The 431,681-nt window shown below is 33.2% G+C and overlaps 1 protein-coding gene and 1 non-coding gene across 3 annotated transcripts; both read right to left on the bottom strand.

The window, feature by feature from the left end:
* Positions 1-12,253: 12,253 nt before the first annotated feature.
* LOC124362466 lies at positions 12,254-346,701 on the bottom strand. 2 transcript variants are annotated; one of them, XM_046816991.1, is made up of 14 exons: positions 346,496-346,701; positions 329,921-329,966; positions 35,006-35,107; positions 32,347-32,475; positions 31,767-31,917; positions 30,425-30,600; positions 26,774-27,006; positions 24,034-24,172; positions 22,310-22,430; positions 21,358-21,631; positions 20,261-20,454; positions 17,619-17,718; positions 15,079-16,520; positions 12,254-12,389 (listed from the first exon to the last, which is right to left on the bottom strand). In XM_046816991.1, the coding sequence occupies exons 1-13, from the start codon at positions 346,547-346,549 to the stop codon at positions 15,189-15,191; spliced, it is 3,051 nt and encodes a 1,016-aa protein (XP_046672947.1). In that variant the 5' UTR covers positions 346,550-346,701; the 3' UTR covers positions 12,254-12,389; positions 15,079-15,188. The 2 variants fall into 2 exon arrangements, with proteins under 2 accessions (XP_046672947.1, XP_046672948.1); XM_046816992.1 differs by having other exon boundaries at positions 24,034-24,169.
* A 70,128-nt stretch (positions 346,702-416,829) lies between these two features.
* Trnap-ggg lies at positions 416,830-416,900 on the bottom strand. The gene has a single exon. It is a non-coding gene; the product is annotated as a tRNA-Pro (tRNA).
* Positions 416,901-431,681: the final 14,781 nt, after the last annotated feature.

Here is a 431,681-nt window from a genome sequence, read left to right as displayed (position 1 = left end):
GAGTAAAGAGGGGTGTTCCTTAAGGGTCGGTACTGGGTCCAGTGCTGTTTGTGCTCTATACTGAAGACCTTACTAGATACTTAGAGGCCTTCTGCCTCCCTATCATGTATGGTGATAACACCGTCCTGATCACTAACAACAGATCAGTTGAAGCATTGGAGATATCAACCTACATTGCGATGAATATGGCACATGAATATTGTATTAATAATGACCTTGTACTTAATGAAGACAAAACAAAACAACTGTCAATAGGGCGACATAAGAATGATGTATCTGACCTACCCAACTTACAATCTGTAACATCCATTAAACATCTGGGTTTAATCTTGGATGATCGGCTCTCATGGCGTAGCCAAATCGACTCCTTATACCAGAAGCTGAGTTCCTCTCTATTTGCTCTGAAAAGAGTCAAAGCAACCTGCACCAGTCCAGCGATTAAAACTGCCTATTTTGCTTTATTCGAGACCCACATCAGGTATGGGATCATTCTTTGGGGTGCCTCCTCTGCCAGTAACCTCCAGCAGGTGCTGGTACTCCAGATGAAGGCAGTTAGGTGCATGGCCAGTCTTCAATATCGTGAGAGCTGCAGGATTGCTTTTAAGCAATTGGGAATTTTAACTGTTACATCTTTATACATAATGGAAGTCATCCTGTATGCCAGTAGCCTTGGGTTGCCCAGGAACGCCAATGCTCACAACCACAACACCAGATTTGCGGATGATTTTGCCCTTCCAGCACACAGAATGAGCCTTTTCGCCATGAAACCGTCCTACGCTGGTGCAAAGTTATACAACTTACTACCACCTGAAATCAAGAAGGGGAATCACATTTCCTTAAAGCAGAGACTACGTAGCTAGCTCATGTCCGAAACCATCTACAGCCTGGATGAATTTATTGAGAGAGCAAGGAGTGCACATCTCAGATGAACTTTTCCAAAATTGCTCTACTTATCTCTTCTAAAGTTTATTTCTGAGTTATGACTGTTTTAAATATTTGACGCTATACTGTTCTTTACGATCATGTAAATAAAGAGATTTGTCTATTGTCTATGAATTAATATTAACCATGCTGAAATTCAATTTAGAATCCGATGTGCTTTGAATACTGTTATTAAATGATGCTGTAAGTTAATCAATTTTACATTGGATTCATTAATAAATAAATTAGTAGTTCGAAAATTTATTCTAAAGAATACGTAGCCCACCAAAAGAAGTAGCTACTTCAATAAGGTGTGATAATAACCTCTCAAAATTTAAAATCGTCAACCGAATGAATAAAATTTGTTCACCAGAACGCCCAAATGACAACCAACAAGGTTAATGAGCTGGTGATCATTTGTGAAGGGCTTAAACCTGATGTATTTATATTTTCAGAGCACATTTTAAAATCTAAAACAATTCACTTGTTTAAAATTCCAAATTGGCAAAATATTTTTTTTGATACAGTTTTAAAGGAGATGGTGTGGCAATTTTTGTAAAAATATTCTTCAACATTAAAATTAACAACAAACTAGTCATGCATTTTGAGTACGAAATTATTAAAATCACATCAAACTCTCTTCCAAAAATAATCGTTATAAGGCTGTACAGATCTCCCAATGGTTGTGGTGACTACTTTCTCTGGAAGCTGCAAGACCTTCTGTCTTTTCCTAAATTCAATGAACTTTACCGGGAATTTCAATATCCATGCTTTGGATCCCACTGACTCCATAACGCAGCAGTGTCACGACGTTTGAAATTCTTTCATCTAAATTGGTCCGTGAATTCACCAACATGAGTGACCGCTTTGAAGTATTGCCATTGACAATGTGATCACCAAAATACCTGACTCAACTGTCTCCGTTTTGAATTAGGAAATCTCTGATCACTTAGGAAGTCGTAGTTCATGATCAAACAAACTGAAAAATCAAAAAATAAAATTTAAAAAAGACAGGGCACTTACCTTTGAAAACATTTGACAATTGAATAAAGTTTTAAAAAACGAGTCCTGGATATTTGTGAATAATTTTAAAAGTATTAATGATATGTATAAAGAATTTAATAATAGTTTAAATTATAATATGGATATTTCTTGTCCGTTACTAAACTAAAAAAAAAACCTAAACACAATAACAAACCACAAAAATGCTCATGGATTACAAAAGGAATTCTTGTAACATGAAATCGCTTAAATTCCTCCATACAATTTTGGTTGAAAGTTAAAATGCAGATTTCAACATTTTTTTAAGAATGTACCAGAAAATCTATAGGAATGTCATAAAAGCCGCTAAAGCCTATGACATCAATAAAGCTGTAGGTAATTGTGAAAATGTAGCAAAAACCACATGGAGAATAATTAATGACCACTCTTGAGATGCAGGATCTAATAAATATTCCAAAACATTTGTAATCAATATAGAAAATAAAACTATTGAAGATCAATTTAAAGTGACAAATGAATTTAATACATACTTTTCTTCCATGGCTACAATGAGTTCATCAGTTACAAAACCTAGATATAAAAGATGGAGGATTGAGGAAATGGTTGCATCCATGGCTTTGATTCCTCAAATCGTGTGAGGAGGAGGAGGTAGCATGTGTCATAAAGAGACTAAACTAAAAATAAATTGTGTGATATCAATGGTATGTCAGTTTGGCTACTCAAACGTTCTTCAAGCATATATTGAGACCACTTACAAAATTGATTAATTTTTCATATGAAACCTACAATTTTCCATTTTTTCAGAAAAATACAGAAATAATCCCTTATTTTCTAAAAGGACGATCATTGTCTCACAAGCAACTATCGTCCATTCTCAATTCTTCCATGTTTAGCAAAGTGTTTGAAAAGAATTGCTATGATAGACCAAAACTTTCTAAAAATGAATAAGATTCTGAATCAAGAACTGTCCCTGTCTCCCGCATACATGGCTCACTTCTTATCTACATCATCAGTGCAAGATCATCATCAGTGCATGGAGATTTTAAGCGTTCTTTTAAACAAAACTAAAATGTCCCACGGTGTCCCTTAGGGTTTGATTTTTCAGTCTCTTCTGTTTCTGATCTATGTTGGTAGATTTAATTCTGTAATCCAGCATGGAAAACTAGTTCAGTAAGCTGACAACACAACTCTCTGTTTTAAAGGCAAGTCAATACAAGAATTATAAATCACTTGCTAGATTTTAGGATTAAGCAACATTTCCTTAGGGTTGTGGTGATGAAGATATTCTCAATACCCTGTATCAACCCTCTATATTGTATCGTAAGCTTACTAATAAACATTTCGTAGAAAAAGATTAGGTTTAAAAGGGGACATGAGAACTGTTAGAACTCAGAGTGTCAAACTAAGCTTATTAGCCACCTCAGGTACTGTTAGTATAAGGCCTGCCTGAGTTTCAGCCCAATATTGACATCAAATCCATCACCTGGCTGGGAGGTACCTTAAATAGGATCCTTCTCCTAACCTCAAGCCACTTACAATAAAAAATTATGTGTTTAGCAGTCTCCTCAGACTGAGTGATATTGCCTAAACTCAGAATTTTCAGTGATGAGTTCTATAATGTGAAAGTGTTTTCTGAAATGCCCTTGTCCAGTAATAAAAGAAATTACCTGTTTCAAAAGGTCTTTTCTAAGCCTTATCAAAATAGTTTATGAATTAGATGCTGTCTCCAAGTGATTTTCCAGAGAATCTGCCAACAGTGACGGCATTTATCTCTGAACCATTTCCTAATGGCTTGGTAAGCAGTTGACTTGCACACACCACAAGCTGGTTCAAGAAAATCCATGTTCAAGCCATTTCTTAACAGTTCATCATTGTCATTAAAACCGGCATGTCCAGGAATCCAACTGAGATGCACTGAGTACAACTAGCTAGGATGGATAGTATTAAAGCATTTCTATACCTGCCGTAGAGTATATTTCTTTCTATGTGTTTCCACCAATCGCCACTATGAAAAATACCTCTAGAATTGATTTGGATAAGTTAGCATGTTCCGCAGAGAGCCATAAACAAACTTTTTTGAAGAAGGCAGTCATTTCACCTCACGTTGTATTTGTGAGCTTTATACACCACCTCCCTCTTCTCTATTACTTTCTCTAATCAAAATATTTATATTAGGCAATATTATCCCCCTTCATTACTGAAGAGTCTAGTGCGGGAATCTTTTCCTTCTGTGCCACAGTCTCCACAATTATATTTGAGCGTTTTGTCTCTAGAAATCTCTTTCTAACCTCTTCTCTCCTCGTTTCTACTGACTGGTGAGCGATACAAATTATGTATTGATAACTGTTACATCTAGTAAACATGGCCCTTTATCTTAAAACAATAAAAAAACCTCCATGTTGCTTTGACTCTCGAAGCATCTGGTCCTCTGTTACAATTAAATTAAAATAATTGTGTCCGAAATATAAGTAAAAGCAGATTTAATAGTTATCTATGAAGCTCAGAAGTCAGGGCCGTGCGCAGAATTTTATTTAGGGGGGGTTCTATACTTATTTTATGAAATAAAAAAGAAGAAACTTAAATAAGTAATAGATTAAAAATTAATACGTATGGAAAATGAGTTTATTATAAAATTGTAAAACTACATACTTTTAATACATTTGTAACTCATTCTTTAAACAAAGTAAAAACTTTTTCAAATAAAAACATATGTGATCTACTCTTTCAATAAGTTGATGCGTCGAGGTACAGAAAAAAATTCATCTAATACTGAGTTCACATCTACTTCAATGTCTCTATGAATGTTCAGTGATGCCAATCCGTTCAATCGATTTTCACTCATGGTAGAACGCTCCGTCGCTCTATCGCTCTGGTCCGCGCATGCGCGCTCCGTTTTTGGTCCCGCGTGACCAATTGTGTAGCGCGTCGGAGCTCCAATTTTTAAACAGTATATAACACAAATCAGGCGGAAAGCGCGCGCAATCAAATGATTGGAAATATTTGCGCGCGCATGCGCGTAAACTGACGGCGCAATAGAGCACAATTAAACTGATATATGGAAACAATATGATATATCCCAATCTTCAAGGGGGGGGGGTTTGAACCCCCAAAACCCCCCCCTCCATGCGCACGGGCCTGTCAGAAGTTAAAAATATAAACTGCTTAAAGTAAAAAATGAAATGAAAAATTCTTTATTTATACAGGCAAAGTACTGAGAAGGCGGTAGGAGCTTCTTATATAAACTTTATTAATATTCACAACTTCAGTTCAGAATCACTTCATAATATCTACGATGATGATTAACATAAAATTTTTCACTGCGATATATGAGTTCAGTAAGAAAGCATACATGTGAGCACTGAAATAGCTAAAAATAGTCAAAGATAGTTTCAAGCCAATATATACATAGAGTGGAAACGAAAGTCATGCACTCACTACACATAGATAAAGTTGTGAGTTTACCCAATTAAGACATACACATATCATAAACACAACCATACTAAGCAGACACATATAACTTCTAAGTTTTTATCATATATACTGAAAATTACAATCAAATTCTTAACATGGGCAAACAGTTAAATGCATAAGTATTTCTTTCATAATTTTAAACCTTGTTTAAATCTTTCTTAGCGAATAAAGTAAATATATTGCATTAAACAGAAGTAACAAAAATCACTTTTGTTACAGATACTATTTAAACTCATATATAGTTCATATTTGTAATAAAATTCCTTATTTCCTAACTTGAATGAGTTCTTCTATATTTTAGTATTTGATTTAACCCAATTTTGCAGTCATTGCTTACAATCTTGCACTTGTTAAAAAATAAATGATAACAAAGTGAAAAAAACTTAAGCGTTTAAGAGTGATATAGTAGGCAAGAAGTGTCTCTTATAAAAAATTAATAAAAATCATTTTACAATTTTAGTGAAGGTTACTTTATGTAATATTTACATTGACAAATAAGAATCTCATTTATTAGATGAACAAGTATCTCATACTTTTAAAGTTTAATTAACTTTTAACTTTGTTATTTTTAGTTAGTACATGAAGATAAGGAACCTTCCATTGCACTTACTTAAGGAGGAAAACAATCAAGGTAAATAAAATACAATTTGTTTATATATTGTAATTCTATATTTTAAGTAATAATATATAAATTAAAATAATAAATGGACTGAAAACCAACTCTGAGCTCTAAGACTAGCACAACCAACAAATACACTTTCACATCCTTAAGAAATTCTTTGGTAACTAAAAACAATATAATTTATTAATCAATAGATATTGGATATAGGTAAAAAAGTAAGATAACATTAATTTTATTATCCCTTAAATTTGTGTAATTTAGAAAAAGTACTCATGTTTGAATAAGAATTGTAGTTTAAAAACCCAATTTTTATAAAAACATATAAGTAAAAATAAAATACTTTCTGTGCTCATTAAATTAATACATTTTTAGTTAATTAAATCTGTATGATTTAAAACTAACTAGAATGCAAAACCGGTCAAAGGCAATTCAGTTGAAAGCACTGCATCAAGTACTACATTTTTATTAAAGAAATATATTAAATTTCTCTTGTTCATAAAATTCCTTGAATTCAATATAACATAAGACACATTTTAAATACCTAGTTAAGAGCTGAATTGTAATACTTCAACATAGAAGTAAATATATAGAAAACAGTTTTGTGTAAAAATTTGATTTTCCAGGTTACTTCTAACACACATAAACTATAGTTTACTTTAAATATATCCTTGGCTATTTAATACGTAATCTCATATTATTATTTATGTTGCAAGTAAACCAGTTACAATGTAACAAAATATTTTCTTGTACTAATACAAAAGTGTTACACACAAAATTCTGATACAAACCTAGGAATAATCTGTACTGTTAAAATAAACCTGTATGATAAAAATATTGCTCTGTTATTTTCTACATTCCATCCATTCATATCCAGTCCCTCTTTACACTCTATTACCATTATATACAAACTGTATTGGAGTTTTAAAGTGGAAAATGTTAAATCTATTATATAATTATTTTACTAACACAGTCAAATAACTCGAAATGGTAGCATTGAATAAGCACTCTACAACTAGTAAAAGTATTTACAAATCTACATGTTTCAATAAAGCATATTAAATTTTGAATACCTTACTTTTGTACAATATAGAAATATTACAGTAAATTTATACATACTATCTCTTCAACTTATTTCATTATAAAATAGTTATCATAATATGTACACTTTACAAGTGCTTACGATAACGATCTTGTACTCAGGTAACATGCAAATAAGAATTTAAACTTTTGATTGTAGTTGCTGAAAAATATATTACCAATCAATGATATAATAAACAAGGGTGCATATAAACTAAGTTTAAAATAAGTCTCTTCCTTCAACTTGATGTTGTGAACTGACAATACAATATTTGTAGTTGAACCATCGAGATTGTCCAAATTAAAGGGAAATAAAAATATACCTCACTCAAAATATTATCATTATACACACATTTTTAGACTTTATATTCATTTTTGCATAGATTATTTAAATTACATAGTTCTTTGATTATGTTTGTAAATAAGGAAACGTACAATCTTAATTTCTTTTCTTTCATAAGAAGAGAATAAAATTGAAAGTAATTATATAGCGCAAACAAAATTGGATTAAGCAAAAAATAAAAAAATGAAACATAATAAAAAACAAATAAATTAGTTTAATTAAAAACTAACATTGTTATAAATTTAAATCATATATTTTTTATGGATTATACATGGATATAATATTATAAAAGACTGCATTCTCTAATCAAAGTTTACAAATAATATTTCATTAAACAAGATCATACAATAAATACAGCATAAAAACAAGATAAATTCAACAGTATTATTTAAAATACTAAGATGCCTTAGGAAACTAATTCCTTGGAAGCCACATTCTAAAACTTGCAAGAACCCTTTAAACAGTGCATTACTCACAGATAAAAATGTGATTACTTGATTTTAATCAATTACTGTATTTCACTTGGTTGGTTACATTCCACTTATAATTCTTTGCTAAAATTACCGCTGAAGATTGACCAACAATAATAAATTAATTTTATCACTTAGTGCCTTTAAATGTTACCTCTGTTATACTTAGTCAATAGCTAATAAAGTATAAATTCTCATACAAGTATTCTTCAAAAAGATAAATTGATACCCTATGTAGGACTAGCCGCATTACTTCTTATTCCTGAAACACAATAAGACAAAAGAATAAAGATGAAGAACAATAATGCAATCTAATTTAACTTTGGTAAAGCATTTTTGTATTCTTTATACGAGGTTGACAGCCAACAGGGACACTTCTAGAAGGGTCTGGTATGTCAAGGTTGACAAGGATTTATCACAGGGACATAAGAATTAAATTAAATTAAGTTATTTTAATTGATTTCACCACTGAGCTAATAAAATCAAAATAACATTTCCATGGTTTAGAACCCACATTAAACTATAGGGTTTTCAGTGGCACAGAGAGATCCAGAGGTGCAGTAAGTCTAAAATTACCTCAGCCCTTGACGTGGTGGATTTTTGCAAACATTTAAGTTAGCACACATTTTATAGAAATAAAGTATTATAAGACTGAGTTAGAAGATTTCACCCCACTCAATTAGACATGGCAACCAGTTAATCATATAAGCATATGCTAAAACAGGTGTGAATAACTTCTGCAATAGAATTAAACTAAAGCCACTAAAAGAGACAATCTCAGTTGACAATGCTGAAGTAGGCGCTGGTGTAATTGTGAGTCAGCTAAATAGATATTTCTTTTACAAGTTGATTTTTACTCTTTTCTTTGATAATTTAAGTTTTCATATTTGTGTAAGACATTCACTTATAGAAGTGCAGCTGCACTAGTACCAAATATATTTTGAGGGCAGTACTATAGTGGAAATGATGGTACTTGTTTGTAAAACAATTGTTTGAATATGTTTTATTATTGTGGTTATAAAAATATAATCTGGTTTTGGGAGAGGATTTTCTACTTTTTTGAAATTAAACTTCAAGATGTCTCTCTTAGAGTTGTTTAAGATTTTTTCTCATTTAACTTCTTATGCTGTGTATTATACATTCATAGTCCTATTGCTAATCCTTTTGCCAACATTTTTGAATAGTATTTAGGATTGAGGGTATATTTGGACGTGCAATTAGCAGTAGAAAAAAAAACAAAGAATAAAAACCTTTTAGTAAGTTTGGTTTAAAATACAATATAAATCTAATTGGTATTACAACCGTAGTAGTCAGTTTTAAGATTCTGTCAGTATATCTTTAGTTAAATTTTAAGCCTCTCCAGGATAAGTGCTAGAGAGGGCTTTTTAGCCCTAACTTTGTCTAGTAAAATAAGACATTCTTTTAAATTTGAATACATCATTATTCAAATACATCATTACCTTTGTTTCTTGATCCAAAAGGTATCTGTCAATTTTGTGGTATTCCTTGCCTGAACGAGGCTTCATCGTGGGAGCAGAGGACCGTCCTAGTCTGAAAATAAATAACAATGTCATCAATTTCATAATAATCCTTGCCTGAATAAAGCATTAAGGGCAAGGATCCCATGATGACTGCTCTTGTCTGAAAAGAGAAAATTAATGATACAACATGTGTTATACTATATTTCTTAACAGAGCAAGGCATAATTATAGGAGAGGACTGCTTTTGTCTGAAAAATAAACAAAACAACATAACAAAAATAAGAATAACAACAGTGTCTGAGTGAAGCTTACTCATGAAAGAGGACACAATAAGAAGAAAAATAACAAAACCCAAAACACACACACACACACACACACACACACACACACACACACACACACACACATATATGCATTTTTATTGGCTATCCTTGTATGAAAAGTAAAAAAAACAAGGACAACTATTTTTTTGGTGTTAGTTATGTAAGCAGAGAAGACTAAAAAGTTAAAAAGACAATTTTGTAGTATTACCTTGTTGTGGTCTGAAAAAGGTATTATTATATGAGAAGATGATTGCTAACATAAATGAAAAGTAAAACCACTATTAGATCAGTTTTGAAATAAGAAAACATTGTTGATGTCTGGGATTGACACTGAAAAATAAGCTCAACCACTGGAAACATATTAACAAGTCATATGAAAGAGCTACCACAGAGACTAGTACACTAGTGGCCAAAGTCGGAGTTCACAAAGAGAGGAGGTTGCAGATGATTCTCCTATATGAGACAGCCTCTGGGCAGACGCGCAAGTACCAGACTTGTATGCTTACAGTCGTGTCAGAGAGTGTTTCACATTAAAAATTCCTGGTGGTGGTGATGAAAGAGATGTATTTTTAGACAAAGCGTTTTATTGGCCTTTGGCAATTCAACTTTTGTCTAAGAAACTTAGGACTGACTTTGAGACTTAGGAAACTTCTCAGGAATATTTAAACTATGGGTCAACTGCAAGATGAACGTTTGCCTTACTCAGCTATTGAGACACTTCCACCACGTAGGGAAGCTTGCTTCATCCAGATACAATTACTGTCATGCTGAAGTAAAAAATTTCTTTTCCTGTGCTTTGGAAATCACAGATTGTACTTGACAGAGAAATCTACAGTCCTGCTAATGTCAGAACGAATATGAAAGTGAAAAGAAGTGGAATACAGATTATGCATTCCACTTCTTTATACATACGTCAGTGATTCATACTCTTTATTGACATAACTTCAGGAAATGCAAAAGTGCATTTACATACATGTTAGTAATTACATGTAAGTAGTTATATAAATAAAATAATGTATACAAGATGTAATATTATTGATCGCTTAGAGTATTTTGTGGCTAGAAGAAACGCATTTAAGGCGATAGATGTTCAGTAAACATAGGTATCATTCTGATAGAAAAGTAAAAAAAATTAGAGCATTGTGGAAAATGTAGTTTTTCTGCCCTTTTGCAAATTCTGGATACTTGTCGGAGCACCTAAGCCACTGAAGGTGCCAAAGACCGAGACTGGCTGCACATTGGGGCTTGGATTCGTGGTTAATTGCATATTGGGAAGAGGGCCTTGAGTAAAGTGATGGCTAGGAAGAGGCTCCATAACTGCAAACAGACTTGCTGTCCTCTAATTATTGGTACCACCTGTAAATATAAAATTCTAGTGGATTTCTTCAGCAAAAAATGGGAATACTAGTACCTGTGGCAGCAAACAGAAACCTCCCATTATGTGTATGAATCTTAATTTAAATTGTTAAAAGCATTCACAGTATTATACAAAGCAACAAAATTAGGAAGATAAAAAAGTATGCAATAAAATTTAAAATAACTTTTAGGAGGCCAATTGGACAGAAGGAGGAAAAGGTGAACAAACATTAACACTGTTCATTACTTATAGTTCAGAGAAAGTCTAGAAAGTAGAATCAATTAGTGAAGTGTTTAAACAGTTTTAAAAAGTAATTTCCTTGTTTAATAAGCTTATAAGTTTGAAAGGATAATAGGAGTTTGGCATTTTCCATTGTTATATGTTTAAAAATTGCTCAACATTGCTGGTCTGAAAATCATCACATGAAATGAGATGAAGTTAACATTATTATGTTGCGGGGAGAATTTCTTTAATGCAAACTTAATGAAGATTAATATATAAAATTAGCAGACCAACCACTAAGGTTAGGCCACTTTGGGTTTGGCCGCCTATATTAAAAAAAGAACTAACTAGAAAACCTATAAACATTTTAACAATCAAACCAAAGTAAACCATCAAAATTTATACACACATCATGACATTAAGGACTAGGACCAAAATATAGGGCCAGAGGCTGCCTTTACCATCTCTTCTAACCATCGCCTTTCTGCCTCATTATTTCAGATGACATTCCGTGATACCACTGGAAATGCTGAAATTGATTTTCTTGTTAGTGTCCCACTTCCACCTATGCTGGTGTGATGTGTGTTTGTACTCTTCTCATGCTCGTGACTTGCATTCTATGCATTGATAACGTCTGGGTTCATTTTCTCTTGCCTGGACTCCAAGCAGTTTTTGGGTATGTTTAATTTCTTTCTTACTCTTATGTGGCATAATGTACATTGCCAAACATTTTAGCTTTTAAGTACATGTATATGTACTAATTGTCTCCTCATCTGATGAAGAGGATAGACTTAAATTCTCTAAACGTTTTTATGTTATACACTTTAAAACATATAACAATGGCAAATGTCCGAATTCCTACTAACCTTTCAAATCTTTTATCATCAATAACATATTTTAAACTTACGAGTTTGTATAAAATTCATATATTTATGCACTTGGAGGTTCAGAGAACTGAACTTACCTGCAGCCGTCAGGAGTCTCCAGAGAGCTGAAGGATGAGAAAGATAGAGTTTCGATGTAGTCTGACATGTCTGACGTTCCACTACTAGTACTCCGTGAGTCTGGTAGATACTGTGTTTTGTGTGGACTCAGGTAGTCTGCAAGAAACAGTTCAATGTTTTGAAAATTAAAAATAGGCATTCAAGGAGGGATACTGAAGAGAAGTGAGCTCAATAATAAAGAGAAGAAGGAATGTCTATGTGAAAATGAAGAAATGTAATTATTATTTGGTTATTGGTATTGTACTCCTTGTGTGATGCACAGCATTATTATAAATCTAGCTTATTAGGTATTAGTACAATTCAGTATTTAATAAGTAGGAGTTATAGGTTAGTACAAGATGTAACAGGTCATTCATCAACATTCTTCTGTAAAAGGTTTTAAAACTATTTTCATTTAGTACCTATTGCAGAATTTAATTGCAAACATCATACAAATCTTTGTTACCAGTAATATAAATGGAAACAAACCAGGAATACGATAGAATTCATAGGGTAAGGAATGAGACCACCACATCACTATTTATAATGGCTCCTGTTAACTCTTAGCAAGCCAAGGAGTTGAATAGAAATTATACATAAAATTAAAAACCATGCTCACAAATATATTTATTTTATTTTTAACACCTTGTACATGTTATAAATGTTTACTGAATCATAAGTTAGGATGTAATAATTAGATGAAAGAGGTAAGATCCATGGTAAATTTCACATCCATTGCGAGGGAGGAATAATGACGGCCAGCCAAAGCTACAGTCTACTAACTTAACCCTGGAAGCGTCTATCTGAAATTCTAAAATGTGCACTAATGTTTAAGGTTTTACAGGGTTTCTTTGTACATTTCATATAAAGACTTGCATGTAGTATGTGTCATGTTATATAATTTTTATTGTTAAGAATCAGGGAATAAAACTACATAATTCTGAAGTAAAAATAAAAAAATAAAATTTTACATCACATATTGTATTTATTATTATGCAAGAAAAATTATGTGAAAAATATACCATATAAACATATATACATTATGATAAAATATAAGAGGTTTTGAAAGTCTGAAATAGCCAAATTATAACAAATTTTGGTGTGAACACAAAAATATGTAGTGTTTTGGGGTTTAGAAATAAAAATGGAAATAATTTTTATGTTTACAGGAAAAAGAGCAAAATGGAAAATTTTAATCCATTTCCAGTGCTAATCAATACAATGAAACAACCATAATAAAACTGGTTCTCATATAAATTAAAGGGTTTTTCTACCCTTTTGTGATGTTTGCTGATTTAGAACAGTGTATATGTCAAAAAGTAAAAAAGAAAACAAGATGCAACATTTCTACTTCAGATTCATCAAAGTCAGTCGTGTCAGATTCCATAGAATGTCACAATTATCACTTGATCTACAAGGATCACTCATTATCAATTATAATAAACAACGGTGTATAATCAAACTTTGCTCAATGCAAATAAAAACTTCTGTACAAAGAATAAACAATAAAGTCTGCTGTTAAGAGACTGATAACAAAATCACATCTGAGAAAACATACAGATTGTCAATTAGAAACAGGATAAAGAAAATTAAAATACATCTAAACATTAAAAACAACTCATAGGCTTTCAATTGATGTATAATTTAAACATCTTTGACCATTAATAATGCTTTTATTGGTAATATACGAATCAACACTTTTGGTGTAGATCACAATTTGGAAGTTACGTGATCGACGCGAAATGGGTTGTCAAACATCAAATTGTCTTTTGTTTGAACATTTATTTTAAATTTATAACATATTTTTCTGCACTTTCTTATTTTTATTGGACGGTATTATACCGTTCATTTTTTAGTCCTAGTTAAAAGTTTTTTAGTCCTTTTTAGTAAAAGCTCCACTTTTAAAATTTTGAATTGTAGGTGCATACAAGATATTGTTAAAAATATGGTTTTTTTTTTTATTAATTTCTTATGATATTTAAAACTTTAAAAATTGGTTCACAAAATATGGCTCTGTAGGAAATGCGTATCTCATGTAATGTGGATTACCGGATGCTGTGAAGCTTCTGAAGCTCTGTTAATAGTCTTCCCACATATTCATATGGTTGCTTTGGAAAACTCTAGTTGTGATTCCTTCCTTATTAACAAAGATTTACTCACTAGTAACTGTGTACTCTGGGTTAACTAGGTCTGTTGTCAAATGATTGACGCAAATAAGGAATTATTAGCTCAGTCTTTAAAAAGCATTTTGCCTTTTTACATTACATAACCTGCCATCTAACTTTTCATGTCGCAGTTTGCTGTTGTGTTGGGTAAATGTAAAAGGCCTAAAAAGTTTGATTGTGTGTCTGTAAGAATTGGGTAACTGCTTTTTGTTGTGTGTTGTTTTGCTAGATTTCAACTACAAAAACGAAGCATTCGGTGAATTTAATTTTTGGCTGTAGTTTGATGAGACAGTGTAATCTCTGAAAAATATAAATAGTGGCAACACTTCATCAGCTGTTTTTAGATTTTACAGAGGTAAGGAAACATAATTGGTCATTTCATTCAAAAGTGGCATATAAACAATAGGTTTTAATCACTTATGAACACAACGCCAAACAGGCTCCTCCTCCATCAGTTTGATGACAAATAGAGCAAAGAATAAAATGGAAGAACAAATCTACATTAACATTGAGTAACACAGCTTAGATTATTATCTAAATAGTCTTTACATAACACTCTGGTAGCCAAAGCCAATCCTGCTGAACAATTAAACTCAAAGTATCAAACACACATCAGCTCACACATTAACAACAATTCTTACCTTTGCTTTTGTTTTCAAGTAAAAAGACAGGCACTTCCGCTTCAGCTGATGTCGATTTCCCATTTTGTTGCTCACCAAATTCAAATGTAAAAGTTATATCTCTTAAAGGATCAACGGATTTGGATCGTTTTCGGTATCATTTTGTATGATGCCTCACTGTTACTGTTTATCATAGCAATGTGGTGTCTTTTTGAAGACATACTCGTTGTAAGTGGCATTTCAAATTCCAAGAAATCAGTAGCATATGGCCTAAAAGACAAGGATCCTGTTGAAACTCCTGAATCATTAGAACTTGATGAATCTCTGTTACTGAAAAACTTGTTTGGAACACTTGACGATCTAGCACCAATCAGGTCAGAGTATTTTGAAGAATATTTCTGCCTTGAAAATGAAGTTTCTTGCAAGTCTGTATTTTCCGAAATAACCAAAGGAGCTATCTTTAATTCACTTTTATTTACATTGTTGTGTTTCTTATCATCCCTTCTCTTCACACTCTCTAATTTTTCTGTTGCGCACAAGGAATCTGTAGAAGAAGGGTTACTTAACACATATGATCTTCCATGTGAGTCTGTTGACTTTGCGTCTTTCACTGACACATCTTCTGCACGGAACCTGGAAGAATCTACTGAGTTTGATCTTTTTCTAAGGCACAACCGTTGAAACCTTGAGCTGATAGCTTGTTCCACTGAACATTGCCTTGTTAGCCTTCTGAAAGCTGGACTGTTAATGGCTGACGCCGAATATTTTGGGGACGCTTTCGCACTTGAGTTGTTTTTGTTATCACCACTCTTTTCAGGTGTACAGAGGGGGTCATGCTTCATCTCTTCCAAGCAAGAAGTACTGTTGCATTTATTATCTAAAAACGTGTTAGTTAATACACTTTTATCAGAGCTATTCTCATCATTTAATACGCATCTATTTATGTCAACAGGAACATTTCCGTTTTTTGCTTCCATCTGATAATTACTGTTTTCACATGTATTTACACATGCTAAGTTCAAACTCTCTCCTTTACTGCAGTGATGGCCACAATTTGAGCAGCAAATGTTTTCATTGGATTTTCTACAATTTTGATTGTCTTCAATGTTTTCCTGCTGTTGGTTATTATCAGTAAGGTTGGCATTATCAGTGTTATGATTGTCAGAGAAAAAACATTGGAAGTTTTCATAATTCTGTAAGGCTTGCATTACTTCTATGTTAGAATAATTCTGTTCATTATTCATGTCGCTGTTGTTGGTATGCACAGATTCTGTATCAATTGCCTCATTGTTATTTTCACTCACATCTAAATTTGCATAATTTATATTAGAAGCATTATAGTTGGCAAGGCTCTCATTCTCCAATAGATGCTCCAGTTTCTCTTCGTATGACAAGTCTGGCTTTTCGATTATTTTCCCACAAGGACTCATAACTGGCATTCTTCCCTCACCAGTAAGTTTAACCTGAAACATAGAACAAAGTAAAATATTTAAAAAAATACTCAATGATACTCATTTATTACTGGTAAAGATTACATGGCAATTTGTCATACATTCTCCCATTGAAAACACATCATTGTACACTTCAATGTTAAGAGAAATGCAATCCTCCAGTTTTTCAAGATCTTTAGAAGAAGCAATACATTAAATAAAAAATAAATAAATAAAAGCAAATCAATTAACTAATAAAAAATGAATTAGAACACGGAAAAGAGAATTTCTTAAGATCAATAATAATTGTTTAATTCATGATTAATCCCAAATAACTCATCAACTTCATAAAATGGGTGTTCCAAAAGGAAAAAGCCAATTTATCTTTTGAAAATACCAAATGGCAGGGATCTTAATCTATTTGGCAGTGCATTTCATAATTTTGGTCCAAGAGATAATGTTGCTAATGAATATTGTTTGGAAGTCAGTTTTTTGGTTAAAATATTGTTTGCTCCCCTTGTGTTATATTGGTGGATGTTTTGATAAGTTAAGTTGTTTGACGTAGCCATATAAAGCAACAGTTTATAAACAACTAAACAAGGGACTGTCATAATATGAAGTTCTTGAAATTTTTGTTTACATGAATCCTTATAGCCAATGCCAGAAATATAACGTACTGATTTTTTTTTTTATTAATAACATTTTATTAATGTTCTTTTTAAATGTGTTTCTCCATATTTCAATACCATAAACCAAGTGAGAGGAAAAAAATGCATAATATACCATTTTAATAGAATAAATAACTTCACATTGTAAATTTTTTACAGTATAAGACACAATCTGATAACATTTGATTTTGACTGGTTGGTTTTCAATTTAATGTGAGTAAAATACTGAATGCACTTTGGTACCACTAAATAGTTAGACATACCGTTGGTTTCACAATTTATTCAATTTCAACCTCTGTACAACATAAGCTAACTCTCACTCCCTTACACATACATACATGAATGTAAGACAATTATAAAACAAGGTTATCTCTCTCTCTCTCTCATATGGTCTGGTTTAACTTTACATACACAATTACTTTTAACCAATTACAGGAATTTATGACAGTCAAATAATTCTTACCTTGGTTATATGGATAGATGAGCTTTCTTCATCTTGGCTTAAGTACATAGATTCTGCATCATTAGAAGTGTTGCCACTCTCTGCACCATCTGGTGTTTCCCTGAAGTACATAAATTATTGTGAGTGCATGTGTAATAATATACAGTTTTAAGGCTGTATTTTTATTTTAAGGATTTTTCAGTTCTGAATCTGTGTCATCTAGCAATAATTAGAATCAATAAAACAACAATAGACACACAAAAATTTTAAGTAGACTTAATTTTTTAAGTTTAAAGTATGCTTCATAGATCTATTCGTCAAAAAACATTCTCTTAAAAATGGCTTTTACTCCAGTGGAACCTTTTATTTTCATGTTGGTGTAGTTCCATAACTGTTCCAGTTATAGAGTGTTGTGACAAGGCAATCCCAGTTGTAATGACCCACCACTAACGAAAGCTGATGATGCCAACCTAAACTAATCCTCATATAGAAAGTATAAGCATTTTTGTTTATCCAAATAGTTAAAATTTTCAAAGGCTTAATTAGGATTTATAAATGATTTAGCGAGGCTCAATTCAACTTTTAATTTTCTAAAATGAATATTTGAAAACAATTGTGTTTTTATTTCCAATCAAGTGTTACAAAAGGAAGTGATTTTAAAACTGTGTCTTTTCTTCCTTCATAAGTACATCCCCCAACGTCTTCAATGCTTCCATCATCCAAAACACCCTCTCATTGTTTTCTGTTGCTAATTACAATTGTTCAACTATTAGAGGAGAAATGGACTTTTTGAATTACCCAATTAAAAATAAAAACAATACAGAATGCAGACTAGATCTTTGAAAGAAACAGATAAATAAAGATGTTATTTTGTTTTAATGTTTGATACATATTCAAGTAAACTATTAAAGTATTGGTATTGTCTAGTACAGGCCCATACTGGGTACTTGAAAGGGTGGGGGACACAAGAGTGGTGAGGGCAAGTTTAGGTTTAGACAGTTCAAGGATGGCAATTTTGATCCGGAGGATAAACAATGTCAAGAAAGGACAGAAACTTTCACAGAAAAGGTGAAGAATTGGAGAACATATTGGTAGAATATTCTTCCAAAACACAATAAGAACTTGCAACAACATTGGGAGTAACTCAACAAACCATTTCGGTATGTCTAAAAGCTAGAAGGAGTATGTCTAAAAGGTTATGATCCAGAAGCGAAGAAATTGGGTACAACACATGTTGAATCCAAGAGATGTCGAAAGGCTAGTTTTCACCTGTGAACAGCTGCTCCAAAGTTTTTTTGCATCACATAGTGACTGGATATGAAAAGTGGATTCATTATGCTAAAGTGAAAAATTCATGGGAAGACTGGTTCATGCATCAAAATTAAATGCAAAGGAAACCATTCATGTGTCGAAGGTGATGCTCAACATTTGGTGGGATCAGTTAGGAGTAGTGTATTGGGAGCTCATGCTTGTTTGTTAAATTCTAATGTTCATTTGATCCATTTAACATATTTACAATGTCTTAGAACAAAATAAAAGACAGAGTAATAGTTTAAACATAATCAGTACAATTTTGGTAAACTAACACATATAGCAATTTAAATGAGACAATTTTCAGTACATACATTTCAAAAACCCACATTTATGCATTTACAAATGTATTAGAGTGAATTACAAATTGAATCTGAAGAAATCTTTTTAACTCGGAGCTGGAGTGGTAAAGATAATCAATAACAGTGTCTGGATCTACGGAGTTCAAAATATCAGCTCCTAAGGACATTAACAGTACAGATTCTAAATTTTTGTTTGTCAAAGATGATCTCAATCTGGTTTCAACAGAAAATGTTTGATCGTAAGAAGTCAATACGATGATTACAAGAAATTTATATAATTTGCAAGTTTTTAGTATTTTATACAGTACAACAGTACAGGTTATATTCTAATATAATTTTATATGCACAACTTATGCATGATGTTGACACTTTGCACTGGATCTCATAGTCTAAACCATCATTTTCTTGATCATTGTGTCATCCCTATGGCCATTATTTTCTTCATTTCTGGGACATCTTCATACCACAGCAAGCATGCAAAATCTAGGACCTTCTTTCAGCTTTTCTTCATCATGTTCAAAAGTAATTCTCAAATTTTCTTCAATGCTTTAGGAGGAAGAGATTCTTTGGTTTTGAATCTTTTTGGATAAAAAATGGCCAGATCCAAATAGAGTGATTTGTACTGCACGAAACGGCTTTCCATAGTTTGGGCAGCTCTATCCACAATTTTTAATCTTTATTTATCGTAATTCGAAGATTTTTATTTTGAATTCTTCTTCGGGAGAAGAGAAGAGGTACTCGCAAGGACAAGCGGCAAAATCAACGAGAAGCCTCTGTCTTAGAATTATCCAGATTGAGTTGTATTAATTTAAATTATTGTTTTGTTTACTCAAGACAGTATTAGTTATAGTGTTAAATAAGACAATATTGAAATCGTTAACTGCTCAATATTGGAATTCTGACTGTAAAATTTGTTAGATTCAAAACAGGAGGGTGTAAAAAATTCCAGGCTGGAGGGCATACCGAGAATCGTCCCGATGTCCTGCCAACTTAGCATGGGCCTGGTCTAGTTACATATTCAGTAAAATAGTTTGTATTCACTAAATTTACCTTGTTATTGATTTGTCGAGATCAAGTCCCTTGCATTCAGAAAAGGGGATAACTGGTTGTGCAGGAGGAGGCACATCGTAGTTCCCATACTCCCATATCAAACTGTCCTTAAGTTTTCTGGGTGTGTCATAATACTCTTCTGAACTGGATTGTGACTGAGGCCTGAGCTGTGTGCACGGACTCTTGAGATCCAACTAGAAATCAAAATTACTCTCAAAATACAAACAATACATAAGGAAATAAATTTAGGAAATCTTAGCAAAACTATACAAATGAGTTATTACTCTATACTCATACAAAAAAATGTATATACTCCTTTATACGTATATGGACTGTATTAATATACAAGTACATAATATAACTAAAGCGTAAGAATATGGTAAGAAACTCAAATCTTTATTTTTATGGAAATAATTTATGTATAATTTGTTTCAGCGTTACCCTTAGTAAAAAAGTAGATTTAGTGAAAATGATCATTCATATAGATATGGCTTTTTCAAGGAATGGTATTTTCTCATGTTATGCATTTTCCTACACTATACATGTGCACAATGAACAGAGTAAGGAAGCGATCTGTAGGATCCAATATGGAAAATGTTAAATATTATATCTACCTGCATTTTAAATTCAACACTCTGCACCTTATGGGTACCTTCCCTTGCCACTGAGGTGGAATTTTATCAATCAAATCTTAAGAGCTGGTTTGAATGATGTGACCTTAAGTTTTTCCCCATAACAACAATGTTAAACCTCAAACAGATTTACACTCGAATTTTTAGCCATAGAATGATGGTTAATGTCTCTTTTTAGATATAATTAAAATACATCCATATCTTATTGTTTTTTCTTATAAGTTGTATACTATTTGAGTATTCAAACAAGAAACTAAACACATTTTAAGATTTTTTAAACCAATAAAAGTACTAAAAATTCAAAATGAAATCTAAGTTTTTAAATGAGACATCTTTAATTCTACAAAAATAATTAAGGCCTTAGAAGTGTTTGAGATTTAATATTGTTCTTATGGGGGTAAAATCATGATAGCCGACAGTACAGCTGGCTTTTAAAAATAAAATACTCTAGAAAATTAAACTCACTTTCAGCTTCTGTTGTGTCAAACTTAATGGCTTTGGAACATCATAGTTGCCATAGGGGTTAGTGAAGGGAGGTAATCTGTGTTGGCAGCAGCACGAAGGCGAAGGAGACGGTGTGAGGAATGCTGAGGGGCTGGAGGTTGAGTCCACCACAGGCGCTGACTGGAGTCGCATAAAACTGAGGTGGGCAGGTTTAGGCGGGCGGGAGGGAGGCATGTGGCTGCAATCTGTAGGCGTGGAGGCGCATGCACTCTTGCTTGATGAGCACACAGAGTTGCTGTAACAGTGTATGGTTTATGATAAAAGGAGAAAATATTTTCCCTGGTGGAGATATGAGGAAGTGGAAAAGTCAGAAAACAATAAATCATGAGTAGTCATTAGGATTTGACACTTAAAAGCATTATATTAAAACTAAAAACATAGCAACTGTTAGATTTCAAAAAACTAAAATAGTATTTATAAATGATATATAAACTTATTTTGCTTTAAAATAAAATTCTTTTGTGGATAGAGTGAAAACATATTGTAGACAACAACATAAAACTAAATACAACACAATTTTATGCTAACTTACTTTTTAATAAAATACACATAACTCATTGTTAGTTTTACTACTCTGTATATTCCAATTTATGTTTATAGTACAGTAAAATCCCAATTATCTTGTCGACTTGATCGGGTCCAAAATGCTGTGGATAACTGAACTTCAGGAATGATATGAAAATTACTAATAAGAGACGCAAAGCACTTTTAAAAGCCACAGAACTTCTTTAATGTGTTTTTAATTTTTATAAAATCTTGACTGCAATTCCATGAATAATTTGCAAAGCGGATAATCTGCCCACAGATAAACGAGAGTTTACTGTTTTAGACTGATATCTTAACAGATGATGGTCCAGACAAACATCATAAAGCATAGTTTTCTATAGAGTAAAGAGAGAGTCAAACCACTAACCAGTGTTCGATGGCGGAAAGTCTGTGGTGAAGATCGCAGCAACTGCCCTGTGAGCTATGAGACGAGAGGGACACACTGCTACATGTCACACTGGGACTCATCTTCTGGGATCCACAGCTTTCTGATAATGAACATACAAAAGTCACTTTTTATTTTTCGGTCCATAAGTGGATACAATAAAATTGTAATGTAACATTTAAACAACATTATATTTTCTCAAACAAAAAATTATTAATGTCTTTATATAAGGTAAGCAAGCCCTTACTCATTTACTCAAATTTATTCTCAAACCTTCATGACCTAAATAGTAAAGCCAAAGCATTTTCATGAGATCAACCAATCATAGGGGTTTAAGTTAAGTTAAAACTCCTAGAAATGCTGTATTTTGTTTTTCAACTTCCTGCTGTCTTAGAAAGAAAAATTGTGTAACACAAGTGCATTTTGCCCTAAACAGACTACCGGCACAGATATAGTTTAGACCGGAGGTAGATTACAATGGCCGGTTTCATTTTTTTTTTTATGAAAGTACACTTTTCATAATCATGTATGTACATATTTTCTTGATCAAGGCAACATTGCAAATACTACTAGGGCACCAGCAATAATTTAGACCGGAAGAAGACTACAAGGATCGAAAGTAGGTAATTTTTTTACTGAAGTAGGCTTTCCGGACTGAGTATATATATATATATATATATATATATATATATATATATATATATATATTTTTTTTTTAAATGATGGCAACAAAACTAACTCTGCATGACATGTAAAAACTTATTCAACCAAAACTACTTCTTCACATGTTAAATCTCAAATAAGAGCCATTGGCAGTTTTGTTTAGTTTTTGAAACTCTTAACAATAAAAACTGAAATAATAAATACAATAAACAACGTCTACTCCTAAATAAAAATGATTATAGGTTTCCATAATATTAAACCATTTGTTCTTTCAATAAGATTACTATGACAGACTTTAGTATTACTTTACGCTGTCCTAAAATATTGCAAGTGTTATTGACCTTGTTGGTGCTATTCATTTATATATTAAGAAATGTTGCAGAAAAATTTGTGTATTTTATTGGTACTCATAAAAAAAAACTATTTCACTCTCAGACATCAGGACCCCAAAACATTGCTCTTTAATCTTAAAATCTGATTATTCTAAAGTGGATCAGGAGACTGGAATATCTTTCAGAGACTATAATTAGTTTTAGAAGTGTTTATTATGTCATTTAAAAAAGTCATGCTTACGGACCATCTGTTATTCAAAAGGAAATCACTTGCAAAGCCACGGGTACCTGCAAGTATTTAATATACTGCAAAAATATGTCTTCCAACATAAATCATTAAAATATTTCTACTGAACACTGTTACTTAATTACAAGCACTGTAATATTGTCCATAACATAAGAGATAGTAGTAAATCAATTGAATTATTACTCAGGGTAAAAACTAGCATTTGCTTACTTCATGACTTCGGTGTACATGCTAAAAAGTTTAGAAAAAACATTGACCAAGATCCATCTAACAAAAGGACTTGTTTCTTTGAAGGGCTAGTTGTAATATGACCAGTTGTATGCAATATGGCTGTGAAGTTAATTTAAAAGTTCATTCGGTTAATATTGTTACATGAAGTTTCTAATAAATACTGTTAACAAAATAAGAAATATGTTTACTACATGTATTACAGGTGCTACATCTGGTAAGATAGAAAGACTTACTTGGACGGTCCATAGTCCAGCTGACTGGGAATCTGTTGCCTGTTGTGTTGGTAAGTGTGGAGGAGCGAGACATGCTGCCTAACTTGCTCATGCAGCTAGTACATCGGCCCATCACCACGTCAGAGCTCCACAACGACTTCTGACCAAAATCAAACAGTCATATTCCAGAAGGCTACATTATTTATACATAGGCCTACATATTGTAAAATAACTAAGTTATAATACAATAATCACACATACTAATAAATTTGTATGATTTTTTATCAAAAAAGTATTTCAATTGAATGTAGACAAAACCAAAGTTGTGTGCACCTCAAAACAAAGAAAAATAAAAGTAAATTTGATGTAAAGATTCAAATAAACAATATAGAGATTGGACAAGCGAACAGTGTTCAGTTCTTAGGATTAATCCTAAATTCAAACTTGGACTGGAATAATAACTGAAAATTCACTTTTTCAAAATATAAAGTCTGGTCTTAATGCTATACAGAGAATGTCAACTTTGTGCAATAAGGATATCTTGTAACATTTACTTTTCATAAATTCATTCTCATATATCTTATAGCATTGGTATCTATATGGAGCTACAAGCAAGGATAATATTGATGTAATTTAGAAAGTACAGAAAAAAGAAATCAGAATAATTATGAACTTAAACTTATCCTATCTTAACATGCAAAGTCATACTTAGATACATTAAATATGATAAAATATAACAACTGTGTATGTCCTTTACATATATGGAATTATTATTTTTTTTGTAAATAATAAATTGTCTACTAATAACCAAGGGGATATACATAAATACCCTACAAGGAAAAAATTGATTCAGTAGTTTGGAAAAAAGTAAATGGACTACATAAAAGAGATTACATAGAAACAGGTTGACTTGTATAAACTCCTCCTTTTTGAAATCAGATATAAAGAGATATATTATTACAGATCACCACAGCCTAATTTATTTAAAGAAGACAATGTATGCAAATAAACAACTTTCAGCATACATTAATATAAAGATAGAAACAATATATATATATATATATATATATATATATATATATAACACACATTTTTAAGTTATATGTAACTAAGTTGATATTATACTCTACAAAAGAGTTCCAAGAAATATATTGTAACTGACTTTACAATACAGTAAATTTAATTACTTTAAGTTACAATTGACACTATTCTTGTTCATATGTATCCATTTTTATGAAAAATGATGTTTGAATTGAATTCTAAGTATTTATTTCATAGAATTTGCCACTCTACCTGATATTCTGAATCTCCCACAATATAACATAATATTTTACTTCTTTTTAAATTATATTTAATACCAATTCATTTACACACAAGGACCTATATACAATATGTACTCTACTACCAATGGCATTTATGAAATAGATATTTATGAATGAGAATGCAAATAAAATTTTTTAGGTAAAGATAGGTCTGCATAGTTAATTATTTATTACACTTAACCTGAAGTGTAAGATGAATGAATGAATGAAAATGAAACTTAAGATAGATGTTGCATTGGAAAAAGTTTCATAACAATGTTAAAAAAAGGACTTAGTTTCTTGTTGTCATTGACTAGTCCTGGTGTTTTGTTCCATGGTAAGTTTGGTTTACCTTAATAAAGTGTTTGAATTAGTACTGTGTTTTTAACCTGACATTTTTCAAATTTTAATGGCACAAATATATTTTTCTGCAGGCTATTAAAACTTTTATTAACAATAACTTGGTAATTAATAAAAATAACACCAGTAGTGATTAATTGGTTGGAACAGCAATACGAGGTTGATGCACACCAGTGCTGAATATTATCAGAATAATGTAATAGATTTACAATGGTTCAATTTATAAAACTGAAACTAAGCATATTAATTTAGGAGTTGAAAATGGTTTCGCACTATTGTTGGATTTTTATCGTTTGAGGAGGACAGCCTATATGTCTGCAGAAAATATAAAATGAAAACATATTTAACTAGCATATACAGGTTCAAGTTTTTGATGAGACAAGAAATTTATATAACAACAATTTCTATCTTAGCACATACCAGCAAAAATAGTAACTTACATTCCAAATATGAGGTACTAAATAGGCTGCATCATTCAATACATGATGTTTATCAAGAAACAAGTTCAACAAAACCAAGATTAGAATAAGAATAAAAATATTTAATCTTTTTATAAAAAATGTGGATTTATTAAAGCTTATAAGATTTTCTTCAGTTTCCCTCCCTCAAAAAATGATTTATAGTATTTATGAGAACCATCATATGTGTTATATTATATTAACTTTTTCCTATTCTAAACTCATAAATATTAAATATCAAAATATGAAGTGGATTAAAAAAAGAACTGTATATATGCCAGTCATTGTTTAAGCATTGGTTGAATTAAATTACTTTATGTACTAACTTTCGTTTATAATTAAAGCTGTTAAAATGATGTGCAATTTGACTTGTAATTACAATAATTCAAGATGTTCATGTGACCCCTCAGTGCACACCTCAATCATGGTGAAGAAATGCCTATAAGAAAGTTTTGTTGTAGTGCTTAGTTTAATATACAGAATTACATTTTTAAATATGTGAAAGGTTTGAGAATCCAATATATATTTTATTTTCCTGAATATTACGTTACAGAAAAGAAAACCACCAGAGTTAATGGCACTGGCATTTAATCTTTTTCAAACACATCCTTTATAAAACATGACTGTGAGTGTAACTGTTACCAGGTCAAATTTGTTGGTTTCATTGGAGGAGACAGAGTCTGGGAAGTCTGTGACAGGGGTTTGAGGCCAGGACAGCAGGTCTTCCCGGCTGTGGGAACAGGAGCAGCTGGGTGTCTTCACTCCTGGAAGACTGTAGCCCTGGGGAGAATCCCCAGTCATAGAGTCGGCACTGCTCACATCTGACAGTCGGGACTCAGGTCTGAACGTGTGGTGCTTCCTCGCCTTCTCCATCACTAAAATGTGGATGTTGTTATCAGTAACAATAAGAGTGGAAGAATTGTAAATATTCTTTTTGCTGCATAAAATCTATCTATTTTAAAGTTGTCATTCTTATCTACAACTTTGTAAATTATATTCATAAGTTTATTTTTAGTTTTGGAATCACTAAAACTTTGAAGCCTTTGAAGCAAGGCCTTTTCATGAGAAGGGAATCCAAAGACTAAGATTCCCTTATGTGCATTTCTGAGCATAAGTGAGACAGTACATTTCTAAGGATGCAGTATCTTTGTAAGGATGGACAGTTTGAACTGGTGTGTAGTGGCACTGGGCGTGGCCGGTCATGTGACTTTGCACCGCTCTACTTTTAGGGTGAGTGCTGAACACCACCAGTTGTTAATTACCTAGTGTCACATTTATTAACTGTAAAGAATTAATCTACCTTGAAATTCATCATCAGTCACGTCAAGTGCAGAGTAAAAGTGTAATGTTGGTTGAAATGGTTTGTTGTTACCGAACAATATTTTTAGAAGGAAGATTAACTAACTGTTCAACGGTGGCGATCAAAGTGGCAAACCAACAATTTCCCACCAATACTGTCTGCTGTACAAACGATTTCTTTTTTTTGTTCACTATTACTAGAAGCTGAAGACATCTCTATTTCACTTAAACCTATAAAGTATTCTGTGCAGCTTCTGTAATGATAAAATATTTAGGATGGTTAAGGGTGGTAAATTGCAACCACCTTCTGCCCAGATGTCGTGGTACAGCCACCATCAGAGGAGATAATGAGCACCATTTAAATTGTACCTTTGTACCTCCTTGGAAATAATGGAGACTTTCTCTGTTCCAGTCTCCAAGTCAGTACAGACAGAGGAGAGCTTGCTAATTAAACACTAATTGAGCCCCACATATTCTAACAAACATCCTTCTCTGTTAACTAATTCAACTTTAAGTTAATCCTTTACTCCAAAACTTGACATTTATTGTTAGTCATGTGCCACTTCTGGACATCCATTGAGTTGTCCTGAAGCAAAAACATCAGTTTTTACTGTAAACATTGTAGGTACAAACCAGCCAGATGTAAACCCCCTTTGTGTTTTATAAGCACTTGCTGATGATAAAAGGTGAGTGTTCCTTGATGTAATCATGAATATACTGCTATCCAATTTTGAAATGAACTGGTAATCTTTACACAATGTTTGTATAAGATAGGTGACTCGCTTTCTAAATGACATCCATAAACATAAGTGGATGACAACCATGTTCATCGAAAACATTAAGAAATATTAAGTGGGATCAAAGTCAAAGTCAAAATCTCTTTATTTACATAGTCTTCAAGACTAGTAGTGGCGTCACCATGATATAATACATAGACATACAGTGAAACAGGCTATTACACTGTACTAAAGTAAAAAAATTACATTAAATTTTTTGTCTTTATAAACATAGTTGTCTCCAATTGTAAAATTCGTTCAAGGAAGGAAGGATGATTTTGAATAACTAATAAACTTTTCATAAACTATTTTTTCACTTAGGACATGGAGCTGAGGTGATATTCTATTTCAACAGGAAGAGGGGTGACGAGCACTACCTCAGTTACGTCACCTAGGAAAGAGGGTAGGCTAGCTGTGTTCCAGCCTTTTCTAATGAAAGAGGGCAGGGAAATATGCTCCCCCATGTTTATGTTGGCTAAATCATTTAACACTAAGGGAACCCCACCGACTCCAACAATCATCCTCTTCAGTAAATTAACAACAAAACACCAAGTTGAAAAGGCTCTTAAAGCTAATTTTGTGACTGCCTTTTCGCTCAGTGGATATAATAATACAGTTTGACATCCAGTGAGAACAATCCCGACTTTGTTGTCTGGGCAGAAACGTGTCTAGATGAGCAAACAGATAACAGCAAGAACGATCTTTATTTTATCATTAAAATTACCGGCTCTGACTGCACATTTTTCAAAATCAGTTTCTTTATCCACGTTATGGCCACTCCATAAACTTATAAAACTGGTTTCTTTAGTGATTAATATCCGACAAATATCATATTTTGCAATTAAAAGCATATTCACTAAAACGTGTTTTTATAAATTTAGGACTTCGAGTGCAATTGGAATTGACAATCCTACAGAGTTTGAAAACAAGTCTATAGATTACACACATTTTCACCTGACACTCTGAGGATTAGGAGTTGCCAAATCATTCATTTTTTAAACACCGTTACACACAACTTACAATTCTATTGGTAACCTTGATAGGCTATGCATTAATTCAGTGCAAAAAACAAACTGAAATCAAACACAATATTCTGGAGAAGTTGTAGAATATCCAACAATATAATAATCATAAATAGAACAATATAATATAATCCAACATTCGCTTTTTTAGAATTTCACTACATGTTCAAATCAAGTGGCGTTAAAACACATATAATACATATAATATAACATACAATTAATACAAAAATAAAACATATACACGATAAGTGTTTTACAAAACACTTAGATAGTAGGCCTACCGCACACGCATAATTACGGACACAAACCGTAGACAACAGCATAGACACTAAGGGCTGAAGGTTACATCACTCCTCTTCCCCTACTTCCTGGTCTGTTCTTTTCTACTGGAGTTTTTTCAGTAGTTAATAAAGTATTTTTGTGGCCAAGGATCGTGTAAAAAATATAATGGTACTGAATTTGAAGCCTTTTGTTGAATATTGCACAATTTGGGTCTTCGTTTTGAAAATATTTGTAGATTTCATATTATTACAGGGTGTCAAGATTCCGACCCTTATTGCATACGTGCAAAACCTCCACACTATTATCGATGCCAATCATGTTGTGGTTATTTTCAAAAAGGTGTTGGGTGAACGATGATCTTTGTTCATTTGCCCGTGGGGTCCGGCGATGTTCCTTGAATGTATGCGCTGCTGACCGGCCGTATCGTGTCCGTGTTGTGCGTGTGCGATATATGCGGTATTAAAATATTTATCTTGTATGTGTTTTGTTTATTAAATTACATGTTACATTGCGTTTTTATCATCATTTGACTTCCACGTTTTTATACACAACACGATAGGACTTTCGACCCGAAACATGTAGTGAAATTTCTACAAAAGCGAATTTTGAAACTGTTGACAGGGTAAAGTACCATATATTTGTCTAAAATTAATGTTTCGTGGCTATTAAAAACATGGATTTATTAACACTTTTGCTATAGTTTTACCACTTACTTTATGCTTTTAACTGTACAAGGAAAATTGAAGATAATGTTTTAACTTTTATGAGTCCTTTGTAAACGAACACATTATTGTTCACGACAATAGATGATTGAGCTGGTTTAGGCCTACCAAGGACAAATCAGAATTGAATAATAGGAATAGTATTGTGATCTCTCTGACTCTGAAATAGATAGGCAGTGTTTAGGACCTAACCTGACATGTTTCTGGAAACTGGACGTTTTCTTGTGAACAGTTTTCCTTCAGCTGCCAAGTTGAAAGCTCTGGTGAGGTCTTCAGGCTTCTCAGATACGAGCACATACAACCCCTCCCCTCGACCACAACGGGAACCTCCTTCAAAGCAGAACTTGCCTTCCACCACCCCGAATCTCCTGAGGGCCAACAGTTTTGTCAGATATTATTGGAAATACATTTTTATTACACACACACTTAAAACTAAAGTTTTTGAAAAGCTAGTTTTGGTCAGCAAACTAGCATTTCCTGTCAATGATTATAGGCTGAGCGTTAGCAAACCCTGTCACTTCAGGGGCTGGAAAATGTCTGTCTATCCATACAATATTACAAAAACGAACTGGCCTATATAGTATTTTTTTACTGAGTTTAAAGATGGCTCTTGTCACTCCTTGAGATTTGGCTAAGCATTAGTGAAGATTTTTACATTGGGATTATCAGTAACCATGATGGAAATGAGAAAATAGCAGTATTTGTAAACAAACAAAACAATCATATTAAACTTTATTATGTGACATTTTTATTCATCAAGTGAAAGAAAATGTAATAGAGTAAAATGTCAATGTTAAAAGTAGGTGACAAGATTTAATGACAGCGCACTCTTGTGTTGCAGTACCCTCTCTAGCTCACAACTTTGTTTATTTGAACTACGCTATGAATCTTGTTATTTAACAGATAAAACATGCATGTATCATGTGGTAACATATCTTGAGAAAGATTTCATCTGTAGACTTTAAATTTTGAATAAAAATTCATTTATACACAGCCAAGAATGAGTTCTATTACTATGCAAGTCCAAGTATGGAATTTGGTTGAGCGTTATTGAAGCTTATCAATCAAAAGGCTGACACAATTCCTCTATATGCCGTTGGAGTGTAAAAATTTCTTTTCTGTATGATTGTCAGTATGTATATTTGTTCGCAGGTCATCTCGAGAATGAAATGAGTTATATATTAATTAAAATTTAGCAAGTAATCTCAGTGGAGCCGTTACACACATGGTGTCGAGTACTTCTATCGTGTACTATATCTATATTAGACAATGAGAATTAAGATTTCAAATTGCAAAACTTGGTTATCAAACATAGTTTTATTCAAAATTTGTGCCGGTAAATTACATAAGTGAATAATAATATAAATAAATAAAATTGTACAGTAATTTTGATCCCTCCACGTGATTCAAACCAATGACACAACTATTAGAAGAAATTACCTTGGATATACTTCAAAGTGGTTTGAAAAGTACAGAGAACTTGAAAGTTTCTTCTGTACAGAACGAAGGAAAATAATAACAACATATGCAGTACCTGAGCTGCTGTATCCGCCAGAAGGCTATGAGCCGTGGGGGCACCCCGACCGTGAGGCAGAACTGGAACTCCTGTATGAGTAGCCGAGCGGGGCCAGGGGCTAGCTTAGCTCTGGCGGGGGCAGACGATATCTGTACCAGGAACTGGTCACCTAAGCACACAAGATGGTCATTGCTTGGATGATCTTGTTTGGCATTATCAAAAATTTCATTATAATCTACAATCTTATTATAACTGCATAATTTAGACATGAAATACAAAATTAAAATCCAGATAATGCAGTATAGGAAACATTTTGGAAGCATTAAATTTACTGCTTCTAAAAGTTAAACAATGCCTGGGTTGTAAAATATTTTATGAATATAGTCAGAATATTTCCATGACAAGTTAAAGTTTAGAAATTTGAAACTGATACTTTATAATATAAAGGTAGGCTAAACATTTACAGATACAGTTCATTGAATTCCTTTTGTCTTTGCTGCATTTGAGCAATATAGTAAAAGTTACTGGAATACCACTGGAGTTCATATTTTAAATCATTATATACATTTTGGTTCTATTGAGGAAATTAATACACTACCTTCTCCAAGGTTTGCAGAGATTTTCACTTGCCACTGCATGAGATGCTCTCTAGTGTCAAACGCCAGGACTACAATGACTTCTTGGCATATAATGGCCAATGTGTTGGACTCCTTGTCTAGGGTGAAACCTGCAAATATTTGAATGATTCGAATGAAGAATTTTGGAGCTTTGCAAAAAGTTATAACATCACTTGTAAATGAATTCACATTTTCCAATATTAATTTTATCCTTGCTTGGATATTTATTTTATTAATATCGGAAAATGTGAATTCATTTACAACTGATGTTAAATCCGCAAATATTTGTTTATACATATTTTAAACAACGTATCTTTAGAAAGGTAAGTCAATGGTTACCGTATCAATATCAGACCCAATGGAATGTTTCAAATTGGAACACTGTACTATTTTAACTTGTAAAGGGTACTTTGAAAAAACAATTTTACGTTCAAGAGTATAACAACATAATAAAGATATAATTTGGCTACAACTGTATTATTTGCCAACATAGGTAGATATTTTCCTATGCCTACCTAAAAGTATTCAAAATTTGCAATGTTTTAAAACATTATATTATTATTATAACACTGTTTATTGCGGTGCTGATAAAGTTACTAATATTAATTTTATTGCAGGGTTTTTGACCCAATTACTAAATTACTGTACAAAACATTTTGATACATCATCCCATCACTGGGCGTTGGGGATAAAGAATTACACGTGCGATTAATATTTTTATGCATTATTAAAGTAATGAAATCACGTCTTCATTGTTCAAAGAATAGCGAGAGTTATATAATAGTTGAATACAGTAAGTTCTGGTTGTGAACGTGTTAATGTCAACACTTTTATAGTTATAAAGTAACACTGACTACCAGCAGTATAATTGTTGCTAATGCTTAGTGTTACAATTGGCTGAAAGAAGTAAATACTAACACGAAGAGATAAAGTTCAATGTTTAGAGTTTGTAAACATTACGAAGCCCATATTTTATGTTCGAGCTTCGCTAAATTTGTCACGCCTTCCACTTTGAATACAAAACTTTGTTGCAAAGTTTCTTAATCAGCCCAATTAGTCCTAAAGTCTCTGGATAAGAAATCATTTTAGCAAACTCTATGGAGAGAGCCTTGTTATCCTTGTTATCTAAATAATAGAAACGTGACATAGTGATTTAATCGAAGTGAAAGGAGGGGGGAGTGCTGCATTAACATGCACCCATTGAATTAAGAGATTGGTCCGGGCCTCTTAAGAGAATATTTAAAATATTGGTACACATATTCTACGGCTTATGAATTAATCCAAGATTGGTATGAAGCCAAGGATATGTATCCTCAGTGTACAACTAATATTTAATAGCACTGTTCTAGGAGCTTTGTTAATGAAAGGCATTTAAAAAAAAATTCGACATTGTAATTTTATGGATTTATCCTAAAACCAAAAATAATTCGAAACCTAAAGCAACTTCCTCATCATCCCTCATTTATACTGTATGTAACCGGATAGAGTTGTTAGCAGTCCATGAGACAATGCCGGAAGTGGAAGTGATGTACGAAGACTGTCACTGCCTATTTTCAGATAGGGCTTACAGGTCAGGACTATCCTGGTATAAAGAGTTTGGGACGTAGAGTTTGGTGGGTAAACCATTACGACTGAATTTATAAAAGTGGTAGGCTGTTTTGTTCGATATATTTAATGAAATTTAGATTAATCAATAGTTCGAATGGCGTGTTCAAAACAAAATTGGAAAATCTTACTGTAGAAATGTTTTTTCATATTGTTATATAATAAGCCATTTACACTTTTTAATAAACCCATAGTGCTAATATTTAATAATAGACGGAAAGATTTATGTCGCTAAAATAGTTATATAAACCACATAAGAACCAAAAACAAACATTAGAAATGACCAGGAAATTCGAACACCTTTTTTAGTTCTACGATGCATAATAACTGAACTAATTAACAATTCATTCCAGTTTGAACGGCTTCCAATCTTTATCTTTTAATATAAAAAAATGTTTAAAATTATCTAATAGTCTTAAAAAACTTATTGTTTTGGAACTGTATTGAAACACAGTCGAGTTATAACTTTAGCTGAAAAGCGAATATTCACCATCCTGAAACATTATATTGCTTAAGACTGGTTAATGAACTCACCAAAATTATATATAAATATTGCATGTATAAAATTTAGTGTTAATGTAGTAAAATTAACAGCAGTAATGGTGTTTACAATATTTCCGCAATTTTCTTGTATACAACTCGAAACTCTAGAAGGCCGATATCACGCTTTATTTTCTCTATAAAGAAAATTTCACGTAATTTCATCTGGAGATATGAAATAATACGTAAGAACAAACATGATTTTTGAGTTTATCTCCAGTTTATTTCCCTTTTAGTGCACCATCTGAAATATGGAGTCATGTTCTTCTGAAGAGATACAAAAATCGGTGACGAAGAAGTTCAAAACGAACTCTTTACATCGTTTCGACATCAGAAAAACATGCATTACGTAATATAAAAATATAGTTTTGAAATGTTTTGATGCAGTATGTTTGATTCGGAAAACTTAAATTTTAGTGCACTTAAGGTACTGTCGTTTATGTATTAGCATCCTCATCAGGCCAGATTAAATAAAGCACATTTTTTGACTCTGACCTGATTGGATGCCCAGGAAGTTCTCCAGGGAGAGAGAGGCCTTGGTCTGGCCTTGCTTGTAGCGTTCCTTGCTGTCTCGGTACAGTTGCAAGTGGATACAATCTGGAACATAGAGTTTACAAATTATGTTCCATATATACAATATAAATAGAACAGTTTACATTTACGACAGAACTAACACAACGAGAGAGAGGCCTTGGTCTGGCCTTGCTTGTAGCGTTCCTTGCTGTCTCGGTACAGTTGCAAGTGGATACAATCTGGAACATAGAGTTTACAAATTATGTTCCATATATACAATATAAATAGAACAGTTTACATTTACGACAGAACTAACACAACGAGAGAGAGGCCTTGGTCTGGCCTTGCTTGTAGCGTTCCTTGCTGTCTCGGTACAGTTGCAAGTGGATACAATCTGGAACATAGAGTTTACAAATTATGTTCCATATATACAATATAAATAGAACAGTTTACATTTACGACAGAACTAACACAACGAGAGAGAGGCCTTGGTCTGGCCTTGCTTGTAGCGTTCCTTGCTGTCTCGGTACAGTTGCAAGTGGATACAATCTGGAACATAGAGTTTACAAATTATGTTCCATATATACAATATAAATAGAACAGTTTACATTTACGACAGAACTAACACAACGAGAGAGAGGCCTTGGTCTGGCCTTGCTTGTAGCGTTCCTTGCTGTCTCGGTACAGTTGCAAGTGGATACAATCTGGAACATAGAGTTTACAAATTATGTTCCATATATACAATATAAATAGAACAGTTTACATTTACGACAGAACTAACACAACGAGAGAGAGGCCTTGGTCTGGCCTTGCTTGTAGCGTTCCTTGCTGTCTCGGTACAGTTGCAAGTGGATACAATCTGGAACATAGAGTTTACAAATTATGTTCCATATATACAATATAAATAGAACAGTTTACATTTACGACAGAACTAACACAACGAGAGAGAGGCCTTGGTCTGGCCTTGCTTGTAGCGTTCCTTGCTGTCTCGGTACAGTTGCAAGTGGATACAATCTGGAACATAGAGTTTACAAATTATGTTCCATATATACAATATAAATAGAACAGTTTACATTTACGACAGAACTAACACAACGAGAGAGAGAGGCCTTGGTCTGGCCTTGCTTGTAGCGTTCCTTGCTGTCTCGGTACAGTTGCAAGTGGATACAATCTGGAACATAGAGTTTACAAATTATGTTCCATATATACAATATAAATAGAACAGTTTACATTTACGACAGAACTAACACAACAAGAGAGAGGCCTTGGTCTGGCCTTGCTTGTAGCGTTCCTTGCTGTCTCGGTACAGTTGCAAGTGGATACAATCTGGAACATAGAGTTTACAAATTATGTTCCATATATACAATATAAATAGAACAGTTTACATTTACGACAGAACTAACACAACAAGAGAGAGGCCTTGGTCTGGCCTTGCTTGTAGCGTTCCTTGCTGTCTCGGTACAGTTGCAAGTGGATACAATCTGGAACATAGAGTTTACAAATTATGTTCCATATATACAATATAAATAGAACAGTTTACATTTACGACAGAACTAACACAACAAGAGAGAGGCCTTGGTCTGGCCTTGCTTGTAGCGTTCCTTGCTGTCTCGGTACAGTTGCAAGTGGATACAATCTGGAACATAGAGTTTACAAATTATGTTCCATATATACAATATAAATAGAACAGTTTACATTTACGACAGAACTAACACAACAAGAGAGAGGCCTTGGTCTGGCCTTGCTTGTAGCGTTCCTTGCTGTCTCGGTACAGTTGCAAGTGGATACAATCTGGAACATAGAGTTTACAAATTATGTTCCATATATACAATATAAATAGAACAGTTTACATTTACGACAGAACTAACACAACGAGAGAAAGAGATAATAACTTGTACACGACTTCTCTTGACTCCGCGTGAGTATTTAAAGTAGATTAGTATAATATAAAGCTGTTCTACAATTACTATAATATACGTTTATGTTTAAGTATGGTCTAAATGAATCACTATTTGGCTGACAAAACGTACTGAGCTAGAAAAAAAGGAAATTTGGAACGAAAGTGGAAAAACATTGATAAAAAGACGTGACTTTCAACGTTTAGATTTAAAAAGAATATTTTGGAGCTGGAAAGATCAGTGTGTTTCTTATGACAACAAGAACGTAATATTTTTATTCCACCTCAAAACATAAAGAAATAAATGTTAGTAAATTGGGCACGCATTTAGACTTTATAAACGGTCCCTACATACTCGATTTTCAGATTCGTTCTCTAAACACTCAAAATAAAACCTTGGTTATCGCAAGATAACCGGATCAAGCAACGCCGAGCGTGGCTGCTGCTTGGATGGGTGACCGTTGAGCGATCCTGTCTTTCCAAGCAGCTAGTCTGCCTGGCCATTGGTGGTGATTCGGAAGTCACCTGTAAGCTGTTGGTCCCCAGGTTAAGTGTTAGAGAAGGCTTCTTAGCCCTAACTTCGCCTGGTAAAATAAGACTACTTTACTTACTTTTTAATTAAAATTGAATATTTTGAAAATAGGCTATAAGTAACAGAAAAATAAATTTAATAATTTTAATCATACAATTTTGTATTTTACTTAATACAGTTGATGCAGTTAACAAATTATAAATATTTCTCTCCTGAATCTAAAAAAATGTAATTTCGTTACTTTTCGATATAGCAAAAATTTGGTCCTCACTCCACAAAATGTAAGACATAGGGAAACACCCACACATAAGGGGAACATATTTAGAAATGCATTGAAATGAGATACAAATTACAAATTTAGTTTTCTACTGTAAAACTCTGTTATTTTTCTATTTACTTTTCATTCTTTAAATGCTAATATTTACTGGTTTAAAAACTGTGATTTTCAAAACTTCAAAATGAAAAAAAAAAAATGTTTTGTAGCCCAAAAGCTAACCGTTCGTTTACGTAAAACTTTGGCCTTAAATGTAAAAGTAAAATTTATCACTTTATTAAATACGACCTAGTAATCCTATGCATATGGGTGCATAAGAGTTATGAATTAATGAGAACACAAAACACATCAATCAACTTACAAGCCAACACAGTATAACTTACATCTTAATGGATCGGTGACGATTCAATTAAACGGTTAGGTGTAATTTGCCGGCATAATCAAGGAACATACTGCGTTTATAGTATAAAACTAAGTTTTCACAATTTATAAAAACAATTTAAAACTCAAACAAAGCTTGCAGTTAATCTTTATAATAAAACTTATATTTCTTTTCAAGTAACATTAATCAACATGTTGACATAATTTAATTGCAAAACGTGGACTCATACAAGAAAATAAAACTATAGAATTCCTTAAGATAGTATTATTTCTTGCAAGTGAGTACTATGATTCTCTTACTTATACGAAAGTATGTGAGTAAACAGTTGACAAGAAGAAGATAAAGAGAGTTCTTGATGTCTCTGAATCAACAGACCTTTGACAGAAAGTCAACACAACAGAAATAGACGCAGTTTTGTTGCTTTACCTCCGACTGTGGATCTGAATACCGTATCGGTACTCACTGAGCTGTTACTGGGTTCAGTCAACAATATTATTCAAGAATCGACCTCATTTACATATTAATAAATACAACGTTTTTCATCTTTATCCGCTGGAAATATATACCGTCTTTTGGCTATTTTAAATTATTTATGATGTATAAGACAAACTAAAATGAACGAAACAAAATTGAAACAATTATTTCTTCCTGCAATAAATAATTAAGCTTCACTGTTTAATCTGATACAGGCTAAATCTTTAATACTTTAATAATTGAACCATAGCTCGGCCTACAACGAAAGTAATTGTAGTATACTCCTTATATGTTGAATAATTAAATCCTTTAGAAATTAAATCTATAACTATTCTTTTGGCCAAATGTATTTAGCTAGTACGCCTATTTGGTATTTAACTAATAATAAATAATAATAATTAGTTCAGATTTTATATTTTATTCTATAATATAACGGTTGCATTGGAAAATGAGTGATTATTATTAGCTTCATTTCGGTTGTCTTCCCCAAGATTCCCTTTAATATATTTGGGCAATAGCATACAAGTATATTTGCCTTGTAAGGTTCGGTTATAAGGGCCGACTTTTTTGTGTTCTGGCGTTACGTATGCACGATATGTTCACTAACTTGTCAAGTATTCTTTTCCGAATAACCGATCTACGATTACATAGCATTTTTTATAGTTCAGGCGTATACAATATAATTGTATTATATAATGGTCTCAAACAAGTATACTGATTTTGTTCAGCTTCAATAAAGCTTTGATACTATGGCTTTATGCTTTGATATTACTATTTTAGCAGTAATTTCTTTGATATTTGGCAAATTTTATAACAGACAATATTAAAGAGAGTGAGTTTACTATATTTATTTCCCTACTTTAGTCATGAGCTCTTTAAGAAGTTAAAATTTCTGAGTGTGATAGGTATGGCAATAGTGGGTTGAAAGCTATTTAGATATATGAAAACAACGCCAGGAGTTCAAGGTTACTAGGGAATATAACTGTTGCAAATTCACAGATTTATACCACAAGGTTATGTTTTCAAGGCGTTTATTTATACTTGTTTACTTACACTCGGATTATAACATCTGTGGCATTATAATGCCATCCTTACTGTAATTCTGTGATGAAAATGTTTTTTGTGGTAAACCAATTAAAAATTAACCACACATGACTTTATTAGAGAAGCAACTAAAACTCCAGTCATCTCAGTTGTACACATCGAAAGGCAGGCTAAAATTCTGGACAATAACTTTTGATCAATACAAAATATGATGGCATTGTTACATAGTTAGCAAAAATCTCATCCCGATCCTTATCAAAAACAAAGATGCACACCAGAATAATCATAACGCAAGACTTGCTAGCCACTATATCATTTCAGCTCACCGCATGAGGATGTATTAAGTGTTGAGCTGAAGCCTCGTTTCCACTTCCACTTCCATCACAGGTCAGAACCTTGATCGCCAGGTTTTCTTACAAATTTTCAATTATTTAGTTCTTATAATATTTGAAAAAAATCCTAAACATCTCTTTACCTCTTCCTCCCCCAATGCCTTTAGTGCTGAGGATCATCGGTAATTCACTCTTTCGATCCTTCTCCTACTTTCCTTTTCTTATTCTTTTATTTCGGCGTCTGTACATTGGTTTCCTACACTCCATAGCCTGTTGTTTTATTTTACTTCTTAACAGCCCTACTATCACTGGGATATTCATCTACCCCGCATCATGGCGATAATCTAACCGATCTTATTGCCAACGATTTATACAGAATATTCTTTCTTTATTGTTCTTTAAATTGTACTTCTTTTTCATCGCGTTCTCCACAGTAAGAACAACTGGGTTTCATACAGTTGCAATGATTGGTTGCAATGAATTTCTGACAGATGTAGCTTCTAGCTAGGTCGAAGAAATTTTTAAGCCTACAGCACTGCCGTCTAGGTAGTCATTCTTTACTCCATATTGTATTCCTTATTCTTAATAAACATTCATCAACGAGATGCACCTTTCCTCATAAGTGTCTTTCCTCAACTTTTTACATTCTATATGATTGTGTTTAATTTCAAATATCTGCTTAAATGCTGCACTCAATTCCTAATATATTTTTTGTTGTAGACAGACTTGATCTCACCATCTATTATTTTAAGATAACGTGAAACACCGTAATTATCGTTTTAATTCTTATAGGTGTTGTCGCTTTGAATCCAGTTTCCTAACACCACTTTGTCTTCCGCCTTTAGTAATGTCACGTTCTTGGTGGTATTCATTATTTCAATCTTCAATCCTGTATTTAATGGTTTTACTAACTTCATTAGGCATTTCTCCACCTCTTTGTTCTTCTCCTTTTGTCTTATCATTGCGAGCTTCGTAATTGTAGCACCGGACCCGCCAATTTTGACACTCTTGTTGCTTCCCTCATGCTCATTGTGCTTCCGCATATGATATTTCCCTCGGCGTAATACTTATTTTCATTACTTTTTCCAAAATTGTCAATAAAAGTCAGCCTAACTACATTCGCCAAAGCCTTTCTTGCTTATATTATGGTTTCCTTCCGCACTTGGTTCTCTTCATAATAGTTCCCAAAAATCTGTCAAGGGATTCCATATGAGGCTTCAATATCTTCTGTCTTAAACTTGACTGCTTGAAAGAGAAGTCAATACAACGTAGATATTTCACAGCAGGTCCTCCCCCTTGTGTCTGAAGTATCACTAATCCTCTATATTCATTATATCTTCGGTTCTCGGCTTCTTCTTCTCTTCTTTCCTTTTCTGGTCTTGTCCTTTTCTCTTTCATATTTTCCGCTTTCTACTCCTGAGGATATATAAAAAGGAACCAACAAACGAATTGAAGGTGAATTAAACAATATCCTTCCTTGAAATTAATGAATAAACTGGAAAGTTAGTAAAGATAAATAGAGAAATTAGCTCTCTATTTCCTGAAGAATCTCTGCGGAGATGTGACCTATAAATATTACATTTAAAATTTGCAAATTGTCACTAATTTAATCATGAAGAATTATTTATCAACACAGTTTTAAAACTTAAAGCCTATGCGTATAAAAAATTTAGAGGAATACATTTGAAAATCAAATAGATATGTAGTGAAAGTGACATGTGAAATTGCATATTGTCACTGATTTGCTCAGGAAGAATTATTTATTAACACAGTTTTAAATCTTAAAGCCTATGCGTATAACAAATTTAGAGGAATACATTTGCAAATCAAATAGATTTGTAGTGAAAGTGACATGTGAAATTGCAAATCCAACGTTCTTGATTCCTTAGCAAGTCAATGATGTTTGTAGACGCTGAAGGAAATTTGCATGTTAATGTAGTGTGTAAATCGCAGAGTTTGAGTCCGGATATGGGATAACTTATTCATCTTGCATTAACGGCAACTGATTTCATCAAAGCAATGTCTATCTGTAGTTTTGTGAATTTTAGATTACAGAGCATGTTGTACAAACTTAATCCAGTTTATTGATCACTGGAAACATGCGTAATTAACTTTGATTTGATACCACTTTCCATAATGTGACAGAATTACCTTACAAGTTTTACTCTGTGTGACCTAACATATGAAAAGCATTTTTAAGGTTTTCTCTAAATAAGAAGATCTATAGCGGTTGATTCAGTGACGTATTCAGAATTTGAGTTTCCGGTGCTTAAACCCATTAACTCATATTTACAGAGGGGCAGGGTGTATATAATCCACTTCTTTTTGAACCACTTTAAGAAATTAACTAGTATATTAATTTTATATGAGTGCCTGTGTTAATACCTCTAAAACAGTTTGAGATGTAATAAACCTTTTAAACACGCATGCAATATACCGTGTAATCCACATTTTATGCACACTGAAGGGATCTAGGAAACTATAAGAGATACAGCAATGATTAAATGGTCAAAGTTGAGTGTAATAACAAGACCAACAAATTAATGTGGTTAAGTTGATTATTAGTTGTGTCGTTCACTCGCTGCGCCCAAAAACAGTTTTTGGTGAAACTTTTCAAACCGTCACAGTTCTTTTGTTAGTAGCTTTATTAAAACTTTTCTTGCATAAAATATGCATGAAATTTCTTCTAGTTTTCAAATATTATAATGAAATGTTTCCAAGACAAGCAAGGAGAAGCTATAGGGTTTGAGTACATTTTTTATAAGAAAACGACCAATTATTTTACCTAATGAAAAGAAAGAAGAGCTTTTACGGATAAAAAATACAATATATTTTATACCTTTCCTCGTGAGTTTTCTTCAAATAATTCATAAAACCCTGTTTTTGTATGGTTGTGTAATGGGAAATTCTTATTCTACTATTCCGATAGTTGGTAAACCTGACTGACACATTGTTGGAATCAGTTATTTAGTAAAACAAATTATCAGACAAGGTCAGTCTAAAATTGACTGTTACTGACATTTTTGTAATGTTTTATTAGCCAAATAGCATGTTAGTTTTCAATTGTATCATACTTTATAATTTTATAAAAAATAATAATTAATAAAACAATTAATTCGTTGAATTATCCCGAAAGTTAATAAAAATAGTTTTAAATCAATCGTAATCTAGCAATTGCTTGAAAACCAACATAAATATTAACAAAGTACGCGCAGTGAAAACCTGCAGTCAAGCTCAAGTGGCCTCTGCTCAGCGAGTTTAATATCGCGTTGAGATATTGTGCCATTATGTAGATATAGTCTGGGGTGGAGGTTTGTTCAGCGGTTCAGCCCTCTGATGGTGAAACGAGTTGAAAGTAAGAGTAAGGTAATATGTGAAATAGTTTTCAATAGATAAATGATTTATTTATATAGAAATCTATACCTTTAGTTAGAGTGTTTAATTAAAAAATACCAGAGCTATAAATTTGGGCAATTTTAACAAAAATTCTCCTATTCCAGTATTCTCTTTATAAATAATATTCAGTTAGTTATTAAATTACACCTCAAGAAATAAAGCATTCATCTGTAGACTTGTAAACAGGAGTTACAAACCGAGGATCTAATTTATTAACTTGTACTTAATACGCAAGGGGGCCTCAACTTTCAGGTCAGTGGGGCGGGGCTCTCATGTCAAATGACAAGTGTTACTAATGACGTAACATGAATGATGCAAATTTCTCATGGTTCAGTAATTACTCAAATTATTTGGTTTATTTGGTCTGTGAGTGAGCGTCTGTTAATGATTACTCTTTTAAAAATTTACTTAAAACTAAAAATAAATTGAGTACTACAGTACATTAACTGGTTACGCATTAACAAGGACGTAGCCAACGAGGGAGTTTAAGGGGTCTGGATCCCCTCCAATTTTCAATGGTTTCAATTACTTTTATAGTAAACCATTATTATTATTTAAATTATTCAGTACTACTGACATGCACTGCTGAAAGATCGTTCTCAACATATATACTGGTCAAGAACTTTTTAAAGAACAGAATGCGGCCTTACTTTCTGTCTACTTTGGAAAAATATCAATCGTCCCTCTCCCCCCCCCCCAAATTTTCTGGCTATGTTTCTGCGCATTAATATATTCTGACAGAATAATCACCATCGATATTATTTGTTAAGTGTTCATAGGAAGTTCGATATTCACTAACTTAAAACACACGTGGGTAAGGTATAAAACAACTAGGGAAATTAACTAAGGTGTAGGGCCTTAGTGGCAAAAGCCATTATATCACCAAGTTTCAGGCCAAGAGCTATCTATGTGAGGAGGGTTACTAACTACGTGGCAAGCCCTTGTTGAAGTATTTATGGCATGTGACCAGCCTGAACATACAGGAATTTCCTTTAGAACGCACTTTTTAGCTTGCTTAACAGTCATTGGTTTAGATGAATATTTGTTTGACATTAAAAGAGTATTACAGTTATTCATCGTATATTAAAAATATCTAGGCATGTAACTGCTGTGTATTCAATACTTAATGTATAATGTATTCGTTAAGAAATGTTAGGTTGTCATAAAAACTGAGGTAAAATGTACAGAACTGACTTCTACATCTTACTTGAAACATACGTAAAAAGAACGTTTTGACTTAAATGTAATATATTACTTTAAATGTTTGCAAAACATGGGATTATCAGTAAGTTAAACTCAAGCAAGACTAAAACAAATTATTATAGCTTTTATTAGAACTCAATTATGACTACCCTGTTTGGTAAAAAACACCAAATTTAAAAACTGAAAACATTTTAAAGAAAGTTAATATGATAGTAAAAGGTTTTAGATAACATAAGGAATAACAGGGAACTAAAGATTGTGTAACTAACTGACCAATATTGGGTGAAGAACATCTAAAGAATAAGTTTTAATTACAAAAACAGAAATATGCATTTATTGACTATGTTTCAGCTTGTTCTGACTAAGATATACAAAAATTCGTTCCCTTCAGAGGTTTTTTGTATTCTTCAGTCTTACCTTTTTTTGCAACTTTTAAGGGTTTGAGTAGCACACAATGTTTAAGTAAAAGAAAATACCTTTACTATTTTTCAATCTAAAATATGTTATATAAAAATTTCAATACAAATCAAAACTTTGTATGATGAAAGAAGGGAGGGAGTCAGATACGATCAGTTAGAGTACACCAAGTACAAGTGAAGAGATCAGAATATTGTTTTTGGATGATAAAGTATGTTGAAGTGGTGAGTTCAGAAAAAAATTAAAAAGAAATAATAAAAAGGTTAAATTGGAGAGACAGAGACAATGTGGTAGGACGGAAGGATAAGATAGAGTATTCAAGCTAAAGTCGAGTCTGAGTCAACTAGGACACCCACTTGGCTAGTTCCCAACGCCATTTTAATGAAAACCCCTTTGGAAGATAAACGTATGTCTTCGGTAAATTAATGGTAGATGGATTAATGTTTGCTTTAAATATATATGGTCCCATACTTCCTATACACAATCTTTAACATCCAGATCGAATGGTATGCTAAGAATTTTTATTAAAAACCGTACAATTTTAAACATGATTTTATTTCACATTAGTCATTTTGCAAATATAAAAATTTAAAGCATGATTCTGGATAGTTCCAAACGAGTTTTACAACACGCCTCTACATAATATAGTTCTAACAGCACGATGTTAAATTTCAGATAAATGGAAATCGTCCTAATACTAACGAATCATTTTTCATTTCCTTATCATCTGAGTTCAAGGAAACCTTACAAACTGAACTGAACTGAACGACCAGTGCATTCATCACGTACACGAACATAACATAAATTGAAAATATGTTAAAACAAACCATTCAGACACATCACATACAAGGCGTAAATTACACTCTTTGAACTTACACACCCACACTCACGCTCACATCACTATTCACAAACACAATCATTTTCCATTTGGACTGGTTGTTGTTTCTGTTACTACTTTCAACTAGGCTTACATCTTGAGAGTTCCTTGATTCTTGGTTTTATGGTAGGATCCTATAAGTAGACCTATTAAACTTCTAACTTTTAATAGCTTGAAGTTTTAATTTATCACAATTTAAACGCAAACGAATCAGGTAGATGGGCCGTAATTTTGTTCAGGTTAGTTTATAAATCCATCTCTTTAAGGTCATGAATTTTAAAAAGATTAAAATCGTGCAATGTAATGAAAAATACTCCTGGGCCTTGTGAAACAAACATTAGTAATAGGTCAAATTCTTTTTAATTTTAAAAATAAAAAAAGTGTATAACAATTTATAATTAACGCATTTCGTAAAGGAAAGTCAAGAAATTATATAACTCATATTTTTCTAATGGAATGAGTGGTCTTTAAGTAATTCACTTTGCCAATGCTCGGGCGGGATTTGAAAGCGAAGCCGAGGAGGAATCATATTAAAGATTCAGTGAAAAATCCCCAAGTCAATTGGCGAAGCGGGGAGTTAAGTAGCAAAACCCGTGCTCAAGAATGCATGAGAGTTGCCGGGCCGAAATCCCTACAATCTTGCTAAAATGAAAACAAAGTAATGTACTTAAAATATAATATTTTTACAAAAATATAGTAATCATCAGTACGGAAGCAAGATGAAACAAAGGGAAGACAAGTCGAATGCCAACGGCGAGTAATTAATTGACCTAACGCCAACCAGGTCAGATCTCTTGACAATCTTCCAACCTTAAGAGTTAAGATTGGTAATTAATTTACTTATAAATAATATCCCTTGAAAGTTAAACCGTGACTCGTCTTGGCAGCAAAAATAATAGGCCTAATAAAATTGTAGCACAATTTCATACCGCAATCTACTTTGTTTGAAAACTTTATTTGTAGTGATCACTAAAGGCACTTTTCCAATTTGATTAATTTTATTTCAGCACTGATCCTCTGGGGTTATCGGTTTATGCAGTAAAATATTCATCGTAAAGTGTTCAAAAACCTTGCTCAGAAACTACTAATACAGTTACTCTCATCACATTATCTCTGATCATTTTTGTATTGTTCATCTTTTCCGATCATCACCCCCGGATTCTAAAATAATCCCGTCCAAACATTAATATTTAATTATATGAGAAGAACATACAGATGCCTTGGATAAGTTCTTTTGCTAGCTTTATTCACTGAACATTTTCAAGATGGCGGGCATTCGTTGTTGTGCAAAATGTTATCGCATTAGATAACAAGCAAAACATTTTCTAAGTTTTAATACGTTAACAACTTTCAATATTAAACATTACTTCTCATGTCTTAAGATTGCAAGGTAGTCTCGTTAAGAATGTTGACAGAGAATCATTCTCAGCTATCATAGATCAAAACTATCAAGCCTATAGACCAATGAAATATTGAAATATTTCTCTGAGAATATCTTCACTAACGCTGATCCTAATCCCATAAACGGGCTATCATTAATCAGCAAAATCAAGCCATAATTCAATCCGGTCTCGAGATATTTCACTGAGCGATAAACTTCGGTAACGCTCAGGCAAATCCCATGAAAGGATATGCACCATAATATAGTTGGTATTGCATATTTAGAAAAAAGATTCATACAATATTTCACATCTATAACGCATTTCGTTTTCAAGACATCCTGATGGAGATAGATAGACAGACATATAGATGACTATGTTAGCCCCCTGAGTAGTAGCAAAATATGCAAAATTCTAAGTTTGTAACTCAACTCGTTTTTGATATCCTGCGGAAAGTTAGGTTTTCCTTACGCTCAGCCAAGCCCCATACAGGAACGACATTCACCATCATATACAGCTTTCCAGTAACCACATGCGGATTTCCTACTGGAGAACTACAGTAAAGTTGTAATTTGCAGTCTTAATATTTCTAGTAAACTTGTACAGACAATGCAAAAGTTATCCCTGATGCTGCCAAGTCACAATAGACTCACAGCAGCTCAACAATCACAATAATTGTAAAGATGGTAGAAGAGGCTAGGCGAGGCGAGTTGAGCGCCACAGAGGGAAATGTAAGCGCTGCAGATCGCTTTACAAAGGCGAGGACAAAGCTTTGTGTTCAGTTGAGTGATTTTATTCCGATAATATCTTTAAACAAATTCTCCTCTTATAATGCATTTCATTCATATGGGAACGTTCCATGAGTCACATGGAATTTCAGCTATGCAGCTCTTTGACGCGCTCTCTCTTTGTTAATTAGATTGACAATCACCTGGCTCTGGACCATACAGCCCTCTCTTTATTAGATCTCTGAACACGATTAACAAAGCATAGTACAACTAAAATAATTTCAGGTTTTTAAGTTAAACGGAAAAATATTTATACATAAAAATCGAGAGCTTTGTACTCTTTATATTCTAAAGAGTGAGAATACTGGTCCACTAAAGACGGTTTTATGGCGTATTAACATAATTTGAAATAGTGCAATTTAGCAACATTCTTGAATTATCATATGATCAATATTGATGACTATTTTGCAAGTCGATGGTGATTGTGAAATGTAAAATATATTTACATACTAATCTAATAGCATTCACTTTACAGGCATGAATACAATTCTATTTATCGACTACTAAGAGTAATCGATTGGTCACTGTATTTTTCAATTATTGTAGTATGATTAGAATTGAATTGTGACAATTCTGAGATTGAAGTGCAATCTTATCTGCGTTATATGTGAAGAATTTGATCATAGAAGGACTATGATTAGAATTGAATTGTGACAATTCTGAGATTGAAGTGCAATCTTATCTGCGTTATATGTGAAGAATTTGATCATAGAAGGACTATGATTAGAATTGAATTGTGACAATTCTGAGATTGAAGTGCAATCTTATCTGCGTTATATGTAAAGAATTTAATCATAGAAGGACTATGATTAGAATTGAATTGTGACAATTCTGAGATTGAAGTGCAATCTTATCTGCGTTATATGTAAAGAATTTGATCATAGAAGGACTATGATTAGAATTGAATTGTGACAATTCTGAGATTGAAGTGCAAATCTTATCTGCGTTATATGTAAAGAATTTGATCCTTTTGCTATCACTTTGTAGGGCATATATATTCTCAGAACCTTAGGCTTTGATTCAAATATGTTATAGTATCTCAGCTTGACTGTTTACTCAAATGCTATATAAATAGTGTTAAATTAATATAAGACCCACATCAGTTTGAATAGCTCAACAAATACAGATAGAGCATACGTTAGTACTAGTTTAAAAACAGAGTTACTAATTCATTCTTAGTAAATGGCGTGATACATAAGAAAACCATCTTTTCCCGGCATGTTATTTATAATTTTAATACAGTTCATTGTAACGATAGACATAGTTAAATAGAATGTTGTATTGTATCTCGTTGTATCGGAAGAATACGCGGAAGTTTCTATGGCCTGAACAGGCGAGTATGGGATATAATATCCGAGAAGGATTACTGATACACGAGGAATTCACGGTATTTCGCTTCTAAGTATGGCACTACAGGATTGTGTGAGCACATTCAGTTTAACGTGACTGGCTGAGTTTTGTCAATTTAAACAAACATTTCGAGTTATTAATTCAGACCACATCGTCTTATTACACGTTTGAAATAAAGAAATGAATAAAAATCACAGTAAGTGGTTAGGAATATCAGTCCTTGGACTTTTACAGTTAGAGAGGCTTCGGAGTAACAGGACTTTTGAGATCTAAGGGTTAAGTTTGTAGTGCGGCACGATCCACAAGTAACCACAACTTGATAAATTGTTTATACCTAAATTTCTCTACAGCCGGCTAATGTGATAGCTAGTTTAAAATAAATTATTGTTTTAGCTAATTTAATCACTATTTATGGTACCTAGTTTAATCAATTAACGTGGTAGCTAGTTTAATCACTTAATGTACTAGCTAAACCAGTTATTGTCCTAGATAGTTTAACCAGTTATTTTCCTAGCTTCTCTAACCAGTTTGAATAGCTGTAGCTAGTTTAATATCTTATTGTACTAGCTAGTTTAATCAGTTATTGTTCTAGCTAGTTTAACCAGTGATTGTCCTTGCTAGTTTAATCACTTAATGTACTACCTAGTTTAACCCGTTATTGTCATAATTAGTTTAACCAGTTATTGACCTAGCTAATTTAATCACTTAATGTGTTAGTTAGTTTAACCAGTTATTGTCGTAGCTATTTTAATGACTTAATATGCTAGCTAATTTAATGTGTTAGCTTGTTTAACCTGTTATTATGCTAGCTAGTTTATGTATGTATCAAAATGGATTTTAAATTTTCTTCTTTACAGCATGATTTTTTAATATTCAATCAAACATTCCCAAAAAGTTCCAAGTATTTTTAAACAGCCAATAAAAAATATCCAGAACAAAAACTATATTTGTTAATTGAGTTGCAGATGAGGTTTAACCTTATGCTTGTGATGCTAAAACCAAGATGGCCGTCAGCCGCATCTTAGCAATAAACTGACACGTGTTAAATATTATACTAGATTACGCAGCAAGTCAGTAGCTGTTTGTTAATCACATCGCCACTCAGCTTGCAATGTAATTAGCTAATATCACTAGTCCGCTGGTTTATAATGCGTTCTAAATTAATTACACCCATTAAATCATTTCTACTAATCGCTGTTAGTTTCCGTTCATTATTATTTAAAATATAATGTTATAAACAGTGAATGTGCTTGAGCAATCTTGAACAAGTTATACTTTAATTATGCAAACATAAATAAAAAAAGGATCCATCAAAATAAGTAAATTATTTTATAGCAACTTATATACTATGATTATGTATGCCTATACAGTAGGACATACATGATATTTGAAAAATGGGTAGCCTATGGTATAAAATCCGTTATGGAGTGAAATTCAAGTAGTATTGAATTTAAAAAGTTGTTTATTATTAAAACGTCATTAGATATCGTAAGTTTTCCATTAGCTGTATTTAGTCTTAAGATTACAATAGTATTGGAAAAAGTGATGTAAGCTAAAAAATATTTTGAACATGATTAAGGAATGTAGTAAGTATATGTAGGAGGTTACAAAATGCAACTTTATGGCTTAAAAGAATCCTTGTATACAAAAATTATTGTATTCAAAAACAATTTTACTGTGAGGTGAAATGTCCATAAAATTAGTTTTTGATCTGCTTTTGATAATATCTGTAGTTATATTTAAATCACGATGGTTTATAAGTAATTATTTTTCAAAATAAATCTAAGATTTTTTAATAATTAGACATAATTGGATCGAGCTTCGGTACTGAATAGTTTTAAAGAATCATAACTGTCAGAACACATAACCCGATAGATTCGTTACTGTACAGTTATGATGTAGATGCCGCTTAAAGCCAAGCCCAGACTTACGTCGGGTCTTATTGTATTCCACGGATATTACATTCCAAAATTACTTTTTAAACGCCAGAGAGTATTGACTCTAGAGAGGTAAACATGTTCTGTAGAACCCAATGAAGTCATTTCCCACCAAACATCGAGATGTAAGTTTCCTCAGGAAAGAGAAAATAAATACTCTGATAGACGCCATTTACAACGAATCGCGTCGACGTGTTTTCTTTTACAAAGGTTTCCTTTCAGTGGCATAGGATCAAGTTCTCAGTTGAAAACAGATGGTTATTTAAATCCAAATATATTTGACTATGCAAAAGGACCTTTTAAGGTTAGATTTTGGGAGATTTATAACTTACTATAAAACAGTACGCAATGTACTCATGCAGTTGACTGATCTGGTTCTACAAGTGAGAACTGGGCAGCTTTTATTTAAAGTATTTGAAATGAAATTTGTTTGACACAGAATATGTATGTGATGTGCATAAAAGTTTAGAAGTATAGTTTCAAAATAATAATATTTATATAATAAATGATTGATTTTAAGTTAATAGGCTGTAATTGTAGAACTATATTTATTTGTAATAATTAAATACAATCAACATATTAAAAAACTAAATCCAGCTCATAGATTTGCAAAAAAGTTAAAACATTGCAACAAAAAATATAATCTATTCAAGGTTTCTTCACAACTAACAAACACATCAATTTGTGATAAATGCCATAACAAACATTGAATAAACAATGTATTAAATTATACAGCGTGTTACAGAAATCTTGTCCGACATTTATGGAGTTAGAACCGCAGCAGAATAGTACCTAAGAATATTCCATTATAACTGCAAATAGCGTTACAGCAAGTTCATAAAGTCAACCACGTCAACCGTGACATGTCTGTAAACTGCAATTGCTTTGATTAAAACCACAACAATGGTACAATAACACAAACATATGTACAATTACCAGCTGATTGATTACGCATAAGTACCAATAAGCTGATTGTTAATCATAAACCAAACAACGAGTACGGTATTTAATAATAATCGATAACGAATTCAAGGCATTTTATATGACAGTAAAAACTCTCAAGTGGGGTTTAAATACCCATCTATTTCTTTTACAATATGAATACTGTCACTAGCCTACATTGGATAGCTAATACATGTCTTGCCAACAAAATAATTTTAATTGTTTAATTGGGAACTTTTAATAATATTTCGGTTATTTTTCGTACGATTTGCTTAAACGATATGTCATTAGATGCCTAATACGATTTTGTTTTGAGTTATTTTAACTAAAAGTTTTAATTAGCCATTATTTTAAAATATTTATACTTTAAATGTCCATTGTAAAATTTAAAAAAATATTAATGTTAAATCCACTTAAATATTGGTGAATTTATGTGTAATGGATTAAAGGCATATAAGTCTGAATAAAAACACATACTTACACACATATAGATTACCAAAAAATTAAAATTCCTACGGTTAAAAATGATTTTAATGTAGCAATAGGGACATTGCTTTAAATATCCAACAAGAATTTGAAACACCCTGTATAGAAAATTAGTATAAAAGAGAAAATTGAGATACCAATAACAATTTTTGAATATGGAAAATGTACAATAATTATGCTTCTTTAGTGTGATTAATCTGGGTAGAGAACGTGTATAACTTTTTAATTCACATAGCGTTTGTTTAGATTAATAATTAATACAATTATTTTTCAGAAATATTCCAATTATATTACACGGTTAATTCTCTCAAAAATACAGCTAATGAATGTTCATTAACATAAGATCGTGAAGGATAATAATAATTTTAAAGAAGTAATAAGAATGGTTAATGTTCGAATAAACAACATAAGTGCAAGTTCTAGTATAAGATTCTGGCAGACGTGTAGCCAATAATCCCAGTTTACAGTTTCCACCGCCAGAATCACCAGTTAACAACCGTAATTAAACCTAGACACTTCCTCAACTGGCTTTATAGCCCAGAGCTGGAAGAATCTCTTCTGTTACAAGCGCACTAAAATCCTTATGAACCGTAAGTGAAACATTAGACAGCATAAGTTTTAATAGTGGTTACAATGAGTAACTGGTAATTTTAATTGGGTTATGTATTAAATCTCTGGTTTATCCGTTCAAACATTTTAATGATGTCTCAAAATTTAGTGTACGATCTACAAGAAAAGAGAGTCTCATTACTATCAATTCATTCTTCAACAATGTTTAATGGGTCGTTCATTGTTCCTTTCGCCTTTGGAACTCTCTTCCAGATTATTGACTGAGCTTTAGTGAAGCTTATTATTCGAGGTGCTGGAGAAATTACATTTCCGTCTCTCTAGCCTTTGAGATATCGTGCGGACAGACAGGCAGACAGAAATTAAATTTTGTCCAGCCTTACGAGTGATAGGCTTCGCTAAAGCTTTAGCCAATTAAAACTATTGAGGATTGGGCTCGCTCCTAGATTGCTGTTGGGGGCTCTGTTGAGGGTAGCGGGTAGTAGTGCCTGTAGCGTAAATGTGGTTGAGCAGCCTAATAGTGATTAACAGATTTTTGTTATTCTCTTGTTCTTTTATACACGTAAAGTTCAATAGTTTTCACAGAGTGTTTATTTTATAATTTAACTTTTTATATAGGTTTGATAATTAACAAATGGCTTTTCGCTGTATATGACGTGGTGTCAATAATTTACCTTTCTACATTTAATTTTTACTCATTTTCTTCATTATAACTGAGGTGCAGTCGTAAAGATGGCTTGATAGCCCTACCTCCGCCAACTTAATAATGAATTTATTACTGAAATTCATTTTTCATGATCAGGTGTAAATATGTACTATAGTAATAAAATTTAACGCCTACCGAATTTTCCAACTTGCTTCCAAGATTCATCAAACGTTTCCATCAATTTACCTGGAATTAATATCGCATTTGGCTAATATATACATTTGCTTTCGAATAAAATAGGCAACCCCGATTTATACTATCGGATTCTAGGAAGGAGATAAGTGAAAATAAAACATACGTCGACTGGAAAGTACAAAGGTGACTATAACGACACAGCAGGTGTGTTATAACGACATGGAACTGCTGACTGGATGTCGTTATACTGAACGGTGCCGGCCTAATGATCGTAACAAGACACAGACGATCTTCCGTTAAACTTAAATTTCTATAATTAATGAAATTACAATAGTTTCAGAAAGTGCGAATTACATTTTATATCCGAGTAAGCAATCTAACGCCCAGATGTACTGTGCAGTAAAGACCAGAAGCGATCCACAACTTCGCCATCGCCCAATCGTACTATGAGAAACACACACACGCAAGCCAAATGAATATCCTGACATATATGTAAATTACAGGATATTCGGAAACCATATTTAAGATGATAAATATAATTATATAAATTATTAATAGACCTTAGTAAGAGGCGTATCAATTTATGTTATAATAAAAAGACCTTGTAACTTTTTGTTTTAAGCCATGTACCAATTTACAACTTCACACAGACACCAGAGTAATTAGATAATGATCCCTGTCCGCATATTTACGAAACATCACTTCTTAATTAAACGAATTAAAATATTCACTCGTTCTCGATGGTAAACAGAGATGAATTAATCTTCAGTTGCGAATATTTTCACAAGAGATTATTGACGACACTGAACACACACAGTCGACAAACAATTGTTGATTGATTATTGCTTCACCCCTTTCCCGACAATGAGCGCACTTGACAATGCTGGATGTCTATTATATTGTGAAAATTGCAATGATACGCTCGTCGACAGCGTCGATAAATGTGTAAATGTCACGTTCTGATGATAACATGGAGTAATTTATCTTATTATTTAAAAAAACAAAACAGTATCACTGTAATTTTTATCACTTACTTGGTTAGAGCAGTGGAAACTATCTTTGAAGACGGTAACCTAACACGCTGTTGTGAAATTGTATTTTTATCATTCGCGAATCGTTCAAAACCAGGGAAGTGCGCGGCAAGACGGCTCACAAAGGCGAAACTTTGCATTGTAGATAATTTTACTGATCAAAGGATTGAGGTCTAGGCTTTGTGCGGCTCAATTACATTTTTACGACAAATTTCTTAGATTAAAGGTTTTAGTACACAAATTATTACAGATTCTTTTTTCTAAAGTCATTTATTAATATTAAAATATGGCTATAACTAAATTTAATAACACAAAATGAAAGCTAATAAAATAAATAAATATTTTATTTTTTATAATACTGTTCTGACAAATTGCCGTAATAGTTCGTGTTAACATTCAATCTCCACACATATGGTGTAAAAATTTTAGGTTGTATTAATTTTGTTTATAATTCTGTGATAAAAGTCTACCTCGAATACACAGTTCGTAAAATAAAATCCTCAATGAGAAACGGACTGCTAGATTTCGTTGTAACAAAATTTTAAAGTGAAATATATTAATTTTAGTGTAAAGAATTTTAACCAATTCTTTGAGATTACAGGTTTTTATTACTTAATTGGAATCCAAATATAGGATCTCCCTTTTTAAAAGCAACAAGATATATAGCGGGCTAATATATTTTTTTTTAAATTGAAACTTGCAAATTTCCAAAAGCTTTACAATAATATTTCAAAATGTACAGGTTGCCATTAAAAAGTGTTGAGTTCGGACTGTTTGGGGAGATTGCTTGGATTCCATGATCCCCACTCGAGGAAATAATTAAAGTTTAATTGTGTGGGTACGTTCAGAGTAAACAAATGTGGAATAAGGAATAATAGAGTGTACTGTTATGGAACGGTTCAACAGAACCTCTTACATACAATACACACGCACCCTCTAAGAAGAAACATCCTATTTCATGGATATTAAACTCAAAATTACTTTTCAAAGGCTGAAGAGTATTTACACTGGAGGGGTAAACAAGCTTGGAAGAGCTGAAGGAAGTCATTCTTCTCTAAACATCAAGATATAATTTTACCCAGCCAAGATGTAAACAAATATCCCGTTAGGAACTCATTTAAAAAGAAAAATGAAGCATCCTTCATGCCATGAAATCCTTTGTACAGATGCACTGTAACATTTTATTATCACTCCATGGTTTTTAGTTTAATTGTTTTAGAACTGGCGTTGTTCCTCTGAGTGATTTAAACATGGTATAGGAAATGTCTTTATATTCTGGTCTCCACTTTTAACTTTTATACTTCAATGCATCTATATAATTTTAATTCATTTAACGTTTACAAGTCCTACCCAAATGGTATTTTTGTAAGTGTGGATACTTTGCTTCACTTTAAAAAAATAATGAGGTTGAGTTTCACCATTTTAAAACTTAACCCCCTTTCTTTCATGCCACGTTTACATGTGATCTTATTAAATGTAAAATATCCATATCTCTATTTTCTCTTGTAAAATATGGTGTCCTCTCTTTAAGTGACTTTCTTACACATAACGTAGCTCTATGGCGGGAAGAATTTATTCAATGCGAAATTTGAGTTTAGCTCCATATTACCTTCCGCTTGGTGTAGCATCTGAAATTTGACACTAACATGAATCCTGGACTGCACTTTACCTGGCTGTTCCAAAAGGAAGTGAATAAAAATGGGTATGAGCAAACCGAGAATTCTCCAACAGTTTGAGAACATAGGGTAAAGACTATTTTCATCTTTTACAATTTGCCTCATGCTATGATTACAGTCAGGCAATTATGCACTTTATGCTGACAAACCTTTCATTTCCGTTACTAGTTGTTTGGAAATTAATAATTGAATACTCTAGAGAGAGTAGAGTAGAGTAACATGACCTGCTGAGGTTGTAACTCCTTTCTTTAATTTTATACCTCGGGGATTCGAAAATCTCATTTATATCGCCATTACGAAGATTAACTGAAAGTAACCATGGATATGACTTTACTCCTGATAATTTAAAATACGGCTCCGGTCTCTTTAATAACACCAATGTGGAGTATATTCTGCTTATCTTGTAATAAATACTGTAATTTCAAAAAACTTAAACTAAAAATATTTCTAAAACCTTAAAAAACAAAGGTAGTGATTTAGTGGTAAGTTGTAAATTACGATGAGTTAATATTGGAATATTACTGTTGAATACCAATCACTTTGCACTCCATCAGGGCAGAAATCCATTGCGCGTTTCATTTGTTTACTCTAATTGTATTGTTCGACTTCAAAATAAACAATTATAAAAATGCTGAAAAATGATTCATATTTAGGTAAACAAAAATTATACATTTTAATAGACCTCAGGAAAAGTAATACGAGAGCGTGGCATGAATAATTACATGTTCTTCATAATCCTACCTCTACCGTTTATTAACTTACTGTCGAGTCACAAACAAATTTTTTCGTAATTCAGATACGAATAAATTTGCATACCTTAGCCTTGCTTGGGTTTACATCCTGTTAAGTGTGCAGGATATAAACCCAAACAAGGATATAAAACAAGTATGTTACCTTACACTTCTTCATTGACTTCAAGTCTATGCTCTACTGATCATAAAAGGTTTAAAGCTACTGAAGGTTTGGAAACTGCTCAATCACATTTGATTGAACTTTCCATGGAAATTCATGTTACTTCATAGATGTTCGACAAGAAACTGCTTTCATCTACAACTCAATCAGTTTCACCCCATGGCCGTTCAACGTAGACTTAACTTGAAGAAATATGTAAAAATAAAATAAACAATTGCAGTATCAGTGATTGTTTTCATATTTGTGGTTTGATGAAAATGATTGTATTATTATAATACAAATTAACACTATGATTAGATTATTTATGGGATATCATTAAGAACTCAGTCAATTCGTGACTGATTTAGACTAATTTGGAAACGCAGATTTTATGTTTACATTACACCATTTTTATTAAACTGTTTTTTTTTATTAAATTGTGTAAAATCAGTTTCTATGAAATAGGATATTAAAATTCAAAACTGTAAATTTTATCTAGATAACCAATTGAATTCTTACTAAATAATTGCTATTAATAATGAAAATTAGCCGGATGGCGTTCCATCGTTAGGCCTTGAGTAATTAATGCTTTGTTATGTTAGATCACAAGATATCCTGTGTTCCTCTTGCCTACGTTGTTGCCGCCTGAGTTCACTTTGATGTAACGAAGTTTAATATTACAAGCCAATTTTTCCAATTACGATAAAAATATACGTTAGAAAATCTCATTTTATCTATTTAAAAAGACTACTTGTAATTTGTGGACAGTCATCATTTCACAGATCATCATAAATCGTAGTGATAGCGTTTTTATCGAAATCTAAGGAATCCATCTAAGGAAACAACGGTGGATTTTTCTCTGCTTTTGACCAAGAAAATAGGCAAGAGTAAGTAGAACCCAATTAATCTAAAGTAATTGGATTTTAGATAGAAAACAACAGCGGTCTAGAATCTATATATTTTTCTTCTTATTATTATTATCTCGATAAAGAAAGATCAATCTCGTTTTCAGATTTAATTTAACAGTAAAAATAGTTGATAAAATAAAATAAAAACACATGTCAGCGAGCTTCTATACACATTTTAAGAGTCACATAGCGTAGTTATGGTAAGAAGGGTTGATTCATTGTGAGTGTTGAGTTTAGCTACAGTTCACCTTGCCCTTGCTGAAAGTCTGTAATCAGCCACTGAGACAGATTTCAGACGTAGCAGTAAGAGAAAGGCGAACTGGGCCTAAACTCAACATTCACACCTAAAAGTACTAACGCCTTGAATTTGCCAAGATCACAAACCTACTCTAAGAAATTAAAAAAAATATATAAATATTTTTGTGGGCTGGGAGAGAATACCCTGATTAATTTCCGAGAGAAGAAACTCCTTTTCTTCAACATGAATCCGTTTCTTTCAATCAGAGGCCCTTTGATTTATTAAATCTGCCTCAATAATTTCTCCATCATTAATCCTTAATAAATTTAACCTGAACATCTTGAAAATAACTATTTACGATTTGGAATTGGAAATGTACACATGTGCTTGTATTTCGATGTACTCGAGTTTCTCAGATATTCACGTTTGTAAACTTATTTTAACACGATTGTTAAGTAAATCTGACAATACGAATACAACATTAAGGGTCCAAAAGTTATAATACGATTTAAGAGTTTTGTGCAGGTTTAGAAATTTTGATAAATTTTTTGTAGTTTGAAGTGTGATTTTTTGGCTAGTGGCGATTCATTTTGGATGAAATTCAAGAAATAAATGTAATATGAGGATAAACTTAAAAATTCATAAATCCAAAATTAACGACTGACTAATTAATTAATTAAATCGTAGTTTTAAATTGAGTTTGTAGACTTATTTTACTATATTTTTTGAGTTATTTAGCACTATATTTATTAGAAACACAATACCTCAGAACTGGAAATAAAATGTCAAATCCATGAATAAAGTGAAGATTTGTGAAATAAAGAAGAAGAGAGATAGCCCTGACTCGAGGCACGGTGACTACAGTAGTTGTTATAGTTGGCTCGCAAGTTCTGACCCCGCCCGCCCCGCACCGCCACGGACCTCACCGCGCCGCGCCGCACACAGTACCGTGCAGGCTATAACTCACTTCGATTGTTTATTTGGCTTTCCCTTGAGAAAATTATTGCAGTAGTTCATTCCAGAAATGAGATTAATGGTATAACTGAGGTTGTTTGAATATTGCGGTGCAATTTCCATTATTAAGGTTGTGAATATTTTTAAACATTTCATTGGAATATAGTAATCAAGTCCATTTGGATTGTTAATATAGAGAAAATACGAAAATAACATATCTTTTGGAAGGGTTGATCAACTTATAACAATTTATTTTATTCAGAAATACGTTGCTGTAATCTTTGCTTTTTTGCAGGAAGAGTTTAATAATTATAGAAAAAGGAGTCTTAATTTTTTATTTCCTACACTGCCATAATCTCATAGTAAACGATAAAGTTTCATGTTAAATATACCGGGTGTCTTAATAGTTCCACCCCACCACGAGTAACTGGAATGAATGTGTCTCATATACTAACTGGTTACCAATGAGAAAAAGTCATTGGTATTCCCAGGAGTTCCTACTGGACTTCGGTCAGACAAATCAAAACCTAATAAATGTTATGTTATTCATTGTTTTTTATGTTTGTTGATTCTTGTGATGACTAGTTTTACGATTTGGTGTCGTAAATTCTCAAAATAGTGAGTCAACTATTGATCTGCCTTACAATAACTTCAAATGTATTTTAAATTGTGGGGGTTTTATAAAACAGTTCAAACTTTCATTACCCACCAAATTTGACAGAGTAATTGATTAGAGACCTCTAGTTTGTGGCATTATTCTTCCTTGTATAATGTCTTTAAATTGAGGTGTTTCTTGCTAGGTGTTACTCCTATTTAAAAATTTAGACTTACAGAGGTTCCCCAAACTACCCCATTTCAGGAGGTGGAGGGGAAGTGAAAAATGTCCATACACAAGACATTCCTCAGTTGATCATATAAACATGTCCCAAAATAAATCACGTCATCTGTATTCATAAGAAAGTTAATAGGGGGAGGGGGACTAGAACTTTTAAAATACCCGCTATGTAAAATTGCATAACAGTGTTACCGTACTACAACCGATGCCATAATATAATGAAACCAATGCTCTGTAATCAAACAGAACACATTGTCTAAACGAATTTAAGTTGCCATTGATTTTTAAACACATACCTGGAAGTAGTTTCACAATTAATGGTGTTCATAAGATTAACCACAATAGTAATCGACTGACTACTGTATTCATAACGGGAAAAATATTGAATTGCAAATTTGTATGGTAATTTACCTCATTTTATCAATAAACACATACATCTTCCAGCCTGAGTTCTCTTTGTTTTTGCATTACTATTTGGAGGGATCGATAACACTGGGATCAAATTATGCCTATTGTACTGCTAAGTCAATTCGCATAATGCTACAAAAGGGCCCGAATGTTTTGACGTTGAGAAACCTCTCATTACATTTAGTCCTAAAGGACCTGTGCGCTTGCTTTCGGAGTGACAGGATATTCAGGATGGGTAAGGTTGGGGCTAGTGGATGCCTTGTGTCGAGGTCGCATGAGAAAGGATAGCGATCATGCCACCTTGGAAGAAGGAAAGGCCAGCTCTGTTCCAGCCGCTCCAGTCAAAGTGTGCCCTCATGACTATCTTATGTCCAGGCTACCCTTAAACACTAAGGGCATTCAACAGTCATCCTCCAAAGTAGATTAGACCTATAGATCCAACCTTCCACCCCAATATCTCGACATTTGCAGATAGTGATGACCCGCTCTTGGACATGCACAGGGTTGCGCAGCATGTGACACCAATTTTTGCAGTTCCCAGTGTAGGTTCAACTGGAAGGTATAAATTATCCATAAGTGAACCCTCATGGAGGAAAAGGTTCGACTTACTTTCCAACTCAGCAAGTTATATAAACTATAAAAGTAATCAATAACGAGCGGTTTCATGCAGCAGTCGTTACATTAAAATTAACCAATTTAAGTTGAATTATATCCTACGATAGAATATTTTTAGTCAATTCTATATTCGTGGAAAATATTTTTTCAGACATTGGTATAAACGTCTATTTACTAAATACTTATCATTCACAAGAAAGTATGCGCCAAATGGAGAAATCAAATAGTGACGAATACATATAAGGTGTGAATTATTGGTCTGGTCACGAGTTTTTGAATATCTTAAACGTTTGCTGTTACTTTAGATATCAGGTAATTTAAAATAAAAGAGGTAAGACAACTATGGTCTTGACACGATATTTACTGAAGACGTTAAGGGACATAAATCGTTGATTCAATAATTAAATCATAAGATTTCTGATTCTTACTCGAAACAGGTGCAGTTTTTGTTATAATTTACGTCCATTCATGATATTCAGCAGAGAAGAGAGTTGCAACAAATTCTGTTAGTTTCAGACGTCAACCACAAACTACATTGGATACTTGGAAAATACATTGTGTAATCCCAAAATTATGGTGCTATTCCATTTACACTAGTATTATCTATCTAGGAATCATATGACTCGTTATATATTTATATGGGAAACTTATGATAGTCTAGTACACCTCGGTGGGCTTCGACAGTTTACATACTTAATCCTTGCGGTAAATACAGCCTCTTTGAACATCAGACTGCTTAGGCTAGGGCACAATCATCCGTTCCTTTTTCCTTATAAGTAAAAAAATATAAGTTTATAAAGTTAAATGACATCACACTCATAACATACTCACCCAATGTCTGATTTCGAGGAAAACTGTTATATTTACCTGCAACAAAAAGACATTTAATTTTAGTATGAGGACTTAATAACATTTTCATCACTCAATACACATACACATAACTACTTTAAACAACTTGCTGTTAAATTAATTTTGTCAGAATTTAAATGAATATTGTATGGAATCAATTTTAATTGAAGATAGTTCTTGAGCGGGGGAGCCCATTGACAAATATAATTTTTCAATGCAACAATATGGAAAGATTCAGTCAACCTTGTAATTTGAACGAAAAATGCTTGGTAATTGTATAAAATAATGTTGTTCTAGGATGGTAAAGTTGGGCTGCGTCATTAAAACAAGAGAACGAAAACGATCTCTTCATATTTGAAAACTCTTACGAACAAACGATTTTTAACAAAGTTCGACATGGTTATTCTTGCAAATAAATATTATTCCACAATGATTTTCTATGCTTTTCAGATACAAATGGCTAAGGACTAACAACCACAGACATTTTTGGATAACTTTGTAAGGATTGCCTTCAACGTCATACGGACCGTGTTTTAAAAGGTACTTTTAAAGTGTGTGTATAGCTTAGTAAGAATATCCTCCCAAAGTAAACTCTATTTATACACTAAAATGGAAGTCTTATGAACAATTTGTATTTAGTTTTATAAAAAGTGTTCAGTGAATATTGGGGTTTTATGAGAAATATTACACCCAATATCGGATATTGAGCTCATTTTGGATTAAGGGTCTCTATATATGTAATCCTATAGCCTGTAAGACAAAAAGTCATATTTAAAAAGCTTCACCCATTAAGTTAACACATTTTGATTAATAAAAAATGGACATTATCTAATAAACAATGAACAATTGATCTTACATTTCTGAAATAAGATATTTACTGAAATACTGTGCACCTCTATTCTTTTAGGAAGGAAGTGTGTGTGTATAATTGCTATCGAGAAGAGAAATTCGGTAAGACGCCATTTACTAAACACCCTTCTTTGACGTCACGGGCGTCCTTAATTAAACATGAGCTCACAGGAACAAGCGTTTGACTATTAATATTTCACTTTCTTTGAAGCAACAATTCCTTTGAGACGACATCTTTGAATAAAAGCGGAACACCATTAAAACGTTTGGTTTTGTGCAATGCGACTCTTTTATCTAGTTTGGATCTTCGGTCTTTTCCGTTTTTGTTTGAAATTAATTTTTTTAAGACGGAGAATTTGAAGAGACGACAGAACTGTCAAAGACGTTTGCCATCGTTACTTGTTGTAAAAACTGTCTGTTTCTACGTTTTTAACTCTACACTCCCGTCTTTAATCAATTCCTACTATATAAAACATTTTACACTATTGTTAAATAAGCGGCAAAAGTATGCAATAATCTTGTTATCTGCCCACATTTATCTTTATAAGGATTTTCTGATTAAGATATGACTTATCCGCCTGGTTCTGTGTTGAAGGAGGGGTATAAGGGTCCGTAAAGCCAATTCCAACATTTTTACATTGGTCTTAAGGGTATCCGTAATAAGAACAAGAAAATCACTGGATAAATACATAAAAAAAAAAAAACTGAATACAATCATGTGACATTTTGACATGTGACATAGAATGATTATAACATATGAATTGTTCATATGAAACGAGACACCAATGGTTGTTCCATAGTAATTCTTATAGACCCACTGCAAAACACACATCGTCATTCGGTGACTTGGTGAATAGAGTTTTATTATTTAAACACTGCATTGAAACCCTATGATAAATAAAAATATGGACAAGATATCTGTAGAGATATCCTTACAATAAAGCTTGTCATTGAAGCTTATTCGCACAGCAGTACTCTGTATGCTGTAACATTTTATCTTTGTTTGCAGACAGAAGGGGATGTATGGTAATCTATTTTCTGTGTGATTGTATGTAGTATGCGGGACATCTCAAGAATTAAATGAGCTATAGAATTGACATTTTATATGCAACTTTAGCGAAGTCAGTTAAGTGACACTTAGTAGGGCATACTCGTATCCCTATAGGGATTTGATGACAAAGATGCGAGGGAAACATGTAGTTCTTTGTCGAAAGAAGGGCATAAGCGTATGAATTGTAAACACCTTCAAAATTAATATAATTTGACCCATGGTCTGGAACGTGTGGGTGTGAGGTAAGTAGTCACTTGAAAGTGCTATGGTCAAGGCTTTCCTTTGGATTCATGCATACCGAAATTAATTATTGTGGATGAAATCGTTATATATCTAGTGCTTTAGAGTCTAATAGACAGACGGTATATAAGAAACCTTATTTGTTTTAAATAGTTGAATACTCTTAAACCGGTATATTAGCTATGAATAGTTACATAAAATAAAACAGTAAACAATTTATAGTGTAATAGTCAAAAGTAGCTTATAGTTGAAAAAAATGTGTTTACGTTTGGGCAAAAAGAAAAATGTTTTAGTTGAGAAAGCTCTCTGGCTTGAGATAAGCATATTCTATCCGACATTTGTAAATGTACTGCGACAAAAACATATTGACTCAATTCAGGATAGGTGATGCATCTTCAATGAGTAGAGAAACCCCTTTGCAGTTAATTTTTTACCAGCTGTGCTAACAAAAACTTCTCCAGTTGCACAAAAACTACCCAAACAACCCGTTAAAAGCGCTCTTTGAATGGAATGGAACCTATTGAAAATAATTCCTGAAAACTTGGTAAAGATGAAACACAAAGAGGACTGTTGACGGCGCAGAACCTCGCAGGGGCGCAGGTCAAAGCTTTGTACTCCCGTGTTAGACGGTTTAATCGTTTTACTGCAATAATATAAAATTTCCCTTTCATTATATCTGTATTTGTATTATTTTTGTTATTAATTACGAAAACGAACAGTTTTACAAACTAAAATTATATATACAATATTTATGCAAATTATGACACGATGAAGTCAGCGCGTGTAATGACAGAAACGTAATAATTTTCTGAAATTAATTACAAGTTGAAATAAATAACATGACTTCTGAGGCTTTTATAGCTTGAAAAAATATGAAAATTAATAAAAACCCCATTTGAAAGGTTTACAACTAAAATAGGCTGCAATTTATACTTTTAAAATTCCTATCTGATAGATGAGGAAATTGTTAAAATGAGGAATAACAATCAATAATCGATGACACAATTGAATTGTAATTGGTTTGCTCATAAATTTGTAGATGTAAGCCACGATATATTGTTGCTATTCTAACTCCGAGAAAATATTTTTCTCTAATACTTTTCTGAATTGATTTAATTTTACCATAATGTCTTAGAGCAAGTACTTCAAGGGCAACTTCTAAACACATCAAACAGAAAGTTTTATGAAATATGTTTTATCACCCAAAAGTTTAAAAATAACTATACTGTACTTTTTCATGACTATAATTAATTATTAAGCGACGATGGTTACTGTTGGTAACAAGATTATTTAAGGAACTGTTATGGTTTGATAGTACAACTAACTCCACAGAAAGATTGTTATGTGTATTTAGTGTAGTTTTACAACTCTGTATAAATTAAGTGTAGGGATTTTTAAGCCTAAAAAAGAGTCCTTGGTAGCGTTTCTGAACCAAGACAACTATTTCACATTTTTTTACAAATAAGGACAGTTCTTTGCAGTTTGTGCTATAAAATGCATCAGGAAACTTTAATATTTCTATCACTATGAACAGCAAGAAGGAAAACGCCCTTTTATGAGGCAGAGGAGTTGCCAAGTAAATAATAAAACTCCTCATAAAATTATTTGTGACATGTTGGTATTTAATAGGTCTCACTTGTATGAACTATTCCTCCCATTGAACAAGGAGTTACTCATCCATGTAAAGGTTAATACATCGATTAATAAAATTATTGCATCTGGTGACAATAAATCGTCGCTCTTAAAAACTTAATTATGATATTTTTTTATGTTTTTAATTTGTTAATTTTAATTTAACAATAAACTTGTGCTATATATTTATTTTGGTTAGTTATAAGAAAAAAAATACAAATTCTCCTGACATTAAATATAATTATAAAACAGTATTGATACGTATTATAGTAGCCACGTATGCTCGGCTTTACACTGACTACTACTCACGAGATTACGAGTTCACCCGACAAAGAGAACAGAAAAGATTGAGCATAAGCTGGAAAGTTGGAGTGAAACGTTAATAACTTTCCTGGAGACTAAGGGAAAATGTGGGTGTTCCAATAAGGGCAGCCAAACAGGGCAACAAGCGCGAGGGAAATGAAATATGGGGTTGGGCACGGGGGTAGCCTGTTCCCTACAAATCTTCACTCTAGTTCCGTGTCGCCGACTGGCTTTTAACCCGCCAACTTTTGCATTACCAGGCTCCGGTCTTAAATGAATCACCCCACTACAGTTTCACTCAGGTTTGTTTTGACAAAAACCACCCGAAAAATTGTTGCTTTTCTTGTTAATATTGTTTTGAGTGTCATGGTTTTTCGACGACTATCGAAAACAGAATTTTAATGGAATTTGTTACAAGACTGTAAATTGCGATTGCAAGTAAATTTTTAATTTTTATATGAATTTTTTGTAATGCTACTTAAATTGAAATGTTCTGATGTATAAAACTGAAATAACAATCCTAATGGATATGTCAAATCTACATTTTTATTGTTATGTAGTAAATTTATTAATCTTATTGTATAGTGTAAAAGATATTAATTTTAATAATGAATAATTATCATAAAAAAATAAACATTGGGTATAGAACACGGGAGCCTGTTCAATCAATTGAATATAATATTTCTTAAAATATGGATGTAAAATTAAAAGTATAATTACCAAAACGAAGAGTCAAAGGCATAATATTAAAATATTATTTAATTACAATATTAATAAACCAATAAACGGAGTATCATAGGACATACCAGAATGTAACGAAATTCGCACAGACAGTGCACTAGACGTACTAACCTTTTGATCAAAAAATAAGTTTCGTTCTTTTTTCGACTAAGTAGTTATGTAGCGTGTTTAATATCTTTAGGACCTTTTTGTCAGTCACCGCACGGATGCGCAGACGGATAAAAGTACGGGAAGAGGGACTGTCCTTTCTCCTTTTGATCCTAAAATAAATACAGTTTTCCTAGGACCAAGAGTATATCATATATATATATATATATATATATATATATATATATATATCCACCTATATATACAATCTATATACCTTATTTCAAGTTTTAGGATGAAACTTTCTTTGAAGGGTTTTGCACAGACGGATGCACAACTACACGATTTTTTTAAGGGTCGGTCTATCGGATCATTAACAATGACTTACAGTATTGAATGTATTAAGTCTAATGAAAGTAATGAATGAGTGTAATAGGTTTAATTATTATTAGCTGAAATATATATATTTTTATTAAGGTATCATTAATGCTTATTAGCAAATGGCATTATAAGATTACAGAGTTTTTTACGTAAAACTTAACTTGAAGTCTACGGTTATATTGGTAAGACTCCATTGAATGCCATTAGAGTAGTAGGTCAGCCCCTTTCAAGAATGCTAAGGCGTGGATGAATTGTTAACAGCCTACACAGAATTAAGCACAGCGTTAAGGTAAATAAGCAGTGCTGGGGCAAGGTGGAATATTAAAAATGGAAGTGTTAAAGTTCAGTATCCTTTCATAACGTGAGGGTGAAAGGAGTTTGCCTCACTTTATATTGAAAGTGTAACTGCGTGTGTGTCTCGGTGGCGTAGTTCATCTGATATAAACATGCATTTGTTATTAAATACGATTTTAGATTATTTTTAAGGGCTATTGTAAAGCTAAACTTATAATAAAAAAATAGATGTTTTACAGAGCATAAAAACTTCATGTTTAGATGGATGAACTAGTTTAATTTTATACATCTTTAAACTTTAAAATAATGTACATTCTATATAGTATATATATATATATATATATATATATATTTTTTTTTTCTTAATTCTGGATAAAAACCTTCGACTCGAAAAACGTAAACAACGGAATATATAAATAACGTATATAAAATATGGAACAATAAAAAAGTCTTAGAGTAAACTTACTTGAACAATATTTATAAGTACAGGAAAATGTAGGCTTTTGGTTGAATAAAAAACGTGTGATGCTTTGTTTACGATAAAAGTCTTTTCAGTATGATAACTAAACTAATTTATATAAACAGATTTCTATTTCTTCTTTGGACTTCCTCTACCTACGTAACTTTTCTTTTAGTAAAAAAAATTTACATCTTTGTAATATTGGATTCTAGCAATATTCTTTGTCTTTTACATAATCTACATGTTTATTGTTAAAATTGAACTATGAGGTAAATATTTGATACGTATATGATGTTTTTGAAATGAAAAATTTCATAAAACATTGACATAAAATAAAGGAGTAAGATGGTATAAGGTTTATGAGATGATATAATGGCACTAAAACAAAGGTGGTAGACAATAAAGCAGATATTAATATATTTTGATAAATACATTGCCATGAATAACGTAAACAATGGCCACACCGGAAAGTAGACATTGAAAAAGCAAAAATAGCGAAATATAAAATACAAGTGAGCAAATCAAGATTCTGTGTTTGTTATGACAAATGCGGCCATTGCGACGCTGCGTCTGACTCTCGGAGTGTTTTCTCGACGCACAGCACTTAACTTGCTTTTTCATTAATCGCAGCTGTTAAAAACGCCTACTGTAAACAAGGATTCTAGTGTTTGTTATGACAAAATGGGCATTGCGGGGACGCTGCGTCTGACTCTCGGAGTGTAGGATTTTCTCGACGCCACAGCACTTAACTTGCTTTTTCAATTAATCCGCAGCTGTTAAAACGCCTACTGTAAACAAGGAATTCTGTGTGTTGTTATGACAAATGGGCATTGCGGACGCTGCGTCTGACTCTCGGAGTATTTTCTCGACGCCACAGCACTTAACTTGCTTTTTCATTAATCGCAGCTGTTAAAACGCCTACTGTAAACAAGTTCCAATATTAGGTTAAGTAAAGTTAAGTTAAATAAGCGTTTTAACACATTTCAAACACCATCTTTATAAATTCCTCGTAACAAAAAAACGCAAAACCCCGTTGTCAATTTGAAATCTAAGCAATATACTTAACTAGGAAGTGAGATATGTTATCATATCAATCGGTTACATTTTTTAAAAGTCGAACTTTAGGATGCTCTCGTTATCGACCTTGGTACAATTTTATCTTCAACTGGAGAATAAATTTACCGTCAATATGAGGGAATGGCAATGGGATCTCCTCCATGCCCCCATTTCGCCATGTCTTTATGGAAAATTTGAGAAGCCTTTGCTTAATCTCGGTTTACACCGAGAATCAAGTGGTAATAAGTCGATGACCTTTCATTGTAATCTTTCATAGACACACTAAAGTTAATGAAATTTGTCCATCATAAGCAGCATTTCTACCTCAATTCGCCTTACCATAGAGGTATAGGTCCAAAAACTCCCCTTTCTCTAGATGTATGTGTAATAAGAGAAAGTGACGACCTTAATACAAAATTTATCGTAGAAAACACATACACAGATTAATATCTAATTTTCCAATGGAACCACAAAAAAATACCTCAAATGAGTCACAAACTCAGATTAAAAAAGAAAGGATAGCGCCAGTCTATCATAAATAAGTGCAAAAGAAACAACAGAAAAATATGTCATAATGATATAAAAACAAAATTACGTACATGTGAATCTATTATATGCTGGGATTATCGGAGAAAACAATATATATGAGAAGAGTAAGCAGAAAATATGATATTATAACTGCTTTTAAAGCGCAAAACATGTCTCGTAAAACGCAAATAAAAAATGAAACACGGGAACCAAATAACTTTTTTTACAGTATTACATGCTCTCATAATGTGTAATAGATAGTCAAAACTAAAAGATTACTAAATCTTTAGAAATAAAAAATAGAAAATACAAAAAAGGGCTAGTTGAAAAGTCTAAAATTGCTCAACGTTGCTGGTCTCAATACCATCACATGAAATGGGATGGAACCTACATAATGAACCGTGAGGAGAATTTCTTTATTAACTTATTGAGGCTTCATACATAAAATAGCATACCAACTGCTAAGTCAACCTTCGGTTGAGGTTAGGCCACTTTCGATACCAATATTAAAATAGAACTAACTAGGAAACATAAAAAGATTAAAAAAAAAGATTTAAAAAAAGGATTTTAACAAGATGAAAAAAACCTTAATCAATAAAATTTGTACACTTGACATTAAGGTATAGGACCAAAACATACGGCCGGAAGCGGCTACCTTTACCCTTTTCCCTCCTGAATATCGCCTTCCTGTCTCATTGATTAAGATGACACGCCGCGATGCCACAGGAAGTGTCAACATTGATGTTCTTGTTAGTGTCCTACTTTCGCCAACACTGGTGTGACGTGTGTTTGTGCTCTTGAGTTCTTGACTTTTACTCGTGTGACGCATCCTGTGCAGTGACAACGCCGAGGTTCATTTTCTCCTGTCTGGACTTCAAGCATTTTTCAGGTAAGTTTATTTTTTTGTTTTTGCGTTCTTTTCTTTATTTTTAGTGATAATCCATTATCTGTGTACTAATTAATTTTCCCACCTGACGAAGAGCATAGATGTAAACCTTGAACGTTGAACTGTACATTTTGCAACATATAACGATGACAAATGTCCGAAATTCTTGGGTTGGGAGCGAGAAAATATTAAAATACTGCTTGTTCATAGTTCCTTATAAAAACCCTGATGCGTTTTAGCTAATAGTTCCTTATAAAAACAATACTTAGCTAATAAGAACTATTTGAAACTTCACGTATATAGTTAAAATATTACTATCGTATATTAAGCTATATAGGTTTTTTCGAAAGCTTGATTTTATAAGACGAACTTGAGTACTACTGCTACAAAATAACGGAGATACGTAAAATATCTAAAATATCTCAGCTGAAAAGTAGCAAAAAGTGTGTTTTACGAATGTATACTTTGTTGAAACTGTTATAATAACATGTGGTCTACAACTTGTTAATTTTTAATCCACTCCATTTAAGTTTATTACAATACTGTTATGTAATCTAAATAAAGTAGCGGTCGATAGTAACACCATCTGTTCTGTCAATCAGCTGTGAGTGGCTACTGACGTCACAAGCGCGGGATCAGCTGATTAATGTCTGACAGTTTGACCTCCTTCTGTTTTACTTTATATAATATATACTATAACATATACTTTATATATTATAACAAATATATATATATATATATATATATATATATATATATATATATATTTATTTATTTATTTATATAGGCCTAACTATTTCGATAACAAATTCATTTAAAGATACGATTATGGAATGATTTACTTGATACTTAATAAGAATTGGTCAGTTACCATCTACAAGTTTTAGAATACATTATGTGCTGTTCAAAATACGTATGTATATTGTTAATATTGTGATAGAATTAACTAAAAATTTACTTAACATTAAATATAGAAATATACAAAGAACCACAACATAATAATATAATGATTTATTTTTGTCAAACATCCATGAATGATGGAACTATAACATCCATATCCATCATGAATGCAGCAAAACAATGTTTTAGAACATTACTACCAGTAATATATTTAAAGTTAAGAAATCAAGAGTATAAATGAAGTTTGTTAACAATCAGACACAATTTAACACAGACAATTTACAGGAGTTGAGAATAGCTTGGTATAAAAAGCATATGCAACCAGGTCAGAGACAACATAAATACAAACACTTTCACTGTTTACTTATGACTTTCCAGGTCCTGAGCTGTTGCTCCTTAAATTTGTGCAGAAAAAACTCTAAATTCAACACATACTCGTGTAGGACTTGAACTTTAATGTTAGATATTATCGTTTGTATGGAAAGAGTATGCATAAATTGATAGTTAATTGACTCCATATATATGAATAAAACCAATAAGAACAAGATTAGAATCGAGATCAACTCTTTTTGAGAAATACATTTAACTATTTATATAAAGTTTTATTTTATCACTTCACGTTGTTACATTGTAATGAGTAAAGTAAAATAATTAAAAACTTTCAAAATTCTCTAGAAAGTACTTTGGAACTTTTAGATTAACATTTTACAACTCTTTTATATTTTAATCCTATAAAGAAAGCAATAAAAAATATGTGTTTCACTGCTACTAACCTAACATACTCTGAAGTATAGTATTGCGCAATCGCATCTTTAAGCCAAGTTGATAACGAAATAGTTGGCCTTTGAATAGTCATACCAACAAAATAATCTGAGTATATTCTTAAAAACAATCATTCAGCTCTGAACGACCAGATTTACACTTACACCTTCTAGAACCCTCTTCAGATACATATTCTTGTGGTAATGCCTTTTCAAAGCTGGTTTCCAGGTATATCTCGTTACCACTGAGTGACATTTATGACTTACATTACAAGTATCATAAAATTCCTTTGTATGTTTGTTTTGCTTTCACGCGTGAAATATTCAACCGATTGTACTTAAACTTTAAATGTACATTCTTACGGCCCCTGGGATGAATATAGGCCTATTCGTATTTTGAAAATCCCTCTGGGATAAGGTCCACTAGTCTTTAAACTAGCGAAAAATTCCATATTGGTCTCTAAAGTTGTGAACTATTAATTAAAAGAGCATGTCTGATGTAACAAACGGTTCTGTGTAAATACTTATTTTCAATTTGTGTACATTTATAGTAACAATATTCTATAAGAAATAACAAATATTTTTAACGCCGTTTTAGATTCCAGCGATTATAAGAGTCTAACTTACATCTAACTTACAAGATGACCTAAAACATAAGACGGTCAGAATTTGATACCGAAGTTTCCCTTTGAAGAAGTCGGCAGGAACTATGCCAGATGAAAGTTCGTTGGACTGTGCTTTTTGAACTACTGTACCAATTCCAGATCCAAATATTCTTAAATATTAACAATTATTTCGGTTTATAAAGAATCAAACGCGTAGTGTCATTGTTAATGTACTTTAAACCAACTGTACTATATAACTATGAATTTTTATCAAATATTAAGTATTACATCTGAAAGAAAATGTTACTATCTTACTTTTACTATAGATTTAAAAACAGTTATGAAACCTAAATTATAATCTTTAAACAAAAGTAGGCTTTTCAGAGCTCTGTGTCCATACGTATTTTCTTGGATCAGGAAAGAAGCAAAATCAGCTACGGAATAAAAAAAACAAACATTGAAGTAAATTATATTGACAAAAAATATTCACTTTTTAACACATTTTCTTAATTGTGGGAAGAAGGAAAACTCAAAATTGACGTTGGAAATACAATTCCCTCGAACCAGAAGTGCTCATACAGAGCAGTACCTACGAAATTGCAAGCGAAACCGCGGGTAAGTTCTAGTAGACACATATTAATAAGTATGCAACAATAACACATATGAAAGCAATATAAATATGGTAAATATAATAGTTGGAATATATCAGATGTAAGAGTGTAAAGTAAATATTGATAATTTTAAACGCATGGTTAACTCATAAAAACTGATAATAGAATGGCACGTCCAGTAAATTCAATCACATTTTGAATTTAACTGTTATTAAAAACATAATGTCTTAACTAACACACTGTGTAATAAAATACAAAGAAACCTTAAGAACAATAATAAATTCTTAAACCCATTCTTAAAGACCCGTTCCACAATATTTATGCTTATCCAAAATTTGGAACATGCAGTGTATTTAGTTGATGTTAAATATTAAGAAATGATTCTTTGATAATATTCACAAATAAAAATGGGAAATTATGTTCTACTTTGAAAATTAGATTCATCATCACCATAAAGCTAAAAATGGTCGCGATGATGCCAAAACCACCATGCTGCTCAGATTCGTTTACACAGTAATGTAACTTAGGAAACCCAGTTTACTGCACAATCCAGTGGCCAGACTTAGAAACTACAATTTAATGAATACGAATGGTTTCTGTATGCTGATCCTAGTAATAACCTCAGAGAAGCGTCTAGGTTTCCATTGTCTTTGATAATTACAATGTTGTTATATGTAAACTGTGCTAGTATTAGAATTTGATCAAATATAAGTAGAGCGCGTCTTTGAGAAATAGATGATAAAATAAATATCCATAACTATTTACTACTTAAGTACGATTGGAAACGACGCACTCTATATATTCAATAACATAAGCTGGCGTGCTAATGCTCAATAGCCTATAATATAGGGAGCAGAATTGGACTGTGAAAGCTCGGTTTCCATGGAGGCGGCTATACATTGACACTAAAAAGAAAATAAAGCGGGAATTATCCGCGGCATTATGCCGTATAAAGGGGAGAGTTTAACGCTGTCCTTAAAGATGTAATTTGGTCTTGATGGGCGAACTTGCCTCCGCCACCTCCCAGAGGTCTAATACTCTTTAGTGCTTGAGTTGCGTCTTAATCTTCAAGACTTTCCTGTTTCATACTTCATATTAACTACTACATTATAATGCTGAAAATGTAGAAAGCGTTTAGTGGAATCTTACATAACATAGTGAGGATTACAATTTCATTTGCAAAGCAGTTTTTTACAAAGGGATACAGAGGATTACAGAGTAGAAACTGACAGATGATTGATAAGCATTTCAGTTAAGAACTAAGAAAATATTATTGTCACTATAAAATACTTGTATCTAATTTAAATATAAATTTGTGCATTAATTTTCCGTCCTATAGTTTAATCAAAATAAATTGAATGAAAGAAGAATGTCTTTATTATAGAGGCGAAAAATTCTCTTTGCCATTTGACCTCTAGAAAGTGTATGTGTAATTGTTTTTAAGTTTCCCGCTTAAATTATCTACACGAAAGCATGAACGCTCGAACGCACGCACATACGTACGCACGCACGCACACACATATGTAGTAAGGGGAAACAAGGCAAAAATCATCTATGGCACAAAATTTACGAGGACCGAAGTAAATTACAATCCACATTAAGTATAAACGTTTCGAAATATTCGTGGGAACAAGGAAAACTAAACATTGGCGTCGGAAATATAATTTATTCGTACCTGAAGTGTTTACAATGTAATTGTAAAAGTATACGCCCTTAGTATCTGCTTTCAACACACAATTACGTAGTGAATCCATAGGTAATTGCTAGTTATTTTATATTGTTTGTTTATTGCCATTATAAAAATAATATTAAAAATAATGAAAGTGTTTTCTTAAGAAATTGTATTACTAGAAATAACCAAAGTGAGAGTTCAATATTTTTTCAACATTATATATATATATATATATTATATATATATATATATATATATATAGTATTAAAGTTAGATATAATAATTAGAAGCATTTAACTTTATGTGTTTGACGCACATTTATGATATTTGCCTACACATTGGTAGTGGTAAGATTCATTTTACGATAAACACATAATGTACATTCATGAATACTGAATGGAAAGAGAAAATCTTTTACTCCTCGTTTCAATAACATTGTTAGACATTTTGAATGGGAATAAGTCTAAAATAAACAGTATGATATAACATGATATGCAGGGAAGAATGGTGCGATTATCCTGTGTAGTCTGGTGATATCAATAGACAGGCTTATTATTATTAATCAATGTTTATTGTGGGCTCTGTATCTGTATTGACTGAGTACTGATGACGTCAACTGTCAAATATTAGACTTGATGAGATCCAAACTACATATATTAACAAAATAAGTTTTTATTTAGTTTTGGGTTCTCTTCAATTTGGAAAAACGTTAACGAATTAAGAGAGAGAGAGAATTGTTCGTGAATCCATTATGAGCTTTGGCCAGATTTATCCGCAGTTGCCTTAATTATTCTAATAAACAAAGCAAAATGAATTAGAGAATTGTCCGAACAAGTTTTTTGTAGCTTTTAACGGTCGAAAACTAATGGGTTTAGAAAAGAGCGAGAGGGAATGGTAGCGATGGGGATCGTAGTTGCGGTCGATGTCACCATTTATGTAAATAAAACTCAATGTAGTTTAGGGAGTGAACAAGAGAGAATGGATAAGTAGAGGTTAAGGTATATCGGGATATCACCCAGGAGATCTACGGAAACAGGAAATCGATTTATTTGCAAGAATATTTCGTGGTCTACCAGAATCCTTCGCTATAATTGGACCATTTAAAGTCGAATTGAAACTTTGCTCACCACTATTTACTTTGTGAGTGAAAATAAAAAAAAGGTATGTTCCTTTGTATGTTCCGCTGTACAAAGCGCGCCAGTACGCTACAGCCTCTTCAGTCAACGTGCATCAAACTAAAACTGGCTGATCCAATAATGCATATCTGCTTGTAAATTAGCGGATGGAGGCTGATCGTGATTGGCTGCAACTTATTTCATTATTACCAACAAATTACACCAGTTATACAATATAAAACAAAATAATTTTCCAAAGAGTAATAGCACAAAACAAATACAACTCAATAGATCAGTGAATTGTGAAACGTTAATAAACTAAATAATATATAACAATAAAAAACTGGAGATTATACCTAATTGATGAGCAATAACAAATATTAATACAGTGATATAACATCAAAAGGATTATACACAAAAACGTAGTTCGATAAACCTTAAGGGGTTTATTTATAACAATCAATAACAATCTTATTAACACCTTAAATGTTTATTAAATTTAAACCTTAAATATTATTGAGTCAAGAATATATTTAATAAGAGATTTAATTTGATTTTTCAATGACATTTCACTTTCATTGAAGAAGTCAATATGAACAGCAACTTCACACCCAGTTCAATGAAGACAAAAAAACCACTATGGTAAAAGTAGCTGGTTTGACGGTAGCGTCTGCTAAAGATAGCGATGGATCAAGTTCCTCTCAGTATGCTGATGTCAATATTACTAAGAATATTATAATTTATTTGATTTTTGAGTCATCGTTGATTGATTAACCTCTGATTCCAGAGTGAGGTTGAGTATAATAGCAATGTTTCAAATCGGTGTTAAACAGAAACCTTAGATGATAGCCGTGCTTAGTATACTGTTAACAATATGGTAACAACGGAAGAAATCGACGAGATAATGGTATTCTCCTACAATTTCTCATGTTATATTTGTTGGGTGCAGTGGGAACCAACTTTACTTAAACTACTATGTGGTTAGATAACTTGGTATTTGCCAATATTTTGCCTATGGTGGTACAACATTATAAAGGTAAACCCCAAAACTCTCTGAGCTTTCAATGTTTGAGAATTTATAAGTATCTGAGATAACGTCTTGTTATATGCAAGTCGATCATACCAACAGATTCAATTAAGATTAATAGGTTGTATCGCTTACTTGACAAGATACAAGTATAAGTCAAGATTAAGTATCAATTAATTAGTTGTACGACCACTTAGGTAAAACATTAAACGATTTTCAATCATCTGTCAATTATATAATTCGACGTACAAAAAATATGTTTGACAAAAATAAACACAAGGTTTTTAAATTAAACAATCTGAGAATACTATTGGGTAAATATATTTCGTAAATTGAAATCATTCTTCACACCTTGTCTTAATAAGTCGACTAACACTGTATTAAAACTGAATGTAATAAATTAATTAACTCTGAAATACTGGTAAATTGACAATAAAAATGACAAAAACCAACAGCTTTGTAACACTATCATAACTGTGCATATTTAAAACACCAATTTGCATTAAATGAAATGAAAACAACTTTACTGAGCTAACTTCATTCTGCCAATTAGACGAGACCTAACAAGAACAATAATTACATTAAATAAATAAATAAATGTACTTAGATTTCTTTAAAATTATGATATTATGAATTATGAATTTAAAAAAAAGTCTTAGCTTAGGATAGCTACTAATTAATAATTAATATAATAATAATAATAAAGTAGGAGTACGCCACGCTACGTGTCACGAAACAGGCTTCGCTGAAGTTGTATATAAAATTTCAAATATATACCTCAATTCATTCTCAAGATGTCCTGTGGGCACATAGACTGACAGACAATCGTAAAAAAAAGAAATTTAAAAAAATATTATGCTTAGCCAAGTTTTACATTCTTCTCCGTGTAGAAATGAACTTTCATGCAAAATTTAAATCCTACGGATTAAATATTTCTCGGGCTGTATTTCCCCCACGAAACATTCACGTTTTTGTTCATAAGTTAGGTTTCATAGCGGTGTTCAAATAATAAAATATCCTGTGAGCTAGGGATTGCCATAGAGTTTGAACATTGACCTCAATCATTTATTTTTTTCGTTTTACTCTATGAATGAAAATGTCAGATTTTAAAATCTCATATGATTGTTCTCACTTTGTTTAAAAATGTGTTCTGAGATTTCCTCAATGGCGTCAAGGTTACCCATAGGATGAATGTAATAATATTCGCTAAAGCTCAGCCAAATCCCATGAAGTTACATGCATCATAATCTAACTCAGTGTTCCTCATACAGAAATGAAGCTTCATGCAAAGTTTCAAGTCCATAAATAATTTAGTTTTCGACATATTGTGTGGACAGACAGACAGATAGACGAGCAGGCAGGAAGGCAGACATACAGACTTACAATTTTTTCAGCCCAAGATTGGTAAGCTTCGCTAACGCTCAGCCAATATTAATTATAACTAATATAAATACACAGATAAGAAGTGACATAGTTAGAGTAATTTAATTGAAATAAGAACTTGATTTAAAAGTGAGCGAACACAATAGGAACAATTTGTTGCAGCACTTGGCAGCTAGCGGGAGGGACGGGGACTCTACACTCTACAGCAGTTGCTTGACGGTAATTAAACAAGTCACTCCTGAATAAAACGAGCTCTCCAGTTTGTAATTATTGAATCAGCTGGAAATAAAGCTGAGGAAACGTCATAGAACCGCAGATGGGTGGCATTATGGCTCTTTTATTCGTTTAGGAGAAGCTTGTTTATTCATATTTATTTAATTACTCGTTATCACAATTTTACAATATGTTGTATTAATAACAAGTTGGCTTAGTGCTGGGAAAAATAGAAAAATAAAGCCATAATTTAGTGAATAATATATTGTACATCAGAGATACAAGTGTGAGATAGGCGAGATACATATACGTACAGTAACAACGAACAATAAATAATAAACAATAAAAATTATAATAAAATAAACAATGCCCATAAAACCACTAAAAATAACCTCAAACTACACTTGCGAAAAAATATAAAAATAAAGGAATCATGTAATGAATAATATATTATAAATCGGAGATACAAGTGTGAGATAGGCTAGATACAAATACGTCAGTAACAACGAACGATAAATAGTAAACAATAAATATTATGACAAAAATAATAACAATACACAATAAAAACAATCAACAATAACCACAAACTAAATGCTAACAAGAAAAGCTGATAACAAAGTATTGCAATAAAACAATGAAAATATAGTACTAACGTAAACTATAACTAGCATGAAAATAAACGGACTTGGTAATTTTTAAATTTAGCAAAACACAATGCAAATAATGGAGCAGCAACAAAAAATGGAACCATAACGTAGAAAAAAAGCAATCAGTAACAGCAATAAAATATAATATACAAATCAATAACAAAGAATTTATTAATAAAACAAAATTGTTGTCGTAAAAGATCCACGTTGGTAGATCAACACAATTTATTTGTTATGTAGGTAAGTACACTTATTCCATTTTAAGCAAAGAGTGACCACACTCATGCATAACTTTTCACTGAAGTTAGTAACCAAGATCAGTCATCAGAATTCAGAAGTGTGTCGCCAGTTCCAGTAAATAGTAGTATTTGGTATGACCGTGTTATCGTGGTTTGAAAAGTTTTCTGCGAGACTTCTGTAGTTAATTTTAGGAGAAAACCCTACTGAGATATCAGTGAAAACTAAAAAAAACGAGACATGTGATCCATTTTTCAATATTGCACCACTCCTAGGGTTGAGGACGTTTAATAAGTTATACTAATAGGTACCAAAAACAACATATTCTAGTTAGTCTTTCCTATTATTAACTTACCTTCTAGAATCATGCTGACTGAGGTAAAATAACACACTTTTCATAATTTTACGGCGACAACTAAGAACGTGTAAGTATTTAAAATGTATTATAATTGTTATGGAGCGGCAACAAATATGGTCACTGGTACTATCGGGTCTTAAATAGATTTGTAGTCCTCATATAAAGTTAGGATTAGTGAAAAGTTAATACATTTCAAATAAATTACCGTGATATGTTTCAGATAAGCAGCGTGTTTATTACATGTAATGCAGTTATAATCAAAACAAAGGCACACTTTTGACCCGTACATCAATTCGACATCCCTACAATATCATCCAATCACAAACGGTTCATTTGACACGTGAACAGTGTTAATTAATACACAAATTGTAACTGAGTGTTGACGCATTTCGCATCATCACAACAAACTAAACAAACGGGTATTTGCGATTTACAATGGGCATCATGCTTTTATAATCAACGTATGCAAACAATCCGAGTTGGCTCGTTGGTTCTTTTCAATAAAGTTATTAATTAGTTTATATAACTTTTATCGTATAGTAGTAAGTGGTGCGAAGAATGTATAAAACGAACCAGCTAAGTTGAAGTACTGTATTTCGTACTTGATAGAGAAAAATGTACATGATAACGAACATTACCATAGTACAAGAATAGAAATGTAACGTTTCAAGTATTGGTATTTGCTCTCTTCTTCAGGTGTTCATTTTTTAAATAATATGGTTAGGACAATAAGGACATTAAAATTCAATGATTAACAAAAAACTGCAAGAAAAGGAAAATGTCTTATTTTACCATACGAAATTAAAGTTTAAAAGCTTTTACATTGGCTTAAATCCGAACGCCTACAAATGGCCGGGCAGGCGGGCTGCTTGCAAGAACTGGAACGCTCAGTGGTCACCCCAACGAGCAACCACACTCGATGTGTCTAGACTGTTATCATACGATAACCGTCGTGTCCGCTAGACTAGGCAATTACGTAAAATATAATAACATTACGGGATTTTACATCTAAAACACAGAAATACATAAAATATAACACCATATCAAGAGAAACGCAAATGAAAAAGGAGAGCATTTTAAACTGATGTGCCACTGAATAATGTGAGTTTGGGCGTAACTTAAAGAACAAAATAAAAGAAGTGGCTTACATTTACTGTCTCGCAATAGAATTATCATGTCCCAAAGAAGCTTTAGGGAAGCTTAAGTCTTCATTTGGATAAAGGCTTATGTTGCCAGAATCAACAATATTGCAGATTCTATTGTTACCTGTTTATCCGCTTTCGGCATCAATCTCAATAAAGGGTATTAATAAAATGCAGCGTATACAAAATATTAGATTGTAGTTTTATTCTAAGAAAAGAAGTTTATATGTCCACTTCTCGATATATTGCAATTACCAATTTGTAATTAAAGCTGTGTGCTTAGATCTACTGCATGGTTGACTCAGTGCTGAATCTTCGGAAACGAAAAATCTTAATAAAAAAAAACAGTAGGTCTACGTGACACCTTAATTGGTTAGCTGTTCTGGAGGTCACATTTTCCTAAAATAAAGCTGGAGATGGGTAGGGGTTTCTTACATTACTTTAAAGTTGTACAACGATTGTCTTCTGAATTTAATACTATACAAGAATACAACTAAAGCAGTTGGTTATTTATATATTTTGCTTTAAGTATATTCTGACAACCTTTTGACTGGATATAAGAAGTGGGTACTATTGTAAAACGGATGTAAATTGATAATCAGTCAAAGTTTAAAGGCATTATTATTATTGATGACCTCAACTAAACTTTAAATCGTCCTCAAACTGAGAATGCTGCCCAAGCAAAGTTTCTGACGACATGGACTTGTCACCTAAACTTTCCACCAGAACGATACCCAATCACAAACCGCTTTAGGCTGCCAAGGAAAGCAAAAATAACTAGCGTAACGTGCAATGTTGCTGAATTGTCCAATAAATAATTAAATTTCGAAGCAATAACGGGGTATTGTTTAACGGTACACTCCTATAACTGCTCTCTGTGTGTGATATGTTCCGATATTCATACACTCGCTATTCTCTCGTGGCTCCACCGAACATTGAGTTTGATTACATTTGGAAAGAGAGCGGTAAATTGGACCAAATTAAATACACCACCCAATTTATTGCGGTTGGTTTCGCTTGGAAATGAAATCCTTCATAATTTTAGAAGATTTTTTTCTAATTTATACATACTGACTGAGGAAAAGTTTCTTATATTACAGTTAAGGAATAACTCTTTTAACCACCAAGGATGCTATATTTGTTCAGCAGTACGAGTTTAGGAGAGTGAAGAAACTAAATACCATTGTACGAGTGAAGGCAGTCAAGGGAGGTTCCCACTGACATTCTGCAATATAGCAAAGTAAAGGAATTAGTTAACGTAATCGTCAAGGGCAAGAAGTGGAGATGATAAATTAAAAAAATAACTCTTGCGCTGACGATGGTCTGTGTAGCTGTGCAGGGAAAATAATAATAATACTTATTAATACTAATAGTAATTAATAATAGTTAAATGTCTAAAGTGTGTATTTAGACATATATCGTATTACATATATACGAGTATTTAATATGTATTATTATAGACATGAATTTTTAAAATAAAATATGGCGTGTGATGCATATTGTTGAGTAGATTTCTTATATGTAACAAAGAAAAAATGCATTTTGTATTTTTTTTTGCATTTTGTAGTTCAAATTGAACATAATGTCTATATGCAGTTCCCTGGGCTTCTAATGAAAATGTAGACATTTCTTTCAAATACCAATTATAATTGTGTAACTAAATAATCCAACATATATCGAGACAAAATGAAAACGTAGTTAATATATAAACATCTAACATAACTTATACATTTTGAACTTATTAAGATAAATACTAAGCCTAGGTAGAATATACTTTGCCATATAAAACTAGCGATTGTGCAAAAGCACAGAAAGAACACGGTTTTTTAAATAATAATTAATATTAACATTTAAACTCAAGCGAGTATTAGATTCGCTTGTTTTAGTAAAAGCACGATACAATGTTATTGAATTGTACAATCTCGGGTAAGGGTTGTTGCATAACATAACTTGCTCCAACAAATATAACATTTATTTTCAGAAAAAAATAACACATAGAAAGTTAACCAAACTAATGCATTTTGAAGTTATTGCAATAGATACAAAGCCTAGGTAGAATTGTTTTTGCCATACAGAACTAGCGATTGAGCAAAAACCACAAAACGCAACACGATTAAAATCATAATTCAATATAATTAAAATCATAATTCATTATGATTGACATTAAAATTCAATATGAAAATAGGATTTGCATTGTCCTTGTTATATAAAACACGATATAATGTTATTAATTAATTACAGTTTATTAGTTAACTAAGATCTTGCATAATTGTCTCATATATTGAGCGAATTGTAAGATACATCAATGATGCTGTTCGAAGCGTCTAACGTATGCACTAACGCTTGCCGAGAATATTTATTGCTGTTCGGAGAAAAAACATCAAAGAAATATGTATTTTCAACATATCTGATCGCCCATAAATTAGGGATATAAATCTATCCACATCTCTTACTTCCTGTCGAAGAAAACTAACTTATCTCTCCATGTACGATTTAAGATGTATTTATTCCGAAAATTCATAAAAGCAGGCAGTATAATTAATATTTCTATTTATTAAAAAAAACGCTACTTTCATACATTGTGTATCTATTTATCTTTCCTTAAGCTAATTATACTGATATGTTTGCACCCACATTACTTACATTAAAGTTTATCAAGTACTTTTATATGACAGTATTAACGCAATAATAAATTAACATAGATTAATAAATTGGGATTAACGATACTTTTATGCAAAATATGATGATTATAATTATTAGTAGAGTGTTTACGAATACTATCCCGCCAGGAAAATAGAAAGTGAAATAATTTATTTCTGTCTGAGTTGATTTAGAGGGTTGACATTTAGGATAGAATTACCTCCGAATTGGTATTGAAAATACCGCATATAGGTTCATAGGGAGTCTCAATTTCTGTCGGTAAAACAGTAACTCTGATGACATTGGTCTTATGGGTAAACACATTTGCAACGAGAAAACACAGAATAAACCAATAGTAAACAATGTAAATTGTACAGGTTAATCATAATAAGACATTTTCCATTTACTTACGAACAAGGGATGAAATAACTTTCTTGCATGGTTTTGCTTTCATACAAACGCAACCTGTCATCTATATAGTAGCTAGTTAATGGTAAAACGCTTTTTACTGTGTTATGTTAAATTGGAATTAATGGTGGAAAAATGGGATGGCCGGACATGGTTCTCATGTATTTTTCATGTTTTGTATTAACTCACCATCATCTTGTATGTTTATTAAGCACAAAAATTTTCATCGAAATTTTATACATTTTTGTTTAACAACTTAACCATAATCAAGCTCATCATACCATATTCTCAAGTTATCATATTTTGACTAACTTTTCGAAGATAAAAAAATATTGGTATCCGAAAAAATAGCTCAGAATTGGACAATGCTATTATTTATGCGAGTGTTTCTAAATGTTTAGGAAGTGCCATTAAAACAGACGGAGTATCTACCGCCACCTGAAAATCAATAAATATTTGTCTCTGTATTATTTATTAATATGGTTTGGTACACCCAAGTGAACTCGGTTCATGTCTAGTCGTGTATAGAAAATGTACAAGGAAATGTTGCAATATATTTGTTGATTGTAAAATCAAGGGACGTGCCCTTGAAACGTATTTACATATAAAAATGCCAATATGAAGGTGGTTGAGTTGCCTGAGCCTTAAGCGGAATCTCTCCCATCAGTTTATGACGAAAACTGATCTGTTTTTTAGTGTGTGTCCGTCTGTATAAACTATTACTTTAAACTGAAATAACTTAGAGAATTGAAATTTCGTGTGAAACCCCACCTGTACCATTTCTATACTGAAAATACTACTAAATACCAAAAGAAGGGTCCATTAGGAAGTTCGAACAACAAGCCTCCCACGCTGACCCGAATTCGGGCATGCGTTACGTCTTACCCTATTTTACTGAAAGATTAAATGCTAGAGAATAAGTATTTATTGAATTATTATTTTATGATTAAAACATATAATTTATATATTGAAGTTGTATTGTAAAAAGACATTCTAATCAATTACGATTATATTACCGTAATTATTGAAGAAACTAGAAATATTACGTTACAGTCTGTTACAAATCAAACAAATTCTTATTTAGATTTATGTAAAACTTGACATTAGACTTGATAGTTCTTAAAAGTCGATTATTGTTAAGTTGTTAAATTAAACTATTTCTAAACATAGAAAATTGAATATATTAGAGAAGTGATGTAGATAAACTTATGATTGTTTGTAAATATTAAATTTAAGTGCTGTCCTTACAATTTTTAATAACTAGTGAGTACTATTGAGTAATTATAACCATTTAGAGTTTCAAATGTAGTAAAAAAAGAATATGTGAACCAGTACAATAGTGAGTGAACCTCTTATCTAGTTAATTGACGTTTAAGGCCTTTGCAATAATTATGTCTAGAGGATGTAATAATGATTTAAAACGATGAGAACGCCGCGCCGCGCCGCGCTGTGCTCGAGAGCCCCTGAATAATTAACGGAAACGTGGAAGTGAAATAAAATTAGAACAGACAGACAGTGTTTCCACGTGACTCTCCATTTTAAACATTTTCAATTTGTTTAGTTCTGCACCACTGTATATAAATTTACAACTATATAAAGTTACAAGTTTTTCAGTTCTATTAACGTATAACTGTACGAAATAGTTAGTTTATAAAAGTAAAAATATGTGTTAGTACAATTTTGCCTTATCTTAGATTTATGTAGTACTATTTATTCTAAATATATAAATTATTTAAAGTGCACGATTTTTGAATGGTTAGATTACGCGAAATGAATTAAAATGACTTTTCATTTGTTCTCTAATATATGACATTACTATACTAATTAAGTTTTGTAGGAAGGTCAAAATTAAAAATAACGCTTTTAAATTTAAGAGATGTAAAATTTACCTCATTATCACTGTGTTAAAGGTAAAGTAAATGAGAGTAACATCCATCTCTTCACAATACTCTATATATTTTTATCCACAACTTGTTTGATGTTACTCCCAGAAAAAGGCATCATCTGTAAGTGATTTGAACAGTGAAATGTCTCCTATCATCGCCGAAGTCTGTCATATCTTTTTTAAAATTTTAATTTATCCTATTATGTCTGTACTCAAGGCTTATCTCGCAGGTCCGTGGCGGGTTCCATATGGTCTTCAACAAGGACGTCGTTCGAAATTCTAACACGAACCTAATATCCGTGAAGTAAGCAATTGTCGTTGAAAAACACATAATTTCGGCAACCTATTCAGTTTTATTACTCTAAAGTTTTCTAAAGGCAAGTATAAAGGCTTCGGAGTAGACTGTCAGCTGGAAACCTTAACATAAAAAGGGTAATTTTCCATAACATGTGTGAGGCAATTTATGATTATTCTAAGGTAATTAGGCTACTATTCAGTGAGCTATATCCTACGTTGTAGCACCTATAACTTGCTATAATCTGCTATAGTTAATTGGCACGTTGTAAAGGAATGTGAAAGTTACTTAAGTTACTCTCTGACAATGCATTACAAATGATGGTTAACTCTTTATAGTTCAAATAAAGAGTTCTTTGGCTTGCATAGTATTATAATGAAAGTGACATGTAGAAAATGTTTACAGCTGATTGCGAATGTAACATTGCTTTCAGTGATGTAAGGTTTTAAGTACAGAGAAAAACATTATAGAGAGTCTTTACTCAACTTTATACCAAAAGCATACAGCCTGCTCTCTGGTATTAGCCAACAAATAATATAATAATAAGTATTTATCATGTGTACACTCTATTATATTTTAAAATGCAGTTTCAAAATTTACACACGTCGTGTATGTTCTTTAATGTTGTCTAATTTACAGGTATCGTGGTGATTAGACAAGGACTGCTTAGAAAATCATATATACATTTGCATTATATAAGTAGTATAAACACTCCACCACAGAAATAAATTTTAAATTGAAGTATATCGCCTAGCTAGCATTGCAGTTTTTAATCTTTTTATAAACACGATAAATGTTTAGACTTTCCCAAGACTTTAACCTATGACCTCTCGATAAAGGCAGCCTGACCCCATTCCGGGACAGTAGGAGAATTAGTGAAGTAAAAGTAGACAAGATGCCAAATCTATTATAGATTCTTACTTGGATGTGATTATTTAATATTTAGTTTCATTACTTATCACAAGATATACCGGCTTCTAACTGATAATAGGATAGATTAGAAGAAACCAAATTTGAACACTAGTGTGTTATATCAATTCTGATTCTTGCAAATATATTTTACCTCTGTTCGTTTTATTCCACCCATATTTTTGAGTTAGTAAGAAGACAATAACATGGATTACGGTGTATTATCATCCAATCACTTAATGCTTTAAGACAAGTGAAACACCGGCAGGTAGGCGTGGTCGGGTCCGGATATTGATGGATATTATCATGACATTATCACGAGTCACTTTACACTTGATGTATTGCTGTTTACGCAATCACTTTCGGCCGTAGATGACTGGGGAAACTGAAGCCATTCAGTAGATGGTGCTGGAGGCCATGCGTGTCTGGGCGAGGGCTATCACTTAGCGATTCTCAAATATTGAATGAGAGACACTCCCCACTAGTTGACGAACGGATTAATATGGAAATTAATTATTATTAAGTGATCAAAGTGTCAATTTATCACGTAGCGGTATTTAAAGATAAGTTTAGTTCGTTACTTTGCAGTCCACTGACATTAAAAATTTAAATAAAAAACGACATGTAACTAATAGTAAAACAGATAAACGAAAAAGAAAAAGAATTTCTTTGTAACTAATCGTAATACCATCACATCTTACGAAATCTTTTATATATGGCTTTCAAGCTTTTGGAGATATGGAGAAATTTCATTATAGTAGTAGTTTTTGAACTATATAGAGGCCTTTTATGTATTTAGAGATGACATGGTAGAGTTTAATTTTTAAAGCAAGTACGAAAGTTTTTTCAGTCCCTTTGAATGGGTGCAAACTAATTGTATGATAACAGTTGGGAGTACTATTTTACTGCCATATTTTGTTTCTGGAAGTTCGCAGGCTATTAACTTTACTTGATACAACCTTGTAGAACATCGATTATATTTAGATAAAACAGTTTTGTAGTTGATGTTCATTTTACGCTTACTTTATATTAATTAATGAAACATAGTACCGTATTCTAGACGATGAGTAATGTTTTGTTTTTGCCATTTAGCAAAGATCTGAGTTCTATTGCAGAAACACATAACAGAAATCAAAGTATGAACATTTTCTGCTAATTAAAAATTGGTTAGTTCTAAATAAGTAAGTACAAATTTAGAGTGCAGAAAACACCAAGGCCAATTGTAAACAAGTCAAAGTATTTAATCTAAGAAGAATTTGTGAGTAAGTTTTGAAAAAATATACAGGCTATTCTGCAGTTTATAACAGGATTTATTGTATAATAGTTATACAAGAAAATTCACGTTTTCTAATAAATGTCAGTGTTTCCATTAGGTATACTAGCTTCGTAGTTCAATAACAGATTGCAAAGTAACGAATTTATGTAGACAATTTTGAAACCATCTCCAATGTAATCTTCATGGGCATTTTATCTCTTTCAAACTTCGTAGAAAAAGATACCTTTTAATCACCATCCCATTCAAATAATCGATAATACTTTTCAAATAATATTTGTTCATAAATCATTCTTAAAAATGAAAGATAGCACTATTACAGTACTACAAATAAATATGTAAAGTGTATTTTTTCTAAATATAGTACATGTATTATAAACACTTCGTTGCGGGACTTATACCCTAATATTAGGTGACGAATGAGATATTAGCATAAAATCAGATTCGATTGTGTTAATGTACATGAAAATTCTGTAAACCATTCTTGAAGAGTAATTAATTTTTAGCAATTTTCATAAATAACATGAATTTGAATAGTTAATTACTTTTAAAAGGAAAGAGAGTTTTAAACATCTTTTTTTACCTTACCCAATTTATCCGAGAAGGGTTGATACAACACAGAGAAAGGAAGGAACGATGTTTATTGGACGTTTTACGGTATTGAGGTGGTTCCTGGGGCGTATTTCAGGAAACCACACCGAAGATAGCTTCAGCAGAGCTCGGGTATCTATTGTACGGGAATCTTTTACAGGCGCTGAGTAGATTTAAATTCAAACATTGCACCTTATAGAGTATTACTTTGAACTGTAAGAAATTTTTAAGTTAACATCCTCTTGGATCACCTCTTGTATTAGTTATAAAACATTTCAGCCTCGTCATCTTACATTCCTGGATAAACTTATTCTTTAACATTCAGTATCCATGTGTCTTACAGTCAGTGATCTTCAATATTCTTCAACATTAATTTAGGTCTAATGAAACATAGGACAAGTAATTCACTGATTTGAAGGGGCCAAGCACTAATAAACAAATAAAAATTTAATTGAGAAATTAAATTTGAGAAACAGAAACAAATCTGACAAAATGAAGACTGCTTTTATAAATATATGAATGAACTGCACCCCGTCTATGGGAAGTAAAAACATAATTAATATAATAATATCTAATGGGAAGAATATGTGTTCTTTTCTGAATAGTGCAAAGTTGAAGATATTAAAATCTACGGTAGGCATTAAAGTTTTTCACGCTTTGAGTTAGAAGTGCTGGTCTTTAAAAAGGCCATCTGAGAAACGCTATATTGGTGTATACGAGTATAAAATTGGAATTATCCCGGAGTTTTATGCCACATAAAAGAGGGGAAAGAGAGTAGGCTGTCCTAAAAGATGTCGTTTGTTTGTGATGGACAAACTTCACAGCATTACCATTAACTTCTTGGTTCCACTAAAATATCATTGATCGTTATTTCAGGGCACGTTTTATTACAAATTTCATAAAATAAGGCTCTGTATTATATTACACTATTTGTTTTTTTATGTTGTCAGCCATGAGTAATATTTATTTTTAAATAAATTCTAATACTAAACATTCTTAAATCTATTTATAAATCGTATATGTCTATAACATATACAGTTTAGGGAAAATTTTAAAATCTGCTGAGATAAAAAGGAGAACAAATGTGTTATAAAAATAAACGATCATAAAAATTATTGTAATTTTTTACTTGTCTTTACTATGAATAAGCTGTTACTACTGGCATAATATTTCACAGTATTTACTGAGTTGAGGTTTCCTATTATGAACCGTTTCAAGTTGAAGCCGTTCTAAACATTACTGAAATACATATTTTTGTTTAATAGAATGATGATTTTAGTGTTTATGATTCCAAAATTATAAAAATATTTAAATAAAAGTATCTAAGGGGAAAATTTTAAAAGTTTTTACTCCTTTATAGAGAAAATTAAAAAAAAATGACTTGAGTCATACAATTACGTTAATACTAATCACATGAAATGCAACAATAATAACACTACTGCTATTTTTATATTTTAAGGCACTCGGGAAATAGGTCAAAATATCGAGCTCTTAATCATTTCGAAAAACTAAAACTCATAAACGTAAAAAAACCTGCATTCTCTTAGTCGTATTTACTCAGAGGAAAAAACTAACCAAGATAACGATGAAAAATATATTTAACACAAATTTATAAAAATATTGTGTAAATGTGGCCCGCAGACTGTCTGGCTCTCCCACATACAATTTAAAAAAAACAACCCATGGACGTATTTTAAGTGCTGTTTTTAGTAACATTTCAACTTCCCAGGATAGGATGCGCTGTGACAAATATTGGAAAGCTATTAAAAATAATTTTTTATTTATGTACTTCTGGAATTTAATTTTGCTGTTCATATTCTAAAATTTTATTAACATTGAATAAAGTACGTTTGTTCTTACACTGCCGGGTCTCGAAAATTGGTTAACTATTTTTGTTGTGTTTTATTTGTAGTGTATGATTGGTAAGACTTTCTTTAACTCTGGCGTGGAAAGAAATACCAATATAGACTACAACACAAATCAGAATCGTTCCATCAGTTTATATCTCATACTTTTATATGGAAAATGCGGCAGTGTTTAAGATACAATTACCAATTAAAATGAGAAACGCCTTTTCTATACAAGTATCAATATCAATACTTACAAATTAATTGTCAATATTGAACCATATTACTTGAATAATTACTTGAACCAATTACTTAATTAAAAATTTATTACTTGAACCATATCAAATATAGCCCTCTAAAGGGGGAGGGAATCCTTGTTTGAGTTGCCTAGTTTAACATCTGTAAACATCGGGCCACCCAAACCAGTTGTAAGAACATCTGAAAGAATTTGGGAATAAGCAACAGTTAACTTTCTGGCAAACTAAAGATATATTAAATTCTCTAACAACGAGACAAGAAGCTGCAATAACAATCGTATAGTTCAAGTGACAACTTCCCCTTATTTAGGAGCGTGTTCTGTAGGACGGGTTAAATCAAAACATATTCAGAATCGCCGAGTGTGAAATATAACTGATGGAACCGATTCTGATTTGTGTTGTACGTAATATTTGTTCAGTAGGACGGGTTAAATCAAAACATATTCAGAATCGCCGAGTGTGAGATATAACTGATGGAACCGATTCTGATTTGTGTTGTACGTAATATTTGTTCAGTAGGACGGGTTAAGTCAAAACATATTCAGAATCGCCGAGTGTGAGATATAACTGATGGAACCGATTCTGATTTGTGTTGTACGTAATATTTGTTCAGTAGGACGGGTTGAGTCAAAACACATTCAGACTCGCCAAGTGTGAGATATAAATGAAGGAACCGATTCTGATTTGTGTTGTACGTAATATTTGTTCAGTAGGACGGGTTGAGTCAAAAACACATTCAGACTCGCCAAGTGTGAGATATAAATGAAGGAACCGATTCTGATTTGTGTTGTACGTAATATTTGTTCAGTAGGACGGGTTGAGTCAAAACACATTCAGACTCGCCAAGTGTGAGATATAAATGAAGGAACCGATTCTGATTTGTGTTGTACGTAATATTTGTTCAGTAGGACGGGTTGAGTCAAAACACATTCAGACTCGCCAAGTGTGAGATATAAATGAAGGAACCGATTCTGATTTGTGTTGTACGTAATATTTGTTCAGTAGGACGGGTTAAGTCAAAACACATTCAGACTCGCCAAGTGTGAGATATAAATGAAGGAACCGATTCTGATTTGTGTTGTACGTAATATTTGTTCAGTAGGACGGGTTGAGTCAAAAACACATTCAGACTCGCCAAGTGTGAGATATAAATGAAGGAACCGATTCTGATTTGTGTTGTACGTAATATTTGTTCAGTAGGACGGGTTGAGTCAAAACACATTCAAAATCGCCAAGTGTGAGATATAAATGAAGGAACCGATTCTGATTTGTGTTGTACGTAATATTTGTTCAGTAGGACGGGTTGAGTCAAAACACATTCAGACTCGCCAAGTGTGAGATATAAATGAAGGAACCGATTCTGATTTGTGTTGTACGTAATATTTGTTCAGTAGGACGGGTTGAGTCAAAACACATTCAAAATCGCCAAGTGTGAGATATAAATGAAGGAACCGATTCTGATTTGTGTTGTACGTAATATTTGTTCAGTAGGACGGGTTGAGTCAAAACACATTCAGACTGGCCAAGTGTGAGATATAAATGAAGGAACCGATTCTGATTTGTGTTGTACGTAATATTTGTTCAGTAGGACGGGTTGAGTCAAAACACATTCAGACTCGCCAAGTGTGAGATATAACTGATGGAACCGATTCTGTTTGTGTTAACGTAATATTTGAATAATTAATTTGGATTTTTACTTTACTGCAATACACCTTTATTAACAAATTCCGTTTCCAATCATGAAATCCACTTCAGTTTGCACCGACACATTAAAGTTACAGTTAATGTGTAACATATTTCATTAAGAGCACAAAGTGTATCTTTAATCAAGGATTTAAAATAATCAGAATACTATTATTTGTGATATATCTGACAGCATTCTCATGTTTATTACATATTATTATATAAAGTACAAGATCCCAACCGTAAAGAACGAAAAATAAAACAGTTTTGTGTTTTATATTCTATTTGATATTTACATGAAACAAAACCTCTATAAACCATTTCATTGCAAAGTTAATTGTTAATAAACGTTTGTTATAACAATAGCTCCAGGAATTTCACTGTGTTTCAAGCATGTATTTTAATGAAGATTAATATTTACAGAACAATGCCACATTTTTAAATATTGCAATCCTTTGGTAAATGTTGACTCAAGGCGGTTGAAAAAGTGGTTAGAAAACAATGTAGCAGTTTACTTACAAAGAACTTTATTTGCTCTGGAGTAATTACATCTTGTTGAGTTCAAAGTTGACTTACATTGGAGAAAATAATTTCCTTATTTCATATTTTCTTAAGATTTAGTATTTTATCACTTACATAGATTCGTAAGACATATATATAATACAGTGTAAAAATTTCACGAATCGAATTATTACATAAAAATGTTAGCTTATTAATATTTATAGATTTCTTTTATTTAAATTACGAAGGGCGTGTGTAAATAAAATGTGTAAATAAAAAAAATAAATAATGTGTAAATAAAATTTACACATTAAATTTTATTTAATGTGTAAATAATTTCACACATTAAATTTCTTTTAATTAATGTGTGAAATTATTTAAATTTCACACATTTTCCTTGTTTTAAGTTAGAAAACAATTATTTATACGTGAGCCGTAAAATTTGATTATAGTTTAGTTTTCGGAAAACAGACTGAGAAGAGCAATGGATAATTTAAAGATATTGGTCAGAAGACTGATAGTAAGTAAATCAATTTTAACTTCCATTATGTTAAAACGTCCTATCAGTCACGTAATGAACATATTACCACACTTGTGTTGTAATGAGCATACTTAAGATTATAATAATGCTTGTATCAGCTGATTAAAATATTATTATTTTCATTGGCCAGACTAAGCAGCATTAGTCTGTTCTGACGATGTTCATGTCTGGAATTTGAAGAGTTGCTGTATAAAATTACATATGAGCAGGTAAACGACAAACACTGCTAGCCACATACTTATAACTGAACTACGATATATACAGTTGATTGTTGTTTTGGCTCGTATCCACTTCCATTTATAATTTGATAAATGATATTCTGGCAGATCAAGTACCGTTTTCCCGTATTAACACATCTTTTGATACTGAGCAATGGAGAAATAAAATCAAAGTAATACGTTTTAAAAAATATCTGATAATGAAGATAGGTACAATATTGTACCTACAATATTACGTCGCAATATTACCTACAAATACTCATGTGATTACCGTAACTTGATTTTGGGTACGTAAACAGTTTTTCCTTTGATTTTGTAAAATATAGATCATTTATAATTAGTTAGATATAAATTGATTAGGTAATGTTTCAGTTTTGTCTTTTAGCGTGAACGAATTCAAAATTTGCTGTCGAATCTGATAATAATTTTATTTATTGATAATTAGGATGCAATTTCCTTTTAATGCTGTAAGCAAAACAAAAATGTCCTACAATCAGACTTCTCAGAAAAATGTTAATTTCCTATTTGCGTCATATGCGTTAAGTGTCAGCATGGTAAAATATGTCTCGAAAAAGAAAAATGAACTTTTCAAACACTATGTTGTGTCATGTATGGTTAATATTTTTGGTGGTAGAAGTATGACAGATGAAGCTTTAAAGTTTTACGAAGATACACTGCACGACATAATTGTTTGTTATAAGTCGAGCCGATACATGAGATGTAGGAGCTGTGGTGAAGTCGTAATAAAATACTGACTTACATCATACACACACCGCAGGGTAACAGTAAGCGTGTGCTAAGACTGCAGTGCATAGATTACCGAGAAACGTGTCATCTCGGAGGTGCTTGTTCGGAGAGACCAGAGAGGTTTCGCCGACTTACGCGGTAATATATTTATAAGAACGAGCAAAGGTTACATCTTATGTTTAAGTAAGATGTTAAATTATAAGTACATTTGCTTTAGAAATGTATAATGTTCATAATGAGTAAAAATCATTTAATCTTTACTAGTATTGGCGCTTCAAGTGCAGGCATTACGCTTACGACTAGGCTGTTAGGTGACGTCCATTGTGGAAGGTCTGCGTCAGTAAAGAAAATTCAATTTTGCCTTGAAGCCCTGTCAGGACGGATATTGTATACTATTACAAATACAGCAGGAGACTTATTTTGTATAACATTGTAAAGTATACAATGGGTTGCACTCTCTCTAGGAAATGTGTTTAATGTAATAAATGTTATGTTTGGGGCAAATTAAATCTCGGTGTCATTGATTTAGCAGTTCAATGTGCACTATAACAAGTATTTGGTAAAATCCCCTCGAACTCTTGCTCCCGTGTCGTATTCCAAATAATTATTATTGTTATTTATTCTGAGCTTAAATTCGAAACCAAAGTATAAGGACGATGAAAAATTTAAAACAATAATAGGATTTTGGACGTGTTATACAATTTGTAACAGATGACGATGACAAATATCCGAAGTCCTATTATCCTTTCATCATAAAAGTAATGTGGTTATGTACGTTTCCATAAAGGTAAAATTGTTTAATTAAAAGATTTATGCCATAGTTTCAATTTAACAAAAGAAAGAATTGAATAATCTATTCATACATTGTAAATCACCCATTTAGACATTAATAAAAATACTGTGTGAGCCGATCTTGATATTGTAAGTAATTATTTGACTGTCTAAAATGATTGAGAAACAAATATTAAATTTATTCTTTTGATCTAAATATGATTTAGCTAGGTATTATAAAATTTATTTTAATATCTTCTAATCTAAACTAACAAACTAAAGAAGGCGTCACTATTTATTAAATGAAGTATGTTTAAAAATATATCCCCAATAAAATATAGCAAAAACTAGTCAAATAAACCACAAAATATAATTAAAGGAAAATTCAACCCGCTAAAGTGACACTCACAATTTGGATTTTAATAATTACCTGTCTAAAATATATTATTGTTAGAGAAAAAATGGCTTTGAGAAAAGCTTTGACCTGTCACAATTATTGTGTTAACCATGCGAACAAATTATCTGACGTTTAACAGTAGATAATAAGAGATTTCACGCCGAAAATACCGAAAAAATTATAAAACTTGATGTGATATTTGACTGGCATGGAAAAATTCAAAAAAAAAAAAAAAAAAAAAAAAACTGGAAAAGTTCGTTTCAGCGGCCAAATAATAAGTGCGGATTCAGGGGAGAGGTATTCAACCCATAGTGGCCAGAATATCCTGCCGGAAATTAAAAGTAACCAGACCAGGACAGAATTGTATTGCAATACATGCGGGGAATTGGCTTGCTGGAATACAACATATTACAAATACAGCTTACCTTACATTTCGGTTGGGGTGGATACGTTTGTATTAAATTGTGAAAAATGAACTGTGCTTGTAATATACGTTCGAATGTCTGCATTTAGAAAAGAACAGATGAACAGAACTGATGAAAAGAAGTGACTTCATAGGTTGAAAGGGTTTCGTAGGACAGAGTATGAAAGTTTTGTTGAAATTCATACTCAGTATCATATTAAACAAATACTTAATTGAACGTATTTTTTCAGAAAAGATGGTAAGTGAGTTAGTATAACAGATAATAAAAAAGCAGCCTTTATTTGAATAATAAAAAATGAGTTATTTTACAATACATATACGTACATGGTATTATTATTACATTAGAAATATTAAAATGCAGGAACTTATTCTCACAAAACATTTCTGCCACGATTTTTAACTCTCTCTGACAATTAAACGGATGGTTAAATTCATTTTTATATAGAACTATATTCTCTAATTCTTCGCTTATCTATCGATATACATAACATGTTGTATATATATATATATATATATATATATATATATAAATTAAATTTGTATGAATGACAATAGCCGAATTTAATTTCAATAAACATTGAATCACAAAAAGTACTTGCTCCGCCCGGACTCGAACCCGGATCTTTCACTTGTACTACCATTACACTACAGAGCCCTTACTTTTTACGATTCAATTATTTTGTATTAGGCCGTATCTGTCACATACGCATTTAAATAACCAAACTAACATATGATCGGAAGACCAAATACCTGTCAAACGACTTTTATTTACATTCATTAAATTTCTGTAAATGGCAATAGCTGAATTAATTTAATTTCAATAAACATTGAATCACAAAAGTACGTGCACCGCCGGGACTCGAACCCGGATCTCTCACTTGCCGGTTGAATGTGCTACTGTCTACTAATTCAAACATTTTTAAAGCAAATCATGATTTAAATATAAATAAATATTGTTTGCTTATCATTTATTACAAGATGGAAATAGAACACTACACTTCAAGGATTTGAAACAGTCCTATTTTTTAGGTGTTAAAGAAGGAATACACAAAAACTATTCAATATGTGGCGATGAGTCGCGTAAAGCCATGGTTAACAACAGAGCAATTCGTGTGCAAAAATAAACTGAAACATTTAACTATGGTCCGGAGTGATGAGAGTAAGTACCATCCACATCACTTCATAGAATTGAACAATACATCCGCGCCCACGAGAGACGTTGCGTACCTAATGAATCGTCTCTTAACTGTCTATTTTTTCAAATTTTGATCGGTATCAGAATCTTATGGTACCGATATAGTTAAAAGTAGGAAATGATACACCTTTTTACAGGTAAAAGTTTGTTTAAAAGATGTAGAGACTGAAGATGGCCTTGTAACGAATTGTGATTTAGTACTTATAACACATCTTATCCTTGTTCTGATCTAAGATCTACAGTTTCTGTACTAAAGTGGTAATTACCTAACGAATAATTAAGATATCCGAAATGTCATACGGTATAAAGTGAAAGTGAAACTACGATAAATATGTCATTTACTACGAAAAAAGGATGGTTAACAAGGAACTCGTGTATTTTTCAGCTGTTATATAAATACATAACCATCGAAGAAAATATGTATTAATACAGGAAAAACGTAATTCTTGAATGGAATACAATGATTTGCCCAGTTTCACTTGTAACTTGTCTAGAATCTACAGATGACTGCTTGGATGATGAGCTTGGTCTGAATTAATGAATAAACTTGTAACTGTCTGACCACTGATGTGTGATCTGAGCTGACAGACAGACATTATTTTCTCACGGTGTAATGAAACACTCTGCTCCATTTATCAGGACATTAAATTAATTAAATATGCAAAATACGCATGAAATGAAGTTGAAATTAAATTAAATTACGAATAAAAACAATACAACATATGACGTTTCCTACGGTATTTATACCGAAAAAATGCTGTATTGTGTGCTATTGCTTATTTCAGTTTTTAACAATTTGCAACAGCAAAACACTCGGGTTTGGGCACGTCGTGTACCAATACTTGTCTTGGTTTAAGGGTGTATTAAAATTTAATATTTGTATTAGATATTATACAATCACCAACCGTATTGTTAGTGATTGTAAGTGATTTTCGAATAATAGTAAAGAAAGACATTTAGTGGAAACCTACAGGTTTTAGTACATATTTTGATATGGATTTATAACTTATTCTTTGTGTATAATCAGATCAGAAAAGTTTAGAATACTTTTTATGAATAACACACTTTACTTTTCATCCAATATTTTCAAATTACATGCAAATATTTCTTCATTTATTACCTTGGCTTAATCTGATAATGGATTCAACCTGAAAAGGAGAAGGATGCTTCCTCACCTCTTATAGCATAGAAATATTAGCTACACATTTTTCAAACAGTTAGTCATATTTCTAGCTAAAACAGTCTACTTATCGAGGTCACGTTAATTGTATTCAAACGGTTAATTAAGAACTTTGGGGTGATTGTTGTGGAAATAGGAGAATCATTAAAAAGTTGTAATGAAAGCAAATATATTTTGAATTAGATTATGAACAGCTGTTGCTGTCTCACGATTAAAGTAAAAGTAAGAATATAATATACGGTTTTGGAATATGATTTAAGGATTACACCTTTGAGCTGAATGTAATGCTAAGTTGTCCTTTACACACAGTGTTAAAAATATTTCGTTAATTCATGTAATCGAAAAACCTAAAAAATGTTAAATCCCAATAAAAGTAACATTTAATTTAATGAGAATTTTATGAACTTTAAGTCTGAGAAGAATAAGAACAGTTAAATATAAACAGAGAAAGTACAAAGGCTAAAAGCTTCAGGTGTTGTTTGATTGAATGCAATTAGAGGGCTGTATCATGAAACAACCATTTAGTGGTAACCCAACACATCCATTGTAATACCAATGGCTATAGAGCTAACAAACGTTCCATTCTCTTTCGTTGATTTCCATCTGTCACCTATTGATTACTAACACAAGTTAATTTAATGTGAGAGCAATATTCTTTCAATCTTGTATTAAATTTTCTTTTTGTTTTCCAGTGCATTTTTTATTCCAGTCATCACCTTGTATTTGATATATACCTAATTTATTTGCTTCAACATCTTTTTGATTGTTCTATTTATTCTTGAAGTTACTTTTTGCTATATACTCGTATGTTAGTGTTTATTGTTAACGATTTTTGTGCATCTTTCGATAAATATGTCTATAGTGTTAAACGAATGTGTGTCTGAATTTGTAATTAGTAAACGTGTCGTTTTTCACAGTTTTCCATTTTAAATTTAACAGTGAAGATAAATCTGCAGTTGCAAACTACTGTATTTATACTGGACACACCATATCAAAAGAAAACCTAAAGGTACTCAAACATGTTAGTACACCAAGATATTTAAACTCATATGAATAATATTACATAATTCAAGATCTATTAAATCAAAAAGATGGACCTATATAATTTTCTATATTAATTTCACGAAGATTACAAAAATAACTTTCAACATTTAAATAGTATAAAGTTAAATAGTTTTAAGTATTTAATAGTTTTAAGTATAATAATTATAAGTTTAAATAATGATTTATCTTAATTTGCACACTACGCCACACAAATTAGGTTATTATTATTATAAATAAACAAAAATATACTTTCTATTTACTTTGTTGATGTATCTGATGAAAAGGGCCTCACATAATAAAAATCGAGCAATATTAGTTGTGAGTTTTTAATTTAGTGATTAGAGCAATGGTTAATTAAGATATATTTAAGATATAGGTCTATAATATAGGTTATAGAAAAACGAAGAGTAAATGAAAGTTACCTTATATTGGGTTGAAAGATATTTAGAATATATTATTGAGCCACAGTACTCATTAAAGGTCAAGAAAGGAACCTATGATCCCTCATCGTATTAGAGAAAAACATACAGTTTGCAGGCGTGAATAAATCGCAGTAGAAGAAATAAACTACACGCTTCACGTGATGTTTCATATAGGATGTTTAAAATTCATTAAGGACAAAGGTACATTTATTATAAACATTACAAGTAAAAAATAAATGAATATTCAGTTGAAATACATTTTTACCGTGTTTAAATACACTACTAAGTGATCAGTATACTCGTAACTGTTTCGTGCCCACTGTATACTTTTGGAAACAATCGGCCCAGCTAGTTAGTACTCTGTGCTGTCAAGATGTAGCATTTACACTGAGCGTATATGGGGTAGTCAGGATGTATCAAACAGAGTCACAAGTTCGAATATCGATATTGTAATAATAAAATTGAATTAGATACATCATTTCCAAGCTTATCGGAAAGCTGACACAGTTTAAAGTAAATAGTAAAAAAATACCCAGCCACCACATAGTGGAGGACACACATTTACAAAAATATGGACCCACAAGTAAAATGGGAGTGAGCTCTTAAAGAATATTAAAAATTCAATATTATAGAAATCAAATTAAAAGTTTTTAATAATATATAATAAACCCTACCATATTAAGGAATTTAAGATTTCGTCCAATAAGAAGAGCACGTCACAAGTAAGTAATAATTTTAAAAATCATAAAAAAACCAAAGTTTTAAATTTAAACCAACATAACATTAACAATATTCTGTAAAAACTAGCAATAAACGAAAGCAAGTGATAGATAAAACGTATGACTACAAGATTTTAAGTACAAAATCTAAAATCACAAAATTAAAGATCGTAAATCATAGTTTTATTCTGAAAACAATTGATTTTAAATGCCTTTAAAATGGCGTGTTATACAGTTTTCTTATTTTTAATTGATTTGTCAGGTATATTTAGACTTTCAACACTTATTTGGATACACAAATGGTATAAAGTTGGAGCCAATACAGTTTTAAATTATTATTGTTGGATGTCATATAATATTTCAAAAAAGAGTTGTTCACATTTTTATGGAGGATTCAACCTAAGTGTGGAGATATTTTTCCCGTTTGAGTCCGACGGTGGAGCGTTATAAGCGTATTTAATCTTTTCCATCAATCACTTGTTCACAGTCTATTTATATGTACCCTGTATAAAGTTATTATAAAACTGTTATTTAACGCATTAACAAATGTGCTACTTACTTGTACATCGTGAAGAAAAAGTATTCTCGTATTGACGCAAAGAAAGGCAAATACCTACTGTTCATCAATCTTGAATGTGATTGAAGCTGGTATGACGTCACTAATCCTGTGATATTGACACGAAGCTCCGATATTGACGGATGACGACAACTCTTCAATGTGCTACATCTGTTTGCCGTTCCATACATACATCATGTTTGCCGTGAGATAAAGGAACTGAGAGCGTAATGTTGTAAAAGCAAGAGAATGTGTCATCTCGTTGAAATAAAAATGTAATTAAATTAAAAGTACTTCACACACTTTTTTTCTTATTTTAGTACAAATTCTTATTGTTATCACTTTATAACCATTTTGTATTAATTGATGTGGATTTGATGATGCTTTTCTTGAAAGAGAAAGGCCAAAAACTAAATCCACATTATTGGATTGTTTAGTTTTTAAATTAATGAAGGATTAAATTCAATAAGTCAGGTGAATCTATAATGTACACTATATTTGTCTCATATTACCTTAAACGGAACAAATGTATGTCTAGAAATTAAAAAGCGCGTACTTATAAAAACTGTATAAATTTTGACCATTTTTCGGAATTCGGTGATTGCGGGATAAGAATTAAATTTTTAGAACATGTTGTGTTTTTTCATGTTTATTTGATGAAATGTAGGTTTAAAACATGATAAAAAAAGAGAAGCATTTGTGTTGGGCTATTCACGCAATGAGGGCAACTGAGAGCTTAGCTGACTGTATGGAAACTTTATCCCTAGTGTCGAGCTATGGTCATAATAGATCTTTCCTTTTATTGTAAAGTCACTAACTTAATCCATATATGGTCTCAGCAGCTTCAACTCGAATGTTTTTAAATCCATAGAGTATAGCCTTATCACAGGTAAACTTAAACCGATTCCCAGCCGGCTCACCCTATAAATAACGGTGCACAGAATTTGAAGATGGATTAAACCAGAAGGGAGGACTAAACGTCACCGTAAGCTAAGTCGTATAAAGCACACCCTGCACCTCTGCAAAAGCTATGAAGATTTGTTTTGATAAGTCAAAAATATTTTTTCTTAATTTGAATATAGAGACTAGTCAGTTTATTTTCGTACTAGGTATTTTGTGTTAGAACTCATAACTAATAACAGGTTTAAGTTATAGCACTGCAGTTATGCATATGTTTTTATTACATATCATTGGAGCTTAATATAGTATCTGTAAAAATTAAAATACTAATGTAAAAATAACATGCTTCAAAATGGCAGCAATTTCGAAAATGGCACGCTCTTTTTGTAGTGCATGGAGCTTATAGATGTATAATGTCTTTTTTGAATAAATTTAGTTGAATTGAATTGAAAAGTATCAAACTGAAACAAGGTGTCATTGGATTCATTCATTCAATTTGTATTGTATTTGTATTTGTAATTCTGTATTGTGATGAAAACGAAATTGAATTATATTGCTGAAACTCCATGCAATGAGTTTAAGTTTTCATGTTGGCAATACTTCGACACTGCTGAATATTTTCTTTTTCTACACTAGGACCCTAATAACACACTGAGAAATAAAAAAATGCTAAAAGGGTAAAATTTTAATGATTTATACATTCCGTTGTTATAAAATGTACATTTTGTGAAGATAAGCAATGTGCAACGACGTACATAATTTGAATGTGTTTTGTTTTGTGAATACAAGGCCACACTTTTCAAAACACACTAAAAGAATTACTGGGCACTGCATTTACTTTAATTTATTCGTACAAAAATAATAATGGTACGAAGATATAAAGATTACACAATTATGATGTTAAAAAAAATTTAAATGTAAGGGTCGACCAAGTATTAGTTAATTTAAAACCTTGCTGAGGCATTCATAACTATATAGTGAATGAATGATACTACACAAAATATATATTCTTGTGTGAACTCTACAAGTTCATTGCTTTCGATTGGAGTTGCGCGTATTTAATAACATATCATGTTATTAAAATATTTTGCGTACTCTTTGATATAAATATTCCGATCACAGCTGTAATGAAATTAGCGTATTCATAATCAGTTCCATATAAAAGGAAAATTATGGATGATAATTGTTGATTGATTGCACATCGTGCATTGATTGCGATCAATCTGCGGTTCGCAGTAATACAAGCGACACACACACACAATGCAGATCGTGATGATATAATCAAACATCTGACCACAGAGTGTTTGATGTATCCTGATATTCATTACTTGACCAGTGTCACGTGACTGCGCCAAGCTGCATTTGATTGGCGGGAACCGTTTCGATTGAAAACGAATGTATAATGGGAAACAACTTTAAACTCCTGCATCACATATCAGTATGCAGTGTTCTTTTCAGGAAGATTTATATAATCCATTTCGAAAAGAATTTTATCAGAAGTATTGATTTACGTATTTTTATTTATTTATTGAGTTATAGTTATTGATTTAATTTTACACAATGCCCTGCATTCCAAAAAAGTAATGTTTATAAAAAAAAATCTCTCAGAAATATCTAAATTTGTATTTTTTTAACGTGCTGTTATTTCTACTGATTCCAAAATAATATACTGTACCTACATCGATATGTAATTAAACACTTACAAGCATCAAGAGATTTTTATGTTTTTACAGTGTATTACAACCATAAAATAATTGAGTTCTTGAAGATTACTATTAGTGTTTGATATGAAACCAGCATCTCCCTTACATAGACAGTGTAAGAATCACATGCGCTGAAGCTGGGAACACAAAACATTTTCCACCCATCTTAAGAGATTAAAAGTCTGTAATCCAAATACAGAATAGTTTCATACTCTTAAGCAACACGAGTCTACTCTGTTACTCCGTTTATTAGTACGTTTAGTTATTCTGTTTCACCAGTATTTGATGAATGAAATAGCATAAAGTAATTAATATTCATAATAGTTAATTTAATATATTGTTTGCTTTTCAATTACACTACAGTTAAATTTCTGGTGTTAACGGAGTTCAAAGACCTTCCTAGTATTTACAGCACACTTTTTTCCCGGGAAATCCACTTTATCTCCCAACAGATTGGTTGTTTCACCACAAAGTTGACAACAAATGTATGTGATTTCATCACGCTTGTCAATATTGGTGCAAGCTCCAATCTGGATTTATTATCTACTCAGTGAGTAGATTGATTTGTATTGATACGGATATTATACAAAACTAGTAACAGAATACCCCACCTAAACCGTATTTAATATTGTTTAATGTTGTAATCATAGATATAGCAATCTGGTACGAATGAAAAATATCACAAACTGGTATCAATTGAAAGTTATAGAAGATTGTGTAATTATGGGTATAGAAGCTAGTAAAAACAGGAACATATTCGTATTAACGGTACTACTCTAAATTTACCAACATTGTAGTAGCAATCAAAATAGGAAATTAATACAAAAACCAAACAGTTCTTGGTGTTAATTAAATTTTAAACCAACCGTTAATGTTGTATTTAATTATGGATGTGGATATTGCTATACACATTTGCTATATACTTATCTATAATGTTATAGTCAGGAATGTAGAAACTGGACTAAACATACGAGTATATTATATATTGTTGGTACTGAGTAACCTTACAGGTAATGTTATAATTATAGATACATTAGCAGGTATAACAACCTAAAAAAACACTATTATAGATTTACATGTAAATTGTACGTTAATTAACGTCTTGCACTGATTGCGATCAATCTGTCGTCCAGAGTAATGTAAGTGAAATTCACACAATTGCAGATCGTGATGATATGATCAAACATTTGATCGCAGAGTGTTTGATGTATCCTGATATTCATTACTTGACCAATACCGCGTGAATGCGCCAATCGTTTGATTGGCGGAACCCGTTTCTGTGATTGAAAACGAGCAGATGATGAGAAAAATTAAAACTACCTTAGGACTTTTCCATTTAGTGATGTTCTTATGAAGGGTAATTATATTATCTATTTATACACGAAGTGCATCAGAAGTGTTGCCTTGGGTATTATTATTGACAGTTAATTTAAACATGAATGATATGATCACAATCCTGACCTAAGATATGAACACAATATTGGCCGAAAATAGGAACATAATCTTGACCAAGCATATGAACACAGTCCTGACAAGGGCATGAACACAAACCTCATCTAAGACATGAACACTATCTTAACTGGGCATATGAACATAATCCTGAATTTTAATATAAAAATTAATCTTAATCTCGTACATGAAAACAATCCTGACCTGTGACATGAATACAATTCTAACCCTAGATAACACTATCCTGACATGGGATATGAACACAATCCCTGCCCAGTATATGTACACAATTGTGACGCGGGATATGAATATAGTACAGAATTGGGATATGAACACAATCCTGATCCAGGATATGAACACAATCCTAGCGTGATATGAACACTTTTCTGACCGGGATATGAACACAAACCTGACCAGGGATATGAACACTGGGGATCTTGACTGGGGATATGAACGCACTGTTGATCTAGGATACGTACACAATCGTGTCTCAAGATTACAAGGGAAGGAGAGTCCACTAAGTTGTTGAGACAATGCCATTTGGACTCATTCGTTGAATGGTATTGCCGTTGTAAAATACGCACTATACTTCGTACTGTGAAGTGATCTACATTTGTTCCAAAGTCAGAGAGAGCAATGTGAGCTCAAACAACACACCTCACTACCCATTTGGAATTTAAATCAGTGTTTATACCAAAATGACTGACAAAGTTAAAACAGAAAACTAAATATATATATATATATTATATATATATATATATATATATATAGTCATGTTGTCTATACTAATATTATGGATGAAAAATATTCAGGAAACAACAATTTGTTGCACTTCTATTAATTTTCAGTGTAAAAGTTTCTATCAGTTTTATTTAACTCACTCGTGTCTGTGAATAGACAAAGCAATCCCACTCAAGAGCTGTAAAAGCACCTGCCCTATTACTTCCTTGAAGTGCAAACTTGTCTTTATTACCCAGAAAGGTTGGGGTCACATCACTAAGGGTCTCTTGTAGGCTGACTCGGTCACCCAAACAGTCGTGACTCACTCGTTAGCCATTCATCTTACCTGCAACATAAATACATTTATAAATGTTTTTACACTTAATTTATAACAAAATAAAATTATGGCATTTTGGTAGACAAACCAAATTGTGGCATTTCACGTTTGAAAGGATAACAGGATTTCGGACATTTGCCATCGTTATAGGTTATAAAAGGTATAACACGACGTTTCGAGGATTGGAATCTATCCTCTTCGTAAGGTTATTAATACATAACCTGGTTATCCAGGTGGGGGAGGTATTAAAAATAAAGAACAGAAAGAAGTAAAGAAGGGAAAGAAAAGGGTTTTGGGATAACCAGGTTACTAAGAACTCTATGTTTTAAATCGATCTTAAACAATAAATACCTTCCATAGATTCTAAACGTACTTAATGCATGCAGCTAATATGTACAGTCCTTCAAGTATTAAGCCTAAGATGGCTAAAAAACCTAGAATTTATGTTTAATTTGGTTTAATATGAGCAGGATTTGAATTGTAACAGAAATAGTAATCCATAATTTGGTAATGTTTTGCTTCAAAAATATTTTATGCTGTTAGTTTGTATCAATAGGACCATTAATTTTATTATACAAACCAAAGTATGAAGTAACTATTTTATTACATTAAATGTTACATAATACTCAATCTGGATAGTATACTTCAATAAATATAATTATATATTCATGCTTAAGATATCTACGTCCAAAGGCCTCCCTAACTTTCAATAAAACACGACTTTTGTCCATCAAATATCAAAAACAGTTGTCAAAAATAACAGATCAAATTATAAAACAAATCCGTAAAATCAATACTCATATTGCATTAACAAAAAGGTCCAGTAAAATAAAACGAGTATGTCAGAAATCTTATTAGCGGTTGCAAGAGAAAGAAAGTTCACCTTTTAAGGTCACATTTCCCCTGTGGGAAATCATACCACAGCGCAACCAGTGTCGTAGAAATGAAAAGGAAACAACGCGACATTTCTGCAACATTTCGAGTAATTTTCATGCTAATTTAGCTGGAACCCACCTTCGCCTTACGAAGAACAACAAGAGTGAGATTACTATACTCGTATCTGGCTGAACATAACTTGTGCATTTGTATCAGCAGTTAGAACATTAAAAATATTCGCTATAAACGCTATTTTTGGAAGAAAGGGTTATATTTTGTAACACAGTTTAATGAAGCAACTCACAAAATATCTATCACAAATGAAGCAAATATATATATATATATCCTTGTGTATATATTTGCTCTATATTTAAATAGGATACTACAATTAATTTTACCACGTGAAGTTAGGAGTAAGAAGTACTCTCTGATACTCAACCAGCATTAATATTATAACAAACAATAAGAAAATAATTAAAATAAAATATTAGAAAATAAATGAGAATATAAAAGAATGAGAGAAATAGGAGAAATAATTGCAATTGAAAAGAATACTTTAGAAGATTAAAATTATTTATTAAAACATAAGAAATTGTAAAATGTATTCTTCCAGGGCACTTAGTACAAATTGTCTTCTATAGTTGTAAAAACACTCATTAAACAATACTCTGTTGACAAAACCAAAAAACTAACTTTTAGATTAGTATTTATTGATTTTAAACACCTTTAATTTGTGTATTGCCTTATTCACAAAATACACTAAGACTCGGTTGTAACAGTACAAACGAAAACGACAACTTTTCAATTTCATGTAGAAATTTTAGCATAAAAAAATAAACATTTGGGTTTGTATCTATTGCGAAGCTTAAATGGTAATACTATTTTTCAAGACAATATTTTTTATATTTGGTAGAATTATTCATTAATATTAAATGGAAGGTAATATTACAAGGAGGTGAAGTTTGTTTGCTACGTTATAGATTCTGTCAATCCTGCAGCAGACTCATGCATAAGAGGGTAGTGAGTTGCTTTATACATTAACTAATTATGAGAGATGCTTGTTCATATCACCTGTTCAGTTCTCCCACTCTTGTAAGGCACTAACCACCGCTCCACCACTGTCACTTCAACTTAGTTAAGAATAATTTATATTTTCCTGTTGTAATATAGGATATGGAGATTCATTTAATTTAATAATTCATCTCTTAAATATGCTTAATCCATAATAAAGAAGGAAAATGCTATCCAAAATTTCATCCAATACATAGTTTTATAACGGTTTAAAAATATTAATACAAATTAAAACAGAACAATTAGAATTATAATTATTAAGAAAATATCATATTATCATATTAAAGTTTTCTCCCATCAGTTACATATAAGGAATAATAACGAAATTTCTTTTAATGTACTAAACTGTAAGGAACTCCATTAAAAAATATAAAGTAGAAAAAATAAATTGATTTTATTCCCATTAGTAATTTACAGTGAATATAAACTTGATGCTTTTTATCTGTACATATTAAACTTTAAATAGTGGCTAGGAGTGTCCGATCATATCATACCCCGTTTAGACTCCTCCCACAACTGCAATAATAAAAAAGAAATTAATCTTTATTACAGACAACAATTATGTCTATAATAATTAATTATTTAGTTGTATAAGAGCAATATTTTATATGAAAATGATAGAAAAATTCGTATAAATCTCATGACGTTAACACCGTAAATTAAACAACTTTTGAAACCTTTTTGTATTTTATGATGCTTGGTTAAAAATAATTTTAATGTAAGTTTGAGTTATACAAAAATTATGAAAAATGTTGTCTCAAGTGTTCTTGAAAAGGAGACAAGTGTTATTGATCCTTCAAGGTAAAGAAATGTGAATACTTTTGTAAGTAGGTGTGAAAATGGTAAAGTAACAGAATAAAGTCAGAATAAGGTTTCAATACAATCAGGGCCAGATATAAACAGAGCGACAAGGGAAGACATTTCCGTTATGGGTACTTGGGCCCTTCGATAACAGTAACCATGAGTATCACACAAGGCACAGCTTCAGCAAGTGTCTGGTTATATACATTTCTGTCCATGGGAAAAGTATTTATTACACGTGGTTTGAATATCTTGAAACCATCAACTAACCTCTAAATAATTAACCTATATAAGCTATGAAATAATTCGTACTCGCCTCATTTTTGAAATTTTATATTCGATCGTTCTATATATTGATATTAAAAAAATATCTATTAAAACTGACTTATATCTATTAAAAATATAATCATACAAAATGTTTTGATTAATTTATTACGATTTTTCTGAGTATTGCACTTTAAATCTTTAGAAGAGGGTAGATTTTTACAACACAAGGGAGAGTTTAATATTTATGATTTACATTTACTGATAATTACATTTTTGAATACAGTGTTAAATATTTCGCGTGCTTGGATTTAAAAGAGTTTAAAATGTACGCTTTGAGAATACATAAATATATTTCAATACATAGTTAAATAATAAATAGTAACACAATATCGAACACATTTTTTTATATCTTACTATATAAACATTTTTTTTCTTTCTCTACTGTAACTAAACGTTAAAAAAACCTAAATTGCACAGGCTGTTGTTGACACAAAATTTTGAAAACAAGGATTAGCAGTGATTTAAAATCGTAAAATTAATAATAGAAATGAAATAAAATATTACTTACCATTTAAAAAAGTCCATAAAAAATAACTTAGAAAACTTTGTGAATAAGTGGGGTTGAAAAATGTTTAAATGTGTTGTAATTGAATATTTTACTTTTTATGAACTTAATATTGAACTTTTTAACGAGTATATTTATGGAGATGACATTTGTGTTTTTTCCGTTAAGTAAAATGCATACTATGTAATGTAAAATTAACACTCCTATAATTGTTACGAAAGAAATTATTTCTACTCACAACGTGGATTTTATGGATAAAATAAAAATTGCGCGGATGTATTAAAATGGACAATTTGAGATCCATCGGGCCCAAGGTTAGTGTAGTTTCGTACATTCATGCTAAAATATTTGTCAATATAATGATTTGTTACTGTAGTCCTTAAAAAGGTTTCTTGCAGTTTTCATGCAGTTGCCAACAACCCTTTGGTCTAATATGTTTCCAGTATATGTTATAGAGGGAGGAGGTCAAAAGAGTGTAAATGTAATCAATATCAACACCTAAAGTTATCAAAATATACATAATATATCCATATACCATGACCTTGATAGACTAATAGGCCAAAGACTAAATAAAAAATATTTTATCAAAAGTTTCTCAGTATATTGAACTGGGCAGAACTACCTCACATCAAGTTAGCTTAACATATGTCAAAGAATAGCTACAACGAATGTGTTCCAAAAGGGCTTTGACAACTTCATATTTATAGGTGTAAATAAAGCTGGGACTTTTTAAGCAGTTTAAAGCAGCTGCCGATGGTAGACTGCGTGCAGCCCCAAGCACTGAGCTATCTGTATTCCCGGAGGCGTTAATTAAATATAACTGATGTATGCAGAAGATTAAGTAATGTAATTAGGTACCTCAGCAACGTTATTAAATTCATACGCGACTCGGCTCTGCGTGCGAGGCGGCCAAAAATATAACACAATCTATGTGAGATATGAAACACCTACAGCACATGTCACCATTACATCCACATGCATAGGTAGTACAAGAACCCCTCTCCCTCCACCACGAGTACTTCCGTAGATAAGCTACGAATGACTGAATTCAATAATGAAGTTTGTTTTCAATTACAGAACAGCTGTAACCATTGAAAGGGGAGAACATCTGTTTGCTGTAGTAGGCTATCCCGGAGCGCTGGTCAAGCGGCAGGCCAAAAGATTAGTTAATATTACATCGCCTACAGTAAAATTCCTAGAATAAATTGTTCCCACATTTACTTCAATGGTTTTGGAATCCTCCACACCAAAATTGCTAAGGATTTTGAACTACAACGGTTGTTAAGGTGTTTGCAAGTATAGTAGAAAGATTTAATAAGATTAAAATTGTTATTTTATGTTTCCTTAGCACTGCTACCCAAATCAGCTAAATTGACGAAATGAATAGGAACAAATTCGACTGACAATGTTACCGGATCCCTCCTTAAGGCAACAATGGATTAATCAAGATGGCTTTTGATCAAGGATCTGCAAATTCCTGATACTTTGAGTGGGAGAAGTTTGATGCCGAAACTTTTCGTTACTCAACATTAGGCGATTGACATAATAAGAACAATGTGCCTATGAACTTTTGAAGTTACTGTTTATATGTTCAAAGAAGATTAGTTTTCTAACTGTGGGAATATAAAAAATAAACTCTAATCAACATGATTCACATAAAATACAGATAGTGTTAATCTTAAGTACTATCTGCTACAATGAGATAACCTCAATAAAGTAGTCCGATAAAAAAATCAATAAAGTAGTAGGAATAAAAGTTAAATACAGATATACTCAATTCGCCTTATTTGAATTAATTAAGAAATTAGAATTGTTGCTTATTAATGTTAAGATGCATAATATTATCAGTGAAATAAGGTAGATCTAAACATGTATTCAACAGTCATATATGGATGTGTGAAGTGCCCGTTTTATATCAGTTTCTCTAACAATGAGTTGCCTTTTTATTGGCGTGGAATGAAATAGACACAGAAGATCCTATCTCGGAAAGTAGGTCAACAAGCTTGGTGTTGCATGAAAGATAATAATTATTCCATTATTCTTTCTAAATATTGCCATTTATATTACTGATTTTTGCATTGTTACATAATTTTTCTTATACTTACAAAATTTTTCCTATATAAAATGAAAGTTAGTATCTGGATCTTCGATGTATAAAATCTACCAGATAGCTATTTAGGATAAGAAATGCCATGAAAACAATACATTTTACCAACATTATGGTTTACATCCATCTATTATGCGGATTGAATGCCACTTCAGTTGCATTAAACCACTAATAATTATTGATCATTCATATCAGTTAAAAGCTACACCACAACGAGAATAAAAATAATGTTATGATATATTTTAACGATCCGAGAAAATATGCAAATTTTAAAAGTAGTTGCAATGCTATACTTAATTACCGAATATCTACATCCAAAATAAGGAATGGATTTGTCTTACGAAAAATACACCCTGAAATTCTCAGATCCATATTTTAGATCCTGACAGAAACGTGAACAAACAGAGCACTATAGAAATAAGTGTCTAATACAGTAGTATGATTTGAAAGAGGATTAATACGAAAATCCCTTCCACATCTACTCCCTTTAGAACTCCACGAAAGGAATTTCATTTGCACAGTTGAATTGATGTATTTGTGTAGTGTTGGTTTCCAGTCGACATCGGTGTTAGAAATAATATGGATTTTATCTAGAAATATCTAAAGCGACGGAATAAAATCAAATAATCTGTGTCGCGAAGCCCATGTTCCACCTAGATTTCGAAACAACGCTGTTTATAATGTTCAGAGAAGAATACCTTTGAACCTATGAAAACACGAAGATCCTGCACTATATACCTTCTCTTTACTCTATTTCATTAATGCCTAGTGAAATGAAGATAAAGGTTTACAAGAAAAATAATTGTCAGAAACATAATCTTAAAGTATAATTCACCAATTGTACGTCTAATAGTCTACCACTCCAGAAATCTATTAAGAGATCTTAAGATAATCGTCAGTGTGCTGGACATAATATTTCACTGACATACAAAAACAATATAAACAATAAAAAATAGAGGGCCTAAATTGAAACATTGAGGCACTATTGACAGGGTAACGAAGTTTTCGGAGTGCACTCCTCCAAAACGCACTATAGCAAAATGCCTTTTCTAAAATTAAATTAATCCAGTGGATTAGACCAAAAGAAATTACGAACCATATAGGCGTAGAGTTCCTGCTAGACATGAAAGTGTACTCACACTGTAGTAACATTATAAAGAGGACAACGTGTAAACGATGGCTGCCCACCGAGTAGGTGATTTATCTAACTGCTCTTGTGGTCAAAACCACCTGTTGTGAATAACGTCTCAGCGGAGGGTGGATATTACTCCAGTGCATAACTGAGATACAGCCAACCCTCTTTTAATATGCTGTTGGCAGTTTAACGTATTATTTTCATTGATATTCTAAAACTCGAATCAATGGAATACGTCTATTTCACGCTCGCAGATTCCAGATGAGGTTTCTAATGTAAATAACAAATGCCATCACTTAGATCTGGATTCTCTTCATCATTTAAAACACATCGAAGAATGTGGCTTATCAAAAACAGTATTGAGCTTATAGGAAATTAGGCAAGTTTCATCTCCCTTGTAGTTTCTTTATTGTACCACACCCAAAGATTCATAATCAGAAGTGGCTTTGATTCCTTTAAAAACTCTACATTAAATCAAAGTATTTTATGTAATTTCCATGACTTTTTAACCACTGTAAACACCCAAATGTGTGGATATGAAGTTCAGATCCAACTGTATTTATAGTTAAATAGTAATGGATACCCGGTGTTGTCTGCCAACTATTAATGGAGGTATAAGCCCGGAAGAAATAGCAAGGTAAACATAAACATCGGTGTTTGAAGCGAAAGGTGACAACTCCAACTTGACATTCTGTGTGATGTCACCACATGTAACACTCTCGCAGACTTGCCAGGGCACCTTGTCGCTGTCACCAGTCCAGACACTTGTGACTGCTAGGCAACGTGACTGATGTCACAATTGGCCTCGAATTTGTGACACTGAACACTTGGTCAACAAAAATTAACAATTTTCATAGATGGCTGATCACATTACTCTGTACAAATCCATTGGTCTTGAAGCATTTACACAATTTTCCCAAAGTGTAGACTTAGTAAAGCAAGTCATTAACGTAACGATTAACTAGCTGTAAAAATAAGTATAAGATTTAGGTATACAATAAACAACTTATTCAATTAAGTATGATAAAGTTTCAGAAAATCAAATAATACATTAGTTATGCTTTTAATATTTAAACTAATTACAAAAGTTAATTATGATATTTATTTATTAATCCTCCCTACAAAATTTATCGTAGATCAATATTCTGCATTAACTTTGCTTATTTAATCTACAGATAAGTTAAATTACCTGTTTATTTGTAAATATAACATACGATATTTTCTGATAATGTTATTAACTTTTATGGAAATAAAATGCATGACGTTTGTACTGAAATCGAAACAAACACAATTAATGACATTAAACCTGAAAAGAAATTGGTTTACAACCAGTTGATGATAATGTCATGCCTTCCTTTGTACAAAATCTATAGTAATCAATGATTCAAATAAATAACAACCAATATAACTAACTGTTCAAAGTGTTAGTTATATAAGAACACTACTACTGTAATATTTGCTCAAAAACCTATACATAATTGTATACATACATACATACATACATACATACACAGCCGACCCTGGCATACTGTACTTCCTTATTTTCTCGCAGCCTTCAAGGTAGAAAAGTATGTTATATAAATAACGATTGAATGGTACATATGATCTTTGTGTGCTTTCGTGTAAATCTCCTGACCTTTGGCCTCTGATACGTCATTTATGCCTACAAAAATGTAACATAAACTTATCAGTTGACACCTCCGGGTTTATCACAATATTCTCACTTATGTGAGTGAGTAATCAACAATTGAGGGTGAAACAATAGATCCAGTATTGCTGGATAGAATGTTAATCGTAATTTCTTAAATTCTACATTGACTAACCCATTTTTTCAAGTTACCATACTAGTGTAAAAATATAATAACTAAAATCCAATAAAAACTAATTAACATAACAGATTAAACTAGTATTATCGTGGAGAATTTTGGAGCATTATACAAAAGTATAATTTACTATCACTAGTAAACAAATACAAATTCACCAATATTTATTTTTTTACTAGGCCCGTTGGAATCAATGATTCCATTATCAGGCACTTCACAAGATCTGTTTGTATGGTAATAGTTCAAAAGTAGCCTAAAATACAAAGTGCCAATATATGACAAAAAATAAAATTTTGTCATAAGTTAATTTAAGGTCATAGACTAGTATAGTAAAAAAATTTGATTATTATTCTTAGTCATTTTTATCTGTAGTTAATGATTTTGAATGGTGATAAAAGACCTGAAGAGACGTCAGAGGTGTTAAGTATGCGGAAGAAAAGCCAGACCACCGTATCGCGTCACTCTGTAAACATTTAAGGCCGTAAACGCCGCCGCTCCGCCGCGCGCCATGGCCCGGTGCCACGGCGACTCCTTATAGAGGCGTGGGAGACCTTGACATTAGCGGGCGGTGCTTTATCATTGCCATCAGGAACGACCATTAGGTGCGAGGCCGCACAGTGCTTAGCTTTCCAACTGTAATTGCATGCATTCAAATTTAAGAAATAATAATATTCAGGAAGTAATGAGATCGGAAACTCCGTTAGCCAGCAGTGTTCGGTCAGGAAGTGTAAAGCATAAAGAAAATGACATAATTGGTGAAGAAATAAAACCATATTATCAATGTTCTATCAGTTAATTTTACTTGACATAACTCACAATCATAGCTTTTTGCTGGGTGTGTTCTCTTGTACACAAAAAGTACACACTCATATATATATATATATTTGTCTGTACTGAAAGTGCGTTACTTACTGATATATTGATTAATAATACGACCATCATACACAAAATGGCGGCCGTTTCTGATCTTATTTCAACAGCCATAATTTATACTTAAGATTTAATGTTATGTTGTATAAATAAATACTATTAAAATGTATGCAATTTTTCTAGACTTATATTTAAAATTTCAATGACACTCACCATGGGCTATTCCTCAATGTAAGCATGTGATGGTTATTCTATTTAAAATTAATTACGATAACCTTTCTGCAAAGTTTATAAGTTTTATCTGCTATGGTTTAAAATATATTAAGGTGTTTCCTGACATTTTCACACCTTTTCAATAGAGACTTGATGCTTCAAACACAGTTCACGTTTATAGGTTGATTTGTTCTCGAGATAGCTATCGTCTGGATGGAAGGAGGGAAATGAAAGTTTTCGAGTCCCTTAAGTGATAGGTTTAGCTAACGCTCAGACAATAAACAAATAAACATTTTTCATTTGGATGGAAGACATAAAAGATTAAAATGTTTTATGATTAAAGTTGATATTAGTTCCCTATCACCACTAAAATATTGAACACTATATTGTAGTTTACGTAGCACTTGTGGTTTACGTCACATTATTTTAGCCATAACGCTTGATGTTGGAAGTGAATTATAGCACTCCCTTTGGCGAGAGTAAATTTCCAACGAGTCACGTAAATGCTGTGTAACGTGATAAATTTGGGTACGGTTTTATATACAACAGTACTATACAGGGTATTCGAAAATCTATGTTCAAGAGCCCTCTGGTTTCATTAAAGGTTGGCAATATTTAAAGCAGTCAAACAAGTTTGTAAAGATCACCTGTGTTTAGGCCTTGTCTTAAGTTTTAATTTACTCAAAGGTGATCAAGAATTATTAGGCAGTTAAGAGTAGACTGTATTTATGCGACACTCTTCACTCTATAAGAACAATGTTATACTTCAAACACGTTGACAACCATTTCTTTAGTCGTTGAGGCATCGAAGACACCTTAATTTCTAAACAAGCATCCGTGTTTAGATTTTTATAATTTTACTGGTTTTTGAGAAAGATGAATAATTTTTTTTATTTATCATTTGAATATTCATGCTGTATATACTTTGTAAGAGAACTCAAAAACGTTTGGATGCGTATTGATTATATCTCCCGTAATTCTACGACCAAAATTAAAGATAACTGTTAGAAGTTTAAAATTGTTTGTTATGGTGTAAATCTCCTAGTCGTTCAATACTACTGGTTTTAAGGCCTTATAAGGCAGTATAAGCGATATCAAGATAAACAGTGTCACGATTTTCATATTTGAAAACAATATACGCTTGATGCGCGCCTATCTCTCAAGGAAACATCGCAGGCAGCAAGGCAAGGAAAATGGAGAATGAATTGTGTTATAAGGATTTCCTTTAAGATGGCGTGCTCCATAAATGTAAGTGCGAGAATAAAGAGATGCTTTGAGGGTGTAGTGGAGGGGTTGGGGGTGGGAGACATCATGATATCAGCTGTTGCACGCTCGCACGTCGCCGCCCAGTCGATATAGTCAATCTCATCACTTTTGCATGCGTTGTTTTCGACTTCGAGTGATCACATTTCCTCAATAAATAAAAGTGGCTCAGTAGGTTGTGAGAGTGTTTACTTTCCCTGTTCTACTCATCGGACATTAACTATTTAACGTGTAAAAATACATGTTCTAGATGTTATCATGGTTGTCTTAATTCATAGTTAACAGTTTATGGATGCCACGCACCAATCCTATAGTAAGATCGTGAACTCAGTTATCGGTAGTAGAGTTATTTTTTTAAATATTAAAGTCACAGCACTAATGTGCTGTGATAAAAAAGCTCTTGATGTTGCGACAGAAAAAATGTTTTTGGTCACTCCACGAGGAATTGTAGGCATTCAACTTAGCCTGTTTGAGCAACTTTTCATTAACTAAATACAAGGGCAAACGCCTGTGAACATAGTGATATAAGCTATTAGCAGATGGTATATTAGTTATGACTCGCATTAATGACATGGTTTTAAATGAGTAACAGTGCAAGGAAAACATATTATGAATGAAATAACATGTGATAAAAACACGTATTTACTTTGAAAAATGTGTTATAATATGTCCATTAATACTACGTCCCAGAGTTTCTCAATCACACCTAGCCACTGATTATAGTAGGAAACTTGTCCGTTAATACTACGCCCAGTGTCTCAATCACACCTAGCCACTGATTATAGTAGGAAAACTTGTCCGTTAATACTACGCCCAGTGTCTCAATCACACCTAGCCACTGATTATAGTAGGAAAACTTGTCCGTTAATACTACGCCCCAGTGTCTCAATCACACCTAGCCACTGATTATAGTAGGAAAACTTGTCCGTTAATACTACGCCCCAGTGTCTCAATCACACCTAGCCACTGATTATAGTAGGAAAACTTGTCCGTTAATACTACGCCCCAAAGTGTCTAAAGCACACCTAGCCACTCATTATAGTAGGAAAACATGTCCGTTAATACTAACTTCCTAGGGTGTCTAAATCGTACACAAACTACTAGTCTGCACCTAATCTACTAAAAAATGCGAAGACCACTATGGTATCACGAAAATGACTTTAACGCGTTTATTCTACACTCATGCTATATATTCCATGTAACACAAAGCTGCTAAGGAACAATTGGTGATCGTATTATACTCTGTATGCGACGGGTTCTGATGGGATGACAAACAGTAGGGATGCTGTAAATGTGATGTGAAGTTCAGTATTGTTTCACATACTATCAGTTAGTACATGGACATATTTTATCCAAACGGCGGTTTACATCCAACACGAAAATAACAGGTGTTGGGATAAACAGTCATTCACACGATGTATCACAAAAAGTTCATTTTTGCACGATCACTTAACGCGTAAATGGTCCTTTCAGAACGTTAAGTTCTTAATAAGTTGTAGGGGGAAAATTCCAAATGAGAGAATCCTCACGTGGATTCTCCGTTTCACCATATGAGGTATCATAGATATGCATCAGAGTTGCAGACGATGCACTAATTCTACGCGTGAGAATTAATTTGTTTAAAAGGTATGAGTATTATAAGTATCAGCGTATATCTCATCACGCTTGTCCTTTTCTTTTTTCTCGTTTTTTTATGTATGTCATTACCAATATAAAAAATGTGATCCAGTTTACAACAAAAGTTTGTAGTACGTTATTACCGCATAAATTTCCTAAAATATGGCTGTTCTGAAACTAGCAGGAGATGATTTATCATACAGAACACGGGACCGAGCTGAAGGCTAGAATTGAATCAGGAGAGAGAAGGGTCACGTTTATGGGCGAGGGACGGTGGCGCGGCGAGGGGCAGTGGAGAGTCCTCGTTATCGGTCCTGGACTGCTCGATAACACAGCCAACCTTAAACCTCCCTTATAGTGAGCCCTTACATAAACTTGGTCGTTACTCATACTACAAACCTTTATACCCACTTTACACTTATTTCTACTCTGCTGGCTTTCGTGGAGTACAATTTGTTGACTGCGCAGAAGTTACCGATGGGTTTATATTTTTAGATATTATTTGAAAATATAAAGAAATGTATGTTTTTATGAATAAGTTACAAAAAATTGATTTGTTTCATATTGCACTAAATATAATGTTACTTGGATTAATAAAAAAAATATTCCAATGATATTTGGAATTTTACTATAGTCACATACGCTAATGTCTCATTTAAATTTAAATATACCTGCAATACAAATTATTAAAGTTAATCATACATGTATTTGCTTCAGTAACAACCAATGATGTTTGTTTATTGGTGCCGATGTTAAGACCAAACAGCATGCTTTTTCGTACATTTAAAACTAGCAACAGCGCCGGGCGCGAGGTGTACAGGTGGTATTCAGATGCATCAACCACCAGCGAACTATGATAGTGTAGGCTGCTCCAGATTATTTAAAATCTCGAAATAAAAAACCCCTAAATAAATATTTACTTTAGCTGAAAAATACAATTTTGAAAATAAAATACTTTCTTCTGTAAAGCACCAATAAAATGGAACAGATACTCAATTAATACTCAATTAAACATGGTAAAAACGACACGTCTTAAAAATAAAATAAAAATTAACATATTAGAGTACTATATTAACAGGCAGTCTCGAGTTAAATAAATAAACTGTTTATAAATTATTACAAACTATTATATTATTATAAACTGTACATAAATTTTCAGACCTAGGCAGTATAGGTCAACATTTAGTAATTAAATTAACTTTACAATAATTATATATTTTAATAACAATAATTTTATATTTGTATACAAAACTTTACAAGTTAACAACCTATCCATCACCATCAGGTAATCACATTTAATAAAATCGGAAGTTCCTAAAAACGGCTCTCAAACTTCAACCCTGGAAGTTTTAAACTATATGTGGTAATTAAAACTCTGTGATAATCGAAATATTTTCTGTGTTATAAGAATTTAGTGGTATTAAAAACTATCCTTGGTAATTATAATTCAGTGACATTAAGATTTTGATTTAAAATGTTTTAAAATTCTATATTTCTCAAAATATTGACACACGCAGCACATCTTTTAAATCTTTATTGGAATTGCTAAAAATCTTTAACCCAGCAAAATACTCGGGGTTTTGGGTTTGTAGGAGAATATAAATAGATAAACACCATAACGCATGATTGTTATTTATATTTGTTACAAATATAGATATAAAATTAAATAACGCAAAGATGACGAAATAAAAATAATCAACGAGGTGTATGCAGTTTGAATCAATAAACAAGTTTAAAATTAGTCAAGTTTCACAAGTGGCATACAATTTTTGAAAAAAAAAAAACAACTACTCATTTTAGAGTGAACTTAATTATACCTTTATCACAATAGAGGTAAGATTAACGTTTAGTTATTAACTCAATTAATACATTTTTTTTAAACGAATAATATAAAGATGCGTTTAAGCATTGTATTACGGTTAACATTAGGCAAACATTACACTCTAAACATTAATCATGAGTATTGGAATGTTATAAAAATAAATTGAGGAAGGAGTCGATCAACTTCTGTCAGCCGCTTGGTTTGGTTTCTGCACGGATGAGGATTTGCATAATGGCCGTCTTCGAATCAGTTACTTGCTTCCTTGGTAAATTGTTCACGATGGCGTCCTATATCAGCTGCCTTGTTATCTAGTATTTAAAATAACTATGTTGTTTCACCATCATGCATTTAACGACCTCGTCGTTACACTTACTAGTCAATCAGGGGAGAAAGCCGATAATTGGCCACTTATATAATTATTGTACCGTAGCAAAAAAATGCAAAGTATGACTTCTCAATTAAAAAGTGAACCATTATTAAAACGCTCATTTGATGTTACTCATAAGTAAAGTCTCATTTACATTTAACATATTTGTACTTTTACTACTCGAAATGAAGGAAATGCAGGTCGAGTCATTGTAAATGAGTTTGGAATTGAATTCTTAAATATTCGGGTTTGCATGACGTGACGTGTAAATTTATATTATATATTTATAAAAAATAAGGTATATGAGAGGTGTTCAAAAAATTTCATTTTCTCACCTTAACTTTTAAGCAGTTGAGAATTTTCAAATCTCTTTTGGAAATATGTTACAATAATATCATCTGATGAGATTTTAGATGAATTTAAAAACTATTCACCTCCCTCAAATACAGAAGGTAGGAGGCATCTCGAAAAGTCAAAATAGGACGACCAGTCGTGTGGTACTTCAGATTAAAGGGCTGGACGAGACAAAACCAGCGATACCAAGAAATTCAATTCAACCGTTTTAAAAGAGGTAATTTATACCTTAGTTTGAACTCTATAATGGAATGAATGTATTTCTTTTACTAATATACTTAAAATAAGGAGTCAAAATATTGGAATATTGTAAACAAATAAACACATATACTTAACCCTACAAATATTAATTTTTGGAGCGGGGGAAAAGATTTTTACCAGAAATTACATCGGGTGAAACTCAACACTTCAGTAAAAGGATATGTTTATTGAAGATTATAAATATAATCTAAAGATTAGATCCCAAAGTATATTAGAAAGCGTTCAACATTAACGTGGTGGTGTGAGATTTCAGTGACACCCGCTGTACAGGTGAGGCAATCTACCCGTGCGGAGTGTACGGAAGGTCTCCCGTTTCTAATTACTTGAGTTGCCCCCAAACCTATTTTGGAGTAATATGAAACATTTTAAAATCCATTAAAACATCCAATAACATTACCCATGTCTAGAATTTGCAACAGTCCAAAGTTATTTAGGGTGACAGGTGGAACTTTTGGAATACTCAGTATTTAACAGCATTTGAAAGTTTACTACATAATAACATAATCGAAACGAACAGGGATGTGTTGGGTAAGTAAAAGTTAAAGCTATTATTGTTAATTTCCGTTTTCAAAGCCTTAAGGGAAATCATAATTTAGTATTGTAGCATTCACGGTAATAAATAACAATATAGATGGCAATTCACCTCTAAAGACTTTAAAAACAAAGTTGCTATAACAATGCTCGTGCATGGTTGATTGGTTCAAGTAAACGCTTTTACGAATACATAATTGCGAAGTAACTATATTTACTTGAAGGGATGAGTTAAGCGGTTTGTATTAAAGTCATTAATTACCAGCTTGGACCTAACAACTAGTTAGGCCATTGGTAAACTCCACTCCCTAAGCCCTAATTCCGACTAAAGCTTGTTAGTTATGGATAACGTAACTTACAAGTCAAGTGCAAGTAATTCATGGAACAAAACATGTACTGAATCCTCTTGTTGACTAACTTGTAATATGATCTCTTTTCCAATACAATAACCATTTCTGAAAATCGGATGATTTTAGTTCAATAACAAAGCTCACATTATTTGTCATGGTATAGTTCTTGAATATTTACACTGTTAGTGTTCTCAAAATTCTTATATCATGCTTTCTCACTTTACATGAGCATGCTATTAATCTCTCAGCTTTATATCTCGCACGTATTACTTTATAAGTCATGAAAAAATAAACGAGAAATTTAATCATCAACCGAATGAAATTTAAACTTGTTTATTTAAACATGCAATAGTTAGGGACCCTTTACCTGTATAAGAAATAATAAAAAAACGTTTTAACTGTATATAACTATACACCAAATACATTGATAAATATGTTTATACTCAAATGAAATATAGAACATCAGACATAGCAAATATATAAGTTAAACATTTTAGTCTAATTAACAGTATGCATGTGTAGATTTTCCGTATATGTGCCCATATGATCTACGATTGACTGTTTCTTGTTGAAAGTTTATCTTGAGATAGAATTAATTAGTATTATTAGTAAGCAATTATAGAGGTAATAACGACGCAAACTAAAGGATATACGGTTTAACTTATTAATAATTTCTGTTTAATAATCAACTACATTGTTTAGAGCTATTATTAACGATGTATTTGTTCAGCACTTGACACCGCTTCTTCAGGTGATAACTAAAGTACAGGTGTCTCGGGAAGGAGCAAGAACTACTCAGGTTGAGTCAACACTGCCATGCCTAAGTGTAGCCGTCACTGGTGCCTAAGTGGTTAGCGTCTTAGCTTGCCACCTAGGGAACATGGTTCAAATCCCAGCACGGGTGTGGTATTTTTGTGTACTAACAAATACTCACACGAGCCTAGCGTAAGTTTATGCAATAAACATTTTAGTGATAGAGCTTCTTTTCATTCAAACACTAAAAATCACAATTATAATTAATTAATATAGTGTCATTATATTGAATACCACCAATTTTTCTATCACTCCTTTTACTATATTTTATATTTCCGTTATTCTTTCTCATATATATTTTTTAAAGAAGGACCGATCCTCATTTTAGCCTTATTATGTCCGTCCTCATAGGTCACTGACCTGTGCGAGAATCAAGGTCGATGGTACTGATAAAGAGTGCAACAATCACAGACAGGATTTGAACCTGCACTACATCTAATTTATATTCGTCGTAGAAAGCTCTGCCATCGGAACTTCCATGTCTCCATTTATGTTGTTAGCAACACAAACACGAACCCTAACTCAAATGAGCAGTATTATTAGAGCAATCACTATCAAGTAGAGTACAGTTTCAGAGCTAGAGTACAGTCCAGCTCTCAGCTCGCAGTTGGAGTCATGTTCAAGACGGTCGTTATGCAAATTAAATGTTTGTCCTGAAACTAATGGTCTAGCGTAACTGTCACTATTGCTGCTGGGCACAATTAGTGACGTAGTTGTAACTAATCAGTAGTGCTGAGATGTTTTTCATGAAACAATTGTAAGTGTTACATGTTTTAGCTATAAGACGCTTAATGGTTTTTTTAGAGTACGTCTTGAAGAGGGAAATTTATGAAACGAGGTAAAACCGAATTGATTTAATCATCTCTGTGTATATAGCTTTACATAGGTGTTAAAATGCGATTTGAATAACTGCAATACTTAACAAAATTTTTTGATAGGTTCAACATTTTATTAAAAAAAACAAAATGACAAATATTGGTATTTTTTTGTGAATGAATTAAAATTATGAATTAAAATTCCCGGTCAACGTTTAACACACTAATTAACTAATTTTAATGACTAGTTTAAATTTATATCAAACCCAACAAAGTATTAAAAAAATAGAAAATCTAAATGGCCGCAGCTGTAAGAAATTGGATTATGTTAACAAAAAAGTGGAAAATTGTGTTTTGAGAAAATCTAGTAAAGCCAAAGACTTCAGGTAATCGGTACTGTATAACCTCTTTTTCCAAGAAATAAACTACTAAAAAGCTGATCGGAGCTTCATGTACAGTAATTCCAATATACGGACACATTAGAACACTAGTACTGTATTAAGGTATCGAATAGGCGAAAACAAGGATATCCAGTGAGTAAGATTATTTGAGTAATATCTTAAATATAATCTTGCAACAGATATTGACCAAATTTTGAAAATATAAATTGGATTCACAGCTATCAATTTATTATGAGTTTTTGATTATTATTATATAAAGATATTTAAAAAAGTTTTCAAAGTAATACAGATTAATGAATATCCCCTTATAAGTAATTAAATAATTTTTTATTGTGAAATACAATACAATCTGAGCATCTTACAACTATAATCATAATAAAAAGTACATGGGAATAAATGTATTACATTTAATTACACCTAGTGTTTTAAAACCCTCGATTAAGGAAGACGTGCTAAAATGTCGTAACAGGTTTAGTTTTTAAATTGAGATAGTCTGACTTAATATCTTATATACGGGAATGCAAAAAATGTATGTTTATGTATTTATGTATGTGCCATGTTATGTTTTATTGAGGATTACTTTTATAGAATGGAATGACTGCAGAAGTTAAACAAGTCCGCAAGTATGCCTGAAATCATGGACATGTAATACATGAATGAAATTCTGCTGGTTGCTTTTTACAGCTTTTCAAATGAAGTCTATTCAGGTAGAACGACTATTTATATGGACGGAGATTGTAGCCAGTTGAAGGGCCTCTATGTTAGAGGTTTGCATCATAACTATCAAGTCATTCTTGTCAGTTGAACGTTATATATAGGCAACATCGAATCGATGAATGTGATCGTCACTCCATGGGGCTGAACGTTCGTGAGCATTATGGTAACGAGAATATCGCAGGACAAATCAATTTGTAAACAAACTGAGTACAATCATATGGGCTCTTAAAATGTAATCAGTAAAACACAGCAGTCTAATGAAGTGACGTATAGACTTGAAATGTTGCATACATCCTCATCTAAGAATGTTAGGTGACGTGTGGTGTAGCACTCCTGACTGGTTATACGAAAGATCATTATGTTTGTATCAAATAGTTGTAAAACATTAGAAGTTGAGTTGATTGACTACTGAAAATATTCATTTTTAATGTTTCATCTAAATGCATGTTTGTACGATACTTACAAAGTGAATAATTGATGTTTTCAATTAAATCTTCGTTAATTGGATGTTTTACTGTCAAGTAAACAAACGATGACAACCTAATGACTATATTCAACTAGCTTTCATAATATTCAGCCTGTCTGATGTTTAAATACACGATTGACACGCACAGACGGCTAGAGTTAAAGTGTGGAGTGAGCTATGTCCGCTTTGACGTGTACAAAGCGTGTTCCAGCTGTTTGTATTATGATCATCACCTGCCCCTCTCTTGGCAGTTGCTCTGGGGAGAATATTTGAAAACAGGGTTTGCATCAAAGTGAAATAATTGATTACAACATTCGATGATACACTATTAGCGAATTTCTAAAGAAAAACTTACTGTAATATTACTCATTGTAATCCTGCAGTGTAGTATCGTAAAATGTGGAAACGGTTCTAGTTTCTAGAATACGTTATGAGCGTTTAAAAGAATTACAAAGTATTTGGCATTTGGTATGTGTTTCTGTGTCGAATACGTACAAGCCTTACTCAGATTCTTTGGCAAACTATTATAAATAACACAATTATATACAGAGAGGGCAGACAACCCTTCCGCGATGTATTGCGGCTGAACAGAGAAACCTACCTAGTTTTACTACAATATTTTGACCCCAAAGAATTCTTTAAAATGAGTTTTAACATCCTAAAATGCAACATTCACATTAAATTCGTGTCTTGTGCAGAGGGTGGTCCAAAATGTCAAAGTTATACAGTTGTTAGAAAAATTGTTATCCAAGGTTAACAAAGAAGTACTCTTTCTAAAAATGTTACAGTTGTCACTTTTCTCATGAGTTTTGGGTTTGTAGCATATTATTCAAATTTTAGACGTCTTAAATACTAGTTTGATAATTATTTTGAAGCTACCTGATTCTTTTCCATTCAGAATGATATATGTGTTAAGATTTAGAAAGTCTGTCTTGTAGATAAGGATTTGAAATATTTGGTAAAATTAAACCGTTGAACTGCTCATCTGGGTGTTATAACTTGATCATATATACATATATAATTCACAATAATTATTTTACTGAGACTAATAAAGTAATAGTACTCTAGTTATTATTTGGAATTACTGTAATAAGAATGTATATAAGTATTAGCACATTGTGACCACAAATGGGTGTGAGCGGCAAGATCAGGGCTAATGTATTTTTTTAAATATTAAGTTCAGTTACTTGTATATTAAATGAAATACCGTGAACTTTTATATTGAATGTATGTTGCCTCAGGGTGATCTCATTTATTGTCCCATTTCAGAATCCACTTTTGGTATTACAGGTTAGAAACTACTGAGAAATTAAAAATTACTAATAATAACATACTCTTATGATACTGTTAGATGCGCACATTCTTCTTTAACTACGCAGGTACTGTCAGTCTGGTCATTTAATTAGTAAAATCAAACATCCAATAAGACAAATAAAGGAGTTAGAAGCAAAGGGAATGTAGCCGAGGTGGGCGGTCTCGCGCATGTACGGCTGTCTGCTGTAGAGTCGTTAATTACGGTAACTGATACACCTGGAGATTACACAGGGAGAGTTATAGCCTGACTCATATCGCTCTGGCATCACTCATCTGTGGTTAGCCTGTCAATATTAAGACTCTATTACCAATACTAATGGAGATTTAGTAATTTTTGAATGAAAAATAAAACGATACACCGAAAGATCCGATGAATGAAACTAATATCACACAGACGGACTATGTTGCGGTTAAAAAAAAGTTATGTCATATCCCTAATAATGAAAACTAAAGAGGTGATGAGGGAAAAGGGACTAGTCTGTGGTTCAATATGCCATTTCGGATAAGTGATCAGTAAGATCAATAACCCTGAGACTGTGAGCTGTGAAGGACTGAAAAGGGTTTTAAATTGGTACAAAAGTTGAGATCATCAAAATGGCATTAAAGTTTTAATACCCGTGGCGGAAATGACGAAAGTGGTCTTTGAGTTCAAACGTTCACTAATCCTGAATTGTACGCATCACAGGCAAATGCATGACATAAACCATACAATTTTGTTTTAGTGATTTCTTTAATTGGCGATATTTGATTTATGGACATACTTGGATAGAGGGGTGGGTGGGTTTGGTTTTATCTATCCAAATTCTAGTTTTAAAACATTTTCCGTTAGAGCAAAGGTTGTACCATTTTCAAATCGGACTAAGGCTGGAAAATGTACAAATATTCAAATACTATTTGACCTAAATAATAAGGCTAGGAACTTTCTCAGTAATGTAAGAGTTAAGGAACCTTGGAATCTATGGATTATCATGCCTGATCCTCAAGAAAAATGTGAGACGCGAAGACTCAATACAGAAGCTAGGTCTTGGAAACCATAAAAAGGGGGTGAGAGGTTTATACGAGTACATATTCATCTCTGAGAAATGTGCTATCAATGCGGAAAACATTAAAGTTTTGTGAGCTAGGCAATAAAGCTTCATGAACATCCGAAATTTATGAGACGGTGGACTATTTTCGAAGGGCATGGTTACAGAAAGACATATTTTATATAAAACATTATTTGGAGATTGAGAAACTGGAATAGGTTCAGAACAAGTTAACTAACTTTAACTGACTCTAATTAACCATCTTCTATTATGTACAATTAGTATTATCAATACAACTATATAACGTGTTTCTTAAGTGAGTCTTTCTTAATTGTATTAAGTATACTTGGACTTGTGTGTATATATATATATGGTATATTATATATATATATATATATATATATATATACACACAAGTCCAAGTATACTTGTATACTGTATGTTTAATTATGAAGAAATAAATTTATTATTCATTATTCAAATTAAAAGAAACTGTTATCAATTACAGACGTAAAACAACTACGTCAATCACTGACACGTTAAATCTCACTGCTAATTAATAAAACGATTTCATAATTATAAAAGTTATTATTAGCATAATAATCAATATAATGAAAATTTAATAAGAGCACAGAATATCTAGTACATAGAAAAGAATATTAAAATGTGGACATAACTTTTATATTTGGCGAAAATATATTATAATGTAATTAATATAATATTTTTATAACAGATTTATATTTAAATTTGTATTCTTGTAACAAGTTTTAAGCAACTATTGAAGTAAATACTGCATAAAAAGAAATTTTACCTTTTTTGAAACAGAAAATTAATCTTGTGAACGGAGGTTCCAATAAAAAGAGATATAGGGCAAAAAGAAAAGAAGGAACTGGCTAAATGCCATCGCAGTGAATGGATAAATTTAATTTCACCTGATATAATTAAAATCCTAATCATATAATATCACTCATTCAAGAGGAGCATTATAGTTATGTAAAGAGGTATATCTTTTTAAATATATAATCAGAGACGTATAGTAGATATGCAATCATATGTGTATCTTAAGTGTAACAGGACGTGTATCGGAATGTATATTAAGCATGTAACTATAAGCGAATCTTAACTTTCTAATCAGACTTTTAATTTACACAGTATAATCATTAACACCATAAATACTCGTATAATTTCAAAAACTAAATATGATCACTAAATGCCTCAAATAAATACTCAAAATCTAGGACGAAGTAGTCCAAAGTAACGTATTGTAGTATATAGCGTGTAATAACCACCTGCAACCAGGCTTCAGAAAGTCATTATACTAACAAGCAGTCATGTAACTATGCCTCTGGACTCAACGCTCTCCTACCGTAACTACAAGGTTGTGAAATAACTACAGTGCAACTACTGTATTACAGCTCGTACAAAGCCGAGTAGATAAAAGCTTTAAAATTAATGTATAGAGTATAATTCCACATTAATAACATGAGCGAAGTAAAATAATATATTTATTAAAATCGTGTTAAGTATGGGCGGAATGGGCAATCTGGATATACTTACCAGTAAGAACCAAGACCAATAAGAACAAAAACATAAATTTACAAACTATGGAGAATAAGGTTGAATTAGACACCTGAGATTTCGAACGTACCGTTCTGAATATTTTCCATAATCGACCAGAAATAAACAATTTAATCACACGATTGCGAATTATATTTTTACATATTTTTATAATTGTGCCATCTCTCATCCAATAAAGTAGAATTAATAAATATGTAATTTACTTAAATGGTCCAAATAACCGATATCCAGAGTAATCAATATTTTTCAATATAATACAGTTTTAGCATCAATTGATATTCAATAAATGTTATGAATATTCCAAATTTGGCAGCAATATAAATGTACAAAGTGTTTAATGATGCAAATTTTGTTTTAGCCATATTCTGAAAATATATTTTTTGAAACTATATATGGTTTTAAAGACCAATACCTAAAGTATAATATAAAGTAAATGTAATTTAAAATATCGATATTTCTATAATTATTCCATCCCTTTAAATCCACCTAAGTAGAATTAATAATTGTGTAATTTTAAACTCTATTTCGGGCTAATTATTTAAAAGTAAGAATAATAGTCAAAGCTGAAAAGTGGATAGTTACTAAAATTAGTGGTAGCTGGAAACTATCAATAAGGAATAAAAATAAAACTTATTAATGTTATCGTCTTGTTGTACGGTCTAATATGTGTACTATACTAACTAGGATTAAACTCTTCAATTCAATTTTTGAGGTGATTGACTAGATGCGTGCAAGGATCAGTTTGAGTTCGGTAGGCAATTATGTTCAGTTGTCGAAGTTGTCCCCTGTAACTAACTACCCTAACTAACTGAGCACACCAGAGTTAGCCAAGTTGTCAGGTTAGTTAGTTAAATCCTTCACTCCGTTAATTGTGTACCTCACGTCGAATACTTGCAATGTCAAACGTTTGGAACAAGGGATGAATAGCTGCATTGATTGGTTCACTTTTTCATTGAGACAAGCACACTTGTGCGCGCCTGTTTGGCATATCTATATCGAACCAAGACTTAGAACATTTGTCAACATTATATGTTACAAAAATAGACAAAACGTTTCAAGGATTGAGATCTATCTTCTTCTTCGACTATAAAAAAGTTAAGACATAAGGTTAAGCATGAATCTAAGAGAGAGTGTCATGTAAACCTGAATTTATAAATTTTAACACCTCCACCTTGAAGTGCACCTCAAATTGTGCATTTGATGAGACAATAAGATAGCCCTTCGCCTAGACTAGACCATAATTTATATATTATAGTCTGGGTATCTGTGATGTTGAAATGGTCTTCGCCTAGGTTAGACCATAATTTATATATTATAGTCTGGGTATCTCTGATGATGAAATGGTCTTCGCCTAGATTAGGCCGTAATTTATATATTATAGTCTGGGTATCTCTGATGTTGAAATGGTCTTCGTCTAGATTAGACCATAATTTATATATTATAGTCTGGGTATCTCTGATGTTGAAACGGTGCAAAGAATTCGTTTTGAGTTTCATAATCGCGGACTATTTTATAGATCTCTTCAGACGAACATGACTCCAGATTGCTGAAGTCTGAGTCAAGTCTGTGACAGCGTCAGATTCCATACGCTGCACTAAGATAACGCTGAACTGGATCTAACTCAACATTCACACTCCCATCCTTATACATATTTGAGACAGTGATGTTTTATAAATTTAATAGTGTATGTGTAACGAATGATTGGAAGGACTGTACACGAACACAACACATGCGTTAGTTTGGACTTGTAGCAGACGGTCCATGTGTCTACTTTTGTCGGCTTGCCGTACAAAGTCGCGTAGTTGCCTGGTGTTTCTGGAAGCTTACCTCAACATAAGATTTAGAAGAGAAGGCTGCCTTTGCGCGAACACCTAAGTAGACGGTTGTTTTTACTCGATCGGAGAATTTTTAGCACCCTAATTTTTATGCTGTGCGTCTAAAGAAAAATGTGTTGTTCGTTTTAAAAATTTTGTATAAACAATAGCTAAATTTAATTTCAATAAGGATTGAATAAAAAAAGTACTTGCTCCACCGAAACTCGCGTATATGTATAAATATATACTTTATTTGAATATTTGAAGTACACTAATTACATTTTATCAATTAAAAAGTTTAAAGTATCGATGTTTTTTATTTCTGATTAGATTATAGATATATCCATATACGTATTGAAGGCTGTTACACAACTGATAATATGTTGTCAACAATAATGGAAATAAAATTAAAAATGAAATTAAAAGTAAAGAGGGAAATAGGGAAATAATCAATATTGGCACATACTACTTCCTTCTCACCAATCGTGCCTTGCGCAGCAAGGGTCGTGCATTGATACAGTTGTGCTTCTTTTTACTGCTCTGAACTTCCATTGTATACTTGATACATGGTTGTATAGGGGTTTCGTGGTAACAAACTTCACCTTTGATGTGGGCCCTCTACATTCTCCTTCTTTCTTTTTAAATACTGCAAAAGCAAAATTCCTTCATCCAATAGTTCAAGTACAAAACCAAACATTTTATTTTGTCGATCCTTTGTCGTGCCAATGCTTCAAAAAAAGTTCAATGTAATGATTTTAAAATATAAGCGATTAAGGGGGATTTCATCGTTGTGTTAAGTACAGAAAACGTTGAACTTGTCTGTGAAAGTCTCTCCCCCGTACAGAAAATTTGTTGTGGTACTCTGAATGAGTCACAAAAAGACTACAGTTACCGAATCTCCCGGTAACATGCCGGTGGTTAGTGCCGAGGAAATGAAAGTGGTTGTAATTTCACTCGTCGGCAGCGAATGGGTGACGGAAGTCTATTTACGGTGGAAGTGGGGCGGCTCCCATTGTTAGCCTTTTGTGCCCCCAACCATTCCCACCCAGTCTCTCTACCCCTTTCATCCATCGTGCCACCTCCCTACCATCCGCTATTTATTCTTTGGGAACAAGTTAATCTTTTAATTGAGAAGTATGCAAGTGATTATTTGGGTACAAACAAGAGGTTAAAATTGTTAACAGGTAAATAGAGCAATAAAGGTTTCTTTACGACCATTCAATATTGTTTTATTGCCTTGTTTAGATCTTGTTGCTTTGCTTGTTTAATTTCTTGAAGTATTAGCAAAATATAAAGAATAGACACAATATTAAGATTGTAAAAGGTTTTAAGGAAATTATAATGTGTAGGCTAATATAACAAACAAAATAACAAATTGGTAATAACACAAATGAATATAATTAATTGCACTACTACCAGCATTATTATATGTCTTAATTTAACGTGAACCAAAACAAGAATAAGTATTTCTTTGAGCAGTATAAGGGAAACGTAGATTTAACGTGCGATATAATTTCAAAGCAAAATATCAGCCTGTAATACAGCAGTTATGAACGTAAAGATTATACAATATACTAGAGTATATATAGGAAATAGTAATCCAATGTGTATAAGGACTTTAACGGCTGCAATTAATCGACAATTTTAAAGTCCATCACCTTAAAATCATTAATGTAATCATTATTTTTGTTTTATGTTTTATATTTAGATTATGTTATAATCTACACCTACCGTTCTAAATTATAAATAAAGAATATTTTAAAATGATCCAGAATTACTTTTTGACAAATTCATGTATGTGGTTATTCAACTAAAGATTTAATATGGATTGCTTAGGAAAAAAGGGATATATTAAATACAATCTTGATGAAAATAATCACATAATAAATCAACATAAAAACTACTGTAATACTGAACATTTTCTTTGAATTAATATAAAAGTTCAAACGATATAGTAAAGATAATCGTGCTGGATTTTATTGCAATCACATAGTGGTCTTGTTCATTCATATCTGCCATGTTATCTTACACATTGTATATAATCGTTGTTTTCGTATACCTTTAGGTATGATTCAGGAAAGACGTGTATTTTTGATCGTTTGTTTACCTACAAATGTGTGTTATACAGGAATACTACAGAAAATACTAAATAGAGTAACCATTTGATATTCATACTTCCAACCATAGGAAATCGATACAGCCGATATAACCGCGGAGACATTACGCATTCAGACCGGGGATAACCGATAGACCACCAGGAGTGTCGGCCTTGTTAATACAATCACACCCCTGAGTGACGTTTGGAGCTCTCTATCGCCCTTTTATATCTTCTTCTGGTGCTTCCTGCAAATTGAAAACACATCTGTTTCCTCCTTCAACGAGCCAAACACCAGCGCTCTCAACATTACAACAACTGCACCATGTAAGGACGACAGCCTTCCAGTATTCATAATTATAACGATGAGAGACAAATAATTTATAATTATAAAATACTGAGCCTCGAGTACGTGGTTAGGAATTTTGAAGGTCAAATTATTTTTCCGCTGAAAAAATTATTTTTCTTTGGCCTCTGCGGCTTTTCAGAAAGTCTATGGGTTGTGAACAGTTTTAGAATTTCTTTCTGCCAACAATTTAAATTCAGCAGACTGACTTTCAACTCGTTTCTATTTGTCTAATGTGATCCTGCCTATAGAAAAATGCCTCTGGGGTTGATGGCTGGGTAGAATTGAAAATGAAAATTGAAATCCTGCTCTACTGTTTTTATTACTTTCCTTTTTGAGGCAGCACGCTTCCTATGGCAGGCCGTATAATGACCCAAGAAGCTGTTCAATCAGAGAGCCCAGTATATAGACAAATGGTTTTGTATCTCGGAGAGGGTACATAACGCAGCTCCCCGTTAAGACAATTGGCGCTGGAATTCTGGAGATGTGCTTCTTAGGATTTGATTTTAACATATTAGTACCCTTTTTGTAGAAATAAAAATACATTGGTGCTCAAAAGGATTCGGACAAAATCTGTTGCTTACAAGGAATATATCTAGATTTTAGTCAACAATCGATGATATTACTTCTTTTCGTGTTTATGTTGTAAGTTAGGCATGCTAGTTTTACAAACCCCTGATTTCGAAAAGAATAATTAAAATATTTTACTTGGTACACAAATAAATATAGGCTACTTTCTGGCTTTATTATCATAATATTCTAATATTAATACATATGATTAATAATAATTGTATATAGATAAGCTTGTATGATTTATTAATGTAACGAATAATTAGATAAATTCGGTTAGTAATACTTTATTGTTATGTAAAGGGGTTTATTTTCTTCAACAAATTAAATCTATTTATTTTCGTTACTATGTTTTTTTTGTTATTCCATTTACTTTCAATATTTCAAACAATGAAATTATTTATAACAATATTACGTTATAAATGGTTTTATTAACGTGAATTTAACAATTCCATGCTCTAATCAGTTCTAAAAAGTCAATATTTTCTGTTAAGAAGTACAAGAATTACCTCCTTCGTATTAAAGTCCATCGAAGTGGTATTGATTCAACCTTTTTCCACTTATACGTGTGAATACTCTGGCACTCATACTCTTCAATTGTTGTCATAGTTTTAGTTATTTTTATCATAAATAATAATTTTTTATGAGGTATAATCAGTATTCTTGTTCATCTCCCATAACATACTTCTGATATTTTAATCTAAATATTCTAATAACTTCTCTGTATTCCTAATTACTTTTAGTCGTTTAAGCTGTAAACCATTAAAAATCAAGAGTTTCTAAAGTGTAACGTGATTTAATATATGTTCAAACCGAAATTTTCTGGAAGAGAAAGAAAAATCAGCAACAGAAGGATAAATCACTAACCCAATGTTTCAAAGTTAGTGATTAATAATAAACTTGGTGAGGGGTTAAAACTAAATCAGCTGACAGCTGAATTTAAAAACTATGATTATTTTATCATCCTCATATCGCTTTCAATGCGGGGGTTTCTTAACATATATAAATAGTTTAATATATTACTAATGTTGACTGCAAAGAACAAGTGGGCCCTAAAATAATTATATAATTAAAGAAAGATAACCTCGTCACATATGGCAAAAGTTTGTTTGGATAAAATTAAAAAAAAATATTTACTCAAGTCCGATAAACTATTATTACAGTCACATCTTCAAATGTAAGTATCTATTAAACCCCCTAGCAGAGCGTGCAGATTAAGTTATATCTCTTGTTACTTACTCGAAACGTGAAACAAATTTTCGTCGAAATATTGATGGTTTACCTGTAACAAAAAAGACAAAACTGTTGTTAGAAAACAAAATATTCATTAAGAAAAAAAAAACGTTATGAATCTATATCTCTTTAAAAGTATGTAATATATACAGTAACTTAAAATAGAATACATTTTGTGTACATCATATTGTCAGGAGTGACCTGAAGTACAGGATAGCGTGAAACTAATGTTTTAAACAATAAAATTATCCATGAGAATTTAAGTTTTTATGACTTATCTTTATAGAAAATACAGACCAAAAATAATACATGTGTTTAAAATAATACTCTATTAAAATAGCCCAATTTTAACCGTCCCTAATCAATCAAATACATATATCTATATTTGTATAATCTTCAATATATCATGATTTATAATGACTGTTTTTGTACGCTATTACACTGTAATAATGCACAATATTACATGAAATACTCACCGATGATGGAGATCACTGTGGATTATTGTAATAATGTTAAATTAATCATTCTTACCAGCGCTGTAGGCTCTAATTAATCCTGATTACAATACCGATATTAATTTTGAATATGACTGACATTGTTTTGCAATTATATTTATTTTTATATATCTAGTAGCATAGCGTAATATGTGTATTATGGTACACATTTACAAACTGATTTATTTATATTTGAAATGTCCAAAGTAATTAATTAAAATAAGTCAAATACGAGCATTCTTTTCATCGGAAGAAAGTATAAACCCTACAGTACATAAAACGATGGTAAGTGAAAAACTAGGCAAAACATTACCTAAAAATATATATTTTTCTTGCAAATATACTACACATTTTAAAGGAATTGAAATTAAGCATTTCAAATAACTTAATCATAAGTCATAAACTATTTTTATTGTATAATAATATTAATAACTAGCAGTTACCCTTAGCTTTCCAAGCAATTTTTTAGTGGGATTTCCACCTTTATAAACACTTCTGATTTGAGTGAGTTATATTTCCTACACCAATGTTGAGTTTGTTGAGTTTGCCTTCTTCCTGCGATCAAGAAAACATGCTAAAATGTGTATATTTATGGCCATTAAATTACGTCGATCTTAGTATTTTTTGATCCACAGCTGGTTTTGCCTCTTTTACGATCAAGACAATATATATATACACTAACATATCTGAGAAGCTTGTTTCACGAAAGTCTTTAAAGGTAAAGTAAAAGTTTGACTACATTTTCTCTTATATCTGCACTGCCAGCAGTTACCCGCTTCTTTGCACGCAAGTTAGTAAGTACGTGTATAACCAATCACTGCTGATTCAAGTGAATTATGTTTTCGACGCCAGTGTCGAATTTGCATTGTTACCACGATTAAGAAAATGCGTCGAAAAAGTTTACATTTATTGCCATTGTAATTTACATGTTTTAGTATGTTTTGTTTCATACTCATTTTGCCATGTTTCTCTTGCTAATTACGCTTGTGGTAATCATCTTCTTGTTAGCAGTTCTAAATCTTTTTTTGTTATTCAAGCGTTTTATTATTGTTTTTATACGTTTACAAAAATGTCGTGATATTTCAAGAGAATGGTGAAAATTAAGCACTTAGGTCAAACACAATAACTGATATCTTTTATCGATTGCAGCCAAATATACTATCGTTTTAACATTAATAAACTTTAAATACTTTCTGTTTAAATAAACTTTCAAACTAGTCATTTGATGAACCGTTTTCTTATGTAAGCTCTCTAATTTTGGTGCTAAATTAAATTTCGTTTGTAACTTAGATGGAGAAAAATATAAACACTGTTTTGGCAAACCAACGTTTTTTCTGATACGATATTTGTTTGCATAACGTAAGGACTTTGGAATGTACATTTTTAAATTTATTGAAAAAAGGTAAGATTTGATCAAAATAAAAGGTCAAATACTAAACAAGTTTTTAAAACTACTATTAATATTATATTTAGTTCTTATACATAGTTTTAATAACGATTTATATGACATTTAAATGGCCGTGGCTATGTTAAAAAACAGACAAACAATAAAGTGTCAGTTATTGAAGTAAAACTTTCTTCCTATAACATTCAAATTTACAAATTATTCAAATTAAATTTGTATCTTGCAGCTGTTAAACGACGCGATGCGGAATCAAGCCTAAAAACGTAACAAAGGTTAACAAAAGCGCACGAGCGCTAATGAACTCAATTAGTCTATCAACTCAGAGAACTCGACACATTGTAATTAATTCATGGAGAACAGAGTGAGTCTGTATTATGTAATGCCGCAATGTGGACACCTGACAATTTAGCTTTAATTACACTGTTGTATCTTCACTGCTTGTTGATTTTAGTCAATAAAGTACTATTGTATTTTTATTTCAGTGTCAACCCATGTAGACAAATTTGTATTTAACTCATACAACCCACGGGGTCATTCCAATCCAACAGTTGAAACCGGTTAGCTCAAATAGTGCCTTGTGATGTACATATGGAGGGCAGACATGGGTTATACATGGTAGTATGCAGTCAGTTTCATATGCTAATATATTGATAGTTCTATTCAGACAAGCCCACTCGATCGGTGTCTACCCAATAGTTGTTTAGTTAATAAGCGTGTAGTTTTCATTCACTAGTTTATGCACAGATATGAATGAATAATTTTGTTGAACAAATCTAATAAATACGACGTTTATTGGTCTATCTGTCTGTATGTGAAAGTATAAAATTCAGCCCTGTGGACCAATATCTCCGGAACATAAACTTATTTAATTTTCTTACTATGACATTGGTCTCCTGGACTTTAATGTTGTTGTTAAATGGTTCGAAACAGTTATATTTGTCTGGAATACAAATAAAAAATACATTAAATTCAAAAATAATATTTAAACTGTACGTTAAACTAGCTTAAATTTTAAACTTTTTACCTTAAGAAGTTCCTATGCAACTTAAGACATACTTAATATTTTGTTGTTGATTAAATTAATATAATACAAATATTTTGGTTATTATATTGGATTAGAAGAAATGTTGCGTAAATTTTTTAAGACGTTGCCCTAATTAAAGTCCGAATGGAATACGAATGATTTGCTTTATATTTTGACACTATTTTAATAGCAACTTACTATGCTTTACAGTTAATGAAGAACTGGAGCCTTCAAATATGGAAACATTTGTTATTCTCTGGTCCAATCGTGAGTTTAAAACGCCATGAAGGTTAATAATTTGTTGAGCCCTACATAAATTATTTTGCCATTGGAGAATTATTATAAGGGCAGGCGTTCGAACTTTGTATATTGATATCTACGAAAATGACAGAGGGTGTTTTAAAATCAATCACAATTTTAGATTTATCTCACCCTAAATCGCGTGGAAAGCTAATTAAAAGATCAAATACGTCCTCCTACAGAGTCTAGGAATAGATAGATGGTTTACAGTTTAAGCTGTAGATTTAAATATAACACTATAAACTACGTCAAGGAAGAATGCTGGGTTCTCCGTCTTGAGCCATCTGGTTTATCCTTGCCCAGGAATCGGTATACTATTTCTAATTGATAGTGCCATTTGTTTCGTACTCAGAAACTTGAAATTTCCTTATACATATACAAATATTCAAAAGGACGTTTTTATAGAAAAATGTACCTGAAGAAAAGTAATTTAGGTTTTGTTGGAGTTAGTTAAGATTTACACTGAAGCATTCATTATATTTTCTCAATACACGTAGAAGTATGGTTGTTATATTATCACTTAGTCTGTTTTGTCTGGTGCTCTAACAGGGGATCTGATGCGACAGTGCCTTTTTTAATCCGTATATGTGCATGTCCGTAGGATAAAGGAAGGTCCTACAGACACGAAACTTGGTATATACGTTCCTTTAGGTTCTGGAAAGAACTCAAAATAAGGATCAAAGTTTAAAAGAGAAAGAATAATAGTAAAAATACAATTCTAAAATTTTACACTTGTTTTATAGGAAAATTGCAGAATGGACAATCAAGATAATACAGTGATAATTAAATAATATGACATTCATCCTGAAAAATATTAGCTCATATAATGAAGTTTCTTAAATTTTTTGAGTTGGTTGGTAGTGTCGGGTCCTTCGATACTGTGTTATATCAATGTATTTTAAGGAACCCCAAAGAAGATTAGGAACTAGTAATACTTTACTTGTTCTAAAATCTAGTATCCAGCGTTCTTTATTTTCCAAGATTTTTAGACGTGAAGATGTTCCTTTGTTGCATTGGTGATAGGACTTTCGTTACGTTCAGTGGCAGCGACAAAAACCGAATGGCAATACATTTGTTAACAATAATATATTAAACATACAAAATACGAAAACCAATGACATTCCAAATAACTTCGTAAACAAAAATGAAAAAATCTCGTTTTTTGCTTAAATATTGATGAAGAATGAAGATACGTAAAAGAATGAGATACAAAAAACACAATAAAACGGCCTTGGTTAAGTATACGTATATATTAATAAAACTACCACTAATCTTTTATCCCATTGACGAAGATCTTACAATTCATGACCATAGTTGTGGGAATTCCCAAACCCCCAATTAGATTAATTATCAATTAACAGAAGGCACTTAATTACAGAGACTAATAGATGCTACAGGTTGCTAACCGTGCTGTACCTATTGTAACTGCGTTATGTAACAATTATAACTAAGCGAGGTAGAGACTATAATTACCCATTTTACAAAAACATTAATTGTTGTAATATAGTTTAAAAGTAAGCTTGAATACAACAGTTATTATAACTGTAAAGGATTTATATTAAATATATGTTTTCCATTGGTTAGTATAATAACGTATTATTTATCTCTCAGAAGAGTTTCATCAAAGGAATAGTGAATTATATCGTATACAACATTTGAAAAGTCAATAGCCATGCTCTATAGTAGATAAAGTACTAAGTACAAATATCAGTGTTCATTATATACTTAGAAAATAATAAAACTATAGTTTCATAAGAATCATACATTTTATGATGAAGTTTACCATGGACTCTAATTTTCAGTTCAATACTTCTTATTTAGTATATTATAAATAAGCTAAATATGAGATGTAGTGCTGGAATCACACGTTTATGAAAAATTAAAGTATTTTACTCCCTTAATGAACTTTACGGCAAGAAACCTTGTAATCATTTAGCTTTCAGCAGTACATCACATAATTGATTTTACTGGGACCCCAGTGAACGTTTAAAACCTCGGCTTCTTTCTCCATGAAACTATTAGCTTAAGGTATGCTATTGATTTTACTTGAACGTTTAAAACCTCGGCTTTCTCCATGCTATTGCTTAAGGTATGCTATTGATTTTACTGGGACCCCAGTGAACGTTTAAAACCTCGGCTTCTTTCTCCATGAAACTATTAGCTTAAGGTATGCTATTGATTTTACTGGGACCCCAGTGAACGTTTAAAACCTCGGCTTCTTTCTCCATGAAACTATTAGCTTAAGGTATGCTATTGATTTTACTGGGACCCCAGTGAACGTTTAAAACCTCGGCTTCTTTCTCCATGAAACTATTAGCTTAAGGTATGCTATTGATTTTACTGGGACCCCAGTGAACGTTTAAAACCTCGGCTTCTTTCTCCATGAAACTATTAGCTTAAGGTATGCTATTGATTTTACTGGGACCCCAGTGAACGTTTAAAACCTCGGCTTCTTTCTCCATGAAACTATTAGCTTAAGGTATGCTATTGATTTTACTGGGACCCCAGTGAACGTTTAAAAACCTCGGCTTCTTTCTCCATGAAACTATTAGCTTAAGGTATGCTGGTTACAACGTTATATTTTGAAAGTAATTATAATGTTCAAACAGAATTAATAAACTTTTAATTTATCATAATAATTTATTAATTTTATCTTCCAGCGTTGTACATAACTAAGTCGGCTTTAAAAGTATAAAGAACAGCCTCGCAGCTGTTAAAAGTAGCGAGTGAAAGTTGCGAACTAAGTTACTCACCCCGGCTGCGGTGGTTGCCCTGCGGCGACCTCAACCTGGACTTTCTTATATCTACCTTCTATCATAACTTTATATTGGAGCCTAATAAACCAGAAGCGACAATTCTAGAGTATTTAGCCTCAATTTTACTAATGTGATTTGGTTGAGGATTTCTTTAATTAGAAGAGATCGTGAAATTTTCGTTAGTTTATTTACCTCTGTTGATAAAAGGGCTGCCGAGAAGAAAACTCTAACATTATACTCAAGTGGCTGGTTCCATTGAATTCACCGGTTGAAGAGGTTCTTATCTTTACAGAAGGATTTGAAAAGTAACTTTGAAACGTTGTGTTTAAATGCATACTTCATGGCATTTTAAAGGATCGGAGAAGACTTCGTAATAATTGGAATTTACTGTATTCACATTGAATGTCGCGTGGAGATGCCTTATGCTGTGAAAAATTATTAAAATACTATGATTACTATTATTTATCACGTTTCTTCCAACTAATTGACATAATTAGCTATTAACCAGTGAGGTATTTTGCATAAAACTGGTTTTTATCTATTTCGACCAACACCCAGATTTCGAATGAAATAATTTGATCAGTGTGATTAATAACGCTATATAATTTTATGCTGTATACATAGTATAACATAAAATTTATAAACATAAACAATTAAGATGTAACAAACCGATTTAGATTATTAATAAGCTTACTTTAATAACTAATTTAATTTAAATTATAAATTATTTAGATGTTTTATAGCAAAGATTTGATCAGTAACGTAGTTCTTTACAAGGAAAAGGTATTCATCCAAAGTTCCTGAACTTCACAAACGTTCTTCAGTTAAAATTCCCTTGTGTGCGAGTATTAAAATTTCTCACTTCCAATGCCAATCTACGCTTCTTACATAGATCACCCTAAAACGCCATGATAAAAAGTCATTGAAAAGTTTAATCCGATTGAGGTCAATGAGCTTGATGTAAAAATTTTAAATTTATAATTTGAAAATATACTATTAAGATATTTAGCCATTTCAGTTCATAATTTATTGAAAGCATCTACCGTAATAAATTTTGTGTTTTTTAGGTTTGTAAAATTATATTTTATATCAAGATCCTCGAAAGTGAATTAATAGATTTTATAGTAATAATGAAAACAAATTTATTTTAATATTGTAATCACAGCACAAGAAATGAACCAAATTAAAACTCAAGGTTGATAAGCTTGCCAAGATACAAGGTATTATAAGGAAAACATAATATTCCAAGAGAAACTGAAATCCTCATATATATTCCATATGATACGAATGGTGTCTCTAAATTTCAGACCACGTCCTACAGAGGATCCGGCGGCGCTGCGCCAACTATAAACACTTCCGCTCTAGAATGCCGGGTAGTTTCCCTCTCAGTTATTATATGATCGGCAGTTTCACTGCCGTGTACAAACATATAACACGTGTAAATCTCATATCAGCTTCAAATTAGAGACACGCGATTGTGTACATTGCTCGCTGTGAATAACTGAATGACAACACGCATGTACTATATTTGTTACACTGTACTATGAAGTAAAGTGTATAATAGTATTTATGGCAAGTATTACTACTCTTTGATCCATACGGGATAAAATAATATTTCAGAAATCGCGTCAAGTTATAAAAAAACCAATTGAACCTATGTTCGAAAATGCTTTAATTTATGTTTTTCTGACGTATGTATGTGTTTTGTAGAAACATTTTTTAACAGTTTAAACTACACAACTTAAACTTGGTAAACATTTTCTAAGTACAGGATGTTCAAATTTAAGCACCAAATGCATTTGGGAAATGCATATAAGTTTACTAATGCACAGTGAAACATGAAAAGTAAACAATGTCATAAAATGATGCAGAATGTGTCAAAAGCTGTCAAAGATTAAGTAAATTTGCAATTTGTTCCTAAATAATCTTATTACTGTATTGGAATATCAGTTGGTTTATATGTCTTTAAAATGTTGGCAACATTGTAGTCCAATTGCAGTCTCCTACAATATCGTCAGTAATAGGGATATACTAGACTCAAATGTAAGTTTTGTTCAACAATGTATAAATATTATTTTATAAAGTAAAATCAATATATTTTGTAGTTAAGTCAAGCGTACCTTAATGACTACACAAGCAATAAACAAGTACGTAGAAACATGATTTATGTAAAAAATTTGAGTAGTAAACTATCTATAAACATTATTTTTATATTATAATACATATTTTTACAACTTAAATATTTTTCTATAAAGCGATTACAGACCACCAGAAATCAATTTTAAAGTATTGGTAACCCGTTATGGCTCATTCAGTATTTCTCAAAGAGGTGTTCTAATAGAATCGTGAAACACTAGAAGTGTATGCCAATGATATTAGCTCCCACTGAACCATATAGTCTTGGCGAATACTAATAACAGTGTTATTATTATAGTAATAGTGTCAGTATATGTAATGTATTTAGGCATATCATGTGACAAACATCGTGTATGAGTAATAAGTTCATTTCTACATCATTGATATACCACGATTATCAACCAATAAGGAGCGAGCCCCACGGGCTTAAGCCAAATTTAGGCCTAGCCTGAAGTAATGTGATAAACAATCCCAGGTTAGAATCCTAAAGAGTAGAGGAGGTTTTTTAGTGGGTAAACCCGTTTTTTAGGGGAGTCCCAAACTACAGGCTGGCCACCTGCGTGCGTAATAGCATTTTTCCTGCCTCTCCCTAAAAAAAAAAAAAAAAAAAAAAAAAAAAAAAAAAAAAAAAAAAAAAAAAAAAAAAACATATGGAAATCCCAAATATACGATACGAAATCTCAGAACGAACGAAATGTAAGGATTACATCGCTAATCCAACACGTACTTTGTAATGAAGAGCGTTGTCCCCTTAATGTACAATAGAGAGTAACATTTTAATCCATTAAATCAAACATTTTTATTTAAAAAACAGTTTGATCAAATGGCAAAGTTTAAACTAATATCGGTATCCACTAATACACTATACTATACATGTCCAATTTTACATACTAAAATAAGCTCACCCATATTGTGTGAAATAATATGAAAATAATATTTTAATTTCAGACATCAAATATATGAAATGACTTTCTCCAAATTTTTATTTTATGTTTTTGTTTTATTAAATAATAATTAGTCAGTTGATCCCATTCGGCACTGAGAATAATTTGTGTTACAACACCACTAACGATTCTGTGTGTATCAATCAACTACCCTGTCATTGCCGCGCCGCCTGTGAGGATGTAGGCGCGTGCCAGCTGAGCGGTTCACCCCAGGGTAATCACAGACTGGCACCCCCTCGGTATGGACATTTGTTACCCTCGGAACCGGAAATGGTGGAAATGGAGGGAACCTCAATCATTAATTCAACATGCACCACTTTTTAAAAGTGTTACTCAACGAGTAGGCTCTTTCGTTTGATAAAGGATTCATTACAACTTTATTTTTAGGTTTGTTTTAGAACTTTTTTTGTATTACATGATTTTTCTTTAACGGAGGCTGTCTAAATTAGTTGAAAATTATATACAATTTTCACCATTAACTCGTTACATGAAAGAACATTTAAAGGGAATCCAATGCCGTTTACAATTATGAAGTATCCTTGAAACAAATTAAACAGTGATTAAGATCTTATTTTTAAACAATTTGGTTTAGATACTAGAGCATTTTCGATAGCAAGTCATTTATTGAAAATAAAAAAAACTCCCACTGTGATTATCTACCGACTTGACAAACTACAATTCAATCATTATTATTTAAAAAAGTACTTTTATAATGTTACCAAATTTTGAAATGCAAAGTTTAAAAAGCTCCAATTTTGAACAAGGCAAGGTAAAGTGAAGGTGGAGGAGAATTTGATTATACTTGTATTATTGTATTTACTGTCGCAAGTATCGATAAAGATACACAGCGTCTCCTTGCGGTTTCTGGAAATACGATTGGTCTATATTAACTTTGAACATAACAAAGTTGAAATAATGCTAGTCGTGTGACGTAACAGTGACATCACATCAGCCCAAGACAACATGTAGAGGATTATCTGAACTGTGATGGTAACTAATGTTGCATAATTGTTGTGTTTGCTCACATAAATGGCGTCTTTTGATAATTACTAGCAATGCGATTGGTCTATATTTTAACTTTGAACATATCAAAGTTGAAATAATCCTAGTCGTATGAAGTAACAGTGACATCACATCAGCCCATGACAACATTAAGGTATTACCTACACTGTGAACTCTGAATATAACAAAGATGATATTTGACACAAAATTCTGAGAAAATATTTCTCTTCATTTATAAATATTTGTTTTTGTATATAAAATTTTTCCGGATATATGCCATAGTTTAGTTAAACAATACAATCAGTAACAATACATTTTGAGATCTGCAATCTGATCTCTTCTTCGGATAAACGACGAAAGTAGTCATGAAAAAGTCATGACTACTTTAACCTAGATTTAGTCATGCATTAGTTTAGTCACTTACTTGAAGAATAGATCATTGATACCTGAATTGTATCACGGAATGATGACAAATGTCCGGAAAAAATCCAGAGTCCTTCACAATCCTTCCATATTCAAAAACAAACTCCAACAAAGAATAACATTATTTCAAACAAAATATTTCGTTACAAGCATACTTTCTTTATGTTTGCTTTTATAAAAATGAAATCGGGAAAGAAAAATGAGATGAAAATTTTGGCACTATACCTACAAATAATAAAATGTGGTTTTGTCGCTAAACATAATTGTTATGTTTATATGAATTGAACACACCTAAAATTAATTTTATTTGTTTCCTTAATATATTTATGGACTTGGACCAAACATGGTTGATTGGAGAGTATTGTTTGAGTTGGTTTACTAGAACTGTGCACTGTAATGACTAGAGCTACTAAAAAGAGTAAAAAGTGTTTGGAAATTTGCCATAGTTAATGTTAAACCTGCTATTTTCAAACCATCCACAATACTACTTTGTATAAAATTCAAACATTATTTTATGTGTATTTCAGGTGTTTATTTTCTTTATAAACATTTTAAACTTAGAGAGTTCACTTTAACGTGAATTATTAAATGGAAGGCACTCAAATATAGTCGACACGAGGGCTGACCGATCTCTTTGGTGCCAAAAGTTGGAGATTAGAGTTAAATGTTTTTATTATAAAAATGTCTTTCTTAAACCTTTCAAATGTAATGTTTACATAAAATTGTATTTAAGTGGTATGTAACTCGAGTACCTCCAGCATGAAAACAATTTCAAACGCTAAGATGAGTGTTTTTTATGCCATTCTTTACATACGGTTTACAGTTTTATATTGACGCAAACCATAACTTAAGCTTGCATTTAAATCTTCGGTCTGTGTGCAGAGCGTTGAAAATTTTCATATCCTCCTGTAGCAAAGATTGCGTACTGAAGGTTACATCACAATTGAAATGGTTCACTAGAAACTGTATTTGTACAGAAACGAACAGATAGGCAAGCCAGGACCTCAGTTAGTGTTGGAGAGTTAGCGTCACCACACAAGCAAACACAACAGGTCGGTAGAACTTCAGGATTATGTGCCATTATCTGCCGCAACAGTTCCGATAATCCCCTATTGTTGGGATCATCTGAAGTTATCCCATAACTGGGTCACGTGACCAGCGAGTATTTCAGCTTGTTACAAATATCAAACCATTTCACTATAATTGAGATAACAGTCAGATACATCTGCTTTGTTGCATTTTAATCGATTGATTACTGTTTGAATCTGTGTACAACTTTAAAACAGCGGAGATAATATTAGTATGCGCCCGCCGCAGTCAATGTGTTAATCTTCCCGAATAAGTTTACTTACAGTTTAATATAGATTGATAGTATAGGTTTTAAAGAAGTTTGGTAACTCCATAACCATCCACACTATAGTAAATTTAAATGAAAATTTCTCAGAAAGTACATCATATAGGGGTATAATATTTTTACCAATTGTTATAATTGTTGTAAGAATGAAAGTGATTTTTTATCGCAATGATTCGATAAAAACATTTGTCCCTAACATTAACTACCGTACTAATTTATACCATGAACTAGAGATTTATAGCAATAATATACTGTGATTTAGATTCGGAGTGTACTATAGCAATTAAACCCGTCTGAAAGTAGCTCTATCTGCTTATAATTAGATTAAAAATACCTAAGAAACTACTAATAGCTTAAAGATTACAAAAAGTTGAAACTCAATATTTATAAAATCTTAGAAATACCGTAAATCAATGAATTATTAACATTTAGGCCTATGTTAGCATAACAACCAATGTATCGAGATGTATCCTGAAATGAGATTAATCCTGGAATAAAATTAAAAACTGTACACCACAGAATATTCTCCCATAATGCCCTATATAAACCTCTGATTTCATAAAGTTAACGTTAAATACAAAAATATATTGATTGATCAAACTTTTTCAGTCATCGGGTGTTAAATAAAAACAGTCAGAGCCAGCATTTCACATCTTCCTAAGTGGAGGAGCGAAGCTGTATAACGATTGGCAGAAATTGGCAGAAATCTGCCTAATCATTGTAATGTGAGTAAAATGTTTACTAAATATTTGTGAATTCAATATTTGAACTTAGATATGTATATTGAATAAATAAAAATGAACAAGATAGACCTTTCTGAGATACAGTTGACTTTTTACCACTAACAATATTTACGACGGTGATCGTTGAGTGATAGAAAAGGCCAACAAACAATGAAGCCAATTATTACGTGAACATCAATTATAGAATAAAATGTTACAACAAGTGAGAAAAACGGTGTTGTAATCGCCAATTATACGAAGTCGACATTGTGCCAACTATCATGGCACGCAAATAGAATGTGAAGCAACTGGGGATGTGGGATCTCAGTCAAGGTTATTTCTGTCTTCTACCTGGTTTTCCGTATATCGAGTTAATATAATTGACAAAAACAATAACACAAGATAATAAGTAATAAAATAAATTAAATGCAATAAAATAATAACCACGATTTTTTAAGTAAATAATCGAATCCTATCAAAATACACCATTTTCCCCGTAAAATAAAAACCTAGGCATTCTACTTTTAGGTTATCTGTACCAAACCTGAAGAGCCAGCTGCAGTAGCGGTCATATTGATTTTATTCCCATAAAAGAAATGTTCAACCTCTTTTAAACCAATTTTCTTAGGGGGAAAACTCAAGGTCGTTTCAATTTGAATCTAGAGAGAAAATAATAGTCTTAAAATTGTATGTCTGTTTGCACCACACAAAGTGCCAAATGTTGATTCATTATGACCAACAACAAGCTTTCCATTAAGATATAAACAAGTTTTGAAGATTGTATATTTGTTGAGATGTTAGGACAAACAAAAGTCATGGTACAGAACAATTTTGATATAATAAAAATAAAAACGGTTAATTCTATTACTTTATTCTTTTTAAGTGGTATTATAGGTAAAACATTAGTTACGACAAACTTTTATGGAAATTAAAATGATTAAAGTTCGGCAATAATTTGGAAATATGAATAAGAAGTAATGAAAGTACAATAGTTTAATTTGCGTGTTCAATACGTAGTTTGACTCATTTCCAGTTTTCATATTTTGGAATGGAGTTATAGTGTAAAACCAAAATAAATATGTACATAAAGTTGTAAAAGTTATGATTAAATATAAATGTGAGCCGATAACCAAAACATTTATGAATCCTCAATTTTATCAAGGCGATATAATAATTGAGCTAAACGCGCTGTTGTGGCGCAAAAGTTACCCGAAAACCGGACTTGGCCCACACCTATGTCGATATCATCAAATGGTTCCACTCCTTCACTGTTATCAGACAGGATGCGGGCGGGCGGACACGGCCAACTTGCGAAAATACTCGGTCTACATTGCATAATAAACCACTTCGTTCCAAATTGTTTGTTTAAACAATCTTAAACAGCTTGATTTGGTTAATTGAAATTAATTACAAAGATACCGTTGGGTACATGGTTTTTGTATTTGAGTGTATAATGTTTATAAACCATTGAGTGATAATATAATGTCACATATAAATTCATCCAATGTACAATGGAGTTTGAGATACAATGGTTTCTTCGTTTGTATAATATATATATATATATATATATATATATATATATATATATATATATATATATACACACACTATAATGCTGTCAATATGCAACGAATCCTAGCTGTTACACAAGTCGTAAAAAGCAAAAAACTATACCGATAAAACAAAACCTCAAAAATACATAGCATATCATGTACTAAATTGGAGTCAATTTAGTTGTGTAATTAATAGATCCTGTAAGCCTGCAGGAAATGAGATTAAAATAATTGTCTGGCAATTGAAATAGGCCTTCTTATTTCTTCTTTACCACATGAACTTTAGAAATTGAATCAAAATGACTGCAGAATTAAATCACGTGATCAGAGGCCAAGTAGTTTACACTGTTTGGGCATCATTCCATTACTTGAGACGAGTAAATTAAAGTGTATCACTGTTTTTGGTACCCACGCTCTTTCTGTAATTACTTTCCTTTCCTGTTTCCATAATTATTTTTGTGTTGTTTCATACTAAACCCTAGTATGAATATAGCCTTACAATAATATTTGGGTAATATTAACACGATTAAAGGACACATTTGCTTAGAACACGGATATCAGCCTGAACTATACAGCCAAAACTAATATGAACTCGATTTAAATAAATTTGAGTAAACATATAATTAAAAGATTGCCATAAATAATTTTTCCAAATTAATATAACTAAACTTAAATAGTCAAAATTGGAAAAAAATAAGCAACATTGGCAAAACTTTTACAGGTCATTCATAAAATGTCACCATCATATACAAATTCATATGTAAATACACAATAATAAGTTAATATTCCATCTTTCTTTAACATCAACAATCACATACAAAGAGTATCTAAAAGTACTATGAAATGTAATGATAACTAGAAGTAACAATAATCCAGTCTGAACTAGTTGTAATTTAGCTAACACGTACTGTTAGAGTTGTGACATGGTCTGCTACTGCAGTTATAAAAAATAATAATCAACTTACTGGGAGATGCAAAGTAAACTTTAAACATGGTAAAAATTAGGCTCACAGGAAATAGTTGAAAAAAGCTCTTACTCAGTATATATACAGTTGACATCTCATTACCTCAATAAAACATCTCAACATAACAACCATTTGATGATTTTGCAAAAGTAATTTGGTTTTTGGGGCCGGAATAATAGGTTTTCGGACATGTGTCGATGTTATATGTTATGAGAAGACTACGTTTCAGGATGAAAGTTTTATTTTCTTAAGACGTTAAAACCGCATTAGGAAAAACATTAAGGATATAACAAAATTATTCGAAATTTTGTTACTTAAGTATAGATATCATTAAAAATACAGAAGGTATGTGATTAGCACGAAGCGATGGTATAGAGTTACCCAGCTCACAAGGCAGGATCACTGTGTGTAAATGTCAGATATAAGTTACTTTTTAAACACCATTATCTGCGAGTATAGCCAGCCTCATCATTAATAATACAGACGGTAAATGATTAGCACGAAGCGATGGTATAGAGTTACCAAGCTCACAAGGCAGGATCACTGTGTGTAAATGTCAGATATAAGTTACTTTTTAAACACCATTATCTGCGAGTATAGCCAGCCTCATCATTAATAATACAGACGGTAAATGATTAGCACGAAGCGATGTTATAGAGTTACCCAGCTCACAAGGTAAACTGTGTGTAAAGGTCAGACTTAAATTACTTTTTAAACACCAGTATCTGAGAGTAAAACCAGTCTCATCATTAATAATACAGACGGTAAATGATTAGTACGAAGCGATGTTATAGAGTTACCCAGCTCACAAGGTAAACTGTGTGTAAAGGTCACTTTGAGTGTGTCAAACAAGCAGACTCAATTTTACAAATAGAAAAAGACTGAAAGTGATTTTTATTGCCGGCTTTTAGGAATTGAAAAGTATAGTGTGTACTATGTGTAAATTAGCACGAAGCGATTATAGAGTTACCCAGCTCACAAGGTAAACTGTGTGTAAAGGTCAGACTTAAATTACTTTTTAAACACCAATATCTGAGAGTATAGTCAGCCTCATCATTAATAATACAGACGGTAAATGATTAGCACGAAGCGATGTTATAGAGTTACCCAGCACACAAGGTAAACTGTGTGTAAAGGTCAGACTTAAATTACTTTTTAAACACCAGTATCTGAGAGTATAGCCAGCCTCATCATTAATAATACAGACGGTAAATGATTAGCACGAAGCGATGATATAGAGTTACCCAGCTCACAAGGTAAACTGTGTGTAAAGGTCAGACTTAAATTACTTTTTAAACACCAGTATCTGAGAGTAAAAGCCAGTCTCATCATTAATAATACAGACGGTAAATGATTAGCACGAAGCGATGATATAGAGTTACCCAGCCCACAAGGTAAACTGTGTGTAAAGGTCAGACTTAAATTACTTTTTTAACACCAATATCTGAGAGTATAGTCAGCCTCATCATTAATAATACAGACGATACATGATTAGCACGAAGCGATGATATAGAGTTAGCCAGCACACAAGGTAAACTGTGTGTAAAGGTCAGACTTAAATTATTTTTTTAAACACCAGTATCTGAGAGTATAGCGAGCCTCATCATTAATAATACAGACGGTAAATGATTAGCACGAAGCGATGTTATAGAGTTACCCAGCACACAAGGTAAACCGTGTGTAAAGGTCAGATTTAAATTACTTTTTAAACACCTGTATCTGAGAGTATAGCCAGCCTCATCATTAATAATACAGACGATACATGATTAGCACGAAGCGATGTTATAGTTACCCAGCTCACAAGGCAGGATGACTGTGTGTAAATTACAGATTTAAGTTACTTTTTAAATACCAGTATCTGAGGGTATAGCCAGCCTCATCATTAATAATACAGAAGGTACATGATTAGCACGAAGCGATGGTATAGAGTTACCCAGCTCACAAGGTACACAAGGTTGCTCTACCCAATTACGGTCGGCAGGCGGCTAACCTGAGCCGCTAACTTAGCAAACACGCCTACCCACCCTTTGTTGCCAGTTTGGTGGTAAGCTAAACGCAGATAACTAGTCAAGTAGGTTTTTTGTTTATACGTTTTACATCGCCAGGATCATAGACGAAAATGATGGAGGAGATTTTTAAAACGATTCTTGTTTTCATGATGGAAAACTGGGCACCGATAGTCACGGAACTGAATCCTTTTAATTCACTCTACGCTAAACGTAGAATGTATGGATGGTCCTATTAAAATTTAATTCTGGTAACAATTATTACGGGTTCGTCATATCTAAATTATTATTATAGACGGATTAATTATTTTCATCAACTTTAAGGCACGAGAAGAAAAACTTAATTAAATATTGTGGTCTCTACGACGCCCAGACCCCGTATGTTTATGAAGGGTTGGTGCTCGACGAAGAGAACGATGTTATCGCTGAACCTCAATGTTTGCTTAGCCATCTTTGCGGCGTGCATAAACCTACTACGCAGGATCACCCACTCACTTAATTGGCAATAAGAAAGATAGGATACGACAGACCATATCGGATTCACAGTAATTATTTGGAATTGGACACACGCGGTTACGTTTATGGCAGAGGTGTCCATCGGATACCTGCCATGCGGAAAAGGTCAATAGGTGTCGAGTAAAAAAGGATTCCTTGTTGAAGCACAATTTTAGTACTTGGCAATCAGTAATAAAATGTATATTCCCCGGGATAGTTCTGTCAGCTGGGCTATACTTTTTAGCAGAATATATGCTGGGTACCAATTCTTCACTTAGATCTGGGTTATCCAGAGGATGTCCAAGAGTCACCACTACAAGGATGTCTTATAGCTAACCACAAATATCTAGATAATGGGGCAAAAAGATCAGGCAGGTAGGTTCAGGTCACTGCGGAGGATGTCTGTTGGTGTGGTTGGAGCTCCTTATTTGTTAAGGGGTTTTTATTAAAGTCTAAACATGAGGAAGTGTAGTTTTCCCCGTCTTCCCTTCTCGCTTTGACTGGAGAGTCTACAACAGAGCTAGGCCCCTTCTTAAAAAAAAAGTAAAATGATTAAGATAGTACCGGTTATCCTTTATCGTGGGATTTTATCAAGGGAAGGTAGCCCCTAAAGCCAATCTATCCATGCTACATATCCTCCCTGTCATTCCGGAAGCAGCGCATAGGTCCTTTTATGACTAAATGCAATGCAATGAGGTATTCTCCATCTTATTGTCCTAAGGGAACAAAAATGTAAAGTATTGTCAATTTATTTATGTGTTTCACATGATTGAATCAGATCAGCTGATACTCTTATTACATGTTCAACTAAATCAAAATAATAGTTTGTGTAAGTAGGTACCGTAAATTACTACACAATACAACCATGTTCATATCGATCAGACATGGTTGATCAGTGGTTTAAAAGCTTTGGAATGTATCTCTAACTTTAACCAGTTTTTACAAGGAGAGGTAGACCGCTAAAGCAAATAATTTAAATCAAACTAAGAACCCTATTAGACATTACAACAAATGTTACATGAAGTAAGAATACTAAACTATAAATAGTTATATTAACCGTGATCACTATACTACTTAATTCAACTGACAGTACGACAAATAAATACTAATTTCACACAGAGGAAATATAAAATCAATAGATTTTTTCTAATCACTAGAGAGTATTTACGTTCAATACACTATTTACTACTACCAAACATATGGTTTCGTATGACCCCTAAACTATATATTACCGATATAATATGATAACATCACGCATTTAATACTCAAACTGAATCAAATTCTTTATAAGTTAATAGTAAGCCTCTGCGATAAGGCATATAATTATCTTAGTTTTAATAAGCAATGTAAGCAGTATAACAACATATTGTTTTAGTTAGAGACCTTTATAGTTCATGTTAAGAGTAGTGAGCAATTAAGAGACTAAAAATACGTTATTAAACTGATTTTACGGACCTAAGTAATATGTTCAAAGATAAATTTATTATAAGTTTTCTTGCTTAAACATTATATTTGCAAACTAACGTATCACGTAATTTAATATTAATTCATTTTCAGGCGCTCAAACATAAGGTGGCATGTTAATTTTGTTAGGTGTGGTATAATTTATAAGAATTTCACACCTGCCGTCCACAATCAATTTGTGCTGCACGGTGCGACGCGGCGTCCCCCAGGGGGCAGCACTCGGGCTGGCCAGGACAAATTGATTCACAGGTACGGCACAGTTGGCGTTACTGTAATTATGTAAATCTCGATCAGAGCAACCATTAAACCATCTGCGGCATATTCCCCACCATAATACCCCACAGGACATATTTGGCTTATATACTTTTAGCTAGTATTTGCTGTTAAAGAAAGAAATTGGGGAAACAAAATCTAAGAAGGTAAAGTTTGCAATGTATTCAACATTATTATTTTCCAAAAAATTCTTTGGAGATTTAATGAAAATAAAATGCATCCATAACTGTAAGACAAGATAAATATTTTAGTGCCTATACAACCTTTACATCGCCACTATTACTATCAACGTCTTATAAGGCTTTACCGATATATTATTTCAACGTCCTTAAACATTCATAGAAATAATAATTTAACAGATAAAATCCTTATAAGAAATGAGTCTTATAAATATGTGAAATATTTTTGTTTTAAAAACACTTTCACAATAATATAAGGATTTTAAGGCAAATGATAACATACGTAATGGAAGACGTTATACATTTAAGTTTACTATCGTGAATGATTGGCTTAATGATGTTTTTATTTCATGATGTTTATTTTTCAGTAATTACTTTGGAATGGTTTTAGTTGGTGATTCCAAATGAAATGAATAACTACAGCTATATAAACATTTTGCCATTAAAATGTATTTAAATGTTTTTTGGCTTTAATGGGCTTTCTTATGGAAAAAATACAAGCTTGTTAGCATTCCTACTATAACTTGTACCGTACTTACTCTCGTTAGCTGGAACATTCTCCTAATTATTATTAAAAAGTTCATAATAGTTCATGTGAACAACCGCAATGAAAAACATTTTGCTCAAACTAAAAAAGATAATGTAACACCTTTTATTTTACTCTTACAATATCATAGCTTTCCGTGCATGAAATAAAAACAGTTATATTCATAAAATACTAAATGTATATTATACAATTTAAATAATATATCAATATTTGTAAGTTTCCAAGACCTTTCTATCAAGAGTTATCGAACAGACGGACTTACATAAAAACATATAGATCCATATACAGACGGTCGGCCTGACCTTTGAACTTTCTAGCCTCAAAATCAAAATCAAATTCTTATAACAAAATGAACTTACGGTACAACCAAGTTTCGAGTCTCTAGAACTTTCGTATGTTGCTACGGAAACAACAGTAATTATTAAAATTATTGATTGTTGCAAAAAACCTTTGTACATGCTCATTGATTAATTCCAAAAACAATCATATTGGAAAAGTTAACTTCTAATATATCTTAAACGATCAAGATTTCTTAATTATTAATAATAGCTGTTAGTATGTACGAACTGTAATGGGAAACTACACTTTATGCACTTAATTATTATATTCGCTTTCCAATATAGGCCTCTCTTTCTACCGGATAATGTGGAAATATTATTTTCATTTCCTAACATAAATATACACTGTTTATGAAGTAACTGATCTCAATGTAATAGGCAAGGATGAAAATTAATGTTGTACCTGAAAACGGTAAGTTCCTGGATACGGTTATAGTGTAAGATGTCAACCCTAGAGCAAGATACAGTTATTTAAGGTCGAAACTATACCCAACGTTGATTGTGCCTGTTCAATTTTGAGAATTTCCTACAAATTGTATCTTTCGTATAATCTCTTGTCCTCTGGTCCTTGGCTGGAGTTTTGAAAATCCAATTCAGGACAACAATATTCCGGTGGGAAAGGTGCATTTCACTCCTATTCTGAGAATATGTACGAATGTACCTTTTCTCCAGCCTAACTTATTTATTTTTACTTACAAAGGTGTGTACTCTAGCGTTATTACTATTTTACATTATTCGTTGATCATTATCATTACAAACACTTACAAATAATAATTTACTGTTATAGTTTTGGCATGAGATAACCATTCACATATTAATTATCAACAAATATGGAAATATGTAGTAAGATTAAAGAGGTATATCGAACAACCATTTAACGCAACCAAATTACCGTTACATTTACTTGAATGGTGAAAACAGTGATATGTAATGAAAATCAACAATTATATGAATATTTTACACAAGCCAATCAATGTGGATAATAATTGTTAATTTATTTAATTGATGTATGTATTATTTCAGCTATCTGTATTAAGTACTAACTTTATATTGTAATACTAGGTTTATGGGTTGATAAACTAAAAAGAGACACACCAACCCAACTCATTGGAAAACATGACCTGTACAATCTAAACTCGTTATTGCTGTCTTGCTATATAACGATCTATTTAGTTTGTTATGTATAAATGCCTTGGTATAAAAAGCACTATTCATAAACATTTCCTTCAAGTACTGTTGACTATGAATGGTTCATTATACAGTAAAATATGTCAAGATGTCAAAATTGGGCATTTAACAAGTACAAAAGAACTAGCACTATTGCAAAATTCATTTATGTAACCACAATTCATCCCTTAAAAACAGTACGAATTAAAACAGTAATAAGAGGCACTATAAATTAGATCAATAAAGATAACTTAAATAGGGTAGGAAGAGGACAACCAAGTTAGAGTCAAGGGGAAGAAGACCCATTCTTAATATTAGGTTGGAACATAAAATTTTATCTTGTGTCCTTTGAACAATGACAAGCACATAAAGAGAGTTTTCTGGTTTGCAATTTTGAATTATCTACTGTTGCTTAATTGCAGGGACATATGTTGAACTTTTAGTAACTATTTTACTTGATGCACTACTTTTACACACAGTATTACATGTTCAAAATATATACAGTATATGTTTCCAGCTCTTTAGTAAGCCTACAGGGAGAATGTCACAAAAAGAATAGTATTTTAACATTTAGTTTATATGGCTGTCTGATAGAGTTAGATTATCAGTTCAAATCCATAGTCCTACCTAACCTACCTAGGAGTACGCTCATTCTTCTCCTGTAACCGGCTTCGCTATGTTAAACGCCTCCGTGACTCACTTATTTCAGGGCTTTTTGCGTGTAGGAGCGCTTATATTTGGAGTAATAATCCAGTGTGTAAACATAACAACATTGTTGACGAAATATAAATTTATTAACGTTTGAAAGAACGAAAGGTGTAGTAGTGTAGTCGCGTTGTTCTGCCGAGATAATACAGGCAGCACACACGAATGCCAAGTGTCACGACTCACGAATAGAACGCGAGAAGTGCCATTAGAGCCTTGCCAAAGTTTATTTTCGAGCAATCAGCTGTACAGACTCATCACAAATCAATGTATTGATACATGGCATACTATATTGAACACATTGCGAAAATAAACCGATAGAATCAATGATATTACAAAATAAAACCTATATACGTAATACAACGCAATTTTGAAGTAATAATGTATAAGGCTTGTAAATAAGTACTACGGCAAAAGTTTTAGTGAATACGAATATACTTTGAGGAAAATTTTGTTTATACATTTCCTATGTACACAAAATATAAACAAAGGGAAATATGAAAATCTGTTCTGAAGGGAGCGTTAACGTGTTCTGTTTTCGCTTGTTTAGTTACATTTTTGTTATTACAAGAATCATATAAATATTGTTTATACGTATTGAACTAAGAAAACGTCCATAGCAAATGAAACCCAGTCTCAAACGTTCCAGTAAAAGAGCGTTCTATAAGTAAATTTTCAATGATAATTAACCTATGGTACGCCACGCCTTTCCCCAAATTATATTCGTATAAAGTAATAAATTTTGATGTTAGTATCTAGGTTCTAGAACAATTTAGTAATCATGTTTATGTAATTAAGTTGGTAATTATACGATTAAATTTTGTAAGGCGAGTAGTTATAAATAAAATAAAATAGACATTGATGTATCGATCCTCGTTATTTTGTTTAGGTTTCCTTATATATTATCAAATCTTTACGGCAAACAAATAAACAGCGAAATTATTTAGATAACTATCAAAATACTAGTATCTAATGTTTCGTTTCACCGGATTAGAGTCACTGTGAAACTACTTTTTGTTGTACGAACATAAATTTTGCTCGAATTCAATTAATACTCTGGTTGCGCATCAGCAATAAAAGTTGATTATACTATAATTATTTCTTAATAAATTAATACTAACCAACAAATACTATAGACCAACAATTCTATTAAACAATGCATTTTTCTATAAATTGTTGCCGAATCGCATTTAATAAGGGTATTAAGTAAGCTTACGAAACCTGTTGTATGAATATTTGAACTGTTAATTCATAACATTATAAACGCACTTACTATTATTCTTTAATAACACATCTTTTTTTAATTTACGATATTTTTAACTTAACTCTTCTCCTATCAGTATATAGCAAGTGGGTCACACGAATGAGATGACACACATAAGGGGCGATGTATCTAAATGGATACGTGATATTTAAAGAGTTAAACGGTTGACGAGAGCATTTTCTTCCAAACACCATTTACATTATTTCTATGTCTTTTTATCTCAGAAACACTCCAGTGATGCAGAAGGCCGGGGACCTGGTTCACGAGTATGTGTTGTTGATCCACTGTTTATCACTGACTGAGTCATGGCACTGGTATGGCAAGTCATGCCGGTTTAGACGGCCTTGGCAGAGGCTGTTCCGGCGGTGTCTCTGTGGTTGATGGTGGCAGATAGCCAGCCAGCCAAGAAAGACGCTCTTCGCCTGATGGGGAGAATCTACGCAGTTTGCCGGAGTCACCTGCCAGCATCCGCCTTATCTCAAGACCGTAAATGCCACGAATTATTCAATCATAGACTTAAATGACGCTCAGCCAAATCTCATGGATAGACATGACCTTCACAAAACGCAATCTTGTCAATTTTGATATCTTGCCAAATTCTACAGATGGAATTGTTCTCGAGATATCCTGCGAGTTATACCACGTAAAGGTTAAGTCAAATTCCATTGAGGAACATGCCCATCATAAAACATAACGTTGTCTAAGTAGGAATGAAGTTACATGAAATATTTTAAATCCATAGCTCAATTTCTTTCTTAAGATAACGCAACGGAGAACAATTGTTCCAGCGGAGAACAAACAGACAAAAGAGACATTTCACCAGGATTCTGAAAATAGTTTGTCAAAATGTGGAAACCCACAAGTTTATCGCTCAATTTAATCTCAAGATATCAATCTGAGTTATAAGCTGTGCTAACGCTCTGTTTAATTCCGTGGAGAAACATGCACCACCATCGAGCTATTTCTTGTCTATATACAAATAAACTCATACAAAGGAGTATCGAAGGATAGATGTGAAATCTTGTAAAAATATCCATCAAATATCACGTGTTAAAATTGTCATATAATTGTATTCAGATATTTCTATATATATTTCTTTATTCCAAGATTTTTTCGTTTCAATCATGGTTACCCATAAGGCTATATAAATATGTTCGCTAACGCCCATCCAAATTAAGGAGTGGTATAAACTATCATAGAAATAGGTGTCCCTTATATAGAAATGATTTTGCAAAATTTCAAGTCTTTAGGTCTGTTAGTTTCCGAGATATTGTGCGGAAATAGAGACAGACAGACAAAGATGAGATTTTTTCAGCTCGAATGATGGGGCTTCGCTAAAGCTCAGTCAATAATGTGAATTTAGAATTCATTCAAAATGATAAAGAAGTTTCATTTCAAATCTCCAATAGTGAATGTATCTATGGCTCTACTAATTCAATAGTCTGAGTATTCTATACTAAGTGCCAGCTGCAGCTGGGATTGATAACAGAGACAATGCGCCATCAAATCGCTGGTCAGTTTCAATTAAACACGATGAATTTATGTTGATACTATTGCGTCAAGAAGTAAACAACGCTGCGTCAATCCTTCACTGTTAAAGAATTGTTTCCATGATATTCATGGTCATTCTTTATGAAATTCACGATAAGCATTTAGTTTTAAAGTTTACTTAAGGGAAGAAGGTATATTTTTGGATAAAAGAAACAGTTCAATTTTTCATCTACAAAATTCTCTGTTTTTATGTTGGTTTACGTTCTAGGTGGGAAATGATATCCCATTTATAGAGATCTGACAAAGGAAGATTAAAAAAAAAAAAATACTGTCTTTGTGACAAGACACAAATGTGCAATAGGAGCTTCACGCATTGCTAAACGCATTGACGTTGGGGTCAGGTGACGTAGTCATCTGTTTCAATGATGGAACAATAGGAAATGTGTTAGTGTAGTTCACTTAGAGTGTGTCAAACAAGCAGACAAGGAAGAAGGAGAGGAAAACAAGAAGAAAAGAGTCAATGGAGGGTCATTACAGATAGAAAAAGACAGTGAAAGTGATTTTTATTGCCTTGGTGGCTTTTAGGAATTGAAAAGTATAGTGTGTACTATGTGTAAATTTTGAAGATGTTTTCTCGAAAGTAGTATTTTTTTAAACTTTAGGTACCTGCATCGTTCTCGAAAACTATGGCAACTACAGATTTTATAACATTTTTACACAGCTTCAAACCGTCAGTGCTTAGCAATTTAGAAGGTGTTGTTATTTAAGACGTATTGTACAATTAAAGACATTTATTTATATATTTAATTCAAAATGTTTATGTATTATGTATCTAAAAAAATTGTAATAACCTACACCTATTACTTTCTAAGATAAAAATGGTACCAAAAGCAAAGTATGTTTCAATCTGATCAACATGTAGACGTAAAAAGGTACTTAATAAGAAATATCTTATACCCATACTTTCATTTTCAATGAATTGATTGTTATCTATGATAGTGTAACAAGTGTAACAATTGATCTAAGCGGTCAGTAATCACGACACGAGCTAGACAGCTCATGGTTACAATGTTTGACACTAAAAGGGACCACACCCTGAATACATACGGCCGCTCTACCAAACATGATAACAGCTGACTGACACAGCCCCCTAGCATGCAAACAAATCCACCCCTCTACCCTTCTAGGTAACTGTTGCCAATCATACACAGTACGTCAACTCCTTAACAACTCCTTCGTTATGGATGTTACTATAAGCGTTCTATTTAAAATGTAGTTAACATTTAGTTCAAGAGCACAATTTTTTATTTAATTCCATAACAGTTTTCATCATAGATAGCTCTGTCATGTAAATATGACGTACATTTTATATTTATAGTTAGCAAAAACGTCTCAAAATTATAGGCATGTTCTCATTATTGATAATTTATTTTATGTCAACTTTGTCGTTTATACTTAAGACGTGGAACTTTAAATTGTATATTCCGTGAGGGGTAGTTAAGACTCAGGTAATAATTTCTTTTTTTTTAATAAAAAGGCTCAATCCTCCTTAGTCTATAAGTTACGTTACGGTTTCTTAAACTCTAGGCCACGGATTTAATTCCTCTAGAATTGACAAAAATTATATTTATGATTTTGGATAGTTTGCTATAAAAGATGTTAAATATAAAAATTATTACAATTGTTATTATATACATGTCTTATTAAATAGTAACAATAATTAATCGATTTCAATTATGATATTAGTTTCTTAAATAATATTTTGGTAAAACATGTTATTTTGTTAAAATATAATAAACTTAATTTCCTCAGCCATAAATATTAAGAAACAGTATACTCCGTGGAGCTCTAATTTATATGCATAATGTAATACATTAACATTTTAAAATTCAACCATTTTTGTAGGGTTTTCTTACAAAATGTCCCTTTTTTAAATAAAAAAAATTTACCTGGGGTAAAAATGTATTTTTTTATTTTGGCGACTTTTTGGAAGTTGCATTAAATAACTTACGCGTGGCCATGATGATTCTAGCAGGGAAAATGACAAAGTAATAATGTTTGAACTAAAAGTAAAAAAAAAACTATTCGATTTCTCTTCAAAAGATTCTTTTATATTATTATTAACTATACACTATCTTTAATTAGACTACATTATAATTATCTATTATCGAAATGGTCTTTTGTATTTATTAAGAACAAAGAAAATGTTTTGTATACATAGTACCCGGCAAGTGCGCGATCCGGGTTCGAGTCCCGGCGGAACAAGTACTTTTTGTGATTCAATGTTTTTTTGAAATTGTATTAGTCTTAGCCGTTTAAAAAAATATAATGAATGTAAATAAAAATCGTTTGACCGGTATTTGGTTTTCCGATCATATGTTAGTTTGGTTAACACATGTGACAGAAACGGCCAAATACAAAATAATTGAGCCGTATAAAGTAAGGACTCTGTAGTGTAGTAGTAGTGCAATCACCCAGCAAGTGAGAAATCCGGGCTCGGGTCCCGGTGGAGCGGGAGTGTGGTTGAATATATATATTTTCTCAGTGGAGCAAGTAGTAAGTAGTACTATATATATATATATATATATTTGTTGACCGATTGATCCAGTACTGGTTTAAAGATTAAGCGTTTAAATTTTTATTGATAAATATGTCAGTTTGAAAGCATCGTGATAATGAATTTGAATATCAAACAAAACAAACAGTAAACCGATACGAAACTTGTATTGTGAATTGTTCAACTGGTTACCGCCCTAGAGTTTCTCGACGCTGTCTAGGGAGTACTGTTGCAGTATGTACTCCAGTTTTTCATTCCACGCTGAAGCAATTATTCAGTAAGCTACAAGTATATTCAGAAATTTCTTCTTTTCATTTTATTAACAATGATTTAAGTTTAATTCTTTAATTTTTTCGATCCTGTAAGTGACAGAAAGGAAAATGTTATTATTTTGTTATGTAATGACGTATTACTTAATATTTCACAACAGTATAAATAATGAAATACTATCCATATACTGCTATGGCACATAGTACTGTTAGCCCAAGTCAAGGATTTGACTACGTAATTTAATTGCGAAATCAATTTGTGAGTACAACATAGCACTAGGACGGGGGACTGGTAATTGATAGGAGGTGGGCACATGACACTCTGACGGTTTTCAGTACCATATGGTTTTAATAGCTTTCAATCAAACTGTTAAACAGCTTTTAGAAGACCAAGGTTATGGCACATAGTACTGTTAGCCCAAGTCAAGGATTTGACTACGTAATTTAATTGCGAAATCAATTTGTGAGTACAAACATAGCACTAGGACGGGGACTGGTAATTAATAGGAGGTGGGCACATGACACTCTGACGGTTTTCAGTACCATATGGCTATAATAGCTTTCAATCAAACTGTTAGACAGCTTTTAGAAGACCAAGGTTATGGGTCACACCGATATGCTTGATTTCAATGTCAAAGATATGTATCCTTAATTCTTAGGGTGCCATGAACATCTTTATATTTTTCCACTTCACACAGAGTTAAATTATTGATTATACGATTGCAATCTTGAGATATTTCACTCTTGCTATGGAGAGCAAGCCTATTGAAGCTAGTTAAGAGATTATGAACTAAATGTGAGTGTTTCTTATAACGTTATTTGTATTTCGAAACATTCAAACTCTGTCCATTCAACCTAACTTTCGGCTCGTCAGCATTACGCCAGAGGTCCCCAAGCTTGGAAGAGGAAGGTGGAAATGTATGAGTGTTTCTTATAACGTTATTTGTATTTCGAAAAATTCAAACTCTGTCCATTCAACCTAACTTTCGGCTCGTCAGCATTACGCCAGAGGTCCCCAAGCTTGGAAGAGGAAGGTGGAAATGTATGAGTGTTTCTTATAACGTTATTTGTATTTCGAAACATTCAAACTCTGCCCATTCAACCTAACTTTCGGCTCGTCAGCATTACGCCAGAGGTCCCCAAGCTTGGAAGAGGAAGGTGGAAATGTATGAGTGTTTCTTATAACGTTATTTGTATTTCGAAACATTCAAACTCTGTCCATTCAACCTAACTTTCGGCTCGTCAGCATTACGCCAGAGGTCCCCAAGCTTGGAAGAGGAAGGTGGAAATGTATGAGTGTTTCTTATAACGTTATTTGTATTTCGAAACATTCAAACTCTGTCCATTCAACCTAACTTTCGGCTCGTCAGCATTACGCCAGAGGTCCCCAAGCTTGGAAGAGGAAGGTGGAAATGTATGAGTGTTTCTTATAACGTTATTTGTATTTCGAAACATTCAAACTCTGCCCATTCAACCTAACTTTCGGCTCGTCAGCATTACGCCAGAGGTCCCCAAGCTTGGAAGAGGAAGGTGGAAATGTACGAGTGTTTCTTATAACGTTATTTGTATTTCGAAACATTCAAACTCTGTCCATTCAACCTAACTTTCGGCTCGTCAGCATTACGCCAGAGGTCCCCAAGCTTGGAAGAGGAAGGTGGAAATGTATGAGTGTTTCTTATAACGTTATTTGTATTTCGAAACATTCAAACTCTGCCCATTCAACCTAACTTTCGGCTCGTCAGCATTACGCCAGAGGTCCCCAAGCTTGGAAGAGGAAGGTGGAAATGTACGAGTGTTTCTTATAACGTTATTTGTATTTCGAAACATTCAAACTCTGTCCATTCAACCTAACTTTCGGCTCGTCAGCATTACGCCAGAGGTCCCCAAGCTTGGAAGAGGAAGGTGGAAATGTATGAGTGTTTCTTATAACGTTATTTGTATTTCGAAACATTCAAACTCTGCTCATTCAACCTAACTTTCGGCTCGTCAGCATTACGCCAGAGGTCCCCAAGCTTGGAAGAGGAAGGTGGAAATGTATGAGTGTTTCTTATAACGTTATTTGTATTTATAAAAATTCAGACTCTGCCCATTCAACCTATTCTGCCAATTTCACATTACGCGTTGAGGTTCTGTGTTCAATCATCGATGTTTGAAGGTCGTACAATAGGATTTATCACAGTCATGAAATAAGGCAGTTGGATTCATTGTCAACAATTTCATTTTGTTGCGTATGACGTCTTGAGGACCATGCCCCAAGACGTTCTCTTTAATATTGAGATCCAGCAGGTCAATTATTTAGATTGTGATTGTCTTGTTTACTAAGTCAAAGATGAGTCATGAAGACAGCCCGAGTTCGGATTGAACAGCAGCGCCAACGCATGGTCATATCTTTAATCTGTCCACGTGTAGTATTTTGTAATGTTCTCAAGTCTTATTTAGTTGGGAAAACGTAATATTATTAAGTCTTATTCAATTTGAAAAACGCCATTTTCCTGAGTCAAGTCTATATCTTAGCCATTCTTTGTGGGACTGCTCCAAAAATTGCCCAATATGAATATATACAAATGAAAGAGAAAACAATGTGTAACAGTGAAAAATAATTGCCAATTGCAAGTACCTACGTTTACGAGTAATTTTATCATGTACAAAAAATTGTACATTCGAGTACAATAAAAATGTTGCAGTATAAAAATAAAACAATTAAATCGAAAACCGAAGTAAAAAATGTTGCGAGCCCCCAGTGACAAGAACTTTGAATGGAGTTGTGCGGTGATGCCTCGGGGAACAATATTCGGGCTGGCCGGGACAAATTGATTCACCGACATGCCTCAGTCGGCGTTACTGTAATTATGTAAATGACAATCAGAGCTGCCATTGCCCTTTCTGCAAGAACTTGGGAGGATGGTCGGAATCATGCTATTGTTATCAGCACTGCTGGTTCTGTAGTTTGGTGGTTTGTTGCAACAAATAAAAATGTCTTTAAAAATAACTTTTGTCGAACCGAAAACAAAAACGTAAAGTTATACTGAAAATGTTCCATACTTATAGAAACGGAATTGCAGAAAATTAATTATGTAAATAACTTATGTTTTTAATACTGAAGGGATACAGTGATTTACTACTATTGTTGAGATGTATTTAAATCGTTTTTCCTCCACTAAAGGTGACCGTTTTATAACTAAAGTTCATGTTTTGGTGGTTCATGAAAGTCAACATAGTTCCAGAATAAGTTTCTCATAGCGTGTAAATCAATTACCACGTCAATATCCATAAACCCCATTAGCATCAAGTTGGTTATATACGATAAGTGGATACATGATTTCACTATTTACATTAAACATTCAATGTAAGACAGTGTTCCAATTTTTTTATCTGATTGTCATCCTCTTTCAGAATGCTGTATGACAGAACATTACTAGTAGAAAAGTGACAGAATGAGTGAATTGACAAGGCACAGCTTAGCAGTCTGGGGTAGAACGGTTATAAAGAAATACAGCTCTCTCAACCTCCCTCGAGTTCCCAGCCAGACGTTGGATACGTGATCTGTGAACGAGAGATCTATGTCTAGCAACAATCCAAAGGTTTGCTCTGTAACGCTGATTATCTGGCACTCACCATCAAGTACCACTAGTTCCGAGTTCTAATTGATACTTCGCAGCGCGTGACGCTCTATTCATACGTAAACCACAGACCTTTAAATCACATTGAGCTTAAGGTTATTATTTATTGGCGATAATCTTACGCTATTAAGATCGTAATTTCTCTCCGACATAGCAACACCTACAAATTCAGTCTTATAAGGAAAATTATACTGCAAATCATCTTCAGACGTAGGAGCGATGCAGTAAGGAACACATTCAGAGAGGTACGCCGTGTACAGTAAGAACAGGACAGGCTCTAAGCAACTACCCTGAGGTATACCTCTACATCTCCTAGCAACGGCCTAAACAAATTAATGTGCTCCCTTGAAACTTGCAGCCTGTCCACCATATACGCCATAACCAAGTATATTGCGATATAAGAAATTCCATAACAGTACTTTGCTACTAACACATTTTAGTATGAGTCAGATGCCCAGTAGTAATCGAGGATACTAATAACAAGTGAGATAAATCTTATTTGTCTCTTGCTTGAAACAGTTCGGTGAACATATTCATCAAAATTGTGCAAGCGCTATTATAGTTCCTTATTGAAAATTTGGCACCTAAGGATTTTTCTTCTTATACGCTGTAAATTAGTACAACACATGGTTTCCGACTTAACAGACTTTAAATGACAAGTAAAGTATGGATAGTTTCTTATAGTTTTATGCTGGTTTCGTACTATGTAGCCTATACTAATTTTACTAATTATACCATTATGTACTTCCCTTTAATAGTACTTTAGCTTTGGATATAGAGACAGAATTTGGACGTTTTGTTTTGTTTGGATGCTTGTAGTAGGTCGATGCTTTATATACTTATATTGTGGCAGTTACGTCCTTGTCTTTAAAGCTTGTGCTCTATGTTTGAATAGACTATGTACAGTAAAATAGTTTTCATTAATTTGGGTGGTGAAAATTACGTGATTGAGCTTCTTAACGGGTTAACTAGATTTATTTCTAAGAACATTAGCAGAAACAGATGCCATTAATGTTTTATATAAACAAGTCAGAATAACAGAACAGTGGGCGGAGATCCAAGCTCTTGACCTATTGTGTTCTTGAGTGTACATCAGAGTCAAAACTATACCACTTTTACAACAATGTTTCGTCTTACTTTTATATTTCGTTACCCTGAACTCCACAAACCCTTTATTTATAGTATTATTACAGTTAAAAGAAATTTGTGTTACTAAATTTCCATACATTTCAATTATTACATTCGTAGAACTTAAATAACAATTGATACATGAGGCATTATCAGTATTCTTTGATATATAATTGATATTATTTACAATTGTTTTTAAGATTGATACACAATTAAATTATTACTAGCTTTCTCAAGTTCATAAAATCTTATTACATAATAATATCTGGTTTTTCAAAATATATAAAAACCATTATTACAGAATCAAATCATATTTAAACATTTTCCACACGTTATTCAGCTGTATAATCGTTATCAAAACAGTAATCAGCATTCTTTTTTAATAGATTGTGACACATCGTAACGTAAAGCACATAATCAGTTTCTTATCTTTTTGAAATGAATAGTTTAGTTATATAACAAAAACAGTTTTAGATAAATATTGCTTAGGTAGATCTAATACTTCATGTAAATTAATATTGATTTAGAATTTATCTACTTTTCTTAACAGAGGTCCAAGAACATTGGCATAAAATGTTTAAGTAAAGAAATCCAAGAAAACTTTTGGGGTGAGTGGGACTTAAAATCTTCATCTAATAACAGCTTTAGAGGCCGAAAGAAGAAAGCTTCTAGTGAGCAGGAGTTGCCATATCCTGGAGTTGGTGAGATATCCTGGAGACTGAGAGCTACCCCAAAAGCTTCTAAAGGGCTTTTTATTTTGGGTGGGTAGATGTTGAGATGAAATGAAACAAGCTATGTATGATACATTATCGAAATTTATTTTTCACATGAAAGGCCCATGCATGCCATTATGTATGGAGTATATCATCGTTCAAATGTCCACTGCGGTTTCTCACAATGGTATGGATTCGAGTGGTCCAAATTTCAATTACTCTGTTGCATAAATTGTCGGTTGAATTTTAGTGCTGGCCTGGGTTATGTTGATTTTAAGTTCATCGGTTGATTGAGGCCTATTGGTATAGACTTGCGACTTCAGGAACCCCTATAAAAAGTCTAGGGGCGTCAAATCGCATGATCTTGGTGGCCAATTCACGTCACCTCTGCGAGAGATAACCATACCCTCAAATCGTTCTTGGTGTCGTACGCTGTGTGGCACGTCCTGCTGAAACCACATGTCGTTTACGTCCATATTTTTCAATTTGGGCCAAAAGAAATCCGTTGTCATCATTCTGTAGCGTTCGCCGTTGACAGTGATAGCCTCACCAACGTTATTTAAAAACAAAACGAAAAAATCACACCGCCAGCCCAAAATCCGCACCAAACAGTAACTTTTTGGGGATGCATCGCTACCCGGTGAACCTCATGTGGGTTCGCGTTGTCTCATATACGCAGTTATGGTTGTTACATAGCCATTCATCCAGAAAAGTGCTTCGTCGCTGAAGATAATTTTTCGGCCGAAATTGGCTCCTCTTCCAAACGCTCTACAACAAAATTCCCGAACAAACGGCGTTGTCTTTGGTCATAAACTTTGAGCTCCTGGGTCAGTTGGATTTTGGACGGATGCTAGCCTAAATCCAGACGCAAAAATCGCCAAGTTTAAGTTTGCGAAAGGCCGAGTTCTTGTGCACGGCGAGGAATTGACTTCCTTGGGTTCCTCTGCATACATTCACGGACAGTGGCGACTTTATCGATATATCTACTTTCGCGTGACGTCTAGGTATAGGGTGGTTGTTTACCGAACCGGTCTTCACGAATTTAGCTACTAAACGTTGAAGAGTTGACATTGAGGGCCCTCCGCGTCTGCCGTAAAATGGTCGCAACGCACGTAACGTTTTAGCTAGTGAACACTCATTTTGATAATAAAGTTTAATCATCTGAATGTGCTGCTCAATCGTAACTTGTCTTGATGAAATAACTTGTCATAAAATGGCAGCACTCACTGAACAACAATACACTAATGAAACAGCTGACACTAAAACAACATGGCCAACACAGACAGCCAACACCTACCCGCCCAAAATGAAAAACCTTATAGAAGATCGAAGTTTCCATGAACATCCAAAACGTGTGATATCGAAGCTGAGATTACAAAAAGAGGTAACTTTAGCCTAAAACTTTTAAAACCCAGGACATCCATATGCTATTAGAAGCCAAGAACCTGTAGAGGCCAGTAATCGTCATAGACCCTAATAAACCGAGAGAAAAATAAATAAAGCTGGGGTCAAATCAAATCAAATTCTTTTATTGCAAGGACAACATGTATGAGTTGCATAGCAAACGTCAATATTGTACGAGTAATTCTAAAATTTTAAACATTCATACCACATTACCTCATTCAAACATACAGTTTTACAATCACGCATCTTTCATTCCTGGCCAATGAAACCCACTTCAAACATTGGAGTCAGTCATTCCAATTGTGTGGTCTCCCAGTCGAATTCAAAAAACTCATCTGCATTATAAAATGCATGCGACACCAAAAGGCGTTTGAGACGAGCTTTGAACGCCTTGGGCGTTGGGGTAGTTTTTATAGAGTTGGGCAGTCTGTTGAGGGAATTAACACCTGCTTGCGAAGGCAAGTGTTCACAAACTACCGTTCTGTGTCTTCCCCGTACGGTAGTTTTCTCTGCCTCGTGTCTCATACATGTGTATGTCCCGGCCTCTGGTTAAGGCACATTTGTACATACAAAACATGGTTGTTTCTAAAATGTAGAGACACGGCAACGTCAACAGCTGCAATTTCTTGAAAACCTTATAGGGGTGGTTATTTTTACCTCTATAAGGTGGAAATATACACAATTTTCTCAGAAGCAGATCAGTAGCTCTCAGGGAACGTGTTAATTCAAATTAAAACTGTGTTAACTAGATAACTGGTTTAGTCTCTGAACCACCGGCTCCTGAACTGGGAGAATAGCTAGATGATTTTTCTAAAGGCCACAAGTTTTCGTGACTCAAGTGATTTAGATCCCGAAAGAAACGTCATACGTAAGTCAAATTGATATTAGTAACTAGAACCCAGTCAAATTAATTCCCCCAATGCCCTCTGCCAATGGGTAAAATTGGTTTCTGGGTCTGGCCATTGAATGTTGCTATGACTACGTTTACAATGAGAGTTCTGAGTTCTATCTTTCCTCTGCCTGGAAGTTTCAAAACGTCAGGTTCTTATCAAATATGGCGTAATATTCCTTTCTTGTGGCCGGTGAACCAAAATGTCTGGTTTTCATTGAGTTTAAAAGTGACGTTGCTACGGCCGACTAAGTTCCCACGTTACAACTTTCTAATGGTCAGCTTCTTAGAGATACAAACATCTATGGTTCCTTGATCCTTTCCAAACACAACCTACTGCTGCGAGAGTTTCGTAGACTAGAACAATCGGTATAAATTAGACATTATTTTCAACTCGTTCATTAGATTTTGTATTTTAGAAAAAAAAATTACTTTCGATGGTATAAGGTTTACAAATAAACTAGGATTTGTAAATAAAAACTAAAAAACTCAAATGGTAATGTTACAGTATATAATGTATATCTAAAGGTACAGTAAAAACCTATATGTACTTCGGAAACAGAAATGTTATTTTTTTTTACAAAATATCTACATTGATTATAAAGTATAAATCTTAAAATGATTTCCTGGTGTGCAGTGGACTGAAGTACCTACATGACGGCATTCCGCAACACTGAAGGTCGCCCTCGATCCTTACAAGGACCGGTCGTGTAAATCATCTCGAGAGAGGGATGAGGTAAGGAAATATGCGAGATAATAATAAGTTATATCCCTAACCAGACGAAACGATCCCGATTTATACAACCGGCTCCCACTTGAGACTGTCTGGGGAATGTTTTACAGCTTTGCGAGCACGAGATAAGGTGTAAGAATATCGCGGAATGTGAGGAAACATCGGTGACTACTAAAGATGAATTATATTATCTCTGAACCACTTATTTGTTTCACATTCTATTCCACCACCTGAACTGCTCGATGTTGTTAAAATAGACTAACTCAATAGTATTTGTCACTGACGATGGGTCAATGGAAATTTAACAGGATTATACGGACATTTGCTATTGTTACATGTTACACAAACTGAACAATAACTTTCAAAAATTAAAAAAAAAAAATGAATAATAACGTTAAGCAAACACAAATTAATATATGGAGCTTTACCAAAATAAAAAAAATACAATATGGTCTTATGGTGTACACTTCTCTTTACAGCTCTGAATCTAAGTTTAAGCTTGAACTTTATTGACTTACAACTAATTGTGTCGTCAAATGATTTGACTTTAGCGATTATTTGTGCTTGCTGAACCTTATGTATTGATTTTGTGACACTCTTCTGAAGAAGAGGATGGATTCGAATCCTCAAAACGTTGTCTTATATACTTGTTATATATATAACAGTAGAAAGTGTACCAAATTCTGCCATCCATAGTGCAGGTAAAGGTAATTACTGAAAATGTATGGTAATTTGTGGCTACGGATTAGTAGCGTAAGATTGATAACTTGGAATTATGTAAACTGATATTGGAATTACGCTGAATGTATAACGGTGCTTCGAGTAATGAAAATAAATAACATTGTATAAATTATTACCATACTAAATCAAACGTGAGCTATAAAATTCACACTTTATACAACATGGAATATAAATGAACAATAGTTATTCTGAGGAAATTTCATTTAAATCTACACTAATTGTGAGATAAAGATAGTATTGTAAACTTCAGTCCAAAACACTTTAAACTGCGTGAAACATAACGAAACCCGTCTACGAAAGGCATAATTCATTAATCATTTTAAATAACCCTCTTCCGATTTTAAGAGCAATAATTTCTGCTTTGACATGAGAACGCAATATCCTGAAACGCTCAAATCAAGTGATTCAGGTGCTTGGTTCAACTCAAGCGAATGGATTGCTTTCAATTCATTCATCAAAAACACTTCACCCTGTCATTTCTGAGTGAATCCAGCAACTTCACTGAAATCACTCATTGCTGAAGTTGGATGGTAAAATAACCCAACTTGGATAGTGAAATAGCTCAAAACTGAAAGTTTAACAAGAACTCGACAGGTGCTTCTTAAAATCACGTCTGTCCGTCCGTACAATTACTCTTGATAAAAGGTTATAGAGACTTGACACTTGGTACATGTTCCTCTTGATCTAAGGAATAACTATTGGTTTTGATGCCAAAAAGTCTAAATTTAATTTAAAAATAAAGTTTTTGCATTGAGATTTTTTACTGCTATGTGAAATTTTATAACGTGAAGTTGAAATATTTAGAATCATCCCAATTTTATTAGTGAACTCAAAGAGTGGTTAACACACCAGGAAAATTCAAATTTCAGTAAACAATGCATTGCAAATAAATAGGTAATACATTATTGGTCACTGATTATCAATAGTCAAATAGTTGGAACCAATTAATTTTAAAACTCTAATGTTTTAAAAGCTATGCACTTTCATACCAAAGAACTTCGTACTCGATTGACAAGGATTCCTTTAAAAAAATGACATGGTTACTATTGTATAATATTGATTTTTCAACAATATTGGAATACATTTTTTCGTGTGGTAAAAAAACACCAATTACAAAATTATTTCAACACTTTTAAAACATTGGTGTGCAAACCAGGCTATTACAAATTCCAGCAAAAAATGCATCGTCAATTACATTATCGATGACTGATTACAAACGCTGTGGTCTTCACCCGAAACATATCAATCAAGTGGTCTGGGGTTGCTGTTTGCCCGTATAATACATTACTGATGTGTGATCCCTGTAGGGGGTGGTGATGACTTACACAAACTCACATCGACCATCATGGAATTGAAGGGGAGGGTCTCGTGAAAAATGAAACTAACTTTGGGTTTTACAAGGAATTAAGATATAAAGCCAGTTTAATGTGTATTAGAATTTTACCAGTCAATGTAAATAATTTCTTATAAAAGTATATTCACCATTTCAACATTATTAGATATCGCTAAGTTAACATGGTGAGAATAAGTACAATTAATAGGGGTTTTGAGGAGCGGAGATTCGTTTATAAGAAATGAGTTCATGGTTATGGATGAAAGAAATTCTAAAAACATTATTTATACTTCCAACCAATACATTATTCAGGATGAAGCATGACAATTCACCTTGAGTTTAGTGTTCTTTAATTTCAAAATTATTATATTAATTAATTAAAAAAAATATATTTAAAAAATGTAAACAAAATAACAACAATAACGCAGAAATTGAACCGCACTGACAGAAACAAATAGATTTAGATTTAAAAATACATGTATTGTACGTATAATTAATCGGTGAATATTTAATAATTAGTTACTGACATGTAGTAAAAAAAATACAAATTCTATCTGGTATCTTGCTTAGGAATAAATGTTTTTTTTTAAGTATGTAACCATTTCTACTAGTATTATTACTTCCCTGGAGGCCCCTCTATAAATGTCCCGTGAACTCAGTCTAGAGAAAACGGCTCTCTTTGGTTACTGTTTGATTCTTCTTTAAGCATAGTGGAAGAAAAGAGTTAGGTTTTTAGCAAAGTTTGTGGAAATAGGGTTTTAGTATTTTATATTTTCTAGAATCTGGATAGGAGCAGTTTATTGCCTATTATTCAATGTTAAGAGTACTAAGATATAAGTTCCTGTATTAAGGTTGTGTATATTAAGTTTATTAAATTCCCGAGAGCCTGGGAATAGAGAAAATAGTTGCCTTGAGATGGGCTACAAAGTAGAGTTTGGACCAAAGGTGGGAAAGGGATACTTAGTAGTATCTTGAACTGATAACTGGCATTTCTAAAGCCTCAGCTGTTTGCACTTGAACTAGTTTTGTTCCTTTCTTCTCCACCACAATTTTTTATTGTTAAATTAATATTGGAAGTAGTTAGATACCTTTATATTGGCGATGGCTGAAGATCAGGCGACTCCCTCCAGATTTCGTTAGATAGCCTTAGTTTGATAATATTTCTACCACCGGATATCGATCGACACTTTTAGTTTGGCAATAGCTGAAAACCATACTCTAGATTACTCTAGATTTCGTTCGATGCTTTTAGTTTAAAATAGCTGGAAATCAGGCAAATTCCTTCAGATTTCGTTAAATGTCTCTAGTTTTTGGCGATGAATAAAGATCAGGCGTGTTCCTTATGATTTAGTTCCATGCTCTTAGTTTGGAGATAGTTGAAGATATAGCGTCCCTCTCAAAATTTTAAAATCCCTGGGTTCATACTGGCACCAGGTTGTAAACTTGTGCAATTCATAGCATCACCTTGAGAAGAGTGTAGTTGATGAATTTATATATATATTTTTCTAGTAGGATCACATTAATATAAAATTGTTTTGTTGTTTTCCTTGACTCGCGGGTAGAAACTGTGGGTGGTTGGGTATAGCAGTTTCAGAAATAGGCTCGGGTGGTATTCTCCTTAGATTAGTATTGGGGTGAAATATAGCCAGCGGTGTTGGGTGGTAGCCGAGTGGGGGTGAGCGGCAGGGCGGAGAGTTCTATGGAAATGGAGTTATGTGGCGCCTCCACCCGCTTCTTAATTGATGATAGCGCTTTCTCTTAGCTCCATTACTTTATTGTGTTACTATGTTCCACTTATGTTTTCGTCTAGGAGATATTGAACTTGTGACACGGTAGAAATGTAGCAAATAAGAATCGACTATATATACATGACTATTTCAGAATTTAAAATTCCAGGAAAAACCTCAACTGAGGCATACGAAAAAACTAAGGAGTAATTTATAGATTTAGCCTATTGAGTTGCTCTATGATTATTGCAGTGGAATTCCATGAGTTGGAAATTTAGCTAATACATTAATGAATGTCTGAAGGTAATAAATATAATTCTTCTATCGACCATAAAAACTATTTCTTATAAATGTTGAAATAGTACGATGTTTTCATGAACTTATAAAAAAAGAAATATAAAAAACAGTTATACATAAAAAAGAATAATATATAGTCTATGTAGGTCCCAAAGGGTTCTTTTTATTGATAATAATAGCCCCCAGAAAAAAGAATAATTTGTAGTCGCCAGACCGGCAAGAGGCAATGACTACTCATTTGTATTTTTTTGACGTCTTTCTTGTTTAATATGATTACTGACGATGTATGATTTGAAAGGCTAGAACACTCATGAACATTTTACACGGCGCTACGCGAGTCACAGTGTGAGTTCTCTTCTTCGCCTGTTAGCTCCAGAACATTGTAACAATGGACATAACTGTTACTGAGACCTGCAGAATGAATGGCAATAGTGTCACTAACAATTTCATTTCAAAAACACATACAAGCATATTTACTACATGGCCATTAAATTTAATGATCGCATAAACCCTCTTTATGGGTGGTATTGCTATTGTACTTTCTGTTTTATCCGAATGCTCGGATACTCTTACACTAGCAATACATTGCCTGCATACGTAATCGCGCGCATTATTCCGCTAATGACACTAGAATTCTTGGAACTATAAGCATTTGGCTAATGAAAGAAGGCTTTTGCTCTAACTACTAACTAAGAACTCTAAAAACTAACTAAGTAAAAAGCAACACTAAGAAATTAGTTATTTTGGGAAATACCTATATTTATTTGTTACAAACTCATTAATAAGGTGTACTAAAGACACTAAAAGAATCTTGGACAGGAAATTTAATGTTTCTTTGGAGTAAATTCAAAAATTACTCATCAAACAGTAGGCTACAAAACAATTGTATACAAACTATACCAACCCATCTTGAGAATACTTGTATAATAACTAATCATGTAAAATGGGATGCCTCTCGTGTATTTTCTTTCCTTCTTTTTTATCAAAAAAAAAAACAAGGACAAAGCTATTACAAACATTTACTCTGAGAGTATAGCAGAATAAGCAATAACCACATTCTGGTGATAAAATTAATTTATTAAAATTATATAATTTATTTATACTGATATATATATATATATATATATATATATATATATAATATATAAATAATAACATTGAATCACAAATATATATATATATATATATATATATATATATATATATATATATATATATATATTGTGCTATCACAGTATAAAGGGCATGAAAAAGCTATCAATTACATGAGCTGATAATACGTATGCTTTTTATAAAGGAACGATGTTATCAACATACTAATAATTTAAAAACTTTTATTGCTATCATCATTAATTTTCGTGTTGCTTGATTAAACCTTTAGAGTGCATATTTTTAATTAACATGTTAATGATAGTGGTTAATAAAAATATTAAAACTACTTCTAACTACAATAAACAATCTTACCCCACTGTGTATATTATACTTAGTTACATGTAACGGCCAACTGTCCGGGACAAAGGAGCATTCATTCAGTATCGAGCTACACATAACGACGTGCCTCAAATGAATGGCTGCCGCTGGTATTTATGTTATGTCGGCTATTCGAAGTAAACCTCATTATCTGACCCAGTCAGGTGGAATAATGGAATAATGGGAACTGTCTCAGATCTCTGTACTCCGGAGAGTTCCAGGAAATGGTACAATCATTGTGTCTCCTTGCAGAGTATTCAAGGGTATAATCAGAGAAAAGGGAGTATCAGGGTGTATTCCCCCAACTTTTTAATATGCATTTTTCGTGTGTTAATTTTCTTTCGTACAAATTAGAAATAACGTACTTTCTTTGTCGAAAATTTACTATTTAATAATTTAGAGTTCCTTAATGACAAACATGTATTATAGAAAGTTTCCTGACAATATAAATATGTTCGTATGCAAGTAGACTCAAAAGGTTTAAGATAATTGAAAAAAAAAAAACAGGTTGTGTTTGAATTTAGAAAAAACTGTTTTAGTCACAGCCTTTTCAGATGCCTTTCATGAAGACAATAAAAATAATGTATTTAGTAATTCTGCAAAAAATTGCAAGGAGTTGAAGCAGTACTTGATTGTATCTTGTGATCAGGTGAACAGATAATGTCTAAAGATAGTAATGTATTCTGACGGTTTTTCTCGGGCTTGATTACAATATTGACGGAAATTCCTACATTAAATGCATGTCAATACTCGTGGAGATATCAGAAACTTGTAAATATTTCTTTGGTACTTTTGTTATTTTGAACGAAGTTTGATCACCAGATATTTTTTTTTGTAACACTATCAGATCATTTTTTAAGTTTTTGTTTTAAACCCTAAAATATTCAAATTCATTATAAAACAGCCCATCAATAAATAGATCTATTCCATACAACACTCATAGGTTGTTGGCTATTTGTAAAATAGTGTCTGTCACAATCAAATCATTACTATTTAATTAGTACTAGTAAATCACTAGAAAACTTTCTGATTGTATAAATATATTGGTATGCAAGTAGACTCATAACATTTAAGATCATTGAAAAAACAGGTTGCGTTTGAATTTAAAAAACTGTTTTAGTCAAAGCCTTTACAGATGCCTTTCTTAAGGACAAAAACAATAAAAATAATTTATTTAGTAATGTTGCGATAAATCGCAGGGATTTAAAGTAGTGTTTGATTGTATCTTGTGATCAGGTGAACAGTTAATGTCTGAAGATAGTAATATATTATAACGGTTTCCCTCGGGCCTGATTATAATATTGACAGAAATTCCTGCACATTTCTTTGGTACTCTTGTTATTTTTAACAAAGTTATGATCATCAGGTAGTTTTCACATTGTAACATCATCAGATTATTTTTATTTTTTGTTTTAAACCCTAAAATATTCAAATTTCACTATAAAACAGCCCAGTGTCTGTCACAATCAAATATTTGGAAAATATTGTTTTAAATATGAAAAATGAATTGTAATTTGTATAAAAATGCAGTTGAAATATTACCACACACCTAATTATGTTTTGAATAAATAATATCACTCGCGCTCATGGGTCACGCCACGCCCGCCGTCTGGACGTGCGAAACACATTCAGTTCAGCTAGTAATAGGCGTGGTTATTGCCACGAGCCATCTAGATGCGGCTGTTCGACTGTGGCGTGACGAAAGTGTTGTCTTTGACTGCGAGCATAGACGTCGGTCTCACTCTGACAACCGAGAAGATTGATATCTTGGTTGTCATGTAGCTTCTGATAGACAAGGAAGATAAAATGATCAAGAGCCATAAAGTTGCCTGTTGTGAACCTCGACACTTTGTTAGTTCAAAACTTCTGGAATAGACTTTTGAAACGAAGGAATAGTGTCTGAAATTACCACCGTTTTTAGTTCTCTGATAAAAATATCGGTGCTTATGTAGCGAGCACATAGCGTCTGCCCTTGATTATTTACAGATTAAGTTATTACATTACACGTGAAGTTCTCATGCCCAGTGTGATATATGCAACACAGTGCGCTGCAGCAAGATACACTAGATATCCACAGTGTAGAGGAATGTGCTAAACACTTTCCATATATGCAGTACTCACTAGATACTATCCAAACCTGCTGTCCTCTTCATTGTGAATGCCATTCTTATCCATATGGCCGTTTTGAAAAGGAAGAGATTTATACTCTTTCAAAAATACAAGTACGTAACGTAACACGAAGAACTTGCGAGAATAATGAGTACAATAAGGGCTAATGACCAAAACATCCAAGTTTATTGGATATCTGAAAAAGTGGACTCACAGGAAGATGAAATATTAATTGATCCAGTTCACCTCATGTGGAAAGTTTTGAGCCTACATCTTAAAGGTTGTAAAATTCGAAAACAATGTTTTTGAGAATCAGATTGACACATTTGCCCACACAGTCTTCTTTTGCAAAAGATGAAAGTGAGAAAGAAGGGAGTTTGATATAGCCATTGACAAATTATCGCCTGATTCAACCGCCCAGAAAAATGGGTCTTGATGGCTTGAATCAATGTCAGTGAATTGTTAGAGAGGGCGCTGAAAACCAAGAAAGTAGAAGAAAGTTAATGCGGCATCGTCGTTACCCAGTGCAATGGAATGGATCCCAGCAGTCCTCTTGAGGTAAGGTAGAAAGCGGTAATAAGATGGAGTCAAGTCAAGGCCAGTGGGTTTTTAGGAAGTTGTAATCACCAGAGAGATCTATTGTGAGTGCTAAAGTAATGTTTCTGTCATCGGTAAAAGAATTTAGTGATTCGTTAACATCCAATACCACAAAAAAATATTTAATGGATACATAAAAATAGAAATTGAACCACAAAGTATTTTGTCGTTCATTTACTTATAACACTAAAAACCTGTTACTAGGTCAGTGACACACAATAAATAAATATTATTACATTTCAAATAATATATACACGTCCCAAATTTTTAAAAACTGTCTGGAAAGAATTTGAGATTCCTTTGCAAAGGTTCCATAAAGATCGCAACACAAATACGATACGTTCAGGAAGCACAGATGGAAATGTTGAAATGTTAATATAATTAATCAGGCGTATATGGGCGCAGTAACATCTGCGATATTGCTGCACATCCAGCGTGATGTGACTGTGAAATGGTTTACACAAACACGCAAACAGCCTGTAGGCTACCTTGACAAACTGGAGGAGACATCTGCTCTTTTGTTTTTAATATTTTGCTATATCTATTTTGTAGAGTATTACCCAAAATGAATCGACAACGGCCAACATGTCACTTATAATTTCGAACTACAATAAAACACGAAAAATTGAGCATCCAACCCTACATAGCAAAATAATTTAATTACCTTTCAATAAAAATGGCGGATAATTGAATTTAAATGTATATGAGATATTTAAACATAAGAAGGCTCGGTTGTTGGAATGCAAAAATGTACACATTTCAGTATTGTAGTATTTTTTAAAGGAGTATTTAAACTCATTTCTCGAGTTATCTGAAGTAATATCTGAAAACATTACTGTTTATAAAAATTATAATTTGGGATTTAATATTGGAATTAAAATATGAACATTTATCATAAGCTACAAGTTCAAGTTGATTAATGTAATAATTATTACTGATTTTAATATTGTATTACTTTATCATGGTAAGATTGTATTTATCGATAGAAGAGGCCAGTAAGCAGACTGGACGGTCGCGGTCGGTCATGTTGTAATACCTAATATTGCTTAAAACACTTTTAACACATTGTACTGTTTATCCATGTCATTATTTAAATATTGTAAATGATATTAAACATTAGTTTTTATTTTCTTGATAGAGCATCCTAGAATATTTGTTATTTCTTTGCCTATTATATTTTATATGCCTAGGGTATTTTATTCAGTGTTTGTCTATACTTACGAAACGCACCCATTCGGACCACATATGGACTATTACCTGTAACAGAAGTACAGAATTTTAGACAAGTAAATACAAATATTGCTAAAATAACGAAAGTTGTAATTTTAAAATTATTGCACTGACAAAATAGGAGAAAATATTTAATAAATGTGTAGGTTTTACAAAAACTACTTAATACATAAAATGTTATTTTCCAAAATAATTAAGTTTCTCTTCAAGTGGTTAGTTCAAAAACAGAATTACCACTATTGGTACATCACTTGTACGGTAGTAAAATTACCTTTTTTGATTTTAATAATATTAGTGAGAAATTACTTATTTTGAGAGTCCCAACTGATAATGGGGTTGTCGCATAGTAAAAGAAATTATACTTGTAGGAAGTATTAATGCAAATTATGATCTGAAATTTCATAATTAATTGCTTCATGAAACGAAAATGAATAGGTAACACTTCAGGGTATTATAGTAAATAATAGGGAATTAACCTTATTTAGGCATTATAAAGCATAAGTTACTTTGCACTACCGTTTTCATCCTGTGTCAGTATTCGTTTATACATGAATCATAAACAAATATTTTGAACCGTCAAAACTAAGGCAAAGAGTTACATCAGTTAAATTTACACTCTCACCGTATTTACTATTATTAATTCCTCTTGTATTAAAAATTACTGAAATTTTATGCATACCATGAATAACAACTCGTGTTAACAATCAAGTGAATGTTTAAACATGATCGTCAACACGCAATCTAGTTTAGTGTCAATGTTGATTTAATACCAAATTAATACTCACTACCATTAACACGTAATATGATCTGACTATTGATTGAATACTCAGTCAATATTAAAAACCTTCAACACGCTGTGTAGTCATTCATTAACGTCCGAGTATTGATTGACTCTTGGGTTACAATATTTATAGATTCAGAATAAGTTCATTATTTTATTTAGCCTGGTGTTATGAGGAGACTGTTTGATTGAACCTTTAATGTGTTAACATCCTTCGATACTGAGTCAATACTCACACATATCAACTGATAGTCTGATGTTTGATGATTGTTGATTGAAAACTTATTCAATATTAATGCAATTCAACCTTAAACAAGTTGTTGTGCGCTGATGTTAAGAACCGGTCGATTGGATAATGACTGAGTCAATTGTGATAACCATCAATTTGTAATGTTGTATGATATTAACCAACTGAATGTTGACTCAGACAAAAGAATCAGCTGCTATCAGAGTTTCCGAGTCATTGAAGACAACTAGACATCTCGTCTTCCGCTCCGCCAGTCCATCAAATGTATGTGTCACACATATTATAATGGGCATGTTAACTTTGCCGACAGCGGATTTTATGTCTTGTGATAATTATAATATATTCATAAATATAAAACGTGATATCAGCATCCAAGACACATCCCTTATTAGTAAGATTTATATTTTTTTTATTGAAGAATTAAGACTATCTGTGTAGGAAGAAAGCGGGTTAAAAAAAATTGTATTTCCATTTATTCTTTCTAACGAAAGTATCGACTCAAATACTTTAACAGTGCAATCGGGTTCAAAATCATACCATTCAAGACAAGATGTAATAGTCCAACAAAATAGTATAACACATCTAGGCTAACTAAATTAGTTGCTATAATTACAAAGCAGATAGAGAAGTATATTACGTAGGCACCGGTATGTAGATTTTGCAACACATTGTGCTGGATATCAAATGCATGTCACAAGATAGATGACGACACAACAGTGCGCTCGTTGTGTATGTCGTGACCTACGATTAGAGCAAGAGAGAATCATCTGTCTTGTTGTGCAGATGCGGTTAAGGAATCAAACAAGACCGTCTCAGTGTAAGCCAAGTCCACTTTATCCGTTATCGACCCTTGGCTGATGGTCAGGTCAATGTTGCTGGCACTATCGTCTGACTTGTTAGGTAACTTGTAAATTAAGAAAACATATGAGATATGATTTGCAATACCGATATGAATTAGTGAATTGATTCAACTGTCAATACAGCAATATGAAACAGCTACATGATAACGTTGAATTACTGAGTACTAAAAATATAATTTAAAAATTTGAATTATCATTCTACTATTCCATATTTTTATCAGCCACAAGTTTAAGGCGATAACAGTTTTAACTATTATTTACTTCAATATTTAGTTATTCATTATGATTTATTATTATTGAGTTTATGAGTTATTATTATTAATTGTTACTGTTTAAACAATAATAATTGGCTGAGTGTTAGCAGAGCCTCGAGGGACTGATAAAGCTCATTTCTGTATGTCTATCTGTCAGTCTGTTTGTCTGTCCGCATGATATCTAGGGAACAAACCGACCTATAGATTTCTTTATTATTTAACTTGAGAAATTAGAGTGTTTTATGCACAGCATCAGGATTGTATTGTGGACGTACGTAATATAAGTTGATGACAGGATACGAAAAGTTAAATAATAAAAACTATTTACAATTACTGCAATTAAGTTTGTAACATCAAATAGGAAATCCTCCAAGGTTGTACAACAGTGTTTTTATTGACTGTAATATTGTAGATGAAATGTGGACGCAGTAAGAGAAGAAATAATTGATGAGCGGAACACTGGTACTCCCAGAATACTTGGAATTGCACAGTTATGCATCTGGAAATACAAAACTGCATTCGTGGAAATATGAGAAACGCTTATCGATCGTGTTTTGTCCACATATTCAACTATTTTGATTCTAAGATTTTTGCAATCTGTATTCTAACGTGGATGTGAACTTACTTATTTTAATATTTTATTATGTATATGAAATTCCAGTTATTCCTAGATAAAGAAAAACCGTAGTACCAAAATGTACTTAAGATGATAGTACTTTTATTTAAGCTAAACCTACATTATTTGATCTGAAATTGTGCCTAAACTATCTGTTCTGAAGCCTTTCTTTCATGACTTCTAGTGCAAAATAAAGTCTTTGTATCTTTGTGCTCCATAAAAGTGCAACGTAAAGGGCCATGAACTAAGAGTTCATGTCAAAAGATAGTTCATATTAAATACAAAGCTTTACATGTACCACATACACAGTTAGTACAGTATAATACATTCCATAAGTTCCTGATTGTTTCGATGGTTTAAAAATGGGTTTAACAGAATTATCTGCCATACATACAGATGAAAAACAAAGGAGGGAACTAGAGGTCTCGCTTTCCACGTATTTCACATTACCCAACACCTAGTCCTAGGATAGTTGGTGAACTATGCGATATCAAACAGCTCCTGCAGTGTTCGTAGTCATTTTTCCTCTCAATGTAGTCCTTGCAGTAAGAGCGCCCTTACTTTTATTTGGGGAATGCTTATTTGGTATCGCAGCGAACACATCGTATTCCGCATGCCCCATGTAAACGGTCTAACAACTAGGGCGTTAAATGAAAATTACTCTTGTTCTTTAAAACTGCATTAAAATTTAAAATAGGTTAAGTAGCCTTCTCTGACACTTAACCAGGGACCAACGTCTTAAAGGACGGATATAATTAATTATAATTAAGAATATTTAAGAGGGACTTTATCATGATTGTGAATATGAAAAAATATTTCTTTATGAGAAACCAACAGTTTTTTATTATAAAAATACAGTGGTAACATTTAAGGTTGTATTTTAAGCTAACAAAACAGTATTTAAGACTGCCATATTAAAATTATTTTAAAATTGTTATCATAATTAAAGCAAAGTTAATAATAAATAATTGGTGAAGAAAAATAGTATGATTTAGAAAGAATTCTATTAGCACGGTTGCGTTTAGATTGCCGTTGCAGCGTTGCTGATACCAAACCCTCACTAAACGGCAGATGTCTAAGTTTATAACGTATTCACTACAGTTTATAACAACAAGATTGTCACAGCCAATTGGAAATCTAATACAATTTTTCATCCCGAGGACAAAACAAATGGTCACAGCAACCTCAAATAAATAAACTTCTAGATGTGAAACCCGTTCTAAGAAATTAGGGCTAAATGGTCCTGCGTAAAACATGTGGCATTGAAAGTATACTCTGTACTAGAGTCGTAATAGGAAGCTTTCTGCGAACCGAGTTCATGTAATCAGCGTTCCTGGATTATAACTTGATCGCTGGGAACGTTTCTCTCGCTTCTTGAGCGGCAGTTTGACCTAGTTGTCACTTTTAATGTAACGGAAAACTATTACTTCTGTCATGACGAAGTTAACTGTCTTACTCTGAACAGTTGTACAAAGATCCTCTGAATTTCGGATTGCTTGTAGGAGCGTTTGTATGTTTAGTTAGTTAGAAGTTTAAAGGGAGCGAGAACATAGGATAAGTTCCCTCAGATTCCGACAGTGAATAATTTATTACAATACTGTTAGTGTGATTTTAGTACTAAGTTTCGTTTTGTCTTAATATAAAACAGGCTGTAAAAAGTGTATTAAGAGTAGGCTATATAACAGGTACGATAACCGATATTTAATTACAATAATTTATTTCATACAAAACACATTCCAGTGACCAGGTCAATTGTCTTTGCTATTTCTCTTAGCATTACCAAAGGTTTTCTGAACTTTGATAATATTTTTAAGAATTAAAACTTAACTAATTTGACCAAGACATTCATTTGATATTGATAATGTTGGGTGTACCACATGCGACAGTGACGACACACGAAGTAATTTATTGATAGCCAATTATTGAAGACCACGGCTCGATGTGGTTACACATTTGCTCGGCCTGAAATGAGGGGGTGTCGGGGATGTAATGAGGGGTGGGGTGGGAGCGAGTGTTGGCTTGCTTCACACAACAAATGTATCAGTCTTTTGGTGAAACAATACAATAATAGTGTTTAAGCCTTTTTTTACGCATTAGTTAATTATTATTATCTCACGTATAGTTTAATTTTGCCAATGGTAAAATTATATTTTAAAATTAAAATAAAGAAAAAGTTGTTAAAGAGGTACTATACTGATTAGGAATAAATTTTATTTATTTATTTTACATATATATATATATATATATATATATATATATATATATATATATATATACATTTGATATACATAATTATTAAAAAATAATTAAAATGTATATATTTTAATTCATTATTACTGATTAGGAATAAATTTTAGGAAGATGTAATGGTTGTGAAATTTTACAGTTAACAAAGTTTAACAAGGGTATTGATTTATCAAGTACGCATGTTTAGAAGTTTTCATTTCAATTAAGAACATTTTATTAACTAGAACAAGAACTCTTAGAGAGATTTTTTCCTTTTGATGGGAACAAACAATCCGACCAACAACCAGCGCGATACGACATTGACAGTCCCGTGGTAACATTAGCCATCAATCAACGTCTGTGTCGAGCCGTTCAGGCGGTCTTGATAACAGCAACATGTGGCCTCAGGGTTCAGCGTTCAGCATTTACGTGCTGATACCGTGCTGACGATACTGCTGCCTGCATTATACGAGATCCTTAGATTCATCGTTTCTGATAACATTTTGCCCGAAAATACAGTTCAGTGTTATCGAACAATAAAAGCATTATCAACATTCAATTTTAAAGCTGTGTTAGGAAATTTAATTATCTAAGCTGTGAATCGCATTTATTGGTTTTGTTGAAATATATCTCAGTATTACGAAATAAAACAATTAAATTTTATCTAGCGTTGGTCCTTAAATTTTAATTATTTTAGATGAATTCACGATTATGAATTTCACATGTAATGGTATTGAAGATTGGTGGATTGACATGACACACGGTTAATTATGTCTATTGCTATGAAATAATTGTTATCCATGTTCACCGACCGAGTATATTTTGCTACACATCCGTGCTATAATACAGCTCAATGTTGTTAAACAATAATGGTCAACAATTTGTGTACCTATTTTTTAGTAGTTGCTTGAATAATTTATTGCTGTATATTGATGTATTGCTGTTGCTGGTATGCAACCGTATGATGCTACTCAATAATTTTATTGTTAGGAAGTAACTGCGTAGCTGTTTTAACTGATTGAAGTGCATTGGCAGAGCGTTATCAAAGCCTATTATTTTGGATGATGGCAACATTTATGTTCTGCCTGTCTGTCCGCAAGATCCATCAATATCTAATCGAGACCTTAAACATTTTGCATAAGAATGTATTTCTATGTAGCAACATAGAGATGATCGTGCATGTCTCTCCATGAATTTTGAAGAGCTTATCTTAGCCAAAATTTCTTCCAGTATATCCCGATAACTAATTAAGCTAGAAACTTGAAATTTACTCATTTACAAATTTAAATATTTATATATTTTCCAATATGAATGCCAAAAAATAAAAACAAGCTGTATACTTGGATTTGTGGATAGTTCTCCTAGAAACTTTCAGCCGATATATTTATATAAACTATTATAATCTAATAGATATTGTACAAGAATGTCATTGTTACCAAGAATATAACAGAATTAATCCTTATCACAGTATGGCACTCAGTTAACTCTAAACAACTATGTGAACTTTGACATTCGTTATTTCAATCAACCGTAATTCAAGAGTATTAATTGATTGCTCATCTGTAGAAGTGAAAGCAATTTGTCCTTGGATCTGATTTACTGCTTGTCTATCGTGGCCTCTAAGTGTAATGGTTCTCTAGGGCAAACTCACTAATTATACGCATTGGTTGTGTGTGCTTCCTAGTTGTACTGGATAATAAAATTACCTCAGAAGTTGGTTACAACATAAAAGTTGATTTATCCACATTTCAAATCTCTCCATCACCAAAAGTGTAGAGTAGTCACGGGAAAATTTAATTTAATTTTTAATAAGAGTTTTTCTATCTAAACTAATGTTACAGTAAAATAAATCCATTTATAAGGCAAAAGCCAACAAAACAGGAAATACAAACCTCTAACTTTTTATTTTTTATTCCCCTGAAATAACTTTTGCTAGTGGGATAGTCTAACAATGAAATCACTTCAAAATTTGAACCACTTGATTCAATTATTTTCCATAGTATAAAGTGACTATAGTAAAAACTTATGTTACAAAGTCTAAGAAACTTAAATTTCCATAATTTTATCTACATATTCAATTGTGATTTATAAAAAGAAATAAATAAAAAAATAAACAAAATGGTCCACTGATTTGTTTTATTTAGCTTAAACGGAATTAAGAGCGTTCATAAAAGAACTTCAAGTTCACATTGTTTTTATTAAGGCATTCCTTTTTATTTGATCTGATTCAAAGGGAAATATCATTCGTTATTTGATATGTTAGTACGCATAGGATTGATACCAACGAACGAAAAAATGTGCAGTTTAATAATCAGCTGTAGTGAAACTACTTTGAGTTTTTCCCCCATAATAATAATGTTATACCTGATGCACTGTTTACCCTTTTTTATCTTATGGTTGTGGGAGATGTACACTTTAAATATATAGTCAGTACGCGTCTAATCAAGTTTAGTATTTTGTAAAGTGAATATATATGATTTAAAACATTCTCCTAATACTGCTCTTTCTTTTACTATCTGTATTTGTATTTATCATTTATCCTTCTTAATACTAGTGTATATTTGTTAAATTGTAGCTCACGCCACTGAACTAAATCCCTTAGTTATTACGTTACTGGACTGTCAGTGTTTCAATAAGTCTATTTTGTTTTTTGTACATTTTTGGTTGGATTGCTAATACATAGCTGCCACATAACTTGATAACGTGGCAGTTTGAATTTCTAAGCAATTATTACAAGTACCTTGCTTGTATAAAAAGGGAGAAATAAATCATTATTTTCATATTTAAACGTTAAAAGTACATGAAAGTTTGAATTTTGTCTCTGAATAGCTTTAAATATATCGACAAAATTATAAAGATGATGTCTATATTTAATTTTTCTAATTAGACGTCCCTCATTATTATGACTAAAAATCACGTCGAAAGTGGCACGAAGTATAACATCGTTCTGATGATACTGCGATCAAGTTGGTCGCCAAGTGGCTCTTAAGAAATACATTTTGAACCTGACACTGTATATGTAACCTTTCCCTTCTCTGAACCAAGGTGTGCTAGTTGATTATCTTCCGTACCCAGGATTCCGACGTGCAGGGATTCATGGGGTTGTTTGCGAGGCCAACAATAAGGTTCCAGTATGTCCTTCTCCCTCATGTAAACTGAACTATTTACTGAGAGATTACTCACGGATTCAAATAAAATCTCAAAAATCTAAAAAAATTTTATAAAATCTGATATTTAAATTCGTGCAATTAAAAAGTATTCCACAAAGTATGAGCGTTATGCAGATTTAGTTAAGTAATGAACTGATATAGTGATAATAAAAACTAAAATAACATAGTAATTATAATATATTTTTGCAGTAATTCAAATTATGCTAACAATTTATAACGTTTTCACACGATTGATATCATAACAGAAGTAATTAATTCACTTTACATAACATCAAGGCCATTGTGTTTGGAGTTCTGAGACCAGGAGCAAAACCTTACTTAGTGAACATTTACTAAGTAACATGAGAGTAAATGCATAATCTGATGGCATTTAATTAAGAATCTGTTATCAATGGTTATTATTGAATGGTATTCACTATGTTCTAGAACTGCATTATTATCTAACTTTAAATGATTATCAAGCGTGGATAGTTTAGTACAAAATCATTTGCAAGTAACAACTAAAGTTTTTCGTGAATCGTTACTTATTTATGACAGATAGTGTTTTATTAAGTACTTAAAGGTCACTGAGATGAAGTGATGAATGACTTGAACATAATGTAAGGAAACATAAATGCAAAATGTCAAGGTAATTGGTTGAGTACTTTCTGACACTTAGGTACTTTCTTTGACACGTTCAAGGTTAGTAGGACGGAACCTTGAGGTCAGATACTACAACCATATTTTATTGCCTAACTAAGAGATAAGATTTCATGGCATTAGTTTTAGTGCTCAGTAAAACGTGCACTTCACCTAGTGAGATATGGATGTATAACATTCCCAGAATATTTCAGCAAAATACCTGAACTTGTCATGCTGGTAGAGGAACAGATCACCCTGTATCTAGATATAAAGGTCAATATGAGATCATTATTAATACCAAGCTTCATTTGATATAAGCCACTTGGAATGTACCTGTAATGAAAGTCTATACAGTTTTCCTAACAACAGTTAAATTGTGTATTAAAATATCTTCTAATCGATTCTTTGACTGAAGAGTATCCTACTTCCCTAACTTAAAGATCCATGGTCCAAATTAGGTTAATAAATGTATGTATGTATTCTAGATTCTTTTGATATATATATATATATATATATATATATATATATTATATATATATATATATATATATATATATATATATATATATGGTAGCACATTCACCCGGCAAGTGAGAGATCCGGGTTCGACTCCCGGCGGAGCAAGTACTTTTTGTGATTCAATGTTTATTGAAATTATATATATATATATATATATATATATATGCGATTTTTGTGGGCTCCAATTTAAAATTATTTTCAGAATTGTTTATGTGACGAACATTGTTACTGTGAGTAAGTATCATGAACTAATTGCCTATTTACGTGGTTACATTTTAAAAACTGTTTCTTAGCCAGCACTTCTCACCGAAGGGTTAACTAGGATATTCGAGTTTTAGGATATTCACGTAGACTGTGTCATCTTGAAGGGACTGATTTTGTGGTTTTTCATGAATTCTCATACGTTTGTTTTTACAAATTCAAAGAATCTTCGTTTATAATGATGGCAAATTTAAGCTAGGTAGGTCGGTTATTTTTGTTGTTGAGAAAATGGTGTATTTTGTAAAAAAAGATTAAAATAAAGTAATGTAAAAGTTTAATTACCAGACTTCGCTGTTCAAATGAAGTAGTTAATGATTTATAAGTATTATTGAATAAAAATAAAAAGGAACATGAGTATCTTTGGAAGAATAGCAAATTTAATTTATTAGGAGATCAGTGGAATTAAAGGAATTTAAACTCTAAAATGATAAGACCTTTTTCCTATGGTATATCTAAAGTTTCAACGACCTACCACACAGCATTTCAACTTCATTTACGCGTCGTGGTCTTTGAGATTAATTACGGCAAAAACTACGGAAGTGTATTAAAAATTACGTTTTGGAGCTAAAACGATTTTAACTCATCAGGGAAGCAGTAAATAACAAAACTAAAAAGATATTGTAATTATACTGGATTCTTTTTGCAGATACATTAAAAAACTAATTATTAGCTTTCAGGGAAACTTAAGCAAATGTTGAACGAGAAAGTTAATTTGGACTGCAAGGACCCATAAAAGGGTTAATTATTAGTAGGGCTAAACTGGCCAAATATTTCACGGCTTGCCCAATAATTAATGGCTGTAAATACAGCTAAGCGGTGGATCGTGTGCGAGATCTGCAATTTAACCGCCAGCTTCAGGGTTCTAACCGACAGTTCTGGGGAGAGAGCCACGCCATCACATTGCGTCTTCTGTGATCGATAAGTGTTATTCAGTCATAATAAATTTGTGAAATATTGAAACAGCTGTTTTATCAATTTGAATTTTATCTACATAAAATTATATTCATTAAATTGTAAAACTAATAATGCTACTAAAATAGGCAGTTTTTCGATTTTAAAACTCTTTACTTAAGATTAGCAACTTTTCATCAAAACATGTTGCTTATTTCAAGATACAGATCCAGATTGTTTAGTAACAGTTCTAAACCTTTTATTTGTTATTCATGTTAATTACGCACGAGAAAAATGAAAATTAGAAGACAATACGTACATTAAGGCTGTTCATTAGAATTTTAATCAGTTGGTACAATACAATTCTTTTATCAGTTGGAGAAACGTAATACAAGAATTTGGAGGATTTATAAAGTGAATATAAACTATGTGTTTAGGGTTTGCTAAAATGAGTAGATTTGATGGTAAATTCTTGTTTTTAAAATTTAATGCTGTACGTTTAGCATTCATTGTGACATATAATTCTAAAAGTCGCTGTAAGTTAAACCATTTTGTAAAAAGAATTATCATCATTTTTCATGTGAGATAACTAGCTAAAAATCTATAAAATTTTATGTGTCAATGGTATATGTATAGTGCGTCTTTTATGTGTATAAGAAGGTTTATTTTAATATTTATTTATTTCCTCAATATAATCAGGTTTAATATGTAATATGGTATAAAGCATTATAATTATATCAAAGAAACAACCTTAACAAACCATTCAAAATTAACATATTTAAAAATGTTCAAACTCTTTACATTTTTGTAAACCAAACAGATTTATTTTAGGTATGTGTTTTAGTTGGAATAGCATCTATATTCGAATAAAAATGTTTTCAACATACTCATAACACGTTTTAAATTTCTTTTGAAATTTAATTTCTTTGTAGTTTTATAAACGGATGTCTATAATTAAATAGATGATTTGTATTCAACCATTGCATTTATATGCAAACTATTTTGTATAAAGGTGTATAGTGCTTAAATATAAAATTGTGTTCCTCGGAAGATAACTGTAAAGGAGAGAGTTACAAAGTAGCTTTGCTATGTATTGATGTGAAGAATTCGTTTTATAATATAACCAACTACAAATTAACTGGTACTTTCCCAAATCTTGTCAAACTGTTACTTTGTCATTTCCACTCTTTCAACTGTAGTTATCTGTATCAGTTGATTACGGAACACTGTTGAGACTACTAAGTAAATAAGTTTGCCAGTCTGATGTTAACAAGTGCAGTCAAAGGCTTGGCGAAGAGTTGTCCGAACAACTGCACCAGTTAATGAACCGTCTGCCTGTGAACAAAACAACTACGGTGGCTTTGTGACTTAACTGGGTTCTCTACGGTAACTTGTTAGCATTGCTTTATAAAGACAGAGAGTAAATGTAACAAGTGCTGTCAGTTCAAAAGGTACATTTGAATGCTTTTATTTTTGCAGCTTGATTACTTGGTCCACACTGCACTAAGTAATATAACTCTGATGTGATAAGCTGAGACGCTAGTCACACAGGTTGCAGAACATATAGTATACCAATAAGTCAAAACTGACTTTAAATGTTTTTGGATTGTGGAAAAAAGTATATTTTTGAAATCTTATAAAATTAATACTCTTTGCCACTACCAAATCGAAACCGATAAAAAATTCTGTACTTTGCATGAACGTACACCATGCAACGTACTTTGTACGTACGTAGTTTTACCATTTCAAAATTCAATTTCATTACGTTCACGACTTACTGGAAAGACGCGTAAAATCTCAAACAACGTATATTTTGTTTGTATTTCACTAACAACGAAATAACAAAGAAATGGGTAACTTGGTTAGGTTATTATGTTATTTGAGATGTCATGGTTGAAAGTTAAGGTGTATTGGAGTTGGTCTTCCTGCATCAACTGTTAGTGCAACTCATGATGAGAGTTGTCCCGATATCGTGGGAGGTAAAGGGACAGAAACTGATTTTCGATACAGGATCCCAGTCATTTAGTAGTCTACTAATATAGCTGACACCTTAACTTCCTTAGCTTTGCGTAATATAAAATATTAGGAGTCCCTTAGTCGCCATTGTTACAAGACTTGTTCATCAGGCGATGCATTAGTACTATAGACTGGATTGTGTTGTTAGCAATTCACTCAATTCTACAAATTCTGGAAATGTAGGCCTAAGAATCTTTTAGTAACAATCTTCAAAATCTCTACAACTACATATTTAATGTTTTGTAGTGGTACATTTTAAATTAGATCTTCTGAAATTTATCTGATGTCCATACTGTATTGCTGTTACTAGAGTTATGCCATTTGTTACAACGGTATTGTAGTGTGGGATAACAATTCTGATAAGATTTCTCGGACAAATCGTCATGTGCTTCACCACAAAAGCTGTGCACGATACGTCAAGAGGACATCAAAATACTGGAGTTTACTACGAGTTATCATGGCTACAACTATAGTAGAAATGAGACGACTTTAATGAGAGAGAGAGAGCACATGCATTACTGTCGAGTGTCCACTTACATGAGCTCGTGTTTTACAGGTTCTCATTACTTTAGTTGGAAGGTGCTTATATCCAACCTTACACGGTAAATTATCAGTTCAATTTCTTCTATGTACTGCAAATTTTTACTTGAGGATGAACAAAATGCAGCTTCTCAGTTCGTCGTAAAAATATGCAAGAGGTAATGCACCAAGCGTCTGTATCACGTAGTCCTAGTAAAGTTAAGCACCTTCCATTCTTAATAACTAAAACATTATATTTGGATACTGTAAGTTATTAGAAGAGAGTTTCCTGTTAGAATTCAAACAATAGTATTTCGAATCAAATTTTTGGATCACGATTTGATCAGGAACTGCTAGACCTCGAGTTTTGAGAAAAGCTTGGAACAATGGACGGAAACCGATACCGAAGTGTCTCATTGTTTGACGGAACTACTAGTCACGTGACACGCGAGGCGGTTGGTGGGAAATGAAGCGAACAGAGTTGACTGTTGTCAGATCATCATCATACTTACATGTAATAAAATTAAATCAATTTCATAAGTCACGTGTATTTTTAAATCACTGCTATTTCGTAATAAAAATATATTATGAAACGAAATGATACAACTGCCCTTTTTAAAGATGCGGGGTTATTATGTAAATTTTATTGTCAGCTTAATTTATTCAACGAAACAAGGTGGTCAATTTATATTCCAAAATACGTCGTAAGTAAAGCTGATTTGTTACCGTAACATTTCTTTAATATTTCAGTCAATTCACTATCAAAGTTATATAAATATAAGTGAAAATAATAAACTTAAACCGACCAATTAGATATGCAAAGTCATAACAGTACTTTATAAAATATTTAGTTCATTATTTAACACGTAAAAAATATTTTGACATTAAACTAACACTTGTTTTAGATAAATAATTTTGTATAAAAAGACAGTATTCTCGAGAGTGTGCGGATGTGTTTGGTTACGTTGTCGAGACTTGGTTTAATCGTTACGTAACCTTAGTGATATGCTCGAGTTTATTTGGTGTACAACTTGATCTCTTTTCGGTCATTACTTAGGGGGAGTTAATTGCCTTATATTGATTAGTTTTTAGTACTTTTTGTATGCCTATGCCTAAAGGTTTCAGATACGTGAAGATAAATTCCAATCCTCGTTATTTGAGTGTTGTATTTTTGTAACGTTAAGAATAACGAATGTTATAAAACCTATTATCCTTTCACAACGTCCATCATAGACACACACCCTTACAAAAGACACATAAAATATTTTATTAAGTAGTAGCTAAAATACCTTAAACATACATAAAAGTCCCAGATATTCATTTTATTTCTGTATTTGCCACTAAACAACGAAAATCCGAAATTATTTCATATTAAAACTGTACAAAATAATTATGGAGAACTAAAATTATAATTTAAAATATTATTTTGTAACAAAAATCTCTAAAATTAATGGCAGTGTAATATTTACGACTATAAGAATAAAATAATAATTTTTAATATTTTTTCTTTTATCAAAGTCCGGACCAATTGTATTTAATTTTACCCTCGCTCTCTAAATTTCGCTCAATGACTAAGTGTATTTTGAGAAAACTTGAGATCATAACAAACACATCTATATGCGCCAATATTCAGTAATTAAATCTTTCTTTCATAATAGATATTTAAAGTTAAATCATATTTATACAAATTGATAAACAAATGATGCTCGCTCCAACCAGACTCCAAAAGATGGTAATGCAAGATACACAATAAATAATCCACTGATTAAGTAGATTACTTTACGTTATTGTATATTATGTAATCTCATTGATTAGACAATGAATATTAATTAAGCCTCATTGGGACTTGGTGACCTACTAATATAGCATAATTGGAAACCCTCCTGTGTAGACTGAAGTGCCCAAAGGAATACAAGTATACCTGAGGTCGATGGTGGAGAATAGGAGAGAGCAATGATATCCTTATAGCTTAATGATATCCTTATAGCTTAAATATACTTGGGGAAATGTAGCCTATAGTATAGGATCATAAAAGGAATAATGAAGTATATAGAGTCCAATATAGGAATAATAAAGTGTGGTGTAACTTAAAAAGCAAACAATACCTTGTATTTAAATATTCTGGACCACATAGATACTTCGGAGTGCTGGGAATAAATGAATATGAATACTGTGTATGAAAACTCTCCACTTTCTGTTCCAAGTCATAGATATCGTGACTCCAGGAGGGACACAACTGGGAACGCACGACGAACCAGAATTACAACTTACAACAATGAAGATCGATCTAAGAACACCTCAACTAAACATCGTGTTCCATCTCTGCTCGAAATCCTGGCTCTAAAGATTCCTACAGACAAAATGAAGTTCTCTTGCCTTTACAGCGAGATATTCAGAAATAGCTCTAACATAGACGATGATAAATGAAGTTAAAATATAGGAATCCATCACTTGTAGTAACATTATACCTATAATCTTTCACAAATAATCTTTGTTCAATAATTTTCATCAATGTCTGAGTGAATTAAATTTGTTTACATGCAAATAAAGTTTATGCTATATTTTGATCGGGATTGCAAAGGCAGAATTAGTAATGGTCAAGGATAAAGGGAACTTTACCGAATTCAGTACCGTCGAACTGATATAAAAGAGTAAAATAATGTCTATTATTAAAGGTTATGTCCTAGTTCGATTGTTCTCCAGACCCACATTTGTAGTTATTATAATTATAGCTCAGAACAAATAGGTTACAATCGTCGATTATTTATTACTTACAGGTTTCGTTAGCAATAGTAAACAAAAACTAAGAAAGTCCTGTACACTCAAACCCCGAATCCATTGACAATACCTCCTCAGTAATCGTACTTGTAAATCGTCTTCTGATCTTCTAACTTACGAAATGAACTTAAAATCTGAACTTAATCAAATTAAAATAACATTTATTCTTATGCACTTGTCCTTTGCCAGTTATTCTTTCGGCTAGCGTTTTATTTTGATGTTTCCACAACCCTTCTTGACCATAGCGGACACGTAGGCTAGAAGAAGTCTACAAAGAGGTTCCTAACAAGAATAATCAATTAGGTTGTTTTGATGGACATATATCTCAATCTTGCATTGAACTCAACACAAAGGTTGGATTAAGGTGACATAAGTAAACTTACGATTGAACTGTTTTACGTTTAAAGAAGAAATTGGGAACATACTGCGTGAACACAAAGGGGATCCTCTGAGCCATAAGCTTACAGAAACTCGTCCTTGCTAGACAGACCATACTGCTAGTATCGAAGTACCACTTCGCTATTCAACAACAGGGGACATACTAACTGATTGATCCAACAGCTAAACAAACTGCCTAGATCAGTTCACCTCTTAATCACCCTTGTTTAGATCAATTACATTGGCCTTGTGTAGAAATCCTAAATAATAGATTCACTGTGACAAACTTTGCCTTATTGATAGTTTCCCATTAGTGTAGATGAGCGTCAAACTAAGTCTTGTGACTTAGACATGAGTAAAATCAAAAGTGACAGTAAGTTTGCTGTAACTGTCGGAAGGGAGGTTCATTAATGTTACAAAGATTAATGCTCCTCCTGGCGCACAAGAGAGCGGTTCTGTGATGGAGCTCCGTTTTGTATCTTCCCCGAGTAAACGTAACAATCGTTGTTATTTTAATAAAACAACTTTGAGACGTTCCAGACTTGTTTATGCAGAGGTTATATAATTATTCTGTAAATATTATCTTTTTAAATGACCATTATTTGATTCTTATTGTGAGGAATGAATGCACGCCTGTTTTACCCAAAGCTGGGATACACACTTATATTTAATAATTCGTTGATCGTATTCTTGATAATTAATTAAAATAAAAAAGTAACATCTTGGAAATAAAGGATTTTATTAATCAAAATGTAACTAAAATTTAACATTTATCAAATATTTAAAATGAATTATTATTAAACTAATAATAACTAAAATTAATTAATTAAACTAATATATCTCTCACGCAGTTATTATGGTTCCGAATAAATGTATGTTCTCTCCAGCTTAAAAGAGCAGTACAGTACTTCAATATACCTTTTGGTTTCAGTGATGGTAGCTATTGATTTTTTCAAACTACTTTCTGGATTTTATTAATTAAGTGATTTATTTTCTTGAAAGTACCTACCTACGGACGAAACAACAAATTATTACGCTGCTACAAAAGTTGTATGCGATTTAGAGCATATTGTTTATAAAAGAGCAAACTACACCATTTTGAACAACTTTAAATCTGATATTCAATAGTTAGAAGCAATATACAGATCAATAATATTATTCAGCAATTAAAAAGCCAGTCCTAATAATGGTAATAAGCGCAGGCTCCGGTAGAGACAAGCTCCAAACTCAGACTGCCACACGGACGCGCCTTAAACACTGAGCATGAAGCAAGCTTTAACAGAGAAACAAACTACAAGAACCTCGACCAAACCCACCCCTCGCACTGATAACAGGACGGCAACGAAAAAATACCAATAATTTAACTTGCATATTGCCTCTTGAGAGCCTATTTTCCAAGGGTAACTGTTGTAAAAAAAGTAAAAAATAAAAAATAATTTAAAAAAACTACTCCCCACAATTACGTTCACTTTACAAACGTTAGACTGTACTCAATTTGGAGTTATTGATAACTGCCTTTATGTACAGTTAAATAAAACAAATATTCTAGATAAAATGTGCTATGGTACATTAAGAAACATGAATATTACTATACATTTTCTAATAGCTATAATGCTACAAAAAGTTCCCTAAGTAATTCTAGCTACACACTTTATCACTTATGAACTGATTTTAAACCTTTACTTTATTAACTTAAAATAATATTAATTGTTACATACTTTGTTCCAACATGTTCTTAAAATGTTCTAGCAAAAATACAAATAACAGATTTCAACGCCCCTCCTAGACTCCAGTGGACATCCACAGAGGGTTCCAAATATGTTTTGAAGTGGAACCGCCTTGCAATAAAAGTTAAAAGGTAAACATTTTAAATAAAAAATTATATGATAAAGATTAATAAACCAACGATTACTATATTATTGTTCTTACATCCTCGTGGATTTTACAAAAAATAAGTAAATACGTTATATTTCATGACACCGTCAAACAAATATAACTTTAATAAAAATGTCACCAAGCTAACTTCTGAAACTGACATCAAAAGAGCATCTGCTTTTGTACAGCACAGTCCAGCCAGAACTGGGTAAAGTTTTTGGGCCTACCTTCAGTTAAAACATATTAAACTGCACTATTTAAAACATATTTAATTTGATATATCTGTGCTTGGTTTCAATACATATAAACAACTGCCACCGTTATTGGGATTAGTACTTTGGTTTAAAGGATTTCATGGCCAGTTCTGCAATACTAATTCTAAATTCACCCATATGTACTGTAAAAAAGTTTCTTTGAAATTTCCAGATTTTCCTCGGATGATTTCAATACATAAATATATAGGTAAACATTATTAATACTTATCTGATGGATTAGAGAAAAGTATATGAACATTATAAATGTGAAATTAAACCATTACCAACTGTGTAAACTGAAATCGTAACAACAACCTCCCTTGCGGTTTTATACTGGGTGATCTCGAATTACTCAGGCCATTGCCGTTTTAACACCTCTGCTGCAGCCGCAGCAACATTATATCCTAATCCTAATAACATTAAAAATTCGAAAGTGACTTTGTTTGTTTGTTTTGCTTTCACGCGTTAACTGTTCAGCCGATGGTACTGAAATCTTACAAAGACATTCTTAAGGTCCCTAGTATAAATCTAGGGCCTATTCTTATTTCGAACATTCCTCCGGGCTACGCCCCACTGGTCTCTACAGTCGCGAAAAATACCAACTTGGTCTCAAAAGTTGCATTAGTGCAAACAAATATTATTAATTTAAAGAACCGGTTAAATGTAATAAGTTTGTAACTAAACAGTACAATCATATGTTTAATTAATCTAACCAATATTTTCAATTTGTTAACGTTTATATTGTAAGAACTTTATATTTTATATTCTTACAAATAATAACTATTAGGTATAAATACAAAGTTACAATCTAACTTTTACTATACCTCCAAAAACTGTTATAAAACTCACGTTAAATCATTGTCTTTTGACAGAAGTAGGCTTTTCAGACCTGTATATGTATACAGGTATACATATACCTGTACATCTATTTATCTACATTTTTACCTACCATTTACCTACATATACCTATATATCTTGTCTTGGTTGGGAAGCAAGGTAAAATCAACTATGAAAATAATACTAAGACAGGAGTAAATTAAAATGGCTATAAATATACACTTTTTGACAGATTTTCATGATCGTGACTTAAGAAAAACAGAGTAATGAACACTAATATGCCTAAACGATCTATTCGTTCCCAGACTAGTTAGAAAAACAACAAGACTTTTATAACGTATCTTTTTTTAAGTTACGCATGAACTTAGTAAGGATTTACCCCTTACACCGGAATAAGATGACGTTTGGTCGTAGTGGCTTATCAGTCTTACTTATGAATATACATTTTCTTCAGAGCGACAACGTAAACTCAACATTGGCGTTGGAAATATAACTCACACAAGTGGTTGCCCAACTATGCCATGGCAATTTAACGGAAATAAGCCATGGTGGCGGATTGAGTAGGTTCCCACATCAACCACCGTACCAGCGCGGCGCGCGGCGGACGCGGACGTTCTACTTACGGTGATCAGAGGCAGAGGAACCGACAATCGCGGCTAAATCGGGCCCAGATCCCAGAATTGGCACATTGTTGGGCTCCCAATTAAGTTAATTAAACTGCTACAACGATCACATCGACCTTGCGACGCGCTGCAATTCATTTGGCCAAGGTTTCCAAGCGTCCATTTACTCAGCGTCTATATTACCTGTCTTCCCCACTTTATATTCATTAAGGTTTAATTACCCTTATCAACCAATGAATAGATTGGGTATAGAAATACCAGCTGTTGCTTCTCACGCGATTTTAGAAATTAGCAAAAGTACTTTTTATGTAAAGTGATGAAGTACTATGATATTTTCCAAACTTAAGTAGGCATACATCAGGTAAATACTTCACTGTTAAAGAGTATCAAATGTTAATTGAAATTGCCAATGACTCTCAAAGTATCTTTTGCCCTTGTAGGAGCATTCCTGGTCCGAATAAATTATATTTCGGACGCCACAGCTGAGTTTGTCTTGCTGCTGTAATCAAGAAAAAATTGTTTTTGTCAAAAAGCGTCGCTCTCTGGTTTTATATATTTCTAGTACGATAGTTGAATTTGCCTTGTCACACTGAAGAAAATATATATTCATAAGTAGGACTGAGAAGCCACTACGACCAAAAGTCATCTTATTCACTGTAAGGGGTAAATCCTTACTAAGTTCGTTTAGGTAATAGTTCGTTATTAGCGTTTATATCTGTTTTTCTATAAAAATTCTATAACACAATGCCAATAAAGCCAACCAGTTTCGAATAGTTGAGGTTTTCGAAGTATAGGTTTCACTGTAATTGGTTTCGAAGTAATAGGTTCACTGATTTTCGAAGTATTAAATGTTTTTAATCTGTCACTAGTGCAATCTAGATAAATAGTTAGATAGTAACCTTCTCTATGCTATCTGCATTATACTACTGATCAAGCACTGCATACTTAGCAAGCACTTAAGCGGCTTTACACGCGATTTATTATTGAAAAACCAGTAAGTCATAGGAATATCTTTTATAATGGATAATAAATACACACTCCTGAATGCCGAAGTAGCGTTGGCATTGTTGCCGCTACCAAAAATATATAAAAGGTGTACATTAAGTCCTGATACGCTTGGATATATTCCAAACGGATTTGAATATCGATATAAAATCTTCACCATACCCATTAATTAAATTTTTTAAACTTTTTGAAGGGTTAAAATATTTCCCCCCTTTTACAAAGTGGTGTAGAGGGGGGTCACTTTAAATTTTCAAATTGCAACCCCTCACTTGTGACATGTCATTTTAAAGGTCCAATCAATAGAAACCCAATGTCATGAACAAAACATCTATGCGGTGATCCTAGCAAAAGTTATGGGTAAACAACAACCCCTTACATCTAAAGGTGTAAAGTACTAATACGCCTGGATATATTGCAAACGGATTGAGGTATGAAGTTTGTCTAAGAAATCAACTTTCGTCACTAAGCGATTACTTCCGGCCATTTTAATCTACTTTCGGTTTAACGTATGTACCCGAAAGTACATACGTACTTCGTTCGGTGTGGTTATGTACGTGTGTGTGTTACTGGTAGTGTTTCAAGCGCGTAACACACTTGAGTGCCAAATGTTACCTTTCTAGGACAGATGGATGTCTCAAAACACAAATATAATTTTTTATTTGTTTTAACACATTTAAACCTAAACGGATGGTTGGTCTTCATGAAAGTGATTTTGTCTTCATAAAATCAAAAATATAGTTATTCCACGGGTTGCAACTCCATCTCGACTCCAGTGGGTGGTTAATCTTTAGAGAAACTCCTTTATTTGTTTGTTGAGGGCATAGAGCGAGTGTTTCTTACATTTAATCATTTTAGGATATCGATAAGTTGAAAAACATAACATAATCTAGAAATTTAATAGAGCGTGCCTCAAAATTTAAAATTGACAATCTTCATTTTTGTCCAGTCAGGTGAAAGAATTTAAGATGAAATTCGGTAAACTTCACAAAACGCTGTTTTTGTCTATGCACAAATTATAAGAAAAAAAAATTATGGTTGCCTGTAAAGTCGGTTTTACGGGCGAAGATTTTACGTGACAACGTCTTTTTCTCGGTAGGAATATTTATTGATATGAATATTATTAAATTGCACAATAGGAACAAGGAATTGAATGAAAATAAGAATTGCACAAATTTTAAACTATAGAAATATATTTTGTTTACTAAAAACATTGTACATAATTTGAAATTAATTAAAATTTGTTATTGTAAATGGTAAAGTTGAATAAAACATTTACTAAAATTGGAATTTGAAATTCTTGCTAAACACAGTTAAATTCTAACTCCGCGCGTGGTGATTGGTCGGTTTAGTTCGTTTGTTTGGTCGCACTGTTATGACAGGTTAGAGGTTATAATTTGTTATTTTAAATGTTTGACTAGCAATAAGCGCTGTTTCTTCTCAATCGACTGAATTACGATTGATTGCAGAGTGATTTAAACTAATAATTTACTTAACATTATCAACATTTGTCAATAGTGTGACATAACCTATAAACTCAGTTTCTCAACTTTTGTGTCAATCTAACAATTAATCAATCAATCATAGTTTACGATAATGAAATATCAGTGTACAATTATTTACCTTTATTGTTGTAGTTGTTGTAAATGACGAATCTAAGCACTCCACATTTTCACGAATAAACATAGTTATCTGCTTTATCCCGTGCGGCGGACCCACAGTTATCTGCTTTATCCCGTGCGGATCCCGTGCGGCGGACCCACTGGACGGGCATCGTAACGTTACCGGGCGTTACACTTTTTCATGAGTGACTCCGAGCCGCAACCTAATTTAAGACGTTGTCACGTCAAAACGGAACATGGTTGTTCTATGTGTGGAAATGGAATTGCACCATTTGAACCTCAATGAGTATTTGAATGTTATGAAAATGTTTTAGTTTTTAATTAAAGAGATGAGGCATACATGTACTCAATATAAACTTTCTGGGTTATCGGAAAGTTGGAAAATTAGGGATGAGTGAGGGATTTGCCCTTTATACATAAAAGTAATTATCTAAACTTTAAACGTTTGTATTATTTTGTTCTATAATATTTATTTATGATGGCTACTTAAACTTAAAATTAAGCATTAATTCATTCAAACTTTCTTAGCATTAAATGAATAAACACTTTTAGGTTTGAAGCTACATATATTTTTTACATTCATTCTATAAAGGAACTAGCGTACAATTAACCTTTAATAAGGACCTGGCAGTGATGTTTGATAAAATATATTCCAATATTGTTAGTGTTGACTAGTGTGTAGTGTATCTGGCGCATAAGTAAACAGTGCTTGATCGGTAGTGTAATGCAGATAGTAAATAAAAGATTAATATATAAAATTTATTCCAGATTGCGCCTGTGACGAATTAAAATTATCCAATGCATTAAATACTGTTACAAAACTAACCTTAATGAACAAAGTTATGAATGTTTTCACATAAGTTACTTAAACTGATGGGCTTCCTTGACATTATGATATTACATTTTAACAATGGCTTATGGAAAACAGAGAAATGAATACTAACATGCCTCAACGAGTCAGTCTTTCCCTGGCTATAGTCCAAAAAACAAGTGTAACGCAAAACTTTAATAACGATTATTTTGTAATGTTGCATAACCTTAATAAGGATTTTCCTCTTATACCGAAAGTACATAAGAAGTATTAGGACTTCCCCATAGGTCGTAATAGGCTTTTCAGTCCTACTTATGTGTGCATTTTCTTCATCAGGACAAGGCGTAATATGATTGAATTTAACACATTTACGTCATAACTATAAAAACAGTAAATTTTTAAAGTGCATTTGTGTACAAGTAAGAGATGATCGTGTTATGTGGTGTTATGTTATACAACTATGCGTACTGAACAATGAATATTTAAGAAGTAAAAATCTCAAAGTCATAACAGAACAAAATTACAACACAATTATATTTTCTAATCCCTTCAATAATATAAATATAAATGTTATGGTATATGTTCATCAATTTGTGATATCACTTACTTAAATAGCTTCTCGGCAGTAAAAATGTTATTAGAAATCCTAATAAGAAACCCATCAAAGAAGCCCGACAAAAGAACACAGACACTGTGACAATAATTATTTCCTGAACAAGTGGTTTTTGTTTAACCATCACACAAAAGTGAACGGAGCATGTCAAGTTTGTTTGCCAAGTTGACTGATAAAGTGAACTGGGTGTGTTAAGTACAGTTAAGGCGGAGAGTTCACAAAGGCGAGGGGCCACACCGCTCTCGGCGCGAGTTACCGCTCAAGTATTACGACAATTAGATAAACCGAAACAAAACTGACTTATTGAAGTTTAAAGGGCAGGTCATACATGGAACAAGTCTTTGATAAGATATTTCAATTACTCATAGTGATATGATCATGTCTTCAGTCAGATAATAACATTTAACTCGAGTTCTTCTTCTGTAAATATAATTTTTCAACATTTCGCATCATTTTAACTTTCAATTGACCATTACTGAAAATATGATTAGCATAAGATGTATATTAAGTATAATAATTGAAAATATTTTAAAGACGCAAAAATTAAATCATATTACTATAACAATAAAAAAAATGAGATTATAAAGTGATTTTTAATTGAAAACACCCCATTGTTATGTTTAACGACGTTATGCAGCAGTGTAGTTAACAATGTAAAAAGTAACCATAATACATGGATTCAGCTTATTGTATAAAAACCATATTTTGCAGTGAATTTGTTTGTTTGTTCTTGATACTTATTTTAAACTAATAAGTAAAATGTTATTTAAACAGATATTCTGTTGAACAGGTTATGTAGTATTATTATATTGAATAAATAATAATATGTTCTCAATAAAATAATGATTTAAAGTGTAATGTAGTATATGCTAAACTTATATTTAGCGAAGTTGATACAGAACCTTATGGTTGTTAAATCATACCTTAGGTTATTTTCATTCTCCATTATTATTTCCATGGTTAGGTTTTCGTGAACATTTATTAAACAAATACATTAAAGTAATTACCATTACACATATCATAGTTTGCAAATTTAAAAAAATAAAAGTATCCCGAGACCAAACCCATGGAAACGTTGTAAAAATACCCTATAATACTTTTATTAACCTTCAAAAAGGATTTTTTATTGATAGAACATTCACTTATTGTTTTTCCTGATTCAGTACCAAAGAAAACAGCACCACGTGTAACTACTCATAGACATCAGACAAGACTTTAGAAATATAATGAAACGTGCTAAGGGTTAAGAAGGCAAAGTTTAAACCCGTAAGGTAAATATGAACTTGTCAAATCTATAAACGATTCACTTCATACACTTTGATTTTAGTGTCTCAATGTTAATGGATTGTTGAAAATATGATTATCCATTTAAAATTAGGGTTTATTCGTTAGGCCTATATTTAAAAAATCAAAGTTAAAATCACAGAATGTCTTATTTAACGAGGTGAAGTTAATGCCCTCTCTAACCTTAACTTAGAGACCATCGGCTTAGAGGTGACCACCACCAATGGCCGGGCAGGCGGACCGCTTGCAACGACAGGATCTCCCCAGGAGGGTTCACTTTAGGCTGCTTTATACCTTTTAATTGCAGCTACACTGGGCACAGCAAAAACTGATAAGTCACTTAAGTCTGGGCAACCTTATGGATTTCCAGGAGCGGAAAGTCACTAACCGCTAATGTTTAAATATTGGGGTGTAAGGGTAGATCGATAGATCTAGTCTACTGCGGGAGATGACTATTGGAGATGGTGGGGCTCCCTAAGTGTTATTGATGTTGCTAGCCTAGACTTAAGAGCGTACCACCCACTGCCTCCTTTGACTGGAGTTGCTGGTACAGAACCGGTTTTCTCTTTTTTCTAAAAGACAAGATTGAGCTTAATACCCAAAATCCGTCCTCATGGATCTTGTCATGAGGGGGCCCCTAGCCCCAACCTTACCCATCCAGAATATCCTGCCAATCTGGAAACAGCGCAAAGGTCTAAGTGGGCAAAGAGCAATTTATAAGCTTCTTGTCCTAAGAGAATAAATAAAAACAAACAAACAAAAAAGGACAGGATTGCTTACCAGTTAACAATCTAAGCAGTAGCCACTCTCGACATCGCTTGATTCGGTTATCTTGCGATAACCGCCGTAACGGCTACACTGCGTCTTTGGCCAGTGTCCCGAAATCTAGACTATTTATAATTCAGTTTTAAACTTTGGCTCCATGTTAAAAGTAGAGAGAGCTTCAGTTGCCCGACCGCTAACTGACGTAGCCGTCCCTCTCGACAGGTATAGACATATTCTACGAAAAAAATAATATTAAACCGTGAAAGCACGAGTTTCTGTTTGTCAGTCAAATGTAGGTGAACTATAACCTAAAATTCGATGTAGAGCAATTAATTTGACATGTATTAAAGTCAAATCTTACTTACTACATTGGTGGAGAAACTTACTTCCGCCAGTAGCACGTATCAATCCACGGAAACCCCTTCAAGTTTTCATTGTCCTCTAAACGCTATTTACTTGCACTTTTTCATTTATTCCTTAGACTAAATTAGTCATAGACGAAAGGCATATAATAATGCCATATAATAATAATTAATGCATATATAATCATTTGTTACTGGAAAGCTTTTTGAAAATAAACTTTTAAAGTTACATCCATTTACTTTATACGAAACTACCATTATTTTAGTTTACTTATAAATGATACAGTAATAACTGCCCTTGTAGAGTATATTATTTTCAAAAGTTTAGCAATATTACCGCTGTTTGGCATTATTTCATACGTACACTGGGAACTAACACAATGAAGATTGAGCCGAAATCGGAAGTACTCCATTCATAACATAATAAATTCGATTAAAATTAAATCGCATCAAATTATTTTTCATTATAATCTTTGTAAACTGAAAAAGTTGGAAATTAAAAAGTAGGTACAGCACATAACGTAGTTAAAACATTAATTTAGATATAATACATCGTATTATTTTAGTACAGGTCAAGAGCTGCAGCAAGAATCGATATCTGGAATTTTTCCCCAAGGTTGGTGAACGTTGTCTCAAGGGCAATCATATCCATCTTCGTCCATGTCCACATTGTTCTGCTATGAGCATTTTTTAAGCAGCTAACACTGTGATTGAGTGTCTACATTATTATTACTACAAGTTAGATTGTGCAACAGGCTTCGCTGAGGTTGTATGCAACATTTCAAGTCTATATGTTACTATGTTTAGCTAAATGTGTTACAACATCACATGTATACATTTTATGATTATACTAAGCTTCCTTACAAATTTATTTATGATGCAATTTTATCGTTATCATCATGGTTGCCCATAAGACCAACTAAACATATTCGTTGACACTCAGCCAAATCCCGTGGAATAAAATGAACCATCATTGAACTCGAAGTTGTGTTTAAAGAAATTATATTGTGTTCTCAAGATATCTTGTGCACATTTAGGCAGACGGAAAATAAATATTTTAAGCCCCTCGAGCGATATGGGGTTCACTAGCGCTCAGCCAAAGATATTTGTAAGGTGTTAATTTTAACTTTTTTATTTCATTATTGCCATTGTCCTTTATTGTACCTAAATGTGTGAACATATTACTAATTTTGATCTTATAAATAAAATTGTGTTCTCTACTCTATTAGGTTTTATTGCTTATTTTAGAAAATGACTCCACGCAGACAAATTTCTTATTAAAATTAAACAGACGTAAAGTTATAGTTATCAAATATCTTCCTATTTTTTTCTTATTATAACGGCTGTATGATCAGAACATGTATGAAATATGTTTTAATATTTTATTATTGTTAGAAATTTTACGTCTTTGTAGTTTGTAATGGATATTATTATTTGTTTACAGTGCATCAATAGCGAGTTTTTAAAGAAAAACTATAAAATAGTTTTTGAAATGACTTCTACCAGTTTGAATGTACATACAAAAGGCATGAAGTCGAAAAACTTTGGTAAGAGGTGGTTTCCTAGTCAAGCAACTTATACAGAAACAATAATTTCTCTCTTTGCCTGGGAAACATGATGTTTTTTTATCAATCTATTGGACTAGGTAAATACTTTATCAAGTTTAATGTAGCTGTCAGAAATCGATATAATTTCCCAGGTGTATTTGAACAGCTGCTTCACAAGTGTGAAGATAACACCCTGTCTATGACGTGAAGTCACACCTGTTTGATATCGGGGTTAGCAGTTAACTGTGGATCATTGAATTATATTTCATTATACAAAATATTGCAATATAAACGCCCATAGAAAAATTTAAACAATAAACACAGGCGTGATGATAATTCAAAATAGTTTTGAAATAAGTACTTTTACTATTTAAGTTAAGTACAAGCCTGGATTATGGAATGTTTCATAAAAATTATATTATAATCCAGGGTATATGGCTTACGGCAGGAGGAGGGAGTTTTAAGTTTTTCACAAGCTACCTAGCGCCGGAAGCAAGAATAAAAGTCCCTGTTCCGGGAACTATCATGTTTGAAAATAAAGTACTACTTCTGTAAACAGATTTCAGTTTGATTCTAGTTTTAGACCAAATTTCACAAAATGGCCTCGATTGTAACAACTCCTAGATTATAGAACTGAAAAATTCCAGATGTTACAGAACTAAAAGCACAATTTGTCACTGCAGTCACAAAAAAGATAATGTGCTTTCTTTCTGTACCAATTGGAACGTATTTAATTAATATTATTATTATATGCCCCATCTGGCTCCTGAAAGACACCGAGTGTACCACCTCTGAAACAACTCAACTTCCGTGAAACTCAAGTGTTCCACGGTCTTTATTACAGTTATAAAGATTGCTAGATAACATTGCATATAGCCGCAGGAACAGCACTTTTATTGATTAACTCCGTTAATACACTCTCCCTTTTGGGACGATGGCCAGTGCATTTGGTTTCATTGAATCGTTTGGAGTCTTGGCTCTACAGACCCAATGGCAAATTCAAAAATGTGAGGGGTTTCGGAGTCTAGGGGAATTTCATATCTGAAAGTTCCAAGTCTTTAAAACCTCTTGAGCTATGGAAGCTTTTCCAACCTCTAGAATTTACTGCCTTCAGTTTCGTTCCGCCTCAAGATGCTTCGGGTTTTAAAAGCAGCAGCCTTGGAAACTTCATTATTGGTAGAGATAAATATGCGATGTTCAACTTATGATTTAAATATACAAGAAATAAGAAAATGATCTGTTTTCAGTAGCACAATTTCACAAACGTAAACCTTTCAAAGTATGTAGAAATTGAAATTAAATTACATGAATCCTCTTTTTGTGTTGGGTACAAAATGCATGCAGTAAATTAATATAACTAGACCAAGAGGGGATTACAAAATTGCTCCATATGACTTAAACCGTGAAGAGTTTTTGCCCACTACGGACCACGAAGAGTTTGAGCGAGTCTCACTTTTAGATGGAGATAACCAAAAGAAAACAACTATCATTCTGAGATGGAGGAAATAGGTCAAAGACCGAGAACCGATTTTGCAGTTAATAATAATAGAATATAATGAAAATAACTTTAAAATGCATTTCATAGTTTATTCGACTAATCTACCAAATAATAAAAACTAAATTCACAACACTACCAGTAGTGAGTCATCAACTAGTTTCGTTTCTAGTCAGGCAGAGAAATCTATTTTCCTTTTTTACAGCTTGTTTAACATGCCCAGTACAAATAAATGTCAAGCAAGTATCAAAACAAATTTCTACTACACTATTATACCTGTAAATCTAGTATAACACATGCAAATGTACATAGTTATCTACCACTAATGATTTTTCTCCAGAATATATCTATAATCTTGTAATGTAATAGTAAATAGGCATTTTAGTGGTTTAAAATGTACTAATTCACCGCGGTTTGTCAAACTGTCAAAATAATAATCATACAAAATTATTACTGACTAGTCGGTAAAGATACTACTGTGAGAGGAACGTGTTTATTTCAACCCACTTGAACATTCTGCAGAAGCAAGAGTTTCCCGTTCATTGTCGTGTTAATATAAACGCCTTCCTCTGAAATTGCCTTGGAACACTATTGTTGAAGTGACACTAAACGCTTCTACAAATCAGATAACACTAATTTATGCTCTTGCTCTTGAGCGGCACGTCTCCTACTTCACGTCAACTCTTCAGCGGCATTGCTCTTAGACTGAATATTGACATATCAAATGTATGAGTAACTTGAAACATTTCAAGAATAAAAATCCCATCTTTGGCAAAATCGGTTTTTGGTTCAATCCAGTAGAACCGTTATGACACCTTAAGACATTATGCATTGAAAATTGAAGAGTGAAGAATTGAATGTAAATATGTTCTCCCCTTCCAAGTGACAATGCCCATTACTCCATCCTTGTCCTGATTTAGAACGACTATCTTGCCGAACTATAAAAAAAACAGAATGGAGGCTACTGTGAGTTATATGGCCCTGTTGAGTTAGGAATAGAATTTCGATGTTTGATTGTAAGGTCGGTCCTTGAGGCATGGTGAGAGGTCCAATACTTAGAGACTGGACGTATGACCAGGCAATGATGAACTACCATGTTCTATATTTTAACTTGACAGTTGTTCTCTGTAGTTCCAAAAAAAAGTTTCTAGGAGGATAGGATTTTGAAATCTAATTATGCTTAAAATTTGAGTTTGCCGTTGTTAATTTCCTAGTAGACTACAACAAAATCAATTCTGGTCCTGAGCCAATCCGTTTTATGATGGAATTATGTGAGGAATGGATTAATACAAATGATTCTGGTAGTCAAATACGACCTCTTTTAGTTTACTCCAATCTCGAAGTTCAGATTGAACGACGACCTTTGAAGGCCATTTGTAACATTACTGATGTTTTTATGAAGCTATTTTTGAGAGAACGATCGTGATTCATCTAGCACTCGAATTTAAAGTCCAAAACATTAAGAAGCCCAATATTTACGATGCAAAGACTATCATGTCCCCACATTCACGCGGTAAGAATGTACTACTTAAATACTAAGTTATAAATGTCTTATTTCTGCTCAAACAGATGCCTTTGACATAGCATCTCGATGTAGTACAGTAAACCGTCAACTGTAACTGTGTTCCTTTCTTGGATCAAGTGGTATCCCAATATTTATCAGTATCAGTTAAGTCGCTATTACAACTATTCTTATATGAAACAACTTCCACCAAAAATATATATAAACAAGCCTTAATCCTTATCATATAACAGTCAAGATGATTGGGCCCAGTAGTACTCCAGATGTGGTCCTACAAGGATTATGAAACACAGATCTTCAATATTAAAGAGAGAGAGTGTGAAGACAGAATAGCGTGTAAACATTCCCCGCCAGTGCTGGATAATGACAGGAAGGTTAGCAGCGATGTTCCCAATACATACATTATGTTAATCACGGGAAGCTGCTTGTGTGGCCCGGGCTGCTGCAGGCCTTGATATCTTATCGGTTTGTTCCCCGCATGCGGTGTCTCATTATACTCAAATACTGCAGACTAAGTGCTAACTCTCCTCGTTTTTTATTTATTTTGAGCATATTAAAAAGAAGGGACCTCTCTCTAGTTTTGATCAGCGCCTTATCTATCTTAACTATTTCAGTTAAGTTCCATCGAATGTAAATTAAAAACTTGTTTTATATAATACACTGAAACGTTATAGTGGAAGTACGACTTTTTAAACATAAAAAATTAATATTGTATGTCATATTTAATCTAGGAGTTGTAATTTTCACTTTCAACCTGTTATTGACTCAGTAACAAACTAATCTACGGTGATAGTTTGTCACTGAGTGTCAGTCACTTTTAGGCTCATCTTATTTCAGGGCATCATGTTGGTAACAAAAGATGATACCAAATATTGTCTATGGAAAGATTTACTGTTGAAATTTTATCTCATCTCCTAAACTTGAATTTCCAATTTGCTGATCATCATTTAGCGAGATATAACACTCTGTGCATAGTCCTTTAGGGTTTGTTTTGAAAATAAGCTTCATTTAGGTTCCAGAGGATTGCTGATCACGATAAAGCTCAATAAAGTTAGTTTTCACGACCATTCAAAATCACCCCACATTAAATAATAAATAAAATTGTATTTAAATTCATACTAAAGTTTAAATACTACTTTGAATAGACCCAGATCATAATTCAACTGAGTGTATGAGATTGGTGGGGATGTATGGGATTTGTGGCACATACCCAGTCGATTCAAAATCGTGATACGAGGTATGAGTCAGAATGAAAACCAGTACCGACGAAAAGTAGGAGAGTGTTGCCAACATGGTTACTCTTCGCTAGTCTCGTTAACGTTGTCATCAACTCTTTGATCTTTACATACTACTGGAAGGTTATGTTGCCAACACAGAAAAGGGTTTGACACAACTGTTGGCTATGAATTTACGTATATTTATTTAAAATCGTCAACATTTCTTGACAACATGTTGAAAACTTCAAAATGTATTTATATCATGAGGCTGGCTCTATTTAAGAAGTATTGTTTAGAAGCTAATAACATAGGATGTTTTGTACGGTCCCTCCTCATAGAATCGTCTCAGAGCGTTGACTTATTGGTCGGTTTCAGCCACCAATCTCATACACTAAGGCGAATCATGATCTGGGTTCCTTCAAAGTATTATTTAAACTGTAGTAAGGAAAACAAGACTATAATGAGAGCTAAAAGAGATACGTGGGGTCAAGCAATCCATCAACCTCTCCCACATGTTGGACTTAAATTAACTAATTTAAGTTGAGTTTTGTAAGCACCATCTAATTCCCCATCAACCCTCCCTTGCATATTTCCATAAGTTTTTCCTGATTTTAATGCTGAACAAAATAAAGTCGCAACCCTCTGTGATAGCTGGATGAATATGGAGACCTCGAATGAATACTTTAGAAAACACACTCTCTCTTAAATGGCAATTATATATCTTAAGCATTGGTTAAATTGTTCAAATTTATCGTTAAGCGAAAAGCTATGCAATTTTTACCTTTTTATAAACTAATTTTTCTAATGTTATAAGAAGCAATGGTTGTTTTCATAATTACTCCATTTGCTGATTTATGTTTTACTGATGTTGAAAATATATGCGTACTGAAATGTACTACATGCACTGACAAATTATTTATTTAGATTTGAAAACTTAGAGCCATAAGGTTCTTTCTTACACCTAAATTCTATCATGCAACATTTATAATGTTGCGTTAATTTAAATGAAATTAATAGGATTTAAGCTATTTCAAATATAATTGATCTAGATATTCCTTAGTGAAAGTCTGTATTTTCAATTATATCTAATACGTTATACACATACGGTACAATAAAAATAATAGTTTGTCAGAAGGACGAAAGTATCCTGATTTATATAAAAAAACGACTGATTTAACAAAAAATGGAACTAAAAAAAGAATACCCACATTGCAGTAACAACCGCCAGGATGACGTTGCTTGAGCGCTCGGTGTTAACATATTCACTCGGCGGCTACGGGGCAGACTCGGCGGAGAATACCAAGTAGTTGCACATAACTGTTGTAGTAATGACCAACTGTTGCCATCTTAACTTTAAAAATATACTTAACAGATAGGATCACATAGATTTTGTTTTTATACTGATTTTGGTTTTCTTCTTAATACTAAATTTGAATGGTAAGAAGGTATTCTTGTATATAAACACGATCAATATGCTAAGGCAAGTACAGGAGTTTTATTGTTTACTATATATTTAATATTGTTCAGCGGATAAAATACACATGAAAAATATATACATGGTAAGTAAACAATTATGTTGGTTGTATTCGATTTTAATATATTTCCGTTGGAGAAAGATTTTAAATCCCACCACATCGCTGTGCTGATTAACTTCACCGCCCATGCACTCGAAAACGGATACTTATTTGAGGCTGAAGTTGTGTTTTGAAGTTTCATAAATCAGGCAAGAGAAAAATTAAAGTTTGTGGCATTAATTTTATTTATAAATTTTCGATTGAAAATCAGCTGTATAAAAATATGATACATACGACTCAAATTCGAGTACTATTCTTAAACTACTAAAGAACCAGTAGTTGTAAAATATTGAAACTATATTATAATAATGTGAGTGATTTTCATTCGATATACAGCTGCGGGGTCGTTGAAATTTGTAATTGAAATTTTGTAGCGCCCCAGATCTTGCGCGGGGGGGGGGCGCAATCTTTTACAAATAATTGAATCACAAGACCTGTTGCAATTAAGGGAGCTAAAGACATCGAGGTGGAAGAAGTAAAGAACGCCGCGCACAGTAAATAAAGACAAGGGGCTTGAACAAAGACATCGAGATGTAATAGATTACTGCAGAAAAAACGAACAAGATCTCTAATGAACAAGGACATAAACGTAATTATTGAAAGCCGGTAGCAAGCGTCGTATTTTTGCCAGAGAAACTGTGGCCATTCTGGTCTTGCCGACTTACTTATGTGTCCGTCAACTTCTCTGTGAATGGCACTTATTTTGTAAGGAAATCGTTAAAATAGTTTATATAACAATCATGTTTATTAAAAATAGAAATTAAGAAGTTTTCGTACATGACGTATTGTTGTGGTATAGTTTTAATATTTTGTTATTCAAGTGGATACATAATTACATACCTAATGAAAACATTTATCTTACAAGACATAATTTTACTTTGATATGATATTGAAACAGTTGTTTTGGGAATAATTTTCTAACTATACCTGTACAGTTACATTAATCCAGTAATAAAAAGTGAAAGATGTCACTTATAATACGGTGTAATACTGTTTTGAACAAGTTTTTTTTCTGAACAATGTGGTTAAAATACATAATATACCTTATAATATCTTAATATTAATATCTAAAGTATAAAATGACAGCATCATAAGAATGAGAACCCACTTAGGGAAAGTTGGTTCTGTTCAAATACATGAATGTATTATAGTTAGACATTTATTGTATGACAGTTTAAGGTGCTCATTGGTGGACTGCAGAGGCTTATACAGGGTGTACATAAAGTCCTGCACGGGTATAATATTTTCTGAACGATAACAGATAAATCAAACAAGATTTGGTACATCAATACTACACCTAAAAATCTACTTTTTGAAGGAACTATCAGTTTTCTGTAATATCATGGGGACGTCCCGCAAGGAGTCAGAATGAAATCTTAAATAGGAGCATAGGTCAATATGGACATCATTTTAAAGGGCTTACCTAGCAGAGTATAATGCCGCAAACCGCACTCAAAAAGATTGATCCAGTACAAAATGGCGGCTGTTCAAAGGTTTTACTTGGTTACATTTTTTTTTAGTAGCCATAACCCCAGTAAAGCAAAACTGCAACCAAACGAATTCTGCAGCTAACTACTACATTTATGATTGTCAGTTGTTCAGAAGTGGATTATGTCGTTAGTTATCCTCAAGGGTTACAAATTTGGTCCTAATATATTGATAACGGGGAAAACCTGATAACAGTAACAATTAGAAATCTCTTATCTTTGGGTCGCAGTTAGGACTTTCCTATTAGCCAGTCTAATTCATAGTAGGCTATTCTAGTTTTCTAGAATTGAGAATCCGCAAGAGTCCCTACGCTCAGCGGCACAAACTCATGACATCTCGGTTACGTCTGTTAAAAAAGGGGTCTAATTTTAAGCCTTATAAAGTTCATTTTGGTGCACGAACTCAAAGAAGGTGATTTCGATCGAGGTATAGAATTTTGTGAAACTATTATGGCCAAAATAGATCGCAACGAAATTGATGTAATCAATATTGTGTTTTCGGACGAGTGTTCATTTATGCTGAATGGAAGCGTAAACAGGCACAATTGCCGTTTACTGGAGTAGCGAAAATCCTCACTGATACGGGAGGCACATACGCAGTATCCACTAAAGGTGAATGCCTGGCTTGGTGTGATAGGAAACCAGTTGGTGGGTCCCTTTCTTTATTGAAGGAAATTTAAATGCAATATCATACCAACGTTTGCTGGAAAATGAAATTACACCAGCACTTTGAAACATGTTTGGAGAACATTTCCCAGAATATCTGGTTTCAACAGGACGGAGCACCCCCACCACTACGGCGTCGACGTAAGAGCCTATTTAAACACAGTTTTTTGGCAAAGTGGATCGGAAGGCGGGGGACTGTAGAATGGCCAGCACGTTCACCAGATCTGTCTCCATTAGACTATTTTGTTTGGGTTTCCTTAAGGACAACGTCTACAAAACTAAGCCTCAAAATTTAAATGAACTAAGGACAAAGAATACTTCATGAATGTCAGACGATTCCTCAATTTGATCTGCAAAATTCTGTTAATAGTTTTTTTATGTGCGTCATTCCAACTGTCAAAATAACCGGAGGTGAACAATTCGAACAGCCGCCATTTCGTACTGGATCAATCTTTTTGAGTGCGGTTTGCAGCATTAAACTCTGCTAGGTAAGCCCTTTAAAATGATGTCCATATTGACCTATGCGGGATGGACAGCACTACTAAAACAAGAAAACTAAAATAGAATACTATGAATAGACTGGCTAATAGGAAAGTCCTAACTGCGACCCAAAGATAAGAGATTTTCTAATTGTTACTGTTATCAGGTTTTTTCCCCGTTATCAATATATTAGGACCAAATTTGTAACCCTTGAGGATAACTAACGACATAATCCACTTCTGAACAACTGACAATCATAATGTAGTAGTTTAGCTGCAGAATTCGTTTGGTTGCAGTTTTGCTTTACTGGGGTTATGGCTACTAAAAAAATGTAACCAAGTAAAACCTTTGAACAGCCGCCATTTTGTACTGGATCAATCTTTTTGAGTGCGGTTTGCGGCATTATACTCTGCTAGGTAAGCCCTTTAAAAAATGATGTCCATATGTGACCCTATGCTCCTATTTAAGATTTCATTCTGACTCCTTGCGGACGTCCCCATGATATTACAGAAAACTGATAGTTCCTTCAAAAAGTAGATTTTTTAGGTGTAGTATTGATGTACCAAATCTTGTTGATTTATCTGTTTATCGTTCAGAAAATATTATACCCGTGCAGGACTTTATGTACACCCTGTATGTAGGTTTTATGCTATTTTTCCTTGAAAAGAATTGTTCGAAAACTTAGCATAGGAACTTGGATACCAGGTTGTATTTAATTATAATTTCAAAATAAAAATAAAAATTGTTCTTATTGTTATGCTATTTATAACAGCACATGGGTAGTTGTCAAAATTAAATTCCTGGTGCTAAAATATGTGGATTTTTATCAAATTATATCTTCAGATACATAGAATAAAATATGTTTATTGCAAGGACAAAGTTTCCGTTGTACATACATAATCATAGTTTCTGACATATATGCCAAAATACAAACATAATGATTCCTAGTACACTAAAATATTTATTCATAGACATACATATTATACACATCTATGAAGTTAAGCATACCATCAATAAGCATAAAAAGATGTCAATTAGTTAATGTTTATTTATTGACAATGTATATACGTCTAACCCGCACAAATGTTACAACAAGCAAACACAAGGATTTACGAACAAACCGACTCATTAACCTAAAAGAACAAATTAGTAAACTTTAGTAAACAAAGGTTCTACAGGTAATGAGTAAACAGAAGTTTCAGACCGTTCGAGCTGTTTGTTGGGTCAGTCAGTTAATAGTGTTTGCTAATGCGGTAACATATAGCTAACAGCCAGTCACTAACCAATCGCCACCAGTTCTCCAGTTGAACATCAGCTAGCTGCCATGGACTTAAGGGTATCGTATACAACATACTGTTGACTGTTTATTGTGTCAGTCATATGAATGTGTTGGCTACCTACACAGTGACAAACGTTAAACACAGTCACTAACCAATCGCCACCAGTTCTCCAGTTAAACATCAGCTAGCTGCCATGGACTTAAGGGTATCGTATACAACATACAGTTGACTGTTTATTGTGTCAGTCATATGAATGTGTTGGCTACCTACACAGTGACAAACGTTAAACACAGTCACTAACCAATCGCCACCAGTTCTCCAGTTAAACATCAGCTAGCTGCCATGGACTTAAGGGTATCGTATACAACATACAGTTGACTGTTTATTGTGTCAGTCATATGAATGTGTTGGCTACCTACACAGTGACAAACGTTAAACACAGTCACTAACCAATCGCCACCAGTTCTCCAGTTAAACATCAGCTAGCTGCCATGGACTTAAGGGTATCGTATACAACATACAGTTGACTGTTTATTGTGTCAGTCATATGAATGTGTTGGCTACCTACACAGTGACAAACGTTAAACACAGTCACTAACCAATCGCCACCAGTTCTCCAGTTAAACATCAGCTAGCTGCCATGGACTTAAGGGTATCGTATACAACATACAGTTGACTGTTTATTGTGTCAGTCATATGAATGTGTTGGCTACCTACACAGTGACAAACGTTAAACACAGTCACTAACCAATCGCCACCAGTTCTCCAGTTAAACATCAGCTAGCTGCCATGGACTTAAGGGTATCGTATACAACATACAGTTGACTGTTTATTGTGTCAGTCATATGAATGTGTTGGCTACCTACACAGTGACAAACGTTAAACACAGTCACTAACCAATCGCCACCAGTTCTCCAGTTAAACATCAGCTAGCTGCCATGGACTTAAGGGTATCGTATACAACATACAGTTGACTGTTTATTGTGTCAGTCATATGAATGTGTTGGCTACCTACACAGTGACAAACGTTAAACACAGTCACTAACCAATCGCCACCAGTTCTCCAGTTAAACATCAGCTAGCTGCCATGGACTTAAGGGTATCGTATACAACATACAGTTGACTGTTTATTGTGTCAGTCATATGAATGTGTTGGCTACCTACACAGTGACAAACGTTAAACACAGTCACTAACCAATCGCCACCAGTTCTCCAGTTAAACATCAGCTAGCTGCCATGGACTTAAGGGTATCGTATACAACATACAGTTGACTGTTTATTGTGTCAGTCATATGAATGTGTTGGCTACCTACACAGTGACAAACGTTAAACACAGTCACTAACCAATCGCCACCAGTTCTCCAGTTAAACATCAGCTAGCTGCCATGGACTTAAGGGTATCGTATACAACATACAGTTGACTGTTTATTGTGTCAGTCATATGAATGTGTTGGCTACCTACACAGTGACAAACGTTAAACACAGTCACTAACCAATCGCCACCAGTTCTCCAGTTAAACATCAGCTAGCTGCCATGGACTTAAGGGTATCGTATACAACATACAGTTGACTGTTTATTGTGTCAGTCATATGAATGTGTTGGCTACCTACACAGTGACAAACGTTAAACACAGTCACTAACCAATCGCCACCAGTTCTCCAGTTAAACATCAGTTAGTGCAGCTAGCTGCCAGACTTTAAGTATACATACAACAGTTGTCACTGTGTTTGTATGTCAGTCATTGTGTCATGAATGTGTTGGCTACCTACACAGTGACAAAACGTTAAACACAGTCACTAACCAATCGCCACCAGTTCTCCAGTTAAACATCAGCTAGCTGCCATGGACTTAAGGGTATCGTATACAACATACAGTTGACTGTTTATTGTGTCAGTCATATGAATGTGTTGGCTACCTACACAGTGACAAACGTTAAACACAGTCACTAACCAATCGCCACCAGTTCTCCAGTTAAACATCAGCTAGCTGCCATGGACTTAAGGGTATCGTATACAACATACAGTTGACTGTTTATTGTGTCAGTCATATGAATGTGTTGGCTACCTACACAGTGACAAACGTTAAACACAGTCACTAACCAATCGCCACCAGTTCTCCAGTTAAACATCAGCTAGCTGCCATGGACTTAAGGGTATCGTATACAACATACAGTTGACTGTTTATTGTGTCAGTCATATGAATGTGTTGGCTACCTACACAGTGACAAACGTTAAACACAGTCACTAACCAATCGCCACCAGTTCTCCAGTTAAACATCAGCTAGCTGCCATGGACTTAAGGGTATCGTATACAACATACAGTTGACTGTTTATTGTGTCAGTCATATGAATGTGTTGGCTACCTACACAGTGACAAACGTTAAACACAGTCACTAACCAATCGCCACCAGTTCTCCAGTTAAACATCAGCTAGCTGCCATGGACTTAAGGGTATCGTATACAACATACAGTTGACTGTTTATTGTGTCAGTCATATGAATGTGTTGGCTACCTACACAGTGACAAACGTTAAACACAGTCACTAATCGAAACACAGTCACTAACCAATCGCCACCTCTTCCAGTTTTCACATCAGATAGCTGCCATGGACTTAAGGGTATCATATACAACATACAGTGTGACTGTTTATTGTGTCAGTCATATGAATGTGTTGGCTACCTACACAGTGACAAACGTTAAACACAGTCACTAACCAATCGCCACCAGTTCTCCAGTTAAACATCAGCTAGCTGCCATGGACTTAAAGGGTATCATATACAACATACAGTGTGGACTGTTTCTTGTGTCAGTCATATGAATGTGTTGGCTACCTACACAGTGACTAAAAGTAAACACAGTCACTAACCAATCGCCACCAGTTCTCCAGTTAAACATCAGCTAGCTGCCATGGACTTAAGGGTATCATATACAACATACAGTTGACTGTTTATTGTGTCAGTCATATGAATGTGTTGGCTACCTACACAGTAACTAAAAGTAAACACAGTCACTAACCAATCGCCCCAGTGCTCTAGTTCACCATCAATTAGCTACTATGAACTAAAGGGTATCATATACAACATACTGTGGACTGTTTATTGTGTCAGTCGGATGGAAATGTTCACAACCTTTAAGATAATAAAGATTTTGACTTGAGTTAAAGTGTATGTTTTAGTTTAGATCCACAAAGAAACTCGCAGCCTAGATTTTAGAATTCCCCAAATGAATAGTAAAACCCGCCTTCAGACCTGGTCGTTTTGAATAATTAATATGTATGGACCTTCTAATTTGTAATCTAACTTTTACTTATTTTGGAAGTTGTTGAAAGAGAGAACCAGCTGATGTATTATAGACCTGTGCCACATCATCCTCGGTTCGTGAGATTGTACCTTTACAACAAGGTAAGCGGTGGTGCCGACACATAATAAAGTATTATTATTGTTATTATACAGTATGTAACTCCATGGTATCAGCTTACTTCACCTCCACCTGCTGGAGCAGCAGTAATTTAATATTTTCCACAAAAAACATAGCTTCATCGATGATGCTTATAGTTACTACAATAAATAAGTGAAACACCGCATATAAATTGCAATTAAATTTAATATCAATGACAGTAATTCATTATTATTGAGAATAACTTAGTGCTTCATTAAAAGTAAAGTTATCAATAAATATTTTTTCTGATTGAACGATAACTGTTCAAGATAAGGATCATTAACTTAATAATAAATACCTTATTGGTGCGTAACCATTTTCTTTTGAAAGACATTTAGAAACCTTTATCTTTCTTAATTAGGTTCATGGAAAGACATTTTTATTACTCTTTTTCTATTAGGGTATGAAAACGTCAATGCGCGATTAATCATCTGCCCAAATACAAAAACCAAGTGACAGGGGTAGAGCAGAGTGAATTTTACCCCGGAGACCGAGGAAAAATATTGCCAGATGTAGAAGAGTTATGATGGAGAAGACGAGTTATGTGGCGCCGCTCTTCCGTTTTAATTGATAATAGTTCCATTTCCGCCACACAGTTGATTCATAGACAAGTCGAGCTTTCAGTTATATTAACTAATAGATAACAATTACTCGTACTAACCTTCCAGCTCACAACACGTCAAAACTTTGTTACACAATTACATTAATAGTGTTTGAAATGTTTTATAAATGTAGTATCGTTACTCTACGTATAAGCCTCATACCGCATTCAAAATTTGTGTGGACACGTTGGGATTCAATATGATTTATCCTCCGTACTTACGCATTTATAAATTTTCTGAGTTCGGTGGTTTTGGGTTTTCGACGGCATGATCGAAGGAAATGGAAATATCTCCCGGTAATAACATTGCAATAGGCAGATTTATAAGATGATATATTGACTATTAAAAAGTTTTATTATATTAAGTAATGTCTACAGACAATTTTAGTGGTGTGTTTTTCGTGTTGCTTCGTCTTAACATTGCACACTATAGAAAATAAATATTCATTTATTGCCCATTATGACGTCTGCCTACGGCGTGTATTTGATTTTAACTTTCAATTACATTAAATAAAAAATAAATATAAAAATCCGTGATATTTTAAAATATTTGGCAACAATAGGTAAATATAGTTAAATTTAAAATTCAATTAAAGTTGTCAACAAAAGTTGTTTTGCGGCCAAAAAGAATATAATATGGGATATTAATCGAAATTATATAAAAACCTTCAAATGCATCGTCCATAAGCTTTAAAAGGAAATTCTTAAATATCAATGAACCCCTTGCAAATTATATGTGTTTGTCGTGTTACACATTACTGAGATCTCGTTTAAACCACTTAGTTTCAGTTCAGTAGTTTCACTTATCTTGCGGGTTTTTCTTTCATAATGGAGTAGATAACAGTGAACAGGGAAGACCGCCATAAAAAAGCTTTTAGGCCCCACCAAAGCAAATCTCCATTTAAACTCGTCAGAGATATGGGTTTTATTGGTTCCTTGGAAGGAGCGAAATGGTTATTAGCTAATTTAACAGTCAGGTCACCGTGGTGTCACTATGCAAGTTCTTTAACCGTTGTGAGAAACCCGCAATAACTGTTCTTCCGGGACCGGATAGTATTTCAATACAACTTTACAGAACAAAAGATTCACGATAAAATAAAATACACTTTTAATCTCTAGAATTTGTATACAGTAGGGTTTAGTATAATACGTATTTGTGATAACATTACAGTAAATTGTATATAACGATGCATATGCCTGATAAAGGCGTGGTGTAATAAAACGCTATAAGATAAAAAATCCTATTTTGCTCGTGTTAAATTGTGAAATATAAAATTGTTAACGCTTATCTCATCGTGTTATAATATAAGCAAATCTCTAGTCAACATTTTAGTTTTACCAAGAATATTTCATGGGCCTTCTATTTCATGAGAACCAATCTAAAAGTTAATTATACGGGCTAAATTCATGGTTCCAATGAACAGGAGTAGTAAATTGACGTGGAAACGTTTGATCCAAGGGGGCAAAGATCTAGTGTAAAATACCTAGTAATAGTCATTGCAATTCCGAGGTCGGAATATTACATAGATCGAAAGCAAGATTTGCGAAATCTACTTAAGACTTGGTGAAATTTGACACAGATATTCCAGGGCAGTTTTCCCAACAATAGATTAGTATCTCTTAGATTGCAGAAGTCAATAATTGGTATAGGTTGTTGACTTCAAGAAGTTGGGCTTAGTCGAGCTGTACTATACACCATAATTCCAGATGCTTATAAACCACTTATAAATATTTTAAAGTAGATAGAAATCTACAGTATGACCGTGAACCTAAACTTTCTGATTAAATAAAGTTGTTACATAAAAACAATTTGTGTATATTTTCACCTCATAATATTTTAATACGTATATTTGGATACCATAATGTGATATGATAAACTTGTACTACAGCCACTGCATTCTACATAGCCTGTCCATTACAAATTATAATTTGGATGACCGCTAACAAAGCCTATTACTTGAGAGGCTGGAAAAGTTTATTTATGTCTGTCTGCTAACACGATATCTCAATAATTATCTAACCTATAGCCTATAGTCGAAATTGTGCATCAAGCTTAATTTATATATGAGAAACACTAAGTCGTTGAGGGTGCATGTGACCGCCATGTGATTTGACTAAGCTTTAGCGAACATTTTTCAATAGTCCTATAGGCAACCACAATGGCAACGATAAAATTTCATTTGGAAAAAATGTCATCGAATATTTCCATATCACTCCCCATTATTTAAACACTGACATGAAAACCAATTTAACGAACAAAAATATGTATCATCAAGACATATAAAGAAAGATTTCATTCATAGATTTAAAATATTACACGAAACTTTATTAAATTTAGAAGTACGTGTTCTATTGTATTGCGTGGAATTTGGGAAAACCTCGTTGAAGCCAATCACTCGCAAGAGGTACAATTTTCTTATTTTTACGGAAGATATAGGACTTTTGTCTGTCATAAATTGTCTGTTGTTCTGTTAATACTGAAATGAGCTATATACTTAAAATTTTTGATTGAAACTCAGAGAAACCAGTTCATTTTTAAATTGTAAAGCGTACTCCTACATTTTACTATGTTTCATTAAGTAACGGCACACTTTAAACAGCTAGAAACGGCATTTCACTTTATTCAAACATAATTAGTAATATGAAACTTGATTAAGGTCCTCGTAAACTACATTAGAGCTACTGGAATGACTCTATGTACTAATTACGCGCAAGGAGCCCAGTACTGCGCCACGAGTACCGACCTGACCTCACACCAAAGGGCCTTGCGGTAACAATCAGTGTTGACGCCAGCCACCCCACATGCTGCTCGTGTATCACCACTTCCTCAGCTGACAACTCACTTCATATCAGTGCTGGCACACTTCTGTCGTCTCGCTGACAGACATTTACTAGTCCACTACTGCGCCACGAGTACCGACCTGACCTCACACCAAAGGGCCTTGCGGTAACAATCAGTGTTGACGCCAGCCACCCCACATGCTGCTCGTGTATCACCACTTCCTCAGCTGACAACTCACTTCATATCAGTGCTGGCACACTTCTGTCGTCTCGCTGACAGACATTTCAGTAGAGTCGAGTACTTACAATTTACGTCCCACGTGTTACAATTCTGCTTAAAGTACCTGAAACACAAAAATAACCTCTATGAATGTAAGTATTTAGATTATCTATCCAAGAACTAAAAACTTGATATTTTCAGAAGCAACGTAAACGTGTCAATGGAAATTTTCTATGAAGGATTTGGTTGAAGGACTTTGCATTTCACCCGGTTGGGGTAGTGAGTCCTCGGTGAATACCCATCCTACTGATCTAGCTGCACTTCTATGTCTCAACTTAAATACTTCTCTATCCAGTGATACTTTAAATGCAGTTATATAAGTACGCTAATTTAATAAAATATTCATAGACACGAGTTGCATGACAAATTCAAACCATCCAATCAGGCATAAATATTAATTTGAGCACTACAATATACTGATCAAATCTTAAACAAATTCTTAAGTTACGTTATACAAAACCTTAAATTTAACTTTCTACAGCAATATAATTTTTATTTCTTGACACGTCTTTCGGCAACTATATCATGATCGCAGTAACATTTTAACCTCACATCAAACTATAAACAAATAAAAATCTTCAACACGTGCTGATGATAATAATTATGTAATATACAAAATATTTGTTGGTAAAGTCTTTGTTCAGGATTACTTTCTTTTGGTATTTGAGCTTAATCACAAAGCTCAAACACATATGCCAATATTGATTGTATTACTTTATTGTGTTTGCCACCTCTTGCATTTTATATTGTATTTTATTGGCTGTAGTAGGGTTTATCACGTTTTGTATTAAACACTTACATCAAGCCAAATTATAGTGTTATTAAATTTTCACCAATCTGTCACTGCCCTTGTGTTGTGTATTGTGTCATTTCAAATTTTCAGAAACTATATACAAGTAAAGTCTAACTAATAACTAACCATTTAAGAAAAAATCAAACGTAAATACAATTTTAATGAGAATGTCTAAGTTTACTAAACATAATCGAATGCAATGACACGTCATGTCAACTGATTGTTGATTGAGACAATCAGCTGTTATCAGACGATTCCGGGTCATTGAGTACAACCAGACATCTCGCTTTCCGCTCGTTTGTGGCTTGTGTAACTGATGGAAACTACCAAGTAGTGCTGATTTAAAAGGACATAATGTATGTACGATATACGTCTCAGTAAACATGGCGTTCTTCGGTTTTGAATTTAAGTTTACTGTCAATTAGACAAAAAAATACGGTGATCAATTAATGACGTAAATAAGACAACAAATCTCATTTTAGTACCGAAGGGTGACGAGAAAGCAATTCATTTGAGTATCAAAGTTAGTGTAAAGTGTGGAAAACTTATTTCAAAGATATTAAAATTATAAATTTGTAACAAAGAATTGTATATGTAAACCAATCCAGGGTAAGGATTTATCCGTACTACAGAAAAACTAATTAAAAAAAGGTTATCACCAATTTGTAAGTATCCTTGTAAAATATTCCGAACGCTGGAAACAACTAAATGTTTTATACAGGTTGTCCGAAATAGAATACAGGTAATATAGGCAAAATTAACGTTGCTTGCATTAATAATTATAAAAACTTTTATTTTATATATTTTTATCAATAAATAAATAAATAAATTTTATATATATATATATATGTGATATATGTGTTATATATGTTTGTAATATTAGTAAACTTGATATAGAAGTTGTAAGCTTGTGTAAATAGTACGGTTGTGGTTGAATATGTGATAAAAGACGTAACAGATTAACAAGTTTATAAATTAATTATATTATTAATATTTGAAATATATTTACGACCATACATACCTTCGGATTATAATAGTTTTAATTATGGTAAAAAACTTTCTATATTCTTATTAAAGATAAAAGTATTTTTAAATTTTTTGAAAATTATAGAAATAATATAGATTACATGTACTTAATCATAAAACAATAATTATTATATGTTATTAATTCGCTTAGTATGAATTGTAGTAAACTACGTTATTAAAAAGTTGTAAATTAATAATTGCTATAAAATAATAAACTTTCATCATGTAAGAATGTTATGTTAAAATGGGTTAAATTTAATTCCGTTAGAGGATCATCTTCAATCGTATACGCAAATTAAAATACAGCGTTATTAACATTTATACAAGGATATAATTAATGAAAATAACGTAAGAATTGTTTGAGACAAAATTACTGCTGGATGAAAACATCTTGCAAATTCCTTAGAATTGACAAAAACGTGACGAGTAGTTAACAATGAACATTTCCAGTGACAATTTCTGCACATTAGCAATCTAGACAGAATTATATCCGCATCAGCAAAATGTGAGCTGTGATGAGCAGTAAATTGTAGTTCTCATGAGGAATATTACTCGTAATCAGCGTTCCAGGACCATGAACATGACCGCCACGTCAAGAGCTCCTGTGTTAGACGTAATGTCATTTAGGTTGACGTAGGTAAGCTGTGTCAGAGATATGAGAAAGCGTCTCCACTCCTGTTGTTTTCTGATCCTAAAACTACCGAACAAATGTAGTCTTAGCTAATGACTTTGTAAAATGTGTTGATTGATTTTTTAGTTCCCTTCCCTGTAAAAGGGATGAGTCAGACACTAAAATATCATTATCACTACCACAATGTCTATTTCTGAACTAGTTTGATAAATCTTTTTGTTACATTTAAATTGTATTAGTGAAGTATAGCAACATGATCTAAAGGTGAAATCTGTAGCATATAGAGAGCAAAGAATGGATCAGTTTTGAACGGTCATTAGGACAATTCTGGCACAATCATAATAACTTAAGATGCGTTGTGTACTACCGTCTGTTCTGATTGCAAATAATCGACAGTTGCATAGTTTTAACTATACCATGACAAGTATTTTGCTATGATTAACTTTAAGTAGGCTTAATCCAAGTTTCTGGAGGTTATAACGCTTCAAAAATTACATCAGTTATTTAAAACTATATTTATATCATTATTATAGTCACTGAGCTTTACTTATTACGAGAAATATAAAAAGAATCAATGGTAGTAAATATATACAAATGGTGTATGCAATTATAGGAAATACATTGCACACATACTGACCAATTTGAATTTGCCGATTCACACACTTGATAAAGCTGACGGATAATTTAACACTAAAAAGCCTTTTACTATAAAGGCTTACTATATAAGCTTTTATTATACCGCCTTTATAGTTTATATTGTCGGTCATATTCCTCCACAAGTAGATTTCGTGACTCTAAATGACTCTAGTAAAGCAGCAGAGGCCTAACATACCAAGTTCTACGCTTTTTGACACGATTCGAGTCCCGTGCCACGTAACTATGAAGACGACACGATATGATATACCTCACGTACCACTTTATAGATAGACATAGCCTAACAACGGACAATCTCTATAATTAGCCACTTGCGCTGCGTTCAAACAACATAACACAGACACTTTGGACCGTTAGAGTTCCTTTGATGCACAGGTGATTCCCACTCGGATCATACAAGGCAAAATTAATTACATCTGAACAGATGACTCCTGTACCACAGTACAGACAACATCCGTAAAAGCCTCATCCACGTTTGACGCTACTATTATTAATTGGAGGTTAAGAGAAAGAAAGACTGTCTAGTCCTAACTTCACCTCTATAAATAAAGAACTATTTCATTAATGAGTTAGGTTAAAGGTTAAATCAGCTGACATCACTTAATGATGCAAACAGGAACAATAATCGTAAGGAAACTATCGTACCTTCAGTCATTCAGCTTCAGCCATCCAATTAGCTGTCATAACTATCTGGCGATTATGAACACCGAGCAAGGCCATTTGTGCACATGGGGTTGTTGATGAGTCTGATCTGATAAGGAATACTCCAATCCCCCCCCCCCCCCAAAGCGGCAAAGTTGTGTTCGTTTGCTGAATTGTAGGAATACACATTATCCTGTGGATTATATTCTAATTAATTAATTGTGCAATATGTGTGTTAGATGTTTTAATCATATCTGTCAAGCTGAATTGTCGCAGTCGATGGGTTTGGGTTGAAGTTAGAAAAGACCTTCTCAGTTGTACGCAGAATGGCAATTATATACAGAATTTAAAGCCTAAAAATGTAGCTCGAAGCGCGACCAGCGCATGCGTACTGGCAACCTCCCATCACTAGTCCACACGAAAGCACGTGGTACAGTTGAAATCAAAAGTACTGCTGCCCCGGGCGGACAGGCTGTGAAGGACTTGGATTGTCAGTGGCACGGAACTTTTGAGCGAGCTGTACTTGCTTGAGCCACGTGAGGGGTAGGCTATTTGTTAGCGGGAGGTGGGAGGCCGCGTCACCTTCCCCGCCCCACGCTGCTAAATGGTTCGGTCTGTAATTTTCGGAATTAATAGAAATTTATTCCTCTGAAATCTTTTAAAAACATGACATACACAGCAAAAAACTTGTGTGAGGTGAGATCGGTTCTGGATAGTTTAGTACTTGATGCAAAGTAACAAGCTAAAACTGCAAATCTTGTTATTATTCATATAGAGAAAGACCGACAGATTACCTCAAAACGACCTTGAAGCAAAACCAAAGTCCAAAGTGACAGGTTTCGTTATACAAGAATCTATTGCTGTTACAGACACAGTGGTTGAAATTGGCAAAGTTTCCATAAACAGTTTGTAGAACTTTTACACATCTATTAGCTTGATGAACCCACTGAAGTTTTGCCTCTCTGGTTAGGAATTTTGGTAAAAGCGTAAGAAGCCAAAACTGCATCGAAATTATTGGCGGCAAATATGTAAACGTCCCTGGTAAAGTATTCCAAATTTATGAGTGAATAGGATCACAACACTACACTGTTGGTGTTGGTAGATGATAATTTTGCTTCATAGCAATAAAGTTACAGAATATTCCTTGTTAAAATTAAAAAATACAGTTTTTATCACCTGATAAAGATAAGTTGATTCGTCACCAGTTAAAATTTACGTACAAGATGTAAATTTGCATATGAATTCGTTTCAGTTCACGAACTAACTCACGAATGTGCGTGAGGCGCCAACAGCCACATCGCTAATTAGTTAATTGGCCTCTCCAACTATTAGGTAATTATATTGAAAGTACGGTTACAGTTAATTAGATACAGCCAAGGAAACACCCTAAACTGTTATAATACTGTACAAACGGTAAGATACTCCATGTTATCTCTACTCCACCTACACCTCGTATACCTATCTCCTCTCTTCCCCTCTCGCGTTGTATGACTTGAATCTCTCATCAAGCGCAACATTAGGTAAAGTATCCGAGTATCTTTTGACATCAACAATAACAGTAAATAAAAATAAATTAAGTAAATAATAACACGAAAATTTAAAAGGATTTGTATTATTTGTGGGAAGTAAAAGAAAATTGTAGCCAAAGTATTCATGACACGTATTCATGTAATGTTTTTAAATTACACCATTAACTAATAATGTTAAGACAAAATTGTTTAAAAGAAAATAAAAAACTGAAAAAATTAAATTTCTAAAAGGCCGAACATTATAAAAATATCTCGTAAAAGAAATTAGTAGTTAAACGGGATGACAGTAATGCCCCCGACCGATAGCGACGAACGAAAAACATCTATCGAGAGTACCGACCGATCGGTAAAATATAAAATTGCAAAAGGCTTATCACAAATGCTTGAGACCTAACCTTATTAAAAACTCAGTTAACCATATTATTATATGGAACAAGGTAATGCCTGCTAACCGCTATTATAGAAGTGCACAAATAATTTAAATTCACATTAGAGTAACAAAATAAAACAACTTATTTTATCTCCACTCTGGCAGTATAAGAAATATCACACTTTAAAAAGCACTCTCGACACCAACTTTACATTGAATACGGAGAAAAAATCATTCACTAGCACCGAAAAATAGAAAAACAACGACTATATCTGTAAACGACACGCAACCGAATGTAACCAATCAGAAGAAGCAACGTCGAGATGCCCACATAAGTTGCACAATATCAAGCAGGTCCAAAATAACAAAGGATAAATTATGAATAATCTTAAAATGGAGGTAGAAACTGTAATTAAAATGACTAAAACAGAGAAAGTACCAAAGAACTCAAATTTTTTTCGAATGGAGTCGGTAGACCTATTTTTCACTCAAATTCTCCCGTGATTGTTGACAACCCTGTTATTTCCTTATAGGCTACATAGTCGTCCTTACATTGTTATCCTCCCTCGCCTAGATACCCCTATTCGAGTCCCCTAGAACGATGTAGAAATAAAGGTATAACCTGAATTTAAAACACCTAGCTAATTTTTTAGCAAAATATGTTTTCATTTTTTCTATACCGCCAACATTGTTTCTTGAATAGAAAGTATACTATTTAAAGAAATTGTCTGAATGGGTTTATATAGTTTTAGGTAACATGACAAAAGGTAAACATTAGCATATTCTACATTAGCAAACTTATAAATTCTAAAGTAAGTTAGAAAAGGATGAGGCATTCAAATGTTTAAAGTGGGCGGAGAGTTTATACAGTACAATGGAGTGGTCTACACTACAAGTTCCTGTGTGTGGGACAATGGACGGGAACTGATAAGCGCTGTCTCATCATCATGGGGTCACGTGACTCATGGTGCCTGTGATAATCGACATCAGTTACCCGTGTATAGGACACGATACAGCTTATGTATGTGTGTCACGGGGAGTAGAGTGCGTGCAACAGTTTTTGTCCGTCGATACGACAGATCCAACTCTTCGACTGAAGTCGCTGCCCAGACGTGTTGACATTCAAAATCCATCACTATTTATGACAATCGTCCTCAAAACACCTGTTAATCTGTATACCGGTGGTTCTGTTAAAATTAGCTAGTAACTTATTAAGATTAACAAGTGTTTTGATATAATGTACAGTATTTCAGTTTTTAATTTTATACAATTTATACACAAATAATGATGCTTTTAAGATGGTAATAATCCTGTTGAGCATAAATTAAGAAAAACAGAAAAGTATAGTTTAAGTTCTCCATAGTGATGAGAATGTAATTTTTCATATACAAATCTGAACATAACGATAAATAATATCACTGTAGGAAGTCCGTCCATACATGTTATCTCCTATTACAATACATTTATCAATATTCCTGTTTATATGATCAACGTTGCGTAATAGATTACACGATACAATAGCTAAACGTGTGAACAAACTTTTAATACATTATAAGTTATACGCTAACAACGTTGCATCTATTCTCAACCCATTGACGCTTTAATATGAACTTAAAATCATTCCAGAAAGCCATGGTACACACTGACGATAAATCATTGGCCATATGTTTACATGACAATCTACCGGTCAGGACTACAAGTAGAACGGACAGCAATTAGCGCAGGACTGGCCTAGAAAATCCGACCCTAGATACTACCCTCGGTGAGACCTTTCAGTTTAGATTACCTTTATATGGTGTAGGAAGAGTAATGAAAAAGTATAGTTCATATATTCAACAGTAATGATAGACCCATTGGTCACGAACAAAGCAGAACATCAGTGACATTCCTATTTTTCTCTCCTTATTAAATAATATTATCTCCACTGTTTTCGTTGTCAAAGTCTTTAGCATTCTAGCGCCCAAACATTGAACCCAAATCAATCCACTAAAATCATTCCAAGATCGAATGTGTGAACTATTTCAAATTGAAAATCCTGTTTCTCATAGTAGTCAGACATGCGATGTGCCAGTAATGCGACCAGAGGAGGAAATTGTAATGAGATCGATTTGCCTAATACTTCCGGCCGTTTAATCACGCCAATACCCTCAGTTTCCCTGCCGCAGTAAATAGGGTGTCGTTAAGCCGACCATCATGTGCCGCAACGTGGCCCAAGAACTGTCAGTAATACTAGGCTCTGCGGGATTCGGCGCTTTTAAGATAATGAGCACCATATTTAGTGATGACCCCTTGTTAGTGGATATTGAACATAAATAACGCTATCGGCTGAGTGTAAATTTACTATTCACTATGATATGTACTTGGGTGTAGATTGTAAGAAAGCAGGATTTCTTGTCCTCACATGCAACACCACATTATGTGTGTTAGTAAGGAATGTTTACCTACTAGCCAGTCTATTACTACCTATCCAGTCTATTACAGGTGACATTGTGACTACTGGATCAATACTAAAATTAACTCAAGGAAGTTAAACTGATCAATTTTCACTTTCTAATACCACATATAAAACGCACACGTACAGTACCAAATTATGTACAGTTACACCATTGTATATAATTTCATCATTTTATTTAGTATGTAATTTAATTATCACCAAAGGTTTATCTATATTTATGACCTTTGAACCACAATTTACTCGGAATGCTGATAATAGTCTATTAATGGTTTTGATTACTTCTCTTCAATAACATTTTGTTGTAGATGTTTTTTGAAATTTATACTAAAAATATATTATTTTGAAAAAAAAAAAAAAAAAAAAAAAAAAAAAAAAAAAAAAAAAAAAAACAGAATCATTATAAGTGTTGGTTGTTGTTTTGTTCTGTAACTGAAATAAAGATATATTATAAAAATAGGCTATATTTCTATTAGTATACAAGGAACGTTTATAGTGTAACTTACATTCTGGCGATTGCTAGAAACACCGTAATCTTGGTAGATACAGAAGGACAAGCGTCTGATCGATATAGTGTAGTAAATTACTTCTGGCGTGTGAAATTTTAACTTTTACTGGTATACAAGTTATATTTCGTATTAAAACCAGGAGTGATGTTATATTCTAGAGATAATATTTGCCACGATTTAGAGTTATAAATGACTGACGGGCTTGAAAATCTACAACTAAAGATATACGAAATCTCAGTGACAGGATAATACAACTAGAACACAAGAAAACGATGAAGTCGTGTCAAAACTGACTACAGACTTAAAATAAATGTTAACGGTTATACGCTCTCTCAATAGCAGTATAAAAGAAGTAGAACACAAAAAACCGATGATGTCCTGTTGTTTACGCTCTCTCAATAGCAGTATAAAAAGAAGTAGAACACAAAAAACCGATGATGTCCTGTTGTTTACGCTCTCTCAATAGCAGTATAAAAGAAGTAGAACACAAAAAAACCGATGATGTCCTGTTGTTTACGCTCTCTCAATAGCAGTATAAAAGAAGTAGAACACAAAAAACCGATGATGTCCTGTTGTTTACGCTCTCTCAATAGCAGTATAAAAGAAAGAACAGAAAAAACCGATGATGACGCTCTCTCAATAGCAGTATAAAACACGATGATGTCCTGTTGTTTACGCTCTCTCAATAGCAGTATAAAAGAAGTAGAACACAAAAAACCGATGATGTCCTGTTGTTTACGCTCTCTCAATAGCAGTATAAAAGAAGTAGAACACAAAAAAACCGATGATATCCTGTTGTTTACGCTCTCCCCAATAGCAGTATAAAAGAAGTAGAACACAAAAAACCGATGATGTCCTGTTGTTTACGCTCTCCCAATAGCAGTATAAAAGAAGTAGAATACAAAAAAAACCGATGATGTCCTGTTGTAAGTGACTGAAGGACTTACGATGAACGATAACGAGTATACGAGCTCTCAATGGCAGATACGTGAAACGATATTGCAGTTGCTGAAATTGGTAACCGTAAAGTTTGGCAAACGTACATAAAGCCTTGTTTGTGTTTGGTCTATTTGCGTTCGGTTCGCCCAACCCCAAAAGTGCGTAATTGTGTATTCACATTAGAACCGTGTTGATATTGATGGTGGAAGTTGTCAGATTTTACAATGTTGCTGTAGACAAATAGTGTTATAGAGTTTTACCTAATATCCAGTTACAACTAAACTGTGTATTCACATTAGAACCGTGTTGATATTGATGGTGGAAGTTGTCAGATTTTACAATGTTGCTGTAGACAAATAGTGTTATAGAGTTTTACCTAATATCCAGTTACAACTAAACTGTGTATTCACATTAGAACCGTGTTGATATTGATGGTGGAAGTTGTCAGATTTTACAATGTTGCTGTAGACAAATAGTGTTATAGAGTTTTACCTAATATCCAGTTACAACTAAACTGTGTATTCACATTAGAACCGTGTTGATATTGATGGTGGAAGTTGTCAGATTTTACAATGTTGCTGAAGACAAATAGTGTTATAGAGTATTACCTAATATCCAGTTACAACTAAAATGGCCTCTAATGTACTGAAAATGTAAGTATTGCGGACATTTTAATGTCTTAAAACAGTAAATTGAGGTATGTTAACACATGACGAACTGAAATTTAAAAAAACATTGTTTTCATCGAGAAATAAATGAAAATAAAATCACACTTGTATATATTTGCTACTGCTATTATAGAAATTCATCGAAAACTCGAAGTAAAAAGTAAAAAGAGTAAATACAAATTTATCTATTCAAGGTTAAAATCTAATAATTATATTGCAGATTAGTAGTTTAATGACGAACTGTTTGTATTTAACAAATACCCATAAATGCCTACATATAAAATAGAAACAATTTATTATCCCTATTATAATTAATGACGGGTTATTTGATAATTTAGGTACAAAGATGGTTAAAAACCATATTGTACAATCTGAGAAAATGTTTAACTTTCTAGGTAAGTGTAAGTTACAGTCAGTAAGTCCAAATAAATTGTTTAAGCCACGAGTGTTAAAGCCATTTACAATACAGACAACCTTGGGTTACAACGAAACTGCATTAAAGGTGCATGTGCTAAATACAATTCGGACCTAATGTTCTTTGTTATACAGCTCAATAAACTTGAATTTACATATAACGAATTGCTTTTATACCAAATTTATTAAAATATTAAACGATGAAGGAGTAAAGAAAAGTTATGTTAAATTTATTTTCTAAAGTATAGTAAAATATGAATTATTCGTCAAAACTTTGAAATTTTTACTTTTAGTAGCAATCGAACATCATATTGTATATAATGGACGGTGGTACAATATCGCTGTAAATAAATAAAAAGCACAGTTTATTTGTCATATTAATATGAATTGCTGTACACTGCATTTGGTCTTGTGTTACAATGAAGTTTGCTCATAAACCCCATGTGTGAATGAAACAACCAAATCAATATTAATTCATTCACTGTTTTTGATAGTTCTATAGTGTAATGGTAGGACGCTATATATTAAAATAAGATAGGACGTAGTTGAATTGTGTGTGGCATTTAAAATTTATTTTCATTTCAGAAACACTGACACGTTAGTAACTTTAATTTTAAGTTTTCTGTTATCCTGTACAAGAACCAGGACACAGCACCAAATAATTTTCTATTACACCTATCCTTCAAATACATTATTACCTTTTATTTTCTATTAAATTAAAATCTCCACAGAAAGGAGAATAAAGTTTTCATACTTATGGGAGGCTTTGCTATATATTCTGTCCTTTGTAAAATATATAAGCTTCAAAACGTTATCCTCTGTAACATACATTCCCAAATAGATTAAAAACTACATATTTTTAGTATTTTTAAAGTTTAGTAGTAGTACTAATTTGTGTTGTAGTAATCTTTAATATCGTTTTGAGTGTGTTGTTAACAATTTCAAAAAGTTTTATATTCAATTTAGATTTATTTTGATGATAAAATATCGCTACACCACTAGCAAATTGTTATTGTATTGAGTAGAACAAAAAGACGACAATAAAGCGTTATAAAAATATTTATATTATAAATACACAATACACGATTTAGGTAAGGGAAAGGTGCAAGAATAAAAAGGATTAATACATTTTTTTACAAGAAGGTAAAAATGATGTAAATCGTGAACTAGTTGACAGCTGGATAATTTCACATTATGTAGTTCATCGTTTTAAAGGTGTTGGTTCACTCGGTATAATTTTACGACTCTTAAAAGTGAAGGACTGGTACACAGTCGTGTAAATGAAGTTTCTATTTTCATCTACTATCTCCCCCACCAGATCGAATTTTGCTCATGCTTGACTAATTTTAATATCTCGCTTTTGTGAGGGTAGACACGCAACTGTTGTTTATTGAAGCAACATCTTACTCGTAGCTCTCGATCTTAGCGCTCACTGAGTCACTTTGTTGTTCACCGTGGAGAAGCATAAATAGAGGCAACTTAATTATAAACAAATAAATAAATTCATGAATCATTTTCACTTAGAATTTACATACATATCGTCTTTTTACATATCTGCATGAAATACGAAGAAATTGGATGACCTAGAATATTCAAATTTGATTAAATGTAATAGTCTTAACACAAAAAATATTACATTAATATTCAGTCTGCAGTGAGTCCGTGAAAAGTATTATGTAAGCAGGGGTTAAGTTACACTTTAAAGGTGTTGGTGACGCCAAAATACTATATAATAAACTAGATTAGAGCAAAGTTGGAGAAGGTTACGAGATATATTTATGTTGAAGACTATGTTTATTATATAATGACAGTTATTACGAGTCACAGGGCCAAGTTTCCAATAAAATGCGAATGCATGTGATGTTATTCTTCATTATTTACGGACGGTTCCAACTGACCTATAACCATTTACTCATATTTTAACATTATGAGTTATTCATTTACAGGACAAAATGACTGAAAATAAATGTTGGGTATGCAAAAAAGAGCTTTAAAATCTGGGTAAGTCGCAGGAAAACCTACATGAAAGCAAAAGTAATGTGTAACTGTATATTGTTAAGAGAAATAATTATATGAGATGTATTTTTTTCTTACATATGAACATTTCAACTTTCTACTATAATCCAGGTGTGTTTCTCATATGGAATTTCGATACCATACCTGATAATGAGATATTCGTGTATGTTACTACCACTAATAATGGAATATCAACATATGTCGGGTAAACCTTTACACCACACGCAGACTGTGTCTATGGAAGGGAGGACGAGCGTTCTCTCAGTATGAGTTAACTTAGGTAAATTGTACAGTGAATAAGTTCCTTGTAGTTTCTGAAACGTGATCACTTGCGCAACTGACTCCTGCACTGGGGCTACAGACGTGGCCATGCCTGTGGAGTCTGCAGCTGCTCTGTGTATGGCCAGGTGGCAGCCCACAATTAAACACCACAAGGACTAATTGTATTATCCTTTCTCAATCAGACAGCCAGAGCGTGGCTGAGGAGGCTTCAACTGTTCCACCTGGCTTTGGCTCTGACACCCACCCGCTGTCCCAAGCCACGTCACAACAAATTTTGCTTTAGTGTGTTTTATCATCAACAGGTTAAAGTCGAGTGAAATTTGTTTGTGAATAATCAATTAAATAGGATGTAAATAACTTCAATAGATGGAAGCAGGTCTTTCTAAAAAGAAAATCCAAATATAAATTCCACTACAACTTAGATTATCTTAACTGGTATTAAAAGAAAGTACCACCAACAAAAACATTCTGCTTATAGAAACCTAAGTTCCTGTATACAATTTAAGATTGGCCAAAAAATTATAAACGGAGGTCCAGCACTAATGACTACTCAGTTCTTTTTAAAAAATATTTATAAATATTGTGCCTGAAAATATTAAACGCATAACGTAGCAACTGGTTCATAAAAATTCAACTCCATGTTGGCTTAAGCTAAAAGTTACTCCTTTAAGATATGAGAGATAAATAAATAAAATACTATTGAGGTCCTAATACTGTGTTTGGTATTTGCACGGTAATAAGACAGTTTACCATAATAGCTGTATTGGCTATGCAAAGATCAATTTAAAAATGGAGGTTTCTTGATGGCTACCTTATCTATTTAGAACGGAGTCAGAACAGAGTAGAGTTGTAATAATGCATAAATTTACTTCTGCAATTCTTGCAATAGATACATGTTACTTATTTCATCTTCATACTCGTAGAAACCCCTAGAATGTACTTTAAAAAAATTTAATTTGAAACTCAAAATTTAGATTTGTGAATTACGACTGTGTTTTATAGATACTTCAGCATTAAATTTATGGAGGAAAATTTTAAGAAAGGTGTTCAAAAATGCGATGAAATATTTTTGATATGGTTAAGTATGTGAAAATAAAGGAAAGATTCCTCTAATACTATGGTCTATTAGGCTAAGTTTAACATCTGTTTGACTGCTTATCTGTATTTTTACTAAAAGTCATGTTTGTACCTGTATATCCTATTAGGTTGTAACTTTCTACTAAAAGGAAAAATCTGTCAGAAATAGTTTCAAACTTAGCAGTTCTTTTAAGAAGTGTTAGAAACATTTAATAAAACGATTGCTTATAAAATGGCAAAGGAAAATGGCTTATGTGAGGTTGAGTGGTAGAGAGGGCTAAATAGCCCTAACTCCGCCTCTTAAATAAAGGCATATTTCATTTCATTTCAAACATATTACCTTATTTATTATGTACTAAGTAAAATAAGGAAGCAATTGCGTATTTACTATTCTCGTGCAATGTACTAGAAAAATACTAGAGAGTACAGACATGTTGTTTCTATTTAACCATATTCCAAAGTATTTCCTAAAATGTATTGAACAGATTGTATACGTGTATGTGTATGCGCAAAGTACGTTTAAAAAGAATTTCACATGAAATCAATAATGACAGTACTTGTGCCCATCACCGAAGCAGAGGAACACGGCCGAAAGTAGGTCAGTAACTAATTGTTGTAACTCATGGACGAGAAACTCCTTAGTTAAGAAAGGTATAACAGGATATTGCTAATGGGACATACACAAATGGTTCAATTCCTCGTTCCCCACGTCAGCGTCATTTGGACATGTCAATGCCGTGTTGTTCCTCGAGGCAGATTGCTGCTGATGTTGCTGTAATTGGTACAAGTCGAGTACGCTTTCATTACGAGAGGATGTCTAACGAGTTTCTCAATCTTGGGAAAACTTATCGATAATCATTGTATGAAATCTGACTTTTCATAGTTCTAGTTTCTTCGAGAAAATTCCTTCGTCAAATTAAAATTATATTGTGGTCACAGAGGCAATCAAAGTATATGTGAGGTTGTCATTTTAAAATGTCACTATGTCGTACGCATTTCCGGTTCTTTCAGGTTTTTAAAATGGACGTTTTAAAATATGCTAAATTGTGACAAAATTTTTGAATGGGTTTAGTTGTAATGTATTCAAAGGATTTATTGTAAATGGATTCTCTCGCTGAATTTTCACGGGTGAAGTCTGTGAGAATGCTTCTCAAACATAGAGTGGGTTACATTTTAACAAATGTTCATTTTGACCTTTAAAATAAACAGTGTAATCAATATTTTACACAATTTTATAGGCACTATATTTCACTGACCCATTTTATAACATGTACCAAAAATAAAAACTAAACTACATTTTTATTTCTTATTGATCAAATATTTACAATAAATTGTCTCTTACAATTCAATAATGTGAAAGATTTATAAAAGGCTCAACACAGCTTATGTTCTTATTATGGTATCATTACTTTACATTATTGATGCGATGCAATCATGTTTTCGCTAAAAATACTTGTACAAATATTTCTCTTCTGATGAGTAGTTTGATCTTGCGTGATCTTGAAGGCCGTTTTCTACAACTTTGCAATGTTGATATTTTTACACATATTGGCACGTTACTCGTATTATTGTTATTACATACTTCAGGATGAAATTAGATAATTCAAAATTCACTAGTTTAACACTTATAAAACATTCGATAACCCATGTTTTATCATAACAACAAAAAGTTTGGTAAAAAATGTTTTTTTTACTCCAATAATGGTAAATAGCATTCAGGCTTTATTAAACGTTAAGAAATAGTTCATAATACAAATTTAAAATTATAAAAAGTTTAAAATCAGAAAAATATGCTTTAGAAAATCTATATTTTCATTGGGATTCCTCGCTATGGGACCAAGCCGAGAATCCATAGTACTTAACACGTCTGTTGACACGTGTCGCATTTAATTGTTACATCATATTATCTAATTTAATTAATGCTGTATAACCTTCATTTACCATTGAAATTAACCATCTGATCGAAGTATTTCATAGTCGTAATTTAGTTACAGTTATGTGTGGTAATGAATTTCATTACGAAATTGACGAGATATTCCAATTTTAATGTGATGTTAGGTGACAGTAGTTTATACACCATACAGTAACGTCATAGTAGCCATGACACACGATCTTGAACTGTATTACGGTACGACGAATAACGTGGTACGTATGAACATTATTACTAGTTACGTACCGTACTAAACAGTGTGACAGAGTGTGACAGTAGTTTATACACCATACAGTAACGTCATAGTAGCCATGACACACGATCTTGAACTGTATTACGGTACGACGAATAACGTGGTACGTATGAACATTATTACTAGCTACGTACCGTACTAAACAGTGTGACAGAGTGTGACAGTAGTTTATACACCATACAGTAACGTCATAGTAGCCATGACACACGATCTTGAACTGTATTACGGTACGACGAATAACGTGGTACGTATGAACATTATTACTAGTTACGTACCGTACTAAACAGTGTGACAGAGTGTGACAGTAGTTTATACACCATACAGTAACGTCATAGTAGCCATGACACACGATCTTGAACTGTATTACGGTACGACGAATAACGTGGTACGTATGAACATTATTACTAGTTACGTACCGTACTAAACAGTGTGACAGTGTGACAGTAGTTTATACACCATACAGTAACGTCATAGTAGCCATGACACACGATCTTGAACTGTATTACGGTACGACGAATAACGTGGTACGTATGAACATTATTACTAGTTACGTACCGTACTAAACAGTGTGACAGAGTGTGACAGTAGTTTATACACCATACAGTAACGTCATAGTAGCCATGACACACGATCTTGAACTGTATTACGGTACGACGAATAACGTGGTACGTATGAACATTATTACTAGTTACGTACCGTACTAAACAGTGTGACAGAGTGTGACAGTAGTTTATACACCATACAGTAACGTCGTCATAGTAGCCATGACACACGATCTTGAACTGTATTACGGTACGACGAATAACGTGGTACGTGTACGTATGAACATTATTACTAGTTACGTACGTACCGTACTAAACAGTGTGACAGAGTGTGACAGTAGTTTATATACACCATACAGTAACGTCATAGTAGCCATGACACACGATCTTGAACTGTATTACGGTACGACGAATAACGTGGTACGTATGAACATTATTACTAGTTACGTACCGTACTAAACAGTGTCAGAGTGTGACAGTAGTTTATACACCATACAGTAACGTCATAGTAGCCATGACACACGATCTTGAACTGTATTACGGTACGACGAATAACGTGGTACGTATGAACATTATTACTAGTTACGTACCGTACTAAACAGTGTGACAGAGTGTGACAGTAGTTTATACACCATACAGTAACGTCATAGTAGCCATGACACACGATCTTGAACTGTATTACGGTACGACGAATAACGTGGTACGTATGAACATTATTACTAGCTACGTACCGTACTAAACAGAGTGTGACAATGATTATGGGTGCATAAAAACTAATAATAGTATTTTGATGAACTTGACTGTTTCTACAATTGTAGGTTACCCAAATTTAACCCTACATTTGTGGAGGGATTTATCGCAATTAAAATAATATTTATGTAAAAGATGTAGTCATTCTCTAATTATAACTATTGTGACTATAATCAATTTAAATAAGGCGCATTAATGATCGTTGACATACCATAGATAGAACTATTCGTAGGGATTTGCATTCAAAATAATAATTTTATTACTTTAGTTTACTCTAAAAATCGAAACAAAAAACACGTATGTTTTTGTAAAAATAAAATACCATATGTATTTAACACACACACGTGCGCGCGCGCGCACGCACGCACACACACACACACACACACACACACACACACACACACACACACACACACACACACACACACACACACACACACACACACACACACACACACACACACACCGTATATCTACGTTGTAATAATATTACTCATTACAATGTACAGATAATTTATAAACAACAGGGCCTTGGTTTGAAAATATGCACATACACACACACATATAAGTGGATTAATATAACTGTGAAATTTTACAAAATTTACATTTTTGTTACAGACGAACAAGTACATTTACTGACTTACAGTAAACATTATAGGAACACGAAATCTTGTTTGAGTTTATGATTCAGCTGCCGGCTGTTGCATATTCATTACCGCAACCACTGCTGTTTGCAATATATTTTGTAAGTATTTACAACATTGTTACAGCCGAGCACTTACAGTGAGAATTATGGTTACAAAAAGTCTTTCTGTGCTTATGCTTCAGTTGCATATTGAATATTGGTTACAGCAACCACGGCTGCTTGCGTTATATTTTGTAAGTATTTACAGGATTGTTACAGTCGAGCACTTACAGTGAGAATTATGGCAATACATAATGTTTTATGCTTCAGTTGCATATTGAATATTCGTTACAGCAGCCACTGCTGCTTGCGTTATATTTTGTAAGTATTTACAGGATTGTTACAGTCGAGCACTTACAGTGAGAATTATGGCAATACATAATGTTTTATGCTTCAGTTGCATATTGAATATTCGTTACAGCAACCTCTGGCGCTTGATATATCTACTATAAATACTACAAATGGAAATGTATGAGGATAAATATAATGGTTTATCTCTCTGGTCTTACCGTAACAAAATTGTAACTATGTTTAAATATGGTCATGACTTTTGATAAATCCATGACTTGTCCCATTCTCTTTATTACAATAGGTCGTAATTGTATGGGACTTAATTGATTGTCATTCATCTGAGGTGAAAGTGATTTGTCCTCGATTGTTATTTGTGACAGACTCTGGCGGTGGCCTCCAGATCGGCTCCAATGAACGGATCACTTCCCTATAACTTATGTTGTATTTTATTTAATCTGATAATTATACGATTGAAATGTGCACTTAATCATCTGCACGAATTACTGACTGCACAGACAACTATTACAACAGGGCAAATTACGGTAATAATTTGCGTATTACAAAATAGGAAGGGATGCATGATGTTACAATTACCATAAATTTTAAATAAAGTTTTGGTTTCCCTTTGGAGTTTATATTGTAAATAAATCATCCTTTCGATTGTTACGGACAGGGCCTCTCTTACGAGAATGCTATAGTTCCCTACAGATTCAGATTGTCATTTGCACAACATTATTAAGGACTAATAATTCTACTTATAACTTAATATTACTTTAGTAGACGATTGGTATTGCATCCAAATCAGCAATTTGTCTCTCATCTCTGAATATTAAACACGTACTATAACTATCACATTACTTGTGAAAAAAACATTTAGGCTAACCTGTCACAAGATTATGGAAAGTTTTTAATTAGATCATGTGCTTAACAACTTTCGATTTAAAAACAATTGGCTCCTGAAAGTTACTGGAATGGACAGTACACAATATTTGAAACAATCTTACTTTTTGGAAACAAAATGAGGCCAAATCAGTATTGGTTAGTGGTATTACTCTGGTCTTCCGATTTATTGACCTCATCTATTATTTATTTATGTTTAAAACAAAAATAATAGAGGGATCCATCTGTATGTGGTTCCACATTACCTGTTGGAGTCTTAACTTTATAACTTACAGCCTACTGGACTTTCCGGCCGGGAGCTCTTAGAAAATTGAAACGATTTCAATCTCTAGGCATAGTTCATATGGAAGCAATCAACTACTGTAACCTCAGAATCTTTTGGAACTTTTGATCAATAAAAGGCTTTTGACCTGTGGTATCTCACTACCTGGAGGAAAATAGCAAGAAGCCTCTGAATAATTCTGGTCTCCTCTGAAAACTGCGTAAACTTCCAGGTTTTGGGAAGTCTCTGCATTCTGAAGCTTCTAGCCTCTAAAATCTTATGATCTAAAGAATTTTCTGCCTCTAGTCCTAGACTATGGAAACTGCAGCTTAGGTTTCTAAAACCTGTCGAACCCAAAGATCCCTGCTTAGACATATTTAATTGCAAAACAGCGCCAAACCAACAGATCAGGTTTTCTACATATTAAGTGGTTTAGGCTTAACTTAAAACCTCCTTTCCGGAACGTCGGATTCTTTTTCCCTCATACAACCTCTTCTCGATTTAAGTACCGTTTGGCCTCAACCACTTGTCACTCACACAGACGTTAGAATCAACAAAACCCGTGAAAAAACTTGGTGATGTTACACTAAGTTATAGTAGGATGTACAGACTAATAACAAATGTAAAATACAAATATATCATAATATTCTGGCATAGAAAAGGAAACACAATTTTCTAATTATGAATATGAACAAAAAGAGAAATTTAAGATAATAAAAAATGTATTTAGTGGCTGTTTTAGCTCTTTCTTCCACTCAACCTCGAGATATACTAATGAGTACATACTGTTTAATCAAGTATCTTTATGTGCGTTTCGAGGCCATTAACTAGCATACGATTATTGATGCAAAATCAAGTAAATTTCACTCCTACACTGTTATAAAGACGCTTTTACGAAGAAATTTTATTTTAATTGTCTAAGCAGCATGTTTTTGTTCGTTGTGTAACATAGTAAAATATCTATGTAAACAAAACTAAAAGGAAATAAAAGGGTGGTAAGCGGAAAGTTCTAATAAGTGAACACATATGAAAACCCTTACCATAATTTACACACACTGAATGTTCTAGGGTAGACACTATCGGTGCCAAATAATATTGCGGACTAACATTATCTGTCAAAATATCTGCATTGTTTTTTGCCACACTCTGCCTGATTAAAACGATTTTTTTTCATTTTTGGAACTAAACTCTTATGGAATGGTGTAAATGTGTAAAACGTTTTGTCTAAAGCATATGTTCTCTAAATTATTTTATTTATCTTTGGTATTGAAAACAATAAACTATTAACTCCAATAATAATTAGACAGGATGTTAATATCTGTATGTGGTTAGAGTCTTTGCAACATATACAAAGTAATATTGTGTAGAACTATTTATGTATTTATTCTCATTTGGAAACCTATATTCATCATAATAAACGGTTATAATAGCTCACCAAATAGACCATACCACTTGATAATTCGTATTTAATGAGCTGTAATTTAAATATGTTATAATTTCATAGTTCTATAATTAGATTAATTGCAATAAAAATAGATAAATATTTATAGGAATAAATAATCATAATGAAATAAACATTTCTAACAATGAATTACGAACATTGAACATATAAAATGGGACATTAAACTTACTACGCAGCTAAGAAATTTTGATAATTTCCTTTTAAAAAGAAGAAAAACATGCTGGAATAGGATTTTAAAGTAAAAGACAGCAGCGTGTGGTTGCGTGCGGAGCAGTGGTAATTAACCCTACAACAACCGTGTAACGTGTAATCACTTTAATAACCCCGTTTCTGCTAACTAGTCCCACAAACCTTGTACTGTGGAGGAGGATACAATGGTTTGAACGCACAGTGGTTACAGTAACGGCAAACAAGACGGTTATTGTTGTGGTTTGTCTGTGCAACCACGATTCGACTTGCGGTCATACTACAGGTCTGGTGAAACTGTCTATAATGATTGTAATGATGCTTGCCAAGGTGTTTTATTTGAGTATTGCGTTTTTCTAAATGCATATTTAGCAACTATTAAAAAAAACTTCGTTGAAAAATATAATTAGTTTGATTCTCATTTCTAGATTCAATGTTATGAGTGTAACCCATTCCATTTTTTTGTTTGAAGTTTGTTGTTGACGATAGAAGGATTTGGAAGGAAAAAGGATTTTTTCCGGACATTTGACATTGTTCAGTGATACAAAATATTGTGTATCAACGATCTCAAATGTCCGGAAACGTCCTCTTTCATATTTCACTTGATACGATGCAAGGTTTAAAAAAAAGAAAAGAAAAAATTACACCTTTTACTGTAATCAAATACAATAGAATTCAATAAATGGGGCCTTTTAATGTATTGGCTGTCTCCATTATCACATTTCGATTTTTAAAATGGTTATGTGAGGGTTAAATAATTTAAACGGTTTTCAAGTAAAGATATTAAGCTTTTGATCAATAGCAACAATGTTAAACCTTCAACACTTTTACCTCCTTATTGTTTGCCATACACTTATATAAAAGGTCTCATTTAGATAGTATTAATAAACGTGCAAACACTTTTTAATTACTCTTTTAAATTATATAGTTTGTTAACACTTCAATCTGTGATTTCACATTAAACTTGATTTAATTTATACTAGGCGCATTCCTTATTATGGTTTGTCAATGGCTTCTGGATTTCAGTTTGTTTAAAATATATTACTGACGCAGGATGATTTAAAATGATAAAACGATTTTGGAAATTTCCAATCGTTAAAAACATCAAAGTACTTAGAATAGAACACTACGTTTTGAGTTTGAATCTATCCTCTTTGTCAGGTGCCAAGACACCCAATAAATAAGGTTAAGCAAGCAAAAATAACGAAACTAATATCCATCACCTCTTCTAGTATGTAAAGCATGTATTGTGTAGTGAGTCTGCTTTGAGCTTCTTTTCACCCCTATGAACCTAAAGAATATTCTTGAAATTGTATTACTTGTTCCGTTTTCACCAAAGGCAAACTCATGTCTTAAGGTCTGTGACGACTGGGGAAGAGTGTAGATTCTAATGCTTAAAACGTTGCGTGCTATTCTTCTAACATAATGATGACAAATGTCCGAAATCCTGCTATCATGTCAGTTTCAATCTGGTAGTACATTTACAGAAATAAGATTTAGTCAAAAAGGAATTCAATAAGCAAGTAAGTGTAAATAGTGTAAGTACTATCAATAACCTGATAAAATGATCCGTCTGTTTAATACATTTGATAATATCTTTACCCAACTTCGTTGAAAATAAAAATCCTGTTATAATAATTATATGTGAAGCTCTTTAAATCTATTCCATTTACACAAAATTCTTTAAATAGAATTAGTATCATCGTAGTCAATCAAACTTTGATTAACACAACATAACAGATGCGCAACGATTTCAACAACTTTGAATAAGGAGAACACAATCAAGCCGCACGACTGAGAATGATCTTCGCATTAGATCCGGACTTTGAGAACTGGAGGTGAAGTTACTTCTTTACTTTCATGTAACTTTACAATTGTATCTCTACACGATCAAAGTTTACGTGTCTTCAAACGTTATGTTCTAATCATTTAAATACTTGCAGGCTGATAGTGTAAATATTAAACTAGTTACCCTATGGAATAAATAATTCTCACCAGTGTAACCACAGAGTTCACGTCAAAATAAACAACTTAAGTTTTATTAAATCTTAATTTGGAACACGGACGTTACCCAGTTTTGATGTACAGCGAATTTAAAGAGACTCCATATTCATTATTGCAGGGATAGATTTGTTAAATCTAAATAAATGTAAATATCTGTCGAGGATACGTCCCATCTCGCATCCTTTGGCACCTGCTTCTCTGAATGTGTGTATTGACAACATTGTTTTTCATGGACGTTTGGCCTTAAACTATGTTAATTAAAACACAATTTCAGCATAAAAACCATTCCCTTTACTTAGTTTGAAATGGTAGTGTGGTAGTTAAATTTCAAATTTTGATACCAAACTTCGGGCAAATGTTCAAGCTACATAAAAATACTCCTTAAATTAATCGACATTATAAACCAAATTTGCTATATACATACAACACAATTTTATTCTTTAATAAAACACCAATCTTGTAAACTTGTATTATCTTATATAATTTATTGACTTTAACAATTGTGTTATTATAGCTATTGTATATTGTTTTGAAAGTTTTAGCTTAAAGATATTTATAAAGTTGCAATATAAGAACAATCAATTTTGCATATATGTGACGTACTGCACAAAAGCATTTTATACATAAAAGAATAAATGTCTGACCTATAACTCGAAATTTAAATTAACTGTACAAGGAACTGTAACATAATTAATCTTCTTTCCTTAAAGAGGAAATTTCCAAGGTTAAGAATCATGAGAAATTTAGGAAAATATCCGGATTGGAGAAAAGTTAATAAAATATCGCTAAATTACGATACTAGCCAGTTAAACGTTTGTAATCACAATATAATTGTTCGTATTTTAAAGCAAAAACCTCGTACAAACGTATGAACAAGTATGAAATATATTTAATTTTTACTCTTACGACTGAATTCAGAGCACATTTGAGCCAGATATCACCTTTTTACACTAACGAATGTTAATTGTGTTGTTTATGCACACTATACGTTTGATACGAAATTGTGTTGAATAATGCAAAGAAATTACTATGATTGCTAAATATTTAAGCGTGAATATAAAATTATTTTCTAAACCTCAGCTACCCAAATAGAAAACAATGAAAAATAAAATGCATTAAGAGAAAAGAATAGAGGAAAGGAGTTTGAGAAATAACTCAAAGAATGGGCACTACAACCACGATGCATTATTGAAATGAATGAATGGAGCAATCCACTCTCGCCCTTCCACTAGTGGTTATTCAATTCTACCTTGTACAATTAATTTATATGGTTACATATTAGAGCACTTGTCATAATCAATCACTCTAACCACCCTTGATAAGAATGATAGACACAAAAATCTCGTTAAAGCATTCAACATTTATTTTGTGCTTAACATATATTCTCCAAATTAAAGATTACGATAAGTTACATCTTTAGAACTTTATATGAGTTTCTAAGCGAATGCAATCAGACTATGTACATAAATGTAATAAAATCCGATTGAGAAATTCGTTTAATAAAATGTTTTCTCAATGTCATCTCATTGGGATCAGGCGTATAGCGTTTCTAAAAAGTGATAATATATTTCATGAGAAGAGATCAAAGGGATTCCGACCTTAATCAAAGGAGCCAATATTGATTTATGGCAAGTGGCGTGTGTTTGCTTAATACCACAGTGAATGGAGCGTGATCAGTATAGGTGCCAGACTAACTACTAGTATCAATGTTTGCTGGGCCAACGGCAGGTTTGGCAGAATGGTTTACCAAAGAGGACGTACCGACTTGGCGGCGGCGGCGCCCTGGCCCCATACACCCAAATACTGTATTTACCCTATTTCAACTGTTAGTACTTGGTAAACACGTGCCTGGAAATCCAGAAAGAGATGAGAAGGTGAAGCAAGAAATCATTAATTCGAAAAAAAATCTATAAAAGCTGAAGCATATCTTCAATTTATGGACCAATATTCCAGTATATAATAACGTAACAATATATCTTAAAAAAATAATAAGTATTATTCAAAGAATTTTGGGCATCGCTGAAAAAAATGTGGAAACAAAATTATTTCCATTTCGAAGGAAAATTGTATGATACACCGACTGTATAGCTGCAAGTCCCTCCATCCCAGCGTAATGACACTCATTATTTATAAATTACAATGAAAATGAATTTGAATCGTCTGAAAATATTAAGCTACTGGAATAAGAAGTTATTATTTGAAGCAGTTTACGTTCTCTAAATATTCCTCACATTTTGTAGTCAATGCCACTACATATCTAAAATGTACATGCTTTTAAATGACTCTAGGAAGCAAATAAACATTGAATATGATAAAAAAGAATAGTTAGAAAACACTGTTAAAAAAAACATTAAACCACCACCAATTATTGACTCCACTCGCAAAGATGAAAAGAAATACGACTGCAATGAGTATGGCCGAACAATCCAGCACTGTCTCGGAAATTAATTAAAAGAACAAGAGATTGCTTTGAATTTTGCTTTGAGGAAATCTTAATTTCAAATAATGTTCAGTCTCCTGAGCACGTTGGATGACGTTGAATATAACTATAATTCATCTTTGTGCTTAATTTTCGGTTTGAACATAAACATGTTATTACTTGAACAACTGACATTCAATTTATTTTTGGGACAAAAACTCCCCATAGATTTATAAAAAGTAGGTCGTGTCCTTATAAAATGCAAATGACTACCGCTTTCCGGATATACGTTGCTTCCTGTTGGTGACTCTGGGGAGGATCACTGGCTTCCAATATTCGCCCGCGTTTTGTGTCAAATTTAGGCTAAGTGTTAACAAATAACAAGGAGTGGCTAATTTTTTAACACGTGAATAACGCTTATTTAAACCACTATCAATACAATTTTCTATACCTGCTTTAGGTAACTGACGCAAAGATCTGCGTGTTCTGAAATTGTTTAATACATTGGAAACATTGCTATATTTAAGAGGAATTTTACGCCAAATGCATTTTGAGCTGAAGATACGAGTACTACGCGTTTTTAAGGAAAGGAAACCCCCGGGAATCGAACATTTTCAAAGGGAAGTGTCTTAATATATGTGTTCTTAAGTATTAAAACAAAAAATCAAATTAATATAAATAGTAGCTTATAAATAAAGAATATATCAAAGTAATAAATATCAAACTAATACAGACTCATAACTAAAAGATTCATAAGATTAAGTAAGACTTATACATTAAGCTTAATACTGGACAAGTTTTATAAGCTCTGTCAATGATTCCAAATGTACGAAATGCCATCGTTATTTTAAACCATTCATCGACAATAACAAACTTTAAACGTGGGTATAATTTGTACATTTCAAAATAATATATTTAGCTGTATTTTATATTACATTCATATTTTAATAATACAGGAGGTACACTGTGGATTACACAGGCTTGATAAGGCCTTGCTAAGCGTATTTCTTATCAAATATTAATTTACTTAATAAGATATATTATTATAAGTGATAACATTGCTAGTTCTCATGTTCGTATAAGGAAAAGAAATCAATTTTGGTTTATATAGATAGGAAAAAAACTGGCTAAAAACACAGGTGAAATCAGTTAATTTCAATCACTGTATTTAACTCGAAACTTCCAGAATCTTCAATTTTCCCACTCTATACGAATTTACTGTTACTATATCTTTTTGATTTCGCAGATATTAGCATCTTCATCACGTGAAGTTCCGATATTAATACTTAAGAGTAAAAATTATACTTATACTTGCTCAGAGTAGCTGCCAAAATTGTAGTTGTACGTTATGGCGTAGTTTGCTAATATAGCTTTAGCATCATGCTGCTCCCCTCATTTCAGGGTTTCAGGAGAGAGAGAGAGAGATATACTAATCCTCCCATACATTCCTTACATTACAAAGTTTAGTGCCTGAGCGTTGAATGCTCCAAAACCTCTTTATCTAATGCCAAATTCGTCACAGCATATAAAATAACGTGGTCTTAAAATCGCACTTAAACGTGTTTCCATCACTACAAAACATTCCACGAAACACCCATGAAGGTTCATTTCCGGCAGGTTTTCTACCTGCCAGTAGAACCTGTACTGGCCACAACAAAAACCGACGTATCAATCTAGGCAGCCTAGTGGATATCCAAGAGTGTTTCTACTTGTGAGGTGTTTCGGTGAAATCGCTTTTTTATATCGTCTGCCCTGATAGTTGCAGTCGTGCTGGGTTCTATTCCAGGGTTGTGATATCGACTTATAGCTATTTCTATCTTACCCCGCGCCCTCACCGTACGCTGGTAGAGATCGATATGATACACAAGGTTAAACGTGAGTGAACAGAAAATCTCAGACTCGTTCAGAGCGAATTCAGTTATTCGCACTCTTCAATAGAACGATATCATCACAGTTTTTCTGTTCTATGTTTCGCGATTTTACGTGGATAAATGTTGATTAGAGCTGTCAATGCCCCGTTCTAGAATGCGACGTTTAGAAATAAATCCTATTGTAACGACGACTATTTGACAATTATTTGTGCGTGAGAAAAACAGATTTTTAATATCGGTGGTCCGCGAGATCTTTATTCCACAGCCGTTGCTCAAACCGGTTCAGTAATCGTCTGCTCGTTTTCTTCTTCCTTCAGTGTGTTGTTGTGCTGTGTTAAGCTGAGGTTATGTTTTGACTTTATAGTATCAAAATAAAATATTAAATATATTAAACCAACAGATTCCTCCTCTATACTAACAAGACTAACGTTAACGTATAAGTTTATAAGTTAAGCTGGAAGCAAAATGTCTAAGGGAAGTCTTGTGTTATATCTCTCTCCTGTGAAGCAGCTAAATCCCTTCAAGCAAATATATTTAGGTTATTTAATACAAGTATCCTTGTTCAGCAATAACACAGGTATTTCGTGTGTACTATTTTCCTCTTTAAGCCCTTAGTATCAAATATGCTAATATTAACAAGCATTAAAAGTTTTGTTATAGCCTACAACCTAACATTCGCTTTGAAACATACTCTTCGAAGTAGGAAGTAAAGCTTTATGCGATTTACAGGGCACCAAACAAATATTATTTAGAAACCGGGCTGAGAATTCAGAGGTTTATTAAGCCAATGAATAATATATCTGTAAACAAGGCTGTTAGCTAGATAGCCTAAATTAAGTTCCCAGCCTATTCTGGCGTTGATCAATAACTTTGAGCTTAGGCTATTAGGCCTACACGACTTAAAGTAAGCAAAAATATATTATCATGAGCTATAGAAAGGTTTATATATGCTATATCTAGTAGATTGACCAAGTACATACACCTAACTTATCTTATGCACCAAACTATTAACTTAATAGGAATAGGTATAACAAACCTATAGAGCTTATAGGATGCAAAATATGCGTTTGCAAACTAGGACAGGTAGTGAAAGGTAATAGAACCTATATTTAATAGATACTCTACTGTCACTAGACGAGATAGCCTATAAGCTGGTCTTAACTTATCCTACGCACCGAATTATCAATTTTAGGAATAGGATCACAAACCTACGCGGCTTATAGGATGCAAAATACGCGTTTGCAAACTAGGATAGGTAGTGAAGGGGTAGTGTAACCTATAATGAATAGATACGCTACTGGCGCTAACCGCAATAACCTATAAGCTGCTGTTAACCTATCCTACGCACTGAATTATTAATTTTAGGAATTAGGATAACAAGCCTACGCGGCTTATAGGATGCAAAATACACGTTTTGCAAACTAGGACAGGTAGTGAAAGGTAATAGAACCTATATTTGATAGATACACTACTGTCACCAAACGAGATAACCTATAAGCTGCTGTTAACCTATCCTACGCACCGAATTATTAATTTTATAGGAATAGGATAACAAGCCTACGCGGCTTATAGGATGCAAAATACACGTTTGCAAACTAGGACAGGTAGTGAAAGGTAATAGAACCTATATTTGATAGATACACTACTGTCACCAAACGAGATAACCTATAAGCTGCTGTTAACCTATCCTACGCACCGAATTATTAATTTTAGGAATAGGATAACAAGCCTACGCGGCTTATATAGGATGCAAAATACACGTTTGCAAACTAGGACAGGTAGTGAAAGGTAATAGAACCTATATTTAATTAGATACTCTACTGTCACTAAACGAGATAACCTATAAGCTGGGTCTTAACCTATCCTACGCACCGAATTATCAATTTTAGGAATAGGATTACAAACCTACGCGGCTTATAGGATGCAAAATACCCGTTTGCAAACTAGGATAGGTAGTGAAAGGTAATAGAACCTATATTTAATAGACACTCTACTGTCACTAAACGAGATAACCTATAAGCTGGTCTTAACCTATCCTACGCACCGAATTATCAATTTTAGGAATAGGATTACAAACCTACGCGGCTTATTAGGATGCAAAATACACGTTTGCAAACTAGGACAGGTAGTGAAAGGTAATAGAACCTATATTTGATAGATACACTACTGTCACCAAACGAGATAACCTATAAGCTGCTGTTAACCTATCCTACGCACCGAATTATTAATTTTAGGAATAGGATAACAAGCCTACGCCGGCTTATAGGATGCAAAATACACGTTTGCAAACTAAGGACAGGTAGTGAAAGGTAATAGAAACCTATATTTAATAGATACTCTACTGTCACTAGACGAAGATAACCTATAAGCTGGTCTTAACCTATCCTACGCACCGAATTATCAATTTTAGGAATAGGATTACAAACCTACGCGCTTATAGGATGCAAAAATACCCGTTTGCAAACTAGGATAGGCAGTGAAAGGTAATGGAATCCTATAATTAATAGATACACTACTGTCACTAAACGAAATAACCTATACTACGCACCGAATTATTAATTTTTTCAAAGATTCCGTAGAATTCAAGGTTAACGAATCAGCACTAGTTTTTTATATTCAATATTCGTACTGTTTTTAAATTCCCTTAATGATTACAATTCGGGGTGACTCACCAAAAGACGATATATGCCGACTGCGTATTCTCTCGTACAGGGCTCTCGTATTCCTCGACTCGACTTCAAACTTCATAAACCGACGTCCGCAAGCGAAAACTCTTCTCCTCGAATTGGCTTCACTCCACGACGTTTAGCAAGCAAAACTCTCTGTCCCTTGTCCGGATCGGCTGTATAAGTAGGCCGCCAGCCGGTCATGCGCAGAGACGCGTTTTCGTCAGTCGTCGCCAGACGCTGCAAGCGGTCACATCGGAGCTCCGGCTAACTGCACTGCCCCGAGTAGAGAGGTTCCCTAACCTCAAATCGACTCCTTCTAATAGAATGACGACGACGACTATCGACGAAAAAAAATAAATCGACACACCTACTTGTCAAAATAAACGTTTTCTCATTTAAGAAAAAAAAAAACGGGGTATAAAATTGAACCCTTACACCCCCCACTTACTTCGTGGAGAAAAATAAAAACTAAAAAAAAGACTCTGAAGTCGGATTAACAAATCAAAATAAACTTACTTTTCACAAAAACTCAACATAAAAGAAATAAGGCAAACTAAAAGTGTCCACTTCGAATTAATAAATTCCCCTACGACGCCCCTTAGGAGAAAACAAAATAAAAATTCTTCTTAAACTGCCCTCTCTTTCCATTATTTTTTCTTTGGGAAGACTGGAAGGCCCAATTTCCGGACATTTATCCTCTTCCACTCGTTTCGTCCCCGGTATCTGGACCTTCATGGTACGGCGTTTTCCACGGGTCCTCTTTGGTTTGGTGCCGTGAGGACGCTCTGGAGGGTCGCCCATCCTTTCCTGCGTTGCCGTCTCCTCTGGCTGGGATTTCACCGACGGGGCTACTCGAAGGAATTCCTCTTCCTCGGGGTCCGGGGATCACTTCAATCGAGCTGCCCATGCTCCACCCGGGCGACAAAGAGAGGACGTCACCCTCGTCCATAGGTGACAGTCTGGCCAGCTCTAGTAGTGTGGGTTTGGGAGACCTACACTTGTCAACCTCCATGTGTCCCGAGGACGTTCCCGCGGCACCTTCCGGTGGGTTTATCGCGTCCACCTCCTCCTGCAGGACACCGATCTCTTCTGGTGTTTTCGTCCTCGGCCGGAAGTATAAGTGACCACTTCGTTGGGTCAGTTAGCTGGTCTAACTCTTTGGCCAGATCTTCGAAGGACCAGTCCGGTTCCTCCCCCGGAAACAATTCGGCTGGCTGCTCTTGTTCTCGGTCACCGAATCCTCCCGAAGTTCTTTCGCAATCTGCCGCCTGAACTCTCGGCCATCTACTCGCAATTCCTTAGCCCTCCCGTCCCCCGCAGATGGCTCCGGCGATAGCGCAGAGGAAAACCCCGCAGTCCACAAGGTTGTCCTGTGAAGGACAACTCCGCTCACCGTAGAGGCACCAACTCCGGGCCTCGGTCTTGGCCCTCATCTCCTCCTTCTTCAGGTATTCGCGCAGAAGATCCATCGCCGGCTTGTGGTTTTCTTCCTTTTAGGGAGTCGTATGCGCTGATGGTTTTCCTTCCGTGGCTCTACTACGAGAAGCCACCAGTGGCCGACGTCCGCCAACTCCTCATGTACGGGGACGAGGATTTTCTCATAATCCCACAAGTCCTGGTCGCGATGGTGACCCCCGCGCTCGCTCGTGGCCGGATCTCTTCAGCACCGTGAAGAAGTAGGAGTCCAGTGCGAGGACATTTGGCAGGTTATGATCCATCGCATTCCGTCTCTCTCCAGAAGCCGCAGATACGCCGAAATTTACCTCGCCGTTTAGCAGCTGTCCAGGAAAAAGCCGCTCTGAATCGCATGGCAGCAAACGGACCTGTTTCCTTACGACTCGTGCCATCTTCCTTATCTGTCAAACTGTGGAACAAAAACCCAGACACACAAGCCAAGCTCTAGACTACCGTGCAAAGCCACAAGGTAACCACTCAAGCACACAAAAAACTACAAATGCAAATAGCAGGGGGATAGTGCAGTTAGCGTGCAACCTGCAACCCAAAGCAAGAGTTCAACACATGCAGGAATCACAAAAACTAAACTAGACATCCTTTCCTTATCTATAACGTGCGAAGTTACAGCCTACTACTTACCCAGTAGGAGCTGCAACATCCGGCTTATTCAGCCAGATAGACGTGTTCCCTTAGTCGACATACTTTTTTTAAGTCTTTGACGTGAGCTCGTAGCACATTCTTTTTTCGACCACAGAGGCTATAGATGTTTGATCCGAACCTTTCTACAATTTTATAAGGCCCGTCGTATTTTGCCGCTAGCTTCGAGGCGAAAGAGTCAATCGCCGACGAGAGATGGTGTTGTTTCAGCCACACACCAACTCCCCAACCCGGAAATTTTCCTCTCTCTCCGCCTTAGGTTGTAATATTTTGCTTGAGATCGACTCGCTCTTTCTAAATTCGAATGGCATTGCTTGTACAGTTTCGCGAAAGCTTCTAATCTTTCCCGGTTCGTATCTGTCACATGAGAACTCGGAGTCATTTTGGCCCATTCTGTACCTTTAGGGGGCCATGGATTGCATTCGGTAACCGCAATTCCCGTCCAAAATTTAATAAAGCTGGAGTAAAATTCCCGTAGAATCATGTTACGGCGGTGTTCATGGCGCCGTACCTGAATTCGTTTCAAGTGTATGTCCCAAAGCCGTTGATCTTCTTTGACGTACTGTGCGATCATCGTCTTTAGGACTCGATTCGCCCGCTCCACCGGATTCTCTTGAGGCGTGTAGGGTGCTGTCAGTTGATGTTCGATTCCCCAACTCTCCAGTAAATTACGCCATAGCTTGGCCGTAAACTGCGATCCATATCAGTGATGGTGACCTCTGGTGCGCCGTATCGAAAAAGCACCAAATTTTGAAATGCGTTCACCACATTCGTCGCGGTCACTGATTTTAACGAACACAGTTCTACCCATTTCGTGAAGATATCCTGTACGACTAGGATAAAACCTCGCACCTCTTCGTGAACGTGGCAAGGGTCCTATTATATCGGCTGTGACCTTATACCATGGACCAGTTGGTCTCCGAAAGTACATCTTTCCTGCTGGTTTCCGTTGTTCAACCTTGTGCGCCTGACAAGACTGACATCTTCTAACATAATTCTTCACATCCGTGAGCAATCCCGGCCAATAATACCTCTCTTGTGGACTCGCTTTGCCGTTTTTCTTATTCCGAGATGGCCGGCCGTTTCGCGATCGTGATTTTCATTCAACACAGCTTCTCGCTTTGTCTTTTGGCACACACAGTTTCCAATTTAGAGAGTCGTCGAACCTATTCGCCCTTCCTCGGGGCTTATACTTCATAAGGTTTCCTCCGGCAATCCTTAAATTTCGGCACGTGTCGGGCTTGGAGGTAACTCTAGCGAACATCTTGTGGTACCAATCTCGCTTTAAGTCCGATTCCTTTTCCAAAACTTCTGCGCTGTAGAGCATAACTGAGCGCTGTTTGCACCTTCTACGGGGTAGCGAGACAGAGCATCTGCCACTCTGTTTAGTGTACCCTTCCGGTAATGAATCTCAAAATCGTTCTGCTGAAGTTCTAGCACCCACCGAGCTAGTCGTCCCGTCGGCTGCTGAATATTCATCAGCCATTTGAGAGCCTGATGATCGGTAACGGCGATAAATTTGTACCCCTCCAGATATGGCCTAAATTTCTTTACTCGCCCATACTAACGCCAAACATTCTTTTTTTCGGTAACGGTGAACTTTTTCTCACCGTCGGTCAACAATCGGCTAGCAAATGCTATAACGCGTTCTCTCTTATCGATTTTCTGAGTCAATGCTGCACCCAGTCCATCATTCGAAGCATCTACTTCTAGCCAAAACTTTGTTGAAAATCGGGACACGCTAGTATTGGTGTATCGGAAAGCTTATCTTTAAGCTCGAGAAACGCACTCTGTTGTTCGTCCGTCCAATCCCACTTTTCACTTTTCTTTAAAAAGTTTGGTTAGAGGTCTAGTTGATTTGGCGAAATTCTCCACAAATCTTCTATACCAAGAAGCGAGTCCTAGGAAGCTTCTCAAAGAGCGAACTGAAGTAGGAGTGGGGAACTCTTCGGATGGCTCGTACCTTTTCTGGGTCTGTACGAATTCCGTCTTTATTTACAACGTGGCCTAAATATTTTAATTCTCGTTTGAAGAATTGACATTTCTCTGCATTTGGTTTTCAGCCCAGCGCCTCGTAGCCTATTGAAGACATCCTTGAGGAGCGTTAAGTGTTCTTCAAACGTTTTACTGACAATAATTAGGTCATCTAAATAAGCAAATGCTTTTGGGCTCTAGCTCGGGACCTATAATTTGGTCTAGTAATCGTTGGAACGTTTGCTCCAGCAGAATGCAATCCAAACGGCATTACCCGAAAATGGTACAGGCCCTTGCCAGGTACGGTGAAAGCAGTGAGAGGTTTGCTTTCTTGCGAAAGGGGTTACCCTGCCAATATCCTTGTTTCAAATCAATGGTAGAGATGAAGGAGGCTTCTCTCAATTTCTCCAAAATCGAATTTATCTGGGGCAATGGGTACGCGTCTTTCTCGCTGACGCCATTTAATTTTCTAAAATCTATGCAGAAACGATATTTCCCACTGGGTTTCTTCACGAGCACTATCGGAGAACTCCACGGGCTCGACGATGGTTCTATAACTCCATCTTGTAACATCTTATCAACTTCCTCGTTAATGATCTGTTGCATCGCCGGATTTCTAGGATAGTATCGTTGTTTTATCGGTTCGTTCTTGCTGAGTTTGATTCGATGCTCCACCAAAGTTGTTTTTCCCGAGCAGGACTCGAATTTAGGAAGCTCTTCCTGTAAAAATTCGTTCAATATGTGTCTCTCTTCGTCATCTAGTGAACTAACCTCCTCTGGTACTCTGTCGCTATTCATACAGCTGACGTCGGTCAAACGACTGTCATATAGATCTCCGCCGCAGTTAACTGATACCAAATTTAATGGTCGGATCAGGTCCATGCCCAGGATGATCGGGGCAGTCAGCGACGGCAAATACGCAGTTGCTACGTCCCAGCTCGTGATCGGTGATTCTGCATTTAAAGCGATATATGCTCGAGACGGACACTTGAGTATTGTCCGGCTAGTGAGATTTTGAATTGTTTCCTCGCAGGTAGAACGCCTACTTTCCCCAGGAAATCGGCTACTTCTTCATTAATGAGTGACGCCACTGCACCGGTATCAACCAACGCTTTGAAGTTTCTTCCGTAAATCTCCACGTTCGTGTACGGTCTTGGGTCATCAATATCGATTCGATTGTTCATGCCACAAAAATTTTTAATTTTGTCGAGCCATTCATTCCATTCTTTTGGGGGTAGTCAGTTTTGACTTCGGTTTTGGACTCCGGTGACCCCCAACTCCCGAAGTCCTCGCTTCGTTTCCCGATTGCCTACAAATCACATGATGTCGTTTTAACACCTGGCTTCTTACAGTTGAAACATTTCAAATTCCTTGGTTTTCTACAATTTCTATAGAGATGGCCTGGTATTTCGCAATTCCAACATACTATCCCTCGTATACTATTAGGCTTTGACGGGTTATTTTGGTCGTCACAAGTTTGCATGTGTGTAGTGGCTCTCTGATCGGTGGACGGTTCATTGAAAAGATACTTCCCGGTGCCCGCTGGTCGGATGGCCTGGTTTGCGCAGTTTTCAAGTTTGTCCTGAGTTTTTCCGTTCTGGGATGTGCAGATCCTAGACACGGCATATGCTTGAAAACTTTCTTTCAGTTGCTGAGATCTACCTTTGCTTTGAAATGCTGTTTTCCGGAACTAGCGCTTGAGCAGGACTCGGTGGAGGGCGATAATTAAGTTTTTCTCGTAGACAAGTTTCATACTCATCAGCAACCTTCATTAGTCCGGCTAAGTTCACGAAATCTCTCCTTCGAACATACATTTTATACGTCGGGTGCGTATTATTGTAGATTCTCTCTAACTTCTCAGTCTCCGAAAATCCTCCTCTTCTTCTGATGAGAGTAGACAGAGCAACAACGTATTGTTTAAACAGTTCTCTCCATCGCCTTGGGTTCGTTTTCGAATTTCATCATCCAGATGAACGATATACCCCGGTGGCAGGTACTGTATCTGAAAGTCTCGAAGAAAATCTACAAAGTTTGCCCAAATATCTCGATTATTTCTGTACCACAAAAGTGCACTCTCTTTTAGCAGTTCAGGTAGAGCTTTTAGCATTCGATCTTTTGGACTTCATAAGCATCCATCAATTCGTGTAGTCGTTCTAAGAACGATATGGCGTCAGTATCTCTCCTGCCATCAAAACGAAGATTCCATTTGCGTACCATATTGCACAATGTAGCGGTGTTCTGAAATGCTGTGTGGGTTACTCTCGAAACCAGACGCCATGTTTCCTGACTGCGTATTAGTGAACTCGTAATACTGTTGTGGTAGCGAGTTTGATGGATGTACGTTTTCCGGGATGCCATCAATTCATACTCTGAATTCTGGCTCAACTCTCTCGGGGTTGTTTGTTCGAAAGTAGTTCCTCTAGTCGCTACGAGTTTGGGACTGTGGTCGTACAGCTCCTGACATTATTCGCTTAACTTCTTCGAACGTAGCGGAAGGCGGGAGACCAAGCATCTCTCTAATAACTTCCATCTCTGTTCCTGTCTTCGATTGCACATTTTCGTTATTTGGGAGAGTTTCGCCGCTCGTTGCTCGACTCACACTTCCATATTCCGTAGGAGCAAATCCGAGGGAAGGGCTCTTCGCAATCCCACTTCGTGCTAATCGCACTAATTCTGCTCGCAACTGTTGGCTATTTCCGTCATTCGGTACTCCCATATTTATTAAGTTCAGCTTGTAGCTGCGGTTTGGTGAGCTTATAAACCCAGCTAACCCTTGCATCGAAGTCGGTTTGATATATTGCCGTCATCGGCGCTTGGAGTTACCAAAGTCTGAGGATTTATCGGATGTCCTGTTTGAACGGTCTTTGGTATTACTCCAGTAGAAGTGGACGTCGTAGGCGGAGGCTTCGTTGTTTTTGAATCTGTTTTCTTTGTATCGCTTGTAGTACCGCTTTCTCCTCCATTAATATACATCCAAAATACGTTCCATCCAAGAAGGTTTAGAATGGTTCTCAGAAACCTTAAAATGTATAGATCCATTTTCAATAGTTATTCGCAGTAAGTTTGTGTATTTTAAGTTGTCTCTGTCGTATCACTTAGTATTTTTGTCTTTCGATTTCTATTCTTTTCAGTCCAATTGTTCGGGCGCCATTTTATGTGAGGTGTTTCGGTGAAATCGCTTTTTATATCGTCTGCCCTGATAGTTGCAGTCGTGCTGGGTTCTATTCCAGGGTTGTGATATCGACTTATAGCTATTTCTATCTTAACCCGCGCCCTCACCGTACGCTGGTAGAGATCGATATGATACACAAGGTTAAACGTGAGTGAACAGAAAATCTCAGACTCGTTCAGAGCGAATTCATTATTCGCACTCTTCAAATAGAACGATATCATCACAGTTTTCTGTTCTATGTTTCCGCGATTTTACGTGGATAAATGTTGATTAGAGCTGTCAATGCCCCGTTCTAGAATGCGACGTTTAGAAATAAATCCTATTGTAACGACGACTATTTGACAATTATTTGTGCGTGAGAAAAACAGATTTTTAATATCGGTGGTCCGCGAGATCTTTATTCCACAGCCGTTGGCTCAAAACCGGTCTCAGTATCGTCTGCTCGTTTCTTCTTCCTTCAGTGTGTTGTTGTGCTGTGTTAAGCTGAGGTTATGTTTTGACTTTATAGTATCAAAATAAAATATTAAATATATTAAACCAACAGATTCCTCCTCTATACTAACAAGACTAACGTTAACGGTATAAGTTTATAAGTTAAGCTGGAAGCAAAATGTCTAAGGGAATGTCTTGTGTTATATCTCTCTCCTGTGAAGCAGCTAAATCCCTTCAAGCAAAATATATTTAGGTTATTTAATACAAGTATCCTTGTTCAGCAATAACACAGGTATTTCGTGTGTACTATTTTCCTCTTTAAGCCCTTAGTATCAAATATGCTAATATTAACAAGCATTAAAAGTTTGTTATAGCCTACAACCTAACATTCGCTTTGAAACATACTCTTCGAAGTAGGAAGTAAAGCTTATGCGATTTACAGGGCACCAAACAAATATTATTTAGAAACCGGGCTGAGAATTCAGAGGTTTATTAAGCCAATGAATAATATATCTGTAAACAAGGCTGTTAGCTAGATAGCCTAAATTAAGTTCCCAGCCTATTCTGGCGTTGATCAATAACTTTGAGCTTAGGCTATTAGGCTACACGACTTAAAGTAAGCAAAAATATATTATCATGAGCTATAGAAAGGTTTATATATGCTATATCTAGTAGATTGACCAAGTACATACACCTAACTTATCTTATGCACCAAACTATTAACTTAATAGGAATAGGATAACAAACCTATAGAGCTTATAGGATGCAAAATATGCGTTTGCAAAACTAGGACAGGTAGTGAAAGGTAATAGAACCTATATTAATAGATACTCTAACTGTCACTAGACGAGATAGCCTAATAAGCTGGTCTTAACTTATCCTACGCACCGAATTATCAATTTTAGGAATAGGATCACAAAACCTACGCGGCTTATAGGATGCAAAATACGCGTTTGCAAACTAAGATAGGTAGTGAAGGGTAGTGTAACCTATAATGAATAGATACGCTACTGGCGCTAACCGCAATAACCTATAAGCTGCTGTTAACCTATCCTACGGCACTGAATTATTAATTTTAGGAATAGGATAACAAGCCTACGCGGCTTATAGGATGCAAAATACACGTTTGCAAACTAGGACAGGTAGTGAAAGGTAATAGAACCTATATTTGATAGATACACTACTGTCACCAAACGAGATAACCTATAAGCTGCTGTTAACCTATCCTACGCACCGAATTATTAATTTTTAGGAATAGGATAACAAGCCTACGCGGCTTATAGGATGCAAAATACACGTTTGGCAAACTAGGACAGGTAGTGAAAGGTAATAGAACCTATATTTGATAGATACACTACTGTCACCAAACGAGATAACCTATAAGCTGCTGTTAACCTATCCTACGCACCGAATTATTAATTTTAGGAATAGGATAACAAGCCTACGCGGCTTATAGGATGCAAAATACACGTTTGCAAACTAGGACAGGTAGTGAAAGGTAATAGAACCTATATTTAATAGATACTCTACTGTTCACTAAACGAGATTAACCTATAAGCTGGTCTTAACCTATCCTACGCACCGAATTATCAATTTTAGGAATAGGATTACAAACCTACGCGGCTTATAGGATGCAAAATACCCGTTTGCAAACTAGGATAGGTAGTGAAAGGTAATAGAACCTATATTTTAATAGACACTCTACTGTCACTAAACGAGATAACCTATAAGCTGGTCTTAACCTATCCTTACGCACCGAATTATCAATTTTAGGAATAGGATTACAAACCTACGCGGCTTATAGGATGCAAAATACACGTTTGCAAACTAGGACAGGTAGTGAAAGGTAATAGAACCTATATTTGATAGATACACTACTGTCACCCAAACGAGATAACCTATAAGCTGCTGTTAACCTATCCTACGCACCGAATTATTAATTTTAGGAATAGGATAACAAGCCTACGCGGCTTATAGGATGCAAAATACACGTTTGCAAACTAGGACAGGTAGTGAAAGGTAATAGAACCTATATTTAATAGATACTCTACTGTCCACTAGACGAGATAACCTATAAGCTGGTCTTAACCTATCCTACGCACCTACGCAACCGAATTATCAATTTTAGGAATAGGATTACAAACCTACGCGGCTTATAGGATGCAAAATACCCGTTTGCAAACTAGGATAGGCAGTGAAAGGTAATGGAATCTATAATTAATAGATACACTACTGTCACTAAACGAAATAACCTATACTACGCACCGAATTATTAATTTTTCAAAGATTCCGTAGAATTCAAGGTTAACGAATCAGCACTAGTTTTTATATTCAATATTCGTACTGTTTTTTAAATTCCCTTAATGATTACAATTCGGGGTGACTCACCAAAAGACGATATATGCCGACTGCGTATTCTCTCGTACAGGGCTCTCGTATTCCTCGACTCGACTTCAGACTTCATAAACCGACGTCCGCAAGCGAAAACTCTTCTCCTCGAATTGGCTTCACTCCACGACGTTAGCAAGCAAAACTCTCTGTCCCTTGTCCGGATCGGCTGTATAAGTAGGCCGCCAGCCGGTCATGCGCAGAGACGCGTTTTCGTCAGTCGTCGCCAGACGCTGCAGCGGTTCACATCGGAGCTCCGGCTAACTGCACTGCCCCGAGTAGAGAGGTTCCCTAACCTCAAATCGACTCCTTCTAATAGAATGACGACGACGACTATCGACGAAAAAAAATAAATCGACACACCTACTTGTCAAAATAAACGTTTTCTATTTAAGAAAAAAAAAAACGGGGTATAAAATTGAACCCTTACATACTCTAACCGTAGATGTCAGAATGTTGGACTTAAAAGGTTTGTTTATTGGAGGAGGATGACTGTTGGAGTGGGTTGAGCTCTTTGTGTTAAAGATTTTTGCAAGCATAAACACAAAGGAATACCTTTCTCTAACCGCTTTGACTAGAAGAGGCTAGATTATAGTTAGCCTCGTCCTCTTCCACAGTGAAATGACTGGAGAGTGCTCACTATCTCCCCTTATTTTGAGTATAACATGGGGTCTGGGCTGGAGACGATCTACAGCGAACTTTACCCATCTTGAATAGCCTGTCACACCGAAAGCACCGGAAGTGTGACACTTCCCAGGAATAAGTGCAATGAGAGTTATCCTCAGCTTCTTGACATGAAGAACAACGTTTCAACATTTTAAATATGCTCAATAATTTCGGACACAAGGTATCTTATCGTATTGTAATATTAAATGCAAATGGGTATCTGAGTTTTTAATGCGATAATGTCATTTGGTTTTTTGCAGTTTTAGAAGTAAACTTTTGTAAATTGTTATATGAACTGAAAATTTATATTGAACTAGGTATCAAACATATTCGTCTATACCAAACCTCTGTACTGTTCGCATCGCTATTCATGTGATTGATCTCGCGTACTGAAGATTTCTATTTAACTTCTTTCAAAATGCTCCTAAAATACAATTGGGGATTGGTTCTGTTGATTTTACCAGTTATTTTTGTATGTCATATTAAGTTCTTGAGCACTTATTCATTCCTAATTTTACACAATTTATGAATACGATTTGTTTTATACGAAGTTTATATTTCCTATTATATTATGAACAACTCAGAATATTTTAATTCCAAAGTATGGATCTCAGACCGAGACTTAAAAGATTTATCGCTACTTGGAATGCAAACTTCACTGCAGTGCTAAATTAAAAATCTGTAGTACACTGGAGGTACATATCCATATTTTATTTTAAACTCCATTTATTTTAAAGAAACCCGTCCAAAACATTGAGAACGTTTCTATTACTCTCATCCCAAGATCTACCACTTCATCCAATTTGATGTATATGGCACATCAGGAGGTATCAGTATCCATTTATTTATGTCCTTTAGGTAGATTTCAAATTGAGCTGTCTATAACATAAATCTGCTTTAACGAGTATGACGAAAGAAGGTTAAAAAGTTATGATCGTTGAATATGATATTGGAAGCCCTTAGAAAGAAAACGTTAGTACAAAAAAAAGGGCAGGAAGGTAAGCTGATAGATTAATAATTGAGAACGGAAATAGATAAATCGTTGGAAGCGGTGAGAGACGCGCGTGCAGAGAGGTAGGGTGTAGGTTTTTGTCATTGCTCTAGGCGGGACGGGACTGTTGCAGCTGAGATGGAAGATGGCGGAGGGGATCGGCACCTGGCACTGACATTGACGGCTGGAGTTGCTTCACCAATTCGATCAGAAAGTTTGGAATTGAAGAATTAACACTATTCACTATCAAAGGAAATGTTTAGGAATTAAAATAACTATTTCTAATTCATTATCGATGCCAAAGAATAATCCCTCTAAAGTCACACACTGTTATTTAACCATAATTAATAATTCTGTTATTAAAATTTGTATAAAATTATTGTTTGAAAGAATTTATTTAAAAAAGTACACATTTTAATTCTTTCTTTATAAACTAAACATATTAGATTGAGAATTTTGAAAAGGTGTAAAACAACTGAAAAAGTCACATTTTCTTTACTTTTTTAACAGCTATACATTGTATTAAATAACACAATTTAAAATTAAAAAAACTAAATACACGGTATTATAGTCTGACTTTGTACTTTATAAGTATGTCTAGATAGTAGAACAAAATAGATGGAAAACTAATATCGGTAGATTATTCATGTATAGAATTAGCAAAATTCTTTAACTCTTTGGAATGCTGAAGTTTTAGGTTTTGAAATAACCAGAAGAATAAATTTGAAGACATCACTTGAGACACTCTAAATATAGCGTTAAACTCTTTACATTTTATATTTAGGTTTACCTATGTAACTTACATACGGTTTTACATGGAAAGATTAACAGGACTTATGAATAACAAATAACACTTGGCAACAATACGCTTTAGACTATTACGTTTTGCGTACATAAAATACGATGTTTTTAGCGTGCAAAATAAAGGAAACAATACCTAGACACAGGCACACGTGTGTTTGATAAGATTAAGGGTATAGGTAAACTGAAAGAAAGGCTGGGCAATGTTGTTGTAGAGATCAATTCGTTTATTTAGTAAAGGTTTTCTTAAATTTTGGAATTGCTATTCCTTAAATATGTTAAATAATGCAAAACCCTATAGCTAGCGAATGCATTTAAATTAAATATGTTATTTGACACCCTACACAACTTTAACGTTCCTAATTAATTACTGTTTTGTTTGTTTAAAAAAGTGTTTACAGGCTATTGCTTTCAGATGAATCTATAATTTAGTTCAGAGTTAATAAAATGTTTAATATCAATTCGGTGGAACAGGAAAGAACATATACTGTAATAGTATAACGAAGAACGAAACACATTTTATTTACATCTGAATAACATTGACGTATAGTAATTTTTAGTACTGAAAATGTAGCTCAAGCTATATAAAACATAATTGCGTTGGGATTACTGGTTTGTAGAATTCTAAAATAACTGAAAACTGTGATACAAAAATTTGTTTTACTGTAGAATAAATTGTTTATACAAATTAAAAGAAGAACTTTACAAAAGAGATGGTGAATTGAAACAATTTAAGAGATAAATGATTACACTTGAGATCACGTTCGGGTATACTAGTGTAAGTAATCCGCAGTTAGGGAAGCCTAGTGTCACGAGCCCGTAGACCATCTGTCACTAACCCCCCCCCCACACCTACTGGCGGAGTGTGAGGGGGATATTCAATACCCTCTCAATATCGCCTTTGTGTATACCACACCTTTAACTCGCTCCAGTCAATATCATTGGGGGGATTCAAACAAATAAACCATTCATAAGATCTGAGTGAAATTGGCCAATATCGCTCTACCGTTAGGAGTTTTGAATACACCGTTACTACAAGGAAGCTATTTTAACACTTAACCTTCAAAAAGTGGAGCAACCAGAATTTGGTAAAAATGGGGGGATCAAAGAATAATTTACAAGTGGGTATGAGGGAAGCAAAATTATCAGAATCTGACAGGCATATAAGCAAGGCTGTAAACAATATGAATAACTTCGTGAGATTTATTCAAAGTTCAAAAGCTTCATTGCAAGTGCAAAATAGCAACGTAATAAGGAAGTAGACTGAAGACCGATTGCAGCCAAGAGTAAAGACAGAACATTTCAGGGACATGCTCATGAAAACTTCAAAGGGACAGAACTGATGGAAACTTTCACAAATACCCTTGACATACGTTAATAGTACCAGTAGAAGAATTCACAGAAAAATTAACGCGATTAGTATTTGAATAAAACAATGCTGTTGATAACAACAAGGTAACCTTACACCACAACACGTGTCACGTAACAACAGTCTTCGCAGAGGTTGCATGCAAAATTTCATGTTTACTACTCATTTCTTCCCCAACATGTCCAGCGGACAGATAGACAGACAGACTGTTGTAAAATGAATTTTTACACCCCTCTCTTGGCAGACAAAAGGGAAGTGGGAGTGTGTCTGTCTATTGAGTGATTTAGCCTATAAGTAAAATTCCATGGTTAGACATGCACCTTCATAGAACTCGTGCGCCTTAACCCCCTTCATCAAAATAAGGTAAATCATGAGATATAGCCTCTCCCTTTCTCCATTTCTGGATACGATACTAAGTTTCATGTTGCATTTAATGTCTAACGATAAAAAGTTTCTGGAGGTTTCTTTTACATGATAAATTCACATTTTTGTTCAGTTAGATTTAAAAAAAGAGTGTTTAAATAATACAGTTTCTGGTGAGCTACGGAATGTATTGTTCCACAAAGCAAGAGTGCACTGAAATAAAATCCTGCCACGTTTCATTGACTTTCCACTCTATTACTTTTTTATTTTACTCTAATAATAAAAGTTACACGTTTAAATCTAGTATGGACGGACTCAGTTTATTAACGCATTTATTTATTCATTTGTATTTTTTATTTGCGCACATAGTTATCCATAATGTAAAGATATTAGTTAACACTCAGCCGAATATAACACAGTGACAGCACCGTAGCACATTGGTGTAGCATTTAATGAAATGACAAATTTCCAGCCCCTCTAGGGATAGGCAAAGATGACAAATGACAACGTCACGCCTTCAGTATCTCCTAATAATAAAAATTCCATGATGCAGTGTGCTCGGTACTGTAGCATCATTCGTGTAAGTTGCCAGTTGTGTCGACTAATTATAGAGCACGATATACCTGTAACCCTCTGTGGACTTTCCGATACCGGCAGACAGGCATTTCCTCCGGGCTAGTGAGTCCCTGTGAGTCACAGACTGTCTGACCTTCAGCAGATTCCGTTCTTTCTAAAATAAACCAACGATGTCTTTGCTTATGGCATAAGGATAGACAGTACCATATGTTTGTTGTTAGAATTTTTCAACCCAAAATGTGTCTTCTAGTTTTTGGTTGACGTTGACAATGTAATATGAAATACATAGAATTCAATGGGTTGCATTATGATATATATATATATATAACGTAATAGTTGGGTACATTACAACATTATAAATTATCTAGATCGGTTCTGTATACAATATAAAATAATATACACCCATTCAAACTTTCGTTAATACTGTTACGAATTTAATTGATGTTATTATTAACTGTGGGCTAACATAGAGTAAAGAATGAAAAATGGGTTAATGATTCATGGTAGGACTTAGTAGTTTAAATTATAAGCGAAAGCCTGATTTTGTTTGTAAATGGTTGAAATAAGCTACGCATAACAAAATTATCAAATATATATGTGACGGAAGTATGAATCCTCCTTTGGTACTGTTCCAGTATATGCGCTATGGACGATATAAGCAACTGTGCACCTCACGTATGCAAAGCAAACCTGAGCTCCTCCAGTCCGGGAGGTGAGGTCCAGTTTGCATTGCATAGTAACGTAACCTCATTTTTCGTCAAATCGATAGAAGAACTTCTCTTCGATAGAAGAAATAGATTATCGTCAGCCACGTTAGATACTGGCTTCGTAATGGCTTCTAATTTATTTAAGGCTTTTTCGTTGCCTCTAGTTTTTATAACAATTAATCACGTTTATGACGATTTGTTTTATGCGTGTCAAAATAACAAAACTAATACCTGTAAAAAGTATCGTTTGGCATGTCATCCCTTTTGCTGACCTTCCTTTTTAAATCCCTCAAAAAATGCAAAATAACAATCGATATCTTTGTTGCAGACAATATCTTCATTCGTTTCAGAAAAGTTATGTATCGGATTATCCCGTATTCAGTATTTTATAGAGATACTCTGAATATGTTTTCTTAATCGTATTGGTTTTGATATAAAGTAAACACAATCTATAACAAAATTTACAGTAAAAGTATCTTAGCAGTAATAAACCAGAGTATCAAAGGATAAAATAACGAGACATTTCAAGACCTTATAGAATTTCTTAACGGAGTTAGTTACAACTTTCCTGTTCTTTGATCTTTGATCCTAAAATCAATACAGTTATTCCATGGACCATATCTCTAGGACTTTAGGTCAAGAGTTTTATTACAAACGGACGGATCGATTGCTACACGATTTTATAAAGCACCTATCTGGATTTTAATAATATTTCTGTATTGAATTGTACGAATACAGCAAATGTTGCATACAATCTGTCATAAGCTGATATGAATTGCGTAGCATTCAATCAACATTCAAATTTTCATGGTCATACATTCACTTACACACTCATAATGTTGCCACAGACCCATTGGCTCAGTATAGGTGACGTCATTGCCTCTCAATAGAATGAGATAATATCTTTACACTCCCTACTGTTATCGTATTATCGTTGGCACGTACTGTTGTAGTACAGTAGGTGTACATTTATTACTAGCAAACTACAAGTTATTCGGCTATTAATCTATCACTTTCGCGAAGTACCAAATTTTAATTGTTCAGGGCAATAAGGTATCGATGTATTAAGGAAATCGTAATGTACGTTTAACTTATCAAAAGATGATATACCACAACTAACCAGATAAATGTAACGAATGGTGGTGGGTATTACTATTATAATAAAATAGAGGACTCACTTACAATGCGTAATTAGTTTTCGGTCGGCTGAATTCTTTTTTAATTTAATTTACACTTATTATAAGACAAAACAAATTTAATTTAATTTCCGATCATTCTTTGAGAATTTTATAGGAGTTTACAGTGTTAACGTGGGCCATCTTGCAATCCGGCTCATAAGAAATCGCTGAAAATAAAAACACGAACTATATCAAATATGATGGTGAGAGTAACATGTTTTTGTGTCAGAAACATTCAATTCCTTTATGCAATATTTCATTCAAAACATGTTATTTCCTTACGTTACATTTCACAGAAACGTTGCATTTTCCTTATGCTATAACTCATTCTTATACTGTCAAAGTTCAAATCTTTATCTTTTGAAATTTTTTATTGTGTCTTATTACCAAATAGCAGTCACTTTAAACGATTATAGTACTTTGTGAATTGATAAAAGAATTCAAGTTTATTTTTTCCTGTCCTCAGGCTGTAAAGTAAAGAAATGAAATTTATCCAATAAAGATTATAGCTTCATAAGAATAATATTAAACCTTACGTAATAGTACTATCTTACTTTTTACGTATAACTGTGGGAGATGTCTCATTTTAAAGATGTAATTAATTTGCATCAAAACGAAACTGGTTTGAAAAGTGATAGTCGAAAAGGAATTTTGGATTATTTTAGACGTTGAAAAATAAGTTTGGACGATATTTTTATAATGTATCCAGTAAAAACCTCAGCCTGTCTTATACTTCATCGTTTGAATATTATAAAAATATACACAAAATTAAAACATCAAAAAATAATTCGGGTGCTTATTAATTATATTTTTTAATGAGACATCTTCCATACTTCTACGATAAAAATAAGGGCTAGAAAACGTGCGAGGTTTAACATTGTTATTATGGAGAACAACAAAGGTCATTTCACTAGAGATACCAATGTGGTTGTACTTTCGTTTATTCTCTCAGTTTGCCATAGGAAGGTAATTATATTATGTAAATCCAACTGTATGGACAACCTTTACATTTCTTCTGATGTTGAAGTATCCATGGAATATTACGTTATGTATTTATTAAACTGTTTAACCAAGGTTTTACGAAATTATGTAAAACTGTTCATTCCTGAAACATTAATACAGTCATAATTATGAGACCGTTCATATTTATTGTTCAACGCACTCGAAAATCCAATATTATTTGTGTATTATGTATTTTTAAGCCAAGTTTTCAATTAAATCGTTTGATCCTTAAAACTTTAAAACGGTACAAACCATCTTTAGGGACTCTTGGAGAATGTGTAGTTTATTGTAGTTACGAGTACTAGCGGTTAGTCGCACCATCGCCCGTGATTTTCTGCTGAATAACTGGGCATCATATTCATACCTTGTTCAAACACTCCTGTGATAAGTTATAGTCCTGGAAGATACTTCATTCTACTGATCGATTTTGAGTAAATAATTTGAATTCAGTTTAATTGATCCATTAAGTCGGAGAGTGAAAGATTTGTTATAAATGCCAAGCAAACAATCTAATTTCCCTGCAAAATTCTATGACATCTAATAGAAAAGCTCAAATAATTTCAGTAACACTTGTGAATAATTGAAATGCTGAAGGCCACTGTGAAGGAGTAGTAATGTCCATAGTCTGTTTAGTAAAAGCGTTCAGAATTTAATATGATGGTACCCTATGATAATTCAAACACGGAAATAGGTACCAAATAGGTATTGTTCCTGTTTTGTATGATTAAAGAATCAGATAATAATCAAAATTGTGACTGAACAAGGTAATTTGTGTAACTGTAAATACATTAGACTGTAAAAGAATTTAAAAGGCCAGAAGTATACGGTTTTTGACTAAAGTAGACTTTTAGGTACTACATTATATGTATATTTTCTTATTTCAAATAACAAAACAAACTCAACTATGGCCACGGAAACATCTTAGACCAGAATTATTTCCCTAGGGCCAGAAGTAGACACCTTTTGACTACAGCAGGTTTCCGACACATACATAATTTCTGACCAATTTCTTGATCAGAGTAACAAGGCAAAACTTACTTGCGTCATCGAAAATAAAATTTCGACTACTCCAAACAAAATGCTCCTACAAGCACATTATCTAATTTAAGAGTCCATCGCAATTTCGCTTAACCTCTAATCCTCTTAATCATTGACATTGAAATAACATGTACCTGATGTATGAGTACTTACGTTTTAAAAATATCATAGGGCTGCATCACATTACATCATAAGCTTTTACTTACTTTTTTTTAAATTGCGTGTGAAGCCGTGGTTATAGCTAGTGTATAATAAACTAAATGTTTTGAAGTTTCCACTGCTGCCCTTTACAGTAAAAAATCGTCTGTTATCAATGATATAGTTACCTAAGTTCTGAGAATAATACATGCATAATTTCGAGACTAAATCGCTAGATTTTGTGTGATTGTGTATCAAACACCCAAACATATGCAATAATCCAAGAATAATTCTTCACAAACTTTTGCGTTTATAATATTAATATAAAAAGTGTGAATCAATATATTACTAAAAAGATAGAATAGTTATATTTAAACCAACAGGAAATAAGACAGACGAAATACGAAACACATAAGGCAAAATACGGTAAAATAACCTGACATTTCATGTGGAGGTTAGGTAATGAATACTCAAAATTGGCGACTTAAACACAGTTATTACAGTTTCGACTGGAGGATGGACCTCGGGCTAGAGCCTCGACAGGTCGGTTATCTATGCAGTGATCGCAACGAGCATTACGTCTAGGAAATTCAAATGTCCTGTGATAGGTTCAGGTAGACAGCAGGTATATGTCAGCAGCAGCAGGGGACGGCACCTGAATATGTGATAAGCGGCAAGCGTTCGTTTCTCTTCGGCGTTTTCTGTTTCAATTTACATTGATTACATACGGCACAGTACTGGCTTAGGATTGGCTATACTAAACTGAAAACGCGCGATTCTGTATTCAGCCATTACTTTAACTGAGACGGCGACATGTCCAATGACGCGTAATGAGGCGAATATGAATTTAAAATTACTGAAATGGGCGAATGAGGTGTACCCATATTGCTAAGTCCGATCGGTCATTTCGTAGCAAGTGCATTTCTTATACCTAGAAGCGTTGAACGTCCGATTTTCGGTCGATCGAATGGAGTCTAAATGCTGACAATACAAGATAAGAAATTGTTGATCGAACAGTTTTCAACGTTGCTGTTACCGGTCACAGACGTTTAAATTATATATAAAATGAAAGCCTTTATATAGTTTTTATATTTAAGTCAAACAGTTTTCTTTTTGAATTTAGTTTCTCACTTGCTAATGATTTACCCAGATGTTACTAGTGTTCTTCCTTACTAGTGTTGTTTGTTACATGTTACACGTGATCAGTTGGATTAGTAGTTGTAAGTAACAAAACAATTTGCTAACATTTCTCCCTTAATTACTTTATCAATTTATTCCTGTTTGTTGTCATATTACCTTTTGGCTAACAACCACGTTCCTTCTTTATAAAGTAACTACGTATAAAGAATAATTTATAATGGAATACGTAAGTCGTTTCCTTGGGTTGTAAGTTGATGATAGGCTTATTCTTCTTATTCTAGTTCTTCTAAAACTTATGATGTATGATTCTATTACTCATTCATGGAAGGTACTAAACTGTAATCCCCTCTTAACCCCTCGCTATAAAAGTTGTATTACTAAGTTCACGTAGCTTTTTCCAAAACAGTTTTCCATACTTTTTTAAATTTTTAAAGTAAAACAACATATAAATTTGTATTTTATTAACTAAATTATACTTTACAGTCTAGAAGTTGGGCACAAGTGAATTTAGTACATTACTACTGCACTTAAAAATAATAAACATTTCAACTGCAAAATGCAATTTCAAGGTATCCCAAAACCAATATGTCACAAACGGCAAATTCAGTTAATTAATATTAGTCATCTAATAACGGCGAGCTAAAAGAAATGTTAATTTGCACGGAAACAAGGTACAATCCAATTCATTGGCTAACCAAACATGTTGACAAACAACACACAAGTTCTATAATTAATGAGTTAACAAACAGCAGCAGTTAGTTGCTGACCGCATGTTTGCTGTTGGTTAACATGTGTGAAGATGTGTGGGTGTTGCTGCAGCAGTACATAGCAGAGATTCCTTCTTAACTAATGGCGGGCGGGGAAGATACTGACTTGTTCAACTTACCGACTGTCAAGTTACTTTCTGTTAAATGCACAGATAGCTCAATATAAACAGAATAGGAACTTAAGCCCTCGTGGTTATGGCGGTTTCCACACTAAGATGGCGGCTCATTTTTATTTTTTATTGGGAAGATGTGACAGTTTTAGTTCTACATTAATGCAATTTGCTTCAATGTTATATGTGAGCCTTTCCTCGTCATTTACCAACGGAGTATCGATACAACCAACAAAACGTAATGAAAGAGTTACTGCTCTCTTGTGTTCTGACCCTGAATCATTGGATTTCTTCATATGTGCCAAGTTTCAACCCTCTAGGACCCATCTATCGAGAGTTATCGCACAGACGGACAGGAAAACCGATTTGCTGCCCTATGAAACTTTATTTCTTACTTCGATCAAGAGAAACATATGCACCACGTTTTAAGTCTTTAGGGCCTTCCTATCAAAAGTTCGCAACAGTACACACGGTCGGCCCACAAATCGATCTTAAGAAGACCCTGTCTGGTTCGGATAAGTATAATTAAATTAAATAACAATGGAATATAAAACTATGATAGATGAATAATCACTATCACTAAACAACGGTTTTACATATTACACCAAGTTACGTGTTTTTTTACACCAAGCGGTTTCATTCATGACTTACATGTTCTTGGATACAAATCACAATGCAATACAGACACAATTTGTAAGACCAAGGTGGTGGATCTAACTTTAATATCAGTACTTACTTTCAATATGTGGTAATGTTGCAATGTTAATCAATGTTGAAAACAATTTTGACGTAAGGACTTTACATTTGTTCATAAAATCGAGCAATTACATACTTTACGCTACTTGAGTTTCGCACATAATTAGAAAATTCTAAAATAACTGCGATATTTTAACCTTGTCATCTAATTTTCGTAATAAAAATATTACAAAGTGGCTTGTAGCACAAAACAAGAAAACGGTTCTGCCCGTTTTGGAATATCGGTGTCCTCTATAGTTGATTTATTAATAGTTTTTTTAATACGTTAGTAATTAAAATCATGCAGTGTCAATGGCCCGTTGAAACTCCTACACAAGCACATGTGGATTTCTTACTACCACGTGCGTAACACTGAACTTCCCGCCTCAGCGTCTCGGTTGTTTTAATAGGGTGTTAGGAAACTTAATAAGCTACTTAAACTTACCGCGCTTATAGCCATAATAACAACTTCACCAACATTTTGTATACAATTTTAATTATCTTAATTAATTTCAAGTATTAACGGAAATAACAAGAAAGTAAATATAATGAACTATGCTAGCCAGTCACTACCATATATTTATTAAATTGTTTATCGAAAACTAAACGTAGACTACACCTACAGTGCTTTTCACTACATTTATCAGATAAAGCGGCCCAAATATTCGATGGTATGGTACAACGCACAACTCTATTTGCTCACATCACTGAGCGTGACATAGCAATTTAAACGACGCGATACGACGTTATAGAGCATAACAAATGCTAGTGGCGAAGGGCTGCGCTAACAGTTTTGTATTTGGCCATACATTCCATACTTTGTAGAAATTGTAAAGTAGTTTTATCGCCAATTATATGCAGTATTAGAATGAGTGTGAGCGTCCAGTGTAGTCTTGTTACTACTAAAGTTGTCTGATTCATAATACGGTTGGCGAGGAAACTAAGAGAACAATAGTTAAATTTGGGAACGGAATTACTCACATATTGGTAATCTAATCACTAACAATTTATAATGCTAACCCTCTCTAATGCTGACTTATGTTCAAATGACGGTCCAGCCTGACACTCCAGATTTCTCTAATTTATCCCTCTCGGCCGAGATCTTTAGATAACCGTTACGACCAATCCTCGGCGCTCGAATATTTTTAAATTGTGGCTTCTAAAAAGTATACGAAATGTCAACATGTATTGACCTAATGGATTGTTACAATGTCTTTTTGTTTATGATTATAAAATTCATTTTGGGTTTGTTTGAAAGAAAACGATACAATTCTTCCAAGAGTGACGGATAATAACTATGTAGAGTGTATATTTTTGGTCTATGACTTTTACGTTTTTTATTATCTCTTACGTCAAGATGCTGAGGATATTTTTTCCCACAATTTAATATTATAAGGATGTATACACTGCTTGCGGAGTGATTCAACCATGGTACATCCACTATGAGGAGGAACAGCGGCCAAATTCAGCCGTACCACCTTAGAAGAAGGAAACGCCTTCCTTGATTTATCCTGGTTGATAACATGATAAACAGGGAAGAGTGTTAAGTGTAGTGTGTCACAAAGATCAATTGCTGACCCTTTACTTATTTCAATATAACTGTCATAAAGATATATATATATATATATATATATATATATATATATATATATATATATATATATATATATATATATATCTTTATGACAGTTATATTGAAATAAGTAAAGGGTCAGCAATTGATCTTTGTGACACACTACACTTAACACTCTTCCCTGTTAGATATCATGTTATCAACCAGGATAAATCAAGGAAGGCGTTTCCTTCTTCTAAGGTGGTACGGCTGAATTTGGCCGCTGTTCCTCCTCATAGTGGATGTACCATGGTTGAATCACTCCGCAAGCAGTGTATATATATATATATATATATATATATATATATATATATATATATATAACGACTTTTTTATTCAATGTTGTTTTTAGACGAGTTTTGAATGCCTTCAGCATGGGAACACTTTTGATCGAGTTCGGCAAGTTGCAATTGTCCATAGCAGTTTTGCAATTCTGGGAAAGTTTGCGCTTATACAACCTACCCACAATGCCAATCTGTTTGGTTTCTGGCGGTGATATGTAACTATTATTTATATATGTGACGTAAGTTTAGATTATGAAACCATCAGAACGTTTGATAATCAAAGATTAACAGTAGAAAAATAGGATATCAGAAAAAACTATAATTTGTTTTTTAACCCTTTTGATGCACCATAATTTCCAGCACTACAAAAACTAATGCGAATTGCGAATGATTTATTGTTTGTGAGCAATTCCTCTAACAATTAAAAAAAATTGTTTTGTGTTTATGCAGTTGAAACTGACTCTCGGATCCCATCTTACCGTTTTTAACAGATGTCTAGGTTAGTTTTTGATATGTTGTTAAGGCAAAAAGTAGTCCTAAACACTTGGAACTTGTAAATAAAATGTTTATTTACGTTTTATTTCAATTTTTGATGGATACAACCACTAAATCGTAGAGGAGTTGTAATACAAGCTGTAGGACATACCACGACCAAGGACCTCACGAACTGTGTTATTGCGACACGGAGTGAATGGTTGTCCACTAACCGCAGCGCAGTGCCGACCCTACTGCCGGCTGATACATCAGTCTCCAGTCAGCTGTGAACTGCAAGGAATGTGCTGTAGCCGGCACTCCTAGCCACTCGCCAAGGCAAGTTCGCTAATCTCTCAGGGAACAATATGTACTTGTACAACTAAACTATAGAGGAGTTGTGGTACAAGCTGTAGGACATACCACGACCAAGGACCTCACGAACTGTGTTATTGCGACACGGAGTGAATGGTTGTCCACTAACCGCAGCGCAGTGCCGACCCTACTGCCGGCTGATACATCAGTCTCCAGTCAGCTGTGAACTGCAAGGAATGTGCTGTAGCCGGCACTCCTAGCCACTCGCCAAGGCGAGTTCGCTAATCTCTCAGGGAACAATATGTACTTGTTCAACTAAACAGGTATGGAAAGTGACGTAATCATCCGTAAATTCTCAGGATAATAGCTTCACCACGAAGCACAAGTACTTGAATAAAGATTACGTGGGCAGATTCTAGGATTTATGTTGTTGCTAATGGGGCTGTAGTTTATTAGATTTTGGAATATTTATCTCCCACGAAGGACCAATTGAATTCAGAGCCTCATTTCCTTAGCAACAAAACGGATGAGAATCCGCAACCCCATCTGGTCAGCTCAAGAAAACATATACCATATTTTAACCCATTATGGTATTTATCACTGAAACAAAACAGGATTTATATCCAACCAGCAGGCCAATCCAATTTTATTTCTTATGGTAACATGTGTCGAAGGTTAAACTTCATCGTCAGACCTGAGTAGACGTGTATACGTGGTGATGGTCGACTGTCATAAAATCGAAATTACAAAAAACAACACAATAAATAAATCAATAAAGCACATTTAGCATAACAGGTAATTTTAAATAAAATAAGCTACATCATTACTAGTTTTCAAAGATAATTCTGGCTATCAAGGAAGTACCTAGGTATGTCTATAATATGTAGATCATATTTTGTGCTTTGAAGACTCTTGAGCAATTGGGAAAAACTTTTTGTATTATTTACTACTAAAAGTAAATAATACAATACTTTTCAAAATTATTTTTTTTTTGACGAGGCCTTTCAGAACCAAAGATTTTATCATCAGGCGACTCCACAAAAGACCTCGTCCGAAAAATAAATAATTTGGAAAAGTACAGTATTGTATTATTTAAATTTAGTAGTATATTATATTTTGTGCACTTTATAAAATAATTACTAATAATGGAATCATACAACCATTATGAAAAGGTACATACATTTATCTTCAAAGCAACAAGCAATACATAATTGTGTATTTTCGATTTGTAACAATTAAAGAAGATAACGAATTGATATTTGTCAAGGGATCCTCTGTGAAACATAAATACTTCAAATATGTTTAGCTCTATCTATCTACTTGGAAAAATAATTAAGAATTTAGAATATATCTCCATTCAGAATGTTGATAAATCACTAGGACAGCGCCGTTCTCTTGGATTTGAAGTATTAGCGTGGACAACTCTATTTGTTTCTTTAGATTATTATATTTTTCAGTGTTTAAGATCTCAGTATTATCTCCCTTCAAATATAAAAAGTAGTTTGTACTTGGTGAGAGTTAGAAGGGTTGTATCTAAAAAATAAGTTTTTTATGTCATGTTTCATGTTTTTCTAAGATTTGTCACTAATGTACAAACTCCTCTTACTTTCAATAACTACTATAAGAATTAGTATTATGAATATCTGAGAAGAAATTTTATTTTGAGAGACAACCTCGGTAAAGAAAATAGAAACAGGCACGGTCTATTTAAATCCTATTAGCTAATAGTAGAAATCTCTGTTTACTTAGTGCCTTAGTGGACTTTGCCATTGTGTGTTCAGCGGATTATCTGCTAGTCACTTGTTAGTTAGCAGACTTGTCCCTGGCTCTTGGTGTAATTATCACTTTTAGACCTCACTTAACTACAAACAGCAATTCAATAATTTAACTGTAATCAAAGAATACTACAGATAAAAAAACACCTAATAAATACTATGTCAATCGTTGTTGTTGATGTTTGTTGATTCTTGTAATAACTTTTTTTATGATTTCGTGTCGTAAGTTCTCAAAATAAGTAGTGAGTTATTTTAGCTTCCTTACAATGACTTTAAATGTAACTAAAATTGTGAGGGTTCTATAAAACAATTTAAAATGAGGTCTAACTTGTTAGGGGTTACTGTTTAAAGTTTTTAAACCGAATTTCTTTACACTAAAAGATATTATATACAATTTTTATCGCTAAGTAAAAATTCCTATAAAACATATGAAACCGGCGTGCTTAATATTCAAAGACATAAAAAGTATTCATAAAGGAATTATACTGTCGTGGAACTCGGCGTGAAATCATGAATAGTCGAGGAGTGACACGATACAATCTAACACACTAACAATGGCACCTAAGTCATTGTTAGTGTGATTGTTGACAATGATGTCGTGTCAACAGCCACACTACGGTGTTGCGGCGCGGCGGCGAGACTACTTGGTATTCTGCGGTCGTATCCAACCTTCGCCAGTCGCAGAGTATGCTAATGCTGATGATCAAACCCTTCCAGAAAATCACCATTTTATAGATAAACACTTTTATCGGATTTACTATCTATTCTGACGTTTTGTATTCGTTTACGGATTTTCATTTTCTGTGAAAGGAGAGATATTTTAACTAGTGACAACTGTTACACAGGCACAAATCGTGAAAGTTTATTAGAATTATGAAACGGGTTACTATAGGAATTTGATTTATTATGTAGCTTACATTCTGGGAGCTTGCACAGAAATAGAGTATTTTGAAGGGGGTTTAGCGAATCGGGAATATTGATACAATGGCAAAAAATTTTGAATCTGATTGTATTTGTGTTTGTTCTCAGTGGTACCTTTCGTTTTCATGGAAGTTGAAGTATAGAGACGTGACGTTGATGTTCTGAAGTGTTCGATATCATATTCGAGTACTTACCTATCTGATGAATAGAGTTGATTGTATATAAGGTTGGGATAATCAAATAAACCTTAAACTTTAATTTAGGCTATTTTTTTAAAACATTACGTACAGAACTATATTTGAATCATGTTTTGTTATTCAAACTATTTATTTTTTATGAATATTCCCATCTCTCCCTTTCCCTTTTTCCAATCATACGTCATACCACATTTTAAAACATACTGGCGATTTTACAAAGATTTACGAAATTGCGTTAAATGTAAATTTTTTCTTTCCCGACAGCGCCGAATTATTTTGTGGTTGTGGATAAAGATAGGAATTGTTCGGCGTTAATAACTTAGCAATTCATAAGAGCTTCTGCGTAAAAAATTGAAATTTTGAATTTAAGATTATCTTAATAGTTTTTAATAATAACTATTTTAATAATAACAGTTCAACCGGAAGGTATATACCATCCAGAAGTGAACCATCCTGGAGAAAAACACTTGGGATTCCTGTACTACTTTTTGTGATCACCATCGCAACCACTGATGCCAGGGATCCGCGCTGCCAAAGCCCCATTGGTACTGGAATTTAAGCTAGCTCCATCCCGGAACATTGCTACCAAACGGGATGTGGCATCGAATTTCGAAGTTAATATGAGTGAATACAGGAGTGCTTAAAAATTCTCAGATGGTTATGTTAACAACGTGTATTCGATTTTGTACATAACGTTAACGAATAGTAATATGTGATATTAACACAGCACCACTAAGTAATCGTCCACTTGAAGTTAAAGATTTAACTAAAACTATCCATTAGGTATTGTTTATGCCTGGTTTTTCAGTTCGAAAGTCAGTGAAATAGTTTAATCGATGCAACAACATACTAAATCACGAGTAAATTGCATACGATTCTGTGCAAATGAATTGACTGCGGATAACCAATAACAGATATTTAGTCACGATACGGGTACTTCATTCAATGCGCGACTGCACGGTCTGCTGCAGAACGTGTGAATGCTGATATTTTACTGAGTCTGATTAAATTCCATACTCGACGTCAGCACTCTGCTGAACGCGTGACGCTGCAGCACTTGCGAACTATTTACTGCCGACATGCCTATAATGCCTCGCTTCCTTTGACTGACCAGGATGTCTGATATTCCTTTTTGATTAGTTTGAGTGATGTTATCGTAAAACCACATTGTTATACCAAGCAAATACTTCTTATGACAATTCGTAAATACTAATTTTATGCTCATTCCTGCAGTGGTATTCAAAAATACATTAAGTAAATCCTCTGTTTCACACCACTGATGTTACTATAATAAATATTTTGAAGAAAGCCACTTTTCTTGTCAGTATATTTAAGAACATAAAATTAATACTAGTATAAATACTCATAATGTAATTTATAATTGACTACTTAAGAAAATTTTCAATCAATAACATTACATACATTGTGTTACTAACTCTACTATTAAAATACAAATAGACGTAAATATACTATAATATTATCCTATGGAAACAATTATGAATTTAAAATTTTTAAATGGTTCTTTTATAAAAGTTTTTTTTATTTACAATCTTCATAAAATATTTGTAAGTATGAATTAGCATTAAGGTCATTCTTTTTTTAATAAATAAATAAATAAATATATATATATATATATATATATATATATATATATATATATATATATATACTTATGTTCAAGTATCACCATTTCATTTAATTGAACTTCTGAAATTCTTCAACGTATAAGCTTTACAATGTTTAAGTGTTTGTAGATTTTGTTATCTTAAAACTACATAACAATAAACAAAAAATATCAAATTTATACAGTGAAACTAAAATTTGCTTGTTCTCATAGACACTTATCTATTAAAAATGTTTAATACAAAATTCACAAGCTTGAGTATTGCCAGTCTAGTCTATTTGTATAAAAGATATTTATTTGTCTCTATTTTCATGGGAAGGTGCTCGAACACTAGTAAACTTAATAAATATTTTGTCAATTACAATGTTTTCAGCTTAGATTTAAAGTATTTCACTGGTATAGACCTGCTGCAGAAGAATTACTACAAATTATCAACTACGTAAGAAAGGTTTTTCAGCACGTAGTTTATAATGGGTAGAAAAGAGTTATAATGTTCAACCGAAAATATTTAATATTTTTAAGAATATAGAAAAGATATAGTGATAAGTAAGAAGTATGTAGAAGAAAGTAAAGCTAGGAGTTTCTCACAGACAAAATTCTGCTTGCCGCGCTCTCACTTTAAACCACAAATGAAGCGAACTACTTTCTTTTGCAGGGAAACACTCGGTTGATTGAAGTCAGTGGTTCAGCTCCGCAAAATATAAGACCGAGATTACATTAATGTCATAGAGTAGCCAAAATAAACCAGCTTAAGGAGTTGAATATTTAAAAAGGTGTCACTAAGACTACAATAACTTACTGAGGTTAAATAAATTTGTTAGTAGTGTAGAATCTACGCTGCTGTAAATCAGGTCCGACCATTCAAGAATAAAAACTAAATATTCATGTAATATTTATCTGTAACAAAATTTGAGTACACCACGTGTTTACGTAACAGCAATCGCTGAAGGTCCATGCAAAATTGTCATTCTATATCTACATGTTTTACTATGTCCAATTTTAAAATTTTATACTATTCTAATCAGCGTATTTATTTATTCTGTGATTTTCTCGATGCCATCATGGTGTTACCATGAGACCAAGCTAAAAATGTTTGCTAACGCTCAGAAAATCCATTGGAGTGAGTGAGTGACATGCATCATCATCGAATTCAATGTTTGTTATAAACAGAAAGTTTCATACAACATGAGTACAAACATAGTTTTTCAGATAAATATACGACAGATGGCAGAAGGGCAGAAATGAAACTATTATAGCCTCTGTAATAATAGGCTTCGCTAACGCTCAGCAATTATACAAATAGGCAACTATAATGCTTTTTTGGATGTCAATGGTGATCTTTCACATTATCATGACCATCTACAGTAGATATTTTTTTTGTTTTCTTATTGTTTAATTGAAGAATATGTAATATCTAGCCAGAGGTCGGAGGTCACTTTCACTAAATGGGGCATCGAACTCAAGAGAGTGCTCGATGACGTAGGCCTAGTCCCTGCGAAACAAACACCAATAGGCGTACTCTACAACATCTGGCCGCCGGTTTCCAAACCGCGGACGCTAAAGTTAGCCTTGGATTAGAAAGCAGAGGGTATCTGTGATATTCATAGCCATAACGTGACCGGTGGAGCCGCTCCTCGTCACGAACTGTGACCGTGATGTAACTGTTAACTGCATCGCACTGCACGTGCACGTGTGCGGCCCGCGGTCACGCTCTCGTCTCAGACACGATGATTGTTATTGCGTTCAGATGTGGTGTAGCGGCAGCGACTCACACGTCCGCCACTCCACCCTCAGGTGGGCAGCTCAGCTGATTTAATAGACCATGGAATAGCGATTGAAAATAATACTCTAGCTTCAAGATGATGCACATTTCACTGTACCCCACAGTACTGATACTACTGCTCAGTGCAGTTGGGTAAATAATTTGAATTTTGAGTCAATGAGGAAAAAATGATATAGAATAGGAATGGGTTGGATATTGGAGCATCTATGGATTACACCTTTTAACATTTTTGAAAATAAAGAAATAATAAATAAATGTTGATATATCAAGGAAGAATTCTTGAGTAAAATGACATTCAGGATTGTTACGATTCAGGGTAGGAACAGCCTTTTGAGGAGATCCCATGTTGGATCCAACATGAGGAGAGATAACGTGCACTATCTCAGTCATGTCACCTTGGAAGAAGGGGAGACTAGCTCTGTACCTCTGTAGACTGTTCCAGTTAAAGCGGCAGTACGATACTCTTCCAGACGATACTATCTCAAGTTTAGGCTTGCACAAAATTGTTTCACTTTTGTTACTAATTAGTTTAAATAAATAAATTTATATATGTTTATATATATATATATATATATATATATATATATATATATATATATATATATATGTTATTGTTTTAAATATTAAACATATTTAGTTTGAATATAAAATAAACATATCTTAGACGTATTAACTTCGTTTTTTCAGGATTACAACTTTAGTAATAAATAGTTACTAAAATGAAAACTAAGAAAAAGGCCACAAAATAAAAACGTTACAACAAAACAATTAATTAATTTGAGCTGATTCATTTGAGCAGAAGTTATCAAAGCTAAAGTTAAATTTAACAGCAAAACTCTAATCTGTAGGTAGATTAAAATACAAGTTTTGAGATAATATGCTTCAGTTTTGATAAAACATAATGGAGTACCAATACAATGTAGTGTTTTAGTAAGAGTTATCTGAGGAATAAAAATAAATTTAATGAATTGTTTTTATTCCATTCATTAGATTCCATACATTTTTCTTCCCAGGCGGGAAGACTATTAATTATCCGCCGTCGCGTCGTGTAACAGCCCAAGGAGCGGTGACAATATCCCGCACAGTTCGCGGACGACTAGACAGAGACTAATGTTTCAGCTGTTAACCGACCCAGTACTGAACAGGCCAGGGCTGGCACTAGAGTATCAGGGCCCGGAGCACCTAGATATTACCCTCCTCTACTGGTGACAATGTCCCGCACAGTTCGCGGACGACTAGACAGAGACTAATGTTTCAGCTGTTAACCGACCCAGTACTGGACAGCCTCGGGTGCCTGTATCGCTATATATATATATATATATATATATATATATATATATATATATATATATATATATATAATAAGACTAAACAAATTGACAGGTATTTGTTCTTCCGACCATATGTTAGTTTGCTTATTTAAACGCATATGTGACAAATACGACCAAATACAAAATAATTGAATCAGAAAAAGTATTGCGCTCTGTGGTGTAATGGTAGCACGTTCACCGGCAAGTGAGAGATCCGGGTTCGACTCCCGACGAAGCAAGTACTTTTTGTGATTCAATGTTTATTGAATATATATACAGGGTGAGTTTTTTTAAAGTGATCCAATAGCTAACTTTTTAATTACACGACTTAGCACCACACTTTAAATTTGGAACTTGCTCAATTTTAAGTTTCACTCAGGGATACACTTTCAAATTTTTTGAAGATGGCCGCCATTTTCCAATATGGCGGTCAACTTTAAAAATCTCTTATGGAACACCCTGTATTTTATGTTGTTTTTAGATTCTAATCAACAAAATAATACATTTTTGCTTTTGAGAGTTTTTCAATATCTCTAATGGTTCAGGAGCTACGTGGACTGGAAGTTTTCATAATTTTTGCCAATATGGCGGCCAACTTTAAAATATTTTATGGAACACCCTGTATTTTATGTTGTTTTTATATTCTACACTACAAAATAAGACATTTTTGCATTTTAGAGTTTTGCTATATCTCTAATAGTTCAGGAGCTACGTGGACTGCAAGTTTTCGGATTTTTTCGGGCTGATGATAAAAAGTTTTTATCATCAGCCCGAAAAAATCTATTGGATCACTTTAAAAAACTCACCTTGTATATATATATATATATATATATATATATAGAATGTACCCATTAGAACAATATTGTGTGATCTTGTGTACATTACGGATCTTTTTGGCCAACTGTCAAGATTATAAGTTATAACACCCTAAGAGGTTATAATAAAATAATTACTATACCATTTCATACGTCTTTTTGGCTGATGCGGGCAATGTTAATCTCAGGGTATTGACGTAAACATTGTAGGTCCCAATCGATAATAACTAGGCGAAATATATTTTTAATTAATGATTATAAATTTGTTTTTGCTTTCTTGAAAAGCTGCCATTTTGTAACTTTTGCAATTTTATCATTAACCTCTTTTGTAAAAAACGAAAGTCTGTAGACTTAACAGAAATTTAAGAAAATTGGTATAACTTCAAAAAAAGAAAACCCAATAATGGAGTGATAATGTTTTTTTTTATGTAGTCATTATTTTTTATCTTGCATTGATTTTGAAAACCCATTAATGGAGTGATAATGTTTTGTTTATGTAGTCATTATTTTTTATCCTACATTGATTTTTTGGATAATGAAGGACACACCACCATAAATAAAATATTACTGCTAAAACATAAACCAATTAAACTGAACGAGTAAAATATCTTAATATAGAAACCAGTGTAATGTGCAATCAAATCACGCGCACAAGTAACTATCAGTGCCTACGTTATCGTACAATTACGAGTGTGTTATCTTCGTAAACGTGTATTCTCGTATTAAAATGTGCCATTATTGTGCGCGCTGCAGGTGGTGCAGACATGAACAAGGTTATTGCTTTAATGTGAAGCTCATGAACGGGCTTAACGCGTTAGCAATAACCCGGTACCCAAGTGAAATGAGACACAGACGCTGAGCCTCAGAACAATGAACAGTCAGTACGGTACAGGACACTGTAGTCTCTTAGTTACGTGACCAAAGTGTAACTGGGTACATTTTGTATTTCTTGGCATTACACTTTGTAAGTGGTAGTTTAAACTGTTCATACCGTAATTAAGTGTTTGAACAAATAAGTAGAGTGTATCACAAATTAGACATAACATTAAAATGTTCGAACCATCGGAAAAGTAATCCAATATATTTGGATGGCCATAATGATTCTGGATACTCATTCAGGATAGTAACTATGACCACTCCGCCACTACATTTGTTCCAGTGATTTGTTGTTCTGTTTTATATTTTCTGTACTACAGATTATAGAAACAAACAAGGTAGGAGTATGCTACATCACGTTGTTGGATAACATCCTGTACGTAAAGTTCCAAGTCTACAGCTAGATATGTAACAATGTCACATCTTAAAATGTCGTTTGATTTTAATAAGTTTGTTGAAAATGGATTTATTCTGTGATTTTCTCATTACCATCATGGCCACTCATGAGACCATTGAGAAATGTTCACTAAAGCTCAGCTAAATCCCTGACATGCAATTTATACAACTTAATTTTCTTATATAGTAAATAAGCATCATTCAAAATTTTAGGTGTAGAAGTCAGTTTGTTCTCGAGATACCGTACAGACATACCGAGAGATAAACACAGAAAATCTCTGTCTAGTATTAGGCTTCGCTGACGCTCAGCCAACAAGTAACGTGTCCTGTGTTCCAGATACAAAGTAGCACCTAGGTTCACGAATGGTGCTAACACCATCACTACTACCTACTAAAGTTATGCAGATAATAATTGAAATCAATCAGTTTTTTTTTTTTCTGAAAATCTCTAATCATCAGCACAGCTCTCATTCTAGATTTCATTGTTCACAAAAAATAACTTCCACTTCGTTGGATGATTGCTTGATTCGAAATTTCTGCAAAACAAAGAAATTCGTATCAATTTATTTGGAAAACAATAAAATTATATTGTACAAAGCAAACCACATATGTGCTTTTGATTATAACCGCAGGCGGTGCGGCGCGGCAGTCCGCCGGTTTGGCGAGGAAATAATGGAACAGAGATAATATTGATGATGCCGTTCCACAGACTATTTACACGGACTAAATGCATATTTACACGGATAAAATGTATTTCGTTCTGAGTTGTGACAACATCTTAGACGACACAGTTGGGAGTATTGATGTCGCAAGAGGTATTTTTGCGTCGCATACAAATTACAATTGCGTGCTTAACAGTCTTCAAAATATCACTCAAAGCTAATATATGTACAAAAATACCACGAAAGAACAAACTTATTGTAATTGAATTGGGAATTTTGTTTTGCTCCACGAAGCACAATAAATGAGATTTAGTAATTTCTTATTCAAAATTGGAACGAACGCTACCATGAATCCACGAGACACATTCGTAAAAAGTGTAAAACAGCAAGTTAATTTTAAATTTAATCATATTTGAAATATATGTACTTTTTGTGTACATAAAGAAGTAGTCAAATTAAAAATTGTTCCACAAATTCCAACTGTCACTTCATATCGGTTTGGTAAAACATGAATTTTCTCGAAAACGGCTCGATAAAAGTTTATGACTAGAATAAACACAACTTTGCAGTCGACTAGAATGGAATCTAGCGCCTCGTTTAAAAGTGTTTTTTTTTTAATCTATCGACGGGTTTTTTTTTTACAGACGTCGGAACGCAACTCGACAAGAGTCCCGGCTGAACAAGTACTTTTTGCGATTCAATGATTATGTAGTGTAGAGATCCTATATAAACCGACACATTTATCTAATGCCCAGACAGAGCATAATGAAAGCTAAACAAACCAATCCAACAAAGCAACTGCATTACATTTGTTACTATGTTACAGGATAACATGTCCTAATATGATTGTACTCAGGTTAGAGATATAGCTTTGAAAAGTGTTTGATATATAGTATAAAATAATACGCCTTTTGACACTTTTTGATTATTTGTAGAATCAAATTAATCAAAAAGTGTCAAAAGGTGTATTATTGTGTATTATGTACTAAGGTTGCTTACAAATTTGATTGTCCTGCGATTTTCTCGTTGCCATCATGGTAGACCGTAAGATCAAAGTAAATCTTTTAGAATTTTATGTTTATCTTTATGATTACCTCACAAACAACTCAACGATGTGTCCAAGAAAAAAATAGACTAATTTTTTACAATTAATGGGTTCATGAGACAAAAAACAATAAAAATACATGTTTCAACATCCCTTCCAAATAATTATTTTATCTAAACACGTTTTTTTATAAATTGTTAATTTAATTACAAATTGTAATCAAAGTTAGTGTTTAAAGTGTTACTTTTCCTCCGCAACGAAACATATCAATGTGTTGAATTGTCACTGTAATAGACGGTAAGCAAGAATGGATCCTTGAGGGACTCCATAAGGAAATGTCCATACCAGGAATGGTGTCGCTTTGTCGCATGAGGATACCCAGTACCGTTTGCTCTACTTTATTGTCCACAGGCTCCATGTATCAGTTGTCTTATCAGCGACGCGGTGTCTCAGTAACTGGTCCTTGTAGCTTATCACAGCACAGACAATGGCTTGTCGCCGCTTGGCCACTAGTGACTCGGCTGGCGCTGCGCTGCGCTGGTCACACGATTTATAGTAATCCCATTAGTATCTGATACTTGCGCTTCTTTTACAGCTTGTTCTAAACGTTTATTCTTAATGCAAATATTACACTTAGCAGCACAAACACAGAATAATAAAATAATTTGATATAAAGTTTATTTTCGTACATCTACAGAATTTTTGAATGGTGTACGTAAAACTTTTGCGGAAATGAATACAAAAGTTCATCTCTGCCTATCTGCCTACCTTTGCGTATCTCATACTAATAATGTTCATTTAAAGAATGGTACAAGTTTTAAAAAGTAATATTACGAGTAGTGGATCTCCTCAATATTTAATAATAAATTAAGTATGACAGGGGTAAATATTTAAAACAGTTTTTGACTTTGTGTAGGATAAACACATACGCTGGCCACTTCTGCTAATAAATGACCATTGTTTTACATCATCATTGTTACGTTTCCCATTGTTGAGCACGTGACGTGTCACTGCCGTACAGTAGCGCTGATAAATTGCAGCTCCTTTGACCTCGCACTCAACGCACTTTGATCTTAATGAGTGCAAAATTGTGTTTCTAATTTTAGAAATAAAAAATACGCCTTTATCGAATTAGGTGCAGTCATGACAGAATGTCTGAAGATTGTAGCATTTTATTAAGTAAATATTTACGTTTTTTATACATTTATATTGTAAAATTAGCAAATGAGTTTATTTACCTCTGGCTGCCTCTGTCGCCGTTTCCCCCTTTGCGAGCTACCTCTGGGAATTTACTAATGTGATTTTTTTCATAAAATGTGATTTTTATATCGCGCATTAAAAGACTATATATATATGCGAGCGAGAAGTAATGTAATAGGCTACTTACATTGCAGATACAGGGTACCTTGAAATGTTATTTGTGCCTGTAGACTGGATTATCTAAGTTCTTTCACTAACCTGAAAAATAATTAATTAATAAATATCATTAACCTGTCGAAATTATAATAAATCAATATTAGAAAACTGATAAATGAGTGAAATGAAACACTCCTTATATAAGTAGACATGGTTAACAATGTAATATCTTATATTACTTTAGATTTAACCTACTAATAAATAACAAAAACAAAATTTAAACTACACAAATAATTACAAGCTACTAACAAAAGCTGACCATTCTAAATTGTATTGGCAAATTCCGTTTCCCTGCCACGGAAAACATACATGAAGGAATTGGAATATCTCTTCTTCTGCTACAGTTCAGACATACCGATGTTATTCTGCAGGCAGGGATTCCTAACAATCCAGAACAAGAGCAGTGGTTGCTGTAACAAATTAAATATCCCTTATGCTCATTCATGACTTATTGGAGGAAAAGTCATTTCCGTAATTTAGATATACTAGTGAAACATATACTTGAAGAAAAAGTATTTGTTCAGTTTATAAAAGCATACATTTTTATTTTATCAGTTTAGGATGAGATAACTAATCTATTTAATTTTCTGATATGATGTTAATTAATTATCACGTTTATCTTCATCATGGCATCAGTAATTTAAATTGTACGGTCCTTTAAAGTAGCAGAGATACTAATCAAATCCCACCTTAGCTACCCTCTTACCACACAAAGGGGTAAAGTTAAACTAGCCAGCAAAATAACTGATTAAACTAGTCATCGTGATCGTGTCTAGACTCTTTGCATGACACATTCACTAGATCCTGCCAAGTACAGGTCCCAATATCGTTATAGTTCAGTTGGTAAGTCAATGATATGTTAAAAATTTAATTAATAATGCGATCCTAAAGAGTCTTTTTGTAGCTTGAAAATAGTTAAATATCTATTGCACGTAGTTTATTGAACGCAACCACTGATGAAAAGAATGAAACAAACTGGGTCATATATTTAATGCACACAGTTACCACAGGTCAACAAAATGTAACAGGAAATAGGAGTGTAGATAAGCCATTTCAAACTGTATAGACTTAAAAGCATTTACTTTACAAACACAATTTAACCTAAGAATGTAGTGAAAATTTGCCCAATCATAGATATAGGATAATAACAGAAATAAATGTTCTAACGCGTTATAAAACATCACAGTTAATTATTTTATATACCTCAATCCAGAATCAGTGTTTTCTAAGCTAAACTATTTTTCCTAGTCCGGATTACAACGCAATTTGGCAAAATTCTGTAAATTTAAAATGTAGAATCGATAAAAAATACAAGCAGTAAAACTGTATATTGCAATATAGAATTTTACTAAACCAATATCTATAATAAAGTACTAACGTTATCAAAATTATCTTCTTGATATAAAAGTAACATCGCAAATAGTGACCATTAGTTAAATTCTATACGGGGAACTAGTTCGCCCATTTCTCAGAACCGATCTCGCGAAAACAGCACGTTGGCGATAACCCAAATATCAAAAATCTATAACACCATTGTTGTTTGTTCGCTTCAATAATTTCCAATGAACCGGTCAACATGGATATATTAAACGGTCCGGTTACGTGGGTGGAGATAACACGCGATTTCAAGGGGTTACAATAGTAATGACCGCACTTCCGGTAATTTAGTATGTGTCTAAATAAAAAATGTGTTTATTAGCAGCGATCCATTGAGTAGATAAAACATTAGTACGTGGGCTAAATAACTACGGATTCTGCAAGAACATTATAAATTCTATTTGCCTTCTCATATTTGATGATGTATGCCTATATGTAAACTAGCATGAGTTTAAACAAACAATATTATATACTCACAATATGGCCTTTGTACAGTTTGGACCTATTAGATGTGAAGCTATGAAGGTATATACATTTGTTTCTTTGTTAAGTTAATTATCATGTTTAGTATATTGGACTGGGCTTCGTGTACGTTAGGCCTCATATTCTGCAGTTTTACCTATTTCTTATTGTGTTTTTCATGAACCCCATCTCCAATTTTCTGGGTAATTTATTAAATATTTAAATAGTCTAGAATTTATGTTGTAAATCTTTTGTTATACTGGAAACTAATGAAGTGGCTGTGTGCAATTAAGCAAAACTTTGATCAGTAGATATATTAAAATACAAATTTTGACATTGTATGCTGTAGGTTTGATAGAAGTTTTATAAACCATAATGGAGTACCAATACAGTGTATCGTTTTAAAAGAGTTATCTGAGGAGTAAAAATAAACTTAATGAATTGTTTTTATTCCATTCATTTTTCTTCCCAGGCTGGAAGACTATTAATTATCCGCCGTCGTGTAACAGCCCAAGGAGCGGTGACAATATCCCGCACAGTTCGCGGACGACTAGACAGAGACTAATGTTTCAGCTGTTAACCAACCCAGTACTGAACAGGCCAGGGCTGGCACTAGAGTATCAGGGCCCGGGGCACCTAGATATTACCCTCCTCTACTGGTGACAATATCCCGCACAGTTCGCGGACGACTAGACAGAGACTAATGTTTCAGCTGTTAACCGACCCAAGTACTGAACAAGCACAGCTGGCATTAGAGTATCAGGGCCCGGGGCACCTAGATATTACCCTCCTCTACTGGTGACAATATCCCGCACAGTTCGCGGACGACTAGACAGAGACTAATGTTTCAGCTGTTAACCGACCCAGCCAGTACTGAACAGGCCAGGGCTGGCACTAGAGTATCAGGGCCCGGGGCATCTAGATATTACCCTCCTCTACCGGTGACATTATGCCGCACAGTTCGCGGACGACTAGACAGAGACTAATGTTTCAGCTGTTAACCGACCCAGTACTGAACAAGCAGAGCTGACATTAGAGTATCAGGGGTCGGGGCACCTAAATATTACCCTCCTCTACTGGTGACAATATCCCGCACAGTTCGCGGACGACTAGACAGAGACTAATGTTTCAGCTGTTAACCGACCCAAGTACTGAACAAGCAGAGCTGACATTAGAGTATCAGGGGTCGGGGCACCTAAATATTACCCTCCTCTACTGGTGACAATATCCCGCACAGTTCGCGGACGACTAGACAGAGACTAATGTTTCAGCTGTTAACCGACCCAAGTACTGAACAAGCAGAGCTGACATTAGAGTATCAGGGGTCGGGGCACCTAAATATTACCCTCCTCTACCGGTGACAATATCCCGCACAGTTCGCGGACGACTAGACAGAGACTAATGTTTCAGCTGTTAACCGACCCAAGTACTGAACAAGCAGAGCTGACATTAGAGTATCAGGGGTCGGGCATCCGATATTTAATTTTGTAAATTTGACTCTCCAGCCTTTCTTAAGATTGCGCAATTATATGCAATTACTCTATATTATTTTATCTTTAAATATTTATGTAGAACCTATCATTAGTACAACTCTTCAAAATACGTTGCGTCTGTCCTTTGTCCGCTGATATTTATAAGCGGGTATGTATTACTGGTTCTGCCAGTTATGATTTAATGTATATAGGCTGAATAAACCTCTTCAATGCGAGGAGAAATTATCTGAAAATTTATTATCGTGTTACCAATAATTTAACCGGAGAAGGAAACTATATTATAGTAATTATTAAAACGTTATACACCAGTAATTAAATTAAATGGGGATAATACGTACAACAAAGGGAAAATTAAATACGTATATAAACAGAGTAGGAGTACACATCACCACGTGTCGTGTATCAGATTTTGCTTAATTTGTATACTGAAATACTAAAGTCTATAGCTGATTTAATTCTCGAGAGGGGATACAGGTTATGAGGAGAGACAGAAAATCGAAAAGACAAAACACGCGTATAGCCTCCAGGTAGGCAGAACCGAAAATCTGCCACGTACTCAGTGATAGGCTTCAATAACGCTCAGTCAAATTCCATTCATTCTATTTTGTCCATTTAAAAATAAACACATATAAAGGAGTAACGGAGGACCCGATATAATATATTGAAAGTTTTACAAACCAATCCACAAAATACTACATGTTGGCATGACAAATGATATGTATGACATAAACAACCAATATTAAGATAACAAATCTCCCTAATAAAAAATTATGAATAGTTGAATATATGTATAAAAACCCTACTTTTTCCATCTGAAGAAATCAGCCTGTTCCATATTTTGTGTGTGTGTGTGTGTATATATATATATATATATATATATATACACATATATATATAATATATAATATATAATATATGCCTTGAAACTACATTTCATGACTGCAAACATTACTGACTGTTTTGGGCACCTTAATTAGTTTTTTATGTCTGCTATAATTATCACAATTAAATTATCCGCCCAAGATATAAGTAGACTTCGGAATGTACCATAAGGAATGCCCGTCTCCACGCTTAACTCTTAGCCTCCAATCTGATAATTACCTGCAGGTACTTGTTAATTAGTATTCTCCTAATTTACACGTTCATTGCATACATTAACGTTCAGTGGCTTTGTTTGCATTCATTAGCTTCTCTTGTAGCTTTTTTATCGAAACTGATTACCATCCACCTGATAATTCTAATCTCTTTTTTGTACCAGAGAAAAGGCATCTTGAATTTAAAAATTTTTGCGAAATTAATAAGACGTATGCTATCGACTCATCTTATTTGTATCTAAAAAGGCAAATTCTTTCTTAGAGAAATTAAGTAAAAAACGTTTGTTCTTTGTAACGCGTCTACAAAGAAGAATGACTAGTAATGGTAAAATATTTCTCAAATTATGTGGTGGGTGATGATACACTTTCCGGTCTGTAGACCAACACAATCTGTTCAAATCTGAACAGATGGAAGGAAAAGTACATTGGTGAATAATCCAACGTACTTTACTTATCCAAGAATAACCTTTAGACAGAACGAGTATCCAATCCACTGTCAGAAATAGAATTATATCTTTAATTGTACGCACATATGTCGCTTAAAATGTGATGTAATGTACGTGGTTAGTTAAAAATGTAATTATAGTCATAACACGTTTTCTTACATTACGCAGAGGGCGCAATAATAACAAGATCCGAATGTTGAGTTCAGCTCTATTTCACATTACACTTAGTGCAGCGTCTGAAATCTGACGCCTATCCTGAAATCTGGAGTCAACTTATCTCTGAACAGATAACAATAAATTGGTAATGAAGAAACTCAAAACTAACTCTTTGGATCGTTTCATCAGACACACCTAGGCTACGAAATCGAGCGTAATGTAGATGAAGAGGTTCATATTGTATCAGGCGCACTGTGGGGAAATTTGTGGCTACAACAAGCGTATTACCCACTCTTTATTTTATTTAAGAAAAGGAAAAGGACAAACAATGGAGATGAATCTAGTGGATATTTAGAATGGGTACGGGTGGAGAGTTTGGGGCTGCTCATCCCGTGTCCTAATAGTACAACTATTATCAAGCAGTGTATTAGGCACTATACAACCATGCCAAGAGCAAGCTAACTTTGTTCCAGCCTCTAGCGATCAAAGCGTGCAGGAGGGAATCAGACTGAAATGAACTCTCACGAAATTAATTTTGTACCATACTCACGAAATAAGAAAATAATATCAGTTGCTGAATTACACGATGTAACAAATATTGATATAGATATCAACAAGATATCATATAATTCTTTGAACTTTTGACCTACTGTCTTATGTTTCAAGCGGCACATTTTCTTATATTGCGCTGAGTGTTAAGATCGGCTTTACAAGTTGTCTTAAATAATTATTGTCCTGAAAATTCTGTTTCATAGTTAATATCGACTTTATATTATTAAAATTAGTAAAGTACTATCCAACTTGATAAGAGTTATTTTATATTTTAATTTTATAAAAATAATAATTTTAATTGTCGTATCGCTATGGAAGAATTAGTTGTAATTAAGAAAATAAATAAATATCACATTCATCACCACAAGCGTAATCGTAGCGTACAGGTTTGTTGAACCAGCGTGATCTAGTTTGCATAATATGTAAACAAGCACATGCATCCATAACAATCTGCAAACAATTCAGTCATGTCCATAACAGAGGGCAACAATCGTGGTACACCGCTATCGGGCGGGCGTAAACACGCGTGTAACCGCGTCGCACAACGTCTCGTGTACAATAGTGCTGTAACAATAGTTGTCGATGTTTAACTCACAATTTCACCGTGTTTGTTAGCCAACGGTGAAACGCCTTTCATCAAAACTCTTGTTCATAAAACAGTAAATGTCCTGTAAATTGAGTTCAGATTTAATTAAAACTTCTGTTATTAAAATTACTAATTTCGCCTGAATAAGTTCAAAAGTACCGAACAGTCTGAGGCAGCTGCTAACAAGTTAAAACTTGAACTATAGGCTGGTGTACTGCATTCTATGTAGTGAATGTTGAATAAATATCGATTCCCGTTTCAATAAATTAAAATATATTTATTTATTTGGTTAAAGTGTGTTACTGACGATAGTTGATTTGCAAAGATTTTGAATTGAATTTTGGACACTCGCCTTAGTTATATGCTAAACAAATGTTTTAATCTCAGTTCATAGGCTTACACGGTATTGTTCTGATGTTGGCTCGGAATCAACTAACGTGGTGGATGATTTAAAACAAAAAAGAATGCTCTCCCAAGGGGGACATTGTGACAAATGTATCATCCCGAATTGTGACGTGATGGCAGGCATCGCTGCAGTTTGCCTCGGAATCAACCAACGTGGTGGATGAATTAAAACAGCAAAGGGTGATATAAATCTTGTTCCTCCAAGGAGTACATTGTGACAAATGTATCATCCCAATTGCTGTAACGTAACGGTATGACATTACAGGAATGTGGTTTGCCTCGGAATCAACTGACGTGGTGGATGAATTAATACAACAAGGGATGCTATCGACGGTGCGCCCCCGAGGGGAACATTGTGACAAATATATCATCACAAGCTGTGACGTCAAGGTATACATACAGCACTGCGGTTTGGCTCGGAATCAACTGACGTGGTGGATGAATTAATACAAGAAGGGATGCTATCGATGGTGCGCCCCCGAGGGGAACATTGTGACAAATATATCATCACAAGCTGTGACGTCAAGGTATACATACAGCACTGCGGTTTGGCTCGGAATCAACTGACGTGGTGGATGAATTAATACAACAAGGGATGCTATCGACGGTGCGCCCCCGAGGGGAACATTGTGACAAATATATCATTCCGAGTTGTGACGTCACGGCAGGCAGAATTGTTTTCTCATGAATTAACTTGTTTATTTTGAGTTTTGTACTTACTGAAAATTAATATAACTAATTTTTCTGGTGTATTGTTTAATTGCACTTAGTAAAACGCTTTCGATATATTATTGTTAGTTTTTAAATGCTATAGTAGTATTTTATCTTGCGTACACTTGCTTAATGCCATATTTATTATTGTGTTGAAATTATTCTAACATAAGGAATACTAGTTTTATAACTATGTTAGTTTCAATTATACTAAGTTTTAATTATTTTAGTTAACAATAAAAACTGCTATGCAAAAAAGCACATAAAATAAGAAATAATTTGAAATGTATATGAACTTATTTGCTTATTTAGACCACATGTGTAATAAAGTGCAGTGTCTTATAAACTAATCTTTCGGTTAGAGTGCTGATTGTCGAATGGTCTAAGACGTCGGACTCTGGATCTGAATTAGATATTGCGCAGGTTCAAATCCTGTCTATGACCGTAGCAATTTTTATCAGTAACATTGACCTTGTACTGTATGTACTCCCCCCTTATACTGTTAGATAAGATGCTCTCACAGGCCAGTGGCCTATGAGGATTGCTAGAGTGCTGCTGAAAAGGAGATTAGCCTCTCATACTTTTTAATAAAAAAGGATATTCGAGGACTTTTGTAACCTGTAAATGTAACCTCTCAAAACACACACTACAGTATACAACCTATCATATCACATTACCCTTTGTGTAAGAATATTTTCTAAAATTGTAAAGTTGTAATGCTGTGACTTTAATTGGTTCTCGTTGAAATTAAAACGTACCCCAATATTAAAACGTAACAGTAACAACGTAACAGGAGAGTAAAAGAACGAAGTTACTCAATAGTTTTAAATGGCAGGACCTAACTGTTTAAATCAAAATTAAACTTTTTGAAGTAAATTAAACAATACCAACAACACAATTTACACTCACTCTATCAAAAAGACTATTTATTTTACATCATTATGCATAACGCTTTATTTATATATGAACAACACTTGAGTTCAATGGTGGGATCATGGGCTAAAGGGAACGAATATATTTTTACATTGGTTTAATTGTAACCACCATGGTAACGAGAAAATAACAAAATAAATAAAATAAACCAGATGAGTAGAATCGTATACATTTTCATAACATTCGTAACATCTTATTCACAGAGAAAAAAAAAAAAATCAATGTTCATTGTCGATAACAAAGAATCACCAGGTAAGATATCACGAGAAAGCTTTCATCCATAAACTTTAAATTTTGCATGAAACTTTATTTCTACATAACAAGTATACTGTATTCTATGATGGTGTATGTCAAATTATAGAATTTGGCTATGCGTAATTGCTTAGTAAATTCCTTTCCTGCACAACTGTCTGTCAGTTCTGCAGTTATATATTTGGTCTTGTGCATGCGATTTCAGCGAAGTCCGATATACAAAACGAGGTGTGGCATACCCCTGTCGAGTCACTAGTAGCCGTGCGGCAAGTCAGCCAAGTTTGGGCGGTGATAAGCTAGCTACAAGGGCCAGTTACTGAAACACGCGGAATCACTTTAAGAAAGCTAACATATGGAGTCCAAGGCAATAAAGTATAGCTAAGTGTACTGTTATAACAAGATACAACGGCACCATTCTCTCTAAATTAAGATTGTTAATAGCCAAGTTTTACCACTGACAAGAACTGAGAACTTGTTTACTTAATTTGAAATATAGCAAATTTTTCACATATCCCCAAATTTATAAAATCACACTTCTGTGATTAGGTAAACATCAACCTGACAAGGTGCTGCCATTAAATAAATCACGGTGGTGAGCTAGGACAACGACAAACCTAACGATGATCACGATGACGCAGCGTTAATGATCTTCCCTGCGGACCATTGTCAGAACTGATCAGACTCGTCTTTAACTGAGGTAAATTCGGAGTGGTAATTAAACCTAGTGATTATGATCTAGATGGATTAAAATCAGTTTAAAGACAAAGCTCGATCCAGCACTACTGTTAAATTATATAAAAATGACGTAAATTATCGTGTCATAGCTTTTTGGTTAAATGCATTTGTAAGATTCCTTTCGTTTACTAGAATTTATTTTCTTTAAACGCGCAATTTTCAATATAAAAAAGTATCATCTAGAAGCTAGATTATAAAATGGTGTTTTCAAATAATATTTCCTATTATTTAAGTAAAGTCCTATGTGAAAATTTAATTTTTAATATTATACCACGAGAATAAACTAAACAAAGTTCTGGAGTACCAGAAAAATAGGACAGTTCCATGAATATTTTCAATGAAAATGTTTATCTAAAGTGAACCTATTTGTGTGAAAACAATAAAGGTTAGTATGACAGTATTTTATTGAAGTTTTAAAATTTAACCTAAAGTAATTATGGATAATTAGTTTTGAAATACTGTTTTTTGCTAATTTAACACCAATTCTACAACATACCGTGTGTATATGTTTTTCAATTTTATTGTAACAAATCTTTCAACTAAACAGCTCATTAGTTAACCATTTAACCACGGGGGAAAATCACAGCACATTTACAGCTTGTAAATGATTACCGAGAAACTCTTCCATTTAATTATTCAATGACTCTACCACTGGATGACATGTTTAATGTCATTCATGAACATTCAATCTCGAAGCCCATTTAAATCACTAATGACATTGAAAGATAATGGATGTCTCACAAGGTCAGACAGAAGATAACCTCTCATCCTCTTCTCCTTCAAGGTGGTCTGTTTACACTAAGCGAAAGAAAAAAGTTAATACTAATAGTTATATCAAGTTTGTTAGACCGTTAGAGACTCCATCACAGTCAGAGAAAATATAGTTGTGAAATATAGCTTATTATTCTAAATATTTCAGAAAGTCCGATTGTTTTAATAATTTAAATATTAGTTTATGACCGTTTTGAATATATTAAGTAGAATATGTTTTTCAGTCAATCAAGAATTACAGTAATTACTGTATTAACACTACAATTAATTGCTATTATGCTGCTCAAAATACTGTATTCCAGTTATCTTTACATTTTTTGACATATCACCATCTCTGTACGTAACTAAAATATGTGCAACTACCATAAAACTATAAAAGTCCTTTCAGTTATCTTATATTGCTTTAATTCCTAAACCATTCTTAACGGGCTACCATCTTGATATACATAATAATATTAACAGGCAACATTTAATTTAAATTTTTCAAAATTTGTGAAATTCGCGTTACATGACAACAGGGAATAAAAAAAATAATACATATATTTGAACATTCATAATTGTTTTTATTGAATGATCCTTAGAACGAAATTTGTTCAAGGAATGAGTAGGTATTATTTTCAAAGGAAGTGTAATCTAAATTACTTAAAAGTACGGTGGTTATCAGGTATTTCTTGAAAATCCTGTAATGAGAGTGATTATATTCAGCACATTTATGTACTAAATACAAAATAGTATACATTTCTACACATTATATTTTTATTCCCATTAAATTAAAATAACCAAAAACATTAAAAATACCCAGAAAAGTGGTAAAACTTTTAGTAATAATAAGACTGACATCTTCCCCTTCGCCCATCGCGGAACGGATGGATATTACATTGCAAATCTCCTGCAGAGCTTGTAGACATCTTATTCTGAATCAAAATTTAATGGACAATAAGTAAATCGGACCGGTGCTTTACGCTCGCGTGGGACGGTTTGCCCTCACATTGCCTCGATGTACAGCGGAGGAGTTTAGCTCCTAGGGTGGACTATTTAATAGGAAGGAAGCTGGGATTTTTCACTCGACTCTTAAGACCGGAGGTAGATTTCAAGGCTGGAAAGTACACGCTAACATAAATGAGTTTTCAGACCAAGATATGTATATATTTTCATGATTGGGAGCAACAAAGCAATCTCGTCTATGCACCAGAAATATTTGTAATTTGAACCAGCAGTGCTACAACATACGAAAAACCGGATATAATTTGTAGAAGCCACCCGGCTCGAATCGTTTAACTAAGCGTAGTCTGTTACGGTAAGAATGAAAGTACTCCTATAGTCCATTCATAGAGCGTTGAGGGTGACGCACAGCCCAACACTGCAGTGACGTGGAACAGGCCGGTTCACATGCGGTCTGCAGCAGCGCCAACTCATTGGAGCGTCGACGGACAAACAACACGGCGTGTGTGACCGCTTGTGAACTCGCCTGGTCACGTGGACTTCCTGTGTTTCTCTCCCCACTTGGTCACATCCCCAGAGGCTCGCCACGATGTGTGACCGGGTCTCACTCTCCACTCGATAAATGTTGGATGATTATGGATGATTCTCTTTTTATCATCGTGCAGCTGAGGTTAGATGCTTTATGGAAAATAAACGCTGCTAGCTACATCACCGTAATATCGCGAGAGACCCCGTTTAAATGTTCCCGGTATTTGTTTAATTCATTAGCGTTCTAGTCGCTCAATGCAGGAGCTCAACTGACTCACTTCTTGGTTGCTAATTACACTTAGGCCATTTCTTCTTTATTAAACAGTTTTCAGCTTTTGAGCCAGTCTTGGGATAAATCCGTAGCTAATGTATCACATACACGTAATAAATGCCTTCGTCTAATAATAGCCTATTCTTTATTATTTCATCCGTCGAAGCGGTATAATCATTTAAATGAGGTTATGCCATAACCAAAAGTATACTTTATCTAGTAAAGATAAAATCTCACATAAAGTATAACACCACAAACAAAACATACAGCAGAGAGCTATTTGGTAATTAAACTGTTATCCAAGCGTGGGTTGTATGAATGGGCGGAAGGGTCCGGGAGTGCTGACGGTGAAACAGATGATTTATGATGCTGCCACAGAACTCATGGTTGGCTGATAATGTGAAGCACCGTAGCAATGTTGGTTTACTTGCAGGCTGGCTTTGCACTATACCCAGAATTATCATAATGATTACAGTTCTCTAGCCTGTGCAAGCAAATAAAGATGATCATAAATCAGAGCTGCGGCTATTCATCTTTAACGGACGATATCCGAAGTGGGACACTTCAAGACCTGCTCTAGTAAAACGACTTTGACTTTTCCTCTACTGGAAGACAGTTTAAGCTTCACGCACATTTACCCACTTATTTTTGAACATAGCGTTTTACAAAATGTCTAGTTTCTTAAATAAAATTAATACTCATCCAAACGTTTTTTAGCTTTTTTTGTGTGGAGTGTATTCTTTTTTAGCATTAAAACGATGGAGTAAAAAAAGTTAAAGATTTATTTCTGAATGGCATATTAAATTATTGAAAAAACTAAAAAGGATTTGGTTGTGTATTAATTACATCTTTAAAATGAGACATCTCCATACCAAAATTACGGTAAACGTGCATGTGGTTTAATATTTCTCTTATGGGACTAAAATCAATATGCTACAAGAACAGCTAGCTCCTATCAGACTAGATAGAGCTCATGCTTTTATGGCTAGTAAGAGCACGAAATAAAAAATTAATACCTTCACATCACTTGCTTGAGTGTTATCCCGAGTGATAAAAGAAAGAATATATTTAAGAAAATATTTAAAATACTTATAAAGCCAAACTTATAATTACATTACCTTATTATTAATAAACTTCGATATTGGCTCTCATTGTCTACATGTCAAATCACGTAATATTACATCGAAACTATTGATCTATTTTAATACTATGTGCAAGAACAAAGGTATTGTATTTTAATGATAGAAAAGATTATTTTAGTGTATTAGGAGTGGGTTATTAAGAGTACGCTGTAAAATATATACATGAAGATTTCTGGAGTAAAACTGAGTTAGATAAAATTTTCAAAAATGAAAACAACTCCACTACTCTAAATGCAACAAGTACTCGATACGTGTCCATTACAGTTAATATTCTTCAAAATGTATTTACCGCAAAACATTTACAATTTTATAGCTGCAACAATAATAATTACTGTCAATATTACATACACTAATACATAACCTATTAAATTTGTATTAATGTCTCGATATTTTATAATTGTGGTTCAAAAGTTGTGTAATGGATGTTCATCTAATGTTTTTTAAACATTATAATATCACTATTTTCTTGAATATATAAGAAAGATAGTATTACATTTCAGTTATTCTGCATAATTTATATTTTCAACTTGTCAAGTACTGTACGGATGTACTGATTAATGTTATAAATTGTAATCTGTACAACGTACAACCTCAAAATACGAGTGTAAAATCATTATTCTTTTTGACAATGACATACGAATAGCAAAATTCCGAAAGAACATGTGTCAAAACAGCCACTTTCCAAAAGTCTCACAGACGTTAACACGAAATAAAAATGAGACCTCACATTAAAAATCAGAGTGCGAGTCTAAGTCGAGCAACACAGTCAAATATAACGTCATTTTCAAGCTCATGAAATAACATAATTAGACTGTTCCAGGTTTGCCAAGTCAGCGCATAAAATATTACCTCATAGCCTATAGTACCATAGGGACTAAGATACGCGATTCTCAATAAACGCAAGTCGTTGACTTAAACTATCTTCTGATGATTCTTGGGAGAGCAGAACATCATGGAAAACAAAACGAAATACTTACAAAAATAAGAGCAAGTAAAAACTCCTTTTTACATATCTGATTAACTCATAGTTTTCACGAAAAGAATTTTCATTGAGTAGCCTCGATTATAAAATATCTTATCTACAACCCGGATCTTATAAGAAATAACGAGTGTACATTTAAGATGGCTTTGAAATATGACATATTAATTAAATGTTACATTTAATGTACCGTTTTTGAGGATTTTCCTTTATTATATTCATGTTAATCTTTATATTAATATTCAGTTACTAAGGACAATAATAATAATCAATTACAATGTTTGTGATTTTATTTTAATATTACTCTCACGCTATTTAACACTGAAAAGCTAATAAAATGCCATAGTTATTACTTGGTCCACAGTATGGCGTAGACACATACACATATTTACAACCGCCATGTTTAGTTCGAGTTTTCCACTCACTTTTACAAAAGGGCTATGCTACATGTGTCTACCGCTACCGCTCTGCACATTACCGTTTCTAGAATCGGTGTATATTTATACGCCTAACACTATTTGTATAAATTATATTTCGTGAAACAATCTGTTAACTTCCACAACCAGTGCAGATCGAAGATTCCAGCTCTCGAGAAGACCCTGTCAACGTTAAAAGCTTGTTCAACTGTAAAGAAGGGCAGTGATACAAAACCTTGATGATACACTCCAACTTCCCCTATAATCGTGATATAAAGATATTTTCTTGTTATGAATCAAACTTGCAAGCGATTTTAGTGTTTTTTCAGTAAATAGCATACATATAATATTTGTATTATAAGATGGTCAAAGATTTTCTTTGGATTGAATGTTTAGCAATTTAAAAACTATTATCGTATTTGTTGAACTTTTAACAAATAAACTGTATTCTCTTTGAGCACTATTTGCACATCATCATCCAAGAATGCATTGGTTTGGGGGCCAAAATAGCATGTCGGTAAACTAGCTGATCCAATTTAACGGCGGAATACTCGTAATACTCGACAGGTTGAGTAGTTTAACGTAATCTCTGTGTCAAATATTCTGACGCGGGCATGTTTCGGTGGCTGCTGTGATTCGATCAAATCAACGTTTGTTAGCAACCCAACCGAATGATGACGATGAACATTTTATGATAGTAATACTCCTTAATCCCAACACCTGGACAAATTTGATTTGACAGGGTGTTATGTGGCACGAGTTTAGTTCACGGATAAAAGTGTTCTATATTAAAAGTATTTATGTGCTCCCGTAGTAGGAAACAGTATTTAGGACAGTGCCGGATCCAGAGGTCTATCTTTTACCACTAGGACTCAACAAGTTTGAAAAAGACGTTTTTGTGATCACTCTCGTAATGGAAAAAAACTGAAATTAATGCACTTAACTATGAGTAATTTCTTTCGTTTTTTGTTGTTTGGTGTAAAATATATCATCAAGGGGCCTCCTTCCCTCTCGAAAACAAATAATAGATTCGCCCTTGATTTAGAAAACTATTAATCAGTTAGTATTTCATTTTTATACAACTCAGCTGGTAAAACATCACATATGAGAAACCCCAGTATTATTGTTTGTTTATTACCGACAATGGATTATTTGTAGCGATAACAGGATTTCAGATATTTGCCATCGTAATATGTTACTAAAATAGACCACTATGTACCGAGGATTGAATGTTCTTCAGTTGACTGAAAATTACATTCAGTCAAACAAGTAAAAATCTAATATATAAATTTTAAAACACGGATGTGTTTATAGCTTTACATTATTTTTTGCTTGCTTATTTTTATGCAGTTTTTGAACAACTGAAGATAGATTTAAATCCTCGAAACATAGTGTCTTTTGCCGTTCTCGATGGTAAATGTCCGAAATAATTTATCCTTATTAAATTTATGTTTATTGTCTGTTCAGTGTTAAGTTAATATATTACACTTTGGGTGTTATTAATATTTTATTAAAACTATTTAAAGAATACATGACCATATATATGCATAATATTTTCCTAATTTTTATAGTACTATTGTTTTATCAAGTTGACATTACAACATCCGTTTCAGGTTGAAATTCAATCTTAAATAAATCAAACTAAAACAAATAATACAATTAAAATAAGAAATGTTTGAATTTGCGAAGTTTTCGAATATCTGTTAACAAATCCCTAAGATAATTTGGTAAAGTAGACGAATCAAAAGTTTACTATTTTAACTTCTATATCGTGTGATATATGCATTTACTATATTCATACGTTGTGGTAAATAAATATATTTTATGTACAAAAAATGCAAAATGTATTTTTGTTCAAATAATGCTTCATGATATTTCATTACAAACAATGTTGACCCCATATTTTCCACTTTAACGAAATATATCGCTTATAGAGTAACTAGCTACAGGCTTAATAACGAAACAATTTATAGCTTTCGATTTGCTAACATGTTTGCATCCCAATGTTAGTGCTGAATTGATACTGACAGCCACTGCCCTTGTTTATTTAACAAACCAGCCTCGTGCTGCATTGCTGCAATAAATCTCACGCTACATGGATGAATTAGTTAATTCAACTGTTAGCTTTGTGTTTGCAGAATCCAGTGTTGGGGGATCTTCATACAGAAATATACTTTCTGCCTTATTGGCATTATAAAGTGATTAAATCATAAAAAGTCCCACACTATTAGAATAAAGCATGCGTAACATTTACATGAATATCTTTGAAAAGTTTGATAACACTCCTTATTTTTGAAGATTATTATCGACGATGGATGATTTGAAGCCTAAGGATGATAGATTTAGATTTATTTGCCATCATATGTTACTAAAGTCGTCCACCTTCTCTGGTAGATGTTGATGAGATGTACAACGCGACTTTTATGTGCAGTACCAAAGTTGGAACTTGCTCACGTTTACTCTGGACCCTCATTTATAAGCTTGAGTTTTCTTGGCATACAACTTGTTCTATTATTAGCAAAAGATTAGGTGTGCGTTCTTCGCCACATATACTTTTCAATTTCATTGAATCCTAAATCTCATACCTTACGCTTTTTTGGTATATGAAGAAAAGGATGGAATCCAATCCTCGAAATACATTGTTTTATTTTTTTTTAACATCAACGAGGGCTACCATTACCGAATGTCTGTTATTATGTCCTGCACGTATGTTTTATTGAATTCTGTTCCATGTTTAGTTTTGTAACTGAGTTACGCTATGACTGAAATTACGTTATATTGACGTTTTGCGTTTCCAATACGTTCGCGATCTCGTGTACATATGAACAGATATTTTTGGATACAGAATGAATTATGACTCAGGAATTTTGTAGGCTCAAGGATTACGAAATGCAGTCGGGCCTTTACTGTTCCCAAAAAGGTTTTTACCTCAAATACAGTTTAATACTATGTCTGTTTCCATACCTGCCTGTTTTTTTTATTTCTTCCTTAAATGTGCTGAAAATAGGCCAGTATTACAAATTCATCATTTTTATTTTGCTCTATAATATAAACTTACACCTACCCATCGCTACTGTTTCTAAAATGCTTTTTTGATGCGTTGTATTGTAGCCGATCTCTTTTAATGTCTTCTTTTCCGCATTAGCTTTATCCAAAATGAAATATGGTATGATGAAAAAAATAAAACTTGATCAAACTAAAATTGTATGATAAAATTATAATTAAGTTTGTAAAGACTAAACAGCAAATTCCAATAAATAATGAACTGTCTCGGAGGATATCACAGTTACACATAAATCTAGGGAAATTAATGATTTACAGATTTTATTGGTTGGGACATGTTTTTTCACACACATATATTAAAACAGTCCTCTCTTTTCAATCACTGTCTTCAATTCTGACACAAAACTCCATTGTGAAGTTAGTCGGATAAATTTGTTAATCGAATAAAAAAAAAAAACATTAAAACAACAGTTATTAGACATTTTCTTCAATGAAGCAAATATTTTTCTGTACACCGTAAAAGAATAAAAACATTTCATAGATCATACTCCACGTTCTGGCATACGAGTTTTTGAAAAATTTGTACTATTTTAAATATAGGAATATTTATTTTATTCAAAATATTTAGTAGATGAGGATAAAATGTATGACTTCGTAACCTAATGCCAAAATACGTGTGTAATAACATGTTTTAAGCCAACCGATAAAGCAGTACTTGCGATAGATAACCTTTTGGTGACCACTGGCTTATTAACAAAAACGATTCCGTGATGTTAGCCTAATTTTTTCAAACTGCTACAGGTGATATTTTTAGAAATGTTTTATTTTTGTACTATTATTTTGTTAGAAAATTTTAAGTAAGTTATTCACAAAACTATTAAACTCCATATTTTAGGAAGTGTTACAATAGGAGATTAGAGAAGTTACACCCAACAGAGAAAACATACACGAAATTTCACATAGATTGTTTGTGCAGCTTTTGTATAAGGGAAATAGCGTATGTGAGAAATATCGCTTGTATAACAATGAGTGAGTTAAGCATTAATATATGCTGATGATAGTAAAACTAGCAATCAGTAAAAATTATTTCTTATCAGTGGCGATGACGCTGATACCGTCATAAACCATTGCGTGCCTAAGGCTGATGGTTACAGGAATATCGATGTTTGAGATAACATTTAATTCTCAATAACTAATAGTAAAATTTGCCAGTCATAAAAAATATTATAATATATCTGTTTTTAAGAAATAACTTTAACATACGTTTAATACAATCTCAATTTTTATCTGAGGGTAATTGAAGCTACTAACTCAAGTGAACATGGCTGTATGTCTGTGTACACGATGATAACTGTTCAATTTGAAGTATTCAAAATTATATTTATTCAACACATACACATATATCCGCATGTATAATGTTTTCGCTCACTTCAGGAGTTGTCTACGAATATATTGCGGAATACATTGTATGTAAATATAATAAAATTATAACATAAATTATGGAGAGAATAAATCTTTTAACTTTTCGGATTAAATTCAGACCTACTGTTTCTCCTGCAAAAGTCTGCCATCTTGAATATTATAACATAGTTTTCTATAAATCAGGGACAATTTTACCAGTTAAAGCAAGTATTGAATCGAAGAGATATTTTCTACGTCGGCCTATACACAATTTACTGTGTTGGGATAGTTAGTGTGTTAAGGATATGTTAATATGCCGTATTTTTTAATTTCGCATGAGTATATTGGGTTTATTAACACATTTATTTTATTTGCTATATTCTTGATGCCATCATGGTTGCCCATAAGACCAAAGTAAAAATACTCGCTAATGCTCAGCCAAATGCCTTGGAGTAACATGCAGCATCATTAAATTTGGTTCCTTAATAGAAATAAAGCTGTATGCACAACTTCAAGTCTATAGGTCAGTTCGTTTTCAAGACGTCGTGCGGACAGACAGACAGATAAACAGAGAGGCAGTCTGAGATAAATGAAATTTTTCCAGCCCAACGAGAGATAGGATTTGCTGAAGCTCAAACAATAAATAGCTTACTATACATTTCCTATTCCTATACAAAATTGCACAGTTTGAGGTCTTATTTCTAAAAAACATGATAAGAGTGAAAATTCTTTGTTTCAATTTGTTACTGACTATGGTTGATTTGGAAGAAGGACAGGATTTCTGACATTTATCATCTTTACGTTTTATAATAGAAAGAACAGTACATTTCAAGGTTTGAAACCCTGATCAGATGTAAAAAGATTATGTAAGCCTTTCACAACTGAAGAAGCGGGTGGATTCCAGTCCTCAAAAGTGTTCTATCCTTATGCGTTACTCATAAAAGTGTAAATTCGGTAAAAACACGTTTCAGTTTTTTTATAAGTATATAGTAGTTATTGTACAAAAAATGGTTTTCACACAAGTGTTTCCTTATTCACCACTTATGTGGTGAGTGATTTACTTAAAACTTCTAATTATTTGGTATGTAATCACATAAATCACTCAACCAAATGTTATAAAATCCTTACACACATCAAAGGCCGTCATTAGTAAACAGCTTCTCTCTAGGAATTACGTACTCAGTAATTAAGTAACCACATAGGCAGTGAATGATTCAAAGAGATAAAGAGGTTACTCTAATAAAGATAATTTATGTAAGGTATATTTCGACTGACACTTAGAAAGGGGTTGCCTATAATATCTTTGATATACTGCGAGTAAATGTACACGAAGCAGTAAATAACAGCTAGTATTTTTTTTAACATAAGTAATGTCAGCCCTTCTGAAACGTTATTCGAATTAATATTTGTGTTTACTCGTTTATCCAAAGTCAACACCACTTTAGCTGATATAACTCCAGCAATGGCAAACTTTCATTTAACAAAATCGAAATTGGTCTCACGGAATTTTACAGGTATATAACCAAGTAATAGAACTAAGATCGCATTGTTTACGAGAAAACTTCGTTGTAATTTACAGAACGTGACGTTCTAACTTGTGTTACGTGAAATAGCACGGCCGCGTAAGACTCCTCGGCGCACGAATATCAAATAAATCCCCACATAATGATGTAGAACCCGGCCGTATATTGAGGGACTCGGCCTGTGGCGGTCACAGGACAAGCGGAGTAAACGACGCTGGTCACCTTGGCTTGTCCGCCATTGTAAGAGTACCAGACCCCACAGGGTTTATGGGTTTCTCATACTGTAACACGCAGAGTCATTATACTACAGCGATATTTCTCTACTCTATCCACCCACTAGTTGCAAGTCATCTGATTGAAAGCCTGAACGACAAAATACTAAATTTTATTTACGTAGCTGCTGTAACTCTGTAAATGCATATATCAAGTAATAATGCTCTAATATAAATCTATGCTTATAAACTTGAATGTTGTCTCATTCGTATACCTCAAGTTACATGCTGTTTATTGTGTATGTGAGTTCGATGGTGGTGCATGTTCCTCTATGGGATTTGTCTGAACATTAGTGATCATTTTGACGTTGGCGTTATTGGTAACCTTGGTGGCAACGAAAAAATCGCTGAATAAATAATTTTGCAAACAAAGTGGTAAGATAACTTTTACGTGACACATGTAGCCTAATAAAATTATGTATAGGAACTTTGAATGATAAAACTATTAAGCGTGCAATACTTGCTAAGCGTAGTACAACACGTGATGTAGCGTACGTACTACTAGCGTGTTATTTTAGGGGTGTCAAACAATACGAAAATGTAATAAAAAGTTACATGTATGCCCAGAAGGTATCGACTAACCATTGTATACATCCTAGATATTTGGCTCTTCAGATACAAATCTAAATCTTTAGATCATTGATAAGATCGATAACTTTTTATTTTCCAACACATACTCTTATCCGCCTGTGCTGCGGAATGCTGTCTATGCTTCTGAGGGACTTGTAATGTATCGGAATGCTTCTCTCAGCGATGGTTCACACTCTACAAAGGCCTCTATATTACAACTAGTCTCAGCAGAGGGGTTCCTCTCAGGTCAGGTAGTCACCATTAGTGTCCAACGGCGTTAGTGTATTTTACTGACCAATCATTACCGGTCTTGAAATGTCATAAATAATGTATATTGAGGTAGAAAAATATATTGGCTTTCGTTGAATACTCAATCAGTTGTTTAATTAAATTGCGGCATGAGTGTTCGTATCATAACGTTTAGTTTTGGATTAAAGTTTACACATTTGTTCCAATGCAATATTTATTACAACCTCCAAACATGTGCAGTATTTGTGTTGGTATAAATAAAGCTTGGACTCTAATAGTGATCCAAACTTACAACGTTTTTGATGAGTCATTATTAGCTGTATGAGAACGTATCTAATTAGTAAGTAACAAGTGATTACTTACTATGCAATTAATATGTAAATGCTAATTGTACATGTAATAAGTATGTAATGTTGTGTACGTAATTAATAATTAATTACTTACTGTATTTGTAAATTGAATATATTTAGTGTGTATATATATATATATATATATATATATATATATATGTACATATATATATATATGTATATATATATATATATAAAACGAAAATAAATACTTTACCTATTAGCAATGAGTGTGAACTCGTTATACAATTAATTAATGGGAACGAAAACCTACATTAGAAATAATTATAAATAAAAATCGGCCCAAAAGAGTTACCAATTAGTGACTTTCCATTTGCAACAGCCTTCAATTACTCAAATAAAGTATACTAAAATTTAAATCTAACTTATTAAAAATATTAGTTCATTATATTAAACTTTGAAAGAGAATAATATCACTAATTAAGATTATATACAAATGTTTCTAAATGAAAGGATTACAAGAACATTAAGGCTGTATTAATTGACTAATTCAGTGCCTGTCATTACAACGTTTGTAGCATCATTGGTAATCAGTCAATCTTCTGGCTTGTTATATCATTAGAGGCCTCGGAAAGACGTGTCATCTAGAGGTCAGGAGGATAACCTCCAGTTCCGCGGCGGGGGTCAGGGGGGAAGGCGGTAGACAGTGATAGACAACACCAATATCAGATCATTACATTGCTATCACAGCTTCCTACTTGTCAACTCTTATCTACTTGAAACAAAGATGCGCGGCTCCAATTAGAAAAACCTACTCACTCGATAACAAACATTGTGTTTTACATGTTGAACTGAAAAACATTATGAATAAAGTTGAAATATTAGTATTAATTAAAAGTAACTTAAATCGACCTCACGAATAAAATCTTGCATGGAATATGAGTAATAAAAGATATAAACCGAAATAAATTGGAATTGTTAAATAGTTTTGGACATTTGTCATCGCTATATTTTATCGGAAAACGGATCACAAAGTTCGAGAATGAAAATCTTCAAGATTTTACATTTTTGTACATGTTTATGTATTAAGGATTTTTTAGATCTGAAGAAGAGAGTAGATATCAATGTGCAAAACCTATAATATATTATATTGTTTGTACCGTATAATGATAGCAAATGTCCGGAAACTGTCGTCCTTTCAAATCATCGTCAATAAGACAATTTATACAAAGAATTGAATTAGAAGTTAAACTGTACCAAATCCATTAATTATGGATAAGTTACAATATTTAGAAGTCAAGTGTAATATGCCAAATATGAAATATGCTCATATATATGTTGAATTTAGGAAAGTTTAATTCTACACGTTTCTACGTTCCTGGATTATTGCAAGATTCTGCACGTCTTTTAAAGTTAAAAATCTGAAGAATAAAACAGATTTCTATTCTCAGAATGTGGATTTTCAATTTTTGTGATATACCTTATTTAGCCCGTCCTCATGAGCCACTATCAGGGAGAAGATGTCATCAAATATAATAACGAGGAGAGTCGATACAGTACCAGGTCGATGCTTCTGATAAAAAGTGCTACGGTCACAGACAGGATTTGATCTGCGTTATTTCAACTTAGTTCTAAAGTATGACATTTTAGACCGCTCGGCAATCGGCTACCCCTAGTTAAAAATATTTAGAAATTACGTCTCCTAGATTTACCACTACGCCGTAATTTGATCTAAATCTTAACAACTATCATGGAGCCATACATTTAACTCCTGATTGTATTCTATGTTTGAAGTTTTTAACTGACGATGGAAAGCTTGAAAGGAATTTCTTTCTCTTCTTTTTATCTTTCTTTTCTTCCTATTTTAATGTACTCACATTTCACACCTGACGAAGAGAATAGATTTCAATCCTCGAAACGTTATGTTATTCATTTTGTAACATATAACCGAGTCAAATGTCCGAAATCATATTATCCTTTCCCGGTCTCATTTGGATTTTATGTACCATATTGTATTCTATATTGCATTTTATATTGGATTGTATTCTCTAAAATATGTCTATTGTATAATAAAACAACCAACTTAAATTAAGCGACAACTTACGTAAAATAATTTTAAATGAACACCTTGACAACTACTAGACATCCTTATCAGTAAAGGAACAGAATCGAATCAACGGTGAAGGCTACAGTAAGCAGCACAATACCACGGTAAACAGAGCTAAATGGCTTCCCAGTAATTAAATTGTTATTCGAGCTCACGATGCGTGCCGCTGTACGGAGATTGATGTGAGGGGGTTGTGGTGGGGGGAGGGAGGGGCTGCTACCCCGGGGCTGTCCTTCATCGGCTGATATATTGGCTATAAAGCCACCCGGATGCTAATTGTTTGAAGCCCATTCGTTGGTAAAACAGTTACTTTTTTGGTGGGCTAACTGTGATAAGAAATATAAATCAATTGTTATTTGTAAAACATTAATGTGAAATAGCCTATACTTAAAAGGATTGCAGCGTTGAAACAGACAAAGTGGTTCAGTTGTGTTAGATTCAGACTGTTCTATACACTGGTTTGGTTTCTATTTTTAAAATATGCCATTCAGACGTTTGACGTACCCTGTGTGCACCTCTTATATACCCATTTCGTGGTTGGGTTTTCATACTCCCGTACGTGGACGTACTATCGACCCTCTCCAATCAGTGAAGTTGTGGTTTCCTGCAAAAGTCATAAGGCTATCCCACTGAATCCTAGTCACTTTAGAGCCGGATGTAAATGCAACTATCTTGATTTTAGCCCCATAAAAACAATTTTAAATCTCATGCACTTTTAAAATTGTATTATTAGTTTTAAAAATATAACTGTTTATTAATTACTTTGAAAAAGCACTCCAAAAACTGTTTATATTAATGAATAATTAAAATAACTAAGAAAGGAGCAACAATATAACTAATACCAATCTAAACGCTTTTTTATTTTTTTTTGAATTTTTTGTTTTTTATTTAGAAAAATCTCATATTTTTGTACATAATCATTTAAATACTAAAACTCATAAAATTTACAGAAGAAAAACTAAAACTAGTTTGGATCCGTATTAATAAGATTTAAAAAATGAGGCATCTCAAAAAACTGTGTGATACGAAAATAAGAGTGTAAAATGCATTAGGATTAACTTTGATCTTATAGTGAAAAGATAGAGGGTATTTCGCTACAGCCGACCCCTAAGCAAGCCAGGTGTGAGGCACAGTGTACTCTTGGAGATAATTTTCGCTATTGGAATCAGTCCAGTGATTGAGGTCCTAATAGATCTCTTTTGAACGATAAAAATTATTGAAAATAGTGCGCACCACAGAAACCCCAAACATGATGATGCAGTCTTCATTGAAACAAACCTTAAATATGCGATAGTGCCAACATTCTTTCTGAGGAAAGTCGAGAGAGAGTGCACTTGGATTCAATTTTTCTGAAAAATTTCTGAATTCACATGTATAAGTAATTACGTTAATATGGATATCCTAAATATATACACAATACGGTTACAAGGCAATTACATATGTGAAAGTGTACTCAATACATAATTGTAAATACGAAGTAGATATATTTCGGTATGGGTGGCTTGAAAATGAATAATGTAAGGAAAGTTCTTGATGAGTTAAACTAATTTTGCATCGTAGTGTTTTTTTTTAACATACAAAGTCTTTATTTGAAAATGTTGTAGTGAAGAATTAAGCGAATAAATTAGAATTTATTCGTGCTTTTACTCCTACGTGCAATAAAAAAAACATCGTTACATTTTACCAGTAACATCAAACACGATAAAACGTACCATCACAAAGATATGTTCGTAAATACAAACAAGAAAATGTATAATTAATATTGAAGCTCTTTGATATTATCATTTGGAGGTAAAATATGAGATATCGATCAGCAAATAAGTTTAAAGGCTTAAAACAATATGAATACAGCGAAGTTTATCGATTGGGTTAAGTAATTGTGACACAGAAGGTAGGAGTAGTTAATGCGATCTCCATGTAACCAATCTGGCTCTGATATGCTGTGACATGATAAACCCACTCTTGTAACTCTTAACTCCGGCTGAATGACGTCACCAGCTCTATAAACCCGGCAGTAACTCTTGGTAATGCAGACGTGAGGAATCGTGTTATTATGGGTAATATTCCACTGAAATGGACATTTGTGTAATGCCCTTTTTATGGGTTTGATGTACTTGGGAATGGTACACGTACTATTAGATGGCGTGGTTGCTAATGGTTGAATTATTTTTACTGTACTAATATAGTAAGAGGTTAAACAATGAGGAAATTTCCCTGATTGAAATAATCAAAGCTTTCAATAAGTTCAAAGATAATATACAAGTTATGAAAACGTCATAAGTACTATGGTTTCACTACATCAGTCTTTTAAAATAAACAACTGTAAAAAATATTGACATTATTAAGTTGCTATGAGAAGAGATCTTCAATTCGCTGAGCTTTAGTGCACCATATCACTTCAGAATTTGGAAAAATGGCATCTCTATCTGTCTACTTATCTTTCCAGATGATATGTCGAAAACAAAATGACCTACAGACTTGAAATTCTGTATAAGTTTTTATTTAAAAATGGAAAAACCTACTTTGATGATGGGGCATGTCACTCCATGGGTTTTGGCTGAAGCGTTAGCGAATATTGTCACATTTTTCTTCTGAGTAAGCCTGATGGTAATGAGAAATTACAGAAATAAATAAATAAGTTTGTAAGCAATCTGAGCACAATCATTTGAGATTTTAATATGTCAAATTTCTATTCATAGAGTAAAACAAAAAATAATAGACTGAAAATCGATGTTTAAAGTTGGTGTTTTTTTGTTAGAGCACTCTTGAGTTGTAGTACCCTACACAGCTCACAGGAACATTTATTATTTGAAAACCGCTATGAATATAACTTAATGAATTAAAATCTGATTTTTCATGTGGAAAAATATCCCGAGGAAGATTTTACCTATTAGAAAAATTCTACGAAATATAATTTCTACATAAAAGTAGGTGTTCTAGGTAGTGCATGTCCAACCATGGAATTTGGTGCACGTAATTTTGTGCCACTTTCTGTTCTGTGTTATTTTATGTCTGTCTTTTTGCCCACAGGCATAAATATATGACTCGAGAATTAAATTAAATAAATTTATAATTTTGCATGCAACCTCAGCAAAGCCTATTATGTGACCTTGTTGTAGAGCGCATTTTCCCAGAAAAATGTTAATAACTTACGTTTAAAAGCATATTATGAATTTTCATCTTTAATCTCAATGGGCAAGCCATTACAGAATTTCACTTATTCTCATTGCAACCAATATTTTTAATTCATACGCAACTATTTCATTCGTAAAATAGATAGCTCACCAATCTTTAAGAAAAAAGATTTTAAGTGTTCACCCCTGGCTGTATTTAACCTCTTCTCATACTGGTCATTACCATACGTTGAGTTATATGTCCAATCAACCAAAGACTCCAATCGAGCCTCCAATTATACGTCTACCCAACCGAAATTCCATGAAAAAGGCCTTATAACAAGTTGTGTCCGAGTGACCCATTATAGTCTTTTGTCATGTACCACAAGCAATCGATGGAAGCCAATTGTCGGACAAACCTTACATCTTCAAAATATATTAGAAAACTGTTTGTTCTGGCAACACAAGCAGACTCAGAATAGACTGAGCAGATTATTCACAATTTGATTTACATAAAGACCAAACTATTGGAAAAATGTAAACTATGAGATAAAACATTTCATTGGACTTCACATTAATGTATACTTAGTTATTGAAAATGCATGTAGCTATGACTAAACTTAGTGTTATTTTTTTCACTATCATCGCCAAATTCAGATGTGCTCATTCTTCCTTTGAATGATTAGAAGTCCTTTTTTTATATTTTATGTGTTTCTCTAAAGAGAAAGGAAAAGATCCGCTTTGACATTAGATTGTGAGTCGTCCTCCTTTTGTTGCAAATGCTGTAAACACACAGTGAGTTTGACCACTCAAACCGATACATGCATAGTTGGCCCAAGTAAAACGAAGATCGTTAACGATCCGCCATATATTGCAGACATGAAATAAATGATACAAAACCTTTTATAATAAAAAAACAGTCAGATCGGGGAGGATTAGGAGGTCCCCCATACCTTATTTAGCATATCTCCAATGTTGGAGGAGGAAATAAATCCACTGGATTGGAAATTCCATTCCTAATGTTAAACAATCAATGTTGTTACAAGTTGAGGCTGATGGAAAATAGTATGATAAGGTCGAACTGATGAGATAAAATAGAATCTTACCCTCAATACCAACAATACTTGCAAAAAGACGCCCAAATTCTAGAGTACTTTTTCAATGACATGACGAATTCCACATCTAGCTGGGCTGGTCAAAGAAAGGACTGCCTTTCCAAAGTAAGGTAGCATGATGCCTTCCAAGTTACAAGTAACGTTTTCAAAATATGCTCTTAGTTTTAGTTGTTTTATTTCTACTTTACCGCCCTCATAACGAGGCAACAAAGTATTTCCACTCAACCTAAAGATAACGCAAACCCTTTCGACAAAGAACGCCAAATAATCCAAAATTAAATGGAGAGATACCAATGAATGCTGTTAAATATGAATAACCAAGAAGCTAATCAGAATTGTTTATCTACATCTAGTACCCAGTGTGTTTCATCTGGACAGGAAAGGCTTACACGATCCCACCCTGAACGTCAAAATAAAGCGTGCTCCAATCTCATGCATATGCTACAAGAATTTCATCTTTAAAAATTTAAATTTAACTAAAAGAAAACACGTTACTTTCCAGTATGTTGTTGCTTTATAATTGTATGGATTTATATCTGTTTTACTGTACTTTTCTCAGAATTCTACAAAAGCTTCATAATGATTTGATTTAGGACTCAGATCTTTTCATATAAGGACGAGCAAACACGATTCAAATACTATTAAGCGCCTTTATTGCCAGCAAACTGCTGATTTACATAATTGACTCATGCCAGCTAATAACAACGTAACAGCCAGCTAAATACGCTATAATTTAAATAAACCAATAGTAATTATAAAAAAACTAAATGGTAAATATTAGAGTTAATCAAATTAGTTTTTATACATCAACATAGCCGCTAGACTACAGACCGAGGCACAGCCTAGTGGATAGTACATCATGTCGTAACGCATGGTCACCGTCGTTATTGTACTGTCGTGTCCTCCAAGATGGATATTGCAGTGAAAACCGCCCTTCAAGCTCAAGTTAATAAAGAGGAAATTTAATGTCAACTATAAACGAGTAACTTATTACAAGGTACGCCACACCACCTGTAGTGTAATAGGCTTCACTCAAGTCTATTGCTAATTCATTCTCGAGATGTCTTACGGACAGACAGACAGGCAGGTAATCAGAAGGAAAGGCAAATTTTATAGCCTTTAGGCAGGCAGAAGAGAAGTCTGCCCGCCTACTAAGTGATAAACTCCCCATGGGTAGCCATGCAACCTTATCGAAATCATCGTGGCCATATACAAATATATTCATTATCAAATGAACCGATAGAATAAAGTTTTACTAACGATTTCATCGAATGACACATATTAAAATGTCATATGAACTTACTCAGTTTGTTTTAAAATGTATTTATTCTGCAATTTGCTCGTTGCCATCACGGTTACCCATCAGACCAACGTAAAAGTGTTCGCTAACGCTCAGCCCAATACTCGTACTATGGAGTGACATACAGTTCAAGGTTCAAAGAAAACAATTCAAGACCTACCTATATGTTACCGACTTCAACTTATCATGACACCAAAACATAGCATTCAAAATCCTTAGGCATTTTTTTACCTGCCAAGTTAACTTATCATCCAACGACCTTTTGTTCTAAATGTAGAACCTGAACGTTCCTCATAAATGTTTCTTTTCGTAAATTCCACCAATAGTTTTAAGCTATAGGAACATTTTTTAAATTCGAACACTAAAAATTCAACATCCGACATGCATACATCGCAATTCTGCTTAAATAATAATAATATAATCTATCGATTTCTGAGTCAATAAATATCAGGCGCCGACCACGACTTATTATCAGCGTCATGGACGCAGCGCTGTAAAACAATGACGTTTTAATAACGTTGTTTTATTACTGTGGACAAAGCTGTAAATGTGCCCGCCGTATATACCCGGACAATGCGCGCGTTCAAGCTCTACGCTGATAACAACGTTTGTTCAGCCTCGACTCTTCCGATAAGATTACTCAACTTGTGGCCTTGGGTGCAGAATGATCCTAGTGGTCCACGACCTCAACTTTCAGTTCAAGTAATGATTGTGGATACTCTTGAGTGTTTCTCATATATAACACAATGTTCTGCTTTCAGTCTTACTCGTGTGTTCAAGTAATGATTGTGGATACTCTTGAGTGTTTCTCATATATAAACAATGTTCTGCTTTCAGTCTTACTCGTGTGTTCAAGTAATGATTGTGGATACTCTTGAGTGTTTTTCATATATAACACAATGTTCTGCTTTCAGTCTTACTCGTGTGTTCAAGTAATGATTGTGGATACTCTTGAGTGTTTCTCATATATAACACAATGTTCTGCTTTCAGTCTTACTCGTGTGTTCAAGTAATGATTGTGGATACTCTTGGGTGTTTTTCATATATAACACAATGTTCTGCTTTCAGTCTTACTCGTGTGTTCAAGTAATGATTGTGGATACTCTTGAGTGTTTCTCATATATAACACAATGTTCTGCTTTCAGTCTTACTCGTGTGTTCAAGTAATGATTGTGGATACTCTTGAGTGTTTCTCATATATAACACAATGTTCTGCTTTCAGTCTTACTCGTGTGTTCAAGTAATGATTGTGGATACTCTTGAGTGTTTTTCATATATAACACAATGTTCTGCTTTCAGTCTTACTCGTGTGTTCAAGTAATGATTGTGGATACTCTTGGGTGTTTCTCATATATATAACACAATGTTCTGCTTTCAGTCTTACTCGTGTGTTCAAGTAATGATTGTGGATACTCTTGGGTGTTTCTCATATATAACACAGTGTTCTGCTTTCAGTCTTACTCGTGTGTTCAAGTAATGATTGTGGGTACTATTGAGTGTTTCTCATATATAACACAATGTTCTGCTTTCAGTCTTACTCGTGTGTTTTTCCGATGTCAGGTGTTTCACCGGCTACTTTTATAACAATAATAAAATAATAATCAAATATTTATCTCAATTTCTGTGACTAGTTAGTTTTACGAAAATTACGTTGTTGATCAGGAAACGTAACTGTGTAATACAAACGAAATTGTTAACCTTCCATACGCCCATAAACGTAATATCATCCAATCACGTGTTCGCAAACGTAATAAATAAGTATCCATCCACATGACCAAGAATGTAATTGGATCCACGATTCCACAAACGTATTTAGTGCACATCACTATTCAACGAACGTAATTAGTATCCATCGACGTGTCCTCAAACGTAATTAGTATCCATCCACGATTCCACAAACGTAATTAGTTGGTTTCCATATACCGTTCCACAAACTAATTTTTATCCATCCACGTGTACAAACATAATTGGATCCATGATTCTCACAAAACGTAGCCTAATTGGTATCTGTCCACGCTTCGAACAATAACGTAAGTAATATCCTTTTTTGGGAAGCCTAAACATTCATTTAAAATATTTTTACATGCTACAGCCAGAATAATTTGGTTTTAACAATTTAAATACACAAATAATTCAGCTGTGGATGTTGCACTGAATAAACTATTATTTTTATCATTCTACTCGTATCTTCAAACAAAGTTCCTAATATCATGGATTCTCAAGGATATTGCACAATACTAACATGCTTTTGGTTCTTTTACATTTTTTAATTATAAAAAAGAATTTTTAATTACAAAAACAGTGTTATATAAACAACTTCTTATTGTTTATATATATATATATATATATATATATAAAAATATTATATTCTCTTCTTATATATAATATTATTTATATATATATATATAATATTATATATATATATATATGTATATATATATATATATATATATATATATATATATTATATATACCGTTAGTTCTTTTGTAATTAATCAAATAAAAATCACCTGTCAATAAACAAACGTCTATTGTAGTTGATTTTGCACTTTCCTGAATTGTATCAGTGCTTACACTGGAGAGTTACCAACAATTGAAAAAATTTTTAAAGTGCTATAACACACCAAAAAACTGTAGATTTAAGTTACTTCTTAATAAAGGAACGTATCCGTATTAATAGTCCCGAGACAAGTAATGGTATTCTTTCTAAAGTGACCTTGAGTAGATAGCAGAACACTATATCGGCAATTGTCTTGTATGATCCATTGTAGCACATGAGATAAAATATTATCTTGAGTCTTACATAGTAAACAATCAAGTCCGTTAGATAAACGATGTAAAGCGTGTAATAAGAACAATGCAATGATAAGGACCAAATTATTTCCATTTACTTATCACTAAGATAATTTTGAGGGAAGCACTTCTCCGAGAATTATTATAATACTATTATTGTTCACATCAAACAGTAAAACCACAAAATATTCTATCATATTGTAAGTATATTAATAGTTATTTATACATAAGTAGGTAGTAATTTTGCTTCATTCCATTAAAACAGAACGAATATAAAAAGTTAAAAAAAGAAGAACAGTACAAAAATAATATGATGAAAAGGACGATGATTAATTTTACAAGCTCATTGCAGTAAATTACAATGCCCCTAAATTGATATTTCAGATATGGGCATAATTGAAATATATGTAAATATTTATACATTTCTTATTAATGAGCAATTGTAGATTCATGAGTTTTTGTTGTAAATTATTTTTTATTCAATCTTCAAAGGACGGGAAATGAAAATGAAAACAAGTATACATGCAGTAGATGATAAAAATACCACTTCAAAAATTCAAAGGATTGTATGATCTAATACAGCACATGTAACGGCTATTTACTAATTGGAGTGGTTTGAAACCGCTGACTGTACAAACTTTATATTTGGTCTAGACTATATTTCGCTCAAAACCATTCTCCTATTCGTCATAGTCTCACTTGGTTGTATATCGTGTTGGTGGATGGTATTACCACACTAGGATTACAAGTCACTGCCAACATTTTCGCACCTAACGGAGCTTTCCCAGGAAGAGTTCGATTACAAAACTCAGTCGATTACTGGAAGTAACTATACATAATATTGTACTATTATACAAAACCCACCGTTCTACCTACTGGTATAATGGGACATCAGATAAGAGGCAACTCAGTCGATTAATGGAAGTGATAATACATAAGGTTGTACTATTATACAAAACCCACCGTTCTCTCTAATGGTATAACGGATACATCAGATAAGAGACAACTCAGTCGATTAATGGAAGTGACTATACATAAGATTGTACTTTTACACAAACTCCACCGTTCTATCGACTGATATAAACGGACATCAGATGAGACACAGCTCAGTCGATTATTTGAAGTAATTATACATAAGGTTGTACCTTTACATAAACCCCACCATTCTACCTAATAGTACAAGCGGACATCAAATAATGCAACCCTCTTACGTGTATGTTAAATGCGCCAATATTTGATAGAAAATGTTCGTGTGTAGAATAGAATATGTTTTTTTAAACGGCACAGTAGGTCGCATTCGTTTACCGTACTTCCTTGTACTACTTCCTACAATTTCTGACGTCTTCTTAGTAGCGGTCAGTAATTGCTTGACAGCTGATTGCTTACCTTACATACACATTACCTGCCCACTTTCTCGTCAATGGATTCCACCGATAAATCTTCACTGTTAGTATGCCATGTTTACCGTACTTCCTCGTACTACTTCCTACAATTTCTTACGTCTTCGTAGTAGCGATCAGTAATTGCTTGACAGCTGATTGCTTACCTTACATACACATTACCTGCCCACTTTCTCGTCAATGGATTCCACCGATAAATCTGTCACTGTTAGTATGCCATGTTTACCGTACTTCCTCGTACTACTTCCTACAATTTCTTACGTCTTCGTAGTAGCGGTCAGTAATTGCTTGACAGCTGATTGCTTACCTTACATACACATTACCTGCCCACTTTCTCGTCAATGGATTCCACCGATAAATCTGTCACTGTTAGTATGCCATGTTTACCGTACTTCCTCTTACTACTTCCTACAATTTCTTACGTCTTCGTAGTAGCGGTCAGTAATTGCTTGACAGCTGATTGCTTACCTTACATACACATTACCTGCCCACTTTCTCGTCAATGGATTCCACCGATAAATCTGTCCACTGTTAGTATGCCATGTTTACCGTACTTCCTCTTACTACATCCTACAATTTCTTACGTCTTCGTAGTAGCGGTCAGTAATTGCTTGACAGCTGATTGCTTACCTTACATACACATTACCTGCCCACTTTCTCGTCAATGGATTCCACCGATAAATCTGTCACTGTTAGTATGCCATGTTTACCGTACTTCCTCGTACTACTTCCTACAATTTCTTACGTCTTCGTAGTAGCGGTCAGTAATTGCTTGACAGCTGATTGCTTACCTTACATACACATTACCTGCCCACTTTCTCGTCAATGGATTCCACCGATAAATCTGTCACTGTTAGTATGCCATGTTTACCGTACTTCCTCGTACTACTTCCTACAATTTCTTACGTCTTCGTAGTAGCGGTCAGTAATTGCTTGACAGCTGATTGCTTACCTTACATACACATTACCTGCCCACTTTCTCGTCAATGGATTCCACCGATAAATCTGTCACTGTTAGTATGCCATGGCTTTTACCAGCATCGGCAAGGACATGACAAAATATTACTAGTAAAATGTTAAAAGTTATATTTTTATATGCTGTAAATATTTTATTACAAAATCACATGAAAAAGTTGACAGATAAATAAAAGCTAATTTATGTTAAATAGTACAGTTAAAGTAGTTTTTTTATAGTTTTAACTACAAATTGTTCGATTTTAATATTTTGTACATGTTATTGTTTCCCATGTGAAAATCATTAAAATATTATTGTATACTCACAGAAATCTAGGCATTTTAATAAGTAACTAACTTACAAAGAATATTAAAAATACTATCTTGAATTTATATATTTTTAAGATTCTTGTTAAATACTTAATTCATCTGCGTGCCAAAGGTACAATCGTGTATTCATTCTATTTAATGTACAACAGACCTAAACATTTATTTGTTCTAATTCTACGTTGACTTTTACATTAGGAAATATCAAGTTTCTTAACGAACCTATAAAGCCAGAAACACATTTTTCATAATGTACATTTTCTACTTGATAAGTATTTTAAAAGTGAAGAACTTAACGTAGTAAGTAGCTACGTTTACTTTAATAAAGGTAAAGTAAGTAAAAACTTATAGAGAGACGGGTTTTTTTTAAACAAATTAAGGTGTATTTTGATTTTTGTTTTAAACTAAGAGTAAAGTTAAACTGAAATAATGTTTTATTTAAATAACTGAAGTAATTTCTTTGGAGAGCTTACTATAATTGTAGGCTACATTAGTATATAAACAACTAATTATATTTATGTAGATAGTCTCAACGTTGCCAAAGAAAAGAAGAACATTGTTTAACCGAAACTAAACTAAAACGTGGTGGACTGAGAGTGGAAAACAAGCAGAGATAAACGAGAGGAAACAATAAACAAAATGTTGTTTACCTGCGACAGGTGAGAGCTTCCTGACGACACACCAGCGGGACTTCCACTGGAACAGAGATAACAGCGAGTTGTTAACTGGGTTACCTCGGACATTATACTACAGAGATAATATGCTTTAAACCAGGTCAGTAACTTCTTTTATTCGTATATTCATGCAATAACTGCTTCGTACACAAACAAAAATTATGATAGTAAACTTTACAACAAAGTGTAAGGGGAAAATAAACTTACTGTGTTCGTGTTACAAAGAGCATCAAATTAAAGCAGTTTCATTCATAGTCGTTACAGTGTAGTGGTTCTAGCCTTTTTAGAGAGAAATGGAGTGAGGATGGGAGATGGGTATCTCTTTGGATAACCATTACCGGCCTCCAGATACCCATGGTGGTTAGGAAATGTCCTACGATGTCTTAGGTAAAAGACTGAAAGGTTCTAGCCTTGATGTAGCGAGATGGGGTGGATTAACTATCAATGAGATTGTAAATCATTACAATTAAGGGATTCATCAAAATCATAATAAGGATACTCTTGAATCCTTAAAAACATTATATATATATATATATATATATATATATATATATATATACCTATGTTCTGTAGTTAAGGTTACAAATCATTACTTTCTGTTTAACACAAGTATCAACAGTATTTTGCATACTATTACTAATAAAGTTGCTTAATATTGGTATCAATATAATGTCTTAGTGAAGTCTAATCTTGTTTATTAAGTCTTACAGCATATATGAAAAACTTCAACAACAATGATCACATTAGTAGACAACACACATATAAATAGCACATATTCCACAATCCAGTTGTTTTACTGCCACTAAATTAAAAAGTTATTGTTAAATTTACCGCTCTGTACGATGTTCCACTTCATAGTTACGGTTCCAAACAGCGTTGCCGATATTAGCCAACCCACCCCCTATTTCAGAGGCTAACGGCTCGTTTGATTTATTACTTTCATCAGTGATGTTTTTGACCGTAAATCCTTAGAAATTACTAAACGTTTATGTGCAGGCGTTTGCCCCTTGGGGCAATATCCTTTCGGGTGGAAATAGATGGCTAAGTTTAACATCGACGCCCCCACACTGGTATTGCTCTCATAAATAATAATATGGACACCTTTGTTTACTAATTTACAGTGTATTCGCTTACTTAGAACTAAATAAGAACACTAAGACTTGTTAGGATACCTAGTGTTATACGATCCTGTACAATTGTACAACGGCTGTCCTCACATGTCAAAACATTTTTAAGGTAATGTTTTTAAAATTACTTATGTATGTAATATTTTACTTTTTAAGAAACAGTTGTAGGAAATTACACGTTTGTAACAGTACTACTGAAGGCAATAACATTTTTTTGAAACAAAATCATGTCATTCCTTCCAGTAATTTCTTATATATATATATATATATATATATATATATATATATATATATATATATTCTATAAAAATATATATATCCTTATATTCTGCCATGTATAAGAGCCTCATTATACAATATCCAATATATGATTATAATCTTTAATGCCTACTATGCTAGAGGAATTCTTTCACTTGTTCTATTCTTCCATTAAAAATCGTATCGTTGTCTGTACATCCGTCTGTAAAAGGAACTTTTGATAGAAAACTCCCAGAGATTTAAAACTTGGTACATAGGTTCATACGGATTCAAGGAAACATTTTAGTGATTTTCAAGTCAGGGGCAGCAAAGTTACAATTTAATTGACACATGTTTTACATTAGTTTTATAGGTAATTATAAAATGGATATTAATTAACAGAATATACTTAGAATGCTAACTATATGTAATTTTTCAGTAAGTCATTAGTAAATGGGATTAAGTTATTGTGTTGGATTGGTTAGTTTCATAAAATGGTTGAACATGTATAGATAGTCAGTTTTTTCAGAGGTTAGGTTACTCAGACACGCAAATATCTTTACCAGTCAGCATCACAAATCTGTATTCTTTTCATGAGCCCAAACTGAAACATCTACAACGAATAAGCATGAAAATAGGAGCATTTTGAGCAATCGATTATACATTTTCAGTAATCCGGGAAAGAAAAGTGAGTTCAATAAAGACTTTCGTCTGTTCGGTCCTTGGATACTCAGATGTGCCAGTATTGTCGTTAGACTTAATATTCCAATTAGGTACAAGTAAGTAGCCATAATTATTACGTTTAAATTTTCCTAGCACGTCAGATTGTTGACGATTTCAGGGATCGTTTACAGTGGCTTGTTACTTATTGAGGTTAAGTGGAGGAGAGGACTTCCTAGTTACAATTTCACCTCTAATAAAGGCAAGTTTCATTTCATTACGTATGACATTTCTATCTAAGCGGCAGATCTCCGGTTGTGGTACGCACCCACCGACAGCGACTTCCTAGTAGCGGAGATATGACGTCATCACCGCTGTCTAGCGGCCACTCGTGGTGCTGACCTGTGAACCTCCCAGCACGCCACCTACTCTCGCACCTGACAATCAGTGACGTCACCCACGCCCTCGCCCGATATCCATCTCACAGCCCACCTGGCCATGACGTCATGCAAAATCAATGGCCTAAATCATTTATAATTGTATTCCTTATGAGACCATAAATAATGTGATACCCGGGGCTAAGTGTGGAAACACGATTTTGGATTACGCCTTTCAACACAAACAGTACTCTCATATCGAAGCGTGTAATCTGTAATCAATGATACACGTTTCTCTTCCGGTCTCAGTGACGGGTGATTTGCATCAGATAATGAGACGTTGGATTCTAACAGCTGTTATTTGCTAATTTAGACCTATTAAGTGTTTGCCAACGTCTAATGTAAATTTTTGTACGTAGGACTAAATTAACAGAATTTAAGAATTATGGAGGGATTGGAGGTTGAAATGAAGTGAATAAAAAAGAGATCAGAAAGAATTTTTTTATTCTATGTATTGAACGTTTGTAAGAGAAATAATATGGTTTATTGTCGTGGTTACGGGTAAAAATATTTCAAGATGAAGTTGAAAGAATAATAGAGAATTTGCTGTGGTTGCGTTATAAATTTAAAAAAACGAAATAATGTTACATTTATAAATCTGAATAAACAAGGCTAAGCATTTAAGAAAGGAAAACAAACCTGGCTCAGGGAGCGCGTCAAGTTGTAGGTGTGTTGCGTTATCATTCTGTATTTTCGTGTCTCTTTCTTTGTGTTGGGTATCGGGTATACGTTTAGAAATAAAACTTCTCTGATGTTGTTTGATCGGTGCGTTATTTCTTGATTAGTGCGAATTCTTGCATGCTTAATTTTACACTAAGGATTGCCGAAAAGTCGTATTCATTTTTATTTAATTTAGCGACGACAGCCATTTAAAATGATCTATTTACGACAGAACATTTTCTAAACAACAAATATGATGTTGGCGTATTTACTATAGTATAGAAAAGGAGAAAGGCAATTAATATTGTACTTTATTTCAATAACACATAGGACTCAATTGTGTTAATGTATAAGACGCATAATCTATGCCATACGCGCCATTCGAAATTCACCTTTAAAATATCATAAAATCTAAAACATCAATACCAAGCTCGTATGAGCTTTTTAAACATAGCTCCGGCTTTTAAAACTGTAGGGACATTAGTTCCAGGCCGGGCGTAAGTGAAAATAGTAAATCTTCCCGAAAAGAACGAACGAGTTCCACAACGCGAGTTACATAAATCAACAGGACAAAGAGACAACGACTTTGTAAAGTTGGTGAGGGCAGAATTGATGTGGTGAGACGCGCTCGCTACCGGCAAGGTCACAAACAACGTAACAAATAGTCCTGGACGCTGCTGCATCCGCCCGCGCCCGTGCCGCCGCGCGCAGCCTGTTATTATACTGCCTTATACCTTGTCATTATGTGAGATTTCTCTCCACATTCTATGGAGACGTTTAGTCAGTGCGGTAAACATAGAAATACAGTTCGGTCTGACTCTCTGGATGAAATCTTCTACAATGATCTTTTACTAAACTTTACTTAAAATTTACAAGAAGTAAAGTGTTATTGTGGTGAAACCTTAGGAAGAATTCTTATAAAACACCTTTATTTGAATCTTGTTTTAGTACCTTAAACACACTCTTAGGATCAGTTCTCCAATAGCAACGAACCACAATGTTGCCCAACTCTTGAATCTGTAACCCGATTTCTTGCAAATCGAGAGTACCATTGATTTTAGGGTTTTCTAACTCACTTAGATTTCAAATATTTAATGAATTACACTGACTTCATATTTCAAAAGTTTTTTTATCTCATTACGTATATATAAGTTATAAAATTATTGAGAACAATAATAAAATTATAAAATGTCCAGACTTTGTTTGACTTTTAAAAAATCGTTGAATTTCCTTTGCATCTATTTATTATTATTATTGAATATATCATTTATTGATACTACTCATTTATATAATGTAAAGTAGAGTTTAAAATGTAACGTAGAAACAAATTCAATTTACCATACTGTGAATATTGCGTCATAGCATTAGAGTATAAGAATGAGGAAACGGGATTATTAAATCTATTTTTAACAACGAGGTAGTGCTTTAACAAAGACTTATAGACATATTTCATGTTTATAGGTTAAAGCTTTTCTAAGATTGACCAAAAGATTATTAGTTATATAAATGTGAATTACAATAGCACTGAACTTCAGCGGCAGAGATGTTGTCAGATTAATCAATTATCCGTGCGGAAGACACACTAACCGACACCAGCGTGACTGCAGTAGTAATATTCTGCATGGGTAATGTAATAAAGCAGATCTGTGGCTTTAATTACAGTTAAGACAAGTAGCAAGCATCTGTCACCGAGAAGACAGTCAATGTCACGTGACTGTGAGCCTCGCAGGTGTCGCGTCACGCTCGGAGCTTCGTCACCGTTACGTGAAAGTCACATAAACATTTTGTATATGATTGCAGTTTTATTTATTGATCTTTAAAATCTTGGTGTGTCACGTGAATGTGGGAGCTCATAAATGTCATATGACACTTAGCCGCAGCACCATTATGTTAAAGTCATATAAACAGATTGTATATGATTGTAGTTTTATATTTATATTTTTACAATCGTGATGTGTCATGTGAAGGGAGAAGCTTATAAATGGCATATAACACTTCTAGCCTCAACACCAGTACGTGAAAGTCACATAAACAGATTTTATATGATTGTAGTTTTGTATATTGTTTTACAATCGTTATGTGTCTTGTGATTGGGGAAGCTCATAAATGTCATATAACACCTCTACCCTTACTACCAGGCACGTGAGTCACATAAACATATTGTACATGACTGTAGTTTTATGTTTTACACATACAGCCGTAATATATCACGAGACTGCTAGTTCTCGCAAGTGCCATACAACCCCCGAGGCCATATCAGGCGTCATGGAAAAATCACAGAAACAATTTGCAGCCCCTGTAACAACCATTACAATGTGTTAATGAATAATATTCCATTCTCTTAATTGTTTGGAAAATATGTTGATCGTTACGTATTAGCTGTTTCTAAGCACAAACGAAAACAATCGTATCGGATGTCTTTTCGAATCTCTATGTGTACAAGTCTAATGACTTTTCATATGTTTTTTGGATATTTCAGATGTTATCAAATAAATGAGGTGACTTGAATGTTTTTGTATCAAAGTGTCGAATAACAAAAAGGACTGAGACAATAACAAGTATCTTATTCTACAAAAACTTAACCTTTATTTATGATTTACTAATACTTGTATTATGGCAAAAATTTCATCGCTCTGAAAGACATCAAGAGTTGATGCCGATGGGAAAATTAAGTGACAAATTCCTAAAATCTGTCAGCGAAACGGCAAACAAGACGGCGCCAATCATCTGTTCAGGAGCGGACAGAGATGCGGAACACCGGAACGTGGAACGGATGAGGTAGAATGAACTGAACCGTGCCAGCTTGTTGAAGCTAATTAGTTCGGCACTCCTGCCCGGTATCTGAGCCTGACCTCGCTCTGACCCGAGCTCCCACGCTGCACCGCGTTCTCCCATTATTTTGGCCCAGAGCTACGCTGATTAGTGCCAACAGTCGTCCAATTAACCCTCAATGAATGTCAGAACTTTGTGAAACCGTGGAAAGTTAATGTGGAAAGTAAAGTTACACGTAATATATTTACATTTGCAAGTTATAAAAATGAAAAATAACGTTATTTTTTTCGATTTAAATATTATTATTCATTACCAGCGAAAAGATTTCACTTTGACTTTATGATTTTGAATGGTAAAAATTATTAATAATTACAATCGATACTTAAAACGTCTTGAATATTGTACTTGTTAAATATAAGCATCAAACACGTAATTTGAAGTCTGCAATGAGCACTTAATTATCTCGTAGTGGTACGTAATGAAGTAAGAGGGCCTATTAAAGTTCTGGAGACACGTATTGAGACAGTAAGAAAGTCCGGAAGTAGACTCGCCGTTCAGTACAATCCGAGGAAATAGGCGTGTCGGACAAACGATGATAAGTGCTGTGCCGCTGCAATGCTCGCCACCGACTCGACATTACAGGTAAACGCTTTTCCGTGTACAGAATTCTTCAGATCGTTTAGCATGTTCGCCAGAACGTGCGTCACGCCCGGGAGTCAGATACCTGCAAAGTATACGCCATAGCCTACTACACTGAATACCATTCATTCATTCTGTCACGTTCGCGTATTGGCGTATGGATATTTGATGAAATATTTCATTGTCAGGGTCGTAAATATTTTCTATACTATTATCATTACTATTTTATATCCACAATAAGTACAACTAAACCTCGGTTTTAGCTTAATAATTTGTCATTTCAAAAGTTTATTTGGGAGTTTTGCTCAGTGTAAAGATTCCATAGTTGAATGAAGCTAGGCTTATCGTAGAATAGTATTTTGGTTTAATTTTAACGTAGGGCTAACAAAAAAGTGAATGCTTATAAGAAAATCCAAAATATAAATGGCATTGCGCACATTTCAGTTACAAAATGTAAACTGAAATAATAAAATAAATATTTCTGTTTAATATGTATACTTTCCATACGCTATAAACTTACACAAACTAATTATTTATAATGTTTTTACACCATCAAAGGTAAAAATAAAATCCCTGAAATTTAAATGAAAACCTTAATACATTGAAATAGAAAATAAGTGAAACTGCACACCAACTGATACTTCAAACAAGACATACGATGGGTCTTAAGTTAAGATACATGTAATGTTTTCTACTTATTCATTGACGTCAATGTCATCGACCATCAAAATTGGCGATCTATTGTATTTTATAATCTTTGATTTCCTTGTTTCATTCCTGTAAATATTTATACAGTTTATATTTATCTGAAGAAGTGTACTTAGATACACGAAAAGTATATATTATAATACTTTATAATATTATAATACTTAATCATGGTTCATGATAATAAATATATATATATATATATATATATATATATATATATATATATATATATATATATATATGATTATTAAACCATGTCTTTCAAGAATTTACAGCGAAAACTTTAGCACATTTAGCTTGAACATCACATCATGTTCTTAATTCCTGTTATAGAGGTATGTTTAAAACAAACTAAAAATGGAACAATATATACCCAATGGCTGAGCTCAGTTTTGGTTTTTTGTTTCATAGGAAGTTGGTATATCAGTTTAACCTGAATCTTTCATGCTTTCCAGTAACTCAAAAATTCCATAATGTAGAGTACTTTATTAAATCAAAGCATTTGGTTTGCGATATTATGCCTCCTCTATTATTGTTGTTATTATACATTTACTGTCAATGTATATTCGCACATAATTTTTTTATTAAGTTAATCGTAGTTTAAGTCACAAAATGACGAGTTCACATATTACAGTAGCTCTGCTTTATCACACATTTATCATTTGCGAAAATAAATAAATTAAAATCTATGTTGGTAACTTACTAGACAATGTTAATAATACGTGAATAAGCATCAATCTTTTTGTTTACAAGTTAATTAATTATGCATGACTCTATTTAGCAACATAATTACCAATCTATTCAATGTTAATTATCTAATTTGTTATTATCCAACAAATAGTTTAAATCTGGAATAAAAGGATAACACCAATCGAATTTGAGGTTCAGAAACTCAATATAATTGTAAAAAATATAGAACTGGAGCTTTTGAGTCTCGAGATCATGGAAAATCTCTTAAAAGAAGCCCTAGTGTTCCACTCTGGAGATTTGGAAAATATGCAGTCACGAAATAGTTTTATATGCCCTTCTGAGATGCAGGGAAAAGTTCCCCGGAAAAACCAAAAGTTGTTATGTTTTAGAGAGAAGCACCGGAACACCTCGTTCTAGTTCGATCCGCCTTATATCCAGCACTGCCTGAAGGTACGTGTTTCATCCAACCTTCCTTTCCTATGTTTCAATAAGGTCTTGTCTAATGAATACCATTATACTCCGAAACTAATTACATTTAGTTCTAGCAAAGAAATGTTCCAGACGTGAATTGTAGGTGAATATTCAGGAATTACTAATTCATAAGCTAATGGCGTGTTGTACTCTAAACACAGTTCCACGGAACAAAATTTGGCTGACTGAAAATACTTTACTAATCAACATACTGTATGATACTCTAATCACGGGACACAATTATTGTGTTTGAGTACCAGTTGTGTTAATGAATTTCACAATACAACTTGAACACTACATTCCACGTTGTGGTGGCTGTGTGGGTGTGAATCACACAACAGAACAGAAGGCTGTGGCGGCATGTGGCATGGTGGTGCAGCGTGGTAGGGGAGGTGTGGAAGCGACTGCGTTCCGTCTATTAATACAATGACGATAACTATTTATACAATGACACTGACGGCAGAGAGAAGGCCGGCCAATTACCGCCCCGGCACCACTCTAGTTGACACTTAACAGCGTACATTGGTTGGTCAGGCGACAGGGTTGTTTGTACACTATTGACGCGATTGGTGCCTTCTACGCTTTCTGCTGGAGGAGGAATTCCACAAGATGGTGCAATAACTGACCTTGAAAAGTCAAGATAGAAAGCTCTTGATATTTTTCTCCAATAGTATAATGGACCAATCACTGACTCTGCATAGCTGACTATGAGGGCCAACACTGCTGGCAAACGGGGGCATAACACACGCACACACACACACACACACACACACACACACACACACACACACACACACACACACACACACACACACACACACACGCACACACGCACGCACGCACACACGCACGCACGCACGCACGCACACAGAAACACGAGACTGACAAGAGGCTATGTCAAGAGTCTAAGTAGATGAAGAGATAGAGAGGGTGATACGTGTCTATGCCACAGTGTAAACAGATGAAGAGATAAGAGAGAGTTGTTCATGAATGGAAAAAACCGTCCAGGTTTGTTTTGTTTTTACATTGTAGAGACGTTTACATGACTATTGCTATATTTTAAAATTGTAGCTAAAAAAGTGTATGCAATTTGTCAACTACGTATAATATTATTATAATGAAATAAACTTTGTAATTTAGGACCATTATAACTTTTAAGTTAATAATAACAGTTACATCACTTCTTTGTATTCATTAGCATAATGTTGTTTCAATTGTATTACATAAATGAAAATACGTAACCTGTTTCAAACCGTTATCTAATTTTGTAATATACTTAATTAATTTATATTTAATCAAAGGTTATCAGAAAGGAATGAGAAGTAGTTTTCCTTGTCTCTCTACAATTCAACCTTTCAAAACAACTCAAGTATTAGTAACAGACACAATACCGATTTGTTCCGAACCTGAGTACTATTTATAATTTTATTGGATTAACCAATTAAGCCGTAGATACATAAAATCATTTGTTGATCATTTCCACGTTTTAATTGCACTGTATAAACTGTAACGTAATGTGTACGTTATGTCTGGAATCTGACGCTGTCAAAGACTGAATTCTGGAATCTGGAGTTATGTTTGTCTGAAGAGAGCTAAATAAGGGCGTCGACGAAGAAGCTCAAAACTAACTCTTTATGTCGTTTCGACATCAGAGACTACGGAATGTAGTACAATCGAGGTGAAGAAGAAGAACTACGATGTTTTAGAACTACCTCTAAGTACGGTGGATCAACTGAGATTACTACATATAACATAGCTATGGTGGGAAAGTTTATTTCTATGTGACTCGCGTTTAGCTTCAGATTCCGGACCCTGCACTAAGAGGAAGGTGAACTGGAGGTAAACACAACAGTCACATAATAATCAACCCTTTCCACCATAGCTACGTTATGTGTAACGTAATACTTTGGGTCACACACATCAGTGTTGCCAGAGTCAAAATTTGGTTGCTTACCGATAATGAAACCACCAGGGTCCTCGCAATAGGAAAACTTGAGATTTTAGAAGGATTTAAAAATTATCTAACAAGTTATTTTTAGCGCCTAGAGTCACTAACACAACATGGCCCTCAGACTCCTCAAAGCCCAAACAGTTTTATCAGAAAACACAAACATGCTCAGACATCATACAACAGCGCTGTCTGCTTAGACTGTATTATTAGTGTAACAAACTGTGTACAGTCTGGCTGAAACGGTTATCTCAGAGCGAAAATAAACTCACTCACTACTGATGAAATAACATTCTAATCCAGTAGCATAATATCGCACTGAATAATCTATAGAACAAAAAATTAATAACCCAAATGATTAAACTTATTAGAATATAAAATAAGTTAATGGTTGAACCTTAATTACACTATGCAACAAAATCCGTTCTTACTTTAAAGAATGTTATCTCAAATTGACATGAATTCTATCACTAATGTAGTAGTACGGAATAAAGATAGTAATTGTGTTGTGATCGAGAACTCCATCATCCTTATCAATTATAACAGTAAATCATTCAATTGAAGAAATAGTCAAAAGGTTTTGCGGATAGTTGGATTTCTGAAAGCTATATATTATCGAGGTATAAAACAATATGTACTTAAAAAATATACTCAATAATTTTTTATTATGTACAATTGAACATAACAAATTATAATTATATAACATAGAATGCGTCGTGTCGGTATAAAAATATCGGAATAGTGCTAGTCTACTTAATATTATTTACTATGAATAAAATTAACAATGGTAGAAATGAAAAAAACGTTTAAGCAATATATACGTTTTTTCTATCGTATACTTTTTTTAACAATTTTACAGTGCCTTTGAGATATTGAGCGCACTAATATAAGCGATTTATTTTTGTATTTTTGCACATCTAACTATTTAAAAATTGAAAAAATTTGTTATTGTAGTAATTTTTGGACTAGATGCAAAAAAGAATTTAATCACAGACTTGAGATGTATTTCATTAACCTATTTGTCTTGGGTGACCCAAATACCTTGTTACAATGAACAATCATAATGCTCTATCTATTGCGACTTTAATGTGAAGTGGAACTAATTCAGAAAAGGAAATTAATAACAATGGACACAATATTGACATTAAAAGCAGTTGGTTGAGAAGTTGACTGTGTCGGGTCGCTGGGATTTCAGAGCTTCACGTGTCGGGAATAACGGTGGAGTGGGTGTGAGTACTCCAGTGTTGGAAGCCGTATTACTCCACTTTCGCCAGTGTATATATATAGAGAGAGGCGGAACGGGTGGAGTGAACAGAAATGGCCGCATTTTGAGAGGCAAACGGCAGCTGTTTCCGGGAATACTCGCCTAAACAATGAATGACCCCGGTCAGCGCGCTGCGCTTGGACCGTCCGACTTGTATGAAACAGTTTATGTCAGCAAGTGGGTCTTTCAAAAATAAACATTTTGATCAAAATTGTTCAAAAACGGAACCTTGTAGTAATTACACTATACACTCAGGAATTTAATTGTTTTTATACAATTACAAAACACTCAGAGGTAGATTTCGTTAAATCCAGCGAATTTAAATAACATCCTTACCTCGCAGAAAGGTGGATTTGATATCTTTACAAGGGTTCTTGTCAAAAATGACTAAAAATAATGCAATTTATTTTCGATTAGGAAAATATTTTTTTATTTTAAATTTATAGTCCTTTAAGATAACCACCTGAAGTTTTCAAACGTAAGAAATGGCTCTTTTCATCTTTCACGAGAATTGCATTTAAAGTAGAAATTCAGACAGTCTGTAATCAGACCTAAATACAAATTGCTGGTTAAAAGTGTGAACTTTTCACAATGTGTATATTATGAGTTATGTAAAGTTACATGTTAGTTAAAAATAAGTTTTAAAAATGTATTTATGGGTAAGGAAAATTATAGTTTTTTCACGCCTGTATAAAATTACACGTTTTAATAAACTTTTTCTTGCGGAAATTAATTTAATTTCTAAATAAATAAACTTTTCAAAATTAGACTTAAAAGAAACGAAAAATTGTATTTCTATCTGGTATATCTTCAAAAAAGGTATCTTAAAAGACTATTACCAAATTTTCCTTTAAGAATTAAAATATTCCAACCAAAAATCGATTGCACAACCTTAAAGCCGACTTCAGCTGGCAGAGGAAATAATAATAATAATAATAATTCTTTATTGCAGTAAAACAATTAACAAAATTGCATTGCAAGCGTCATTTCAACATTTGGATTTAAAAATCTATAAACTAAAACCTATCTTAACATAGGCACAGTTAATTCCACATACTCATGTGTGAACCTAACAATATATTGTATTTTGCATGTTTTGGATATCAGAAAAGGATAAATAGAATAATAATAATAAAATATTAATTTTCATCCCAGCGGCCCATCGTAAACTCATCAACGAAGTAAAATGCCTTTGACAACAAAAAGTGTCTTAATCGAGATTTGAATTGTTTGGGTTCATTAATTCGTTTGAGATCTCCAGGGAGCTTATTGATTAATTTGACACCCATTTGAGATGGTAAGTGTTCGAACATAGCCGTTCTATGCTGTTCTGTCCTGAAATTGTTCCTGCCTCTGGTCTCGTACTGAAGGACGTCCCTGCCCTGCACCAGTTCACATTTGAATCGGCAGTACAGGGTAACGTCGAGAATATAGAGGCTGGGTAAGGTTAGAAATCCAAGCTCCCTGAAGGCAATTTTACACGACTCTCTGGGTTTTAATTTCGAAATTACTCGAACAGCTTTCTTCCAATAGCAATGCAGTGGCGTACCCCATGTTTGAGTTTGAGGGTGACCAACCCTTTCCTATTATGGCGGGGGGGGGGAGGGAGGGAGAAAATTTTATCACCACAGCTACGATATGTGCCATCAACTCAGTTTGCACGTTGAGAGAAAGTAGACTGAAATTGTATTGTATCTATTATATATATCTAAGGTTTGTTAGAAATTTAATTGTTGAGAACAGTTTTTGTTATAGTTTTACACCCTTGCTGTCTAATTATAAAGTTTATTAAACTTTGTCCCCTACAAGTACCACGCTACAATGGAAAACGTTAACTTTCTAACATATCATATACTTTCACTAATCACAGAGGTGGTCGTTTCTGGGAATACCGGCGAAACCTATTCAAACTGTAACGGATGTTCCTAAATTTAACAGTGCATGGGTGCAGTGCAAGCAGACAATGATCATGGTTTTAAATGAATGTTTTATTAGATTTTACAGATTTAGTATTTATATTTGATTAACGTGTTGATAGCCCTTCCAAAAATAAAAAATGTGTTACCGAAAAAAATAATGATGATATAGCTTCCAGGTCTCAAGTTTAGAAGGGCGGCGAGACCGTCTTAGAATATAGAATATTTCTTATGGCTACATAAAAACAACATAAGTACAAATTTGTGTCTCTTGTGATTGGGGGGGGGGGGAGCTGTGGCCTCCCTGTATACGCCGTTGATCCAATAACTAAGTCCTAAAACCAAGTCGCTGGATAACAGAACTACTAAACAAGTCCCAGTGGCGTAATATGGGCCTTACCTGTAATCCAACCGTTCTCCTATTACGCCATCTCATGAAATATCACTAACGTTATCAGATATAAATTAAATCAACATTATATTTATCTCATTGATGGCTCATATGAAATAGTACAGCGCAATGCATATTTATTATTATAAATGAAACAAGTGCTTAATACTATAAAGTTTAAGTTTAAATTATAAGTCAATGGTGAGCTTGAAGCTGACAGTCAAGAGATCTCCCAGTTGAATATCTAATCTGAGCTGTCTACATTTTAATGAATCCTGATTAAATTCTTGATTAAAGATTACTTTATATCCCACTATGTCATAATATTATCATATTGTTGAGCCAAATGAACGTGTATTGCACTATCAATATTTAATATAAAAATGGAGAAGAGCGCTTAGTATTATAAAGTCCAAGTTTAAACAAGTTTATCCCAAGCTTGAAACTGACAGACAACTGATTTCTTAATTACATATAATCCTTTATCTGAGAAGTTGATCTGCCTACGTTTTAATCAATCATGGGATATATTCTGGATTACAGACGACTTTATTTCCCACAACGTCATAAATTATCGGTTATTGACCTATGTGAAGGCGTATGGTGCAATCAATATGTAATATACAACAAGAATCTTTAATCTATAAAGTCAGAATGTATTCCGAGTTTGAAGTTGAAGATCGAGTGATCCCTTTGTTGAATAATCTCTAATCTGAGAAGTTGATCTGTCTACGTTTTAATCAATCGTGGGGCATATTCTGATTCAGGATTACAGACGACTATCTTCCACAACGTCATAATATTATCGATTATCGACCTTTGTGAAGGCGTATGGTGCAATCAATATGTAATATACAACAAGAATCTTTAAACTATAAATTCAGAGTGTATCCCGAGTTTGAAGCTGAAGATCGAGTGATCCCTTTGTTGAATAATCTCTAATCTGAGAAGTTGATCTGTCTACGTTTTAATCAATCGTGGGGCATATTCTGATTCAGGATTACAGACGACTATCTTCCACAACGTCATAATATTATCGATTATCGACCTTTGTGAAGGCGTATGGTGCAATCAATATGTAATATACAACAAGAATCTTTAAACTATAAATTCAGAGTGTATCCCGAGTTTGAAGCTGAAGATCGAGTGATCCCTTTGTTGAATAATCTCTAATCTGAGAAGTTGATCTGTCTACGTTTTAATCAATCGTGGGGTATATTCTGATTCAGGATTATAGACGAATTTCTTCCACAACGTCATAATATTATCGGTTATTGACCTATGTGAAGGCGAATGGTGCAATCAATTTGTAATATACAACACGAATCTTTAAACTATAAAGTCAAAGTTCATCCCGAACTTGTAACTGACAGTCGTCTGATCTCTTAGTTGAGCAATCTAAATCTAAGAAGTTGATCTGTCTTAATGTATTCTGGGATGACTTGTGGATTACAGACGACTTTACGTTAAACCCATTTTATTATTAAATAAGATCCCAATAGGATTTATAACAAGTGAAGTACGATTATTAATAAAAATAAAGAGTACATCGTACTGAAAATGTAACGGTGATTTCGCGCACTAAACTAATATGTTTTTCGTTTCGGATCCGGACCTAATTGCTGAGCTAGATTTAAAAGGTGGCTATGAAAACTCCGTCAGGACGTGGTCTGACCGTCATTACGTTAAGAGTGTCGTGAAAGGCCGACTCTGTTGTAATCTGCGGATTTGTAACGTAGCGGACTGTGTGTGGCGGGTGGGTGAGGGGATGATACCTGGGTACAGTACGATGAAGGGGGGGGGGGTTGTGGAGGGAATGACAATAACTGGACCAACCGTAATAATGATTTGTTCCCCATAAATCGATTAGCATTTCCGTACCAGCTGATGATACTGGCTGTTCATCATATTATCTAACACAAATGGTCCGTATTTAACAACATTACTGTAATTACTTAATTCAAATCCCTCACAACGTGTGTTGGAACTCGTTTATGTTGTCAAATCCATTTTGGGCGCTCAACTTGCTTTTCGAAAGGCCACATTAAAATGACTAATACTTTAATGAATGTTTTTTTATAATCAATACTAATTCGAAATGGCTGTTAACGCTATAAAAAAGTTTAATTTTTTAGTTTGTTTAGGAATAACGGTAATATAAGTGCGCATTTATTCCAAAATGTTTCCAAGTTAATCTAAAGAATACTTTTATGTGAACGCTTATAAATATGTAAAACTGTATATGGTTACATGCCTACGGGTGCGAGTATTAAAAACATTAAGTTTACATGAAATATTTCAAAAGTGATGTTTGAAATCTCGTTATCTGGTTGTGAAATCCTGGACTCGATAGTGCATTATAAATTCAAAATATTGAAAATTGATTGACTGCTGTATATTGACAATAATCAATTGCATTTGTACATTTCCTAAATATCCTTACAAGCAATCAATTACAAAAACTCTATCCGGCAATACAATATTTCATAGTAAAAATCACGAATCACGAATCTTTTAATAAATTTGGTGTTAGATAATCGAACTTATATGGAACTAATTCAATATCACTTATACATATAATTTGAACTATGTTTAATAAGTGTTAAATGAACTGTAATTGTATATAACCACCTTTTTGCCATCCCGGAACTTGACAGTCCCCTCGATGATTGTGTTGGTATCCATTATTACAGGCACTAGAAGGTAAAGCACATGACACCGAGTATATTACATATCGCACACACGATACAAGGCAAGCCGCGACCACGCGCCACCTCTCCCCGCGACGGCAACACAAGACTGGGCAACAATGCGACAGCAGCGCCCAGCGCGGCACCTGGCGGCCGCTCACACAACTACCACTATCACTGCTATCTAGTCACCTTGACTTGCGGCCTCTGCACTGTGTATCGAACATGTTGCCAACATACGTGACTTTTTGCATCGTAACTCCGAGCTAGTATTATGGAAAGTTACTAAGCTGTTGCAATGCGACTGGGTAATTACTGTAGGACAAGTTGAGTTCTGTTCAAGATCAAATAAGATTATATTCTTAAATGGACAGAAGTAATGAATAGTAATTAGTTTGGTCACACAATCGTATTATAATTCGGAATATTAATAACACCGAGAACACTATTGTTGTTAATATATTATTGTTGTATAACATTATGTTGTTTGTATATATTTTGTAAAAGCGAATTTCAGTAAAGAAAGTTGGAGTTTGCGTTTAGAGACAAACGACCAAGGGAGGGAAACTGTAAATTGCCCACAGCCTCTAGTGCACGCTTTAAGCGGTAAAAAAATATTCATACAAAGAGTATCTGTGATGTAACGATTTAATGCAGACGTTTGTGTAACGTGACGTACTCCACCATTTTAATTTTTAACGGAGTAGTGTATATCTTTGTAATGACTAAACCAATTTTTTAAAATCTTTCATATTGTTCAACTATAGTCTACGTCTTACACTTTGCAGAACATAATCGCCATTTTCCAATATTTCGTTTCCAAGTGGTAGCTATTTTAAGAAATTTAACTAAAGTAAATAAAAAAAATCATCGGTTTGAAGAAATTTTTGAAAAGTAAATTTTATTCCGTTTTTATTTTCTAAGCTGAGAATATTCAACTATATGTAATAAAAGTTTCTCATACATATTCATGTCATTTTATGGGTGTTCATTGAAATGGAGTTCACGTGAAAAAAATTATTTCTTCAACTTCAAGAGCCCCTGACCCCATAGCTTTAAATGTTTAAACTGTAACTACTTGCAATCTGATGCCTATATAAGGGCTTTTCGAGTCGTAAGCAAGATATATTCAAGCACAGAGTCCTCGGAATTTCCATAGACAAGTATATTATCAAAGGATAATGCTAATGATAGATGCTAAAATAATTAAACTAGTGTAACTAGTTTCGAAGAATGGAATACCCTCCAGTACTTCCAGTGACCATTACATCTCAGTAATATCTTGGTGCAAAGTCGTGGGAACAACTCTAGAAAGTCTTATTTTTAGGCAACTGAAACCAATTGGAAGTAAGTAAAACTTATGTGATAGGAGATTTTTATTCAAAATATTTTTATACTTTTATGTGGCTGTAGATTTACACAATAAAATACAAAATTTGACTCAGCCAACAATTCAAATGACTCAAAAAAATATTTTTCAGAAACAAAAATTGATCACACTTTCTTGTCCTGGAATCTAAGCATACAAAAATAAATAAATGATACACAACTACCACATACCACAACTTAAATGATGCCTCAAAATATTTCTGGGAAACTTTTGATGGTTGATACAGTAAACAGAATACGTTTTTCTAACAGATATTCTCTATTATGCCACAAAAGATTACTGTGCGTATACCCTAATTTTCTCCCCTCTAACCATCTCCATTTTAATTCTAGTGTCGCATAATACATTTTCCAGTAACTCAATCATTGCCACCACATGGTGGGATTAGAAAACCATTATATTTCTAACGTGTCTGTGTTTTACTATGTACATGTTCATACATCCCATATTTTGAAAATGGTGTATTAAATCAAGTGGATGTTTGAAACCATCGATGTATACTTACTTACTGGTATAGTTACTTTGAAGTATTTTTGAACCTAGAATTTTATTAAAACAAAAAATAGTTTTTATAAAAGTTTCAAGATGATATAGATGTTGGTTGTTGCTTACTATAATATTGCAAATTGTTTAATATCAGTGTTATTTATAACTTCTAATTTCTTATACTCTTTATTTTATTAATAATATAACATCTTGTAAAAAGTTTTAAACATCACAATTCTTTATTGTAATGAATAACAAAACATCTTCTATTCCAACTTTAATGTTTATTTTATTTGACAAAACTCGATTTTGAGCCTAATTTAGATTTGAATAACATAAAACTTCTATTATTTTTAAAGATCCATGTATGTAATTTATATTTTTTCTCATCATTATGGATATTGTCGTTCAGGTTGTAGCTACACATGTCCTGGGTAAATAATAAAAGTTTGATATAGTCATGATAGCAAAGGTTTCTAAGATACATGCCTAACGATAGAGGAAAATATAGAAATTTCGTAGTAAGTGAGTGTGAATTAGTTTTTCCATTAAAAGAGCTATTTTTCAGACCTACATGAAATTCTGTTTGATGTCAGATTAATTTCACACAAAGGTGTAATTTACGTTTTTTTATTTTAAAAATATACTACTTAACTTTGTTGTATGGGATGTTTACAGTACGGTCACTGGTACTTAAAAGTAATTTTAAAATATATTTAAAAAACTTCCAAAATGTTTTATATTGGTTAAAAACTGAATCTTTGGCGTTACACATTGTCTAAATTTCTCCCTTATCTGTTTATTGGTTTCTTTGGTTAAACGCCGTTTTGGTTACAGTGTTTTAATTTGGTATAAACATTTTTATGATGGTAATTAAATTTCATGCTAAAATAAACGTTAATTAAAAATAATGGCAACCTCAAAAGATTAGGTATCTTGAAAAAAATGTCTAAACTTCTACAAAATAACGAATAACAACAGATTATAATAATAAGATTTACATCTTATACTTTAAATTGATATGTGAAATAAGTGTTTTTAATAGTTTTTGTAGCTACTGGTATGTATTACCAAATTTGTTTTGAATATACGATGCAAACATTAGCAATTCTAAGGCAATAATTGAAGCGTAATACTAAAAATATTCCAGTGTTCAAATATAACATCTTTTCTAATACACGTAAAGTTATACAGATACTAAACGAAGCAATATGGAATGTACAATTTGAGTAATGAAGTTATAGTATGAATTTTAATTATTTAATGAGTACAGCATGAAATTTCGCCTGCACTTTCAAACACATAAGGGAGATTACATTGTTAGAAATCTAATTACGAAGGTAGTTATAATAGAATGGAATTGCGTAACGTATGTGCTCATATTTTCGCCCACAGACCTCCTTCACCTTCCTTTTTATGCAGAAGACACAATCAGACTCGCTTAGACTCTTGTCATTATACCAAACTGGGACCTTTACCAATCGATAAACACATGCTACCACCCATTACCAACCTTTCTCCTCCCGTCGAAACCGTCCACTGGCTGTAACCCATCAATTACATGTAAACAACCCTCCATTTCAATATCTGACCACCTGCGAACCAATTATTGATTTCGTATCAAGAAAGACAGTCAGTATTTTCCAGATTCGTTACACAACGCATGGAACGAAAGTTTTAATCAATTTCGGCGGGTTTTTCTTGCCCGTGACATTCTTGCCAAATATGCTAAACATTATTTAAGAAAAAAACTGTTATGCACATTTATTTTTTTTGTAAAGTTTGTTAATGACGATGGAAGATTTGAAAGGATAATAAGATTTCGGACATTTTCTCACGTTATATGGTATAAAATGTTAAAAACAGCGTTTCGAGGATTGAAATTTACACCCCTCCTCAGGTGCGAATATAACTAGTACATTAAAAAAAGAAAGGAATAAAAATTAGGAAATAAGAAGAGAAGACAGAAAAGGGGTTAAACACTCGATACTCGATAACTCAGACGTTGTCACTGCAGTAGATTTCACCTTTTTTGTCAGCCTTACCGGGACTTGAACTCATGACCTATCGATTAGTAATTCTCAGCGTTACCTGATTATATACTGTATACCATGATTATATTATTATGGTACAAAGGGTGTTCATACTACGTTTCAATCTCACTGTACGATGTAGATATAGTGATATTACTTATTAAGGTTTTTACTTTTAGAATATATAATTTTACAAACAATAAACAGTTTGTAGTCACATAAATATTTTCACTGCTCACTACATAACATATTTTCAGTGCTGCTCTGCATAAAAGCTGCAAATATGAATTTAAATTGTACTTAGGCATAAGGAATACTGGAATGCCTCAATGTGGACTCCAAAGTTGGTCTGTCTGTGATGACAGTCACTAACAATATTAACAGCTAACGACAAACTTGTCTAAGTGCTTCGGGAACAATTGCTGCACTCTAATTAAAACCACCAATCTCCTTTGTTACTTAGGTGGAGTTCAGTAACAGACATCGAGACAGCAATAGCGATAAGACACGGGCTTTATTTCTGTTTTACCGTTGTTTTGTAGGGTTGTTCAAGATTTTCTTTCAACAATGACTTTAATAAATTCAGCGATTAAAGATGGATACTAGGATTTTAGACATTTGCCATCGTGATACGTTGCAAAAAGTATAATACCACATTTCTATGATAATAATCTACCATCTACCTCAGATGTAAAAAGCCTAACAAACTTCACTTAAAACCTGCAGAGTACGGTAATGGACTGCCACTCGAAAAATCTATTATAATACCGAACTGGTATAAGCTGTTGGGATTTTGTGTTTTTACAACTGAGAAAGAGAGTAGATTTCATCCTCGAAACGTAGTGTTATAAATTTTGTAACATATACTGATGATGAAAGTCCGAAATCCTATTATCCTCTCAAATCATCCATCGATAATGACAAACTTTAAACAAAACATATTCTTGATGGTCCTATTTTTGTGAGAGAAGTTGAATTGCATGCAAGTTTTTGGTGGAGATATACGATTGTGTATATATGCCGATTATTCCTGTATGTTATGCAGTACATAAGTGTCTGGATTCACATTGTAAAATGTTTCCAAGTCCGTCCACAAAACGTACTTTAAAATCTACATATAAGTATCATTATACGTTTTTGTAAAAAAAGTGGTACTAAACAATGTTTCATGTTACAGCGTTGTATTCTTGTGTAATGTGTTCGTGCGTCTTTGATATGTTACTGGTGTATGCCACAGGACTATAATCTAGCTTTGGCGAATGCTTACGTCTTTTATGTATTACTGATGAAAATAAAAATAATATCTTCTACGGTTTAAAAGTGATAATTTTAAAATGGTAATAAAAAAGTTATATTTAGATAAAGAAATCTTGAACTTAATTTATTAGAATAGCATAGAAAAAAGAGAGAGGTCTTGCAGAGTAAATAACAATTATCTAGCAAGATAATTCTTATCCCAAATAGAAATACATAAGGGACGAGTTTATAGAATAAGTAGGTGTTTCTCACTTCATGTTTTATGCACTTTTAATTACTAATGCAAATTGAGACCATTTTTTCTAACTGGGTTGCTCGTTTGTTACAATGGGACGAAAACCCCATGTGAAATTTACCAACCATCCGACTAACAGAGTAAAATTAATCTTCTAGCAACCGTAGACAAATGGGTTTTTATTATTTATTGGATGAAAACCACAAGGAAATTATATGATATTTTTCATACCAGGGAAAAATCTACTTTCTTTTACATAAGTAAAAAATGGGTCGTTTCATTAAATAAAATTGACTTAAACCCTACACATTGTACTAGTGGTCTTAAAAAAGTTTTCTTTATAATTTTTAAATACTACAAGAGACTTATTTCATGTAAAATACGTAAAATAAAGATACTAATAAGAGAACTGTGACAGTTTGAAGATTTTGACCAACAACTGTTTTTTAGCGCAGTAAGTGAACAACGCAACCAATAGTTAACTTAACCACATTGATTTGTTGTTCTTGTTATTAGGCACAAATGTGTCCATTTAAACATTGCGGAATCTTTTACGGTTCCCAAAATACCTACAGTATGCATAAAATTTGGAGCACACGGTATATTGGTAAAAGACTATTTTAATATGTGTTGATTGACGATCTCCATTAAGAAGCCGACATATATTTTTTGACGCGTTGTGAACCGGAAAACATGTAAGATATGAAACTAACCACCTAAGGTAAGCCTAAAAACTTTTAATTACTTAATACAGATTAAATATACATAATATGATACGCTATACATAATATAATACAATAAACTCGTAAACTCAATAAGATTACAAAGCATATAATGTTATATTACTTGTTTTTTAATACTAAAAAGAAGCTTCTCCATAGAAAATAAACAGTTTTATAGACCATAGTTTTTAAAAATGTATTCATCATTAAAACACTGTTTAGTTTAAATAGACCTTAAATATCACACTTTAAAAAACACTCCTGGGAAGCAAAATCTATATTCTTGGGAGAACAATTATTATCTTCCATCATTCATCCTTTTTAAACCATAGTGTTGTAAAGCTGCCGTAGCACAAGTAAAGTGTCTCACTTACTGGTAAGCTACGGTCAGCAATATTTACTAACGTAGTGAAGTGAAACATTAAGTTCGACTAAAGACGTAAGCACTATTTGTAATGTCTGGCCCTGTGCTCACTTGGCGCTGATAGTTGGCGCCGACCTCAGGTCGCTGTAGTCATGATTCTGTTAACTCGCTGTTCTGCTGACAACAGATATTTATGTGGAGTGCGACGTATTTCAACGTAATGTCCTCATGGAATTTAGAAAGCGTTTCAATTAACACCACAAAACGCTTTATCATAAATCATAGTATTTTAAATCATAAAAATTCGCACCTGTGTCAGATCATATTTTAAATTTCAGATTACAGACTATTGTATGTATATATATATATATATACAATAGTCTGTATATATATATATATATATATATATATATATATATATATATATATATATTAATATTAGTGTTTAGCCCCACGACTAGTTTAATGGAGTTCCTCAAGGAAGGTATTTGGAGCCTGTAATGTTAATGTTTTTAGAAATGTTTAGTCACAGCACACCCCTAAGATACCTTTCTTGAAGCAGAAAAATAAATGTGGTAAAACACTTTTTTATCTTTCGTAAGAGCCAGCCGTGGCGGGGGCCATATTGGTTCTACCCCTTAACAACAATGTTGCACCACTTACACGAACTTATTTTAGTCGTAAAACTGTTCAGTTTGAAGTGGGCTTTTGAACGCAATATCTGCTCTTATTTCCCAGTGCTAAAAAGTCAACTGGGTACGGATATAGACAGGGTAGAATGTGCACGTACCATGACGAGTACGTAAAGGGTGAATTCGTTGGTCAGCTCAAACAATAAAAATTTTCATTATAATGACTTGACTTACTACTATTTTATAATTTAAGAAAATGATGAGACACGTTTTAGAAACATTAAGAAGTTCTAAAAAAAAACTTTCAACTGACACATTTTTGTCGAGATATATTACGGTTTTAATATAGCGGCCATTCATTGATTAAAAAATAAATGTATATGTAAGTATGCATAGTAGAGCAGAACTAAAAATCAGTTTAGTTCATTCTGATAATTTACACAAACTTTGTTCTTAAAAGGTTTTATTTTTACTTTCGTAATTTGTCAAGATAATTATCGTACAGGATTTTGAGACATTTACTGAAACGTAGCAGCAATACAAGTGAGACGTCTTGAAACTTAATTTCGAACGAATCTAACCAAGTCAAGGCCACACTTTTAGAAACCAATTAAATCTTTTAAGGTTACATGTTGACGAAATTTCTAAATTTTATATTAAAATGCATATAATTTTAAATTGTCATACTATCAGTGTTGTATAAATTATAATTCAAATCTAATAATCTTTCTTTAATTAATATATCAAAGAAATGACAGCTACACTTGATTTGTAACTCTTTTCCGACTGCGCCGGAAGGGAAATGTATTTTAATACGATAGGGTAGCCGTAATCATGCAGCCAAGGTAAACAAAGCATAATTTCGTAATTTCTCCTAAAAATGAGCTGATAATTTCAGATGTTTTTTTTTTACTTCTTGCTCATTTTTCTTCTGACAGAAATACTCTAGATGTAATAAATGAAATGTACCTCCTTAAATGTTGGTAGATAGTATAAATATAGATAATATATATATATATATAATAGTATAAGATAGTAATAAATATGAAATTACTCATTCATTTATACAACATCGATACACTATACATATTATAAATCTACCAAAAGTAACAAACATGCAAATAGCAATGTAACCGAATGGTTGAAATATTGACTTGCACATTTTCCTGTAATACTCTCATGCGAAATTTAGATTTTTAAATTACTCAGACTTCAAGAATATTATCAAAAGAATTTAGATATTGATGAAGCTTTAAATAGTTCCTTTTTAAGGCATTCTAGGTCTTACACAATACCTGCCTCATTGACGTGGAAAGTTAAACCTACTCTTTTATCTGGTCAGAAACATGTAACTGTTGGTCAATAATACTAATTGACAATTTAAATCCTGAAGTATCACTCTTGCTAGGTTGATTGAAACATTGACTCCACGTCCTCTGGAGCAGTATGTACCCAGGAGCTGCTGGTGTCCGGTCGCTGCCCTCCTCTATACAATATTCATCAGTTCACACCAGCCACATTATCATCGTCTAACCGCTGTGTTCCTGTGTCGGACAACAACAAGGTTACTTCGCCTTTCCTACCTGTCCCTGCCAGCGTTTTAGAACCGCTTCTAATTCGTTCCACGAATCGCGTCAAAAGTCTCAGAAGAGATTAATCATTTCCATTTGGGATATTAGAATTTCCGAGATCGTTAAAATATTGTTGTCAAAAAAATTATTTCCTCAACCTCTCATCTCCTGTAGTGGGTTTCAAAAAACACGTATCTTGAAGCCCCTAACCATGGAATACAAAGAATATTTGAGGACACCTAATAAGATCCGCAGTCTATAAGACCAACTGGCTTATACCTTGTAGTCTTCCAAAGCCCCTGTACATAGTAAGTATCTTAGGTCTCTGGGGGTACTCATCGCTGTGTACCAACAATCCTTACACATTCTGTGTCAATAACAACACTGTGCGGAATATTGAAAATTAGTTACAGAGTTACAAAGTACAAATTTACATAGTTTTAAGAACCTCCAAACTTCAAGACAACCACACTTGGAGATTTGAAGTGTGGTCTTTTGATAACCTATTTCTTCAGATGCATAGCCGGCTTGAGATATGTTGACTCCAACAGTAACCTTGACACAATTAGGACGATATTAGAAGTAATGCACCGACATTGCCGGATATATATCTTTGCAGCCTCGTGGTGGTGAGTTTGCAAATACACCGGCTTCTCCGACAAATTCATCTCTCCAACATCATACCAGTATTAAGCATAAACCACAAATCTCGTCAACTTCATAGTAATATAGATAATATACTTGGTAACCGAAACTGTAACATCTTTCTTGTATTCAAATCTTTATTTATTGTGATACATTCAATATCAAAACTGTTTTAAATGTGATTAATATATATATATATATATATATATATATATATATATATATATATATATATATACTATATAACTACCAACTAGCAACTAGAACTAGCAAATACCCATGGCATGCACACTATTTCCTGTCGCACAATAGGGATTTCATAGGTAGATATAGCATTTTTGAATCGCATAGAAAAACACTCAATTTTTTCCGGAAATTTTACATCGTTTACTGATGCAAAAAGTCAGCAACACTACGTTTTGAGATCTGCAATCTGATCTCTTCTTCAAGTAAATAACTAAACTAACACATAACTACAAACTATGTTAAAATAAACAGATCATAACAGAGCGTTGTGACACGCGTAAGTCAGTAGAAGCACAACTATCATGTTGATTGTCAACTTCACTAACTCTAAAACATGCACTTAATAAAAAAAAAAACACATCACTAATTATTAATACCGAACTACAGAATACAGGTCACAATAGGTCTGCATTCGCCGGCCAACCACCTACGACCACCTGCCAAACATATTGCTATCTTTAAAGTAAATGAATCGTGTTTAGGTTCTTTGCAAGAGTATTTTTTGTTGGTATTTGTGAATTCAAATCTTCCGATGTTTTATTCTCACATCTAAGGAATGTACGTGTCAAATTTCGTCCAACTCTGTCCACTAGGTTTTGTGAGATATCAAATATCCGATCATCTTCACAAACTCTCACATTTATGACATATACGAAGATGATAAGTTTGATCTCAATTCTACTCAGCATAACCAGAAAATACTGGGGGTACGTTAAGGTTTATGATGGAATTATACAATACAACTCACTCGCCTTGTATTTCGCATCACAGCAACTGTTAGTTTGTATACGCCATCGTCCTAATCTATAAATCTACAATACAATATTTATTCCAGTCCATTAAATCAGAAACAAATAAAAAAGGAATTAATAAGCAAATATGGAAGCATAGAGTGGCGGCCGTTCGAAATTTGAAAAATAACAGGCTTATCTCAATTATTGGACATCGTAGAGCAAAAAATAAAAGTGTCAGTAAGTTCATGTCATTTACAAAAATGCTTTAATAGCATGAACAAAATTCAACTTGAAATGATTTTTTATATCTGGTAAGATTAATATAGGTCAAAATGCATGTTGTATTTAGGTAGCTTGGCCAAATGCCATATGTAAATATTTCGCTAGAGTGGTGGACGAGGAGGTAGTATGCACATGGAAGTATCTGAAGGAAGTAATATGTAAATCACATTTAGATCTGTTATAAAATGAATAGTGAATTAATTTTCTTTAATGTCCTGAAAGGTTTCGTGAAGCACCCTCGTGCAGTAAAACTCGCCTCGGCCGCTTCAGGCACTGCCGGACAGTTAGTTGTCCTAGAAACGTTGTTCCCCACAGGCATTTGGGAGATTTAATGGACACGGCTCAACAAATTTATATGGATTCACGTTCCAAATATTGGTGAATTTCTCACACTCGACTATAGGTTTTTTAGTTACAAGAATGCAATGTTATTGAAAAAAGGCTTTAAGGGCTTGCTTGGACAGTTCTCAGACAGTTATTTTTATGAGTTATTTCACTAAAAATAACTTTTAAATAACAATTTTAAATACATGTTTTGAAAGTTTACAATGATTTATATGCAAATTAAGAATTTTAATACATTTGGAAATTTTGCTCAAGGAATAACAGTTGTAAATAAGGATATACATTTTAAAATATACATATGTAATATAAATAAAGAAAAATGGATAGCTTAAAAAATATATATAGACTTTTAAAAATAACGCGTTTTAAATAGAATATTAGAAAACTACATGTATTTTATGAAAGACACTATTATAAAATCATGTGATTTTATAAAGTGACGTCATTCTCTTATTTTATATTTCATATACATAATGCAAACAATTTGCGTAGTCTTCATTTAAAGGTGGCTATAATACTACTTTAAATATCTGCAACTCCTCGTGTATTCTCAAAAACATCATCTGGCCTTAGAGAAAATATTTTAAAGGGATGTAACTTTGCAATTAAAAATTAATGTAATTGAAAATATACTGCACCCGTTAACATTCCGAGAGTCCTCCAGTGCATATTTGGCGAAAGGTGTTCATGCTTTTGTTAAAGCTATTTAATTTAATGTCTATTCAATGATATTAGCTATTTAATGACAATTTCTTGTATGTAGATGTGACACTGATTAAATATTAATTCATTTAGTTATATATATATATATATATATATATATATATATATATATATATATATATATATAGTAGAATAGTTATGTATATATATATACTAACTAAATTCTACCCCGGACTTAAAAAAAATAAACCCTATAATTAAAACTGCTTTCCATATTCTACAGTCATCATCGGAACTAAAGATATATTTTCAAAACTACCTAGGGTCATCTTTAGATGACCGTCAAATCTTAAAAATATGCTAGTCCAAACCAATCTTAAACACAAAAATCGAGAAAAAAATTTGTAACGGTTGTAAACCCTGTCAAAAACTACGTTTTGGTACGTGCAAAATTATGTCCTCTAGTCAAAATTTTAGTAGTAACATAACCAATAAAACGTATCCAATTAAAGGAACGATTGATTGTAATTCAAGTAATACAATATATCAGCTAAATTGTAATTTTTTGTAATAAACAATATATTGGCCAAACCTCTAACCCTATTCGTATCAGAATGACAGGTCACCGTTTCAGTATTGTTCATGGAGATGACAAGCCCCTCGCTGTACATTCCAGAGAACATAATCAGGACAAATTTGAAAACTGTTACAAATTAAAAGGCATCAATAATGTTCCATTGCATGCCAACGAAAATATAAATAGGTTTAATTTGAGAAGGAGCGAAACTGCTCATCAACTTGTTTTAAGGTCAAAATTTCCTTTAGGTTTGAACATTCGTTGATTTCAAAATTTTTTTACTCTTTGGTATTTATGATGAAACATCAGCTGTGAGGTATTTCCTCTGTTTATTATTCTATTTCTGTTCTTGTTTCTATTTAGGTAGTTTAATTATTTAATTTTGTAAATATTTATACACTATTTGTTATCTGAAGAAGTATGCTGACATACGAAAATTCATATAAAGAGTTTACCAATATTTGGTTTTTTATTTTTGCATGAAGAGAATACATATTGATATATATATATATTCTCAAGGATGGGCTCAGGAATACCTCAGTTTTCTATTGTTAATGAAATGATTGTTTGAGATTGATATTTTACAGCATTTTAATGTATTTGAACATATATTGGGTTCGATTCTGTCAATTTCTTTCATACATAAACAACAAAGTTCATTTTTAATAGTCCAATAGACAAACATTTAGTTCTAAACTAATTATTTACAACTGTAAAGAGTACACTGTAAATAACAAATCATAATTCAATAACGGTTTAGTCATAGAATGAATGTAAACCATCAGTTTTGTGTGTGCGTGTTTTATGGTTGTCAAAAAATACACTTGAAAGAGTTATTTCATTAGTTAAAATAACAATGTATAATTTGTCTACAATGTTGTATTTGCAAAGCCCTATTTTTCTATTGGCGTACTAGGCCAATATGTGCCTTAATTAACGTAAGTGTATTGCATGTGATAATCTTTTGATAGTTTGGTAGATTGTGAACATTTTAACAGTTTTGAGTAAAACACGTTTCTTTTTCTATTCTATTCCATCCCTATAAACTTAAAGGTGATATACTTTTCACACATCTATGGGTATGTAAAGATTTTGTTTTATAGGAAAAAAGCAAACATTAAACTATAGAGCAATAATAAAAATGTAATATAAGGATAGATAGCTCATATAAATTTTTAGATTTTGGTGAGATATAAAACTTGATAATCTAAAGCAGGTTTTGTTATACTAACAAACTTCAGTGCTTTTGAGTGTAGTGCAAACACAGAGATCTTTATGCGGAGTTATTTATGGCACTCTAGAATAATACTGCTTGGCCTTTTATGAACGGAATTTGTACTAGCTTAGCGAAATTATTTACTATTCTGTCCAAATTTATATACATTTCTAATTTGGTGACGTAACATTTCTAAGCCGTCTTTTTCCAACACACAGGTCGTGCCGAGTGTAATAATGTATTTGGCTAGTGTCTAATTATAAATACATTTTGTTACTGAAACTAATGTTCATAATTTATTTTTACTTCCATAAAATATTATAGGTAAATTAATCAGTTTTAGTTTATGGCTAAATTAAAGGCATAGTTTTAGATTTTAACGTGTGGTTTAGAATAGATACATTTTTATTAATTTAGAAATAATTTTATAACCTATCCTGTTCAAAGTGATTCTCCGTGTAAAGCAATATTTGATTACATTAAGGAGAATGCTAATTAATTGAAAGATATCAAGTTCCAATTCATATTACATTTTCTTAAATTTAACTCTGTACACTGTGCAGCAGTACAAAAACAAAAATAATTGATGCAACGGTAATTTTATATCACAAATAAATATAATAAACTTGTTTGACGTCTCAACTTGAACTGAATGTATTTTCACAATATAAACAAAACAATAAAAACGTACGTGTGAATAATGATAATATTAATGGCAGTGCTGCCACATTTTCTCCTCCACAAGATCCTGGTTCTGTTTTTTTCTTTTTAAGCTGGTCTCCGTTGCTTCCTCCTGACTACCCCTACCTACACTGTTCCGAGATATGAGTAGTCCTCCGTCTTCCTTACCACACACCCATTTACATAGTGCTCCTTTTGTGGATGCCATACCCATACAGACTCTCCTTCATAGAAACACCCAAAGTCTAGCCTTCTTGTCATGGTGGATCTTTTGAACCACTAATACGTTGTCCACTGTTGCCCCAACATCCGGTTTAATGAAGAAGACGCCTTCCTAACATAAGTTTAGCAGAGGCCTTCCAAGTAGTCCTTTGCGGTGTATTTATATACGAGAATAAGAAATCAGCTACTCTCGTATTGAGATCCTTCACGGCGCCATCCTTCTCGTAAAGTTCCCCTTCTCGCTCAGCTAACCGATTGATCTTTGGGTGGTATGACGTTGAAGTAATGTGGTTAATGTTATGGCGCTGACAGAACTGCTTAATTTCTAATCTAGTAAATTTTGTCCCGTTGTCACTCACCAAAGTTCTTGTAATTCCGAAACGGGCGAAAATATTCTTAATAATCGCAATTATCTTCTCGAAAGTGAACCGCTCCATCGGTTCAATTTTTAACCATTTAGTCGTTGCATCCACCAAGACAGGCCAATGTTTTCCTTTAACTGTTCCACAAACATCAATGTATGTCGACTCCATGCTTCTGTTGGTACACTCCACGAGAATAACAGAAGTCCAGGCTCTTTCCACCTGTAGTATAAAGAACAGCCTTGAACGTGTCTCTATACCCCTTACCGAATTTGGCCACCAATCGTGCAACCGTGCACCTACCCGAATTCCTATTATCCCATATGTCCTTCGTGCAAAACTTAATAACAGACTTTATTAAGCTTTCTGGAATGACCAGCCTTCCGCTCCACAATAATAGTTATTCTTGTATAGACAGTTTTGTTCCTCTTTTCTAAATATGTAAATATTGCAGTAGTTAGGGAATTTTTATTGTTGGACGTCTAATTTTGATGTGTTTCATGACCTGGGATAATACATTCCCTTTCATGTCTTGCTTCAGACGTTTCTTGCTTAGACAAAAATATCGTCAATCGGGTTTGCATTGTTCTTCTGCCAAAAACGTACCATCTTCCTCTTCCTGAGACATTGTATCTTCTCTCAAAGGAAGACGACATGAAACAATAGCAGGAGTGTCCAAAATACCGGCCTGATGTTCAATTTCATAATCAAATGAGCCCAAAACCATTACTCACTTAGTAAGTCTATTAGGCGGAAGCTTTGATATTTCGTAATTCTGCCCCAACAAATAAACCAAAGATTTATGATCGGTTCTGAACATAAAATGCCGCCCAAGCAGGTACTGCCTGAATTTAGCAAGGGCGAAAATAATTCCCAATGTCTCCTTCTCTAGTGTTGAATAATTACACTCCGACTTCCTTAGTGAGCTTGAGGCGTACGCAATTGGTCTCTCAGTATTGTCAGGGAACCTGTGAAGCGTAAACTGCGCCTACAGCTTCTCACTAGCATCGGAGGCTACACATTGGTGGTAGCTTTGTATTGTAATATGCTAGTACAAGAGCGGAAGTTAAAAACTCCTTTAAATTCTTAATTATTTCTGAATGTAGACTTTTGATATTTTTCCTCAACAAGTCACGAAGCCTCACGTACTCTCCTTGTAAATTAGGAATGAATCGACTGTAACGTTACTGTTGTAACTGTGCGCTTTCCAAAAAAAAGTTTTACTATTTTTTTTAATGTCGTCAAAACTGCTAGAAGTTGATGGGTATTTTCTCAAAATCTCCTGCTGCGAACTACTAGAGCTAATCCCAAAAATCAGTTGAACCCCTTACACGTTCTCTTGACGTGTTACTGAATGAACATTTAGTTGCCTGTAACATCGAGGCCATCACGAAATCAACAACTCGTTCGTTTTCGTATGTGAATAGTTGATTAAATTTTAGACGCTCACGTAGTGAGTTACTAAATACTCACTACTGTCAGGCCTCCGTACTGATTTGAAAGTACGGAAATCAGTTCTGCACTTGCAGCTTCCTCAACTTTACGAGGGTAAAAATAATCCACTAAAAATTTAAAAGACTCGGAACTAACCTTTGCCAACAGATAATTACATTTGAGCCTTTCATCCTTTATTCTGCATGCCTCCATTGTCAGGTTGAATGGTTTGATTCAATACTCCCATTCTTCGGTCGTAGGATTGAAGACGACTTGCAGATTTTTTGATGTTGATGGATCTCAAGCACACTGGTATATTACCATCACTGTATTACTCCGAGCCACTTTCCTTAACTAAATCTTCCTGTCTTCTGTTTCACAAATAAAAAATAATAAACTAGTTTGAAGTCTTAACTCAGACTGAATGTATTTTCACAATATAAAAATAAAACAATAAAAGTATATGTGTAAATAATGATAATACTTATGGTAGTGATGCCACAGGTAAATTAATAAAGAAAATTAGTGAATACGATTTTGCTACAACGCCTGAATATAAGGTATATACATGACGCCTTACATTACGGTAATGCACAACTAAAGGATCGTAAATTGAAGGCGCTTTCCAGTTGTGATTGTTTCTATGGCAAGCAATACAGCCATATAATATAGTGACTAGTTATAACTTGAACGGTATACCAAAATAACATATTTAAATAGTAATCCGTACTGCGCATTTATTGAGAACAAATTTTTGTTTTAATGTCAAAATCAAACTTTTATTTAACAATCATGTACTGATTTAATAATAATAGTAAGAAATATTTGTTACGAAGCTTGGTGGAAACATGATATTTATTTGGATTCACTACACAGAGAGTTTGACAGAATTTCAAATGTTCGTTAATGCCTTGGAGAATAAGCATAATTTTTTTGCACATTAGCACCGAGTAGCACTAAGTACTGTGCTTCCATTTTAGTGAAGATAGGATTATACCACGCCTTGATTCGCGTAACAGACTTCTCTAAGATTAGATGCAACATTTCAAATCTATTTCTCATTTTACTAGGCTACTCATGTTACTATGTCACAATATTTGTTTACAGTATATATTTATTCCACCATTATTTCGTCGCTATCATGTTTACCCATAACATAGATATAAAAATTTTCGCCACCGCTCAGCCAAATTCTATGGAATGAAGTATTCCATCATATCAAAATTCTTATGGAAAAATTAAGGTTCTTTCAAAATTTTAAGTCTATGGTCAGTTCGTTCTCGGAATATCGTGCGGACAGATAGGCTGACAGAATGACATTTTTCAGCTCCTATATTTATAAGCTACGTCATCGCTCAGCTAATACACAGATTACTGGATTCGATATCAAACTTACAGTTCTCTGCCAAAGAAGTAAACGGGTATATTTTCTATTTAATTTCCACCATTTTCTATATCAAGAATGCACTTGCAATCCTCGTAACTCTCTGGACCAGAATACATCACATCACTGCTCAGGCCAGGACAACCACATTTCACCATATGAATCTCAGGTACTTACTTTCCCACCAGTCTGTCTGTATCTGTTTTTACAAAATATTGAAAGCTCAATAAATTATATTTTACCAAATGTCGGTCAAATGTTTCTAGTAATAATGCCAGTTACTTAAAAGATATTATGATATCTAGTATTTTCAAATTTTTATAGTGTCTAGCATTTTCAAAATACGGCGTTTTTAACTTTTAATATCTTCAATAGGAGCAATTTTACTCTAAAATTACTCTGATTTTCTGTATGTTCGCAAGGCATCTCGAGAAACAAATAAGCTATAGGCTTTATATTTTACCTGCAAATTCAATTAAGCCTCTTACACAAGTGATGCGTGATTACTCATATATTGTACCCTAAAACTTTCCAGAAACGGCACAACTATTGTATTCTACTTTTTTTACCATTCCTCCGCATCAAAATTTCTATAAATTGCACTGAATTAGGATCAGTTTGATATCAGGTTTAAGATTATCCTTCTAGTCGAAGCATTCTTCTAGATTGAAGTACACAATTTAAATTTGAAAAATTGTAATCCAGTTTATTTTATACACAATAAAACAAATTATTGTTCTTTAATGATAGTTTAATGTACAGACTATTTTTCTTAATCAAAGAGAAATAATAAAAAAAAAAACTAATATTTAACTGTTTTTTAGTAATTTTTATCAAAGAAACCTGAGTAAAAAAATTTTTTTTTTAGAAATTAACTCAGAAGCTGGTTTTCAAAGCCAAAGAAACTTTTGAACATATTCAATACTCGAAAAGGTTTTCGTAGAGACCAAACGTTTTTGATTACATTTTCGAGATCTTTTTCATTACCTGCATTTTGGCTCTCTTACTGAGCTTTTTTATCCCACTCTGGTGATGTAGCTCAAGTGCTTTTTTGGCTTTGTCTGGTTTGTATGGGATCATTGGATGTTGATTGTATCTTTAAATAATCCACACCTTTTGCAGGTATCGGTTTCGGCCTTCTGTTACAAAACGTGAATCGGCAGTTTTTGAATCCAGGCTTTATTTTTGTCAAAGAAGTACAAGGGTAGTCATTTTAAGCATCTCATCTGAGTGAAATTGAGATAAAAATTTCAAGATTTTTACCACTTGATTTCTTTACAAAATTATTCACAAGCAATGGGGATTTATAAACCAATTCAAAATTTTTTAATTAGCCACCAAATTTTATAGAGTAATATTAGAGACCTCTAGTTTATGCTATTCTTCTTCTTTTTTAATATCTTTAAAATTAGATGTCACCTTACGAACCTTACTAGGGGCTCGTATTTTAAAAAGTTTAACTTACCCAAAAATACCTCACTTTGGAGGGGGGGAGTCTAAATTGTTTCATACACAAAAAACTTCTCAGTTGGTCAGATAAACATCCCCTAAAGTAAATTACTCCATCTTTCTTCATAAGAAAATTTAGGAGGGGGGGAGGGACCTTTTTAAGACACCCGGTATATATATGTTCGTAAAAAAAAAATACTTCTACGCATTTCAATTTCTATGAGGGGTTAATCAATCCTGACAAAATCTTTTATTTGTCTGATGACAAGACGCGTGTGTGTGTCTAATTTCATCTTTCTAGGACATCGAGAAATACAAAAATGAAATATTGTTGTTCTAAGGGTTGGAAGAAACAGTCCCCAAACAACAATCGCAAGGGTATATTGTAATCCCCGACGAATCTTTAATGAAAATCCATTAGTTTTTGTATTTAATTCATTAGGCATAAGTTTTATCAAACTTCAACTTTGTGTTATGTCGGGCAGTTAGAGAATTACTGATCAGTGCGTGAGGAATTGACTTTTATACTTAGAGGTTAGCCCGTTTTGCATCTGGATACTGTGACTGTTGACTGACCTCCTACTCGTATATTTATGTTCTGGCCCCCATTGTAACGCTATGAATGTCATGCTAGTAGTTGAAAAGTGTATTATTATTGTACGCCACTAATCTTTGTTATCCCTTTCAACGAATTTTCAGAATGTTGTCATATTTTTATATTTTGTTTTTTTAACCTAAATATCGTGGAAAAAGAATTTAATTTGATATAGGAGATTTGAACCCCTAGGAAACTTTATTTTTGTTTTTCAATATGCCAGTGTCCTAGAATAATGCAATTTTACACACGTGCACATGATTTAAATATAAATATAAAAGCGTCTAAATGCGGATCCACCATCCATAGCGGTTTAAAACTGGGTTTGCAACCTCTATAAGAACTATTCTTGTTTTTTATCTTCCTGTTGTAATATAAAGGTGACGTTTGACACACATATGCTTATGCTCTCAAGAGACTAACGGCACCAGAAATTCTTTAGACCAAAAGTACATGTAATGGCCGGGATTAGATGCTTTTTACCCAAAGCAGAATTTTCATATGTTAGTATTTCAAAACACCAATACTGCACCGAAAGTGTTTTATACGGAAAGTAGATTACAATAGAGGGGGGGGGGGGAGGTGAGTCCCTTTTTGACCAAAGAAAAACTCTCAGGTTTACAATTCTGTGTATTTTATCGATCCAGATAACTAGGCAAACACTATTATGGTACCGGAAGTACATTAGGCCAGAGGTAGATTTACTATGGCTTTAAAGAACACGTTTTCAGATATATGCTTGTTCTGATGTGTGTATAGACAAGTTATATCTATTTGTGTTGGTTTAACATAAAAACATTTCAATCTCCAACTTTAGAACTCCAAAATAGCTTTTTGAAATTAAAGTCCAATTATTCAGAAATAGAATCAGGAGATTAGAACGTCATCCAGTGACCATCACTTATTTTAGGAGTGTTTATTAGGCCATTTAAAAAAGCGTAATGCCTATAGTATATTTTTTAATGCCTAAAACATTCTGGGGGTTCTGGGAAACTTTTTAGTAATAAAGTTATGAATCAAAGTTAAAAACTTTTATTATTGTACTCTTATTCATCATAAAATCCTCATAATTGATGCAAAACAGTATTTATCAGAATCGCATAATATAAGGATGTATATTCACAAAACGATTATATTCTATTTAATATAATAAATTATTTTATATTACTATTGACAATACCATTGGCTTTGCATTCGGTATTATATTAAATAACAGATACGTAATAGGCATATGATTTTTAAATGACATAATAAATACAAAACACTAAATACAACCACAAATAAAATGTTGTGCAATCAGACCACATAGGGATAAAATATTACGTTTTTTATTCAATAGTCTTAGCTTAATTCATGGATGTTAGTAAATATTTTCACTGTCCATGTTATGGTTTCCAGATGACTCACATTGGAGGACTATTGGCCAATACTTTTTTGGACCATAATAATACAGAGCACAAACTTTGAGATTTTCAAAAATTATTCCAATCTGCTATAGAAATGCTAAGAAGCATTGCATCGCTTCGTGGTTACAATTTAAAAATATGCTCTCTTTCGTGAGTCGTGTATAACTAGTTGTGTAAAAGGTAGACGGAATGGTACACAAACATCCGGTTTTCGGCTCATGTCAACGACATAATTTAGTGAATCTAGGAAAAATTCACTTTTAGTTTATTATTGTTAAACTAACATTTTATGTAGGATCAATAAAACAGGATACAATGCAGAGAGTGTATGACATCTAAGCATGACTAAGAATTACCAAAGAAATGGTAAGATTAAACTCTCTCTTTATTGCAGTTTAAAAATACAAAGCATTTTCATAACGAAACTCTCATCATCAAATGCCTAAAAGCAAAGACGTTATGACATTGGTTATTATTTTAATTTATCTTCTGAACAGAATGGCCTATGGAGTAAGAGTAATATTAAATATATTTTAACAAAAACCATAGATCAATATTATATCTTATTTAAGAATGTTAATAATAAGTGGAAATTTTGAACAGTAAATATAATTAAATAATACAATAAAAGATAGTGACTGAATAATATTGTTCAACTCAAGGAAGTATGATATACCGTTAGGAACAGCCATAAAAACAAACTACAAAAGTACAATAATAAAAACTCTAACCATTGTGTATATTAAGGGAGATTATGAAAGTATTATATTTTTCTTCTCATATGCTCTTCTGAACCTCTCAAAAATACCTTTTAAAGATTTTTGTTTAAGAAAATACACTCATAATACTTATGTAATCAGTAAATGTGGTGTGTTTAGCACTACTATTTTAACCTCTATTAATCTTAAAAAAGTTTCATAATTTTATTATTATATTATGAAACAAAACCCATACTTATTAGTATGGGGTTTTTTACTCATAATGCAACATTTTACAGAGAAACCATTGTTAAAATTTTACTTTTTTCAAATTGTTATTGTCTCATTATGGACCTTTATATATATCGTACACAGTTCAGGCCAGCGTTTATATTTCATAGAAAGACAATATACTTTTGGAATGGGGGGGGGTGGGGGGGGGGGGGGGTGGGGGGGGGGGGGGGTGGGGGGGGGGGGGGGTGGGGGGGGGGGGGGGTGGGGGGGGGGGGGGGTGGGGGGGGGAACGACAAATTTAATAGAACATTTAATAAGAACAACTTTGTTGCTCTTATTCTTGTATGAAAATGAACTGGATTACAATTTTATAAACCGCATTAATTGTTGTGTTGATATTATGTTGTACTTATATGAAAATGTGCAACCTCATAACGTTCGCATATTGAACACTTAAACCAACGAATCAGAGCTGCGATAGAATCAGTTACCACAGAAGTCTGCTCAAAGTATGGGAAGAGATCAATGTTGGCTAGAACGTCTGCAGAGCGATTCATTATGCTCATGTTGAGGTCAGATAACTTTTTAAGTTACTCTTTAATACCATGGTAATTTCATTCTTGTGCTACATATACTTTTGTGAATAAATTGATTTAAAAGTGTGACGTAAATTTGTGGACACACTGCATTTAATTATATGTTTATATGCATTTTTATATTATTAAAGACAATGATCATCTAAATATAGGTGATTTAATCCTACAATTTAAAACGTAATGTATGTTACTAAGGATAATACTGTTATAAGTTTTAAAATGTACATTAAGATTCGTTGTTAGTTTGAATTATACTCCGTTAAAATGATTACGGACTAGTAGTTTTACAACCCATGGCCGAGGATTTTTATTAAAAATTAATGTTGTCTAATAGCTCTGAAAAAAACGTAACTGAAAAATAAGTATTCATGTTGTAATTCGTAAATTACAAAACTACATCTAAAATATGCCTACAAGAAAATAAACCCTAAGTCCATACAGCGAATTTATATTTATTATTATTCATTTAACCATGATAAGCCTTGCTATTTTAATCATACATACTAATATTTTCAATTTAAAGTTTTGTCTTAATAAATTATTTTTACTTTTTATTTTCCTTTAATAGTGTTCTTATCAAAATCAGCGTTTTAAATGTATTTTTTTTTTTAAATTTAAGTAGTTATTACATCGTTTTAGCTCGTTTACAGACTCTCAAAAAGTAGGAGCTTAAATCATGTTTTAGGTGGGATTTGATAAATGTATTTTTTTAAATTCGGGCAAAGACTTAAATGGTCCATGTATAACAGCGTGTCTTCAAAGTTCCTTTTAATAATAGAGATGAAGTGATTTACTTTGGGACATGTTTATATGACCAACTGAGGAGTTGTTTATAAATAAAACTTTTTGACTACTCCCTCCAACGTAGTACTTGCCAATGGCGTAGTTCGGAGGCAAGTCTATTTTTTTAATAGGAGCCGCTAGGGAGTGGCATATCATTTTAAAGGAATTAGCAAAAGAATAATAATAGCAAAAGAATAATAATAACAAAAACTAGAGTTCCCTAATGTTACTCTATCAAATTGGGTAGCAAAATAAAGTTTGAATTGTTTTATAAAACTCTATTGCCCGTAAATCATATTTTTATTAAATATAATAATAGAGAAAATAATTGTTATGTTCCGTCTTCTATAAATAATTGCATTGCCTGCACAAAAATAATAATAGTCAATACCTAAATTATCATATCATTATCATATATAATTAAGTACGTGTAAATCTACATAAGTTGTTATGTATCTTACAAACTTAATGATTTGAGAAGAAAATACATAAAGTCTGAATTTTTCCTCTTATCAACTCAGTCAATGAGGTGAAAATTACGTTAAGTGAAAAATAAAAATAAATTAAACCATATAAACTCTATTCTTTTCTCTAACAGTTGAGTTTTATTAGGTGATATAATTTAAAACTTATATCAGTTTCCCATCAGTCTATAAAAAGAATAACGGAGATTTCTTTATATTGAAAAATTATTATTTGAATAATAAATAAACTATCTAGAAGTAATTTTATGTTTATATAAACAAACATTATGTTCATTTTATTTTCATCCAGTTTAATTCCCTACTACTTGTAACACTAAGTAAAATACGTAATCTTTCCAAACTCAAAAATGGTAGCTTAAGAATGTACTTTGAATTTTGACAGCCTCTTCCAGAAGGACCCATCCATATATTAATGCAATGACTTGGACTCGGAATGACTATTTTAGGTTTTATTTGAGATTACGTGCTAATTATGTAGGATTTAAAATTAAAGGTTTCTTATTTCGAAAATTTAAAAAATATGAAAAGAAAAAGTTGTCTCCATAATTTTATTTCTAATACAAAGTTTACTCATTATTATTCAGTTTATAGAAAAAATACTCAGAACTTTTAGACGAAATAACTGCGTCTGATCCACATCTATATAAGGTCCTTGGAACAAAAAGTAACATCTTTTATCATAAACATCCTCAGTCAGTGTTAAGACTGGTCTATATCTAACTTCAACTTAGCATCTAAAGTGTTTCTTTATCAAATTAGGGAATTATTCAAATGGTGTTATATATGTTTATATTACCACCTTTTGTCACCTCCTTCATATATCTATTCCTCACGGTCCCAGTTAAGGAAACAAAGGACTATGCTATCTTGAATCACCTATATCTATTTAAATTACTATAGGTAAACGTGTAACTCATAATTATAGCAATATCACATACTATAATACAATTTCACTTCGGTGTAAGTTAAAAATGATTTTTGAATAACTCTATATTTTGTTCCTATGTATAGTCTTATCATACATAGCTAAAGAATTATATGTCATACATAAAGATCTGATGTGACTGCAAAATTTTATAAAATGAACACGTATTAATTGATATATATATATAGCTCAATCGAAGGTCTCAAAACAGACTGCATAGCTGTCAACATGTTATAAAAATGTATTTTTATTGTTGCTCAAATGAAAGCCGTAACAGAGACTATACGAAAATTACAAGTATTCAATTATATATGTATATATATATATATATATATATATATATATATATATATAATCGGTGTTCTTTATCCTATTAGTATTATAAATGCAAAAGATTGTAATAAACGTATTTTTGGGTGATTTGATTTACTAAATCACACAAAATCTATATGACAGACTAGAAGACATTTGGCATATACATTGCTTAGATATTTGAATAATACATAGACATATTTTTATTCCAAAGTACTACAATTATAAAATACTTGTTCCAGAATTTTGTACTTGCATGAACAAAACACCATCTGTCATAGTGTGCTGCAAATAGTCATGACAGTAGTATTATCACACGTTCACTGTAGATGGCAGCAGTGACGAATTCAAACCATTTGTTTATGTGGATACTTTAAATCAGTTTCATTTGACATTATAGGTCGGTATATTTACAATAGTTGAATGCCCAACTCACGGATGGACCAGGCACAAATTAAATTTAAGTTTCTTATATTATAAGTTAATATTTAAAATTTCTTAGGAAACATTCCACATCGGTAATGGTGAATTTTCTGTAAGTAAAATGCTAAGGGCTGACATGAAATGAATTTAAACTTACAAATGTATTAAGAACACCAATTGAAAATATGTTTCCGACTAATACGTCTTGCTGCTCAGATTTAAAATTTAAATTGTATATGTAGCTTATTAACACATATGCTATAAAAATTGACAGATATATATATATATATATATATATATAAATTATATATTATATATTTATTATATTATATATTAAATAGTACATTTTTATTGCATATGTGCTAATAAAGCTACACGTACAATCTCAATTTTAAATCCGAGCAACAGGACCTACTAGATTTGTACATTCCCCTGTTCTATCTACTGAATATCTGAATATCCCGAAAGGATACCTTAGTAGGTAAGGTTACCTGGCTGATAAAGAGGACAGTGAAGAGGAGCCTGGCGTTACGTCTCAGCGGCTGGTCCATGGCGGCGACACAACTGACACACGTCTGTCAACTCCACAACCTTCACAGCTCTACTCTAACTCTTCAGGGCTACATAACCTTGTCCTGTGGCTTTACCGGGAACTTGACTCATCTAGTTGATAGTGAACTGAACCAAAGAGAGACTTAAAGGGAGGGACATCTAAACCTATGAGTAATGAAATAAATTTTATTGGTTCAACGTACAAACCTAAGCAGATCAAATATTTAAAAAAAAACCTTTTTAAATTTTTTTACGTAATCAATAGCTCTTTGCATCATCAAGAAGACATTCAAAGAGTAGTTATCTTTATATGAAATATAAACGCTGGCTGAACTGTATACGACGTATAAAGGTCATAATGAGGCAAGAACAGTATGAAAAACGTTAAATTTCACTATTTTAAATATACGCCTTAGTATAAAACCCATTTTTATTTTAAAAACCATGTAACTTTTCCACATTTCCCGATTACATAACTATTATGCGTACATTTCCAAAAAGATATTTAAAAGCTATTTTGAGAGTTAAGAAGAGAACTGAAAAGAAAAATATAATACTTTTAAAATCCCCCTTACTATACATAATGGTTAGGGGTTTTTTATTGTTTTACTTTTGCAGCTTGTGTTTACGGCTGTTTCTTATTTTATATATCAGACTTCCCTTAGTTGAACAATGGTATTTAATAATGAATGTTTTATTGAATTATTTAACTAGATTTACTGTTAACAAATTTCACTAATAACAAGGTTCTTAAAATGAGAAATAATATTGTTATATTGTAAGATTTTTTATTAAATATATTTAATATTATCCCTTACTCGAAATGGGCCATTCTATTGAGATGGTAAAGAGTAATAACAATAATCAATACGATAACACATTTTTTCAGCAAGTATTTAACTGATGAGGAGAGTTTGATTATAAAAAACCTTGTATTTTTTAATATTGTAATAAAGATAGAATTTACCTTGGAATCTCTTTGGTAATTCTTGGGTATGCTTGGATATCACACTCTCTGCTCTATATCCTGTTTTATTGATCCTACATAAAATGTTAGTTAACATAAACTAAAAGTGAAGTCTTCCTAGATTCACTAAATTATGTCGTTGACATGAGGAGAAAGCCGGATGTTTGTGTACTATTCCGTCTGTCATTTACACAGCGAATTATATAAGACTCACGAAAGAGAGCATATTTTTTAATTGTAACACGAGCGATGCAATGCTTCTTAGCATTGCTATAGCATATTGGAATAATTTTTGAAATCTCAGTCTGCGCTCTGTATTATTATGGTCCAAAAAAACGTTTTGCAATCGTCGTCCAATGTTAGTCATCTGGAACTATAACATGGACAGTGAAATATTTACTAACATACATAAAGTAAGCTAAGACTATTGAATGAAAAACCTAATACTTTATCCCTATTTGGTCTGATTGCACAACATTTTATCTGTAGTGTATTTAGTGTTTTGTATTTAAAAAATCATATGCCTATTACATATGCCTGTTCATTTAAATATCATATGCCTACTACGTACTTGTTATTTAATATAATACCGAGTGCAAAGCCGATGGTTATTGTCAGTAATAATATAAAATAATTATAATAAATACGTGTGTATATCAAATTTTAATGTTTCTAGGAGATTGAGGTTAAAAAACAAAAAAAAGTTCTTGTAGAGAGTGAAAATACTATTTCATGATACTTATAGATGTCTTTAAGAGTAGTGGACAGTATCAAAGAAATAAAATTATTTAAAACTATTATTTTTTGGCCACTAACGTTCGTTGAGATTGGAAGTGGCAGAGGGTGCACCTTTTTTCTGTAGAGCAGGTTCAAATTCAAATTCAAATTCAAAAATCCTTTATTCAATAAAATGTACATTGTACAATGAATAGCTTCAACCTACAATAAGTAAAATTACTAATAATTAATAATATAGAATAATAGTTAAATAATAACAAAAATTTGCATATAATAATTAAATTAATACGAGCAACAGCTGACATATAACTTAAACCAAACTAATATAATAATTAGCAAAAATTTAAAAACAAATAACAATTTAACATTTAACAGGTCACCAAACAGAATATATATATATATATATATATATATATATATATATATATATATATATATATATATGTGTGTGTGTGTGTGTGTGTGTGTTCCAAGACGTAGTTAGTTTCTAACATAAATTCTTATACAGAAAAAGGATCTTATCACAAAATTTTCTTAAGTTTATGGCACTACGTGTATACGTAAACTACAACTTAAATAATAGCTTATAAGTAAATAAATAGACAAAGTGTATACACAAATTTTAATTTTAGTTTCTTTCCCAAAACTCCTCACTGGAATATGGTGCTATTTAAATCAAAAATTCTTTTAATTCTTTTTTAAATTTAATCAAATTTTGTTCCAACAAAAACTTCCGGGGAAGGTGATAGAGCATTTTAGTGCCTACAAATTTTTTTTTAGTATAAAATTTCAAATTATGAGGTTCTACTTGCCTGTTTGTACGAGTGTTATAATTATGCCTATTTGTTTCTTGGACAAAATTTATATTTACTTAAGCGTATGCTACAGTTTCCAGAATGTATAATCCAAAAACAGTTGGAATGCCTAATTCTACAAAAATATGTTTCACTGATTGGTCTCTTTTTAAGTTAAACATTATTCTAAGTGCCCTTTTTTGTTGAAGCAGTATTCTATCAAGATTTCTTTTGGTTGTAGCGCCATACACACTAATCCCGTAGGCTAGGTGAGAATGGACCATAGCATAATAAATTTGTGTTTGAGTTTTCAAATTACTTATTTTACACATTTGTCTTAGGGCATACAATCTAGATGACATTTTACTAACAACATAGTCGATATGTTTATCCCATTAAAGATTTTTATCTATCATTAGGCCAAGAAATTTTCAACTTGTTTGATCAACTTGTTCTAATAAAGTGTTGTCCAAAAAAAATATTTGGTTGATCATTTTCTCTATTTTGTTTTGTATTAAAAGATATAAAATTAGTTTTACTTGAATTTATGAGAAGATTTTTACTGTCAAAAAAGTCTTTAATGATTGAAAGGCAAATAAAAGATGATTCCTCAATACATTCCATGGTCTTCCCAGAGATTGTTACATTAGAGTCATCGGCATACAAGCAAATATTATTGCCCCTAGGAATCAGTCCAGGCAAACCTTTTATGTAGCAAAGAAACAATAATGGACCTAAAATAGATCCTTGTGGTACTCCGTGTGGTATTTCTAACCTATGAGAGTTAATTTTCTCAAACATATGTATTTATCATTAACTTCTGACTCAAGATGTTCAATTTCCACATATTGTTTACGATTAGCTAAATAGGACTTAAACTATTTTAATTCTTTACCAGAAATACCCAAAATAGTTAACGATTTTAACAACTCTTTGTGAGAAAACTCTGTCAAAAGCTCTACTGAGATCTAAGAAAATACCTACTACCTTTTCTCCTCTATCAATTGATTCAATTATTGAACTAATAAAGTCTATTCCAGCTGTTTATTGTAGATTTTCCTGATTGAAATCCATGTTGCTCCTTATCTAATAATCTATTCTTATCTAGATAGCTAACTAATTGCGTGTAAACTGTCTTTTCATAGATTTTTGAGAAAATTGGGAGCAATGAGACAGGGCGGTGACATGAGGGATCATTTACCTGCCCCTTTTAAAATATTGGTATTACTTTTGCAATTTTAAGTTCATCAGGAAAATAACCATTATATGATGAATTAATTAGATGAGTTAAGGGTTTTATAATAGATGGTAGGTCCTTTTTAATTATATTTATTGAAATATCATCGTACCCAGTGGACAGTTTATTTTGAAAAGAATTAACTATTTTTCCCAGATCTTGCTCTGTTATTGAGCTGAATTTAAAATTTGTATTTATATTATTGATATTACTCTCATTATAATCTTTACTTTTAACAATCTTGGGTAGTACTGCTTGGTCAACTACTGAGACAAAGAATTTGTTAAACACATTGCTAACTTCAATAGAAGCACTTGTTTCCTCCCCATTATTGTCAATACTTATGAAATTTCATTTGAGGTTTTTTTAACTTGTGATTTTATTATACTCCATGTGACTTTTGAGCAATTTCCAGAGTTTTTAATCTTTTTGTCAAAGAATATTTTCTTATCCCTAGCCATACAAGTTTTTAGATCCTTTATAATTGATCCTTCTTTATAATTGTCTTTAAATTTTGGTCTTTACTTTGCCTAAAACAAATTTCTAATTCATGAATTTCATTTTTCCTAAATCTTATTTCTTCAGTCATCCAACTATGATCATCACCCTCCCGCAGTGAGGTAAAGAGTTTGGGAAAACAAATATTGAAGTGATAAGAAAAAATCCCTAAAAATATATTATACTTTAGATTTACTGGGGCTTGATATACATCCAACCAAGATTCTTTAAACAGGTTTTGTAGAAACATGCTTGTGTTATTTTGTGTAAATTTCCTAGAATATTTTTTAGTTATTTTCTTACTGTTATTTTTTATACCAAATATTTCCAAAAGTTGTGCATCCTGATCAGAAATGTGTGTTATTAAACCTGTTACTTTACATTCTTTATCTTCAATATTACTTATAATGTTATCAATAGCACTCTCCGACCCTAATTGAACTCTAGTTGGGAAATTTACTGTGTAAGTTAAATTGTATAGTTTTCAAATGCTAATAAATTTATGATAAAGTCTGTCTTTTTTTTAAACGTTAATATTAAAATCTCCAGTTAAAATAATATGCTTATGTTTGTTATTTAAAATACTACATAAAGCTTCAAATTTTAATAAGAAACCATCCATTAAACTTGGCATTGATGACCTGTAAATACAACCTAAAACAAAAGTGAACTTAGATACTGAAATTTCCGACAGATAGCACTCAAATTCTTTTTCAACTAATAGATTTTGTATAGCCGGCATTAGGATTCTTTTACTTGTGATGCTATCTCGTGTGAGGATCATGACACCACCGCCTATAAAAGTAGATCTAGTGTAATAGGAGCTTAAATGATATCCTGGGATGTGCAACAATGTAAGCTCAGATTCAAACGTTTTATGCTCTGACAACGTCAAAATATCTGGATCAATTTCCATTAAGTTAAGTTTTAAAATTTCTAGCTTTGAGCTTAAATGTTGAACATTTTGGTGAAAAATTGAACATTTATTATTTTGAGTGCTATCTGGATTATGATTAATTTTATTTACAGTGGTGGGAACAGGCTTAGGTTCTCTAAAAAAGATTGGTTAGTGTCAACTTCAGGTGTCTGGTTAGTTTGTGTAGACTGTTGAGGATGAGGAGAGGGTAAGACAGTTGGAGGTAATATATGGGTGTGAGAGGAGTTGCTAGATGCAAGTGGTATGATAGGGTTTGAAGATGGTACTAGGCTACTTACAGGAGATGCGTTTTATACATGTTGAAAAGCAATGAGATTGTTCAATTTTTTACAAAGGAGTTGTGAGACAGTCCATTCCAGAGAGATCTTGTTGAATATTGGTTGTAGCATATGATGTTCACGATAGCGCCAGTAGCCTCTTGGAATTTTGTCAGATTGAAGTGTTGAAGTGGCGATGACTAAAAAAAACTCGCGTTGTAATTAATTGTTTGAAAATATAAATATAGAAATTAAAATTTAAAAAATATATTACTGAGACTTTGATAAGTATGTGAGCGGTAAGCGTGCGTGCTATGTTTATGTATGGTGGAACGGGAATCGCCGTTTGTCTTGATGAGTCGTTAAAAAGGCGCTTCTGGTGGGTTTTTAGGAAACTATAGTTGTTTAATTACGGCGATAAATAGTGTGATCAGTAATAATTGGAAGGCATTAGAAAGACCGGGGTTGTAGAGATTGATTTGAATATCTGTTATGATGTGGGTATATTTGTAAAGTAAATTTTAAGATCAACATAAAAAATATATATACCTGTGTGTGTATATATATATATATATATATATATATATATATACCAATAATACTGATAAACAGCACAGATGTTTATACTCTTGAAAATGGATTATATTTTAGTTTAGATAACGAGGCATACGTCTCCTAAATTTCAACTTACTGAGATATTGGGATGTATGAGGGCTTTGCGTTTTATATAATATACAGATGCCTTATTCACCCTCCAAAAACACATACCAAACATATTCGAAGGTATTTTTAAACTTCATTAAAAGAAACCACTACCAATTCTACCAATTGTATAGACGTCATTCTATAAAACAAATGTTTGTATAAACATAAATAAAGGACAGTGTATTTATTTTCACAAATGAGTTAAATATTAAACGGCAGTACACTATTATGAAGCTGCATGACCTCTTATCCTTTGCTTATACAGAGTTTTGTACAATAGTCCTTGTAAAACCTTCCAATATTCAATCGAATTATATGAAATACGACAACAGCATTCTGAAATTCGTTGAAAGGGACAATAAAGATTAGTGCCCCGACAACAATGACACACATTTCAACTACCAGGAAGACATTCATAGCATTACAATGGGGGGGGGGCATAACATAAATACGAGTAGGAGGTCAATCAACAGTCCAGTATACAGGTGCAAAACTGGCTAATCTCTATATATCAAAGGCAACCCCTCACTCACTGATTAGTAACTCTCCAACTTGCCGATATTCCACAAAGTTGAAGTTTGATACACCCATCCCTAATGACTTAAATATAAAAACCAAAGGATTTTCATAAAGATCGTCGGGGATTTAAATATACTTATTCCCTTGGGGTTGTTGTTTGGGGACTGTTCTAGATTTCTCGTTTTCCTAGAAAGATTAAATTTAACACACTCGCGTCTTGTCAACATACACATAAAAGATTCGTTATAATGACTAACCCCTCATAGAAATCGAAATTGATAGAAGTTAAATTTTTAAACCAACCTAAAATATATTGTCTTAACACGTTCACTTATAGAGCTTATACTTTCTGATATCTCCGAACAGCGTATGACTAGAGGTTGTTCCATTTTGTAGCCAAGGTGTTAACATCGTATAGGTTTTACTGATCAGGTGTTACTGATTTTTGCATCCCTGAACGATGGCAAATGTCCGGAAAATCCAGTTTCCTTTAACATCGTATAGTTATAGAAGTACTGATATATAACATCGTATGCTGTAATTATAGAAGTATTCACATATAACATCTTATACTTTAATTAGAATGGTATTGATATGTAACAATGTATACTGTATTTAGAGAAATGTTGATATGTAATACTTTCACTCATACAGCTGCTTACACGTGATTATTCCTTTAAACAGCATATGACTGGGAGTTATGTCACTTAGTATCCAAAGTTGATCAAGTCAACAATTCAAACACTAGTAGGGTACAGGAATTAGACTGCAAAGATCGGAATTAGTAGCTTTTTACCGAAGTAGACTTTTCAGACCCACTTTCTTGAGAGGCAAACTCCAGATTTGGGTACTAATAGAGTATTTTAAATATAAGTATACGTTTTTGACCGTAAAATATACTGAGGGACAAAAAAACTGGGACACTCAATATTTTTCAATCTTTTAATGTTATAGTTGATGTAAAACCAAAAAAAACCAAATTGAAAAGTGTTCTTTACACATTTCTGCAACAAACGAAGAACAATGTACAAAGATTTATTCGTAATTACAAGTTAATTCCTAAACAAACGTATAATTCATAAAAGGAGAAAGAAATTAAATGGTTAGAATGATTTTTTCTTGAACCTGGAGTAGTCCAAAGGCGTTTTAGTATCTTGTGTTCCCACCTCGGGCTCTGATGACTGCCCGTAGTCTGCGACCGATGCTGTCAATCAAGCCCCGTATCACCTCCTGGTCCAAGTTATTCCACTCCTCCTGCAGGGCCTGGCCAAGCTGTTGCAAAGAGTGTAACTCACCTCGACGATTTCTAATTGCTCTTCCCATGACATCCCAGATGTGTTCTAATGGATTAAGATCCGGGCTGTGTGCGGACCATTCCATTACTTCGATTCCAACTTCGAATCGTAAGTAATTTTGCACCACCCTTGCGGTGTGTGGACGAGCATTATCTTGCATCAGCATGAATCTAGGACCCACAAATCTCGCAAAAACCACTATATGTTCTGACAAAACCTCTTCCACATACCTTTCAGCATTTATGAGCAAACCTCTATCCAGCCCGTCTCCACACTCTTTCACGACCGTCTGGTGATCTCAGGGAGAACCGAGACTCATCGGTCCACAGCACTGGGCTCCACTGCTCTGCGGTCCCATTTACGTGAGTTCGAGCAAACTCCAAACGACCTCTTCGGTGGCGCGGGAGCAGCCTAGGACCTGTAACTGGGCGATAAGCTCCAAGTCCCACCTCATTTAACCTTCTTCTAATTGTTCGTGTGGAAACATTCACTCCACGGGCTCTCATAAGCTCATTACGAACTTCTGCAGAAGTTCGGAACTGATTTCGCAAACTTACTGACACAACAAAACGATCATCTTTGGCACTTGTTGTTCTGTTACGGCCTGATCCCTGCCTCCTTTCATAACTTCCTGTTAATCTAAAGCGAATCACAGCTCTGCTTATGCTGGATATAGGGAACCCTGTGATGTTTTCTACTTGCAATGTTAAGCCACTATCAACTAGAGCAACGGCTCTGGCACAATCTGTTGGTGACAGAGGCATTTTCTGTTGTTGTCTAAGCTGGGAATGACCTGCAGTACATAGACTAAGGCAGGCAATGATCACAAAGGGGTTGAAAGTTCACTTCTGAGCTGATAAGGAAGACATTACTTTAGACTCATGATAAGATTAGCAATATTAATAATGTAAGAAAGATGTTTCAGGATAGATTTGAAGCAATCATGTGAGAAATTAGCTACAGATAAGAGAAATGTAGAAATATTTAATTTTAAATAAAATATTACACAGTTAAAACAATTTAAAAGCTTGTCCCACTTTTTTTGTCCCTGAGTGTACTTTTTCGACTGATTTATATATATCCTTGATCGGGACCACTTAACTAACGCTACTACGCTCCTAAAACACCTTAATCTGGAAGTAAGTTATAATGATCGGAAGATGTTTTTTTAACGAAGTAGACTTTTCAAACCAACATATTTTTTATTCAACGGGTCAACACTGGAAACGTTACTAGAGTTCCTGAAATAACTTCCACCGGGAGAACATTACAAGGCCCGAAAGTAGACACATTTTGATTAAAGAATGTTTCTCAGTACAAGTATTTCGATATTTATTGGTCGAAAACAAAAAAAACCTTACTATGGCTGGAGTGTTCTATATAATTGATGTTAACCTGACAGTGTAAATGTTTACCGTTCGATCCACTTAACAAAGAACACTGAAGTAATACATGCCATAAACATGTCTCCTTTCGTTCAAAATTATGATATGGCTCCATCATACTACATCAGATGTGATTCCACTCAAGGACTTATGTCCTTATATTATAGAGTTTTTCAAGTGTTATTGAAGTTATTGGAGTTGTTCATTCAAATAATATGTAATATTGTTGAGAAATTTGTGGATTTATTTGGTGCTAACCATTTGTTTCACTATCCAACTTCATAAACGATGATTTATTGACATTTGGATATTTTTATAACACGCAAGCAAAGTCATCAAATCATAAGATGAAGGAAATAGACAGTCATAAATTAGAAGTTGTACAGACGTGTCAATTAATAATTAATTATTTAGTCATTACGTCAAATTAAATTATTAGATTAGTAGTCCTCTTAATAAAAGGTGACTACCATCCTCGAGAACATATTTTGAAAATAGAAGGTATAAAAATAAATATCTCTTACTACATACGTAATAATAAGTAAAAAAACACCATCTAATATACAACATTTAAAAAAATAAAGAACATTGTAATTATGCTTTTTCCGTGGCCCTTTCTGGCTGTTGTAGTCTAATAAAGCCATTGTGATTTTAATGCAGCGTCTTTATGTTGTAAAATGCATGCTATTATCTAATTAAAGATCTCGGCCATAACGTCTCAAGCCTGTTTAAGACAATGTAGTAGCAGTATTTTTATTGCTTGCTTAGTTTTTTTAGCAACCGTTAGAGGTCCCTGGTGTGGTAATCATAGTGATGATTGTGAAATACATAAATCAGGTAGTGGCAAACCTTATTCTAATAGATAGATTATTAAACGTCTGTTAGTCTTATTATTTCTCTTTAATTAAGAAACAAGTCTGTACATCGAAAGATCATAAAGAACAATAATTTGTTTTGTGGTGTATAAACTAACCTGGATTACAAGTTTTCCAATTAAATTCATGTTCCCATTTAGAACAACGCTTCAACTAGAAGGATAATCTCAAACCTGATATCAAACTGATCCTAATTCAGTGCAATTTATAGAAATTTTGATGTGGAAGAATGGTAAAGTAAAGTAGAATACAATAGTTGTGCCGTTTCTGGAAAGTTTTAGGGTACAATATATGAGTAATCACGCATCACTTGTGTGAGAGGACTAATTGAATTTGCAGGTAAAATATAAAGAATATAGCGTATTAGTTTCTCGAGATGTCTTGCGGACGTACAGAAAATCAGAGTAATTTTAGAGTAAAATTGCTTCTATTGAAGATATTAAAAGTTAAAAACGCCGTATTTTGAAAATGCTAGACACTATAAAAATTTGAAAATACTAGATATCATAATATCTTTTAAGTAACTGGCATTATTACTAGAAACATTTGACCGACATTTGGTAAAATATAATTTATTGAGCTTTCAATATTTTGTAAAAACAGATACAGACAGACTGGTGGGAAAGTAAGTACCTGAGATTCATATGGTGAAATGTGGTTGTCCTGGCCTGAGCAGTGATGTGATGTATTCTGGTCCAGAGAGTTACGAGGATTGCAAGTGCATTCTCGATATAGAAAATGGTGGAAATTAAATAGAAAATATACCCGTTTACTTCTTTGGCAGAGAACTGTAAGTTTGATATCGAATCCAGTAATCTGTGTATTAGCTGAGCGATGACGTAGCTTATAAATATAGGAGCTGAAAAATGTCATTCTGTCAGCCTATCTTGTCCGCACGATATTCCGAGAACGAACTGACCATAGACTTAAAATTTTGTAAGAACCTTAATTTTTCCATAAGAATTTTGATATGATGGAATACTTCATTCCATAGAATTTGGCTGAGCGGTGGCGAAAATTTTTATATCTATGTTATGGGTAACCATGATAGCGACGAAATAATGGTGGAATAAATATATTCTGTAAAAAATATTGTGACATAGTAACATGAGTAGCCTAGTAAAATAAGAAATAGATTTGAAATGTTGCATCTAATCTTAGAGAAGTCTGTTACGCGAATCAAGGTGTGGTATAATCCTATCTTCACTAAAATGGAAGCACAGTACTTAGTGCTACTCGGTGCTAATGTGCAAAAAATATGCTTATTCTCCAAGGCATTAACGAACATTTGAAATTCTGTCAAACTCTCTGTGTAGTGAATCCAAATAAATATCATGTTTCCACCAAGCTTCGTAACAAATATTTCTTACTCTTATTATTAAATCAGTCCATGATTGTTAAATAAAAGTTTTATTTTAATATTAAAAAAAAATTGTTCTCGATAAATGCGTAGTAGATTATTTAAATGTTTTATTTTGGTATACCGTTCAAGTTATAACTAGTCACTATATTATATGGCAGTATTGCTTGCCATAGAAACAATCACAACTGGAAAGCGCCTTCAATTTACGATCCTTTAGTTGTGCATTACCGTAATGTAAGGCGTCATGTATACGACGTATTCAGGCGTTATAGCAAAATCGTATTAAGTAATTTTCTTTATTAATTACCTGTGGCATCAATGCCATAAGTATTATCATTATTTACACATATACTTTTATTGTTTTATTTTTATATTGTGAAAATACATTCAGTCTGAGTTAAGACTTCAAACTAGTTTATTATTTTTATTTGTGAAACAAAAGACAGGAAAATTTAGTTAAGGAAAGTGGCTCGGAGTAATACAGTGATGGTAATATACCAGTGTGCTTGAGATCAAACATCAACATCAAAAAATCTGCAAGTCGTCTTCAATCCTACGACCAAAGAATGGGAGTATTGAATCAAACCATTCAACCTGACAATGGAGGCATGCAGAATAAAGGATGAAAGGCTCAAATGTAATTATCTGTTGGCAAAGGTTAGTTCCGAGTCTTTTAAATTTTTAGTGGATTATTTTTACCCTCGTAAAGTTGAGGAAGCTGCAAGTGCAGAACTGATTTAAGTACTTTCAAATCAGTACGGAGGCCTGATAGTAGTGATGTATTAGTAACTCACTACGTGAGCGTCTAAAATTTAATCAACTATTCACATACGAAAACGAGCGAGTTGTTGATTTCGTGATGGCCTCGATGTTACAGGCAACTAAACGTTCATTCAGTAACACCTTGAGAGAACGTGTGAGGGGTTCAACTGATTTTTGGGATAAGCTCTAGTAGTTAGCAGCAGGAGATTTTGAGAAAATACCCATCAACTTCTAGCAGTTTTGACGACATTAAAAAAATAGTACAAATTTTGGAAAGCGCACAGTTACAACAGTAAGGTTACAGTTGATTCATTCCTAATTTACAAGTATGTGAGGCTTCGTGACTTGTTGAGGAAAAATATCAAAAGTCTACATTCGGAAATAATTAAGAATTTAAAGGATTTTTTAACTTCCGCTCTTGTACTTGCATATTACAATACAAAGCTACCACTAATGTGTACCCTCCGATGCTAGTGGGAAGCTGTAGGCGCAGTTACGCTTCAGAGGTTCCCTGACAATACTGAGAGACCAATTGCGTACGCCTCAAGCTCACTAAGGAAGTCGGAATGTAATTATTCAACACTAGAGAAGGAGACATTGGGAATTATTTTCTCACTTGCTAAATTCAGGCAGTACCTGCTTGGGCGGCATTTTATGTTCAGAACCGATCATAAATCTTTGGTTTATTTGTTGGGGCAGAATTACGAAATATCAAAGCTTCCGCCTAACAGACTTACTAAGTGAGTACTGGTTTTGGACTCATTTGATTATGAAACCGGTATTTTGAACACTCCTGCTAATGTTTCATGTCGTCTTCCTTTGAGAGAAGATACAATGTTTCAGGAAGAGGAAGATGGTACGTTTTTGGCAGAAGAACTATGCAAACCCGTTTGACGATATTGTTGTCTAAGCAAGAAACGTCTGAAGCAAGACATGAAAGGGAATGCATTATCCCAGATTATAAAACACATCAAAATTGGACGTCCAACAATAAAAATTCCCTACCGACTGCAATATTTACATATTTTGAAAAAAGGAACAAAACTGTCTATACAAGAATAACTATTACTGTGGAGCGGAAGGCTGGTCATTCCAGAAAGCTTAATAAAGTCTGTTATTAAGTTTTGCACTAAGGACATATGGGATAACAGGAATGCGGGTAGGTGCACGGTTGCACGATTGGTGGCCAAATTCGGAAAGGGGTATAGAGACACGTTCAAGGCTGTTCTTTATACTACAGGTTGAAAGAGCCTGGACTTCTGTTACTCTCGTGGATTGTACCAACAGAAGCATGGAGTCGTTTGTACATTGATGTTTGTGGAACAGTTAAAGGAAAACATTGGCCTTGTCTTGGTGGATGCAACGACTAAATGGTTTAAAAATTGAACCGATGGAGCGGTTCACGTTCGAGAAGATAATTGGGATTATCAAGAATATTTTCGCCCGTTTCGGAATTGCAAGAACTTTGGTGAGTGACAACGGGACAAAATGTACTAGATTAGAAATTAAGCAGTTCTGTCAGCGCCATAACATTAACCACATTACTTCAACGTCAATCGGTTAGCTGAGCTAGAAGTGGGAACTTTACGAGAAGGATGGCGCCGTGAAGGATCTCAATACGAGAGTAGCTGATTTCTTATTCTCGTATATAAATACACCGCAAAGGACTACTTGGAAGGCCTCTGCTAAACTTATGTTAGGAAGGCGTCTTCTTCATTAAATTGGATGTTGGGGCAACAGTGGACAACGTATTAGTGGTTCAAAAGATCCACCATGACAAGAAGGCTAGACTTTGGGTGTTTCTATGAAGGAGAGTCTGTATGGGTATGGCATCCACAGAAGGAGCACTATGTAAATGGGTGTGTGGTAAGGAAGACTGAGGACTACTCATATCTCGGAACAGTGTAGGTAGGGGTAGTCAGGAGGAAGCAACGGAGACCAGCTTAAAAAGAAGAAAAACACAGAACCAGGATCTTGCGGAGGAGAAAATGTGGCAGCACTGCCATTAATACTATCATTATTCACACGTACGTTTTTATTGTTTTGTTTATATTGTGAAAGTACATTCAGTTCAAGTTGAGATGTCAAACAAGTTTATTATATTTATTTGTGATATAAAATTACCGTTGCATCAATTATTTTTGTTTTTGTTCTGCTGCACAGTGTACAGAGTTAAATTTAAGAAAATGTAATATGAATTGGAACTAAAGTTTGATATCTTTCAATTAATTAGCATTCTCCTTAATGTAATCAAATATTGCTTTACACGGAGAATCACTTTGTGATAACAGGATAGGTTATAAAATTATTTCTAAATTAATAAAAATGTATCTATTCTAAACCACACGTTAAAATCTAAAACTATGCCTTTAATTTAGCCATAAACTAAAACTGATTAATTTACTTATAATATTTTATGGAAGTAAAAATAAATTATGAACATTAGTTTCAGTAACAAAATGTACTTATAATTAGACACTAGCCAAATACATTATTACACTCGGCACGACCTGTGTGTTGGAAAAAGACGGCTTAGAAATGTTACGTCACCAAATTAGAAATGTATATAAATTTGGACAGAATAGTAAATAATTTCGCTAAGCTAGTACAAATTCCGTTCATAAAAGGCCAAGCAGTATTATTCTAGAGTGCCATAAATAACTCCGCATAAAGATCTCCGTGTTTGCACTACACTCAAAAGCACTGAAGTTTGTTAGTATAACAAAACCTGCTTTAGATTATCAAGGTTTATATCTCACCAAAATCTAAAAATTTATATGAGCTATCTATCCTTATATTACATTTTTATTATTGCTCTATAGTTTAATGTTTGCTTTTTTCCTATAAAACAAAATCTTTACATACCCATAGATGTGTGAAAAGTATATCACCTTTAAGTTTATAGGGATGGAATAGAATAGAAAAAGAAACGTGTTTTACTCAAAACTGTTAAAATGTTCACAATCTACCAAACTATCAAAAGATTATCACATGCAATACACTTACGTTAATTAAGGCACATATTGGCCTAGTACGCCAATAGAAAAATAGGGCTTTGCAAATACAACATTGTAGACAAATTATACATTGTTATTTTAACTAATGAAATAACTCTTTCAAGTGTATTTTTTACAACCATAAAACACGCACACACAAAACTGATGGTTTACATTCATTCTATGACTAAACCGTTATTGAATTATGATTTGTTATTTACAGTGTACTCTTTACAGTTGTAAATAATTAGTTTAGAACTAAATGTTTGTCTATTGGACTATTAAAAATGAACTTTGTTGTTTATGTATGAAAGAAATTGACAGAACGAACCCAATATATGTTCAAATACATTAAAATGCTGTAAAATATCAATCTCAAACAATCATTTCATTAACAATAAAAAACTGAGGTATTCCTGAGCCCATCCTTGAGAATATATATATATAAATATATATATATATATATATATATATATATATATATATATATATATATATATATATATATATATCAATATGTATTATCTTCATGCAAAAATAAAAAACCAAATATTGGTTTTATATGAATTTTCGTATGTCAGCATACTTCTTCAGATAACAAATAGTGTATAAATATTTACAAAATTAAATTATTAAACTACCTAAATAGAAACAAGAACAGAAATAGAATAATAAACAGGGGAAATACCTCACAGCTGATGTTTCATCATAAATACCAAAGAGTAAAAAATTTTGAAATCAACGAATGTTCAAACCTAAAGGAAATTTTGACCTTAAAACAAGTTGATGAGCAGTTTCGCTCCTTCTCAAATTAAACCTATTTATATTTTCGTTGGCATGCAATGGAACATTATTGATGCCTTTTAATTTGTAACAGTTTTCAAATTTGTCCTGATTATGTTCTCTGGAATGTACAGCGAGGGCCTTGTCATCTCCATGAACAATACTGAAACGGTGACCTGTCATTCTGATACGAATAGGGTTAGAGGTTTGGCCAATATATTGTTTATTACAAAAATTACAATTTAGCTGATATATTATATTACTTGAATTACAATCAATTGTTCCTTTAATTGGATACGTTTTATTGGTTATGTTACTACAAAAAGTTTGACTAGAGGACATAATTTTGCACGTACCAAAACGTGGTTTTTGACAGGGTTTACAACCGTTACAAATTTTTTCTCGATTTTTGTGTTTAAGATTGGTTTGGACTAGCATATTTTTAAGATTTGACGGTCTTCTAAAGATGACCCTAGGTAGTTTTGAAAATATATCTTTAGTTTCCGATGATGACTGTAGAATATGGAAAGCAGTTTTAATTATAGGGTTTATTTTTTTAAGTCCGGGGTAGAATTTAGTTATGTATATATATATATATATATATATATATATATATATATATATATATATATATATATATATATATATATATAACTAAATGTATTAATATTTAATCAGTGTCACATCTACATACAAGAAATTGTCATTAAATAGCTAATATCTTTGAATAGACATTAAATTAAATAGCTTTAATACAAGCATGAACACCTTTCGCCAAATATGCACTGGAGGACTCTCGGAATGTTAACGGGTGCAGTATATTTTCAATTACATTAACTTTTAATCGCAAAGTTACATCCCTTTAAAATATTTTCTCTAAGGCCAGATGATGTTTTTGAGAATACCCGAGGAGTTGCTGATATTTAAAGTAGTATTATGGCCACCTTTAAATGAAGACTACGCAAATTGTTTGCATTATGTATATGAAATATAAAATAAGAGAATGACGTCACTTTATAAAATCACATGATTTTCTAATTGTGTCTTTCATAAAATACGTGTAGTTTTCTAATATTCTATTTAAAACGCGTTATTTTTAAAAGTCATATATATTTTTTAACCATCTATTTTTTATTTATATTTCATATGTATATTGTAAAAAATTATATCCTTATATACAGCTGTTATTCCTTGAGCAAAATTTCCAAATGTATTAAAATTCTTAATTTGCACATAAATCCTTGTAAACTTACAAAAATGTATTTAAAATTGTTATTAAAAAAGTTATTTTATATGGAAATAACACAGAAAAATAACTGTCCCAAGCCTTTTAATCCTTTTTTCAATAACGTAGCATTCTTGTAACTAATAAACCTATAGTCGAGTGTGAGAAATTCACCAATATTTGGAACGTGAATCCATATAAATTTGTTGAGCCGTGTCCATTAAATCTCCCAAATGCCTGTGGGGAACAACGTTTCTAGGACAACTAACTGTCCGGCAGTGCCTGAAGCGGCCGAGGCGAGTTTTACTGCACGAGGGTGCTTCACGAAACCTTTCAGGACATTAAAGAAAATTAATTCACTATTCATTTTATAACAGATCTAAATGTGATTTACATATTACTTCCTTCAGATACTTCCATGTGTATACTACCTCCTCGTCCACCACTCTAGCGAAATATTTACATATGGCATTTGGCCAAGCTACCTAAATACAACATGCATTTTGACCTATATTAATCTTACCAGATATAAAAAATCATTTCAAGTTGAATTTTGTTCATGCTATTAAAGTATTATTGTAAATGACCTGAACTTACTGACACTTTTATTTTTTGCTCTACGATGTCCAATAATTGAGATAAGCCTGTTATTTTTCAAATTTCGAACGGCCGCCACTCTATGCTTCCATATTTGCTTATTAATTCCTTTTTTATTTGTTTCTGATTTAATGGACTGGAATAAATATTGTATTGTAGATTTATAGATTAGGACGATGGCGTATACAAACTAACAGTTGCTGTGATGCGAAATACAAGGCGAGTGAGTTGTATTGTATAATTCCATCATAAACCTTAACGTACCCCCAGTATTTTCTGGTTATGCTGAGTAGAATTGAGATCAAACTTATCATCTTCGTATATGTCATAAGTATATGTGAGAGTTTGTGAAGATGATCGGATATTTGATATCTCACAAAACCTAGTGGACAGAGTTGGACGAAATTTGACACGTACATTACTTAGATGTGAGAATAAAACATCGGAAGATTTGAATTCACAAATACCAACAAAAAAATACTCTTGCAAAGAACCTAAACACGATTCATTTACTTTAAAGATAGCAATATGTTTGGCAGGTGGTCGTAGGTGGTTGGCCGGCGAATGCAGACCTATTGTGACCTGTATTCTGTAGTTCGGTATTAATAATTAGTGATTTATTAAGTGCATGTTTTAGAGTTAGTGAAGTTGACAATCGACATGGTAGTTGTGATTCTACTGACTTACGCGTGTCACAACGCTCTGTTATGATCTGTTTATTTTAACATAGTTTGTAGTTATGTGTTAGTTTAGTTATTTACTTGAAGAAGAGATCAGATTGCAGATCTCAAAACGTAGTGTTGCTGACTTTTTGCATCAGTAAACGATGTAAAATTTCCGGAAAAAATTGAGTGTTTTTCTATGCGATTCAAAAATGCTATATCTACCTATGAAATCCCTATTGTGCGACAGGAAATAGCGTGCATGCCATGGGTAGTTGGTAGTTCTAGTTGCTAGTTGGTAGTTATATAGTATATATATTAATCACATTTAAAACAGTTTTGATATTGAATGTATCACAATAAATAAAGATTTGAATACAAGAAAGATGTTACAGTTTCGGTTACCAAGTATATTATCTATATTACTATGAAGTTGACGAGATTTGTGGTTTATGCTTAATACTGGTATGATGTTGGAGAGATGAATTTGTCGGAGAAGCCGGTGTATTTGCAAACTCACCACCACGAGGCTGCAAAGATATATATCCGGCAATGTCGGTGCATTACTTCTAATATCGTCCTAATTGTGTCAAGGTTACTGTTGGAGTCAACATATCTCAAGCCGGCTATGCATCTGAAGAAATAGGTTATCAAAAGACCACACTTCAAATCTCCAAGTGTGGTTGTCTTGAAGTTTGGAGGTTCTTAAAACTATGTAAATTTGTACTTTGTAACTCTGTAACTAATTTTCAATATTCCGCACAGTGTTGTTATTGACACAGAATGTGTAAGGATTGTTGGTACACAGCGATGAGTACCCCCAGAGACCTAAGATACTTACTATGTACAGGGGCTTTGGAAGACTACAAGGTATAAGCCAGTTGGTCTTATAGACTGCGGATCTTATTAGGTGTCCTCAAATATTCTTTGTATTCCATGGTTAGGGGCTTCAAGATACGTGTTTTTGAAACCCACTACAGGAGATGAGAGGTTGAGGAAATAATTTTTTGACAACAATATTTTAACGATCTCGGAAATTCTAATATCCCAAATGGAAATGATTAATCTCTTCTGAGACTTTTGACGCGATTCGTGGAACGAATTAGAAGCGGTTCTAAAACGCTGGCAGTGACAGGTAGGAAAGGCGAAGTAACCTTGTTGTTGTCCGACACAGGAACACAGCGGTTAGACGATGATAATGTGGCTGGTGTGAACTGATGAATATTGTATAGAGGAGGGCAGCGACCGGACACCAGCAGCTCCTGGGTACATACTGCTCCAGAGGACGTGGAGTCAATGTTTCAATCAACCTAGCAAGAGTGATACTTCAGGATTTAAATTGTCAATTAGTATTATTGACCAACAGTTACATGTTTCTGACCAGATAAAAGAGTAGGTTTAACTTTCCACGTCAATGAGGCAGGTATTGTGTAAGACCTAGAATGCCTTAAAAAGGAACTATTTAAAGCTTCATCAATATCTAAATTGCTTTGATAATATTCTTGAAGTCTGAGTAATTTAAAAATCTAAATTTCGCATGAGAGTATTACAGGATAATATGCAAGTCAATATTTCAACCATTCGGTTACATTGCTATTTCGTGTTTGTTACTTTTGATAGATTTATAATATGTATAGTGTATCGAGGTTGTATAAATGAATGAGTAATTTCATATTTATTACTATCTTATACTATTATATATATATATATATATATATATATATATATATATATATATATATATATATATATATATATATATATATATTATCTATATTTATACTATCTACCAACATTTAAGGAGGTACATTTCATTTATTACATCTAAAGTATTTCTGTCAGAAGAAAAATGAGCAAGAAGTAAAAAAAAAACATCTGAAATTATCAGCTCATTTTTAGGAGAAATTACGAAATTATGCTTTGTTTACCTTGGCTGCATGATTACGGCTACCCTATCGTATTAAAATACATTTCCCTTCCGGCGCAGTCGGAAAAGAGTTAAAAATCAAGTGTACCTGTCATTTCTTTGATATATTAATTAAAGAAAGATTATTAGATTTGAATTATAATTTATACAACACTGATAGTATGACAATTTTAAATTACAGGCATTTTAATATAAAATTTAGAAATTTCGTCAACATGTAACCTTAAAAGATTTAATTGGTTCTAAAAGTGTGGCCTTGACTTGGTTAGATTCGTTCGAAATTACGTTTCAAGACGTCTCACTTGTATTGCTGCTACGTTTCAGTAAATGTCTCAAAATCCTGTACGATAATTATCTTGACAAATTACGAAAGTAAAAATAAAACCTTTTAAGAACAAAGTTTGTGTAAATTACCAGAATGAATTAAACTGATTTTTAGTTCTGCTCTAAGATGCATACTTACACATACATTTATTTTTTAATCAATGAATGGCCGCTATATTAAAACCGTAATAGATCTCGAAAAAAATGTGTCAGTTGAAAGTTTTTTTTAGAACTTCTTAATGTTTCTAAAACCTTTTTCATCATTTTCTTAAATTATAACATAGTAGTAAAGTCAAGTCATTATAATGACAATTTTTATTGTTTGAGCTCACCAATGAATTCACCCTTTACGTACTCGCCATGGTACGTGCACATTCTACCCTGTCTATATCCGTACCCACTTGACTTTTTAGCACTGGGAAATAAGAGCAGATATTGCGTTCAAAAGCCCACTTCAAACTGAACAGTTTTACGACTAAAATAAGTTCGTGTAAGTGGTGCAACATTGTTGTTAAGGGGTAGAACCAATATGGCCCCCGCCACGGCTGGCTCTTACGAAAGATAAAAAAGTGTTTTACCACATTTATTTTTCTGCTTCAAGAAAGGTATCTTAGGGGTGTGCTGTGACTAAACATTTCTAAAAACATTAACATTACAGGCTCCAAATACCTTCCTTGAGGAACTCCATTAAACTAGTCGTGGGGCTAAACACTAATATTAATATATATATATATATATATATATATATATATATATATATATATATACACAATAGTCTGTAATCTGAAATTTAAAATATGATCTGACACAGGTGCGAATTTTTATGATTTAAAATACTATGATTTATGATAAAGCGTTTTGTGGTGTTAATTGAAACGCTTTCTAAATTCCATGAGGACATTACGTTGAAATACGTCGCACTCCACATAAATATCTGTTGTCAGCAGAACAGCGAGTTAACAGAATCATGACTACAGCGACCTGAGGTCGGCGCCAACTATCAGCGCCAAGTGAGCACAGGGCCAGACATTACAAATAGTGCTTACGTCTTTAGTCGAACTTAATGTTTCACTTCACTACGTTAGTAAATATTGCTGACCGTAGCTTACTAGTAAGTGAGACACTTTACTTGTGCTACGGCAGCTTTACAACACTATGGTTTAAAAAGGATGAATGATGGAAGATAATAATTGTTCTTCCAAGAATATACCAAACTAGATTTTGCTTCCCAGGAGTGTTTTTTAAAGTGTGATATTTAAGGTCTATTTAGAAATTCATAAGCTAAAAAGTTTTTTAATGATGAATACATTTTTAAAAACTATGGTCTATAAAACTGTTTATTTTCTATGGAGAAGCTTCTTTATATTATATGCTTTGTATGACCAAATAAAAGTCGTTTGACAGGTATTTGGTCTTCCAATCATATGTTAGTTTGCTTATTTAAACGCATATGTGACAGATACGGCCAAATACAAAATAATTGAATCGGAAAAAAGTAAGCGCTCTGTGGTGTAATCGTAGCACATTCACCCGGCAAGTGAGAGATCCGGGTTCGACTCCCGGCGGAGCAAGTACTTTTTGCGATTCAATGTTTATTGAAATTATATATATATATATATATATATATATATATATACAGAGTGAGTTTTATGTCCTGGCACACCTGGATATAATTTAAACGGCCCAATATATCTATGTGAAACCTTTGCCCTACCTATTATAACATATTTTTTTAATTTTTAAAGTTGTTGAAATATTTTCCCACCTTTTCGAAAGGGGGATAAAGGGGGGCAACTAAAAATTTTCAAATACAAAACCCCTATCATGTCTCAAGGTTTTACACACGTCTAGCACACTGTCAAACAGCCGAAGGTGAACAGTTTGAACACCTGCTACATTAAAACAGGTAACACAATTTGCGTTAGTGATGACTCATGTTACGATATACAAAAGACAGTTACTGATTTTATTATTGTAAATATTTCATAAAATGAGGGGTCACATGATAGGGTTTTGTTTGAAAATGTTTAGTTGTTACCCCCCCTTCACTCAATTTTAGTCATAAAACCTTTTAAAAATAAACGTAGATACATCTAGTTGCATTATTGGATTTTATTCCCTTTCAAATGAGGGGTCACATGATAGGGCTTTGTATTTGGAAAATGTGTTTTTACCCCCCTTTAGAAAAGGGGGGGGGAAAAATTTTCAACAACTTGAAAAATTAAAAAAAATATGTTATAATAGGTATGGTCAAGGTTTCACATAGATATCTCGGGGCGTTTAAATTATATCCAGGTGTGCCAGGACATAAAACTCACTCTGTATATATATGTGTATATATATATATATGTATATATATATATATATATATATGTATATTTAATCTGTATTAAGTTATCAAAAGTTTTTAGTTTACCTTACGTGGCTAGTTTCATATCTAACATGTTTTCCGGTTCACAACGCGTCAAAAAATATGTCGGCCTCTTAATGGGGATCGTCAATCAACACATATTAAAATAGTCTTTACATGAAATAATATACCGTGTGCTCCAAATTTTATGCATACTGTAGGTATTTTGGGAACCGTAAAAGATTCCGCAATGTTTAAATGGACAAATTTGGGCCTAATAACAAGAACAACAAATCAATGTGGTTAAGTTAACTATTGGTTGCGTTGTTCACTTATTGTGCTAAAAAACAATTGTTGGTCAAAATCTTCAAACTGTCACAGTTCTCTTATTAGTATCTTTATTTTACGTATTTTACATGAAATAAGTTTCTTCTAGTATTTAAAAATTATAAAGAAAACTTTTTTAAGACCACTAGTAGGCTACAATGTGTAGGGTTTAAGTCAATTTTATTTAATGAAACGACCCATTTTTTACTTATGTAAAAGAAAGTAGATTTTTCCATGGTATGAAAAATATCATATAATTTCCTTGTGGTTTTCATCCAATAAATAATAAAAACCCATTTGTCTACGGTTTCTAGAAGAGTAATTTTACTCTGTTAGTCGGATGGTTGGTAAATTTCACATGGGGTTTTCGTCCCATTGTAACAAACGAGCAACCCAGTTAGAAAAAATGGTCTCAATTTGCGTTAGTAATTAAAAGTGCACAAAACATGAAATCTAAAACACCTACTTATTCAATAAACTCGTCCCTTATGTATTTCTATTTGGGATAAGAATTATCTTGCTAGATAATTGTAATTAACTCTGCAATACCTCTCTCTTTTTTCTACGCTATTCTAATAAATTAAGTTCAAGATTTCTTTATCTAAATGTAACTTTTTTATTACCATTTTAAAATCATCACTTTTAAACCGTAGAAGATATTATTTTTATTTTCATCAGTAATACATAAAAGACGTAAGCATTCGCCAAAGCTAGATTATAGTCCTGTGGCATACACCAGTAACACATCAAAGACGCATGAACACATTACACAAGAATACAACGCTGTAACATGAAACATTGTTTAGTACCACTTTTTTTACAAAAACGTATAATGATACTTATATGTAGATTTTAAAGTACGTTTTGTGGACGGACTCATGGAAACATTTTACAAAGTGAATTCAGACACTTATGTACTGCATAATATACAGGAATAATCGGCATATACACAATCGTATATCTCCACCAAAAACCTACATGCAATTCAACTTCTCTCACAAAAATAGGACCATAAGAATACTTTTTGTTTAAAGTTTGTCATTATCGATGGATGGTTTGAGAGAATAATAGGATTTCGGACTTTCATCATCAGTATATGTTACAAAATCTATAACACTACGTTTCGAGGATGAAATCTACTCTCTTTCTCAGTTATAAAAACACAAAATCCCAACAGCTTATACCAGTTCGGTATTATAATAGATTTTTCGAATGGCAGTCCATTACCGTACTCTGCAGGTTTTCAGTGAAGTTTGTTTAGGCTTTTTACATCTGAGGTAGATGGTAGATTATTATCATAGAAATGTGGTATTATACTTTTTGCAACGTATCACGATGGCGAATGTCTAAAATCCTAGTATCCATCTTTAATCGCTGAATTTATTAAAGTCATTGTTGAAAGAAAATCTTGAACAACCCACAAAACAACGGTAAAATAGAAATAAAGCCCGTGTCTTATCGCTATTGCTGTCTCGATGTCTGTTACTGAACTCCACCTAAGTAACAAAGGAGATTGGTGGTTTTAATTAGAGTGCAGCAATTGTTCCCGAAGCACTTAGACAAGTTTGTCGTTAGCTGTTAATATTGTTAGTGACTGTCATCACAGACAGACCAACTTTGGACTCCACATTGAGGCATTCCAGTATTCCTTATGTCTAAGTACAATTTAAATTCATATTTGCAGCTTTTATGCAGAGCAGCACTGAAAATATGTTATGTAATGAGCAGTGAAAATATTTATGTGACTATAAACTGTTTATTGTTTGTAAAATTATATATTCTAAAAGTAAAAACCTTAATAAGTAATATCACTATATCTACATCGTACAGTGATATTGAAACGTAGTATGAACACCCTTTGTACCATAATAATATAATCATGGTATATATAATCAGGCAACGCTGCGGATTACTAATCGATAGGTAAGTTCAACTCCCGGTAAGGCTGATAAAAAAGGTGAAATCTACTGCGGTGACAACGTCTGAGTTATCGAGTATCGATACCCCTTTTCTGTCTTCTCTTCTTATTTTCTAATTTTTATTCCTTTCTTTTTTTAATGTACTAGTTATATTCGCACCTGAGGAGGGGTGTAAATTTCAATCCTCGAAACGCTGTTTTTAACATTTTATACCATATAACGTGAGAAAATGTCCGAAATCTTATTATCCTTTCAAATCTTCCATCGTCATTAACAAACTTTACAAAAAAAATAAATGTGCATAACAGTTTTTTTCTTAAATAATGTTTAGCATATTTGGCAAGAATGTCACGGGCAAGAAAAACCCGCCGAAATTGATTAAAACTTTCGTTCCATGCGTTGTGTAACGAATCTGGAAAATACTGACTGTCTTTCTTGATACGAAATCAATAATTGGTTCGCAGGTGGTCAGATATTGAAATGGAGGGTTGTTTACATGTAATTGATGGGTTACAGCCAGTGGACGGTTTCGACGGGAGGAGAAAGGTTGGTAATGGGTGGTAGCATGTGTTTATCGATTGGTAAAGGTCCCAGTTTGGTATAATGACAAGAGTCTAAGCGAGTCTGATTGTGTCTTCTGCATAAAAAGGAAGGTGAAGGAGGTCTGTGGGCGAAAATATGAGCACATACGTTACGCAATTCCATTCTATTATAACTACCTTCGTAATTAGATTTCTAACAATGTAATCTCCCTTATGTGTTTGAAAGTGCAGGCGAAATTTCATGTTGTACTCATTAAATAATTAAAATTCATACTATAACTTCATTACTCAAATTGTACATTCCATATTGCTTCGTTTAGTATCTGTATAACTTTACGTGTATTAGAAAAGATGTTATATTTGAACACTGGAATATTTTTAGTATTACGCTTCAATTATTGCCTTAGAATTGCTAATGTTTGCATCGTATATTCAAAACAAATTTGGTAATACATACCAGTAGCTACAAAACTATTAAAAACACTTATTTCACATATCAATTTAAAGTATAAGATGTAAATCTTATTAATATAATCTGTTGTTCTTCGTTATTTTGTAGAAGTTTAGACATTTTTTTCAAGATACCTAATCTTTTGAGGTTGCCATTATTTTTAATTAACGTTTATTTTAGCATGAAATTTAATTACCATCATAAAAATGTTTATACCAAATTAAAACACTGTAACCAAAACGGCGTTTAAGGGGAGCATGTACCTTTTTGGCACCAAAATATCGATTTTTTGAAACAAATCATAAAAAATACTATGTTTTTATGCCCTTTTCAAAAATATATAACACTCTATATCTGAGAGGTTTAGAAATATGTGTAAAATGTGTTTTAAGAAATGTATGCACGCTTTTTTCAGCTGACAACATGGCGCGCTATGGATTGTTAGTGTCAGAATGTATTATATACATATTACTTGCTCCAATTGTATGATTATTAAGTTTTTCCCCTTTAGGTTGGTAGCACTGCTTGCTTTAGATGCATTTGAAGGATGTAAGTACTGATTCCCTGTCTGTACCTGATAGTGAGCGTATCGTGATCCGTGAGTTAAATTTACGTACTTGTGGTTACCTTCAATTAATTTTTGTTTGTGCATGTTGGTCCATGTTGTAAACATATCCAATATGTAAGACAAATTATTTAATAAGTTTAATTGTGCAATACACCCAATAATAATCTTTTCTTTTTATACTCTATAATATTAGTATTAGTAATAACTAGGTAGATATATAAATTTACGTACATACACAAGATCGTTAGGCTGGACCGGACGCCATGGCGGAAGGTCTAGCCAAAATAGGCTTGTGCAACATGGAAACAGAAATAGCTGTTGCCAGCATTCTTGAAATTAATACAACAGACAATGATACAAGCAAAATAGAACAATCTAAAACTCCAAGCATGGAGGATAATAGTTTCTAATGAAAGAAAGAGGAAAATTAGTGATAATGGTAATCACAATGTGCAATCACATGTATATGACAATTTGACTACTAAAAAGCAAATACCATTAGATACTATAAGGCCCAATCTAGTGGACCTTATGATGTAGTAATTCAGAGTAGAGATAAAAAGAAAATAAATCCTTTTATGGTAGGAAAAATAATGAAAAATCATTGTGAGGATATCGATCATATATTAAGGGTGGGTAAAAAATCTTAAAGTGGTTTGCAAAACATATTGTGCAGCCAACGGTTTGGTTGACTCTCAATATCTTAAGCAGTATCTGGTTTTTATACCAGCCAACAAAGTTGAGTGTACAGGTGTAGTTTACGTAGAACCTGAAGTTACCGAAGAGGAAATGGTACAAGAGAGTTATTGTACATACCCAATAATTAGTGCGCAGAGAATAAAAAAAATTTATTAACAGAGAATTGGTAAGTACACATTTTATGAAAATTACTTTTGATTCCCAAAAATTACCAGATTTTATTACCCTAAACTATGTAAGAATGCAAGTAGACTATTACATGATTCCTGTTAGACAATGTTACAGGTGTTTTAGCTATGGCCATGTTGCTAACACTCCATGTGACAAAAATAGACTTTGTAGAGTTTGCGGTTTAGAATACCATTCTAATGAATGCACTGAAAGGCCTAAATGCGTTAACTGTAAGGGAGATCACCCTAGTAATAGCAAAATGTGCCCGGAATATGTGAGACAAAAAAATATCCTGGAAAGAATGAGTACTCTCAACGAATCTTACCAGGAAGCCAGTAAATATTACCCCCCGAAACAAAATTTTAGGTATAACCGTAATACCAGATTCAACCACATCAGTTATGCACAAATGACAAAAGAAAAATTAAATGATCAAAGTTCCTTCCCCCACAATTAGAAATTCACAAAAACCAATTTACTAACAAAAACCGATTTGCCCCACTTATGACACAGGAAACAACCGAAGAAGACAAAAATAGTTATTATGCAGATACAATTTTTAATAGACCTAATAATAGTAACAGTACTAATTATAATGCTAGTAAATTACAAAAAAATACATACACTAAAATTTATAAATCTAACCTTAGCCTAGGTAAAATGGAATCTGATTCATACCAATCAAGCATCAGTTCAGAGAGTAAATGTTCATTATCAGATCAAACCCCAATAAGTGACAAAGATCCGCACAAAATTATGTTGCGTAATAAGATCACTGATTTGCTTGCAAAAATCCATGATGAAAAAATTATTAACAAAAAAAAAGTGGAGGAAATAATTAAAGAGTGCTTTAAAACCACCCTGGAAACTGGCAAACAACCGACAGGGACATTATATAAAAATAATAATAAATCTAATAATCGACCTATGCAATCCACAGCTAAAAACAAGCCTTAATTAATAAATATATGACAGATAACTTAAACCAACTCAATATTGTTCAATGGAACACAAGATCACTCAAATTTAAATGGCCGGAGTTAATTAACACACTAACACAAAAACATATACATATTGCACTTGTGCAAGAAACATGGCTGAATAATGATGACAATCTAACCGATGTAAATTTTAAGTTAATTAGATTAGATAGGAGTGACTCGTATGGAGGAGGTGCTTTTATTGTACATAATAGTATAAAGTGTAATGTGATAAAAGAGTACAATAATAATATATTACAATTATTAGCAATAAGAATTAACAATATAAGTCAACCTATCAATTTAATATAACATATATTGTACTAATAAGCAAATAAATCCATCTTTCTGGTATAATGAATTATTTGCAAATGATAAGGGGCATACACTAATTGGGGGTGATTTTAATGCACACCACCCTTACTGGAATTGTTATAAAGCTGACAGTAGGGGTAATGCTATTTTTAAGGAATATAGTAACTCCAATTTTATTTTGATTAATAATCACAATCACACAACTGTACCTAAATTATTTAGTAAACCAACTACAATAGATTTAACCTTCATAACTCCGGAATTATACGCTCAACTTTTACTATGGGAAGTGGGAAAAGATCCTATGGGAAGTGACCATTTTCCAATTTATATTAAATTTAAAGTACAGTCTAAAAACAGCCCTACTAGGCTTCCTATGTCTAATGTTAAAAATCAACAAATTAAATTCATTAACAAAAGAAATTATAAAAAAGCTAATTGGAAAGGATATACTAAAAGTATTAAAGGAAATCTAACCAAATTAGAAACATATGGAACACAACCTACTATCGATAAACTGTATGATATAATATACCAAGCTGCGGAGGAAAATATTCCCTATATAAAACCAGTAATGAATGCATCATTTACACCTAAAGCATGGTGGACACAGGAATGCTCACATGCAGTAGCAAAAAGAAGATTGGCCTTTAAAAAATTTAGGCTAGCTATGACTCCTAGTAACTATAAAATATTTCAAAACGCACAGTTAGAAGCTAGGGAGGTTATTAGAATAGCAAAAAAGAGAGGATGGGAGGAATTGTGTCATAAGATGGCATCTTCCAATTCTACCACACATGCATGGAATATTAGAAATAAATTAAAAAACAAAAATAATTCATTTAATGGATCGGACAGTTGTATTCAAACAAATGAAATACTTGGAGAAAAATTTCTTAAAAATATAATCCCAGATTATGTTCCACATGTAACAGAGCTAAATTCACCAGTAATTTTAGAAACTAATCATTTTCTTGAAAATAATTTTACCGAAAAAGAATTACATCTAGCTATACTGACAAAAAAGAAAGATACAACTCCTGGAGTGGATAATATTACTTATAACCTAATTAAACACCTCCCTGTAAATGGTATGACAATGTTATTAAACATATATAATGACATCTGGAATGGAAAATTAAATATTCCTTCTACATGGAAAAATTTTAAAATCATAGCCCTATTGAAACCTGGTAAAAACAAAGAAGAGGAATCAGCATATAGGCCAATATCACTGATCCCATGTTTCATCAAGGTAATGAATACAATGATTAAAAAATAGATTAGAATGGCTGGTTGAGAAACACAAGATCATCCCAACATCACAATATGGCTTTAGGAGAAAAGCGAGGTTGCGCAGACTATTTAATTGGTTTTGTTTCGGAACTTTACTATGCACTGACACTTAATGAAGTTATAGTAACGGCATCCCTCGATATTGCAAGCGCATACGACCATGTACATTTACCAACTCTATATAACAAAATGTATATTCTTGGGATCCCTGCTAAATTCATATCGCATTGTAGTAGATGGTTATCGGATAGAGTAGTGACACTCTCATATGCTGACTACACAATAACCAGGAGGACTAGTAGAGGCTTGCCCCAAGGAAGTGTACTGAGCCCAATCCTATTTTCCATATACATCAGTGGTATAAGCAAAAACCTACCTAATGCAGTCTATTCATTGCAATATGCAGATGACGTTATTCTTTATACATCTAATAAAAATTATGTTATTACACATGATAGAATGCAAAATGCACTGGAAATTATAGAAAGTACCTGTTCGAAATTAAACCTCAATTTAAACCTGTCAAAATCCAAAATTATAATATTTACAAGAAAGAGATCCCTTGATGTAAACAATAGGCAATATTGTCTTAATGGTAAAGAAATACCGATAGTAAAAGAATTTAGGCTGTTAGGAATATTAATTGATAATAAACTCACCTTCAAACCACATATAAACAACCTGCTAACTCAATGCCAAAAGGACCTAAATTTATTAAAAATTATCTCTTGCTGGAGAAAAGGGGCCCACCCAAAGATAGTTTTTACAAGTGTACAGAGGATTGATCAGATCAAAAATTGAGTATGGTTGCCATTTGTTTGGTCATGTAACGCAGAATGTGTTAAAGAAATTAGACATAATACAGAATCAGGCTCTGAGAATTAGCACTGGAGCACACAAAACCGCAACCAATACTAGCACTACAGATGGAAACTGCCACATTACCATTAAACCTTAGACGCCACATTATTACAGAACGATTAATACACAAAAATTGTTTCGGACACAAATCATCCTGCATATGAGAGTATAATGTACATGAATTATGATGTGTAGTATAAACCCATACTGGCAAAAGAAGAGAATCCCAATTTTTATAACCGCACTTAATACCCCTGGAAGAGGTTAACCCAAACCTTGCGCAAGGGAAAACAGCTTTAATAAATCACTGGGAATTTACGAGACCCCTATATTTGAGTCAAATAACGGTTAAATGCAATAGCACTATAAATGATGAAATGCTTAAAAAAACACAACACAAATCGTTGCTGAAACAATCATTTATAAGGTGTCTGAACATAACCTATAAAAAACCACATGATTATTTACACAGATGGATCCAAAGATACCAGAGGCACAGGAGCTGCCTTCTTTATACCACAGTTGAACATCAAGAAAAAATACTTACTGAACAAACATATTTCCAACTATTCAGCCGAACTATATGCTATATATAAAGCTACTCAATACATTAATACCCTCAATTTTGGAAAGTATGTAGTATGTTTCTGACTCGCAAGCAGCAATAGTGGCTTTTGAAAAATGCAACTAAAGGTAACAATCTAGATGGACTAATCATGAACATTTTAAAAATTATTGTCGACGGGAACATAAATATAACGTTTCAGTGGGTACCAGGTCACACAAAAATATAGAAGGTAATAAAATGGCAGACAAACTGGCCAAAGAAGCTATAGAAGATGGAGACAGAGAAGATGAATTTTTTGTTGATATGCAGGAGTTGAAAGCTATCCAAAGGAAAACCTATATTGCCAAATTCATCAAAGAAGCACAGGATTCGCCCAAAGCAAAATGGTATAAAAGAATTAATAATAAATACACTAATCAACCCTGGTTCAATGCAACAAACATGAGTAGATGTGACATTATTAACATTATAAGGTTACGGATAGGTCATGCAAATGTCAATTACAATTTACATAGACTTAAAAAGTATTTCACACCTTTGTGTCTGAAATGCACATCAGGACAAATAGAAACAATAGAACACTTCCTACTACAATGCCCCAGTAATTTCCATATAAGACAGCAGTGTTTTAAGAAAATAAATAGACTAATCAGGCAAAAAAATTACACATTAAGAGATATTTTGGCCTTAGAGGATATAGAGATTTATAAGGAAATCAATTTATTTATTTCACATTGTTACAGAAAACTATAACAAGACACACACAAACAAATCTTAGAGAAAATTGAATGTATCCTGGTCATGGGTTCTGTCTCCCGTGGTCCACACCTTTTCGGGATAGGCTAAGCCTGACGGGCCCCTGGCAGGAAGATTAACCCTAAACCTAACCTTCCAATTGATATCCCATGTTAATTAGAAAATCCTAAACTATTACTAACAAACACGGTTAGGTACACAAGAAAAACAAAAAAAAACTATTTACATGGGATCCCTTAAAGAAATGCAATCCTAACAATTGTGTATGTATTATATGTAACCACTAAGATGTAATTGACAAATCTGTACAGATGTGACTAATGAACCAAGGTAACCACAAGAGATTATGATAATAAAAACGAAAATTCCGTATGCAAGATAAAATAATCAGTGTTACAAGAGGCTTTATTGGGTCAAACCTAGCCTGTGCCAAGTGGCACCAAACAAGATAATAAAAAAAAAAAAAAAGGATGTAAGTCATCTGTAACTTACCTAACCTACACTATTGATATTATTGTTATTGTTTATGTTTACTAACAGTGTTTGTCATTGTAATTCTATTTTGTGTGGTGCCAGTGATCAAAACTTTGGACTCTTAGTGTGTATTTATTATATAAATAAGTGATATTATTGTGTATTAGCCATGCCTAGAGTGAAAAGGTTCAATAAACACAGTCTTACAGAGGTAACCAATTTCGTAAAAATTCAAGTGAACTAGGACTAAGTGCTTCTCCAGGTACAAGTGAATCTAATAGGCCTAGGCCTAAACAATCATCTAGTTCTAAGAAGATTAATGATTCAAAGTTGCCTAAATTTTAGTGATTATGACATAAACAATGTAAATATTATAATAGATTTTACAAACAGATTTCTGGCCTAATAAAATCTTTTCACTGCATGTAAATATTGTAGTAGTTCCGACTGCATTGACATAAGCCTAGATGAAGACTTCAAGTGTGGAATAGTACATCGTGTAAATATTTGTTGCAATGTATGTAAACATACTGACTCAGTAATAAGCTCCCAAATGTGTTAGAAATATGTATGAGTTGAATCTAAGATATGTTTTTATGCTCTACGTTCAATCGGCAAAGGCCTAGATTCTGGTAGGGTATTTTCTGCTGTGATGAATATATCGCTCCACCAAACAGCTGAATTGAAAAATATAATAAAAAACTGCTTACTGCTGTAACAGAGGTAAGTGAATGTTCACTTAGACAGGCAGCTGATGAAGTTCGTAGCCTAAATGATGATTGTCGTGATATAGCAGCCGCTTTTGACGGTACCGGGCAGAAGCGAGGCTTCACCTCTGTGAACGGCGTAATGACAGCAACATCCTTCGATACAGGAAAGGTTATGGACTTTTGAGTGTTTCAGCAAATTACTGTAATAAATGTGTCAGAAAACCTCTAAGCCATGACAAAACCCTATTGAAACAGCACAAAAATTCTGATACTTGTTTGGCAAATTTTTCAGGTACAAGTGGTGGAATGGAGGTGGCGGGAGCTCTGACTCTTTGTCGCCGCTCTGAGGCTAAACTCACTCAATGTGCGATACACAAAATACCTTGGAGATGGGGACTCTAAGGAGGTTTACTCATGTTGTGGGCAAACAATCCCAATGGTGATGATGTTTTGTTAGAAAAACTTGAATGTGTAGGCCATATTCAGAAGCGACTAGGAACAAGAATGCGCGGCGATTTGAAGAGGGATAAAAAAGGAATCAAATTGAAGGATGGTAAAGGACTTGGAGGACAAGGTAGGTTTGACTGATGTAGAGATAGATCACTTACAACGTTTTTATGGGATGGCAATAAGGAATAATTTGGAAGATGTTGAAAAAATGAAGAGAGCAATATGGGCTACGTTCTATCACAAATTATCGACTGACGCAAAACCTCAGCACGAACTATGCCCGCCTGGGATTGAGTCTTGGTGCAAATACAGACAAGCTCAGGCCAAATAATAAGCTAGATGATTTCAAACATACAAAACTCATTGCCTGAATCTATTATGGAAGAAATAAAACCAATCTATAAGGATTTATCAGCCCCAGCCCTACTAAAGAGGTGTCCTGCACGGTAAAAACACAGAACCCTAATGAAAGCATCAATAGCGTAATTAAATTAGGGGTTTGTGATGCAGTTCTTAGTTTTAATGAAGGAGCAATGGCCAAAGTGAATGTTTTGGAACGATTATGCATCCAACCAGGACGCTTTATGGTTGGATGAGGCCTTCAACAAATCGATTCCAATAGGGTTAAAAAAAGCTAGACAAAGAAGTCCAAGAAGAAAATAAAAAAAGAAGAGGATAAAAAAGAAGGATAGGAAAAAAGAGTTAAAAAAAATGAAGAAAGATGATTACCAGGTGGATTTTAAAGTGATTAATGTGTTTTGAAGTGTAACTAAAACTTTAAAGCTGTTTTAACCGAAAGTACCGTTTTGTGACATTTCGGAAACACGTTGTGAAACAATTATTAGACTTACAGACTTCAAATTTTATACACTTATTTGCAGACTAGTTGGTGAGTAAGATTCATGCTTTTTTATCAATATATATTATGTTTTTATAATTTAAAAAAATATTGTATTTACATAATTAAAAAAAAAAATAATTTTTTTGTTAAATTGCTACCACGATAATTTTTTTGTATTATTGAGATATTAAAAAAAAGGCATGAAAAATATAAAGCTGTTAATGTAGAACAAAACCCTAAAGTTTAAAGTCAATATGTCTAATGGGGGGGGGTGGGGGGGGGGGGGGGTGGGGGGGGGGGGGGGTGGGGGGGGGGGGGGGTGGGGGGGGGGGGGGGTGGGGGGGGGGGGGGGTGGGGGGGGGACTCAGTTGATTATATAAACGTTCCCCCAAAGTGAAATTACTCTATATCTATTTTACAGATATGGTTAAAGGGGGGGGATAAATAAATAAATGCTATCTAAACTAAGTTAGTGTTCAAGTATAAAATAAAAATAATAAATTATATTAAACTAAGAGATTCGTTTAACAATTTTCGAATCAGTGGTACAGTCCCATTTTAGATAAGAGGAGATAAGGAGTACACCTTTTCCTAAAGGTCTTCTGTCGGAAGTGTCGATGAATGACGTTGATTTTACAAGCTCTGTATTACTTAATCCTCCCCTTTTCCTATACACTAATTTTTTTTAAACCTCTTGAGAGAGTAACTTTTCAAGAAACAAAACTTACTACAGAATTAATTTGTTTAAAATTTTTCACAAAAAAAGAATGATCACTTTTAATTAGACAAACTTCCTGGATTTGTAAAGATTGAGCACTAGTTCAAAAACGAACTAATAAACACTTATAATAGCAGTATAGATGGTAATTCTTAAAAAGTTATTAATGTTTAAACATTTTAAGAGACGATTACCATTTTGAGACTTAAGATGATATTTGGCTGAAACTTTTTCTAATATAGGGATATAATTAGAATTTTTAAGTTTAAATCTTACACTCGTTATTCAATTTTTAATTTTTTTAAGAATACAGGAAGCAATCAAACAAAAGATTAAACTAAACAAGATAGGATTAATATAGGAATTTATGACATTTTTAATTTTTTATGCTGATATTTTAATAATAGTGAAGTCTTATATTGGTCATTTAAGGATATTTTGTAATAGAAGCATAATAATAGCCATTCAATTCTATTTAGTTCCTAATACAATTGTAATAACATTCTAGTGATGTGTCCCCTCATTCAAGCAACTAGTGATGCCAGTTAAACAGTTTGCAATCCAGTGATACAATCCACTACAATAGTTTAACGATATGAATGAAAACACTGCCAGGGGATTGTTCATCACTGTTGTTTTGTTATCCATTACATCACGTGCATGTCCAAGAATAACCGAATGTTTAGGATGTGTTGTAAACCAACATAATCCTGTGTTGTTTCCTATTCGATTCTTTGTTTTGGCTGGCTACTTCCTGTCATTGGTTTAAACACGAAAACATGCTGAAAAAACTGTATTTCTTATATTATTTGGTAATTTGGACAATTTCAGATTGTATATTGCATATTAATGACAATAGTTTAAAAATACTTTAAATAAGAGTGAAGGAATTGGGTTCTCCTATACGTAAAAAAAACGGGATATAGAACCCTTCATCTAAGCAATCCGAAACTAAAAATTGAAATGCACATATGTCTGGTCCGTCTCGCTCTGTCCGTGCATTACAATAAACTAATTAAGGGTTTACCGACTAAGTGGCCAAAACCTAGTACACACCATCGATTATCCGGATATCTCATTTATCGGAGTATTTGGAGTCAGGATTTTTTTTATAACCGGATTGCTTTGTTAAATCTTGCGGCGTGATTAGTTTTTTGTTAACTACTTGTTTGCTTGTTTCAGGAATAATGCATGCAGCATTATGCGTAACCAGTAAGCCTACGAGTGGCTGATATACGATTGGCTACAGACCGACTAAATAGCATCTGTGGCGCATGAAGCGACGCATATAATCGTTCTAGCAGATTGCTCATCAACGGTTTTAAAAAGAGAAGATACGATTCTGATAGTATGAAAACCGGAACTTATCATGGCTTATTCTGATACCACGGCAGGGCACAGCTATACTGGATGGTGGTGTATTATAAGCGATAGTTTGACTACCAATCGGAAATTGTGTCCTTAAATCTTCTGCATTATCACACTTCCCTAAAGCAATATTCAGAAATTAAATAAAACAGATTGACTGAGTTTTTTCCGAAACAATATACAAATTTGCGTTTATGTGTAGTCTCTACGATCAATTTCTTTAAAACGAAATGATAAACTGGTCTCTTACTTTGACTCGTTATTTTTACTTTAGAAACTAAAACTAGTTTATTTTATTGTTACATGCAATAACATTTTTACAGATACAGTAAATAAATTTCTTACTATCTATAACCTAATGTTCCTTAATGGATTTTATAATTTAATGAAATTATTTAGTCGATATTTGAAAATCAGTCCCCGTTCTCAATTAAGCCGTATAAACGAAGTTTTAACTGGTATGAGGTTTAACTTTTTAAGTAATGAGTTTCCTAATAATGTTCAAGTTCAATATTTTGCTATAGTTTTAGGATTCGTTGAGGAAACACCGATCGCGTCCAGTATCATCTCAAGTCAGGAACACAAACTATTGCTTTAACATTTAAATAACTAAGTAACTATTTTTGGGACCGATGTATTACTTTAAATATTTTATCTGGCTTTTTCGCTTTAAACAAGTTTAGTATGAATCTTTTGTAGAGCCACAAAATATTCATGACAAGGCCCAGACCAGTCGCTTGATTCACTGTTTCCTTTCTGGCTCCGACCCTCGCTGATCATATTTTATTGACTAGTGACTTGTACCTGCAACCTATTATACACCTATCAACAACATCACTATTTTCAGTTGTTATAAGATACCTTCGATTAGCAATATGCCTCCAGGATATTAAATGCTGAAAATGGTTTTTATCCTAAGGCTCTGTCCACTGATCAACGAAATTACGTTGTTATTTTTAATAAAGTTGTTGCCAATTTTAACGAAAATACTGTTTAATTACATTAACCACAAGTGTAAAAACTATACTTTATATTTAGATAGAAATTCAAATGTTAGTAAACATCCATCGTTTTTGTTCCAATTGTATGAAAGATACGTTGAACATTTTCACCTTTCATATTGAGATTGATAAGTATAATCTCATTCAACATTAAATACGGGAATCACCCAATATTTATAAACCACTCAATAATAATAATTTTTGAACATAAGTATTTGTACACATATGAAAACAAATTCGGGATTGTTTCATTTATACAGAAAACTGATTTAATAAAAAAAATTTATAATTATCTCAAAATTATCAGTGGTTTGTTAACTAGACAAGAGTTTCATTCTAAAACTAGAATTCCAATAATGTATTTGTGATGATAGGAAAAATAGGTTTATTCAATTTTATAAAAAAGTATTTATGATAATTTTAGAATAGTAGAACCTTCCTATTTATCCCGAGAGATTATGATTCGTTCATTTCAAATTAGTTTATTTTTAGTAACAAGTAAATAAAAAAGAGCATTGCAAATTTTTTTAAATAAACATAAATCTGGAAAAGAAACAATTAGTTGTTAACATACTACGTTTTTTAAGTAAAATATAACAATTTTCAACAAGACATGAGTACTACTTGTGTTAAGTCATTAGAGGGATCCCTAGACAAGAAAAACATTGCGCTCAATGTCATTTGTCATCTCTTGAGTGTTGGCTGTCACCGCCAGTGACCTCCAAGTGGAAACAAAATTCCCCGGACAGTGTGCGAGGCTAGATAACGAGCTCGTTTAGTGCTAAGGTGTGGATAAGAGATGACAGCACAATTACTTCCTCGTTATCACAAGTCTGCTAACCGCTCAATGAATTTTTTTCAGGTAGCGCAAGCGCCGTTTCATGCCGAACTGTACTGAAAGTACACAAAAGTTTTCTGTTATCTGTACAAGTGGCATGGTTAAAAACATACTTGTAATACTTATTCAAATATAAATTACGTTTATAGCATCTCAATGGTTAGTTCATCACTGAAAGTTGTACCGTTACCAATGCTTTATTTTGAAAGATAACAAGAGCTAGACCCTACTCATTAATTCATTATTGAAGGTTTACCGTTTACCAATGGTTTATATTGAAAGATAACAAGAACGTCCATAGTCCCTACTCGATATTTAATTACAGAAACTTAAAATATAATAATAACTTTTTAGTCCCTACTTATTAATTAAGTAGAAATAATTAATGATTCACGATAGTTGATGTACCAATACACCAACTAAAGAAATAATACAGGATAGTTGTTATTATTTTTTATCTTTAGGTACAAAACCGTGGCCCTTACTGTTCTATTCTTGTAAGACAGTATCCGTACAATATTATTCTTTAATTAACTCATAAAAATTGGGACCTCCTCACCTACTAAAAATCTGAAATTAGAATGTTTCTCCTAAGAACTAAAATAGTTCTTCTCTAGCTGTTTCGAATTTTACTTCCAAAATGAAATACGAGGCACAATTTTATAGTAATTTGAAAAACAATTTCATCTACTTGCAAAAATACCCCCTATTTATAAAACAAATTGTCCTGAAAGGTTAATATTTGAAAGGTACATTTAGCCAATTCTATTGGCATATCCCACATAAATGTAAAATTATAGTGTTTACAGAATAGCCTGTAACGTTTCTCCATTGTGTTACTCGTTAGTTAATTTTAAGATTCGATAATAAAATTATATTTTTCAGTCACCATACATTTTCAAATTAAAATCTAAAATAAAGTCTTAAAGATCTTTTTCTTTTTTTTTAAACATGTATACATAATTTATATATTGTAATAGATTCTTTCAAAAAACTTTGTATTGTTCCAATAGATAGGTTTTTATTTGTCAGTGCTTTTAATTTGAGTACTCCTTTAAGTGATAAGGAATCAATACAACCGAATCTCTCGTACTTTAAGTAATGACAATTCGATTTTGAAATAATGTTTTGAACTTTGATTTGTAAGCTTTCAACGTTAAGTACAAAATACTAGTCAATTAGATAAAGAATATGTGATACAAAAATAGAGTTTTTTTAGTTAATAAAACAGCATTTACATAAAGTACGATATTTATATGTTACGAAGAGTTAATTATTTTACTAACAATTGAAAAACTCTCGCCCCTCCATATCTTATGTATCTACGATTTGAGACGAGTATTTCGTGTTGTTTCTCCCTTTAATTTAATTACACATAAAACGTTATAACCAATATTACTTCTTTGAATTTAGCTTTCGCGTATAAAATGCACAGTAATACTAAATACGCTACCTCCTTTCAAAAATATCCTTTTAGAATGATAAAATTATTTATTCTAATAATTGTAAAGAAAAGTATTCTAAATATTTACAAATAATTTAATGATGATTTTATTATGACCCTAACTATTTAAATTTAGGTTTATTATGCGTAAAGGAGTACCACAAAATGTAATACGATTAACGGTATTAAGTCAAAATCAATAAAACTGGGTCAATGCACATCGAAAAACCCAGATAATACTTTGCGCTAATTCAGAGGGACAGCTTGATCATTAGGCTGAGAGTGTGCCTGAGTGCTTGGTCGACCAGAGTCCTTAATACGAGGGTCATGGTCCTCTGAAAAGAGAAACGGTCTTAAAATTATAATACTGCATGGTGCTATAAGTTATTAACTCCACATTTCTTGCTGTCAAGAAGATAATGCATTAATTTATTTTAAAAGGCCTACTCGTTTTAATAATACATTAAAAGGATAAAAACTAAGAAAATCATTTTTTATTTGGGAAAATTTTCTTTATTTGTACGAGTAGATTATTTTACATTCTTATTATAAACGAAATGAACTACTGTAAAATGTGACAGCGTATGAGAAGAAGTGGTAATAGGAAAATATTTCTGTTGTTAAGTCGAGTAGGCAAACGTTTTCTTTTGAATGTAGGAACTTTTTTTATGAAGTAGTTCCAGAAAAGTACTACTATGAGATATACATTTGTTCAAACGTTAAAATTATGTTTCTCTATACGGATGTATTACTGTTGTATGTAACAGTTACTCGCAAATATCCTAGCTTTTTAAAAATACTTGTTGGTGGATTTCGAAACATAATAACGTTGTGTGTGGGGCATTTTAGCAGTGCAAGATTTAAGAAAATTAAGGTTTTTTCTTATTATAAAGTTACATTTGCTAACGCTTATCAGTATTTTAGGGAATTCTATCATCACGTGAATTACAAATCCATTCGTTCAATTAAACAGACTCAAACTTCACAGCTGTGTAAGGAAAGATCCAGGTAAAATATTCGCAACTTGTCTGAAGCAACTACTTCTACAAACTTTCTTTGCCTGAACAAACTCACCTTTAAAAGAACAATAAATTATAATTCAGTGAAGAATTAATTGAAAAAGATCACTTGAAGTTAATTATTTTCAAGTTTTTGTTGTTGCGATCGAACCGCTGTGCTGTTTCCACTTGATATTGTTTTTGTTAGAGGAAACTGATAGGACTATTGTGAAGAAACTATATTTCTTTAGCTAAAGTCATTTCACGATAGTCATTTGTGGACTTTTATCTACCACTTTTATTTACTCATAAAATGTAGTCATATAGTTCAAAACACTTAAAAAATACGCTGGTGTTGCATAATTTTTATTACAATGGTCCACACCATAACCATGGACCTGTGGTCCATTTTGTGGTAAACCATGACCACAGGAAAGAAATAAAGATTTTAACGTTATTCTTATAATAATAAATTTTATACACACATATAAATTACATGTATCACAGAATTTTATTAGAAAAGCTCTGACGTCTCTTCTTGAATTATTGAAATCATCTGAAATTAAAGGTGTCCTATTCTATATTTAGTCAAACTATTACAATTTTGGTTTTCTATTAATTACGGTAGGAATTTTCAGCCGTAGTGACATCATACGCTGACGTTGTAGAGCCTGCTGTAAGAGTCTGACAAACTCGTCTCATCTTCTGTGATGGACAGTTCCGTGGTGGAGAAGAGGAGAGCATCGTTGTTATCCGCTGAGTAAAATGGAGTAGTAATAAGTTCCCCATCTGTAGTGATCGTCGATAAAGGAGTACTATCGATGTTGTTGGCAATTAAATAATTGTCTGTACTAGTATTCTGAGACAAAATATGACGTGCTCATATTTCCTGCAACATTATTTGGAACTTCAGAATTATTATGACTTGTGACGTTCCCTGACTGGGTTGAAGGTTGTGAGCCATCAGTGCCTACTTTGTCATCCAAAACGGCTGATGGCTGTGTTGTACTGTTAGAGTTTTTTATGACTTGTGACGTTCTCTGGCTGGGTTGAAGGTTGTGAACTAGAGCTGCCATCCGTGCCTACTTTGTCATCCAAAACGGCTGATGACTGTGCTGTAACTGCTAGAATTTTTATGACTTGTGACGTTCTCTGGCTGGGTTGAAGGTTGTGAACTAGAGTTGCTATCGGTGCCTACTTTATTATCCAAAACGTTTGATGACTGTGTTGTACCGCTAGAGTTTTTATCATCCGCTGTTGGATGCGGGAGTTCTGCAACCGGAGGATTTTCATACAAAGGGTATGAATTGTCCATGGAATCTCCAGGAAACTTGGACTGGCTGTTGTGGAGCAGTAAACTGGAAATCTTCAGGAGCGACTGCCGATTCTCCAGAATCGTTGCAGTTCACATTGGGTGGGTTCTGAAAGACGTTGGACAGCGATGCTATTTCCTGCTTGGTAACTTGGACTGTGATCTGAACTATCTCATTGATTGCCCTCAGTGTCTCAGTATACCATTACTCTTTAAATGTATCCTGGTAGCTTGGGCCCTGGTAGCTCTCGTAGGTGTCGTACTGGACATCGCTGAAACTGGTTCTGGTAGCAGTCTGGCTGACTCCAAAATATCGGAGTTCCACATACCTACAAAGCATAACATTTTGTGAAACCACGTGGTTTTTTAAAATAACTTCAACTCTATTTTGGAAAATAACCAAAATCTATTAGCACATTTTTACTTCACAGCCGACAAGAATACCTATGTGCAGAATGTTAATAATACCCTACAAATTTTTTTTCAGTGTGTAAAAATATAAACATTAATTTCAATTAATGGTAATGTTACTCAAATATTGATAAGAAGTATATTTAAGTTTACCCTTTTTGTTATTAGGTACATCAAAATTGCCAAGAACTAGCTCCTATTTTATGTTGTACTTATTATAACGAAATAAAAATTGAAAATACAGTATCTTTTAAAACCAATTTTAGCCTATAAAACATAATACACCAATGTATTTCGTTGTTGTTTTTTAAATTTTTAATTCGTTTATATAATGAAAAGTTTCTTATAAAACTGTAATATTTTGAATCTTTGGGGGGGGGGGGGGGTGGGGGGGGGGGGGGGTGGGGGGGGGGGGGGGTGGGGGGGGGGGGGGGTGGGGGGGGGGGGGGGTGGGGGGGGGGGGGGGTGGGTCAGACTTTTTGATGGAACAAGCTCGTAAACCATTTCATTATACTAAGATTATACTGTAGCTAAAATAATTGATTAACTTTGTTTAATTTTCTTACTGTATATCTAAAATAATATATATGTATTTTCTCATTGACCTATTATTTATTTATTCTTCAGAACTATTTTATTAATTTTAAATTGGTTATTAATTAAATAACTTTAACTATACAACCTATATATATATATATATATATATATATATATATATATATATATGTTAATTTGCTTATTTAAACGCATATGTGACAGATACGGCCAAATACAAAATAATAGAATCGGAAAAAGTAAGCGCTCTGTGGTGTAATGGTAGCACATTCACCCGGCAAGTGAGAGATCCGGGTTCGACTCCCGGCGGAGCAAGTACTTTTTGTGATTCAATGTTTATTGAAATTAAATAAGGCTATTGTCCTTTAAACAATTTAACGTATATATATTAGAATAATAAATCGGAAACTAAAACCCTTTTATATATATTTTATATATAAAAGGGTTTTAGTTTTCCGATTTATTATTCTAACATAAAGATAACCCTATAATGTGGAGTTCATAACATTATATATATATATATATATATATATATAATTTCAAAAAACAATGAATCATAAAAATTACTTGCTCCGCCGGGACTCGAACCCGGATCTCTCACTTCCCAGGTGAATGTGCTACCATTACACCACAGAGCCATTATTTATGATGGCGATTTACATCGACTTACAACCCTGCTAAATCCACTATTTTAATTCAAATATTACTTATGCTTTGTTTTCATTGTAGCAAATACTATGTTTTAATTATATATACAAACACACTGTACTTTTATTGCCCACTTATATAATGTTAATGAAAAATATTTTCATCTTTAAATTTTAATTAGTTCAATTTGTTCTATTAAAAGAGGACATCTGTGTTGATTTTGTAGTAAATCTGTGGCCGGGCTCTACGTATGTCACGGCTCGTTTATTATCAAAAAAATGCCCAATACTGGCCTTCTGCTTTGAAAATTTCTTCTGTCGCTAAATTACCTTATTGAATGCACATTATTAAACATTGAGAATAGTAATACATATTTAAAGAACGACTATAAGTTGAATACTAATTTTATAAAATAATATAGTTATTGTTTAGAAAAATAAAAACGAGATTAGAAAGGAGTTAAAACTGTTATTATTTAATTTTTTGAAACATTTTATGTCGTCTTCAGGATTAGATTTAAATAAAACAAAAAACAAAAACCAAGGTATTCGTAATTAATATTTATAACAGGCAGATGGATCACCTCATAAAAAACTATCATGAGCGCAAATTCAGTCATGTTCAGTCATTCAAAAGTCGACGTTTTCAGAAAAAAATATTAAAATTAGTATATAAATTTACTCTCCATATAAAAATTCAAAATTTCATCCATACTACCAAATACTTGCTCCTAACTGGTAATCTTTTCAAGATGTAATGTATGAAAGTATGTGGTACTTTTACGGCATTGTTAAATAATTAAATACTGCGATAGAATAAATTAATTAATACTGTTATTGCTATTGTAATACTAGATGTTACCCACAATATACAACGCATAGCATAAGGCAACTTGTATTTTAAGTATACTGAGCATTTCCTATGTAAATTATGATCGTTGAAGAGATCTTCATTTCTAGAATCTCCTTCAAATTAGTCTATGTTTGGGAACACAGGGCCGGCATCCTGAATTCGCAGAAAAAGTCCTTGTGAACGCATATTGAGTTATATAAATATTTTATAAATATTCGGAGCATTTTGTTATGTAATTCGTGAGATGTAAAAAGTTGCAGAACATTTTAGGGCAGGAAACCAAGAACCCTAAAATCGTAGTTCATAGTCAATCAAATCGTTTATCAATATGTGAAGGCATGAATGTATGTGTAGACTAGTAACTCATTGAATTTGGTGCAATAAATAGTGTATGAGATTTATTGGTTAAGGACTAATTTTCTCATTAGTCCTTAACTTCAGTGAGTTGAATCGTTGAATTACGAGAATAAATCATTTTTTTACCTATGAGGTAAAATAATGTGCATGATGCTTATTTATCGCGTAACCTGAATCATTTAGGTTGCTTGAAAAAAATGTCAAACCTACATCGCATTGCATTCTCGAAATGTCCTGCGTACAGACAAATAATCATACAGAAAAGAAATGTTCACTAACCCTGACAAACACAAGGGAAATTGTGTCAACCTTCAATGAAGCTCAGCCAAATTCCATGGTTGGACATGCGTCATCATAGAACTCATTCTTGCTTATACAAAATTAAGTTTTCTTTTTTTTTTCAGGAAAATTTAAATTACATTAATTTACCCGCCTGTGTACATATTATACACCACAAATGTAATATGTACTTTTAGATATATTCCATAGCTGTGTTGAAATAATAAAGTTCTAGTGAGCTAGGAAGCATATTACAACGCAAGAGAGCTCTGAAGTCAAATCATGTTACTAACTTTGAAAATTGAATTTCTACTCTATTACTTTTTTATACTTACTCAATGAATAAAAATATCACATGTTACAATATAGTATGCTTGTATTCAGTTTGTTTACTGATTATGTATTCTGATATTTTCTTGAAACAATCATGGTTACTTATAGGAACAACTTAAAGATATTTGCTAATGATAATCAAAATCAAATGGAGTAACATGCACTATATCAAACGCAGTCGTGCAAAATATATAAATTAAGTTTTTTGCAAAATTTCAATCCTGTAGGTAATTTTGTTTTCGAGATATCGTGTTGAGGCATATTGATAGACAGAAATGGAATGCTTCCAGCCCCACAGGCTTCGCTAATTCTCAGCAAAAAATTAAGGCATATACAGGGTGAGGCAGACCACCCGTACAGTACGTATAGCGGCCAGACCAAAACGAGGTAGATTATTCGTAACAACTTAAACCCCCCTATTTCCACCTCAAAGAAATTTGGAGAAATTATTTTTAAATCTCTAAAACTCCCCAAAAGGTTAGTTTTTGGGGGGTAGAGGTGGTTTTTGGAAAATTTTCAAATGTAAAGATATGTTGAGTTATACCTCATTTTAAAGGTATTTCTTCACTGATTATTTTGATGCAAAAAGTTTTGAACCTATCTTGCGGCTTATGTACAGGGTACACCAAAACGTTAAGAAATCAGGGGTTTGTGGGTAAATTTATTGCAATTACCTGCACAAATGTAGAGAGACGATATTTTTATTCACAACTAATGACGAGACGGTTTATTAAAAAATATCATCAAATGCCACCCTACCCCAAAATTTACACATTTAAAAAAATACATAGAATTTTGAAATACTTAACAGCCCCAATCTAAAAAACTCAAATATCAACCTAGGTTGTGTTGTACATCATTAGAAAGGTCTTTAAAAAATAAACATTTTCTACATTTAAAGTTTGTCTCTATCTCCAATGGTTTCAAAAACTGTAGTAAAAAAATAGATTTTTTAGTAATTTTACTCAATGTATTTATTATAAAAGTCAGTGCAATGTGCAAGTAAAAAAAAGTTCCAACAGTAAACTGGTTTTTTATGTTTATGATTGAAAAAAAAATACTGTACCCAATTTTTAAAAGTCTTTTAAAATTTAAAAAGGTATTTGAACACCGTAAACTACAATGTCTTACGATAAGTGCTGAGTTCTCTCATGAAAGAGGAAAATTACCCAGTTATTAAATTATTACATTTTGAATTATAAAAAGTTTTACACTTAAATTATTCAAAATGTATAGGAGAAAACCTGTTGTTATTTAATCATTGATGTGAGTGCGAAGGAAGGAAGGACTATCCTGTCATTATTAAAAAATATAAAACACTTCAAACTGGTTTTGAAAAACAAATCTACCATGTTACAGCAGCATCATGGTAAATTATCAATATGACAATTATCAATTATCAAACTAAAACTAACAATAACCTAGTAACTGACCTCATGAAGAGTTAAAACCGGTGGCTCAAACTGCAACCCATTGTTTTCTAGACAAAGTTCAATCCTTGAGGTGAAGCTATCTACAGCTCTCATTATCTCTTCTCTACTGATCGTGTTTATAGCCTCCCTTATCCGCCACATCATGTCCTCTCTAGTTGTTGGTCTTGATTTATACACTAGGTCTTTTAGTCTACCCCACAAGTAAAAGTCCATACACGTTAAATAAGGAGATCTCGCTGGGTAGTTTCACAGGGCCGCCTCTTCCAATCCATCTGTCATGGTATTGCTCGTTTAGAATTAATCGAGAATCTTCGGCGTAGTGTGCTGGTGCCCCATCGTGCATAAACCACAAACGTTGTAAGACTTTCTCAGGGATTTCGATTAGAAATTTGATATAAACTACTCGGTCTAGGCGATCGTCAAAGAAGAATGGCCCTACAATTTTGTCACCGATAATACCACACCAGGTATTTAGGGTCCAGTACCTTTGGTTGTCCACTTCTTGCATCCAGTGTGGGTTTTCAAACACCCAGTATCTCATATTGTGACGGTTCACTCCTCGATTAATCCTAAACGTAGCCTCGTCACACCACAGAATGTTACAGTGAAAGTTTTGATTTTGTTGTAGTTTTTATTCGAGCCCACAAACAAAAGTTCATTCTATGAAGGTAGTCATCTCCATGGAGTTCTTGATGTAATGACATCCTATATGTGTGCATTTTATGATCGTGAACAATTCTTAAAACAGATCTTTGACTCATACCAGAATCAAGAACTACTCTTCGTGTAGAATCATGCGGATTCAGTTCAAAGGTTGCCATAACTTCGGGTGCCCTAGCGAGCACGGCTTCTCACTTCTCACGGGTCTAGCGAGTTCCTTTCCTTTGTTGTGGTCAGGTTGAACATGACCTGTTTCACTAACTCGACTAGCAAGTCTTTCAAAAACGTTCCTGGAGTGATGTTCACGGTCTGGGTAACGTTGGGCATAAAGAAGAGCGGCAGCTGAGTAATTTTGGAAACATCCCCCTAATACCATAAGCATCTGGAATCCCTCCTCATTTGAGAATGGCATATTAGAACAAACAAAACTTACACTACGTACTTTAAAAAAATTTAAACTAATATCTACCTCATACCACGTGGTCACAAGAACAACTGAAAAGGGAGACGATAATAACAGAGATTAGATAAGAGACCAAGGAATCGGTTCCAAAATTCTTCCAGGGGCAACTCGTGTATTTGGGATTATTAAAACATGAACACCACGGTTAGATTGCTTTTGAAACATGTTACACTGATAGAAATCCTGTTTTTTTATTACATTATTTAAAAACAAATTAAACTTAAAAGTTCAAATTTTTTCCATTTTTTCATTGGGTTTTTGATATTAAAATTCAAACTAACTCGGTAAAATTATTAAAAAATCTATTTTTGTACTACAGTTTTGAAACCATTGGAGATAGAGACAAACTTTTAAATGTAGAAAATGTTTATTTTTTAAAGACCTTTTCTAATGATGTACAACACAACATAGGTTGATATTTGAGTTTTTTTTAGATTGGGGCTGTTAAGTATTTCAAAATTCTATGTATTTTTTAAATGTGTAAATTTTGGGGTAGGGTGGCATTTGATGATATTTTTTAATAAGCCGTCTCGTCATTAGTTGTGAATAAAAATATCGTCTCTCTACATTTGTGCAGGTAATTGCAATAAATTTACCCACAAACCCCTGATTTCTTAACGTTTTGGTGTACCCTGTACATAAGCCGCAAGATAGGTTCAAACTTTTTGCATCAAAATAATCAGTGAAGAAATACCTTTAAAATGAGGTATAACTCAACATATCTTTACATTTGAAAATTTTCCAAAAACCACCTCTACCCCCCAAAAACTAACCTTTTGGGGAGTTTTAGAGATTTAAAAATAATTTCTCCAAATTCTTTGAGGTGGAAATAGGGGGGTTTAAGTTGTTACGAATAATCTACCTCGTTTGGTCTGGCCGCTATACGTACTGTACGGGTGGTCTACCTCACCCTGTATAGAATTTTTCCAAGATGATATATTTTGTGAAAATAATCTGACTTGTCAACAAGCTCGTAAATATCGTAAATATATTATTTTACGCCTTTACATGTATTGCCCAAATTTAAGTTGAATAGTTATGCCCAAAACAATCACAAAGGTAATAAGGCTAGGGATAAGCTTTATGTCACCAAATAAGTCATTTTTCATATTTAAATACCGTAGTTTTCTGCACGTTTAAATTAAGACCTAAAATTCAAATTATGTAACATTTTCCAGTTGTATTAAAAATCAATGAATTTATAAATCTAATTTTTGCGTCTGTATACGAGTAATATATATATATATATATATATATATATATATTTACGGAAACAAGGCACTTGATGGTCCTGTGTTATACAGCGACCCATGCAGGTCCATCAAGCCCCCTATTTAAACCTTCATATAACCGTATTATAAATTTGTTCTCAGCATACATTTATGTTTTATAACTTGCTTGATAAATGTATGCTAATATTTTTTTATATATAAAAACTTTTGTCCACATGCTGGTCCGCGTGTAATGAGCGGTCCATGTTGGTCCATTTTATACACCGTACAATTAAGCGGTACATGTTGGTCCGCGGGTCGTGTGGTTGGTGGTGGGAGAAAAAGGGGAAGGGACCTGCATCTGCCTTTTGATTGTAAATTATTGAAAGGACCTGGACTTGCCTTTCGTTTGTAAAACTCCAAGTTATAAAGCATTAATTTCACATATTTTATTTAATTTTAAGGTAATCAATAATATTACCTTAGGTGAATGTAACAGAATTTCTTGGATAATCATTAATATTAAAACAGAAATTGCTGTTGTATCTGATCTGTCGCCTCCTTATTTGCCCACAGACATTTATTGTATTTCATAATATTAAACATGTAATTCAATATAATGACGTTTTCTAAATCATACGCATTAAATAAATTTTCAGTTTAAATTATTTTCCCATTTATAATTATTAATAGATATGGTAATGCGCATGTTTTAATGTAAGTAAAATTTATCTATGCTGTGCATTTTTGTCATAATACTGTTTTTTTAATTTGTTAATGGGTCGCGTTCCTGTAGTAAATTTAACATAAAAGTTAATTGACAGTGCCTGGTTTAAACACGGAGAATACTATGCTTCAAGCGTCTCAATTATTGCTGGGTAGTTGTGTGGTCAGCAAATCAGCGAAAGGATTGCATTTAAATAGATAAAAATAACAGTTTTATTTTGCCAGAACATCACAAATTTTATAGCACTCTTCAAAGTATTTTTTATTTTAAAATTTTTAACATCTACATCACATATATCACCTTAAAACACTAAAAGAATGTAAACATTCTACATTAATAATATTTTAAAAATAATACACCAATCATCAATGATAAACTTAAATCTAAGAATTGTTTCAAATTTAAAATAATGTTCGAATATGATCGGGGACCAGGAATGTATACACGTATAGGCCTACTAATTCCATACTAACTGCTGAATTAATTCTACCAATTTATACTATAAGATAACCAGCAACGTATTTATCTCCTAAAATTATAAATACGGAATGAGATGAAAAATAAAAGTTGTATATTTTATAATAAACCTGCCATACAAAATTAAATTATAACAATGTGATATTGAAGGAAGTTGAATTCACTAAAAACTAAAAAATAAACATTATACCAAGTTTATACAAATAAGGTCTTAACATTTTTTCAATTTATTGTGGACAAAATCTTGAGCTGATCTTATAAAATATTATTAGTTCTCAGGTACTGCACTTAATTGTAAAGTTTTAAAATTTATTCCTTTTCCCAAAAATGTTTTATAGAAATAAATGCGCACAAATGTTATTATTTTATTAAATTCGCCTATTTTTTTGGTCATTGGCACCTTTAACATTTTTAAGAATACAGAAGGCCAATGCGCAATACTGTTTCTTATATTACCCCTTTTTATTGGCCCTTTAATTTGTAAATATCGAATGTAACATGTGATGTTAGTCTTTCACTACTTTAGCTTATACTGATTATGGTTGTATTTTATTTAACAATCATACAAGAATTTACTTCCTCAAGTTACATATTAAATGTTTGATTGCAAGAAACCACCGAGCACTAATTTAAAGTTACTGAATTTGTAAAGAAATATTTTGGTATTACACAATGAGATATTACACAAGCATATTTCCATATAGCATAATATAAAACCATAAAATGTAGCTAAGTTCTGTTCACACTCTACATTCACAGGTGGTATAACTCTTCGTTATACTCTGCATTAAAAGATGGTATATAAAAGCAACATAGATCTTTTCAAATTCTAATTCTGTATTAAACATATCGGAGTTGGTTAATAATATACGAGGGTGGTCTGAAAAGTTTGCTTTTCTGAACGTGAATATGGAAGCTTCGTTAAAAAAAGCTACTGAATTTCGTCTGTTGACAGTTACTCAAAAAAGTTTTAGCTAGGAGTATTTTCGACGCGCCGTTTTTATGTAACATTCGAGTGAGTTGATATTAGTGTTTTTGTGATATGGACACGATTATCGTTCTGCCATTAAATATTTGTGTTTGAAAGGCAATACGCCTTCTTAAATAAAAAAATGAGTTGGATGCTGTGTATATAAACTCTGCACAATCATTTACCTCAGTGAAATTTTGGGCTGCTTCATTTAAAAATGGATCTTGGGAGACGATGAACGTTCGGGACGTTCAAAAACTGCAACTACCCATGAAATCATCGACAAAGTCAACCAAATGGTGCTAGACGACCACCGAATTAAAGCGAAAAAAATATATCACAGGTTATATTTCTAAAGAACTTGTCTATCACATTTTAAATTAACATTTAGGCATTAAAAAACTGTCCGCGCGTTTAATGTCGCGTTTGCTCACGTTAGACCAAAAAGATTTTAGGATGAACATTTCCAACGCTTTTCTCGTGCAGTTTAGGCGAAATAATCCAAATGCGCTGATTAATTACTGTAGATAAAACTTGACTACACCAATATACACCCGAAAGAAAAATACAAAAGGGGAGCCGACTCAAAAAAAGAAAAAATGCTGCTTTTTTGGTTGGGAAATAGATGATGACTGTTTATGCGATATTAATAGAATTAATTTAATCGATTAGCTTCAAAAAGGAAAACCATTACAGGAGCATACTATCCATAATTACTTGACAAGGTAAAAGTAGAAATTTTTTAAAGAAACGCCCACATTTGTATAAAAAGGATATAATGTTTCACCAAGGCTACGAACCTTCTCGTCCCTTAGCGGTTATGATGGCAAAAATCCATGAATTACGGGTTTAACTGCTTAACCATCCGTCTTATTCACCAGCTCCGATCCCAAGCGAATTCTTATCGTTCCTTCATCTCAAAATTGCGCTCGTAGGACAAAGATGATCGTCTAATGAAGAGGCAATCACCTTCGTGAACAATTATTTTTCAGAAAAATATTCCGAGTACAATTTTTTACGGGTTAGCAGAGATGGTATCGCTGATAGAAGTGTGGTAGAGTGACAAGGATACTATGTTGATTTTTTTTATTTCACAAATGATGTCATGTTTGTTAGGTCGGAAACTTTTCAGACCACTCTCGTAGATATAAAGCTTTATTAATGGCTTTTAAGACCTACATTACATTGGAATGTATAAAATATTTGTCAAGTTCGGTAAAATTAGGGGACCAAAAAAACGGAAGTCTATGGAATGGATATCAAAATTTTATTTTCGTACGTAATTTAGAACTTCAGGAAAGGACAAAGTATTTCATAAATAATTACTTATTTATAATTCCACATGATCTTAAAAATGTGTATATTTAAATCAAATATAATTTAACAATTTTATTATGAATAAAATAAAAATATTCCCAAAAGCCACTTTTCTAGCACGTACGGTAAAATGTATTATCCTTATTATCAATGATTTTTAGGCCTAGATATAACATTGAAGGTATTAATAATATTATAAATGGAAAAGTGCTTATGTTTTGTTTGTTTTGCTTTCACGCTTTAACTATATTTAACCCATTGTACTGCAAATTGTACGTAGACATTCTTAGGGTTTTCCCTGATATGAATATTCTTATTTCAAAAATCTCTTCGGGCTACACCCTACTGGTCTATAAAATAGGCTAAAAAAAATCCCATTTCCGTCTCTAAGTTACAAAAATTAGTTCATTTAAAGAGCCTCTTAAATGTCAACTGTTGTAAAATATTATAGGTGCGAATTTTTGCACATTGATTATTTTATGATCATCATTATAAAATTTCTTTGTGTTAGGGAACCGCCCCAAATAGAGAATGGTGTGAACGTACCGATAAAAAGGTTTAAAAAAATATATATTTTTTAATACATTTCAACATTTTTACACACCTAATGCTTAAGCCGAATAAGGTTGCTTTTACCCATATGTGCATTGCACTTTTATTAGGGGGTCCTTGCCAAATAAACTCTCCCTCCCCAATTCTTTCACATTCATACACACGATAATAATACCTTGCTCAAGTGGTTGCAAAGAATGTTAATTAGCTTTTTTAGTATATTTTTAATGAAAAACGAATTCAAGATATTTCTATAGATTTAAAAACACTACACGACACAGTAATAACAGCTAAATATACTCTTATGGGATACATATAGAAGAGGTTTCCAATGTTGACTTCGATTTTGAAACTTCAACGCCGCGCCTTAGTTTTTCGTATATAGTTGTGTTATGTATTATGTTATATAGCTCTGTTATGTAAATGCGATGGATAAACACTCAGTAAATCGTGTTAAATCATTGCTTCCATCATAGAGTTATTAGAATATTTGTTTGCACTAAGTCTGGTGCGTAAATCTAAAAGCAAGGCGTTCTTAAAAGTGTGTCACGAAGTTCTGTGTCTGATAGTACTTATGATCCCTAACCAAATATGTCCTATAAGGAACTGAGAACCTATTTTGATTGGGTTTAAACCCTATCAACATTTAAACGCTATGGGACGCCAATGCACAATATTGTTTCTTATTTACCATTAAATGTTAACATATACTGTAACTTTTGATGTTAACCCTTTCACTTAACTCCCATTTGGTTTATAATCAAAATTGACTGCATTTTGTCCAACGATCATACTTGCATTTCCTTTCTCCAAATAACATATAAAATGTTTCCGTCTTATTGCAAGAATCCACTAAATACTAATTTAAAGTTACTAAAATACGGGAGGAAGTAATTCCTTCAATACATAATGAGTTACATCAAATCATAGATATCTCCAAGTAGAATAAGAAGAAGACTCTCAGCAAATCTGTTCCACACTCTACATTGTCATTGTAAAACCGAGGTCTCGTTTATACTCTGCATTAACAGAAGGTTTAACAAAGGCAAATAAAAAAACGTGTAATTGATTGCTTATTCACATATTACCTCAATATAAGTCGTAAGATAATAAGTTAATAATATAGGTAATACAGCAATATTAAAGGATTTTTACGATTAATATATGTTTAAATGAGAAAATGTTTGTGATGAAGTCTAAATTAAACGGCCGATGCCGATGATAAAAAGTGAATTTTGTACAGTACGTAGATTAATAGTAACTTCAGAAAGTGACATTTTTTAATTAATGATTTGAGAAAATTAAATTTGTTAAGATTAAATATAGCTTTAAAATGTTTAACAAAATATTTAAATAGTTAAAAAATGTTTTATAAATAAATTCATGACATTTTATTCAGCCAGACTACTTGCACCTAATTTACAAATTCATATCTTTATCATCAACAGTTTTTAGTTCTGGTTATGTGATTAATCTGAACTTTTTTTAATACCCAAAATTGCAGTATTAGGAATAATCAAAAAGTCAACCTTAAAGATCGGCTGCCAACATAGAGTGGGAGTGAGCGTTAGTTATTGAAGTGTTTTAGAAAAACTCAGGAATGAATCCCTGACCAAGTGCAGGAGGTGCTGACCACGGTCAAGGCACGCCGGACAAGAGTACTATTGTCGCGTCGTAGTGGTAGTAAGAGTACTATATTGGTCAGCGGGGCGGATGTTCATTCTTTGTCATTCGACTGCTCGCTCGCTCTCCCCCGAGAGATGATGGTCTGTGTCACTCTATAGAGTTTGGTTAGGCACTAGCTAGAGAGTGAGAATAACACTAATACCTTTGTTTCGTATTGCACACAAAACTTGTATACAAAATTGTATACTATAGATTAATAATACCTCATATTTTTCTATTGAGTAATTATTTGGGCAAGATATTCATAAAATAAAAATAATAACTAAAGAAGAAGTTATCAACATACAAAAAGTAAATATTTGTATCGTGAATGCTTAGCTGTTAGCTGTAATATTTTTAGGAAAGGGGTAAATTTATTTAATTAACAATAAATTCAACATTTTCAAAAATAATATTTTGGCCTCACAAATTGCCCCCTTGTGCATACTAGTATGTCTAAGTTACTACAATGATTTTTTTATGTACCAAAGGAATTTTATATTGTGGAAAATTAGCATTTCTTTGTTATACTCTTTATTTTGCTCGAAAGGTTTTAACAAATACCACACAGTTAGAACACATTTTATAATATTCTTTTTAATATGCACTGTTAAGATATTATACTTGCGTTATCGTCTTCAATTCAAGAGTATTGTCTTATTGAGCTGTCTTCTCTGGAGCGGTTCCCTGATATTTATAACTCCAGGCTATCGCTTTTTAGATAATAAACGCGCCACTCAGAACACTCAACCATTGAAACCGTTGGCCTAACATAACATAAACTTACATGATGTTCCATTTCAATTGGCTAATTAAATAGCAATATAATGAAAAATGTGTCATAAAACAATCATTTTCCAGACTCCTGCCTATCATGAAAATTTACATTGGACTAAAATCCTAATTACAGTTAAATTATTGACATGCGTAGATATTAACTTCTTCATCATTCAGCTAACGCACTTTTCCCTATCTACAGTGTCATAAACATCGTTAAAAAATTCAATACCCATGCGATAATTTTAATACACGCTGTTCTAATGTATTGATAGACTTTACCAACCACGTCATTCATGAGAGGGCGCAATGAAAGCTGGAAGGAAAAGAGGAAGGAAATTGCTTTGCTTGTTCTCAATTTATTTATACAATCATATTTAGTATTATTGCCAGATTTAGGAACTACATTGGCTTTTTGTATCAATAAAAAAGGTTATGGATGTATTTAAATATAAAACTATAGACTTTAATAGATGATTCTACGAGTTTTTCACTCCGGAAGCAAACCGATATGAACCTCTGGAAATTCGTCTGAGTCGTCCCGAATCTGCTTTGCCGGCCGAATCTCGGTAAACAATATAATAATATTTCATATTACTCTATATTTAATTCTTATAAAACATTTATCAAAGGTTTTAAATTCAATCCCATCATTCCCCATAAAAAACAATACCATACTTTGCTGCTTTTGTATTAAGGACATTTTAATAAATCATTATTACCAGTTTTCTTTAAAAATTTGTCTCAATAAATATTATAGACTTGAAACTGTGCCATCACTCCTATCACACAATAACATTCTCAAATCTGCTACTTACAAATTAAAAAATAGTTTTAAAATACCATTTGACATACACTCTTGAGTCTTTCGCCTAGCTGACCACTGTGACCCTGGCTTATCTCGTCACTTTACAGGAAAAGTCAAATGTTTTTCTTTGGTGCTTAGTGCAGGACACTGTCAATATTAGCACTACCAACAAAACATTTACTGTATTCTACATTTAATGAAACTTTACAGTATAAAACATGTAAACAACAAAAACACAAAAACCACGAAATTCCTTGAAATGTAGCTAGATCGGGGTTTGACTTGGGATAATCACATCGACCACGCATGTGCAGAAATTGCATCAGAATTTTTGCTCTTCGCAACTTGGCACAGTATTGCTCCATCGGAGTCTTGAAAACGGCATATTTTTTAATAATTTATCCTCATCTAGGGTATGGAATTAAACTCTGGGTAGCTGTGCAAAACACAAGTTGGAACGGGTATTCAGACTCCAAAAAATAACTGTGAGAATGATTTTTGGTTTGAGAGCCAGAGAGTCATGCAGAGATGCTTTTAGGTAGGTCATTACGGTTTATTGCAAAAACTTATCTGGCAATTCTTTCACCGTTCTTGATTTTAGAGGCATTAGTGATTTTAATTCATCCTGCACAGTTTGTATAAATTCCTAAACTGGGAATGACGTGTTAGATTTAAAAACAGATTGCATTTACGTGTTAGGAAAATAATTTTGCTTTATAAAGATCCATTTTTGCACTTATTTAATGTAATCGAGATTTGTAGTAGTATTTGGATAATATATAACTAAAAATGTAGTTATCTCAAATAAATATTTTTCCCGTGAAAACGATTGTTTTTAACACTAAATAAACATTGAATAAATCACTATTTACAAATAGTTTAAAATATTTTACCAATGTGTGAATTCCTATATTTAAAAAATTATTAGAATAAAAGTACCAACTATGCCTACCCTCGAATAGCAATGAATTTTCTATAATTTGCGAGCGGATGTGACAAGTGTATCGTTAAATCATGTGACATTTGAGTCAAACAGCAAGAAGAAGTGAATCAATTCTTGATTTGCTTATCATTTTTAATTCTTCATGTTCAGTTCATGATTCTTAAACCTTTTATCACCGTTTAAAAAATATACATGATTATTAAACATACATTCAGTAGGCTATAACTTCGTACCTGACTGAGCGAGTACAAAAAAAGAGGCGATCACAACATAAGTAATTACTGCAGCTGCCGTCTTATTGTCGTCTGGTAGATGCAAAGATCCCAGTCGGCAAGACAAATTTTAAATTGCGCAGTTATCTATCTAGTAGTTGTATACATAAATGGTCGGAAGATTCGGCTTTGCTATCGTCTGTTCAGTAAAGAATGACCATCAGTGCACTTTGCTATATCAGTTTGGACGGCCATAAACTTACCGTCATTAAAATTCTGACCACCGCCGCAAATTATATAAACACCATGGTTTTGATATCAAAAGGGGATTTTTGGTTTATAGTTTAAGGGACATTTATTTTTCATAAGGTTTCAATGTGATATCAATGCAGCAGAGTACGGTGGCCCGACCTAGTTGTAGTGTTAGCGTATTCGTTGCCGGACCTAATACTTTCAAGTAATAATAGCGCAAAATCAATTCTCCTCTGTGACCGGCTGCATCGTTTATTAGTACAATCGTTCTTCTCTATACCGAATTTCCTCCTTATTCTGTTTCATAAGATTAGTATTGATTAGTCACCTATGTAGACGGTATAAAATTGGTATGCAAGGCAAAAATCTGCAAGGCCCCATGGCAAAATCTGACTCAGATGCGTGGCCGGAAGCCAACTAGCGTTACTTCTTAAAGCAATGAAGTTATCTAGATGCAAATATAAATTAATGACTAAACTGAAG

This window comes from Homalodisca vitripennis, chromosome 5, assembly GCF_021130785.1.
Source record: "Homalodisca vitripennis isolate AUS2020 chromosome 5, UT_GWSS_2.1, whole genome shotgun sequence".
Lineage (NCBI taxonomy): Eukaryota > Metazoa > Arthropoda > Insecta > Hemiptera > Cicadellidae > Homalodisca > Homalodisca vitripennis.
This window is presented reverse-complemented; position numbering and strand designations above follow the sequence as displayed.

Excerpts from the sequence above, each read along its gene's own strand:
- LOC124362466 (XM_046816991.1), bottom strand. The coding sequence starts at position 346,549 with ATGGATACCAACACAATCATCGAGGGGACTGTCAAGTTCCGGGATGGC. Across the intron at positions 35,108-329,920 it reads GAAGCTCTCACCTGTCGCAG|ATTGTATCCACTTGCAACTG; the intron begins GTAAACAACATT and ends TCTATGTTCCAG. Across the intron at positions 24,173-26,773 it reads AAACCAACAAATTTGACCTG|AAGTCGTTGTGGAGCTCTGA; the intron begins GTAACAGTTACA and ends GATTTTGGTCAG.